Source organism: Arvicola amphibius, chromosome 10, assembly GCF_903992535.2.
Source record: "Arvicola amphibius chromosome 10, mArvAmp1.2, whole genome shotgun sequence".
NCBI lineage: Eukaryota > Metazoa > Chordata > Mammalia > Rodentia > Cricetidae > Arvicola > Arvicola amphibius.
Genome location: NC_052056.1, coordinates 37,428,077 through 37,930,659, shown reverse-complemented (window position 1 = coordinate 37,930,659; position 502,583 = coordinate 37,428,077). Strand labels below are relative to the sequence as shown.

The 502,583-nt window shown below is 40.6% G+C and overlaps 5 protein-coding genes and 1 pseudogene across 5 annotated transcripts; 3 read left to right on the top strand and 3 right to left on the bottom strand.

Moving 5' to 3' along the window:
* Nucleotides 1–32,895: 32,895 nt before the first annotated feature.
* Nucleotides 32,896–49,624, bottom strand: LOC119825629 (cell cycle control protein 50C-like). The gene is made up of 7 exons (XM_038346621.1): nucleotides 49,433–49,624; nucleotides 46,867–46,977; nucleotides 43,472–43,573; nucleotides 42,500–42,587; nucleotides 41,944–42,084; nucleotides 36,776–36,985; nucleotides 32,896–33,266 (listed from the first exon to the last, which is right to left on the bottom strand). Exons 1-7 carry the CDS (start codon nucleotides 49,622–49,624, stop codon nucleotides 33,082–33,084), a joined length of 1,029 nt encoding a protein of 342 aa, XP_038202549.1. The 3' UTR covers nucleotides 32,896–33,081.
* A 6,779-nt stretch (nucleotides 49,625–56,403) lies between these two features.
* Cmss1 (cms1 ribosomal small subunit homolog) lies at nucleotides 56,404–354,546 on the bottom strand. The gene is made up of 10 exons (XM_038346285.2): nucleotides 354,364–354,546; nucleotides 76,434–76,531; nucleotides 73,264–73,335; nucleotides 71,572–71,701; nucleotides 68,001–68,060; nucleotides 66,349–66,451; nucleotides 62,405–62,465; nucleotides 61,853–61,940; nucleotides 58,223–58,311; nucleotides 56,404–56,667 (listed from the first exon to the last, which is right to left on the bottom strand). The coding sequence occupies exons 1-10, from the start codon at nucleotides 354,422–354,424 to the stop codon at nucleotides 56,584–56,586; spliced, it is 846 nt and encodes a 281-aa protein (XP_038202213.1). The 5' UTR covers nucleotides 354,425–354,546; the 3' UTR covers nucleotides 56,404–56,583.
* On the top strand, nucleotides 121,006–121,576 carry LOC119824956 (annotated as a pseudogene).
* On the top strand, nucleotides 258,298–347,140 carry LOC119825435 (filamin A-interacting protein 1-like). The gene is made up of 4 exons (XM_038346286.1): nucleotides 258,298–258,540; nucleotides 259,249–259,422; nucleotides 264,008–264,186; nucleotides 347,056–347,140. Exons 1-4 carry the CDS (start codon nucleotides 258,298–258,300, stop codon nucleotides 347,138–347,140), a joined length of 681 nt encoding a protein of 226 aa, XP_038202214.1.
* Filip1l (filamin A interacting protein 1 like) lies at nucleotides 305,794–331,532 on the top strand. Its single transcript, XM_038346284.1, has 2 exons — nucleotides 305,794–305,864; nucleotides 328,375–331,532. Exon 2 carries the CDS (start codon nucleotides 328,490–328,492, stop codon nucleotides 331,166–331,168), a length of 2,679 nt encoding a protein of 892 aa, XP_038202212.1. The 5' UTR covers nucleotides 305,794–305,864; nucleotides 328,375–328,489; the 3' UTR covers nucleotides 331,169–331,532.
* A 12,219-nt stretch (nucleotides 354,547–366,765) lies between the features above and the next one.
* Col8a1 (collagen type VIII alpha 1 chain) lies at nucleotides 366,766–501,330 on the bottom strand. The gene is given in 6 exon segments (XM_038345236.1): nucleotides 366,766–369,536; nucleotides 369,538–369,599; nucleotides 369,602–371,326; nucleotides 374,757–375,087; nucleotides 421,938–422,055; nucleotides 501,159–501,330. Coding segments are annotated over 4 exon segments (2,235 nt in total). The 5' UTR covers nucleotides 375,085–375,087; nucleotides 421,938–422,055; nucleotides 501,159–501,330; the 3' UTR covers nucleotides 366,766–369,416.
* Between the last annotated feature and the right edge of the window lie 1,253 nt (nucleotides 501,331–502,583).

Here is a 502,583-nt window from a genome sequence, read left to right as displayed (position 1 = left end):
CAGAGGTGGGCTACATACTCTGTCTGAATACTTAAAATTTGTAAATCAAACTATTATATAAATAAATAAATAACTTCTAGTCTTCACAGCCAGGAGAATCAACTCTAGTTAGAATCCTGAAACTGAGCCCGGCGGTGGTGGCGCACGCCTTTAATCCCAGCACTCGGGAGGAAGAAGCAGGTGGATCTCTGTGAGTTCGACTGTTTCACGGCGAAACTCTTTTCAAAACAACACCCCCTCAAAAAAAATCAAGACCCTTCCCTTCCTATCCTGTCACATTTTGTCACTTTTGTTCCTCCTAGATGGACCTCCCTGTACCACACCCAGGCTTCATCCACAGAACCAGTATTGCCAAAACTGTAGCCCCTTGGCTACTCTCAACCACTACATATTCAGGACAGACCTGAAGAAATACTTTGAAGTCCTAGGAGCAACAATGAAGTTAACTACGTAAAACATAGGTAAATCTGAAAATGTCATGTTAAATGAGCAAAACAGGTTACAAACTAACGGCATTGTTTATATTTGGTATCGATATATTAGAAATAGATACATGTACACTGAAAAATGCAGGGGTGTTATGTAGAAAAAAAACCGGGAAGGCAATTAAATTTTAGATGGGGCAGAAATTACCAGAAACAGCTTGAAGTAAAGCAAGTTTCTGTTTCATTGGTTGTTTGGATTTTTTTTCCCCCCCTTTGAGACAGGGTCTTACTATGTGTAGCCTTGACTAGCTTAGAACTTGCTACATAGACCAGGCTGGCCTGGAACTCATAGAGATCCACTTGCCTCTGCCTCCTGAGTGCTGGGGATAAGGCCTGCGCCACCAAGCCCAGCTTGTGTTTGTTTTTTAGAGATGGGTTTTTGCTGTGTTGCCGAGGTTGGTCTTGACTCCAAGCTCGTATCTTTGAGCTCTTGGGCTCAGGCATTCTTCGTGCCCCAGTCTCTCAAGTAGATAGTATGGCAGGTGTTTGCCTCTGCACTGACTCTAACGTCTAGTATTTTATTCTTTTTTTTTTTTTTTGGGTTTTTCGAGACAGGACCTGAACGATACCTTCAGGGATGCCCATTATGTTTCATAAAGTATACTTTGGTACCTAAACTGCTCCATAACCTAAAAAATGATTTAAATAGTGTAGTATAGCTGTTTCAGTTATAACCCAAACAATGCCGACTTTCCTTTCAAATAGGAGACAATAAAAACTGAACATTATCACCTGGAGTAGATGTGTAATGGTCTTCATTGTGGAAAATTCCTTTGTACTCAGGATGCAGCTATAGGTGACCATTATCAATCAATCAATAAAAGGTGTGACTCAAGGTCAGCTCATCTTTCTAATGCACAGACTCTCTGATGGATCCCAGGAGGTTTCAGAAAAATGGCTCCAACACTATTCAGAGAGTGACATGCAAGCAATGGTTCGCTGGTCAGCGTGATTCTAGCCTCCAAGTGCAGTTTAGTTTTATTGTAATTAGTGACTGTGTTCTAGTCTCTGTGGTAAACTATCACAAATATATTACTTAATATCTTCAAACAGTTCTTTGCTCTGTGAGAGTAGGTTGAAACTTGAGAGCTCTTAAGTCTATTCAGACCAGCTATGCAGGCATCTGACCTGTGCAGGGCTGACACTTAGGTCCAGACAAGCACTGGTCTGCTTCTGCAGTCTTAAATTAGTGTCTGGAATAAAGAGTCTTTGCCTTTTATTTCCTTCTGTTTTGTTTTATTGGTTTTTTTTTTCAAGACAGGATTTCTCTGTGTAGGCCTAGCTGTTCTGAAACGTTCTCTGTAGACCTGGCTTCAAACTCCAAGATCCACCTGCCTCTGCCTCTCAAGGGCTAGGGTTAAAGGTGTTGAGTCTCAGTGGTTTTATTTTGCACCAGTGCTCACAATTAGGACAGCTACTGCTTGATAAAGTAAATAGCGTCTTATGCCTAATGGAACGATTTCCTTTGGTACTAATACGCCCGGGGTGTCTGTTCATTTCTCATCTACCCATTCCAAATTCCACACTGTCTTCATTTTGAAACCATGATGTTCGTAATCATCTCCTCCAGTGTCATCTCCTCCAATGACAGTTGGAGGCCTATGTTTTTTAAGTCAGCTCCTCATGACACCAGGATGCTTTTGGTTGTCACTCTTAAATAGCTTCCTCTGCTTCATTCCCCTGGTGTTTGGGTTGTTAATATCCAAGCTGCTGAGCTAGCATGTGCTTCCGTGGAAGATCAGTCTTTCCCTTTCTAATCTTCCTTTAGTTCTTTCTCAGCATCTTCTAGATCTTCCTATACCTTGCTTGGTCTTCTGAAAAACCAAATCCCACACTAGATTATTGATGAGGCTGCTAAGGTAGTGTGGGTAGCTCTGGTCATTGAGTCCTCTCATTGGAAGGCCTCACTTTCTCTCTGGCTCTGGTTTTCCCACATCCCCCCTAACGTGCCTTCTTTCTGGAGATGACAGTGGTTTTACCACCCGCTGAGCACTTTCTAGATGACTGCATATTTTTGTGTGTTCTTTCCATTATTCAAAAGATCCTTCTATTATTTGGATTGTTTCATGTTTAAAATATTAGCATGACATCACAAGTAGAGTATATTAAATTCTAGTAATAGACCTCTGCTTCAGACCAAACCCAAAGTAAAGCTTTTAAGTTTTAGAGATTTTGTAATGAAATCATGTGCCAGCACGTTCCTCATGGTATTTTTCTCTCTTAACTATAACATCTAATTTCCATTTCTTTAATGGGAGCAGAGGGGTATAGAGTCCTTTTCTAATTATTTATAAGCCTGGTGCTGTGCTTAGGTGGAGTTGATAGTGGTGACCTGTGCACAATGCCGAGCAGTCACAGCATCATCCAGGGTGATGGTGTGTCCCCAGCCTGCGTTTGTGCATCAGTCCTCACGTTCTAAAGGAAGGGAACAATGTTTTTCACATTTTTCCTTGAATAAAATCAAATTTTATTTTTATTTTTTTAAAAATATTTTACTTATTATGTACACAGTGTTCTGCTTCCATGTATGCCTGCAGGCCAGAAGAGGGCACCAGATCTCGTTGCAGGTGGTTGTGAGCCACCAGGTGGTTGTTGGAAATTGAACTCAGGACTTCTGGAAGAGCAGTCAGTGTTCTTAATCTCTGAGCCATCTCTCCAGCCCAAATTTTATTTTTAAAGGAGAGTATTTTACATGAATTATAGAAAACATAAAAATGTTGTTATTTGGTGTTTGGGGTCTATAGTGGTTTAAATGAAAAATGGCCCCCATAGGCTCATAGGGAGTGGCCTTGTTGGAGTAGGTGTGGCCTTGCTGGAGGAAGTGTGTCACTAGGGTGTGGGCTTTGGGGTTTCAGAAGCTCAAGCCAGGTCCAGTGTCACTCTCTCTTCCTGCTGCCTGCCGATCCAGATGTAGAACTCTTGGCTCCTTCTCTAGCACGATGTCTGCCTGCATCCCACCATGTTCCACCATGATGATAATGGACTAAACCTCTGAAATTGTAAGCTATTTCCAATTAAATGTTTTCCTTATTACAAGTTGCTGTGGTCATGGTGTCTCTTCACAGCAATAGAAACCCTAATTAAGACAGGGTTATATAATTATGTGATTTATGTTATATAACATATTCTTAATTATACTATTTCTATAACAAATAGCAAATTATCAATAAATATTTGTTAAATGAACTGAGGGATTTGGGAAAGGATTTTTAGAATAGACGAAACCATTACATAGAAACAACTGGTTGGTATCAAAAACAACTATGATTATGAACTGATCTGTGTGGTCAAAGTAACTGAATTCTATGGTAGTTTCTTTTTGATTGACTTTATTTATTTATTTATTTACTTACTTACTTATTGAAATTAAGTCGTGCCTGCCTCAAATTTCTAGGCTCAACTGATTCTCCTGCTCATCTTCCTGAGAAGCTGGGAATATAAGCACAGTCTAACACACTTATAGAATTATAGCCTCTGTGGGGGGATATATGACTTACAACTCTTGAACATTTATCCCAAATTCATACAGCTCGTTCATGACTCATGTACATTCTTAGGTAATGATAACATAATAAGGTAAGTCGTGTACATCTGTGTAACAAATCACCTCAGAACTCAATTACTTGAAAGAAGAAACATTTATTATCTCTCAATTTCTTTGCATCAGAAATTTGGGAACAGCTTGACTGCATATTAAGGTTCAGGTTTTTGTGTTGTTTTGTTTGAGACAAAGTCTCACTGTATAGCCCTGGCTGGCCTGTAACTGGCTACATAGACCAGTTAGGGTTCAAACTCATTAAGATCCACCTGCCTGTAACTCCCGAGTGCTGGGATTACAGAGTCTTTTGAAGACATGGTCAAGATATTAGCCAAAGTGGCAGTCATGAAGTCAAAGGAAGGCTTCCCTGGGACTAAGTGGTCACTCTCTTCTATGGTTGGTCACTCACATAGCTGAGAAGCCTTTTAAGCCCACCCCATCTGAGCTTCTTCATGACCTGCTTGAATGTCCTCTTGACATGAGATCTGATGTCCCCAAGAATAAGAGTTGAACAGAGGGACTGGCAAGATAGCTCAGAGGGTAAAGGTGCCCACCACCAAGACTAACAACCTGAGTTTGAGCTGAGAAAGAGGTAACCAACTCCCTTAAGTTGTTTTCTGACCTACAGAGAGAGATAGAGAGAGAGAGAGAGAGAGAGAGAGAGTCACACAGAGAAAGAGACAGACAAACAGACAGACAGACAGACAGACAGAGAACATGAAATAAAAAGTGAATAGAAACCCAGATCAAAACTACATTTTTTTTATGCTCTAGCCTTACATGTCAGAGCCCCATCACTTCCACCACATCCTATGTATCAGCTCTGTTGCGTGGAGGGAAACTACATGGAGCTTGGATGCCAAAGACAAGAGTCCGCGTGTTAGAGGCTGGCTGCACAGTAGAGCCTACACGTTCTTCATCGTCCCATCGGGATGGTTACTGAGGTCCCTGCTTATATCGCCTCAACCTTCTTTTTTATGTCCTTCCTCCTCCAAACTTGTAAAACACTCCTATCAAGCACTTTCATCTGGGCATATGCAGCTTTCTGTGAGCTTTGCTGTTTCTTTGTTTTATTTGGTAAGAGAGCATCTTGAATTCTTTAACTCTCTCAGAGTCATTTATAAGTTCCTAGACCGTGCTAGCACAAAATACAAAGCTGAGAACAGAGTTCGCTCAACGTTCTCGCAACATAACAAAATACTTGTTTTTGTTTGTGAAGGAGTCGTGTGAGAGCTTCAGGATTCTAAACATTTCCAGGAATTTCCTTTTAATCTAATAAGGACAATTTTTTTCACAATTATCAAAAGAATTTCAAGTATTTGTAACCTTGAAATCCCATCAAGGATTCACATTCCGAGACTATTTAAGCTTTTGAAGCTTAACATTGAATTTAATGATGAACAAAAACAAGTTAATTCCCGTTCACAGAGGAGAAGTAGATAGTTGGCGGCAATTTCAGCATTGTCTGCTTTTAATCAGTTTAGAGGTGTTCAGCAAACAGCGGTGCTCCACTGGGTTTCCAGTAGTTGACGCTTCTTACTCAAGTCAACACTTTAATAGACTGTATAGATGAGCCCAAAGGAAGCGTGGGGGAAAAGACTGACCCTTCTTGAGTTTGGGGTGCTTAATGTGGGAACCTGTTTTACTCTTTCCACATTCCAAGTGTGAAATGTTCCAAGCAAACGCTCTTCTTCGTGGGGTGGAGTCACTCCTGGTTGGAAACAGGGGTAGTAAACAGTACTTTAAGTGAAACTAGACAAGTTTCTAAGTGGTGAATTCTTGCTTTCGTGAGTTAAGACCTCTAAGGACACACAATTTGTATATAGTGTCCTTTAGAAGATGGCAGTGTTGTTTTTATGTATGCATGCAAGGATGTCTTCATTCACCCCAGAACCCTATTTTTTAGGTGTATTCCCTTCAAAATAAGAAAGTTATCAATCAATAACGAAAGGTAGTTAGAGGGAATTATATGATGTGTACTTTAAAAATAAGGTGTATACCCTAATTTCTTTTTTTCCCTCTAATTTCTACAAATATGTTTGTTTATAATCTACAATCCAAGTTTACTTGAAAGGAATATAGAATTTAAAGAAAATCCTAAGACATCACGAGTATGAAAATGACCCCAGAGGCAAAACCTTGTACTGGTCCAAGATAGCTACAAATGTGGTCTAACACATTTGTCTATAACAGCATCATGTTATAATGCCAAACGGTTGGACACCTCTGGTTTGCACAAAGAATTTCTTCTCTGGACTGGAGCAATGTCTCAGAGGTTAAGAGTGAATGAAAATGAGGCCAAGGCTGCTGACCGCTACAAGGTATGGTTGAGGAGAATTGTATTGTAGATAATGAGGGAGAGTTCAGCCAGAGGCATCTGGAAGGGTACCGACTGAACCAGGCTATGGCTGGGGTGGAGGGTGGGGTGGGGCAGGAGACAGGGCAAGAGGACCCAGAAAGCATATGGATGAAGTGGCAGGTTTATATAAGAATGAGAAGCTGGGTAGTGGGAAGTGAAGCCCAGCCTATGTCCTGGATGTGGTTAGGGTGGCAAGGCTGGGTGGAAGGGCTGGGAGAAGCCACAGGTTCTGACTGAGCCTTGTCCAGGTTTCTTTGGGACCTGAAAAAGCGTGCTTGTTGCTCTCGCAGAGGACCTGGGTTTGGTTCTCAGCACCCACACAGTTGCACACAGCCATGAGGAACTCAGTTCCAGAGGATTCATTGCCATTTTCTGACCTCCTCAAGAACCAGGAACCCACACGGCACACATGCATGAGCACAGGCAAAATACTTAAACACGTAACACAAATAAATCTTTAAAAAATACTTCATCTTAATAAGTTTGCTCTTGGTTTATTTCTGATAATCAACAAATAATTTTCTGCTGTTATTTCTCTCCTATACGCTGATAGCCCTTGTATTTTTGTATTTCTAATTCTGCTTTCCTTTTGTGCTTTCGATCTGTATATCCAGCCATCTGTTTCATGGTTGTGCTTACGTGACTTGCAAATATTCTGAGCTAACATTTCTAAAACAGAGTTCATTGTTTGCTTACCTGAGCACTTCCTGTCTTGTCTACCGTGTTGAGGAGTGTGCATTGCATGTCGGTTTGTGAGCCAGAGGCTTAGGCATTGTTCTGACTTCCTTCCTTCTCCTTCCCATAAATCATTAGGGCCTATGGATTTCTGCCCCGGAAGTGTTTAGTATGTTGGCTTCTTCTTATTCACCCATGCTGTTTTTGTTCTTATGGTTCCTCGTGTGGTTTATACGAATTCCTTAATGCGTCTCCATCCTCTCCCGCATTCTGTGCAGTTAGCACAGCCTCTACTCTAGGGTTTGAAGCGTTCAGCCCTCAGCATCAGTTCCCACAGCGGTTTTTACTGCGTTGTTTTCCACCACAGTTTTCAGTGTTCCTCCCCTAACAACACCCATCATCTTAGAGCAGACCCCAGGCTACACATTGTTACTTGCTTGGTCATGTTTGAATTTGTGCCCCTTGCTGCACATTTTCTAGAATGACAGTTTGCTTAAAGTCCTTTTATGGCGTGGCGTTCTCTGAGTTACACGTTTCATTCTCTCACCCCGGTAACAGTGTACTCGCACTCTGACTCGAGAATTTTCCCACCTTTTTTTCTTGAGACAGGGTTTCTCTGTGTGGCTTTGGACTCTGTCCTGAAACTCTCTCTGCAGACCAGGTTGGCCTTGAACTCGTAGACATCCACCTGCCTCTGCCTCCCAAGTGCTAGGATTAAAGGCCCATTTTCCCTTTAAGCCTTCACATTAGCCACAGTGCATCAAACACCCAGATGTGCCCTGGTACACCATGACTTTCTGTTTGCCGCAGCCCCAGCCTTCTGCCATGTTGCAGTCTGCTTACCTGCCTCACTCAGCTAACTGCTCCTAACTGTATGACTTGTGCAGCGTTTCCTCGGTTACCCCTTCCCGAGGCAGATCAGCTGCTGCATTTGCTACCACCATTCCTTAACATACATCGATTCTTCTATTTATCAATCTTATGCTTATTATGTGGTTATATTTGAGATAAATACACATGAGATACATACACATGACATCCTGAGACTAGTTTATCTTTGCATTGCCAAAGCCTAGTTTAGTGTCTGATACATAATTATAATTTGCTGTATGAATGAAGGGATGTAAGATGCATTACCATAAACACTTGCAGAGCAATTACTGCATGCTGCATGTTGTTCATAGCACTGCTACCTCATGCAATCTTGTCAAAAACCCTATAACAGCAATGACTGAGTATGCAGTCCAGCTTCAAGTAAATAAAAGAGCTGAGTCATTTCTTCATGGGTAAATAAAAGAGCTGAGTCATTTCTTCATGGGTAAATAAAAGAGCTGAGTCATTTCTTCATGGCTTAAGAGGAGTCTCATTAGAAATAAAAATGATGGTCGTGTTTGTGTTAAATGAGAGAAGCGAATGAAGACACACGAATAACGAGGGAGCAAGGGCATGAGCTCAGAGTCCTTCTTTCATCCAAACAAGTAAGAAGAATTTCTCAGAAGCTCAGCTGACTTATTTCTGCATAATGAAATCCTTACCAGTAAAGGCAAAATCTGGTGCCATATTTTTTAACCTCAAGAAAAATAATTTCACCAGGCAGTGATTACGCCTTTAATCCCAGCACTTGGGAGGCAGAGACAGGTGGGTCTCTCTTAGTTTGAGACCAGCCTGGTCCACAAAGCCAGGACAGTCAGAACTACACAGAGAAACCCTGTCTCCAAAAAAAGAAGAAAGAAAGAATGAATGAATAAATGAATGAAAGAAAGAGGAAGGAAGAAGAAAAAAGAAAAAATTCTTTTGCCACACAATATTATTATTAAATGTATTTGTATGTTTGATGATAGTCTATCAGCTGAGTTCAAGCCTCTATTTGTATATAACACTATGATTAAATTTTTCCCAATCATAGTCTTTCCAGTGTCCTATAAGGCCCTAATTAACCTGTAACCCTAACATTTTCTCCTTACCAGACATCTTTATGCCTACTTGTAAACAGCATTCAGGTAGCCAAAGCTGGGGGAAGGAACTTTGAAGAAGGATGCTTAAAAGAAATCCCACATTAGCTCAGAACTGAGTATAATAGAGGGTTTTTTAATTTAGGAGTAGACTCACAGATCACAATCCGCTGCTGGAATGGGGAACAGCAACCGAATTCCACAGCCAGAAAAGAGGCTGAATGCGCACTTTACATGGGCATAAATAGTATAAGAGGCCACCACACCCAAGTGGGCAGGTAACTTAAAGGCTACTGGCGGTAGGACTTCCTGCAGCCGAACTTCAGATGTTGAATGCCATGCTCAAGTGCCCCAAGTGCCAGGTGTTCTGATGTGAAGGATAGAAGTCCATCCTGCTTGGAGAGAAACATTCCTGTACTGAGGGGATGGGAAGATGCAGCTCAGTCAGGATTTGGTATGGAATGAAGAATGACTAAGGTTCCTAAATAAGATGGAACCACATAGCCTAAAGGAGATGTTGTACAAATGTGGGGTTGAGTTCATGTTAGGTTGAATGTGGAAGTCAATGGAGACATAGATGTGGGGTAGGAAATTATAAGATCCTAAACTACGGGGCTGGAGAGATGGCTCGGCATTTAAGAGCACTGCTGCCCATCCACAGGACCTGGCTTCAATTTCCAGCACCTGGTGTCTCACGCGTGTCTGAAACTCGGGTTCCAGTGGCTATGATGCCCTCTTCCAGCCTGTCACACGTGCACACTCAGGCACACACACATATACTGGGACACACAAACACATACACTTTTTTTTTTTAAATTAAGCTCCTAAACTAGGATGACTGCCACTGAGCAGAAAGAGAGAAATGCAAATAGAGCAAGATTATGAAAGACACAGTACCCAATTAATTATGATACACCAGAGAGGGAGAGCAGGGTGGCCCAGTTCATGGTCCCCACGAGATTCAGTTCGGATGGAGGTGTGGTAGAAAAATGGAACACGAGACAATTGCAAGCAGACTGTGTAGGTCAGATCATGAATAATTTCCCAAGACCTAAATTCTGAAAACCTCTGATTCTACTCATTCCTGTGGGATAAAATGTAGCCAGCCAAGGGACAGAAAATGGATTGACTTGGTTGACCTTTTGGGAATAGAAATTTGGAAATATTCTCAACACTTTAGAAACCTGGTCCTGAAGTGTTCTATCTTAACAGTTTATCTCATGGACTATTGGGATATTTGCATAAGTAGAGGAGAGTCTGTACAAAGATACTTGTGCTTGGCTTGCAGTGGAAAACATACAAACAATATAATTGGTGGATCTAGCTGTCCATCACTGAAGGTTTCCTCTAGCCAATGAAATGCTAGGTTGTCCCTAAATCAAAATAAGTTAGACTTGTGCATGCTGATATGGGAAGATGTTTTTTATTTTGTTTTTTTTTTACAATTTTTTTTCAAATATTTATTTATTTATTATGTATACAATATTCTGTCTGCATGTATGCCTGCAGGCCAGAAGAGGGCACCAGACCTCATTACAGATGGTTGTGAGCCACCATGTGGTTGCTGGGAATTGAACTCAGGACCTTTGGAAGAGCAGGCAATGCTCTTAACCTCTGAGCCATCTCTCCAGCCCTGGAAAGGTGTTTTTAATATATGAAAAAGTTAAGAAAACAAGTTCTAAAATAACATATCCAGTACAACCTCACTTATTCCCAAAATTTCATGTGCACATAGCAAGGTATGAAAGAACATATTTGGTTGCTGTGTGTGGTAGTGCACACCTTTAATCGCAGCACTTGGGAGGCAGATTTCTGTAAGTTCAAGGTTAGCCTGGTTTACCGTAGTGAGTTCCCGGACTGCCAGACCTATGTCATGAGACCCTGTCTCAAAAGAACAACCACAGAATATATTCAGCATCGCTAACTTTGATAAGTCTGATGTAGGAGAATCTTCATTTTATACATCTATGCATTGATCAAAATATTTCACTAATGAGCATGTATTGGATTTGTAAGGAGAATAAGATATTAGGAAGCTCCTTTTAGAAAAAACACTGGAGCCGGGCGGTGGTGGCGCACGCCTTTAATCTCAGCACTCGGGAGGCAGAGGCAGGCGGATCTCTGAGTTCGAGGCCAGCCTGGTCTACAAGAGCTAGTTCCAGGACAGGCTCTAGAAACTACAGGGAAACCCTGTCTCAAAAAACCAAAAAAAAAAAAAAAAAACACTGGAATTTTTGGAAAATCAGTTATAGACTTTAAGGCTGTCAGTGAATCACCAATATTAAGATGAGACGCCTTGCTGGAACAAACCAGGCTAACTTAGCCAGGAGAGACAGTGGCATCTAAGCGTGTGAAAGGGAACCATCAGGTCCTTTCTGGTTGGGCACCTCCAGAACATTCTAGCCCCTTTCCTATCTTCTCACACCACTTTCCATCTCTCCCCACATGGCCTTTGTGCATGATGTGCCTGCTTCCCGCCCGAAGCGAGTCCCCCTACTCCACAGGCCCCAGCATAGGTCCCCAGAGACTCCAGTTACCCACCCTTCTGCAGACCTCAGGTGTTAACCTCCTCACAGAAGTGTCGAGGAATCCTTTCGCACATGAAAACCTGCCTGTTACCTGTGTCTCTATATCCACCATGTGTGCTTGGGGAGTCTGGAAACTAAAAGTGGGGGAGGGAACTTTGAGTGATATACACATGAGTGGTCGTTATGTCTTTAAACTCTTCTTCTTCTTCTTCTTCTTCTTCTTCTTCTTCTTCTTCTTCTCCTTCTCCTTCTCCTTCTTCTCCTCCTCCTCCTTCTTCTTTATTACCTATTTCTTTTATTTTTACTTTTTGTTTGTTTTTGTTTTTTAATGTTACAATTTTTAAACATAACTTCTTTATTGATTCTTTGGGAATTTCACATCATGCACCCCAATTCTTACCTCTTAGTACCCCCATATTCTCCCCTCACTCCTGCAGCACCCCCAAAAGAAAACTTAAAAAAAAAACAGAACAAAACATAGCAAGTAGACAAACAAAAATAGGAATAAAACAAAGCCAATCAACGAATCAAACAAACAACCTCTTTGCTTCTCCATCTTTCCCAACTCCCCAACACCCATTCATTGGTCCTGGTGTCGCTGGGAGCAGTGTGTCACGGAGTAGAGTAGTATCCTCTTCCCTTCAGTCAGCTTTACTAGCAAATGTTCATTGCAGTGGCTCTGCTTCAAGGCCCTGGTTTCTGGCACACACACACCACCAGCACTGACTCCTCACTAAACTCTTCTGAGAGATCCCGCGGCTGCTCCAAGTTGTTGTAGAGATCCCGTAGCTATGGTTCCACAGGACCAGTCTCTACACAAGCTCCAGCAGGACCTAGATGGGGCAGATGTTAGGGTGGGCCAACCAACCCAAGGCCCAGCTGTGGGCCTGGCTGGGAGCTGAGCTGGTCAGTGGGGGCCACTGTGCCTAGCCCTTCTCCGGCGCGAGGGGTGGAGCTAGCTCCCCTACATCCTTGCCTTCAGGGTCGATTCTCCCTCACCTGTGGTGAGGGCTGGGGCCATATCTCTCCAGTGGAGTGGGAGCGTGGGGGACAATTCTCCTGTGAGGCTTCAGGCCAGCTCTCTTGCTGCAGTGTACAGCGAGAGGCAGCGTCCAGATTTCCCAGGGCCAAGGGAAAGCGGGCGGTCCAGCATGCCCCTTTGATTTCCTCACGCATGGTTCCTCTGGCCCCCTGAGGTGACACAGGCCATGACATCAATACAGATCCCAGCTGTAGCTGGACCATGGACCACGGCAGCAGCTCAGGCCAGATAACATCCTGGCTCCAGGTAGAAGCATTGGCCACTCAGATCAGGATGACTGTGGTGGCGGCGTGGCCCCCAGACACCAATAAGACCACAGGTTGTGGGCCCAACCCCCAGCTTCCATGTGGCCTTTGGTGGCAACATGGGCCTCAGACTCCAGTACAGATTCCAGCCTTGGTAGGACCACGTGTTTTCGGTTTTTGAGACAGGGTTTCACTTGATAGCCCCCGCTGTCCAGGAACTCACTCAGTAGACCAATCTGGCTTCGAACTCACAGAGGTACGTGCCCCTGGCTCCTGAGTGCTATGGTTAAAGGCGTGTGCCACACCTGGCTTTATTTCTTTGCCTTTTAAGTTTATTTGTGGTTCTTTGTCAATGTTTTGGATATGTGCTGTATGCGAACCTTGAACTCATCTGTAGCTCGTTAATTCCTTTTTCAGTCCTCTGTACATCTGAATAACGGAAAACACCTACTACCCAAGTGCGTTTTAAAGCTTCCTCGAGCCGTTTCTAATGTGTAGACCATATGGAGAAGCACTGACAGAAGGCATCCTGAAGCTGCACCTCTCTCTGGAAGACTGGAGAACACTTAGCAGGTTCCGTTGGACCGTTCCTTACAGCCGGCCTCCAGATGGTGTCGGACCTGCATCTTTTTACAGAGGTCGGAGACAGGAAGCTCTAGAAAGTCTACGGCTAAGGGTGCCTCTGAGTACGGCTTTGAATTCGGAACAGCTGACTGCAGGGCTAATTTGATTACATGTGCAGCTGGTTTTGGGACAGTTGTCATAAACAGGAGCAGACACCATGCCTATGGGGACCCAGACAGATTCCCTTCTCTGTCACTCATGTGACTCAAAGACTAAGTGCATGAAAATGTTATTTCAGTATGCTAAGGCATGGGGTGTCCTGAGGCTCTGGGAGATTTCGGCTTGCTTTTTCCTCACGGCCCGACTGTTGGGAACTCTGATTTCCAAAGTCTTGAACGTTTTACCAATTGAGGGGACTCTGGGTCAGGACAATTGATCCCAGGTCTAGGTTGGTGACAAATCAGACTGTGGCTTTATTTAAATAGCCTCTGCTCCCAAAGCTTTAGTTTCCTATAGTGTGGTCCCTTGCAGTTCCAATGAGTGACACTAGGTGGCACTCGTGTAACTTCAGTGGGGAGCAGTTGGAGTACGTTTGGCTGCCAGGCTCCTTCATTTCATAAAAGACCCAGCGACCTACCAGGGATAATTGGGAAATAATACAGGTTCAGGGGAATTGTTTTTATTAAGAACTTTGGGGTCTGTGATCGCCTGCAGCATTTTACAAGATTATTTTATTAATTATGCCCAGCTTTCATAGTCTTCTCCTTTTTCCATCTGAAGGTTTTAAATGTTATTTTCTTGTTCTTTGATTTTTGTCTTTGTTAGAGGATTTACTATGTAGTTTAGGCTGGCCTCAAATTTGCAATCTCCTTGCCTTAGCCACCAAAGTACTTGGATAGCCCATCTAGTTTACATTTTTACTTTGTGTGTGTGACATAAAAGCACATTATTTTGGCACTCACCAAGCTCCCCCAGTTGCGTGCCACTCATCAGTAACTTTCGAGAGAGAGAGTGCCTGTGCCAACAGCATTCTTTAGGTCCATTTGGCTAGAGAAAGCCACTTATCCCTTCATGTGATGAGTTGCCTGCCACTAGGCAGGGTCAGCTTGACATGGCTCTTGTTCCAAGCCTTGCTCCTCAGTGTTTGTTTGCCCAGACATCTGAAGTTCCCAGCGGAGCTCTTTCCAACTCTAGTTCATCTCGGGAATTCAGCCCTGCTCTACTGAATCTGAACATCCATTGTTCTGAAGATGATATGTTCTTCACTGACCAAAGTCATCCAAGTCACCTGTCACCCTCCCTTCTGTCCTCATCTTGACTGTGCGTGACTTCCTTCTCATGTCTCTGTCTCTCTCTTTCTCTCTCAAGAAAGTGTCACTAGCTTGCACTCAATTGTTTGTCATTTTAATGTTACCCTCTTCAGGTCATCTGATCTTTGTTTTGCATGCCTGGCAGACTGATTTCTTTCCTTTTGTGTGTTGTGGTTGGTTGGTTGGTTGGTTGGTTGGTTGGTTGGTTGGTTTGTTGGATGGTTGGTTTTGAAGCAGGCTTCCACCATAACCCAGGCAAGGGTGGAACTGGCCCTGCAACACAGCTGACTGAACTCACCGTAATTCCTGTCCTATGGCTTCCAGAGTGCTGGGATCACAGACAGGCTCCCACATCCACTCTCCCCTGAAACATCTGTGTGCCTCACTAAGAAGTTCATGTAAATTTGAATAGTAAAGACCACCTGACAGCCTGTCTCATTAAAGCCTTATTCATAGTCTGCGCATCCAGTTCTGAGCTACTCCATTTACATTGCCTGAGTTTTTAGGAGATCACTGACATTCATCCCAGCACAGAGGCAGAGGCAAGCAGATTTCTGTGAGTTCAAGGCCAGCCCTCTCTACGGAGTGAGTTCCAGGATATCCAGGACTACACAGAGAAAACATGGCTCAGAAGAAGACGAAAAAGAAAGGCCTTCACCCCCTTGTACTGCCTGCCATGTGCTGTAGATTTCTGTGTACCTCAGGCACTCACTTCCGTTCTCATCCCTCTAGCTGTGTGGAGTGACCCTGAAGGGCGGGGCTATTATTTAAACAAGCCAAACTCTTCTTGTTCAATACTGGAATGTACTAATAAGAACTTATTAAATACTGAAAACACAAAACTTGAATGAATAAATTATTGAAAGAACTAAAAATGAACCCGACGCATGCCTATTGCTCAGGGCAGTGTCAAGATTGTATTCCTGTCACCTCGCCTAATCCCTAATCCTCCCAGCACTCTCATGGCTGTTTCAACAGCCCTATCTAAAATACATTTGCCCACCACTAAATATAAAATCTTGCAGGAAATCTATCTAATGAATTTCTGAGCTTCCTTTCTCTGCTTCCTAGGCAGTGTCTAACAGATAGTTTATTAAAAAATTAGATAAGGGATCAACTAGGCAAAAGGACCAACAATGGGGGGGGGGGGGAAGGTCAAGTCTCTACCCTTATTTATACAGCAACGAAGTCACACCCTCGGCTCTGTCTCAGTCAGGTATTGTCAAACAGCAAGGTAACAACTTAATGACCAAATCTGTTAGAGAAGAAAATGACCCTCAGTGCCACATTTTATTCATAATGGTGACAGAAATAATGTCACTTGGTCTATTTGCTTCTAAAGAATGTACTTACTATCATAAGTATAATTAGGTCATACATTTTCTGTTTCCTCTTCAAACATGATTATAATTGTTTATTCATTATTTTTTTGGAAGAGTGTTTGAGACACGTTGTTACTGAGGCAATATCAAGGAAGGACCAGCTAGACATGAAATATTCCCTGAACTCTAGATCCCATCACACCTAATATCTCTTCCACTGTGCCGATCTACCCTGGTTACACAAGTAATTATCTGTTTTTTGTTTGTTTTGTGTTTGAATGTGCATGTGTGTGCTGTGTATGTGTGTGCATGTATGGAGGCACGCCTGTATGTGCAGGTGTGCATATGCATGTGTGTCCAAACCTAAGGTTAATGCTGAGTGTCTTCCTTAATTTCTCTCTGCTTTACATGTTGGGCCTTGTCCCTTTCTGGACCCAGAACACTGCATTTTCTAGTCTGTCTATTCAGCCTGCTCTGTCTCTGGCTTCTGTGCTGGGGTTATGGGCAGGGCACCACTTCCACCTGGTATTTTTTGTGGGTGCTGGGCTCTAGACTCCAGTCTTTATGCTGGTATGGCAAGGACTTTACTTGCTGAGCCATATTTCCCACCCTTTGTTTTGGCAGCATTTGTTCTAGGGTAGGCCTTAAATTTCTTATCCTCCTGCCTCTGCTTCCCAAGTGCTGGGATAACTGGCATCTGTCACGATGACTGGTTAGGTTTCTTTGTTTTTTTTTAAGCTATTTTGTCCTAGTCCCGGTTACAATTAAGAGTCCCAGTCACTACATCCACAGAAAGGAATGCTTAGCAGCTCAAAAATTATGCCTTGTTTGTACCTTAGTTCTTTTACCAATGACTGTTTGTGAGATACACTCATATTTTTATGGACAATATGGAGTATTTCTTTTCCTTATTGTATAGTAATCAATGTTATGAAATACATTTTAATTGCTTTATCAATTTTCTCTACCAACATACATGTGTATAGTTTTTCCTTCTGGTTTTTGAACAAGTGAACAAATGTACCTAGAACTATACACAGAAATAAGATTGCTCTGTCATAGCTCTTGTGTGTGTTTGACTTTATTTTGATATTGTCAAACAACTGTTCAAAATAGTTGATCCAGATAACCTCCCAGTTAAAGTTCCAGACATCTGCTTGTTGTGTGTCCTTAACAATATATAATACTAGCCGGGCAGTGGTGGCGCACGCCTTTAATCCCAGCACTCGGGAGGCAGAGGCAGGCGGATCTCTGTGAGTTCGAGGCCAGCCTGGTCTACAAGAGCTAGTTCCAGGACAGGCTCTAAAAAAGCTGCAGAGAAACCCTGTCTCGAAAAAACCAAAAAAAAAAAAAAAAAAAAAAACCCACAATATATAATACTTTCTCTGATGAGACTTGATACATAAAATAATTTCAGGTCAGGGAGTAGCTCAGTGGGTAAAGACACTTGTCACCAATGTGGGGGTGTCTGAGACCTCCACAGCCTGCAATAAGATGATACTCTTAGTATCAAGAAGTTCAGTTCAACACGAGTGAGTATTCGGTGTTGGTTCAATCCCCAGGACTCTAATCCTGAGTTGTTTATTTTAGGAATAGTTAAGCACAATACAATTTGGTAAAAACTTAACTCAATCCTACGTGCACAGCAAAGTATACATGAATCTCCTTGAGGAACAAAGTAAGCTAAATATAGATTTACTTTAAATCTCTTTATAAACTCCATAAATTAGGTTCTAAAGATTGATTGAGAAAAGCCTACAGTCAGGGTCTTGGGGAATGTCTGGTGCTGGAAAAGTCTCTAGTCACACAGATAGAACAAAAGTCACCAGGTGGTTAGACATGTCCACTCCCAGCCTTCTGGGCAGTGGGTAACAAGTTACACATCCCTTTCTTTGAATGAACAATCCTGTGTGTTTACCACTCCAGGTTTCCCTAGTGCGTGACTCTGAGCACAAAGACAAGCCTCCTACAACCAAACACTAGCACCTGAGTTCCATCCCAGAGTCCCACGTGGTAGAGAGAGAATGCCACTCCCACAGAGCTGTCTCTGGGCTCCACACACAGCATGCCTACCACCCTCTGTAAATATACAAATTAATGTAATTTTAAAGTAAAAGATAGTTTCATAATCCATATGTTTTAAAATTCAAGGCATTTCTAGTTTCATTTTTCCACTGTCTTGTGGAGGAATTTCTGATTCTTTGGAGGCAGACTACACATGTAGCTTCCCTGCTTACAGCTTGTCTTCAGACAGCCTCTACGCTCAGGTTGACCATTATTTGACTCAGCCTTTGATAGAGTGAGTCAAAGTCCAATGGCCAGATTGAATTTAAGTTTCCCAACTTCCCTGGATGTTTCTCAGCAAAGCTCATTATATCCTTTAGTCCTAGAGACAGCAAACAAATTCCTTCCCGTTTGTAGAACCTGGAGGACTCTAACTGTATAACCCAGGGCCAGGAAATATAGCAGCCAACAAATGGAATCATTTGCGTGCAAATCTAATTGTCTAAAGTCATCCGAACACCAGGAACAAAATCGTCCTGATTTGATTACATTTTCTGGTATCAACACTGTACCAATTTTAAATCATCCGTCATTTTACCATTATTTATTTTTACGCTGGAATTTTAAAATTACGTTATTTATTTATGTATGTGTGCATGGGCATGCAGCTGAGGGTCACATGGGACCTGGGGATTGCCCTCAGTCTCGGCAGCAGTGTCTTGACTCACTGAGCCGCCTCACTGACTACTCTGCTAGATTTTTTTTAAAGCAAAGTTTAGACACCATGATTCACCCATAAATACACTAGTCTCAAGTAAAAAACAAAAGCATAATCATAACTTCAATACCGTTATTGCCCTAAATTAGCATAATCAGCACTCTTTTCATCTTTAGTCTATCATCTGTTTTCAAATTTTTTATTTATTTCTTTTATTTGTGCGGGTATTTTGTCTGGATATGCATCTGTGCACCATGCATGTGCCTGATGCCTACAGACACCAGAAGAGGGCATGGGATCCCCAGGACTAGAGTTGCAGACAGTTGGGAGCCACCTTGTGGGCGCTGTAAGTTGAACCTGGGTCTCTGAAAGGACAGCCAATGCACTTAACTGCTGGGCCATTGCTGCAGGCCCTAGACTACAGGCTGCTTAACCATCTGCACTCTCCAGGGAAGGTGCTATTGTTTTGAAGCTGCCCTCAGCACACATCTTGTCCCTTACATCCTATTTGTTCTTACGTTTCATGTGTACTGGGAGGCAGGGCAGGACTTTTCAGTGCTCCCTAGAGTCTTGAACTTGGGCTACTGACAGGGAATTCTTATTAAATCCTTGAACAGGCATGATTAAAGAGTCACACAAGGGGAATGAGTGAGGAGAAGAGGGAGTGCCGCCATGACAGTGAGCTTGGGACATTGAGTTTATTACAAAGTCCTTTCCTTGAGTCAGTTAATTTTTCAGTTTTAGTTTGGGGTCGGTATTTGACCCCATGGAATTAGGAGTCCTTTCCTATGTTTGCCAAATTGCCGAAGCCAGTGAGTATTCGAGCAAAAACATGTCCAAATTTGGGGCCACAGAGGAGTCTCTGTGTAAGTTATTGCTCCTGAAAGCTCTCCACACAGCTGTCTGTGGAGAGGGAAAGACGGGGGTCAGGTTTCTTGGATGAGCTGCAGTCCGTTTTCTGAGGATGTGGTTGATCCCAGAAAATACACAGCTAATTTATAAGAGGCTCAGAAGAAGGCAGCTGCCTTGAAGAAAACACATTGAGAATTCTAGAGGTCAAAAAATGACCTCAATTCTTACGGGAAATTGTCACTGGGGTGTACCAGAGTAGGCTGTAGGAAGCTGTGGGCCCTCTGAATGCTCCTGGCCATGCTGCTCTACTGCTTAGACAAAGGAGTGGAAAGACAACAACCTTTAAATGCAGACTCTGCTCGGTCCTGGCTGGAAGGAAGGCCTTCCTCAGCACTCACCCAAATCCCAGGATTTAACTGTTATTTTCAATTTAACAGAGTCCAACAGGGTAGATACATACATCAATAAATTCTTAGATCCGAATTATTTTTATAGCCTTTGAGTCTTTAGAAGCTAATAAATCACATTAAGCAGAACCCCAGATTATATGTCTTCCCTTTTAATGCCTCGGCAAGACCACGCATTATCTCACAAGATCGGAATGTGACAGATTCTATTTTGAATCTTCCAACGACTCTTTTCATTTAGCCTTTCTGAGAACCAGAGTTGAAAAGAATTTGTGCAGGCACGAGTCACCCCCAGTTCACCGGACCTTCCAGCTCTGGTTTCAAAGAGGCCAGTGTCTTCTTAAGAGCCATATGGACACCCGAGCGTGTTCTCAGGAGAATGAAATCCTTGTGCTGAAAGTTATCTACAGAGAATCCTTCACAGAGCCCCGTCTGGTGATATAGAGACACAGCTGTGGCCAACAAAATGTTCTAAGCACTTAAAGAACAGAACTGTCTCAGTGAACCCAAGAAAACCTAATTAAGGAGACTCTGCTGGTATGGGGACTGTTCATGTCCAATGAAACTAGCAAGACAGGCGTCTCACAAAAAAAAGAGAGAGAGCATGCCGTCTAAGCATGTTACAAAGTACAGCTGAGAGCTACGCTCATCACCACTCTTTCTCTCTCCCCATGTGTGCGTGCGTGCGTGCGTGTGTGTGTGCGTGCGTGTGTGTGTGTGTGTGTGTGTGTGCTGGACCGATGCATTTCCATGTGCACAGAGATGCATTGACCCATGACTGCACTTGCTGAAATGTCTGCCTCTGTCACTCTACCATAGTATTGTTTTGAGACAGAGTCTCTCACTGAACTCGGAGCTCATCATTTTGACTGAACTGGTCATAGAGCCTTTGGGATTCTGCCCATCTTTGCCCCAGGGTTATATGCCTGTGTCGCTATATCTGCCTTTTATGTAAGTGCTGGGGATCCAGATTTGGGTCCCCATGTACAGCAGGCACTGTACCCATTGAGTCATCTCCCCAGCGCTGCCACTGGATCTCTCTGACTGGTAATTTGGCTTGTGAAAATACTTAGTATATGCACAATTATCTACTCAGAAATGGATTTTGGTAGCCTCTTTTTCAAATTGCAAGTATGTCAATCCTGAGTGTGTGTGTGTGTGTGTGTGTGTGTGTGTGTGTTTGCATTTTGTCTTAATGCATGATTAGAAATTCAATTTTGGGTACTGGAGAGTGGCTCAGGAAATAATGGTGATTGCCACCAAGCCTAATGACCCTTGCCCCGAACTTCAAACCTACATGTTGTAAGAAGCTAGTCACCGCTGCAAGTCACCTCCCACAAGTTTTCTTCTTAACTCCACAAGTGTGCAGCAGCATACGAGTGTCCCCCCATCCCGGGCCCGTTAGTAATAATTCCCCATTCTTCTCCCCGCCACACTCATGATAGCCACCATTCTGTCTCAGTGAACTGGATTGTTCTAGCTATCTCTTGTTCATGAAATCTTAGAGTGTTTTTCTAACTCACTTACAAAGGTTGTTACCATGTCCTCAATGCTCATTCCTGTTTTGGAATTTCCATCTCAAAGACTGGATAGCACCCCATTGTTTGTGGTCCTCATTCTGTTACCCCTCCACTGACCACAGACACTAGGCTGCTTCTACTTTCTGACTACTGCTATGGGTATGTGCACACAAATACATCTTTGAGATCTTGCTTTCTAATCACTTTTTAACTTAAGTGTATAGATATTTTGCAACTTATAAGCAATATTGTTTTTAAGATGTCACAGAGAACACCTAAGTGATAACTGAGAGTATATGTTGGGACCATGTTAGCTGTCATTTATCCTGACATTTTTTAAAATTTCATTTTACGTTCCAACCACGGTTCTCCCTCCCATCCTGTCTCCCAACCCTCCTCATCTCCCTCCTCATCTCCCTCCCAGTCCACTCCCCATGCCCTCCTCCCAATGGGTAAGGGCTCCCCTTGGGAGTCAACAGTGTCTAGCACATTAAGTTGGGGGCAGGACCAAGCTCCTCCACCGCATTAAAGCTGAGCATGGCATCCTACCATAGGGAATGGGCTCCAACAAGTCAGCTAATGGACCAGGGATAGATCCTGGTCCTACTGCCAGGAACCTCTCAGATAGTCCAAGCTTCACCACTGTCTCCCACATATGGAGGGCCTAGTTCAGTCTCATGGAGGCTCCACAGCTGTCGGCCTAGAGTTCATGAGTTTTCATGAGCTTGGTTCAGCCGTCTCTGTAGATTTCCCCATCATGATCTTAACCTCCCTTGCTTATATATTCTGTCCTCCCTCTCTTCGATTAGATTCCAAAAGCTTGGCCTGGTGCTTGATTGTGGATCTCTGCATCTGGTTCCATCAGTTATTGGATGAAGGCTCTATGATGATAATTGGGGTAGTCACCAATCTGATTACAGGGAAGGCCAGTTCGGGCACCCTCTCCACTATTACTAGGAGTGTTAACTGGGGTCATCCTTGTGAATTCTTGGCAATTTCCCTAGCACCAGGTTTCTCCCTAATCCCATAGTGGCTCTCTCTATTAAGATCTCTCTTTCATTACTCTCCCGCTCCATCCCTCTTCCCCCTCGACCATCTTGTTCTAACCCCTCAACTGAAGAATGGATAAAGAAAATGTGGTACATCTACACAGTGGAGGGTTACTCAGCTGTAAACACAATGACATCATGAAATTTGCAGGCAAATGGATAGAACTAGAAAAAAAAAATCCTGAGTGAGGTGATACAGAGACCCAAAAAGACAAGCATGGCATGTACTCATTCATAAGTGGATATTAGCTGTAAAGCAAAGGATAACCAGACTACAATCCACAGCTTCAGCTAGGTAACGAGGAAGGCTCTAAGGACACATGGCTCACCCTGGGAAGGGGAATTAGATGACCTGGGTGAACTGGGGGCTGGGGGAGCTGTAAAAAGGGGAAGAAATGGGAGATTATCCTGACACTTTTTGCTCACTTCCTGGCTGCAATTTCCTCTCCCTCTTATCCCCCTCCCCTACCCCATTTTGTTCCCACTCCCCAATCCCCCATTTCTGTTTAGGAAAGGACAGGTCTCCAATGAATACCCTCAAAACATGGCATATCAAGTTGCAGTAAAACTAAGTACCTGCTCTTGTATTAAAGCTGGGCAAAGCATCCCAGTATGAGGAGGAGGGTCCCAAAAGCCAGTAAAAGAGTAGGAGAAAACACCTGTTCCCACTGTTAGGAGTCTCCCAAGGGGACCAAGCTACACAACTGTACCGTATATGCAGAGGGCCTTGGTCAGTCCTGTGCAGACTCCCTGTTGTTGGTCCAGTCTCTGTGAGCCCCTATGGACCCAGGTTAGTTGGTTCTGTGAGTTTTCTTGTGGTGTCCTTGACCCCTCTGGCTCCTACACTCCCTTCTCCCCCTCTTCTGCAAGATTCCCTGAGCTCTGCCTAATGTTTGGCTGTGGGTCTGCATCTGTTTCCGTCAGTTACTGGATGAAGCCTCTCTGACGACAACTGGGCTAGACACCAATCGAGTCACAGGAGATGGCCAGTTCAGGCTATGTATCTGCTATTGCTAGGAGTCTTAGCTGGGGTTATCTTTGTAGATTCCATTGTGCCAGGTTTTTACCTGATCCCGAAATGTTTCTCCTTCCCAGTAGTCTCTTTCAGTACTCCCTACCAACCCGATCGTTCGTGTTCCCATCCCCACCCACCCCAGTCCACTCACGGAGTCTCTTCTATTTCCCCCTTCCTAGGAAGATCCAGGCATCCCACCATGAGCCCTCCTTGTTACCTGGTCTCTCTGGGTCCATGGATTGTAGCACAGTTATCCTTTATTTTATAGCTAATATCCACTTAGGAGTGAGCGCATACCACGTTTGTCATTCTTGGTCTGGATTACCTCACTCAGGATGATTTCTTTTCTAGTTCCATTTATTTGCTTCAAATTTCCTGGTATCCTTGTTTTCCTGTGGCTGTGGTAAAATACCCGGTGTAGCACCTTAGGGTATAAAGACTGTATTTTGCCTTACAGTTCAAGGGCAGAGTCCGCCAGCGTGGGGAGTCACTGCAGCAGGAGTCGGCCTTGTAGCATCCATAGGCAGGAGGCAGAGGATGCTGTGCTCAGCTCACTTCCTGCATTTTATACAGTCCAGAAAATATTGCCACCCCTGTGGGCAACCCTTTCTTCCTTAGTGAACCTAAGCGAGCCCTCACAGGCATGGCCAGAGGCTAACCTCAATGTTAATCGCTCATGGGCATGCACCAAGGTTTGTCTCCTAGGTTATACTAGCCCCTGTAAAGCTGGTCGTACTAACCGCCACTTACTGTGCTTTCCTTTGAAACTGACTTGTGAGACATAATTTGTTCAAGGCCTCATCGCTTACAGATGGCAGAGAAGTTTTTGTGCAAGCGTAGTTTCCCCAACACCTTCTGTTGAAATGGCTTTTTCCATTACAAAATAGTTTTGCCTTTTGTTGCAAGTCTTCTGATCATCTGCATGAGAATTTATGTGTTCTATAATCGAGTTGATGGTCTGTGTGTCTTCTGATTACATATGTGAGAGTTTGATGGTCTGCTCTCTTCATGCCAGTACCACACAGATTTCAGTACCATAGCTTTGTAGTAATCTGAAATCAGGAGCCTGAGACCTTTGGTTTTTGTTTGTTTGTCTTTATATCCTAACCGAAGCTTTCCCTCCCTCTCCTCTTTCAAACCCCAAGCCCTTCCACTCTTCCTTTGTTGTTTCTGTTCAGATACAGGCAGGTATCCCATGGATATCAGCCAGACATGTTATATCAAGCTGCAGTGAGACCAGGAACCCCCTCCTCCACCAAGGTTGGATGAGGCAATCTGGCAAGAGGAGTGGCTCCCCGTATCAGGCAACAGAGACATCCCCGCTCTCACTGCTAGGAGTCTCACACAAAGAACAAGTTACACAATTGTAACATCTACGCAGAGGGTCTAGGTCAGTCCCATGTATCTACACAGAGGGCCTAGGTCAGTCCCACATACCTATGAAGAGGGCCTAGGTCAGCTCCCTGGTCGTTGCTTCAGTCTCTGTGAGCCCCTATAAGCCCAGGTTAGTTGGTTCTGTGGGTTTTCTTGTGGTGTTCATGATATCACTAGGTCCTACAATCTTTCCTCCCTGTTTTCTGCAGGATTCCCCATGCTCCGCCTAATGTTTGGCTGTGGGTCTCTGCATTTGTTTCCGTGAGTTGCTGGATGCAGCCTCTCTGATGACAGTTGGGCTAGGCACCAATCTGTGAGTGTAGCAGAAGATCATTAGGAGTCATTTCATTGACTTTTTAAAAATATTATTTACTTATTGCCATTCGTATTTGGTTCTGAGATTGAGACGGAAGTTGTTTATGCAGTGCCCACCTATGGTCTTTACGACATGCCGAATTCATCCATGCCTAATTTGTTCAGGGCTTCTCTCATGAAAGTAACTGGGTTTTGTCGGAAGCTCTTTCTCCATGAAGAGAAGCGATCATAGAGTTTCTTACCATGGAAATGGCTTTGATTCATGGGCTAAACCTATACTGAGAAAAGCCTCATGAGTTCAGAAACTATAATTGTGCTTTATGAAACTATGGTTTTTCTCGTACTTCTTGGTGAGGCCCCACACAGTAATCAGAATTAGCACTAAAATCAACGTTTTCCTTCCCCCATTTGCCACATTTCCTAAGTTTAGTGATAGCTAATGGCAGCTTTCTTTCTTAACGGGAATTGAAGGGGAGATAACATCAGTGTGGACTAATGAATGCTGACCATTGCCTAGGAGCCATTTTTAATGGGATAAATTTATTTTCGTTTCTAAAAATTATCTTGTAGTAAAGTTTATTTTTTTTGATTATATAATAAACACATGCATAGATTAAAGTAAACTACACCACAACTGCTATCAGAGTAATTCTATCACCATCCCTCTCTACCTTCAACCCCACTTTCGCTTCTTTGAGGATTTCATGCAGTATATAACATCTCTGTGACTGGACACTTCCACGTGACTGAGGACTTCTCTGGGAACCATTTTGAGCAGGATCATGCTAAGTGCAAAGCAGTGCCAGTGTCATTATCCTGGTGGGCGGCCATAGGCGTAACGCGTTCCAGTGGTGTCCGGACGCCAGCCTCTGGATTCATATGCATCTCCATCTTCTGTCGGGAAAAGGTGTTGGCCAGATGATAAAGTTAGTTGTTGGGGATTATGAGCAGATTTAACTCCTGGGCTGCAAGACATGGTAACAGCCAGTGAAGTCACTATCTGGGGTACACGATCATTCCATGGGCCATAATGTTTATTATCAACACATGAAGACCATCGAGGAAGGAAGGAATATTAGAAATGCAAAAAAAAAAAGGTTATTTCGGATAGCTTATAGAATAACTTATGTTTTTATTTCTTCTGCAATAACCAGTGGATTGATTTTTCTGGCCTATTTGATGAAATCCATTTAGGGAAGAGTAAAATGAAATAGTCACAGTGTATCCTTTAGAATGCTTTTGGCTACAAGTTAATGGAACAGCCACCTGGAAGTATCTGACATAGGGGATGTGTTTGCTCTCTATAGCAGGCGTTCTAGGGCTGAATCAGTGGTCTCCATAATGCTATGAAGAGCCCAGCAGTTTCCATTTCTCTATCCTCAATATGAAAACATCAGCACCTCAGTTTGCTTACCCCTTGCTTACAAGAGCGTTGAAGCAGTTCCAGACACGTCATTATTATACAATTGCATTCATACATACAAAGCAGGGTACATCTATAGATGTGTTTCTGTGTGTGCATGCACGCTTGTGTGTGTGTGTCATGTAGTGTGTGCACTTTTGACATTGTCTTCCTCTGTTACTCTCCACCATTTTTTTTTTAGACAGGGTCTCTCACTGAACTTGAAGCTCAATTTCTACACAGGGTCATTGAGATCCCAGGGTCTTTCTGTGTCCCTCTCCCCACAGCCCTGGGATTCAAGCACACATAGCCATGCCTGGCTTTATACAGGTTCTGGGGATTCAAATCCAGGTCCTTTGTCTGCGCAGTAAGCACTCTTTCCCATTGAGGCATCTCCCCAGTCTCTACAAGGAAGTTCTTACCTGACTCCTTCCTCTTGCTCTTCCTCCTCCTCCTCCCTCTTGTCTTCCCTTTCCATCTTCCGCCTAAGAGAAAGGTGGTTTTCTAAACTGACCCAACAGACTTCACATAGAATGTACCACTTGGTAAAGCGTGTCCTGAGTGTTGCAATGTCTATTGTACTTCAAGGGGAGCTCTGGCAGGAGGGAAGAGGGCCAGGAAACCAGCCCTGAGACAGCGGCTCCAAGGTACTTCTAACTACACTACACATAGAATGAGCTTGGGCCTTCCCGGCTTTCTTTGTTCCATTTCTTCCTCCATCCCCTTCAGTGTTCCCTCATTTTCTTTTACCCTTTAGAAGAAGCATGGAAATTCAATTGCTCACCCTCTACAAACTAACACCCTGCTTGTCACCCTACCTCCTCCTTCCTGGTAGGTTTCTGTAGCACCCATTTTCAAAGACCGTTTGGAAACGCCATGACTTCTCAAGAGAACTAGCTGCTAGCCTTAGATTGGAAAATACATTTTTGATGCCTCGTCAACAGATGTTGATTTTGAACAAGAGCTGAGAATATTTATAAATAAAAACAAACAAATCAAGAGTGATTTCCCAGTGTTAGCCTGCAGGGAAAAGCTTGAGAGTTGAGAGGCCACCCTTGTCTGTCCCTGCTGCAGCTGTGCCCCACAAGACGCTTCTTGTCATCAGAGTAATGACTTCAGTTTTTCCATCCCAACCGTGGTGAGAGGAAGGAAAGCAGAACTTACTTCTGGAAGCAGGGCACATTTCCACACGCATGCACGGGAGAGCCATTGCTAGGCAACATTGCACTCTCTGGATTTGGAAGACTTCCTGCTTTTGTCAGAACGGTTCTGAGTCATCCAGTGGAGACCACAGGACAGAGTGGTAAGAATGCTCTGTGCGGCCAAGTTCTCTGCTTCTAAATGAACTGTCCCTGCTGCTGTCGGAGTCACCATAATCCAAATCTCTTTATTTCACCACCTTCTTTCCTAATCATTTTACCAGATAATTTTTTTTTTCTTCAAGCCAGGGTTTCTCTGTAGCTTTGGAGCCTGTCCTGTAACTCGCTCTGTAGACCAAGCTGGCCTCAAACTCACAGAGCTCTGCCTGCCTCTTCCTCCCGAGTGCTGGGATTAAAGGCGTGCACCACCACAGCCCGGCCAGATAATCATTTTTAGGAGAGAAAGAATGAGGATTTTTTAAAAAAGACCTTACCAGAAAATGAAGTCTCACTGAAACACTGACCTGTTACTAGATTAACAAACAAACCAACAAACAACATAGATTTTTTTAGGAATCCACTTAATACAGACTTCAGAGAAACCTAAAAAATATTTGGCAAACAAAAGCTGAGTTAGCAATGGAACTGTAAACCAGCCCTGGTGAGACAGACTCTGGGTTGAACCTTTGAGAGGCTCCCTTGGCTCTGAGGACTGGAAATGGGCTTTCCTGTGGAGAAGCCAGCAATGATTTGCTTTGTGGTACAACTAGTTATGGATATTCAGAGACAAAAAATGTTGATAACCACAGGCCATGGTGCTGTGGAATTGCTGGACACATCACAAAGCAAAACCACCAGCAGCTGTTGGAAGCTTACTTCCTATTATGAATATTGCTCCAATAAAACCAGCACTAAGTGACGCAGCAGATGAAAACCCCAGCCTTCATTAGACTGGTTTCTTTGCGGTGGCTGGGATGCTGACTGGGCAATGATGCTTTGTCAAAGTTGATGGGTATTCTGGCTTAGGTGTTCTGGGGTTATATGGAAGGAGTTGGAAGCCTGGTGCTGTTGTGGTGGGACATTTCTCTAATCCATAGCTTAAGGGAACCGAGGAAAACCTAGATGAGTCAGGGGGTCGTGATCAACCATGGGGTGAATGTGTACATTTGTGGAGGGCTACAAAAGTTGACATAGTATTAATGAGGAGTGGAGAAACTCTCACAGGGTCCCACCTCAGATAAAGAACTACAGGCAACGAATGACTGTGTAAGCTAGCCTCTCCCAGGGATGAGCCCTCTCTAATTGGTTACCCAATCCAAAGTAATCAGCCCTGAAACCATATGCCCACAAACAATTCTGGGTACAGCAGGTTGTATTTAAATATTTGTGCATACATGTGTGTGTAATAATAATAAAGAAAAAGATGCTCTCATTTTGAAATTGTGGGGGGACACAGGTGGAGTTGGATGGAAAATAGGTTTATGTAAGATAAGTCCCTTCACAGCTGGGGAGCTGGCTCCCTTTGGTGCACCCAGCATTGTGGGCTTAACACACACGGTAAGAGTCTAATAACTAAATTTTGAATAATGGTCAACTCTGCATCACCACGACCATCATCAACCACCACGACCATCATCAACCACCACGACCATCATCAACCACCACGACCATCATCAACCACCACGACCATCATCAACCACCACGACCATCATCAACCACCACGACCATCATCAACCACCACGACCATCATCAACCACCACGACCATCATCAACCACCACGACCATCATCAACCACCATGACCATCACCACAGGCTATCACGTATCCAGACTGACCTCAAATTCACTGTGCTGCTGATAAGCTTGAACTCGGGATTGTCTTCTTTACCTCCTAAGGGATAGCAGGCATACATACACCGTTACACACGGGGGTTACAAGGTGCTGGGGAGTGAACTCAAGGCCTGTGCGTGCTGATACAGGATCACTCTACAGACAAATGAAGTTGAGGTCTAACCACTGTATTTGTGTCTTTCCTGATCAGCACTGTGATGGAGGAGTGTGGACTAAAACAAGGGAATCTGAAGTCAGTGGTCTTCATTACAATAGCTTACATTGAATTTCAATTTCTTATAGCTGCTCTGCTCTGGACAGGGCCACCTAAGCACCAGCAGCAACTCAGCTGTAGCCTCAGCCCAACTCCACGACGTTATTCACTTATAACTCCATTCTATGTAATTCTGGTCCCAGTGCCTCCATCCCTGCAATTAAAATACGCACCTGAATGGACATGCCTTAAATGTCAGAGTTTCCCAACAGTCCCAAGCACCTCTTTGCAGACTCTGACCTGCTCACACAAGCCCAGACACGCATGCAAACAAACTGACTTTTCATTTTGCTCCTTTTCTCTTTATCTCGAGCACACCTTTCCCTCTCTCTCCACACAGTTGTCAGGGTTGGGGACAGACTAGAGTGACACACTTTCCCCCAAGTTTCACCCAATGCTTCCCAGGAATATCAGTCAGGCACCATGGCATACACCTGTGCTCAGAGCACTCAGAAGGCAGAGGCAGGAGGATCATTTGGGCATAAGACATCCAAGCCCATTCACTGAGATCCTGTCGCATATACATAAAGAGTTTAGAAATATGCAGGAAGAAGAGTGTCATATGGTAGGGGTGGGGGTTAGGGACACGGGACAGGAGATAAAGAAAATCAGGTCATTCCAGTTTCCCACTACTGGGGGGTTATGGTGAACAAGGAGGACTTCCAGACTCTACCAGGGTGAAAGTCCTGAGGGGGCAAATTGCTTGTGTGCACTGGCTTTGGAGAAGCAAGAAAAAGACACAAATTGCCATTTGTTTTTCTCAAAATAGTTTCTCATGGACACAGCTTGTGTTTTTGTATAGGTTCTCGCCATAAGCCAACTCTGTCTCAGAGCAGAATCAAGGGTGCTTTCTTTGGGAAGGTGCTTAACTACTTGTTGAACACAGATGTCTTCCTGGCGACTGTAATGGTTAATTTGATGCCAATTTGACCAAGCCTTGGAGTTCCAAGAACATTCTGGAAGTTTCTGATGAGAATTTCCTCAGTGGACTCCTCATAAAGCAGACTGACTGTCCTACATAGTATGTGGAGTCCTGACTAGAAAAGGCTGGATTCTCATCAAGAGGGAGTACCCAGCAAACTCAAGAGTCCACCCACAGCATAACACTTCCTGCCAGAATACTTTTGGACTTCTAATCACAAGTCTTTTCTTGAGCAGGACTCATCTAGTAGAATGTAGAGTCGCAACAATCACACAAGCCAAATGCAAAAAAGAAATGTTTATCTACCAACCTAACACATACACATGAGACAGACAGAGAGAGAGAGAGAGAGAAAGAGAGAGAGAGAGAGAGAGAGAGAGAGAGAGAGAGAGAGAGAGAGAGAGAGAGAGAGAGAGAGAGAGAGTTCTGTTTTACCGATCTATCCCTGACTGATACGGCATCTTTCTACCTTATATCCTTATAAGCTTGAGATACAACAGCTGCATTTCTTTCCTAACTAGTACTGTAAAGGAGGGCTGTGGGACAAAGGGCCAGGAACATGGGGTCAGAGGTTAGCGGGTGTGACTTCCTTTTGCTCTGTTCTGGGCAGGTCACCCAAGCATCATAGACAATTGCTGAGATGACTATAGCACCACCAAACCCTGGTGTTTTGATTTTCCACTGCCACTGTTGCAAGCCACGGCTTCCTCTGAGCTTCAAATCACAAATTCTTTCCCATTTATGGATAGAATTCCAGCAGCAAACATTAGTGTTGAGCCTGGCATGATGGTTAATACTGACCTAGAATCATGTAAGAGACAAGTGTCTGGGAATCCCTCTGAAGGATTGTCGACTTTAAACTGAGGTGCAAGACGCAAAACATACACGGGCAGCACCATCCTGCGTGCTGGAGTCCTGGAACACACAGAAGGGGAGCCAGCCGAGTACCAGCACCCATCCCTCTCTCTGAGTTCTGACTCTTGATGCAGTGTGGTCAGCTGCCTCCTGCTCCTACAGCCATACCTTCCCTGACACCACCGACTGTAGCCTCTGGAACTGAAAACCCACACAAACTCCTCCTCTCTTCAGTTGCTGCTGCTTCTTCATCCTTTTCTTTTTCTTTCTTTTCTGACCAGGCTGGCCTTGAACTCACAGAGAACCACCTGCCTCTGTTTCCCGAGTGCTGGGACTATAAAGGCTTGCACCATCAGACCTGCCTTCTATTTTTATTTATTTACTTACCCATTTACTTAGTTTTGGTTTTTCAGGACAGGGATTCTCTGTGTAGCCCGGCTGTCCTGGAACTCACTCTGTAGACCAGGCTGGCCTTGACCTCACAGAGATCCACCTGACTCTGCCTCCCGACTGCTGGGATTAAATACATGTACCACCATCAACAGGCTCAGGCCCAACTTCGAAACTGCTTCTTGTTAGGTACTTTATCACAGTAAGGTGAACGACTAGCAGAGGTAGTGCAGTGGTGCATACTTGTAATCTTAGCACTAGGGCTACTGAGGCAGGGGGATTATGAGTCAAAGGCCAGCCTGGGCAGACAGTGAGTTCGAGGCCAGTCATCGTTTATATTCTGGATAGTGTCATTTTAATATCAGTCCTAGAATTGCTTTGCGTCTTAACATAGTTTAAAGAATCAGTCATGCTTAATGCTTTTATCTTGGGTAGCATTAGAGAAACTTTCCTTACGGTGTATTGTCCTTTGGATACCGAGGATGTAGCTAAGCCTTGCTCAGTCTTAGCAGGAAAACTTGGTTGTGATTCACTTCTGCTGTTTGGCTCAACAACAGGTCGGTCTTTGAAAAATTTATAAATTCATCCGACCAGAAGACTGAGTCTATCTGGCTTAGCTACCTCAGTTTCAGCTTGCTTGCTCTTGTTTTAATGGCGGGCCTCTAGGGAACTCACCCACTCTCAAGTATAGGAACTTCAAATTCTTAACACTTGGTCTCGAGCTCAAAAATCATTTATTGTTTTCATTCCAAGAACATTTTACTGCACATATTTTTCTCCTCCTCCTCCTCTTCCTCCTTAGTCCTTCTCTTCACCCCACTCTGGGAATCTCATTGTTTATCCATGTAGTTGAGATGATACTGAATTCAGTCAATCCAGTAACCCCCCTGTTGAGATGACGCCGAAATGTTTCAGGCCTTGCCAGAGGTCTTCACTTCTATTACTTCATTGTCCATTTTTGCCTTCTGCTAGTCTTTTCAAACCTTGACTTCACTCCTACAGGAAATCTTTTTTACGGTTTTTCAGCATCACGTGAATGGCCAGGATGGCGAAAGAGGCCAACAATGTCAACAACCCTGTCACTGTGTACGTAAGCCCCAGGAAAAGGCCACCTCCTCCGATCCACGTCAGGGTGGAAAGAACAACAGATTTTTCTCCTCGGAACATGGTAACTGGAAAATCTAAGAAGATCTGTTAAGGACTCAGTATTTATCATCTGTCCCATGGCATACACAAATACACTAGACTACAGTACATGAAATTGATCTTTTCTTTTTTGGAGACACAAAATGGTTACTTATTCAATTTCCCATGTTTCAACACAGCCAATTAGTACTTTATCTTGCAAGAATAAAACTAGTCAAAGCAAGGTTCCCCTCCACATAGCTAGAGTGAAGAGAGGAGATGCAGAGCATATTGATCTGAATGATTTGTCAGCAGTCAGATAAGGAACAGGTATCTAACTCCCTTTGATGACTCCAAGGCAGCAGAAAGAATAGAATAGAGAGTGTTCACAGCAAGCTGAAGGTTCTATTCACGAACCAGAAGAGTCCAGAGAGGCTAAAGCACAAATTCTTTCCAGATAAAAGTCTTCAATAAGAAGAAGAACAACAAAGAAAACGCCAGAATGAACAATGAAACATTTTTGGTGAGAACTCTAAAGGTGGCAGACTTGTTAGCCTTTTGCAAAGGCAGTGTCCCTGCTGCTGGTGAGAAAGTGTTTGAAGTGGGTTTACTATGTAGCATTTTAATGATGTCATCCTCATGATGCATGTGGCCTGAGGGTTTTAAACATCTGGTGCCTTTTGTAAACGAAACTAATAAACAAACAAAGCCTTCTCATAGCAACTGCAGAGGACAGAGGCATTTCCCAGCAAAGCTCTTAGAAGGCTTCAATCTCTTGGCAACAGGCTATTTAAAGACACAAGCCAATGTGTTAGGAACAAGTCTTCTGTTTCTTTTTTGAATACTGGAATTCCTCATTGTTACCTGGTCCTTGGTGCTACTTTACCTCATCTTCCCGCCTGCATTCTCCCCCAGGTCCTGTTCTCACCTGCCGGGCCTTGTTTTCCCCTCGGGCAGCAGATACCGCTGCAGTCCCAACTTCAGCCAGGCCACTCGGGTGGTGAAGCAGAGGGCTCACATTCAGGGTTGAAGTTGTGTTTGGACATACAAAGATCGTCATTCAGGTGTGGCTGTTAGCAGTCACTAGGGAGAGCATGTCTGGAGAGGAAAAACAGCATCTCCCTTGGCTTCCTTTCCTCACTCCCAACCTAAAGCAAGGGGCGAAGGTAGCATCTCGATTTTGTGTTTTCTTCTGCAGTTTCTTGTACAGTTTACTGTTATGATAGTCACGGAGCCCATGGGATCAGGAGATTCAACTTGAGAGACACTCAGCAGGCAACGTTCAATCTCTGCTTTAAAGCAACTACTCCAAAGGCAAACAGAAGGTGGACAAGACAGAGATGCCACATCTGCAGGGCTCTCACAGAGGACCATCGCTACTCTCCCGTGGGCGAGTTCCACACACCTGCCCCAGGAGAAAGAGGAAACCCTGGAGAAGGGCACAGGGCCACATGTAGACATTTGCACTTCACACTGTGCCCAGGCTGTTCCATCTCGGGACTAGGCACATAGCTCCGTGGAAGAGCATTTGCTTAGTGTGCCCAAGGTCCTGGGTCTGATCCCTGACCTTGAAAAATAATTTCTCATTGAACCTCCCTGGGAGTTAGACTGTGGAAGTGGTCAATTCAGCATGGAGAAGGTGTGGCCTGTAGGGTGACCTTGAGACCAAACCTAGTCAGCAACCCTGGCGTGCTGTATGTAAGGGTGTGGATGCCTATGGGTGGATGTTTCAAAGCTGGGTGCGAACCTGACTAGGGAAATGAACTCCCAAGACCACAGTTAGCATAAGTAATATGTAACATATAACTACTGAAAAAGATTTGGTTACATTTTACAGATAAAACTTCATTGTTTTTTAAAACCAGGTTCACGTTTGTATTTTTCAATTAGGAAGGAAAAGTCATAATCTATTATTAGAACACAAGTCTCCTAACTCGGCCTGTCTGCCTGCTACTAAGACATCAGCTCCCACTGGCAGGTGTGTACCTAAGGCAGGAAGAGCACACATCTGCCGTGCAGAGCTCACAGCGTTCCTGGCACGGACTGCATCAAGCTGTCCACATCCACACAGTGATGTCTTCATTGAGGAAGCCTTTGTTTACTAGCTGGTCTTTAGCTAGTGCATAGGTAGGCTGGGTCAGGTACAGAGGTGGGGGAGATGCAGGCTCCCTTGCTCTAACACACTTTTGTCTAAAAGACCCATGGTCTGTGCCAGTGCCTGCGATTCTATCTACCTTCCAGATGTACCGTGTATCCCCTTAGTTTTTTAGTTTTTGATTCTCCATCTCATCCCACTCTATGTGGCTTGTTTTCCCTTGCTGATTTAGATGTCTGCATCTGCTTTTCATTGATCTTACTTGGGGACAAAAGTACTCTTTCCCTATCTGTCCATTCCTGGTATTGCTACTGCATGTTGTTCCTTAAAATGTTGGAGCCCATTCTCTATGTTGAGATGCTATACTCAGTCTTAATGCCAGCAGAGGGACTTGGTCCTGGCCCAACTTAATATGCCAGACTTCGTTGACTCCCCAAGGGAGTCCTTAATTGAGAGGAATAGATTGGGGGGTGCACTGACAGGGAGGTGAGGGGGACGTAACGAGGGGTGGGAGGGAGAACTGTGGTTGGAATATAAAATGAAATAAATGCAAAAGAAGACAGATTAATACATACTTTAGTCACAGTTATATGATGATGTTATGATAGTTGAAGAGGCAGAGGACATATCATCCCCAAATTTGCCACTTTGGTGTAATATTTTGGCTTCAGAGACTTGAAAATCAGCAAGTGTAAGAAGGGCATGCTGACCGTCCACTCTCCTTTGACAACACAGAGACGGTCATGCTAAATGTCCACTCTTGTCTAACAACATAGAGAAGGATGAAAAATGCCCACTGACACTAGAATAAATACTTTTAGCTAGGTTTGGGGACAAATGCCTTTAATCTTAGCACTTAGGAGGCTGCAGCAGGTAGATCTCTGTGCATTTGAGATCAACCTGCTTTACATAGTGAGTTCCAGAACAGCCAGAGCTACATAGTGAGACCCTATTACAAAAAGAAAAAAGGAAGGAAGGAAGGGAGGGAAGGAAGGAGGGAAGGAGGGAGGGAGGGAGGGAGAGAGAGAGAGAGAGAGAGAGAGAGAGAGAGAGAGAGAGAGAGAGAGAGAGAGAGAGAGAAAAGGAATGTCTTTACCATCACAGGAAAACCCGTGCAAACAAATTTGGCTAAAGTAACTTTCAGCTTTCTTCTATAATTGTCACTCCTTTAAAACTAGTATGGAAATACATGCAGCCACTTTTTGGGGTCTCTATTTTTGGGGAGGGTTCTAAACTACAATAATATAAACAAAATGTGCACTTTTTTTTTCCTGACACATCAGTCCCGAGATAGAGACTCGGGTTGAGGAGCTAGCATCTCCCGTCTCCGTGTGTACCACTGTACAACAGTCGTCTGTTTTTCAGTGGCACACATATCTGGATGGAGGACAGAAGCAGAAAGAAGGAGCTCAACAGTGAGAGGCTAGATTTGCTTTCACTTTGAGAAGAGGACGTGGCCCAGAAGGATACTGTAGGATATGCTGAAAGTGTAGTTGCCGGCAGGTAAGCCATCGACAAAGTAGTGCACGCGGCTGAGTCGGCGGTACAGTTTTTTGAACGTGGGAAAGGCGGCGGTCCTCATCCACACAATGAAGTCCTCATTGATGAAGCCATTGTTTCCTGGGTCCTCCGTATCTAGCTCATAGATAGGTCGGGCCCAGTGCGGAGGCTTTGCACTTCCTGTGGGGTTGGGGACATGAGAAACATAGTAGAGAAAGGTCAGCTCTCTCTTTAACTTTTCTTAGAGAAAGAATTGCATTCGCAATCAAAGGGCAATAGAAATTTGGCTTTAAAAAGGAGAAAATGTGTAACAGTTTAATAAGTAATACTTAATTACACGGTTTTAAACGTTCCAAGGAAGAACGTATGATAATCTTGTAGGGTTATTAACATGGTATCAGGGTCAGTAGGATGGCTCAGTGCTAAGGGTGAGTGCTGCCGAGATTGAAGACCCAGTCCAGTCCCTGAAACCCACACAGTGGGAGATTAGAACCAGCTCTCCAAAGCTGTCTTCTGACTTCCCCACCTGCACCATAACACACTCATTCCCTGCCCCCACACATGCTCACACTCACCCCATGAGAGCACAGCTACATGTTTGAACCCCAGGCTAGTGTGAATCCCAGAGATGCAGGCATTGACTGCCCCCACTCTCAGACTTCCATTTCCTGCTGAGAGCATTGCTATCCCCACTCTACAGAACATGCTTGAAGACAGAATCGCACTCACATGTCCACTAGTATTTATTTCAGAACCTGAAACACAACAGTTATCGAATCATCAGCTAATGCTTGATGAAAGGGTCAAAGAGTCTTTCAATCTGCCAAAAGTTGATAGACTCCACGTTGAATTTCTGATGCTAATCAAGCACAGTAAACTGTGCGAGGAACATTTACTACTGTAAGACCAGTCCCTCTACCGATAGGAGACTCAAAAGGTTAAATAAAAATCCTCTTGGATAAGTGCGGTGTCACACACCTATAATCCCAGCACTATAATCCCAGGAGACAGAGGCAGGAGGATCTCTGGGAGTTCAAGGCCAGCCTGGTCTACAGAGCAAGTTCCAGGACAGGCTCCAAAGCTAGAGAGAAACCCTGTCTCAAAAACCCCAAACAAAACAAAACAAAACAAAACAACAACAACAAAAAACCCCCCAAATAGAAATGCAGGTTTGATTTCTGTTTTTTTTTTAAATTTTTATCATTTTAATTTTAATTTTTTTGGATAGGCAAAGGAAAAGATAATAATAAGGCTAACTGGCATGACTAAATTTAATATTAAATTTTTATGTTAAAAGGCAGTTTGTGATTTTATAAAAATGCAGGTCTGTCTGTTTTTTAAATCAATTTTTAAAATTTATTTTTATTTTTATTTCATGCTAACTGATGCATGTATGCCTGTGAGGGTGTCAGAAGTCCTGGAACCACAGTTACAGACAGGTGTGAGCTGCCATGTGGGTGCTGGGAATTGAACCTGGGTTCTTAAACACTGAGGCATCTCTCCAGCTTCAAAATGCATGCTTTAAGCTCTCCCTATCACCTTCCAATCCCACCACTTCCCATATATCTGGATGGTGTCAGATGTATGCTTTGGTCTGAGACATTAACTTCCTTCATTCTCCAAGTTAACATGGGTCATTTGTTTCCATCCATCCATCCATCCATCCATCCATCCATCCATCCATCCAATAGTAACATTTCTTGATTGTTTCCTTTTGTTTAGCTGTGAAGAGCTAAAAACTGGAATGCATGTTTAATGTAAAATTAAGTGCATTTTTGTATGTTGCTGACAATACCCTAGTGTGGTTGACATTATTCCACATGGCGACCACAGTGATGTTAACGGCCATGTGAAATAAAACTAATGCAAATCAGAAGAACATCTGAACTTATTTCAAAGTTTGTGATTAAAAACCGTGCCCAGACACTGCTTTAATTCCCACAGAAGGTCCATTTCTGTATTTTCTGGGAGCATGGCTTCATTAAGGTTAAAAGGAACTGGGTGTGGTGACACACACCTTTAGTACTCAGCAGGCAGGGGCAGGAGGATCTCTGTGAGTCCAAGGCCAGCCAGAGTGAGACTATGAGACCCCGTTTCCAAAAAAAAAAAAAAAATAGATGGATTTATTTTTATTTTCATTTTATTGTTCTGGTTGTTTATATAGTTTTTGATACAGTACACCTAGCTTAGTTTCAGTGTAAGTGTATGTTTGTATGTATGTGTGTGTGTATGAAAGTGTACCCGTGTACATGTGCATGAGCATGCATTTGTATATGAGCATGTGTATGCTTATAATAAACGCTGGGTGTCGTTCTGAATAGCATTTTGAGATAGGGTGACTCGTGAACCTAGAGTACACTGGGGGCTAAACTGACTGACTAGGGGCTCCAGGGATGGACCTGCTTCCCCCATTCCCTGCCCCAGCATGAGGGTCACAAGTGTGCACCCAGCTTTTTACGTGGGCACTAGGGATCTGATCTCAGGTCCTCATGTGGCAGCGGGCACTTTACTTACTGAGCTCTCTCTCTAGTCCCTAGGTTTTGACTTAAAAACTTGTCTTCATAGCCAAAGAAAGGTCTTAATGTGTTGACTTCAGCACAGGAGCACTGTGAACAGTTAAATAAAGCTAGTTTTATGTGAATGTCTCCAGACAGGAAAACTCAGGCAATAATAAACCCTTGGGTTTAATTCCTCACGGAATCAAAGCAGTGCTTTTAGAAAGTCAATCATGAAGATAAAAATCTGGCATTTATTATAGATGTTGCTATAAACTCAGTTGAAAACTCCAATGATTAACTTTAAATTGTTTGCTTTTGTAGTAATAAAAGAAGTGAAAATTTGGTGGAGCAGAACCCCAGAGTGAAACGAATTCTCTCAGTTAGTAGAGAAAGCAAGAGAGAGGAAATGTCCTTTAACTCGTATGGTGTATGCATAAATCACAATAGTGCCCATTAACGAAACAACACATTACTTATCGAGAGTTTCAGCCACACGAACAACTATTTTTTTTATACTGGCAAAAAAAAAAAAAACAAAAAAAAACATTGCAAAATCCTTAGTGACACTCGTGACAGGTAGCTACGTATTTCAGCACGCATGTCATTAGAGAGAAGTCTGGAGAGCCTGGAGCTTTGAGGGGGGCTGGTGCACACCAACAGCTCATGTTGTATTCTACAGTGATCCCCAGCTTTTTCTCTTATGAGTTTTTTTAACTTCGGGTGTACCTTGTGCAAGATAATTGAAATTTTTTTTAAAGTATGCAAACTAGGTAACGTTAGAAATGTTAGGTTGGGGTGACTTTGTGAGCAACACTTCTGGAAATCTAAGCCTGCAAACAAAGATTAAAGTTTACTCAGGTGACAGCAGAGGAATAACTGGACATATTACACAATGGTAGTTCAAAATAACATTTAATTTTTGAACTTTATAATTAGGCCTCCGATGATGTTGGCTTCCATAAAGACTATTGGTAGCACTGTCACTTTGGGTTAGGATTTTTTTGCGCTAAAATAAAATGATATTGAGAAAGTCCAGGATTTATACTGTAGCATCTAGACTTCACAACACATTAAAAAAAGTCAAAAATAGAAAAAAAACTGTGAAGCAAAAAAAAAATGTCTATGAAAATACTTGGATTAAAATACTAGCATATTCACTACAATGAAATAAAAATTGACATTGTCCTCTGTACCATCTGGTTTTGTGTGTCAGTCTGACACAAGCCAGTCATGAGCGAGGAAGAAGCCGCAGCTGAGGAAGTGCCACCATGAGATCCAGCTGTAAGGCCTTGGCTCATCTAGTCATCGATGGCAGAGGGCCCAGCCCATGGTGGGTGCTGTCATCCCTGGGTTGCTAGTCCTGGGTTCTGTACAAAGTGGGCTGAGCAAGCGATGGGAAGCCAGCCAGTAAGCGGCTCCCCTCCAGACCCTCCACAGCAGCTCCTGACTGCAGGATCCTGCCCTGTTTAAGGTCCTGTGCCGCCCCTCCCTCAGAGACAAACAGCAGTGCTGAAGTGTAAGCCTAACCAACCCTGTAGAAAGCTTGTATTTAAGCTACGTTTGCAACTGGACGCAACTTGCTTTTTGGTCGCGGTGTTTTGTCGCAGCAACAGAAACCCCAACTAAGACACTACTCCATTTAACAAAATCGACTACTGGTATGGAGATGGCATTTACTCAGACTCTTGAGAATGAGAGAAGACTCATTTAAAGGTGCTGACAATCCCAAATTGATTAACTACAGAATTCATTTTTTAAAGTTTCAGACAATTTTTTGAAATAATTAAAAATGTCATAACACAGAGAGTTAAGAAACCTATTAAGCATGCAAATGGGTATTCAGGAAAATTATTCTATTGTATTATCTTTTAATGTTTGATAATTACTAAAGCAAATATTTCACAAGACATTTAATAAGCATTTATATATTTTAATTTTTGGAAAAACCAGCATTGTTGAAAGTAGATTTAAAAAATTTAGAGTAGATTTGAGTAGAATTGTTTGATAGGTCCGTAAATACTATGTTAATTTATTAATCAATACATGAAAAATTAAAATAAGTGGATAGTTATTTTTATTCTCAAAAATGTATCCAGTTGAAGTTGGGCATGGTAGTGCATGCCTTGAAGGAGACGGATCCCTGAGTTCAAGGCCAGTTTGGTTTTCAGAGAGAGTTCCAGGATAGCCAAGGCTACACAAAGAAACCCTTTCTCACCCCCCAATGTGTCCAGTTGCAAATGTAGCTTAAATTCAAATTTTCTAAAACATTTACTTTTTCTTAATGGTTAATTAGAACAAAACCAATTATTTGACAAAATAGAGAACCAATTATTTCACAGTTGCAATAGGTAAGCAATGGAGGAAATGGGTCTAGAATGGGGAAAGTTAGAACAACAGGAATTAAAGAAATAAAAAAAAACCTCCCTGTACCCCCCCACACACAGAGAGGGGGGAACCAGGCATGGCGGCACACGCTTTTAACCTCAGCACTCTGGAGGAGAGGAAGGCAGATCTCTGAGTTCTACAGTAGCCTGTTGTGCACAGTGATTTGAGAACAGCCAGGGCTAAGGAGAGGGACCCTGTCTCCAAAAATGGTGTGGGGGCGTGAGTAAGGCTATGGAGCAACAGTCTGGATCTTACCTGCAAATGCACTAGCAAGATCACTGGTTCTTGGGTTCCGAAATTTGACATACTTATCTGTCCACCATGTAAGCCCGCTCTTCAGCATCGGGACTTCTATATATATAGACGAATTAAGGTGATATGAAAGAGTTATGGTATCTGAAAGGAAATTTAAAATTACGGTAAAGATGTTAGGTAGCCATTTTGCCCCTTTCAAAATTCAGACCCAGACACAGATGAAAAACAAATTAGGTTTTGTTGCAGACACTCAACACGCCTACATGCCATAGATGCTGAATCATGAGATCAGTTTTTCCTTTACCAACATTGAGCCAATTATTGAAAAATATTCTTTGGCCCCATCTAATTTGTGTTCTCTGACTATTCCTTCACATTGCTGGCGAGGGAGAAGTTATTTACAAATGAAACTCCAGACACCAGTGTTCTGGCTTATCCTGGATAAATACTTGGCATTAAGCAGGCAAATAAAATGAGCCACTCAGCTGCCCGGGGAACATCTTGAGTGTGGAGGTGGCTACACACTTATAAAAGAGGTAGGAAAAAAGTCACCTACCATTGAATATGCTGTTGGCAATTGCACCACAGGGAACGATGGGAGTGCTGTTGTGGGACACCTGGAACGGGGCGCAGTTATTAACATCCTGTGTGTGAGATGATGTATCAGTGAGAAGTGCTCTTGGCAAACTCTCAGACCATTGCAAGAGAGAACTCTGGCAATGAGCATCAACTCTCATTAGTACGTTGGCATGGGTCAAGATTATGGACTGCTGCTACCTGTTTTCCCCAGGGTTTCTGGCTCACTTAGACTAGAAAACATTCAGTCTTTGGAGACATACTTGCATATGGATGTCTAGGAATTTTATATCCTTTTAAACAATACAGAGCACGCCAAAACGATTTGTGGGAAGGATTTTTACCTTCCTATGTTGAGTATCACATTCAGTCTACGTGGGACCACTTTTAAAAATCCTTTTGGTAAAGTTACCATATTCAGAGGAGTATTCAGGTTAGATTCCATAGCTAGATGACCTCACAGAGAACTGCTAGGTTATTATTTCATAGACTGTCAGATTGGAAAACAATTCACCGAGCTTCTCTCACTAACACAGGGACTACTGAGAATAAAACCTTGGAGCCTAGGTTAGACCCAGGCTTTTGTACTTAGTTAAACCAAAGGCTTTTGAAATATTCAAGCAAGTTTCCTTAAGTAGGCTAGATCAAGGACCTTGGTTATAGATAGGCAGACAAACTTGGTTAACAAGTGAACCAAACAGAGGTCACGGTCTTTGCAAACCGTGAAGGATAGTTAGTTGGCTAGCACTCACACTAACTGCTTTTAAGCGGGCCAGTGCCCTCTCCCAAAAGTATTTACCTAAAATGCTCAGCCCCTTCACTTTAAGAATGAAGCAAACATTTCTATGTTCAAAAATCTAGATGCTGAGCCCTGCCCCACTCCTGTCTTTTAGACTGAAATAACCCCTTGTTAAAAAGAAGAGAGTATTATACCAAATGGACTGAGCCTTACCCAAATATCCTTACCCACCAGTTGACTATTGCTTCTTGATAGAATATATCGATAGAGGTTCTGATAGAAACCATACAATTTGTAGTACATATAAACATTACCCTGCATGGAAGAGAAATAAGGAGTAAATAAGATACCTCTGGAGTCTTGGGATTAAAGGCGTGTACCACCATGCCCCGCCTTAGGCTGTGTATTTTTAATGTATAAATGCAGGTTTATGAAATTTGTCTCTTTGTGGCAATACTAGGAAAAATGCTTGGCCTATCATGTTTTAAAATTTTAAAATACTATTTACAAGATTTCAATATCTAGATATTTTTTTTCCTTGATGAAACACAAGTTTCTTTTTGGGGTCCCCAATTGATCTGAAACAGCTGGAACATCAGCCGGTCTGATGTAAGCTTTCCCGAGCAGCTAAAGTGGTTTGAGTAATTAATATTCAACAACATTCCAGTGATTTTCCCAGGAAGAGTGGGGGGTGTGGTCGGGTTAAGAGGAAGCTGCTGCGCATCCAGGATTTGCTGGTGCTCTGGAGTGGGACAGCAGTCAACAGTGAAGGGCCTTGTGCGGGAAGAACAGGCTATGTGTTAAGATGTTGCTGGAGATGCGCTCCTGCTGCGTATTTATATTATGGCATCGTGGACAGCAGGAGTAGCCACAGCAGCTGCTGCTTAGGTTAGGGACCTCCGTGGTGCCGTCTCATTGCACTAAATGGTAGTCTAGGAGCAGCTGGGTGGACGAGAGTGAGTAGTGAGCATATTTCGGGAGGGATGAGGGCTGGCACACTGAGCATTTCAGTGGGGACTTGGTTTTAGATGAACAACCTTGTAGGGACCTCCTTGTATGGAACATGGTTTTGAGTTTGTGGGATAGTTGCCAGGGAGTGACTTGAAGGAGGTGCTGACTGGCGGGGTTGACTGTGGGTGTATTGCTCAGTGAGATGGCCCCAGGGCTTGTCTTTGCCCCACACTGAAGCTACATGCAGCCATTTGGTGGTCACCATTCTATCTTCCATTTCAGAAGCTGTCTCCATGCTTCTTTAGGGGAGGACAAACATACCCCGAACCTTTTGAGTGTTGCATTGATATAAGCACCCCAAGCCATGGATACAGTTTCAAAGTAAATCCAGGTGATATAACTTAGAACTGGAGTCCCTAAGCATGCAAGGGGCAGGTGAACACACATGCTGGGCACATGAGAGCCAGGCGACTAGAAGCTTCTTGTGAATGTCATTAACTTAGCAGCAAAATCTGCGCTTTCCCCCACAGTCACGCAGAGAGGTGAGAATTGATACTAGGTTTTCTTTTTGGGATTTTCCTTCCTTCAAACATTTAAATATTTTGAGCCTTCAAGAAGGAAAAGGAAGAGAGGACAATACAGGAGAAGTACAGACGAACTTGGGAGCTAGAAGGGGATGGACAAGGACTAGAACAAGGAAGGCTGCGGGCTGCAGTGTTTCTTAAGACTTCAGGAAGCTGACGTGCCTGGAGGCTTCTCTTTTGCAGAGAGCCTACTTTAGTAACTGGCTCATAAAGATCCCTTGGAAGTCACCCCTCAGCTGCACACCCGGCAGGGAGAGTGGAGGGGAGATTTTTAGGCCTCCATGGTTTTGCCTAACAGGCAAGACTTAAATGAAAAATGTATTTTATTCTATTTCCTAAAGATATTTCAAATATCTGTTCTGTACCCTACATTCAGCACCCCTTCCTCTCAGTGTCTCTTCCGCCAGACCTGGTCCCCTCTTTTCCTTCAGAATGTCACTACACATAGAAATTCAGGTACAGGCTCGTTTTCTCTCATTCTCCTCACCGAGCACCCCACCTTCGGGCTCACAGCTCATTCAGCTGGTCCCAAACTTAGGTCCTTATCATCTCCTCAAACTCTATGTGCTGTCCCCTCCCCGTTCCCTTCCTTCTCTTTCTAAAGGTCAGAGTGGACAGCTCTCCTTGCTGCCTTCTGCTTTGGGAAGTTTCTTCACCAAATCTCCCTAGGACCTGTATGAACATGAGAGCTGAATCCGCCAACAGCAAGGGTTCATCTTTGTATTTCTTGGCATTCCTCACACTGCTAGTGAGCCAGACTGAAAGCCTCTTTTGGGATCGAGCAACTGCCCTTGTAAGATGACTTGGGGTAGGAGAATCCAAGGAGAAGTCTGCCAGGTAAAACTCTTGACACTAATTTTAATGTGTGACCTCGGCCAAGTCACGTAACTTCTCGGTCCATTAACAATTTCACGTAGCATGAAGTGTTAAATGTAATACATTCTATAGCCCTGTCCACACAGATATTTATAATAGAACCCATGTGACTAATTATACAAGCCATGTTGGAAAGTTTAGAATCTTGAGGTTGAGGGCAGGCTTTTGGGGGACAGGTAGAAAACCAATGCAAGGGAAACTCCCACAAACCTCCAAGTGTGACCCCAGCTAAGACTCCTAGCAATAGTGGATACGTAGCCTGAACTGGCCACCTCCTGGGATCAGATTGGTGACTACCCCCGTTGTCATCAGAGAGCCTCATGCAGCAAATGATGGAAACAGATGCAGAGACCCGCAGTCAAACCTTAGGCTGGGTTCTGGGAATCCCGCTGAAGAGATGGAGAAAGGATTAGAGGGCCAAGGATATCACAAGAAAACCCAAAGAATCAACTAACCTGGGCTCATAGGAGCTCACTGAACCAACAATCAGGGAGCCTGCATGGGACTGACTTAGGTCCTCTCTCTGTGACAGTTGTGTAGCTTGGTCTATTTGGGGACTCCTAACAGTGGGAGAAGGGCTGTCCCTTATGCTTTGGTCGGCTCTTGGGAACCTATTCCTCATACTGGATTGCCTTGCCCAGCCTAAATAAAAGGAGAGGCTCTTAACCTTATAACAGCTTAATATGCCATTCTTTGTTGATGCCTATGGGAGGCCTCCCACTTTCTGAACAGAATCAGAGGAGTGGATGGGGTGGGCAGGTGGAGGAGAGGTGGGGGAGGAAAAACTGTGGTAGGGTTGTAAAATAAATAAATTAAATATTTTTTTTTTTTTTTTTTTTTTTTTTTTTGGTTTTTCGAGACAGGGTTTCTCTGTAGCTTTGGAGCCTGTCCTGGAACTAGCTCTTATAGACCAGGCTGGTCTCGAACTCACAGAGATCCGCCTGCCTCTGCCTCCCGAGTGCTGGGATTAAAGGCGTAGTTAAATCTTAATAAAGACTCTCAGGGTTTACAAACAGGAGATAATAATAACAACACATAAGGGCATTCTGGGGTTGCAGGGTCAGTGACTCAAGATTCACCATTTCTACTGTGCTTCCTTTCTATATTATCAGGTTTTGGTAAACATTTGCTGGAAAGTGCAAGACCAGCAGGCAGAAATGTGTGGAGGTGCACCAGCACGCGGTGCGTGGGACTCACCTCCATTTTCTCCATAAGGTAGAAGGGGACAGAGCAGGTGCACTCTTTGTCAAAGTTAGAGCTGTCTTCCCGTAGCCGAGCACAGTGTGCACATATGTGTGTGTAATTAATCTGGCAGGCAGGAAAACACGACAGTTCATTTAAAGGTTATATGAATCCACATCTTAAAATTCAATGCCCACGCCTTATCCGGAGTCTTCAGTTCTTTGGAGATGGAGCCCGTGACATGGCTGGAGGACAGCCTGCTGTGTGGGTGTTCTTTTTCTGGGGTGCTTGGGAGGAGGCCTTCTTACAGTATTCCCTTTGGTGGCCAGGAGGCATTTTGCCACTGGCTGGGACTCCAAGTTTCTGTTGCATACTTATTTGATCAGTGGGGATGAGGCAGCTTCCTTCTCAGTCACGGGGTGGGGGGGGGATGTGTTGCTGGGAAGGTCTCAGCCAATGACTCGTGAAACTGTGCTTACAACCGAAGTCTAATCACCTTTACAGGGAACTCACTAGTTTCCATTTTATTGTATGGAAAATATCCATATTAATTATTTCACATGACACGCTGAGGAAGTTACTAAAAGTGACCAAGCAGGAAAACATTATTTCCTGATAAGATTATTAATGTATGTGGAATAATTCTCAGCCTGAGAAGGTGTGTTTTGCTTTTTGAATGTTAAATTCTGTGGAAAAATTATATAATGAATTCTCTTTTAAAAAAGAGTCAAGCGTCCCAAGTGAGTGACTGCTGTGTGCTTTGGCAAGGCGCTCAGCCTCAGTTCTGGGAGGATGGAGCTGGGGGAGATTGTGAGGGGGAGGCTCAGTGATGGGGCCCAGGGGGCTGCGTGTTCCCTAATCCCGTGGGCAGTTTCTGCTTCCCTGTCTATGATGAAGAGGATTCCGGGAGAGTAGAAGCTCAGAGAAGCAAGAAGAGTGTCTTTCCCTTTGGTAAGGTGCCAGTAGGATGTAGGATTCTTTTGGAGAGAACTAACAGGAAAGAAGAAATATAGGCTCTTTGTGAAAGAAATGTGACGTGTGACTATGTAAACACTACCAACGCTCTACGTCACCATTCTCTGCACATGTGGCATGGCTTGAAAGGCTACTTTTCTGGTCGTGGGACTGTGCTTCACTTCATAAAGAACAGGATGGTATCAGGCAAGAGCAAGCACAGAGAGCACACTGAACCACACCAAGGGGCCTGGGGCTCCAGTGTGGTCAACTCCTCTTTTGATGCGGGGATTATAATATTTGATCTCCAGGACCCCAAGTTTTGATCACCAGTAAGCTTTATGTAACAGTCTATCTATCAGTGATGTCACACTAGAATGCACTTTATTTCATAGAGTCCACTCTGAGTTATGGAAACACAGGGTTAGAAGAAGTGTTTCATGACCATACAGGCTTTGGTTAGACAGCATCTCTGATGCTTTCTACCGCTAAGAATTTTAGTGAGAAATACATATGCCACTATCTGTGCACATAATGACAGTATCTTGCAATTCAGCGTCCAGTGAGCTTGTAAGCCTATAACTAAAAATGGAGCAAAGACTGTAATCATCTATTTATAGAATCTGAGAGGAGTGACCTGTGAAGAGAGTGATTATTCCTCTCATTGAGGATATAGTTAAAGACAATTAAATGAGTACGTTATAAAGACACCCACGTTCCCGCATTTTTTGGAGTCCTATTCATAGTATTATGGAATTGATCTCGTTGTCCAGTGACAGAGGAATAAAAATGGAGTATATCACAATGGAATATTGTTTGATCACAAAGTCAAAATCTTGTCATGTGCAGCAAAATGAATGGACACGAAGGACATCAGAACAACTGCTATTGCCTGCTCTCACTGACGAGCGGAAGCTTCGACAGTTCACATGCAGGGGGAAGAGCTACTTAGCCAGAGACCAGGAAGGGCAGTGGGAGGGGGGACGGAGCTGAATGGGGTGAACCAACACAGAAAGAGGGATCCTGTGCTCCACAGTACAGCAGTATGTCTACGGCTCAGCTTCCTAGAGATTTTATGGAGATCTAGAAGAAAGTAGCTAGAATCTAATCATAAAGAAAGGAGAGGAAATCGTGATTCCCCTGATTTGCTTAGTGTATAATTGTAAACATATATAAAATAACTCAATGTGCACAGTAAACAATTGCAACCATGACATATTAACTATACAAGAATAACATTTAAAAGCTCACATGCTTTTTAAAAAACCCAAGATCTCTATTTTTGGTTCTGGGCTCATTAACATATGGATTATTGGGGTCTGGCTGGCCTTTGAACTCGCTGCTCTCTTTCTACCTCTGTTTCTTGCTTGCTCACTTCTCTAAGATCACCTGACTCGGGCAGGATCTTTGTACATGAACTTGGCTGGAGGTGATCAGTGTGACAGCAAGAATGAATGAAGTCAACGCTCAGGGCTCTTTCCCCCTCTGCATCCCTGCCAGCCCAAAGCTGGGCGGGTCTGGTCATATCTAGCTTCCCATTGAGGGGCTGTGTTCTCAAAGTGACTGCTCCCATTTATAATCCCAAACCGTAAAGCTTTGGAAATTAAACACGTGAGACATGACAAACCTCAATTCCCTTGGTGCTCTGTGCAGACAATAGAAGGATGATGCCCATACAGAGGCAGAACCCTCCTGTGGCAAAAAAGATAGAGAGGACCATCGAGGCAGAAAATTCTAGCTGGTGGGCAGGCAACGTTTGCTGCTTCAGGGCTGTGTTTTCTGGCAGTCTGGACAGGTCATACTGGGGCTTCGGCTCCATTTTGGTCCTGTAGGTGACTGACATACTTTTGGGACATTTAGAACAGTCATGCTTGTAATAATATCACATAATGCTAATGCTACATTAAGAATGACATGAAGTTGTGACATCATGTTTGCTTCCTGTCTTGTTCTCTAAGCAGACCCGCTACCTGCAGTGCACAGCTCTCGCCAGTCCCTGCTGGGTGCGCTTTATTTCAAACCAGAAAGCCTGTTGTGTTAAATGCCATTCCCAAGAGAGCTCTCCTCAATGTCTGTAAAAACCAACTGCTCATGCTCGGAAGCAGTTGTTATGGGCTGTTTCTGAGGTCTGTTGTGTAAATCTTTGGTGATTAATACCAACTGAAGCCAGGCCTATCGGCTTTCCCCCAAATATGGCTAATGCGAATAAGAACTAAGTTGGTAAAATAGTCTGAGATCACAGCAGTTTTGCTATGCTGTGATGATACAGAAAGGAGAAGCAGATAGGAATTTGCAGGATATATGTGCATGTATTTAACTTCAGTCGCTTTCTTTCTGCTTTTCATAAATAAGAAAGACCCAGGCAGAAAATGTAGATTACATTTCCTTCTGGGACTCGAGTGATGGCTCAGTGGTTAAACTGGCTGCTCTTCCTAAGGACCCAGACTTGATTCCAAGCACCCATATGGTAGTTCCCAAGTGTCTTTAAGTCCAGACCCAGGGGATCCAATGCCCTCTTCTGGTCTCCTCAGGTACTGCATGCCCATGGTACACAAAATACTCATAACTCAAGCACAGACAAAATACTTGTGCACATGATTCAGGCAAAATATTCATACATATAAAATAAAAATCTTGAAAGAAAAAGTCTTCCTCTAGCCTCTCTCAAATCTGCTCCTTAGAGGTTAGTGAAACATTATCAAATATTCAGCCTTGCAATACAGTATTAGCTCTGGTTTGAGGGTTTTCTACCTTGGTCATTAACAATTTATAATTATTGCTTTAACAAACTGCCAGAGAAGACACAGACTTCGAATTTTGTAAAGTAGGCAGAGAAGCCATGATATGTCAATGAAGGCAATGACAAATGGACCTGATTTAAAAGAATATCAAGGAAATGCAAATATATACAGTAGGAGGTTTCCAATTGAGAATCAATCTTTATACTCACAAAGCAAACAAACAAAAAGCAAATTACGCACAGGAAGTTTTCAACATGCCACTTGACTCTGGCCTGCAAGTGGCAGCTAGACGGATGGCTGCTGTCACCCTCCAGTGTGTGGGAGATGTCAGAGGACACAATTAGCATCTATTTGTTGTATTGCTAAATGAACACGGCTAAGGGTTTGGGTTTAAAGGATACCCACAGAGTACAAGGTTAGATTTGTATGTATAAAACTGTCCCACAAGACATTAGGCACGTTTGTGACTTAAGGTCCTACTCCAATATTGAAACAAGTAAGTTCAATAAAAGGGTTATTTCTATAACCATTAAGAACAGTATTTCTTAATTTTTTTTTTTTTTTATAAAACAAGACGACAGACTTAAAGAAGCTTTACAGGTAGTGTGTTAAACATGCCTGTCCAGAAAATCAAATCCATAGACACATAAGTATATATTATAAAGAATTGTCTCACGCAATAGAGGCTCAGTCCTAAATCTGCAGAATCCGGTAAGTGTCTAGTTGAGTCCTGAAGACCAACAGACTGGCGTAACCTTAGCAAGAGCCAGTTTTTCAGTTAGAATTCTGTTACTTGGGGGTGGGGGGACTCAGTATTCAGTTCTGGTCTTAAATGGAAGGGATGAGTCTCACTCATGTAATGGAGAGCAATCTGATTTAATTAAGTCAAATGATTTCAATGGTACTCTTATCATAGCCGACCTCCCAGAACAATGCCTCACCAACTCCCTAGCACCATGTGGTTCCACCAAGTAGACATATTAAAGTCTGTAACCATAGTCAGTGAGTGCAAGTATTTCCAAGGCAGCATTCTTAAGAGAGATAACCAGAGCGCATGATATAGCCACCTTTTATATTTAATTCTTTCTCTAAACCTTTGATCTTTTATTTTTTATTAAAATTTCCTCACAACATATTTTGATCACACTCTTTCCTTCCCAATTCCTCCCCACTACTATTCAACCACATATTCCCTGTCGAAAACCAAAAAAAAAAAAAAAACACAAAAGGCAAAAAAAAAAATAACTCAAGCAAAACAAGATGAAAAGAAAAAGCCCACCAAAACAATAACAACAAAACAAAACAAATCTCCCAAACTTTAGACTCTGTTTTCTATTGGCCAACTCTTCCTAGTCCGGAGTCTGTCGTGGAGCTTGGCTGATATACCCAGGCCATTCCATGGGAGAAAACGGATTTTGCTTTCCCAGCAGCAGCAATGGCTAATAGCTTCTTGACTGGGGGTGGGGTTTTGTGTTCAGTCTGCTTCTCAGTGCTGGGATCACGTGGGGCTTGAACATGGCTCCGGTCTCGTGCCTGTTGTCACAGGCTCTGTGAATTCACATTTCACTCCTGTTGTGTTGAGAAGATGCTGCTTCCTTGGAGTCATCCATCACCTCTGGCTCTTACAATCTTTCTGCCTCTTCTACATAAATAGATCCCTGAGCCTTGAGGGGAGGGGCTTGATGATGACATCTCACTTAGTGCTCCAAAGTCTCTTAACTCTTTGACAATTGACCAGCTGTGGGTCTTTTTTTTTTTTATCATCTACTGCAAGAAGAATCTTCTCTGATGAGGGTTGAGTAAGAGGCACCGATCAATGGGCATTATGTTATTATGAGTGATTTTACTGCTGCCCCTTTAGCGGAATAAGAGTTGTAGGTTTTTCTTAGGGTCCACGACCGACCTCAGGTTCTTGATCAGTTTTGAATATGGATGGATCCATCTCATGGAGTGGGCCTTAACTTAAACGGAGTTCTAAATAATACAACTTACACTTGTAAGTACATTTCATTTGCTTTGCTTTTTAATAATCAAGTTTCCTCAACTACTACACTTTTGACAATTGGATAGCTGTTGTGTGGCACAGAATATTTATCTGCACCCCTGACTTACACCAGCTAAGTGTCAGTCACACCTCCCACTGGATGCCAACAGTAGCCTCCTACCCCAGCATGCGGCTAAACAGAATTTTAGGCATTGCAAATGTACTCGAAGTTGAGCAGTGGTGGCATATACTTTTATCCCAGTACTTGAGAGGCAGAGGCAGGAGGATCTCTGAGTTCGAGTCCAGCCTGGCCAGCATAGGAGTTCCAAGCTAGTCAAGGCTAGTGAGACCCTGTTTTGTAGGGAAAAAATATAAGCAAGTGTACCTTAAGGGGGAAAAATTGACAGTCCAAGAACTGATACCTATTTGCCAGTAGCTTGTTGTGTGGTGGTCTCATTAGAAAGCTTGGCGAGGGATTTTCTTAAACCTTGCCTTTCTTTTTCTTTAACCATGATGTAATCTTCTGGTATATACATACACTTTTTAGGAGGAGATGCGAACACATGTCTACTCACTGGAGACAGAAACAATGGCAGACCAAAGTAATGATTCCAATGCAATGTGCCTCATTGAATCAATGCTCTTACTACACGTACTTGCAGAAAGATGGGGGTACTGACCCCCCAACAGCTACATTGCTTTAATCTCATCCCAGCATGGATGATAACTCTGTCATCACTGCATAGGCGGAGTCTATTCTTCATTAAATGGTCTATTGGCTATGTTTTAGTAACTCTTAAAAGCACATGCTGTTGGGGCAGAATTACATGTGGATGGGAGTAGGCTGCAGAAAGCAGCAGCTGGAATCTTAGCTGAGGGTCTAATGACTCCCAAATTTCTGTTCTATGCAGGAATGTCAACAGTCGTAACAGCTGTTCCGGGTAAGACAGTGATGGTGACTAATATTTGTAGAACTGCAGTTCACAACACCTTCTAGGCAATACCACACACTTCACAAATTTGGACTGCCTTTCATCTAATTGTCTTTTCCTATTACCTGCAGGGATGCAAATACAGTAAATACGTGTAGAGTCAGTCAGGACACGGTTATGTGTATGGGGTGGACACTTCCAATATTCCCAATAGTCTCAGTTTTAAGGGCAACTTGGTGGATTGTTCTGAATTCTGACAAACTTAGACTGCAATGTCTTCATAGGAAATTATGCCTGCTATGTGCTTTTCTAGATTATCTAAGATGTCACTTGACAAACAGTAACACGCCTAGATTAGGAAGCTATGTGATCCATTTTATTTACCATTAGATAGGGAAATCTCACTTGTTAGGGTTAAAAGGATAAAAGCAACAGGGTTTGGTTTGACATAACATAATTTCAAATAGTTTGAACAGAATTTCATGTCCAGAGTGGCTTTCCTTTCTTTTTCCGTAGTTGAGCTCCGATCAGGATCTTTGAAGATGGAATGCACACCTGTATTCTCTGAATGCTGGTGTGGCAGCCTGAGGAGGTGCCCAGGCATGCTCACTAGAGTGCAGGAGTGTGTGCTTTGCTGGACTGTGATTTGCCACCCAGGGAGCTAGAATAACTCCAATGTGAAATTCATCTGCAACAGCATCTATTTTCCTTTATCATCTGTTTGCTGTATGCTCGAGTTTCCAAAAAGACAGCTTGATTTTCTGAATGAACTCCAAGACCTGGGCCTGACTTCCATTCCTATTATTTGAACCACGCATGTTCTTTGTGGGACTCAGTTTCATTGTCTACAAAATACGAATAAGAACTGGACATAGTGGTGCATGCGTCAATTCCAGCACTTGCAAAGTAGAGGCTGGTAGATCTATGTGAGATTTTAAGCTAGCCTGGTCTACATGGTGAATGTCAAGACAGTCAAGGGCTACACAATGAGAGTTTGTTTCAAAATAACAAGCAAAAAATGAATTAAAATGTGGATAATACTTTTCTTTTAGGACTGTTTCAATGATGAAGCAGACTATATATTGACTTGTATACACCATGCTTGGAAAATAGCGCATAATTATATGAGTAACAAAATAGAATTTTTTCTTAAAATTGAGCTTTATTTTATGTACATTAGCGTGGAGGTGTCAGGTCTCCTGGAACTGGAGTGACAGACAGCTGTGAGCTGCCTTGTGGATGGTGGGAATTGAACCTGGGTCCTCTGGAAGAAAAGCCAGTGCTCCTAACCCCTGAGCCATCTCTCCAGCCTCCAACAAAATGGAATTCAATCAGTAGTCAGGTATGGTGGCACACGCCTTTTAACATAGCACTAAGGAGGCAGAAGCAGGTGATCTCTGAGTTTGAGGCTAGCATGGTCTACAGAGCAAGTTCCAGGGCAGTCAGAACTACACAGGGAAACCCTGTCTTGAAACAAAACAAAACAAACAAAAAAGGATCAATAAAATAAAACAGTAATGTATTATATCCCAAAGAATAAAATATTCATGTGTTCTCACTGGTGTAAAAAAAAATAACTGAACAAAGAAACTAAGAAAAAGGAAAGCTTTTTTTTTTTTTTTTAAACAGGGATTTCAATGGAGTTCAAAAGAATGCAAGGAATAGAGAAGACACTGCAGTCATGATCTTGGCTTCTAAAAATTACTGGGTGCCTTGAAGACGAAAGCACTTACAGATCTTTAAAGCATCTCTTCCGAGACAGATATCGACTACAAAGGGAAAAATGGTACATCCTTCTGCCACGGAGGAAAGTGGCAGATGGCACCTTCACCAGGTGTTCAAGGCTGATGTCATGGGAACTAAGACACAATGACTTTATGCATCCCCTGATCTGACACAGAGAGATGGACACACTACCACTGTGGTTCTGACCAAAACCCACAAGACTTCACGTCATAATAATAGAGAAAATCAGGATTTAGGAAAGCTCACAAACAGAGTGATGGGCACTCATCCCATGAAGTCACGAGAGAAGCAGAGAGTGACAGCTGTCACCATGAGGAAGAACAGGAGCAGCAGGATCCTCCAGGTTCATCAGAGGAAAGACTTGTGACGTCACAGAGACATTTCCAGTTTAACTGCACTGTGCCGATGTTGGTTTGTCAGTTTTGGTACCTGTGCATTGGGTATATTAGGTGGTAACATTGGGAGAACCTGGGGAAGGAGATATGTGAATCATCTACATTATTTTTGCAAAAATTGTGCCTACTGAAAACTATTTCAAATTAAAAAGTTAAAACATGTAAATGGATAAGACTGTTGTATTTATCATCTGCCTGTCCTAGGTATACTTGCTCTTGCTAGCTTTGTGGGCTGCACTGTGTGCCGAGACCATGCTTCACAGAGAGGGAATGTAGGAGGCAGAGGGCACCTGGCAGGCAGAGAGCTAGGAAAAGCCCACAAATAACAAGATGCAGTACGTCCAGCTTCCCTTCAAGCTATGACAAAGACCAAGCAGGTACCTGTCTCCCCATGACGGGATCCCTTCTAGCTGACCTGCCTGACAAGTGTTCTGAGTCCAGTGGCTCACCTTTCTCTGTCTGATCTGACCAACCAGAAATGAGAAAAGGGGGCCTCATCCCAGGGCACTAAAAGTATTTCAAACCCTGAGCCCTCTCTAGGATGGAGGTAGGGGACGGATTTTGGTTTCCAGATCCCCTAATCACTTGTGGGAAGTCTATTTCTGACTTATAGCATCAGACGCCATGCTTTAGATTACTGCGGCCTCTCTGCGAGTTTTGTGAGGTGGCGTTCCCATTTTGCAGCCTCAAAGACTGATGCTCAGAGTTCAGGCTCAGGTTCTCAGCTGCTGCTTCCTGTCCCACACACAGTCAAAGCAGAGGAGGAAGAAAAACTCAGTCTGCTCAACAAAGGCAGCATATGCAAGGCAGAGCTTCTTTATTGTATGAGCCATGAGTCAAAGGACAGGTTCACAGCATAGGTGTCCAAGAATCCCCATGAAGCGTTCGCAGTGACCAGGAATAACACAGATACACCACTGTAGCTAGCGACTGAGCACTTGTAGCCTGCCGGCAACTGGACACTTCCTCGGACCCCATGGTTAGAAAAGGCCCAGCTTCAAGGACTCTGACTTGCATAGATCCAACACTCCCACTTCTAGAAGCTCAAATACTTCCTTTTTTATCTAAATGAGAGAAAAAATAAACAATAGAAACGTTAGCATCACACAAAAGTAGTCCTGGTGAGCAAAGTCCACGTCTGGGGTCCCAGGTGTTCATACAGCTGCTATGGCCAGAATGAGAAAGAGTGAAGTCCACGCCTGGGGTTCTAGGTGTTCATACAGTTGTTATCAGAGTGAACCAAGTCCACGCCTGGGGTTCCAGGTGTTCATACAGCTGTTATGGCCAGGATCAGAGTGAACCAAGTCCACACCTGGGATTCCAGATGTTCATACAGCTGTTATAGACAGGATCAGAGTGAACCAAGTCCACACCTGCGGTTCCAGGTGTTCGTACAGATGTTATAGCCAGGATCAGAGAGGGAAAGTTCTGCCCATGTTTGATTCAGAGTTGAGAGTCACACAAGTAAAGGAAGAGGACTATGTAAAACATCAGTTTCATTAAAAGTTTCATCATATGTTTGCATCCATCCAAAAGAAAATGCCACAGAAATATCCAGAGACTCCAAAGTGCTTTAGGTAACCTAGATTTTCACACAACGATCCAATAAAGACTGCCTTGTGATAATTGTTAATGGCATGAACGTAATAAAGCTACCTAAGATGACAAGTTCCTGTCTCTGTATGGTGGATTCCTCAGATTTAACACCACATCACAAACCATCGAATCTGGCCTCGCAGCTGACAACTAGTTAAAAAAGGTTCTCCATGGAGGCAGAGTGCACTCCACCATGTATATGTGTGTGCATCTCAATGGATTTTAACTTGAATTGATGCCTAATACACCTCGTCAGTCAATTATAATGAACTCGGTTCAATTTGGGGAAGTAGTTTTATGTGGTAAATTAACCCCAAGATTCAGTTACTGGCATGATTTAGTCCTGGTAGGTGATTGACAGCCTTATTTATTATTATATGACCCCCTCTTCATAATATCAGATTAGATTGAAAAATTGTTCCATGATAACATGGCGGGTGGCAAAATGAAATTTCTACATTATGAGGGCAATGAACTATTTTTCATAAATATACAGTGAGCTGTGTGTGCGGTGCCCACAAAGGCATTCGGTCGTTCAGTTTGAATCTACTGAGACGCAGAAACCCTCCACACAGAACGAAAACATCTTTGTAAATTATATAAGTAGGTTTTGTGGGGATGTGAAGAAGCCAACCATGAGGCAGCCCCTCCTCCCCGTCTTTGGCCAAAACTGTCTATGTAAGAATAAGTGGCAGAGATGAGTGTGTCTGTGATGAGAGGCGCAGGAACAGGGCAAATCCTCCAGATCGTCTCGCTTCTTTGAAGTACAGATGTCCTAGCGGGGCAGGGGCCATGGTCAGTTAGTGGGCAACCAAGCAGATTGTAATTACACATGGAAAGGATACAGTTATGTGTAAGCGGATGAGACGGCTCTATAATAGTTACCTCAGCGTTAAAGACAGAAATTATTTCCAAAGCTAGAATGTGCTGGCTCCTCAAGTCAAAGACTTTATTATTGTGTTTGAACTCAAGTTCAAATTGGGGAAAAGAAAAGATTAAAGACAACAGCTGATTACACATTACCTCGGGAATGTCCATCATTCTCCTTAGCTTCTGATCTCTCCAGTTCCAGTCAAAAACCAGAAACTTTAAGGGGTTCAAATTAAGGCCATCTGAAAGACACAGCGAGAGTCGTGGTAGTAAAGACCTCACGACGTAAGCCTATTAAAATGGTTTTCATCCTTCTGGTTGCCTCACTAGCGGGCTCTCCCCCAGCAATGAACCTCTGCACACTGACGCTTGCTTGATGCGAAACACATGCCGCAGTCTGACACACGCAGCTTTATCACTGCTTCTGAGGACAGATGAGCGACACCGGGGAAACCTGTCAACACTCAGGTGTTCAGCCCTCTGTTTGTGAAGGCCAGAGGCTGGGGTCTCCTTCCTGACAGGGATTTGAGAAGCGTTTCCTGTAAACAGGAGACACTGGCCTTCAGAAGGGTTGAGAGCATCGGAGTCTGATTCTGAGGAGGTGCGGGGAAGCATGCTGACGGGGCTACCCGATGATGAAGCTGGCGAATCATGTAAGGATTGCACCCACTCCGCTGCCCGGTTTACCTAGAATTATCGCATATGAGGACTGGAGGAGACCCAGGATTGTTTGGTCCTCAGGTCTTAAAGGGTGGGCGCAAACCCAGCTCTTGCAGTTGTTCCAAGGTCTTGCCCGCCATGCTTGCAAACAGTACCCGAAGCTTCTCCCCATGCAGCTACTCCCTGCAGCCTGTTCCTGCTCAGTCTTTCCTCTGCCCCAGACACTTTCCATGCCTCCTACACTACCTTGTATTTGCAACCCTCTCACTGGAAGTATCAGAGGAAACAGGGAAAAAAAGAGACCTTAAAAGAGACTCAGTGCTGCAGAACGCAAGCAGAGAAGCCTCCTCTTGAATGGAACCACCTTTACCCAGAGCTTTCAAACACGCACTGACAAAAGAGCAAGCTTTCTGTGATGTCCCAGTTAAAAAAACTTCCAGAAGCTTAATGCTACTTCCAACGATGATCACTGTTTTATACATAATTTTAAAAAACTGGATAAAATCCAAGTATTCCATACTAAAAATATTGCAGACGGACAATGTAATACATATATATTTCAAATGAGAAGTAAATCAATTTCCCAAGAAGGAAAATCCTCTAAAGGTACAAATATATGTATTATAAATGAAGTATATATATTATATTTATAACATAAAGTCTCTCTCTCTCCCTATGTATACATATAAAACAAATACATTGTAAGCATGTGGAATGTTATATAATCTCTACTTCATAAAAACATATACTTGTATAAAAAACTGGAAGGCAGTATACTCATAATTAACTAGAAATTATCTCTGCCAGGCGGTGGTGGCACACGCCTTTAATCCCAACACTTGGGAGGCAGAGGCAGGCGGATCTCTGTGAGTTCAAAGGCCAGCCTGGTCTACTACAAGAGCTTGTTCCAGGACAGGCTCCAAAGCTACAGAGAAACCCTGTCTCAAAAACCTAAAAAAAAACCCAAAACAACAACAACAAACCAAACATTTATTTAGCACGTGCACATGTGTGTCTGCGTAGGCCTGCATGCCAAAGTGAGAGAAAGGAGGTCAGGGGACAACTTTGAGGCATCGGCCCTCCCTTCCACCGCGTGCATCCAGGAATCAAACTCAAGACCTCTGGCTTGGTGGTAAGAGCCACCTCACCTGCTCCCCTGTGCCTTCTGCTTTCCTCACAGGCCCGGAGTCAGAACATTTCCTTAGTTGCTAAATGAAAACAACACCTCTCCTCTGGTTCCACAGATCCCAGTGCTATGGCATCACGTTCACGTCTGGAAACTCTCCTCAGACAGTGAGCGGATCCGCACTGTGTTAAGACAGAGAGACCTATGTGACACCGCTCTGGTTCTGGCAGAACGGCAGGTGCTGAGCTGTTTTCATAAACACCTTCCACATAATCTAACACCACTTCTAACACATTTTAACTATTCATCCAATTGGATTCAGAATTAAAAGTTTTCATTAATATCACATAAAATATCAACAGCCCAACATTATTTTTCCATATGAAACAGGCCATCATATGGAGTTTCCACAACTCTGTAGAAATCTAATCAACAGTTTGGACAGCTTTTTTCTGTCTGTCTCCCTCCCTGCCTCGCTGTTTCTATTTTAAACCTAAAAGAGCCCTGTTTGTAGGTGGTGGGGGATCGGGTAACAAAGAAAAAGTCATGGGTCCCAGAAGGGGCGAGCTGAACCTTGAGATGAGAGCTGTGGGGGCGGCAAGGACCAGCTTGAAAATCTCTCCCTGGCCTCTTCCAATGCCCATACAATTGCCTCAAATCTGTGTCTCTTAGAAGGACCTAACACCTGCTTTCTAATTTCAATGCCTTTCTATGTCCACAAGATGAACACCCCAGTATCAAGGAACCCCTGGAGGAGGGGAACGGCTCTGGAATTAAGGAGGCCTGGTCTGAGACTTTGGAGGGAGTCACGGATCTCTTCTGAGGCTATGCTTTCTCTCACAAAAGTCCTAGCCAGTAAGGATGCTGTGGGTACCAGTTAGAAAGCACATACAAGGATGTCCAGCACAACACCAATTACAAGAAGGAATTAAAAAAAATGTTTGTCTCCTGTCTCTATCAGGTACTTCAGTGTCTTAATTCTTTGCCATTTGCACAGAACTCTGCAGTTAGTGGGTTTAGTTAGTTGTGGGTGTTGTTACCTGGCGAGGAATGCCAGGCATTTTAGATGATCCTTCCCGAGTTACAATATTGCTAAAGGTGTTACTCTGACATATACAAAATAATTCAGGGATAGATCCAGACGACAAAGTCACATTACTATATTAAGCAATTTGAAAATGAAGAATGAAATCAATAAATCTGAACCAGCCTCCAAGTTCAGGTCTGTGATGGGCGTTAAGGAAGACCCCAAGATCAAGGCTGGCCTAGGCAGCTTAGTGAGACTTCCTCTCTAAGTACAAAGTAAAGAGAGCACTGGTGATAGAGTTCAGTGGTAGAGCATTTGCCTAGCCTGCGTATGGTGCTAGATCCAATTTCCAGCACTGTGAAAACATACCACCCCGCAAACCTAAAGGTCTAGTAAAGAACAGGTAATAGGGGTACCAGAAGGTTTTTAGGCTTTTGGCTTGAGGACGTTTGCAAACTATTAAAACCCACCAGGAATCCCGGAAAACTTACTGTGCAAAGCACTAAAAGGGAAAAGTACTTGGGAGGAATATTCAGGAATATCTACCTCTGTATCATCTACAGAAATGGTATTTCCATTTCAGGACATTACATTTATCCCATCCTAACTAGAGTGGAAGTCTCTGAGTGCCAAGCCTCAGTCTCCTGAGAAGGGAGTATTCAGTATAGCGTCCTCTACCAATTCCAAGAACTGCTAATGGGTGGTAGAGCCTGTGTGGATCCATTCGGATGCTCAGAGCCACTGGAATTTGAATGTGTTTAGTGGGGCAAATGAATTTCAGTGGGCCACAGTCCTTGTCATTACCCACAGCACTGTTCAAACCAGCTGGCTTCTGAAATCAAAGGCCAAGCTGACTTCCCACTGGGTGATTTACACAGAGGACTGTTTTTCTTTTTGTAATGTGCTTCCCTAGACTCACATGGGGGCAAGGCTAGCTATTAACAGAATTCTCATCATCGTCACTTCATACCTTGTTTAACAAGCTGTTTGATTCTCCCGGGAGTCCCCACACCCAGGTGTATCACACGCTTCTCCAGCAAGTTTACTTGCTCCTGGACCTTTCCAAGACGGGAAAGAAGAAAGGGAAGGCAGAATCATTAACAAGGTGTAAGCACGGGCCACTTTAGAGCACTGCATCTCTATGTAAACAAAATAAAAAAGCAAATAGGACCACTCTTGTCCTGAACCAAATTCTAGGAAAAAGAAGAGTATGTATGTATGTATGTATGTATGTATGTATGTATGTATTTATTTATTTATAAAACTGGTCAATGCCCAAAGAACTGGGACTCAGACCTGAGCTTCTATTCAAGAGCAGAAGCAAGGCAGTGACTGCAGGGGGCCAAGGTGGCCGTGGAGCGGCACAGAGTGCAGAGGAAGTCGGTACAGTTGTTAGATTTGTCATATTGGAGCGGATCAAAAGGAAGCGGTTTCTAGGGAGATTAGAGAGGCTGGATGGGAATGCTGAGGCCTTGTGATGCTGTTAAGGGACCACCTGCATCTCTTAGCAGAACTTGCTTACCTTTATGTGTTTTGCAAATAATTTCATAACTTTGGCATCTCCTTTGAATGCTGTCAGTGACCTAATGAAAAGGAATAGATTAATTAACTAATGTACTGAATAGATTATGACAATTTACTCATTTAAGAACTCACTATTTAGAAATTATAGTTTATCATTCAAAAGACTGCTCTAAGTGTGTACAGTTATGTTTATATCTACACACAGGATGATCATCAGGCAAGTCCATCTCTGCAGTGAAACTGGAGTAGGCTTTCAGGCACAGTGGTGTGTGTGAAATCACTCAAGAGGCTGAGGCAGGAGGACTGTGATGAGTTCAAGACCAGTCTAGGTAACAGAACAAGATACTATCTCAAAAAAGAAAAAAAAAAAAAACAGAAATGGGGAAAGACTTTTGCTCAGGTACATATCTGGGTGTCCCTCTGAATTAAACACAAGGTCAGACACTTTGGTTTCTATGATGACTCAAACACATGTATCTGCAATTCTCTAAACAGAATTTCTGTGTTTCAGGTGTTTGGCAGAGAATTTTCCATGCAGTTCTGCATATTATGTCTCAACCACCCCCCAAACACACAAACAAATAAACAAACAAAAACAACAAAACTGATTATAAGGGGACATCTCAGAGCAGTGAAGTCAGCCTGTGATCAGGAAAGTCCAGGCATCTGAAAGTCTGTTGGGGTGTCCAGACGGAACCACAGGATGAGTGCACCAGGGAGGAAGTCAGAACAGCCCCCAATTTCTATTTTGTAGACTGAACTTCTCTGTGAAATTTCATACAAGAAAATATTCCAGCCTAAAGGAGAGAAGGAAGGGAGGGGGAGAAGGCAGGAAGGAAAAGAGACACTGGACTGTAGATCTTGATCCACGAGAGCAGGTGGGAATCAATCTGCAGCTGTGAGGACTGAGAGGACCCAAAGACCACACATCCTCGAAAAGGTCGGTCATTTATCCAATTACTAAAATGTGAGATTACAAAGCCAGTGTTAAGTCTTTATTTTTGGAGTAGTCAAGCATCTAGGTTTTTATATGTGCAATGTATTGAATCTCTCTCTCTCTCTCTCCCTCCCCCCCTCTTCCCCCTCCCTCCCTCCCTCCCTCCCTCCCTCCCTCCCTCCCTCCCTCCCTCCCTCCCTCCCTTTCATACTAAATAGAGTTTTGCCATATACCTGACACTGTCCTTGAACTTGTCACACGGGCTGTCCTCAAGTTTATAATCCTCCTCCTATTGCTGCATTCCCAAATGCTGGGATTACATGCATGCAGCAATCTGCTCAGTTTCATTTAAATTTTCTAGGGCCAAAATGCTACTGGGTAGACTCATCCTTGAGTTGCTGACATCTGGTACACACTGAGGTAGTACACTCAGTTTTAGGTATTCAACAATTTGGATCTATTTAGTGACTATAACACCTGGTACGTAGGCGAGGTCATCCTTTCAGTTCTAGGTACTCAACAGTTTGGATCTGTTTACATGAACCGAGATGATCAGTTCTGAGTCAAGGCTGCCTTGCTTGGTACCTCAGAGGAAAGGCTTTAGAAGGACTGCTCTGACAGTAGGCCTCACATTCTATAGTTGCTCTATGAAGAGCCAGGTTACACCATCTGTGCATTATTTTATTTGAACTCACAGAATGCCATGTGTCTGTGACTGACATTTCCAAACACATCCTGTCCACGGAAGTTGGGTCCATCTCTATAACTTAACAAGGCTTTATGGAAGAGATCATGAACACCAGTTCCAGCTGGCTTCATCTGATTTTCTGATGTTTATTGTTTTCTTTTAAACCATCTGCTTCTCATTTGGTGTATTTCTGCATACCACCTAAAATTCTGTTTTGAGTTAAAGTGGGTATAATGAACAAGTAAGTTTTTAGGTACGATGTGGAGTTATACTTAAGATGGGGCATTACTTTCCTTTATGTCATGATGGTTTGAGAAATACTATTGCCCCGGAGGAAGATAAACAGGGAAACATGTGATCTAATTTCTATTACAAGTGACTTTTTAATGACACATAGACATTCTCCATTGCAGGGTTAACAAGGAAAACAACAGGACTATGGCTGTCAAGAGAACAGATGTCCTTACAATAGGATTATTAAACATTGGTCCTTGAGCCTGCTCAGATCACACTTTGTAATTCATTAAACTTGAAATGGATCATAATATATCTGGGGACAGTTGGTAAATGAAGTGTGATAACAGTGCTTTTATGCCCCTCAGAAAGGAATTTATATACAGTAAAAGCTCGAATCAACATGACAACTTGTTTTAGAGAGGTCACATGTAGGCCAACTTCTTTGCCATTAGCATCTCAGCTTGCACTGGGTTCTGTAGTCCTGTCTAAAACTCAGAAAGGTTGGTGTGAATGCTCTGATTTCAGAGCCAACAAGTACAGATGGATACCCAGGTAAAGAGGAGTACTGAAGATCAGTTATGTTAGGAGCAGACGCAGTTGAAAGGAACATTTTGCTTTGCTGGAGGGTGTGGGGCATGATTTAATGTGTATGCAGAGGTGGAGAAAGCAAAATTTGAAGGGACAGTAAAGTTTAACAACTACTTTTCTAAAATCATGATTAGATTAGTTCATCTAGAAAAACAGATGTTAAACTGCCATGGAGTCCATCCACCTGCACCTCTAGGGTACTTGACAAAGCTCCTGTTTCAAGACACAGACTTCCTTTGTTTTGTCTCCTGTCAAAGGCTGGTTCCCAGACAGGGCTTTTCCCTGTAATGCCACCCTACTCTGTCTGTTCTTTGTTCTCTGAATGTTACACAGATCCACTGGAAGATTCTTTCTGTTTATTCTGCAAAAAGCGAGCAAATGGAAATGCCCATGAAAGCTCTTAATAAAGTGTCAACTTATCTTTAATATAAATTTTTTCCTTTAAATTTTTGGTCTGTTTGGAATTTATCTTCACAGAAGGAGTGAGACATGAACTTAATCATTACAGATGGCTACTCAGCTGTTGGACACAACTGTTGAACAATCTAGCTTCCTCTGCTGCCTTTGTCACCTTTTCTTGGGCCGTACATTTTCACATGCATTTGGGTCTGCTTCTTCCCTTTCAGTTCTGGCCCGCTTCTGCCGGTCCTGCACGTGACAGTCCCAGAGGCTATGACACACGTATTGCATTCTGAAAGTGATAGCGCCTTTTCTCAGTGGCCTTGAGAAACCTTTTTTTTTTTTTTTTGCCATTTTTTGCTGTATAATTTTGTAAAAGTTTAAAATTAGCTTATCTAGTTAAAAAATTTGCTTGGAGTTTTCCTTGGAAACCAGTGAAATTTGTATCTGCTCCCAAGTAAAACAGGCATATTTACAACACCAAATTGTAACCGAGTTACAACACCGTCTCAAGAGTATGGTGCCCACTTTAAGAGCTTTTCCATCCCATGATGTTTTCTTTACATAGTTTAGAAAGTTTGTTGCCTGGTATTCTGCCTTTCCTTGTTTCTAGTTTGAGTCAGATCATCCCTTCCACTTGCTGGCTGTTTTTCGCTAGTGCGGTCTTGGTGCTTTTACCCTTGCCCTGAACAATGTGTTTTTCTACACAGTGGTGTAAATGCACCTTTAAAATGACTCACGGCACTCCCCTGCCCCGATTCCTTTCATGGCACCCTACGTCAGGGCTCACTGCTGCACACGGGAGATCTACCTCTGGTCTCAGGTCAAGAAAGCCATGTGTCTCCCTCTCTCACTTCGTGTGGGTCTCTGCTCCAATGCCATCATTCGTGTCCCTCTCATTTCCATGCCTTGTTTTCCCTTCTGTAATGCTCCACTCTTTAGGATGTTGTCACGCGTATCTACTTGCTTACTGTCAGCTTTTCCAACAGAGCATACATCCCTAGGGCAGGCACCCGCGTTACTCATGGCACACAGAATATACAGGCTGGCATCTGTGAGGAAACACCCGGGAGCCCCAGAGGTCGACACCGACCTGATGAGCTCCAGGGCTCGGACGGCAGAGCTGCAGATGATCAGCATCAGGACTGACTTCTTCTCGCTGTGCGTTTTCCGAAGCTTTACCCACTTAGGACAGACTGGAAGACAGATCACAAAAACGATTCCAGAGACAGCAAAACAGTGCTGTGAACACGGGATATTCTTCAATTATTTATTTCTAAGTGCTTAAGAAAATAAAATTTAAAAAAAGCCAAGCACTGACTGTTATTACATTTTCTGCTATTTCAGACAGCGGATTAAACTTTATGTTTAATGCCCGAAGACACTGCTGACCAATAGTGTAACTCTGATTCAGTCATGTTAGATTTTAGTTTAGCTTAGTCTTTTGTTTGTTTAAAGACAGGATCTCACTGCATAACACTAGCTGGTCTGGAACTCATAGACATCCTCCTGCCTGGGGTTAGAGACATGGGTCACCACACCTAGCCCAAGTGAAATTTTAAAGAGACAACCAGCATAACCTAGAATGAACTGACAATAAATAATACTTCAAACTCATTATTTATTATTATGATTATTAAATAGGATTAGAATTTCAATATTTTAAAGTTTTTTTATTTTTATTTTTTTTATTATGTATAGTGTTCTGCCTGCATGTATGCCTGACGGCCAGAAGAGGGCGCCAGATCTCATTACAGATGGCTGTGAGCCACCATGTGGTTGCTGGGAACTGAACTCAGGACCCCTGGAAGAGCAGCCAGTGCTCTTAGCCACCGAGCCATCTCTCCAGCCCAATATTTTAAAGTTTTTATGCCAGGATATTATTCCTATTATAATCCAGGTTTACATTTGTAAAGTTACATTCTGAGAAATGTTTAATAAGCACAAATTTGGTATCATTGTACCACTAAAAGGCTGAAAGAAGAATGTCAGATCACTCTATGTAAGTCACATTATTGCTAGAAACAAATAAATGATATTTTGTTATGAATAATCTAGTTTTTTTCTGGTTATACACAATACAAACTAAAATATCAAATCAGATTGGCTGTAATAGCGAGGTCCCAATTCTGAACATGTAAACAGATGTTCTCCCAGCTATTAAAAATCACATGGCTCAGTTTCTTGATCTTTCAGGTAAGAAGGTCAAGTTCAAGGATACTGGAGGCTCTGGACTAGGACATCACTTTCCGGAGCCCTAGACTAACATCTAATTGATTATAAACCCAAATGGGGCCTGCACCCAAACTCCTGAAGCCAGTGCAAAATGGAAATACATTTAGACATTAAAACATCACATCAAGATTAATGAACATCACAGTGTGGCCTACAATCTCAGCATGTGAGAAGCTGAGGCAGGGGAATAATGAGTTTATTACTGAGCCCATATAATATGACTGAAAAAAACAGATGTAACCATAAATACCTCTCCACTTAAGCTAGAAACTTTTAATTTTAAAATTGCAGTGTATAGGTTTAATTTAGAGAGACTAACCTGACTTATTTATTTTGGGTTTTGAGTTTCCCTTGATAGCCCAGGCTAGCATTGAGTAAGTGTTGCTCTTCCTGCTTTAGTCTCCTGAGCATGCTGGGATTATGGGTGCACTGACAAACCTGACTTCAAACCTGTTTTTTTGTGGAATAATGACCTGGTAAATAATTTTTTAAACATCAGACTTTACTTACTTTCTTTTAGATATGAAGAGAGACTGTGAGTCAAATCATTGGCCTTAAGGAAACAGGAGTCTAGAAATACGAGAAACATGCTTTGCTAAGAACTTTGCAAGCACACAATCCAAACAGATTAATATGAATGATGAATTCTTGAATGAGTTATAAAACACGAGTGACCTGGAGGCTCATTATTTAGTGTTATTTAAAATAACAGCAGTAGCAATAATAGACTTTATTTTTTTAATTTAAAATATTTTATTTCTAGTTTTACATTTTTACTTAAAATGTATTTATAGCCCTTGTCCCTCTCCCACTCCCTTCTTCCTCCAGCTTCCCCATGTTTCCTCCCTCCAGGCCCTTCCGTGCTCTCCACTATTAAATTGATACCATCTTTTTCTATTTTTATTGCTAAACACACATATATAAATGTAACTTGTTGAGTATATTTTCGTTGTTTGCGTATTTATGGAGATGACCACTCTCTACTGGACAACCTGGGCTCGTCCCTGGGGTAGGAACTTTTAACGCTCTGTAGTAGTAAAGTAAAAGCTCTGCACATTGTGTACAGACAGGGGAAACATCTTTACACTTGCAATCTATGAATGAGGCCAAGGCAAGGTGAAGTGGCTGGGAAATTTATGAGAAACCTCGAATCCGTTAGTTACCTAGAAAAGCGACTGACACAGTGGTGAGGGAGCAGTCAGCAGAATGGCAAAGATGAGAAGACACATGCTAGTAAGAGCTGTGGAGAATGTGGGCTGAAGTAACATTTACCAAATGAAGGTAGAATGGTCAATGGATAAACTTGTTTGGAAAGTAGTAATATTAAGGTAATATACTCTGTGATTCTCTGATTTATTTTCTGGGTAAATAAAGGCATTTTTCTTGTGCATTATAAATGGATACACAAAAAGATTAATTTTGGCAAAATTTATGATCCTGAGATGTGGGAAGCCCTACAGGTGTCCACATCTGGGGAAAGGGGTGAGTGCTTTGTGACAGATGAAAGGGCTGGAACACTATGTAGCATCTCAGAGAAGTGACTTAGATGTACACAAAGCCACATCTGGCATATATGAGAATAGTGTGAAGAAACAGAATGAGAGGCTCTGCAAATGTAACTTAGATAAAAATAAAGATATATACCCAAATGGCATATAAAGTGCATGCATAAAACGATGTAGCAACTGTCTAGAGTAATATTTATGAGGAAAGGAAATATAGCATAGACTTGGAAAGAATGGGAATAATGTATCAAAATGCAACACTTCAGCCTAGCTGTAAAATACAGCAGGACACATCAGAATAAACAGGGCCTTTGTTGATAGTGACAGTCACAGCTTATATAACATTATGGTTATCAACTCAACTCCTTCTATAGGAAAAAGTTTCTGTGTAAACTTAAGGGTGTTAGGGGATGAATTATTACTGAATTAAATTTGATTTAATTTAATAATAAATATAATACATAAAGCTTATATTACATAGCACTCTCCAAGTTGTTGGCTCAGCAGAGGCAGGGAGTGTCGGAGGTCTTTACAGTTATAATTCTCCCAGATGAGGAACACTGACAACAGAACGATAATTCTCCCAGATGAGGAACACTGACAACAGAACGACTCTCCTCGGCTAAGTCCCTGAGGGGGACTTGTGTTTCTTTTGAGGAGACTCCTTGGTGAGTTGGCTGCAGCTAGACTAAAGGCACTTAGGGTCACTGATCTAAACCAAACCAGCTCTCAAGAGACAGCAGAGGCTAATTAGCTCTCAGTGTTCTTTGGTCTGGAAATCCCTAATTACGTTCCCACGTGTAAGATGTTAGCGGTGTACAGCACAATTAGTGGTAATTAAGAGGACATGTTCCTGCCCTTCAGACACAAACGACCTCAGATTAAAATCCAGTCAGACACTTGACCAACTGATTAGAAACAATACTCTATTATTTACATTCCTTCTTTAACCTATTCCTAATAACAAATGGCATCTTTTATCTCTTCAGCTAGCACAGTTACTACCCCGGGAGGCTGTTCTCGGTCACGGTGTGGTGACTGGGGTCTCTTCTATGAAAGCTTCTAATGATGCCCTAATTGACTATGTCTCAAAATAGTCATCTAAAGCCTGCTCTTTCTGGCTGTTTCCAACATACTTTCTCCCTCCTAAAGAAAAAAAAAATCCATTAGTCCATGATCTTACACAGTTATGTTATGGGACTTTAATAAAACAATAATATAACACAAACTTATTATGTAACTTGGATGAATCCCAAGGGTTTCTTATAAACATTAGCTCTCAACAATTCTGCAGAGAATCAAGGTTTATGATGTTCTCTGAGGTCATAGAACATGTTCTTCACAAATCCTTCCAGGGCACAAGTTACATGCTAAGGAAAACTAGAAGAGGAAACTGAGTCACACTAAAAACTAGACACCAGGCTCAGCTTGAGCCAGGATTTGTGACAGCAGGAGCAGCCAGTAAACTTGGGCTCAGTAAATTTGAGATTCCAGATACTGTTTGCATCCAAGAGCAAGCCTCCAGTTCCCTCAAGGGCAATTGTCTTGGAAAAGAACACACAGGGGCACTCCTGCTGCTAATCCCAAGGAGCATTTAAAAAAAACAGTGCAGAAGAATGATAACTATGCAGGGAACAGGCTGCTCCTCAGCTTCTCAAGCTTCTAGCACGCACAGAGCTGCAACGGAAAGTCAGCTACTGTTGACTTCTTCCCCAAGTAGCACGAGTTGTTTTCAGTAGCCTAGAAATAGCTTATCTGGGGCAGTGGTGCCAAAGCGCCTTATGGTTTGCTTTCAGGATAACATCTGGTTTCTCCTATCCTTGCCCAGGAGTCTTACAGATGCACCACAATCTAAAAGCTTAGAGCAGGGACTGTAGTTTTGCAGGTCTTTGAAATTTTAAATAAGGCATGGGAACTTAAACCACAGCGGCTTCTGTGAAATGCCCAATTCTATTGCCACGTTTGGCGAGTTGGCTTGAAAGAGTCTTGGGTACAACCTGAATACTACTCTCCAAAACTGAAATCATGACCACCACAACAACACAACTAAAATGCTTATTACAAAATCTTGTTAATTTTTTGGAGATAGGGTGTTTATTCTATAGCTCAAGCTGGACTCAGACTTGCTGGGATCCGTCTGCCTCAGGTTCCTGATTTCTGGTATTCAGGGCCCAGTTTAACAAGCTTCCTAAGGCTACAGTTCTTATTTATAAAGAAAGGTCAACAAAGTTTCACACCAAGACTTTTAAATGTCTGAAGTGTCCTTATGTGAGTTTAATACCTATCTTCATTAGAGACATTTATTCCTAGAAGAGTCTGCTAAAATTGTATACTGAACAATTAATCTTTCCAGTAAAAGATAAAGTACATCCACAAACCTTAGTATTCAATTCAGCAAAACCCATTTTTTTTGAATCCCAAATAAATCACTAACAGTTAAAAAGTATTATATGGAGGGGAGAGGATTAAGAGCAAGGGAAATGTATAAATCCCACCAGTGGAGAGTCCTATAAAACAGTAGAGAAGAAATGACCCTGTCTGTTCCCTATCCTTGGGACACCTGCCACGGGCCACACCTGGTAGGTTGAGCTCTTCTAGTTCAACCACAGAACGACTGCCGCTGTAATGGTCCTTGATCAGCTTCTGAAGGTCCCCAGGGGTCCCTGGTTTGGGCTCTGATTTTGCAAGAATATCAGAAATTTTCCTCTAAAAAAAGAGAAGAAAAAAAGGTAGAACATTAGATTTTAGAATGGCATGTGGCATAGGTTCATTTCTCTTTTGGTGGTAGCTGAGTGGGAAACCTTATTGCATACTTCTTAGACATAGTGAGTGCTTGAAACATGAAGAAAGGATCGAAAGGCCTCCTTGTAATGTCTGGTCTGTATCTTTTGGAAGTGAAAACTTTGCATTCAGCTCAGCAGTAGGGTATTTTTCTGTTAAAGTTCTAGAAGTCTTCTTGCTAGGCAAACTTCTCTTTTACTCCTAAATACCCTGGACTCCTAAAAGAGCAGAAATTTGAGCACTTCTTGTACAATCTGGCTTTTAGGTGATGAGCCTCAGACTGGATTTCTACAGACTAAGCTGAGCACAGGTGCTCACTGAAAAGTGGACTTGATGCTACTGATTGTCCTGATTTAGGAGGCAATCCCAAGGCCCCACGAAACACAATAGAACAGATGCCACAGAAGATACTTTCTCTCTTTTGATGTAAACTTTTGTAAAATGTTTATTTACATAATATACATATTTATACTCCTTTTATTAAATGTTGTAATATATGGAAGCGCGATTGCCCATTTTTGTCATAAACTTCCCTTATTTCTTTGTAATGCTTCTCCAAAGACCCAGACTCCCCCCACTCCCAGTGTCAGAACTACTCAAGGTCCCATCAAAGGCATCAACCTAATGTTGTCACCGTGGGCATATATTAGCATGACCTCTGCCAAGCTAAACTAGCGAGAGTTCTGACCTTGAACCTCTGGAACCTAACCCTCTGCTCCTCAAGGCTCTCTTATCAAAGTGCACTTAAGGCATTTCTTTAAGGACGTGCCAGACCTCAGCCAATTTGGCATGTTCTGCCTTTCTATTTGGGCATTTGTAAGGAAAGAAAACACACGTCTGCACACTTCTTTCTGAATGCTTGCTGTTAAACAGCGGACGGGTCGGACCCTCTTCTCTCCTCAGCTGACTTCAGCAGCAGACTCTGGCTGCGGAGAACTGCACCGCTGCTCTCACGCTAGAGCTGCTCTGTAAAATGTCTGCATGGGAGCAACGGCCCTTCTCTGCACAGACACAGTATTAAGGGGGGGCAGCTGCCTTCAATTATGGCTCAATTAGAGTTAGAAATACCCGACAGTGCCTTCCTCTACCTGTTTTCATTTTGTTTTTACTTTAGTGTAAAGGCTTGAAGCTGGAGTGAATAGGAAAAGGGGAATAGATTTTCTTGGATAAAAGTGGGGCAGCGGGTATAGGAGAAGCTCTGGGTCCTTCTAGATTAGAACCTGTGTATAATGCCACAGTGAAAACCCAGCAGGCAAGAAAGCCGTTGGACTCTCACAGGAGTGAAATGGGAGTCAGAAAAGTTTAATTTTAGTTCCCCAAAGAAAATTTCTTCCTGGAGACCACAAGAAAGTTAACAGATCTCACTGACTCTTACAATTTCTGGATCTCTTAGCTGGGGGCCAAAATAACTTCACATAAGTATGATATATAAAAATGTCATGGAAGTCACATGTGTCCACACCACTGTGACAAACTGTTGCTGGTACCTTTTTCCACTTCCTGGTCTTCCGGGCTTCCTCTTTTGTTTCCTTTGGTTTCCTCAAGAAACATTCTGTAGGCTGTAATAAAATATAAATGAGAAAACTTTCATCTTTGCAGGATGAAGTGTCCAAAATATAAATGAGGAAACTTTCATCTTTGCAGGATGAAGTGTCACTGACTGCTATGAGTCCCGAAGCTTTTTCCATCGTGCACAAACTCCTCTGAGTACCTTGGTCACATTCCATAGCGATGCTGGAAGACCCACTGGAGCTGTGATGCAGAGCTGAGCTGACAGAATTTGAGAAAGCACAGATGACATAAGACTGGAAAAATCTTTGAACAGCGATCACAATGTGTGAGTGAGTGAGTGTATATATGTGCCTGATGTGTGCAGATCATTAGAGATGGAAGCCAGGGGCTGGCTGGTAAGATGCTGGCAGAAACAGATGAGCTTAACATAGGATGTGGCAAGGCGGTCAATGACCAGAGCAACTGAAGTCTTCCAGGAGTTGCCTGTGCAGACGGCCGTACTTCCAAGCAGTATTGTTTATAGAACCCACTCCTTCCCCCTCTTCAACAAGCAGAGAAAATCCAAGGTAGGATGTATTTACTTACGTTTTTACAAACCAACTGTGCCAACCAGCTGTACCCATGTAGTCATTTAGAAATGACCACAGAATAAATGTTCTTGTTAAGGGACTGAAAACAGGCTCCACACTGTAGCACCAAGAGCGACTGATTTGCCAGTGGCCTTGAACCCCAAGGAACCCATATAGTTTGTTTTTAAGCTGAGTTTCTTCTTTAAGGTAGTAAAGCAGGAAATTTGGACTAAAACCTTGATTTATAAAATGGAATGTGAAGGTTCCACAGATATTAATCATAAGCTACTAAATAAAATGTTTCCTGTGCTGAGTCCAAGTAGAGGATGTCTGTTTAACCAGTCAGTCACCGGCAGCCACCTTTTCTCTATGACACTGTTCAAAATGATCGTAGATGAATCTTTTTAAGAAAGTGAGCAGATTAAAGCCAGGCATGGTGGTGTACACCATTAATCCCAGATGGAGAAGCAGAGGCAGGTGGATCTCTGTGAGTTTGAGACCAGACTGGTCTATATAGTTGAGTTTCAGGACAGCCCGAGTTACATAGTGAGACCCTGTCTCAAACAGCAACAAAACCTGCAGATTAAAAATGCCTATGGCCTCAAATCAAAGAGGGATATAATGGTCCATAAGTTCTTTAAGACACTGGGCCAGCACCAGCACTGTTTAGACATTGTTTCAGGCAGTAGGGTAGATTAAAATAACATGGGAATCTTTCATCCTTAGCTTCTTTACAGTTTCAACAAACAGCCTGTGAAGACCAACTGCCTTGCAGTTTAGGAAAATAAAGATATTGTCTTTCTTACTTAGAAAGTTGAGCTGTCTTGTGGATTTAGATTCATGTCCATTTTATATTGGTACATGCCAATAAGAAACTGGGCCAAGGCCGCTAATATGTCACAGGAGAAGCCAGATGGCCATAAGCATCTAATTACAGAACAAGGAAGCATTGAGCTCTCCCTTCCAGGGCCAATGCCTGGATGTAATTAGCAGAGCCCCTAAAGCGCACATTGGACCCAGGCCTACAATCTCAACACTTGGGAGGCTGAGGCAGGAAGACAGCCACGGGGTCAGTGAACGAAGAAATGAAATGAAAAGAGGGGGACGCGACCCCTCCTAAAGTGTGGGGGTCTTAACTGTAGGGATGGAGAAAGAAGGCAAAGGGAGAAGTGCAGCCTGCGGATCCTCCCAGCATTCCTCACTCCACTCCCTCCCCTAGACCTCTCCCTTCCAGGGGCTGGGCTTCATTTTCCTTTCCCCAGCCTCCTGATCCCTATCTCTGTCTGTCTATCTATCTATCTATCTATCTATCTATCTATCTATCTATCTATCTATCTATCTATCTATCTATCCAACTCAGCTATCTTGGCTACACTGGTCTCTTGGTCTCGGCCCATGCTGGCTTTCTTGCTCTCTCTTCAAATAAATGAGCTTATTCAAATCACCATAGATGGAAAATAGCTAAAGCCTCTGGCATGATACCCTGTGTACTGTCTTGTGAGGCCTGTTCTTGATTGTGGCCTTGTTGATGGAGGCCATGATAGGACTCACACACAAGTCAACTTCCCCATAAAAGACTGGCGCATAGATTATACATGACCTATACCTATCGTCAGCGAAGGATTCAAATAGCCTCTTGTATGGATACTGTCACAGGCCTTTTACAAGCATTTCCATATAAGTGAGCAACAGTTGAAGCCACATCAAAGATCTCACCCAATTTAATGTTATGTATGGGCACCCATGGAGAAGTGTCAGCGACAGGAGTGCTGATTCCACAGACACATCTCTCCAGACCATGCAATACATTTTCTAGTAAAATATATAAAAACAAAAATCCGGGAAACCATGCCTCCTGGTTTACAGTTAGAAGAACATGGCCTTTTGATGGGCAAAGAAAAGTAAAAGCTTCCCCTAATCCCACAACAGCTGATGCCAGAGTCAAGAAATGCTGTAGTGTGGTTATAGACCGACTTCCGAGCCAATAGCTGTGATGCTCATGAGACTATACAGTGTGGTTATAGACCGACTTCCAGGCCAATAGCTGTGATGCTCACAGGACTATACAGTGTGGTTATAGACCGACTTCCAGGCCAATAGCTGTGATGCTCACAGGACTATACAGTGTGGTTATAGACCGACTTCCAGGCCAATAGCTGTGATGCTCACAGTGACTATACAGTGTGGTTACAGACTGACTTCCGAGCCAGTAGCTGTGATGCTCACAGGACTATACAGTGTGGTTATAGACCGACTTCCAGGCCAATAGCTGTGATGCTCACAGTGACTATACAGTGTGGTTACAGACTGACTTCCGAGCCAGTAGCTGTGATGCTCACAGGACTATACAGTGTGGTTATAGACTGACTTCCGAGCCAGTAGCTGTGATGCTCACAGTGACTATACAGTGTGGTTACAGACCGACTTCTGAGCCAATAGCTGTGATGCTCACAGGACTATACAGTGTGGTTACAGACTGACTTCCGAGCCAATAGCTGTGATGCTCACAGGACTATACAGTGTGGTTATAGACTGACTTCTGAGCTAATAGCTGTGATGCTCACAGTGACTATTACCTGTTTGGTCTGTTCGGTTTCCTTTGGTGGTTCAGAAACTGAAGCTGTGTCCTGCTGCATCAGCTCTGTGTCCTCTCCTTCCTCACCACCTGATGGTTCTGAAAAGGGATACAAAGTTCAACAGTTAATGTGTGCCCCTTCCACACTCTCCTGAGAGATTTAGAGGCTTAATTACTCCATCCTTTCTCTAGAAGGTGATGTTAACAAAACTTACCTATATTGGAGACTGATTTGAGCATTCAGATACCAGTCTTGTTTATAGTCTGAAACACTAAAGATCACCTAACAGTAAGGAATGTTTAATTATGTTACAGTTTGGGTCTGAAATGTCCCCTATGGTTTGATTAAGAAACGGTCCAGCCAGGGGTGTGGTGTGCGTGCGTTTAATCACAGCTTTTAGAAGGTGGAGGAAGAAGGATATTTATGAGTTTAAGGCTGGCCTGGTCTACACTACACAGCAAACCCAAGATAGCCAGGACTACATAGAGAGACCTTATTTCCACAAAGCACTGAAACCAAACCAAACCAAACCAAACCAAACCAAACCAAACCAAACCCGAGACAAAAGGATGTGGTAGTGCAACATCTAGAAATTGGGGCTTAAACTTTGAAATTAGGCTCTGGGGCTATGTGCACTTGATCAGTACAACTAGCCCCTACTTCCTAGAGGGTAAGCCTAAAAGGAATGAAAAGTTTTATCCAACAACCACTTCATCCAAGCTAAATACTAAAGAAAAAAGGTGTTCCCATCTGTGGCGGTTTGAATAGGAATGGCACCATAGAGTTATATTTAATGTTTGGCTTATCGGGAGTGGCACTCCACTTGTTGGAGTAGGTGTGGCCTTGTTGGAGGAAGTGTGTCACTGTGGAGACCAGCTTTGAGATCTTATATGCTCAAGCTAGGCCTACTGTGACCCTCCTTATGCTCCCTATGGATTAAGATGCAGAACTCTCAGTTCCTTCTTCAGCACCATCTCTGCCTGCATGATCCATGTTTCCTGCCATGACAATAATGGACTAAACCTCTGAACCTGTAAGCCAGCCCCAATTAAATGTTTCCTTTAGAAGAGTCGCCACAGTCATAGTGTCTCTTCATAGCAACAGAAACCATAACTAAGACGCCACCCATCACCAAAGGCACTCTAACCTAGGTGGGCTGTAAGGATGCCTTCGATTCTTCTCCTCCTATCACAAGGGTGTTTGCAGAGACTATCAAGGAGGGAGATGGGAGATGGGTTTGCTCCTCACCATTTCTGCAGCACCAACAGGGAACACCTTGGGAGCCTTAAATTCTAAATTCCCCTATTGTAAGAAAGTTGTCTTTCCCATCCCACCGGGATGACACTGAAGGAGTCTAGTGGTGAGTCAGGGCCTTCCTATTTATTTATACATCTTAAAGTTGGGATACAGAGTATAGCTGGACCATTGCTGAGCAATAGTGAGGTCTAACGCAGCCTCTAAAGAGCATATACAGATAAACAGTAAGATAAAGATAAAATGAAGGGAGGTCATCAAACACATTCATAGGAATGTGTCTTCCCATAGGAAGATAGGAAAACGAAAGTAAGTGTAAATTACAGAAAGTAAATGGGAAAAGACCCCAGTAGATTTAAACCCCAACACTTCCTTATATTACAAAGAAAGAATGTGGGGGCTGGAGAAAAGGCTCAGCTCGTGTGAGCACTTGTTCTTTCAGTTCCCGGCACCCATGTTCAGTGATGCCATCTGTTACTCTGGCTCCAGGGGATCTGATGCCATCTTCTAGCCTCCACGAGCACTGTCACACATGTGTACACACACATACACACATACACACATAAATAAAGAAAATAAATCTTTAAAAAAGGTGTAAACATACCAATTCAAAGACAAAGACTAATAGAATGGATTAGAAAATGTGACCTAACAGTAAGAAACAAAGCAAATATAATGATATAGGAAAGCTCAAAGGGACAGAAGACAGAACAGCAAATATTGGTGAGAAGGAAAGCTACAGTGGTTGCATAAGTATCAGAGTGGACAGCTGTCCTAGTTAGGTTTCTGACCAAAACCAACTCAAGGAGGAAAGTTCCCCCGGCCTCAGCTTACAACTCACAATCTACCACTGAAGGAATTCAGGGCAGAAATTCAAGGCTGAAACTGGAAGCAAAAACTGAACAAGAGGCCACAAAGGAACAGTGCCCACTCCCACAGTCTGCTCAGCCTGCATTCTTATACTTCCCAGGGGTGGCACTGCCCACAGTGGGCTGGGCCCTCCCCCATCAATCATTAATCTGAAAATGCACCACAGGCTTGCCAAGAGGCAATCTGAAGACAGTTTTGAAACTGAAGTTCCCTCTTCCAAGATGACTCCAGTTTTTGTCAAATTGACAAAAAGGAAAAAAGAAAAAAAACAAACAAAAGAAAAATAACTAAGGAGAAAGCACAGAAGCACAACAACAAAATTTACCAGAGAATTCGAGATGAGAGAGAATAAACAAGAGTGAAGTGCTCTTCCCTCTCTATCTCTTTCTCTCTTGGTTTTTTGAGTCAGAGTTTCTCTGTGTAGCTCTGGAAGTACTTGGATTCTCTCTGGATGCCCTGGAACTCACTCTGTAGACCAGGCTGGCCTCGAACTCACAGAGATCTGCCTGCCTCTGCCTCCCCACTGCTCAGATTAAAGGTGTGCACCATGGCTGCCCGGCAAGAGAGAGTGAATCATTTAAGATACAGTAATCCAAAATATGTGTGCACCAAATCATGGAGCTACAAAGCAGGTGGCAGCATAGCCTGACACGTAGGAAAGCAGAGACAGATAAACCCAAAATTCAGTGCAAGTGTTTATAGTCGTTTTTGAAAATTGAGAGAATGGTTAAATTAGCTAAGATATAGAATTGAGGAGCACAAGCAAGCAATAGCATCTGATCAAAATTTGTAAGGTGGTTGCTAGCTGCCATGTGGATGCTGGAAACCAAACTTGTATCTTCTCAAGAGCAATGAGTATTCTTAACCTCTGAGCCATATCTCAAACTCCAAAATATCAACAGATTAAAGGACTGAAGTAGATAAGAGGATGTATAACAATGCTCAGTGAACACTGTCCTTAATAATTACAGGCTTAACAGTGTATTACGAGTCAACAGGGCAAGGATGTTAAAACTTTTGAGATTTGCTCAACAAAGGCAGTATGGCAAGAAAAGGAAATAAACACATACATTGGAAAAAGACACAAACTACACCCATTTGCAGATCATATGCTTGGTTATCTTACAAAAAATCCAGGGAAATCCAGGAACTAAAGCCCATTGTTTATATAAAAATTCTTCTTTTTAAGATTTTTTTATTATAGAATTTTTACAAATTTTCACCTCCTCCCCTCTTCCCATTTCCCTTCCCCTCCTCCGTCCCCCTTCCCCCTCCCTCTCCAGTCCAAGGAGCAGTCAGAGTTCCCTGCCCTGTGGGAAGTCAAGGTCCTCCCCCCTCCATCCAGGTATAGGAAGGTGAGGATCCAAACAGACTAGGCTCCCACAAAGCCAGTACATGCAGTAGGATCAAAACCCAGTGCCATTGCCCTTGGCTTCGCAGTCAGCCCTCCTTGTCAGCCATGTTCAGAGAGATGAGGGGGAGAGAGAAGTGAGAAGGGGCGGATGGGGAGAGCTTGGGGGAATGGGACAGTTGGGATGGAGGAAGAGTGGATATGGGAGCAGGGAAGTATATATCTTAATTAAGGGAGCCATTTGAGGGTTTGCAAAATTCTTCTATTGGATTGTATCACTAGAATCTCACTTTCCTTGTCTCCTAAGCTATCTTCATCTGAGACCCTTCAGTGAAGCCTTAGTTGACTCCACAGCCTTTTTCCATTCTCTGTCTCTGCACATCTTACCACATGCTTTCTAGACTGTAACTTGTAGATTAGCACATGATTTTATTCACCTCATGGCATGTGATGGTATCAAATACACACTAGGGTTTCTTCTCTACCTGAACCACATACTTCCTGAGAATATGCATGAGTGTCCAAAGTATTCAGCTTAAGGTTAGTTTGGAATTAGAAACATCCCCTATCTATATTTTTAAAGAATTATTGAATGTACGTGAGGTTTTGTATGCACGTATACATGTGCCCCATGTGCATGTCTGGTGTCCAAGGAGGTCAGAAAAAGGGTAGATATCCTGAAACTGGAGTTATGATAGTAGGAGCTGCCATGTGGTTCTGGGAACTGAACCCATGTCATCTGCAAGAGTAGTAAATAACAGCTGAGCCATCTCTCAGCCCCCAGTCCTTATGAAATGTTAAATTTCTTTTTACTTAAGGCTGGGTTTTCTGTGTAACAACCCTGGCTGTCCTAGAACCCACTTTGTAGACCAGGCTGGCCTTGAACTCAGCGATGCGTCTGCCTCTGCCTCCCAATAACTTTAAGATGAAAAGAGTGTCCTACATAGAAATAGGGGAGGAAGAGTTTTGAACTCTATAGTCCTCTATTTCCTTGAATTTGCTATCTGCAAAATATAGTCTATATTTGGCTAATATAGTTGAAAATAGGTAATTATTTCAAAGACTCTCTGCCTATGAGAAATATTTAAACTATCTTGTTAATCAAATACTCTGAATCTCAGTTACTTCTTGTTCCAAAAATTATTTCATCTTTTGAAACCTTTAACATAAAATGAGGTCATCTCGTCACCGTGTCTTGAACACATTAGCTGTTTCCTTACTGATATTTTTTGGTTCCAAAAGAGGAAACTGCTCCTCTGAAGTAAGGAAGGTAGTTCTGTGATTTCCATTAAGAGAACAGTGCAAGAAAAGCATAGCAGTCCAAGTTAGCCAGTCTTCAGGGCTGCTGGGAAGAGAGGTGACGCCAGGCCTGTCCCACTCAGTCCCAGTGGGTCATTCAGCCTGTGAAGGAGAGGCACGAAGACAGGGCTGCATTTCTCCAACTCCCCGAGGACTATTTAAAAAACCACATAGCCAGAAGGGATTGGTTGAAGTTTTCCAAAAGAGGAGGCAAGGACAACGTCCTTTCCCGAACCATAGCAACAGTATCAATTACAAACAGAAGGTTGCTCAGTTTTCTCTCAGTGTTCGCCTTTATCTCTATAAATATCTGAAGTCCAACTTCCCAGCACTGAGGCCTTGAGAGGGATGCTACAATGGAATTATGCAGTCAAGTGGTCTTTAAAACTTTGTGAAAGAATGTTATTTAAATCACAACCCATTCTTACTGTGATCCCTGCTCTTGTTTGTCAACTTGACTACATCTGAAATTAACTAAATGCCAAGCAGTTGGGTACACCTGTAAGGGATTTCTTAAGTAAGTCATTTGTGGAAGACACACTTTTAATTCGGATCTTTTTGAGGTGGGAAGAACCTTTAATCTGGGTCACACCTTCTGGTGGCAGACTATATAAAGGACACGGAAGACGGAAGCCTTTGTTCTTTGCCTACTTGCTCTCGCTGGCAAGTTCATGCCTTCACTGGCATTAGAATGTACTTCTTCGGTATTCTGGCATACACTGAAGGCCAGCTGAGATATCCAGGCTGATGGGTGGAACTGGATTCTTGGACTTGCTGTTGGTAGGCAGCGATTGTTGAACTGGTTGGACCACAGCCTGTAAGTCACTCTAATAAACTCCATATACTTATCACAACTTACTTTCTGTAGTTAGTGTGTTGCACAGGAATATGGAAATTTTAGGTAAACGACCATCCAGAGAGTAGGTGATTGGCTGCAGAGCAGATGGGCTGGATGGGTTTCTTATCACCGTGATAAAAACACTATGATCAAAAGCAACTTGGGAGGCAGGGGATTATTTCAGTTTCTAGCTGTAGTTCATCAAGAAGGGAAGTCAGGGCAGGAACTCATGGCAGGAACCTATGGCAGGAACTAAAGGAGAGGCCATGGAGGGACACTGATTACTGACTTGCTCCCATGGCTTTCCCAGCTTGTTCTCTTATACAACTCAAGACCACATGTCCAGGGTGACACCACACACAGTGAGAGGGGCCTTCCCACATCAACATTAACCAAGAAAATGCCCCACAGATTTCTCCACAGGGCAACCTAATGGAGGCATTGTCACTGATATAAAAACTAGTGAGCACAGCACTTATGGCCGCTGTTGGTGTTGCTCAAATCTGCTACTGTGTATAAGGAGTCTTAGACAAAGTAGAAGGAGTGCAAGTAGTTGTGTCCTGATAAATTTTACAATAACATTTTTAACTGGACTTGGCCCCAGGTCTTAGTTTGCCAACATTGACTTACTACATGTAAGTTAAAAATAAAAAGTGTTTTCAAGGTTTTTTTGTATAGCATAGTTTCTAATTGTTTGATTGGGCACCTATATATGACAACAGATAAACTTGTTTTGATTTTTGCTTGTTTGAGTCAGGGTCTTGTTCTATATCCCAGGATGGTCTCACACTCACAATCTCTTTGCCTTAGGGTCTCTCTGACTCTCTTTCTCTCTATATTTATTTATTGTGCATGAATTTTTGCTTGCATGCATGAATGTGCTTAATGTGCATGTCCGGTGCCCTTGGAGGTCAGGAGAGGGCACCAGGTCCTCTGGAACTGGAGTTACAGATGGTTTCGAGCTGCCACGTGGGTGCTAGAAACAGAACCCAGGTCCTTTGCAAGAGCAACAACTGCTGTTCACTACTGAACTACATTGAGAGGCCCTTCCATTAGTCTCCTGAGTGCTGGCAAACTTGGGTTATTTTAGAACTTTTCTGGTTCTGAACACTTACCTTTTAATCACACACACACACACACACACACACACACACACACGAACATATCCTTACTTCATTTTTGTCAATTTTAAACAATAATTCTAACAATTTTTTAAAATTGCATATAACCTAGGTATACTGGCACATGACAGTTCAGGAACTTTTAATGGCTTCCTATTGAATTGCTCCTTTATAATTATGTTCTGACTGTCTTTTCACCTGGGGAGTGGTAACAGTGTTTGGCGGTTCCCTGGGAAAGCTACATCATATAAACTGAAAAGTAATGCTGCATATAGAGCCTTAAACGCTCTAAAGAGTTTCCCCACAATTACTCATCCCTTGGAGCCGGATTGTTTTACTTGGCCAAGAGAACCAAGGCTCAGAACTCTCCTCAGGAACCATGTTCCCAGCTCATTAAGAGACTCCCACCAGCACCACTAAGCAAGCACACATTCCCACACTTCAGCCTGCAGGACACAGTGAGGGGAGCGGAGGACAAGGCAGTGAGCAGTCATGCTGGGGAAGAAGAGGCACTCAGCTTCACTGAGAGGTTGTGCATTAAAGGAGGTGCCATGTTTTAGTGGCTTCTGTACACCCATAGGGCAGTTAATACAGATACACCGGCTTTATGGTCGCATAGGCCACCTCAACAGAGAATGATTTTATCTGTAAGTGCACCTCGCTCAGGCTATTCAGGAAATAAAGCATCTTTTAACTTTAATATGTCTTACTTCCTGCCAGCATCTTACCTCTTGCTGTAAGTTAGAAAAGGCCTTCTGAAAGCAGAACTATGACTGTCTTAGGGCTGCTGTGTAGCGTGCAGCTCCACCTTTCAGCTCAAAAGAAAACCAGGGAGGAAAAACAGGGGGAAATGGAGACACAGTGGAGGAGGTGGCGGCAGGGCCACAAATTCATGCCAGAACATGTGACAATACTGTTCAAGAGAGCAGGCTGGTCTCCAGTCATACCATGGCTGGCCAAGCTGGTTGAGGGTTTACGCATCAGGATCTTGGAGCCCCCAAAGTCTTCTGAAGGCTTCATGCTACTGGAATAGGTTATGCCATTCTGTGCCCCACCCCACTGTCTCTTACATTTTTCTCTTTTGTCTTCGTATTCTCTTATAAACACAAGGAGCTGGGCAAGATCTACCTCTTTATCTCTTAGGCTCCTTAGGGTCCCTTCTTCCAAAGGATCTGACAGAAGAAATGTTCTAGGACAAAGTTCTGAGCCGGTACTCTGTAACGCCAAGATTTTTTTGGTCTTTTGAACTTGGGGCAATTCAGAATGGGGAGTGGGGGCAACTCCTTTCCCCCACTTATTTTGTCATTTCTAATGGAAAAAGCCACAATTCCATCCATATTTCAATAATGGTTCTATTTTCAGTCTGGGATGTTCCAAGGAACAGATTCAGAGTTTTGCTTACAAAATATGCTGCATGTTCCCACAGGAAACTTTAAGGCCAAACATTTGGAGCGGGATGGCAACACATGAGATGAAGTTGCTTTCTTGGTCCTGACATTCTGAGAGCAGTAGAGGGTTCACACCAAAAAAAGCACCTCAGAGAGAACTTGGCTGAAGAAAGTCTGAGTTGCTTAAATGCTAATGCTTCCTTTGCCATTTTTAAGTTAGTTGAGTTAAATCTTGGTTATTATCTAAAAAGGCTGACTGGTCTAGTTTTTGTAATACTTTATATATTTCTTTTAAAAAATTAAAGCTGAACTCTGGAGTTGCAGCACATGTCTTTAGAGGCAGAGGCAGATAGGCTCTCTATGAGTTCAAGGCCAGCCTGGTCTACATAGAGAGTTCCAGGACAGCCAGGGCTACATAGAAGAATTCTTTCTCAAATAAGTAAGTACGTAAATAGATATGTATTTATTTTCTATGTATGTGTGTGCTAACTTATCTGTATGTGCACATGTGTGCAGGTGCCTGTGGAGCCCATAAGAGCCAGTTGGCTCCCCTGGAATTATACGTACTGTTTGTGAGGCAACACTTGGTGTCGGTGCTGCGATGTGAGCTTGGGTCTTCCGCAAGAGCAGCAAGAGCTCTGAGCCACTGAGCCATCTCTCCAGCTCCCTCAGTGTCTTTCTTCATGCAAAATGCACAGATAAAGCTCCTTGCAAACCACTAGCCTATGCCAGGCTCACATGGTCCTCACTTCACCTGTGAACTCTCACGCTTCACTAGAGTTCTCATGAACTCTCATGAACACGCGTCACCTGTGAATTCTCATGGCCTCAGTGGCAGGGGAAGAGCCTTCAATGCCTCAGGACTTCTGCTACCTTTGTGACAAGCATTAGAAATAGGTCATACAGGAATCAGGGGACAGTTTTCCTTCTGCCTTCTTTCTGTCCTGTAATAAAGCCCTGTTCCCCGCCCCACCTGCTTCCCTTTCAGCCTAAAGAAGAAAAGCTAAGTTGGTTTGAGTGACAGGGATCCCACTTCAGTGCTGCACGTTCACGTTCCTTTCTAGTCTGCTTTATCCTGAAATATCTGTGAACTAAGTGAACAGGCAGTGAATGGCAGTGGTAGTATTCTGTGCCTTGGTACGTCTGCAGAGTTTACTGGGTAAGTATATTTGGTGCATCTGGAAGCACTGTATAAACTCTCCACTCCTAGACTAGAAAGCAGTAAAAATGGCAATGCTTATATAACCCTTACTTTTATATAAGACACTTCTAAATGCTTTAAGTAAATTAATTCAACCCTCATGTAAATGTTAAGAGGTAGGGGCTACTGTGATTACCACCCATTTTACAGAGGTAGAAACTGAGGCAAGGTAGATGACAAGAGTACCAGGCTTTAGACCCAGGTAGTATGGATTCAAAGCTCTCTGCCCATCATGCAAATTGTCCCATTAAGTTGGAGAGTAAATTAAGCTCCTTTCTGGTGGTATGACTGCCTACGGGATTTGAGCACAGCTCAGCATAACCATGTATGTCACTTTTAACAAGCACACATCTAACCGAGGGGGAAGGTGCTGTATGAAGCAGGCAGCTTCTCTTTCCTAAAGCCCAAAACCACCGAGTTCAGACCTCTGTCAGTACCTTTTCCCTGTGTTGTGTTTCATCTGTGCAGAGAACATAGGGTAGTGCTGTGCTATGTTGTCAACTGTCTAGTTAGCAGGGATCCACAGGGATCCATTGGCATGTTAACGTGGGTTACTACTGCTTAAGTCAAGGAATGGAGATGAGAACATCCTCATATGTTATACGATCCCTAATAGCTCTGAAAAATGCCCCCTAAATTAATTTATTGTGTGCATACAGTTTCATGTGTGTGTGCACACATGCGTGTGCCACAGATTAACCTTGAGTGTTGTTTTTGTCTGTTTTTTGGAGACAGGGTCTCCTGTTGAAACTAAGATCACTGAGTAGGCTGTGCTAGGAAGCCCGTGAACTCCTGTCTCCGTCAACAGCTCCCAGCTCTAGATTACAGACAGACGCCACCATTCCCCTTACGTCACCACATCCGGCCTTTTACACGGGTGTGGGGGATCTAGCTCAGGCTCTCATGCTTGCATCGTATGCGCTGTGCTGGCTGCGCCCTCTCCTTGGTCTCTCTCTGCAGGACACCTTCTAACAGCTCTCAGAACAGTGCTCGGGGTGGCTGTTTTAAGAGGTGTCAGTATAGAGGAGAGATGGGAGAACACTAGGAAGGCTAAGGTTTTCAGTTCCGACTTTTATGATTTTGGGCAAATCACTTACTTTATGCTACAGCTTTCTCATTTGTAGACTGATGAAGTCATACTGCTGTGAATTACGATTCTCTTTTGGTTTATGGTAAGTTCTCTTGGAAGGTATACACCCTAGACACATCAAAATTTCCAGAGTGTGGCAGAATGTTGAAGCACTGGAGGAAAGGGTCACATCCTAAAGAAGACAGGTGACTGGGGCTCTTCATGTGGGTGTGTAAGTTATGCCATCTTTCCTAGACAGAAATTTCCCGAGAGAGACACCTGAGTCTGCACTTAGCCTGGTAACCCAGTGCTGCAATGTGTTAACTCCAGGAAGAGACAGAACACAGTGGAAGGCACAGTTCTGTTAGGATTGCCTTTGGCCCTCACGGAGACTTCAGCTGCCTGCTGATGACTTACTGCATACCCTCGATGTGTCTTGCAAGTCCATAAATACTCCTGCTCCCCACAGGAAAGACCTTTCTTAGGGCCAGGACAATGTGCTTCACTGTTTCGTCCTGAGAATCTCCTACTGCTAAGCTGGCTATCAAATCACTGTCAAGTCCATGCTAAGAGGGTTTATATTTAGAATGTTCCAGAACCTCAGATCCTTGATGATGATGACATGGGATAAAGCAACACTGAATAGCCTAATGGAATATATAAGATGGTCTACAATCAAATCTACTTGTCAGTCAAGTTAGAGGGGTTCTTTGTTTGACAATTAATTATAAAGAACTTATAAATAAAAACACCACTTGGCAAAATTTTAAAAAAACATTGTTTACCTCTTTTCCTCATACAGGAGAGATTGCTCAGCAGTTAAGAGCACCGGATGCTCTTCTAGAGGATTTAAGTTCAATTCCCAGCACACACAAGGCAGCTCATACCTGTCTGTAACTCTAGTTCCAGGGTTTCTGACACTCTCACAGAGACATACAAGTAGGCAAAAACATAGATGAACATAAAATAAAAATATATATTTGAAGAATATATTACATAAATTACAAACTACAGCCGCCTTTGCCTTGAATGCACCAGTACAAACTGTCATTCACTCTGCGCCAGGCTAAGTGAGCAAAATCTATTTGAAGGTATCTTGTTTGTAAACATTTGTCAGATTCTAATTTTTTTCTTTTTGTATTAAAATTCAACTATGGATGTATATGAATCAAAATAAATGGAGATAATTTTTCTCCCACAGGAAAAAAAAAAGAAAATTTAAAAGAAACAAAAATTTGGTCCCACTATAAAAAGATATTTTGATCATAAAAGAAAATTATAATTTGATGCATTTGTTTCCACATTTGGCTCTTGCTCTGTGTATATACATGTGTGTTTTCACATGTGCACTCAATTTTATATACCTAGAATTATTTTCTAAATATAAACACTTTACCCTTTAGTATTATATATAAACATTTTTCTATGCCATTAAATAGTTTTACTGTTTTGTAGGAAGGGTCCTCTTAAGTTGTTAGGATGGCCTTGAACTCATGATCCTCCTGCTTCAGTCTCCCAAGTTCTGGGACTGTGTGACGAGATCAGCCTACCCCGAGCTCTAAGTTATTTCATATTGTGTTACGTGGTATCTTTTTAAAAGCTGTACACTGCCCTGAGATACTCCATTTTACAAGCCACGCTAAACTCCATGTTGAGTGAGAAACAGAGGCAGGGGACAGACAGTTGAGAACTCTACACTGTCCAGTGGGTTTCAGGCTCATTTTGAAGCCCCACTGCTGAAATGGCCTATTCGAATCGCCTGTGTCCTCATCTGACTATTTGATAGTTGTTCTGTACTTTGTTTCTACATCCTCCTTGGGTTTGCACTTTGCCTAGGCAGCTCAACTCTGACCATATGGCTTGACCTTATAGACTAATAAAGATTTTTTTATGCAACTCCGTGGAAATCCTCCTTTCATCTCTGTCAACTTTCTTTAAGAAGGCCTTTGGGAAATTCCATGAACTCTGCTGTGGCCTCTTGTAGCCATTCAGTAACATGCGCGGCGCGCGCACACACACACACACACACACACACACACAGAGAGAGAGAGAGAGAGAGAGAGAGGGAGAGGGAGAGGGAGAGGGAGAGGGAGGAGAGGGAGAGGGAGCAGAGAGAGAGGGAGAGGGAGCAGAGAGAGAGGGAGAGGGAAAGGGAGAGGGAGAGGGAGAGGGAGAGGGAGGAGAGGGAGAGGGAGAGGGAGAGGGAGCGGGAGAGGGAGAGAGGGAGAGGGAGAGGGAGAGGGAGAGGGAGGAGAGGGAGAGGGAGCAGAGAGAGAGGGAGAGGGAGCAGAGAGAGAGGGAGAGGGAAAGGGAGAGGGAGAGGGAGAGGGAGGAGGGAGGAGAGGGAGAGGGAGAGGGAGAGGGAGAGGGAGAGGGAGAGAGGGAGAGGGAGAGGGAGAGGGAGAGGGAGAGAGAGAGAGAGAGAGAGAGAGAGAGAGAGAGAGAGAGAGAGAGAGAGAGAGAGAGAGAGAGAGAGAGAGAGAGAGAGAGAGAGAATTATGATCTAAGAGTTCAATGTTAGTAGGGACAATCAAAATAGGGAACCTGTGTTTCCCCAGAGATCAGCTACTGAGGGAAATCAGGACTACCAACAAACTGTGACTGACAAAAGTGATACAGCTTGTGAATTTCCTGTTAGCCCCTAACTTTCGACACTGTAGAAAGTCACAGTCATGTGTGCTTCTGCTCAGGATAGTGCCACTACATTTAGTTCCTGATATGTATGCTCCCAGAAGACTTTTAGAAGGAAAACGACACTGTACAAGAATTTTTAAAGAAGGCCTTAATATCTAATTCCTAGAAGATTTGAGTCAACTTATAAGCAATTAACATTGCAAAATATTACCTGTGTTATCATAAGCCAGCAAACAGTAGGCATTATATTCTTTGTATTACCAACCAGAAAAATATGACGTGACATTTTAATTTGATTACAGGCAAGGTTCAGCATCTTTCTTGTTTTAATAGTCATGTTGTGCATTTTTACATGGGTAGAATTTCTTAACCTTTGCTCATCTGTCAAGGATTTTTCAATGTTATTGACTTATTGAAGTCTTTTGATGTTAGAGTTAAAATTTAAATGTTTCATTTTAAAATTATTTCTGATGTATAATATTTACACTATATTAAGATTAAGTTATCACATATTTTCATTACAATTCTACTTGGAGAATTCCCTCATTTCAAAGCAGGTAACTATCTATGGGGAGGTGTCTAACCCAAGGCCCGGGGCTATATGTGGTCAAAGACAGCTGTGAATGCCCCCCTTCCAAAGTCAAAAACTTACTTCAAATGGTGGTATGGGAGAACTTTCTGTATTCTGTCAATCATGTTTTAAATATATGCTGATTGGCCAGGCAGGAAATATAGGTGGGTCAACCAGACAGGAAGTAGAGGCAGGGTGATGAGGATAGGAGAATTCTGGGAAGCAGAAAGCTCCCTCAGGAGTCCAGCCCAGACCACCGAAGAAGCAAGATGTGACCTGCCCCACTGAGAAAGGTACCCAGCCATGTGGCTAACATAAATAAGAATAATGTGTTAATATAAGCTATAAGATCTAATAAGTAGCCTGAGCTAATGGGCCAATCAGTTTTATAACTTAATGGAGATCTCTGTGTGATTGTCTTTGGGGCCAAATGGCTGTGGGACCTGGTGGGAGAACAGAAACCCCCACAAATAGCCCCTCATGTTACAAAAAGATTTTTTTTTTCAGTTTTCTTTTTTAACTTGAATACACTAGGCACCCTCCACCAATGAACTACATTCCCAGGCCTGTTTTCACTTCTGATTGTCAGACAGGGTACTCTAAATGCCCAGGCTGTCTCTGAACTCATTCCATGGCCCAGGAAGGCCCTGAACCTGCTATGTCCTTGTCTCAGTATCTCTAATTCTAAGTCTAAGTCATCGGGTTTAGCTTTGTCTGAGAAATTTTATGTGACTGCAGGTATATTGGCATATACAGTCATACAAACAAAGCATTTACTAATAAGTCATAAACTTTTATTTTAGAACAATTCCGTGTTATACATATAATTCTCACCACTTATTAAAGACAAAAATTTGCATACTAATTAGATGCATGTTCCTGTTTATTTTTATATTAAGAACTACATTTTGGGACTAGAGATGGTTCCAAGGTTAAGAGCACTTGTTGCTCTTGCAGAGGACCTGGGTTCAGTTCCCATCACCCACTTGGTGGCTCATAACCATCTGTAACTTCAGTTCTAGAGGACCTGGTGCCCTCTTCTGACCAATGCAGGTATAGGCATATACATGGTGCACATATATACATACAGACAGGCAAAACCCTCATTTAATAGTGCAAATACATTTTTTTTGTTATTTTGTCTTTTTTGAGACAGGGTTTCTCTGTAGCTTTGGAGTCTGTCCTGGAACTAGCTCTTGTAGACCAGGCTGGCCTCAAACTCTCAGACATTCACCTGCTTTTGCCTCCTGAGTGCTGGGATTAAAGGCATGCACCACCACCACCTGGCTAAAATAAATATTTTTTTAAAAAAGAATAAAAACTGAATATTTGATACTTCTAGACATACATCTTAAACGTTTTCCAGAGTTGACTGCTATTTTAATTTTATAATTATCAGTGGTTGAGAACTCTGCTCCATATAAACACATAACATAAAATTGTAGAAGTATGATTAGGGCTGTTTTAGGAAGCTGAAATCCTATCCCAATCCCAAGTCAAAATTCACTTAACTATTTTGTAAGAAAGAGAAATTACCAAGTCAAGTAGGAATGTTAAAAATTAAACATTCTAAAATAATTTGGTGTAAAGATACATTAACCAGATATTTATATTCTGAGCATGGTGGGAAACTGTTACGTCTTTGTTTTCTGTCTATCCACTATATTTCTTTTAGGAATGAAAACTTTGTATTATAGTAGGAATACTAATTTGGAACATACAATAGTGTCAAATACGAGCAGAAGTGTTTTGGGCAGCATTTATTTGGTGTCATGCAGACATGAGACGTGCAAAGCGTCCAAGTCAAACCAAGGCTGCAATTTCGTTGTGAGAAGCAGCATGGGTGTATGCCACCAGACACACCTCAGGTTTACTCAAATTCATTACATGCTTGATTCTGAGTTAATTTTTGGTCATTGCATATTCAAAAGCCTTGTACTATTGACAATTCTTTTAAAATCCCTGGTGTAGTAATGCGCCTCTATAGTGGGTCACAACCTTGTCAAGAAACTGTGAATTAGAATACTCACCACAGTATAGCTGTCTTCCCTGGACTGTGGGCTGGGCAGGGCATTCATATATTCGCATATTATACAAGTAACAGTATAGAAGCTGGCAGGTATTTTCCATCAGCATTTGCTGAAACATGCCAAGAACTGATCCCATAATAAAAGTGAGTCGTTAAAGTGTGTGTGGTATATGAAGAAGGCATTATATCCATCTGAGCTCTTCAGTAGCCACCAAAACTAACTACAGGGAAGACCTTATGGCCTGCAGAGTCATTGAAACTGCTTGTAGAATTAATCATTATTTCCCAAATGTGAGGAGAATTCAAGTCCAGGAAACCCACAATTTAAGACCAAGTAATACTGAAGACTTCAAAATAGAGCTGTCCAGTGTGATCTATAAAACAGGACACACTGTATAGGAACCAAGAAACAGCTGTTTCCCCATTTCTGTTTTAAAGGGGAAATAGGCTATGGGGCTCAAGGGTATACCCTGAGCACATGGAGGAAATTTATTTGTTTAGAGAAATGTGACATGGAGCTGGCAAAAGGCTTGGTTTGTAAGAGATAATATCCTGGTGGGTGAAATTAAGAGGATAAGAAGGATACACAGAGCCACTTCAGTGCTGTGATTAATGGGAAAGGAAACACCAATAAGCACTGAAGAAAGAGAATGAAAAAATAAGGTGGAAACTAAGGAGAACCATACATACTCAAGGGAAGACACAAGCTATAAGAACCAAGTATCGCTTGCAGTAATAATGACTTTAGTTAAACAAATTTCAGGTGAAGATGGCGCCATTCTAGACAGAAGTAAAAAAACCGAGACCCCTGTCAACAGTAGCAGCATGAATATTGACTTTCTCGGGGCAGTAGAAGGGATCTTTACAGCATTAAAACTATCTGTAAAATACATTAAGACTCCACGGGAGAATTTTAGACTGCTAGAATACACTTAGAAACAGGCAAAAGACAAAGAAACAGGTTTAAAATTTCCATTTAAAATTTCATGTTTAAACTTAATTAATTAAGCATTGTTGAGTTGAAAAGATTATACATTTTATATGATCCACCATATTCTCTCAAGTGACAGTTAGCAGCCAGCATTCTTTAGCATTTCTTAAAAGCATACAATCATTATAATTTGGGGAAGATGATCTAATTCTTTCTTTAAAATATTAAAGTTAATGTTGGTTTTGTTCAACTCTGTATTTCCCATCTCCTTCCTATGACTTATGATGAAAATATTCATTGTGGTCATATGGATATGAGTTCATTCATCCCTCAGATATTTAATGGGCACCTGTTACATACGTGGCACCTGCTGCATCTCAAGGTAGCGAGATAAATAAGATTTGGTTCTTACTCTGAGAAACTGTCACTGAAGTGGGAAAGACGGGGGTGTGCAAACGGTTAAAATGTGCTGCGAGACCACCGCAATGAAGAATGGACATAGCCTGGCAGGAGTTTGGGGCTGGGTGACTAAAATGAAGCACTAAGAGTCATCTACGTCAGAGGAACTGTGTGCATCCTGTTCATTGAAATCCGTGTCTGTATGCAGAAGGAAAGGTACTTTATTGTGTGATGATTTAAAAGTGAAAACATACAGTGTAGGTAGGAGATGCTCATGAGCAGAAGTGTGATGTCAACAAGGGCATCTTTACATGATGACTAACGACAGCAACGGAAGACTGCTGCCAGATGCAGCAACATTGCCTGAACCCGAAAACACTGCCCAGTGCAAGCAGCAGAAATGAAGTATGTCCTGTATGATGGGATTCGTAGGCAAGTACAGTAGGCAGCATTAACTTCTGATGACAGGTGACTTCGGGTGGGAGGACAGGGTGGACTGACCGGGAAGGATCATAGGAAATTGTTAAGAGCGATGGGGTGTGAAGAAATGCAGCTTTGGTCAAATCTGTTTGGCTAGCAAACTTATTAAATGTAAATGATATCTCAACCAAAATAAGACCTCACATGTCTTGGCTTATTTCTTATAGCACAGAATTTCGAATGATGCTTAAGTGGGGAAAAAAAGAAAGCCTCTCTATCACGTTCTTAAGATAAATTGGAGTTTCTTTAAAGTTCTTAGGTAAATAACCATAATAACCAGTGAAGCATTTTCCTCGAAGATAAGTCTTATGGAAACACAATGTGTGAGTAGGCAGCAGTAGAGGGCAAGGGAGGCAACAGAGCTCACATTAGGTGGGGCGTGGGGTCTGGAAAGGCATCCAGAAAGCAGTAAGTCTCATTTGGAAGAAGACTCCTGAAGATAAGCATGGGCATGGATGGGGAGGGCTACCTCACTCAGAACTTAGGCTTGGAGGGCTCGGGGCACGGCCCAGCCTCTGCAGGCAGAGCAAGCATTCGCAAAGGAACCTTGGGATCCCATGGTTTTCTGTCATGGGCAGCAGGTGACCACACTCTGGGGAGCTCTGAGCAACTTTGGAGGCGAGCTCCTTCTACTGGACAGAAAGATGAGGTCAGGTCTAAGCCTTGACTATGGAGGCATGTTATTGGTAAGAGACTGAAGAAAATCACAACAGAGACAAACATGGTTCTAAAATTGGTATAGTCATGTTCCCTATTTAAAAGCGAGTTTGAGTCCCATAGAAAAGCTGAAAGTCAGCCTTTCACAGTGAGGCACCAAGGCTGCTAGATCTACAGGCCTGATTACAGTTTTCTTTTTGAGGTTCACCCTCTCACCCTCTGCCCAACTTTCTTTTTTTTTTTCTGCCAACAAGAGCAACAGTTCACAGCAAAGGCAATTAAGCAACAGAATCTATAGAAGTATATTTCCTTACAAATGATCATAGCCACTTTGTAAAGCACAGTCCCTTCCTCAGACTAGCAGCTGGGAGGTAGGTGTACAAAGGTGAGTTTCGTTTTCCACCACTGTTTTAGTATACAGCAGAACACATTTTGTCACATTTTAGAGAATTGGTGACGGGATAATTGGTATTTGTGAGTTATTGTTTTTAGAAAATTATATTGGTATTGATTCTTGTATACTGAATATTGTATGTTTTTACCTCTGTTTAATATATTGTATTGACATTTTTACCTGATATTATTTATGTAATGATAAACATTGTTTACATTTGGAGGTCATTGTCCTCATTTATTGCACAGTTGTTTATTTTCTTAGTCTTCAAGTTAGATAGGTATGGAGAATTATGTTTGTCATATTTATGTTTAGGCTAATCAGGTTCTTTAGATACATAGAGATTATATTTAGTATAGATAGTATACTCTTCAACCTCTTTGAAGAAAATGGCCTTTAATCTAACCTAGAGTTTTGTACTTTTGAGACACAATCACTCCTGGCAACACCGCTCTACTCCCAAGAGAACGTTGAGCACCAAAGACACTCCACTTGGAGCTTGTCTTCTTCTTGGCAGAACTGGCCTTTGGGCAAAGAAAAGCCCATACCTCGACCACTGACAGAGATACAAAGTATCCGTAAATGGATAAAAACAGGATTGTCTTATCTTGCCAAGACAGGGTAGGATAGTTCTAAAAAGTTCCTTGCCTTTAAAAATGGTATGTCAGTTATATTAGGCCTTAGTCAAAGTTGGTTGCCTCAACATTGCAAACGAGACTTTGGGCAATCACCAAAAAAGGGGAAATGATGGAGGAGGGTCATCTGTCTATGTGTTACTTTCATTGGTTAATAAAGAAACTGCCTTGGCCCCTTGATAGGACAGAAAATTACGTAGGTGGAGTAGACAGAACAGAATACTGAATAAAAGGGAAGTGAGGCAGATGCCATGATTCTTCAAACCGAGATGGATGTAGGCTAAGATCCTTCCTGGTAAGCCACCACCTTGTGGTGCTACACATATTAATAGAAATGGGTTAATCAAGATATGAGAGTTAGCCAAGAAGAGGCTGAAACTAATGGGCCAAACAGTATTTAAAAGAATACAGTTTCCACGTAATTATTTCGGGTAAAGCTAGCTGGGTGGTGGGAAGCGGCCCGCAGCTCCCATCACTATACACAGCAGAACACATTTTGTCACATTATAGAGAACATGAACTAGTTCGCCATCTCCTAAGTCAGGTGGCACCACCATCTCTGGGAAGGCAAGCAGGTGAGACCTCAGCGATGACCTCACTAGCTACTGAAGTGGTTCCAAGGCTTCAGGAGATGGGCGCAAGGCCTCTCTCCGCAGACTGCAGCACAGGCACAAATAAATCTTCCTAGGAACATTTTGCCTTACTTTTCAGTTATTTTAACTTGGTGATTAGAACTTAGCGGAAAAGGTTAACACGACCTTTTACATCATAGGCTCCACGTGGTGATCGCTTTTAACATAGAGAAGCGTTCCCTAGCACCGCTTTCGGAGTTGTACGTCAAGCCCCAGGGCTACAGTTTATTTATATTGGCTACTTTATACCTTCTCACTCACCCCTCCAGTTTCCCTGACTTCCATGCCAAAAAACAGACACAGAGTTTTTCCTTTTTATAATTTACTATGTTGAACATACATCCAAGTCAGGATGCCCCTTTCATCCACAGGAAGAGTCTGGGGCCACCTGACTCACTGACAGGACGAGTACAAAAATAGAAAAGGCAACTTGGCTAAAAGGAGAGACCAGTGGAAACTTTGAAGGCAGCATACATCTAAGGAGCTATGTCATATGAAATTAATTCTGAAGTCAGCGATTAGAGTCAGGTTACAGTCCAACCATAATTCTGCTGCTAATTACTCAACCCATTACAACACTTATTTCATTGAGAGACACTCAGCCATGACTTCTAAGGGTGGGCTGGGGCAGAAGGAAGGAAGGAGACAGCCAGATAAATGGCAACTCTTTCCTTTTACAAATAGACATGCCTAACAGGCTCCTAGCTGAAATGACATACGTGTCACATTCTCCCCTTTCCAGCAAAACAAGACACCTCGGACCACAGCTCTTTAGTAAATCACTAAAGATTACTGAAGAAATCATTTGGTTAATGTGCTAGTGTAAGAAGCGCCGGGACTGAGATGTCTACAAAGCAGTCTCCTTACAGGAAGGAGAAAGGGGTAAGTGGGGTGGTTTGAACAGGCCAGCTTTATGTAGTTTGGACTCCTAAAGACATCAAGGTTCAGAGAAACACTAAGAATGAATGGCAATGCCAGAGGGGAGCTGTGGAAAGAATGCCAAGTACTACGAACAGGGCCAGCTATACATGTGGGGACTGGGTTAGGACAACATGAAGTGAGAGCCTGACAGCTTGAGACTCACATACATCTGAACATTCTAAACCATCAGTGTCAGGAAGGATACGGGAGGACCACCACCTGATGGCTGCTCCACGGCAGACACCGCCCCAAGGGCTGTTTGGCCACTACCTCGGGGATGCTGTCCTCTCCCTTCCTGCACAGGTCCTAGGTGGCCCCTTGCCACCTGGAAGTGTATCCCCTACTACTATCACTACTGGCACTTGCACAACAACGTTGAGAGGTGGGTTCTGTGGGAAAAGACCCATTCTACGACTGGTCTGTGGTGTTACATCATGAAGCTGCTGAGGTCAAGATCAGCAGTAGTGACCTGGGGGTCACTGGAAACGCCTGAGCTTCCCAGGCATTCTCTACCATTTTCATTTTTATCCCTCAACTCATTCACTTCAAAGAAAAAGAAGGGGAACAGTGATGCCTGAAGCTGAACTGTACAACTTAATGGCCAGAAACCAGACTTGTCACATGCGATCGAAACATCACAGTGTTGGTGACAGAGTTAAGACAGGTGAGAAATCAGTTTTCATTCCAAGTTCTAATTTTATTGTTGGGGCTGAGATTTCTCTCACCTTGCAGCTTTTATTTTGGAAAATCTCCAAAGCACACTTTTAGTCATATTTGAGTAATTGAAACATGAAAAAAAAACCCGCAATGTTTCAGCCACAAAAAATTCTAACCAGATGCTCTTAAAGTTTTTGCATGCACACATCACCTTTTGCTCTAGCAGGGAGTGGTGGAAGTGTGTCCACCAGACTGGAAATACAGCACTCTTAAGAGTCATAACCCACTGACATAGCACCTCTCCAAAGAGGAAGGAAAGGAGGATGCCATTGGCCTCTCTAGTTCTCCCTTTCTCCTCAAAACACAGGGAATCCAAGTACAATCAAGTTAACACCTACTGAATGCCTTCTAAATGCCAGGAACAATGCTGAAGAACAGCGGGGAGTTAGCAAGGATTTAATCGACCTGCAAGCGGATTCTCATAAGAAATATTGAGACTAGGTTCCCACTCGAATGGCTAGAGCACCAGTGGCAGTGTTTTCCTTCTCCTTCTGCTAACTGGAAGCATGGAGAGAAAAGGCTCGGTGTTCAAGGAAAAGCAGTGCACCTGCACAGTAAGCGCTCTCACCAATGGAGATGCATTCCCAAGCATCAGGTACTTCCAGCACTTGGGAGCTGGAAGAAGAGGCAGGAGAGCTGAGAGTTAGTCCATGTGTGCTGCTCAATGAACTTGAAGCCAGTCAGGGATACACGAGACTCAGTCTCAAGCAATCCTTTTCTGCACATAATGCTTCTGCCAAACCCACCATCTGTGGGCTTACAGAACGCCTTATCTATCATGATGGTATTCCACATAGTATTGCTTTTGTTCAAGGAACTCACTTCACAGCCAAATAAGTGCGACAGTGGGTCCGTAATCAAGGAATCCACCAGCCTTACCATGTTCCCAACCATCCTGAAGCAGTTTGCATGACAGAAAGATTGAATGCCCTTTTGAAGACACAGCGACAGTACTAATTAGCTGGCAGCAGTCTAGAGGGATGGAACAGGGTTCTCCAGAAGGTAGTATATGCTTTCAATCAGCATCTAGTCTATTGTACTGTTTCTCCTATAGTTAGGATCCACGGGTCCAGGAATCCAGGAGTGGAAAAGGGAATAGTTCCATTCACGATCACTTCTAGTGACCCACTAAGAAAATTTTTGCTTCCTGTTCCTGTGACCTTAAGTTCTGCTGGTCTAGAAGTTTGGTTCCAGAAGGGAACACTCCTGCCAGGAGCCACAACAGACATTCCATTGAACTGGAAGCTCAGACTTCCTCTTGGCCACTTTGAGCTTCTGATGCCCTTAAGCTAATAGGTTAAGACAGGAATAATAGTGTTAGGAGGGTGATTGATCCAGATTATGAAGGGGAAATTGGATTGCTTCTCCACAATGGAGATAAGGATTATGTCTGGAGTGCAGGAGATCCTTTGGGGCACCTCTGGGTGCTACCATGTCCTGTGATTAAGGTCAATGGGAAATTACATCTAATCCACGCAGGATGACAAGCATATAGGCCCTTCAGGAAAGAAGAAATGGCTCACTCCTCCAGGAAAAGAGTCAAGACCTGCGGAGGAATGTGCCAAAAGGTCAGGAAATGGGCGGTATAGGAAGGCAGTTATAAATACCAGCTGAGGCCACGTGACCAATTATAGATCTGAGGATTAGAATTGATAAGAGTGTTTCTGCCATATTTTGTTAAGAATGTATTTATAAAGATATTGTGTTTTCATTCCTGAATTTTTAATCACATAATGTAACATCAATTAATACCAGTGGTTATCATATTTAAGTTCTAAGATATCAAAAAAAGTGCCTCAAGGGACATTGCCACCTATTCTAAAATTTACAAAGCATTTGCAGTTGTTCAAAGGAGAGTTGCATTGCACTGTGTGTATTATGACCTGCTTAACTATATAATGCATTTGCAATTGTATGTGGGATAGTTATATCATGTTTAGAGTAACTTTTACCTGGTTATTGTTTTCAATTGGAAATTAAGCATGACATAAAGAGATATGATTCTATGTAAAATTGTCAATGTGTGGACTTATGATAACTATTCTTGATTGACTACATCTAGAATTAACTAAAACCCAAGCAGCTGGGCACACCTGTGAGGGATTTTTTTTTTTAAATAATTTGAAGTGGGAAACTCACTTTTGATCTGGCTCTTTTGAGGTAGGATATCCACCTTTTACCTGGGCCACACCTTTTGGTGTTAAAGGACATGGGAGAGGGAAGCTTTTGCTCTTGGCCCAATTGCCTTCGCTCTCTCTGGTAAATTCATTCCTTTGTTGACATTAGAGTCTACCTGTTTGGGATTCTGGTGTATAATCAAGACCAGCTGAGATATCCAGGCTCATGGACTTTACTACTGAGGTTTTTGACTTTCTGTTGATAGACAACCATCATTGGTCTAGCTGGACCAGAGCACTCACTCTCTCTCTCTCTCTCTCTCTCTCTCTCTCTCTCTCTCTCTCTCTCTCTCTCTCTCTCTCTCTCTCTTTCTCTCTCTCTCCCTTCTCTCTCCATTCTGTAAGTGCAGTACCTCTAGTGAACCCTGATGAATACACTCACCTTGGCAGACTTTTGTCTCTCCTACCTTATAAAGCTTTTATTCAAATGTTCTAATCCCATCACCCTGTATGTACTGCTCTCTCATTTTCTTTGTGCTGATTCTTTTAAAAACTAGTCAATGGTAAACGACTGTGAGATAGGACCCTAGCCAGTGTAGGGAAAGACTCAGCCCCGACCTGACTTAGACTAATTACCAAGAGCCCTGCAGTCTCAGGGCTTGCCAGCTGGGTTGGGTCTTGGTACACACTTTCTGAAAAAACATCTGCTTGGCTGAGCTGCTTTCACTTTGTGTACTACTTTGTACAACAGTGAAGTTCTCAATCCTACCAGGAGCTACAGGCTCCCATGACTTGGCTTCCATTGATTCTTTCCAATTACTACTTTCTGATCTGTGCCCTAATGTCTTTCAGTCACATTACCCCCCTTTGTTACCTCAGGGCCTTACAGTTCTGCCTGAAAGGATCTCCCTTCTTAGCTTTTATATAACATTACTCTAATAAACGTGCCTTCCTTGGAAAGGTCCCAGGCAACTGAAGCACTCATGTCCCTTACGTGACTTTCTCTCTTATAGCACAATCACTAATTATCTGATTACTGGTTACTTTTTATTTTTTGAGACAGTCTCTGGTAGCCCCGTCTGGTCTTGAACTGGCTATGTTGCTGAGGATGGTCTTGAACTTCTGATCCTTCTCCTGAATGCTGGGATTAGAGTATACCACCACACCCATTATATATGCCATTCAAGGTTTACCCCAAGGCCTCTTGCATGTTAAACAAGCACTCTACCAACTGAGCTACAGTTCAAAGTCCAGTTACTTTATTTCATTCCTTTTACATATTTCAAATTCTAAAATGGCAAGGATAGATACTGTCTAATTAAAATTTTTTTTAACTATTCAGGACAGTGTCTAAACATAATAAATAACCATTGACTAGATGATGAATATAACTGCAAATAATAAAGTTAGAAGACAAAGAGCATCTTTTTATTGTTTTGACTACCATGAATACTATTATATTACTGTAAACCTTGCATTTCTATGAGAATTTGTTCTTGGATTCATTTTAACTAGGACCACCCTGACTGACTTGTGACGCTCAGAGAATGGAGACCTAACGTATGGCTACAATTAGAGCATTTCAAAAGGACTGATTCAAAAGACCAGGTTTGGCATACAATACGTTCTGAATGGGGATGGGGCAGTGCTTTCTTATTTAAAGACATTTGTGGTTGAAAGCAAAGTTGCTATTATGTGTGTGGCTTGGTGTTCCTGAACTTGGAGAAAATTATAAAGAACCTTAGAGTCCAGCACCAGAATACCAAGAATAGGGAGCACAATTGACTCCTGAGAGTCTTGTGAGGTCACTCTATGGAAACACCCTTGTTGTCTGTCATTTGGCCCTGCCTTGGGTTGCCATCTCGTGCAGCTGCCTGTAAGCTCTGTATTACTCTGATGCCAGGTCTGCCTCTCAATCCTGCCCAGTGGCTAAAACACAAGATTCTGGTTTGGGCCCAGTGAAACCAAACCTGCCAGGTTACCAGGAACCCAGCCACCAGGTCTAGAATCATTTAGGTGTTCACTGGAGGGTCTCTAGAGTGAGCCACGAGGACTTGTGTTGGTGAAAAGCAGTTTTTCTCCAGCAACCTGCTGATGTGCTTAGTCCTTAGCACAAGATGCTCTCCTTGATTACCTCGTATGTGATTTCAGTGGCTGCTTGGAATCAGGCCACAGTTCAGACTCATTCCCAGCCCAGAGTCCCCTCGTGGTGGTGAAATATCCCACTTGTATGGAATGTCACTGGTCTTCCTGCTTGGGACGGTCTCACCCACTCCTTGTTTCATCAGGGGCTTGGCCTCCAAGCCTTCAGTAACTACAGATTCCTAATCAGGGGTTGCTGTGAAGAGGCTCTTACACAAGTGTCTGCTCAGGGCCTGCCACCAAACACAGGACCCCTAGTGGTAGTAGAGATGGTTATACAGTTTTTGTGAGGAAAACAAAAGGGGCGAATTAGATGAAGTACAAGTGTCTTTTCAGGGGAAACATTCCAGAGTCACAGAAAAAGTTCTTGAGGTTTCAATCTTATGTCCTCCCTCCACCCCCAGTTTCCTGACCAACTTCCTGCAAAAATGCCTCTGGTGGCTCTCTACTGTGTACACAATATAGGAGACTTCATGCACCTAAAAGAGCCTTAGTCATCCAAGCCCAGACAAAGATTCTACTTTACCCTTGCTCTTGCTGAAACCATCCAGTCCATGAAGCCTCGCAGACCTCCACCCCCAAAAGGTGCATTCTTCAGCTCCAACACTGAAAGGCACAGCCCCATCGAAACCTGGAATTTGTATGACTACCCCATCATTAGATGGAGTTCACAACGGAAGGACAACTTTTTGTCTTTATAGTGCCAATAACCAGTATAATTTCTGACACTGTGTTATTGGAAGTCAGTAAGTCTCTGTTAACTGAATTAAACAGATGGTTATTGATATGCTTACCTGTCTTTTTGGTCATTAGAATCAATGAGAGTTAAGGCTAGTGTCTTAGAGTTTCTACTGCTGTGAAGAGACACCATGACCATAATAACTGTTCTCTTTATAAGAGCTGAAAGACATTTAATTGGGTGGCTTACATTATCATCATGGTGAGACATGTTGTGTATACAGCAGACATGATGTCGGAGAAGGAGCTGAGAGTCCTACATCTTACAGTCAACAGGAAGTGGTCTGATGGTTACACTGAGTAAAGCTTGAGCATAGGAGACCTCAAAGCCCATACCCACAGTGACATACTTTCTCTAATAAGACCACACCTATTCCAACAAGGCCATAGCTCTTAATAGTGCCCCTTCCTATAGCTTATGGGGGCCAATTATATTTAAACTACTAAAGCAACATTTGATCTGAAAATCTGAAAAGTTTCAGCTGGCTCAACTCTTTATAATATGTGTAATTAAGAAGGAAAATAAGATTAGTAAGAGGTAACATTTTAAAAGGCCAAGAGAAAAGAAAGACAACTCACGTACTTTTGTATTCAGATGCTGGTTCACTCTGAACAGCTTCTGGAATTGTCTCTTCCCACCCACCTCCCACCCCTAGTTTTCAAAGAACCAAGGCCCATTGGAAGGCTATGGAGGGATGGCAGCTATGTCAAGAGAAAAGCATTGCATAATGATACCAAATAGGCCACTTGAGGATGTCTCAGAACTGAAGCAGCTGCCACCTGGCATCTTGGCATTCTAGAAGTAAATGATGAAATTGCCCCTGGAAACCTGAGAGTGCAGGTTATTGGCAACAACAATTTTCAGAGGTCAAGTACACATCTTGCTCATCAAACAAACAAAAACCAATCCCCCAAACCTAAATAAAAACTAGCCAAACAAACAGAAAATAGAAAACAAGAACTTAGAACTTAGCCTGCTACTATCATTTTCCACACCAGAAAGATGCGAAGCCTAAGATAGTTATCATTTCAAAGCACTATCTCAAGTACATCCCCAAGGACCAGAGACTTGCTTGTTTTAGCAGACTTGTTTTTTTTTTTTTTTTTTTGTGATACTCTGATACTGTATGGCTTAGCCACACCTTCATGTTCACATCTGTCTTTGATCCTACTCTTACAGAACAGTAAGAAGAGGGTCATAGTGAAATTTAAATCTGCGACTTTTGCTGGTAACAAACTGTCTGCTAGAAAAGTTTTAAATGGTATAGTCTTCTTATTCCCAATTTCTTAGGTCACTGGGATGCTATTCAATCACCTTTTATCAGTGCTAGGGATAGGACCTAGACCCTGGCACATAGTGGATAAGTGCTACGCCCCTGGGTCACATGCCCTGTCCTGAGAAGCGACCCAAAGCTTTCTACCCTGGAGTTGGCACCCCGTCATCTGTTTACTGATGCACTCTGTGATGCGCCACCATTCCTTCCTTTCCACTGACTGCTGGGGCCCGGGAAGGAGCAGCATGTTCTCCAGAACCCCTCCTCTCAGTTTGGTAAAGACAACAATGCTGGTGATTGCATTACCTTGGAACTGAGGGAAATATGAGTAAGGCTTTGGAGGAACAATTAATTATCCTGGAATGAAGAGGGAACGATGGGAAGGATGAGATCTAGGATATGAATTGAGAGAAATTAGGCACTGGAGTACAGAAACTGTCTCCAGTGTACTGTGATCTAAGTCTACCAAGAACCTATTTCCCACAATTCACAGAAAGGAAAAAAAAATGGATGAAATACTAATTTAAAACTCACTGTACCAGAACCAGCTCCAGACCTTTGTAGTAATGATCACTTGTACAAGTCTAGTAAAAGAAGTGGGCGGGGGGGGGGGGTTCGTGAGTCATTTTAAATCACCGATTTACAGACTTGAAAGGTATCAGTGCTAAATGGAACTAAGATATCATTTTCGGAGCAAAACTACCACAGAAAGGGAACACAGAGAATTAACGAGGAAGTCACCTGATGACTAGAGATACTTTTTCCTTGACTCTCGCTTCCTGGGGTTGACTGGTCACTGTGGGTAGGTGGAAGCATACCTTCTGTTCTGCTGTGTACATGTGAGTGCCCCATCCCCTCAGACAGTCGTGAATTAGCCCTGTGCAAATGCTCTCTTTCAGCAGCTACTGTGATATGGAGGCTACAGGGTAGGGCTTGGGGTACCTGTCCTTAGTCTCAAGTTTTGAAACGGAATTAATGGACATATACCAGTTCCACGTTTAAACCTGCGATGAGGATTGAGGATTAATTACCACATTTGAGAAGGTATACTAAGAGGCTCAGCTGGTACTGTACAGGTGGAAGGAGGAACAAAGACCCATGAACGGTGACTGGTAACACAGGCGGCATACATGTGTGGAGCCTGATTCTATGTTCAGGTAAAAAGGCATCTTTCTGAAGCTCTCTACAGGGAGACGCATTGCTGAGCCTGTTCTGCATGCACGAGCGTGCGTGAGCATCACCACTATGCGTCTCCAGGACTCTGTGATCATCTGGAACAGACTCTGCTCTACGGAAACACCACTCCCCACTTCTTGCGTTAGTCACCCCATTTTACTTTCTGTTTCTGTGAGTCTGACAATTCTAGATAACTCACAGAAGGATCACCCTAACAGCATTTGTGGATTGGGACCTAGCTTACTTCACTGCAAATAAGGTTGTAGCCTGGGCTGGACTCTCTTTAGCAAGCTGGAGTAATTCTGCATTGTATGTGTCTATGACATTTTTACTTACCTAGCCACCTAGGAAACACTTGGATTCTATCTGCCTTTTGGATTAAAAAGGTACTCTATTTAATCTAATATGTCAAAGTTTTATAACTTCAACATACAAATATAAAACTTATTGAGATATTTTATATTTTCTGCTAATTTGTTGAAATTCACTAGACATTTCACAATTATAGTCATCTCAATTTGAATTAGACATAATTAAATGCATCCCATAACAATCATAGACCAAAAAATGTAAAGTATGTCATTATGGCTTTTATGACGACTTGAGTGGGATTAATGGATTAGAAAAAAAAAAACCAATGCTAATTTATTGATTTTGGTCATTATACTGTGATCATATAAAAGTGTATACTTGTCTTTCAAGATAATCACACTGAAGAATAGAAATCAATTCAGGAAACAATGTATAATCTATGTATATTTATGCAAAACACACACCCACACCATACATCCCCACCTCCCTCCCACACCACCTCCACATACCATATATACATACTCTCATAATACGTACACACATACTCTCACATACCACAATACAACACACACACACACAAACACACACACACACCCAAAAAAAACCCAAATAATATGGTTTTCTAGAGAGACTCAACATCCAATTTTGAATTCCCAGTGTAGTATCTATCATCTGTAAGACACTGGCAGTTACTTAATGATTGCTGTCTTTGGCTTTCTCATTTGAGCACTAGAAATAAGGCTCATTTAAAATGATGCCATGAGGATTAAATAAGATCATGCACAAGCTGAATTTCAGGCAGCTAGCAGGCATGTGAGGTAGCGGATCTGATATCTAATTGATACTGTAATGAGTATTTTTCAAATAAACGAACATGGCTCTCTCCTTAGTCCCCCAAAAAAGTGATACCACCTAGAGAAAATTAAATTGAGCCTTTTACTTTTAGAACTCTAAAAATAAAGTTCCAGTAACATCTGAATAATATATAACAACAAAAATCTATTATACTTTTGTGTGTTGGGTGTTGCTGCTGAGTTTCCTTAGTAATTTGTCCGCCTGTCTTCTATAACACTAAACGGAATGGGCAGGCATTCAAATTAAAGAACAACACAGCATTAATAATAGTGAGTGGCTGCATACAGTGCCTTGGGATATGGCTGTCAAATAAGGGGTCACAGTGTTATTACTCAAATATCAAACAAAGCTGCAGGATACAAAATGAGGGGCAACCTAATGTCTGTCTGGGTGTCTGCTGCTAGTATGCCTGCACTGCTGTTGACGGCTCAGAGTGGCAGAGGAGGGGACAGGCTGTGGCTAGCAGTTTCTCTCCTTACCTAGGATGTGCACACGAATCTGCAATGACCCAGAAGGAGGTTTCAGAGAGGCCTGCCAACGAGCGGTGTCCTCTAATCTGGAGAGCAGCTGCTGGGCACAGGCATGCAAATACAAAAACAGCGGAACACGCAGACACACTTAGAGAGCCTATACCTGCCTCAGCTTGTCCTCTGTGAGCAGAGGGTCGCCTAAGCTTGCAGATCAGTGTGGCTAGACCCTTTCTTCAGTGGAGGCTGGCAAAGCTGTGGGGTAAGCATTTCGGCAAGGTCGCCTGTCTTCAGAGTATGAAGGACATTGCCCAGCAAGGAAAGAGAATTATATTTAGTGTTTGGGCCCAGTCGGTGCTGGGCTCTCCGCTGCACCCCTTTTGCAGAACTGTACCTGGTCCCTCGTTGCAAATTCTCAGTGACTTTGAAGCTCATAAAACAAAAACTAAGAGGGTGCCCAAAAAGAAAAGAAAACGTTGCTGGGTGCTCGGGTTCCACTACTGGATTTTGACAGGGATCAGAAGAGAGATCTGCCAGGCCTGACCAAGCACAGGCATCTGCACGGTAAGCTAAGTGTCCTTTTCCTGGTTTCTTAACCAGGGGGTTGGGATGTTTCTGCGTTATCTACCAGCTGGGAACCCTCAAATGCTCTCCAGAAGATCTCTGAGAAATTATGCAAGGGGAGGGAGGAAGTCTCAGGTATGATTCAGATTTTATGGAGGATGTCTTTCAGTCTAAAATAGGTAAGGCCAACTGCAAAACAGAGGTCCTATTATGACAGGGTTTGTCACACTGTAGGCAATGAAAGAAAATTTAAAAAATGTAAAATTATTGTCCTCTTGAGAGTAAGATAGGCGGTAGAAAGTAAAAAGAGAGGTTTGAGTGCATGACTTTTCTTGTTAGTAGTCAGATTTTGTAAATACCAATGACCGACATACAGTTTCAGGATCACTGTGTGATGCGAACGGAGGAGCATCCTTGAGTTTTTAGGTCAGAAGGAATTCCCCTTTCATGAGAGGACAGAAGAGATGATGACTAGAGATGGCATCTCCAGATGATGACTAGGATGTGTTCTTGTTACTGTATTCACATTGATTCCTGCGATGTTAGGACTTGACTGGAGGCCAGAGAATAGAGTGGGTTTTGGAAGTTTTTAAAGATCTCAAGTAATACTTATTATGACCTTGTAATGCGGCTCACCACACCAAGCCTGAGTGGGTATCCACAGTTTCATTGCACGTCAGTGTAAAGAAGTGACTCCGGACTGCTGCAGAGAACACTGTGGCAGCTATGCTCAGTGTGCTCAATGGGAGCATTATGTAAAGTGTTGGGCAGCTAGGAAATTTTGTATATACACTAGAAGCTCAGTAAACAGAGGCCTATGCTCATTTAAGATGCTTGAGTGTTATTTATCCATTCTCTTTTCATAGTAACCAAATGATCACATCTTTTAAAGAAGTGTCAGGAAACACCAGAACAGGTACAATGGAAATATTGCCAAACTACACCACATATCCCATGGTGTATGAGATCTGCACAGGGGAGAATATAGTGTAGTGTAATTATAGCAATGCTCCTATTGCTGCAGATAAAATGCCTTTCTTATGACACAGTCCTATCTGTCAACCCCTTAGAAACAAATATTCCAAGTAACTAGTTCTTTCTGTAGTTATCAGTTGTCACTTATGAGACATTCCTCATGCTTAGCTTTAAAACTCAGCTTCAGCAACATGATAGTTTTTGTTACTGACATATTCCAGAAGCATCAATAATTTTAACATGCTATTTCCATTTTTTCAAAAACAAATAATAAAACAAGTATGTAGTGTAATTAACACAGATCTCCTCTGAGATTTTCCTGTGCAATTTCCCAAAATGATGCGAGGTTTGGGTTCTGATTATAGCCAAAGCAAAACCACTGAAAAAATGCTGGGGCAGAGAAGCACTGGCTAGGGAGCAAAGGGCAGTTATTTATTCTTAGAGCTTAGCATCTACCAAAGTTCATGTATAATTGTCTCTTTCTAAACTCACTCAACTAGAATTTCAGTCAAGTACTAGCCTCAGGCAGAAGCACTGTAACTAGATATATTTTATCGTGGCTTCAAAATGATGATGTATTTGGAGAGACTGAGAGTGCAACTTGCCAAGAGTTGGGCAGGTCCAAGGATGGGAAAATCCCCAAATAAATGAGCCTTTTATTCTTTCCTTCAGAAGAGAGTTCATATTATAATTTATCTTAGTCTAAAACAAACTTTCATTACCAAGGATGCTTTGCATAGCATGATGCACTAAGATGTTTTAAAATGTTTATTTTTTGTAGTCTAGAATTAGTAATTATAAGCACTGAACAAAGAAAAATGCTGTTTTATTAATGTCAGGGATAACATTTTCATAGTAAAGAGTTTGTAACCTCAGTTGTCCATCCATCCATCCATCCATCCATCCATCCATCCATCCATCCATCCACTATTTGGAATGCTTTTATCCTAGGCCCCATGTGGATTATTAAGGCTTTGATAGTCAATGAAACAAATGCTGTGAGCACCTTTGTAGAAAGAATTCACTAGAGATTTAAATACTAGTATACTATGCATATTGTTTACCATGATTAAGTATTTTTGCCTTCATTTCTGATTAAAAGAACCAGAAATGTTTACCTTTTCTGAAATGTTATTCAGTATCTAAAAGATAAGGAAACAATTCCAGAAACCACCCCAGCATCAAATAATCAAGCTGGAATACACATTTTGCACGAATACTAGAAGATCATGAACACAACAGATGCTAGACAGAAGGCTCACTTACTGATAATGTCTGCTTTCTCAGAACTGGGTCAGACAGGAAGTGCTTAAGGAACATTTTAGAGCCAAATTTGTACTATAACTTCTTAGACAAAAGGGTTTCCTAGTGAAGATGCTCAAGATGTTTATGCCCGTGTGAGAGTCGACGGCTGTGCCCACACTGCACTACTGTGCTGACCCCCACCCCCGCTATGGAAACGTTATGGCATCACACTTACAGGATGTTTTGTTTTGTTCATAGAACTCACATGAGTGATTTGATCCTATGCAATATGGGAAGTAAATATTATCATTTCTTGCTCAGCACATTACAGACTTGGATTTAGATATTCAAGGGGCTAGTCCCATCATTTTTTCAGTCTGATATAGACCCTCAAAGTAAGTTTTTAAGTGGAAGATTAATAGAAAACTCTAACCTTTCCACATGAGCATCATACCCTGCAGGTACCTACTGGCTGAGGATGGCATTGGTACACTGGAAACCAAGTCAACAGGGAGATATTCGGCACCTCTTACACCATTGCCTTTCGTGTCCCCATCTTCCTGAGACCAGAACTTCCCCTGGCTCTTTAGTTTAGAGTTCTGCTTCCTTCCTAAAGAGGGTACTGTTTTTTCTGGGGTGTTTTTTTTTTGTGTGTGTGTGTGTAGACTCTGGGTAACTAGGGTGGCTAACTTTCACCTTACCTCTTCTACTACCGTATAGAATAAGAAGTATTTTGATAAGAGTTAAGAAATGCTATCGTATCTTTCAGAATTGGAAAAAAAAAAAAAAACCTGTCACTGACAGGGACAATGATAACAGAGAATGTTAGTTTCAGTTACATCATGAAAACGCAAACAGAATTTAAAGTCATGGTTACTACCTCCAGTCTAGCAATATAAAACCCTGGCACAGTAGATCAGACTCTCCTATTCTAGATCCTGCTCCTGGGGAAAGACAGATGGGTCCTAGTGGAGAACCAACAAATCCTGTCCATGAGACAGAGCTAACTAAGTGCGTAGACTACATGCAGTGTGCACAGCTGAACAAAGCAGTCGGGGAGTGAATGTGGGTCTCTCTGGTGATGTTACAGGTTGGGTTGACCTGCCGCTCCTGTCGCTCTGTTAGTTACTTTCCTGGTTGCCACAAAATACCCAACAGAAGAAGTCTAAGGGAAGGGATTTATTTTGGCCCACAGTTTAAGAAGGAATCAGTCCATTGTGGAGAGAAGGCACGGGGATGGGAGGTGGCTGGTCACACTGCCCCTGAGGTCAGGCAGCAGAGAGATGACCGCTCCTGCTCACCTGGGTACCTCCTTTATTTTATGTTCCACGTTGGACTGGAATTCAGGAGATGGTGTGCTGTCTACATTCAGGGCTGATCTGCCTTCCATAGTGAAACCTCTCTGCGGCAGAAGGAAACACCTTCAGACACTATCACAGCTGCTGACACACACAGCTGAGGAGTGCACGGCACAGCAATGAGCCAGCGCTACCTGTTAGCTGTGTCCAAGTAAAAGCACAAGACCTCATCTCTTGGCTTTCTTTTCTTCTCTCTTTTTTTTGTACTCTTATTTAAAGTTTGCTATAATTTTGGGGATGTTTTGATGAATTTCTCTCCAGTTAATGGGTTGGAATGGAATCCTAGATCATCAATATAGATCTAGGGGTGTCATGGCTATAAGACTGGAATCAGGAGAACATAGCAAATAGATAAAGTGAAGCTGCTTCTGGGCTTCTCCTCCAAGCTGCTGCAGCTGGCCCAGAAAGGGAAAGAAACAGAGCAGAGCCTGGGTGGCAGAATGAGACTGCCAGGTTGTGCCCGGGGACACCAGTGACACCAGCTGTTCCTCATATCGCTATCCACATGCAGCTATTTTAAGAAACTTTGCATTTGATCAGGGAGCATGTGGGGTTAAGCCTTATGTTTTCCACTTTGTGTTTAGATCCTAAGCAGGTGCAGTTAATAGTTCAAAATGTAAAAAAAAAAAATCCTATTTTCTTACAACTAAGGCATAAATAACTAATGTTGTGTGAAAAGTGCGCAATAAAGATGGGACTTCTGGAGGCTTGGAGGGTCATGAGTTCCAAGCCATCCTGAGTAATGTAGTGAAATTAACTCAAATTAAACAAACATAACATAGAAACACTTCTTTAAATCTAATTAAGATTACTTAAGATTTGCTTTAAAGTATCGGTCATTTATATAATAATTTTTGCTTGAATGGGTTTTAGTTGTAATATTATAGAATAGATAAAATTCTATAAATTTTCTATAGAAATATATAATATATAAAATTATAATATATAGATTTATATAAACATTCTACAGATTCTACAAACTTTGATTTGAATTAGTATAGTATATAAATATTTGTGCTAATGCCCATTAAGATATCCTACATTCTATATCTCATGCATGGCATATGACTGTTGAGGACGCCATAAGGACAAATGAGGCTATGTGACAATACTGAACTGTCATTCAGGATTTGAACTTTTACAGATGGAGACAGTTTATCCTCTGTGAATCACACCACTCCCTAAAGGTACAGAGCCAAAAAAAAAAAAAAAAAAAAAAAAAGAGGCAAAGCAAGGCAAGGGAAGGCAAGGGAAGGCAAAGCAAAACCTTTCAAAAATGTCTTAAGCCCAGTTCTGCAAATTCTTCTAAAATTCAGGTTTCCCTGTCCATGTCCCGTACAAATGTCCTGTATGGGCCTGCACCCAAGTCAGAGTGTTTATTCCATCAGTTCAAAGACACATTTGTGTTACTTAGGAGACTGAACAAAAAGGTATGCTGGAACCTGGTGCTTGGATCCAACTTGAGAAAAGAAAGGAGGTAGGGTGATCAATGGGGGAGGCACATCCAGGATCGAAGAGTTTCCTGGGAGGTGGGACTGTGTCGGGGAAATCCCAGAGTGAGACACTCTGAAAGAAGAGCGATAATAGGACACGATGAAGGCGCAGAGGTTATTTCTGTAAAGGACCACTCATAAGAAAACGGGGCACGCTGCATCACCGAATACAAGCAGTCTTCTAGCTCAGGGAGACAGGTGGGTGGAATTTGGTCCACTGTCTATTTACCGAGCTTCCCTGTTCCTGGCCCTGGAGCTGCTAATGAAGCTTGGTAAGCGGTATGACAGCGGGCCCCCCTTCTCACTGTCAATAACCCAAACGAGGGCTCCATGTTTATAGAGACGTTCTCGTGCTGCCTTTCATGTAAATGTTTACTAAAGCCAGATACATGCTTAAGGCAACTCCAGGAAGACAATGCTTATGTCAAGTGTTCAAGTTCGTCCTCTGGTTTTCCACTGCTCAAATTTCTTGGCAGATGAGGGGTGTAGGTATCACTCAACAGTATGTTTCAAATGGAGAATCGCAGGCTCCATCCTAGAACCAAGTCTATATTTTGAGACAACTTCTTTGAAAAGAACATTATACCTGTGCTTTTTACCCACCTGTGGCATAGAGCAAAATTTTTGTTGTAGTCAGTGCATCACTGACTGTAACAAAAAATCATTCACAATCAGGATCACAAGTTAAGATCCTGTAGTAATGTCCGACTGCTGTAAAAGCTCCGAAATGCTTACATCAGTTTCTGGTCTATGTCTTGGCACATGTGCAAGTTTCCGCACCAGCATAGGCTGATATACAACACTCTGAGTATCACTAAATGATATAAATTTTACTAAGTGATGCTCTCAGCCTAACTGACATCAATTACACTGAATATTAATGGTCTGAATGATGATAATGACTGCACTAAGTGATATTAGTGGCCTGAATGATACATTGTGATAGTATATTAAGATATGTGAACAGCATCACAACTATTGGAGAAAAAAACCAAAGAGACCAATGGATAGTCTGTATATTTGGCCAAAATGATCTGTGTGGACAGCAGAGTCAGCCTCTGTAAGATGAGCCACATTTAGGCGTGAGTCCAAAGAAAATCCACACTTTGTAGGGAATCTTTCTTCCTAACCATGCTTTTATAATAGCAAAATTTCCCTATTGCTAAAAGGCATTTTCTTTGGTGAGAGGTAAGGACATAAGATCGTATATGGATTGCGAAAGTGAGGGAGGGCAAACGCTTTTGGCACGGACCACTTGGAGTTGTTTATTTATTTGAAGGGGAATAGGTGTGTGCCTGTTTTTAAGATAGTAAAATTGATCAGCCTTTAGAATCCCTGGACATTTACCTTTAAACATCTTTTGCGTAATACTGACTGTTAAGACAGCACTGTCCAATGAAAAAGGCATGGGGCAATTATCTATGCAAAGATTTTTCTTCACAAAGCTGCTTTCCTGTGGAGAGATTGGCCAAAGCCGCTGACTTCCAAACAACAGTTACAAAGGAATTTGATCTGATTTTACTCGTTAAGACACTCACTACTGTGTGCCTAATCTTTAAAGATCAGAAGCCACCAATGTTGCTGTCACTAATGCCACACATTGTACCCAGTCTGGAAAGGCATATGCTTGTTCCTTTGCCTCCTTACATGTATTGCAAACAAATGATGTGCCAAACAGTATTCTGGATCCTACAATCTGATGTTGATGTTGGAATTGTAACATACTAGCATGTAGATATGGAGCCATGCCCAGCCATTAGAACAGAGAAAGGACTGTTTGAGTTGAATCCATGAATATCACATAAAATCAAAGACAGAATGAAACCTAATCAGATGAGTTCATCAGCACACTGCATAATGCCTGGAGCATGGATTCTCTCAGATGGCACTCTGGATTCTCAGTTCAGTTCCTTTCGGTCTTTAGCACCCACTTAACCTCAAAGTCTTAAGTGTTCTGTACTATAAAATGGGGATAATGACTAAACCTGCCTTTGTTGAGAGCAATAAAGGGGAACTAAGAAGTAGTGAGCACATGTAATGACATAAAAGTCCTTAATGACCAGGTGCTGTCATCACCACCGTTGCTAAGTACAGGAAACTATCATGATGCTATAGGCTGGGTCTAAGTAATCCAGTCTTGAAAATGTGGTATATTAGGCCCTTCTGAGAAGTTGATAAATATTATAAACCATAAAACATATGCAAACACAAAAATTTCGACTTCCTGAAGAAACTGGAGAAGCCCTGGGTGGTAAGTGAAGTACATGTGAATGGTGCTTTCTTTGGACCCGAACGTATGAACCATGGCTCTAGACTCTACGCACCTGCCAAGAGGGATGAGTTTAGGAAGCCAAACTTCATGTACTGGGCACTAAGAAAATCCCCAGGAAGTCAACTATTAAAAACAAACCAGCAATTTCCTTGGCTGATGTTAAAGAGTAGAAATACCATTTTCTTTCCTTTGATAATCTCTGGCCTCATGCACATAATTTTCTTTCTCAATATCATTCTCTTGCTTCTGTCCTGAAATGTAAATTGTATAATGGATGTTCCAATACTCAAAAAAAAAAGATAATTTACAGCCTCACAACCCAGAAGATTCTGTGTAGACAATAAAAATTTCAAATGTGTTCAAATCATTCCAGAATGTGAAAGGACTTTTCATCCAACAGTGGTTATTTATGTAAAGCTACCTCAGAAGAATGTTAGCAGTGGAGCATTAAATTACGCCTTTTAAAACAAGGCACCTCCACAGGGTTTATTTAGTTCTTTTCTAATTTGGAAAGACAGCATTTGTACACACAAGGTAGCAAGCTTTACTACCCCGTCACTTAATGAGTGGATCAGGTTTCAGAACGGCTATACAGATGCATTAAATACCTGCCAAACACGTGGACGGAATGCACCCGTTCAAATCATAGTGGAGCTGTTGCTCTCAAAGGAAGCGAAGTGACCAAGAAATTTTGCTACCAACAAAGTGTCAAAAGAGGCCAGAGTGCCTACTGAAAGGAGGAGAACTTCAACTCAAATGCACATGTGCTCAGCCATTTCCATTTCCCCAGATGGAATCATAAAGCTGCAATCATGAACTAAATAATCTAATTATTTTGGCACATAATTTAGTTATGTCCCCACCTACATCTGGATAGTTCATTTGTTCAAGGCAGTTTCAATTGAGAAGTCCAACCAGGTTCACGCCAGTCGACTACATAGAAAATAAGATTTTTAAAACTTTCTTTTTTATTTAGTCTTTGTGTCTTTCACCTCATGCATCTCCATCCCCATCCATTCATATCTACCCTCTACTCCCAAATAAAATTAAATAAAATTTAAGAGAAAAAAAGAAAACAAAAATAGAAAAATCACTCTCATCATGGAAACTGTGGTATGACACAGTGAGTTACACAGTAAACCCTTTTACCCAAGTATCTTTACTTTCAAGTGATCATTGCAAGGAGTCATTGGTCTGGTTCAAGTCCTCTGGTTTTGCTACACTATCAATGCTGGTCCCTCGCTGGAGCTCCTCTTGGCTATGCTGCTGTTGTCATGTGTTGTGGAGTTCCCGCTGCTTTGGGTCTGCAGGACTGTCTTCTTTACATGCTCCAGCAGACCTCAGATGGGGTGGATGATAGGATGGGCCAACTCATAGCCCTGCTTCTGGACCTGGGTAGGTGCAGGGTTGGTCAGCCCTCCAGCTCTCCCTTGTCCTCACTACCAGGATGAGCTCTCCTGCACTTCCCTGGCTAGTTCACCCCTTGAAGCACTGAGAAAGGGGTGGGGCCAGATCTCCCACTATCATGTCCTTGGGGGTCTGTTCTCCCACACCTACACCTTCAGGAACAGCACAACCACCAGTGTGGGTGGCTCTATGGTGTTGCTCAGGTCAGTTACAGGGCAGCTCTCCCATTCTTATGACCTCAGGGCCTCTCTCCCACCTGCCTTAGAGGTTGGTGGGGGGGAGGGCATCTCTCCCCAGACTATGCCATCACATTACAGATGAGTAATGGGGACAATTCTCCCATACTCACAACTTTGGGGTTGGTTCTATTGAGCTGCCCAGGTGAGGTTCAGAGTCTGCTCTCCCAAAGTGTTGTAACTGGTGGTGGGAATGAGGATTTTTTAATAGCATGGAAGCGTGTGAAGAACTTCAGCTGCCCTGACAGTGCTAAAACAGCAGCACCACCCATTTGAACAGGTAGTTAAACATCTCTACCTCTGGCAGTCTCCAGATCTGTAAGGATGAAAGTTTTCGGAGTTAGGTCAGGGATGTTACTGACAAGAAGCCAGACTCCATTTGTGTGTGTGTGTGTGTGTGTGTGTGTGTGTGTGTGTGTATGTTAAGTCAGAAGAGGGTGTCAGATTCCCTGGAACTGGAGTTATAGGTGGTTGTGAGCCTGCATGTGGGTGCTGGGTATTGAATCTGGATCTAGAGCAGTGAATGTTTAATCTCTGATCCATCTTTCCCACCCTCCAGTCACTGTTTTAATGGAACTTCTATTTCCACTCAACTGACCAGAAAACATCTTTTTTTTTTAGCTTACCTTAGCATAGGTCTATTGTCTTATTAGTCAGCAGAGTTATTATTTTTTTTAAGCAGCAAAATAACTTTTGGTATCTTAATTGTTCCAAATACATGAAAGCATACTGCAAGGACCAGAGTCTTAGGTCAGAATTAGCAGAATAACTTAATGCACTGGATGGAGTTTAAGGCATTTTCTGGACTCACAGAGAAGCTGACATGCAAAGCGGGAAGATGAGCAACATCTCCCCCAGATAAGGGAGCAAGCTTCTGGACCCCCAAAACCCTTACCAAGGTCGCACGCTTACACATGAGCCCATGCATGAAGGCAGGCAAACCCTTACCAAAGATGCACGATTACACATGAGGCGCATGCACGCAGGCAGGCAAACCCTTACCAAGGATGCATGCTTACGCTTAAAGATGAGATGCATTCATGAAGGCAGACATTTTCTAACTAAGAGAAAAGTTGCAACTTTCAAATGTTCTGAAGACCCCAAGGAGTTTCTTGGTGAAGCCTCTGATACACACACACACACACACACACACACACACACACACACACACACTTCCAGGTTCTATGCTTTTCTATTGTCTGAGACTTTCTTGTTGGGAGGTAATACTATACCTTGCCTAATCCCGAGATTAACAAACCTGGCTAGTATACTTTTAGTCAAGTCTAGGCTGGTCTGGAGAAAGACGTGGAAATTTGGCCTGACATTCTTTATCTTCACTTATGTAATTCGCTGTTTGGAAGCTTGTAGTCTTTGCTTCTAACAGTTCCTGACAGGACTGAGTTGTCACTGTATCCTTTGGATGGGCAAACTCTTTTGATTGATGGATGTGGTGTCTGTGTTTGCTCCCTCCACTCCACCCAAGTATTTACATTTCAGATTTTCCTGTGTATCTTATGCACAGCACATTTAACTCTTTAAGATAATCCTGTTTGCCTTGCTTTCTGGACTCCCAAGCATAACTCTATCCCCCATGTTTATGATGGTAAAAGCTATATGTGAAGAGTAACTTATAAGATGATAACATTGCTGAGTTCTCCGCAGGATGAAGTAGTTTATTGATTAAAAAGTTCTGTCTGATGAAAAGAAAGGTTACAAACTACTTACAAAACAGCGCTTGCATGCCAGGATGGCGAGAGCCTGAGGCTGAGGCATGCCCTGTAGAGAGGGCGAGGCCATGGTAAGGACGGCTTCTGAAATTAAGTAATCTCCTGAGACATCTCCTGGGACCCAGTGCCCTTGACCTAGCAGTTGTTTCTCATTGCTACTTTCAGAACCACCTGTGTGCAGGGGATTAATGGCCCTCCTTCAGTCCATGAACTCACACTGTCATTAATCTCCAGGAAATACCATGTCAGGGCTGCTTAGGGGTATAAGAGAAATGCTGTGCCTTAGGCTAAATCTGGTTAATCTCCCAGTCCTCTAACTCCCCCGTTACATGACTATTAAGCCTGAATGTCCCTTTGCCCTAGAATTAGTCAACATTTTAGCCACAATCTTCCTTGGAAACTATGAAATTGTTAGATATGAAATCTATTTACTCCAAAAGAATGGATTTCTGGGAAGATAACTGACTTTTCCAAAATACATGTCAAAAGCTCTTAGTCTAAATTCTTTACGTCTTATTGTTTCGTATGATTGGGAACTAGATGCGTCACTGTGCAGATGATTTCAACCACACTCCCTGGTGAGAACCATACTGTCTACCAAACAATCTTTGCCAATAGCCTAGAAAATTGATGAGGGTATAAATTTCTAAATCTCTAACAGGAATGCTTATGGAACTTTCTCTAAGTCATTGAGAAGAGAATGCTCCAGCTAACTACTGTAAGGAAAACAACTTGTAAATGGAGAACCCTCTAAACGTAAATGGAGTTGTGGGGAGAAAGAAAACCAAAGGCCGGCTAACATGTTAGCAGAAAGGCTAGAAGGAAGCATTGGTGAGGTTTGCCTGTGGCAGAGAGAAGAAACAACAGAGGTAGAAACACTGGTGTGAATCATGAGAGCAACAGGGCCAAATCCACCAACTCCTGCAAAATGGGAAGAGGCTGTCACACCGACACTGAGTTCCTGGCTATGCAAAGCAAGTTTTGGCTGCTGGCTCTGCACAGGATCCTCCTCTGCCTTGCTCACTGTCTTCCGGGTCTTGAGAACACAGGTCTGTGCTCCAAGCTCTTGTTCTTTAAACAAAGTTGTGAGCTGCTAATGGTTTCATTAAAAGGTTTATAAAATGGTAACCGCATTGCTACATCTCTCTGGAGTATCTCAAACAAAATGTGGTTCAAATTTTGTGTTAAAAAAGGCAGCTCAGAGTTCTTGAATAAACAAAGACAATTGATGCAGTTAACAGGCTGAATGTGACCAAAGCTGTGCCATCTTGGCTGTTTCTTGCTTCAGGCAGAGGTCAGTGACAGCTGTCCAGCAAAGGAGCCTCCAGCCAGGCATCCCAGTGCTTTGCCTGAGGGAAATGTTCCATGGCCCTCAGCTGCACCATGACTGTGGCAGGAACCCCATAGAGAGACCAGCTTTAGTGCAGGGAAGTGAGAAGCTACCCAGTTTGGTGACGTGGCCTCTGGTCCCATAGGGAAATTAGGGGTATAAATAGATGCTTCAACTAAATTGAAAACCTCTTGGCTTGCAGGGGCGGGGGATTAAATAAGTTGTTGGGCAGTGTGGCAGAAGCAGGCTTGTGGTTCTCATTAATAATAAGGGCTGCCTCATGAAGATCAGCTGGTTCATGGTTAATGCTGCCAACACTGTAGAGGGTATAAACTTTTCTGTGGGATCATCTTAATGCAACAAGAATGCTTATTGCAGGAGGCTAGTTATGCCAAACCCAAGTGGGTTCCTGTCTGAACTTCCCCAGGGGTGGTTTATAACAGGCCCTGAAGTCACCATTCTAGAGTTTCCTACCTAGACATGCATATGTCCATTTACTCATTCCAACTTAGGTCCTATCCTGCCCATTCCTTCTTACTCAAAGCTAAGAATGGTTGTTGTTATCTATGAAATTGGCAAATTCAACTTACATAGGAGAACAAATCAGATTATCCCACAAATACCACACACACACACACACACACACACACGAGGAATAAACCTCTCAAGAATGTAAATCATCAGTCATACATTCAGTCTCACATTTAACACCGGAACAGCTGAGACTAGTTTGTGTGTGGCGCTCTTCAGAGGAGCAACAAAAGTCTTTAGAATGGACTGGCTTTGTTCAGCAAACTGCTCTGCCCCAATCTTAGGGATCTAAATGCTGGCCATTCCAACTGTTCCCTAGTCCTGTTACCTTCCCCTTGGTCAAATGAGCCCCCACAGAAGGGCCCAATTACTCTGTTTATGTGTTGAGACTTCAGATCACCGGCTTCCCTTTAAGCATACCTGGCCTGGGTGACAGAGTGCACAGGATATATGAAACCCTGAAGTCTGCACCCACGTCAGTTGGTCCACTCCTTTTTTTTTTTTTTTATGGCTGCCAGCACCACAAGCCTTCACCACACACGTTTTCTTCCTCCACTAGCACCTGCAAGCTGCGGAACAGAGGGTAGGACCTTGCTTTTTCCTTTGAACTGCTCTTGCCAACAGGCTCCGCCCTGGCAGAGCTTGGCCGGAGACAGAAAGACCATTTTTTTTTTTTTTATAGGAAGACTTAGGGACATTCCTAAACAGAAGAATCTCCCCATGCCCTTACACACTTGAAGCATTACAAAACACTTTAAACAATATATACCCTAGGGGCCAAGTAAATGGCTGAGGTAAAGGTTCTTGTCTTCAGCCCTGATTACTTACTTGAGTGTGATCTCTGGGACACACATGGTGGAGGGAGAGAACCAATTCCCAAGAGTTGTCCTCTGCCCTCCACAGGCTACTGTGATGTGCACCTCTGCCTCTTGTCCCACAGAAGTGTAATAAAATACAAATATATGCTTCCCGGACCTGGCCAAGCAGGAGGCGCCATCCTGGGTGTTGACATTTGCCACAACAAGGACTGAACAGTCCGGCACAAGGAGCCCAAGAGCCAGAACCCCTACTTGCAGCTGCTAGTCAGGCTGGACAGGTTCCTGGCCAGGCGAATCAACTCCACATTCAATCGGGTTGTGCTGAAAAGGTTATTTATGAGTAGTACTAACCGGCCACCTCTGTCCCTGTCCTGGATGATCCAAAGATGAAGCTTCCTGGCCGAGAAAACAAGACAGCTGTGGTTATGGGAACAGTCACAGATGATGTGAGGATTCCCGAAGTGCCAAACCTGAAGGCATGTGCACTGCGAGTAAGCAACTGGGCCTGAAGTTGCATCTTCAAGACTGTGGGTAAGATTCTCACCTTTGACCAACTGGCTCCTGTTTGGACCTCACAAGGGCTGAGAGGTTGTACTGGCATTTTGACAAGGCCCCAGGAACCCCACACAGCCATACCAAACCCTATGTTCGCTCCACAGACCAGAAGGTTAAACATGCCAGAGGCAGAAGGGCCAGGCCCAGCTATAAAGACTAACTCTGGATCTTACTGTTATTAAAAAAAGCTTTGGATGTTGAAAAAAATACAAATGTACTTAAAAAGCAATAGTATGTGATAGTCGCCAAAGGAAAACGCTGGACTTGAAAACTGCATCTTTAACAGCTGGGAAGAAAGCTTAAGAACTGAGGAGAATTAGTGTCCATGGGTACATTGTTCATGCAAGCATTAGAAGTGACTGAACGCAAACCAAGACGGGGATTTTTCTAATTAAAATGATAAAATAATATAGAATATTAATTAGATCACAGGAGAGGTATAGAAAAATTCTGGCTTGATTCAAGGGAAGGAGAAGCAGGGACTGGAAGTACATCCCTGCAGTCATAGCCACTTCTGGAGGCAGAAGCACAGGACTGACAGTCTGAGTCCTGTCTCAAAATATAAAGGGGCTGAGGGTAGAGCTAAGCGGTAGAATGTTAGCATAATATATGGAAGAACCTGGGTTTAATATCCAGTACCATCACACACACACACACACACACACACACTTACTCAGGCTTCTTCTGTGAGCATGTTATGCAAATGGGAGATTTGCTCACTCTTTCCTTCCTCCCTCCCTTCCTTCCTTTAAGGTAAGGCCTCAAGAATGTAGCTCAGACTGGCTTTGAATTCACTAGTCTCTTGGCCCAGTTTCATGAATGTTGGGACTACAGGCATGACACCACACCCAGCTGCAAATGAAGGCTTTTAAGACTTCTTCCACTTTTCTCTGCTTATTACGCTGTTTCTGTTTCTGAGAGCATTTGTTTATCCTCCCACCACCCTGGGCCTGTGAGAGAATGGGTCAGACTGCACGCATGTTATTCCAAAGGATGTGTTTATTTCCTCCACAATCACGAATCCCAGTGGGTGTTCTCAGTGAGATGGAGGCTGTGAAATGAGCTTCTCTTTAGCTGGTCACCCGCTGCCGCTTCTGACCCGAAGCCACTTTTACCTTGCTGTATAGTGGAACATCTCCTCTTGTCAAATAACAATGCTTCCTTCCAGAGCTCTGGTCCTGGCCTGTGCCCTTAGTAGGCTTCTTGCTGCTGGGCAGTGGGGGCTGCTTCTTCACATGGAGCACTGAAAATGCCCGCCTTTGTGAAAGGAAGCAGGGCACTGGGGTTGGCTGGCAAGGAGGTAGGAGACAGACTGGAACCCACGACCAGGAAATGCTGACCCATGGTGTACTGTTCATCCAGCTTGCGAGGTCTCCCACGCCCTGCCTAGTCTGACGTGCTCTCAACCCCACGCTCAGGCTGGATGCCAACACCATCCATACTTCCTTCTCTTCTCTACATGTTTTGGAGCTAACAGGCACCAGTGTGAATGAGCCTCAGCTGATCACTGCCAGGATCACAGTCAAGGAAAGCTGATCTCTTTGCTAACCGGAAGAATTGTCTCAGACTGGTATCAGAATGCCCTCTCCACAGAAGTTTCACCTGAGCCTACAACAAAGCACTTATTAACCTTGACAGGCTTTGGCCTCCACCACAGATCAACAATCTTGGTTTTTATAGCCTGGACATTCTCAATCATGCTTATGCGAATAGTTCCCCCATCTCCTATACTCTCCCCCTAACTGCATTTGCCCGATACTCCCTGTTTTCTCATACTTCCCTCAAGTGCTCTCCGGATCTCTTTGGAAGCATACAGTACACTGAAAAACATAGCTCTGAAGCTAGGCTGCTCTGGGATCAATGATTTAATATGAACTTCCTGTGTGACCTGAAATAATGAGCAGTCTCATTATGTATTATGTATTATAATTACATATTATGGCTTTACAGCCTGTACAGACGACAGTGATAACTCCACATAGTCTTTTGATAAGATATCTAAAATGACCTATATTGTTATTATCAAATCCTCACGCTACCCTTCTTAGAAGCCTTGCAACTCCTGTTCCATTTCCTGTCCAACCATCCCCAAGGACATACAACCCCTCAGCCTCTTAAAGAGGCTTGCCCCAGGGTCATGGAGTCCATGTTCAATCCTGAGCTGATAGAGTTCTTCCAGTCCACTCTGTTGCTTCTTTTCCACAATCTCGTCAACTATCTGAACTCTCTCAAGGGTTGGGCTATCTGTCCATGCCCTACTGGACTACTCAGTTCTGACATCTATTAACTCCTATTCGTTACTTCAGAAGGACTTTGGCAGCCCGATCCCATCATTCCCTCCCTAGTTCCTTCCTGTTAAGAAAGGCTCAACTGGAACATGGATGGTCTTCATAACACCTCAGTATCAGAATTTCTTGAATCCAACTCGTTTGTTCACTCTGCATCAACAATCCAGTCATACAGCTAGCCATACTGGGAAGGTTCTACCTTTGTGCTCTTTTTTTTTTTTTTTTTCAAGGTCTCCGTTTATTGGGGTGAAAGTTACAGCTTATATACCCTTGAATGGGGTGGAGGTAGGTAGGCAGGAACTCTGCAGGGGTAACTGAAGATCATCAGCCAGCACCTGGTGTAAGCTGAAGCATGTGATTCATTAACATTGGAGTAAGGGGCAGGTTCCGTTAACAGATGTGATCCATTAGCATTGGAGTAAGGGGTGGGTTCCGTTAACAGAATGTTCTCAAGATAGTTGGGATGAGGGGTGGGTTCTCAGTAAACATCCTTAGGGCAATGACCTCTGCTATCCCTGTAAGGACAACAGTCCCTGACAAATCCCCCTTCCTTTTATTAAGGCAGGCAGCTAATAAGTGGAGAACACTGGTCAGAATCTAACCACATAGTCAGACCTATAAGAGAAGGGACTGGGACAAGGAGGACCCTTCTCTCGGTGGAGTCTCCTATCCTCTCCTGGGAACAGAGGGGTGTCTTATTAATTATATTTTGGCCCTTAATGATGGCCTGCAATGAGGGCTCTTGTCTCTTAATATGTCTCATTGCATTTAAGTAGTTCACATGTCTGTTTCCTCTTGGTAAACTATGCCTCCACAGTCTTATCTGACTTTATCCTTCTTGTCAGGGCACCATCTGATAAAATTTATATAAGGATTTATGGAATGAACAACCTGGCAAGTGTTCTGAGCTCAAATGCTCCTCCCTGCTCATTATTTTACTTGAATATCACCGTAGGCAGGTAGAAACATCATCGTATTTTTTTCTGTGTAATATGAAAACAAAGCTTAGAAAAACTGAGTGACTTCCTAAAGGTGGCACAGCTGGAGCACCTTAAGAGGTCTTTTCAGTAGAGAGGCTCACAGGGATGTTCCTGTCACTCTAGGAGAGAACTGACTCCTCTGAGTTGTCTACAGATGTCTACACATGTGCAGTAGCATGTATGTTCCCTCTCCCAAAGGAAACCAAATCTCAGTTCTTCAAATAATTCAACCTTGAACAGATAACTTCTTTTATAACGAGTTCTTTAACTTGTGAAGGTAAACGGTCTTTCCTGAATGACTGACTCTTGCATCCTTTTTGAGAGGAATCCAGCACAGTTTTCTGTGGAATTTGAGTTAGAGCTTAAACTACCTAATTGCAGGTAGTTTATAGTCTTTCTTATCATCTGTGACCTTTACAATGTTTTCCTAGTTTAAGGAAGTTATTTCTAAAAGAGACTATAGTCCTCTGCTTTCAACCTTTTTTCAAACTTTCTAGTGCTTTGATCCTTTAACACCTCATGCTGTGGTGATCCCCAACCAGAAAAGTATTTTCATTGCTACATCATAGTTATAATTTTGCTACTGTTATAAACCATAATGTAAATATCTGTGTTTACCAATGGTCTTAGGCGACCCCTGAGAAAGGGTCATTCTGACCCACAGGCTGACACCTGCTGCTCTGGCCAGTGGTTGGTTTTCATGGTAAGATTCCAATATTATATGTGATAATGACTTGTAGGAAATTCTGATTTTTTTTCAATCACTTTTAAAAAATGCTCTTGCTATTTCAACAGCAGACAGCTGAACTCACTTATCTGGCAAAGCAAAACAAAACAAACAAACAAAAAACAAAAATAAAACTTCATAAGCTGTTAGGACTGACTCCTTCCATCTACGTTTGTGTTCCTGCCGCCTCGTTCCCTTCCTTCTAAATGCTGTTGCATGCACGTGTACACCTATGTGCATGTGTACATAGACTAGAGTCTGTATATGATGCAGAACGTGTTATATTTCCTTTCTGAGGTTGCGTCACCTCTTTAACAGTATACTTTCCAAATTCATCTACTTTCTCACACTTCATCTTCTTTAAGGCTGAGCGGCATTCCGCTTTGTATATATACCACATTTTCATCAGTAACCCATCTGTTGATAGGCATCTCATTTGGCCCTAGTACCTTTCTGTTGTAAGTGCAAGAGCAATAAACATAAATGTGCAAAGAGGAGGAAAGTCTCAGCAGTTATATCTGAACTTATTCAATCCAATGGTGCAACCATGGTTTCTGCTAAAAAGCTAAAATATTCTCCTGATCTTTCACCGATTCTAAAGGGCAGCAAATGCAGAGAGTTAGTAAGGACAAGAAAGAACTTGAAATGATATGTATAATTATTTATGAATTGCAAAGCTACAGTAATATCAGGTTGCTTTTTGCTCAATACTTTCTGTATCTTTGGCCCTGTCCTAAAGGGTTAACATATCTCGACACATAATTTCCTCGCTATGACCTTTAAACCAGGATGTGCATATCAGCATGCTGATGTTTTGTAAGATGAGCACATAACGGATGTTGTGAAGTCATTCTTCAGACTTCAACTTCTATTAACTGCCCAAGAATCTACCTACATTTACATTATTTTTTCACCTTATTAAAAGACAAAAGTTTATCAATTAAATATTAAATTATTTTATGAAACAAATATTAAAATATATTATCTTAATATATCTTGTACATCACTGTCTTGCGGTATGTAAATTTTCTGGAATTCAAAATATGTTACAAGTAGAAGTGCTACTGGCTTCAGGGTGTCCGGAGATGATGCCCAAGATTTTTAAGCAATCAAAGGCTAGTGTGTGAAGTACTTTTAAAGCAAGCAAGCTGTCTTTCCTTCTTAACCTTCATCCTTCTTTTTTTCCATGCTGTGTTAATCAGGACATCTTTGGGCAGAATAGGAGTTATTTCAGCCACAAGCAATTTTTACATAGACATGTTATAGAACACTTACTGTGTTCTACTTCCTAATAATGAAAATACATTTTAAAATATATGATGAAAAGCTTTAATTTAACTTTAAAGTGTTCTGAAATTAGTTAGTTTTTCCATGTGCTTTCGGGAATAAAGTATTTTGAAAAGCACTTAATAATTATAACCATGAGAAAGATGTTAGTATATTCATATTCATTTTTCAGATGTGGAAAAAATGATAAGGTCCAGAAAAGTCAATCAACACAATCTAGAACACAGAGGTGAAAAAAGTCATGATTCTAATGGGGGGAACCTGGCCCTACAACCCCAGCTCTTCATCTCCACGTAAAGTATGTTTTCGCTCAGGTCTAACATGCGATCAGAGCAAAAGAACCCACATTACCCAAGTAAAGGATTGTCTCCTAAGGAAAATGCCTAGAAAAAACAAGTTACTTATGCCTAATGGTACTAGTAGGAAATAATTAGTTTCCAGTATTGTTTTTATTTCCTTCCAGAAATGGCAGAAACAGAAATTTCAGATGCTATCTTAAGTTCGAATGCAAGTTCCTGGAAAACCAAGGAGCTCGGATGTTTTTAATGTATGTCGGGCATTTCTGTTAGACCATGGGTGTATTCCCAGAGGCAGAGTAACTTCCAATGCTTACTGTTTGGGAGGTAAACAATATCTTTAGAGCCGGATAGTCTTCCTTTGCTACACTGCTCTCATGATGCTTTCCCCTTTACAGAACAAGAGAACCTACAGGCTCTCCAAAGAGATCTTTCATTAAAGCACTTGGCTTTGGAGGGTGTGATGGTTCATCTTCCTGGTCTACCTGGTGGGATTTAGAATCACTATGAAGAGAGATTTTCCTGAGTACGATAACTGAGACCCACCTTAAATGTGGGTGGTACCTTTAGCTAGGGTTCGGGCTGTATTAAAAAAAAAAAGGCTAGCTCAGCACAAACATTCACAGCACTCTGCTTCCTGACTGATGGTGCTGCCTTTAGTTCCTGGTTCCACAGCTTCCCTAAGACTGGCTGTGTCTTCAACTGTGAGCCAAAATAAGCCTGTCCGTCAGTTACTTTTGTCAGACAGCTTGTCAAAGTAACAAGACAAGCACTACTACATGGGAGGAAGTGGACACATACATACCCACTCACATGCTCCTTAAAGATAGAGTTCTAATATTAAAATTACAAGTCACTTCACACATGTTTAACCTCTGCACTGAGTTTAAGTTTTCCTAAAATATATCAGAGCTCATGTGGAATGAAAAAAGCAAGGGAGCTCTGGTTGATTGGGAGACAAACGGCTCTGGGGGAGCACCTGTCACCACTGGTACACCCATAATGCCCTCCAGGAAAGTACAGAGTGTGAAGTCTTGCAGTTTCACTGAACAGGCTCCCTTAGTGTCTGAATAGCCTCCTTATACAGTACGTCCTTCCCTTCTGACATTGCTCCTGTTCAGACTTGCCCTAAGCTCAAAGGGAAATAACTGAGAGAACGTGTAACAGGATGGTCTGTGTGGCCTTGGAGAGCCAGAGACTGGCACAGCAGAGAAAGAGCTCATGTGTGTTTGTGGTAGGTGTGTGTGTGTGTGTGTGTGTGTTTGTGTGTTTGTGTCTGTGTCTGTGTGTGTTAAGGGTGGAGGCAGGGGGTGAGGAAAGCAATCCACCATCAGGAGGTCCTCGGCAAGCCGCACTTGTCCACAGCCCTGTCATGCTTCCAACTCTATGCCTCCAGAACTGCTTTGTGTAAATTTACTGGAAAATGTTACAAGGTAGATGAATAACTTCTTCACTAGAAACCCCTGATCAGCCTGACTGAATTCAAGTCTCGCATCCCCAGCTGCCCTCTTCTGCAAGGTGTTTTCAATTATTTCAGTGAGCTAATGTTCCCTGGGCTATCTTAAAGACTTCGAAGAGCAGGACAATTAAATTTGGTTCTTGGGGGAGAACCAATAGCAAACAGCTGCATGTGGGTCCATGTGGACAGAGGCCTGGGGTCTTGCTGAAATGGCACTCATGGAGTATTTCCCGGGAGCAACTGCCTTGGAGCAAGCATTGTACAGAAAGACGGGGCTCAAACAGGCAGCCATGAAGAATGAGTAGTGAACACTGAGAACCTATAAGAGTAACTGGCTGTATACAGCCAGACCAAGAGAGGAGCTGGTTGGAGTAGGCAAAGAATAACTTCTATGCCCTTCCAAGTTTGTTCAGAGCTGGAAGGCACTTGGAAGATTACTTAAATATAATACTCCATAGTCTAGGTACTGCGGGACAATAGTCTTGTACCCTGTAAAAATTAGTCACTTGTATTAGTTTAATAAATGCTGATTGGCCAGTAGCCAGGTAGGAAATATAGGTGGGGTGACCAGAATAGGAGAATTCTGGGAAGAGGAAAGGCTCAGTCTGTAGTCATCACCCAGTCCCAGAGGAGCAAGATGAGAATGCCTCACTGATAAAGGCACCAAGCCACGTGGCTAACACAGACAAGAATTATGGGTTAACTTAAGATGTAAGAGTTAATAAGAAGTCTGAGCTAATAGGCCAACCAGTTTATAATTATTGTAGATCTCTGTGTGTTTCTTTGGGACTGAAAGGCTGGGGGACTGGGCAGAATAGAAACCTCTGTCAACATCCAGGAAACAAAGTGAAGGATGAGGTGACTTGTTTCTCATGATCTGCTAACACTAAATGTCAAAGCAATGACTAGAACCCAGTTGTTTCTGCTACAACATGGCACTTCAAAAGTTTGTCCTTGGACCTGAGGTTGTGTTTAGTGTAGTAGAGTGGTTGGTTGGCCAGAAGGTGCAGGCTCCTAGGTTCAATCCCCAGCACTTGTGAAACCAGTGTGCCTAAATCTTGCTGAGTCACAGGATATCTTCTCTTCCAGATCATTCTGGAACATTGAATTCAAACACTACACATATTTAAAGGAATTCATGCATACTACTTCCATAGACTGGCACCTTCTCCTCAAGCACTATGCATCAATAGCATTATACAGATATCAAATACTAAAGAAAGAGCTATAGCCAGAAATGGCAAATTCCACAGCTTTAAACCTAAGCAAGAGAGATTATTTTAGAAATGTTTCTCCTACCTATCCTTTTTGCTTGACTTCATGTGAAGTAAAGTAAAAGCGTCCAGTCTTCATCTCCATAAATTCTTTTAAGGTTTATAATTAAGTCAATCATCTCTTCTACAAAGTTAGTGAAAAGAAAATATTAGCAAGTATTATTAAGTGAGAAAGAATGGAAAATTAGCTTTATTTGATATCATAGCTAATATTTTGTATGCTACCTAAAAAACTGGAAAAAGCAACCAAATCTCTTTGGGTTCTTTAGTTTGTGAATATGTAAGCTGTAGTATTGAGAAAATGCAACTGAACCCTACTTAATAAAATCAGTCCTAGAGGGTAAACAAAGTCTGAAAGCCAGTACGGAAATCAGTACGTGATTCTTTAAGACAAAGGAAACAAAGGCCATTAGAATATACTGAAAGGTATCTACGTCAAGACACCTCATATTAGCTCTAATAGCACTTTAATCAGCAGCGCTTTATCCCCAAGGACAGAGACATAAGAGGATCTTCAGTGATTCTGCTGACTGGTGCTGTATGAAAAAGAAACAACATCTTCATCTCATTAAAGGCTACTTTCTTGGAGGGTATTCAAATCATGATTGATTAATGCACGATAACAGGGTCTTGGTTGGTGCTTTTAACCAAATGTCTAACTCAGAAGGCCACAAAAGTTAATATTTACATTAGCAAAGGAAAACAAAATATCTCACTTAACAAATACAGCCTAGAAGAATGAAATCCATCCCATACTGTAGTGAGCTAAAGTAAAAATAAGGGCAGGCAGATGGAAGAAGAGAGAAAAATTCCAGGGTAAAAAGACCTGAAGACACAAGTCAGGAGAATAAGTGTGATGAATGAGAGTGGCAGGCAGGGAAATGAGGGGGATTTCAGAACACAAAAGAAAGGAAGCATAAGAGGCCGAGACATAAAACACCAAGTGCACTGGTTATGTCTCAACGTTCTGCAATCACGGCACACACTATCTTCCGCAGAACGTGGATACCTATAAGGGAATGATTTGTGTATAGAAATGTATTTTACGACCAGAAACTTGAGGATTAAAAGATGTCTCAGCAGTTAAGAGCACTGGCTGCTCTTCCAGAGGACTGGGGTTCTATCCTTAGCACCTGCATGGAAGGTCACAACCATCTTCAACCACAGTTCCAGGGGAACTGGTGTCCTCTCATCTAGGCACGAGATGATACCTGCATGGTGTTGATGGAGGGCTCCCATTGGCTAATAAAGAAACTGCCTGGCCCATTTGATAGACCGCCCCTTAGGTGGGTGGAGTAGACAGAACAGGAAGAGGAAGTGAGGTAGAAGGATCAGTCAGATGCCATGCCTCTCTTAAGTTAGTCAGACCGCTGTGCCTCTCCTCAGAGAGATGCCAGACGCGATGAAGCTCCAGCCCAAGATGGACGTAAGCTAGGAACTTCCCGGTAAGACACCACTTCGTGGTGCTACACAGATTATTAGATATGGGTTAGTCAAGATGTGAGTAACGGGCCAGGCAGTCTTTAAAAGAATACAATTTGTGTGTTGTTATTTCGTGTGTTAAGCTAGCCGTGCTGGAGCCAGGCAGGATGAAAAGCAGCCCTGCCCGCAGCACCACACTACATGGTGTACAGATGTACATGGAGGCAAAACACCCACAGACCTAAAATAAAATCTTAGAAAAGCCTGTCTGCATATGAATTAACTATGCTTTATTACATGCAGTTTTGGAAATAAGACACTGTTACACTGAATGATTTTTTAATTTGGGGAGGATGAAGCTATTCTTATTCAATAATGTCCAAAGTTAACTTACATTAATTTCACTTATAAAACTACTTTGGATATCAGATCAAGCTTTAAACACATATATCCAATACAGCCTCTCGCTTAAGCGATGACCAGGGAGCACCACATCCAATACAGCCTCTCGCTTAAGCAATGACCAGGGAGCACCACATCCAATACAGCCTCTCACTTAAGCAATGACCAGGGGGCAACACATCCAATACAGCCTCTCGCTTAAGCAATGACCAGGGAACACCAAATACAATACAACCTCTCGCTTAAGCGATGACCAGGGAACACCAAATACAATACAACCTCTCGCTTAAGCGATGACCAGGGAACACCCATAATGAGAACCTCTCCTTTTTTTTTTTTTTGCCTCTTCCATTAACAAGCTACCAAATTTCACTTAAAATCGTACACCAGTACTAACGTAAAAACTTTCCAGTTGAAAACCCAGGAGAGAAGCATGATGACCTTGGAGGGTAGGCAACAACTGCTTAGAATGATGCCGAAGCACAAGCCATACAATCTTTAAAAAAAAAATTCCTACTAAAGCCATGAGACACTAGTACTAAAAAGGTTAAGGAACAAGTCACAACTGAGCCAACCAACGGCACAAATAAGCCATCCTTCTCCCCAGTCCAATACCCCGGACTAAGCTAGCTGTTGGCGAGGGCGCGAGGAATGGGAATTCTTATTCTGTTGATAGGAAAGCAGCACAGTGCAAAGCAGAAAACAGAGAGTTCCTCACAAAATGTTAGATACCCATTTCCAATAAAGCTCACTGATTCCACCCTCAGAGGAGCACTCAGAAAGTTATGTTCTCTTAAAACCTGTACTTGAACAGCCAAAGTGCCTCGACTGCTAACGCCCTAAAATAGGTAGCACCTAACATGGATCAGTTGGTGAGCAGAGAAGCAAAATACGGTATGTGTGTATGATGGAATATTATGCAATCCCTTTAAGGAATTAATTATATTGATGGGCACAGTTATTTGGAAGTGTCTCCAGTAAGACTAAAATGTTGATTCTCTTCATATTACAACCAGGAAAGGAGGCACAAAAGGAAAAGGAAAGATACAGTGACTAAAACAGTCAGTAGAGGAATCTTTGTGGGGCCAGGAAAATTTTCTGTATTTTGGTTATAGCAGTATTTACATCAAAATTCTACCGCTTTCTAATGTTTTAAACAACAAGGAAATGGATCAGTTGTGGCTTCCAGCTCTCCAGATACATTTGCTAACATTTTAAGAGGCTCTTCACTAAATGGTTGCAATGATCCACAGAAGTAGGCTTCATATTCTGGACACCAGCCCACTGTGTCATCAATATCATTTGGCTATAAGTACTGTCTGTCTTCAACTAGGAGTTGTGCGCTGCTTACAGTTCAGGTGCAAGGGGGACCTGTTCCTGCAGTAGGCAGAACTAGAACAAGTGTACAGAGAGAGAAGCTGAGCCAAAGGTATGTCACGGTGGTAATGCTTGAAATAGTATAACCCAGACTGCTGACACCAGACAAACAGAACTAGGTTCAGGACTCTTCTGTCCCGTTCATTTGCGGCACTGTTGATAATGGAGTTGTTCTGCTAATTAGGTTGAGTAACAGTTGATAATTACCCAAGAATGACGAAAAGACATGCAGCCTGTGGCAGGTCAAAACTTTCCCTACCATTGCCGGGAATAAAATGTAACCGTGTGGTGTTCTTCATGCATGTTTTCTGCGGAGAGGCACACGTTTATTTCATTAAAAGCCATTTTATTACCTGGGGGGAAACATGTCAAGTTTAGCTTTCTAACACAAATCATATTTTATTCAAATGCAGATGTACTTTTGAACTATAGCAGGTATTTGATTAACTCCCCTAGTGACCAAACTGGTGACCTGTTATATTAAAAACGGTGACCTCTGTGCCAAAGAATCTAACCTGGAGCTAAGTTATCCATTAAAATCCAACGCGGGAATGCATCACTCCTCATGACAACATAACCGCCCTCTTTCCTCTTGGGGAAGTCTCCGGTGAAATGGTGGCGAACAGAGCACATGTGCAACTTCTTTGTTTGGTCACTAGGAAGGGGTCATCAGCACGCACAGCTGTTCTCAGCAGACACAGCAGAACACTGGGGTGGCTGAGGGCCACTTCAGAACACTGGCGGGAACATGCTCAGTTCCCTCGTGCCAGCCGGAAAGCCTGTTTGAGGACACTTGCTCTCATCTCAGGGATGAGGTCGGAGGACACATGAAAGGGAGCCAGTGCAGATCCCTGGTAACAAGTGAAGAAGGAAGGAGAACAATTTTGTTTCTGTTTCTCAAAAGAAAAAAAAAACCCTGAAGGTTCACAGCCAGTTTTTGAAAAATGAATGTACATATAAAAAGCATATTCCTCAAATGGGTAACATGAATTACAAGACTACTATCATAACAAACCATTTCTCCCTAAATGAGAAAACAGTAAGAAATGAATTCCTCCAGGAGGTAAGATGCCTAGGCTATCAGCCATCCTGGTGTGACATATTTCCATTACTCTGTAATCAAGCTATGTAGTATAATAAGCTGTTCTAAACTAGTAATGCTTCTTCCAGGCAAACTTGAGGTAATCAGCTCTGGTCATGTGGGGAATCAACTTAAACACTTCCAAGACAATTGTATCCCAAGTGACTCTTTCAGCTGATGTGTGCTTCCTCTCTGTGAGACTATGTCATAGCTGGGGCTGAGGCTATGGTGTAGCTCAGGAACTTTACATATTTGAAAATGTGCCACAATTCTACAACCTTGACAGACAATCTAACGCTAAAGAGACTGAAAGGGAATACAGAGGTATTATGAAACAGTTCTTGGGTTTACTCTTTTAAAAGTGGTTTGTGGGGGCAGGAGAGGGCTTAGCAGTTAAGGGTGTGTACCACTTTTGCAGGGGCACAAGTTGGTTCCCAGCACCTACACTAGGTGGCTTACACTGTCCCTAACTCCAGCTGTGGAGGATCTGACTCCATCTTCTGGTCTCTATGGGCACTGCACTCATGTGCACAAAATCCATACTGACATATATTTACATAATTAAAAATAAAAATATTGGAAAAGGGTTGTCTTCTAAATAGCAGTCATATTATACCTGCTATTGTGTTAGTCCATTTCCTACCACTGAAAATGTCTATGGTGAATCACCCGTCATAACTGATAAGGCGGGAAGATTATTTGCTCATAGTTTCAGAGGTTTCCGTCTACAGTCAACTGGATGCGCCACCTTAAGTCTGTGATGAGGTAGAATGTTTCAGAGGGGAGTGTGAAGAAGTTGCTTGTTTCATGATATCAAGGAAGCAGGTAGGGAGGGGGAGAAAGGGGGAGAGAAAGGGAAAGAGGGAGAGAGGAAGGGAGGGAGAGAGAGATATGTTCCTCGTTTCTTAACTTCCATCTACCATTCTCCACATCTCAGATATCATACCACATCCCAATACCACCACAGGCTTGTGATCAGACTTTTAACACATAGGCTTTGGGGGACAATCTAGACCTAAACTTTATGCTATGCTGGGACAGATTTCAGGTAGGCATCCTCAGACAATACTATGAACCAGCTGAAAACCATGATTTATAAATATTATTTTCATCTGATAGTGGGGGGAAATCAAGGTCCATATATATATATATATATATATATATATATATATATATATATATAAAATCCATATGTGCTTGTGTTATGTATAAATGGTAATTCTTCTAAGTTGCGATTTATGACCAAATCACACACACACACACACACACACACACACACACACACACACACACACGGTTCCCTGAAGAGACAGGGCCACCATAAGGTTCTTCTCATAATGTCTTTCATTTTAATGATTGCTCCTTTCAAGTCTTTGAAAGGTTTTATTCATTCACTGCAATTGAATAAGCAGCCCTGATAAGAATTCATATTTAGGCACAGATTAACTATGATGGCTGACCTCAGATTATGAACACCTATGTTCTCTTAAAGGTATTATGAAAAAAAAATAAAGGAACACTATATCCTATAGGTAAGTTCTGAAATGACTTGTTCAGAAGGCTGGGATTGAAACAATAACATGGTGTTTCTAGTTAACCAGGTTGGAGTGCAGACTCTAGAAGCCTGTCCATGTAGCAGATGAGGTGAATCTCATGGGCCAGCACTTCCTTTTAGAACTGAGCTCTTTTCATTGGCCTGAGACAAGCAGACAGCCCTCACTTTTGACACATGCATTGCATTGTTGTATGAAAGGAAGAAGTCACATAAAGGAGCTCAGCCTCAGCGAAGTCTCTGTAATTCAGTTCCAACTCAGCTAAGACTGACTACTCTAGCATTTTTTAATATGTCAGAAAATGTAGACTTCTTATTGTGTGTGCCTGTGGTATGTGTTCATGTATGTATGCCTGTATGTGCATACTTCTATACACATGCATGTGGAAGCTAGAAGACCACATTTGGTGTCTTCCTTGATGTCTCTACAACTGACTGCTGAATACAGAATCTCTTAATGAACTCGAGGATTATCCATGCTCAGAGTGGCTAGCTAATGAGGTACAGGGATCCTCTATCCCACTACTCTCTCCAGTGCTGGAAGTACAGGCGTGTGTCACAGAGGCTGGCTTTGGGGAGGGGTGCTGGGAATATTGAACTCAGGTCCTTACGCTTGTGTGGCAGGCACTTTAGCTACTGACTCATCTCCCCAACCCCGAGATCTCTTATTTCAAGAGATAAAGTATGATTTTAACCAAACAATCGTTACTTCTTAGAAAATAACAGGTTCTTCCAATAGAATTAGGGTTAATAGGAAGTTATGCCCCAATGACTATGACGACTTAAACAAACGTCTCTCAAATCTTAGTGTGCATGGAACAAACCTGGTGAGTTTATTCAAGCAAAAACTGCTGTGTTTGTCTGCCTACCCTTCATTCATGGTTGGGATTGCACATGTTTGGCAAGCATTCTAATACTGAGCCCTTCCCTATACCATAGCAACAGTGGTTCAGTAGACCTGGGGTTGAGGCTTGGAATTATTTTTAACAAGCTCCCAGGAGGTGCTGAAGCTCTTTTCCAGGCAATATACGTTAGGAAAATATAAAGTAAGAACTGCTTATTTAAACTAGTTGGTCAAGGTTTAAGGGAGAAAAAGGTAGCTACAGATTCAATCACTTAAGCACGGCTGCGATAAAGAAAAACTACTTGGTTAATTCTTATGTCAACTGTTCTGGGGAGTCTTATGTTAAATATCCTGAGGGGTTGTATAAAAATTCTTTCGTTAACACTGTCAGGTACTGACTGCCAACATGCCTGACCCTGAACAATAAAACCCACACATAATTTTTTAGAGTTTGAAATTGCTGCTAAAGAATTATAATTTCATAAATATAGCCAGTCAGTCAAATGTATACATTCCAAATTACCAGATTAAACTTGAACTTTTCCAAACATTAAATAAAACCACAAAAGCAGGAGTTCTCAATTTATTCTTTCAAAACCACAGACAAGCTAATTCTACAGATTGTGGAATGTACAATAGGTCATTCTCACAAAATAAAGCCGGAGAGGTGAGTTATATCTCTTCAACCATGGCGGTTCCTTAAGTCAACAAGGGTAAGACTGACTACCATGCTGACAAGCAGATTTCGTGACATTTATGGACCTCACAGAAACAGAAACTTGTAACAATAAATTTAAGCTAGGGTATAAAAATGGGTAGGTTTGTGGGGTGACTATAAAGGTTCCTGAAAGAAAATTGATTGGACCTTGAATCTGAGCCAAATCTGGCTGCCCTGTGCATGTCTTTCTGGGAGTAGCAGTCTTCTGACCAGAATTAGGAATGCCAGGCTGCTATTTATGGCCTGAAAGCTGGCTGGCTCAGATGCCAATGCCAGGGGCCATCATCTCTATGAGAGTCCTGGAAATGGATCGCTTCTCACTGATGGATGGAAAATCCATCTACTAACCAGCAGCCTGAAACTGCAAGGTGGAAGGAGAATGAGTGTCCTCATCCATAATAACAAAACTGTGGTTTGTCCCCTCCTGCCGCATAAAGGAGTTTGTGTAACTTTTTGCTACATCCTATTTGTAAATACTTGCCTCTGAGTTATGAGTATTTAGCATTTCCTTTTTAATATGCAGCCTGTGACTACTACACAGCATACTTTATATGCTTACCCTTTGCAATTCCAGGGCAGAGATTGCACGCTCCCAAGAGTGTCTATCAGTACTTCAGAACCCCAGGCACACTGACTAGACGGTGGGGAGGAGCTGTCCTGGGATACTGGTGTAGTTAGTCAGGCAGCCTGATGTTTAAGTATGCTACTCTCACTCTCCCAAACAAGTGTTTTTCAGCAAGGGGTGACACTGTTTCAGGCAACTCTGCATGTGGAAGTGTCTGGAGACACTTAATGCCAGCAAATTGACATTTACCAGAGGCTGGTATCTTGCTAAACATGCTACAACACAGGGCAGTCCTGTAACTAAGCCTCGTTCAGCACAAATGTCAATAGTAGAAAAACTCTGTTTTAAAATAACTAAGAAAAGATTTAATTATAAAAATAATAGACACACTGTAATATACTAAGACACCTTAACTCTCTCTGTGCTCATTATTATTGACTTCTTTAATGTACGTAAAGACTCACTTCCTGGAAAACTTTCGTTTGTCAGTCTAATAAAAACAAAGCACTCAGGCTTTAAGGAGGCTAAGCCACAAGACCTCAGATACAAACAGAGAAGGCTGTAACCCCCAAGCTACCTGATTCCGCTACAAGCCTACTGTTGAGAATGTAACATTATTCAAACCTTCCCAAGACTGCACTATCAGGTTTTCAAAGAATGTGGTTAGGTTTTCAAGGATATAAACTGAACATAAGGTGCTCTGTAGAACAGCAGTAAATATGACATAGAGAACTCATTCGATATGAGAGCAATGAATCAAATCATTCAAGTGTATTGATTTCTTGGCCACTAAGAGGGTTACAGTGAGTTTGTGTTGTTTTGTGGTGCTAAAGCTGGAATCCAGGATCTCACTCGCTGGGCAAGCTTGCTGCCACTCTTTCACATAGCTGCTATTGTCCTTATCTGGGTGATAACTGGCTGGTAAAACATTCCAGATTGGAACAAGCCTTCCAGTTCCAATTCAAGTCTACTGAAGGCTGAGGGGCGATACAATGGTGGCATGCTTCCCTAACAGGTTGGAACAAGCCTTCCAGTTCCAATGCAAGTCTACTGAAGGCTGAGGGGCGATACAATGGTGGCATGCTTCCCTAATGGGTACCACAGAACAACAACAATGAACCATAGCCCTCTTACTGGGCAAGAAATTACATAACTTTGAAGTTTTTAATTAACTTACATATTCTTTCCTGCCACCTCAACTTCCCTATGCTAATGGGAGGAGAGGAAAAGACACCAGTTCTATAATTCTCCTCACTATGAGCCTTTCTGGGACTGTTTGGAGACTGAAGCTAGAGCCCTCAGAATGTGGACCACAAATCACTTATGTCTCCATCATCCCGGGGATTAAATTCAGATCGTGGGCCTCACCTCTGTGTTAGTCACTTTGTTGCTGTGACAAGATACTTGAGGAACAACAATAACAACAACAACAGCAACAAAACAATTACAGGCAGAAAGACTTTTGGCACAATGTTCCAGAGGTTTCAGTTCATAGTCACTTGGCCACACTTCTGTGTCCTGGGTGAGACAGAGCATCATGTCTGAAGAGTACAGTGGAGCTGGTTATTGAGGGACAGCGGGAAGTAGAGAGAGAGAGGAAGAGGGCAAAATTCCACTCTTCCAAGGAATGCCCCATAAGGACTCACTTTCTCAAATGAGGCCCTACCTACTCATTTCTAACACTCATGGTAATGCCATCAAATTATGACTCCATCTATAAACTAATTCATGAGGATCACTCATGATCCGATCACTTTTCAAAAGCTAGGCAGCTGGCAACCTAGTCTTTGACCCATGGGTCTTCAGGGTCCATTTCAGATCCAAACCATAAAAATTTCACACTATGTAACTGGAAATGCCCATCATGACTCTTGGTTGATTTTCATGGCCAGTGAAGTCTGAGAAAGCCTCTAGAAGAGGACTCAGGGAAAGCCAGAGCAACACTTTCCCAACTCTCATTTCCCCTAAGTCAGCATGCGTGAGCTTAAAGAACAGCAGCCAGCATTCTTCAGCACGGATAAAAGTTAAAGGGGCCCATAAAGACTCAGCGTTGGGACAGCTACTTTTGTGGTGAGCTTAATTTCCCACATTGTAAATTCTTGATCTATCTTCCAAGCCCCTCTTCTCGGAGAGAACCTTTGACATAGATTGTTTTGTCCATGTGCCATGGCTTTAGTGCATGCACTGGGATCCTGATTCCTCATTGTCAGAGTGGGAATGAGGGGAGGGCATCTGGATTATGGGGGAAAGCCTTTATAAATGGATTAAGGTCTTTCCTCGAGGGAGTGGATTAAGAACTCCAAGAGTCTTGCACTGTTCTCATTTTCTGCATTTTCTCTCTCTTACTTTCCTGCATGACTGTAAAGACTGGGTATTCCAACGCTGTGCAGCCAGGTTGGATGAGGACCTCATACTGCTTCAGCTTATTCCCGTAATCCAGATACTCACATTTCATTAAGACTCATTATTTTCTGATATATTTGGAAACTGAGAAGTAATTTACTTTCTTCTTTTTCAAGTTGGGGAGTGGCACTAAGTATTTACATCCCCAATATTATGTTTGTATCTAATATACTGAGATAAGATGGTTATTAAATTAGCATATAAAACATAGCATCTTAAAAAAAAATCTCAATTCCGTATTAGACAGAATAACTTAATGCTGTTGGCTAAAGGAATACCCTCCTGGTAGGCCATCATGCTAGTGGCATTCTATTTTAGAGTCTAAATAAAGACTCTACAACTGAGGTTTAGGAATTGAGTTTTCCTAACTTCAGCTGTAACTTTTCATGAATTCATCTTACTGTGCTATTCACATTCTAAGGTATTGCCTTAGAAATGAAGCCAACCTTGCCCTCTACCTTTCATGTTATTTTTCTTCATTTGTGTAAATTCCCCATACCTCAAAACTTATTTCCTTGAACTAGCTCTATAAGCTCCTGGAAGGTTGCACCCAGTTATGCACCATTAAACACCTTAAAAAAACAAAAACAAAAATAAAACCCAAAACACCTTGTTGACAGCTCCTGTTTTTGCATTTGGCTGTTGTCCTAAGAGATTCAAGTGAGGCATAAGCATTTCTGTTTCACAGATTACAAAGATAAACTACCATGCATCACGGCTTGGGAACTTAGGGTGTGTGCTATGAACTCAGAAGTACCAACACATGGGAATTTCTTATTTTCCTAAAATCTTGCTGCCAAGTAAGAGCTATCCAAGCACCTATTCTTTCAAAGGACACAAATTCAAAACACAGCTGTCTGCGACCTTGGGAAACCTAATGCGAATCTGCAAACAAGCTTATGTAAGTGTACCCTGACCAGCCTTGTACGCAAAGGCCAACTAAATGAGTTTTTATTTCTCAGGTGGAACATTAAAGTATCTTCTGGGAAGAGGCATTTCCTATGTAAATTTTAACTTGAAAAGTAACCTTTGTTGTATCCTTCACCATACTGGGTATAGTGATGAGCAAGGATCTATAATAAAGTCATGAAACACCGAGCAGCCTAGCGATGCCCAGCATATATTGAAAGGGCTTACTAAACAGCTTTATTAACAGCATGAACACGGGAGTGAACATTCTATTAACAAGTACCTCAGACTACACTGAGTGTGCAGCTGGTAGGAGAGAAAGATGTGAAGCCAAACAATGTTAGTGGGTCCATGGAGATCATAAAAATGGATAGTAAAGTACACGGAGTTCACTTTGGCAAAAAATGATAAAGTACAAGTATCTAGGAAAATATAACTCATTAGACTGACAGCCAGTGGGTGGGAGAAACCTCGAAAGCAGGTCGAAAGCACGTGGAGGACTGCTGCAGCTCACAAATTCGACAGTGTTTTGTAATGGAAGAGAAACACAGCAAAGCACAGAACTGACATTGGTCGCTCATCAGAAGCCCTCAGAGGACGCTAATGTTGGTGTGTGTGTATTAAAAAGGGAGGGGACCGCTGAGTTTCTGCTTTGGCAGAATAGCTTCTTTCAGAAGGATGCAAAGCACCTGAGAAATCGGAAAAGGGAAATCAGAGGTACAGAGGCAGAGAAGCACAGTGAGAGTTAAAGCAAACTGCACAGATAAAAACTTGGTAATTAACTCTGATAGAAATGATTGGCTATAGTTTTAGGGTTCTCCAGGCAGGATGACTAACAGATATCCTCCCCAGTCATTCATACGGCAGAAGAAACAGTGCCCTTCCAGGAAGCACTGGCTCTGCACAAGCCATGAGGTTGAAAGAGGCCTAGGATCACAGTTTTACACAGGAGGGAGCTAAGAGACAGCACAGCACTCTGCCTTCACAGTGAGGTCTGAAGGCCTCCAACCAGCAACAGCCTGGAGAGCTGATTAGAAATGAAGATTTCTGAGAGGCTGACAATTCAGACACCCCTCTTTATGGTGTGCAGAGCTGATCAGTCCATGGTCAGACACTAACAGGTCCCCGACTCTGTTCCCACTAGTTTGCAATTCTCTAAGTCTATAGATTACCTTCATAGAAGAGTTACTATCACATTATGAGACTGTTTCATAATAACTTATTTCATATTCTAGACACCGCTTCACTCAATTCATGCATATAAGGAGGTAAGAAATTAGAGAAGAAACGCAGGAGTAGGAAGTCGAAGGAGAAACTCAGGTCAGCCAGGAGCAGGAGCACAGAATGAGTAAGTAGCCCCTGGACAGAATGACGTAACAGCTACGCACACTGAAAGGCCATTCAGGGCACTCGACTCTCCCTGCCAAATACACTCTAAAAGTATCTGGCCCTACAAGTAAGCTCAGGCTAATGAACAAGTCTGGCTTCATCCTATGGGCCTTGCCCACAGAGCAAACGCTATGCTTCACTTAGGAATAAGTTGGAGTTGGCCATCTTGATGGCGGTGATCAAAAGACAGGTAGATGGAAATCTCTGGAATATCATACAAGGAAATGGACTCCTTCTCCAAATGTCAAATCTCTCTCTCTCTCTCCTCTCTCCTCTCTCTCTCTCTCTCTCTCTCTCTCTCTCTCTCTCTCTCTCTCTCTCTCTGTGTGTGTGTGTGTATAGTATATGTGTACGTGTGAGGTGTATGCACACCACAGCACATGTGGGGAGGTCAGAGGACAATTCTTGAGAGAGGATTCACCCTGGCCAGCTGATGAGTTCTGGAAATTGAATTCCGGTTCTCAGGCCTGTCCCCTAGTGCCTCTATCCTTAAGTGCCACTCACCTGTGAGCCAGCACTAAACTATAACTAAATCTCTAAGTTTTCTTTCCCAGACTTCTGGTTTCAACAATGTTAGAATGGCTGGCCGGCTGGCATTCTCAAAGATGTTGTCAAATCTTTTATCTTCCTTTCCCTTTAGTTGTCAGATGGCTTTAGAATTGTGTCACCTTTTAGTCCTCCATTTATAACAGGCTCTAACATGTCTTCTTCAGCATTTAACTATCAGGAAGAAGTATAATAAAGCTTCTAAAGAAATAAAACCTTTAAAAGTTTTAAATACTTTAAAGTATTATTTTAAAAAAATTAAAAACCTAAATACAACCGCAGAACTAAAAAGAGAAACTTTGGGTCTGTGGGAATGGTTCAGGCAGTAAAGGGGCTGCAGTACAAGTGTGAGGAGCAGAGTTTGTGGGGAGTGGAGAGGGCATGGTGGCATTGCTCTGTAACCCTAGCAACGGGGAAAGGCAAGACCAAGGCAGCATCCTCAAAGCACCTTGGACAGCTAGTCCAGCTAATCAGTGAGTGCCAGGTTCGGTGAGAGACCCTGTCTCAAAGGATAAGGTGTATAGGGATCAAGGCAGACACCCAACATAGACCTCTAGTTCACGCACGCACGCACGCACGCACGCACGCACACACACTTTACTGGAAGTCTGCTATTTGTTAAGTAACCATGTTGCATTAATGTTGCCTCTTCTAGCAAATGCCGGCTAGGGAGTGCTTCAGGCTGTCCATTTCTGGTTTCAATGGTTTCTATCAACTAATATCCCTGTTAGGGAAATCTGGGCTTATCCCCAAGGCAAACTAAACAAAGAGAAACCAATAAAAACCAATGAAATAAATCATGAGAGATACAGAGGTTATAAATAAAACTTTATAAAAAGTCATTTTATAAAAGAAAAATAAAATTATTTGGCATAGGAATCAAGATTTAAAAAAGATTAGAAACTAAACTTAAACAAACCACATATACATTTCAAAGTACAGTTTGCACATATTTTAAGGGAAAAAAGTCTTTTTTTTCTTTTTTTATACAATTTGCCAAACATATTGGCTACAGAATGACTTTGTAAAAGGATTTCTGGACCCCGATAAGAGATCCACAGAACAAATAGTGGAAGAAAGGTGGTATACATATGCATTTAGGTTACATTTGGAAAACAGATTTTAAAGAATATTTAATAAAGTCACAACTCAGTTCTTGTCATCCCCAGAGTGCAGTGAGGAGGCTCGGAAGCAAGCTTTGCCTGTCTGGAGCAGCCCTGGGAAAGCGACACAGGCCTCCTGTCTGCCTGCAGGGCCCAGGGGGGCCTTCAGATTTAGAGCTCTGCATGCTGCTGCCGGGAAACAGCTCTGGATCTTTAACGACAACAGCATATCAGCTCCTTTGGAGGTTACACACATAAACAGGATCTGCCTCATATTTTCCAGTTGTGGAGGAGGGAAAGGAAGGGAAAAAAGCCTCTACAAACCTTTACTGCAGTCAACGGTGGAAGATGACTTGTTTTTACGCATGCAAGACTGAAAAAGTGGATGGGGCACCAGGGTGCAGAATGTCCCCGTGAACAGAAACAGGAAAACCATTACGTCCCCTATGTGTGAGAACACTGGTGTGCAACCAAAGGGCAGAAAGCTGGTTAATATGAATGCTGAACTCTAGGGTAGTAACGGGAAAGGAGACAAGCTTTAAAGAGGAGGGAGGCTCTTAAAGTCTTCTTGTGCCAAGACCCACAGAAGATTAAATGGGAAGTCTTGAGGACCATCATGTATCCTGTTCTTTGCTGGAATGTGAGCCCTTGGCTGTCACAGTAGCAAGAACACTAGTTGGGTACTTAGCAAAGAAACTTTCCAGCCCTTGAGAAAGGCTGACAAAACACACCAATGGAGGTACTTACAGGATCCCCTCTCTGCACAGGCCAGAGTTCCTGATTCAGGTTTCAGCTGAGAATCTGAAGGAAAAAGACCTCCAGATTTCCTTTTTCTTACACTAAGCCCACAAGGACCCCTCTACCCTTGCTCTCTAAAGATCCTCGACTCCAATATTAAGGGAGCTACAGACAGAAGCTACCACATTTGTATTTAAATGTACACATTGGCTTCATTTTGTTATCTCAATCCAGCGAATGGTGGATGTTCAGCCTCTGCAGTGTAACTTTGCTCTCACCGCACCAAGGCAGTCTCAGGTCGCACAGTACTCGACCTCTGACCTATATCCCAAGCTGCCTTTATTTTCTGTTTGAAATGTTGTCAGTTAAATTTCTGTTTATTTCTCTGTGTGTGTCCCTCTGCACACCACAGATTTGTGGAGATCAGAGAAAAACTATTTTCTTTGTATACTATATGGGCTCAGGTATAAAACTGATATCAAAACCTCCTGTGTAGTCTCTGAATAGTTGGGATTGCTTACCTGCAGATTACAGGCCCAGCAGTTGTTTCTTGTTCCATGGAAGGTTCTTAATGAGCAGTAGGCAGATAGAAAAAGCAGGGTAATTTCTAGTTTTGAATATATACATTAACTGTATTTTGACTCTGACTTAAGTTATGTAAATTACATAGATCTAAAAAGCCCTTTGGAAGTGCTATTCACACATGTGCCAGAATTATTATTTTCCCTTAATGTTCATTCTGCTTCAATTTTCAGTGACCACTTACACTAGGCAGGCCAGGGAGTTTGCTACAGTTTGAACCTAAAAATGCACCTTGAAAATTATGTAGCAAGGACTTGGTTGCCAGCTGAGAGGATTCTTGAGTGGTCACTGGGCCATTAAGGGATTAATCCACTGATAGATGGATTAATCCATCTATCAGTGGATTAATCCTTTAGTCAATTCATGAATGAAACACTGGCAGATGGGCCTGCTTGGAGGAAGCTGGTCACTGGGGTGTGCCATTTCTATGATTTCTGACTGCCAAGACATAAGCGACTCTGATTTACCACACACACGTCTTCCACCATGATGCTTCTGCCTCACAACAGTCATAAAAGAGGCTGAGGCCTCTGAAACCATGACCCAAAATAGGCATTTCTTTCTTTAGCTTGTTTTCTTAAGTATTTGACACAGAGATGGCCACAGTTACTTGTCAAGATGATCGTTTCTCCAATTGAACTGTCACAGGTTCCTTGACATGGAAAACTTTGCATTCTTCGGCAAGGATGAACAAATGAGGAGACATTATTACAGATCAGTGGTACAAGTTCTTCCCATCCTGCCCAGTGCACTTCCTGTGCTTTAGCTCAGCTACGCCACCCCACTTCTGGAAGGGCTGAGTCTATCATCTGGAGGCAGAGCGAGGCAGCATGGTCAGACGGTTGGAGGTCAGATGCTGGAGCTGGACAGTGGAGAAAGCACTGCAAGTGCACTGCTCCCACTCTGGGCCAGTGAAATCGCTCACAAGCGGAAACCAGAAGCCAAGGAGTTAGGACCAAAGGCAACTCTGTTCCAAGCTCCCAGGGCCAAACGCAAGCATAAGCCTGTGTTGAGAAATTCACAGAAGCAACTGGGACAGGTGGCACTTGAGGAAAGTCTATCAGTGTTAGACATGGTCCATAATGCAGATAATCCATGGGCTCAGAAAAGTGGGGCGAAATATCTAGGCTCACAATTAGTAGTACTTTAGCTAAGACTTTAGTGCCTAATTCTAAAGTATAAGCAGTACAATGCTCAAACAGGGTCATACATTCAACTTGCTCACCTGCGGTAACAGTTCCAAGATAAAGACGACACTGTGCTCACTAGCTGGTCACAGAGACCAATGGCCCTGTGAACCTCTGTTGGTAGGAGGTGTCAATATTTGGTTTTGGTCTATGGATCAAGATGTCAAATGACAAAACTTGGATTATCATACATAGCAAAGCCTTGTGGAGGGTGTGCAACAGAAGAGTCACTGGTTCACACTGGGGAAGTAATGCAGCCATGTGCCCCTTCCTCTGAGTCCTACTCCTCTCAAGCTGTAAGCTCTCGAGGAAGCCAAGAACCGCAGGCAGGTGAGAGGAAGACACCAAACCATGAAGAGCAGCAGGGAGTGGAAATAAGGAGGAAACACTGAACAAGGACCACATAAGAGGAAAAGTATGGGCTAAAGAAGGGTCCCGTGAAATGAAGGATTAAACACGGACTAAAAAGATCAATCAGGAGTCTGGCTTCCACCCTGTACTCCAGAACATCGTTAGTATAGAAACCTCATGCCTTTGCCTTTTCTGGATGCCCTTTTTCCTTCTTTCTGGTATGTTTTAGTGAATGCTTAGCAACCTAGGCAGGCTTGCAGGGAGGAAAAGTACCCACTGTTCCTCCTTCTCTCACAGAGGGGCCCAGCCATGGCAGGAGGGAGAGGCTCATGGCAGGGAACTGACTGTCGCCTAGGCAGTTCTGCAGGGAGCAAGAGGTCAGGCTCCATGTCCTTTACTCTTTGCTCAGCTGGCACATTGCCCCATCATGCCCAGATAGCTGGAGAAAAGCATAGTGTTTATGGATGGGATAAGAGAAAATCATGATAAAGTACCACATTCGCCCTCTCCAGCATAAGTTGAGAGTTTGAAACGAGAGAGAAGCTAAAAAGTGGAAGTCTGGAAATGCAAGTCTAAGTAAAAGAGCAAGTTCTTTTACAAAAGGAGGACACACCAGAAGTGGTGGCATAGGCCTGTGATCCCAGAAGATTAGAAGTTCAAGGATATCCCTGGCTACATCATGAGTTGTAGGACAGTCTGGGCTATTCAAGATCCTGTCTCAGAAAAGCAAAATAAAAATGACAAAATATCATCATCCACAAGAAAAACCCTCAAACAAACCTTTCCTTTTATAAAAAAAGAACTTTGACTAAAAGCAAAACAAACAGAAACAAAAGAAGAAACTATATAGGTGTTTAAAAAGGAAAACCACACAGAGAGACACTATCTGTTCAGTTACTGATGGTGCTGTGGAGGCCTGCATTCCCTAAGTTAACATCTATGCTGCGTTGTGGTATATGAGGCAGAAACTTAACCGACAGGGAGGAAGGCCACGGTATTTCAACTCTAGTCCCAAGAAAGAGCAGAGTGTGCAAACCCAGCTCTAGCATGATGAAGAAAGTACTTCCAATGAGAAGAGACTGTGGCTGACCCACCGCTGTGTTCTAAATGATTCACACTCTTTCAGTCTTATGTTGACAAAGGTTCCCCAAAACTTTCAAGGGAGAAACAAATGAATTTTTTCTTCACAAATTGAATCCCAGTGATTATTCTACAGGCAATAGCCAATGTTTCTCACATTAATGAGGTTCAGGCTCATGCTCTGCCATAACAAAGGTGAGCCCAGAGGATTTAGTACTAGCCATTTGGCAATAATTATCCAAATCAAGGCCTCTCTTCTACAGACTTTATGGTCAAGTGTATATCCATAACCAAATGCTGTTAATTATAATGCATGAGTTTTCTGTCTGAGGATCAAGAGTTAAGAAGTGTGCTTTAATTGTGACGGGGGAGTGAGTGAGTGAGAGAGAGCAGGAAAGAGCATGCTCACACTTCCACTGTACAGCAGATATAAACTGCCTTATCAGTTTGTCAAAATGACCTGGGCAGCCTTATGTATTCTCTCTCAGGTCCAGGGCAGTTGTTCCTCACTCTCGCAGAGTGAGCCTGCTATTTCTGATTACACTCTAAACGAACTAGCTCTCTATTCTATCCCCCATCCCAAAATTTGAAATTTTTTGCAGAAATGAGATCTGTCAAAACAGGTTAGATGTATTTTTATTGGTTCCTCCAGACCATGACGACATTTCCTGAGAGGCAGTGCCAGGAAACTATTAATGTCTGCGAAACAGCAGTGAACATTCTTAGGAGTATAAACTTGTCTGGTACCCCAGGAGACCGCAGTCTCAAGGAGCCACTAGCTTCTTGACTATGCCATTGTTCCAACTGGCTGCTATGCCAATACAAGCACACACGCACACACGCACACACGCACACACACACACACACACACACACTCACTGAAGAAGGGTAAACTGTCTCACTAAAAAGAAAGATCTGATACACGCAACGGGCGATCCCTTTCCTTCCTTTATCCACCTGCCTGTGCAGACTAGAGTAGGCAGCAAATGACTGGCTTGGGTAAGAGTGTTGCACAAACAAGATAATTCACTCAAGAAGTTAATAGAGTCTTTCCCAAGCAGAAGTGGTAAAATGGTCTATACCTGGATCAGGAGAACTGTTGCTTTCTCCCTGGAAGGAAGAAAGGCTCTATTCTAAAAGCCAGGTGCGGAAACTCAGCTGCACCCTTCTGAAGGACATCGCTGAGGCCGATGCCGCTAATGCTAAGAGCACTCAGCTGGTGGCTGTGTGTGAGTTCCTAACACTGACAATCATAAAGGGAGCACCTGACTTACAGAAGATGAGAAACTAAACTGAACAAAAATGTGGAGATGCTGGACTTTTAAGGAGACTTTCAAGTGCGCAACTAACATATGGTCAAAATCATGTGGATACTTGCTAATATCAGGACTGGATTGGTAGAACACAAACTGGTCCCTGATCTATCATATCCCTCTATTTCACAGCGCCACCTGCTGCATGAGGGTGAGAACAAGTTGAACTTTGCTTGGCTTTATATTTTTAATCCATGGAACTCTGATAGTGTTCTCTCTGCTGTCATGCTTGTTTATCTTTGTTATTGTTCTAGACACCCACAGTCCAGTTGTGAGCATGTCATTTGAGGTTCCAGACAGGTAACAAGTGCCCTGCAGCCAAGCACATGGTGTGGATTCTCATGGTGAATAGTTAATCACATGTCCTTTCCCACAGCTGGCTCATCTGAATCATGGCCGCCAGACGACAGTCTGTCTGCAAGACATCCACAAGTAACCCTTTCAGAAGAAATTAATTCCATTCTATTCTCATAACTAAGCCTTTTCAGGAAAACATTAATCACTCAGCCCCAACATGGTAAACATCCAGACTGCCATAAAATACTATGTTCCTTTCTCCGAAAGTGAAGAAGAGAAGAAATTAATCTAGATTCAAAGGAATGTTAACTTAACCTTTAACATAATACATTCATTTTTCTGCCTTGAGAGAAAAAGCTGTAAGTCGAAAATACCCGATCAGCTAGAATCATGTGGGTACTTGTTAACATTAACTGGGTTTGCAGAGCAGAAAGGCAGCTCCGTGAGTGACCGGATCTCTATTCAGAATATTTAGAAGGTAAGGCAGGTGGTAAGGCAGGTGACTCTCCTCGTTAGTTCTTCAGCCCATGTCATCCTCCTGGCTCAAGCTCCAGAAAACCGGGACTGTAGGCACACAGCACCATGCACGGTTCCTAAATGTTGTGGTTTTGTTATTTTACTGACTACTGGAGTGAAGATAACCAAGAGGATGACCACAGCCAGGGATCAGTTCCAGGGTCAGTGGAGGCGGCGGTGGCTTGAATGATCCCTAGGCATTTGAATACCTGGTTCCCAGGTGGTTTTGCACCCTCCCCTCAGCGCTCCAGGAGGTTTAGGAGTGGCCTTGTGGGGAAAGTGCATCACTGGGGACTAAAAGGCCAGTACCATTTCCTAGTGCTTTCTCTGCTTCATGGTTGTGCTTTGAAGATGAGCTCTCAGCTTCCTGCTCTGGCCGCTATGCTGTATCTGTTCTTGCTGCCATGTCTTAAGATGCCTTTGGTCACCATGCTTTATGACAGCAACAGAGAGCCAACAAGCCCATGGTAACCTGGCAACTTGCAGAATTGCTAAGAAGTGCTGAAAAGAGGGAGCAATGGCCCAGTTCATTCTGTTTGAATAAGGATCCCCTAGTTTGGGTCAAGTTGCGACCACAGAAAATGTTCTCATTTCATAGATGAGATTTGGAAACGTAGGCAGAACTATGGTTGCAAAGCTCTTGTATTCTTGTATTCTTTGTGAGTGTATCTCAGTTGTCTTGAGAGGGTTAATCAGATCCCATGCTTGTTCTTCAGCACATAAAGTGCACCTGAACAAGAAATCCATGTGGGGCACATATTTTCAGATGTTTCTCCGAGGAAAGAAAACATTGTCTGGAAGCAGAACGTCCATCCTTGGAGTAAACAAAGTCGGAAGGCCTGTGAACACAGCCCTAGCGCAGTAAGTCTTCACACTGTGCCCCGGATCTCAGAGGTTCACAGGGACCCCGGGTGCTTAGGGAACAGTCTTCACACTGTGCCCCGGATCTCAGAGGTTCACAGGGACCCCAGATGCTTAGGGAACAGTCTTCACACTGTGCCCCAGAATCTCAGAGGTTCACAGGGAACCCGGGTGCTTAGGGAACAGTCTTCACACTGTGCCCCGGGATCTCAGAGGTTCACAGGGAACCCGGGTGCTTAGGGGCAAGCCTTCAGATTATTCTTCCTTTAATGACCACTACCCTCAACATCACCGAAACATGTACTCAGTCTGTTTCTAAGCTCACCACATGGCAAATGACTGCCCATATAAACACAACACTGTAGTTCTATATGAATTTGCAACTGAGACCCCTGGAGGGAGAAAAATGTGTAATTGCTACTTGAAACATACTAAATTTTCTGTAACTGACTCCAAAAGCTGTAGAAGGCCATTTTGAGCTCTGTGTATGCACCACAGAAAATCACAACAGCTCTGCCAGCCCCTAGTATCAAAAGAACAAGTTAGGATCCAGCTATGTTGAAATAGGCAAGAATTTCTTTAAAAGTAAAAGTTATGTATGTTCTTCATACTCTCTGTGGTGGTTAAAGTACTTCTGAGTATTTGTTTTCAAGTTACAGTGGCAAAATCCAGCAGCTTAATAGAATGGCTCATGCTGATGTGTGAGCCATTCCCACCCCAGAGATTCAGATTCAGTAGGTAATGGACAGCCTGAAAAATCTGCATATTTGGTGCTGATACACAAGCACCAGGTCACAGTCTGAACAGCAATAAGGCTGTATCCATAGTCAGCTGCCAGTATGATATTATACTAACTGTTCAGTGTGTATCTCCATCATATCACTGTCTATATGCCCCTATAGTATATTCGTTCATTCTCATCATTCTTAATGTTCTTAGACCCATATTAAAGCTAAAATGAAGTTTTCTGCTAAGCTTTATAATACATAATCTATAGCATAGGACTCTGCTCTGCATATGGCTTGTGTGTGTGTGCATAACATATATTTGTAGATTTATGTGCACAGGCAGTATCAGGATTCTATTTGTTTGTTTATTTAGGTTCATTGTTTTTGATTCAAACCTTTTACTTCCAAACTATTTACTATGTGAAAATTCAGCAAAATTTCTTCAAAAATTAGCTTTCTGGTTAAATGAGTCATATGTGGAACATACTAGAGTCAGCATGGAACATACAAGAAGGATTCTTATGCATGAGTATGACTTGTAGTCTGCCCTCAATGACTGTGATGCTGAAGACGAGCACCAAATGGAATTCATAAGTGCTATTTGGACTGCAAGTATTTTCCAAGTCTTTGATCAGTGGCTCCCTTCCTTCATTCCAGGCCCTTCGAGCCCACGGAGAATCAAGAGGACCTTAAGTACGTTCTCTGAATCTAATACTAGGTTGTAGTTATTAAAACTTAAAGAATGGAAACCAGCTCCAGCTCTGCCATAAACAAAGTCAACAAGCCCCAGCACATTTAATCCAGCATGGTGCTGGCAAGCACACACCAGTCCACACCTGAGGAGCATTTTCTAAGTTTTTTTTTTTTTTTGAGCAGCGGCAGCAGCATGTAGTGTGTGTGTGTGTGTGTGTGTATGAAGTTGCCGGGAAGGGAAGATGGAAAAAGCCAGTGGAAGCTGGGAGTTGGTGACAAATTGGTCCTTTAAGATACACAGGAAATACCCAGAGGTTTCTGTCTGTTTAGTAAGTTAAACTGCAAAGCAGAGACTCATGAAATGTTTACTTTGATACATCCTCCTCCTTCCCAATCCATTAAACCCCAAATACATTTCCAGAAGACAGCTCAGCAGCCTTAAAAGGAAAGAGCCCTTGAAGGTTTAAAGAGCAGACCTCAGACTCACTTTCAAAAATCTCCATTGTTTCTGGGATTTCAGGGAAGAGACGCAATGAAAACAAACAAAACAATGCCCCCTCTGCTGCTTCTAGAAGCTGAAGTTGAGGTTTGAGAGAATATAGAAGCATTTTTTTACCCTTAGTGTGAAGACTCAGTACTGGTTGTCTTTGGGGACATGTGACATGATTTTCACATTTGGTTAGACTTACACCGATTCGCAAATAACAAAACCCATCAGGCCACCTTTGTGAAGTGGCCCATTTTACAGAAAAAAAGAAATGTAATGTTTTCAAAATTAGTTTTCTACTCTACCCCATGGCCAGGGTTTTGGTGAAGTTTTATGCTAATGACTTCTTTTCTCCTCCTAACCTTGCAAACTGTAGCAAATAAATAAAACAACAAAGTTACCACGTAAGAAAATTTGATGAGAAACCAAGTTTCCCAATTAAAGTGACCCATACTGATGACTCTGGAGAAGTGAGTGTCCTGATCTGAATAATGGTTAATAATTGTATAGCATGGGCAGAAGCTTATAAGTCTCTAATATTGGATAGAATTTCTTTTTAAAAGAAAAAAGCCAGTCAATGGTCATGCATGCCTTTAATCCCAGCACTTGGGAGGCAGAGGTAGGTGGATCTCTGTTAGATTGAGGATAGCCTGGTCTACAAAATGAGTTCCAGGACAGGAAGGACGGTTATACAGAGAAACCCTGTTTCAGAAAAAGGGGTGGGGGAAGGAGAGAAAAGAGGACTTTACACCAAGAAAGCAAGATTGCCATACTTTGAATCTGAGCAACACACGATTCAGATATAGGGTGATGATTCCTAATGACTATCCTACCATTAACAGCACAGTCATCAAACACATAGTAATAATGAATTCAAATTCTTCATGGTTAGCCAAGAGGACTGCTCTACTAAGAGTGGAGACAACTTTATACTTTCTATAAAGAGAAAAGTCTTATTGGAGGGAGAAGAGGAAAATGAGAGGAAGCAGTAGGGGTGAGTTGTTAGCAAGCGGCACAAGTGAAGTCCTAGGGCGAGCTGGCTTTAAAGCCAACAGTATGTAGGTAAGAAGGGACGTCAACAAGTAGTGCGTAGGTAAGAAGGAAACCCAGCTCAGTGTCCGTTGTGCTGCCTTTCCTTGAGGATACACCATTGCCACATGGAACACGGCTGAGGTCACATGGCTGGAGCACATTCGCCCTCCTTCTTTCTCTGAACTTCTCCTTTGGTAACCTCCGATGCCACACATTGAGGCTCTTAGTCATGCGGGCTGCATTTTAAATTAATGATTTCATACATGTGTGACTTACCTCACTAACCACAACATATTTTGTAAACTGGAGGTTCACTGGTTGAATTCAGCACATATCCATGTTTTGCTGGGCCCACACAATGTATTCGAAGAATTGGAATTAGTTGCTAGTACGCCCTCCCTCCGCACACACAGAATCTGGGTTTCTGGTTTGTTGTGACACTGTGGGCCCAGCACTGAGCTCCCCTCTGCTCCTCTTCCTGTGCACTCCCAGAACTCTTGCTCTGGCAGCTGCTTGAGTCTGTGGCTTCTGAACAACATCCCACCTCTAAGCAGGACGAAGCCTTTGTCCTCATCTTCCCAGAGTCTAGCAATGTGTTATCTACATATCAGGTGAGAAAAAAGCTCTGCCCTCAAAGTCCAAAAAAAAAAAAAAAAAAAAAAAACCAAAAACCAACCAAAAAAGCAAAGAAACGGATGTAAGAAGTGATGGATCAGAGACAAGAGGCTAAAAGGAAGCCATGGGTACAAATTCCTTAATTTTCTTACATTCCTTAAAAGGGATGAAGACCTTGTTCTATTATAGTTCATAGGGCGATGATCTTTAAATCTCTTTAAGAGGAAATTAAAAGAGGCCTTGCATTTTAAAATGATAGCTTCCCTGAAGACAGGGAACAGATCCGGATTGTCTCAAGAGGCTGTCCACTCCCAGGTGTATTTCACTGAGCAAGGAAGCAGAGTTCCAGGCCATACTTTGCAGTACTGACTAGGCAACAGAGGAATTACCCTAAAGCAGCCTTCTCTTCCTATCTCTCTACAGAATCTCAAAGACAATGACAGGAATGTTGCTCAGGGCCCTCCATGAATTTGTACCAAATGCCTTGCTGCTGTTTCAGCTGATCAAGGCACTCAAGTGTGAGCTAGGTCAGAAGGCATGAAGAACAGCACCCCCTGAGTGATAAACACATGACTTAAGGACTACACTTTAACTTTAGAGAACGCCAGGAATGTTAGGGCATGCCTCCAATTTCAGCACTCAGGAGGCTGAGGCAGGGAAATCACTGAGTTCAAGGCCAGGTTGAGCCACGTAGTCAAGCTCATTCTCCAAACAGGGAAGAACCAGATGGATTTACTTCAGTGGTACACTGCCCCTCTAAGCTTGCACAGGACCCTGAGTTTCATCCTCATTGCTTCAAATGACACCAAGACTCAAGATAAAGGCACTTTTGTTTTTTTAAAGTTTTGAGCTCTAAGGGTGATGGAGGAGTGTCTATGTGTTACTTTCATTATTAATAAAGATACTGCCTTGGCCCTTTAAGAGAACAGAAAATTAGGTAAGTGGAGTAGACAGAACAGAATGCTGGGTAGCAGGCAGTGGGGAGATGCTTTAAGCAGTCACCATGCTTCTCCTCTCTGAGATGGATGCAGGTTAAGACCTCTCCTGGTAAGCCACCCCTTGTGGTGCTATATAAATTACTAAATATGGGTTAAAGCAAGATATGAAAATCAACCAATAAGAAGCTACAGATAACGGGCCAGGGGCCAGGCAGTATTTAAATGAATACAGTTTCCATGTAATTATTTTGGGTAAAGCTAGCCGGGTGGCGGGACGCAGCCCCGCCGTTCCCTTCTACACTAAGGGAAGACATTTTACAGCTTCACCCTTCTACTGAAAAGCCTCTGCAATTTTCCCGCCAGTTCTTCCAAGACTGACAGGGACAAAAACGAATGGAGATGGTGGCGAGGTGCTTGGGAGTTCAGAGGAGAAGAGAGTATAGAGGGAGACTTCCCAACCTGTTTTGGGAATCTGTATTGATCTAAAAGCCAGAGGAACCAATGCTAAGCGGTTTGGGATTTGGGGTATACCACCCTAAACTATCAGGAAGGATAGGAGGTCGATAATGGGAAGTCTGCAGAAACATCCCAGAATGAACATCTGCCTTATTTGACTATTTGGCAAATTGTCTCCGCCTACTTGCGGAGGTGGCTTCATTTTTCATTTCAAAGAATTACAGCCTAAAACCGTACCCACATAAGCATCTGGAACTGGGCAGTTTCACTCCCTAAGCAGAGTCTTATCACGGTCTCTGAAATCTCCAGCTCTGCTCAGTGTCCTGCTCTGAGCCGTGGGAGAGACAGTTGGGTACACTGGGTAACAGCACGGAGTGCTGGGTCTGACAAGATACGGAGAGCAGTTCTACTTTGCCAATCAGACAATAAAGGAAGTCAAGCAACTCCCTCAGCCAATTTATTTGCAAAAGGGAAGTATAAATTACATGCTATCTGGACTCTGACACATGAATGAGAGAATATACTCACTTAGCACTGCACTTTGGAGCCAGAGTATTCACAATGTTTATAAAGATTCAAAAGATGGCCAGGTGAATGAAAGCTCATCAGGATATTTGAGGAACATGCAAGAGTTGGCTCAGCACCATGCTTGCTAATGGTCATTTAAACAAGGATGAGGCCAGAGACCCCATGAAAAGAATAAGGTCAGAGTGACTGGAGTCGAAAGGATGAGCTATGTTGAGACACGCTCACACCTATGGCTCCCCGATGAAATGTGCTCATTTATGAGACAGTGGGGCAGGCAGGGGCTGCTGTGCACCAAGCCAGCTGTCTCATGGGAGCCTCTTCCCCAAGCCTTGGATTTCAACCAGCTGAACTAACTGGTAACAGATAACCCACAACACGTTCCCTGCCTGCAGGCCAGCAGTCTTACAAGGACACATCATGAGAATTTTAACAAGATGCATAACACAGGACACACTTTAGTGTTACCAAAGAACATGTAATACTTCAAAATTTGGAGAAACTGCAGCTACTCTGTTTATTCCAATTTATAAGTCAGTTCCACAGCCTGACAGGTCTGAGCTTTTATCGGCTCCTTTCCTTGATGAGGTAATGAATATCTCAAACTAATTTGGTAAGATTGGAAGAGCTTGTACCTAAAGACAAGTCATCATTCCTTACTGCCTACCTGGTGTGCTATCAACAGATTATACACACTGGAGAATGTCTACATGCCTTGTAGAGCAAGTGGTCATTCAGGTGAAACAGTGAATATGATTGTCTGTAGGATGGACTGACAAGTGTTTGAGGATGCAAAGGATTCTAGGGAAAGAATTCTAGAGAGGCATTATTTGGGATGCTCAGGTCAGGGCTTGAGACCTCTACTGAAAACCCTTGGGTACTATAGGAAATGATCAGAACAGGACAGGATCAAAGAGACTCTGAATCAGGGCTGGGCTGATCAGAGACCCTCTGAGTGGCAAGACCACAAGATGTTGGTAAGATTCTGAGTCATGAACTTCTTATAAAGATAGTTCTAGCCTGACGTCAAAATCCTATAGGCCAAGGGGTAAGGCAGAGCATGGAAACAAGAAAGGACAATCCAGGCAGGACTAGCTGCGGCCAGCTAGCACACAGCAGTGAGAATCCGGAACGGCTTGTCCTGTAACATTGAAACGGACCGAGCTCAACAGAGCCTCATGGGGCTAAATCAGAAACTGCCCCTCACATTTGAACAATTTAGTTCTCGCGTGTAGCAGTAGAGGCGTTACAGAGAAAGGGAGCAACGGGGAATCCAGGCAGTGTGATGAAAGTGTGTATTACATTGTTGAGCTTGAAGGTGCTGGTGGAAATCACCAAAAGGCAGCGGAAAGCCGAGAGGAAGTGCTGTGTGAAGTTTTACTCTTTTTGTGTGTGTGGGGGTCTACCACCCAGCTTCCAAATAAACCACACATGGAGGCTTATTCTTAGTTATGAATGTCTGGCTTTAGCTTGGCTTATTTCTGGCCAGCTTGCCTTATCTTAAATTATCTCATCTACCTTTTGCCTCTGGGCTTTTATCTTTCTCTATTTCTGCATACCTTACTTCTTTCTCCATGGCCTGTTGTATAGCTGGGTGGTTGGCCCTGGTGTCCTCCTCTCCTCTCTCATTCTTCCCCTAGTTCTCTCCTTCTGTTTATACTCTCTGCCTGCCAGTGCTGCCTATCCTTCCTTGCTCCTGCCTCAAGCAGCTCTTTATTAAACCATTAGATATTTTAAACAGGCAAAGAAACACAGTATCATAGAGTTAAACAAACACAGCATAAACAAAAGTAATACACCTTAAAATAATTTTCTACAACAAGGAAGAAACCAGTGGTTTTTCCTTCAATTGCCTGAGTATGTTTAATGTGCCCCCACCCCCCACCACGCCTGAGTACGCCACATCAGTGAGAACATTCAGTTAAATTCCTAAATCCTGGTCCAGGTGGAACATGTGAATAGGGAACCACACACGGGCAAGAATATATGGCTCTCTCTGGTTAAATAGCTATTCTGCAGTTCCAGCCAATGAAGAAATAGGACTCCTATATTGTAGATCTTCTAGTTTTGTGAAAAGCCAGATATTTGGATTTCTTTGTGAATTCTTCTATTATTAGCTAACAGTCAATTTCCTTTTAAAATAGTCATTGTGCAAGTCAGAAAAATTACATCTGGGACAGGATGAACACGGTACCTGAGTTAGTTGGTGATGTTTGCTTTGCATCCCTCCCTCTTCGATCACAACTTTAGTTAAAGAAGAGTTCCAAATCAACAGGCATGATCTAGAAAGTATCCATGTCCGATTCCTGGCCAGCCTTTGGCATCCCAGGGAGGCTCAAGTGGGACAGAGAATCTGGGATAATGTGGCTCTTCAGAACTGTGGCTCTGGGGACAATGTGGCACATACTGACGTAAGCCTAACATCCAGATGTACAGAACAAAGTACGGGATTTGAGATGTTAAGTGTGGGCCAGAATCAATGCCTGAAAACACTTGGATATAATTTACTTTGATTCTAGTAGGAAGTTGCATATTAATGCTAGAGAACAAAAATCTGGACCCAGGGGGCAAGTTTATGAAATGTAACTTGCTTAGCAAGTGCTACAGCAGTGACCACAAAATTGATTAGTTAGGGTTTCTGAGGCTTCGGAAAGCTTTCCAGGTAAGAAAGACGTCAGCAGTGAAAATAAATGCTCAGCAGGCCAAGTGGATGGGAAGCGAGGCTCAAGGGTGCTGTGCTTGAGACTAGAGAAATACAGCACCTGTGTATCAGGTTGTCTGCTCTGCTTTACATTTATGCACTAGAGATCTGTGAATGCAACTTTATTTGGAAATAGGATCATGGTAGATCTGATTCAGCGAAAACAGTGCTGGATTATGGTGGGCCCCAATCCAGGGACTTGTGTCCTTACATGATGACGGAACTTTCAGGCAGACACACAGTGAATGAAGTCAGTGCGAAGCTACACTGCTACAACTAAGGGACACCGAGGTGTGCTGGCAGCCACCAGGAGCTATGAAAGCCAAGCAAGCATGTTAGGGCCTCTGGTGGAGGTACAGTCTTGCTGACACTCTGACTTCAAATTCTGGCCTTTAGAACTGCGCGAGAAAAACATGTACCATGCTGTTAAGCCAGAGCAGCGCACTGGTGAAGCTCCAGGAGGCTGGCTTCTCCAGCCACTGATGGACTGGAGGCATGCTAGGGTGGATCATACACTGACTCACAATCACAGATAAGACTGATGTGGTACAAAACATAAAGGCCCAGGAAGCACAGCTTTATCAAGTTATGATTACCGTGTTTCAGGAGAGACTGGAGCGAGGAGTACTATGGTCTGAACATGCGCTTCAGAGCTTGTGCTTTTGGCAAACTTTGACCTGAGTTTGGATCCCCAAACCCATGTGGCAAGCTGGGTGTGGGCTTGAGCACACCTGTGACCTGTGTGTGGCATGGGGACAGAGACAGGGAAATTGCTGCAACTTGTGGCTGCCAGCCTAGGCAAAACTTATTAGCTTAGGTTCAGAAAGAACTTCTCCCCCTCAACTGAATAACACAGTAACAAAGGAGGACACCAGCACCCTTCTTTGTTTTCCTTGTCTGGGCTCTGCATGGATGTTTAACACAAGCATATATTTATGAGCGTGCGCGCGCGCACGCGCGCGCGCGCGCACACACACACACACACACACACGAGAGATTGTAATATTCTGTTAGAAGCACAAAATGGACTAAAACAAGCAATGTTGACTGGTAGGTAACCACATGCAGGGTAGTCTACCATAAGCATTTATCTCAGAGTCAAACTAAATTTCAGTCATACGTTACAGTTTTCCCATATCTCAGCCTTCCTACCCCTAGCTAGTGTCTAACTTAGTTTCTTTGTATTTGAGTAGAACTAGAAAAAAAAGCACAAAATAATTAAGATCTTCATACATCTAAAGAACAAGATCAGGTATGAATTTGTGAAAGATGTTTCATGGTAATATTACCTATTATTTAAGGACAAATGGTGCCTTGTATGTGCTTCTTAAATATTTTGTGTTTCTTAGTAGCAATATGTAAAATAATTATACCACAATATATAACTCAACAAAACAAATATGATTATAATATAACATTATATTAAATGATATATTAGTAATGTTTAACATATTATACATATTTTGGGAATTGGGCTCGTAGCATTTATTATTCATTTTTGAATTCTAATTATTTCAGAATATAATATAAACCATTTCTCCTTCAAACTGCTAAAATAGTTTAGTCTAAATGTATATGGAGGTACCAAAATGAATTTATAAGAAATTACAACAAAATGTGGGAAAATTAAGTGCTAGGAAAATTGTCATTCATTCACATTTCTAATTTATGAAGAGTTTTGTTAACCTCCCTAACCCATCTTCATAATAAATATATTCATGTGATTTAAAAGTAGATTTATATCACAATAGGACTGCTATTGGTTTGAGGTCAACCTGGGCTACATAATATTCGCAACAGGTTAGGCTACACTGTGAGAGTATATCTCAAACAAACAATAACCACATAAACAAACAAAAAAAGAACATGAATCAATATCACTTGTCTGTATTTTCTCTACGGAGGGTGGGGATATAACTGTTATGAGTCTCTGCTACCAAAAACATGTGAAGACAAGTTTGGTAGAAGGAATTACAAAGCTATCTTTTTCTCAATTTCTGACTGTAAAGACTCAATTTGAGGAGCTACTCTGTGCTTCAGAAGCAATATATAAGATCTGAGGACATTTACAGATTTCTTATATAAGTAAAATCAGGGGTTGGGGAGATGGCACAGTGGGTAAAATGTGAGTATGAGGAGCACAGTGTGGATAAGTGGCATCTGTGTAAATGCTGGATGGGCGTAGTGGCCCGCCTGTAAGAGCAATGCTTGGGAGGCAGAGACTGAGATCCTTGGAGCTAGCTAGTTACCTAGACTAGCCAAGCTGGTAAGCTCTGGGTTCAGGTTGCCTCAATATATAAAGAGGAAAGAGAGCAAAGACACCTGATGTCAACCTGAGTCTCCACACATACACACAAGCATACCTGCAAACACAACAATGCACACATGCATGCACATACGCACACACATGCCCAAAACAACGGAAACCATTAAAATGTTTCTGATTAATTTAAATCTTCTCATAATTAGGTTACTGTCCAATTTTAGCATAGAACCATATTTAATATCAACTTCAAGACTGTTATATATTTTCATACTGAGCATGGCACATAAATCTTAAAAAATGTTGGCAGATGAATGGACAAATGGTTTTAATAAATGTATTCTGCTAGATGAATCTGGTGATTTAGAAATTATTTTCTTTTTGGCTTAAGACACCAAAGAATTTAAAGCTAAATTGCCATTATGCCTAATGGCATAACCGGATAGACAGTATGTATTTCTACCCTCTATTATCACTTCTAGCTCTGAATTTCAAACACCCCGACTACCTCAAGTATTAACTGTCATACTGTACTGCATATGTTTTAGGAATGAGGGAACAATAAGTCAGTAAAAGAAAAGTCCCTCCTAAAAAATATGATATTTTGATAATTTTTAAATCCTCCCTGTAACACTGAGTAATTTAAAAAATAACAATAAAAAAACCCAACATCCTCTCCAAATTAACACTATTCCTTTCTGTAAGTTCTGAGCTTCATGGTAAAGTCAGGGCTCCCTCCATCCTGGAAGAGGCATGAAATCAGTGAAGAGAACAGTTATAGCTAGCATGATCGCAACGTGCTGCTCTTCCTCAATGCTGAGGAGCCCCGCGCTCCCAAAGGCATAGCTTCCAACACTAAGTGAAAAGGAAAGGTGAAACAGAGCAAGAGAGCTAGTCAAGCCGGAGGCAAAGCTCCCCAGTTCTTCCCAGCCGAGTTGAGACATCAACTTTGGTTCTGACATAAAGAATTAATGTTTGGGCCAAAGAGATGTCTGCATCAGTAAAGAGCTTGAAAAACAAGCACGAGGACTTGAGTTTTGGACCCCAGAACCCACATGCACACAAAAAGTCCAGGTGCTGAGGTGTATGTCTGTAATTTCAGCTCATGAGGCATGGGTAAAGGGGGAGATGGGGGGAGGATAAATGGCTCCCTGGAGTTCACCAGCCGTCCCTTTAGCTCAGTCAGTCACCTCCAGGGCCAGTGACAGATCCTGTCTCATAAAATAAGGTAGAATTGAATTAAGGAAGACACAAGATGTTGACCTCTTGCCTCCACCCACACACATGTGCGTTCATCTCCCCCCACATACATAAACACATACACCACATAAACCCCTACAAAAATTAATGTTCTTTTTGTGATGTTCCGCTAATCCCTTTAAGATGAAATCAATTTAGGTTTGAAAATAGACTATTGTGTATGTGGTAACTTACATTCCATGATACAAACAAAAGCACTTCTCAACAATTGTCCAAGCCCATATTTAAACAATCAGCCCACTCTAGGCCATCACGTTGAGCTGTACAAAGTTCTGCACAACAGATTTCCTTTAAAGAATAAAATACAATTTAGGAGGCTTAAGATAAATTTAAGTAGGAGAAAAGCCCTGAGCTAAACAATTCTGGAATGGAGGCTTGTTTGTGGGCAGGGAAACAGCACCTGCACCTGCTGTTTCCTGCACCTGAGGTGACCAGAAGAAAGAATTTCTGCTTTGTGTTTTGTTTTCCTCTCTAAGTGACAGCCTCCAAGAGTGGTTTAAGAACCATCTGGCATCTCCATCACCATGCACAGCTTCTTCCCTCCCACCCCACGAGGAATGTGTCACAGTAACTTTGCACCCACACATACGGCTCCAGGGTGGCCACTGACTGAATTGGAGTGAGCTGTCTGTGTCTGCAGCTTGCTCTGGTTAGCTCCAGCTGCAGGGAAGGGCTGGCTGTGCAGCCCTTCTATCTATTCCCTCTCTTCCCCCACCCACCTTGAACAAATGCTGAAGGCAGCTGTCACAGACTACTTGCTGAGCCCATGACTCTGAGGGTAAGAGAAGAAACGAGGGGACTCTGGAGATAAAGAGGTGAACCAGCCAGTTAAAGTCATAGCTCAGTTTCAAGGTAAACAGACAATGGAAGGTATGTGGTGTGGTCTAGACGGTCCCATTCTATGAGCTATAAACTTAGGTTATCAGGGCTGGGATCTTACATTTGTGAGACAGGCTAAGAAAGAAAAGATGATGCAGACAAAGTAGAATTGGATGTGGCTAGTTGATCCATATATCTAACACCACTTTGGCTTCAGACATTCTTTTATTACTATCAGTGACTTCTTCATTCTCTTAAGCTATGGCCCAGAATTCTTTACTGGGGTAATATGTAGTAGATCTACATCTATGCAAAAAGTGGAAACAAAAACCCTGTTCTGTCATTTTATGCCCTCCTTTTTTTTTTACAAATGCCTTCTGGGAAGAGCAGGGAAGGCCCCCAAAGCAGAGCCCCCAAAGGCTCTGACCCTTAGAAAACAAAGATGCCCAAATTCTGAGAGGTGGGAGATTTGGTAAGGGTCACAGCGGGACAGTGGTGGAGGAACTCCCTGTTTTTTCAGTGGAGCACACTGTCCCAGGGGACAGAACAGTCTCCTGGTGGACACCTGCAGTTGAATCACTGTGTAGAGAGGCACAAACCACGGGGAGAGCGTTTACATACAGAACATTAGGGTTTTGTTTGTGGTCGGTAGTTTAATGAAACTTGGCTGTTTTCAGGAGTTACTAACCATAAGGGTAGTTTTAAAGGAATGCCTCGTAACTTGGATATTTTAACATACAAAATTCGAATTCATGTTATCAAAGCTTTACACAAAGAGAGAGGGGAGTTCCCACTAGTCGTTTTGTTTTGATTTGAGACAGGGTCTTAAGGTGTAGACCAGAATGGCCTTGAGTTTACAGAGATCTTCCTGGCTCTGCTTCCTAAGGGCTGGCATTAAAGGATAAGGGGTAAAGATAAATTAACAACCACACTAATAAATGCTGTCTCATTACCTTCTTTGACAAATTCATTTTATTTTATTTTTTAAAAACAACAAACACATAGAATTCCCAATGACCCCTTACCATCTATGAATCTTTCACTTCCTTAGGATTTAATTCTAAACATGATGCTAGAGAGTAGGCAGAGAGCGGATCATTATTCCCATCCTACTGCTGATAAGACAACTTTGGGACAGTATTATTTACAGTACATTCTGAAAAATCAAGCCAGGAGTCAGTAATATGGATGATCACTTAACAACAGCCCCCTTCTCTAGCATTTAGGGGTGTGGCTCCCACATTTACTTGCTGCAGCTATTAACAGTATGGAAAACTGGCTCCTTACCCATTCACCTCTCCCTGCGTGGGGGAATCCGGATGAAGCACTGAACACACAAAAGTGAACCAGCCCTGTTTTCCATGTGTGGCATTCGGAAGATTTCTGCAAAGCTTTAGTGCCATCTTCCAGCTGGTCGCTGTTGGCCCTGAATAGAGATGGGCAAGTGGCTGACGGTCCCCTTCAGTCCTAAGCCCTCTCTCCCTGAGCAATTCCATCAACTACTTACTACAACAGTGCCCAGCTGAGAACTTGAAGGGCATTGCAGGCCAATAAGTACTAAGTAAGCAAGCTCTAGAAATGATACCGCAGCACACCAGCTGGACTACTAGTGAGCCACAGAAAGGGTGCTTATTGGTTTTCACTGACAACTTTGATAAAGATGAAGCATGATCAGATACCTTTAACTTCACAGCCAAGGAACGAGAATCCCGAACATCCCAGGTTTAAGCACACCTGGAGCAGAACTAGGAGTATACTGCCTAGAATCCCGTCTGCAATTGTACAGTAGTTACTGGCATCTAAACAGCTGGCATTTCCTGCTCTGAGCAGTTTCACATATCTAGGAGATTGGACTTAGAGGGTTGCCACTGTCCTAGAAGATTCCTGGGCAGTGTTGCTGAATACTGACAGCTGTGCAGCCTGGGGGGCGGGGAGAGCCAATTTGTCGCCTTCCCACAATCCCTTACTATCCCCTTGTCTTTTAATTCCCCTTCCTTAAAAAATTAACAAAGCAATCATGTGGCAAATATGTTTCCATTTTCCACCAAGAATGCAGACAGGGACAACTTCCCCTTCTCTTCTCTCATCCTCTCCAACTTCACCTCCTCCCCCACCCCGCATGACCTCATCCCTAGGCAGAAAGGACACCAGCTGCAGGGAGGGTCCGCCTGCACGGAGTGGGATCATTACCATCATTAGTAATGCCAAGAGGCCCAGACAGTCATGCCGACATGTGTAGTGTGTTACAGCTCTGTGGTCGCCCCACATTCACAACAAAGTTGCTGTCTGCAAATGGAAAGGCTTTGCCTTCCTAAGGCGAATGTTACAAAAGAACACCCAGATATTTCTTAGCAAATCAATCAGCCACTGCAGCAGCAATGAGAAACCCACAAACCTGGTCACCCAGCCTCAAAAGGCATACAGAGATCCAATGATTCATCCGCAGAAAATGAAAACCCCAAATTTTTCAGGAGGAGACGAATAGGAGGTTGTTTGTAAGAGGAAAATAAGAATTAGGGAGAACTGTATATATGGATATACTGAAAGCCAATGCTTTTATCTCAGTTCTTACAGACACGTGTTCAATCTTTCATACATTCATTACTAGAACTCCATTTCTGTTAACTAATGTCATCTTATCCCACAGAACGAGGCTCTAAGACTTTGTAAAATGCTGCGATAATTACTATATACCAAACACTTATTACTAGCTGGATAATAGGCTGTATTCTGTTAAGGCTCCTCACAACCTGTTTAACATACAGATAGCACTATTTCCACACTTACGATTGTGGCTACAGAGGCCTTACAGAGTTCTGACCTTTCTCCTGGAGCCAGGATCTCTTCCTAAGATCATCTATGTTCACATTTAAATATCTGTAAGCTGCTACCCAACTTAGGTCCCGACCTAGACATATTTTCTGAGCTAAGGATCTCTCTTCACAATGACTTTGTGAAATCTCCACTTGCATAAATCAACAAACAACGTAGGACCACTGCGTATCTGCTCAGAAGCAAATTCTCCCTTCAGGAAATAGTACTTCATTCTAGAAGAGTGGAAGTCTTAAGTGACAGCCTCCTACTCTGCAATGCTACAAATCCAGAGAGAAAGCAAGTGCTGCCAATTCTTCTCTTGAACTTGTCTTGGATCATCCCATTTGATGAGATACAATGAGAGACATTTTAAAGCACTGCTATGACCACGTTGTGCTACCCAACCCCATTCCAAATATTTTTCAGTTCTTATGGTGGCTCACTCCATACAGAATGTAGCCTAGACTCCAGCTACTCTGAAAGCATGTGTGGGAGAATCGCTTGAGTCTGTAACTAAGATCCCATCCTGGACAGCAAAGTGAAAACCAGAGACTTTCTTGTGTGTGTGCCTCGTGTGTATGTGTGTGTAATTTAAATGGTTAATCTTTGCTATTAGGAAAGATCAGAATTCTTGCTGGTGCCTAAAGTGCCTTGCTAAATCTGATGCTACTTTCTACCTTCCTCCCATTCCAGGGCTCCAGCTTCTGAGCTCCTCTTTGTCCCAGGTTCTCTCCTGCATTAGTGTTGTAGAACAGGCTGTTCTACAGTCATGAGGCTCTTATCCTCTTTGCTTGGCTAGCACCTGCCCATTGTGGGAACCTTTGCTCAACTACTACAGAGTAGCCTTCTCTGCCTCTAACTCAACTTTCTTCCATTTCTTCTTTCTGACACATATACATAGAAATACTTTATAACCCCTATTAAAGGTTGTGTGTCTATGAGTTACCCAACTGAATACAAATCTGATGAAGGCAAAGACAAAGTTTATGTTGTATCCATTATGCTTAGCACAGTATCTAGCACATGTGAGCATCATTAAACAAAAGAAATTTGCTTCAAGTCACAGGATTTGAGCAAAAATTTTAGTTTGATTTCTCTTTTGTTTTTTTGAGACAAGGTCACTCTATGTAGTCCTGGCTCTCTAGGAGCTTGCTATGTAGATCGGGATATCCTTGCACTCATAGAGATCCTCCTGCCTCTGGAGTGCTAGGATTAAAGACATGCATCACCAGGCCCAACAGGCTCCCCACCCCAAACATGTTACTTTCTAGTATCTTTTAAAGCAAAAGGGTTCTCCATAAGCTTTAGGGCTGTAAAATTTTGAGGTTTCAAAGTCCATATTCACCTACATGGTTGGAGAGTTAGATGAATAAAAGGAGTGGAGACTGGCTGGAAATGGAAAGGAGGGAGGGACTCGGTCTCCTATGCCACACGTGACATAACCAGAATCTACTGGCGTGTATGGATAGTCCAGTGGAGAAGAAGGGCTGTAAATAGGAGAAAGGAGACCTTAGAGTTTGCTGAGCAGCAATAAGCATGAACAAACTGAGATTCAGGAATTAAGCAAATAAATTTCAATAAGGACTTAGAAACTGTTTTTGCTAAAATGCAACAACTCTTGACTTGGGCCTGCAGATGTGCAATGAGAGAAACTCAGAGCATTTCCCTCCACTGGCAACCACGGCCCTTGATTTGCATGATTCTCCTGTGATCATTTTAGATTTCTAGGAGCAACAGATCCGATAGGTGCATTACTAGCTTTTGACATTAATAGAGGCTAATTCAGCAACAGGGTATTTCTTACAGCTTCTGGTCAGTGCTCTCTCTGACCTCAGTCTGACTTTGACCATTTCTCTGTGCATGTTTCTTATCCTCTACTACTTCAGTCTTTTCCTCTATAACCTAGAAGTTAATGCCAATACCCTTGGAAGGCAGGGTTAAGGAAGCTGGTCCTCTGCCTTCTTACTATACCTATATTGGTTAAATGTCTCCCCTTGCCTTCAATACTTCCATCTCATTAACTGGCATATTGGAGCTAGTTGGCAGTACCTGGTCCACTGGAATTCCTGGAGCTGGGTTTTTGACATAAAACTCTTAAAATAAAAATCTTTATTTAATCTAACTAGAAACATGAACAGAGACAAAACAAGGGAAGAAAACAGTATCCAGTTTCTTCTATACAAGTCCTTTTCTTGTGTATGTGTATGATGTAGGTGTACATGTGTCTGTATATGTGTGTGGTGTATGTGGTGTAGTGTATTCATGTGTGTGTTTGTGCCTATGTTTGTGTGTGCTTGCATGTGTGTGTGTGTGTGAGAGAGATGTGGGTGTACGTGTGCATGTGTTTGCTGTGTGTGGTATGGCGTGTGTGTATGTTTGTGAATGTATACATGTGGTGGGGTGAAAGGGTGCACAGAGTAAAAAACAAACTTTTGAAAATGCTTGAAAAGACGTTTCTCTGAGCTGTGCAGACTGGGGAATAGCAATTTTCAATTTGAGACCCTGGAACTCACTACCATCATTACAATTCAGCATCCTCTGCTGAGTGCTGTCACTGATCTTCAGGCCAAGCTGTGGGGACAGAAGCACATAGGCCATGACTTACGCAGGTTATGCTGCTCCTTGTCCCCGTGCGCTGTTCTCTCACACAGGTCTTTTGCTACTGAAGCACAAGACTTCACATTCTTCCGCGATGAGTGTAGACTTGTTCCACTCGTCCCACTTCTCCAGTCCTGGGGACTCTGGCTCGGTTTCTCATTATCAGTACATTCCTTTCCTTGACCTGCTTCAGCTTTGCACAAGAAACATCCAAGTATAAGTAACTTTAAAAGGTTTATTTCTCATGCGGCAATCCCTTTGTGTGGATGAAATTATAATAAAACTGGCTTATCAACTATTTGGCAAAACAGAAAAAAAACTGGTTGATATTTTCTTCATGTTCTCCATAAAAGGAAATAAAATTCTTCAGTAAATTTAGTATCATCTAGCATGGTTAGGAATGCTTAATTATGTAATCCAGCTAACAGTGTCTAAACCACACACTAATTGCCAATTTCCAAAGATTTAAAATAAAACAAGAGTGCTTTAACATTTTCATTCTTTGGTGAGCCAGAGGTGCACATGGATCTGGGACTAGCTAGAGATATAGGCTAATATTTAATTACAATCATGGTCTTACTGGGTGGTTAATGGAGTGTCAGACAATAGAGTCATTGTATCTATTACTGGGTATTGCTACTGGCTGGCTTTCTTACTTGATTTTTGTCTTTTAAAGAAGATTCACCATAAGTAGGCATTTATAGCACTGAGTGCTATGATCACAATGTTCTGTTTCTAAGACTGTCAGGAGTCTGTGGGATTTCCTTAACTTCCATGCTAATTTTCTATCATCTGATGCCATAATTTTGGACCTTGAATATGTAATAAAAACAAGTTCCAGAATTTCTAGCAATCTTATAATATTTGAAAGGACAGTGATTTTGACTTTATGATCAAAGAAGTCGAAGGGGAAGAGGAAAGAGACCTACTGTGGACTAGAAGGAGAGAGCCAGCTCAGGCAATAGAGGAAAGGGAGGAAGAGAAGCCATAGCTCCTCTTACCCAGGCTGAGTCTCTCTAGCATAAAATCAAATCATAGCTAGGGACAACATGTGGTGAAAGGGGGGGGGGAAAGATGCTGAGAGAAATCAAGGCACAAAGTGAGCTTTCTTTGCCCTGATGTTTCATTTTCAAATATTATGAAGTTGAAAACCATGCTATACGGTCATAAAATACTGTCCCCTACTCCCTTCTCCCATCTGTCTGTATGAACTGATACCCTTCCCCAAATCAACTACATATAGCTAATTCTATTTTCTTGGGAAGGCAATTGTTGACTAATGAATCATCTTTCCTGTAATTTCTATTTTTTGTAGCTTTAGTTTGGCCAAGTTCCCTGGCATTCCTGCTGAGTTATGTAATGGAAAATTTGACCTCACACTTTTTTGCTTTTTGTAACATCACAAAACACTGATATAAAAGGGCTACAAAAAAGGTAACTTAGAGATGAGGGATGCACAAAAAGAAAAGGCTTAGGGTAGAAAGGAACAAAGATACACTAAATCATCTGGAAAGGAAATATTTAGGTTCCCAGACACAAAGTTACATTTATCTTCAAGAACAGCTCGTTTGTTACAGCTTAGGATGTCACAGTGTTTCCATCATAACTCTGCTGTTCTAAGGATTGTAAACTAGCCATAAAAAGTCACTCTCGAAATTAACTTGGAACATAGGCAGAACATTTTGTAGATCCCAGGACTTGCTTCAAAATGGTGATTTTTAGGGTGGGGCATTCAGAGGGAAAAGGTGTCAGGAAGTGATTTCTTGCATTTAGCCACATCTGAGCTGAAATAAAACTTTGGCAATCAGTCTTGTGTGATCATATCCCACGGTCTAAGGAAAACCTAATGGGTCACACAGAGTCTGCTCTGTAATTGGGACACTTGGGACTGGCCATGGAGACATGCTTTCAGAAGCCACAGCAGATGAATGAAGTGCTTATGATCACTGTCTTTGTCTTTTTAAAACTCTTATGTCTTTCCTTTCCCAAGGCAAAAGGCATTTCTTCAAGTATATATCTCAGACACGAGGAGACACTTTAGGCACTAATCCAAAGTCTGTCTCTCTGTAGCCCAACAGTCCTACAACCCAAGAAAATACTAACCTGACTGTGATGGGCAGAGTCCCACACGGCTGCCAGCACCATCTTCTTATAGATGCCACAACCCCCACGTAGAGCACATACTATCCAGCCCAACCAGATACCCAAATGGGGTGTATCATGCAAACAATGATGGCTTATGTGTGTACTGTTAACCCAGACAGTGCACAGGGCTGTCAAATGCACACACAAGGGAGGATTTAGTATATTATTCATCTGGATGTGTTGGGAAAAGGACAGGGAAAGGGCGGATGCAGAGAAGTCCCAACAAGTCGCTACTTAGTTACTCAGGCTGCTAGTAAACTATGCGGGTATTTCTCAATGCTACCTAAACTATCCCCAAAGAAGCAATGGTGTGTACTCTATCCTGTTAACATGAAATGCTGTTAACAGAAATACACAAATGATTCTGAGGAGAGAATACTTTCATTCACTGTGTACAGGCTGAGTAAACAATGCTTATCCGAACAATTAATGGTTCTCTTTAAAGAGGAAGTTAAACAGGAGAACGATGAAATATTCAAATAAGATGCAGAGGTTTCTCTTAATTTTATTGCAGATGACTACCTGAGCCAGAGACTATGTTAGATTTGCATTTCTCATCGACTCTGGTGAGGAGCAGTAAGAAAAGGAAACATGTGGACAGTCTGGAGGGATTCTGTTTGTCCTACTCTAAAAAGCATGTGGACAGAAAAAGATGTTAACTACCATGAAAACTATCAGGGGAAGAAAATTACCATGTGTTGTTTAAAGTCCTAGTTACAGGAAGGCCTGAGATCTTGGCTCAAGAACAACCTGGTGATAATATATGAAGACTGTCAACCTTAGGAAAGACACTCTTCTATAGTCTATTGGATACCGAAGGCTTTCGTGCGATACTTCTGATAGTTCACATTACAGCAAGACTGAATTTCATACTATTTAACTTGGAATATGTTTAATTTTTCTATTTCCCATGACATCTTAATCCAAACTGCTCTTGTAGTAGAGCCCACTAAAGTCAACCCTTTACCTTTTAGCACTTTAACGTTCTGGTAGCAGAGGAATCACACATTCATTAATTATCCACCTCCTCTATGCCATCAAAAGCACTTGGAGAAGGAAGTTGGTCAATTTCTTTGAAGCCAAGTTAATAAGTAAACAACACTAACTGAATTAGATGGAACGTGTGATGTTTTTCAGCAGCACATGGAAAGAAGTGGGGTTATCTCTGTGTTTGATGAGTTATTATGTTAGGACAGTAATTTCCATAGAATTAAACACCAGTGAAAGCCATGCCTGTCACAGAACTGTATTCCATTCACTTAGAAGGCTGAAGCAAAGGACTGCAAGGTCAAGGCCAGCTTGTGTAAGTCCCTGCCACACATATAAAAGTTTTCAGTGTATCTTGTTTGTTATGAGCACTAAATTTATAGATATTTATAACTTCTATTTATGATGAAAGTAATAATTTTTCTCCTTAAATGGAGAGGCATGAGGACTGTTGTGAGTTACTCTGTCTTATAAGGAAAAAAAAAAGGAAAAGTTCTCAACACCAAATACTAATATCTAATTTCCATGGGCAGTGTGTCTCCTTTCAGAGCTATCTGGCTTATGTTTTAGCTAGGGTTATTATTACTGTGATGAAACACCATGACCAAAAATATTGTGGGGGAAGAAAGGGTTTACTTCACTCACAGTTCATCAGCAAAGGAAGTCAGAACAGGCCAGGAACCCGGAGGCAGGAGCTGAGGCAGAGGCCATGGAGGAATGCTGCTTACTGGCTTGCTCCCCGTGGTTTGCACAACCTGCTTTCTTAAAGAATTCAGGACCACCAGCCTAGAGTGATCCTTTTCCCATCAATCACTAATTTAGAGAATGCCCTATAGGTCTGCCTACAGCCCTATCTTATGGAGATATTTTCTCAATCAAGGTTTCCCTCTCAAGTATCTTGTATACTTGTATATATCTTGTATCAAGTTGACATAATACTTACACAATAAGCATTTATTTTTCCCCTTTATGATATCAAAATTGCAGAAAAAATGTACACAGTATATTCTATACCTAGAGGATCTTTTTGTGACAATACACAAAGCGATTTCCTGTCTGATTACATCTGGATATATCTTGTTTATTTAACCAGCCCTGATATTACATATAATGTCTATTAAAGTGAGGAGTAGGAAGTCACATTTGGCAGATGACTTCTGCCTATTTCTAGTTCCAACTCCAATTCTCTTTGGAGAGCAAAACAATGGCGGGGGTGCAAAACAGGGATCTGGCTAGCTAGCTTTTGTACAATAGCATGGTTTATTCTTCTTTGTCATTAGTAAGACAATATTCTTTGGATAGTCTCAATATCAGGGATTCATCACTCCACTATTCTTTATATTCCCACACAAGTTATACTTTCATGGAGAGGAAAAGAGACGAAGGAAAACCCAATGATTCAGAGCCAGAGGGCAGAGGGAGCTGACTAAAGCCGACTTCCTGTGGCTGAGGCACTGCTCGGGTGACAGAGACTCAGGGTGTTGCAGCATGCTATCATCGGCATCAGCATAGAATTCTGAAACACACGCACACATACACACATGTACACAGGCACATCTTGATAGATAGATTCAGGATGGACACAGAACTTATACAGGTGTGTCTAGGCAATATACGAGCAATTGGGAAACTTCATGACACATTTATAAGTTTTGTAATTTGAACATGAAGGCCGATAAAGGACGTCTATAGTCTCTTTGCTGAGGAAATATGACCTATTCTCTAATTTTGCCTAGGGATGCTTTTCAGATTTCTGCTGAGTTGGCTTTACAGGGAAGATAACTTTAAATGTGTGTTTGCTATTTTACTCTATTTGGAATAACTGAAAAATAACTTCAAGCTTCAAAGTCGAAGGGCGGGTACTAACTTCACCGGCTTTATCGACACTTGCCAAATTGTTAAAGACATACCACTCCTGCATTTTAGTTCCTTTCAGTAGCTACACATACATATCTAAACCATTTGAGTGAGTGTGAGAGAGTATGTGCCTTTGTTTCCCAAGAGCATAGAGGATCACTTCCTGGTCTGTCATCCCCAGGAGCTCACGTGTTAGGAAGGTGGTGTTCGTGAGAGGCTGAGACATGCTGGGAAGTTGGTGCTCATGGGCAAGGATGAGGTACTATGGGACCGAGGCAGACATGTTCTTTTTGTTTTTGGTTTTTTGAGACAGGGTTTCTCTGTGTAACAGGCCCGGCTGTCTTGGAACTTGCTTTGTAGACCAACCTAGCCTCAAACTCACAGAGATCCTCCAGCCGCTGCATCCTAAGTGTTGGGATTAAAGATGTGCGCCACCTCTGCCTGGCCAGCAGGTTCTAAAGAGGGAGTAATGTCTTCTTTCTAGAGTGGGTTAATTCTCTAGGGCTGTGATTAGTTCCCATCAGAATGGGATGCTGTGGTAAGCCAGCCTGCCCCTCTTTCCTCTCTATTCCACAGTTTTCTTGTCTGTCTCTTCCATGTTATGACACAGTATGAGGTCCTAGCTTGCCTTTGACTTACAGCCTCCAGAACTGGAAGTTAAATGAATTTTTTTGCTTTATGAATTACTCAGCCTCATGTATTTTCTTATAGCAACAGAGACTGGGCCAGGATTGCATTTTAAAGTCATGGTGTTTCTGAAGTACCTTTGTTTGGCAACTGTCTAAATTCTAATACTAAATTAATTAGTGAGCCATCTTTTTAAGTCTAAGTCAAGGTGCACATGACTCAGTTCATCCGGATGCCACTGCCAGGGACAAGATCACTTGGTGAAGAAGTCACTGGCAGGTTTTTCATTCTAAAGCTATTCCCAGGAAACTTCCTAACATCCTGGCATGAAAAGATTTTCCAAGCTCATCTGCTTTTTCCTTCATTAGCCCTTCATTAGTCAGCCATTTCTGTAATAAGCCCTTGACCCTTGTATAGAAAATGAGACTTAGAAGCCCAGTTATCGATGTTATATATATATGCTCATGGTTATAAGTTACCAGGCCCTCAGAGCAGAAAGATCTAGGGAATATTTCTTGTTTTAATAAGCTATCATAAAATATATTTCTATATACATCTTCTTCTAACCCTGAAAAATATTTTGCTCCCCATTTGAACATCAGGGCAAAGGACAGGGCCTTTGGGATGTGAAGCTCCATGGGCAGACTGCAAGAAGACACTCAAATGCCAATTTGGAAGGTTAGAAGGAAGCAAGATGCAACCACTGCCTTCTGGAGTGCACTGTTTTAGCGCGTTTGGCCTAAGGGACTTGAAAATGTCCACAGCTTTAACTATTAGAGAAACTGGTCTATTCACCCTAGAAAACATGAACTTGAATTAACTAAACAGACACTAGGCATGAGTATGGATCTGCGATATAAATCAACCTATATAAATAAAGTACAACAATGGCCTTTGAGCTCTCTGGTGGGCACTCACCCAGTTCTTTGATGACTACATGACGACGGTTTTCTTTGACATGCAAGTCACTGGCTCATATTTGTGACTATTAGTCAAGATGTTCAAACCGAAAAGCTAAAACTGCAGTACCAAATACCCTGCTCTGGGGAAAACCGTGTTAAGGAAACACATTTGTACGTATGCACTGCTCTAATGAAAACCGACTTCTCCGGCTGCAGAAAACCTTATAAGAGCTACCCCTCCCCAAACACACACACACACACACACACACACACACACACACACACACACACACACACAGTGAAAGATGACACTGGCATTCTTTATCAGTGTTATTTTAAGAAAGTCTAAGTTGAATTAATTATTAAGTGTTTCTGTACCACAAACCTGAGCTTGCTCTCATACCTAAATAGTAGACATTTTCTGTCAAATTTTTAAAAGATGTGTCTGCTCAGTTTTACTGATAAGGAAACATGCGTAAGTGATCAAAAGCAGTCAGTTCAGATGGGAGCAGAGGCCAAAAATAATTCCTTCTTTTTTTCAGGAAACAGGAAGTACCTTTTGGGGTTATTCACTTACATGGCAACCTCTAACCCAAAGTTAACTTCAAAGGTGCATTCCCTGTTTAAGTAGGTGAGAAAATGTAGTGGATTCCTTCCATTTACACTGGGCAGAGTAGGAACACTAACACCAAGCAGCCTGCACACTGTAAATAAACATGGAGCCAATAACCCATTATGTCTGCCCTGAGAACACATTTTCTCCAGACAGTAAGTGGTGCATTAGCACATACTTGTCTCCTGCCTGCAGCTTTCCATGGTAATTTTCACTTCCTCTGAGTTACTGAATATATTTTTGGGATTATGAGAAAAACCAGTGCTGTGATACTGATCAGGAAATTCTCTCTTCATGGGTCCTGTATCTACCAATTTCAGTGGATGCTGATGAAGAAGGTTACTTTTTCCTTATATGTAATAATGGGTCATTAATATAAGTAGGTAAATAATAGCAACCATGCTTCTCCAGTCAAATATTCATATTGTGAGACTGGTTGTATTGTGTTTTCAAAGAAACATAGATTTAAGTATCATGCTTTACATATAAAAAGGCTGGCAAAAAAAAAAAACTCCACAAAAAACAAAAACAAAAAACCAAAAAACTCAAACCTGGATTTTGCCATTGATCATACAAAAAACAGCTCATTTCCATCATACTTCCACATTTCACTTAGAGAAAATAAAATTATTTCTTGAAAGAGGCATATTGGATACCTGTCTTCTAAAAAGGGTACCATTAGAGAAGCAGAAACCAGGCCGAGTTTATCCTAGTCATAAGGCAGTTCTGGGTTTGGCTGAGTTCAATTCTGGCCTCTGAGAGGCATTCTGGGGAAATCTCTATGGAATCTATTCAGTCCTAATTTTTTGCAACCCTCAAGACGCCCATCTTCACACCTGGTTTCTGGTTACTGGGTGAGAACCGGAGGTAGAGCAGTCGCTGAGCAGGAAGTGTCCTGATATAGGCAAGTTACCGAGTCCAAGACATGCAGACTGTGTTTGCTGCGGGGGTTTTACAATGTTGCAAACATTAGTCACCAGCTTCAAGAAGATAACACAAGCTCCGAGAGCTGCGATTTTCAAAGGGATCTGGGACTGAGGGATTCAGTGGAAGCCTTCCAGGGCAGCAGCTGCCAAGCTTGTGCGTTTTTCATTGGCTGCCACTTGATAGGGAGAAGGCAGGAGGATGAATTCTTTGAGGGCAAGTTCAGACAGTGAATAGTTCAAGGTTGCAGGCTCTCAGAAATTGGGAGCAGTGAATGGACACACAAACCACAAATGTTAAAGGCACAACTGGTTTGATTTTCTCTGAAGTTTTAACACCTAAAACCATTCTATTACTGTGGAATCATTACATAGTAAAAAGAATATCGATAAAGCAATGCTGCCAGTAAGATAATGGAGTCAGCTTTTCCAATTAGCCTTTTTCTTTCTCATCTATGGTCATGGTTCAGTGGAAGGGGGTGAATTTTCATGATAGGTGGGTATGGATTTGCATTTGGACCTGATCTTCTGTGCCTATGTGATGGAACTGCAGTTTATTTTCTGTGGTAGAGTAAGACCTACCTAGCAAGATCATTGCAGGGGATGGAGTGGGGTATTAGATAATGACTTTTATGTGGTAGAAGAGGGGAGATAATCAAAAGAATGAAAAGTTGTCATTAGTGTCACATCCACTAAGGTCCCTCTGTTACAGGTAGCTTACCCTCTGCCACCTGTATAATTATCATAGGTAAAGTTACCCTACAAAGCCAAGAAATCTGCATTCAACTGCCTGTGAATAATATATACTATTTGTTGTAATCCTTTTCATGCTTTGAAGTTACAAATAACCTATATATTCAAAGTTTAACATTATAGCTTTTATAAGATCTTCAGAGGTTCTCTCTGTAGGGCAGGAGACATTTTCTGTAGAAGCTTAACAGTAACTTGAAGTTGACTGTAGTAGTGGGGGATATGGCTAGCAGGCTCCTCTGTGCCTCCAGCAGACTTCCTGGAGATTCACTGATAATACAGACCATCAGCTGCCATTCCTAATAAAACGGCCTCTGGCTCTGCATACCTTACTGCTAGCTGTAAGTCATACATCCTCTCCTCGGTTCTGCTTTTCTTCTTTAAGGCCAGCTAAAACCTGCTTTTCATAAATCTTATGAGAGTAAATCAAAGCAACCAAGCTGGAATTTGACAGAGGACTAACCAAGACTATTTAAAACAGAATGAAGGTGCAGGGCACCTGTCTTCTCCTTGTATCTACCTACCCACCAGTGCTTTCCCTTAGCACATTCAAATCATCTACATTTCAGTTATTAACAGCTACAGTTTTCTACACATGTCTTTATTTATCTCCGTGGGGCAAGGGTTAGCAAGTAATGTCCAGTAGGCCAAATGTGCCCTGAATCTGTAGAGTTAACTGTGAGAATGACTTTTACTTTTGTAAAATGTTGAAAATTTAGAAAATATGTTGTGACTCTTGAAAAACAAAGCTAACTTTCTGTGGCAACAAAGAAAGTTTGAAGCCAGCATAGCCACGCTCCTTCACTTGTCTGTGGCTGTTACAGTGATCCCATTGGTGGTTATCACAATGGTCGAGGGCTAGCAAAGCCTGCAAGGCTTACTAAGTGATACTCCATAAAAGGTCTTGCTGTGGAGGTGAAGCAAATGCCTGCAGCAACATTTCCTTCCCTTTCTCTCTGCTCGGCTGCTCTAGCCCCTCAGCTCTGAAAGGAAATATTAGCTAGATGTTGGAAGTAGAATAAGACAATGAAAAGAGAAGTAGTATAAAACCACAGGGTGTGTCTCAAGTCGTTTTTAGATACAAAGTTTTTATGTTAACTCTGGACTTTCCTAGAACATGGCTTCTCCCTTGCTGTGTTCTTAACTTCCTCCACCTTTGGAAAAAGAAGTCTTGTACTTACTAACAGGATCCTTGTGATAAAGATGTGAAATCTCATCACCATGCCCTCTCTCCCTCGTCGCCCCACAATCTAACAAAGGAGCGGCACTGGATTTCTCAAAACCTTCCCAGTAGACCAATTTAAAAACTAAAACCCACTGTTCTAAACCTATGGAGATAGAACTGTAATGTGACCATATAATGATTACAATGAATAATTCATTCTGGTCTCTCCTGGAGAATGGGGCACTTATGGCAAATGACACTGAATTATTTAGTTTCTGGAAATTCCCTTTCATGAATATGTCATTTCAGCACATAGTTTAACAACGCTGATGTCCAGGGAAATACCGTCTAAATTATAGCATAAAACAACGATCCCAGACTCAAAGACCGGACAGAGAGAGGTGCCCTGGCTCCTCTTCTGATGCTGTGACAGACTCCATGATGGACAACCTGGAGGAGGAAAGGGTCACAGTCACAGTCATGACTATGGGGAGCCGCAGCAGGAGCTCAAGCCAGAAGACGAGGCAGGAGCGGACACCACGGAGGAGTGCTGCTCCCTGCCTTGCTCGCTACGGCTTCCTTAGTTTGCTTTCCCATACAACCCAAGACCACCTGTCCAGGGGTGGCACCAGCTGCAGGGAGCTGAGTCCTCCCACACCAATCACTAACTGAGGAAATGCCTACAGGCCGATGGGAAGGAAGCAGTTCCTCCACTGCGGCTCATATGAGTTGACATAAAGCAACCAGTACAAGATAGAAACAGGATGGCACAACCACTTTATGTTCAGAAAAGAAAACCTTACTTATGTTTATAAAGACGATATCACTTGGCAAATGCATTTCTAGTCAAACTTTAATATTTCATAAACTTTGCAAATGCATTATCAATCTAAGGTTTCAACCTAAGGCACTTGATTAATCTTTTATTGTAAAAATGAAATGAAAGATTTTTCTTTGAGCCAAATAAGCCCCGATTTTCATTAACAAAAAGAATTGAATCTAAGAGCTGTAATAACTGCTAACAAATGACTGATCTACTAATAAAATATCAAAAGGGATATATTTATGATATACTTTTGTGAAAAGATGTTCTGTGTGTGTATGTATGCGTGTGTGTGTGTGAGACAGAGATACTAGAAGCCCGATGTACTATCCATTGTGTCATAGCTACATGTAAAATGATAAAATAAAACACAAAAATAACCACTGTATTTAGAGTTCACAGTAATGAGCTTTGACCCTATCCACTGGTATGATAGCTACATAGTCCAGGCTGGTATTGAGCTTGCCATCAACCTATTATAGCTTCCTGAATGTTGTTATCACAAGTGTCACCTTCCTCAGTTCTTGTTAAGGAAATATGAACACCAGCTATCATTATACTGTCATCACTGCACAAGAATCAAGATTATTTTCTAGCCACATACATTACCATAAGCACTTGTAAATGAACTCTATAGCTTCACTTTATCTTATATCTTTATATTTTACAATGTAAAATTATCTATTAATAATTCCTGGGTAAATAAGCTCCTGGGTAAATGTACAATATTTAAAAATATTTATAAAATTAACAAAACATTCCTTAATTATATGGTTACTTCCAGGAGACCTGCACAAGATCAATACAACAAGGTCAGTCAGCATTCCAGCAGGCAACACTAATTAGACACACACACACACACACACACACACACACACACACAGGATCTGAAGGTGAAAGGGGTGTGTACTGGAGGGTGTCTAGAAAGAGTTGAGGATGGATATCATCATGATACATTGAATACATGCATGAAATTATCCAAGAATAAACAAAAGACATTCTTAAAAATATTCTAAAATCAGCCAGGTGGTGGTGGTGCATGCCTTTAATCCCAGCACCCAGGAGGTGGAGGTAGGTGGATCTCTGTGAGTTTGAGGCCAGCCTGGTCTATAAGAGCTAGTTTCATGACAGCCAGAACTATTACATAAAGAAACTCTGTCTTAAAAAACCAAAAAAAAAAAAAAAATCTAAAATCAGTAGTAAGGCACTGGTACTTGCAAAGACTTATTCTCTGATATGATCTTACTCTATCATTAGGATAAAAAATTATAACTATTAATAGAAAGCAAATATTAACAGAAAGCCCAAACAACTATTGTCTTCACCTGGAACATAACAGAAAGTTGGTAGTTCATTGTGAATGGCCTAATGAAATACTGGATGAAGAGGGGAAGAAGGAAAGCCTATTGGCTAAGAGCAAGGCTGAAATGGTGACTTGGGTTAACTCTATGGCTTTAGGCTGATTACTTAACTCCAGAGTATCAGTTTACCTGTCTGTAAGGGAGGATAGCATCATATAATGTAACTAAGTGATGTGAAAAATAATTGCAATAATCTGCACAGAGCACTTCCCATGCAGCCTGCATCAGCCTTTAAAGCTCTCGCCAGCTTCCTTACCGTGCCCTGTAGGTTCCACCCTGCCTTGCCTTCAATGTCTTTCCTAAGAGCTCACTCCTCCTCCAGTCTCACTCCGTCTTCCACTTTGTCTTCCAGTTCATCAAAATTCTTCCACCTGAGTGTCCACTCCTTGTACTCTTCTTCCTCTCATCTCCCTAACTATGTTGTAGAAAGCAGATCAAATTCTTCAATTACTTCCAGCCTTTGGAGATTTACAAGTTTAATTGGATGGCTGAAGTAATTCATATACATTTTCCATATTCCCTTTGGGCTAAGGGGATTGGGATTAGGTCATTAGGCTTAGTTGTAAGCATCTCCACTCACTGAGCCATTCATTATCAGCTCACACTTGCCACATTCTAAACATAAATCACTGGGAAAAGCAATGTCGGTGAACTGATTAACAGGAGGAATTGCAGCCTAGCAGAGGGAGAGTGGACTCAACATGAACTAATGCAATGGAAGAGCTCTTCTGTGACTTCTAGAACAGGGCAGGAATAAATGAGGTCAAATACAGTCTGTCCTCAAGCTACAAGATGCCACCAGAAGTACCTGCTCTGATTCTGAAACAAGAACAAAGGGGAATAGGCTAGGTTTGGTCCATTGGATAGTTTTGGCTTGGCCAAGCACTGAATAGGTAGTTTTTAAATCCATTTATTCCCTTAAAATATTTATTAAGTATGTAAAAATGAGGCATAGGTTTATATACTAAGAATATAACAGTGAGCAAACTCAGACTATCCAAGTCCTGGTCCTTGTGCAATCCGCATGCTAATGTGGAAGACGGAAAATAAAGAAGAAAACCTGTCGCATACTGGATCATGAAAAAGAAGAGGAGAGCGGAGAGTAGTGTGAGTGGATGTTTCTGACAGAAGCCTAAACCATCCAAGGCAGGCCTTGCTGAGAAGACGACTTCTGAGTAAAGGGCAAAGGGTCAAAAGGCCACAGGGATACCTGGGAAAGAAGGAAGAGCAATGGCAGAGGTCAAGAGAAGGGAATGAACTGGTATACTGGAGAAACAGGCAGGAGGCCACTGGGGCTGCAGAGACGAGGCCAAAGGGCTTCCTGTTTCACCAGGAGGCCTTTGGCTTTCAGGCTACTTGAGACTGGGAGACCCTGGAGAGTTGTGAGCACGGGCAACATGATCTGATGCATTTTCAATGGATCCTTCAACTCTGAAAAGGCAATCTTCTGTGCCTGGAGACAGCAGACCTGGCGAGAGGTAGTGGCAGGTTGACTACACACCAGCACAGTGAAGACCCACAGCGAGTGGTCAAATTCTTAATATATTCTGAGGGTAGAACCAACAGGATTTCCTGACGGATTTGATGTGTGTTTTGAAAGGAAGAAAGAAGTCAAGAACAACTTCAAGGCTTCTGGATTAAAGCAAGTGGAAGAAAGATGTTGCCAACATGTGAAATCAAAAAGTTTAATGTCATAATCTAGACTTCCGGTTTCTCTCAAAAGAGTGTAAGATCTTGTCAACTACATTACTGTACTTTTTTTACATGACAAAATGATTAGGAGCTAAGAAGCCACTAGCCCTTTTGGCCCCTTTGGACAGGGCACAGGTCCTTAGTCTTCAGCTGTCCTTGTTCCTAGTCTCATACCAGACCTTCTGGGTGATAAAAAGTCCTCTACCTATGTGACTCCTGCACACAGCGGGAGTTCAAGATCCCCGCACCAAACTCTCTCACTCACTGTAGGAAAGTTTAACAGAAAGTTTTACCTATAGAAAAAGAACAGGAGGGAAGCACTGGGAAGATGAGAGAGTAAGGGAAGTGATTTAAGAAATCAATCTGCCCACTGTGGTATCAGGAAAGTTAGCATTTTTGATTTCTTAAAGTGACTAAATAAATTTAAATGTCATCACCCCTCTGCCTCAGAGGCCTACGCTGGTTTGAAATTGGCTTTACATCAACAAAAGTAGCCTTGGGCAGTGTGGGGTTGTGGATGGGCAAGGAGAATGAGCCCTGGAGAGGCAAGGGCAGTCCCTCCATATGGGTGCTCATTTGCAGACAAGAGGGACAAGTCTTGTCCCCAGTTAGTTCTATATGGCAAGGGTGAACTCTGATATCAGAAATGACTTCAAGGGTGTTATCTGGTATGGTAGCTCCCTGTTATCAATGGGGTATGTGTTCTAAGGTGTTCGCCGGTCTGTGAAAACTGCAGATGAAAAGGGGCACGTGCTCCTCTGAGACAAGCACGCATGCACTGGTTGGTTTTTGTCAGCTTGAGTAACCTGGGAGGAGGAAACCTCAGTTGAGGATTGCCTCCATCAGACTGTCCTGTGGGGTATTTTCTTGATTAATCATCGACATGAGAGGGCACAGTCCACAGTGGGGAGTGCCACTGCTGGGCACGGGGGCCTGAGTTGTATAAAAAAAAGCTGAGCAAGCCATGGAGCAAGCCAGGAAGCGTAATTCCTCCATGATTTCTGCTCAAGTTCTTGCCTCCTAGTTTCACTTAATAATGGAGCTTTAAGTCAAATAAACCCCTTCCTCCCTAACTTGGCTTTGGTCAGTGTTTTATCATTGCGATAGAGTAGCAAACTAAGATAAAAATATGTGAAAACTTAATTAGTCATAGTAAGAAATTAATAACCATAATAGAAAAAAATAGGATTGTATAACGTGAGAAAAGGATTTAAAATATATTAAATGTTCATTTCTGGAATTTTCCACTTACTAACTTTATACCACATCTGATCATGAATAATAAGCCTTGGAAAGCAAACTAAATTGCAAAAGGGATTACTATTGTATTAAAGTCATTGGTTAGATAATTATCAAGACAGATGGATGGTGATCTCTCAAGCTTACATTTCCACTTTCAGCCAGCAGTCAGGACATCAGTCCTGGAATGGAGCTCTGGCAAAATCTTAGTGTGACAGTCAGCATATCCATCCTGGCCACTGACCAGTTTTGACCTGAACAGCCATGTAACCACACCTAAATGCCATCTGGATAATGAAGGCAGCGTGGACAGTATAGATTCCGAAGCTTCCCAAATGGACCTCCATTTTATTCAGTCCAATACTGCTAAACCTAGGAACAGGTCCACACCAAGCTAGAGGGTACTCCCCAGTGTGCCCATGGATTTTTCCCAGTTGCCCAGAGCTGTGTTTGTTCCTGAACGTGCTTGTGCCTACTGGACTTGTTAGCAGAACTATTTAAAAGATGTTCTGTATGACAAATGCACTAAAGAGTGTGCAAAGAGAAGAAAAAGCAATCAGTGTAGATGTAGATTAGACAATGGTGAAAGGCAGGAAAAGTGCTTCTAAATAGAGTCCAAGGGCATTCAAGCTATAATCTTGTTCCACAAGAGCAAAAATGCAACACGACTTATAAGAAACCATGGAAAATACAACCATTAAGATATAATTAATGGAAGAAAAATGTTAGGAAATTGTGATTAGCAGACCTATAACGAGAGAAAAGGCCTGGTGCTAGTGCAGAGATACTAGCACACCGCGAGGACAGTGACAAGCCGTATGGCAGAACTTCATCGAGGTCCTTGTTCTTATTTAAAACCAAACAAACCAGGTAACAAGAACGTTGAAACCGCTTTCCTGGAAGTGTGTGCATGTATGTGTGCACATGCATGTGTGTATGTCTGTGTGCACGCGTGTAGCGTGGAGAATGGGTTTAAGGCTGTAGGAGGGAGGGACAAAGAGACAGATGCTTTTGATAGGCTGGCATGTCCTTGCCAGTGTGTCAGCCAAGGGGAATATGAGTTCACTTTTGTAGTGAGCACGCTGGTCTTCATCTAATTCTCAACAAGTGGAGATTGCTTTAATTGGTCGGAGGTTTTGGCCTGATCCTTTCTTGTCATAAAAAGCATGATGAAATTACTCAAAAAGTAACAATACATATTGAATTTACCTGGGATGGCTCCACTGTGAAGAGCAAAGAAAACTTTGGGTTTTTTGAGGGTAAGTCACACAGAACAGGAGTAGATCTAGGGAAAAATAATAGTTTTCAACGGCGAGACCAGGCCTGTAATTTTCTGCAGCACACTATGACATCATGGTTTATATGAGGCCAACTCCATAAATCAAGCCTTACCTAATTAGAGATTCTTCTGCAGATCTACATTATTAGAGCAAATAATTAAAACAGCCTAGGCAATAATGTAAGCCAGATCTATTTACAAAAATGTTCTTTTTTACCCCCAAACTTTTAGTCTTCCTACCACTTACAGATCTTTCCCATTTACTAAATTATAGACTCAGAGTGTTTCTTTAGTCTGACTTCACTTTCAAGGAATTCTTCAATTAACTTTACGTTGCTTTAAGCTGTTCATCCAACGAGAAAACAATCTGTGGTTTCTGACTCCTCTGCGTGCCAATGGCTGCCATCCATGTTTGACTTTCAGACACACTGTCTCTAGAGAACCAGGCTCTGTTTGCATAAAGCCAGCCAGTTGTCATAGCATTTTGACAAGCACTATAGGAAAACAAAGAACAATACTCTGTCGTGGCTAAAAGGAGAATTACCACTGCACTGGGGACATACATGACATCCACACCCAATCACCTGGCCTGGGCCAGAAAGTAGCACATACTCCATTTTCACTGTGACCTGGCCATCCTCGGGGGAGCCATCTTTTTACCAATTCCTTTCTTCCCACCATGCTCTTCTCTTAGATTGTTAAAATACCTAAAACTCAAGGAAAGTTAAAACACCTAAAACTTCTTGCAGCTACAACAAGATGCAAAACTGCCCTTTACAAATCTCCACAGCAACACTATGTGGTCTCTGCAATGGTTATGGTGCACCTACCGCCACATCTTCAGCCAGATATGGAGTAATACAAAGCCTCATCTCAGAGGCAGAACGCCAGTCCAAAAGCCTAAAGTATTCTATGCCTCCGGTCTAATACCGTAAGCCCTGTTGTCTTCATTCATTCACTTATGTTTCTGAGTACGTGTAAATATAACCTGGCTGCAGAACTAACCAGCAGAACTATCGAAGAAGCAGATGTGGACCCCTGAAGAAAAAGATCTTCACATTTTGTACATACCCCAGCTGAAGCAGGAAGAACTAACTCCTTTCTTTGGTCCCTGGGTTGTTTCTGAGTGTCTCTGATCCTCTGGGAGCACTTGGGAAGCTAAGACTCATGCAACAATAGTGAAAGCTGAAGGCCTCTGGGATAATCAAAATGAGATGTATGTGCTACTCTTCCAAAGTCATGCTCAAAGCTGTGTCTGTAGTGGGATGTGATACTGTTGAAGGGGCAGGCCCTTTCAAAGCAGTGCCATGCCACATCACACATCCAGGTAGAGTCAGAGGAACTAGGATGAATAGGCCAGGTATCCCCAGGGCTGATACCGGACTGGCACTGGCCCTGCTGAGGCTGCGGGGATACCAATGGAAACTGTTTATTCTCCTCCAGACAGCACCATGCTGTGATCTTCTGTGATCTGCTGCTATTGTATCTGAATATACTGATTTTGATGTCTGTGTCTGTCCCAGTTCACTCCTCTCTTCTCATTCCTCTGACCCTTCTGTTGGCTCTCTAGCCCAAACCAGAGGCAACAGGATCAACCATCTAAGCTATTCATGTTTCCATCTCCATTATGAAGGACAAAGTTTGGGAAGCTCAGTGGCTAAAAGTGCTTGTTATGCAAGCCTGATGATGTGAATTTTTATTATGTGAATTTATTTATGCAAATATGGATATGGTGGCAGGTGTCTATAATCCCAGCATTCCTACAGGAGACTGTCCTAGAAAACTGTGGTCCAGCTAGCCAGGAGGGCATAGCACAGGGGCAAACAAGAGAGACCCAGCCTCAAACAAGGTAGAGGGTAGAAAAAACAGGAGGTTTTCCTCTGATATAGGGAGTGGATGGATGTATAGATGGATGGATAGGTAGATATATAGATGATGGATGGATAGACAGACAGACAGACAGACAGAGGGATAGATAGATGGATGGATGAATGGATGGATGGATGAATAGATAGAGGGATAGATGGATGGACAGAGGGACAGACATACAGATAGGTTGGACTGGCATGGTGACACACACCTTTCCCAGTGCTTGGGAAACAGATGTAGGTCTCTGTAAATTCAAGGTCAGCCTGGTCTACACAGATCAGTCAGGGCTACTCAGAAAGATCTTGTTTCAGAGAAACAAAGGCACATACATACATACATACATACATACATACATACATAGATGGACAAAGTTCCATAGAGTATTAGATTTCTTAACATGCAAATCACTGTTTTTACTAATTTATAATTTCTTCATTAATCACAAAGGGACTCCCTGATATTCAATTTAGATCTTTAAGTCTATTCTGTAATCAACATGTTCTATATAAAAATCACTGACTTGTTCAAGGCCCTGCTTTATGTAGTAAGAATAGTCTTCTAAACTGAGGTCATGATGTAGATCTTACCTCAGAGTCCTAACTAGGTAACTAATCTCCTGTCTTTGTTCTTTCAGACATGCCTATGTAAACAAAATGTTATAGAAGTTATAGAGGCTTTTGCTCCTATAAGGCAATTCTGAAATTCAGAGCAGGACTCCTCTTCTCTAGAATTCTTAATACTGTGCATCCTAAGCCTGGTTTTTGGAGTAAAAATGCAAAGATGTCAACTTGGTAAATAACCATGAACAAGGGGGACAGACCGAACTGAAATCACAGAAATTTGAGTTTCTTATGACTCCCAACTCTACGGAATAAATTTCAATGGCAAGGATCAGTGTGTTATCAGGAACTTTCAACCCCAGTTTTGTTTGATGCCCTGAAAAGTAGCGACGTCAGGAAAAAGGCATCCTCCAGTGTTGTGTGAAATAGCTGGGAAATTCTGCACTGTGGTTAGAGGTCTAGGCTTGAAACCGTGAGCACACTGGCTTTAAGAAAACCGCGAGCCTGTTATCCCCTAATAAAGCAGTCTTTGTGATGAGCTAATAAAAAGACCACATTTATGTACCTTTGCAAATTTTAAATTAGATCAATAAAAATGAATATCAAGAATTTATGACCATACTTTGGGTACTACGGTCATTTTCACCGTGTCTGATGTGGTGGATATGAGAAAGGATTAAGGGGGCAGAGGAAGTTTGGAGGATGTGCTGGATGATTTCAGTCAGACTAGATAAGATTAGCATGATTGTTGGGGGGAGCTAAACCTACAATCTAGCTTCTTAGCTGATCTAAACATTTCAAACAATTCTTTCTGCTCTGCACAATGGGTTCACCAGGTTGGACTTCTATTGTTCAATCCACTCCCAGCTCAACCAATAATCAGAGCCATAGAATGGAACAAATATTTGGAAGTATTGATTTCTAGTAAATTTTTAGGTCATATATTTAAGGTGAAGAAAATAAAGGCCTTAGTTAGGAATTCTTAATTATATTAAGAATCTAGGAAGAGGAAATGAAAAATAAAGAATTAAAAACAACAGAATGAGTAAACTATGAGCCTCTGAAGCTTTGGTTCTCAACCTTCCTAATTCTGAGACCCTTAAAAACAGTTCCTCATGTTGTGTTGACCCCGACCATAAAGTTATTTTGTTGCTACTTCATAACTGTAATTTTACTACTGTTATGAATTGTAATGTGTAATATCTGTGTTTTCTATGGTGCTAGACAACCCCTGTGAAAATGTTGTTCCATCCCCAAAGGGGTTGTGACCCACAGGTTGACAACCACTGCTCTAAAAGCATCTTTATAGCTCTTGTTTTCTCCAAAGTATGTTCCAAATGGACTGGCTCAGCAAAGACAAATCTGTGTTGGTGTAGAGCACTTGAGACAGTAGCCGAGCTATTCAACCCACACCATGAACCTGCAAGAGCACTAAATGCTATTTTTCCTATGCTTGCCTGACTTCTACGGAACGTCTCACAAGAATGGTAACTCACAGAGCACACGATGGAAACACTGTCTGGCAGCAGCACAATAGGTTTGCTTTTTCTTTTTTCCCTTCCTTCCCTCCCCCTCTCTCTTTTTTCCTTCCATTTTCAGTTTTTGAGACAGAATCTGATGGCATCCAGGCTTAGTAGCCAAAGGCGATCTAAACTCTTGCTCTTTCTGCCTCCACCTCCCACGGGCATGCACTACAGAGCCAATTCATTTCTGGCTGCACTTCTCACTCTTACCTGTCTCATTTTGGATACTCGGGAATACATGTAGAGAAAAACCTATTATTTCTGTTTTACAACTCCTCAATGGTCAAAACTTGTTTTTCTTTACTGAATGCCAGCCCAGAACACCTTTCCAGCAGTCTTTCAGCCATGGGTACTAAAGTGGAGTGTACTCGAGAAAACCCTACACTGATCTTCAGGACAGTGATTGCTGATCACTTACTGGGGCCTGGTTTCTAGAAACCAAGACAAGTGGTAGGAAGTAGGAAAGATATCAGGATGAAGGTAATTAGATGAAGAAAAGGCTACAGAAAAACCTGGGGTTTGATGACAATATTAAAAAGATAAGGAGGCTCACACCTGAAACCTCAATACCTAGGACGCAGGGGTGGGAGGATCACTGAAAGTTTGAGGCCACTCCGGTCAAGAATATAGTAATATCCTGTCTTAGGAGATAAAAGAGATAGATGTAAGTACCTTTTCCAAATATTTTGAAAATAATTTTAAAAAAATGTATTGGGAGGAAGTCATAGAGTAATAGAAAGTGGAGTGTTTTGTAAAGCTTGCCAGTGTACAAGCACTATTCAAGGATAATATGGCCTGTTTCAAATAAAATCCTTAGATGAAAAAGGAAACTTTATCAGTCTGTTATAGTTTTCTTCTGTTATTCTCTTGTCATTAATCTATTTCTAAAGTGTACCTGGTTGTCTTGCCTAGATGTAACTATTAGCAGGGAAGGATAAATGGGTACAAGAAATTCTAAGTCTGGAATCAGGTATAAAGAAGTCATTTATTGCAAATTAACAGAGACAGCATAGTTTGAAAGTCTCTCTCTCTCTCTCTCAATGTATATATCACCTCATTATTGCAAACAATAATCATAAAGGATTTAGATTATAGTGTGTTTACCAACTCCATTCGTCACATATTCACAGAGTGCCTTCTTTGTATCAGGAGTGTGACAGGTGCTATATGTATAAACATGAGCACAAGAAGACATAGTCCCTAGTATCATGGGGCTTTCAATTCAACAAAAGCAAACAGAAGATGAGCCCATAGCCGGGCGGTGGTGGCGCACGCCTTTAATCCCAGCACTCGGGAGGCAGAGGCAGGCGGATCTCTGTGAGTTCGAGACCAGCCTGGTCTACAAGAGCTAGTTCCAGGACAGGCTCCAAAGCCACAGAGAAACCCTGTCTCGAAAAACAAAAAAAAAAAAAAACAAAAAAAAAACAAAAAAAAAAACAAAAAAAAAGATGAGCCCAAGGCACTAAGAGTTTAAGACAAGTTTCTCTTTTGTAATTATATATTAGCCAGAGCAACTTTTGCTTCAATAATCTTGGCATATAGTTTCAAGCATTGCCAGAATTATTGATAAAATTAACTTTATTTTTTTAAAAAAGTATTTTTTGGATGCTGAGGATCAAAATTAGGGTTTCACACATGGTAAATACCCTACCACTAAGTGATACCTTCAGTTTCCAAGGAATTAAAAATATTCTTCTATAAGGCTGGATATGTAGCTCAGTTCATAGGGTGCTTTCCTATCATACAGGGTACCCCTGAGTTTGAGGTCCAGCACTGCAAATCCTGAGCATCCTAGTGAATGCTAGCATCCCATCACTCAAGATGTTGAAGCAGGAGTATCCAGTATTTAAGGCCAATCACTCTTAGCTACATGGTAAGTGGGAGGCCAGCCTAGACTACATGAGACCTTATCTCAAAGGAAAATTCTACCAATAAAATAGAAAGACAATGACCACATTTTGTGGATGTATAGAGTTATTACTATTAAAATATAATACTACATGAAGCTACTTATAGATTTAATTTAATGCCCATTAAAACTTTAACAATACTTTTACACAAAAAGAATAACTCTAAAATTTATATAGAACCACAAGTCTCCAAATAACCAAAACAATCTTGAATAAAAAGAACAAAATTAGGCGCATCATGCTACAGACTTTAAGATACACAATATAGCAATCAAAAATGCATGATACTGGGATAAAAAACAAACATAAAGACCAATGAAAAATAAGAAAGCCCCCAAAATAATCTATATTTATGATTTACTAATCTTTGATTGATGGGACAGAAGCAAAAAGGGGGTAAGTGCCAGTCTGTTTTTAAAAAAATGACACTGGGAAAGCTGATTATCTACTAACAGAAGAACGAAACTGGACCCTCATCACAAAATGCATCAATGACTAGAAACTACAAAAGTATTAGATGGAAACATGAGAGAAACTATAAAAGTATTAGATAGAAGCATGGAAGAAAGTGATTTTTCTAACATATTCTAAGCAGAAGAGATTGCATCAATGATAGTTTATTCACAAAGAAAATAATAAAATGTAGAGATGACCTACAGAAAGAAAGAAAATGTTTGTGAATCAAACACATGCCTAATAAAGGGTTATTAGTATCTAAGATAGAGAACTCAAAGGCCTTGTTGGAGGAAGCACATCATTGTGGAGGTGGGCTTTGAGGTCTCTTTTGTTCAAGCTAGTCCATCGGGCTGGTGCAATGGAATTCCTGCTGAAGCATCATCCTTCTCCCAGGCTTCCCACTATCAAGGAAGATTCTTACTCCCGTCCTAAGAAGCCTGTATTCCTTAGAGGGTTCCTGATTCCACCAGTATCTTGGAAAGATGGGAGGGTCTTCAGATGAACATTTCTTAGAAAATACAAAATATGCTTTGTTTGATTTGGGTTTCTAATGATATCAGTGAGAAATTAAATTATCAGGAAGGAAAATGGGGGAAAACATTGAAAAATCTGTATAGGTCTTATCTAGATGACTTCCCATATACATGCCCTCACAGGGCTTCTTTTTTTTTTTGAATTTTTTTTCTCATTTTTTTTTATTAAAAATTTCCATCTCCTCCCCTCCTCCTCACCCTTCCCTTCCCTCCCTTCCACTCATACCCCCACTCCACCCCTCTCCAAGACAAAGAGCCATCAGGGTTCCCTTCACTATGTTAAGTCCAAGGTCCTCCCAGCTCCCCCTAAGTCCAGGAAGGTGAGCAACCAAACTGACAAGGCTCACAGTGAGCCCGTCCATGCTGTAGAGTTCAAGCTCATCGCCGTTTCCTTGGGCAGCTGAGGAGAGGGTGCCAGAAATGTCCAGATCCTATTGCCATACTCATGAATATCTTGCATATCACCATAGAACCTTCACCTGGCATTGGATGGAGAAAATGACAGAGTCCCACATAGGAGCACCGGACTGAGCTCCCAAGGTCCTGATGAGGAGCAAAAGGAGGGAGATCATGAGCAACGAAGTCAGGACCATGAGGGGTGTGTTTACCCATTGAGACGGTGGGACAGATCTAACGGGAGACCACCAAGTCCAGTTGGAATGGGACTGATGGAACAGGGGACCAAACCGGACTCTCTGAATGTGACTGATGGTGGAGGAGGACTGAGAAACCTCACAAGGCTTCTTAAAAGCAATCTACTTTAGGTACCTGCTAGTCGACATAGACATGATCCTCATCTTGATATGAGAAATGCATCACTTCATATCACAGTTTGCCAAACATAATTAGGGATAAATATAGACACTCTTTATTTCAAGTTACATTTGTGTTTATGTTATCCATCCCCTCACAGGTCTATCCGTGCATTTTACCAAACACACAGTACTTTTTGCTTTTGACTACATCTCATTCTAGCACACTCTGACTTATAATTCCTTATGTACCCAGGCTGGCCTCAAACTCACTGACAATCTTCTTGCCTCAGCCTTTCAAATCCTGAAATTATAGGTATTAACTGTCACATACAGTGACAACAGTGCTTTGAGAAAAAATGGTCCTCGTGCTATATATATGCTCCTGAGCTTTTGGTGTAGAGCCCATGCTGAGTAGAGACAGTTTCCTATGTCTAAGTCAGTGGTTCTCAACCTGTAGGTCATGATCTCTTAGGGAGGGTGCAGAATGACTCATTTACAGGACTTGCCTAAGACCATCTGCATATCAGATATTTACATTATAAGTCATAACAGTAGCAAAATTACAGTTATGAAGTTGTAATGAAAATAATTTATGGTTGGGGGGTATCACCACAGGAGGAACTGTGTTAAAGGGTAGCAGCAACAGGAAGGTTGAGAACCACTGCACTAGTGTTTAAAGGTGAACATCGAAGTCAATCTAACATATCATATGCTTAAGGAATGTGTTATTTACTTAGTCAGAGTCAGCAATAATATATGGCAATATTCCACAGTCTTGAATGATTAACAATTACAAACTACTGGACATTGTAGATTTAGAAATTCAGAACACACTGGGCAGTGATGATGCACACACCTTTAATCCCAGCACTTGGGAGGCAGAGGCAGGAGGATCTTTGATTTTGAGGCCAGCCTAGTCTACAGAGTGAGTTCCAGGGCAGTCAGAAGACAATAATGGAGGAAAGTGGAGGAATGAAGCACCAACTGGCCAACCTTATCAGACTAGCATCTAAAAGAAAATACAAGTCATGCAAAATCATGCCAACAAATACTTTAGAAAGGTGTGGTACTACGAGGAAGAACTTCAGGTTTTGCTTGAGTATGGTTCTAGATAAAGAGCAAAAAAACAAAAGGAAAACTATTGCTAGGATTCAGGAACTACCAATTTTTCAGAAATTGTACCAAATACAGACATCCTTCTTATCACTGAGGAGATGGAGAACGAGCTGGGAAAGGCAATTGTTCTTCTCATGCATCCTGCCATGTGGCTCAGGTGCACAGGCTTCACCTCTAGATCTGAACACAGCCCCAACACTGCCTCGGGAAACTCGTCTCCTCTCTGCCCAGGAAAGGTTGTGCTTTAAGTGGATACATTTTTAAAGATAAGCCATGATCCAAATTATATTCCACGAGACACACAATGCTTCATGTAACATGGCAGCAACATTTTGAGGAATCTAAGGAATGTCAGATTTCTATCAAACACTAGCAGAAATCACAACTCTAAATTTGGTACAAGTCTCAGAAGGAAATTCAATCATTCCTAAATATAAAAACTCTTCTACTTCCTGAAGTTCAAAAACACAGAGCTGAAGTAGCTATAAACAGGTTTCTTTAGAAGAAGGTTTTCACAGCAAATACACGCAGTGTCGCATCTTTCCTTGTTCCCCATGGCCGCCTCACTTTTTTGTTACTGTTACTGCCTACTTAGGCAGACTGCATTACTATGTAACATGAAAAACCAGACTGAGAAACCACAAAAGTGACAGTGGACATCATGTGATAAAAGTAATACTTTACCAAGTGGCAAATTCCATCATATGAAATATCACTCCAATCAGACGACTTACCTAAAGATAAGAGACAGAAAAAACAAACAAACAAATGAGGACCTGTTATTATGCTTAACACTCAGTATACTACAACATGACAGACATGCTAACAATTGATGGGCAATGCAAAAGGGATACACTATTCCAGGTCAGGAAACACCGATTCCTTTAGGACAGAGATGGTGAACACAAGGCAAAATGAAGAGGGAGGAGCCTTTTACTTTCATCTTTCTTGGTTTTCAAATGGATTTGGAGTCTTGTTTGACAATGTGAATATGTATTTAGTTAAAGGTTATGGCCGAACTCTGTGAGTGTATATTTATGGCACCTTCTTTCCAGAGACCTCTGTTAAAAAGAGACTGCCAAAGCTGCAAGTTTCAAACTATCTTTGCCTTCTCAGACTCAGGGGAAAGGTGCCAGTACACCAGGTGCTATGGTAATTTCCTCTGTTGGTTTTCTTTCCCCTTAACACTTACATGTTTTGGCTATTTCCTTTTTTATATCCCAGAGTGAACAGTGATGTTCATGAAAGGTGCCAGATTAACAACCTGGGGAAACTAAGTGCCTGCTCTATGGACAGAGAACGTTCAATGTCATGGAGGTGATGAAAGGGTCCCCTGTACTGTGCTCGCCTATGTTCTTTGGGCTGTGACCCACGTCACCCAGCCCTGCAGTCTTCACGGTCCAGATCTTTCCCTGCTCAGGCTGCTCACCAGTGCTCCACTGCTGACATTAGTGTTCATTACCGAGTTCAAATTCCTCAGGAATAATTTATATTTGCTGACAATTTGTTTCAGAACAACAGAAAAATACATTGAACTCAAGATAGGTCTTATATTCTTGGAAATACTGTAAATTTGGTAATTATTCCTTAATTTCTCTTAAAATAAGAGCCAAAGCATCTTCTTTTTTTTCTTTTATTGGTTTTCCAAAACAAGGTATCTCTATGTAACAGTCCTCTGTCCGGGAACATGCTCTGTAGACCAGGATGGCCTCGAACTCACAGACATCCACCTGTTTCTGCCCCTCCACTCTTCCTCCACTCTTTCCACTCCGCCCATACTGGGATTAAGGGTTGTGTACCACCACCTCCCAGATAGAGCCAGACTTCGAATGTCAAGTTGAAACCAGTTTCACCCAGTTCAATCACCTAAAATGAATTTGAGTTCTCACTCAGTTTAAAAGCCAAAGATCTCTTATTTCTCTTTTCCATGTGCTAAGTTTATTCTTGAATTTTTGTTATCCGCTAGTAATTACAGCAAAGGTTCAGCAGATGTTGAGGCTAATGGTATATTCCATATGAAATTTGAAATAGAGAAAAATATCTTTTCTACACTTGTAGGTGCTTCATGGTAGGGAACCGCTTGAACATGTGGTTATTATCACACTGTCTCCTTCCTGCCAAGGGATATGCAATGGTTTGGCTTTAACCACGCAGATACCCAACAACTATTTATTGGCCTCATCATGCTAGTTCTCCACGTGAAATACAAGGGCCAGAGAAAGACAACAATTCTAGTTGAGAGTTTCTAACAGTAGGGAAAGCAAGTCTGGTGAACACATGCAAAACATTAGTGGAACAATGAAGTCCAACACCGAATGATGCCGACTAGCAGACCATAATAACTCAGTATTATTTGGGAAGATCACAGTATTAATCTCAGTTGTTCCATCTTTCCCATTGTCCTTTTTGTCAAAACCCAAAACGTTGTGCAGCAAGAGCAGATTTCCATCTTAACTTGACCCGCATTTCCTGTCATTTCTAATCTCTAGAAGCACTGGGGAAGGAGAATCGCAGGCTACCGGTGACTACAGCAAACACATGGTAATACTTAGACAGAGGGTGCGCTGCCTAAATCACAGAGAGAAAGCTTGGAAAATTTTAGTTTGGGAAACTATGCCTTTTTTCCCCCTTTGCCATGCACAGGGTTTATCAAGCAAGGCCATACAGTATTAAAACATTTGGCATTGGCTCAAGCCTGTGCTATTGCTGGCAGGGGATCTAACTGGGGAAGGAGGAGCAAACACCTTTATCAGGAATGACCTTGATATTATGGAAAGGCTCCTTACCCCCCTCTGCTTCAGCAGCCTTACTCAAAACCTGAAACCCAGATGTGAGAACAGAGATTATCTCCAAAAACAGCAGCAGTTTATCGTTAATTATGTTAGTACAAATATCAGGAAGGTGGAAAATGTTATGCCAATGGAGGAGAGGGCCACACCCTGCATATAGGTCCCAGGCAAAGTTGTGCTAAGGAAATGAACCTAATCTCACATAATCTCCAGGGGAGTCTCAGTTTCCCATATCCCAAGACAATTAGGAACTAGCTAGAAAACGAATAAGCAGATGCTACACTGTGTGAAACAGACACTAACAGATATCTACCTGCTTCTTACTCTCTTCCAATGCCACCCATCAGTCCAATATCTTAATAACAGCAACAAAGCAATAAGGCCCAGTCACCCCTAAACACTATAGCTTCCAAAAGTATTAGATGGCTAGCTTTCATAGTGCTGAAAGCTATGTAGGCTGGAATTGGGGAATGAAGGGATCATCAACAGTCTTATTCAGTTGTGAAGACTGTGAGCTACAATCAGTATGGCAAGATATGGCCATGGGTGCGATGGTGGCACGAGTGTTACATTCTGTGAGATTTAAGCCCCAGTCCACAAGAGAAAACAGATGTATGGTACTAAAAATATGGCCAGAAACTCATGGTTGAGGCACTCACAGGCCTCTACTGCTATGAACATACTATGACACTGCCCTCCAAATTCATGCGTCTGTACTCACAGATGAGTACAGCTCACAGATCTCATCAGAGAAGTTGTTTTTGCATGTGTGTGTTCAGTGGGTGGTGGTTAATGCAGAAACCGACTTAAATTGCAGAGAATAAGTATTAGTGGAATATTCAGCTATAAATATACCTTCCCCACACCCACAAGGCTCAGGATTCATTGGGAAAGAGAGGACAAAAAGATTGTTAAGAGCCAATGCTGAGGAGGACTGGAGTTAACCAGTGTCTTGTGGACATGATCAGACCACTGCACTCACGAATGCACAGCAGCTGTGCTTGTCTGCACAGGACCTGCACAAGAGCAAGCCAGTCAGCACTCTAGCATGGAATGGTGATAGGACTCATGGGATGCCCCTCCCCCAAAAGGAAGAACTATGGACAGCTGATGGTTTCTAGGTGAGAAAGAGCAAATTTTCTTTAAGGGCGAAGTGCCTGGTAGGTAGATAACTCCCAAAAGTACATGTGGAGCACAAACTGGACACGAAAGGTTGTTATTATTACTTCTTTTTGAGTTGTTGGCCACTGGGGTCATGCAGATCCAGTAGATCACCAAACATCACAGGCTATTGCCACTTTCCCCTTGGATACCTTCTAGAACTTGAGATTAAGAAGATCCTCTTGCTGAAGACACCCTGTATTTGAGTCATAAACATGAAGAAATCAAGTGGGTAGTGACCTGGATAATTCATCTCTATTGACTAGCTTTCACATTGCTAGAAAGTTCTAGGCACGTTACTGGGGCAGAAACGTAATCACTGATCTTACATAGCCATGAATTCTGCCACATACAATTAAGGTCTGCCTGGCAAGATATGTTCACTGGTGTGTCATGGCACAGATGTTAGGGAACAGCCAACCACTTACTGACTTAAGGCTGGATCCATGAAATGGAACCCATATATATTAGCACTGTTACAGAGGCCATAGCCCCACGACAAGATAATTTATGGACTGTAGGAGAGAATTTAATACTATTATTCTACTAAACAGGCACAGCATCAAAATAATCAAAAAATCCATACCTAATGGATTTATTGTTACACCCATAGATCAGTGTATCTCTCAACCTTCACCAAACAAGCATCTATCTTCTTATAGCAGATAGTGATTAACACAAAGATCCACCACTTGTCAACATGCAGAGAATAAGACACTTCGACATGCTTGACACTAAATGCGGTATTGATATTCACCCCTCCTTTCAAGGTTCAGGCATCTTCTCAGAAGGGATGAAGAGGCTGTGAGAGCCAGAAGTGGTGGATGAGTTTAAGGTAACAGTGTTTACTGAACATTACAGGGCAGAAACACATATGAACTTATAAAAAAATTATGACAGCATGCACAAGCCCTGTGCAGTCTCAAATGAGACTAATGCCAAGGGTGGGGAAGGTGGTCTGTAGTTCCAGCCTTAGTTGAGGAATCTTTGCTAGCTATGGGGAAAGGCACAGTCAGTCTTTTACAACAGTGTGACCTCTGGTATATAACCACACTCCCTGGTAGGCTGTCTACCCAAGAGGAGCTGCTTAATACGAACTGGACCTGATGGGAGAGGGAAAAGGGTGGTGAAGGGTGAGGCTGAGGAGAGGGTGATGGAGAGGCTGGGTGGGCAGGGATGCGGGCATGCATCCTGTAGGAGTTAGTGAGAAGTAGTGGGTGAATATGATCAAAATATAATGTAAGAAATTCTCAAAGAAAGAACTAAAGGTTGTACTAAAAATTAAATAGGAAACAAACTCACTTTGAGTATGGCCTTGAATTGTGATTATAGCAAAATCAGTTTTAGGCAGCTCTGTGCCAGTCACCCAACTGAGAATGGATTTTTGTGCTTAATGCTCTTTTTTATTGCATAATAGATTAAAATTACTTAATTTTATGCGTATTGTATGTGTGTACATTTTGTGCATGCAGGAGCCTTCTGAGGCCAGAGGAGGAGCTGGATTCCCTAGACCTGGAGGTACAGATGATTGTGAGCCGCTACATGAGTGATGGAATCAAACCTAGGTCCTCTGCAGGAGAAGTAAACACTCTAATTGTTGAGTCCTTTCTCCACCCTCAACAGATTTTTTTTTTAATGATCTGTTTCCTTCCTTCCTCCCTTTACCTTATGGTGGGGGGTGTTCAAGCACAGGTTGCTAAAATTCCATTCTTGACACAAAATGATCTGCTGCAAATCAGTTTTGTGTATTTGTCACTAAGGTCTTGCTCTACACAGTCCCCTGGTTAAATGGAAAGTTCATGTCGTAATGTATTTTCATCACAATGAGTAAAAGGTGAAAAGAATAGATAGAAGAGACTCAAATCATGGGCTCTCATTGTCATACAAAGGAAATAGGAAAGTAAGAACAGCCTTTAGAGCCAAGAATAATCAGGTGACTTCCTTTCCAATTTCTAAAATCTACTGAAGGCTAATGAGATCCAAGGACAGAGAAACATAGCGGGGCAGAGAAAGGCACAACACAAACTGTTGCCAGCCCGATGTATAAAATACCTGGCATAGCCCTAACACAGCAGGTAAATACTCAAAGAATTACGAAAAGGAACATAATCACAGTGAATGAAGTGTGCATAAACAAGACAAATACATTTATTTTAAAATGAGATATTTTTGTCCTCTACAATGTACAATAAATAGAGTTCAATTAAAGGGGCTCTGGCTGGTGAAGCCATCAAAGAGCTCAACACAATGCAGGATCCTACCCATCAGCAAGCTTGTTTACTTTGGCTGACATGCTGCAACTATTAATTTGCTTATCTGATTCAAAACATCATCAGGAACATTTGCTCTTAGCTTTAATTTCTTAAACTTACATAGAAAATTCTAGGACTGAGTGTAACCCTAGTAGAAATTTTCTTACGGGAAGAACAGATGTAAAATAAACAAGCTAGATTCTCATCATTCCAGAGCTGAGCTTTAATAATACACAATAAAAGAGGCAAAACAAAAGCTTCTGGGATTTGAATGATGACCTTCATGGCTATTGAGACGAGATATTTTCTTTGTATATTTCTTTTAAAGGAGCCTTGGAGCAGAAAATTACAGATGATCACCTCATAGAAAAGCCTGAAAGATAAGACTCAAAAAAACCTCACAGCCATGTGTGGGTAGCAGTTATGGTAATTACGGGGTACCGGACATGAGGAAAAGTGGGTGTTAGCAAAGACTCTCAAAAGGAGCATGTACCTCCTCCAGTAATGAAGAAATTGGGAAATTATTTAGGGAAATGACTTACCAAAGGAAACAAACCAAAGAAACATAAAATAAGAGCCGATTATCAGGCGAGGGAGGGCTAGAGGGAACATTAACTTTCTGCGGTTGTCTTCGAAGAGGCCGGAAACTGCCGCCCATCCTCCAGACTGCCTTGTGCATCCCCAGGCTGCACAGCGGAACAGCTCCAGCAAATGCTAGCTGGAACAAGCATTCTGGCCTACTGCTGTGGGTGTCTTAGAATTTGCTTCCCTTTCCCTTAAAAAAATCTCTACTTCCTGCTGGCTTCTTTGTGTATTTCCTACCACTGTCCACTCTGGTTCTTGACAGACTGGCTGCAATATGGGTCTTGGAGGTGGGCATGAACGGGACCCCGCTGGGACTAGGGCAAAGGGACTGTGGTAGGAATCAATGACAGACTCCAGGGAAGTGGAACAAAAGCACAGCCTGAAGCCCTGGTAACCTCCCTGTTCTCTGTCCTTACAGCTCTTCCTCTTAGGACAGGAGAAACACAAAACCTTTTTGCCTGTGACAATTTCCTTTCCCCACACTCAAGTGCTTATTACTGTTAACACTTGCATGTGTTTTGTATTCAGATAAAAATTTAAGTATTTCATAAATGTAGAAATATTCACTAAAACAAATATTCCTAGATTATGTCATAAATAACATAATTTTAGAATGATATACTTTCATTTTTCAAATGGTCACCCAGAAAAATTTGTGTAGATCTTTTATACTTTGTGTGTGCGTGTGTGTGTGTATGTGTGCACACACTTCTATGAACATACAACACATGTGGAAGTCAAAAGACAACTTGCAGGAATTTGTTCTATCCTTCCACGTGCATCCTGGGATTGAGTTTATGGCATCAGTCTTGGTGGCAAAAGCTTCTACTCACTCAGCCACCTCTCAGCCCTGAAGCAGCTTCCTTAGCCCTCTTTTCCACCTCTCTGATGGACCGACGTCCACCGCAGTTTGCACTTTTCTTTCTGTTGGTATTTCTCCATTGCTTCCAGTGGTAACAGTTTTCACTGTTGGTGAAGACTGGGCCTTATCTAGCTCAAGCTGTCCTCAAAGTAATAGGTAGCCAAGGCTAGCCCTGAACTCCTAATCTTCTTGCCTTCACCCCTCAAATGCTGGGATTTACAGGCATATGCTATCCTAGTTGGTCTAGCAGTTCTCTTATGGGGACACTGATATTTGGTCTGTTCAATAATAATTTCTGTACAACTTGGCATAATCCAGAGAAAACAAGATATATTCAGTCACCAACATACACTCTTGGGCCCAATAAAATTTAAGAACACATTAATTAAAATTTCTTGTTAGATTATAAGCAATTTAATTCAAAAAGGGGGTGACTTTTATTTGGAGGTTAGAAATTTTAGAGACTACTTAAAGGAAACAAACCCTTCAACTAGTGTCAGGAAGGACTCCTGCAGAAAGACAATGTACTATTTCTCAGAAGGCCAGGAACAGATGGATTTCCCCTCATTTTGGCATAGATAACATGTCTTTGGTTGGATTAAAAACATGGAATAGTTGTCTTGTGCTTAAGACACATGTTGCACAAAAAGACGACATTGGGCAAAGCAAGATGTTTACCCGGAGAGAGGCACATGGGAATAGACAAGGACTGAGGGGGAATATATATATATATATTTCTTTTATATATACTAGATTAGGTCCCCAGGACAGCCCATTGAGTACAACTAAGGAGACTTCTCTGTATGCACATGTTTTCATTCTAGCTCTTTTTACATTTACGTGCTAAGCGGGCATATTTAAATACAAGCAAATTAGTGCATTATGACAGAACTCCACTGTAGATCCACAATTATTGTTCAATAAATAAATGTATTTCTGTTTTCTTGACTTCTAGAGCACCAAGGATAAAGACAGAGATAGACAGTATATCAAATATGAAGATCATAAATCAAGTATGAATTTAACCTCAAGAAAACTGGACAAAGCTCCTGGAGTATATGTATTAGAAACATTTGTGATGCTGTGGCAAAAGTACTGTACTTGATGCCAAAAAGCAGGATTTCAACCTCAATGCAGACACATTATCCAAGAGAGCAGGGTCAGTGTTCTCACCCCTCAAATGGTACAGGTAGTAATTGTTCCACATTGTTGGTTTGCGGCTAAAAGCAAAAAGGCATTTGAAAGCATCTGCCCTAATTATGGCTCATAGTGGTATTTGCTTCAAGTTTACTTTGGAATGGGTTTGTCGAACTGATGCCTGAAGACAAAGAGCGGTGTGAGAGAATACTGACGTGGGACACTGAGTAGGCGCTATGCGAGTATTTCCTGATTCGAGTTGATGTAAACATCAAGTTGCTTTGACTGAGTCAGCGTGGTCACTGGTGCAAAGTGCACTTATGCTCCATAAACATGAGCTTAAGACAAAAGTGCTTCTAATCAGATTTGGCAAGAAAAGCCGAGAAACATAGGGTGAGGTAAGTGTGAGCCTATCCTGCTGACTAACAGGGATGGCAGCACCTCAGTGCGTGAGTCACACAGACCCTAGCAATGCACAGCCAGAGATAATTCTCAGGTAAAGGCACACGAGCCATTACGTCATCTCTCCTCTGCCCTTTATGCATCGATCATGTCCCCCTGGACTCTGATGCAATCCAGCAAGTATGTCTGATTTGCTGAAAGCCTCAGAGTCTCAGAACACATACAGGCTCATCAAATAAAGCAATGTGAACCAAAACTGAAGTTTCTGGTATTGCCTTCTGTTTAAATAATGCGTTACAGGGGCAGTCTTATATGTGGGATGCCCAACTACAGATCAAGTCGTTTTGTTCTGAAGGCCTAAAGGAATAGACTTCATCACCGTGGACAAGTTACTCTGGGTCTGCGGGTCCCGTTTCCACATCAGTACAATTAGATGTTTTTCAAGGTCCCTCTTGACTTTGCAATTTTAAAATTCAGGCTAATTACACCCATAGAGTGGGGCAAATGAACAGTCAGTTGAACAAGCCAGACACAGAATCAATTTGTTTCCTCTCAATTATGTAGGTCACTTGATGTTTAGCCTAATTTTATCCCAGTCTGAGTTTAGTAGAGTGTGTAGCAACATTCAAATCAAAGGAGATATTCAAATCCCAACTCTAAACTGAATTCAGAGTCAGCCTTTATATGACACACCCACGGTCTGGCAGCTTGTGATCATACAATCCACGCTCAAGAGAAGGAAAACTCCTTAGAAACTAGAAGGGAGTCAGCTCTAGCAAGCCTCTGTCACAATGTTTTCCACCGCTCACACTCCTGTCCCTGGAGGAGCTGCAGTGGAATCTCCAGAGAGGGGTGTTCCCTACGTAACATGGGACTGGGGTTAAATACAACCTAGTGGAGAACCAACTGCCTCATGATGTTTGCTTCACAGCTGGCATGGTGTGGGGTCCCATACCTTTCACAGTAAGCAGCTGAGAGGACGGGGTTAACCTCCTGCACCTGGGCCAGCATTCAACAGGTGCCCAGCCTTTAATTGTTCAGATGAATGATTTATGAAGTTTGGCAGCAAAGGCAGGGAAGACTGGTTTAAAATTTAAAGGCTCCAACGTATAGGTATTCTGAAAATCTTGGCCACATTTACAGCAAGCACTGTTCCTCTTAGGAGGGGACAGAACAGAAAGGGAGAAGGTATGACTTGTCTGACAGGAAGACAGGACCCAACGAGATGAAACATGCCTTCCTACTCTCCCTGCCCCATCCTCTACCATGGTCTTGCTGATTCTCTTTCTGTTGAGAGCAATCAGACATGTAGTGGTACAGACAAAATCCCAGATCTCTCATTCTCACATACAGAGCTTGGGTGCTTTGTTCCGACTATTGACAGTATGATTCTTCTGATCAACAAAACCAAAAGTCAAAGACCCAACAGTAAGGATTTTAGATTTTGTAGCTATATGGCTTTTGTCACAATGCCTCACCCCTGCCATTAGAGGAGCTACAGACAATACATAGATACGGTTATGTTCCTTGTTTAGAAAAACCATGTGGAGTATTGGCTCTAGCCTGATAGCCACTGGATATGTCTCAGGCTGAACTCTGGTAGTGAAAGGGTATCACAGCTACCACCAAATTTATCACCCTTAATTATATTATAGGCCCCAATTTAGAGAATGAACATCTATAATAAGTAACATCAATAAAATTAGACACAAACAGACCTCATTTGGGATAAAAGAGAATGAATACGAAATATGAAATAATTCAATGAGTAAGTGCATTAAAAAAGTTAACACTCAGAAATCAGGTTGTCTAGGAAAATATGGTTCCCACTAAATCCCTTCACTGCTCTGACCCATGTTTTTCTATAGGTCAAACAACAGGCTTTGACACCATATCTATAGAGAACGCAATTACTAAATACTATATTTGAAATGGCCCAGTTCTTTAAAAATCAACTTATATATTAATTCTGTACACTGTATAAAATACTTCAAATAACAAGCACCAAAGAAATTTCACTTTTAACAACACCAAATTTTTTTACAAGCATATGTCATTTTGTGAATTTTATCTTTTTGTAAAGTAGTAAGAGCAGGCAGTCTTTAATATGGATTTAGCTTGAATCACTCTTAGAAGGCATTCTGTGACTTTTTGGTTGTCAATCTGACTTTTCCTTCAAACTTGCTAACTGCTCCCTCTGCTTTTTTGACCCCTGGCAGATACATATTCCTAGGTGTACATCGGACACCGACTCAGCGGTAGTGCCAACAGACAGTGTTCCATGTTCCTAACCCAGCAAGAGGGATAGATAGATAACAAGGAAGAAAACAATGGCATGTTTTCAGCATGTGGGAAGTGCTCGGTGGTGGCTCTGGCCAACTGTAATCCTTCTAAAAGCAAGGGCACTGGAAAACACCAGCTAGGAGATGAAGAGGAGAGTTGGAAGGCTAAGAAGGGAATGTGAGGCAAACCGAGGCGGAATGCAACGAATACTGTTGACTCTAGGACAGTGTCTTCACTCCTGATTACACATTATGATCCCTGGGGACGCTTTCAAACAATACGCATGCTTAGACTCCTTGCAGGCCAGTATCTTCCTCCTTCCCCGCAACACTTCACATTTCGCCAGGACTGAGAACCACTAGAGTTGAGAGGCTGACAGGCATTTTTATATCCACATGGATAGAGGGCCTCAGAGAGTAGAGGGGACCAGACTATGTGTGAAACTCGACTATAAATTTCCAGTGTGGTGTGCATGTTTTGTTTTAATGTAGATTAACTGGATTCACTGCGTGGGGATGGGAGGAAGCCCTGGGGATTCTCTCCTTACTATTGAGCAAGAAGGCATAGAAGAAACACAGATCTTTTAATTAGGACCTTTTGCTTGAGCCTCTGGCAAACTGTAAAGCAAACGAACCATCAAGTGGCAGGCTTCTTTTATGTGTTTAGCAAAGGACTGATTGAACAGGCAAGGCCCTGAGTTCTTCCTTGAAGGCCAATAGATTCATTCTCTGAACCACAAGAAGCAATTCTCAGGGTAGGGATTTGGCTTATACAAACTAAAGATATATGTTCTCTTGGTCATATTTCCCCACTCAAATCTAAATAAAATAATAGAAGAAACTTCTATATAGTTTTGGGCAGTTGTTAGAACTTTCTTCCAGCCATCCTACAGATACTATTGCATACCTTCTGTATACCTCCAGGGAATGTGCATGTTTCCCATTGTAGTGGGAAAGCAATGCTAGTAAATACCGGAAGCCACAGTAATATGTGCTATCCCAGAGACAGGGTCCCCTTTCTTCTGTCCACTGCTTTGTGCTTAGTACTTTCTTCTAGGGTGGAGATTAGTATGCTTATCCTTCCTTCCTCCTTCCACCTCCCTCCCTCCCTCCCTCTCTCTAAGGCATTAGGGACTGACTCAGGGTATCATATAGGCTAGGCAGAAGAGCTCTACTCAACCCTATTTATTTATTTGTTTGCTTGCACGAGACAGGGGCTTGGCTCAGGCCATTCTGAAACTTGGCATCTTCCTGCCTTGCTCTCTTGAGTAGCTGGAATTACCATATTTTGTGTAATTTCTTAAGCATATTTTCTCAAACAGAAATGCTTTAAAAAAGATTACATTTTCAAAGGTAATCTTCAGTACAAACAGAATTGATGCCATTGATATTCAATAATTATACACTAAATCATATTATGGACATAGAGAAGAAGCACCTATGGGAGCCAAGGATGGCTTCAGAGAATAGCGGTATCAATACTGAGTCTTGAAGGATAGGCAAAAAAAAAAAAAAAAAAAAAAAAAACCCTGCATGTAGGAGGTTGTTTCTGGGTGCTTGTTCGAATTTTCTTTCGAGGGCATTGGAGAGCGACAGGAAATTTCAATGTTGGGGAGAGGATGTTGTGATAGGGCCCTGTGAGCATCACTTCTTTAGAAGCCTAGCGGAAGTTAATATGAGATAGAAATGTATTTGAAGGGGAGGAAGGCTGGGCTATTGCATTTTCTGGCAAAGATGAATTCAAAGTAATTCCGGATGTTGAATTAACTGGCAACAGGTGGCTGGCTGGTGGTTCTCCATGACATGTGTTTTGTATGCCCACGTCACTTCTGGATTCATCTGCTCTTCTGGTACTCATTCTTTCTGCACCATTTTACTATCACTGTGAAGGATCCATCATGCATCTTCCTGAGCTAACACAAATCTTAACGAAATAAGGTGAAGATAACACCTGTCGGTTAGTTAGGTATGCCGGGAGGTGGGAGAGAGGAGGGGTATTAACAGGAGAGAAATGGGGCCACTAGTCAAATGACAGGCTAGTGCAGGACAGGGCTGCTTCAGAAGACAATGAATTCCATTCAACAATTGAGTGTTCAAGATGAGCTGGCTAGAAATCAGCTGGAAACAACGTCTGGTGCTCAGATAGTGTGAGACAGTGTCAGAAACTGGTGGCCACCCCCTGATGGGGCCAGTGTGTTCTGTTGCTAACCTGACTGTATGACCGAAGCCCTGACCTGTGGCTTTTGTTGATTTGGAGGCTCTCGATATTCTTACCTTGGCTGATTGTAAGATTTCTATGACAGTCACAGCAGAGAGCAGAAAAGAGTTGGGCAACACTGCTTCTTAGGAGTTGGCTCCAACCCGCTGCAGCTGAGGCCAAGGATGAACAAAATTATCAAGGAACAAATGAAGAGCCAAAAGGCCTGGGAATAAAAGGCCTAGGAACTCCTCATGTGCCTTTAAGGAGTGGACAAAGATGAGGCAGTAATGGGAAGTAGAGAAGGGGTAAAACCACACTCAATGAATAAGGCAAAAGAGGCGGAAATGGGGTCAGAGAAGCCCACGGGAGAAATTATTTCAGCACCGATGAAGTGGCTCCTGGTGTAAATGTTATTGAAAAGCTAAGGAAGACGAATGAGTGCTGAGAAGCGTCTGTGGGTGTGATTATGAGGATGCCCTCTGTGCTGATGCAGGAGGACTGGGAGCTGAGAACAAACACATGATGAATGGGAGGTGGACAGGGAGCAGATCCTCTCGAACGCAAGGACAGGAGGTACAACAGGAGGAACCAGTTGGAAGGAGGTGGAAAGGAGTTAAGGGAACATCTTACCCCTACTATTGCTAAAACAGGAGAGTCTTATCTTTAGGTTGAAGGGAAGGAAATGAAGGGCAGAAAGGGATGGCTGGAAACACAGAGGTAAGAGGGCCAGTAAGGGGTCTGTACTAGGGCAGATCAACAGATCACAGAATTGAGTGTAGATTACAACTGAGTGCCCTGGGTAGGAGGAGATCTTATCTCTTTAGAGATAGGGTAGGTACCACATGGCTGTAAGGAACACTAACAGTTTTACATTTTATCTTTCTTTAAATAGATCAAAAAAAAAAATCAGTGAGCTCTGCACTCAAAAGGTAGCTAGGAGATTAAAAAGAGGAAAAGCAGGATGATTAGAGCCTAAGAAAACTATGGGACAACTAAGTTCCAGAGACAGCGAGCAGGCTGCACACTTCTCCTGGGACAGTGGTACAACTAACAGACCCCACTCTTCTTGCTCACTGTGTTTGCAAAATGGCTATTCCAAACCCGTATGTTCTTAGGTATATGTACACAGAATGAACTTCCTCCATTCACAGAAGGTGCTGCCTCCAAAATGAAGACGTGCATGATGACAGACATCTATGTAGAATGGATTGTAGACCATCTAAGAGCTAGAAAATATTATTTTCAGATCTGCAATAGGGATACCTAGGATTCCTTTTCTTGTATAAGAGGTATTGTTTTCAGGAACAAAGTGATTATTTTTATTTTTTACTTTTTGATGTTGTTTTTCAAGACAGGGCTTATGTGTGTAGCCTTGACTCTCCTGGAACTTACTCTACAGACCAGGGTGGCCTCAAACTCTCAGAGATCTCAGAGGCAGATGTGCCTCTGCCTTCTGAGTGCAGATTAATTCCGAAGGATTAAAGGCGTGTACTACCACTGCCTGGCATAATTTTTTTTTAAATATTGAGAGATAGCCAGCTTACATTACATCATTTTTCAATACTCTGAACTTTCTGACTAACTGGTTTTTAACTCTATTGTATAGCAACACCTGGAATAATTCTTCTGAAAGATCTTACTCAACTTCATCATGACCATGGATATGGAAAGAGTGAGTTTGTATTTTAAACATGAATACTTTAGACAACATAGGATATTTTGCTTTATACTTCAAGAAAGGTTTGCATATTGAGAGGGTGACAGAAAGTTTTACTGTCAAGTGTGTGGTGTGGGGGAATCAGGACCAACACCACATGTTATTCCTCGCGTTACTTCTTCACAAACAAGCTCTACTTCCATAGCCCTGTACAAAGTTTTAAACTATCAGCAAGTTTCTGCTGTTCACTCTTCAGGAGGCGATAGTAAGGACAACTGAGCTGTGGTAATGTTATCCTGCTGTCTCTTCTCCAGCTACCCGAGAACTACTGGCAATCTGGGACGAACATCTATGAAGTCATTTTGAAGTATTTCAGTGTGTAGCCAAGAGTAGAGCCATCAGAGTAATAGGGTAACAGTTCACTTTAATCGTGACATGGACTTATATTGATTACAAGAGATAAGTGAAATTACTTCATATATCTTCAAACAATGAAACTATTTCTTCAATTAAAGTTATCATTGCTAAAACTTCATGGGGTACTCACCGAACATTCTACAGCCTTTGCTGGTTTAGAGGACAGCTCAGTTGATCCAGTGCTTCTGTTGGATGCATGAGGTCCTGAGTTTGATACCCAGAGTTCAAATAATAGCTGCTTATGTGGTGTATATGTATAATCCCAGCACCAGGGAAGGAGGTAGGTGGATCCTTGGGTCTTACTGGCCAGACAGCCTAGTCTAGGCTAGTCAGGAACCGTTTCTAAAAACAGTGGTGAGTTCTGAGAGAATGACACTTAAGGTAGTCTGTGACTTACACACACACACACACGTGTACCTGCATACATATCCACCCACAATGAACACACGTGTGCATGCACCCATGAAACACACCTTTGGGATGGTCATGGTGGTGCTTGCCTTTAACCCCAGCACTTAGGAGGCGAGAAGATCTCTGTGAGTTTGAGACAAGCCATGGTAATGGGTTGTTCCACTCCCTCCAAGAGAATAATGATACTCCATTCAATTGTTGCTAGGTCCAAATAAGGCAGATACCATATATGAAAGTGCTCTATAAACTAATTACTAACAACTGTTGGTTTTACTCTTAACAGACTGAAAAATCTGTCGTGAAAAATTTTCCTTTTTGGTCTACGAATGAAAACCATGCCCCCATAAAGGGGCCAACACAACTGCAGCCCATTTCTAATAATTATATAAAGGATCAGGAAACACAGGGAGTTCCCAGTTGTTTAGAGTTCTAGAACAAATTTGAATAGAAACAGGTAGAAGGAAGTAGCCAGGAGAATGAAGGCAGACGGAGGACCAAAATGACAATATGGAAAAAGTGATCCCTGGATCAGCAGACCCTGCTGGCCTTTCTACAACTCAAACAGCCCTTCCAGAAATTCTGCCTCTCTGTGACTTGGAGGAAACAAGTAGAGAGAGGTCCTGTGTTGTTGTTTGGACCACTAAACTGCCAACCTAAATGCAAATATACCTGTGTAGTAGGGCTTCAGAGGCATGGCTAAACACCTCTCTTACAAGAAAAATTGATGATAAATTCCAGACTTTTTTTGTAAAGACTGGTTTAGATTATCATAATTCTTATAGTTTTTAATCATGTTTTTATAAAAAAAACAGTTGTTGACACATGATGATAACAAGACTCTTCTGAAATGAGATTCTTCTGAAGCATGTCTCGACAAGCAATGAAATTATAGCTCATCCTTGCATTCTTATGCCCCAGATTTCCTTTTAAACTTTGATTTGATTAAGAAGATAGAGCTGTTCCTCAGAAACAGAAATAATGGCCGGAAGAACACAATGCTTGCCATCTTTTAAGAGACCAATAGGCAGACAGACTGGAAAATCTGGTATAAACTGTTTACTGTGTTTTTTCCAGATCAAGTTAATGAAATGTTTACCACTACAGTGTTATTTTTAAGTTCACAAAAGCATTTTGTGAGTTTTGCTTGCTAGACATGTGCATGTAATTTCAAGTGGAATTTCAAAATACTTTTATTACATTCATTCATGGAGAAAATTCATGGAGAAAATAACTCAGACCTCAGGACTGTGCTAAAGTAATTTTTAATTTTGGTTCACTTTGGCAACAGAGTTTTAGTCTTGAAAAACATGTGGCTATTTCTATTTTAGTCAGATCAAGCTCAGATCACCTCTTACACCTAACTACTTGTATACACCCAATATTATTTTTTCCTACTTTGAATTTTTGAGATAGTTTAGCTATGTATAGTCCAGGCTGGACTCGAACTCAGAATCTGCCTGCTCATCGTCCTGACTGCAAGGATTACAGATGTGTGCCACTATACCCGGTTATCCTTCCAATACTTGACATTCCAACTATGTCAAGGTCTCTTACTATAACATTATGGATGATTTGAATGATTTGATATTTATTGTAGAGGGATGTCCTGTGCAGAGTAGGGTGTTTGCTTATGTCATTGGCTTCTACTGACTAGATACTTTGAATCTACCAATTGAAAGTGGAACAACCCCAAAACATCTCCAGATGATGCTGACTGTCTTAGGAGCAAGTGCATTCTCTATAAGAATTTTCAACATAAAGCCAATAAGAGAAGGACTCATTCTCCCAGCACTTGAGCTGGGGGCATGCCTCCTCACTTAGTCATCATTTCTTTGTGTCTCTCAACTAACATAGGGACATTGTAACTCTTCTCATTATGAATACACCAATGTAGCTATTACCCTATTCTTTTCCCTTCCCTATGAACTTTAAGAAAAAACAACAACAACAACAAAAACAAATTCAGGCCGGGCAGTGGTGGCACACACTTTTAATCCCAGCTCTTGGGAAGCAGAGGCAGTCAGATCTCTGTGAATTCGAGGCCAAGGTGGTCTACAAGAGCTAGTTCCAGTACAGGCTCCAAAGCTACAGAGAAACCCTGTCTCGAAAAACAAAACAAAACAAAACAAACAAACAAAAACAAAGAAAAAACCCGAAAAAACAAAAACTCCAAGTTCACAAAACCCTTTGTTAAAAATACTCTACTGTAGGCATATACCTTTAGTTTTAAAGCTATATACAAAGCCAATAAGCATGTATAAAATAAGTTTTTTGAATTGTACAATGATATGCTTTTATGGTCATGGAAATGGAGGGCCATATAGTTAATTCAGCAACTATCATTAAAAAACAAATCAAACAATAGCCAGGCAGTGGTGACCTATGCCTTTAATCTCAGCACTCAGGAGGCAAAGACAGGTCTCTCTGAGTTCAAGGTAGCCTGGTCACAAAGTGAGTTCCAGAACAGTCAGGACTATACAGGGAAACCTGTCTCAAAAGAAAATAACAAAGAACAAACAAACAAACAAAAAGCAAACCAAACCAAAACAAGCAAACAAACCACAAGCGTGAAATACACACAAGGCAGCCTGGTATGCACAGTGAGTTCCAGGACCCTCAGGACTATAAGGGAAACCAGCCTAAAACAAACAAACAAACAAATAAATCAAACTAAACCAAACCAAAACCAAGTTAAAATAAGCAAACAAACCATACACATGAATATACACTATAAAAAAACAAACAGAAAAGCAAAAGTAAAGACCTGATCCTGAGATGTAGCATCTGCTAACCTTCTGCTGATGAAGGCTGTCTTTAGACCTAATATGTCAACATCCTGGGCATAGAATTTTTATTGAAACACAAATCTTAAAAGTTTTCTACTTGTCAGTTAAAATATGCAATAAAATTTAAACATCTCACAACAATTAATTCACTTGTAAATGCACTTGCTGTTATTGCTTAAATTTATGTATAGATTGCATCTAATGAACTTCTACTAGTGTCAAAACATTGTGGTAGGCAAGTCACACTGGCTTGAAAATCCGTTTAGGGCACAATTCATTTTGTGATAATTATAAGAAAACTCAGAAGACTGAAGAGACATTTCAGACTTTAATTTTTGTTGTTGTTGTTTGTCTTGGTTTGTTTACTTATTTATTTACTGAGATGGGTTCTCATTACGTAGCCCTTGCTGTTTGTTTATTTATTTATTGAAATGGGGTCTCATTATGTAGCCCTCGCTGTCCTGGAACTCACTACATAGACCCGGCTGGCCTTGAACTCACATAGCTCCATCTCTGGGCTGCCTTCGAAGCACTGGGATTAAAGGCATCATGCACCACCACGCCCAGCTCAGACTTTAATCTTATGAATGTGGTTTGGATGGCTTACCTTTTCCAAATATTATCTTACTAGGCACCAAGTGCCTTAAAAGCAAACTATTAGCACTTAGGACAATTTGTTACTTAATTTTCTCTCTTTCAGTTACTTTGATTTTTGATAATCTGAGTCTTACAAAAAAACAGAAATACTTATTATACATCTAATTACATGAGCCCCACTTCTTATGCCCTTTTGTGCAACCCTTTAAATATTTATGTTTAATAAGAGTTATCTTGTTCCCATCAAACCTTTTCTTTTTAAGAAACAATACCATCAGTTTGTTTGGTGACTGCAGTCATCTGTTTGTTAAAAATAACTCTCTTAAGAAAACGGTTCCTGTATCCTAATGCATCATTCCATGTGTGCTTTAAATTATAGGACTGTTCTGAACCCTCATCTATACTCTACCCTGCGACTGGTATTTTACAACAAGCATAGTTTTCAACATTAGCTGAGTGTGGACCTTGATTTTATCACACACTTAACTTCTCAATCAGAAAGAACTAGGAGTAAACTAAAACAATAGATTCTTCTATTCCTCTTATATAAATCTTTCTTTTTTACTTCCTAGGATCCTCTTGCCCTTGGTGGCTTAAGTGGAAGGTCAGAGATAAGTTACACGTTTTTGTATACATGCTCATTCTTTCTAAGAAGTACATGAAGAAGGAACTTTTTGGCAAATATCCCTTAAGTGCAGAAGCCGCTAGACAGTGTGCAGAGTGGCTTTCAGTGACGAGAGGCAGAGGACATCTGACCACATCAGAAACTTACCAGAGAGTTAAGGCAAGTGACAGAATTGCAAAGGTCTTTAGGGATCATAAGAAAGGGATTCAGGGCTCATGAGCTAATGCAGACTGACCGGTGCCTCCTGTTTCTAGTCTGTCATTATCTATTAGTAATAAATGGTTTAATTCTAAAACATATCATGTGGTTTTCATTTCTGGCTCCAGATCACATGTGAAGAAGACAAAATAAAACCTCCAATTTGCTATGACATGACATTCTTCATAATAAATAAATTAATTGCTACTAGTAAAGAATACAACTTTGGCTTTCAAACGATCAAATTCTAACTTTACTAAAATAAATGAAGAAGCAAAACTAAAATTTGAGTAAGTCAATTTACAGAAATCTGGGTCAATTTCTGTACTTGAGAATTTGATATTCTCTTATCCTGAACTTTCTATATGAATTCACAAACACACACACCACAAAAACATAGAGACATACACTACATACATTACAAACACACACACACAGACACACATACTATATATAGACGTACACTACACACATAGACACACACTATACAAACACACACATCAGATACACATACAAGGAGACACACACTCACACTACACAAACATACACACATCATTACAAACACATACATATACTACAGACACCGACCCACACAAACACACACCCATGCTAATCATATCACAAAAGTTAAGATATTAACCAGCAATACAAAAATATTTCAGATAACTGATACATATCATATAGAATAGGATATTTTCTCTTGGCCTTCTTCCAGCTTGTTTCCTGATCAAATCTACCTTCTTGCTTGCTTTGGCAAGTTATTCTGTATTTTGAAATTGTCCCACTTCTTAGCTTTTGTCTTCTTTCTTGGTAATGACAGTTGAGTCATAGGGAAGGAATACTGATGAGATCAGAGGGAAGTGGAGATTCTAGAAACATAGGTTTCAGTTCCTCTGCATCAGTGCTAGTGATCTCTTTAGGGAGGACTGTCCCTAGAAAGTTCTCAAACTAGGGGAGAGGCAAGGCAGATAAAGGCTGTAAAAGCCACTTAGAAGAGGCATTTTGGCCAGGCAGTGGGGCGCACGCCTTTAATCCCAGCACTCGGGAGGCAGAGGCAGGCGGATCTCTGTGAGTTTGAGGCCAGCCTGGTCTACAAGAGCTAGCTCCAGGACAGGCTCCAAAGCTTCAGAGAAACCCTGTCTCAGAAAACCAGAAAAGAAGAAAAAAGAGAGCATTTTGGTAGGTACATCGCTGTATTTACTATTCCTGATGGTTATAAAACTGACTTCCCCAAGTTCACAGAGTAGGAACTAAAGCGCAGGGGAACGTCAAGGCCACCAGCCAGGAAAGCTCGTGCAAAGCCCTGTATTACTTTGATGTAACAGATGAAAAAACATGCTCACCGCAGCTGTCTTCAGTGGCAAGCCTACATACAATACAGGAATTTATTTATTTTTTATTGCTGCATAAATAACTATTTCACGGGGTTGTTCAATTGTCATCAAATTTTAGAAGCATGGTTTTGAAAAATGAGCAAGGATCATTCTATGAAATGCTGCATATGGTATTTACAGAGTTCAAAAATGAATGGTGTTCCGGGCACTTGCATGATTAAACATTTCAGTTACTCAAACATCTTTGAAAATTAGCTGAATGAACTGTGTACTTCATTCTTAATTACACAGATACTTACTAAAATGTTTGATGAGCAATGGCTAAGTATGGCAGGCCTCAGAAAAGCTATGGTATAAAGATATGGAAACATGTAAACATACACATTATTAAAAAATATACAAGTCAGGCAGAGATGGCGCATGCGTTTAATCTCAACACTTGGGAGGCGGAGGAAGGTGGATCTCTGCGTTTGTGGCCTGCCTAGAATGAATTCCAGGAAAGTCAGAGAAACCGTCTCTACACATACACACACATGTATATATGTACACATATTAAGCATATATCATTTACTGCATTACTTTAGTTCCTTAAACTTCCAATTACATGAGATTTAAAGAAATCAAAAATCTACTTAACCATCGAAAAGCCCTAAACTTTTTTTAAAAAATGTCATTTCATGTATCTTTACTGTATTTACACACCTGCTTGTATGAATACACACTGGCATTTCTTGTTTCAGCTGTAGAAAAGTAAATAGGCATGTGATAGGAAATATCATATGGGGAGACAAAACATACAGACAAAGTACTTCAGCAGTGTGCCAAAGGCTGTGGCAGCTAAGAGGACAGAGAAACCTGAGGGTGGGTCTTAACCTTCCTCAATAGTTGATGTGACTTGTGAGTTTAACCCTGAGGGCTAAGATTATACACTATTCTGCTAGAAGAGACCAAAACAAGGTGCGGGCAGCATGGTTAAGAGTACAGAAGAGGTGTGAAAGAATCAGGGTGTGTAACCAAAGTGCCATGGGTCCCACCCTCCAGCACAGTGTGCCTGTAAGCCTCAGTAACAGAGGTGATGGCAATGTTCTGACCGTGCTGGAGACAGGGAACGCACAAGTGTGAGTGGGAGCCATTTACTCCTAAAACCTTAGGGTTACTCCTATCTTACTGGTAAGCCAATACCTTTTCATTCTCTGATTCTCCAAGTTTCACATCTTCATTATGTTTCCCTTGGTTGAATGGCTCCCAGATGTCCTGGAAGCACAGCACTGAGACAGCATTGAACCTAGTTCAGTGTAAGGGAAAGAGACCCAGCTGGGTGGCTCCTAGGCTGTTCTGCTCCTTGGAACTGTCACTCAATTGCACTGACTGTTCTTAGGCAAGTCACATTTGGAACTAATAATAATGCAGAAATAGGAAAAGAAGGACTTAGGAAGAGCCAGTCAGTATGAAATGCAGCACACAGACTGTCTGAGTTGATTCTCTGGATAATGTCACATGAATGGTGCGATCCTAATGGACTTAACGTACATCCTTAATCCACAGAGCAGAAATGTAAAGTGCACTGGAAATTAGTAATTTTTCAAGAGTGTGTTATAAACTTATTTGTACAAACTCCAGGCTGAAAGCATATAGGGGTATATGTTTTTTAATCCCACTTCTCATACACTCTTATATGGTTTACTGTATAAATATTAATGCATTTTTATAAGGCACACTTTCAGATCTTAATGAGTTTATCTAACATAGCAAAAGTACTACATGCTATTATGTTTCTAAGAACTAGAAAATTATGAATTTTAAAATATCTGATGCAAGGCTTCAGAGATTATAGATGAACACAACAGAAAGAAAGAGTTTAGGTGACTTTTCCAAAGTCATAGTTAGGATTAACAGACCCAGACAACCGAACACTAGCTCCCAGACTGTCAAATGTAGTTAGACTTACTGAATGCCCAACAAACCCCAATGGCCTCAAAGAGAACTCTATGGTACTGTGAGTCTCGCTATGACTCTCACTGCTCTAAATGGTTCAGTTGAATTAGGCTTCTCTTTGTTTAAGGACAGAGCCTTCATTTCCAGTTTCTAAGTAATCCTTGTTGCTTTAACAATTTCTACTCAACCTTTAAGACTCAAGTAAATATCCTCTCCTTCAGACTAATGTGCCTGGTTCCTCAGTCACAAATGCATTTTACCTCTCTCTCTTCACATTACCTTGCTTCTCACTTGAGAGGGCACAGGAAAAATTCGACCTTATAGCTACTTGTGAACTTGTTGCCCAACTAAACTGCTTTTTTGATGGGCAAGGAGAGCCTACATCTCGTTCCTCATTATATTCCCACCACATCAGAGCACCACTGTGAATAACATCATTGTTCCATGAATGTTGGCTGCAAGTAGAAAAGGCTAAAATATTTCAATTAATGCTTTTTGTATTGGCATAGAGAGGTGATGTTTAACATGCCTGTAATGACAGGTTTAATACTTTTCTTTTATAAACATAACAATTTCAAGTGAACTTCTCATTAAAAGTTTTTATATCTCATGAGTTCTAGCTTTAAGGGGAAAAGGAGGGCACACTATTTCCACAAATGAATCATGAGGTGCCAATACTGGTTAATTCTTTCAAAATTTAATTACCACAGAAAACCCACCCCATTAGGAAAGTGAACATATATTGCATCATGAAATTCTTTTCCCTCTGATAAGATTAGTTAACATCTTTTAATTTGAGTCACATATCAAGCTTTGTATCTTTTTTATATTCCCTTAAAGATGCCAATAATCAGAGAATAATGGAATTTTAAGTGGTTCTTATAATTTATTTTTATTTATTTATACTTTATTTTAATTAATATGTGTGTGTGTGTGTGTGTGTGTGTGTGTAATGGTGTCTCCATGGGGAGTGTGCATGCAGAGGCCACAGGAGAATGTCAGGCACTTTCTATTATGGTTCTGTACCTCACTGTCATGAAATAGGGTCTCTCCCTGACCCTGGAGCTCACTGGTTTGCTAAGCCTGGATGGTCAGTGAGCTCTGGAGATCCCCAGTCTTCACCCTAGTGAGAGGCTATAGGCGGGCACTGCCATGCCTGGCTTTACATGGCTACAAGGGCTTTACACTCAGGCACTCATGCGTGTACAGCAAGTGCTGGTGTCCCTAAGCAACCCCCCCAGCTCTAGCTTCTAAAATTCTGAGGGGTTTCCTAGAGATGATTGGAACTGAGATTTTAATTCAGTTTCCATGAGGGAACTATTGAAGATGATATTTTATTTTTATAGACTGTTTTTCAGTCTATAAATTCTAAATTCTTTACTATTATTATGAATGTATAATATTTTCCAGAGGTAAGTCATAAAATGTTTTCTTTTGAAATGTCTATTTCTTGTTTAATGTAAAAAGACTTTAGGTGGAATTATAAAGAACTTCAACATAGCTTTATTAATCTTAAGGAGGACCAGCTGGTATAATAATTTATACATGGAAATTTTGGTCTCTTTCTATTTTTATTATATTCTTTTTCTTTGTGGATTATGATGTCTATATGCATCTTATATGCTTTGAACTGACACTGGAGTAATAGGAATGGATTCCTTTTCTTCCCCATCCATGTCTTTAAGAGAATGGCAAACATTAGGCCATGACACTAATTTATCTAGTCTATGAAGGATCTGCCCAACAGTGCTGACCTCTGCAGTGTTATATATTTTATTGCCAAAAAAATCCATTGTCTATCAATTTCCCTAATAAAACCCCCAGGTTTTTAATAAACTTAATAAATTTGACTAAGATATTTGTGCTATTTAGTTTAGAGTCTATATGCTGAAAATCAACCATCTTCTTGTTTAATTCATTTCATGGATTAATCAAAGAATTTTATTTCTTCAAGGAAAATCCCATGATACAATTCAAACATATTCCTAACTTCCTTAGCACCCCTTTCCCCAACCTACACAAGCCCTGTGACTCCACTGTGACCGCTCACAGGCCCTCAACTTCTTTGCTGAACCCTGCATCATCTTTTCCCCTGCCTGGGCTCTCTGTATCCTCCTAGGTCCCCCACTCTGCTGCTCTGTTTTCTAAAACACAAAGTCACTGATGTTATTTTGTGTCTAACCACCATTACTGGTTCCTCGCTGCTCTATGATGAGGTGTCAGTGCCACTGCGCTGCAGGCCTTCGTTCCACGCCACGCTGCTTGCCTGTTCCCCAGACTTCTAAGTCTTGCTGTGGAACCATGAACCACGCGGGTCAGGGTGCTTCATTCCTCAGTGTCACTGCTGTTCTGGCCGGGGACAAGAAACAGCAGCGAGTCACAACATTCAGTGATCTAGAATGTAGAACTTATAGTAGACATTTGATTTTAACTGTGTAGCTCTAGGTTCTGGCCTCCCTGATCAGGTCATTATGACAACTTCCTACTGGTCTCTTTTACCAGCTTAAGTCACTAATGTCCTCATGTAACGAGAAGACTATGATGGGGAAAAGCCTGCCAGAAGGGGAGGTCCTCTTAACTGTTCTGATTGAAAACCAACGCAGGTGAAGTGCTTAGTGCCAGCATTTCTGACTTGCTTCACACACTCTACTGTTTACAGTAACAAACTACACTGCTGTAGAAAGCATTTAATTTTTTCATCAATTAACAGAGTTACATAACATAAGTACGTTTCCCTATCATTAGTTGAAAGGAGTAACTATAGCAAGAAATTCCCATGGGAAATACACCCCAAAAATCATATTTCATAAGGAAAACAAGCTGTCACAAGCAGTGGAAAACTCCTTCATGTAGAAAACGTTGAGTTTATGCTGCCAATACTACATAATGAGGCCAGCCCTTGAAAGACGTGACTTCTGGATGAGTCTATCAGCTTTTTATAGCATCTATAGTTTTTTAAATTAGAAATATCCTCCTTTCTTGCGCATTTGAACATGTGGTCCCCAGTCTGGGGACATTTAAGAGGCATAAGCAGCACCCTTGCTGGAGGAAGTCACTAGCAGCAGGCTTTGGGAGCAAAGGTCTTTCACCGCTTCCAGTGTTCCCTCTTTGCTTCCAGCTCTCTGCTTCCTGCTCCTGCGGCCATGTCTGTTGCTTGCTGGCTGCCACACTTCCTCAACATGATGGGCTCTTACCTTTAATGGAACCAAATGCTAAAATAATGCACTTCTTATATATTTGCCTTGCTCATGGTATTTTATTACATCCATAACATGCCATCTAATCCCAAGGTGTCTCAAGATTATAAAACTTGTAATGGGAAAATGTTTCATGTAAATATAGCTTTCTAGAGAGAGTCAATAAAAAAACATTCTGTGGTGTTTTTGTCTAGCTGTCTGAATGAAGACGTATGAAGCTACACATTGAACAAATACACACAGTAGTATTATATACATACCATGGCTTTCTCACCTTTCTGTTCTACATGTTTAACAAAAATAAAATCCAACTATGCTGTGGTTTGGATATGATTTTTCCACACCCCAGTTCATGAGGAAATATGATCCCCAATGTAGCAGTATTGGGGATAGGGTCTTTAAGAGGTATTGGAACATGAGAGATCCAACCACTTGAAAGTAATGGAGTTTCTTTCAGCCTGGGTTATAGTAGATTGGGTAGCTACAATGTGAACCCAGGACATTCTTTTGATTATCCTGAATAAGTAATTTTTCTATAATTACTTCAATTTCATGCTTGCCATAAAGATAAGAGGCAGTCTGAAGCCACTACCAGAAGCCAACACTGGCACCATGTTCTTTGGTTTTCCACAATATTTAGCCAAAATAAACCTTCTAACTTCATAAATTACCCAATCTTCGGTATCTGAATAAAAGTAGGACAGCAAAAATTTAAAATCCAACAATTTTAAAGTCTTTTCAAATTCTAGTCACCTTGGATTTTATACGATTCAGTGACAGGGTTTTTGAGAAAAATCGCTTTTACTTAAAAAGCAATAGAAACACATTACTTAATATCTTCACTCAGAAATGCATTTAAGACCACCACTCTAAACTATGAACATTAAAGGGAAGACACTGTAGAGCGCTATAACTTAGTGACTCTGCTGCACAGCACAGCAGACCTAACACCATTGTCTGGGAGCTCTATCAACTGTGAACTGGACCAAGAACACCTGTGGGAAAAGGAGCCTGTTCTCCTACCTGACATCCCAGGCTTGCCACTCCAGGGTCTCTGGCACACTGACTATTCACTAGAAATCCATCAAAGAAGAATAAACAGAACTGCTCATGGTAGTAACTGGAGGTAGTGGAATATAGTCAGATCTATACGGTATCTTCAATGTACTCAAAAAAAGAAAACAAGGGCAGAACCAAGGCCACCTGTGCTTGGCCTTTTTGGCCCTAAAAAGACTAAATACTTAGTTTATGAGGTCTCATTGTGTCTTCAAGGACAATTAGCAAATTCCCCACTGAATCTTCACATGAATAAACTGACGAATACCAAGAGAGAATTACTGAATATGTGTGAGACAGAAAGAGAGGTGGGGGAGAGGGGAAAGAAAGAGAAAAGGTGAGAGCTGGACGAAGGGAGACACAGAACAGGAAAAAGAAGTAAAATTTCAGAGTGAAAGAGACTTCCAGTGCAGCATCCCATTGCTAGTGTAGTCCAGTTAGTGGGAAATAATCCATACTCTGAGACCAGTTGGAATCCTGGCTAAGTTATGAATGACTGTGCTTACACCATTCCTCCATTCCTCATTAATAGGGCGGATAACAATTGTTACTTCAAAGATTACATTCATATATATGTATGTAAAATGTACAGAAAGCATATTAAGCATTTATCATTATTGCTATCAACTTCCACCAGATCAGTGAAAATTAAATTTCTTATTTGGGCTGGTTGAGAGCATATTTTGAAATAGTTGGTTCTTGAAGATCATACATTATGTAGAACCCCTATGAATATGTAATTGAAGATAAATTTGACTTCTAAAAATGTATCACCGTCATTTAAACAGATGTAGAATATAATTTCAAGGGAATCAATGTTAGCAAGAAATCTGTTTTCATATAAATAGTAATAATCATAATATACTTGGTATATAAACAGGATATCGTGACTTAAATTTTTACTACAGTCTTAAACAGTTGAAACAGCTGTAAAATAATTTGAATCCCAGTTTGCAGAACTCCTAATCTTAACTTGCAGGAAGACAAAAAAGAAGCACTGGAGGAATTCTGATTCTGTTTACTTCACACAAAGCTAGAGCCACATTCACTCTAAGATGGAGAAAAGGCTCAGTGTGATAGAAATGTGACTTGTCTAGGGCCTATCGAGCAGGCACAGAAGCAAATAGACTGAAATCCAAGGAAATCTGTGACCTGAAGGCACTGCGTAATACTAGCAGTTAAGGAAAACTCTGTCGTTTATTTAAGGGCTTAGTGAGAGAGGAAATAAGAGTCCAACTCTTGAGAGCTGATATCACAAGGGGAATTCAAGTCATCTCAGACCCTTCTCCATGCACTTCATCAGGGGCTTGTGTGAAAGACCGAGGGAAGAGTGGGAAACCAAAAAGAACTGCTGAATAGGAGAGCAAACAGGACGAAGGAACAATAACGGTCAACATTTTCTGAAAAGTAGAGCCAGTTACCATGAACAGAATTCGTAACACATTCACATCATAGTCAAACTACTGAAATAAAAAATTGAAGAGGAAATCTTGAAAGTAGTCAAGAGAGAGAGGGGACACTAACCAGAAACAAAATAAAAATTATAGCAACATTTTGATAAGATAACATAAGATAACAGCATGCGATCTTCAAAGTTCTACAGAAAAACCACACTGACTTGAATGCTGATTATTGGAATTCAGGCCGGGCATAAGCCTTGGTTTGAGTTAGTTTGGACACAACTGCCTCATAGAGTTACTGTTTCTATGTTCATGAGGTCTATATGATTTGAACATAGTTTAATAATTAAAATAAAAACCTTGAAAAATAAAAACATACACACCAAAACTTGCTAAAGTCTATATAACCAAAAAAATCTCAAAGGCATGAAAAAAAAAGTTCACTGACTATGTAAAGGCATAGGAATTCTATAATGAGCACTTTCTTTATGCTTATTTATTGAACAAGCAGGGAACAAGTTTACCTCGAGCCCAGTTTCCTGTTGCTCTCTTTAAGTTAGACTAGTAAACAAACACACAGACAGCTGTAGGACTTAGACATATTAAGTCAGACACTGAGTTACTGTTTGCTTGCTGTTCCAAAGACAGTAAAGATTACGGTGTTGATCTGTCTCAACTTTCTGAAGCTCATTACATATAAGAGTGAGAATATATTTTAGTATGGTCTGGGAATGAGTATATAATGAGTATGCGAATGGACTCATGCATGTACACGTGCACATGTATACAGATATATGTGTATTTATTTCATATTCTACATTTTTCCCCATAGCATTTATTATCAGATGAAGTATCATATAATTGGCTTTTACTTGTCAATCCTGTTCTAGAATGTATGGCATTTTGGACTTTCTCTTGGTCATTGCTACATTTACAGATTTAGAATAGTTCGAGAAGCAAGAGTTGATTATGAATTTGTTGAGAGAGAAATTCCCTTCACTTGGAATCTGGTAGTCCGGGTGGAAAGGAGTAGAAAGTTGCCATCCCTTCAACATCTGCTTGCGAATAAGGTTCTTCACTGGGCTTCTCCTAAACCAGCTAAGGTTTTCAATACAGTGCCGCACCACTGGTAAACACAGTACTATTGACTGTAATTATTTATTGTTTTTTCTTATCTCATGGACTTGCCTGAGCATGTCTATAGTGTAGTATTATTTTCTGGTTTCTACAATTCCAAAAGACCAACAACACACCCATGTTTACAGAGTTAAGAAGTCGTAGAGATGAATCCATCTGGGTGTAGCCAGCATCCCGAGTTCACGCCAAGGGGTGGGCAGGAGATTGCTGAAAGGCTCCACCGTCAATCTCTTTAAGGTTTATTCACCCACACATATTATTTCATTTCCCAAGAGCTAAAATACTACCTTCGGTTGAATAAAACTGAATGAATGAGCTTTAATTGTGTCATGAAATAATAAACTTTCCCCTACAAATCGAATTGATTAAACTTCTTTCCAATCTGTTGACTCTGCTAAGGAGAGCTTCAAAGTCAACAAGGCGAAAATCGGCCTTACTAAAGTTTTAAAAAAATACCCTCTGTATGAGACCTAAATACTGCAGGTTCAAACCACAATCTATTCAACTGGTATGTGAAAGCACCACTGTATATATTGGCACCCCAACTCAGCTAAGATACAAGTGACAAGGCCTTCAGTGATAAATTGTCTCTTCTATTGTATCCAATGGAAATAATCACATTGTCCAATACTTACAAGAAAGTAAGTGTGAGCTTAATTTTCAAATTGAAGGCTATTATAAAGTTCAGTTAACCAGTCTGTCTCTAAAACATATTCTCAGGGAAGTCTGCTGGTCTTAACTTGGAAAGGGCAGGTAACCTAGTCTTAGATTCCATTCTCATCCACAGCAACCCATCAGCTATCTGCGAACTGTTACACTATGGAAGCAGGGGTGTAAAATGCAATAGAAAACTGTTCATGACTTTTAAAAGTTTGTCCGTTATACGTTACCAATCAAGATACACTAATTTAAAATCAGCCTTCCCATTGCCACCCCAACACTGGTCTATGCAAATAGAACATGTGACATGATGCCTCTCCTCCAAACTCTAACAATGTACTTTAATAGGAATTTAAGTGTGATGCAGCTCTTCACTCAGGATGAAGTACATCTACTATTTAGAGGCGTTCCCGTCTCTGTCTCCAGGCTATTTATTACTGGATACAGACATGGACTCTAAGTTCTGAAGGGGGAAGGCTGACAAGTTTTAAATAAATAAAGGAGACATTAGATATTACCAAAAAAAACCTCGCAGTATACCTTAGACTTTCAAAATAAGCAGGAAAAAATCCAGAATTTTCAAATGTATTTTAATTTGTTATTTATATGAATATGGAATTGTGACTTAACTAACAATGTTCCACATGGGATTAAGGAAAATTAAGGTTTGAAAGAAGACAGCTCCCCCCGGGTATTCAACCTGCTAACCTGAATACATTTAAAGGTATGCTTCCAAACCAGCATAACAAGAATTTTAAAACATTCGCCGATTCCTTAAAGGATCACAGGAGAAGGGAAGAACAAACCCTTACTATTTAGTGGCCACTTGGTTCTTCATCTTTCTTAATAACTGTCACCCCACTCATTTCTCCTGTAGCTGTGCACTTGATCTCATGAATAGATAAAAGGAGGCTTTGAGTGGCTTCTAGCCCAAATTCTTCAGCTAGTTTCTGGCTTTAGCATTTATTGTCAAGGGCATGAAGATCAAAAGATGCTCTTTACTGAAGTACTCAGTGTCTTGTAACACCGTCTCACAACAAAGGAGGTCATTATTTACATCAAACATGAATGAAGAGCCCCAAAGTACAAGGCTTGCAAGAAGACAGATCCAAGAAAGAATTTTCTTGCCCACACCCATGGAAGTTCACATCATTAACACCCAGTCAATTGAAATGTCCTCAGGAGTAGAAAACATATCTGAGGGTGGGTGAAGTCTGGCTTTCTCATGCAGTTCCTTGGCTTCTCCCATACCTTCAATCTTTCCCAACAGGGTGGTGACATGGGCTTATTTTACAAGTACAGAAAGATCTCGCGACAGCCCATGGAAACACGAACCATTATTTACACTGGAAAGAATGACTGGGAACAGCTGTGTTCAGCAGCAGACAGCACTAGAGGTAGAAACAGACTACACTGCCAATCCGTTATTATTTTAATAACTAATGGAAAGGAATAAAATGGATTACCAGTGCTTACTCAGACTGGGAAATTTCTGATGCTGCTGCAGGTCATGGGCTTCTCATGGCTTATGGTATACTTGGGCTTCCTGATGAATTTGCAGCTGAGTAATCCTACCATGGCATTAATTTTCCTCATGCAAATCCCTGAGATCTAAACCAACTTTGCAAATGAACAAAATTAGAGTACCCGTAGGGTCAGAACCAGAAACAAAGTCACCTTCCTATTCATTATCAATCAAATCATCAAGACCTTGAAAAGATTTGTTTCAACTGTACCTTCGCCTGCACACTGCATAAGACTATACTTTTTTGTCTCTGTACTACTATACTGTTCCTGTCACAACCAGAGTCTTCTCAGTAGTAATTCCACTAATTTATTTTCTGCTTAGACCGATTATATTATGGATATTTAACTATTTTATCCATTTACTGAATATATCCCTTATCATTATAGTAATTATATTACGAATCTACTTTTGCCATCATGACTATATGTGTCAAGGCCCGCAAAAAGAGTAACATAGGTAGCCTTTAGGTGACCTAAATCCTGAGGCCCCAATATAATCATTCATTCATTCATTCATTCACTCATAGAAACTCCTGTGTTCCCCTTTATTGAAATACTCTTTACTTCTGCCCTTATCTTGATTCACATTCCAAATACAGAACACCTTGTCATTTACTGAGTGACTGAACAGCATCTGTTGCTCTTTAAATCTCTGAGACATTGTATGTCTAATTATTCAGATAAGCAAGCATTCTCTACCATATCTGCCTTCTAGAAAACTGAGGAAATTGTTGGTTTCAGCTGAGCAAGCAAGGAAAAGGATCCTCTGCAATCAAGCGGAAGACATTTGAGAGTGAAGAACAAAACTAGACAGGGATATGCGAGCACAGAGCATGTAAAATGAGACTTCAGGACAGACTAGATGGCAGTCAGATGGCTTAGTGGGTAAAAATGCTTGGTGTACAAGTCTGATGACCCAAGTCCCGATGCCCTGGAACCCATGTAAAGGTGGAAGGAGAGATATAACTCTTTAATGTTGCCCTCTGATCTTCACGTGTGTGATATGATGTCTGAACTCCCAACATATCACACGAAGAAAAACACAAACACACAAACAATAATAAAAATAAATAATTTAAAAGCTCTTTGAAAGAAGGCTGACTTGAAATCATGTTTACTTTCCCTGCAGTATTTACTTTCAATTAATGACACATTCAAAAGGAGTTCAGGCTCACCTACCTTATACCTCAAGGTCTGAAAGGTAGTGAGGGATGAATGGGGTCATTCCTCATCCAATCAGCAACTGTAACTTTCTAAAACCACAAATGGAAAGACCTGATACTGGGCTCCACAAGATGACCTTGACAAAATTATTGTTGGTGTCTGTGCTTTTGCCTCCTCAGCTGCAAAGTGGCAATACACTTCTGAGGGCAGCTGTCAGACTAACTTAATACATGCATAGTGTGACAGGGAACCATGGGAAATTACCATCTTTATAGGTCAGATATCAACAAACTCATATGATTTAATCCAATACTTAAAAACAATAGAATTTACGCAATAACTCTCAGGAACAGCAAATTATTCATTCTCAGGAATGCTGAAATATTAGCCATTAGTCCCTAACATCTTTATTAGGGGCAAGAGCGTTGTTTTGAATTCTGAATTGCTTGGGTACCTTTTCTCATGGATGTCCTTTCACTAACCTGGTTTCTCTACATTTATTCATGGTTACGGAAGCATGGTCTTTGTCCTCTTACTATCTGAGGTAACTTTTGTAATATGTAGATGACCCATAGGCTATAAATCCTCATCCTTTCATCTTCTTGATCACCCACATCCAAGGTCATGCCCTGGACTGTCAAGTGGGGTTGCCTTCCTATCAGCATCCAAGGTTGACCCTTATCAGGTCCTTCAAGTCTTCTCAAGCCTTCGCTCTACCACAACTTATGCTTTTTAATGGCAGAAAAAAATGACAGCTCCTGACTCCTTTCCTCCCTGCTTCACTATCTATGGTAGCATGGTTGGTGCCTACTGTCCTTATACTCTACTCCAGCCCCTTTTCCTGAATAATTAATAAAACTCCAAGATAAATATAAAAATACATATTCTCTATTTTGGTAAACACGCTGTTGTGGAATGACTGGGGCCACTAGAAATCGGCAGCCCTCTGCCTAGCACTAGCTACTCTGCCAGCCTCCTGCTGTCGCTAAACTAGCTCTAACTTCTCTCAGCAACATCCACACTGCCATCATGCACAAGACCCCAACTCACATCGCACCTTTTCCACCAATGGCATGATTTTTCAGCTGAATGAACATGAATATTATCTTAACATTCTTTGACTCTCCTTTATGCATAAGTCTGAACCAATCTCGTGTGCTTCCTTTCAGTTTGGAAAAGAATGTATCCTTCAAGTAAAAGGCCCTATCTGAAATGGTCTCAATCCTCTTTAACTTCTCCCCAGAACTGTGTTCCAATTATCCCATTTAATTCCTAAATTTTGAACTTCTCATGGCTTACTTACTCCTTTTCTAAGCCCATAAACTATCTAATAATTTATTAAATTATCATTATTCTTTGCTTATTGAGCCTGGGTTTGTCCCATGGAAACCATCACTATCTCTTTTAAATTGATTGACAGAAAGAGAGATCTTATCAAGGTATCTTGCCTACTTATTCGTAAGAAGTCACACCCCCATGCTGTCCTGATCCTTGCACTGTACCTTCTACATGAGAACACCAAAGAACTCCTTATTTCTCTGCTGAACTCGCACATTCTCTGATAAGTTCTTTGATTACCCCTCCTGTATATGCTCTTGAGGGTTTCAGCTTTGGTGTATCGCATATTCTATAAACTCCCCTTACCCAGTTTTACTCTGCACTGGATTTTAAATACTAGTTATAGAGAATAAAATCCAAATTTATACTCCTAGCCCAGATTTCTCCTATTCCTTACTTCATGTCCACAAGAACTTATATGAACTTAAACCAACAACACATTCATGCAATTCAGTTCATAACCCTATGAATTCCAGATCCACTTCATAGGACTCAGCAGGGAATGATAGCAAGACAGGCCCCTTAAAATTCTCCTTCTCTACTTTCCCCAGTTATAGTTTAGACTATGATAAAAACCAAACCTTCTGTATTCGTCACAGTAGTCAAAACACTGGGACTGATGACACTAATCTCTTAGCTTGAAATTCCTTTTCCACATTTATTTCAATTTTTAGATTTTAGAAAGTTTTGTCTACAGAAAACCTTCCCTGTATTTCCAAGCAAGGTTCTACACCCTTCTGTCACTGCATTAACCAGAATATGCTGGTAACCATCAGTTTGGATGTAGTCCTGTCTAGATCCCTGGGGTTGAGATGATGTCTCTCCAGTGGTGAACAAACTGCTTGGTAGATGGATATACTGGGGTGGGCCAACCAGATACGTTATTTTCTCAGTAGCACATCTACAATTCTGCAATGTTCTCTGAGGTCACCCGAGAACGGCCACACTTGCAGCCACACTGTAAACCTCTGCTCCATCTCCTTGGCTAATCCCAGGCTAACTCTGGTGGACAAATTCTATCTTTTATTTTCCATTTCCCTTAAAATCGCACACATTAATAAGCACTGGGTATTGGTATAAAGAAGTACAGCACACAGCGAGAAACATCCCCATGTATGTCTTATGGGGTTGGGATTCCTTAATCTAGTGTGGTTCTAGTGTTAAGAATCAAGAGTTCCCAGATGTCTTTCAGCTGCTACCTGGGTAACAAGGAGTCCAGTCAAAAGATGCCTTGACTGTTCTCCATTTTGGATGCATCATAGGAGGTCAATCTGATTGCACAGGTGGAATCTCCCATCCAGGTGTAAAAACTTGCCATATTTCCTTAATTGAAAAGTAAGGAAAAAAGATGGGATGTAGAGTGGAAACTCACTTACCCAACTAGATCGCTATGTATAACATTTTCTGCTGCCTACACTTGAGTCAGGCTTTCGTGGCTTAAGTACAATTCTCAAGAGTCAATTCTCATGTTCACCACTGAGAAGAAACTTCACTCTCAACGCATGAAAAGTGCATTGAGCTCTCTGTGAACAAAATGACGTAAACACAGCATTATCCTGTAGATAACCTCATGAGGTAAGTATTAATGTCAGAGGGAGTATTATTTTACAGGCAGAGAAGTCAGCTGATTTGCTCTAAGTCAGAGATGATAGTAAGAGCCAAGAACGTATTCCAAGATTTCAGTGCTTACATCCCTTGCCAAACCTAATCCAAGCTTTTCAAAAAGTCACTCTCAGAGTAGGAAAAGCCTAAGAACTTCATTCTTTTCTGAACTACTCTTACACAACCTTCTTTCCTTCCTCTCACAATTTTCTTCCCAATGGGAGCTGTAAAGAATGAAAGGGTCACTAAGTGGCCACCCCACTTGTAGTATCTGGGGAAGTATCAAGGTTCCACCAGGAACACTCCAACTCTCTTCCTTTAGGGATCTCAGTCAAGGCAGCACAGAGGTCTATCAGCTCGAGTTAATTCAGGTACACTGAATCACGGTGTCTTCCATGTACAACAGGCTCCAACGAAGTCGTTCCCTGAAGGCAGGTCTTACACAGGGGCCCTTAGAACTCCAGAGAGAGCGCTCTCCACATAGCTTTGCACATCTGAAACATGACTTTTATAAGGACAACTCTAAGTTTCCAAACCATTTTGATGGGGCCCTATGTAACAACAACCATTTAGGAAGAACAGAAATCCGCTAGACTGAATTAATCACACACATAGAGAAGTCACAATCAGCTACAGTACTTCAGGCTTTAGTTTAAGAACAACAGGAGGGGAAGAGAACGAGAACATGAAGAGAAGGTAAGAGAAAGAGGAGAAAGAAAAAAAAAGGAGAGTAAAATGTTCCTTTGTGGGAAAACAAAACAACAAAACAAGTTTTGTTTCCTGCATTAAAGAAGAGGTGTAACAATGTATTCAGTTACTATTCATGAGCACTCATATGTTTAGATTCTAAGGCAGGGAAACCCCACATCATTTATTTAATGTTTGAGTAAAAACTAGTTATACACTGGGCATTAAAAAAAAAACTGAAGAGAAGTACAAATGATCTTACTTCATTAAGATAACAACTTTAATTGATGGTAGATACTCATGAAGTAAAAGCCCAGGGGAAGATATCTGGAAAGTTATTAGCCCATGTTTCACCTTTTTAAACACTAGTCCAGGTAGGCAGCAAGTCTAGAGGGAATATTTGGACCTAGGCCAACTGATTGCATCACACTGTCACAAAGACCACACCCTTCCTTCCCACTGGCTGGCAGACAATCATCACGTCTAGCATTTTGCTGGGGAATGAGTAACAGTTGGCTCTCAGAGAAAAACATACACTCTGATAGGAAGTTTGTCTATCTGCATAGTGCAAATATTTCTAAAATGGTTGATTTAAAGCTACCAGCATGATATCAATAAACATGGAGCTGGGAAGAGCAGAGATGTTAATAATCTCAAGAGCAAGGGTGAACACAAAATCTAGTAAAATAGTTAGGAAATGAGGAGTTGCGTACTTATAGTATCTTTGTTTTCAAAACAACTTATTTGATTGTGAGTTAAAGTAACTGAACGTTGATGATAACTGTGTTTAAATATTAGCCGATGAAGTCCCCCAAACTGAACGAAGAATGGTCATGAGCTAGTAAGGCTCAACTGCAATACTGCGCTGGATTCATACTCTAGGCATGCCGAGGCCAGGTGGTAATCCTGACCCGTGGTCATCAAAAAAGTTGCTCTTTCCAGTGCAGTGCCCTTGTCCCACCTGCTCTGGACTAAGGTCAGAAACACTTATGTCCAAGATGGCTGTGCCATCTTGTCTGTCTCCAGAACTTGCACTTCCTCCCACTAAAAAGGCATCTCACAGTAGTGAAGTCTAACAGACTGGGTTTATGGATCACAAACTACTCTCAGTGTTAGAATCAACCAATGGGGCTACAGTTACCAGCTACAATTTGATTTAAGATGCTGTCACAGCTAAATGATCTTCATGCTTCAATCTCTTATGATCAATGAGTTGAAGAACAGGTGGAGAGGAGGTTTGAGCAGGAAAGGCCACTCACTGGTCGAGGAGGTTGCTTTATTCTCAGCAATCTGCCTAGTTGACCTTTTCAACTCCCAGCATTTCAGGCACTCAAACCCAGTCTACAGTCTCCATAGAAGCCTGCAGCCTTCTCCAGGATCAAGAAGCACCTACAAATTGTGTATATTACTTATATTGTTTAGAGGGATATTAAGACAGAAATCTCTGTAAATATCTTCTTTGTTAAAACATAAACAAATACAGAAATATATTCACAATAAATCAGAGCTTAAACATTTATGTTTCTTCTAATAGCTGGAAAATCAGTCACGACTTGAGAAATAATGCTGCCTCCAAGAATGAACTATACCAGAAAAACATTCATTCCATCACCCTCCTGGGCAGGAATACATGCAGTGGCCACTATTGATAAAACATATTCTAACCTTTTGCACTTGATTAAAAAACCAAAACTGTAAACTCCTTCATAAACAAAGATGAGAAAGAAGGTCATGAACTGCTTAGTCACTGAAGAAAAATACCTGACTCTTAGGTGTTGTTTCACAATTCAAGCACATCATCTTCATCTTAGGACACTGGGTTTAAAACACAGTCTTCTGGAGTAATATAATCTTCCCAGTGATTCTTTAAAATACATTTATTTAAGAACATATTTATGTAATTTATAATTTATCATAATTTACAGACATGGGAGAATTTTAAATACTTGATACCTCATAAGAACACTGAAACATATTGAAGAACAGCAGTTTTTATAGCCCTTCTCTGAAGGTCTGAAGAGTTTAGTGTGTCTGTGCATCATATAACCTGGTGCCCATTGATACAAAATAACTTAGAAAAGCGATTTCCAGTAGACAGCTAGTGAAGATACGATCCTGGGCAACCTGGCTGGGCCTGTGCCCATCAGTGTCCCAAGGAGTGCTGCTTTTAGAGGAGCTATCCTTCCAAAGTCTCCTTTTACCCTGCTGTTCCAAACAATCATCAACACTCTGTGAACCATGCTAGGAGGCACAGCTTGTGAAACCCTGACTCAAAAAACACCCAACACACAGAACAGATCAGCACAAGAAATTGACTCAGTAAGCTATGTCAGCATGTTATTATGCAAGAGAAGGAGGGAGATTTGGACTCTGGCTCAGCTTTCTAGCCTATCCCTCACCCCTATGTTCCACTGGGATGGAAGTATGTTGGTATAATCTTCTTGAAGGGCCTATATATCTTGAATTCCTGTATCTCTGAGTACCAAAGAATACCAGTGTGCTTGCAGTGTGGAAGGAGCTGAATAGACCACAGATACTGTCTATATACCAAAGGTTCCTGCAGGCCAGTTAGGTATAAAGATCATTAAAGCAGATAATTATCATTTATTATTATTGTTATTATCATTATTATTTGACCAGTATCATACTTGAAGTTCTGAATGGCCTTAAATTCACTATATAGACCAGGCTGGTTTTGAATGCAGAGTTCTTTTTTCCTCTGTCTGCCTCCTGAGAGCTGTGATTAAAGGATACATTAACCACTCTAGGCAAAGAACATAAATGTTAATAAATAAGAATAATACAATTAAACTGTAATAGTTTGGAAGGACTGAGGATGATTCTAAATCTGAATGTGCAGTGTAAAGGTGTAGTAAGAACCAGTCTTTAACTTGCTTTAATCTAATCACAAAATAGAATACACACCATGTTCAAATATTTAAAATATGAGCCTGAAAATTATTACAAACCATGTAAATTTATGAATCATCTTCACACTGAACGTTACTTAGGATCGACCAGTGGTGGAGCCTACTGAACATTTTTCTTCATGATATATTGTAATCACATCATTAACTGATGCATATTTAGAAACCAACAAAGGCAAGGGAGAGTGCTTCAATTTTCTTATGAAATAGAATTTTAAATGCCTCACTAACTCTGCAGTCTCTGTTCTTGCTCACACTTAAACATGTGTTTGCATGATAAACCCTCTTTGACATGGTGGGGACCAGAAAAAGCAAGTGAGACAGCAGGCAGCCATAAGTGCTATGAAAACCCAGGTCAGATCCTGAAAGCTACCAAGGAAGTGATGACCTCTATGTAGCTACACTGTTGTGTCCACAGATGCTTCCTGTTTCTGTGCAGGACAGTCCTCCACCTATATGTAACTAGGAATATAAGCACCAAGCAGGAGCCATGTTTCTAAAAGCCATTAATTTATAGGAACACTGACTGTATCTTCTTTGTTTGAATCCCAAACTTTCCATATTTGCTTTTAGGGGCCTATTTCTATTTCTGCACTTACCTTTCTAATCTCTGGTAAGTTATTTAAAATCTCTATATTTCAGAATAATAGTTAATTCATAGAGTTAATTTGAGCTTTAAATTCTTCATATAATATGGCCAGACCTTTCATGTTATAGATATTTTTCCTCCTTCTCTTCCTCATCACCATCTTGAATGTAGAAGACACCCAAAACCTTGCCATGGTCATAAGAATGTATATTTTTCTCTTCCTTCTCTGAAATCTCCAAGCTGCTGAATTACCCATATCTACCTAACTCCCATGACTGAACATATTAATGCTCTAATAACAAAACACAGTATTCAGAATATTTCCAAACATAAATGACCTCATACAGAGCCTTTTATGTTGCCCAAAGTTATTGTGTAATCAAGACAACAATGAATATCCAACTAATCAGGACATCCCATTATTCTCTACTCTTCCTCCTGTCTGATCTCATCTCCACACCCGGCTGGACTTTCAGTCCCAGCACTTCTGCACCTTTCTCTCCCCTCCCAAACTCCCATTTAGTGTCATTACCAAACTGCACCACCCTTGCTTCTTCAAACTCACCATGTAATCTTCATCTCCAGCCCTTCTAACACAGTACCACCTTCCCTTCATTATCTAGATCCCGTGGGCCATTCATAATACCTTTCAAAATTTGCCTCCAAGGAACATTTCCTCTGTACTCTCAACCCCAGTGCTAATTCTGGTGACCCGACTATGGCCCTCAGCACTCTACTATTATGAGAAAGAAGGTTCCCAATACCAAAAACCATGACTCTTTGTCCTCAGTAGTTCGTGTCTAGCTGCATCTAACACACACAAATCGGGAATATAAGTAAACTGTCTTAGGAAAACAGATTTTCCCCAATAAAGATGAAAGGTAAGATAATGACATTATCTTTAAATACCAACAAATACCATGGAAGGGAAAGAATATTTTATTCTATGAAGTTTCAAAAGAGCCACCACAGTTTCAAGTTGTAGGCTCTGGGAGTTCCTTTCAAAATAATATAACAAACAACTTCCTAAATACAGAGCATGAGATTTTTGGCTAATATTCAGCTACAAGTCACTGAAGGGATTTACAGAGTGGCTGACAAACATGAACTGTGTGATGTCTAGGCTCTTTGCATTGTTTAGACTCTATGACAAATTAAATCTAAATTATTTTCATGCAATTGCTTACTCATGTAGGAAACAGTAATTCTGGGAACATTAAAAAGAATATCAAGGGTTATAATTTAATACATATATAGGCCTGCCACCTCACTAAATATTAGAAAGGAAAACACAGAGTATTAAATAAAATACAGCAAAAGAAATAATCACATATAACACAACTTTGCAGTGCGTGGACAGCACACTCCCCGCGCCAGCATATTAAGGTCAGCGTGGGGGCTTCGGTTCCACCACTTCTCTTATCCTGGAGGAGGCAATTTAACTTTACAACTCTAAAGAAACTTCCCGTTAGAAGGACTTCAACTTTAGATTTATTGAATTTTCCACAGTTACGTCATCGAGGCTGTGCACAATCCAGAGGGGCTCAAGGGGCTACACTGTAAACTGTTATAATAAATATTAACGAACATCATGCCTGATAAAACCTGAGGTCTGTACACATGCATCCATGCACCCCACACAAAAGGACTTTTCACCTTATATGGTTACTTTTAAAAACTGACTCTTTCGTATTCCACTTTGTTGGCCTGCCAAACACAAAGTACATTTACTTTAAAAACACCAATTAAAATATTAACAACATGAAAAATATACAAACTGTGGTTTAAAGCCAAGGGCACATAAATTGACATAAATTTAGACAGAAAGTAACATAAGAGGAATAACAGAAACTCCACATCATCCAAAAGGAAGCATGAACAATAGCCTGGTAGTGAAAGTGATCCTCCTCCAGCTCAGAACTTCGGCTGACTCTTTATGGAGAGGGTCAGCGAGCATTAAGGAAGCATGTCAAATTGGGGAGGGGGGAGCAGCAGGGGCTAGACAGTGCTTTGAAGATTTGCAAGGTCTGGAGAGGAGGGAGGAGATGCTCCTGCTTCACCCTGCAACCTGGGGTGGCAACTGGGATTTTCAGAGTCCTGCTCAGGAACATTGCACCCTGAAAGGTTAGAATCAGGATAGCTCCTTTGACCTCTCCAACCGAGGAGTGTTTGCCAAACTTGGTCTCTCAGCATGTCCAACGTATTGGAATAAACGGAGAGCCCCGAGCTCAGTAGAGTTGTTTTTTTTATAGTAGTAAAGGTGGGGGGTGAGAGGTTTCTAAGGTTTCAGGACCCCTGATTGGCTGACATTTGTCAAGGGGTGTCCTGGTGAGTGTGCTGGCAGGTGATCCTATCTATAACAGTTGGAACTTTAGGCATTTCTTTTGGATGGTGCTCAGGTAATCGCAGTTTGTGGCTCTTTGGGTCCTACTCTGGCAGGTGATAATGGTTGAAAGTAAAGAACTTTCCTTTGAGTGGTCTGTTTCTATTTAGCTTATCATGACTGGCTCCTACAAGGAGCAGCAGTGGAAAACACTAGGTCAGGAGTTGTGGTATTTAGATTACATTCAAGTCCTGCCACAGATTTCTTGGAACCTCAGTTTCCACTTCCGTAAAATGGAAATCCTTAGACAGCAACCTCATACCAGTTGTCAAGAGGAGAGTAATTAAAGCCATGTGTGCAAAGTGGATTAGCCGGGCAGAACAAAACCTTTACTTATTTTGTCATAGATAGGAGGGAAAAACTAACTAACAAATAAAAACAAAACAAAAACTGCCCTTTGGCATCCTGCAAGTTGAGTTACTACATTTATTTTTTCAATGCTGCAAATGAACTTAACCTGGGTCATGGTAGAGCCTAGTAATTATTGCATCATAGAATATTTATTCTATTAGACTATATACATGGTAGACAATTACGAAGGATAGGAGGGAGTCGAGAAAAGAGGAGAGGCCAAGGAAATAAGTAGGCATACTCACATCTGCTTCTTCCTGTGTGATAGAGGTAGCCCACAGTGCTATCTCCTCTATTCTTATGAGTGGCTCTAGTCTTATTCTCACTATATTGAGTGTGTCCGGGGCTACAGAGACCACAATCATAGACTCCTTGTTGGGTAGGTTTTTTTTTTTTTCAGAATTACATGAGTAATTTCCTTTAATTGTTCTCTACACAGCCATTCCAGACACCCTGGGTGTTAATATGATAAGGAAGTGGCTCTTGCCTTATGTGTTAGAGAATGCCTTTTGTGTAGCTAATATTTCTCCTTCTATGTCTAAGTATTAGAACATTTTGATTAGAGATTACCAAATTCATGATGAAGCCAATAAATGAATTGAACCTAGATAAAAATGAAATGACTCAATTCCTCTTCATTGTGTATTTAAAAGTTTAAAGGGGGGCATAGAACTATTTGAACATTTACACAATGATATTACTTAAGAGTTTCAAATATCCTATACCACTTCTGTAGACTTATAACCTATTTCAGTAAATCACATGATTTAAAAATACAGAAGAGCTGGGTGTGGTGGCACATGCTTTTAATCCCAGCACTTAGAAGGCAGAAGCAGAGGGCTTTCTGAATTTAAGGCCAGCCTGTCTATAGAGTTGAGTTCTAGGACACGTAAGAGATACATAAAGAAATTCGGTTTTGAAAAAAAAAACAAAATAATATTTATCATGGTATGATAACCAGCTAGTTTATTTTGTGTGTGTAGTGTGTCTCTGTGTTGAAATACGTGTGTGTTCTGTTTGAGTATGCATGTTGTCTGAGCATGCATGTACCTGTGTACATGCATACGTAGAGACCAGAGGAAGACATCATGGTTTTCTGGTTTTACCATTCCTATTCTATTCTCTACTTTAGTCTCTTAAGATGAGATTGCACTGAACCTGGAAATAGGCTTGTGGCCAGCAAGCTTGTCTCTGCTCTGTACAGTGCTATAGTTACAGGTACAATGAGACAATATACCAGTCTTTTAATAATCATGTGTATGTGTGTGTGTGTGTACATGTGTGAATGCTTGAGGCCAGAAAAAAAGAAGTAGATGGCCCTGGAGCTGGAGTTCCAGGCAATGATGAGCCACCTAAATAGATGCTGGGAACTCCATCAGCACCCCGGGAAAGAGCTGCAAGTGAACTCAGTTGCTGAGCCACCTCTCCAGACCCTTAAGGCGGGGTGCTGGGATCCAAAGTTGGGCCCTCACGCAGCACTTGTGGTTTGCCTGATGAGTTCTCTCTCCAGCCCAACTGTCTGTTCTTACTTACAAAAATCAATAATGAGGGGGCTTCTGTGAGATGGCTCAGTGGTTAAGAGCACTGGACTGCTCCTCCAGAGGAGCCGGGTTTCAATTCCCAGCACCCACATGGCAGCTTGCAGCTGTCTGTAGCTCCAATTCAAGAGGAATCTGACATCATTATACCAATGCGCATGAAATAAAGTAAGTTTATTTTTAAAAAAAATCAATAATGAGAATCTTATGCTTTCTTGTTATACAGATAATTTGGTTACAAACATACTAGTTCCCTTTCTTAAGCATAAAATCAAAACTCCATCACAAGTCTCAGCGTGGCTTCTCTCCAGGTCATTCTGTTGTCTGTTATGCTCCCTCCTCATTCCACACCTCTTGAATTTACTAGATGACTCCATGATCTACTCTAATTCATTCAGTAGGCCAGCTGGTTCGTGCCGCTATGACACGCCCTACACACAGAAGCCTCAACTTTTCTTCCCCTGCATGAATGCCAGCATTCAAATCTGACTTCACTGAAATGGTTTTTTGAAATACTATCTAACCATACTAATTGTAGGCCCATTCCCCCCTGGAACTTTCCTATGCTTCTGTGGCCCATATAGCATGGCATACTTCTGGTTGGCTAGCCACGCTGCAAGTTCCCAAAAGGTAGGACTGAGTGTGTGCAAGGAGTTCCTGCGGGGCCTCAGTAGCATATTGCCTATGGAGTGGATTCTTTAGGGTTTAAGGCTTAGTTCTCTATCTTCATGCATCTTCATACTCAGAACAGAGTAGTAGAAATTGACACCAGATGATTGGATATTCCCCCGCTTCTCTTATTATTATTTATTTTCCTGCCTGAATTCTAATTAAACTCCATTCGTTACCTTTTTCCTTTCTTTCTTCTTCTTTCTTCTCTTTCTTCTTTCTTTCTTTCTTTCTTTCTTTCTTTCTTCTTCTTATTTTTTTAAATTACTTTTTAAAAGTAATATAGAAAGGAAAAATCCAGACACAAGGGGTACTGGCAAAACAAGTTGAAGAGGGGCAGACAAGACAGTGTTGGAAAAGAGAGAGTGGCAAGCACACTGACTATGGGTGGTGCTTAGTTTCTAGTATGAGGGCTGAACTACTGTGGAGGTTCATAGGAGCCCAAGAGGGCAGGAATCCCAATCACATATAGCACTGAAGAAGTGACTAAATTATGTTTTGTGACTTACATATATTCTGACAGTAAAATCATACAGAAGTAATAAAGATATATGATATATGCCTATCGTGTTGTGTGGTACATTTAAATATGTAAGTTATGGTTTAGCTTTTCAAAAAATCATACTTTTGTGAAACACAAGAAGGTTCTGGCTCTGAAGCTTGGTTTTGTTGGCTGTTCTTCCACTAGACACCTTCTACTAGTGTTTCAGGGTATGTAGAAAACACAACTCCCCAGCAGACACTGCCTTGCATATAACTGCATATGCTTTGTTCACTACTTTTACTAATTTTTTTACATTTTCACTGGTTGACCCTTTGCCTATATAAAATTTCTCTGAATCAGAAGGCTGATCAACGCTTTCAAGTTATTCCTCTGCTTTATATTTTTGTTGTGAACTAACTAAAAAAGAGGTTATAATGAAAGACTAGTATTTTATTCCCACAGAATGAAACATATCAAAGGGAAGAGGGTGGTACAAACATAACCAGGCTTCATAGCCTCGTCAGGTAGGGAAAAAACTACCATTACTGAATTCTGCTTCAGTCTGCACAGAAATATGGTAACTATGAAGAAGTTCCTAGATTTAGAAATAATGAAGAATGAAGCTGGACGTATTATGCAAGGACCCAGAACTCAGGAGATGAATGTCATCAATTAGGACTATGTGAATGCAGAGATTTCTTTACAGGTTAGAGGCAGGTGAGCACATTAGGATGCTAAAACAAAGAGTCGGCAGTAGGAAAAAATTACAGCTCTTGAGCTGAGATCCAGAGGATGTGCCCAGTGTCCCAAAGGTTTAAACAAGCAGGGCAGACCAGACAAACCAACAGGAGTAATTTTCTATGACTGAGGAGGAAACCAATTTGTAAAGAAGGAAAGAGAAGCTGAAGTGGGCAGAGGGGTGGGGTGCTAACAGAGATGAGTGGCTGTTTTTCAAGGGGCAGAGCGGGCATGGTAAAAATGGAAAGGAGGGTAAGAGAAGGTAAGACAAACAGACAATGAGGAACAAATAAAACTTTTTTTAATAGGGGTTCATTCAGAGCTGCACGCTTAAAAACATGTCCTTTAAAAATCAACTTGTCTTTAATGTTTGTATATTTTTATTATACAAATAACAGGTTTTATTATGACATTTTCATGTATACATATGTGCCAATTGTACTTTGGTCATATACACCCTATTATGCCATTTTCTACTCATATACCCTGATCACTTCTTTTCCAGGGGCACAAGCACAAGCAAATGCAACACACGCACACACACACCACACACACACACACACACACACACACACACCACATTCCACACTGTCTTTCTGCATCTGGCTTATTTCATTTTAACATGATAATCTCTAGTTTGGCTCATTTTTCTGCAAATGACTTAATTCATTTTTCTTTATGGCTGTGTAAAAGCCCATTGTGTTTATATACAAATTATCTATTCATCTGGCAGACATCAAAGGCTGATTCTGTAACTAGTTATTATGAACAGTGCCTTAGAAAACATGGATGTAAAGTATTTATATTATTTGATGACTTAAGACTCTTTGGGTATACAGTCATAGGTGGTATATCTGGACCATATGGTAGTCATGTTCTTTCTTTTTCCTTTTTTTAAATTGATTTTTATCGAGCTCTATATTTTTCTCTGCTCCCCTCCCCTGCCTCTCCCCTCCAACCTCTCCCAAGGGGTAGTCATGTTCTTTAAGGACAGTCAAACCACCAAGCAAGCAAGGAAGCTAGTCAACAAACATTCGCCTGAGCAACACTGGAAGTGCCTGGTATCTCTAAGCACTAGCCAAGATTTCCAGGATTAACTCAGGAACATAACACAAGGTACTAAGTGCTATGCTGCAGATCTATAGAAGATACATGGAGAAGAAAGGAGACATGCATTTAAGCAGGGAAGAGTAGGATGTTTTCTGGAGGGGTAACTGTGGAAGGGTATTTATCTGTAATCTCTGAGAACAGGGACAGCCTATTAGAAATGCTGTTTACTACTCTCTGGCACAAAACGATGGGGAAGTGTACGTATCCTATGTGAAGCTTAGCAGTTCCACACAAGGAAACTGCAGGATCCCTGACCACCAATGATTGACCACCAGTTCACAAGTCACACAAAGCTAACAGCTCTGCAGGGCAATGATCTAAACAAAACCTTTCTGTCTTTGTGAGCAGTAAAGCTGGCGGTGACTGTCACCCTCTCACTCCAGCAAGACTGGGACTTGCTGTTCAATTGCCTTCTTGAGTCAACTCATGCCACTATATTCCAGTTTAGAATTATTTGCATTCTTTGGTCCCCTAGCAGTAAGCACAAGAAAAACATTTTTTTCAATATGCCCTTGCAACAAAAAACATTGTCTTGCTTGCTTTTATTATTTAGAGCTTTTGTGAGCATTTATCTATTCACAAGACACTGATACTCCCAAGGCCTCACTGTTTTGTATACCTGGTCACTGACAACTCTGAAAATCAGTTCTGAGCTTTGCAAGTGGGCTTTGCTTTCATCCTGTTTACGATAGAGAGGACTGACTCTGCTTAACGTTTCCTCTAACAAGAAATCAAAACTCCACGGCAAGAATAACAGCCAGAGTTGAGGGGACTCAAAACCACTTATGTAATCACCTTGGTGATGAAGGACAAATGGCCCAGCTCTTGAACGAATTGTTTCAAGTGAGAGAAGATACCATTTTGTTTTAGTGTTAATATGCAATCTTTTAAAGAGTTATAATGACAGGGCACCAACTGAGTATTTTTCCTTAGAGCAACTTTACTGTTTTGTGGGGTGGAGAAACAATAGCTAGCATTGTACTGACTGATCACTATGCACCAGACATAGTGCGATGTTCTAAGGATTAGTTCATTGTGTCCCTTATACTAATCCTAGAAGACTGACATTATTATTGTCCTTATCTTATGATTAGGAAATGAAGGGCTTAGAAAAGTTGAGAGCCAACCAAATCTTTCTCCGATTTTTACCATTAACAGGCATGTGATCATTCTTATGTGACCTGAGTCATTTGTCTGTGTGTAAAATCTGAACACTTATGGAAGTCTCTCATGGGGAGACTGGATTATTATATGAGCCTTTGAACCAAAGTATTCTAGCATAAGGTTCTGCATTCCTCATTTTACTGGGCAGCTGGAGTAATAGGAGACCTGCCTGGCTGTGTAGTTAGCTTACTTGAGCTCAGAATCAAGCTCAGTTCCTTGTTATCTCTAATTTTGGGCAGGTACTTTGCTCTCTGACCTTTAGTTTCTTCACCTATTAATATGAAAGCTAACACGTGCACCCCATAGGCTCATAAGATAAGCCCGCACAATGGCAGCAGAATAGGCTCATCCCCTACGAAGATCTAATTAAGTATATTAGAAAGGGATGATTAGAGTTCATTCAGTTCTTTTAGACTCCAACTAAGAGCAGAGTGGTCTACCGTGTCAGGAAACAGATCAACGAGACCAGTTTTCACATTAGTTTCAGTGAGACACAGGGTGCAGCAGAGCCACTCACTGTCCGTCAGACGTTTCCTTCTGACACGCGGCCTGAAGCCACAGTGCACACAGCAGCTTAGCACCTGACCTGAAACTAGGAAGTGAGAGGAACAGATGAAGGACTTGACAGAGGAGAGCAGAAAGCAAAATAGAAAAGTACATTACAGGAAAAAAATATGAAAAATCACTTAATGATTCAACAAATCGAGGTAACAACTGACCACTAATTATGCAGGGAAGTGTAGATTACCTTAGAAACAGCTTCACCAGAGTGGTTACTAAAACAACAAAAATAACTTTTGGCACTTCAAAAGGAAAATTCACTTCTGTAGGCCACCCAGTTTGTGACAAAAAGCAATCAATCACATATTATTCTGGATTTCTTTCAAGCTATATTTCTGTTGCCCATTTTTAGGGACACATTTTATAGCATTCTTTTCTACTATGTACCAGAAAAACAGCCCAAAACATAAGGATAAGAAATGCCCTCAACCAATTCAAAATAAAAGCTAAATGGGCATTTTTCTTGTATTTCCTTTTAGAAGTATTCATAAGCAATTTAATAGTAAGCATAGGTATTTCTGCTTTTTTCTTTTCACTTATTCATTCAAAGCTACTAAACCACAGAACATGGAAATCCATGTCAGAAGAGAACCCCAATTCTCATCGCGCTTGTGTTTCCATATCGGGAAGAACTAGCAGAGCGTTTCGTCATGCAGAAGCTTAACAAGCTGAATGTAAATGGTTCTGCTCCACACGGCTTCCATCCCACCATGGCTGAGCGATACCAAGAATGGACTCCCACGATACTTACATTCTTTTGACGCTCTTTCTAAGAGCTGACATTTCTGGACTGGCGGCAGAATTAGCCAGAAAAATTTTTTGTTTCTTAGACTTGAGTCAGACAAAAGGCTGGTGAAGAACAGTTGAGAAAAGTGTTTGAATTCTACAGCATAATACTGTATTTTCTCATTATAGAAAACACTTCAGGCATCTAGTTAAAGTTCAATAACCACACGCAAACTACCCACATTGATTTAGGGCTCATGTTTTGTGATCAGAAACTATGAGATCTCAACTACAAACTGATTTCTATTTCTCTCATTAAGTCAACACCAAAACTGTATCCACAGGAGACTGTGGCCCATGAGTTTTTATAGCCCCTGCCCAAATGTATATTTCTTTCTATCTGCTTCCAAGTTGGCCCTGGGTCATACATACAATTAACTCCTATCCTATTAGAATAAACAATGATTTGTTAACAAATTTCAATAAGAGGCGAGGAACTGTTCTTTCACATTGACTTATTTATAGGTTCCCTGACTACTAGTTCATAATATCATCTAAGGCAGAGATGGCAAGAGAAGATATAGATATAAATGGGGATTAAGTCCTTATCTGGTCAGGGATTACTTATCTGTAGACGGCTCCTTGTACCTGGTAACTTTGCCAACTTTTGTTTTCTAACCTAACCACATCAAAGAACACCTTAAAATGACCTTAGCTTCAGTCTTCTTGTGTGAGTTAGGAAAGACACAAAAGCAAAAATATACCTATATTGTAACTATGGGAATTAAGTGCTTATTATAGAAAATGACAATATACATGAGGATACTTATAAATTTAAAAAAATTAACAAAGCTCAGCCTGAACTCCTCCTTTTAGACATACACAGACACACATACACACATACAGAGAGACACACCGACACACACACCTCTTTGATTAAGAATGTCCATGTTAGTCATTATATCTGGTGTTTAAGGGAAAAATAAGCAACATCAAAAGAAAAAATTCCTGCATAAGAAATAATCTTACTCTAGTCTCGCGAACTTAGAGGTAAGTACAAAATAAAAGTTAAACTTTAGTTTTGGAAGGCCTAAAAGAACCACTGCAAATGTTGATTGTACAACTTCAACAACCTTTTAGCTATTATTCCTTTTTGCTTAAGAAATTATAAAATTAAGTATAATGTACTTCTTTGTACACTCTTGAGGAAAGTATTTAGTACTTTAAACTACGGCCCTGTTAGCACTCTGGAAAGGAAGGAGCCCACAGTTGTTTGTTTCTCTATCAACTGATAAGGCATTGAACTGAAGCAGCTAGCTCAAGGTGGACCAATATGTATCTTGTCCATCATGTATCATGGTTCCCCCAGAGAACAAAGTAGGCTATACAACTTACCTTTCAGCTAGAACCAAAGGAATAAAATCAAAAGTATAGTTCTGGATTTAGTTATGGAAGAGAGTCGCCATTTTTTTTGATGGGGGAGGGAAGTTTCTTCATAGGCTTAGACTCAGTCAGCATTCCTTTGTTTCTCACATACTTTTGGTTAGTGGGTCCTCTGGAAACTCTGAAGGACCGCACAGATCTGGGAACAAGTGGCTGTGAAGCATTATCATGAAGTTTACGGTATACATGGACCCAGGTCATAATCAAGGATTCTTCTCTTTCGTGGGTTACCACTAGAAACATATTCACCAACTATCTAAATCCGTACATCCACAAAAGAGATTAACTGTACAAGAGCTACTGAACAGGAAGATGTGGGAATAGTCACAAGTTAGCAACACACTGTGAACCTCAACAGAGTGTGGCACTCTGGGGCCTAAGGCCTTCTCCTGTTGCTTCTGTGATGAGGGCTTGAGTGTGACAGGAAGGGACATGGGAGACTAGAAAATAGTGGAAGAAGCTTCTTTAAAATGAACATGGGGTGAAGTTGGCTGTCTTTCCTCATAAAGCCTTCCTCTATCAACCAGCCACCCATCCCCTCCCCCCAGTAAAAACAAGGGCAGCCTTTAAATGCCAAGAGAAATAATTGTCTGTGTTTTGCATGCTGAAATTGGCTTGGCAAGCTCTCCACCTTGCAAATCACACAAAGAGCTTAGTTTAGTCTGTGTGTAAAGGCCTCATGATCATTACCCAAAACATCCAAGGCAACATGCTCAGGGGAGGGGAATTATTCTTTGTTTCCCCCCTAATTGTAAACGTCTGACATCTATTTATTTATTTACAGCTCCTAGCAGCAGCCAGCCCACTGGTCAACACATACTCTTGGCGGCCCTGAATGCTTTCTAACAAAGGGCTACATGGAACCACACACAGTGGACAGGGAGAAAACTCAAAGTTGACCTATCTCAGCCTCAGAGGACCTGCTGGACTCCACAGACTTCAGAATATCTGAGAAGGAGCTCTGGTCAACAGTCCCCTCGGTGACCAGCTCACGGAAAGCTCTCTTCTGCTGAAGTCCATACTAGCAAAGGGCAGCTCCCATCTTGGCATATGTCCTCAAAGAGGACATAAAGCAAACACATTACTTTGAAGACCCAAACTCTTGGGGTCTAGCTGGAGCCACAGCACCTTACTGTGTTTACCTGGCTGCTTGTGTTTTCCTTGGTGTACCTGTGTGATTGTTTACTTATACAGATCTCCTGATCTTGAAACAACTCCCTTTCCACTGCCTAGGATAGCTGAACAAAGGGGTTTGAATGCAAATCACACTGTATTTTAATCTCTCACCACTTCAAGATGCAAGTGCTTCACAAAACAGGACTGGCTGCCTCATTTTGCTGACAGAGCTGTAACATAGAAGGTATCTGTCCTAACTTGACACAGGCCATTAATTCTATTGAGAAAGAATTTTATGCAACATAAAAGGTTTGTAGAGACTGGATGAGATCTGAAGCCAATAAGAGTTCCTGCTTTGCCACTTATTGTCTCTATGGCTTGGGGCAGACTGACCTAAACTCATAAAGTTTAGGTTCTTAGAACCCATATTAAGGCATAGATTAATCATAACATGAAATTATAGGGTTTTCATTCCAATGAAATGCAAGTAAAAGTGCTCTCACATGGCACCTGAAGAGAGAAGTTTTGTGTGCCTTATATGTCAATGACGGAGTTTTAAAAACCTTCACCGACCATCAGAGCATAGGTAAGCACACTGCTCTAAATAAACTGGCTCATTTAGTGTGTTTAGGACAGTTCTAGAGTTTTGGTCAGTGAAAAAGGGATGAAGTTGTTTCTTAAGTCATCTCCAGCAGGATGCTGTAAGTTCCTGCCATGTACTGGGTATCGGCACAACACCACATACCCAAGGTCTCTATGGTCTCTAACTTTTCTACTATTGTAGTTAAAAGAAACTGAGCCCTCAAAAATGAAGTAATTTGCCCTAAATTGGACCAGTAGGTACCAAAGAGTACATGATTATAACTTAGCTAAGCTGGTGCCACAACTTAACTCTTTCCTCTGCTGTATACCATGTGGTTACTTAGTGCCTTACTTACATTTGGTAGTCTTTAAAAGCAATGAAAGGTACAGGTCCAATAATAGGAAACTTTATCTGTCCCACGTGTTACCTTTCTATCCTTATCTTTCATTACTAATCACTACCTTTGCTTTAATCATTGGAAAGACTTGATAGTTTCCATACACTTCTTCTTGCACATTTGGCCTGGAAACTCATCTCCACCTGTCAAGAACCAGCCTACCTCCAAAGTGACTTCACTAAGCTCCCTGGAAGAGTTAGTTCTTCCTTTTCAAACACTCACAAAGCACCTACCTTGTATACTGCAGATTATTTGTTCTTTCCTAGAATTTTGTATTCAATCATGAACCTACATTTCTACCAAGCTGTAAGTTTCTCAACACCTCAGTTTTTTAATCTTTGCACTTGCCAGAGGGGAATAATAAATCTATGTGTAATAAATGCTGTAAAAGGCACAAAGCACAGAAACTACCAATTACACTATCTGATACAAAAGAGAAATCTGGTGGAGCTACTTTTCTACTCATCCACCAAGAAGAAAAGAAAATGCATGCCTGAGAAGGAAGAAGTGCTTCAGTGTTCTTCCCAGTTACAGGATAATAACGAGGTGCACCAGAGACACAGGGCGAGAGGCAGGCAGTGGCTCCTGGAGCTCCTCTGGCCAGCAGCATTGTGGGTTATGATAGTTTCTCTGCAATAATACTGTTCTTGTGCAGCCACATTGCTTAGATAAAAGGAGAAAGGTAAGACATTATGCTGTCATGTAAAATCTCGAGATGGGAATTATTGATGTCGCCTAAATCTGTTCATCCTATATATATGTTACATTGGACTGACCCGAATGAGAAGACACTCAGGGTGACCAGACCTATTATCAAAAGAATGAGGAAAACAGTTGGGAAACTCAGTTCTTTGAGGGAGCTCTGAGTACTCTCAAAAGCATATTTTTATTGTTTTAGGATTTGTATCTTTCTAGAGCTGGAAATACAGATTGGGTATGAAAAAGGAACATTTTTTAAAAAAAACAGCTATGGGCAGGAGTCCCATGTGCTGGCTTTGGCTTTGGGTGTGACCACAAGCACATCCATTAACTTCACTGGGCCTTAGTAACAAAAGGAGAGACTGGACAAATTAGACCTGACTAGACAAAATTTCAAAGAGGATAGGGAGGTTAAGCGACTGGCTTGATACCACCTCACTTCTAAGAAAATCAAAGTGGGTAAAATATGTACGTGATGCAGTTTGAAACTTAAAAGAATCCTGTGATTTTTAGAGAGCCCCAATTTAGGCCTGGGAGTATAGCATTTAAAGCTAAGTTGAATTACATGAAAACAATTTTCTTTTTCTGCTCTATTCCACTAGGATCTGGAAACCATTCTTATCCCTGCTTCAACCTTAAATGAGAAAAGAGCTGCTGATTTGTAATGGAAAACTTGGATAAATCAACTATTTATACTCAAGAGATTTTTATATTCCTTTTTGTCCTTTCTCCATAACACAGAGCTAAGAAAAGCCATGATGTAAGTTTGCCCCATTAGACCTCATCAGCAGGCTATTTATTCTGTATCTACAGCCTAGCTGCTTCTGGGACTTCAGCAGTTAGTAGATAAGAACCAAAGAGCACTTTCAAATTAAACAGAGAATGTGAATGTCAGAGGGTCTAACATAAGGAGGGAGAGAGAAAAAAAAAAGACTGTGTGTGTGGTGGGGGGAATGAGAGTGCCAAGGCTTTTACAACTGGCTAAGTGTTTGTTGACTAAAGTTATTTACGCATCTTAAATCTATAATTCCTCATTGAAAATAGGATGAATAGTTGTCATGTATACTATCAATGTATATTTATAAGTAGCTACTTGATAGGCTAACCTGGAATAGTCCTCACTGAGGCCCCTTAAGAAATTTTGGGATCGATAAGTAAAGTTCCAATTGAGAGCTGACATCTGAAATCTTCCCTACAAACATTCCATCATTCTACTGCTGTATTGATGTTTCAGATCTGGGAAACTGTGTTCAACTCCACATATTTCCTTAGAAATAGAGTGGGCGGATCTAAATGAAGAGTGACTGGGTCTAAAGGGCATAATCATAATGTGTTTGTGCTGGTGACAGTGTCTGAAACTTGAAGGTGCAAAGAATAGGTTGAAAACTGTGTCTTCTAGAACAGAGAATATCCTTCCCATTAAAGGAATACATATGACTACACTATGACAACAGAAGTAGCTTTGCTTGCTTTGGCTCTGAGAAAGAACTAGGTATATGACCTCAAGTTACTGGGAACTGGGCTGCATCTACTAACAAGGGAAGGCCTTTTCCGACTTTGCCAACTGAGCAGGTAGTAATGCAAAACCCGACTTCCTGGTACTGTGGGGCACATAAGAGAAGACACTGTGCTGCCTCACATTTGAGACAGTGATGTTTTCTCTTAGAGCCTGGAATCCTTGGTAACGGATGTGGACCATAGGCTCCATTTTCCACCCCCTTCTCTGAAATTGTGTCCATGCCCTACAAGGAAAAAAAAAAAAAACAGTAGGGGAACGTGTTGGTGATTTTCTTTTAATTGAAAATGGGAGAAAAAAGCAAAGACAGCCAAATGCTAAATTAGGTTATCTGATTTTCAATTTGTCTTTGTGGCTGTCAGACAGGTTTAGTAGAGCTGGCTGAGTTTAGAGTCTCCAAATGCTGGTGACTAGGGCAATAAAAGGAAACATTTTAAAAATATATTTTTGAAAGACCAAATAAAATCCTAACAGAATTTTTTTCCCCTAATCTGGCCATGCAAGCATGACCTTGGTGTTCTATGACTTAGCCCTGTTAATATCTATTTATAGAAAGGATTTTCATAATGCTTACATGAATCACATTTACCATAAGACAGATGATAGTAAAAACCTAAACAGTTTTTGCTGGGAACCCTGTATCTTACTACAGCTCTGTCCATTTCCCTTTGAGGAAACTAAGTTTTAGATTAATGATTCAATGAAGAGAAAGGTGGAAAATGAAAAGCTACCAGACAAGTGAATAATAAAAATCATCAAAAGATGAGCTTTTAAACACCTTCAAACTTAAACCTTTGGGTCATTCCCAGCAACGAGTATCCTCAAGGTAGCATAAAATTTCTCTGTATGATGTTGTCTAGTTGTCTAGTAATCAAAATAAACAATTCACACTTAAAATTTCTTACATGTTTCAGTTTAAAGAATACAGTATTAATAAAATATGACATACCGCAAAATGAAGTCAATGATGATGAAATAAAAAGTGTGACGGACTGTCAGCTCATTTATATATGTGGGAGGAGAGTTAGTTCGTGATTAGGGGAAGTGATATCAAACGTTTTCTACATTCAGTGAAATTAAAAGGAGATTGCTAGTTTGCCTTGAGGGTCTAATGCCACATCCCCACCTGGCACATCACCATGTATGTACACAAATGCACACTCAACTTTTTGTAGGCACTTTCTTTGTCTTTGATGACTTATGGGTTTACAACTTCATTTTGTCTTTGTCAAGCCTTTTCCTATTCTGTTTTTCATTTTATTTTTGCTAAAATCTTTTAAGCATATATAAGATAACACACACGACACACTTAAATCAGTGTCTGGCATGTAGTAGGATGGCTACACTTGCTTCAGTAGATTCTAGAATCTCCTTCTACACTTCTAGCCAGTGGTTTACAGATGAATCACCTTTACTGCAGCTCTCACCCATCCAGCTTTGCTGAGAAAGAACTGCATGATTCAGTCATTCAGTAAACCCCATCGAGGTCCAACTCCTCTAAATACGGGGACACGGGCATGAACAATAGGAGCCTTGTGCTCACAGAGTGCCCATAAATTCACTAGCAGGCACCATTCTCTTCATTTCACAGGTAAAGAAAGACTCAGATCCAAGGCCATAGAGCAGTGGTTCTTAACCTGTGGATTGCAACCCACTGGGGTCCTATATCAGATATTTTTACATTACAATTTGTAACAATATCAATATTATAGATATGAAGTAGCAATGAAATAATTTTATGGTTGGGGATCACAAACATGAAAAACTTTTAAAGGGTCATAGCATTAAGAAGGCTAAGGACACTGTCAGAGTCATCTTGGATTAGAGCTAGGGTTTAAACCCAGAGCTACCAAATTCTACAAATCTCATATTATGTACTGAGGCATGTTTCTCCCATTCCAAAATGTTAGCAAGGTGGTCAAGAAGAAAAACTAATATTTAAGAATAACTGTGCATTCAAATATGCTTCTGTACATGTATAATATACATAAGGGAAAAAAATCTTACTGAGTAGACCAGTTGCTACAAAGCCAAAAGCATGTAGATTTATGTTACTTGGAGTTATGTTTAATTCAAGGTCCTCGGAATTTAACAAATGGGTGGCCCTATGGACACTTATCAGTGTCGAACCAGGACGTTCTTTTACTACGTTCTTTACCCCTTGGTAACTTCTAAGTAGCCACAGTGTGTTGTTTTAGGGGTGTTGTACATAGATGACCAAATAAAAACTCAATTTTGATCCTTTTAGAAGTATGAAGTTTGGTAAGTTATTTAACAATTCTAAACTTCATTTTTCTCCCCTGCAAAATGGAGAGAAAAGAAATAGATAGCTTTGTAAAGATTAAGGAAGTTAATTACGGAAAACCATTTAGAGTAGGACTGTATATGTTAAATATTAAATAAATGTCAGTTATCACTGCTAGCATTATTTTCTTCCAGTCAAAGTACTTTTGACTAGTTACCTTTATATTGTATTAAATGAAAAAACTCAAACTGATTTTTGAGCCTTTTCCAAGTTACTTTACACAAATAAAATAGTATCATCATATTTCATCCAGAATTCACACATAAAATTAACCATACACTAATATTTAACAAACTTCTCATTAACTATCCAGTTATGTACAATAAACAATTTTGATAAACAAAATTAATAAAAAAGTGACTTTAAAAAGTAATCTTTAGGGGTAAAGACTTGATTAGGGTATATGTATTAGGAAGAGAGGGTTAGTAGAATAAGTTTCTATTTACATTTGCCTATTACTAAATTATGAAAAAAAAGCCTGTAAATTCTCTGTAGTTCTTCTCTCACTCTGACACATTCTTACCAAAATCCACCATGATTTCAACTAGCTTAAACCAAAGAAAAACAGACCGAGGTCACTACATGGGAAAACAAAATACAATCTACTTTTCATTGCCAACTACATGGTATTTGTATCCATAGATACAAGACAACAGAGAATTACAAAACTTTCGTGCGGGAAGCCCCAAGACTTCAGAGCTCATCTAGTCTTAGGCCCCCAGCCCATGCTGTCAGGGGATCCATTACTGAGTAAGAAACAGTGTAGACGTCAAAGGGAACAACCCCTGGTCCTCATCCTTTATGATCTTGTAGGGCCAACAGAGCCCCAAATTCTCTTGTAAGCAGTAAGTCAGGCCTAATTAAAGGACGAACTGGAACAGGAAGTCAGGTTTCCTGATTCTCGGTCTATGCACTCAAAGGGCACAACCATATGACAGGCAGTTAAGGGAGTGTACCACTACTGCTTTACCAAAGCAGCACAACACCATTCTCTCTTGCAAAATGGTACTAAAAAATCCTAAACCACCACTGTAAATAAATTTTTCTTCACTCACTTTGTATCCCTGGGCCATGCACAGATGTATTAAAAAAACTGCCAAGAGAAACAATGAAGTCACTGATAATACAATGCATGGGTATCATGAAATTCATGCCTTTGTTTTTTCTCTCTCGATAATTACTTCTCATTACTGATCAATTGTGGTTGTTGGCAGATGGGGGAAGGAAACTCCAGCACTGTAAACATGTAGAGACACACACACTCAGTACAGCAGGCACCTATGCAGACTATATCTGTTTTCAGTGTGAGTCCTGCTTCACTAATCAGCAACAGAGCTACTCACCTTAGTTCCCAAAGAGAACTGATAGTCTCAAGACAAAAACAAAAGACTACAATCATGTTGAAAAGAACAACAAACACGCTATTAAAAGTTTGGAGTTGTTTGTGTGTTTGGTTTTCCATTTACAAATTGTCACGGGCTTTCCCCGGGAAAGATTTCAGCTAAGCCACTTAAGAGTGAGGGGAGAGAAGCAAACATAGAAGATATACAGAGCCCCTTCTGTCCTCCACTTTAGCTTGGGCAGCCTAAAAAACAAAGAGCACTGCTTATGAGCAATGCCTAGCAAGTTCCCTGCTAAAAGAAGTTATGTTATCCTGCTGTGCTGGAAGGCATACTTTAGGAAATATGATGAAGGAAGAGGAATACTTATCATTTTAATAATAGAATACAAGGTGATTTTTATTTGTAAGCAATTGTTCCCTATAGGAGTATGTATGTAAATACATCACAGAAATTCTTTTAAAAAATACAACTAAAGAAGTAAATATATTTTATCACTTGTAAGTTAGATTTTTTTATTGTATAGGTATGGTAGACTTTCCCCAATGGCTTCAATTCTTCTTCGAGGCTGTATCTCTCCCCTTCTACAAGGGGAATCTGTTTTCCCTCTCTTGCATCTGCGGCTGGCCTTATGATGTGTGTCTACCCACAAAACAAGAGCTTGAGTGAGTTTTAGTCTCAGAATGTTGCAGTGCATTTGGGTCTAACCTACTAGAGGATGCAGTCAGAGACTGAGACAATCTGGCTGACGACCCAGGAAACCAAATAGCCTAAAGCTAAATGCATGTTAAGAGATTGCATTTTAGACAAATCATACCCAAAGAGGATGCAAGATCGATGAAGTTATGGAGTAAACCACAGGATTTTGAGTCACTGTGGCTACTATCTTAATTTTAGAATAGTTTAGAACAATAATATACACCTGAGACAGAAGGTCACAAAGTACAAGAAGCAAACCACCCTGTTGAAAATTCATACAGAAGGGAGCCATCAGGCAAGGTACATCCTAGTACATGAACTGCCAATAATCACGTCAGGGTTTTGGTGCAGCTCAGAGGTAAATTAACTGGCGCCATCCTCAGCAACTCCCCCCAATATAAACATTGTAAGATAAGATAAAATAAAAACATTATGTGAAAAGCACAAGATGACCTTGTCCTTCATGTGCAAATATAAGTCAAGAACAGTATTTACTTAGTTTGACTATATCTTATTTATGTAATAACTTTCCATTATTCCTATATTGCAGAGCAAGGGCATCCTTGAGGTGTTCAAGAAAATATAATGACTGAGGAAAAATAATTAGAAATGTAATTTACATTTATCTTTCCCCTTTTACTTTTAAATACATTTTCATAAGGCACATAATATATATGTTAACATACTAGTGCATGAATACCATTTACAACTAAATTAGTATATCTGGAGTACAATTTTCCACAGTTGTATCTTCCACTTATAATTTCTACCTGATATTGTTTAATTGCAGTAAGTTCAGAAGCTGAGACAGAGGATAGCTGGAGCCCAGGTATTTGGAGCCAGCCCAAGTAACAAAGTAACAAAATTATATTAGTTATTCGTAAGTTAATACACACAGACACAGACACACAGACACACACCTTTCTCTGTCCTTTTACTTTTCTCAAATAAACTAACGGTCCCAGACTACTTAGGGAGAAGCCAGTGACAGCTGTTCACTCTCCATCGGTACTGCGCTTGGAGTTAGGTATTCTCTGTAGCCAGGCAACTGCATTTTTTTAAAGACAGGTTGTCTGCACTTGTCTTAAGCAATACAGCACACTGGCATTTGGGCATCATTTTTATGAATGTGGGCTCAGTGACTACATGTGCTTCTGTTTCTTCATTACACAATGAAGACACTATTCTCTACTTCACAGTGTCGTCATGAGTCTTGAGGCAGCATGTAAAAGCTCCATTCAGAGGAGCAACCATCTCTAGTGATATTTCAGACACACATACTTCACATATTCCACTCTTGTGCCTTAGAAATATCTCTAAAAATGCACATAATTAGGAAAAATACTAGCAAGAAAATGAGTGGCATATTCCCAATAGTGTGTGTTTGTTTTTCATGGGTAAAGAGAATTAAACTATTTTAAAAATCTATCAAGAGAAAAATTGGTGAATAAATGGTATACTAGTCACACAATAAAATACTATACGGAAAGCAAAATATATAAACTACAAAACAAGGAACAAAGATGAATTTTAAAAATATAGGATAAAAAAGCAAGTTTCAGAAACCTATCAACATGCTACTTGCATCAGCTTAAAAACATGCAAAGAAATACTATCTATTGTTTAGCAACATGCACACATTTTTTAAAGTATAAAAATATACATATAGGAATGTTACACATCAAGTTCAAGATGATGACCATTTCTGTAGTAGCAGGGAAGAAGGTAAGCACTGGAGGAGATACACAGGGGGTTTAACTACATCTATAATAAAATTTTCTTTCTTATTTCACAGTTACTTAGCAAAGTTTGACAAGTATGTGTGGTAGTACATGGTAGCAGTTAACTTGTATGCTTGTGGGTACCACTGTTGGAGGGAGGCTGCTTGCTGGTTCCTGACTGCTCAGCACTGAAATAATCATACAGAAACTGTATTAATTAAATTACTGCTTGGCCCATTAGCTTTAGCTTCTTATTGGCCAGCTCTTACATATTAATTTAACCCATTTCTATTAATAGGGGTTACATGGCTTCTCTAAACTCCTCTTCCTTTCTCCCAGCATTCAGTTTAGTTTTCTGATGGAGGAGTGTCTATGTATTACTTTCATTGGCTAATAAAGAAACTGCCTTGGCCCTTTAATAGAACAGAAAATTAGGTAGGCAGAGTAAACTGAACAGAATTCTGGGAAAGAGAAGGCAGATGCTTCAGGCAGTCGCCATAGTGAGTCACCATGCCTCTCTTCTCCAAGATGGACACAGGTTAAGATCTCTCCTGGTAAGCGACCACCTCATGGTGCTACACGGATTATTAAATACGGGTTAATTAGCCAATAAGAGGCTGAAACTAATGGGCCAGGCAGTGTTTAAAAGAATACAGTTTCCGTGTAATTATTTTGGGTGTAAAGTTAGCTGGATGGCGGGACGCAGCCCTGCCGCTCCTTCTACAATTTTCCCACCTAGCTCTGTTCCCCTATAGCTCTGTTATATGCCCAAAGCAGTTCTTTTATTAACCAATAATATTCATAGCATACAGAGGGGAATCCCACATCATATCATCACCCCCAATTATATTTTAAAGGATATTATTATGTACAGAAAGTAAATACCAGTAATTTAATGATGAGTAACAGAAAGAGAAAAATTTACCTAGACATGGTAGCATGTACCTGTAATCCCTGTATTCAGGAGGGAGAGGCAGGAGGATTGTCAAAGTTTGAGGACAGCCTGGTCTACATAATGAGTTCTATATATAGTGAAGATATTGCCTTAACAAAACCAAAATCAAAAATGTATCTTCCTGTGAGTTACTGGCATCCACTATAAGCTTGAGACTGCTCAGAACCCTCAAAGGTGAAGCAGCTTTTGTTGTTGTTGTTGTCAATTAATCTGGATAACTGTATCCTCAGAGATGGATGGAGTCCATGGAGTCAACTGCTCTGCACTGGCGCCTCTACTTTACAGATGAGAGTGTAAATAGAAGCTGTGGCTTAGCTCAATGACACATCTGGAATACAGTCAAGGAATGGCCTGAATGTTTTTAGTACTAAACTCTGTCTTAAAAACAAAGTAACCTAAAGTATTCTCTAGCAGACATTCGGTGTTCCTATCTTAATGTGCCAAAGCTAAAAAGTTAAGAAGGCAAAAACATACATAAAAAAACAACTACCAACAACTTCAAAAGGAAATAATGTAAACTAAAGACAAATCATTAGCAAGTTCATCCTTTTACAATTAGGTTAAGTATGCCTCCTTGTAAGTGAGCACTAGGCCACAGTTGGAGGTATGACCTAGGTTCCTGTAGTGGAATGTGTGGTGGACGAAGTACAAACACAGGCTGTTTACCCATGGACATAAGTGGCTTTAATCACAGCAGAACAAGCTTTTAAAATGTTGACTTTAAAAGGAGAAGTGTAAATAAGACGGTGATTTATGAATCTGGTAATACCCTTCTCTGTTGTACATATTAGAAAGATCAAGTCAAATATAACAAGAGTGTGGAGCTGTTAGAGCAGTAATCGGTACTTATAAAACTCTACTTCCAGTAAGAGTTACAAATTGTCTTCTCTTCTTCCAGTCCTTGAAGAATGCGTTCCAGAAGCAGCAAGACTGAGGGCTCAGCCCCAAAGCATTTCCCAAGACATAGCAAATTACCCACTCTCCAGGACATGAAGCACAGAGAACAAGAAAAAGACCCCTCTAGAGAGACAGATAGGGTCCTTCCACACCCTACGCCAGAGAAGTCACACACTGGCAAAGGCCACCAAGCAGAAGACCTCTCAAGAGATGACCTACTATTTCTACTCAGCATTCTGGAGGGAGAACTGCAGGTCAGCTGGGTTGGGGCCAGTCCTTCCATGATCTAAGGGGAAGCCGGCTTATGAATTTGGTGTGCTTGCTGCTAAAGAAATCAATAGCTGTGGTTCACATTTGTGTATACCCAAAAGCAAAACATTTACTACACAAACAGAATTCTCTTCTCCAACTCAAAAAACAATTATAATAAATCCCATTACGACATATAATAAGCATGAATGCTGTGAAAGGTCACAACCTCTGCTCATGCGGCTCGAGAGCCTTAGCTCACAGGCACATCTCAACCATCCGGCCTGAGACTTCTGGATTGGTTTAAATCACAAGAAGCATTCTGCATTCCATGTAAACTGGCTCCTCGGCATTATTAATCATTTTATTTATATAAAAACCTAAAAACAGCTGCTACACATAAGACGAATCTTACTTCCTAACCTCTGAAAGCTCAAAAGACAGTCCTATGAGGGGTATCTTATCTTCCATTAGAAACCAACAAAACCTTCCCCCCAATGTAGTATGGTGATCATTTTGTAAAATACTGATAATGTTTAGTAAAAAGGATGAAGGGACATAGTTCTGTTTCCTTCCCCAAAGATTACTATAATCAAATATGGTTCACTTATAGTTGAAAGAGAATAAGAAATACCACCAATTATCACAAGAGACTATGCGCTGAGTTCTGGGGTAGATAAGAAATCTTTCTGCAATACTATTTGTTTTTCCAGGCTCGAGATGAAGTCATAAGCATTTTAAGGGCTGAAAAAATGGACTTGGCTTTGCTGGAAGCTCAGTATGGGTTTGTCACTCCAAAGAAGGTGTTGGAGGCTCTCCAGAGAGATGCCTTTCAAGCAAAATCTGCCCCCTGGCAGGAGGACATCTATGAGAAACCAATGAATGAGGTAGGTACCACAACAGGCGTGGGCACTTAGATGGCAGAAGCACACCTGCCAGCCAGGAGACTGGGCCTTAGCAAGTGGTGGTGATGTGCATTCCCTTTCAGTTCACAATGTCATTTCCTAATGCTTTTCAAACCCACCCAAAAAGATGAACACTGTAAGGTCAATGGGGGAGAAAGATGAATGACAGCTGAGATGCACTTGGTTCATTTCTCACTATCAGGACTGAAACATAAATTGGAAGAATACACATACATATGAATCCTGCAAGGATATGTATTTTTTTGGGGGGTTAAAGTCTATCCAAACTATAATAAAAATTATCGAGTTCAATCATCAAGGTTAAAACACTAAGGTATTATGTCATAGAAAGTTCGAGCATTAAAAAGAAACAGCCTAAACTGCCCAAGAGATTGAGTTTTAAAATGATGGCGTCTGTCCTTCAAACATCTAGTGACAACAAAGACCTTTCTACTGCCTACAGCATTCTGTGGTGGCAAGGGTGAGCAGCCCATACATGGCCACCCCTACCCAGAGATGAAGTGCTTCTTGCTCCTTTTTCTATGTTGAAATTCCTAAAGCCCTGGCATCCTTTCTTAGTCTTCTATTTCCCTCAGAGACCTGAGTGGAAACTTCCACAATTTTCATTTTTATAAAAGTAAACAACTGAGAACCTAAGTTAAGGCTGAGAGAATAAAAGCAAGTTTTAGATACCCCCCCCCCCCAAATTCTCTGGCAATCTAGTTCAAGATTGACCTCTAATGTTCTTGCTATTCTTGTCTTGGGAATATCATGAGAGAAGACTACTGCCTTGCCAAATTCTGAAGTAGTTTGGTCATGTGAATGTACTTCTCTAAGTGATGAGGATGAGACCACCCAAAGTCTGTTGATTTATGCTTTAATCCAAATTTTAAACAAAAGGAACTGAGCCTGCATGCGCGTCAACAGTGTTAACACTATCCTGGCTCCCTACGTGCTTCCGCTAGGTTTGACAAACACGCCAACTACACGAGGTGCGATGCAAATTGATGGTTGGTGCAAATATCCTGAACAGAACTCATCAAATGGCAATGTCCCTGAATGTTATTCCTTCTCTGTCCCTGTCTCTCTGTCTCTGTCTCTGTCTCTCTCTGGTTTTTCGAGGCACAGTTTCTCTCTATAGTTTTGGAGCCTGTCCTGGTACTCACTTTGTAGACCAGACTTTCAAACTCATAGAGATCTGCCTGTCTCACCCTTCCCAGTGCTGGGATTAAAGGTTTTCACCACCACTGCCTGGTGTCCTACTGTCTTCTTGCTTTACAAATGCAACATTCTTTGCACATGAAGGAAAATTAAATTAGAAGAACAACTTCCCTTTGCTAGAGAACATGGGAGGAACACTGATGGAGAATGGAGAATGGAGAATGGGGGGCCAGTGAGCAAGAAGAAAAGATAGGACTGGTTTGGGGGTAGAGTATGGAAAGGAGGGAGGAAAGGACCAGAAGAACTCTTTCCATAAACTTTGAAACTTTGTGCTTCTTTAGAATTTGGATTCTACATTAGAAGTTGATTTGTACAGATACTGGAGTATGCCTAATGTAGTAACAGTTCTTTTTAAAGTCATCGCAGAAAATTTAACATTTAGACCGTCAAAGATACTCCAGCACCAGTGTCTTAAGACGATTTAAAAAGACTTTACAGAATTTAACTTCTACATTTCACTGTACTCATTCACTTAATTAACATGTACTGAAAAGCTAATGTATAAAGATAGTCACGAGTCCTTTTTCCAGGATGCATAATATCTAAGAGAGGACAGATGACATAAGATCTCAGAAGCAAGTATAGCACAGATTATTATGAGGTGGTGTAAAAGGGAGGAAGAATGCAAAAGGAACCAAGAAGTCAAGATCCAAAGGATGAGTTGGGATTAGTCAGATGGAACATAGTCAAATTCTATCTCCAGCAATAGTGAAGACTATACTGTCAAACTCTATCATTAAATTATCAGAAGGGTTTTGATTGTATGGGGACAAGAGTCAAGCTGGTTAATTGGAAGTTATCACTCTACGGTAAACATTAGAAAGCTATTTCTTAAATTTCCTATCCTGGTGTCCACAGAAATGGCTAACAAGTATTGCTGTTTCCTATCCTGCAAACTACAATGAAGGATAGACCAGAGAAACGGGTAGCTTCTGATAATCCTTCAGCACATAATGATACAGTGCCTCACAACAGTCCTATACATGAGTTGAATTTCTCTTCCGAGTAAAAGCATAAGACCTTGGCATTCAAATGACAGAAGAGAAACTTAAATACTTGTCCCTTGTAAAAACTAAGGCACCAGACTTGATCCCAGAAATCATTAAGTCCATCCATTTACCTTATAAATGAAGAATATGGAGTATAAAATAGAAAAGTGACTTTGCCAAACTCCCATGTGTCCCACCACTCAGGATGTGTACGGTTCATTGTATGATCTGTCAGGAGTGAAAAGAGACTGAAGCAAAAACCACTGGCATGTCTTCTAAAAGGCATACCAAATGATTCAGTCATGAAATAAGACTTCAAATACAAGCCAAAGCATCTCCAGAATCAACAAGACTCTTGCAGGGAGCATCTTCTCTAAGAGGTTGTTATGCAACAGCTTTTCCATTATTGCTCTTAAGAGAATACAAGCTGTCTGGGGACTGCATTGGATAACATATAGGAAATTCAAACCATCCTTCTAAAGTGATGGAATGTGAAAAAGGAAATCTCAGGGAATTGGGCTTTGATATGAGGAAGCAAACAGTTCTGTAAAGTAGTGAGTGGGGAACAGAGAAGTTTTGGGGGGAAAGGAGAAAAGGGCTCCTAGGTCTTAGCAATCTAGTGTCAGTGTGTGTTCTAAGACCTGCCTGAAACTAATGTGGCTCAAAGCTGGCTGGGAAAAATGGAGAGCAAAATGAATCACATAGAATCATTGTGACAGAGGATACAGGTGACTATGACTAGAGCCTTGTTTCTCAACTTTCCTAATTCTGAGACCCTTTAATACAGTTCCTCATGTTGTGGTGACCCCAACCACAAAAATTTGTTTTGTTGCTACTTCATAACTACAGTTTTACAACTGTTATGAATTGTAATATAAACATCTGCTAGTTGACCCCCAAAGGGGTGGCAACCCACAAGTTGAGAACCACTGGAACAGAGCCTGCGTATTCCCATTGGTGAAAGTTAGCAATATCAGTCATAAGGAAAGAATGGGAAGAACTGGAGGAGAGACCACTTAAGTGTCAGCAGACTATGTAACAAATCATGGCAGTAATTCTTTAAAGCCTTCCTCTCAAGTCTCTGATGAAGAAACCAATAATCATTAGACAAGGTGGAACAAACACACTAGAAAGCAAGACTTCATGCATTTATATCCTGTCTTTAGAGTAAATAAAGTTTTTATTTTAATTCATTACAAACCAGATGATGATATTATATGACTACTTTTCTTTTAAAAGAAAATTTTCATAGTATATATTCAGTGTGCATGGTGTTGTGTAATCTAAGGACATTTCCGTCTAAACCTATATTGTATGAATGCTGGGTGACTAAAGTTAAAGCACACATCCGGCAGTTGTAAGTGTCTACCTAAGGACAGATTCATTTTTATTTTATTCTTTTGCATTTAGCAAGCGACGTTTAGATATTTATCTAATTCAAGGATCAAATTGAATTGAGTGTTTTCCCTACAGCACTGTATTATTAATAAGTTAATCTTATCATTATTTGACTCTTAAATTCTAAAAGCAGCTTACTTAGCTCTTCTCTACAGTAAATAATGCTTTGGCAGTACTCCTTCTGCTGGCCCCTGAAACAGCTGACCAGTATTGCTGTTTTCATTCTCAGCTTCCCTCTCCAAAGCTACCGAGAGAGGGCTGCCACTCTGATCACCTTTAGTGGTTACTAATACAGCCACTTACATTGTTCCCAACTTTCCATGCGTTTATCTCATCTTCTTACTGAAAATAAAACACTAACAGTTCAAATATCAAATCTCTCTTGGTTTCTCCATGGCACTAAGATGAAAATTTCAGATGTCTGTAAAGTGGCTTAAAACGTTCTTTTAGAAAAAAAAGATGAACACCACCTTCTCAGAAACTAGATATTAGTTAGTTAGCAATGCCTCTGCAGGCAGGCAACACAATTTATATGTTTCAGTGTTCACATAATGACAGGCCAAGTTTATTAAAAATCATCAAGAATAATTTAATCAACTCTTTTAAAAAAGTGACAGATTGTTATCATAAACCTGCATAAGAAACTTGAACAGCCAATGTGAAAATTTAGAAGTCAGAGGGAGTTCATCGGGTTCTAAAAAACTCCTTAGTTCTGCTTTCCCCCCCTAAATGACTTAGTTAGCTTGTGGTTTGGTTTTTTAGTTAATTTTATGCCTTTTAAGATGTTCCTAAAATATTATAAAATGGTACTTGGCATTAAATTCATGAGCCACAATATTTTTAAACTTATATGATAAAACAAAGCAAAAATCAGTATTTTATCAGTTATATCTTGCATTTAATGGAAATATTCTGAGTAAGTTGTAATTAACAGGTAATAAATGCATTTTTTTTTGTAGTTGGATAAAGTCATAGAAAAGCATAAAGACTCTCACAGACGAATCCTGGAACAACTTTTAATGGTAGAGAAGTCTCACAGGCAAACCATAATGGAGATGGAGGAAGAGAAGAAAAAACATAAAGAATATATGGAGAGGAGTGATGAATTCATAAACTTGCTGGAACAGGAGTGTGAAAGGTAAGAGCTGCACTGCACGAAACAATGACCCTTCTGCTTTGGTATTACATGTTACTATGGGCTGGAAGTACTACAAGGGTTAAAATGAAACACATTCTGGTCTCAAAGACCTTACGGTCCAAAGTGAGGGAAACACATATCTAAAGGCATTATCAATAAAGTACAATAATAGTTATGGGAATATAAATATTGAATTCCCAGTCCTCTAAGAAGATGCAAAACTGCATAAAAGACTAGGAGAAATTGTCCATAATCAAACATACAAAATGATTTTCAGTGTAGGAGGAGAACTATGTGTAAGAGCAAGTGGTGTGGAAGAAATGGCTTGGGTCCTGAGGGAAGCCAAACACAGCTACAGAAGAGGCTGCAAGTGCAGGATGAGAAAGGAGAGTCCGGCGCCCACCATAAACACTCAGACCAGCAGTGTCTGCACGACTGAGACAATAAGACTGTGAGAAGGAAAGTGAGGCCACCAGGCATGCGCTCTTAAAGAACAATAAAGCAGCACGGAGGAAAGACTGCAAGAGCTGTCGGCTGGAGGCAGGAAACCTGCTCTGGAGGCAACTACCCAGATAAGGGAGATGAGGGTGTAAACAGGAAATAGTTATAACGGAGAATCCACACAGCAACTGCTGAGCCTGCAGAGATGTGCACTGGCCATAAGAGTTATTTAGCTGGCATTCTGGCTATGCACCAAGCTGTGAAATACGGAAACAGGACACAGATTTTGGTTGTGGGATTTCGGTTGAAGAGAAAGGTAATACATGGAGGTGACTACTGATTTAGACATGTCTTGGTGACTTCCAAAATCTAGAAGAAAAACATATGTATGAATTTTACCTATGGCAGAAATACAGGTCTATAAAGTATGGGCTTAAGTGCGAATTTGCAATGGGTAAGTCGAAGCTGTGTGTGTAGGTGTCATCAGGAGACAAGATGTTGACAATGGAACCCTAGAATCAGTGCTTATCTGTTTTCTGGGACAATAGATTTCCAGTTAGTATTTTAGCTAGGAAGCTAAAGTTCTATCAATGTCTCCACTAATGGTGAAGTCTCATTTCTTTTCAGATAATTTTATGGTCAACATTCACTTAAGAATACCTGTCCTTATACCCATTCTATCCCCCTCTGGGAGGTTTATTTTATACATGAGAAGTGGGGACAAAGGTGAGAGATATCCTGGCAAATTTGAACCTCATGAACTCTGAGATATTTGTAAGAACAGGTTTTAAAAGTTCAAGATATTTGGCGCCAAGCGAAGATTCAACGCAGACATAAATATGCGATTTTTTAGTCAATGAGACAATGTTATATTAAGTATTATTTTGAACCCCTGTGGTTTGGCACTAGTGGCCTCATTTGGCTGCCACATTGTCTTGGCACTAACCTACTAACAGACACTTTCTTTCATCTCTCCTTATCGTGAACATTCACTGACCATGGTCGGAGTGTTGCCTGGCAGAGAACAAAGAGGTGCAGGCTGTCTCTTTCCAGGGGCTGACCACATACTACGGAAAGATGACAGAGATTCTGGCTGAGAATGTGAAAGGCTAATGAATGGGGCATGGTTCTCATGTTCCCAGTCGCGCTCATCTTCTGGAGCAAGGCTGGGGAGGCCATCCACAGTAACACGGTAACCCTGGGAGGGAGATGGATATGGCTGCTTAATTTCAGAAAGCAAAGAGGAACAGCTCAGAAATGCAAACAAAAGACCAGTGGAAAGAGGGCACAGGCTAGAGGGAAAGAAAGAGTCTGCTAACGATGGCATTTCTACAGGTCACACAAGAGCTAAAGAAGTGGATAGTGTTTGTCTTACAGGATAATCAAACTGAACAGACACTGCGAAGAAGTGGGAATGGGGACTAAATTAGATTGCTGCTCATCCCCTGCTTAGCCAGAGTAACAGATAAGTGAGGGTTCACTTGTTTCTATTTGTCAAGGAAAAGTTTCCAGATGGGACGATCTGGGTGGGAGACTATCAGACTTACTTTCTCCTCACATAACACACTGAACCTTCTTCCTTTACCTTGTCTGCACATCCAGTTCCTGTCTCTTGGAACTGTTGGTACATTCCCCCTCAACAACTGCTCCAGGCTGCTGCAAGGGAGGCTGCAAGCCTGTTGTGGCATGACTGAAACCTACCTATTTTAAGGCCATGAACATGAGATTTCTTAGTGAACACCACCTAACAGGAAAAAGGGGAAACTCCAGGGGGAGAAACTCTAGGGTTTCAGGTAAGCACACACAGCACTTGATTACAAAAGAGAAAATGAAACATCAGCGTCTCATTTTCAAGTGGCATGTAAAGGCAACATGCCATCACTGAACTCTTTAAACTGTGGTGACAGTCACCCCTTAACAAAGCAAGACTATCTTTCCTTAGAGGAACAAAGAATATTGTTTACTTCCACAACGTGATGTAAGTCACTTCAAAACTTGTGGACTTGCATACTACAATGAAACAAAAGATATAAACCCCACTTAAAAGGGGGTTGGGTGAGTACAGCTACAAAAGATTATCTGACTTAAAAGTCTGAAAATAAAAAACACTGTGAGGGTTTAGCATTTAAGTATTAGTTAATATCTGCACAGAAAAAATTAAGTAAGATATTACTGAGGTAATTAATGAGCCCTTAGAGGATACAATAATGGATTTCAAATGAAGGTTCAGGCTTTGTGTTTTCTTTGGAGAATTCATTTTATGTGAAAAAGCCTAAAGGAGCCTGATGTCACACATTGAGTTCAGGCCAAAATGTTTGCCAAGTGATGTCGCTGTCATAATCAGTAAGCAATTGGATTCCCCACTTGAGAGTGGGAGGGGCCAGGGGTCAGTCCTGAAAATCATGCTTGTTAACGTAAAGATTCCCTAGCTGTAATCTGCATAGTTTGATGGGGCCACACTACCATTTCACACCATGCTTCATGACAGCTTTTTGCTTAGTGACCAGTTCTGTTGAGTGAGTATGTGTGTCACTGATGACCTGAGTTATATATACTTGGCTGAATTACAAGTGGAGTCTATGTGAAAAGTTTAACACAAAAGCAATGCCAGTAATTTTTGGCCTTTCTGGATGGCTTCACAGGAAAGCCAAACAAAAATCACTTTCAGTCAGTGTAATTTTGTAAAAATTTCCCATAAGTGAATACTTAAAAAAAAAGCCTGCAGAATTTTTCTTTAGTGTAAATGCGGGGGGAGGGGTTATGTAAAGGAGTAAAAGAGTCTTCTTGAAAAGACATTCACTCTCTGACTAAAGCAAACCCCATCTATTACTGTATTGATGTCCCTGAAAGAGCTAAGGCAGGAAGCAAATATTGTTACGGCAATTGCATAAAAGTGTGGTTTCAACCCTACATGTTTCTAAAGCCCTAAATTACTTTTCTGAGTATCTTGGCCAAGTCATTTAGCAGTGATAATTCAACTTTAGAGACCAGAAACTTGCATTAGCTTCTTAGGAGCCACACCAGGAAGGCATCACAAGAATATCGACTTCCTATTCCTGTCCTAGCCAGTGACTGACTTTGGCATCCTGACTACTAGAGGAAGGTCAACAGGGGTCTACATTCATGGAGGAAGGTCAACAGGGGTCTACATTCCAAGGTTGGTGCTTTAATCACACTCTAGTCTTTAGCTGTTAGGTTTTAGTGAATAACAAACCACTTTTACCCCTTCCTTTGACAAGAAGAAACTTTATTCCTATTATTGTAGACTTGCTTCAGGCAAGATGATGGAAATATTGAGTTCTATTTGATCCTACTGTTAACTGACTCATTAGATAACTTTCAACTCCTCTCCAAAAACATCAAAACTCTCTGGAGGCTTTGGATATAATCCCTTGAAACACAACAATGAATGAATATATCAATATCTAAATTTTTACTTAAATGAGTTAAGTACCTAGGCTCTTAGCTTACTACTGTGGCTTACCAGTCACTCACTGGTTCATTCAAAACATGTAACTGTATACTGGCTACAAGACAATCCTATAAAAAATACTGATGGGGTTGAGGGAGAGCTTCATCTCCCCAATGCATTTACTGTAAAAGGCAGACACTACAGTAGATTTGAAATTGTGTGGCATATAAGACATTTTAATATACAAAAAAGTCACCATATAGTAAAATAACATGGCAAACTATTCAAGAGAAATCAACACGCTCATTAAATCAGATAATTTTATGACTCGAAACTATGACCATTAGCATTTTTAACATCTTTTGTCTTAAATGTCAGCTTTTCCAATATCCCACAAAACAAAACACCCTGATACAATGCTTTAAAATTTCACTTTTTAAAAGTAATATTTGGAAAGCCAGCAGTCTTAAATTTCATGCACACTAAACTATTGTTGTAGAACAAATTGCATACAAATGCAATCATTTCCTTTCAGTGTTCTGGGAAGGAGTTATTTGCATTACATATTCTCTAGACTATGTCCAGCAAGTAGTTAAATGGATGACAGCTCTCCACTTGATCTTTGTCGTGGATATCCAGTTATTTGTCAGAACAAAATGGAGACCCACCACAAATACATATTTTGATATTGTACTCTATAGAGAATTGTGTAATCAATCTTCTCTTCACACACCCCACTTGATACCTAGCAGAGGAGCTCTGCAGGGATGCAGAGATGGTATTACTTCATGAACACCAAATACGCATTTAAGAGTCTACCTCACAGCTTAGCTTTTAACAGACGCCACAGAACCATATCCATGTCACTGCATAATTCAGCGGTTTTTATACATGCCACATAATTAGAGAGGTCAGAGTTTGTATGCAGTACTGATGCTATTTGATTGTTTTTCCTTCCCAGGAAGCTAAGCTAAACTTCACAAATGATTTAAAATGTAAATTTGGCTGTATAATGATTAGCAAATTTAGCCCATTCAAAAGACTAGGGATGCTAAGAAGCAATCTAAAAGAAAACCTAACCAGCACAGTGTGATCCAATGATCAACTAGGAGGTTAAAGATGTGGGAACTTGGACCACATCAGTCAGTCACTGATGCTGGTGAGAGTGAGGATGACTCTAGTGTTAACTTCCAATTGCAAATCAGTATTTCTATTCTTAATGGTCATCTAGATTTCAGTGTACTTCACTGTTCCAAACTAAACCTAATACCATCTGCAAATCTGGGACATTTATAACTTTTCCAATCTTGACAGTGCAGCCACAATTAAAGCACTAGTAGTCAGGTAAATATCAAAAGGTACAGAAATCTCAGAATCTTACAATTTGAGCTAGAACAGACCTATGATGAAGATAGATCAACCTTCTGATTTTTGAACTAAAAAAAGGGGGGGGGGGGAAAGACCTACTAAGTTCCAAATAAGAAGTCCAAAAATCTTGTTGTTGAATAAATACATAGCCGGGAGTCAGGTCTGATGTGGGATCTCCCTCTTCGCAGCATACAGAGGGGAATCCCACAGCATACAGAGGGGAATCCCACATCATAGATCTCCTAACAATATACTCAATGCTACTCTCTCTAGAATTATCATCACTATGCACCCAAACCTTGGACTTGGTATTACAGGAGATCCAGAAGACATTGACAATCTAACCACAATACAGCTGAAAACACAAGAGAGTCATAAAATAATTTGTGGGTAATTCAGGAAGAACTCACCTGCTAATTTTATAGCAAATAAAATAACTTTGGTATAGAAACCAAAGTTGCAGAATTATGATGGTTCAGGCAAAGGGGAATTTAAGAACTGTTGACTATTCTACAGTCAGCATAGCACTTAATTCAGAAAATACATCAGTACTGGTAAATATATCTACTAACTGGCTCATAGTTTCTTGCTTAACAGCCCTGTAAAAGAGGAATCTAAAGACTGAATGTACAAAGTCAACCTCAAAGTTCCCTTCCATCCAGGCCATAAAATACAAAGAGGAAGAAGAGCAGTAAAGAGCACAATGAAAATTACGGACTCAGTCATAGAAATCAAGGTTCTATGCTGGAATTGAACTGTGTCCTGAATCTGTAACTTGCAAGTAAACTGTCCCAGGAGTATATTAACCCTCGAGATGTGAATACAAACATATCAAGCTATCAGGACGGGATGGACTGGCAGTGATGAATAGTATCAATGCACAGACAGGCCTTAAAGAAGGCCCAAGATAGCTGAATTAACAGCAGAAACTCGGGACAGGAGAGCTGAGGTTTGGAGAAAGGTGTCTAGTCTAATGCACTATCTGACCTTGAACAAGGTATCTCTTTAAGACCCTGTTTCCCTTTAAAAGAAAAGTGGGCTGGGTGGTGGTGGTACGTGCCTTTAGTCCCAACATCAGGAAGGCAGAGAGGCAGATCTCTGTGAGTTTGAGGCTAGCCTGGTCTACAGAGTGAGCTCCCGGACAGGCTCCAAAATTACAGAGAAACCCTGTCTCAAAAAACCAATAAACAACAAAAAGCAAACAAATAAATAGATAATGTGGCTCTCCAGCTGCTGCTTAGGGAGCCTCTGTCAGGCAGCTGTTTTCTGATAAAAGTGTAAAGAAAGTACCTGATAAAAGCTGTTTACTCATAAAAGTGTAATGTGTTGTCTTTTTCCTTCTTTCTGTTCTCTTTTCTTCATCTGCTGCCTAAAGCATCCCTTCCAGGATACTCTGAAGCTCCCTACCCACTTCTGCCACACCTGCCTGCCTTTGGGACCCTAACTTAAAGACATGTCTAGCTCATTCCTCTTTTCAATCTCCCTCTTCTTGGAAGCTGCTAAGATTTTCAGCTTGCTTTCCCTATTGGTTTTCTCTGAAATTCCAATAAAATTGTTCTTGAACTTCCTTAAAGGGAAAAAATACATGGATTTCAGTGTAATAACTAAGTTACAACCTACACAGGGAGTATAATAATAGAGACTGCCACTGAATTGGGAAGCATTTTCCAGACAAATGGGACATTACATATAGATACATATTAAGCACCCATTACATATAGATACATATTATGCACACAGAAAGACATTTATTGCAATATGTTGGCCTACATAATTATAAATACTGTACAGTCGCATGGTCTCCCATCTGCAAACTGTTGGGCCAGGAAAAGCAGCAATGCAATTTGAAAACCTGAGAGCAGATGTCCAAATTCCAGGCTATGTCTGAAGTACTATAAACCAAGAGTGACACAGGTCAGCGCAGGCTGATGGTTCGTCATTCACCTTTCTCCTGACTTTCTGTTCTGGCCTTCAAAGTGTTGATGATGCCCACCAACACTGGGGAGGGGCAGATACTCTACTCAGTCTCCTTCTTCAAACATAACTTCTTCGATAAATAGGATACAGTCCAAAATATTGCTTAGCCAGTAATCTGCATGCTATGGCCCAATCAAGTGGACACATACAATTAAGCAACAGAATTGCATTCTTTACAGCTGTCTGTCTTCAGAGTGCTTTGTTTACGTTTTGGGCCATGCCATGAGAAATTCTGAAGATTGTTAAGGATTTAATTAGATCTTTGGTTTGGCTCTGAGGATGTGAATGAGAACCATCAAGGAAAATGCTGTTCAAGATAGACACAGATGTACGCAGGAGCAACGAGGAGTGACAGACAGATGAAAATGGGATACAGAGGAGGCGGAGTCACAGCTGCACTCAGCATAGAGGTCCTTTGACACTGTCTAATAACCTAAAAGGATGGACCAATGAATGAGCTGAAGTAGAACAGTGCTCAGTGACCTCTGGTTTAAACCTCACACCAATGAAGTATCGTTGGGGGAAGTCATTCTACATGGATAAGCAGAAATGTTCAGTGTGGTGGTATTGAGAAGCACACGCCTATCACATGTACAGAAGTCACTCACCTAGGGTGATAGCTTTAAGTGCAAAAGACCCCAGGTCTCCACCCTGGCCTATCACCAGTCAAGACTCCACACACTATTGCATCCTCTCTCCTGAACTGAACCACACAGCATCACACATTGCCACTTATTTCTGATTTACTTCATAGGTCTTCTCATGTACATTTTTAAAGCATTAAAACATTAACCTAAGTTTAATTAAGAAATGTAATTGCCATATATAGTAGTAGGGCTCACTGTGGCATTCTCAGCGAACATTCTGTCGGCCCTCCTTTCACTTCTTCTCTACCCCGACCCCACTCTGGATCATTTCACCTCCCTCCCACGCTGGCGCATCCCCCTCCTCAACACCTGCTACTTCCTGTCACAGTCTGTCTAGTTTTACAGGTCATACCCATTTTTACTCCCTACTTACATATAAACATTATTAGCTAAGATCCACACAATCTTTGTGTTTCTGGTTAACTTTTTTATGGTTTTCCACTCACCTCGTCTCCTAGGTTAGCCCTTTCAATTAGCATGGTTGTGGGAGAACAGAATATAAGACAATCAATTGTAATGAGAAAAGCAGACTAAGTGCGAGACACATGGGGCAGATGAGCACTTTATTAAGGAACTACAGGATAGGATAACCCCCAAAGGAGACTCTGAAGTTATATATAACATAACAGCAACCACCAAAATTAAAAAAGCCACAGAAACAACCCACTCCAGTTATATACTTTTTGTGTCCTATAATTTTTCACTAACAAAAATATCAAGAACATAGTCCTAAGTTCTTAACTATAGCATGTAGATATAGTACAATTTAACAGAGCACCCTTTGTAAGCATTTAATTTCTTCCTCTTTCCTTTATTATAAAGATTATTATGATAGCTTCACATTCCAATTAATTTATGCTAACTCCTAATTGTTGCTTTAGGATAAATTCTTAGATGTAGATTACTGGGCCAAAGTTATAAAACTCTTTTATTTAAGGACTTTGAAACACACAGCTAAAAGGCCAGCTGTAGATAGTTATACTACTAACAACAATAATGGAGAGTCTCAGTGTATGCTTTATAAATTTATCTGGGAATAATCTTGACTGACCTCATTTAAACATATGATGTGAAAGCATGCTTAAAGTGAATGTCAATGAGATGAATCAGACTCTCCCACTAACTTGGGCTTTGAGTTTTGAAGATAATAACATTTCTCTAAGGAGTATTTTGATCTTACTAATATGATTTCAGTGTATTTTCACCTGCATTCTCCACCAAATACAGTTTTTAGACATAACATCAGTAGTCTTCTTGAATGTCACCCCTGCTGATGCTTTTCTGAAAGGTTGAAGCTCTCCTCTATTTACAAATTCCACATCAAGCCATTAAGGCCAAATTCAGGCTCCTAGTTCACATTTCCTAGAATGTGACATATTCGCAATAATAAACAACACTCACTACTGGCCTTACATGTTTCTAACAAGTCTGCTTTGTTTCATAATATGAGATTTAAGGACCACTTCACCAAATTCCTCCTCTAATAATTCAGTTGGCATGGATAACACACATGGAAATGTAATGAAGAAAATGGGTCAAAAGACGCTGTGAGCACAGGCTAAGCTCCCCGCCAATATGCATAAACTGTCCGTCCTGTTCTGGGTCCTGCTTCAACTACTGAAATCAAGGAGAAAAACCAAAAGCTTATAGTACGTCTTCAAGAAAATGTGGTATTAGGAGCTCTGTTTGGGGGGTGGTAATCAGATGGGGCCAGGAGACAATCCTCGGTGAACGTATTTAACCCTATTTCTACTGCCGGCTCCCTTCCGTGTTTTTTCTCATTATTTATCATGTACATACAATTGTTTACTTTCATGAATTTCCCAAACACCATGAATATAACTGAGATGCCTGACAAGCAGTAACAGCTCCAGAAGTAACACAATCAGAATTTATGAGGGTGAAATGTGCTTTCTGTGTTCTTTAATTAAAGATAAGGAATGACTAATTCTGTTTTGCATATTATACTTTACATTTTGGCAAATATGATAGTCAAGGCACTCTGTCCCCTAATAAACATAAGAATATATTCAAGTAAAGGAAAAACACAGAAAAGAGACTTTTCTACCCTGATCAATGTGTATAGAAACATCAAATTTATTCCAATTTGAACATATATAAATACAAAATAGCCAAAATCTCACTGCCTGAAGAGTTTGATAATCATGATAAAATGGGATCACAGGGGTACGATCAACACTGTGAGAATTCTATATGACAACCTTGTATCGTTAACAAAATAAGGAACAAACAGAGAGGTAATATGTTAAATAGACTTAGAGATTCCAACAAAGTTTAGTGCATGAACTATTTAAATTGTTTTATGTTTTTCTGACAAGGGCATACTATGCATTGGTCTTGACTTGAGATGTTGCCTGAGTGTTAGGATTATAGGCATGTTTACACTACACCTGCTTTATTTGAATCATGATTTCAGAACACTTGGGTAGGGAGAGAAGGGGGAAATGGAAATTTGAATATTATGCAGAATACACAGAACAACAGAATTATTGCTAACATTTTATGTGTTAATAGTTCTGTGGATGTGTATTTTAAAAGAACCCTTATTGGGCTGGGAGTGTAGCTCAGTTGGTAGAATTCCTGTCCATCATGTGTGAGGTCCTAGGTTCAATCTGCTGGCACCACATAAACAAGACACCATGGCACAAAACTGAAATTTTAGCACTTGCGAAGTAGCAGGAGGATAAGAAGTGTAGGGTCATCCTTGGCTATACAGTGAAGCTCAATCAGCCTAGTATATGAGGGAAGGAAAGAAGGAAGGAGGGAAGGAAGAGAGGGAGGGAGGGAGGAAGGAAGAGAGGGAGGGAGGGAGGAAGGGAGAGAAGAAAGAAGAAGAGAGGGGAAGGAGGAGAGAAGTGGAAAGAGGAATGAAGGGGAGGGAATGGAAGAAGGAGGGAGAGCAGGGGAGGGAGAGGAGGAGAAGAAAGAGCATGTTGATAAATTCTGAAGACTTTAGAGCAGTTGTTCTTAACCCTTAACACAGTCCCTCACGCTGTGGTGACTCCATCCATAAAATTATTGTGTTGCTACCTCATAACTGGAATTTTAATACTGCTTGAATCACAATATACATATCTGATACGCAGATGGTCTTAAGTGACCACTGTGAAAGGGTCGGCCCAGTCTCAGAGGGGTCGTGACCTGCAGGTTGAGAACTGCTGTTTTAGAGGAATGATCAATTCTGTAGGAGCGGGTATAAAAACTTCCTGATAGGCAGCAACTAGCTTGAAGGCATTTAACTTGAAGGCAGAAATTATACCCACAGATACAAAGGAAGTAAGAAAGACAATCTGGACAGTAACACGTTAGGTTGTGTGCCACAAACCTGATTTTCCCCTTTATTCTGAACTCAAGCCATGCAAAAAAGTCTCATCCTGACACTTCAATTTGTCAGAGCATTCACAGTACATACAAAAAATTGCATTTTAAGTGTCTAAAGCCAAAGTTGGAGGGAATCTAAGAATAGAAACAATAGCATCAAGACTAACAACCAGAACACCATTATAAGCTGAGCTCTTTCAAAGTGGATTGCAAGTCTGCCATCCCATTACTGTACCACTTCCTGATAATGACTTTATAGCAAAATGAGACTGGAGAAATACATTTCCATTTGGCTGCAGCAAATGGAAAATTAAATCTCATTTTATCCAAAATCATAAAAAGGGAGCTGTTGTAATATGCTACCTAATCCTTTTTGCCTGGCCTAAAATTAGCTAATTACAGCAACATGTGAGCAAATGGCATTGAAATATGACCTAATGAAAAAGCAAAAGGGACAGGGGCATCTATTTATTTTAAATGTGTCCGAGCTCTGCCCTGGGCATTCCAGTTTGTCTCTCCATCCTCAGAAAGACCAACTCAGCTAACCTCACTTAGATATAATAAATATCCTGTCTTTGGCCATCTTTTGAGTTGGACTTCAAGTTTATTGGATGATTTGAGGGAAGAGTGACATGAGTTCCACCTGCAAACAGGGCAGAGTCTTGCGCTCTGCTTTCTAGCCTCACACTTCTCTGGGACTGTTAAAAGGAACTATTTGGGCACTCACCTCTAAGAGCTCACAAAACTCAGTTTCTGCATTAGGTTTGCTGAGAGAATTCTGAGTGTATTCGCATTCTATCAGTCCACAGTGAGTCAGGCTATTCCAAACCGGTTTTCTAACCAGAAAACTGAGAAGTTTGATGACACATTTAGGTAAACATGCTCACTGGATGAAGTTATTTGAGTTTTTATAGCTTTTAATCCTCTGTGAGCTTTGAAATCCATACAGGTTTTTAGACTAGATTTAAGTTCATCTGAGTTAAATAACAGAAATTATATATAAACAAACTCTATTAAAAACTTCATAGATTCTGGAGAGTTAAGACTATTTAATAATATAAAGAGCAATTAATGTAAGTTGATCTGAAACTGAAGCCTTTAACTATTAACTAATCAGCCTTATTCCTAATTAAAATCTTGGCTCAGCATAGACTTCTTGCCCAGAGAAGTAAAGCTTCTCATTCACTCTGGCTGGATGACGACAGCTCTGGCTGACAATGATGAATGAACTCTGAGTCTGAAGGGTTCACTCCAGTGAAAGAACAGGAAAAGGCTGCAGACCAAGGCTCTCATCACCTACTTTGCAGGCAACCTGAGAATTCAATAGGCAGTTGAATGCAAATGCAATAAAAATGTGGTAAAAGCACATGCTAAAGTTATCTAAATTAACTGTCCTGATAGCAACTGTAAGTTATAAAAGCTAACTAAAACTTGCAATGTGGGGGACTTTTTAATCTATCAGATGAATGACAGGATGGGTCAAGATGTAAGAAGATTCCTCTAGCAGCCCACTGTCAGCAATATTACTTCTGTGTACAAAGAAGACTCTTCCAATATATCTACCGTGACCTCTTTTCTCTTGCCCTTGAGAATGTTTGCTTCACCTAAAAGAAACCTTGATCCAGGCTCACATTTCTGCTCCAAACTTAGATATTTTATTATTTACTATTACCACCCTTGGGAGCAAATGCTTAAGAAATAATTAGGGAACAATTGACTGGTCCTAAACTTTTTGATACTGGCAACTTTCCCTGCCTTTCCCCTACTTCCTGCCAATGGTTCCAATTCAGGCTTTCACGGTGTACACAGTCCCATGCATGTGCACATACACATGCGCACACACACTAATATAAACTAAGATTTATTTTATCAGTTTCACCATCATAACGAAGCCTGGATCAAAACACCTCTCTTCCTTCTGTGTCTGCTACTGAGTCAGGCAAGGAAGTAATTCCACAAGAAGATGCTCAGTATTTTCACATCCACAGCTTGAAGTCCCTGCTTCCAGGCACTTTAACCACCATCTTGTTCTGGAAATGCTGCCTTACAGCACTGGCTTCCTAAATTCCACAGGTAGACAGTTCTCTGCAACGGTGTAGTGAAACAAGAAAGCAGCTCTTAGAGGAAAGAGCTACAGAGCACCTCACAAAGGACTTTAACTAAGGACTCGGATACAGCTCAATTGATAGCATGCTTGCTTTGGCCCTAGGCACCATGCCCAGCACTGCACGTAATTTATGTCTCTAATCTAAGCACTTAGGAAAGAGGAGGCAGGAAGACCAAAGGTTCACATGCATGTGACAGCTCTTGCCTGTAATCCTAGCACTCCTGAAGCTGAGGCAGGAGGTTCACTCATATTAACAACACAGTAAAATCTCATCTTGAGAGGAAAAAAAGGAAATAATGGGATTTATTTTGTTTGTTACAGGGGCATTAGGTTCTATTTTGTATATTCTACATAAAAACCACACAAAGACCCCTTACAAAGAACTGGACAACTGGCTGTAACAGTTGAAAAGGTAACAGGTACAGTTAGCTTCAAACACTCCCAGGGTCTGAGATAAGTTACCTCATTTAGTCTTCGCCATAACCCTCTGAATGGGTGCTATTATTGTATGCTTAGACATTCTGAAGACCATTAATAACTTACGCAAGGTCACACTGGTAGCCACTGTGCAGGAAAGTAGGCTGAACGTCCAATTCTTAAATCTAGGTAGGTTTAACCCTTCTCTGCCATGGTGCCCCCAACCTAGGTGATCACCATTGTTTGCCAGGAGAGGTACTGAGAAATGCAGATTTCTGGGCCAGCTCCTAAACATGATAAAGTAGGTTCCTGATGGTGGTGGTCAGAGGTGTCAGCACAGTGGCATTTCAAGTATGGTTCACATGTTCTTTCAAGATGCCAAGAGAACACAAGGGAAGCCAGTTGTCAAATAGTTGTCTAAGTCAAATCATCTGCCTGGAATAGAAGCAGATTCTCTTGTTCCACACAAACCTCTTCTTTACTATGTAATAGTCAAGAAGGTCATGTTACTGCGGGGTCAAATGAGGACACGGTCATCTATGTCAGCAACATGATAGCAGGAGCCATGCTATGGAAGACGAGCATGATACAACAGAGCAAATCTTCTGTGTGAGAAGTGTTGAGTCAGAATTTTACTCAGACAGAAGGCATGGGAACCAGTGTAGTTAGAGCTTAAATCCCTGGCCATATTCATTGCAGGACCAGATCCAAAATATTAATATTCAATATAAATATTGAAATTATTTCAATTAGAATTAAAATCAATTTTTCAGCTTCTGAAAATTCAAGTATGTAGTTCATTTGTCCATTTATTTCAAAATATTTATTGAGTGTACTAGATCCACATTAGATCCTGAAAGGCAGGAAAGCATGGAAAATGATGTCATCATTGATTACAGAACCAGGAATGGCTCTGTGGAAAGGTAGCGTATCAGCTGCTCCTTGAAAAGACAGGCACATTTCAAATAGACAGAAAACAAGAGCATGGGGAACAGAAAGCATTATAGGTAAGCCCATTGGTATAAAGGAGATTAGGGAAAAAAGTGTAACCAAACTCAGGAAACAGTGCAGGGTACACTTTGGCTTAAGTCTAGGTATTGTGGAAAAGTAGTGGAATCAATGGTTGCAATGCCACAGTGGTCAAAGAACAACAAGCTGCTGTGAGACTGAGAAAGCAGCAGGCAGCTGAGATGCATTTCAGCAGCACAAAGGCAGTAATACAATGTAATGCGAGCAAAAAACAACAGATCAGAGTTGAAGGGATACTTACAGTATAAACTAACTGGTGCCTGTGAATTATTTTGTTGATGTTGTTAGGTTAAGAGAAATGATATTTACATGTTATAGTTGTTAGCTTGGTGTTTTTGTGGGACTCCAAATAGTGGGATTAGGGGTGTCCCTGACTCTTTTACCAACTCATGGGATCCTTTTCTCGTACTAGGTGGCCTCATTCAGCCATGATATGAGGGTCTGTGCCTAGTCTTATTGCATCTTGTCATGCTGTGTTTGGTTCATATTCCTGGGAGGCCTGTTCATTTCTGCAGCGAAACAGGAGGAGTGGATCTGGGGATGGGGAGGGTGGAGAAAGTGTAGGGAGGGGAAACTGTAATCACGATGAATTATATTTTAAAGAATAAATAGAGAGAAATGATTTTAAGGTAAGGATATGGAAAATGAGGGGAAAGGGCAAAGTACACAAAAAGCATCTTGTCTTCAAGTTAGAGATTATCATCTCTCTTTACACTTCACATAACAGCTTCACAGTGTAAGAAAAGCTACAAGTGTCTGGCTGAGGGTAGGAGGACACAGACAGTTGAAGTTTAAGTGTAACTAAGTCTGCTGTGATCTTAGTACATCTGTAACTTTCTGTATCTCAAGTTTTACTACAATGTGTTTATTTAGTTTGGTGGAGGTGAGATTTGGGGATGGAGGATGCAGGCTACAGTGTAGTGTGTAATGGATCCAGGAAAACTCATCTGTTCCCTCTTTCCACCACATGGGGCCAAGGACTGAACTCACATTACTAACTGACAGCAAACCTTGACCTACTGAACTCTATCTCCAGCCCTGCATTTCAATTTTATATTCATAAATTTGAAGGATACTATTTCTTGAAAAGGGCACAAAACTATCAATTATAAGATTAAAAAATGGACTTCATCAAAATTAGTAAATTCTGTTTAATAAAATGCAAAACTAACAGGATAAAAGATAAACCACATATTGGGAGAAGATATCTATTTGAAAATATCCAACTAACAAAGACTTAGAATATGTAAACAATATCACAAAACAGTAACAGGACTGGTTACTCAATATGAAAAAGGAAAATATTTGACGAGATGCCTTATGAAAGAGGATATTCAATAAGGTTGTGAAGAGTGAGCTCAACATTGTTAATTCTCAAGGAAATATGCATCAATAGTAAGGCAAGGGTTGATGGTAATAGCTCCGCAATAGTAAGAGTACTTGTTTTGCATGAACAAAGCTCTAGGTCCCACTTGAGCACTGGAAAAAGAAAAACTGAACCCCATCCAAACCACCATAAAACAAAACAAAACCCAAACCCTATTAATCCCTTCCAGAAAGACTAAATCAAAAGGACACTACCATCTATGTGTTGTGGCTCATACCTATAATCCAAGCACTCAGGAGGCTCAGTTGCCAAGATTATCAGGCTAGCCTGGGCTAGTGAATTCTAGGTCAGCATGATCTAAAGAATGAGACCCTGTCTCAAAAAAGACATTACTAAATGTTAAGAGGAAGTAGTACGGACAGAACTTACATACATTCCTAGAGACTGTAAATCCTATTTATAGACACACCATTCCATTACTATGAGTCCACCCATGCTCTATCCAAAACAAACAGAAATAATCTAAGGTAACAGAGGTCAAAATGGCGGTTACTTCCAAAGAAGGAAATGGATAGAAACTGGAAGGTGCAAAAAAGAATGACACTACACCTCATATTCTAAAACTGGGGCAGAGAGAATAGCTGGACTCACAGTCTGGAATATTTCTGACATGGCTGGAAGATATGGAGGGGCTGATGAGCTTACTTTGGAGTGTTTGGTCAAGGAACCAGAGAGGCCTCCCAGAGTATGCGTACACATGGGTGAGATAGAACATAGGCAAGCAAAGGCTAATGATAAACATTTGAGAGCTTGAGCAAAAACGGGAAAGCTTTAAGAGTATGGAGGAGGTCATGAAGTGGGTAGTGGGACAGAGAACAGATGAATGGGTTGTGCTGGTGGCAGGAGCCTATATTCAAAGTAGAAGAAACCAGAAAAGAATCTCTTAGACACAGAATTTAAAGAGGCCAGTGTCTATGAAGTTAGCAAAGAATATTTTATGAGAGAGTCTGAAGAGACCAGTGTTTAGGTGTTAGGAAAGAATTGCGCTATGAGAGAGGATTAAGACAGGCCAGCATCTTGGAAGCCAAAAGAAAAAAATCTTAAGGATTCGGCAGCTAGTCAGCTGTGTAAAAGGTACAGAAAGGGCAGAGGATGTCAAAGAGAACCTGTTAGATGTGATAGTGAAGTCACCTACCACATTGCAGTGAACAGTTTCATCAGGGTGGAGAGCGGTGAGCCCAGACTTCCTTCCAGGGGCTGGCGAGGATGTGGCCACGGTGAGCACAGCACTGCTCTTTCCAGAGCTTGCCAGGGATTCGCGAAGGAAGATGGGGGTTGGTCACTCAGGGAAGTAGTGAAATTGGAGGGGAAGTGACAAGTGAGATTGAAGACGCTCAGACTGGGATGTGGGAACTAGACATGACAAGTAGAGCCAAGTCCTGGAGAAGACCAGTAGGTGGTCACTACAGTGAAGGGAAGTTGAGATAGGCATGAACCTGAGGTTGACTAAAAATCAACAAATGATCACAAACGAAAATTTAAAATATCAAAGAAATTTGTGGCCTGGGCCTAGGTTTGGAATAGGAAAAAGATAGCCAGCTAACAAAGATTAATATTTGGAAGGTTCTTCTATTTATATTAATGGAACATTAAAATCCCTATTTAAATTTTGTCATTCAAAACCTCCAGTGCCTAAAATACTGTCTTGTAGAGAAAAAACAAAACAAAAATCAAAAAACCAAAGCAAAAACAACAGAAAAAAACAAAAAACAACAAAAAACAAAACAAATAAACAAAAAACTTACTATGTATGTAAAACTAGCAAATATAGTTACAAATACTAGATTGGAAAACAATGTTCTTCTCTCCCCACTAAAAAATCAATCTAAGATTAGCAACCAAAATACAAATGGTGAAAACAAGCAAATTCTAATGATGAAACAGTATGGTCTACTGCCCCCGCAGACCTTTGTTTACAGCGAGAATAAAAACCACGTACTTATCATTAAGAGCGATAATAACAAAAACATTTGCCACTCTCTGCTGCCAGGAATATAAGTGCTGGTCTGAAAGCTGGGCAACTCAAAGCAGGTAAGCAAATTCAGGCCCAGTTAGATTTTGAAATAAGAGTATTTGCTTAGGAAAACAAGATGCATATCTCAAGTTACTTTTCCTGCCCAAGGATGTTGCTTAATTCAATTAGCTTGGGCTTGTTTTCTATTACTTAAGGCCATATTTTTCTATTACTAAATGAAGATTTATTCATTTGTGACAAATTAGTACAAGTAAATAAAGCACCAGGGACCTTAACTTCATCTTTCTTTCAAGTGTTTGTGCAGTATTTTTGTAGGAAACATCCTATTTTTGCTGTTGTTGTTTGTTTGTTTTATTTTGTTTTTAAAGCAAGAATTGGTCTAGTCACTACTCCAAAATAACCAGGGTCTTTTCTCATGGCTCTACAAAGGATGTTATATACAGGAACCTATGAAGATGCCTGAAAATTATACACTCAGTCATCATCCAATTACAATTTTTCTAAACTTTATTTTTTAGCCTACCAAACCAATGTGACTAATACTTTAAAACTGCACAAACCTGTTCAGATTTACATTTGCATGTGTGCACAGAGAGAGAGGAAAGGTGGGAAAGAGGAGGCAGCTTACAATTTAAATTTTTTTCACAATAACCATATGTAATAGGTATGTTTATTAGCAAAGTTTTATGGATGGAGAAACTAATGCCTGAGAAAATGCATAAGCTGCTTAGGGAATCAGCTAAAAATGGGCAGGGAGAACAGAACCCAGCAGTGTGGGAGATCATTTGTTTATGACCCCAATCATAAGATGATCAGGGTCTGTGAGTAAAAGTACTTCCTTCAGAGATGAGGAAGTGGAAACACAAAGAACTATACAACTAGTAGCCATCCGATTCTAGACTTTGCGTCTCCTACCACAATGCTTATAATCTGAAGAGATTTTCAGCATACCCATTTCCACCTTCAGGTTTTCCAACGCTTAAACTATCTCCACAGGGGAATCACCCCATTTCATTCTGCTTACACATGTGAAAACTCCAAACTCTGTTAAAACTTTCGTAAGAAAGTGACGTATCGTGTTGCATTTAGTGTGACTCTCTTCCAGACAAGAACTTTGTTGACTTGTTATCCCTTTCTGATGTCCAGTCTCTTGCTGACAAAGGAATGGAGTCCAACATTTCTCCCCTGCATCAAAATGAGTTTTGGGGTATATTTCATGTGACTACCTTCCACACTATTCTCCATCTGAGAATAGCTGACAAGTACAGACCCTTATGTATCAGGATAGCTTCCACAGAATTACCTAAAGCTTATCTCATTTTCACTACTGTTCGCATGTCCTCTTGTTGAACTGATTCTTTTAAAAACGGAAAAACTGAGCAATTGAGTATGCATGTCTCTTCAATTCTACAGCTATCTACAGAGTTTCTACTTTTTCTCACATGATGAGTATGATATAAACTGTGCCAAGGATAATGAGACCAAGTTCCTAAATTCTAGTCAAAGAACATGCTGCTGCTCAGTACTAAAAAGTCTTGGGACTTGGAAAATCGTCATATATACTGATGAATATATCTTTAAAATGTCTAATCTAAGCAGGAAGGTGGTGACACATGCCTTCAATCCCAGCACTCGGAAAGCAGAGGCAGGCAGATCTCTGAGTTCGAGGTTGAGGGCAGTCTGGTTTACAGAGTAAGTTCCAGGACAGCCAGCATTACACATAGAAACCCTGTCTTGAAAAAACAAAGAGAGCAGACGGTCTCTTATAGAAACCTAGGGTAGTGCTGGCAGGCAGTGCTTAGGAAATTAGTGAAAAGTCCCTTTGATGTTATTTTTTTTTTTTTTAGCTACTTTTTTTTTTTTTCCCTCATGGTTTATTTTTTTTATATTTAAAAATTTCCATCTCCTCCCCTCCTCCTCCCCCTTCCCTCCCCTCCTCCTCCCCCTTCCCTCCCCTCCTTCTCCCCCTTCCCTCCCCTCCCCTCCACCCATACCTCCCCTCCCTCCCTCTCAAGTCCAAGGAGCCATCAGGGTTCCCCACTCTATGCTAAGACCAAGGTCCTCCCAACTCCCACCAGGTCCAGGAAGGTGATCGGCCAAGCTGAGAAGGCTCCCACAGAGCCCGTCCATGCAGAAGAATCAGAGCCCAGAGCCATTGTCCTTTGCTTCTCAGTCAGCCCCCGCTGTTGGCCACATTCAGAAGGACGGGTTTGGTCGCATGATCCATCAGTCCCATTCCAACTGGAGTTGGTGATCTCCCATTAGTTCTGTCCCACCGTCTCCATGAGTGAACGCACCCCTCACGGTCCTGACTTTCTTTCTCATGTTCTCTCTCCTTCTGCTCCTCATCAGGACCTTGGGAGCTCAGTTCAGTGCTCCAATGTGGGGCTCTGTGATTTTCTTCATCTATCGTCAGGTGGAGGTTCTTCAAATACGTGGCACAATCAGTAGGAACTCTGTCAACAAATGATGCTGATGCTGAGATTCACCAATAGCCTGGTGCCTTCACAATGAACACGACTGGGGTGAACCTGACAATTCCAGTAGTTAAGACACTGGCAACTTGGTCGTGTGCACAGACTCCTGGGAAATTCAGCAACATTCTCAACCTTCCAATAGCCAAGTGAAATCTCGTTGGCTTCATTGCTTCTTCTTCTTTCCCCTCTCGTTCCTGACTTTCTCCCTCATGTTCTCGCTCCTTCTGCTCCTCATCAGGACCTTGGGAGCTCAGTCCAGTGCGCCAATGTGGGGCTCAGTCACCTTCCCCATCTGTCGCCAGATGGAGGTTCCCTCACGGTCCTGACTTTCTTTCTCATGTTCTCTCTCCTTCTGCTCCTCATCCGGACCTTGGGGGCTCAGTCCGGTGCTCCAATGTGGGGCTCTGTCATTTTCTTCATCTATCGTCAGATGGAGGTTCTATGGTGATATGCAAGAAATTCATCAGTATGGCTATAGGAACTGGCCTTTTCAGGCTCCCTCTCCTCAGCTGCCCAAGGAACTAGCTGGGGGCGTCTCCCTGGAAACCTGGGATCCCCTCTAGGGTCAAGTCTCTTGACAACCCTCAGGTAGCTCCTTAAATTAAGATATATGCTTCCCTGCTCCCATATCTACCCTTCCTATATCCCAAGCACCCCATTCCTCCGAGCTCCCCCCGTTCTCCCCTTCACACTTTTCTCTCCCCATCTTCCCTTGGCCCAGTCTTGCCCAACCCTCAAGTTCCCAATTTTGCCTGGCGATCGTGTCTACTTCCAATATCCAGGAGGATTACTATATCTTTTTTTGGGAGTTCACCTTCTTATTATCTTCTCAAGGATCCCAAATTTATAGGCTCAATGTCCCTTTGATGTTATTATCAGCAACACATTCTGTATACCTGTGCAACATCATGCTGAGCTCTACTAGAACAACATTTGTGCTGCTCCTTACACAGAAACAAATCCAAATCGCTTGTGTATGTGTGTTAAAGTGTGTGCTTACACTTGTTCTTATCCTTGCTGGAATCTATGCTATTTATCAACAAGATAATGCAAAGAAAATTCAATAGGCACATCCTGTCCAAAGGCTAACAAAGGAAAACTTTAAAAAAGCAGTTCCATAAATTGTTTCTACAAAGAACCTGAGATGTTGTTGACTGTTGGCTTCAGAACCCTGCACTGCTGCCGTCTGCTCTTTATAGTGGCATATTATTGTCAGCTCAAATCACAGGTCCTGATGTACAGTGAGATTTCCCTATGAGCATCTGGCTAATAGCCAAGCAAAAATACATAATTTAAAACACTCAATCAGTTTCACTCTGAGGCATTTTGTTCAGTATTTAATAGCTTCTCCAGGGACAGGAAAATTACAAAAGCACATTGTTTTGACATGAGCTAAAATGAGTCATTGCTTGTCACTACATTTTTGAGGATTTGGCATTAGTATTCTGAGAAAGAGAACCTAAACATTTGAAATAAATACCGATTTTCCTAAACAATTTAGTAAAATCGGGCTACTCTTTCATGAAGCAGCAGTAAAATGTAGCCCCAAAGGAAAACGCTATCTTTCTCTAACTCGGAGTCATTTTGTTTTTCTCAATACCACCTTTTGGGAAAATTTTAATAATCATTTGATGCACAGTCCCTAAAGCAATGCTACAGCTTCCTGGAGTTTATGTTTTACAAGATGGTTTCTTTTTGAACTTTTATTTTATTTTTAATTTTTTTATTTTTATATTATTAAAAATTTCCGCCTCCTCCCAGTTTCCTATTTTCCTTCCCCTTCCCCTTCCACTCCCCCTCCCTCTCGTGCCCTAAGAGCAGTAAGGGTTCCCTTCCCTGTGGGAAGTCCAATTTCCTCCCCCCTCCATCCAGGTCTAGGAAGGTGAGCATCCAAACAGGCTAGCCTCCCCCCCAAAAAAGCCAGTACATGCAGTAGGATCAAAACCCAGTGCCATTGTCCTTGGCTTCTCAGCAGCCCTCATTGTCCGCCATGTTCAGGGAGTCCGGTTTTATCCTGTGCTTTTTCAGTCCAGGTCGCACAGGCCTTGGTGAGCTCCCTTTAGACCAGCCCCGCAGTCTCAGTGGGTGGGCGCACTCCCCGCGTTCCTGACTTCCTTGCTCATGTTCTCCCTCCTTCAGCTCCTCATTTGGGCCTTGGAAGCTCCGTCCTGCACTCCAGTGTGGTTCTCTGTCTCTATCTCCCTCCATCACCAGATGAAGCTTCTATGGTGATATGCAAGATATTCATCAGTATGGCTATAGGAAAGGGCCATTTCAGGCTCCCTCTCCTCAGCTGCCGAAGGAACTAGCTGTGGACATCTCCATGGGTACATGGGACCCCCTCTAGAGTGAAGTCTCTTGCTAACCCTAAAATGGCTTCTTTAATTGAGCCTATAATTCCAGATCCTAGAGAAGCTAATTAAGAAGGTGACCCCAAAGGAAAACATATAGTTATCCTCCTGGATATTGGAAGTAGACTAGATTGCCAGGCAAAAATTGAGATCTTGGGGGTGGGGGTGGGGTGGCGGTAAGGGGTGATGGGGAGATGTGGATAGAAAAGTGAGGAGGGGAGGATGGGGAGACCCTGGGGGAATGGGATGGTTGGGATGGAGGAAGGGTGGATAGGGGTGCAGGGAAGAAGATACCTTAATTAATGTTTTACAGGATGTTACTAGACAGTATATAGTCAAACCTTTGGCAAATCTTAACCCTCTGGACCAGTGGTTTTAAAACTTCTCTGTATACTAGAATCACCAGAGGAGTCCCATGTACAGCAACCAAGGGAGAATCTTGAGACTTAATCATTAGTACTAATGACAGTTCTCTAGGTAATTCTATTGTAGAGCGAAGTCTGTATTGGTGTTTTAGACTTTACGTATGGAAAGAAAGGTGAGTTGGGCAAGAATGGTGCTTTATGAAAGTCTGATAAGAGTTGAAAGATGGGAGAAAAGGGTTGACTAAGCTCTTTGAAAATGACATTTTCATGTACAGGGACAGTTAGAAGCCAAATTCCAGGGTATGAACCTGTGATTGGTTGTTTATGAGTACTCAGAGACTTGGTTTCTTGAAGTCTCTTAACTGATTAAATGAGGATAATAAAAGTACTTTTCACGGTTGCTATACTCAAAGAATTAATCTACATGAATATAAAGGGTTAAGAATAGTGCTTTATACACAATAAGACCAGGTATGTTACTTGCTAACATCCTCCTCATCACCATCTTTATTATTCATACTTTACTAAAATGAGTTGAATGTACTGTCCTAAACTTGAAATGTCTTGATTTCTAGAATTTTAAGACAATCACAACATATTTAACCTATTCATTTTATACATACTTACTGAGCACTTATCATGCTTGAGTGAAACATCATCGTATACGTGTTGCCTAATTTTTTTTAAAAAAGTGTTCCTGTACTTTTCTACTTGTTTCAGCCTAAAATTCTAGCAAGTTGATTCCGACTTTGCAATACAGTTTCATAGCTCCAGCACAACTGGAACACCGCAGACAACAGCTGAGGAAGAGACTCATGATAACCAGCTAGTTGAACATTTACTCTACTCATGCGTTTGTGCAAGCAGCTATATGCTATATACCTCACTTAATTCAATGGTCTGTAAGGAAAGTAGTCCCCAGTAGCCTCAGTTTACGAATGGCAGACTGGAAATACAGAGAGATTATACAACTGGCATGCAGAGAGCTTAAGGTGTCTCTGCCCACAATCTGAGTAGTCAGCTTGGTTTCTGGAGGGCGGACTGCAGTGGAGTCACAACCAAGAGCAGGACGGATTAGACAGGGTCTAAATGCCTGTCCTCAAGTTGTAGTTCATGGAGGAATCCTCATGCTTTCACTTAAAAGAAGTTTGTGGAAGAATACAAGAGAAGTGAGGGAAATTCTAGAGAAAATGACGATAATCACAGCTACTAGTCAGATTTTACAAACACAAAATCTGTACATGCAATAGCTTTTGATCATTTTAATTGTGTAATCAATTTAATTCATGGAAAACTCTGTAAAAGTTTTAGTGGAACTATTTCCAATGATTTTAAAAGGCGCAACTTTTACTTTTAAGTCTGGTGCATTAATAACGCTTATTAAGATAAAAGTATGTGTTACAAAATAACCAAAACACCCTTCCCGTATAATCATGTGACACAGGAAATCAAACATGAGCTTTTGAAACTATAACCAAATGTTCTGTTTAAAATAAAGTTGATGTAAATAAATATTAACAAACATCAGACATTATTTTCTTTTAAAAGATATTTTTAGATGAAAAGAAAAGACTTCTCCGTTTCAGCCTCTAAAGAAATGAACACATAAAAATCCCTATCAAATATAATCAAAAGCATATTCACTATAATCTGTCGTGAAAAAAGGAGTACACACCTTATTTTTACTATGTAGGCTCAGGCCTTTTTAGTTGGCATAAAATTGGAAAAGAAATCTGATTTACATTAGTGTTAATAATTATTAAATTTCTATGAGATCTTTAGGCTCAGTGTTCACACACAGAGTCTTTCAACTTCACTTTCTGTGACTCTTCCTCTTGGTGTGTGCTTGCATGTGGAGGCTGGAAGTTCAGTGTCTTCCTCAATCACTGTCTATCTTCTTTTACAAGACAGGGTCCTCACTGACCCAAAGCCCATTGAGCTCCAGGGATCTGCCTGTCCCCATCCCAGCAGTGCTGGACAGAGTTAGACACACAGCACCTTGCTCAGCTAGGCACTGGTCATCACGTTTACATTTGGCAAGCACTACACTACGTCATCTCCCATTCCTTTCTGAAATTCTTATATGACCATCCAAGTCACTTTAAAACAAATCAAATATAGTATGATTTTAATTAGTCATGGTGATCAAAAGCAAAAATAGCTGAATTTATGCATGAGTACTAGACATTCATGAGTATTTGTTCAACTTTTACACATGATAGAAGGTCCTCTGTAGTGAGGTCTCTTAGCAGAGATCTCTAAAACCCTAATAACCCACTTTGGGGTTGGTGACAGTAGGATGACATAGAAATGAGAAGCTAAAGAACCCAGCTCAGAATCTGACTACTTCCTGGGAGTCTTAAAACAGTTGGGTCTTTTGCTTTCACTGTGCAAAATTTTCCCTAAACTACACTAAGTTACACATCAGTTTGCCACAAGAAATTATTCCTTTTTTTCTTTTTTCTTTTTTTGGCAACAGTATCAATCTTCAGAAAACACAGACTACTCAGTTCTAAAAAGGAAATAGAACAGATAATTCAAATTCTGATGTCAGGTAAATATAAATTCATTTCAATATATAAAGCTAAACTTTAAGTTGTTGGTTGTTTTGTTTGGAATTATATTTATTATGGTTATGTACTACTGAATGTTTTCATTACCAGAACCAAAGAACGGACCAGGTAGGATAGTTTTGACCTTCTGAGCCAGATCTTTTGACTACAAATATTTATTTTTAAAACATTATATTGAAAACTTAAAACACACCATTTAGACTAATAACCATAACAAGCCAGGGAGGAGAAGGCAGCAGGCACTGTTGTGGAGTTCTACAGCATTGACATATATTTAAAACATCTTTTAGGTGTATACATATTAAATATATATAATATTAGTATGAGCAAGTCCTGTAATCATGATATTATCTTCGATAAGACCGTAATGAACAATACCTATTGAACTTCCCCCTACAAGTGGCAAGTTTTTAAATAAGCAGTTAAGTTTTACTAAAACTAAAGTTAAATGTTATTAAATCATAGGAACAGGATGGTTCATTAAAGTTCTTTACCACAGTCATTTCTGCTCAAAAAGCAAAAAAACCTTATCTTCAGAAGCAAATCATATTTCTCTAATATTGACAATAGGCTACAATCAAATTTAGAAACATTTTCTATTTCTCATGTATGAGAGATGGTTAAAGAGGGGCCTCTGCCTCCTTTTGTATATGCTAGTGTGGTTTGTGTGTGTGTGTGCACGTGCACACGCGTGCACACAGTATTACATGAAACCTCCGTTCTAAGGTACCTTGTAGAATCAGCAAAGATGCAGCTGCTAACACTCATAAAACAAAACCACAAACACTGCCTTTTGGAAAGAGTCTTCCTGAATATAGCAATTTGTGGACCAATTCTCTCTCATACAATCATCAAAATGATTGTGTTTCAGTGTTTTTGCTATTTTAATGAAGTACTGTTACCAGGATCCTGCTCTGGCTTCCTGGTCCCCTGTTCTTGTGATATCCACAGTGAGAATTCAAATGCAACATAGAGAATGTAGTTAAAAAGACAGATGAGGTTATCAGAGAAGAATATGAAACACTCACAGGTTAGTGGACAATGACCTGAGGGATCACTGTGCTCATTAACATATTTAAGTAGGGTCTTACTGTTTTTCTAAAGTCTCTAAACAGACAGCTTTACTGAGAGGTTGTCCAGTCACGTGATTAAAGGCCCATTTGAATTAATGTATAAGACAGTGAACAATGTTATCTCCTTATTCTTCACTGAAAGTCGCAGGCTAGTCAGTATATTATATGCTTTTAGATAATTTAGAATGTCATGTCTCCACCCAGGGCCAGGACCTAGATCCCATTTTTCTGACCCGTAACCAAGTTTTTCAGTTTCAGTTCCTGTTTCACAGGCTGCTGATTAGGAGGGGTAAGGGTCCATCATCAATGAACTTTAAATCCACTAATACTGGAAGGACTAGTTACCCACCAGTTTCATGGATCATTAAATAACCTTTTGATTTTTTCTTAGTCTCTCTCCTCTCTCTCTCTCTGTGTGTGTGTGTGTGAGCGTGCATGTGTAGCTTGTGGCCACACTAAGTTGTCAGTTGGCTGGCTACAGAACTTAGTCCTGACTTCTGGAATTTGTGAAAACAAAGAAAACATTCCTGACTGGGTTCTATCCTTTGGGGACTTTTTACTCAAGGACTCTGTATGATGCTTAAAATTTAAAGTGACTGCCATTCATGAAGTTGAAGGAACTACCTCCACTCCAACTAGAAAATACACATTTCATACACAGAAATGCTATACTAATGGGGCATGTAGTCTTTTAAAAGGAAAACAGAACCTCTGCGAAAAGCATAGCAATTAGGTGGCTAACATCAGGGCAACAAATTTCCCCTGGCCTTCCTGTTGCCATGTGCCTGCCATTTTCCTCTATACTTTCCATTCGCTGTTTCAAACATGTGTTGCCACTTATTTGCCAGGAAAGGAATCTCTGACCTACTCTTTATGTATGATGAAATGGCAGACGGAACGGAGCCACAGACAGCACCATTAGCAGTTATTCACACTTCTGTTTTCTCTTAACTTCCTTTCCTCTAAAGTTTATTCCTCATATGCTAGGAGGGATGTGTAATCATAAAAACATCCGTGACTCATGCTTTAGAATATGGAACCACAGCAACTCCATGAAAAAGCAAATGGCTCCTCCTGCCAGAAGGCAGTAAGCCCTCTACAAAAGGACCATATCCAAACTCAGACCTTGATTAAAGTAGGTGAAGGGACTTTTGTCCAACTTTTGCCAGCTTCAGTTTCTTTTCTAGTGATCACTGCAAGTTTACCTAATGTTAACTCAGTCTTAAGGAGGCAGCTATTTCATGGGCTCAGGCTGCAGAAGAAAAAAAAATATGACAGAGGTTAGGGAAAAGGAAGGGTTTTTCCACTAGAGAAGAATGGATTTAAGGAGACAAAATATGCAAATCTAGTACTCATCTAAAGTACTAAGAAATAAATATTAGTTGTATTGTTTTGACTTACTGAAACCAGTATGCGACGGGAAACAATGACATTGCTATGTCGTCATACAACAGTAACAACAAACCTTAAATGACAAGCAGCAGAAACTACCTGTAATTTGCACTGATAGAAAAGATTGTCAGTCACAACATTAGGCCTTGTTCATAAGCAAAAATCAAATGCAGTGCCTCAAGAGTACCCAGATGTACAATGCAAAGTAAAGGGCTATCATACTAAACAAACAAAATAGTCCTGCGATTGACAAGCACGGAGCCCGTATCATCCCTTAGTGGAGGGCACCTGTAGCTTTTCCAATATGAGCACTGGGGACTGCTATTTGTTGAAAAGATTTGATGCTTTTGCCTAGGGTAGCAAATATGAAGATACAGTAACGTTTCATCATGTTGGCCATGAAAAATATTTACACACACATTCTCTGGGTAATGCACACCTGATTTGTGAATGTTCTTTCTATATAAAAAGCCCACTCAAAGTCCACTCAAAAAGATGACACCTGGAGAGCAAGATTACTTCCAGAGCTACTTAATTTTAAGCAGGCCTAACTGGCCTGAGGTTGCCATGGAAATGACAGGGAGGTATTCACCTGGAATCCAAAGTGGGGATGTAGAACACATTCGCTAATAAATATCATATTTTATGTAGCATGTGGGCTCTCAGCTGGTCTACAAAAAGTTGACCCAATATAGCTTAAAACCTATACATTTTCAAGCATATTGTTCTCCAGTGCATGTTGTAATAGTCGCAGTACATATAAATCTCTTGAACTATGCTATTATTATGCTGCAAAATCATCAGACTATCAGTTACTTAAACATAGGGTCTCAGTTTCAATGTGGGATTAGTATGCCTTCTACTAGCGTGAGAAACAACTCTATTCTTTTAACAATGCTGCTTTCATGGAGTAATATCTTAAAAGTAAACCTTTCAGATGTCCTTTTGCAAAACTGGGAATTTCCTAAGTTTGGAAGATTATTTACTTCCCTGCTTGCTATAAAACAGCAAACTGCCCAAAAATCTAAAGGGAAACTAAGTTCAGTATTACTGTTATATTTCTTCCATGAGAAGAAGAGAGGGGGAAACCCCTGACCTTTAAGAACATTAAATGATAAGAAAAAGGAAAAAAGGAAGTAGTAATCGTAACTGGAAAGGAGGGAAGAGCGCACCAGGTCACAGAACTAATGGGGTCAGTAACTCTTTTGTCCACATCTGACAGCAGCATGAGTGCACATCCGCATCCAAACAGATAACACACTCTGTGGAACACAGTGCCACTTTCTTGTGCACTTTTTCAGATGTAGATTTTTTTCAGATTCTTCCTCTGCATGAACAATACATGCAAAGATTTACATGCAGTGAGTAACTGGATTAGTATGCACCCAATCTATGTTCTTTATTATACAACTTCCAGTTGTAAAATTCTCAAATTAGGGATCTGTCTTAATTTCTAGCAGATAGCAAAAGAAATTAGGTTATAACAGTAGGTAAATAGTGTAGTAGGGATGGGCAGAACCCAGTTTACTAACGCCTGCTACATACTGGCTCTAGGATAACTGGCTTTTCTTCACGCAAAACTGATCTCCACTGAACGTGCTTAAAAAGAATGCCGAGCTTCAATACGAGGAAAGTTGTAGAACAGTTAATAGAAACAGCTCTGAACTCAGCAAAGAAGGAATTGAACTTGCTTCTACCTTCAAAGTGTTATGATGGGCAGTAAAATGTATATATTTTAGAAAGAGGATTCTACCAAATAGAAATCATCCTCAATCACAATAGAACTACTTCTATATAAAAAAAATCAACTATAAACAAAAAGCGGTTGTGGAGATGAAAGCAAATGGAAACCCTTTTGTGAAGGCATGTATATGTACAATAGAAGAATTAGCTATATGCTTTTTCTCAAACAAACAACTTTTGATTGTTTGTTTTTTCAAGATAGGGTTTCTCTATGTATCCCTGGCTGTCATAGAACTCACTATAGATCAAGCTGGCCTTGAACTCAGAGATCCACCTACCTCTGCCTCCAGAGTACTAGGATTAAAGGCATGTGCCACCACAGGATTAAACAACATAATCCTCAGTGATCTACCATGATTAGGTAAAATTTAGTTAGTCTTAAATCTGAGAAAAATACTTGAAATTCTATATAAAGTGAGCAATGCTTTTCAGCTGATGGTTAAACAATGTCCAGATGCTAAATTTGCCACTGGAGATGTTAGGCACATTCACTGAACACAAATGAGGAATGTCCAAACAGTCTCAGTGTCCAGGACTCCTCAAAGGAACAGACATGGAGCATTTTTGGTTCTTCACCCAAGCAAGGCACTGATACTTGTCTCTACAGTCATAATCCCATCATCTCTAATTTAGCTCTCTTTGTGGTCAGCATCAACAGGGTCTCCAAACTCTTTACAAGAAAAATGACAGAGCAATATAACACTTCAAGCTTATGCAAAAGAGAATTTAGAATGACTCTAGGCCTACAGAACTCATACAAACATGGCCATTACGTAGTCAGGTTGAGGATAAAATATGATTGACCTATAGATCAGTCACATTACTCTCCTATCTTCTGGAAGTTCTAGATAATATGAGATAAAGGTAGCTTCCTGACTATGATGATAACAAGAAATGGATACTTTTTTATTAGATGAGATTCTTGGAATTGCAGAGGAAATTTTACCACCAGTGAGACAATAAGACCATCAAGAGGGTAGGCCAGTCATAAGAACAAGAGAAGCAGAGGCAGCATGCCAAGTCTGGAGCCTGAATTCATTTCCTTTCTCCCAGATTTATTTGCTTTTTTTGGTGTGTGTGTGTGTGTGTGTGTGTGTAGTGGTGGGAAGGCGCATGATAGATTATGATTTATTTCATCATTGTTTAAGCTACTAGGAGCCCAGTTAATCTGTTGTGACTTGAGGCATACTTGCCTCTGCCATTTGTTAGGATACTTACATTCTGGACCACTTAAGAATCGGTAAACTATTTTTAGGCTAGTATGCAGTAGAGGGAAGTAGGTTCAAGTTTCCAAAGCCTATAACTCTACAAAGATAGGAAGCCATTTGAATAAATTATACTTTACACAAAATCAGACACATGTCTAGTAATCTAGAGCTCTGTGAAAAGTTGCCCAATCCAAACTGGCTTCCTCCAGGAAGTATCAATCACATGAGAAACTTCCCCCAGAGAACACAGAATGAGACTGCCACCACCTACTACTCATGATGGCTAGCTATAAAGCCCAGGGGAAGCTTTCCAGTGTCTCCTAGCTCATCTATCTTTGTTAAAGATCAAAACACAGATGCTATTCTATTCACTGGGCTTATTTATATCTGAGACAAAGCTATGCGTTTTGGCAGCTGAGTCAATCAAAGTGAAAATGCTGAGATGCAAACCCTTGAGAAGTTAACCTAAAGTCCAGTACATTATGGCCATATAAAAGGTTTTAGCATACTAATCTTGTGAGTGTTTCTTACATAGTTTTCCAACTGATTTTTCTATATTAGATTACATGAGTCTAATATCCATTGCTGACAGTGAAATAGACTGCGTATCCTCAGGCACACACACATCACACAGACACACCTTAAAATGCAAAACAACTATTTAACTTACATAGATAGAGCGACCTGACAACCTGGTCAGGCAAACAAAACACCAAATGTGGCTTTCTCTTCGGCAGCAGTTTTTAAACCAAATGAACTTAAATTTGACTTCATGTTGTCATAGGTAACAAGGGCAAAGTTTGATAAATTTTATGGTCTCCCTTATCCTACAAGAGGCTGGGACTGCAAAGAGCTCCACCGTCCAAGTCAGGCTAAACTAGAAACAAACCCAACTGCAGGGGATTGAAACTGCTTTCCTTACAACCTGACATTAGGAAAAGGAAAGTACTAACCCAATGAGGAAGATGGGAACAGGGTAGCCCACATGAGAATCTGTAGTCAGATTCATATTTATTTGGGTGGTCCAAAACTAAACCAGAAAGTAGACAAAACAAAAACAAACAAAACAACAATAGCATGTGCTGAAGCTTTTAATAGAACTTTGGGGCTGAAAATATCCCAAGCTACAAATCAGTAGAAACTCTTTCTGGCAGATGTTACTTTCTACACAATGTTCAATGAATCCCAAAATATAAAGTTCTCAATATATGAGCTCATATAAAAATCAGAAACACACCAGAAATTAACACACAATGATTGTAACTAAAAGAAACAGAATTAGATCTACTAAGTCCTTAGACATAAACTGCCAGGCAGCATGAGAACTGTGTTTTATTGGTTAAAAGAAAAGCAAGAGGATAATAGCACCTGCTTAGACAGGAGACTTCTAACAGTGGCCATTGTAGGGGTGAAAGAGAAACCTTTGGAAACAAGGTATATAACAACTGTCAATCAAGCAGTGTCACTAGTGAATAGGACGAATCTGAGGATGTACAGTCATACTACCATATGACCAATGTCCTCTGATGGAGCTCCACAGAGTACAGTCTGAAAAGCCAAACGGATGGGACAGATGGAAGAGCAGATAATGCATGTGAAGGCAGAAAATGCATGTGAAGACAAAAAAAAAAAAAAAGCTTAACATGTGTCTAATCTAAGTACGTTTCCAAGCAGAAATGAGTAAGCACTGCTCAGAAGCCATGTTCGAAAAGTTAATATTGGCTGAGAATTTTCTAGAAATGAAATACCAATCTTCAGAGTCAGTGAAATATCAATGGAAACTAGGAAAGACAAAATAAATTTGTGCTTAGGCACAGCACACTAAAACTATACTCTCAAAGATAAAAGTTAGATCATAAGGACAACCAAAGAAATAAAGGAATGGCAATTAGAAAGATGATAGACTATTCAATAGACAATACCTTAAGCCAGAGCGGAATAATATTATCTATGAGCTAACAGAAAACCAGTGTCAGCCAAGAAGCCTATACACGGAAAAATCTTAAGAGCAGAGGTGAAACAAATTCAAATAAATAAAAAGAGAATGTATAAAGAACAGACTTCCACTTTAAAAGCTTCAAAACAATGATGGAAATTTATCCCAGATGAAAAACTGAAATATAAAGATAATATAAGCAAGCAATTATACTGGAGCATCTAAGCCACCATCCACTAAAACTGTAACAGAAACTATGAACAACAATAGCTTACAACAACAAATTTGGAGTGTGTCATCACAGCTTAAAAACAAACACAAACAAAACTCTAGAAAGGATTAAAACATTGGGAATCCTGAAATATTAAGATTTAAGATGAGAGGAAGAGCTTACAGGGTAAATGATCCCTAACAGAACAGGAACACAACACGTAACTTCCAAAGTAGATAGGGAGGTGGAAGAGATAGCTCTGCTCTTCAGAGCTAGGTCACCAGGTGTGGTGGCACACATCTTCAACTGGGAGTGGGGGTGGCCAAAGGCAGGCAGATATCTGTGAGTTGAAGGCCAGTTTGGTCTACAACACAAGTTTCCAGCCAGTCAGAAATATACAGTGAAAACTTGTCTCAAAAAAATATAAACAAAAATTCTGGCTGTTCTTCCAAAGGACCCAAGTAGAACTCCCAGCACCTACTGCCTCTAACTCCAGCTCCGGGGATATGACACCCTTTTCAGGTTTGTAGGGCATACACATACATGTGGCAAATACACATGTGCACACACACAAGAAAATAAAAAGGTAATCCAAATATGTCAACAATTACTGCAAATTACTAAATGCCATTGCTAGAGACAAAGGTTGCAAATTGGAGTAAAACAATTCTATCAACATTAATTCCTAACTATGAGATTTACTAGAACACAAGGTAGTAAAGTTGAAAGTAAAGGGTCAGAAAAACAGGATGAACTGACCGACTATTAACCAAAAGGAAGTTGTTTACGTTCCTACAATGACAGAAGACAAAGTGAACTGAAAGGTAGAAAGCAGCCATAAAAGTCAAGGGGTGTTGTCTGAAACCTCAAAGCCCATTCTCGGTAACATACTTCTTCGAATAAGGCCACACCTTCTAATCCTTCTCAAATAGTGCCACTCCCTGGTAACTAAGCATTCAAATACATGAGCATATCAAGGTTGTTCTTATTTAAATCATCACAGAATGCATGACTTCCAGATAAAGAAATAATAGATGGGGACAGAGATGAGTTCCTGATTGGCCCCTTCCTAACTGAAAGAGTCCCACTAATGAGGAGGCCACTGATGACCATAAGAAGTTCATGAAGGGACATGGGAAGTACTGAGACTTGCAAAAGTGGCAAAAACAGCTTCCTAGAAAACACCTGCTTAGACACTAGGCAGACAGCCTCCAGACAGGCAGCATGGTTACTGTCTGTTTTGTTTGCCTGTGCTTTGAGTTGTTTTGGTCATAGGGTGTTCATATGTAACTCAACCTGGCCTTGGACTCAGTCCTCCCACAACCTCTCTAGTGCTGGGACTTCAGAAGTACAGACCTACACCCGACTTCCTGCTGGGATTTCATAAGTACAGTTCTATACATGACTTCCTGCTGGGATTTCAGAAGTACAGCCCTACACCTGACTTCCTGCTGGGCTCCCAAGCACTAACACTAACCTTGTAAAATGAAACCAAAATCAGTTTCCTGTTTGGGGGCAAACTCTTGTCTGATGAGTATTATTGAATCTTGTTTTTAAACATACTGACTTGGGGCTGGAGATATCACTTACCTGTTAAGAGCAGTTGACCTTGCAGAGGACCTGGGTTCAATTCCCAGCACCTATGGGGTATTTCATAATCATTTGTAACTAGAGCTCCAGGGGATGATGTCCTTGTCTACCTTCATGGGTACCAAGCCGAGTAGGGACAGACTTAAATGGTTCAGGGAGGCAAAGCACTTTTGCCCTTTGTGGTGGTTTCTAAGAAGATTGCCCCAAACGGAGTGGCACTCTTAGGAGGTATGGCCCTGTTGGAGGCAAACTCTGAACACATGAAATAAAATAAGTAAATAAGTTGACTTCCTAATGTTTATTCTACTCAGGAGAAAATAGCTGTGATGCTATTCCTTATATAATTATATATGCAATCATGAATTCTACCTTCAAATATTTAGGGTGATATTAAAATGTATCCTTCAGGACCAGAGATTTCCTTGCCTCTGCCTCCTGAGTGCTGGAATTAAAGGTGTGTGCCACCATTGCCCGGCACTGTAATATATTTTTAAATAGAACCTTCATTGAATAGAGTAGGTCCAACAGATAGTAGAAAAACTACAGAGATCAAAGTGATGCTAATATTTTCTGGCTCTTTCAAAGTTACCTATTTTTAAAGTTTATTATTAAGTACAAACTGGGTCTAAGAAAAGGGCTATTCTTTTTCCTTAGATAACAAATTCTCCATCTACATGAAAAGCTCAGTCAAAGTAGTTTCTTTAAAGGCACATTCCTTAAGACATGGAATATAATCTATTTGACAAAGTTCCTTTAAAAAATAAGACTAGATAAAATTCTAAGGACAGTCTGTACTGGCAAGAGACAAGAAGACTAATAGGTCTTTTCCGTCTATAATTTCTGAGATTCGAGGGTTTTTTACTCCTACAGTAATACTTGTGAGTCCAACAATTTCTCAAAACTATTATTAGTTGCCAAGGAAACACAAAATGTTTGTCAGAATAAATAAGCAAATGGATTGGACCTAAATAGCAGGCTTTTCCTGCTTCCCATGCAATGGTGACATCGTGTTTATGCCTATTCATTCTCTCCAAGCCACTCTGCTCACCTACTTGGCAGGCCTGCTCATGAGAATGCCGCATCTATCTCATAGAGTTACATGGGAAAAAGAACAAGAGATCTCTGTTCCACACAAGTCCTTCCTTCACTCTGTGAAGAACGAGGCCATGCAATGTTGAGGGATAGCAGGAAGCAGCTGGGTTTGTGACCATTCTATCAAGAATATGTAAATGCATGCTTTAAAATGACTCAATGTCTACAGAAAAGCAACCAACATGATTAAAATGTATAAATTTAGAAAGACACATCTCTCTCTCTCTCTCTCTCTCTCTCTCTCTCTCTCTCTCACACACACACACACACACACACACCACAATATAAAGTGACTGAATTATTAACCAACTGGCAATATTTATCTGGCAGAATTATATGTAAAATTTCTACACTTTTTTGTCTTTCTATATTAGGAAGATACCTATTAATCCTAAAATAAAAGCAAAACTGAACTTCTTAGGCTGCTGGTCTAGGTAATCAACATCAGCTGAAGCCTAAGTAGAAATAGTCAAAGGGCTTCTGGAGACTTCAGAACTATGGACGCCTCCCAAACACAGGCTGTACAGAAGCGTGAGAGAGCCCATGTGCCTATCTAGTGTCACCATCATCTACATGTATAACCCAGGTACAATCTGTTCACTTTTGTCATTGGGCTCTCTGAGCACAGTAATTGCTGCCCTGAACAAGTAGTAGTTTGGGTGGTATCAATATCATCAAAGCAGGAAGATGTTACCCAGAGAACAAAATGAAGAATGAAAGGAAGTCTACATTGCCTGTATATGTTGTGTGATATTTTGATTGTGTTCTCACAAATAAAGGTTGCTTGGAGCCAGAGGGTGGAGCCAGCCACTAGCTGACCAAAATTAACCATAGAGGTTTGGAGGATTGTAGACAGAGAGACAGAGAGGAAGTAGTAAGGTGGAGATGAGAGAGTATCTCAGCTTTTTGGATGGAGGAACAGAAGAGGGGGTGACCGGCAGCTGCTCCCTGCTTCTCTGATCTTTAAGGTTCTTACCCCTATATTGAACTCCCGATTTTTTTATTGATAAAGATTAATTAGAATTAACGCTTCATGTATAGTGCTCAATCCCTCAGCTCTTATACAAGAAAGCTGAGGGACTAGCATCATAATCTAGATCCTTGGCGGTTTATTGATGCTCAGGGGCAAAACTGCTGCTTTACACCAAGGCTTCATGAGAATACATTAGCACTGAGGACTGTACTGCTGGCAATCCAACTTTAACCAAAAACAATGGAGGGCATCTTAGGGTTTCTATTGCTCTGAAGAGACACCATGACAACGGCAACTCTTATAAAGAAAAAGAGTTAACTGTGGTGGCAGCTTACAGTTCAGAGGTTCAGTCCATTATCTTCATGGTGGGGAACAAGGCAGCATGCAGGCATATGTGGTATTAGAAAAGAAGCTGAGCATTCTTATTCTGACATCTTGACTGACAGGTAACAGGAAGTGGTCCGAAGCACTGGGTGGTCATTGAGCATATACGAGACCACAAAGCCCAACCCCACAGTGACACACTTCTAACAAGACCTCACCTACTCCAACAAGGCCACACCTCCTAAAAGTGCCACACCCTTTGCCTCCCTGAGTCATCCAAGACTGTCCTTACTCTGTTCAGGTTACCAAACTGTACCAAGTACATCATGAAGTTTACTGCTTTCCTTTTTTCCTAACAATCATCCTTCCTTACCTTTGGGGATTAAGTTCTAAGATGTTCTGTGTGTGCCTGAAGTTAAGGACAGTAGGGTAATACTGAACTCCACAAAAGTGTTTTTCTTATGCACATATATCTCTGATAAATTTTAATTCATAAGTTAGGTATAGCAAGAGCTTAACAACAATAAATAATGATAAAATAGCAGAAGCACACAATATAATATGGTAAAACCTTTTATGGCTTCAGGGTTGTTTCTACTTAATGCTTGCAAAGTAATGGTTAAGAAAGGTTAGCGTTTTCCCCTGTATTATGTCAGGAAAAAAGGAAACACATCATGCCCAGAGAGATGGCTACTACCTAATAGGTTGAAACAGAGCTCACAGGTAGCAAGGTATACTAACCAACCCATTTAGGATAAAGAATCATCACTGGGCATTTGAAGAAAGTTCAGTTTGTCACTGTTCTCTAGCATATATTTGATGACAAAAAAGAAACAGACAAGGAGAAATAGTATCTAAGAAATAAGACCTGCCCCCTCACAAAGAATAATTGGCTTGATATGTTTAACAGCACACAATAATTGTATTAAAAAGAATGAGATTGTGCTTATGGCTAGCAATGACTGACTTTACTAATGATATGGTTGCTGTAATCTTCATAATAACCTTATTAGCTTGAACCACATGAAATTAAGTCATGGACAACTACTCCTGACATATAAGAAGTACGTTTTAGGCTGGTAGTGCAGCTCAGGTGGTAAAGTGCTTGCCTAGCATGCAGAAGGCATAAGCAAAGCAGTGCATGTATACTCCTAGGCAGAGAGAGGCATGAGATCCATCAGTCCAATCAGTCTCAGCTACACAGCAAGTTTGAGACTGGGCTACCTATGACTGTCTCAGGAAAAAGGAGAGAGAGAGAAAAAGAGAGAGAGAGAAAAGGAAGGAAGAAAAGGAAAAAAGTAGTCTTCTATGTTTAAATTTAGTTAGGCCTTCCTGGTCTTCAGCCTTTTTATCTAAAAACCTCTTTTCTTATATTAGAAAGTAATTAACTCTGTAGGAAAGGTCTTCTGTTCCTTTGTTAAATGACACCTTAACCAACTGCTTATTTAGATCACAAAGGCAGATGGCTAATTGTAGAAAAGGGCCTTACCTTAATTTGTTGTTTTGCTTATTTATAGGAAACTCGTAATGATAGGATGAAGAGAAGCATAGGATAACTGGCCAGAACTAGACAAGAAAGTAAATTTTTTCTCAGCCAATTTTAAAGTGCAGTAATCCTAACTCAACTATTTTCATAATGAGTATATGTAAGAAGGAAACAAAAACTACAGTTCAAGATGAAATATCCTAGGAAGAGGGAAAGAAATGAAAATCTACTCAGCAGCTCATGAGAGCCAATGAGGCACAACAGATGGCTAGCCGGAATTTGCAGATACAGCTCTGGTGGTGGTTGTGTCCAATGAAGACCTGTACGTTATCACTCTGGTGCTCTAACTTTATTAGAGATGTCATGTTGCTACCACGTCCTATAAAACTGTCCTGGTGCATATATAAACCCATGTCTCCAATGTGAATAACACCCATAGGATTAGTTAATGAACAGCTGGGGTAGCACTGACGGTGAAATGTGCAATGACACTGAGTCTTGCTTTCCTAGTTCATCCTATGTCTGCAGAAAACAGTTGTAAATATCTCAAGTAAATCACAGTAGTCCTTTGCTAATGACAGACACCACTGAGCAAGCCTCTGAAGAATTAAGTTCAAGATTATGTCAAATATTGCTTAAGTCCTTGCATCATAACTTCCATTACTGTGCAGCCTTGGTCAAGACACCCCAGTCTGTTTCTTCATCTGAAAAGTATTGATAATTCTATCTCAAAATGTGTGGAAAGATTAAATGATGGTATGCACATAAAACCCAAAGGATGGCCATTGGCATGATGTAAAAGATCGGTAAACAAGGGAGGGTTATTATAGGTTACTGAAGAATCTGCTTACATACCATGACCTTAGTTGGAAAGCTGAATCATAGTGGCCAGAGACCAGTGCCTCCGAGAGCAATAGGGCACCAAGTAAGGCATACAAGCCTCACTTCTCTTTTGTCTTGCTTAGGAAACTGCATCTGTTCAGTTCCTCCATGTTCAGAACAGAGCTATAGAGAAAGAGGAATAACGTCATAGGGGATATGGGAAGTCAAAGAATGAAAATGAATGGGAAGTATGAGCACAAAATTGTGAAGAGGAAATAGGTGGCGGTTTCAAATCTTTGGAAATTTTTCATTAAAAGGAGAAAAAGCACAGCGAGCCATGAACTGCTCACTTCTAGATAAAAGTATTAGATGCTGTGAGTCCATGTTTCATGCGACTTTCATCAGTCACTTTATCTCAAAATAGAAAAAGCATCAACTGTCTCAATGGGTATATTTAACATACAGAAACTAAAAAGATCACGATGTACTTCTCAAACACAGAAAAACAGCAAAATTAATAAACCAACATCTAACGTATCAAGACAATACTGCAAAGCAAATATTAAATTCTAGTAAATTAAGATGAAGGGTATGTTCATTCACTTGTCTTTCAATAGCTGTCTAAAAGACAGCTTGGCTGTCTCAGTGAGAGACTCACTTTTCCAGTGAGACCATGCTTACTTGGGGCCGTGCTCCCAACAACACCACCTCGAGACTCTGCAACCATCCTCTCAAGTTGTGTCGCCCCCCCCCCCCCGTGTCCCCACTCCAGCCAAAAGAAATAAGCCCACCATTTTCATTATTCCTCCTAGACAAACACATGAAAACAGTAACTCGACAGACATACTAGGAAGCAATCCTATTTTAATGTGATTTTAAAAGGGGTTTTAGATAAACTCAAGCTACTAAAACTACTCATCTGAAGCCTCGACATCTCTAATTTATTTTTCAGATTCATAGATTTGGCACAGAACTTCTCTTACTGATGTTCAAGGTAATTAGGAGGTCAGCACTCAGTTACAAGGAGGAAGATTTCTATACAAGGAAATCTGTCCCACATTAGTGAGTAAAAGATTTAATCCAGTCATATTTGGCCAATGTTTTCCTTCTTGTGTCTTTAAGTTTTTGTCTTATTTGGTCGGTAGGAGAACAGATTAAAATGGTTCTGAAGTTCTATTTTTATACATTGTCCTGCAAGTACAGCACAAAACATTTAATTTCTTTAAAAATATTTTCCCTGCCAACACTTCTGATTAGTTTTAAATGCTTTCGTTAAAACACAGGCATGCAGAAATGAGCAAAAAGGAGGTTCTTTCAGTAAACACGCAGGAAAATAAGATTTCATCTGGCCTTCCCATCACTTGAAGAATTGTTTTGTAGTTACATCATCAGGAAATAAAACACTATCCTCTGAGGACCCCTACTCTCTACAAAGAGAAAAGAGGTTTGAAGTCTGTATGTCCAAAACCTCCTTTTCTTCTCCCGCCTCCCCCAGAAACTCAAAAACAAGTGTTACAAAAATGTATTTACAAAAGTTTACATAAGAATGAGGGTGTGTATTTAAGAATTTAAATCAGCAACTTTAGTAGTTAGATCCAGGATAAGGAGGAGGAGGGACGACCTTGACCCCCAAGGCTTGGGCAGCCTCTAGGAGGGCGCAGGTCAGGCTCGCCGCCCACACCCGCAAAGGGACCCGGGGATCGACCTTGCAAACACCACCGGTGTCTGTGAGACTGGAGGATCTGGGCTGAGGGTCTGGGCTGTCAAGGCCCGCCGCCCGGCCGCACATGCCTCTGCGCGCCTTATAAGGCTGAGCGGTGACGTAACGCCCCTAGGCAGGGCGCGCTCGGCGGCCCGCTCGCATTGTTCGGGAGGCTCCCGGAGCGCGCACAGCCGCTCGCAGCGCAACCGCGGCCCGGCTCGCCGCCCCGCCCGGCCCGGCCTGGCGCCCGCAGCTCAGGTAAGCCCGAGAGAGTCTCCGCTTCGGCTCCCGCACGGCCACCGCCCCCGGACCAGGGGCTAGTGTGCGCGTCGCGCTCAGCACCGGCTCAGCTGCAGAGCGGCAGGCAGGTTTCGCAGAGCGCACTCAGTGATTGCCAGCTTTAAGCCCCTTTCCAACTCAAGAACTTCAAAGTTCTTGGCGGCCTGGAGAAGACTTGCGACTTAAATTTAGATGGAAGGTGAGGGGTATGGATGCCATGGGTTTCCCAAGTGGCTACCGGTACTGAGGAGTCTAAAGGGCTGGGGACTTCCATTGTAACAGCTCCACTCCAGTATCTTACCTCCTCAGGACTTCAGCTCTTTCAGCTCTTAGAAGAGCAGAGTTCGAAATCCTGCCACATGGGATTGGATTTGTTAGCGCCAGCTTTTTCCTTAGAAGTCTTAATATAAAAAATAATTTTAAAACGGAAATACAGTTGGAATTAGGATGAAACTAACCGTTAAAATAACTTTTTGATGACACACAAAAAAATCTTTTACTACTCTGGCTCAAATGCATGTGAATCTATATATACCAGGAAGTTGTTCCGTTTCTAGCTCTTTCTACTTCAACTCTACTTTGTGGAGGGCAATCTGCATTTAAAAGATGAAGCTATTTATCCTCTGTAGATTAATGTTCTAGATAATATATATTTTAAAACCTAATTTTGAAAGTAGCATCTACAAAATAATTTTAATTACTGGCACTTTAACCATGATTACACCTAAATCTGAAAAGTCCATTACTATTAATGAAGGCTTACAGTAGAAATGAACATTTGGCAGATAATGAAAGCTACATATTTTACTTTACCTTTTAAAATAAAGATCAGCAGTGGAATTTTTAAAATGTCAAGTTTAGCACACTAGAAGAGGAGATAGGAAATGACTTCTCCACTTTTATCTGATCTCAACAGTGTAAAACAAAACTTTAGGAACTGAAAGAATCATTTCCCCTCTGTTTTTCAAGTATGCATAATTACGAGCTCAGGGTCCATGGCCTCTTTCTATTGACTACTCTAAAGGCTGAAAATGCTTTACTATTGTTGGCATTGGAAAGACCATATAAACTACTGTTTGAATGTTTAACAGAAATGAACACCATTTTGAGGTACAAACGTGATTTTATTTGTATTTGTCAGTGAGGGGAGAAAGTTAGATATGAGATTTAAAACTGAACCAGTATTTTTAATGTGAACAAAAATTGAGAAACATTTTTAGTTATTCTTGTAGTTGAGTTTTAAAAGTACATAACACACCTACTATTTTTGCTGTCTGTGAGGTTTTTTGTTTTGTGTTAATTTTATTTGATGAAGTAAAAGGCTGGTTTTTCTAAAGAAAAAGTACATGTTATCAGTTCTGAAGATAGGCTAAGTAAACTGCAAGTTAGTACTAAGACGTAAGATCCCTCCAAACTATGACTTCATCCCAGGGAAGTCTCTCACCATGAAGAGGGGCCAGTAGCCAGCTCACTGTGAAGATGTTCAGAACATAACGCAAGATAGGAGGGTTTTGTTTGTATAGACAGTGACTGGAAGCTGAAAGATTCCTGTCTTGGAAAAGGGGTATTTTGCATTTTCTAAAGTAGTAGAGGAGTGAAACAGAAACTAATTATTGTTTCAACTTTACTCAAGTACCATCTGTAACATAATCTATAGCTCAACTGTTGAAAATCATAACCTCTATCAAAACCTTTATAGCTATGTTTGTTTCCCAGTCTGCCTTTAAGTACAGAAACACCCAATTTTTAAAACATTTCAATAACATATTTTTTAATATTACATTTCTTCAGGCATACTAACTTTTAAGCACGCTTTAAAGAACTTACTAAGACCTCTTTACAACTGAAAGTTAAACCAAATTTATCATGGATATACTATCTCAAAGTGGGCTGTCTAGGTGAGCACTTCTCAGTTGTTAGGTCAGTCTTCAAATCTAAAGCACACTGCAGCCTTAGGCTTAGTAAGTTCATTTACCCTATTATGGCAGTTAACTTTAACTGCTAATCACTGAATTTCTGTTTTATTTTCCTAATGCTGTTGATAGACTGTAATAATGGCCAAAATGAAAGCATGAATCTAGTATCTTCATTGTCTTCATTTTCCAGTCTTCTTGCAACAGTTGATGGGAAATCCAATACACACACACACACACACACACACACACACACATACACTCTATGGGTTTCATTTTAAGATTCTGTTCTGGTCCCTCAAAAAAAAAAGTACCTTTGGTAATAAATAGATTTTGAAGTCTAAAAATTGAGAATTGGGGAAGAATAAATTTTCACTAATTTTATGTAGGTTTTTACACATACACACACATAGACACACAAACACACAGACACACAGACACACACACACCCTCTTTAATTAAAGCGAAAAGGAGGATGGAGCAGAAAGAGATTACATATTGTGGAGTACTAATCAGAACAGAAAGCAACACTGGTCTCAGCCTCCCTCGGGGCCTGATAGGTATCATCTATTGTTCATATAGCCAATCATTAGCTTTGAAAAATCTAACATTCCCTACACCTCTTGGGCATATCATTAATTTCAAGTTAAGTTCATCTCATTTGTGGTGGGCTATAAATTTTGCTTCACTTTCAATTACTGCTTAGTTTGTGTGAATTTTGTTTAAATAATCTTTAAAGAGGTTGCATCTGCAGCCATCATCACAAATGCTCAAAGTAACATTCCTATGGCTGCTTCTGCCATCACTCAGTATTTCTGAGCCACCAACCTAATCATTTAAGTTTGATGTATGCTGCAAAGACTATTAGTAAAATATGTGTGACATTTGTGTGAGGTTAAGTGATTTCTGGTGATCATCTCCAATGATGACGTAAACACTTCCACAGCTATCTTTTTCATGAAGAAACAAGAGTTGAGATTCTCGTTCCCTCATTAATCTGCATTAGCAGTGCCTCTGACTGGGAAACCTGGGCGAAAAAGCTGAAGGGGCTTGCCAAGCAAACTCATTTTTTAGCTTTGAGACAAAACCTCCTCTTCATGATTGTGTGAAATGTTTCAGCACATTAAGATAGGTTGCAGCAGTTGTCATTCTGAGTTCAAGAACAGTAAAGAACACATTAGCAGTGTTCTTTCTCTAGTCTAACCACCCTCACACTCCTATGCTCAACTGGTTCCCAAATAAGTCTAAGTCTTAAGAATACAGTTACTTTATGATGACAAAGTTAAGGAATGTTTGCACAAGGCAGGAGTAGGGAGGTATGAGGAAAAGATGGGTAAGTGATTACAGGGACACAGAGGTGCAGGCACACATTCCCAATTTCTTGTTTCTATTTGTAATTACTTATTCTAGTCCAAAGGCCAGTTATCAGCAAGAGATAGAATATATTACAGTAGAATACCAACATTCAACTCACAGATAGGCATTTAAGACAGACCTTAGTAAGTTCTAAACGGACAATGGGATACCTCAAGAGTGTGTATATGCACACTGCCAGCTAACACAGCAAAGAATGTCAGCAGAACTTCACAGCTGCAAGTGGCAGTGGTCATCAGATCCAGATGGCTGACAGTGTAGAAGACACTGATATCCAGTGTGATCTGCACCAGCAATGCTGAGCAACTCAGGCAGAGCCAGCACTCCTCCACTCTTGGACTGTAGCCCACTATTGGTTTCTCCTTTAATTGGTCCTCCAAAGACAAACAATCAGAGCTCAGAAGTAACCTTGGTACTGTATGTGGCAATTTAGACATAAAACTCATTAACAAAATAGGTGGGTATGTTTTCATTAATAAGTAACAAGAGAACAAAGGGAAAGGAGTGAGATGAAGTCAATACAACTTCATCAGGTCATTTGGATGGCAAAGCCCATCCTTTATTTGAACGTGAGAGGTGCTGTGCAAAGAGTACTGACATCATTTTAACACTGCAGGTGACTGTTAGTACCAAACACTTTCTACTCCACCAACCTCCTAAGCTATCAAGAAACCTTCTTTTGAAAATCAGACAATACTATCAAAACACTCTGACCATAAAATTCAGGAAAGTCACCTTTGAAGGCTGTTTGCCACTGGCGATATCTTGCTTCCTTTACCCACATACCATGCATTCCTACATTATATCATACATTAACTAGTTTATTGTCTGTATTTGGGATTATAAAGTATGTCAATATCACTTTTAGAACCAGTTTTCTCCCAAGCATCTAGAAAAGTAACTAGCTGTTGTTAGTAGGTGTGTCATTTGGACAAGGATATTAAACACATGTATGAATAAATGATCTACAACCTAGAAGCTTCTCATCTGAAAGGAAAGTGTACTCTGCCAATGATGGGCTGAGCATGGGCCCTTTACATTTTCATCACAAGACCCAAACATATCTTTGCTACTATTTGAATTAACCAGAAAACTGACTTACAAATAAAAAAGCCAAAAAACAAATGAGAATCAGATCAAGTCCAGGCAAAGAATCTACTTTGAACTTACTGTCCCAGGTCTACTGTGTACACAGACAAAGTCAAATGCTTCTTAGCACTCATCTTTCCATATCTCCTTTAACTCCTTCCCCCAAAATAATGAGATTGCAAGTGGTGAAAGAGAACCAGGTGAATTGCCATAGGCATGAAAGAGCACAGCATAGTAGAGTGGTTTTGTCCTTAATGAAGTATGGATTCCTCTGAATTTCTAATCTCTATGCCTCGGCTGAGGGCCTGGAAGATGCAGGCATGATGTCAAATAACTCCCAGTAATTGGAAAAGAGCAGACTATCTCTCCTTTGGACTTTGACTCCAAAGTTTCTATGTGTACTTTCTGTATCTAAATTTCCATGAGAGGTATTTTTCTAATACTAAAGTTAGGCAACTTCCTTGCCAACTTTGACTCCAGTGTAGGTCTTATATCTGGTTTCAGCAACAGCAAGCAAACTATGCTAAGAATAAGAGAGACTGGCTGGTAGGTACAGCAAGAAAGTTCACTGCACTGACTAGCTTTGAACTGACGACAAAGAATAGGAGCATCAGTGCCTCTTACACATAGGGTTCAGTGGTCCTTGGTTCCATCTCCACTTTTCAATATCCTAAGTCAAATACTTAATCACAGAGATTAGCTGTTTAAAAAATTAAGCAATGTGAGAATGTGTGTGGTTTTGTTTTGTGAGGTAGATGCATACTTTTAATCCCAATATTTGGAAGGCAGTAAGGAGAGTCAGAAATCCAAGGTCATTCTGGTTAAAGAACCAGTTCAAGGCCAGCCTGGCAGAGATCCTCAACTGCCTCCTACCCACAAACAAATTAAACAACAGAACTTAGCTGCTTATTAGTGACACTGCTGGCACGGACAAATAGTACTGTCTCAATGGTGAAACTAAAGAGTAAGAATAAAAGGCTCTGCCATTCATTCACTGGGACAGCTTCTTGTACCCTTGTTTTCCCCAAACCTCATAAAAGGGACAATGTCCTCTACCCCAAGTATCTCAGTATTTGGGGAAAGACTGAATAGTGGGCAACAATTCTTATAGGATCTCTGACCAAGTAGAAAAATCTATATAAAAATTCAAGGTATTGATCTTGTCATTACAAACAGATCAGTTGAAGAAACTCCGGGTCAGCCTAACATAAGGACATTAGCCCTACAAGAGCTCCAAATCATTTACAGAGCAGCCTCAGGTTAAGAGCAGTCCTTCGAGATAGGCTGCTTTGACAGAAGCAAAACTGCCTGATTTATTGTGTCCCATGGCCCACTAGTCTGGGAACAAAAGTTTAAAGGTGAACCACAATTTCCCCCTTGCTTTAAAATTTTTTTTTTTATTTTTTTTTTTCTCATGGTTTATTTTTTTTTATATTTAAAAATTTCCATCTCCTTCCCTCCTCCTCCCCCCTCCCTCCCCTCCTTCTCCCCTTTCTCTCCCCTCCTTCTCCCCCTTCCCTCCCCTCCCCTCCACCCATACCTCCCCTCCCTCCCTCTCAAGGCCAAGGAGCCATCAGGGTTCCCCACTCTATGCTAATGCAAATCAAAACAAAAACAATCTCTTGAGCAAATAATAAGAGGAATGTACAATATTCATTGCAGTTGGACTGAATGTCTGCAACTGTTAAACTTGAAGAAAGGAACTGCTAGACCCAGGAGCACGAGGGAAATGTCCTGGTTTTCGCTGAACTCAAAGGAATGCAGAAATGCTGTATCAGTCACTTAGCCTCAGCCTGATAGCCTGCTAATTGGAAAGAGCAAAAGAGAGTGGATCATCTGGGCATTGGTGGGAAATGGATGCATTTGACTAAAGAGAAGATTACCTTTGAAAAATAGAATCATTTCATTCACTACCATTATATATACTCAACCCATCATGTTTGAAGTAGCATATCATCCTCCTCAAGGGAGATAGGAGGCATCATAAAATTATAAAAATCATTTTAATATATAATAAATTATTTTATAAACACATGCTTATATATTACATACTAATAGATAAATATATAAATATCTGTATATATATTATACAAATATAAACACATATACATGTTTATATGGGGACCTACTAGATAGAGTTTGTCTCAGTATGTCACCTATCCAACAGAGGTGACAACTTTGTCAAAAAATTTGTGGTTCCATTCATCTCTCCACACATTATACCCTGAAAGACTCTCCTTACAGTCTCATTAAACACACTAGATAGAACATACATACAAAGAATCAAGGGTAACAACAATAAGACTTTCTGACAGTTTCTCCTATCTGGACTTCATCTAACTTTTCCTCCAAGTGTTTCGCACTTCACAGTAAAGGGAGAAAGAAGTAATAGGAATAAGAGCAATAAAACTGTTTCTTGTGCTCTAATAAGAAGAGGTAATTCTGAGACTTTTAGTCCACTTATCCCAAGAGGGTTATAGTCCAAGAAAATGTTTCTTCTTGTGTATATAGAGTTTAAACATAAATGAAGGGTATAGAGGTATCAATCCTTTAAGAGCAAACAATATATTAAACAAATTAGGAAGCAGTACAAGGCAATATTGAAGAGATGCCATAAACTTATGGGTTGTCGAGACTAGAATAGAAGTAAGCCAGGCTTAGAAAACTGAAGAGAACTGTTCACAGAAAGGCAAACATCAACGAACTTCTGAATAGAACCCTCCAAAGATGTTGGGTTTATTCCCTGAATGTCAACTATTGAAAAGAGCCTAAAGTAAAATTTAAAAATAAAAGTTTAAAACAAGGTCAACGCATGCACGCACACACACACCACAATTAGTTAACCCAATAATTGGCATTCACAACAACCTAGACTTCCATGGACAAGAACACGACTTGAAAGATTTTAGTGTTTAAGGTGAAGGGATTATGTGTGGTGAGGGAACAGCTGGTATAACCCAGAACAGAGGTTCAGGAGATGCTCTCTATCACTGTGTTATGCCTATTGTCCTACAAGGATCATGTTCCCTACTTAGCTGGGATAACTATTAGCTTCCACCAGACTGAGATACAGGCGTTGCCTTGGGTCCCAGGAAATGCACTGTAGGTTGCTGTCCAGAAGAGCTCAGGTTCTCTGACACCCAGCAATAAAAGTAAAACTCAGCTTACTAGAGAAATCTATGTTTCTGACCTAAGCTCAACCACTCTGAAAAACTCCGATTCCCCTGCTGGAAAGCAATCTTTCCCCATGAAAAAACCCACAGCTTTCCTAACCGTGTTTGTCACTTGAAATAAGACCCAGGTTACTAAACTGTTAAAGTATGGAAGAGAGTGGGCAACAAACAGCTTCAAAACTAGCCTGGAACCTGATTAATGCTGGAAGCTTCACCACCACACTTCATGGGCACACAAGTGAGAACTTGGGCTAAAGGCCTCTGGTCGGATCCTAGGCACAGACACTTATATTTTCTCTTAGGACAATTGACAGTCTAGGTGCCACTCCCTTGAGTGTTAATTTCTAGTTCCATGTATTTTCAGTTTAGCATGACATTTTAAATGTCAGAACATGAAGATTTACTTCTTTGCTTTTAACTATACCTGTAACTTTGATTACAACAAATACTTTCTATAGAAAGAAACAAAAACTGGAATGTCATGAAAGTCCACGTAAGGTATTCTATCCAGTTCCAAGCCATTAAGGCTTGATGAGCCATATGACCTCTTGACATATTAACTTGTGTACAACATTAAACAGGAAAGGAAGAGAAAAAAAAAAAACTCTGAAGTTGCTGGAGGCTTTTGTCTTGTGGAACCAAGGTCTGAAGACTGTCCAAAGCTTTCTAGAGCTTAGTCATGAAACCATACTGTTTTCTTCCTGCTTCTGGGGAGATGAGAGGGGGCCCAGCAGCAGTAAGTCGGAAGATTCTGCCCAACATTTCCTGCCTATTGGAAACATGGCTTGATAAATTGCTTTTTCAACTGCTTACTAACTCTGGTTTTCATTTTTTTTTCTGTAGCTTTTTAACTAATAAAAACATAAAATAGTTTTCCTACTCTTAAAATTCAAAACTGATGCAAACTATAATTTTAGGGATGGGTATTCATACAGCAAACAGATAAAATACATTTAGAAAGTTCTCTTTAATTTGGCCATAAATAGACCATTCCTTACAGAAATGGCCATAACTAAAATGGCTAACATTCTGCTGAGGGAAACACATAAAGGAAGAACCACCTGAGAGAAGCAGGCTATTGAGCTGTTGTCGTATGTGCTGGGGAACTGCTGCTGGATGACGTCTTGATAGAAAGGCCTAAGGTGCGGCACACATTCATGTCATGAGCATGAGTTCAGACTGCAGCCCGATAGACATTTGGGTGTTACAGGCTCAGAAAAGGCGGAAAATTAAAATGAACCTAACTGCTCTGAACATTTGGTCAAGGAGAAACTAAGGCTCTGATGGCAAAAGTCTTCATTTTAAAATGAATGCAAAAGGACATACCAAATAAGACCACATGACAATGGTCGTCTGTGTTCCAATACATTTTAGAAAAGAAAAACAAAGCAACAACAACAATAAACCCCACAAATCTTTCCTGCCTGTCTGTAACTAGACTTTACATATGGCCTCAAACTCCAGCTTTCCTAAGTCACAAACCAACTAAGAAAAGTGGTAAAGTGGTGGATGGAGGATGCCCGCTGTGGTCTGTAATCTGCTTAAGAAGAAAACAGGCTGCAGAGTAACAACCCATCCTTGCAACCTCTCTACCCTCTAAATACTATTAAATCTATTATATGTTCCCATTTCCCTAATTTACTACAGTTAAAATGAAGAATTAAACAACCCCCCAAAACAAACAAACAAAAAACCCAATTAAAATGTTACCCATTTTACACACTTGGTATTCTTATCTACCCAGTTTCTATGCCAAACTGTGTGATTTCAGTAGTCACAGTAAATCATAAGCCTCTGTTGTTGTGGTTTTAAAATTTCTGAAGTTTGAGTTTCCCTCAAACAAGTTTGGAAATGTTTGGTTTCCCAAGCATACCATGTTACCACTGCTTCTGTATAGAAAGCCAGGCTACTAGGAGGTGGAAAGCAGTAAATTCATCCACTCTGGTATGGCTGGTCCTTGCTTGGGTGTTTTAACTCCAATAAATCCACGTAAGAACACCAAAGGCCTTTAGAAAGAGAAATGAAAAATGAGAGACCAGGAAGAGAGGGAGAGTAAAAGAGGAAGGGAGGGAGGGAGAGAGGAAAGGAGGAAAGGAGGGAATGAAGAAGGGAGGGGGAGAGGGAGCGAAAAAGTAAGGGAGAAAGGGAAGAAAAGAGGGAGGGAGGAATGACGAGGTGAGGGAGGTAGGGAGGGAGAGAGAGGAAAGGAGGGAGGGAAGGAGGAAAAGAGGCTTAAAAATATTGGGGGTTATGGTTTTGGAGGTGTGCTCAAAAAATCTGGAAAAGAATATACTCCTTACAACTTTCTTTTTAAAAAAAAAGGAAACAAAAGAACAAAGTCAACCACATAGATGAGCACTAAGAGAAATACATACTTGCAATATTTGAATGAAAATAACAAGGTCTAGAAAGCTTTAAAAAAAAAGCAGGGTGTGAAATCAATGAGATTTAAAAAAATTTTAACACCTAATTCAGAATAGTTTTCTATAAAATCCATTTCTACTTCCTCAATCTGAGATACATCTAAATATATACTTTTTAAATATAAACATCTAAATATATATTTTTTAAATAAGAGAAGCACATATAGATATTATGAGCAAGCTAAAATACAAACATTTCCAAGGGCATACAGTTATCATGCCCTTCAAATCTGTTTGAGAAAACGCTGTCTGTTAAAAATATTTTCCAAGAACTTTAAGCCCTTGAAATGTTCTATGGAAATGGTATTTATGACATATTCACATCCTCTAGGGCTGTGAGGTGTTATTACTGGCAAAGTGACAATTTTTAAAACCATTCAAAAATAATTACAAATTTATGCTGAATGACTAAACTTGCTATATTATTACAAAAATGAAGAGAATATTGGTTAATGTCTCATGACCAGGGCTAAAAGTAGCCATGAATAAACCTACAGAAAATAGATGGCTAGTAGTAGTGACTTTCTGTCTTTGACAAACCAACTATTCTAGCACACAGATTCACAGTGAGGATGGTACACAAGATAAATGTGATATATATGTACACATTTATCTTAGTGATGAGAACACCAGTTAGAGTATCAATTATATTGGCATTCTGGCTCCATGAATTACAAGCTGGACCTCTAACAAATTACTTAACTTCTCTGAGCCTGAGTGAGCTCTCATTTTTTTTCATATTTTATTTTATTTATTGATTGATTTTATTGAGCTATATATTTCTCTGCTCTCCTCCCTTCCTCTCCCCTCCCCTTCTATCCTCTCCCATGGGCCCCATGCTCCCAATTTACTCAGATCTTGTCTTTCTCTACTTCCCATGTAGATTAGATCCATGTATGTCTCTCTTTGGGTCCTCATTGTTGTCTAGGTTCTCTCAGATTGTGAATTGTAGGCTGGTTTTCTTTGCTTTATGTCTTAAAGTCACTTATGAGTGAATATGATATTAGTCTTTCTAGATCTCGGTTACCTCGCTCAATATGATGTTTTCTAGATCCATCCATTTGCCTGCAAATTTCAAGATGTCATTATTTTTTTCTGCTGTGCAGTACTCCATTGTGTAAATGTACCACATTTTCCTTATCCATTCTTCGGTTGAGGGGCATTTAGGCTGTTTCCAGGTTCTGGCTATGACAAACAACACTGCTATGAACATAGTTGAGCACATGTCCATGTGGTACGATTGGAGCTCTCATTTATAAAATAAAAACAATGATTCCACATTTGTGTTTCCAGGTATAGCATGGTATAAGGTACAAAACAAATGCTCAACCATTTCTATTATTTCCACACTGTAGAGAGGGACTTAAACTTATCCCTAACTCCCTAGTACCTATAAAAGTAGAATAGGTATTTGTTCTAATATTCACTGAACACCAAGTACTATGCACTGTTTACAAGGTAGAAATAAAACAATGAATATAAGAGACACCAATGATTGGCCAATTATGAAATAAAATGTGTATGCACAGGGAGATACACACACACACACCCCTCTACCTCTAAAGTTTATATTCTATTTTCAGTTTTATTTTATGCGGGTGAGTGTCTTGCCTGCATGTATATTTTTGTGCCACATGAATACCTTGTGCCCCCAGAGATCAGAAGAGGGTGTCAAATCCCCTGGAACTGGAGTCACAGATAACTCCAGGCAAGCCACCAGGTGTGTGCTGGGAAATCAACCTGGGTTCCTCTGAAAGACCAGTCAGAGCACTTAACCACTAAGCCATCTCTCTAGCCATGAATTTTATATTCCAAGGAATAATCAAATAAATAAGCAATAGATGGTACAGTACAGTAAATAGGACTAGTTAAGGTGAGAATCCAGTATCTCATAAGGAGAAGGCACACAGGCTGTTGAGTTTGAAGAACAGCAAAAAGCAAATGAACAAACAAAAATCCTAGTGTGAATGAACCAGAATGAGTCAAAGGGAGACCAGTAGGCCAGATGGGAGGAAGAGCAAACTCGTCTAAAGGTCCATCTACTTTGGTGGGGTTAGTTGGTGCAGTCTCTTACATGTGACATAGTTAAGTGGTGGTGGGCGTGGTGGTGTGTGAAGCACAGGTTTTGTTCCTAATATACTCTTATTCTGACCTGGTTATCTGTGCTATTTAATAAGTTAAGTGCTCTAAATTGTAGATGTTTAGTCCTTCCTCCCCATCCTATAAAAATAATAAACACACTAGTGCTTATCTATCATTGCAGTGGTGTGACTCTACAGCAAAGTGCTGTTTTAAATCAAGTATTTCCACTATTAGGATTTATCTTCGTAGTGAAAACTTTCGAAAGGGAAAGTCTGTAATTCCATAACTTTACCCATTATTTTCTCTTTAAAAGTCTTACAAATTTTAGCATGAAAGTTGTGAAGACTTATTTCATAACCAGATTAATTTCTACTGACTTTTTCTGCACCTGCTTGAGGACGGTGATGTAATGGAAATCCCCAAGAAATGATGTGTGACAGAAAAAAGATTGTTTAAGTAGCTATTGTGTGTGTGTGTCTCAGAGAAAATGAGAAAATTTCATTTATATTTGCTTGTTAATTTCTAGACACTCTAGTCTTGTAGATACAATAAGAAATTAGCACCAGTAGCTCCTGTTTGGAAGGAAAAGGATAAAGTGAGATTCCAACTTTTAATGTACACATTTTGAGATAAATATCTCAAATATTAGTATTCAATATCCATGATTACTCATCTGTAAAGAATACTGAAATCCATACTGCTCAAGCAATTAGAAGTATGTAAAATCAACTACAAATTCAATTATTGGATAATATGAACCTCTGATGGTGATGCAGACACTTGGAGACTGAGAGGGGAAGGTGACAAGTTCAAGGACAGTTTGAGCTATTTAGGGGAAACCCTGTCAAAAATCTCCCAATATAAAAACCTTAAGTAACCCATTTCTTGTGGAAAAATATCATCATATCTTTCCATCAGGAAAGTGGGCTGAATGGCAAAGCAAGTTTCATCCTCCCAACTTTGGGTTTTTGTTTGTTTGTTTTGTTTTTATGAACAGATCACAAAACATAAATATCCTTAGTGCTCTTAACAATTTCTTTTTAACTCAAGAAACCAAGCTTATCAAATATTTATCGGGGGGGAGGGGAAGTTCCTTCAGGTCTGTCCTAAGTCAGTTGGCCCACCCTGCCACCTTTGAGTGCTCATACAGATCAAGTCTGAGTTGTGAACCCAGCAGAGAAAGTGTATATTCACATTCCAGGAAGAAAGAGCAAGTATGACTCAAGCTGACAGGCTTTGGGAAGGGCAGCTAGCGACATCCATTTGATACGCTGGCAGTGCACTGGAAATGGCACATTCCTTTTCTTCTGGAAAGGGAGAAGAACTGGGGAGTAGATCTGTGAACAAAAAAAAAGAAAGAAATGAAAACTAATAGCTGACCTCAAATACAACTGAGTAGTGGATAAAGAAGAGTTAAGGATGCCAGAGGTAACTACTACAAGAACATTTACAGAAATTTCCCCACAAATTAACTCACACAAGATGGCAATTCTTAAGCAGACGACAGTTCTCTATCTATCCCATAACCAGTGCTCAGACACCTTTAATGTCACAAACATTTCTCATTAGTGGGTACAGACCACAGATGCTGCTATCATATAGAGGAGAGCCCCATAGTACTTACTCCACCCAAAATGACAGTAGAGCCAAAGCTGAACTTAGGCAAACCTTAACCTAAAATGGCAACAGGGATGGCTAACAATGAGCACAGAGCAGCCTGCAGGTAGGTCTAACAGACTGATTCTGTACTCTTCTGTTCCAGGTGCTTTCTACCTCCTGCCAGCCCATGGCTGAGGAGCTCTACATATATGTAGACACACACACCCTACTGTGGAAGTACACGTTCACTTATTTTAAGACTTTTTTCAATTGAAAAGAGAAAACATGCTTATTCTCTATAACATGGTATTTTCATCTATACACTGTGGATAACCAGCCATTAGCTCATTTATGAAATTTTCATAAGAACATTAAAATTCTACTCTCTTAATACTCCTATATGACTAATCTACTCTCTTAATACTCCTATATGACTAATAATAAGACATTGGTTGTGCCAGGCAGTAAGGATTTTTTTGTGAACTATAATTTTACTTAATTTTCAGGACATCCCCAACTACAAGGAAAGCTATAGTATTGTCCCTACCCTATAAATGAAAGCAGCACGATAAGTAAATTAAACTGCTTACTTAAGTTATATTAGAAGTAGGAAACCAGGATTCAATTCTGAAAACCCAACTCTTAGATTTGAATTTTTAAGGCTGCTTTTCTACCTCTTCCTCATTATGCTGCAGGGCTGTCCAGAGCACAGGCTACCTGTCACTCAGGTTCCTGCATTACTTATTGCCATCTACTAAGGACAGTGAGGAGCAGGTAGAAGAAAGGACACTAGCTCTAAGTAAAAGGAAGCAAATATGAAGAGATAAAATATAGGCCATTGAGGTGAAAAGTGAAGCTCAGAAAGAGGGCAGGAAGTGCCAAGGAAGACGAGCAGTCAGTCTCAGGAACCCGAAGATCACTCACAGCAACACTTAGAGCTTTGCTAGCTGCACAGCATCATGAGAAACACACACTAGTTGATAATCCAAAGCTTCACATGCCAAGTAACTTCATGAATGCTTCTCCCTGAAGGGACAGAGCAGCCCTGTCACAGCTGTGGAGGACCCAAGCGGTCCTAAAAAGTTCTGAAACTTAGTCTGACAAGGACTGAAAACCCTACTTACTTGGAAAGGCGGGTTGCGTGGTATCAATCAATAATGTAAAGTCTGGAAAAGGAAAAACTTTGATCTGAGGGATCTTTTCCAAATAGCTAAGAGCCACAAATTCAGAGGGGAGTGAGCAGAGATGAACCTGTCCCCTTCCCAAAAATAGGTGAGGAGGTTCTCCATACAGGCTTGGTAGTACATGCTTTCGTTGTTGTTTGTTTTGTTTTTGTTTTTTGTTCTTGTGTTTCTAAGTTCCCTCTTGTTACTGCCATACACATAAACACCAAAAAGAAAATCTGGGAATTTCTTAGTATGAAAATTTTGAGTTGAAAGATGGGCAGGGCACGAGACTTGTGGCATGTTAAAATCTTTTGTTTTATATACCTGTTCTTATTGCAGTGCTGAGATTCGAACCCAGTAGCACTGGCATGGTAGACAAATGCTCCACCACAGAGCTACATACAGGCTCACATCAGTGTTATTAAGCGAACACTCATTTCCCTAAATGTTCTAACTAGAAAGCTTCCTATACTACATAGCACAGAAGCAAAGGACACACAATTCAGGCTCATGCTGATAAACTCAGTAAGGTATTCTGTTCCTGTTCCCATTTCCTCTCCCAGGCCCAGCCCGAGGTTTCCAAAATGGCCACCTGGTGTGGGGGTTGTGGGAGGTATCTTTGCTAGCCCAGACTGCACCCTCCTTTGGTTTCAAGATGAAATGTTCTCTTTGTAGTGTCTGCCTTCTCCTCACCAGCTCTGGGATCTTGGTCTTTACTGATCCTGTAAGCTGACCTTTCAGCGGTTTTTCTTCAAGGGGCCGTCAGTCCATTACTTTGTTCTTTCCTCAAATGTAAGACAGCAGGATTGGACCTATGCCAGCTCTTGCTCATTGGTCTTCCCAGAATCCTCCATATCAGATATAATTTCCCAAGCTCTCTTTTACTTCACTTTCCCTGACTACTGCGGAACTAAATAAGACTGACAAATTATAAGTCCTAACTCACTTTTGTCATATACACCCCTGACCTCCTCTCCTTCACTTTATGTTCTAATTCTTTGTTCGCAGTGAAGGAAAATAGTAATCCAGCTTGCTGAATCTGGACCCATTTATGGTATCTCTAAATGATCTCAACAATGATGACAGGATCCTTGGTAACAAAGACATAAAGCAGACACAGATGTACACTCATACTTGGCTAGCAAATGCAAAAAAACAAAACAAAACAAAACAAAACAAAACCAAGTCTGACTGTTCTAGATCTTGCTGACCAAGTCAGATGAATTGAGCATTACACTATGACTATGGTATGCTGTAACTGTAATTAAAAGAGAAAAAGAAAAAAGGAAAATCCTTTGACTTATAAGATAAATAAAAGGAAGCAGCATACTTAGAATAAGACTGGTCATAAGTATTATGAATGCTCCTAAAAATTTGACTAAATAGTGAAAAGTCCCATTGAATAAGCAAGGAGCACATCAGAAAACATAAATTACAGTAACATAAATTAATAAAAGGCAGGTCAGTAGTGGTGTACATCTTTAATCCCAGCACTTGAAGGCAGAGGCAGGCAGATTCTTGTGAGTTTGAGGCCAGCCTGGTCTACAGAGGGAGTTCCAGGTCAGCCAGGGCTACACAGAGAAACCTTGTCTTAAAAAAAAAAAAAATGAATAAACAAAAAAGCTGTGATATATGCAGTATTCTGATGGATCATCATGCCAAATCAGTGAAAGTACTGAACTAGCCTCTAGAGTGATAAGAATATAAGAACACACACATTACATTGTTTTCCTAAGACTAAATAGATCTGTACTCATCAACCTGATTGGTCATTGATAAGATACTACATAACTATAACCAGATCAGGCTGGGAAAGTATGTTGGTTTTTAAGAAAAAAGGTAAACTAGCAAACGCCAAGTACAGTGTCTTATATGCAGCAGGGGTTCACTGTACTTATAAAGGCCTGAAATGAACCAATGAATGTCAACTGAACTGCACTGTCGATAAATTCATTTTAAACAGCAGGCAACATGGGCCCATTTAGTGGTACACGTTCTTACTCCCAGAACTCGGGAAGCGACTTCAAAACCAGCCTAGACTACAGAGCAAGAACCTGTCTCAAGGGGAAAAAAACAACAAAAAACAAAAAACAAGGTCCCTTCAAGAGATCAGCAAGGTCACCCCTATCTTCATAAACACCCTTTTGCCCATTCTCTCAAAAATGTACAAGTTTCCCAGGTGCTATATGCCCTGTGATGATGCCATGGCTACCATAGTTAATGGAATGTGTAAACAGTCCTAAGATCCATTGTCTTCAGAACAGCCCGTACAGGGCCATGCAATTCCTCTTATCATTTTTTTTGTTTGTTTCTAGGTTATTTTTTTACAATAAAAATGCTCTTTATATTATGTTGGCCCCCCCCCCATAAAAAACATAAACTCCTAATGCCCTGCCTCCACTATCCAAGTACTAGGGATTACAGGTCTGTCCAACCACACAGAGGCCCTAATTTTAATAATACAGTAAATTCAGATAAAATCCATACAACTAAAAGTTTGGGATCCTCAATCAGCTAAAGAGTGAAAGGATGCTAGCATCTAAAAAAATGAAACTGTTGCTTTGGGGTCTTTATTAAGCAGTGTTAGAGTTACCTTTTCAGTCTAAAAACTTGTTAATTTATCTAGATGGGGAAGAGGGTGTGTGAACATGGGTGGAGGTAAGAGGACAACTTTGGGGGATTGGTTCTCTCCTCTTTGTGGGACCCGGAGATTAAAGTCAAGTATGAGGGCTTAGCAGTACCTACCTTTACAGTCTGAGCTGTCTCACTAGCCTCTCTATGAACTCTTTAGGAACAGATTCCTTTCCCCCTGTTCACCTCATTTCAGCCCTAGTCTATAAGGCTTTCTTGTGAAATAAGTATTGCCGTATTTCAACATCAGCTGTGAAATTCAAGATCCACATCCTAACATAGTGGAGTGTCTGTCTCTTTAAAGGACAGGTGTGAGGACTGAAGTGACTGAAGCTCTTGGCTACTTTCACTTTGGTTCCGGTAGGAGCAGATGTCACACAGTGCCTGCACAGTGCCATTCGTGAGGATGGACTTTTTACTACTGCTTGACAATTACTCTAAGCTGATCTGTGTGGGCCAGATAGCTGAAAACAAAAAGAATATGCATCAGAGCTCTTAGCTGGGAGGGAAAGGAAAAGAACTGCTTCTTTGCAGAGTTGAAATAAAGGAGCGTGATAAACTAGCAATGTGACCATTTAAACCTCTCTTAACCAACTAACTAGAACTGTGGCGAAAGAATTTGAAAAAAAGAAGAAAGGAATGGTTCTAGCAGTCTTGGTTTTTTTAGAGGTTCCATAATTATGAAACAGACAATAATGTATTTAGAAAACACTAACTTATACCACATTTTCTTAAATACCTGAAACCACATTCATGTTAAACTAAAAAAAATCATCTTTACAAATGAACAAAACTGCATAGGACAAGGCTGAGGTATTCTCCATAGGATGGCATATTTGTTCACTATTTTATTTGTTCATCAAAAAGAAACTCACTCATTTAGTTCCTTTCCCAGGGCTTCTCAGTAACCACTGTAGAAAACACAAATGAATCCCTTACATTCATGTCCTATTCTTTTTTTTTTCTTTTTTTTTCTTTTTTTGGTTTTTCGAGACAGGGTTTCTCTGCAGCTTTTTTAGAGCCTGTCCTGGAAGTAGCTCTTGTAGACCAGGCTGGTCTCGAACTCACAGAGATCCGCCTGCCTCTGCCTCCCTAGTGCTGGGATTAAAGGCGTGCGCCACCACCACCCGGCTTCATGTCCTATTCTTAAGAAGTTAATATTTTAGTGGGGTTGATTATGATGTTCATAAATAATACAAAACCAAACATGGTGAAAACCATAATATAAATTCTATGGGTATGATTGGCTATACAGCATTTAGATGGGCACCATCTGTTTTGTATGTGCATATTATTTAACTATGTCACACTGAGGAGATAAAATATTGGTTGATGCCAGTTGACATATGTGTGTATAAATAAAAAAAAAAAACGAAAGGACCCTCTGAATATATAATTTATATTGAAAAGCCAGCATTATGGTTGGTACCAAAAAACACTCAAGATGACAGATGTGATATTTTTGAAAAAGCAAGTAACTGGCATTGCACATAATAATAGTGATAAACCACAGTAAGTTAAAACAATTTTGAACCATAAAAGAAATCCTAAAGAAAAGCTGTAATAAGACATTGCTTTAAGCCAGTTTGGGTTTAATTACCTCACATTTGTGTCCATAAAAATCAGCTTCCACAACCTGTTTTTATTGGACAGGATTCAGTGAATGTTCTGTAATCCTGTAAAGTCAGTATTTGAGCATGAACATGAGTACTCCAAGACAGCAGTCTTCAAATGGAGGTACATGTGCCCCCAAGGTACACAAACTTTGCAGAGCTGCATGGGGAGCTCAAAGGAACTCAATGCCTGCATTCACATTTCCTATCTACACTCTCCAAATCTCATCTGTCTGATAAGTGCTATGCCAGTGAGCCCTCTCTTTCCAACAATCCTTTCAACATAGTCTTGCTTGGCAAACTCTTACCAAGGGAACTTTCCTAGGCTCACGAGAACTTGTTACAGAACGTCCCAAGAGAGCACAGGAGCAGGAGCAGCTTAAGAAACAGCCCCTAGATAGACAGCAGAGTTTATCCTCATCTGAGGACACCGGGGACAGCTCAGGAGAAATTTCTCCATAGCCGTATTTTAGAAATCAGACTGTCTACCTAGGAATGATCTGACTGTCTAGTTTGTAAATGGGAACTTTTAGATTTAATGGCAGGGAGTACTTCTGTAACTGTTTAAAACTTGAATTTTTAAAAAAATGTAGGTGCTAAAAGAACAAATAGATTAAAATCACTATGTGTATTATGTATGTATGTATGTATGTATGTATGTAAACACAACACATGTATTTGTTCACAAACAATGGCAAGTGTCATCTTTCCTTCAGCTCCAGTTTCCAATTCAAGAGTTTCACTGATAGATACAATGTGTCTGGATCAGTCCCAGGATGTGGTCTGCAGTTCTACTGGGGAGACATCACAGGTTCTGGATCTCCTGACCTTCCTTATACAAGTCTCCCACCACAAGGAGAAATCTGACATTACATAATAAAGTCCAAGGACAGGAGACTACAGTCATCTGGAAGCTAGTTATAATGAAAATTGAGAGGTTCACCCCAGACCCACAGAATTAGAATCTGCCCTTTAACAAGATTTCCAGGTGATTCAAATGCACATTAAAATGGGAAGAGCAATGGTGTAAAGAGCAGGCCTAAGTCTGCAGGGAGGATACTGTCACTAGGTGTATATGTACCTCAGGTTGAAGCAAATGCACTGCCGTCATCGCTTTTATATGCTTACTTTGGAGGTGGAACTTAAGAGAGATGGTGATGTCAGCCAGTTTAATCAAACCAGGAAAGGAAGGGAGGGAAGCAGAAAAAAATATATAGCTCAATAAAAACAATTAAAAGAAAAAGTAAAAAAAAGAAGAAAAAAGGAACAAGAGCATGACACATATCATGCTGAAAACACTGAGCAAAATAAAACAACTGAAAGTTTTCCAATACTGTTTTGCTTGTTACTACACTGGCAGAATTCAGTTATTCCACTTTAAGGTTCTCCTATTTAAAACAAAATCTGCCCTTTCTTATATTCTAAGAAAACCTACCCCCTTCTTAGGAAAAGGGGACAGCACGTGCTCTTATTTAAAAAGCTAAGAAGAAAGCCTTAGGAGTTTATATGAGGTTGTTCTCCAATAAAGGAAGCACTGAGCTGCAGCAATGACTTGTTCCCACCATCAAGTGAGAATTGAAAGCTGAGGCATGAGGAAAAAGCTCTTCTGTCTCATTAGCACATCAGTTTTACCCCAGGTTCCTCCACTGGGTTGCAGACTCTACAACCACCAGGAAGAGCCTGCCATGCTTCTCTTCTCAGCTCCAGGTGTCTCAAGCAGGGAGAGGAAAGGCAGAGTCAGGAAGCCTCCAGCCAAGACCACAGATGAGGTCACCAGTAGCCCTGCCCCACCCCAGCCCCCTGTCCAGTAGCTCCTGAACTTTACATGTTAGCCTTTTGTCAAGTCCTCAAAACAGGACAAACTAAAAGGAGATTCTGTCATCCAAAAGTTTAAGAATTCTTACACTATGGGTTTTTTTCCTTCCTGTGTAGTATAATTACAGAAAGAACAGATTAGGATGTCATAAAGAAGACTTTATTCCCCAGACTGTCCCAAATTTGTTTCTTTAAAAAATGTTCTCTCAGATTCTTAATTTTAAATGCTCTGGTCCAAGGATAAGAGACAACAGATTGGTTTATTAACAAATAGAAAAGATTTATTATGCCAGGCATGGTGGAGTACTATAATCCAAAAGGAGGCAAAAAGGATCACATGTTCAAGTCCAGCCTCAAGAGGACAAGTTAGAAGCCAGTCTTGGGTGCACAGGGAGACCCCATCTCAACAATAGATGGATAATTAAATGGATAGATGGATAACAGGTTTATCAACACATTATGAACTCTACAAGATTGATTGGAAAGCACATATTTACATTCTGAACCAAGCCGAGTCCTTTTTCGGGATTCCATTCTGTTAGTTTCTGCACAGTGCTGCAGAGGGGCAATTACATCCTCTATAATTAACCCATTCCCAGTATAATTAAGAGACTCACAAGTTAAAACTGTACCTTCTTTACAGAGGTAACCAAGTGCATGGAACATACCTTTTATTCTGCATATAAAATATCCTGTTATGAAGGATAATTTTAAATAAAGAAAAAGTAGTATGTTAAAATAGTCATTTAAGAGGGATTCACTATGTTCCTGCTAAGTTTCTCCATTCCTAGCCCTGGATTTTTATCACCAAGCTCTTTGCTGTCAAACTCCCTGTTCTTCCCTATATTATGGCGCTCTAAACCTTAACTCCGTTGCCTCTTATTTCGCCCTCTTAAATGCCTACTCTTAAATGAGTAGGCAGATAAAGGCACAGGTGAAGTGGTTCCAAAGATGCTATCTTATAAGTGCAAACCAAAGTTTTAATACACAAAGAGATCCATCTGTGCTGTGTATAACTTCTAGACAAACTGAATGAAATGCTATCTTAACTAATAACCAAGGCGTTAAACAGTAACTAGTAATATATCACATACACAATGGCTCAAGCAAGCCACTTAATACAGGACAAGAATTAGTAATTTAAAAAGCACCATGGCAACATTTATCAAATGTTTACCAAATGCCAGGACGGCAATAATGTTAGATGAATTGCCTCACTTTCACAAAAAGCCCCTGCGATAATACGAAGAAGGAGAGCTATGCAGGTTAATTAGCTGGTATGGGCAGGTGTAGTTTTAAAACCAAGTCTAACTGAAATCTCCAGTCTGTATCCATCTTTACAGCCTTCAGGTTACTGATTACGTTACACATACAGTTTAAAAAAAAAACCATTATTGTCTGTTCTCTTCTAAGGCTTCCAGTGAACATCAATGCTAGTCAAATTTTAAAGGGGGGGGGCAGGGTATCAATTTTTTCTTTAAAATATTCTCCTTCCTCATCGAATTCAGAAACTTCTCTGGATGTTATCTATGAACTGATACAGTTTTTTTAAATTAATAACAGCTGAAGAATTACTAAAGCACTAACTTCATGTGATCTTGTATATTTCAGATTAAAGAAGCTAATTGATCAAGAAACTGAGTCCCAGGAGAGGAAGGTGCAAGAAAAAGAGAAGAGGATCAAGGCTCTGAAAGAAGAGCTGACCAAGCTGAAGTCTTTTGCTTTGATGGTGGTGGATGAACAACAAAGACTTACAGCTCAGCTTGCCCTTCAAAGACAGACAATCCAAGACCTGACCACAAGGGCAAAGGAAACACATGGTAAACTAGCCCTTGCTGAAGCCAGAGCTCAGGAAGAAGAGCAAAAAGCAACCAGACTAGAAAAAGAACTGCAAATACAGACCACAGCATTTCACCAGAATCAAGACAAAATTATGGCGAAGCTCACCAATGAGGACAGTCAAAATCACCAACTCCGACAAAAGCTGGCAGCGCTCAGCCGACAAATTGATGAGTTAGAAGAGACCAACAGGTCTTTAAGAAAAGCCGAAGAGGAGCTGCAAGATATAAAAGAAAAGATCAACAAGGGAGAATATGGAAACACTGGCATCATGGCTGAAGTGGATGAGCTCAGGAAGCGTGTGCTGGATATGGAGGGGAAAGATGAGGAGCTCATAAAAATGGAGGAGCAGTGCAGAGATCTCAATAAGAGGCTTGAGAAAGAGACAGCACAGAGTAAAGACTTCAAACTAGAGGTTGAAAAACTTAGTAAAAGGATTACGGCTCTGGAAAAATTAGAAGATGCTTTAGACAAAAGCAAACAAGAATGCTACTCTCTGAAATGCAATTTAGAAAAAGAAAAGATGACCACAAAGCAGCTGGCTGAAGAACTGGAGAGTTTAAACGCCAGGATCAAAGAGCTAGAAGCCATTGAAAGTCGGCTAGAAAAGACAGAATGCACCCTAAAGGATGATTTAACTAAACTGAAAACATTAACTGTAATGCTTGTAGATGAACGCAAAACAATGAGCGAAAAATTAAAGCAAACTGAAGATAAGTTACAAACCACTGCCTCTCAGCTCCAGGCAGAGCAAAGTAAAGTGACTACAGTGACTGAGAAGTTAATTGAGGAAACTAAAAGGGCACTCAAGTCCAAAACTGATGCAGAAGAGAAGATGTACAGTGTGACCAAGGAGAGAGATGATCTCAGAAATAAACTCAAAGCAGAAGAAGAAAAAGGACATGATCTATTGTCCAAAGTGAATATATTAAAAAACAGGCTTCAATCACTGGAAGCAATTGAGAAAGATTTTGTAAAAAACAAATTAAATCAAGACTCCAGTAAATACACAACAGCATTACACCAAGAAAACAATAAGATTAAAGAGCTCTCTCAAGAAGTGGAAAGGCTGAAGCTGAAGCTAAAGGATATGAAAGCCATTGAAGATGACCTCATGAAAACAGAAGATGAGTACGAGACCTTAGAACGGAAGTATGCTAATGAGAGGGACAAGGCTCAATTTCTGTCTGAAGAGCTGGAACATGTTAAAATGGAACTTGCCAAGTACAAGTTAGCAGAAAAGACAGAATCCAGCCATGAGCAATGGCTTTTCAAGAGGCTCCAAGAAGAGGAGGCAAAGTCAGGCCATCTGTCAAGAGAAGTGGATGCATTAAAAGAGAAAATTCATGAGTACATAGCAACAGAGGACCTAATATGTCACCTCCAGGGAGACTACTCAGTTCTGCAAAAGAAACTAAATCAACAAGAAAACAGGAACAGAGATTTAGGAAGAGAGATTGAAACCCTTACTAAAGAGTTAGAAAGGTATCGGCATTTTAATAAGAGTCTCCGACCTAATCTCAATGGAAGAAGAATCTCTGACCCTCAAGTATTTTCTAAAGAAGTTCAAACAGAAGTAGTAGACAATGAGCCACCAGACTACAAGAGCCTCATCCCTCTAGAACGAGCAGTCATCAATGGTCAGTTATATGAGGAGAGTGAGGACCAAGAAGAGGACCCTAATGAGGAATCTGTGCTGTCCTTCAAATGCAATCCATCTACTCCCCTTCCTATGAACAGGAAACTATGGATTCCTTGGATGAAATCCAAGGAGGGCCACCCTCAGAATGGAAAAATACAAACTAAGTCCAATGGTAACTTTGTGCAACCTGGAGATCTAGTCCTAAGTCACACACCTGGACAGCCTCTTCACATAAAGGTAACTCCAGACCATGCCCAAAATACAGCCACTCTTGAAATCACAAGCCCAACCACAGAGAGTCCTCACTCGTACACCAGCACAGCAGTGATACCAAACTGTGGAACCCCAAAGCAAAGGATTACCATTCTCCAAAATGCCTCCATAACACCAGTGAAGTCCAAGACCTCTACAGAAAGTCTTGTGAACTTGGAGCAAAGTATGCCCCCAGTTACCATGGCAACCTTTGCTAGAGCACAGACCCCAGAGTCCTGTGGTTCTGTAACTCCGGAACGGACAATGTCACCTATTCAGGTTTTGGCTATGGCTGGTTCAGCTAGTTCTCCTGAGCAGGGTCGCTCCCCAGAGCCAATAGAAATCAGTGCCAAGCACGCAATTTTCAGAGTCTCCCCAGACCGGCAGTCATCATGGCAGTTTCAACGTTCAAACAGTAACAGTTCAAGTGTGATAACTACTGAGGATAATAAAATCCACATTCACTTAGGAAGTCCTTACATGCAAGCTGTCGCCGGCCCCGTGAGACCTGCCAGCCCCTCAGCACCCCTGCAGGATAACAGAACTCAAGGCTTAACTAATGGGGCACTAAACAAAACAACCAATAAAGTCACCAGCAGTATTACTATTACACCAACAGCCACACCTCTTCCTCGACAATCACAAATTACAGTAAGTAATATATATAACTGACCACCCTCACCCTCATCTAGTTCATACTGATACTCTTGCAAGGAACTCAGTCCTTTTTTAATCATCCCTCCAAATTCCCTAAAAGAATGACTAAACATGTACTTTGGGAAGATTTGTGCATGGACTATACAAGAGTAGCTGGAACTAACTACGTGTTGCCTGCATAGTCATCGAGTGTGCACTTACTGTATATCTCTTCATTTACATACCTGTATGGAAAATATTTAGTCTGCACTTGTATAAATACATCTTTATGTATTTCATTTTCCATAACTCACTTTAATTTGACTGCAACTTGTCTTGGTGAACTACTTAACATGATAAAACAGTAAATAGTTTGTTACTTTTGTCATTGCTTGCTGAATTTCCATTTGATCATTTTGTTATATATCTGCATGTAAAATATCATTTTATTTTCTGTTTATAATGCCCATTAATTATCCTTAAAAAAAACAAGCAGAACATATTTGTCAATATATAGTTCTTGTCACATATTAGAGAAGGCAAGAGTGGTTCAAATAAATAAAAATTTTATCTCCACAACTTAAAATGAACCAAAATAATTATGGCTAGCTTAATGCCATTCTTGATATGTATCTTAATATTCCTGGTGCTCAATGGAAGGCTATTAGGAAGTCAGTAAATGTTTGCAGATAACAGGATAAAATAATATTAAATAATTTGTTATTAGTGAATACATATATAAGCTAATGTTAAAAGCTTGGGAATGTGCAGGAAGCCAGAAAGCACATTTGGAAATACAAGGTTACCTTGACTATCAAGGATTGACTACATTTCTCCAACAGACTGTAATTCCCATAAAGCATATATTACATCTAAATCTGGAGTCAGCCACTATGACATAAACTTCTGAGCACTCTGCTTCAAAACAAAAGTGTCATTCTTGTTCTGTGTTATTTGGTTCCCAAAACAGTTTGGATTACTTAATGTGGGTGCTGCCCTACCCTGCTTGTGAGTAAGGCTACAATCAGAAACATACAATTTATATTTCTGAAAGTCCTCTCAAGAAGCAAGTAAAAGCTACAGATAGTTAGGAGCACAAGTTTTAAAAAATAATCATGCTGCGTGGCAGCAGAGGCCAAGTAATAATGCGACTTCTTCTGTAGGTGTTATGCCATTCCTAGTGTACATGAAAAAACTTAGCCAAGCCTCCTAGACTATGGCTGCTCTGAGGACCAGCCTTCAGCAGTTTGGGGATTGAGGGGGTCGATTCAAGGATTACTTGAGGATTAGTTCATGGAGTTAGTGAACTAATCACTCAAATTAGCATTTCTATCTGAGGGAATAAAATTTAATTCTCTGGGGGCAGCAAATGGGGCAAAACTTAACTCCCTGGAGCTGGGAAAAGAGGGAAACACACACACACATACATCTCAAACAGGTTAGGATCTCACCTGAGTGCTGATGAATGGCAAGCCTTCAGCAGGTTAGAGGAAATGAAGAGGAGACACAGAGCAGGTGACTACTGGACAGACAAACAGATACACAAGGATTTTTCTAAGGGCCAAAGTTTTGTTCTTCATTTTATTATTCTGTTGTTTGTTCTACTCTAATTTTTTTTCTGTTCTGTTCTTCTACTCAGATGTTTCCTTTCTGTCTCTCTTGGTGTCTTCCTTCTAACTAACTTTACTTTTTTCTTTATGGTTTATATACGCCAGCAAAGTCTTTCAAGTAGTATAAAAATTACAATGTGGATACATTCTATTTTTTAAGTCAATGATTACAACAAATACAAGTTAAAAAGCAGGATTTTCATTTCCCTTACATGATTAAATATTTTACATATTTCATGTGAAAAACAAATTATACCAAGAATTCACATACATTTATGTCCAAGCAACATGTTATAGATTAACAAAGTGTAAGCAAGCAAGGTATTTTTCTCAGTTCTTTTGCTGGCAGACTGCATTTAGCAAAGAAAGGATCACTTTATTATTTATCTCAAAAGATAACCTTATAAAGAAAAATCTTAAAAGAAATCTAAACATTTATATATGAAAAACCACCACTCAGTTCTACTTTAAATACTCAAGGTACATATATACCCACTTATCAGTTTTTAATTCAGGAATCTGAAGGTAGAAATGGATACAAGAAATTAATCATCACCTTTGATTACCAATTCATTCTAGCAAGAAAGATATGTTAGACAGCAATAGCCAGGCTGTCATTCTTATTTTTTGACCTCGGAGTCCCTCAACTATGTGCCTTACTAAACTTTAAATTGTTCCCCAAGATTTTCTAACTCAAAGCCATTAACAATAACATCTTAACCTAACCTTACTAACAATTCTACATGTGTAAATTCTTTCTAAGGGTGGTGGTTGAATCATTGCAATGCTTGGAAAAAGTCAATCACTATTATTTTAAGTATCTGTAACACTGCCCAGTGAGGGGCAATAAACCCCCCGGAAAGTTTTCATACAACCACAGATTATGAGAGATATGGTGACCACAAAGGCAACAATCAGAGCTGTGCTCAGTAACAGCATGAGGTCCTCAGGACTCCAAAGCTCACTGAGTGTGTCCTTGCCAAACATCAAGTCATATTCCATGAGTTCTAATGCTGCTTGTTGGTCCCCTAACATGGCCCCCAATAGACACTGTGACACCTAACTCCTAGTAGCCCTTGAGAATGCTCCACATCTCTGAGCGGAGAATATAGCCTTTAAAGGAACATTTTAAATTACAAACCTAGTTCCCAAGTGACATTCTAAAAGGATGACTTCAAAGCAGCTAATCAGCATTTTCCCCTTTCCAGTTACTTTCCACACTCTTAACTGTTACTTTAGTGTACTCAATTTTATTGCCAGTTCCCGATTTTAAATGAAGTTCATCTAGACATTCAGGCACACTGAAAAGATCGTTCAAAAGTAAAAGGTAGCTTCCTTTCCCCTGTAAAATCAATTTTATTTTGCAAAGCAAGGATCTGTTGACAGAAACACTTCCATGGTGATGGACTGCAACACCAAGGCTGTGGGCTTGCATCACCATTAAGTAAATGTGGATGAAAGCTGAGGCTGATGATGAATGAGAAAGCTTCTGTTTAAACACATTTGTCTTGGGAATCGGCAGAGACCCAACTGTATTACAAAATACATGATGGTCTAACTGTTTTCAAAGCTATTTTTAAGTCAAGCTGGGCTAGAACTCTAAAAGAAACTACACAGATCACTGCAGTCCTCAAAGAAGACAATGTAAAGAGAGAGCTGCAAGAGCTCTTTGTATAGCCACTAAACCAGGGAGGCACATGTGATCTCTGAAGGGTATCAATCAACTAAGCACAAGTTATAAACAGAAACTAGGAAGAATTCAAGAACAACCTTCCTGGTTTTGTTACATAAAGGCATAGACAGAAAACTTATTTTCAAAGCACTGGGGAAAGAGATAGAGAGGACCAACCAGGGGATTCTTCTCATCATCCATGTGAATGACCTAAGCAATCTGGGGAGGGGGTAACCACTCTTGGCATACTGTAACTAGTAAGAGTTTGGAAGTTCTAGCTGGCCATCAGGTCAACTGGTTACAAGCATTCCTTTTTTTTTTTTAAATTTTTATGTGATCCATAGCAATTCTTTGCGATAAAAGCCCTATGTGCTCTACGATTACAATGCGCAAATCATCATTTTATCATCTGTTGCTGATCTCAACTACAAACAGGCCTCCTAGGTGGTTAACCACTATTGACTACAAATTTCCAGAAACTCTAAGGATTCTCTCTTTTAGGAGAGTGAAATAACTAACACATAAACATCAAAATTAACTTTGGTAGCTTCTCATTAGTAAACCAAATGCAGTTTATTATAAATGTCACTACTTGCTATCTAAAGTTAAAGGATTCTTTTTCTATAACATTTTATATATATATATATAAGACAAATATATATATATATATATATATAAAACAAATCCTTGGCTTTAATTTTAAGTTTCTTATACACTGTATGTATCTGTGATAAACATATATTTGTGTGGAAAAGGAGAGAGGAAGACAGTTTGTGTGTGAGATTACATAATTTTCTTTCATTCATTTACTTTGACATGCCCCCAAACCCAGGAGATTAAAGGAAGTGATGCTGGAAAAGCTTCATATGAAATATGTGGAGACAGAGTGATGCACTATCCCATGAGGGGCTGACTAAAGATTGATCTTTTTGATTTTGATGATCATTTTCTTAATGTTGTGTGTGCCCGTGTCTCTGTGTGCATATGGACATGCAGTGCTCATAACTGAGTTGTCTCCTCAGCCCCAAGGTTTACATATAACTGAGAAGCTCCTACTTTCTTTCATTGGTCTGAGTCCCTGCTTCAAAACCAAATTTCATCTTACTCAAAGTCTCATTATTTCATTATCTTTTTGAACTGTAGAATTCTGCCACATATTTCAGTAGTTCAGCAAGTTCTTTTTTCCATTTAAAAGCCATAGCAGTCTTAGCTAGAAATATTTGTTGTAGGGGCAGGGGCAGGTAATGGCAAGCTAAACACACTGAGTCGACTGGTGCGCCCACCCAAGCACTCAGGAGACTGAGGCAGGGGTTCCAGGACAGCTAGGGCTGCATAGCAAGATGTTGTCTCAATCAATCAAACAAACAAACAAACAAAAAAAAATCCAATGAAACAAAAGCAAGCAAAGGCAGAACTTTTCCCAAGATGATGCCACTGTTCTTTATGGGTAAAAATAACATTACCAAGCTGGACAGTGGTGGTGCACACCTTTAATCCTAGCACTCAGGAGGCAGAGGCAGGTGGATCTCTGTGAGTTCGAGGCCAACCTGTGTCTACAAGAACTAGTAGAAACCCTGCCTCAAAAAACAACAACAACAAAATAACATTACCATCTTTGCTAGAAGGACATCACTTTATAAGGAATGCATCTTTACATATATAATAGAATTCCTACACAGGGTATAAAACCATCAGAAATGTTTAGAAGTGTTTCAGATTTTTGATTTGATTTTTTTCCCTAAGAATATTCAAAACACACATACATGTAAGATATCTTGGAGATGGAACCAAAGTCAAAACATGAGATTCTTTTATGTTTCATATACATCTTATATATATTTAACCTAAAGATAATTTTGTACAGTATTTTAAGATAATTTTATAGACAAAATTAAGTTGTAGAGTATGAAGTTTTCACCTGTAGGGTCATATAAGTGCTCAAGGGATTTGTGTTTTGGAGCACTTCAGATTTCAAGTTTTCAAATTAGGGATGCTTAGCCTATGCCTTTGCAAAATGATATCAAGACTATAGGAATCCTACTTGCAAGGTCCCCATAATTCTCTTTTACAGCACCATGGCTGTAGACATGAGGTATTCATGACATCCAAAGAAGAAATGGCAATAAAAAAATATAACTGGGCAAAACCACATTTTTCTTCTTTTGGTGGTATTGGCTATTAAACCCAGGACCTCCTAAATTCAATACAAGCATTCTGCCACCGTACTACTTTCCAAACACAGCAAACAGTCTTATGATCCATGTGTAAATAAGTTAAACCAAGACATCCATATGTGATTCCCCTTATGCCAACACTAAGTTCCCCCAGTGCTATCAAACCAGGATCTCTAGAAGGAAGTACATGCTAAGCTACTTCTAACAAATCCTCTGATTGTTTTGCAGTCTGAAGTAGGAATTTCACAGCTATAGAAATTTCTGTATTGCTACTGGCAAGTGTTCCCTCCACTCTTATTTTACACCTGTCCCAGAAAGCAAGACTATTTTGCCCTCTAGAGGCTGAAATAGAAAGCAGGGTTTATTCTCCAGGTTTTCTTTTTATTCGAAAGGAAAGCTCAATAAAAGCAACTATTTTATTAGGTAGAAATGTTCCCAGTTTCATAACTAGCAAAGTATCGATTCCTGAATCTTTACGTGAACTTGGGTAGAAGGGTCTGACACCAACAAGCTCTGTCTCTTTCTCAAATCCCAGATCTGACACTTCTTGGGCCAGAATACACACTTAAGAGTGCACTACATTTACCTTAGGACCCAGTGAAGCAAACACAAGAAAGACTAGTGCCTTGCTAATAAAGTTCACAAAGCTGAAATCCTGTTAAATTGATTTTTATTTAAACACCAAGCCCTTTCCTTTCTCACTGAGGGATCCTGAGAACTAAAGTACTTCTGTATGACCCAGTACACCAGAAGCAAGCATCCCGAAAGGCACCTAAAGAATCCTTAGAATCCACTGAGCTAAGTGGCTAACACCTGAGTAGTTTAATAATTTGATAATGAATTAACACTGTTCATGTGGCAGCATTAACAAGTCTGTCAGCATTTCCTCAGAACAACGGGATTTACACTTAAGAAACTGTCGCGAGATGCACTCTTGACTAACCCTGGCATTTGTCAGCCATCTCAGGGAAATTCTCTTAACTACAGCCTCATTTTAACATTTCTGTTAAAACTATTAGTCAAACTGGAAGGTGAAGGAAGGTAGATTTCTTAGCCAAGTGATTCTGTATGATTATCCTTTGAGGAATCATCTGAGATGAGCTAGGCACAGTGATGCAGGCTGTTTGTCTAAGAAAGGCTTTCATGTCTAACCTAAAACTGACACTCTGTATTAATAGCCGAAGATGACCTTGAACTGATCTTGCTTTCATTCTTAAGTACTGTGGTTACAGGAATATGGTATCAAACCCAGCTTGTTTTATTTTTCATAAAGGTCAGTCATGTTTAAGTAAAAACATAATGTATGACCTTAGACCTTAAAGACCCACAAATTCTTCTATATTCTCTGGATAGGTGCAGGTGGGTTTACTAACAGAAAAATTACTCAAGTGACTCAGTAACATTCAGTGTCTTAGCAGTGGTACCTTTTCCTCAGTGCACCACATGAACACAAGTGATCAATCCACTGATCATGACAAATGAACATACTGTGTGCCTCCCAGTCAACACTGGGTATTATAAGGATCAAACTCATCCTTTGACAACTTAGTGAGGAAATGTACAAGCACTGAGTGTCACAAACATTTACAAGTAGAAAACGATACACTGCTACCAATAAGCTGGAGATGAAGGACTGCACAGGACTAAGGTCAAATTCTATCTCATGCCTTTTTCAATTAGTTGTAAGGGTCTTGGACAAGACATTTAACTTCTGTGAAAAAAAGAAATTTAGACTCTAAAATCACGAGTGGCTCTACCTGACAACTTTATTTTCCTTCAGAAAATAGACTTTCATTGGCACATACCAAAACTAGTAGATGACTTCTTACCATTTGTGTTCCTTCTCTAAGAGTCTATTCATCATATAAGCCCTAACCCCACCAAATGAAGGATTATACAGCCTTGGTATGAATGACAGGATGGGTCTGATAATTCTCTGTTGAGGACAATGGCAGGGGGTGTTCTTTACCATCATAGGATGTTTAGGACCCTCTGGCTTTTATTCATTAGATGCCACATAGCATCTCTCCAGAAGAAACAAGAAGTGTTTCCAGATGTTCTGTTCCCTTGCTGAAAACCATTACATCAGAGAGATGAAAGAACTCTATAAGCCAGTTCTGCAGTAGCAACAGCTCCAAAGGAACTGTATAAACATTAAGACTGCAGGTTGTAGAAGGCTAGGGCTTCAGGACTAGATCTGAAGAAGAGGTGAGGAAAGAACAGGGACTAGACAGTGAGAAGGCCTAGGATACGAAGACAGAAGAATGTTTCTAGGAGACGCCCACATGGCAGAGATATGGAGCAGGCAGGAGAGGGGAAAGTGTACAAGCCAAGATGGCTGGGGCTGGGATAAGGGTAAGTAAGGGACAAGGTCAGTCAGATTATAAAGGACTTTGAACACAGAGACAGGAAGTGGTCTTAGAGGGCTTCTGGTTATTAAAGCCATGTAATGGGGGAGGGGGATGAGAGTGGGTGAGAGAAAATGAGTCCTTTATAAAAAATTTCATTTTATAGTAACTCTTAAAAGGGGAGATATTCTGTCAATTTTAGAGATAAATTAAAACAGACTTTCGAGGTTTTCTATTAGAATGTGACAAAGCTGACTTGTCGAAGACAGGCCTCTCTCATTGTCCTTGTCTCTTTTCATGGCAACACAAGAAACTACTTCAACGCAGGGTGAAGCAATATAAACTGCAGTCTACGGTGATAAGACAAGTTGCCTAACATTACCTACCTCTCTGTTCAGCCTCAGATATATGCCATTCAACCAACAAGCTCAGAGCACCCTTAAACACAGCAAGGGCTCACCCGCCACTGTTCTATATGGATCAAACAGTCACATTTCTGAGCAAGTGAAACAGAACCTACCCAGAGAGATCTAGCCCAAAGCTCACTTCTCATAAACATACATGATTCACTACAGCCAACAGTGACTTAGTTTTCCCTCCAACATTTTCTGAATTCTATAGCTACTGGTAGGTCAATAGATACTAAATGTGAAAGGCCAAGACCTACACAAATGGCAGGTGTGGGAAGGACTACATTTTCTATGAAGCAAGGAAAGACCCAAATAACCTCTCATGTTCTCATCATCAAGAGCTAGTTCTCAGAGCACACCAGGGCTGCAGACAGAGTCCACTCTCCCCTAACACATGATTCTGCAAGCAAAACACACAAGCACCAAGCATGAAGAATGGGCTTTGGATGGGCCATCAATGTGTGTGGAGAATTAATATAACCATCACCTTATTATGTGATAGAATTATATAGCTAATATAATTATTATATAACTAAATTATATAATCCTCAATGGTGACAAGCAAGAAAGCATCAGAAGTGAGAGACTATGACCTGTGAGAGAAGCGTTACAGCCAAGAACTGAAATTTAGACGATAGTGACTGTCTCAATAGTCCAGATAATTACTTTTTTTGTAATGTCCATCAGGGTTCATGGTCTAGTTCATAAAGACAAGAATCATTAACATAGTCTACACTAAATAAGGACCCTGCCTTTTCAAAAACCTAGAAATTTTTCCTAGTTTGTATGCCATAAATTAGGAAATTACTTTTTAAGCAATATAATCTTATTAAGGAAAAACTGATGCTCCCATTAGGAAAAAAACTGTCCACTTTTCCAGTCAGGGGAAATGTTAGGATTCAATTTGATCAGTGTTAAATTCTGTTTCTAATTCAGGGTTATAATAAATATATAATAATATAATAAATATATTTATTTATAAAAATAAATATAAAGAAGGTATGCATATCAAAACTGCCACTTCAAATCAAAGTCTTCAAATTGCCCTCCCATGTCTCCACTCATAACAATTAAAAACATATGAAGCCCTTTTCAATACAACCACCTGGGCGGCAATGGCGCCCACCTTTAATCCCAGCACTCAGGAGGCAGAGGCAGGCGGATCTCTGTGAGTTCGAGACCAGCCTGGTCTACAAGAGCTAGTTCCAGGACAGGCTCCAAAGCTACAGAGAAACCCTATCTCGAAAAACAAAACAAACAAACAAAAAATTCAATACAACCACCCTCTAAACAACTCAAAATATTCCTCAAGAATGCCTTCCTATTGGTGGGCTTCTTTTCTCTCTTTTTAAAAAGGGGGAAGGGGAGAACAGAACAAGCTACTTCTTTTTCTGTTTTGTCTTTTGATGACGTTTTGCCCAAATATATTGTATCAGATGCTTGTATCATCTAAAACCAAACACACTAGTGAGCTTTAATCCGAAGAGAAGTTAACTAAAAACTGTTAACAGAGCCACAACAGGCTTCTCCTTTAGGGAGTAAGGGAGAAAGTCATACGCAATCACATTGAGGACATTTTCTCAGAGTAACATTCATAAGCAGCCCATATTTCATATATTCTTCTCTGATTATAATAACAATAAGATCCATTACAGAGAATTTGAAAAATTTTGACTGCTTCTGTGATTTCTGATTTTAGCTTCAAAGAAAGCAATGAAAACAGTAGGAAAAACAATGAATGATTACTAGTGGGGTTTGTTTTGGCATCTTTTTTTTTTTTTTTTGGTGAAACCTATCGACTATGGCCACATTCCAAATCTTCTCAGACTGCCAATGAGGAAGGAAAGCTGCACAGAGGGGGATATCCTGTCCTTACTCCACACTTTAGTGCCAAGAAGTGGCAAATCTCTCCAGAGTGCAAGTTTATGTAATCTGTCTGCTTGTCCAGACACAATGGCTAAGGTGACCAGAAAGGTCACCGGCAAAGAGGGCAGGATTTCCTTTCCTGCAGGCCAACCAGTGCATGCATAATGGTTCAATCACAGCACATTATTCATGTAGTGGGAAGAAATGCTTTTTTTTCAGAGGAGGTCTTTACAGTACTAGTTCATTATCAATAAAGTTTTGTAGCCTTGTAGAAAGATTCAGACATAAGAAAGGCCTCTTAAAAATTCATTTTTAATTCTATGAAAGGACTGCAGAAGTAGTATTCTACCTAGACAATGAATGATGATTTTTTTTCTCTACCAGGATTCTTTATTAACATCTCCAAAATTTCAATGCTACTAAATAGTTACACACACACAGACACACACAGACACACACACACACACACAGACACACACACACACACACACACACACACACAACTTACACTGCCCCTCTTAAGGGTTTTTGTCCTGTTTCTTCCTCATCATCCAGGCTGACGACCTGGAAACCTCTCTTCCCTAGAGCTCCCTATCCAGTTTGCTATTTTCCATCATTTCCTTCTCTGTCTACTATATTTCCTATCTGTGCTACCAGGCCCTTAATCCGGACCTCAGCACAGGTGTTACGTTAGCATATTTGGACTATATCTAACCCTCATCTTTCTAAATTAATTTTCACCCCAGATTTCGGGTCACTGCAATTGCCTGGCCTTGCATCAAATAACAACACTTACATCAACGCCCAGATAATGGCTGCTCCAACCTCCTACCAGGGCTGGCCTCCTTGTGCACTTCCTCCTCTGATACTCACCACACTCTTCACTCTCAGGATAATGGTGCTACCTCTCTTCCTTCAGACAGTCTGGCCTTCTTAGCCTGCACCTGTTTCCAGGACTGGACTGCCCTTCTTCCTTTGCTCCTCCTCATATTCTCTTTCTAGTCTTTGATATACCTCCCACTATTTTCCAATCTGCCTGTGGATTCCCAGGAACTCTTCTAAAACACTGTAGCTTCGGCACAGCATTTCTTTTTGCCCTGTCATAGAGTACCTCTCCTATAATATAACCTCAAATGCAAGAAACAGCTTTCGCTTTCTCAAACACATCCATGTTTCTCACAACACACAGTTATTGCCCAGTTTATTCAGAATTCCTCAGGTCTAGAATTCCTCTAGTCTCAGCAAACCCAACAAAAAAAGAAGTTGGTGATGGAATACCTTAATCCCAGAATTTGAGAGACAGATAGGGGATCTCTGTGAATTTGAAAACATCCCCATCTACATATTAATTTCCAGGCCAATCTGGGCTACAACAGTGAGATTCTATCTCTAACAAAAATAAAAATAAAATAAAATTTAAAAGAAATAAAAAAAGAATAAAGCAGTGACAAAAGAAGAAAGGAAATGACAAACAGGATAAACAATGAAGACAGCTCTTCAGGTCAGTGCATTTCTTTACCATCATTTCTAAATTCAGTGTTATGTTTGACACAAAATGTGAGCATTTGGGTTAGGAATGGTTTGAAAACTATAATTCAACGTTTATTTTTGGAATAACCCTTGTAACTACATGTAATTACAACAATAAGAAATCGTGAAAGACTAGGCACAACCAAAACGTGCATTACATTAGCAAATAAAGGTACAGTTGAATCATCACTCAGAAAGTGGACAATCTCCAATGCAGCATAGTGCTGGGACAGGCAGTAAGTTAGAACCAGGTGTCCTTTCACAGGAGGCCAGTGGGAATGAGAAATGAAGCTATAATGTCTCCCTATGAAGGGCTTCTTCCATATAAAACTAAAACTGTAAGGAGTAATGTTTCATTAAATAATGGAAAAGTTCTGAGAAAAATCAAGAGATAAGAAACCAAAGCAACATGAAAATTTGGGCTATCTGCCAGATTTATTATCTGTTATTTCCACTGTTCCCCCCACACACAAATTGATGGTGATTTGCCAAACAATATAAAAGACAAAAGAAATGATAGTAGTCCTATTTCAAGGCGCTGTTTCCTGGCTCAGCATTTCCTCTTTCATCACTACATCTATCAGGATCTCTTATGCACTGCACACCCATTAAGGTATTAAACACAATTAAATAAAAAGAAACTTAAAAAAACAACAAAAAACTGTCACCTTGAAAACACACAACCTTGACCAAGCATACCACAGCTGGGTAGCAAAGGAGTCAGGAAGCTCTGAATTCACTGCCCACTTCTCAAGGACAAATCCGAGCTGAAGTCTTTAGAAGTCTCCTCAGTATCTAGAGCAAAGGGCATGATTAAGGGCCTTTTGCAGTTCTGGAACCAAGCTTGCTACTGAAGGAACACTGCCTTCTCAAACAATATGATGCTAATACATCACCAAAATGTCCAAAGCATGTAAACACTAATTTCCTTGTGAGAAAAAGAAACATCCCGATTGCAGCTGTCTATGCAGAATGTGCTAGCTCCCCCATCGTCCAATGCTCTGCTGTGTCTTCCGAGGCTTGTTTTCTGTGATGACAGAAAATAACACATGATTTATAAGGAAAGTGGCTAGAGGCTGATCAAAACTGAAAACGTCCCAAGCACCTGCACTTCTTTTGGTCATGGAGATTCTCACTGTCATCTAAGTGACCTGTGGCAAACGAAGTCCTAGAGATTGCTGAGTTTCTTTTTAGAAAGCAATGGACAAAACAAGGTAAAACTCCGAGAACTTAATGAATTTACCTCACAAATACACTTCTTTTTTTCTTCACTGTTTTCTAGATAGGGCTTTTGTTCAGTGAACTCATCATTCTTCACACTTGTTATATCTGTTCCAAATAGCACCCTTCAGGTTGAACTAAAGATAAAATAAATTTTAAAAAGGAAAACAAAACCATTTTTTCTCCTATGAATGAACTTTCCAACTTGCTTAATCCCCTCCCAGACATGTGCTTTCTGATGGAACCCAGGAGCTTTTGAGTAGAACAGTCACTGTGTGGTCTTAAAAGACCCACAAAGCAAGAGTCTCTCTTGAAATATGCACTCCAAATTAGGAAAGAAACTTTCTTGGAGCTTTTTAACATAACATTCTATAAAAATGATCCAAGAGATGACACATTTTACAGCTCCGTACTTCATTTACAGAAATGAGTCCAAGTATGAATTTCATACTAGGGAAAAAAAGAAATGAAGGAAGGGAAGGAGGGAGGGAGGGAGAGAAGAAAGGGAAAGGAAGGAAGGAAGGAAGGAAGGAAGGAAGGAAGGAAGGAAGGAAGGAAGGAAGGAAGGAAGAAAGAAAGAGAGAGAAACCAAAACCAGCATCATTCCCTTATGCTCTGCCCAACACAATTGGGGGAATGGCAGCCGAGGCCGTCCTAAAAAAATAACCAGTCTTTGCTGCCATCTAGAGGTAAAAAGTGTGTGGTGAAACAGCAAATAAAGCCCAACTTGTGAACTTAGGAGCCTGTGAGTTCTCACCATCTCAGGCAATCTTCTTCACGTTTCCTTAGCAGTGTTGCCTATAAGCTCCACCACTACTGCGCTGGCTGTCAGGTAGGGACAGAGGCCTGTGGTGTTCATAAAACACACCTGCCCTGACCCAACTCCCAGACAAGCATCTTCAGCTCTGACATAGCATCTGGGTATGCCAGGTACTTCAACCACAAACATCCTACCAAGTGACCACTGGGTCAAACCGCGCTAGACCTTCATAGTGCCAAATTTTCCTTACCTTGCAGGTCAGAGTTCATGTGAAAGAAAATGTTTCCATCTAAAAGAGCCTCGGCCTCAGCAGAGGTTCTCTAAGTGTGGTAGGCTGACCACGTGCATCAGAGCCAATCACCCTTGAGAATTTATTAAAAACGTGGCTTCCCACACAGCCACACAACGGTTTAAATAGGCCCACATCAAGAACTTTCAACACTAAATTGGAAAACTCCTGTAATTCTTGAAAAAGTTAAGGACATCACAGAAACCACTTCTGGAAAGGGTGAAACGGGTTTCAATTGTAGCTTTTGTTGTTTGTGGTTCAATGATGTAGATGACATTCACAGAAATGCCCTCATCACTGAGAATTTTCATTTTTCATCTCTTGACAGTTTACTATAGTATCTTTTAATTGTATGATCTTGACAGAAAATGTTGAGGCTAACAAAGAACACTTACAATACCACTAACCTCAGCAGACCACTAATAGCATGGACTCATTCATCTACAGGCTGAGTACCCCTAATTTGGAATTGAACATGCTATAAGCCTAACTTTCTAGTGTCACTACAGTGTCATAAGCAGACAATTCCACACCTGACCTCACATGACATGGAGTGGTTAAAACACTGTTATAAAGCTACAGTCATTCTATGTACAGTGTAATGTACATCTGAAACATAATGTTATAAAGCTACAGTCATTCTATGTAGTGTAATGTACATCTGAAACATAATGGTTTCTGTGTTTAGATGTGGATCTCATTGTGGATATGTAAATAAGCTCCCAAATTTCAAACATTCAAAATATTTCTGATCCCTAGGGACAGTCAATCTGCAGTTCTTTCTCTTATATCATAAAGTATTTAATATGCATGTTTTAATTTTTAAATTCAGTTTCTTAACATCTCTGTGGAAGCATTTCCCTGTAACTTCAAAAGCACTATGCAATAACAGCATGGTGTTTTTATATAATCATACATTAATTCATTTACCATACCCTTATATTATTAAGAATTGTTTTCAGGTTGGGTGGTGGTGCTGCTTCCCTTTAATCCCAGCACTTGAGAGTCAGAGGCAGGCTGATCTCTGAGTTCGAGGCCAGCCTGGTCTACAAGAGCTAGTTCCAGGCCAGCCAAGACTGTTACACAGAGAAACTCTGTCTCGGAAAACCAAAGAAAAAAGAAGTTGTTTATATACACTTTTTCACTCTAATTAATGCTAAAACAACTACCTTTACCTTTATTTTAGTTTTTCCTAGAAAAGGTCGCCAAAAAAAATGACTAAGTCACATAGTACTTGATACACAGGCTGGTCTTGAACTCACAGAGATCCACCAGCCTCTGCCTCCTGAGTGCCAGCAAGTACTCTTAAATATTCTCATTCTTTAAGGAAGCATTTTCTTCCTTTAAAAAATAAAATATAATAGTTCTTAGCAATCTATTTAACTCTGCTAACCTACTGTGTGATCACTCAGGCTATGTGACTCCTTTCACATCCGGCCTCCACCAATAGCAAACAGCAGACAACTCTATCTCGGCAATGTGTCCCCTCTCCCACCTCAAGCCACTCTCTTCTACACATGTCTCTATGATGAATGATGTGGCAGAGATCTACATTCCCATCCCACCTCTCATATGCAACCTAATTTGAAGCACTCCATTTCTAAACTGTATTGGATGTTTTCCTGAATCAAGAAAGAACATTAACAATAGCATTCCCTCATCTTATAGGTTACAGCAGTTCCTTGAGGGCCCAGTCAAATGCTGCTTTCCTCCTGAAGATCTTAGATGCAGTGAACACAAAATCTCCTCTGGAGATCTCATAGTTTGGGACCCTGCTCTTGTTTATTTCCCCAACACTGATCAGCAAGAACTGGTCTCCCTCTGTGTTCACCACTATCATTAAAGCACATAAACAAAAGGAGTTTGCAGAAACATTTTCCTAAAATATTTTCCTATCAAACTAGATTCCCAGAACCTTGTGCTTTCAGAGTCAAACCTCCAAACTAACTACATGCTTTGAAAAATGACAATTTTCTTCCAATCATATAAATTATATAATAACTACCCTTTATCTTTGTTGTTGCTGCTGTTGTTTGATTCAAGATCAAAGGAGTATGCAAGCAGAGAATTCCAACAAGGATCCCTAAGTCCAAATCTACAGGCATCAGTAGACTTTCCTGCAAAATAGCCCTGGGACCTATGGATAAGCCTAGTCACCAAAATGGCTGTGAGAAATTACACATCATAAGAACTGTCACTGCTAACACATTCCTCCACATAGAAGGGAAAAGGTAAGTCATACCTATGTACTGTCTAGGAAGATTCATCTCCAGAAGCATCTGGGAAGCTACAATCACTGAAGGCCAGAGAGGAATGGCCATCTCTCCAGGAAATGGTGAAGAAGTCAACTGACCTACGGCTCACAGGTTGATGGACCTGCTAAAGGGCATGCTCAAAGAAACAGCGCATGTCCAATTTCCAACTGGTTTTTTGCTTTTTTAAAAAAATCTCATTCAAGGCTGTGTCACTGAATCAAGAGAAAGGAGTAATTCTAATTCAGTGTAGACACTGGCACAATGACACTTCTAAGATGAAGCATTTTTGACTAAACAGATTTTTATGCCTTCACAAAGCCTCAAGGCTTGGGGGTGCCACTGATTTCTATGGCCCATCAGGGAACACTGGAAGCATGGGCCTGGAAGAAATCCTCCTGACTGAGGACTACACTTCAGCTAGCTTTCTACAATGAGCCCCAAAGCAGAAGCAAAGGAACTGCCATTCCCCATACTCATATGGCTAATCTATTTCAATGCAGGGGCCATTTAATGAAGAGAGGGATGGGGGAAAGAGAGGAAGGATTAGGAGGAGGAAGAGGAGGGAGTTGGGCAGCACTGAGCTATGCAAGCTCAAGAGAAATGGTATACAGCATCAAACAAGTGGTAGAGGAAGACTGTGGGGAGGATGAATGAGTTACAAGACAGAAACAGAAGTCCAAGTTAAAGGAAAGCCGTAAGTGACTAGAAAAGAGCCTATGAATGAAGGTCAGGAAATTCTGACGCCAAAAGCAAAACACACATAGTGTACAGTGCAGCATACCTGAGAAAAGGCAGGCATTTAATACATCTCAAGTAAATTCAAGATGAGGAACGAGCTAGAGAAAGGCCATTCAAACAAGACACAGGTGAGAAACTAGGCTTAAGAGACAGCAGTGAAGTATGATAGGGATGGGAAGATAGTTATGCCTGGTACCATCTCATACTCCTACTGCTCTGGAGCAGAATCAGGAGGCAGAAGAGAAAGGATCGTGAGTGTGAGGCCAGCCTGAGCTGTTATAGTGTCTCAAAAAAAGTGCTGAGGCTACAGCTCTGGTAGAGAGGCCACTTGTCTAGCATGTACAAGGCCACAGGTTCAACTCCCAGGAACACACACACACACACACACACACACACACACACACACACACACATGAAAAATAGGAAGCAATCAATTACAAGCACTGGTTGCTCTTCCAGAGGATTCCCAGCATCCACAGAGAAGCTCACAACTATCTACAATTCCAGTTACAGGGAATTCTGACACATCTTTCTGGCCTTCATGGACATTGCACACATGGTGAACAAACATACATGAAGACAAAACACCTACACATAGAAAAATAAACTAAAATTGAAAATTTTAACAGGAAAAATAATATATACTACCACCAGTTTCAGAAAAACAAAGTGTCCAGGAAAGTTATATCTCAAAAAGGAACATAAATGTTGTATATTGAAAGTTTTAACCTTGTTTTCTCCCCCTGCTGCTATTTTTTCAAGCATGCTTTATGTCTAGATGACATAAATTAATGAGCGAGGCAAAAATAATGCAAGATACTGTTCAAAGTAGCAAAAAGAAAAAAAATCTAAAATAATTATGGACAATTCTATGATCATTAGCAGTAATCCACCTTGAAATGGTAATTAAGTACTCTCATTAAAACAAAAGTATCACAAAATGTTTCATTTAACCAAAGAATTACCAATCACAACACAGGTTTACTCCAAGCAATATCTAAGGCATAATATGCAATGCAACTAAGAACTGAACATGACTTGAATTTCTACAACATAGTGTTTGACATATAAAGCAAGTGAAATAAAGAATCCTGTCACCCCAGCAAAACCTGCAAAAGAAATGCGCCCATTATGAAGGGGGATGAAAAGTACCTAAGAGAAGCCATCCTACACGGATGGGGGGGCTCCCTAAGAGAAGCCATCCTACACGGATGGGGGGCTCCCTAAGAGAAGCCATCCTACACGGATGGGGGGGCTCCCTAAGAGAAGCCATCCTACACGGATGGGGGGCTCCCTAAGAGAAGCTATCCTACACGGATGGGGGGCTCCCTAAGAGAAGCCATCCTACACGGATGGGGGGGCTCCCTAAGAGAAGCCATCCTACACGGATGGGGGGGGCTCCCTAAGAGAAGCCATCCTACACGGATGGGGGGGCTCCCTAAGAGAAGCCATCCTACACGGATGGGGGGGCTCCCTAGGAAGAATGTATTTAACGGGAGTGAAAGGGACTGAGAGGTAACAATGGTGAAAATAGACAAAATACACCATGTACATATGTGAGATTGTCAGAATTTGTGAAATCCCAAAAAGAAAATGTCCTATAATTTTAGAGTGTGATTAAAATTTTAAAAACAGATAAAAATCCAAGTGAATAAAAATAACAAAACTCCTAAAAAAAATGCCAGCTTTATGCCAAGAGTCCTACTTGTCCTTTGTTTACTCTTTTTTGGTGATCTCTGGATTACTAGTCTCACTTTTTAAAATCATGAATACTTTTAATCAGAATGTAACTGGTCTAGTATCTAACAGAACTGTGGACTGAATACTAGGGTAACTAATAAAAACCAGTTTTGTCTGGGATATATTTTAAATTCCTTCCAGAGAATATATAATACCCTAGGATGGACGCAACATATTCAAGCTGTGTAGGCTAAAAAGCTATTATCTCACCTCATTTGACAGGCAGGCTAAGAGTAACTGTGATAATTATAAATGCTGAAAGAAATCAAAAACAAGACTATTTTATGACAAGAGAATTACATAATATTCAAATTTCATTGCTTATAAAGTTTTATTAGAACAGTTACACTCATTTGTTTACATACTTATTGTCTACTTTTACACTAAAATATCAAGGCTGAGTAGTTTAAAAATGATGATTGGATCTGTAAAAACTTAGCATTTGTAGGAGTAGATTCTTACTACGTAAACAAATACATACAAAAAAAAAGTTAGTTAACCACAGGGCTAGTCCAAACTGAGTTAGCAAGAAACCCAGGAACAGAACACTTAACCACTCTACCATAATCTAATTTCTCAAAGTAACACTTTCAATTCAAGAATTCAATCTAGCATTCTATGAAATCTGGTGAAAATGAAAAAAACTACATTTCAAGATGTTCGTGAAACGTTTAGAAAACTGCATACCATCTAAGTATTCAATGGCAGATCATTAAGAACAGGTCAAAGGGAGGGCAGAGTGACACATGCTATAATACCAGCAATGGACAAGCTAGAACAACAAAGTCTGGTTCAAAGCAGTAGGATTTCTAATCCAAGGCCAACCTGGGCTAGATAGTGAGAACCTTTCTCAAAACAAAGTCAAAACCAATACAAAACCTCTAAGGATTTGTAGTACTGAATAATGTTATGCATTATTGTTAAACACAAAAGAGGAAATGAAAGGCCTTCTACATTTATGAGGGGTATTTTTTATGAAACTCATGGATAACTAGCAAAATTATATCAGGAAATGTATGTATGTACGATTTGGAGAAAGATTTGTACATCTGCATTTTCAAACTTTCATAAGCTGTTGTCAAGAATCATTCATTTTAGTATCTGTGAGAATTGTGGGGATTCTATAAAGTCTCCTAGGCTGTTTGACTGTGCATCTAGGAGTTTTCAGGGACAGAACATGACTGAAAATGTAGCCTCTTTTTCTTTACTTCCTCTTGTGTTTAAAAATGCATCCTGAATTGTGCCCTCAAACATTCATTCTATCATGTTATTTGTAGAGCTGACATCAATAAATAATCTTGAAAATCATCGTGCTCTGAAGTCGGTTCTCTATGGGTGATGCCAACATTTACACGAAATATCCCAAGCCTGATTGCACAGCTCAGACAACGTTTTACAATATGTACAATACCTATACATTGAATTATACTGTAAAAGTTTAACTTTGGGAAGAAAAAAAGGTAAATAAGACAAGATAAACAAGCTTAGCTATTCAGAGATCCTGTGTTCCCCCACCAAATCATTCCAGAAGAAATTTTGCATCAATAAAGCAACACAGTTTGAAGAATACTTACAATGCTCTGTCAGCAATCACTAACCAAGAATCACTCCATTCACTCTAGGTTACAGAGACTGTCCCCTGCATAAATTACAGCCTCATTTACAAAGCAGAAGTCTATATATTGTCCCCTTTCCACAATTTATAACACTAAATCCAGGTGAGCATAGAAGTGAGAACTTCTAACCCTAGCACTCAAGAGGCCAAGGCGGGGAGATTTCAGGACAGCAATCAGGGCTACCTAGTGAAATCCTGGCTTAAAAAAAATAGCAAAACAAATTTAATGAAGGATAGTTAAGACAATATTGTAAGGCACAGGATTTTGGCAAGTCTTCCATGTAATCAAGCATCTTCAGAGGCGTAAGGTCTTTAGGCAAGATATGGCTATAAAGGATGGGAGAAAGCCAAGTTGGGCTCACATGGAAGCTACCTTCCAGTGCCAGGAGACAGTGATTTAACAAGACAAACAGCAGACAGTGCTAAAGGACCTGCCAATCAGAAGAGCAACCACAGTGCTGATCTAGGCTAACCAGGAGCTGCTTCTCAGGGAGGTGACATCTGAACTGACTTCCTATGTTAAGAGCTAGTCACTAAAATTGGAGGGCAGTGTGGTACAGCTATCTCAAGGGCCTGAGACAAAAGGAATGGAGTCTGTTGGGCAATAAAGGGATGGCCAGTGTTGTTGAACCACTGTCAGTAGTGAAAAAACTAGTCATCGCAATGAGATTTACTGTGTACTGAGAACGCTTTGGGGGCTTTTACCAGTTTTCTGATCTGACTTCTCTGGTAGCTGAGGGACAAAAAAACGGTGCTGGAGTCTCTCTATTTTAAACTTACCACAGTGGGTTAATAAAATTAGAACAACAGTATATATGTCAATGGGGAAAATGCAAAGAAAGATTTGGGGTAACTTCTGAAGGGAGACACAACAGGACCTGGAGATGTAGGACCATTAAGGAAACAAACACATCACAAAAGCTTTTGTGAATCTGATGGGTGTGGAAACTGAAGGCAGATTTACATCACTGACACTTGGCATTCATATTAAATAACAAATTCTTCAGAAGCCACCGAGCTGTTTGAGGTGTGAGTATAAATTGCCTATGGGGATTACATCTCAATTACTGACAAAAAGATGTTTCTCAAGGTATACAGGCAAAACAGTCTGAAGGAAATCAGATAGAGAGTCAACAGACACAGTTCGATAACAATATGCATAATGCATACAAATTATGTACCTTTAAAAATCAGTAATGGATTGTTTACTTAGACTCTTACCTTTGATCATAAGATCAAAAACATAAGTGCATAGACTGATTTCAGATCAGCTGACTATAAACAAGAGCTACCTCACTCAACAAAAGAGTCCCAGGCTAATCACTTAGCATCTCGGTGCTTCTGTTTCGTCAAGTATAAAATAAAGAAGACTAACTACTTCTTGGCAGACTTGAGGAGATCAAGCAATAAGCTAGCATTCATAAAGAGACCACAACAACACAGGACATAACAAGCAGGCTGAGACAGGAGAATTAAGAGTCTAAGGCTAGTATGGACTACATAAGGAAAGCTCCATCTCAAAAAGGGAAGGAAGGAAATGGAAAGGATTTAGCACATAGTAAGAGAGACCTGGTCAGTCGTCCTCATCAACTTAAACCATGAAACCCAATATAGACAAGTTCAACTAGCATATACATGCTTCAGCACTGCCAGGGTATAAATTTCATTAAAAAAAAAAAAAAAAAAAAAAGCTCAGCAAATGAAAAGCGGCCTTACTACCCACTGACTCCTGATATTTCTGAACATTATTACCATTTTCTTTTTCTTGTAACATATATGGTTAGAGGTGGCACCAAAGACTCAAAATGTGCTGCTGAATCACAGGAAAAACACTCTTCAAAAGATGTAGAGACCGTGCTGTGCATTACTAAGAATAAGCTATTTTTATTCAACTTTACTTTACGGTTAGAGTCTCACTGTAGTTTGGTGCCTGCTATTCGACATCTTCAGTCCAGTCTCAAACCAGGGATCCAGACTCCCATACTCCACTGAACTGACTTGGCTTTTTCTCTTAAATCACAAAATCCATGCTGTAACTTTCAGTTTCACCCTGAGAAATCTCCTCAACTTGTCAACCCCACCAGTGTCTATCATGTGATGGTTCTGAGGCCAAAGTAAATGGATATCTAACTTTGATGTTATCGTCAAAATACAGGGAGGCAGACCTTGTAACCTTGGAGGGTGACTTGAGACAGCAACAAAAACAGGAATCACTGCATGTTAAACCTTATAGGACTTGAAATATTCAAAGCCACTCTGGGGCCTTGTTACTTAATATGACTTGACTTTTAAATAAAATGCCTACTGCTTCCAGAAGGGTAAGAAAAATTGTTAGAGCTGTGTTAATTAAATGTTTTGGAAAATAGTTTTGTTTCTGACACCAACGAGCTAAGTGAATTTGCTAATGAATATCTTTAGGTCACATTCTTTATCTGTAAAACAGCAGAGTTCAAAAAGATGAGCTTTAAGTCCCCTGTTGCCTCAAACTACATGTTTTAAAGAACACATTATATTAATATTGTGGGCATATACTATGCAGCAAGCATTGTACTGAGCTGTACAGCTTTAAATCATCTTCATAACAATTTTTGAAAAGACATTAGCATTACTCTTTCTACAGATGAGGAAAGGGGGAAAGTGTTGTTGTCAGTGACAGCGGAGATTTGAATTCCAACTGCCTGAACCTAGTTCAGGAATTACTGATGACCACTACGCCACACTGCCTCTTTGTACAAAAACACTCTTAATAACTTTCAAGGAAAAAGTCAAGTAAATCAAAGTGAGAGCTTGGGAAGAGACCCCTCCAAGCTGGCAGACGACGAGCGGGTCCCTCTCGTTTCACGTGGGACAGGCTCTCCCTCCCCTGTCCCAGCGGTGCCTGGTGCTCCCTCAGCTCCGCGCCCCTCCTCCGGGCGGACCACGGCGATTGCCACGCACGGGCAAGGGGCTGAGGCGAGGACCTAGCGCGGAGGCAACCTGGGAGGCGGGCGGGCGAGCGGGTACCTGGGCTGCTGGCGGCGGCCGGCTGGTTCTCCCACCACAAGTCTCCCAGATCGTCTGCCATCTCCGCGGGACCCGACGCGAGCTGACAACCAGGTGAAACAGGCCGGCTCTGCGATCCGCTCTGCCTCAGAGCCGCACGCGGAGGTGCCACAGAACGCGGTCGCTTGCGCCCAGTGGAGATGACGTCACATGCACCACGCCCTCCAGCTGCGGAGGCCAGGCGTGTCGCTGTTTCCACACAGGTTCGCGTGCTCAAGATTGATCTAGAATCACAGAGTAAATTCCCCAAATGATAGAAACTAGCCAAGACACAGAGCCAGAAGTTTATCATCTGTTTTGATTGTTTTTGAAAATGTATTTAAGGGTTTTGTTTTGAATTATGGCGGAAAAGACTGTGACGAAAGTGTAAGAACTGATGCTAAGGCAATTTTTTTCTCTGCTCAATTTCAAAGAACTCTCGCCCGCGGGAGAAGACCCGAGCACGTGCGTGTGTTTTCATTAGGTTGTCAGTGTTCTTGTCGCTCCGGCGCTTGTACAGTTTGCCCTGAAAGAGAAACCTGAGAGTTTCTAGAGATGAAAGTACACGTGGATGCTGCTTTTTTTTCTACAACTTAAGAAAAGGAAAGGTCAATTGATCAGGAAGGGCGCGAATGCCCTAGAGCCCCAAAACATTATCTGCTTCTCTATTTAAAATCGGGTTTTGATATGTTCCTTCAAAGACTGGGGGGTCTATGTGTCCCTAGTGACTACTGTCTCTTTTGGAACAAGATCAGAATTTGGAACTGGGCGTCGGTAATTCCAGCGCACTGGAGGTCAGAGGCCCGCTGGTCTCTTGAGTTCAAGACCAGCCTGGTCTACGTAGTAAATTGCAAGACTGCCGTGGCTGTGTAGGAGAAGATACTTCATGTATTTACTGTCTCTCCCTAAATAGAAAAAGATTACAGACTATATTTAGTAATCTAAATTGTATCTTCCTTTTAACTATTTTGTTATCAGTAAATTGTTATCTGGGTTTATAAGTTTAGACCGTCCTAAAACCCCCAGATCCAGTACTTGATCACCTCAGCAACACAAGGAAGCTAATGCGGAAACAATACTAAGCTTACCTGGTTCCCCTCTTTCTGTATAGCATCTGAATAAATATTGTTAGGGTTTTGGTTTGAGACATTCACTTCCCAGTGGTTTGAACTCTCAGCCTTCACAGAAAAGGAGACAATTAAACTTTTGTTGACATTCTGGCATTTACAGTCCTGTCCTCGGGGACCTAGCAGGACGCTTCATCAGCAGCAGTTAAGATGTGACACTGTGCCCACTGTCGCCACTGAATAGAGCACTCTCCTATGCACATTCGCTATATCTTATAAAAAGCAAGCCCTGCCGCCCGGTTCCATCTTTCTAGTCCTCTCGCTATAGCTCAAAGCTGCCTTTGCACCCCTCCCCCAATAAATCTGCCAGGTGAGCCCTATTAAGTGGTGTGGCTTTGTGGTGCCCCTTGGCTCCGACCACCAAGGTTACCTTCCACCATTAAACTATTACAATTTTAGCTTGTATGTCAGTAGGCCAATGTGGATATGATTTCCAAACAAAACAAACAAAAAAACTCCCTCAGTTCCTTGGTAGATAATTGGGTGTTCTGGATAAGCGTCTAACCTTACTGGACTTGAGTTCATAACACAAAGAGAATAAACTAGACAACCCCTGAGAATTTCCCCAGTTCTGAGCCTACATCTCAGTGCCATACAAAGAAAATCTGAACATTACGATACTGTTGAAGACCATGATAGAAGTTTGTTTGGGGAAGCTGTGTTGATGTTACTGTTCAGAACAGATAACAGATTTGAACCGAGCTTCCCGTGTGGCAGGAGTAAGACAGTGATTCCCCCTTAGTCCTTGGAACTTTGAAGGGCCTCTGTCCAGTTACCACAGGGTTGAAAATAGCCTTTCCGTTCCTCCGTCTTCATTTTACTGATGTACACATGTAACAAGATTTCCTATGGATGCCATGATGTGAAGGAAAAAATAAAGGGGTTGATACTGGTTTGATGATGGTGTGCTGTGCTTGACACCAGCTATAGACATCTGAATAGGAAGGGAACCTTAATTGAGTCTCCTCATAAGATTGGGCTGTAGAAGACTAGAGCTTTAGAGCATTTTCTTAATTGGAGACTGGTGGGAGAGGGCCCAACTCATTATGGTGTTGTCACCTTGTCCGGGTTTCCTGTAAGAGAGCTGGTTGAGCAAGCCACGAGGATGTAAGTCAGTAAGCAGCACCTCTCCATGGCTTCTGCATCAGCTCCTGCTTCCAGGTTCCTGCCTGTTTGAATTCCTCTCCTGTCTTCCTTTTAATGGGTGGACAATCCCATGAAGCATAAACCAAATAAACCCTCTCCTCAAGTTGCTTTGTCATGGTAGTTCATCCCAGCAATTGGGGGACCCTGCAGGTGTTCAGGCAGGGAAACAACCCTCCCCCACCTTCACTGGGGGAAGAGATGAGAATGAACACTCACTTCAGATTGACCTTGTTAATCTGGATCAGCCTTCAGGGAGTCTAATGGTAGGCAGTTCATTGTGGGCATATTTAAACAGTACAGTTTGGGGAAAATGTCCAGGCAGCAATCATTCCAGTTCCAAGTCCACAACAAAGTTTAAGGTGTGAGCACTTAGAAACTTTTTTACAATGTACTTGTAACCATGAGTGTGGGTGGATTCTATAGCTAAAAGGTCTAGGATCCAATGTGGTCTCTGACCAATATAGCATAGAAATCAGCAGTACATAAAATATGTGTGACATCTCCCTTAATGATAGGTTCTATTAACTCTGGGAGCTAAAGATAATGTCTAGGGAGGGAGAATCTGGGATAATCATCCTGGGGAGTTCAAGTGAGGTGCTCATCTATAGCCAAAGGCGAATGAGGCCTGCCTCTACAGATAGCAGAAAGGGCACCAACCTGGTCGTTAACAGTACCCACTCTCAGCTTTCTCGGTGGAATGGGGGTATTTATTTTATCTCTCCCATTGAGGAGGCATCCCTGCATGGTTAACATTCCTTATTTCCCCGGATATCTGTGGGTCCAAGTACATTTGTAGTGATATTTCATCTGTATTTTAATAAATAAAGCTTGCCTGAAGATCAGAGAGAGTAAAAACAGCCCCACAGATAGCCTTACCGACCGGAAAGTGATGGCACACACCTTTAATCCCAGTAGCCACACTAGTTTGTCATAGAAACGGGTAGTGGTTGTAGGCCTTTAATCTCAGCCCTAGAGGGGGAAAAGAAGATGGGAGGAGGGATAGCTCTCAGAAACAGTCTCATCTGAGATTTCCCGGAGGCAGATTTGCCAGTTTGGACTTATGGTAAAGGCAAGAACCGTTGCCCTGGCTGTTTTCCTTTGGGTTGAACCCTAATATCTGTCTCTGGGTTTTTATTAATCATGCTACAGACCTTCTGTGCTCCAACAAGCAATATTAACCTGACTAGGACACACATCATAAATACAATGACAGGGGCTTATATTAGAGAATGGTCCTAGACAGTGTAAACACAATTAATAAACTTCAGCAAAGTCCTGGACCTTGGTAGTGTAGTTCTTAAGTGTTTGCACTATGAAGACAATAAAAAGTAGTAAGAAAAACCAACAGCATGTCCTATGTACCTCTCCGGACACTGTGCATTTTAATCAGTCTGAAGAGCAAAACATATTGCTAGATTTGATGTTTTAGTTTGTCATTCTCTACCTTTATGCTCTAAAAGGGTGATATAAATATCCTCTGAGATCTAGCCTCCGATTTTGGTTTTGCAAATCAGATACATCGGTAAGAGGTGAGAGAAAGATGACCACTGACTATATCTTTTCTTGGCCTTTGGCTAATTTCAAGTGTAACATTTATTCTTATCAGTTTAATACCAACAGGACTAAATTGAGGCTTTTACTCTCAGCTTAGTACTAACATGAAGCCGAGGGAGAAGCATCTTGAGTGTTGTGTCCCACATGTCTGCTTCCCTCACCCAATTGCTGACCCTCACCCCTTTCATGACAGCTGTGACTCCAGTTCAGTGCCTCTGTCCTCATGATTTTGAGCACCGGTAAATATTTACTGCCGCAGTCCTTTCACACTTAGGGGTAGAGTGACCCCTACCATTCCTAGGCCTAGAATGTTGCCATCACTCTTTTCTCTAGCACTATCTTCTGTCCATTCAACACTCTATAAATCTCTGTGTGGGGGGAGGGGTTTGTGTTGTAGGTGATGTGTGTCTGTGTGTGGTACATGCACATGAATGTGCAGGTGTGCTCCCATGTGTGCACATGTGGATGGCAGAGTAGAACATCTGATATCTTCCTCTTTCCTTTCCATCCAATTGCTCAAGACAGAGTCTGTCTCTGAACCAGAAACTCTCCGTACCATGTGGCATGCCTTACTTGACATGCCTTCCATCAGCTAGTGCTGCCTATGTTCCCTTTCCTTGAACCAGGATGGAACATTATCACTTCAACCAATAGAACACATTGGAAGTGATCTGTGATGTCTGAGGCTAGAACTCTGAAATTCTAAGCATTTACATTGTGTTCCCTTGGAATGTGCTTTAGGTAGGGTTTCATTGCTGTGAAGAGACACCATGACCACTGCATCTCTTATAAAAGAAAGTTTTTAATTTGGGCTGGCTTACAGTTCAGAGGTTTAGTCTACCATCATCTTGGCAAGAAGCATGGCAGCATGCAAGCACACATGGTGCTGAAGAAGAAGCTTAGAGTTCTATATCTGGATCTTGAGGCAGCTGGAAGAGAGAGTGAGCTGCTGGGCCTGGCTTGAGATCTCAAAGTCTGCCCCCTGTGCCACACTTCTTCCAACAAGGCCATACCTACTCTAACAAAGTTATACCTCCAAAAATGCCACCCCCTATGAGTCTATGGGGGACATTTGCATTCAAACCAGCACAGGATATCCACACGGATCCAAAGGTGTCATGCTGTGACAAAACCTACAGAAGCCCGCAGAGAGAAGCACATGGCAAGAACATGAAGGGAGTTTGTTCCACTGTTCATCTTGGGTTCTTACTAACAGTATCTACAAGACATAAGAAGTATAGATTAACTCCAGGTGATTCTGTGTTCTAGGTATTGATTAACCTCAGTCTGCCCAATTCTCAGTCATGGAGCAGAGTCAAGACAACCTATGTCCTCTGAAATCTTGACTCTCAAAAAGTGGTTAAGAGAGGCGTTGTGGAGGCAAAAAAAAAAAACAAAAAAAAAAAAACCGACCTTGCCCATAGCCTGTTTGTTTAACTGCGATGCTCATTCCTGGCCACCAGAGGGAGATGTTTGGCCAAGCAGACTCCTCAGAGCCTTCATGGGTTTCTCAGGCTCCTTGGAGCTATTCTGCGGTACTATGACAGGTGTCAACGGCTGCCACCAAATTCGGTACTAGTCATTCTTCAGGTTTTCATTTAAATGCTTATGACATACTCCGGGATCTGGCTTTGCAGGACTGGCCCCTCCATACACTCCAGCAGCTTGAAGATGGAGTAGATATTGTGGTGGACCAATTCCAAGGGCTGTATCTGGGCCCAGGTGGCAGTTGAATCGTGTGGCACACACGGAAGGGAATGCCCATGTGGATTAACTTTTTAAGTGAGGGGCAATAGCTGCAAAGTTCAAATCTTAGGCACAGAACAAGGTGTGTCTACCCCAAGGACAAGAAACAAAATAGGACTCAGAGTTTATTCTTTTGATTAGGAGGAAGTAGCTTTCCCCCAATAGGCCTCAACAGAGCCCTAATACTGTCACTATTTCTTATGATAAATGGGAGGTGGGGGTTCACACTGATCACAAGGAAGAGGATCATACTGAATGGCTTCCAAGATGACTGGTGTATGTCTAATTGCCCAATAGAAGAATATTGGAAAATAAAGATAAGAGATGCATAGAAGAGAAATTTTTTTTTTAAAAAAAAAAAGTAAGTGAGGTCTACAAACTCTTGGTGTAAAAGTATCCAGGAGTGGCTGCAGACCATAGCACCTGTTTTGCACTGCTTAGGCTGGGCTGGGCTGGAGAGAGTGGCCAGGGAGTTATTGTTTTATCCTGTACATTGAGTGCTGTAAGAACAGGAAGCTGGAGAGAAACTGACTAGGTATGGAGCTGTAACCCGGGGCTGGATATAGATTGAGCAGGCAGATAGCCAAGGCAACAGCAGAGCCTTGGCTGCACATACCAGATCGTATAGCTGAGTTTCTCCAGGAGCATCCCTGATTGGCTGAATTAATACCTAAAGACCCTTAAAGCAGTTTCTGCTCTTTAGCGGATGCCTAGGTAAGGACATTCATTGTCTCTACCACCCCGCACTAATTAGTCATAGAAAATCTGAAGTTTAGAAAGGTTGTTATCGGGTCAAGGCTTAGTAAACAGAAGACCTGAGATTTGTTCTCCAAGGCTGACCCCAGGGCCCTCCAAATTCTGAGTTAGTCTCTTATTTGTTAGAGAAGATGAACCATCAGTGTTTTGGGGTAAGGGGGCAATGTGATTACTAGCTCAAAAGCCAAGACTGGTATGAGTTCCATTCACTCTATTTATTTCTTTTATCCCATGTGAAAACTCCAGCTAGCCACTCACTTGTCAGATGACAACCAATGTAGCAATGCCCAATACAAAATCAATTTTTAGGTCTTGCTTTTAACAAAGCACATGAAATACACAACCCTATGGGATTCGCAAACTTTAATTGGGAGCACTTTTGATTCTAATAAAAATCTATTTTTACATTAAGTAAGATATCAAAAAAAAAAACAGAATCTCTAGAAAAGTCCTAGATGCCTCAAGGGAAAATTTTGATAAGATACTTCTCTTTGAGTATCAGAAGAACTTCTGAATGACTCAGTAAAACAGGATGATGCGCTGATCTTAATTTAAGTGCAAGTGTCCTAGGAATTAATAATGCTTTTTATAATAATGATGATAATTAATAATAATGTATGAATAGTCTTTTGAAATAAAAAATCTTTCTTGAGAATAAAATGTGTTTGTATTTAACCATATATTAATTTTAAAAATTAAAGAATATCATTAATTCCTTTCAACTCTGCTAAAAGAAAAAGGCTGCTTGATAAGGTAACTTAATTCTTCATGATTTGGAGTGAACATGAGTATTTGCCTTTTAAGAGTCACAGGTCATTTAAGGGAAAACTTCCAAATGTGGTAAATATGACTGGGTTGATTCTACTTGCTTTGTGTGTTTAAATTCATTGTAATTCCCCATTGATTATAATGATACATACCTTTGCTGGATCTTCAATAAAAGGATCAAATTTTAAAGCATTTTCATAATTTATATGTATTTATAAATGGTACTAATAATTTTAAGTCAGTCTTTCCTCTACCTTTTTGTCAGAAGAGGCCAGTAGATCTCTCTCAGACTCATGACTCCACCTATGATCTTCCCACCGAAGATACATCTGAAGTAGAGGCATCCCCCGATGTTATGCTTTAGATCACTGGTTCTCGAACTGTGGATCATGACCCCTTTGCAGGTCAAATGACCATTTCATAAGGGTCACTAACGGCCAGCCTGCATATCAGATGTTTACATTATGATCCATAACACTATTACAGCTATGAAGATGCAATGGAAATAATTTTATGGTTGGGGGTCACCACAATATAAAGAACTGTATTAAAGGGTTACATAGTTAGGAAGGTTGAGAACCCCTGGTCTAGACTGTCACCCAAAATGCATGTTGCACCCTAACTCCTAATTCTGTAGAGTATGATTGTTTTTGGAAATAGAGTCTTTAAAATTGACCATTAGATTAAAATAAAATCACAAGGGTATACCATGACTCAGGATGACTAGTGTCCTTAATAAGACTATTTGAAGATATGGGGAAATGATGACTATCTGCAAGCCAAAAAGAAAATCCTTGAGAGAAACCAATCCAAATAATGCTCCTCTTCCAAGAATGAGAAAACATTTTCCTTGTGATTTAAGCCCTCTGTAACTGTTAATCTTAGTTGCTGTGGTTGTTTGAAAGAAAATGACCCCCAAAGAGTGGCACTATTAGGAAGTGGACCTTGTTGGAGTACGTACCATCTTGTTGGAGGAAATGTGTCACTGTGGAGGTGGGCTTTGAGGTCTCTTTTGCTCAAGCTTCCCTCAGTGTGACAATCCATCTACTTCCTGTTGCCTGCATATGAACGTGTAGCAGCTCCTTCTCTAGCACCATGTTTGCTTGCACGCTGCCATGCTCCCCACCATGATGATAATGGGCTAAACCTCTGAAACTGTAAGCTGATATCCCAACTAAATGTTTTCCTTTAGCCGGGCGGTGGTGGCACACGCCTTTAATCCCAGCACTCGGGAGGCAGAGGCAGGCGGATCTCTGAGTTTGTGGCCAGCCTGGTCTACAAGAGCTAGATCCAGGAAAGGCTCTAGAAACTACAGGGAAACCCTGTCTCGAAAAACCAAAAAAAAAAAAAAATGTTTTCCTTTATAAAAGTTGTGTGGTCATGGTGTTTCTTTACAGCAAAAGAAACCCTAACTAAGATAGTTGCCAACATGATGAGCCCCAGAATCATCTGGCAGATGGGCCTCTGGACATGCTGTGGGGGCTTACCTTGATTAAGTTAAATGAAGTTTTTGTTTGTGTTTTTTTGTTACAGGGTCTCTCTACATAGCTCTGACTATTCTGAAACTCAATAAGTAGGCTGGCCTTGAGCTCACAAAGACCCACCTAGCTCTGCCTCCCAAGTGCTGAGATTAAAGACATACACCACCACCACTGCAGGCCATGTTGATGTCTGAGATACATGCTGCCCCCAGAGGCCATGTTGATGTCCATGATCCATGCTTGCAACTGGCTGCTATGGGCAAGGAAGCTTTTTTGTCAGTGATGTTAAAGACTGCAGACTCATAAGTGAGAATGGAAGACCTTGAAGTCTTATGTGACAAACTCTCATGCCCTCCACCAAAAAAAAAAAAAAAATTGAAGAGTCCTTAAAAACTGTGGTAAAGATGCTGAAGTGCATCTCCTTACAGTTAATGGCTTCTGGAATGGAAGTTACGAGGGACTCAGTTGTTTTTAAGGAGCAGGCCATTGGGAGTGTGACAGTGCTCAAATGAGAATAAGAGCAACACAAACTGGACTTGTTTGGTTTGTTTGTGGGGTAGTAGTACAAGGGTAGGAGGGTGGGCCTGGGAGAAATGGAAAGTGAGTGTGATAGGGTACATGATACAAAAGTCCCAAACCTCCGGGGATTAGGAAAAATGAGATGGGGAAGGTTTTCCCATAGGAGGTGACACCATTTCTCAGATGGGATCCTGGACTGTATAAAAAGAAGAAAAGAATTGAGCCAAGGCATTTATTGTTCCTATCACTCCTTGCTTCGTAACTGTATGCAACATCACTGGTAGCCTCAAGCTACTGCTTGATTTTTCCCACAGTGATTAAAGTTGTACTGCAACCATGAGCCAGAATTAGTGTACCCTTCCTTGGATAGGTTTTGCCAGCATATTTTCTCACAGTACTACACATGTAACTAAGAAAAATGGTAGCAGGAAATGGGGTCATTGCTATGATAACCTGATCAATTTATTTTGGTTCTTAAGCCTTTGGAAACAATTTGCAGGAGGAATGTGAAAGAGCTTGAAACTTTGGGCTAGAAAGCCTTTGAATGAAAATAGAGCTTAATGGATCATTCTGGTAAGAGCTTGAAAGAGAAGAATGCTCAGAAATTACACAGTGGAATACAGACTAGTGGAAACTCAGGACAGACAAACATTCAGCTTGGTACTGAGCAAGTGGCTATAATTGTGAAGAAATCAACACTACTGAAGAAAAACCTTCTGTTACTACACTGGGGCAATAGGAAGAGTGTCCTGAAGGCACCCATAGGAGACTCACTCCATTTTGTGAAGACCCAAATTGAGTTCAAGGGTTTCCCTGGATCCTCTAGACAATTACCCATGGAAGAACTTCCCTGGGGTCAGCACACAGAAGCTGATACAGCCGTGGCCCACGGGGGACAGACTACATGTGATACTAATTTTGTAAGTGTGCAAGATATAAGGTTGGGGGGGGGGGTTATGGAGCCCTGTATGAGCCAAGGTAATGTGTGGCAGGGTTAAATTCTCAGCCAAGTGGCCCCAAGAGGCCACTGGTGGAGCTGTGAAGGCAAAGTCTCAGTTGCAATGAAGACTTCAGGATATCAGAGATGAACGCTAACGAAAGGCGCAGACATGGAGAGGACTGCCGAAGGGAGAGGCTTGTGTGCACTCCGGTGGCAGAGTTGGTAGTGTGTGTGCACTCCGGGTGCAGAGTTGGTAGTGTGTGCACTCCAGGTGGCAGAGTTGGTAGTGTGTGTGCACTCCGGGTGGCAGAGTTGTAGTGTGTGCACTCCAGGTGGCAGAGTTGGTAGTGTGGAACCACCTGAATCTTTTTTGGAGAACAGCCATTTCATTGTGAGGTCCGGACACTGGACACGGAGCTGCAGCAATTTGTCCTGATGGATTTTGATCTTGTTATATCCCAATTTTCCACTTGGCATGGGAATATTTATTCTCTGCCATTCTATGTTGGAAATGTGTAACTAGGCTTTTTTGTTCGTTTGTTGTTTCACAGTTAGGTTGCCTGAGTCTCAAATGAAATGGACTCTTATTTATTTTTCTTTTTTGACTTTGGACTTTTAAACTGTTATCATTGTTAACAGCTATGGAGACTCCAAAGCTGGATTTTATTCTGCATTAGGAAATACAAATGGGAGTTTGGAGACAAAAGATGGAAGATTAATGTTTAAAGTGATGTGCTTATCTAAAAAGGCTGACCTACCTTCAGTCCACCAGAAGAGTTAGAGAAAAAGGTTTTCAAGGGAAAATTGAGGAGTTGAATAGTGATAGTCTCAGTTGTCAACTTGATGAGATCTGGAATAACCTGGAAGATGGGCTTCTTGTCATGCATGTGTGACATTACGTTGATTAAGTTAATTGAGATGGTAATTCAATTCCACTGTGGGGGACATCCTAGGGTTTTTGGTCAGCCTGTTTCATAAGGCAGGAAAAATCTCCAGTGCAACAGCTAGCAGTGGAGAAATCAAACACCACGGACAGCATAAGCAGTTGAGAAAGGTGTTGGTTGTACGGGAGGAGGCACAGTGCAGAAGGCACACAGGGAAAGACCCTCTGCAAAGCAGAGGGGGAGTTATGAAGCCGAGAATACTGTCTATCCTTGACGGCTGGAGTTTTTTAAGTCTGAAGAATTTTTCTCCCATAATTTAGAGTTGGTCATTTTGAAGAAAGATGGGAGTTTTGATTGGCCCACAACTGTGATGTAACATGTTCTGATCTGTCCTTAAACCCTTTGGGCCCGTCCATCAGCAGGGGGCCTGCTGGAAGGAGGAAAAAACAAAATGAAACAAAGCAAAGCAAAACTTCAAGGCTTTTGTTTTAACCACCAGGCTTTTGTCAGGAGGATAAGGAAGAGGCTGGCCATCCTGGAAATTCTCCACCTTTATTACCTAGCCATGGCACCTCTCTTTATCTGTCTGCCTACCAGAGAGTCTGCCTAACCCCTCATCTCTCCTGAGCTGTAGAAGAAAGTGAGCGGAACCTGTGAGGGGTCTTTTTGAAGTAGATGAACCTACTTCTAATCCGGTGGAAAGACACACACCTTTAATCCAAATCTTGAGAGAGGAAGGACACACCTTTAATCTGGGTCATAGCTCCTGATGGGAATCTATATAGGTGTATAGAAGAAGGAAGATTAAGTTATTGAAATGCATGTGTTTCTGCCTAGAAAATCCACTCACCACTATTTTCCCTCAAGATACCGGCAATATGGAAAATTGAATGTTTGAAGATTGCTATCTCATGAGGGAACAGATCAAAGTTCTTTTCTTCTGTGATGGTGGGTGGGTGTGACAACGCAGTGTTAATGACTGTTCTTTCTCACCCTTCTGAACAGAGCTCCTGAACTGATAATGTCTCACACTGTCTCTCAACTTGTTATGATGCGACTAAATTCATGGCAATGGGTATGGAGGGAGAGATCTAAATTGCTAGGTTGGGTTTTTATTTTTATTTTTTTAAGAATAAACTAACATTCCTTTCTTCCTGATTTTTCTGCCCTCCCACCAGTTGGCATGTGATTGCTAACGTCTACTCTCTTTCACCAAAGCAGAAGAAGACCAACACACTTGGGTGGAAAAACAAGAATGCAGAAAGAATGTGGAGCAATGACTACTGAGGAGCTCTGGACTACTTATATACAGAACCGTCACACTGAAGAGGAGTTACGTGTCCTGTTTAAACTCTGGTTATTCTTAGATCCCAGTGCAGTGGCCTCATTACTACAATGCGTGATTCAAAAACACTGCAGGTTCCCATAGTGTTAGTCGAGTGATATAAACAAGACAAGAAACATACTTTTAAAGATATTTAATGATCTGTCTTTCAAATCAGTACAAAAATTTAAATACAAAATTGATTTGCCATTAAGTCTCAAATCTATTCATGGAAACTCAAACAAGTTACCAGTCTTTTCATCATTCTTTGTTTCTGTAAAATATTTGAGGACAACTATCCTCTACAGACATTCTTTTCCCCTGTGGGATGTCATACTACTTTAAAACTCTGTGTTTAAATAAGAACAATGCCAGTTTGGTCCATTTCACATGGAAAAGCTCTAGTTAATTTTGAATTAAATAGGGATCATTAGTGTCCCTAGACTGTAGAACATATAGTTGTTTCACCTGCTTTCACACTAATGTGTTAACATGATGTACAGCACTCCAAAGGGAAACACGGGTACATAGATAATTACTTAAAACTCTTCTTTAAATTAAATGGAGTATCATTTAGCTCTGATATTAGCACCATGGTAGAATATACAGTATCCGGCATAGATTCTGCTCCTCCTCCATTTAAAAGTTTAGAAGCATATGCCTGATATATGATAACATACACATGCACACACACGCACACGCACACATGCACACACACATATAGGCAATTGAGTAGCAACCAATAAATACGTTGGAAAATAATCTCAAAAAGTGGAAATTTGGTTTAACTAAAGAGATAATTTTCTACCTTCTTTGTGGAGACTAAAATACCATACATGTACAGATAAGAGCAACTTTATGATGCGTCTGGCCCAACTGTCCTTCAAATCATTTCGATGTAGCATTTAACAGAGATCCCAGGGACCCCTGTGACTTCCAGTCACTAACTACAAGCCAGTGTCCTCAGGAGCAACCCAAAGGACAGCTATCCACAGAAATGCTGTTTACTTTGCAAGTGAAGGCTAGGTAGGACTCCTTTTGGATGAGAAAGTGCTTTGTACAATGAACAGTGAATGAGAAACCTTGTGCTAATGAACTCATTTGTCTTAAAATTTGAGAAAAATGGAGCCTGTGTATCATAAAAGGAAAAGACAAATATTAAGCCAGGATAAGAAAATTTGTGGTGGTAAAATAATTCAGATTTGAACAGTCCATATTTTATATTGTATTTATTTGTGTCTTTTTCCAATCTATGTCTATCTCTTCAATTCCTGACTCTTAAATTCTGAGGAAAGGAGATTAGATCATCGTTGCAGCCCCCACAATATTTCCCCCAAACAACCTAACAGCAAAATGAACAGGAAACTTTCAACTGTTTGTGTTTTGAGCAGTGCCCAAAGAGTCTAGTATATGCCTTAGTGAGGACTCTGAAACATTCTTTCTCCTTTCAAACCTGTTTCGGCTGTGGTGTTGAGTGTTGTGAACATAGTAGGCATGGGCTCCCCCGTGCTTTGTGACATTCCAGCTGCCTCTTCCAAAGGCTGATGTTTAAAGAAACGGTCATTTCCCTACAATTTTTAGTCACTATAGCTGGGAGCAAACACATCTGCTATTAAATATCAAACCTTTTAATTACTCTATTAAAATTAATTATCTTTCACATATAATTCTGACCTTTTTTCCCCAAATTAAAAAAAAGGCTTAGATTTTGGCAATTGACTTTGGAACCTCATAACATAAATCATATTTTTAAAATTCATAGTTACTTGGAAAAAACACAGCTACTAAAACATGTACAGACAAACTGAAACCTTACTACCATTGGTTGTATGGGCAAATTAGGGGGATTTTTAAAATGCATGTAAACATAACTGATAATTGCTTTTAATAATAAAAGTTCACAAAGTGGCAAAGTTATTTGAGGAGGGCTTTTTTAAAAATCTGTTTATATTGTTTAAGCTATAGTATAAATTACAGGAAGGAAGAAGAAGAAAAAAGAAAAGAAAAGAAAAAGAAAATTGGGTTCCAGAAAAATGCCAAACTGAAACTCTTTAGGTGAGTTAATGCATTAATGTCTCTGAGCTCAATTCTGAACCCTGTGCACTCTGCCCTATATCACACACAAGAATCTCACCCAGTGCTTGACAAAGAGTGTGCTGGGCAAATATGCAACAGGCCATCGGCACACCTGCTCCTCTGGGGGAGACCACAAACACACAATTCTGACTAGGTAGTCCCGCAGCTGAAAGCACAGCCTCTGACATGGAGAAATGGCCTTTGGACTAGAGATTACCATGGTCTTGGCACTATAGAACAACTCTCCAACATCCCACAGCAAAACATCTGCACAAATAGAGAGGAAATTATGCAAATAAATACAGTATGTAACTGTCACCAGGAACCTCCTAAGGCATATTTTTTCAAGGGAGCACAAGGAATGAGTGACTTTCATTAGCTATGATCATCCAGACTGACATATTTTGACTGATTTGAATAAGCAGGTTATGAAATAATATAACGTGCAACAGCTAATATGAGTCCAGTGGGTACAACACAGATGTCTGTACTTGATCCATAAATCTGTCCCATCATTCTGTTACAATCTGCTGTGCACAGTACTAAACATGCATCTTAAGTTTTTATTTGTACATGATGGTCTAAACTTTCACTTAAAAACAACTTTCCAACTCTTTAAGTGTTTTGAAGCATTGTTTATAATTGGTTTTTTGATGTGTCATTTTTCTTTTCTTCTATTAAATCTCTTTTTCTTTCGTTCTTTTTTTCTTTTCTTTACATGGGATACAATAAATATCCTGAAAAGGAGGAGTGGACATATTGCCCGGCGTACAGTCCGGCCGCCTGTTCTGAGGGCATTTGGAGGAAGACCCGGTCTCCGGGCCGGAGGAGCAGTTACTGCACTCCCGGAAGCCTGGTCCAGAAAGCCCTTCTTGTACTCGTCGTATGTGTACATCATGGCTCGTTGTTCTTGAAGAGAGCAACCCACACGTTGCCTCCCTTGCAGTGAACATGGTAAGCAAAGTAGTAGACACCCGGGACTTCACAGGTGAAAGATGCCGTCTGCGGGTTGTAGTTCTGTCTGCCATTGTAGAGCAGCTTGTCAAACTTTACTGGGGCCCCCACCGGTGGGAAAGGTGCAGTCAGCTCTGCAGTAAAAGCAGGCATCTCATAGGCTGGCCCACCGTTCTTGCCCTTCTTGCCCGCATAGGCATGTGGAGGTTTCACTCCATCAATTCCTAGTCCCATATCTGGCAGATATTCTCCCTGGGGTGGTGGTGTAGGGGGCATCACAGCTGGGGGTCCTGGGGGCCCTGGAGGGCCTGGGGGCCCAGGAAGACCAGGCTGGCCCTGAGGCCCAAGGGCACCAGGTTTCCCTGGGGGGCCGTGAAGGCCTGCCACTCCTGGCTTCCCTACACCAGGAAATCCAGGGGGGCCTGGGAGGCCTGGTTCTCCTTTGGGGCCCGGAATCCCAGGTGGTCCAATAGGGCCACTAGGTCCTACAATCCCTGGAATGCCTGGGGGTCCCTGTAGACCCTGATCCCCGGGTATGCCTGGTTCTCCCTTGGGCCCAAGCAGCCCCGGAACTCCAGGAAGCCCTGGCAACCCTTTGTGACCAGCTTCTCCCTTGGGTCCAATAGGACCAGGCAAACCCCTCATGCCAGGGGGACCTACTTCACCAAGAAAACCTGGCTTCCCAGGAAAGCCTTGGAGGCCTGGCTCACCCTTAGGACCTGGTGGACCCTGTGGTCCCGCCACCCCACCTTCTCCTTTGGGCCCAGGGAAGCCAATAGCACCTGGTGGGCCCATGGGCCCTGGCATTCCGGGTAGGCCTGGTTCTCCAGGAGGACCTCCCACTCCAGGAGCACCTGCCGGTCCTTTCTCCCCTCTTGGTCCAAGAGCCCCAGGAACACCCCCAATGCCCCGGTCCCCTTTGGGTCCTGGGAAGCCTGGCTTTCCAACCCCTGGGAGTCCTGGGGGTCCAGGCAACCCTGGCAGTCCTTGCTCCCCTTTACCACCTGGAAATCCTGGCTGTCCAGGGATTCCATCCTGGCCCGGTTTTCCAACTCCAGGCATCCCGGGAGGTCCTTGAACTCCTGGCACACCAATAAGACCTTGTGGTCCAGGTTCCCCTGGAGGGCCTGGCTTCCCCAGGGGACCCTGGGGTCCAGGAAAGCCTGTTACTCCTGGTTTTCCTACTCCTGGCAGCCCAACTGGGCCAGGAGGGCCATGCATACCTGGAGGACCCTTCAGACCCGGCAAGCCTGGCATCCCGAAGCCCTTCTCTCCTTTGGGACCCTGAAGACCCGGAGGTCCTGGTGGTCCTTTGGGCCCTCTTTCACCTTTTGCTCCAGGTTGCCCTGGTAACCCTGGCCCACCCGGTTTCCCGATGCCAGGAAGTCCATGAGGTCCTGGAGGTCCTTGTGGTCCTGGGATTCCCATAGGCCCGACTTCCCCTTTGGGTCCAATTTCACCTTTGGCTCCAGGCATTCCCATGGCTCCTGGCTTTCCAGGCATCCCAGGCATCCCCGGCTTTCCAATTCCTGGATATCCTTGTGGCCCTGGTTTTCCTTTGATTCCAGGCATTCCATGACCTGGCAAACCTGGTGGCCCCGGTGGTCCTCTTGGTCCAGGTTCTCCACGGGGACCTTGTTCTCCTCGCAAACTGGCTAAAGGTATTTCTCCTGGAAAAGCAGAGAAAGGAGCAGGGGAGAATGGTTATCCCTTATTTAAAGTAAGTAATAGTAGTCACTTAATTTGGACACATTTGCCTATTATGTATCAGAAAAAAGACTAGAGATAATATGCTCATCTTCCCAAGCCTTCGCCTGTATGTACCAGGATTTTAAGGAAAATCAAGCTGCCAGGTTCTGCGATGTGTCTGAGTTGTTGGGGAAACTCTTATATTCAGATGCGTGTATCGGTACTGGTTAAATTTTAAAAGCTGAAAAATAATCAAACAAAAATTTTCCACGTGCAAAAGTTGAAGATTCCATACTGTGTTCATACAGAATTTGGGAAGGTTGGAGTTATGCAATAAAAGGAACAACAACAACAGCAGATTGCCATTGAGCCCACATAGCAAAAATATGGTATTTTCAGCTCATTTGTTTAAGGTACACATTTGTGTGTATTTTAGAGAATGCTGGAGTCATACTCTGTTTTTATTTTTTAAACTGTTCTACTTGAAATTATATTGTATTTTTGCATGACTGCCTTGTTAATTGAGAGATTTCATTATAAATTGACAAGTTACATGGTGTGTTTATGGGTTTCAAAGTATACAATTTATTAATAAAACGTGGAATAATTAAACCATCTAACCAACATTTCCATCCCCTTACATACTTATTTTTGTGGGCATAGCATTTGAAGTTTTTATTAGTTTTATATATATATATATATATATATATATATATATATTTACCACAATTGATAATAGAACTAAAAATAGATAAAACAAAATCAAAATCATATTCTTCCTGCCTGCCTGAGGCTTTGAATCTCTTGAACATTGTCTTCTCCATCCATTCCTCTTCTCAACTCCTTATACCTCTTAGCATCTGCTCTAATAATGAACAACATTCTTGTCTCTGCTTCTGTGCACTGACATAATACTACATGTTAGTCAGACCCATGGTGCATGCCTATATGTGCCCGGCTGGCTTGTATTATTTTTAATTTAATAATGCAGGACTAAATGATGTTTCCTTATGTGCTGAAATATGGGTGATAAAAATCACTTTGCCATGGACCCAGGAAAAAGGAAAACTTTTTATTTCGTGTGTGGTTTGACAACATCTCTCTACATCTGTCTTCAAGACCCAATGGATTTGCTTAGTGTCTTTGACATGCTATAAGGTTTTTCAAGCCTCAAATACATGATTTTGAAGAAATTACTTCTCTTAGAAATTTAGGTTTAATGAGCATGCAGTTTAGACTAGGAGAGAAGCTTGATTTAGAAAGAGGACCCCTTGTTTCTCTTTCTGGCCTGAGCATGAGGTTGTTTGACTAGGTTACTTAATCTGTCAGCATCACTGACTTCCTATGGCTATAGCCAGAATAACACAGCCACATACTAGAGAATAGAAGGGGCAACCCTCATACCTTGCTACTGAAATACAAAGCACATGTGAGAGAATGCTGTGCTTTGCAGACAAACAGCTCTGCATATTCTGTGTTGCTGGGAGAAGTGGGGGAATGGAGACATGAACTATGTGCTTCCAAAGTCTTCTTTCAACTATAAGTAGCCTGTAAGTCTGATCATTGTGCTATCTGCAGAACTACCGCCGAGAAACAAGAGAAAATCTTAGAAGCCATATTCTTCCCAGATAGGAGTAATCATCTGAATAGATATAAGAGGCACCAGAAGCCAGGCAGACCATGCAAGAAGGGAGGGGAAAAAAGACCTGGAACAGGCCTCTCTCAACCTTCCTAATGCTGCAACCTTTTAGTACAGTTCCCCATCTGTAAAATGTTATTTCATAACTGTAATTTTGCTACTGTTACGAATTATAATGTAAGTATCTGCATGCACATAGGTAACCCATGTGAAAGGGTTGTTCTACACCCAAGGGGGTTATGACCCCCAGGTTAAGAACCTCTGCCCTAGATGACTCCCTAAAAGGTATACCAGCTCCTGGAGAGTAAAAATATGAGGAATACTTACATTAACACACACTAGTAAGCAAACTGTAGTCAAGGGAAAATCTGAGGACCTCCTAATATATATTAACACTTGATGTAGGTGGGTCTTCTGTTTTGTGTTTATTTCATTGGTTAATAAAGAAACTGCCTTGGCCATTTGATAGGCCAGCCCTTAGGTGGGTGGAGTAGACAGAATAGAATGCTGGGAGGAAGAGGGAAGTGAGGCAATTGCCATGCCTCTCCTCTCTGCATCAGACGCCATGGATCCAGCCACCAGGTCCTTCTGCCACAGCCTCCTGACTACAGGCATAGGCCACCACCCTGAAGTGTCACATCTTATTGGTTTGGAACCCCTGATGTTTATTTAGCACAGTGCCTGCAACACATTCCCCTCTGCCTGAGCATCTGGAATGACTGACAGCTGCAGTCACACAGAAGCCCTCAGTGCTTTAGTGCTGACTCAGCACCACTTTTACCTTATGCCTCTGATACTCTCAACAATCTTATTTTAAAGACCAGGGGAGTGAACTCCAGATAAGCAAGCTGAATTTACAGGAAAGCATCTACAGCAAGGGGTACTTTGTAGGTGTAATAGACCTGATACATAGTCCTAGGAAGTGATGGGAAATTTTTCTGTGCATTTTAGCTTCCTAATGGCTTATTGATGGACTTGTGTACTTTGGAACAGTACTGAAAACTCTTACGTGTAGCACCTAGTTTGTGAAATGCTTTCATTTGAGTTTTCTTTTATATAAGTTCTCCAAAATATTGTTTTCTTGACTTGGAAGAGTGACTTGTTGCTTTTCTTTAACCCTGTAGCTTTATCCTTCTGCTCCTTGAACTCCCTGCATCTGCTCAGAGTCTAAGCCCCAGTCAGGTGCTCACTAGAGAGCTGATGACTGTTTAAATAAATTAATAATATATTTAAGGATAGACTCTGGTTAAATATGCTTTGTTCAGTCTGATGTTAGCTAAAATATTAAAACCAAATATAAGTTATAACTTTAACTTTTTATTAATGATGAAGATCAAACCCCTGCAATAATTTTTATTTTTAAATTAAAATATAATTACAACATTTCCCCTTTCCTTTCTTTCCTCTAGCCCCTTCCCTGTGCTCCCCATCCCTCTGAAACTCAAGGCTTCTTTTCCTTTACTTATGGCTGTGTGTGTGTGTGTGTGTGTGTGTGTGTGTGTGTAGTGCATAAATATATAAGTAAAACGTGATGAGTCTATTTAGTGTTGCTTGTATGTATATGATTTCATGGTTGACCACTTGGAATTGCATAACCTGACCTGAAGGCCCTTTCCCTGTATCTTTCTTTAAATTTGAACTTTGCAGGAACTGCATGTGATTCACAGCAATAACAAATTTAAAAATAAAAGTCTCTGAATTACATTTTTCCCACTCAGCTTTTATAGTTTAGGAGTCTGTAGCACTGCTATTTTGAAACTGTAATATGTTACCTTTGCCTTTCTTGGGTACCACCTCCTTGCCCATTCTTGGCACAGGTTGGATTTCCTTCATATACTGGGGAAGGTGTGGGTACTCTTTGCCATACTGCATGTGAGGCATCTCCTTGCCCATAGAAAGGCCATCTTTGCCCAAAGGCATGTGAGGTACTTGCTGGCCCAGGGGCTGGTATTGTGGAATTTGCGGTGGTATCTGAGGAGGAATTTGAGGTGGCAGCGGCTTGATTCCATAGTAGGCACCAGCCTGAGTGAGCCTGACGGAGCTCAGTGAAATGGTGAGCAGCACTCCCAGCAGCTGTTGAGGCCTGGGTGGCACAGCCATCACCTGTGGAAAAAGGAACACACCGACACAGTGAGGGCCTGCTATCTGCTTAGAGACAGAAGATTACAGAAAGTGGGCAAATCCACAGTCTTCATTGCCAGACTTTGTAAGAGGAAGGACGATGAAATGACGATGCTAGCTTTTAATTAGAATGAGAACAAATACCAGAGGAGTCAGGTCAGTCAAATGAAGGCAATTAGTGGAATGTAGTCTAGAGATTGCTAGTGTCTCCAAACACCAATTCTGCAATTTTCCCATAACGTCAGAGAACCCAGCTTTTAGCTTGGAATAGAGCAACTCAGAATAAAGACATCCAGATAGTTGTGATGATTTTGTTAATTTTTGCCAAATTTTGCCAATTGAATATAATTTTAATAGATACTACTATTACTTTCTAGAAGGCTCCTTGGAAGCAGTGAGAATGCTCCTCCCTCTCTTCCTCCTTGCTGGCTAGATTGCTAATATATTGATTGCCTGGAAATGAACCAGAGCCCTTGGGACCATGTCATAAAAATCTATGTATTGGGGATTGTAGAGCAACAAACTTGAGCCCTGGCTGACCATGGAGGAGCTACACCCATCCTTAAATTTAGAAGAGAGAGAAATTGGGTTTTTTTTCTTTAACACTTTGACTCAGATATTTCTAGCCTTGCTCAATAGGACAGTAATGGGTTTCTAACTGCAAACAGTTAAAAATGTCTGGTCTATGACAGGAGCAGAGATTGCTCATCTGCTAGATGCTTTTCTGGATGCTTTGAGGTGTCATAAATACATATACATATGAAGGTACAATAAGTATAAAAACAACACCAAAAACTACCGAGAAAGGACATTCCATGTGATAGTGCCAGGTGGTCATTTTAAAAATCACTGTCGTAATTATGTACTTCTTGCTTCTATTTAAATACTATGAAGTTATTCGTTCAGAATTTGGTTAGCTGGAGCCAGAGTCCATTAAAGTTTATCTTTGAAGTTTTATGAAAGAAAGGAAGTTTACAAGGCAAATTAGTTGTATAAATAAGACAGAGGGCGATATCTGGCTATTCACAAGAACAAACTGTTTCTATTTAATGGTGCTCTTTGCAAGTCAACAGTTAATAGAATAAATATAGATGGGAGCTTATCTGCTTATAAAGACCAGATTGAGGAGACTTCTACTTGGTAACACCCTAGGGTGCAGACCAAACAGCCCAGGGTCATGCGATGTGCACTAAAGGCTATGAGGGGGCAGGCACAGCACACTTGGAAGTCGGATTAGTGTCCCCTCCCCCACCACTGAGGAACCTGTACTGATCCTGAGTTGGTGTTGTACTCTACGCCTTATTAAAAGACGAATTGCAAAATAGAGTTTCATAATGCTGGAGAATGAGAAGTAGCAAGAGCATCACAATCATTGTTAATATAACTATGTCCTGGAACATCTCAAAAAGACTCGTGTACAACTAATTTAACTTCTGTTTCCATGGGAGTTTTTCTTTGCAATTAACTATCTAACTAACTTAATTCTAGATTATGATGTTGGGCTTCGGCATTGAATTTGTGCCATCCAATTCAAGGGTAATGCCAGGTATCTGGACAGAATACAGAAGGATTAGTTAATAAAACAAAAGAAGACAAAAACAAAACAAAACAAAAATCAAAAACCAGAACTAAGAAAATATTTAGGGTGAATCCCTATCAGAAAATTCATTGCTTTCTCGTTTTTCTAAATATACAAATTAATCATTTCTTTCCTTCAGGGAATAAATGAAGTACATGAGTCATTAAAATGATTTATAAAGCATTCTCTATGATATAATCAGCACAGTTGCAAGGAAGAACTGTTTATTTTAATGTCTGACTAAGACATGGGCTGGTGAGAGGAGTTAGATATTATTGTTATCCTCTGCCCCTCTAAATGATTAAGTGGTTATTAGAAGCCATTTGGAAAGAACCATAAAATGAGTACTGGCTTATTTTTATTAATATTAAATTATTTTAGGTTTAAAAGAACATCTGCTATAAAAAGTACACCATAATTTAGTAAATTCCTATCAGAAACAGTGCTAGGCCCATCTAAGAAATACAAGGTTGAACATAATATAATCACTGAGTCCTTTAAGGAATAGCAATGCACATTGGAAAAAGAATAAATTTTCTATCAACTTTAGTTTTTAAATCCCCTATTTTTGAAGCAGTGACTTTTCTCATTGTTCTTCCATGTTTTTTTTCCAGAGTTAGTTTACAAATATGCAATGCAACATAAACTTCTCTAAAACTCAAATCCAGCATACTATACACCCTACTGTTTTCACCCTCTGAGACAGGTACTTCAACCTTATTTTTTGTCTAGATATTAGTAGCTAAGCAAAGCCCTTCCAGATCTTCACTTGTTAAAAAATAGGTCTTAGTTTTATTTGAAATTCTGCCTGATTTTAATATTCAGTGTCTTTAGGTACTCATTAGAAAGCTGAACGTGTTAATTCACACCAGAAATATATGGCAATCCCTGATAACATAGATGCTAGGACTTCATTAGGATGTAATTCTACCCTTCAGGGTGGATGAACTCCAATATTAAACCTTAGTAATGGACTTGCATGCTTGCCATCACCTTTCCAGCAATTCAGCTGATGTGCTAGTTTACACTTAAATAATCTTTAAACTGGAACGCACTTGTGAAATGCTGGAAAACTAGAAGCAAAATAATGCTTAAAAGACCAAGTAAATCCCCAGGACTCAGCAGGACCGAGTTTCCTTCCACTAGGTCCTCTCAGAGGCTTGGCCTTTCTCTCAAACCATCTCATCCAGTCAGCCTTCTGTCATTTCATTGGCTTTTTATTTAAGTAAACTTTGCTCAGTTTTAACTTGAATATTTATGGAAGGGCCCTGGTTAGAATTTATCGCCAGACGTATCCTTACTAATATCCTTCTGGTTCCTGAAGATGGTTTTGGTGGTCAACATGGTGTGGTGGTTCTCTCATATAACTCAAAGAACACCAGATTTGCTGCCATATACAAACACCTACGGGAAGAAGTAGCTGAGAACCCCTGCTGGGAAGTGATGGTGGTGGGTTTCCTTGCCTCTCTTCCTTTTCTGAAAATGGAAAGCACAATAATATGCTGTGAGTTTTCTTTGCTAATTTCCTTGCTATTTTTCTTTTATGATTGATGTGTATGTGTGTGTGCATGTGTGTGTAATTGTGCATACACGAAGATAAGAATATCTAATGGGGTAGACACTGCATCTTTGCCGGCTAGGTGAACTAAGTGAAGGCTCTCATTCCCTTTGAGACATATACTCTAGGACTAAAAAAAAAACCTATGTGTGACTTTTGTCTCTGCAATTCTCCATACTTAATACTTGAGCAATCCCTTATCTTCACTGAGTCTCAGTTTCCTCACGTATGACACAAAAATTGCAATCTCTGCCTATTTCTCAGAGTTGCTGTGAATAATAATACAAGTTCTTTGTAAGCTGAAATCACTGTTTAAATTAAGTTATTACTAATGCAGCACAACCAAAAAGACAAATCAAAACCAACTAGAATGCCAAAGACTTTCAAAGGAGGATACTAACCAAAATAAATGAGAGGTTAACTGCAATAATGATAAACCTAACGTGAATAAAGCAATGATAGCCATTAAAATATGTTCAAATATGACAAAAAAGAATAGTTGAACCAAGGCTATAATTTATTCTGGTGTCAGATTTGCCAATCCTCATCACTTTGAATAGCCTCCTGGATATTCCTTGTAGTTTCCTCATGTGACCTGTAATGTACACATAATACTACCATGATAGGTATTATTTTAGATGATCAAAGAATACCTTTTGTACATTTATCCTCATGAGATTTGGTATTGCTGTACCAAAGAGTATTTACGTATTTAACCTTCAATCTTAGCTTTGTATCTAACTTAGTCTTGTTTATGTGTGTTTATGGTATGATGGGGACAAGCCCCTCTTATCTGCCAGTCTTCTAGGGCTTCTTGTCCTGATATGGGCTTTCTCAAGAGCCTTAGATTTATCCCTTGAAGAAAGGGGAATGAAGCAGAATATTTTCCCAGTATTTTCCAGAATTGCTTCTCTGTGTATCTTAAAAGAAAATTATCTCTTTGCTGACTGTATACCGTCCAAACTAGACCAGCAGGAGCAAAAATAGGTGACTGCCAAACTTTGCCAGAACAATGTAGGACAAGTTCTTCAAAATCTCCTGCTTCTCAAAAATGTCTGTCAGATTACTAGACCTATAGGCCAAAGTTGTTTGCCCCAATGTTATAGAAGAACCTAAGGTGACTGTCCAGGTACCTAAATGTTTCTGTCATCTCTTAAATTTGGAAATCACTTGCTCTGCACTTCCTGTTTCTTCAGGTATTATTATATCTTTCTCAGGTCTTTGATGGGATTGAAGACTAGACAGTTACAATTCTCCCTAATCATGGTAGAAAGTAAATTAAGTACAAAACTCTGGACTCCTCAGGAGAGAACAACTGATGGAGTATTTTCTCTATATTGCCAAATACAAATGGGATGGATATTGTGACTGATATTGTAACTGTAATTCTTACTTGATAGCTGGTTTTGTTGTATATAATTTTACTATGTTAACATTAAAACCTTCCTTCTTAATTAGACAAAAAAAAGGGAAAGCATGGGATAATCCTTTTGTACACCATGAAGACATGTTGCTCTCATTGTTAATAAAATTTGACTGGCCAGTGGCTAGGCAGGATTTTTAGGGCAGAGAGAATGCTGGGGTGAAGAAGGACAGAGTGAGAGGAGAGTGTGTGAGACACAGAGTGAGCAGGATGGGAAGTACATACATGGTAGATATAGATGAATAGAAATGGATTAATTTAAGTTATAAGAGCTAGCTAAAAACAAGCTAAGCTATCAGCGAAGCATTTATAATAAATATTGAAATTCTCTATGTGGTTATTTGGGGAGCTGCTGGCAAGACAGAAAATTCTGCCTACATTTTTTGCTTGCATTTTTTGGGTAATTAATCCATTAGATACAATTAGTTATTGAACTATAGATTTAATTTTTGGAGGGGAAGGACAGAAGATACAATGGCCTGGTAAAATGATGGAGTCTTATTTTATTTAACTCAATTTCTAGTATTGGCAGGTGATAAGTTAAAATAAGTTTGAATATTGGATACAAGTGCTGTAAAGAAAGCCAAGCAGGAGTCTCTGTCTACTCAGCTGTGTCTCGCAAATATGCAGTAGGTTGTCATTTGTTCATCAAAGCCTCCATGACGCAGTACATCAGATTGGGTGTTGTACAAAACAGAGCTCAGAGGTCTGGAGGCTGCAAAGTCCAAGATCAAGATGCCAGATGACAGGTGTCTGGGGAGCCCTGCTTCCTGGTTCACAGCTGTCAGTCTTCTGACTTTCTCGCTATGTCGGGGGAGAATGGAGATTTGTTTTGTCTCTTTCCCAAGGGCACCAATCACATTCCGAAGATTTCTGCACTTGTGACCCTATCATTTCTCATACATCTTCCAACATCATACTGGAGGTTAGGATAACAACATGGGAATTTGGTCACAAGCACAAACTTTATAGTACTCAAGGATGTAAAGCACTCAAGGATGACTTGAAGCAGGAAAGCTGGGAAGGATGGTAGTTGAAGACATCAATGGAAAATAAATTATGAGTGAAGATTTGAATATTGAGATTTTCAAAAAAGATTTATTTATTTTTATATTAATGTGTGACTATTTTGCCTGCATGCGTGCATGTATACTACATGCATGCCTGGTGTCCACAGAGGCTAGGTTTTCAAAACTCCTGGAACTAGAGTTATAGACAGTTGTGAGCAGCCATGTGGATGCTGGGAACCAAACCTGAGTCCTCTGTAAGAGCAAATGCTCTAACCACTGAGGCGTCTCTTCAGTCCTTTGTTTATTTTAAAATAGTCTCTCAAATCTCCAAATGGGAGAAGAGGGACACATCTATTTATTACAACATAGTTGTGAGTATTTTATTGTTTCAAAAGTACACCCTCATCGTTGTCTATCTTCCACATAGTGACATATTTATTTTGTCCTTTTTCACTAGGTATTACTGTTATTGTTTTTTAATCCCTCAGATATTAAACCTACTGTATCATTGTGCTACAGGTACCATAATGAAGAGTAGGTATCTAACAGGAATTTATTTTCGTATAGTTAAAGAGGCATAGACTTCCAAATGCACTGTTGGGGTGAGGCCCTGCTGAAGGCTTTTCTGGGTAGTATATGGCAGTCTTCATTGTATGACTTTACGTGCTCTTTTTCATGAGTGTTTTGTTTTGCAGTCACCATAATGACCCCATTTTAATTTAATTTACCCTTTAAAGTGCTTATCTCTAAATAAAGTCATATTCTGGGGTACCAGAGATTTAGATTTCAACACAGATTTTTGAGATGGGTGAATCAGTACATAGCACTCATCTTCCTCTGAACAAATTCAATTTCTAGTTCAGTTTTAGGCCTTTTTAGCCTTCCATTATTTGCCGCATCCTACTACGAGTTTAGCCAAAAATTAAATGTAAGTGTAACCAACTTTATAATTTTTGACCCATTAGCCAATTTACTAAATATCTAGAGAAGAAAGGAAACTGTGATTTTTAGGGGTTTTTTTTGGCGCTTATTGACAGATCCTCATAACCAAAGCTCTTGAGATGGATACAGACTTTCAAAATATTTCATTAAATATCAGCCTTTGCTTAAAATATTCCTTACAATGGTTGTTAACATAAAGCATTAATATTTTCTGTTTGGATATTAACAATGACAGGAACACTCATGAAGCAACCTATTGTCACACAACTTTGTTACTTTAAAAAATTATATGAATACTTTGTAGGAAATACTTAAGGCATATGCCTTTAATCCCAGCACTTGGGAACAGAGGCAGACAGATCTCTGACTGTTGAGGCCAGCTGGGTCTACAGAGTGAGTTCCAGGACAGCCAGGGCTACACAGAGAAACTCTATCTCAAAAAAAAGTCATATATGGCAGTGTTCCTGTAGCAAGATGGGTTTGCATGTGTGTGCAGGGGTGAGGGGGTTTAAGAAATCCTGAAACTGATTACAAGGCCAGAAGACATTTGAAAATGTTCTTAGTTAAAAGGTCACAAGAACCAGAGACTTTGGTAGTTTAAATGTAATTGGCCCCTATAAGATCACAGGGAGTGGGACTATTAGGAGGTGTAGCTTTGTTGGGAGGAAGTGTGTCACTGTGGAGGTGGGCTTTGAGGTCTCATATATGCTAAAACCACTTTCAGTGAGACAGGTCACTTCCTGTTGCCTTTTGAACAAAATAGAAATATCCAGCACTACGTCTGCCTGCATGCTGCTGTACTCCCAGCTGCCATGCTCCCTGCCATGATGGTAATGGACTAAACTCTAAAGCTGTCAGCCTCCACCATAATTAAAGGTTTTTTGTTTTGTTTTGTTTTTTTAGAGTTGCCATGGTCATGGTGTCTCTTCACAGCAATAGCAACCCTGACTAAGGCAGAGCCCCACTCCGGAGTCCCGTAAAAGTACTAAATTGACAGCTGTAATATATATGCAGAGGACCTGGTCCTGTGCTTGTTAATTCAGTCTCTATGAATTCATATGACCTTTGCTCAGCGAGGGCCTTGCTCTCTTGGTGTCCTCCATCCCCTCTGACTCTTATTCTCTTTCTGCCGACTCTTCTTTGGGGTTCCCTGAGTTCTGAGGGTAGGAATTTGATAGATACATGCAATTTAGAGCTGTGTGCTCCATGGTCTCTCCTTCTCTGTGTAATATCTGGCTGTGGGTTTCTGTGTTTCCATCTACTGCAGGAGAAAGCTTCTCTTATGATGACTGAATGAGACACCGATATATTGAGTATTGGAGAATATCATTAGGAGTCATTTTATCGCTACTTTCCTTATTTTAAAAACCAATAGTATTTGGTCTTACCCCAGGTCTCTGGGATATCTAGTCTCGGTTCTTGGTCACCCAAGCAATATTGGGGATGAGTTCCATCTTGTGGAATGGACCTTACATAAAATTGGATGTTGGCTGGTTACTGCCACAAGCTTTGTGCCACCTTGCCCCAGCATATTTTGTGGGCCAGACAGCAATGTGGGTCAAAGGATTTTTGGTCTTCTCTTGAGCTATCTTTCTTCTGTTGGTTTACCTTATCCAATTTTGATGTGGGGACTTTTGTTTTACCTTGTTATATTTTATTTTTATTATATTTGAATGTTATCACTCAGAAGCTTGTTCTGTTCTAATGAAGGACAGAAGAGGAACGGCTCTGGATGGGAGTGGAGGTAGGGAGGAACTGGGAGGAGTAAAGAGAGCAGGGAGAGTGTAATTAGGATATACTGTATGGAAAAAGAATCTATTTTCAAAAAAGGTTATGGGGCCATCTTTGCCCACTCCATTGTTAACCAGAGATCTGAATTTTGTTGTAAGATAGATTAGTATTACAGATATAAATTACTCCATAATTGATATTGATTAGCACTTTGGGATTACGAGGTTCCTTTTGTCATACTATTAACCAGTTTTGATCTAATTTAGTATAATATTAATATTCTTTTTTGTTTTTTTGAGACAGGGTTCCTCTGTGGTTTTGGAGCCGGTCCTGGAACTCTCTGTGTAGACCAGGTTGGCCTTGAACTCACAGCAGTCTGCCTGTCTCTGCCTCCTGAGTGATGGGATTAAAGGTGTTGATTTTATGTGTTGATTTTCAAAAATCAAGTTTTTAAACTTTATTTTACATCGACTTTGTCACCACATTAAATACAGTTTTGACTTTAGTTTAACCTGTACATGAGAACTGTATTTTGACTTTTGTTTAACCTGTACATGAGAACTGCATTTTGAATGCTTTGAGGATTATGCATGGAGCAAACACAACACAGATGGATGATGTGATGGCTCTAGACAAAACACAGCTGGAGAGGGAGAGGCAGGGATGGAGCTGGTGATCATCCTTCATTGGGAGCATGCTCTTTAAGAACACACTTTCCTGGGAACTGAGCTGTTGAGTGGGCTCACACCTGAGTTCTAAGGGAAGAGAGGAGCAACTGTAGACAATAAAGGGAATCCAGAGCAAGTTAACTTTGTAGCATTCAAAATTTGTAGCAGTGGCAACTCAGTGAAAGAGATATTCCCTAGTGCAGCTGCAGTGAAGAGAAACCAATACCTCTCAGGTGTTTCTTCCAGAATATATATGAAAGTAACCTCTTTCCTCTTCCATACTTTGAAATCTGAAAATGGAATCCTTTTGTGGGGATGTGTTATACATGGATGTGTTATACATGGGAAATCATTCAGTACTGTGCCCAGATTGTCTCTCAACAAAAGTATTGCTTATAAATGAGAAAACTGAAACTTGGGAGTGGCTGGGGTGGAGAGGCAGTGAACACCAAAGTTATAATAATTTTGAGTATTAATTATTAATAATTTCATAGTTAATTCATTAGGTATACATTATTTTATCTATTTTTAAGATAGAGTATTATGTAGTCTAGACTGGCTTCTAACTTGCTGATGGTGACTTTGAACCCCTGATATTACTACCTTGACCTCCTCCCTACTAAGTGGTGGTTTTATAGGTATTCGTCAGCATGCCAGGACCTGTAAAACTATTTAGGTTAATTCTTTTAATTGCTATCTCCCCATCCAATACTTACATGATTTATTGCTTTTTTGAAATCTATCTATCTATCTATCTATCTATCTATCTATCTATCTATCTATGTCTTGTTATAGTTCAAGGTAGAAATTTAAAACTCCTGTTGGTTATTTTTAGGAGCGTCACATCTCCATTTCATTTTTGAGGTACAGATCCATCTAACTACACACTCACTTTTTCACTCAAGTCTGCCCTTCAAACAACCAAGCCTTCTTGTTGGTTGAAACTATGAAACTGTGCATTATAAAATAAGATCTTGAACTGAATTTGGTGCTCTCTGTTCTTAGTACTAGTTATTCATGATGTCACGAAGCCACTTGTGAGGTGAATATGCTGAAGCTGGTAACAGAATTCAAATAAATAAGCCCATCAGATACTGACCAATCAAGCCCATGGATAAATTGGGCTAGATCACTCAACAAACGTTTAATGATTTCAATTCATCTGCCCATCTACATATGTCAGGACTGATGAAAACTAAGCTTGAGGTGTATGTTTCACTCACAACCCCAAATTCCATTATAATTAAGAGTATCTAGCCACCTCACCTGCTGGCTACCGACAGAGTGTGACCTCGTGGACGTGCTGGACTAGAGAAGTTCATTAGGCTTTGCCACACACATAACCCCCCCTGAAATGAGTGTATAAGCACAACATTCCAACAGCTCTCTGGAAGAGATTGCACAATTTCTGAGTGACCAATTACAGTACTTCACAGATTCACTAATATCTAATCGGAATCTCTTCTGCTGGACTTTACGCTCATTTCCTCTTTTTCCATTCTCAAAGGAGGTGGGGAACATCTGGAGAATATTTTTTCTTCAAATAATAGCTCACATATTTGAAGCCTGTAATTAACTCCCTTTGTTTCCCTAAGTGGAATATTGTCAGCTGCGAAACGACTTACAAAACACTGGAGAGAACTCTTGAAAGAGAACATTCTAAAGTGGGATTCTTCCCTTCCCGTGAATGAAAGCATCATTGTTTTCAGCCAAAGCTGGAGCTCTGACTAAGCCACCCATCCTGCCGAGTATCATTTCCTTTACTTGCAGAATGAGGATGTTGGTTAGTAGAATTCAAGGTTTTTTGTAAGTCTGATGTTTTCTAGTAACCGAGAATGTGAAGAAAATCTACACGTTCATAGGCAAATGGACTTATGAGTTGAGATGATTAAGGTTTTTGATGTTGGAAAGCGAGAGGTATCTCATACTTCCAATGACTTTTCAATCTCCTATCTTAGAGTTAGGGATATAATTTATAAAACCTTTTTATAACTTTTTTCTTGAAAGATAAACAGCATCAGATGAGAAAGCAAAGGAAGGTCCCCAAATGGGAAACATAGTTCAGAAATAAACTTAATATGCCTTAAGGAGGATTCAAAGATTGAACACAAATGTGGGGGTTGTTGAGAATTCTTTACAAAGTGGCTGTAAAGGCCAGATATAGTATTTAATCCCAGCCCTCAGGAGGCAGAGGCAGGCTGATTTCTGTGAGTATAAGATCAGCTTGGTCTAAATAGCAAGTTCTAGACAAGCCAGGGCTACTAGTGAGACCCTGTCCCTTCAAAAATGTCTGTGAGTGATGTCTTCCTACAATGTGTGACATAAAATTCTTGCAGAGTCATTCAATAAATATTAAGTATGCCTTCTGAAGTAAAAGTGACAAATGAATGGCCTGGAGACACAGCTCAGTCATTAAAATTTGGTCTTTCAGTGGACCCATGTTTGGATCCCTGCACTCACATGAATACCAGCCTTACCATGAAAAGTTATTGCCAGTCTTTCAGTGCAGGGTAGTTGTGGTTGAAGTGCTCCTTTGTAGATAACATGAATTTACTTAATAATGTCAGATGATAAAAATTAGACTTTTAGGCCATAAAACCCACCAAGTCAAAATCATATTCTGCAGAAAGACAAAAGCAGACTTGGTTTCTGAATGGTCTTCACTTGAATCAGAGCTTTAAGGACCAGCGAGCCCTAGGGTGGCATTGAAGTGTAGGAGACAGGGGTAGGGAGGACCAAATGTTGGACCTCAGCTTCTCTTTTCTCCTCTTTTGTAATCCAGCTGGCCTTCCGAGTGTTCCATTGGGGCATGGGGTTTTCCTGCAAAGGTTGAGGGGTTAGATGAAACTCACATGACTTCATGGTGTTTCTTACTACTAGAAAACTGGACAAGACTTTTGAAAACTGAGAAATCTCAACTATTAAGTACAGTGGGCTTAGTTTCCAGTTGACAGGAGGTAAATCCTTCACAGGCTAGTGTATGTGTGTGTTATTTCTGAAAACAGTGACCACATTAAATGCCATTCCTTGTGCTCCGTTCTGTCAGCCATTGCATGATCTGCTCCACTCTGTCAGCCCATTCATTGCATTATCTGTTGGTGTATATTGAGAAGATCAAGCCCTGTTGGCATTCTCTTTTAATGAACAAGTGTTATATCAGTAGATTGATTATTCCCTATGACATTTTAATGAGAAACTGTGAAACAAACAAATCCCCCAAGTCAAGGAACAAATTTGAACTTAATTCATTTTTCTGTATACTAACATGTTTATTAACTGAATCTCTGTGTGTGGTGTAAGTGTCCTGTGCATTCAGAGAAGACCTTAGAGGCCATACTCAGTGTTGGTTTTTCTCTCCAGCTCTTGGGACAGTTGCTTTGAGGAGTTCAGTGTTTGGTATTTTATTTATTTGAATCATATAACGATGAATGACCTGATAATAAAACTAAATCCCTAGAATTCTTATCCTACATGGACAAAATATTAAATCAACTCAATAGCTCTTAGAAAATAAAAGTAATCACCTTCTTCCAAAATGGACTCCTCCTACCCCTTACCCACCGCTACACACAGAACTCATTTCTGGTCAGTATACTAGTCTTTCTAAAGTTACAATAGTTAGTACTGAAGCTTTCTGAATTACCAAAGAATTAAAGAAAATCAAGTTTCTTGGTCAGTGAAAATATGTTTGTTTTTTTCTCTGTTGCACGGTTCAAAAGCAGCAGAAATCATTCCACATTACTGCTCCCAACAAAGAGTTTAAATTTTAAATAATTCAGTCCTCAATCTGGGACTAAGCCTAAAACATCAAATTGTGATAAATTGTCAGCCACAGAAAGGGCAGTCTCTAAAATCTTCCACTTTGTAACCACAGCTCCATCTAGATAATTAGCCTGCGTGGTAACATCCTGCCCTTTGAACGCAGGCAAAGTACATAGTGCAACCAAACCACAGCTATCTTGGTATTGCAAGCTCCATTTATTTAAAGGGTGGGATTTATTTTGAGGGAGAGAGAGATGGATGTGCTGTCTGGGAGAAAAATCATAAGGTTTTTCAGTTAATCCAGGGAGCATTCTTTAGAGAAAATGGAAGTGGAGAAAGGATGGAGAATTATGTAAATATGCCAGATTGGGAGGATTCATGAGTTATGCAGGCTGGGAGCGTGCAAGGACGTCTTTATGAGTAGAATGCATTACATGGCATAAGTAAGTTTACAGAAGTGTACCCAGTGCCATTGCAAAAATGCTTTGTCAAGTGTGATTTCTTAGGACGTGATTGTCAATAGGATGCTGAAGTAGATGAAAGACGCAATGGGTAGGTTTCTCTGAGCTCTTTGATGATGTCCTTAATATGCATTTGAAGATTGTCTTTTACTAAATTATACAACAAAGGAAATGAATTAGATCAGATGGAAGCCCAGTGCCTGGAGGGAGTAGTGGAGGTGCTGGCCTGTGGTGAATGTGGTGGGTACAACTTGCCCATTCTGAACTGCCCACTACCTCCCCTTCATGGGAACGTTCCCTTTATTTGGGCAGCTCTTCCAGTTTGTGAGGGGAAGCCAGAAGTCTGTTCATGCTGTGAAACTTCAAAAATTAAAAATTTGGCTCATTTTAACATTACCTGGTAGGAGCGAAGTCTCCCTTCCCGCCAACCAAATGAAAATATATAAAAATGGAAACGCCCCCCCCCCCCCGAGCCACCAGATCCCCCTTTGGACCTGCAAAGACATCTCTCTACCAGGTGTCTCTAACATCCCTCATTATAAAATGCTGTTTCTGGTATTTCATATACCATGCTTTTGCTTTCTAAAACTTTAAACTTCTTTGTTTATTGCCACTGCCAGTGGGTTAATTTAATTGCCAATTTCATGCTATCCTAACAATAAACACACATATATGAAAATTAAATAATAATATGCACCCAAAAAGTTTATAATCAACAGCTCAAAACAAGATCTTCATCTTGGATATATATTTAGATAAGTAGGATGAAGTTGGCCTGGACTGGTCAGGCCCAAAGTCCTTGAAGGAGAGACATCAGAACTAAGAGCAGAAGGGTAAGTGGGGCTTGTCAGCAGAAAGAGAAGTGGAACTCATCTCTTGCCCTTCATCCAAACCAGGCAAAAACATTCATGTGATGTTCTGAACTGTTAAAGGGTGGTGGGTAAGAGCAGTAACTTTTACCTAAATGAAGTCCTTATTTATCCTTTTTTTTTAATGCTGTTAGTTGTGTGACCTTGAATTCTTGATGGTTTGGGGATGATGACAGAAGGGCCTAGCTCCTATCTTAAGAGGTTTTCGGTAGATTCAGGGAATTAACCCCAGGAGTGTGCTTAGATCAAGTTCTCAGCATGAAACTGTCCTAGTTGTTAGTCAAATAAAGAAGAAAAGGCATAGGAGGAAAGAAGAAGATTGAGAAAGAGGAAGAAAAAGAAGAGGAGGGAGGGAGAATCTCGAACATATATTCTACCACGTTTTGTTGCAGTCTTATTTGAAGAATATGAATGATAATATTTTTTATTCACTTTGCTCCTGACCTATTATAAAGATCAGGCAGACGTTTCTATGGTGACAACCCTGAAAGTGGCTTCAGGATCTAGAGATGTATTTTTGTTGCTGAGGGAAGTAAACTTCACAAATATGAGCTTCTAGCCCTCCTCGGCCATCAGCGTATTGTTCTTCCTAGCTTGATCTTTCTGTGCTTTGGGACTTCAGTAATATAAATATTGCTATACGGATTTTCATATTTCGAGTTGTGCCTGAAAACTATACTCCCCACCTTTAGATGTATGATTATTTCAAAAAACATTGAGTTTTGAATCTGATAAATTCACTCTGACAGATATCTTTTTTTATGTACATTCTTTTATAGCACAACAAATTAACAACTTCAAATCCAAAGTACTAGATAAGTATGGAGCCATATTAAGTCATGAACATTTGTCTAGGTGCAAAACATTGATTGCCTCCAAACTGATATAACCTACAATTTATTTTGAAAAATATTTTTTTTTTCGAGACAGGGTTTCTCCGTGTAGCCTTGACTGTCCTGGAACTAGCTCTGTAGACCAGGCTGGCCTTGAACTCACAGAGATCCTCCGGACTCTGCCTCCTGAGTGCTAGGATTAAAGGTGTGTGCCACCACTGCCTGGCTGAAAAATAAATTTTTATTCAAGAGTTCTAGAAGCTAGTGATTAAGGGGAGGTACACTCGACATTAAGTCATTCAGTTGGCCATAGAAGTAAGGCAGAACCTTCTCTTTGTGCAGTATCTTTGTATTTAGTTCATAGTTGTGCATAAAGTAGACTTGATACATTCTTTCAAATGAATATATGAATGGTCTCATTTTCGTCTTGTCCCTTGCCTAATCTAAAGGCAAAGTTAGATCTCAGGTACGTGTTGGCTGAGAGACCAGCATAGCCACTAATCTTGTATTGATAGCGCTCTTCTTTGTGCATACTGTTAGGAATATTTCGTAATATTAGCTCCCTGCCGACGCAAAAATTCCCAATCAAGCCAAATCAAAACAAGCCGAATTAAGAAATAACCAGGTTTAATGGGAGATCTGCGCTCTCGGGTGCCCCCCCCCCCCAAGGAGGAAACCTGGAAGCCCTGGGAACGCGACCCCAGGGAGGAAGAAAGAGAGACCACGTGTTCTTCTTTTGGGGAATCACTTAAGTATCCTGGGGAGTGGTACTGACCCCACCCCCAGGGAGGGGTCAGGACCTGGCCTGCTGGGATTTGAAGTCCAGACCAGGCCTGGGGGCTGGTATAGATGCGAGGGACTGGGACCTATGCTCCTAACCTAACATTCCAGAATCTTTGGATATAGGGGTGACAGAAAATTGGAATGGTAATTATGACAAACACTTAGGCTCTCTTTGGAAAAAGGGCGTAGACTCAAATCTGGCTACTTCTATTTTTATCCTTATGCCTCTAATTTTGTATTCTGATCATAAGAATGGAAAATGCTACATAATAGTCATTTTCTTTAGATGTTAATGGAGAGTGCTACTTTTAATTTTGTAAACTTTATAATGAACAGATAAGCACTAGCTGGTCTTAGAATAAATGAGATTTGTAACAATTCATTAATTCATGAGATCTTTGTAAGATTCTCTTTGTGATAAAGGTCACAGATTTGCCTTGAGCTAAATTATAGTATCAAGATGGCAGATTTCTAAACCCCCAATCTGATTTTAAGTTAAGGCTCTCAGATCTCAAGTAACAATCTCTGAAGTTCTTTCCTTCACAAAAGTAATTCCTGACAAGCCATCTCTGTGTATAAAACCTCGAGTAGTGGACTAAGTGATCCTTAATGTACTTGCAGATCCAAAGACTCACGGCCCTTTTCCTACCCATTCCACACTCATTGCTCCCTGTTAGCGGTGCTTGGTACTGAAAAGGGTCAGGCCGTAGGTGGAGAGTTGAGAATGAACATGCAGTTCCATGGACTGAGGAGGAGGTGAACAGACACTGTTGTTTCCTGGTCCTGTGTAGTGTTCAACAACATTTTGCAAAGCTCTACGTTTCTCACTGTGGTTGTTTGTGGTCCGCCTCTTTGCCATGAATTTCTGTCTCTTTGTGTGGAAACCAGCCAAGGATACATTGCTGGCCACCTACCCACCTTCTCAGGACGACTCCTCAAACTTATTTTCTTTGCTTTCTCCTCCTGCTGGTTTATGGCTTTCCCTTATGTAGCAATAAAACTCTTGGAGAGCCCTCTTAGGGATGAATTAATGCCACTTAAGTATGTTTCCGTTAGCTGCCCTTTGATGCTTCTGTTTAAAAATAAAATGAGTTGGGGCAGCTTGGTTCTTATTGAAATTTTCCTTCCTCTGCTTTAAAATTGCTGTTCCTCAGAAACAGTTACACTCCAAGAGAGCTTCGTTAACACTGAAAAAATGTCTGGGAAATATTGTCAGAAGGCAAACTCACTATCTTTTCATCATTTTTTTCTCCGTTGGAAAAGTATTTACATTACAAGGAGACCCAGCTTTGCCTGTGTGAGCTTTCCTTTATTCCTTTAAATACCAGAAAGTGTGCGGATTCCACAGGAGATGAACGCCATCTTGTTCTCCATCTGATAGCAAACAGATTGAGGCTCTGTTGTCATGATCTCATTCCAACCCTGCGTAGTCTGACTATGTCTTGTATTTTAATAATTCGTTTGAATCTTACATTTAATCTATGCCCCTATTGAGACAGAATGTTCTTTACGGTTTAGTACCTCTTTCTCATCCTCCAAGTTCTGAGAATTGGAAGATGAATGCCTTGACACATACCATTTTACTTTCTTTCAATAATTGCTTTGTGCCACTATGAGAGGAACTGAAGAAGATTCATGATCAACTGGGATACTGTTTCTGCCTCAGTGGCTAGCCAGGCAAAGATGACAGGCATGCTTGAAAACATGCAAAGAAGCCAGTGCCACCTCTGTTCCTTTTCAGGCAGCGTGTTCCCTCTTTCTCTTTTGTTCTCTCTTCAATTTGTCTTTCCAATCATCATCTCTGATTTCCTTGCTCTCGACCAGATAGAGATCTGATGCCCATTTGGTAAGCATAATTTCATCAGAACACTGTGAATCTGTGCCAGAATGCTTTACTAAGGACATTGTGGGACACCTGAGTTAAAACTATTTTCTCTCCTTGTGGCAGACTTCCTGTAAGCAAGGAGACCTGTTAAGGGAGGAAGGGTAAGGTGGTGCTAAAAAGCAGACACCACTGCCTCAAGCCAAAATCCTTCTCCATTGGTCTGTTATGTACTTGAAATTTCAACTAAATTCCCAGAACCTAGGAAAGTTAACACAGCTTACAATTGTGCTAATTGGCTGACCCATGATTGAGAAAAGTGTCAGGGATGCAGGAATATTGAGACATTCGAATGGGCTATCTTGACTGGGACTGGGTAGTGAGTAATGTGAAGGTGCAAGGTAACAAGCACCTTGGGGAGATCAGAGACGTGAGAGGGAGGCAGGAAGCCGAGCCATGGAGTGAATGGCTGGTCATGATGGGAAGAGTAATATGTAGCTATTGCATTACCACTAACAGGTAAGTGTGGTTGTATTCTAGAGGGATTCCTATATTCCTGTAGACTGCATCATAGGAGTAGAGTCAGCCTCCAGCAATGCTCTGTGGAGACTGGTTGTCCTCTAGGTTTGTGCATAAGATGAGAAGCTTTGGCTGCTGGCAAAGCTTAGATCTCATCCTTCTTTCCCATCTTCCCACGGCAGGGGTCACTGCTTCCCAAACATGCACATATATGGAGTAAACACTGACACCTTGGTCACATCATGTAGCTAGAATTGCAAAGCTGTCTTCTAGGCAGGAACAAATCTGATTCTCTCCTCAGCTACACTGGATGAGTGGCCAGGAGAAGGCCAAAACCTAGGTTCTTCCACATCATGCTGCTATTTTATATTTTATTTTAGTCTCTGATCACGTGTGTGCATGTGTGTGTGTGTGTGTGTGTGTGTGTGTGTGTGTGTGGTGGGGACAGAGCTGACACTTCTTCAATCAGCAGTTTAAATGCCTCACAGTCCAACAGACGAGCACCCTTTCCTGGAGCCTGACTTCCAGGCCTGCTGGATCATTGTGCGTATTCTTAGTGTGGAATGTGCCAAGGACAGCCAGGACCCTCACATTCGCTACTGCCTCCCTCTCGATAAATTTCTCCTAATAGACACCGCTTGGCCCTTCTCTGTTGTTTGCATAACAATCTCCAGCACCGTCCAACATTCTATTTAAGAGATACAAGTTCTCAACAAAGGATGAGAAAAAAGTGCCCAGCAGTAATTAATCAACTGACCCACCCATTCAATACAGTTCAGTACCCAGCAAGTGCCAAGCAGGTGCTGGAGACACAATGAGTAGAGAATGGAGTCCTGTTCAGAAACCACTCACAGAGCAGGGCTGCCTGGCTGAGGACCTGACCACTCAGAATTCCTCCCCTAAGTCAGTTCTATTTCTATGAGTTAGTAACAGGGAAACATTCAGTTCTTGGTCCTGTGTATCAGGCTGGCCGACTCAGTAAGACAGTAACTGCCAGCAGTTTTACAATCACATGTTGGCTTCCCTCCACCTCCCAGCATGTGATTGGGCTTCTTCTACCATCCAATCCTTGATGTGTATCCACAGAAAACAAACTTATTTCAAGACCTGTCGGACAGGACTTGCAAGGAATGTAAATAGAAGACGCTGTGTAGCAAGCATAAGGAACATTTGAATAATCTGCATGAATATTTGGCCTTATACAGAAGTACATGGAAACAATAAAATATTAAGTTAGTCATAAGAACTCTAATAAGTGGAGGAGTTACTAAACTTACATATTTCTAGCGTATGTTGATATTCTGGATTTTAAAAGAATCATGATATACTATAATAAATTCTTTTATTACTTGTTCTAACTTCTAAAATGTAAAATGGTTCATAAATGTGATGGCTATTCTTGGTTTGTTGGCTACATTTGAAATTAAATAAAACCCCCAGTATCTGGGTACACCTATGAGGGATTTTTTTCTTAATTCAATTATTGGAAGTGGGAAGCCACATTTTTAATCCCGGTCTCCTGAGATAGAAAGATCCACCTTAATCTGAGCTGTGCATTCTGCTGGTGGCCTACATAAAAGACATAGATGGAAGCTTGCTCTTTGGCCTGCTGTCTCTCACTTCTGGAAAGTCCATTCCTTTCCTGGCACTGGAGTCTACTTCTTCAGGATACCAGTATATCCTGACGACCAGCTGAGACATCCAGTTTTGCAAACTGAACAACTACTGGATTCTTGGACCTTCTGTTGGTAGACAGTCATTGTTGGACTACCTGGACCACAGTCTGTAAGTCAATCTAATAAATCCTCTCTCTAGTTTATATAGATTCATTCAATTAGTTCTGTTCCTCTAGAGAACCCTGACTAATACAATAGCCATGATGAAAATTTCTGTTTAAAAATTTGAAAAGTATGCACCTATCTGTAGTTTATCACCAAGTCTGTCATTTCTCCCCCTCTACCTACAGTTATCAATGCAGACATTTGACACAGGGACAAATAGGTACAACTGTTGCCTATTTTTGAGTCCTGATTGAGTATAGAAGTAGTTATTTTCAGCATATGTTAAAGGGGCTTTTGGATTAAGCAGGTAAAATATATACTATATGAAAAAGTTTTCAAAGAACTCATATTACAACAGTTTCTGTTGACATTTATTTACTTTTAAATATGTATGCCTCTGTGTGTGCCACACGTGTGCAGCTGCTATCTAATCCCCAGGGGCTGGAGTTACAGTGGTTGTGAGCTGCTCAGTGTGGATGTTAGCAACTGGGCATGGGTCCTCAGGAAGAGTAGCAAGAGTTTTTTTCTTTTTCTTTTTTTCTTTTTTCTTTTTTTTTTTTTTTTTTGGTTTTTCGAGACAGGGTTTCTCTGCAGCTTTAGAGCCTGTCCTGAAACTAGCTCTTGTGGACCAGGCTGGCCTCGAACTCACAGAGATCCGCCTGCCTCTGCCTCCCGAGTGCTGGGATTAAAGGCGTGCGCCACCATCACCCGGCTTTTAAGAGTTTTTAATGGCTGAATCAACTCTCTAGTTTCTTCCTTCTCTAAAATACCCCAAATAAGAATCTAAATGAATAGAAATTATGATAGAATTTAAATTTATCTTGTGTCTTATTCATGAAACATAACTAGTGCTTTCCAAGATTTCTCACTGAGTCCCCTCATATGTGCTAAAGAAATCTCAGTTCAATACCCACTGTGGAGTTGGGGTACCCACATGATGTCATCAGGGTATGAAGGGGCCACCTGCCTCCCTCCTTATTTAGATAACAATTGAATTTTGTTTTATTCTTGTGTGTGTGTGTTATTTCACTTTTAAAAATAGTAGATCATTTTAAAACTCACAGCAAAATTGAGGGGAAAGAGTAGAGTTCCTGAACATCCTTCCTTTCTCCAAATCTACACAACCTGTCTATCATCAACATCCTGTACCAGAGTGGTACACTTGTTACACATGGTGAACCTACACAGGCACAGCACCCTAAATTCATAACAATAGGAACCTCTCTTGGTATTGTACCTTCTTCAGTTTGGGCATGGGATAGTGAAGTACATCTGCTATTCCAGTATCACCCAGCATAGTTCCACTGCCTTAAGAACCCTTAGTACTCTGCCTGTTCATTCCTCTCCACCAGCCCCTGTAACTACCAAATCATGTTGGAAGAGTTTACAAAAGCCACTAGTAGGGAGGATTTTCCTACCAGCTTCATTACTGAGCAGCATGCCTTATGTAAGGTTCCTCCACGTCTTTTCATGGCTTGATAGCTTGTTTGCTTTTGGCGCTGGACCACATTCCATTGGCTGGACATTTTCCAAGTTATTTACGGACACAGTATTTTAAACTCTTATTTCAATTTCTCAGATCTCTCCTCTGCTTTAAGAAAACCTGGAAGGTACTCATGACTGATGATGATATTATTGGGTAAAACACTTGTCTTTTAGTAGTACTCCACATATGCAAGAAGAAATGTGTGATGGGAGGCTGATGAGTGAAGATCAATTGGAAGAACTCAGAGGGAAGTGGCTTTTTAATGTTCTTGGATGATACCAAGTGGTTCCCTCTAACCAACGGAGTGAGCTAAGATTCTCTGAACACCTGTCAAGTACTATATTTTTGATTCCTGGACATCTTCACAGTTAATCTGCTAGATTTTCATGAGTGGAATGGAAGAGGCCAACTTATCCTTAGCTGTGTAGAATGAAATGAGCACAGATCACAAATCCAGCTTGCTATTCTAGAGGGTTTCTGCTGAAACACACCTGCTGGTGGAAAGCCCACCAGACTTGAGGAGTGCCAATCTGAAATGTGCTTTCAAGTTTGCTCAGCTCAACATCTTGGTCAGCATTTACTAAAGTTGTCTTTCACGTCACCTGAGCAAGGATGGGTCATCAAATCACTGAAAAAAATCTTACAATGACTTCAAATCATTGCATGTTACCTAGTGCTGAAACAATACTTCTGGTTAAAAATGGTGTCTTTTACATAATTATTTGAAAATTGATATGTTTAAGGTAGTGACTGCTTTTCCTGAGTTCAGTTCCCAGCACTCACATGGCAGGTTTTAACTGTTTGTGATGGGACCAGATGTCTCCTTCTGGTGTGCATGCAGACCAAGCACCCATATACATAATATGCATAAGCAAATATTTAAAGCATAAATGTCCTTTAGTGTAGTGGGGAGCTGCGGGCCTGCTTTTCGTCCTGCCCGGATCCCACATGGTTAGCTTATGCCCTGAAATAACATCACACAAATTGTATTCTTTTAAACACTGCCTGGCCCATTATTTTCAGCCTCTTACTCACATCTTGACTAACCCATATCTAATAATCTTTGTAACACCACGAATGGTGTCTTACCAGGAAAGATTCAGCACATTTGACCTGGTGGCTGGCTTCATCGCATCTCTCTCCCTGAGGAGAGGCACGGCAGTCTGACTGAGCCATCTACCTCACTTCCTTCTTCCTGTTCTGTCTACTCTACCCACCTAAGGGCTGGCCAAGGCAGTTTCTTTATTAAAACAGAAGACCCTCCCACATCACTTTAGGGACTTATTTTGTATGATTATGCAAGTATTTTTATCATTTACAACAATCAAATAACGTCATAACATTGCTGTGCTGAAAACTTTCTGATAGCTTCTTTACTTTTTTTTGAGTGTTGTTTGTTTTGTTTTTATAAAACCAACAAAATTCCTTTTCATAGCTTACTTATCTGAATCGTGGTTGGTGTACATCTCATGCTGCTGCTCCTTTTCCTTGGTCCAAGACCCACTGACTTCTCTGTTCACTGAATTCATTATTTGGTTGTGCTGTTCTTTCTGTGAGAATAGGGTCTAGCAAGGGGATAATGCCTTTTCATGTTAGGATTCCAGCCAAATGCTATCCCCAGAGAGAAGCCTTTCCTGATCATCCTGGCCAATGCACTGATCAAATCCAGTCAGTTCATTCACAACATTTTGTGACAGTTGATGACACCCTGTGTATTAATTTCCTCGTTGTTCCTCTTCCCTACAGTGTCTATGAGCCCATAGAGAAATGAGATTCGTTTGGTCTTATTTACTGTTTTATTTCCCAAGCACTGTGTTTGACCATAATGTGAGACATGACTGACTTAATGGATTATATATAGATGGTACTCCTTGTTTCTTGGGTATGAGAGTGTATATTTTGAGTGTTTACACACACATGTATTTACTTTTAGGTGTATTTCTTTTTCTGGTCTCTCTGTTTTTTTACCTCAGCTATTAAGTGGGTAACACACATCAGGTTCTATGTCTATCTTTGGTTTCTGTATTCCTCAGAGCACACTTTGGAAGATAGCAGTTTGTTGAGTATATATTGGTAAGTGACCGAATGGGTTTTCAGTCAAGGGTAATGAATCCCTTTATAAACAGGCTTCATGGGTCTGTAAGATGACCAGCAGGAACCTAACACGAAGCTTGGGGACCTGAGTGTAATCTCCAAGACCCACACAGTGAATGGGGAGAACTGGCTCCTGTAAGTTGTCTTCTGACTTTCACAGTTAGGAGATGGCAACATGCCCCTCCCCCGGGAAATTAAGAAATAAATACAACTTAAAAACATTAAGGGCTCTGCCATTTTGACATTGAACCGAAGTCTTATCAACTATTCTGAATTATCATACCACGGTATGACGAATATTTCAAACTGAAGGATACTAAGGAAATCTCAGAACCAGGAAGGCCACTTTTTGGCTGTCTGCTGCTTTTCTCCACTGAAATGGGCACAAATAAATTGTACCTGCTATCCTCAATGGAAGTCATAAAGTCCCTTATTTTAGAAGTGTCTTGACCTATACCCAAAGGTCAAGAACAATCTAGACAATTCTGTTTTGCCAACTCCCTCCTTGTTGTTTATTACTATTAGACCGTACCTTCTTCAATCATACATATTACTGTCCACAAAAATACACAGTCTTTGTTACATATAGTTTGTAAGAAATGAAGGGGGAAAGGGACAACATCTTTTTTCCAGGTCTAGAAGTTTGAAATAATTTTTCTAGTGCTGTTCTCCCTTTCCCTCTTTCAATAAATATGATTTATTATTATCAGTAGTGTTATGTGACTCCCATCTCCTGTATGTTGGAGAATCTGCTTGGCCTCTCACCACATTACTGATGCAGCGCTATACTTTGCTATTGTGGTTCAGAAGCGCAGTAGTCGGATGACTCACATGTTGACTGATGTTTTGATAATCAAATGAAGCGGTGATGATGGGCTCAAATCTGTTTGGGTCAGAACAAAAGGTTCCCGCTAATGAAATGTGACTTTATGAAAGGAACGCTCCCCGTCCTCTCCAGGACTGAGCCAGGTCACCCTGGGCAGATGGGAGGTATTTGAGGTTTCTCTCTTTCTTTCCTAATCCAGAAACATGTTGGGCCTACCAGCTGTTACTAAGAACATTAATAAAAATTTTGTCATCTTAGAGTTATTGCTGTTCCTGTAGAAAAGATAGATGTATGTATTTTTAAATCTGGACATATGAAGGTTTAAAAAATATTGTTGTAGAGTTCTCCTGGCTACATTTCCTGTGTTCTTTTCCAAGCTTTTGACTGGAGAAACTGAAAAATACTTCTGTGCCAAAGTGAAATAGTAAATGAAAACCTCATGTCTGAGGAGCTCTAAGATTAATAAATGGTGGCGAAGTGGGTAAGGTCCTCAACAATCAGAGGTAGAGATTGCTGGAGGAAAAGGAGGTGTGTTGGGAGCAAATTTTTCCTGGGGTGTGGGATTAAACCATTTGGGGGGAAAAAGGTGCACAGTGGTATGTAAAATTCAACTATCAGGAGGCAGCATGTTTTAAAAGAATTCATGGTATTCTTTACAGTTTACATGTATACTTTAAATTTTTTCAAGGCAGGATTTCTCTGCATAGCCTTGGCTTTCCGGGAACTGGCTCTGCATGTCTAGGTACATATGTTCTTTACATGGTACTCTTTGCTGCTGAGGGAGAATGCAGAGATTTGCAAGGACTCCCAAGGAGTTAGCGTACCACAGGGCTATGCATACAGCACCACAACATAGCAGGGGCTTCTTTCCAAGAGGACATCAGCTAGCTTTCAGTGCACTGAGCTTGTAACGGAAGTTCAGTTAGCAGAGCAAACACTAATTATAAAAGTGACACATTTCACCCTGAGGATTATTCTTTTTCTTTTTTTCAAAGGAAACACCAGGGGCAAATGAGATATGGTTAAAGAATTCTACAATGAGTCAGAGATTTACATCCCTTCCCCCAGTGATTATAGTGATAACTTGCTTCCCAGTCCTAACTGCATGAATTTGTGGAGCTAATGCAGTCTCAATTCTTCCTTCCTAAGTGCCTTACAGTGACCCAGGACCAAGAGTGACCTACAATGTGAGAGGAATTTAACCCAAGCCCTCCTGGACTTAGATCCTGACTGCTTCTTACTGCTTGTGTACTCCTAGAGTATGGGAATAAAATCCTTACAGAGATCATATTTGGTAACAAATGTTGGATAGTTTTCTACTGACTAGTAGAAACTCAATGAAGGACAATTATTACAGCACACATTATTTTTGAATTCTAACCATTATGGTTCCAGTTCAAAGGAATATTATATACTTTTTAATCAACAAATATCAGATGTTTGTTAAATTGACATCTGATATCAAATACATACTAGCTTCAGGAAGAAATTTCCTGCGCTAATAGGATATGCCTTGGATTTGATGTTTCAAACACTTCCTTGAAATAAAAATGTAATGTTTCAATCCTTTTGTGTAGGTGTCAGAAGAGAAATCTCCTACATTAGAGCGGAGGATTAAGATTTGAGATGGAAAACACAGAAAAGAAATAGGAGGGAACTACAAAACTCCTAGGCACTCGCTGGGTCAAAGCGTAGCTGTGACCAGAAGTTAAAGAAACTACTGAGCAGAACCCTGGCTATCTCACTTCTGACTTAGGCTAACTATATTGAGAAAATACCTTGTGCCAATGATGTCAACAGTAAACCAGGTACAATATAGTAAGTGCTTCAGGCTTTACCTGGAAGCAAAAGTTAAGAACACAAAGGAAGGAATTTGGGCTCCAAAAGAAGTTAAACAGGTATGTATGGTTTGAAACATCTTGGTGGTCCTGCTGTAATTTCATCTAGCTTCACTGTGGAGAGTTGAAACAGAAAATGGATGTTTGTGACTTCTCATTGCATTACTTGCTGCTAGATACCCTTTGCTAAGTGGATAGGGGTGCTGGCTGGGGAATTATGTTTTTTTTCCTCTTTCTACTGGTGTGAATTTCAGCAATTGTTGTTGACTAGTGCTAAGATTTACGTCTCTGTTTTCTGTTATTCGCACAGATAAGCTGCTGGAAAGAGAGAGGAATGAATGCATCAATCACTAAGACTGTGTTTCTGAGTCTGATTTTCAAGCTGTAGGTTCTTGCATTCCCCACTTGGTGTTAACATGTATCTACTGCATTCTGTTGGTACTGGTTGTATGTGGTTAACTATTATTATTAGCTATTCTCTTATATTTTTGGTTTTGAGCCTAGCCTTTAATGGCTGAGCCATTTCTCCAGCCCATCTATTTTCTTAGTAATCATAAAGGGAGCTAGGCATGTTGGCACATGCTTTTAATCCCATCACTCAGGAGGCAGAGTCAGGTGGATCTCTTAGTTCAAGGCCAGGCCGGTCTACAGAGCTACTCAGAGAAACCCTGTCTTGAACAAATAATAAAGAGATAATGTTACTCTGTCTCTTAAGAGACACAACCATTTCTACATTGAAAAATACTATATTTATGCTTAAATTGTGGGTAGTTTTGCATACAGCAAACATTTATGGAAGATGTACTGTTTGCCAGATATCCTTGAGAGCTTTTCATGTTGATTGAGTCCTGTAAGCACTTAAGCTGATGAACTAATTTAACCCTCAGAGAAGTGCCTCTGAGATAGAAACTACCAGTGTGCATGATTCCTACGTCCCAGTTTCCTGTGAAGATGTGGGCATAGAGGGCTTAAATAACACATTAAACACCCTAAAGGGACAAATATAGTGCATTTAATACATGTACAACATACTTGAATCAGTAAATAAAAGGACTAGAATTTGAGCTCATGAAATCTGTTTTTAGGTTCTAGGTACAATTACTAGAATTTATCATCTCAATAAACGTCTCTCTCTCTCTCTCTCTCTCTCTCTCTCTCTCTCTCTCTCTCCCTATGTGTGTGTAGATAGTGTTTTTTATATTTGTATCACATATAATATTTGAATTTGGAGCTTTTCTATACAACATTCTGTTCTTTATATTCAAATTAAGCTGCCAGATTAAAACTAAGTTATTGACTAATATGGCATAACTTCATTCATTTAAAAGTTTAGAAATATCTTTTATATGCAAAGAACCTTTCTGAGAAATTAGAAAAAAGGCTAAATAAGGCCAAATATGTAGTGTTTTACAAACTATAGATTCAAAAATTCTCATTCACAAAGATCCTTTTAAGAAAGTCCAACTAGGGGGCTGGAGAGATGGCTCAGCGGTTAAGAGCATTGCCTGCTCTTCCAAAGGTCCTGAGTTCAATTCCCAGCAACCACATGGTGGCTCACAGCCATCTGTAATGGGGTCTGGTGCCCTCTTCTGGCCTGCAGGCATACACACAGACAGAACATTGTATACATAATAAATAAATAAATACATAAATAAATAAATATAAAAAAAGAAAGTCTGGTGGGAATGCACACTTGTGCAACCACTTTGGAAAGCAGTGTGGTGGTTTCTCAGGAAATTCGGGATCAACCTACCCCAGGACCCAGCAATTCCACTCTTGGGAATATACCCAAGAGATGCCCAATCATACTACAAAAACATTTGTTCAACTATGTTCATAGCAGCATTATTTGTAATAGCCAGAACCTGGAAACAACCTAGATGCCCTTCAGTGGAAGAATGGATGAAGAAACTGGAATATATACATATTAGAGTACTACTCAGCGGTAAAAAACAATGACATCTTGAATTTTGCATGCAAATGGATGGAAATAGAAAACACTATTCTGAGTGAGGTAACCCAGACCCAAAAAGATGAACATGGGATGTACTCACTCATAATCAGTTTTTAGCCATAAATAAAGGACATCAAGCCTATAATTTGTGATCCTTGAGAAGACAATAAGAAGGTGAAAGCAAAGAAAAACATATAGTTATCCTCCTGGATATTGGAAGCAGACAAGTTTGCCATGCAAAAATTGGGATCTTGGGGGTGGGGTGGGTTGGGGGCAAGGGGAGATGGGGAGAGCAAAGCGTGAAGGGGAGGATAGGGAGAGCTTGGGGGAATGGGATGCTTGGGATATAGGAAGGGTGGATATGGGAGCAGGGAAGCATATATCCTAATTAAGGGAGCCATTTTAGGATTATTAAGAGACTTGACTCTAGAGGGGTTCCCAGGTATCCAGTGAGACGCCCCCAGCTAGTTCCGTGGGCAGCTGAGGAGAGGGAGTCGGAAAAGGCCAGATCCTATAGCCATACTGATGATTATCTTGCATATCACCATAGAATCTTCATCTGGCGATGGATGGAGATAAAGATAGAGCCACACATTGGTGTACCGAACTGAGCGCCCAAGGTCCAAATGAGGAGCAGAAGGAAAGAAAACATGAGCAAGGAAGTCTGGACTGCGAAGAGTGCTCCCACCCACTGAGATGGTGGGGCTGATCCATTCGGAGCTTACCAAGCAACAGCTGTACTAGGACTGGAAAAGCATGAGATACAACCGGTCTCCCTGAACATGGCAGACAATGAGGGCTGCTGAGAAGCCAAGGACAATAACACTGGATATGGACCCTATTACTCATACTGGCTTTGGGGGTCCTGGCCTGTTTGGATGCTCACCTTCCTAGACCTGGATCGAGGGGGGAGGAACTTCGCCTTCCCACAGGGCAGGGAACCCTTACTGCTCTCTGGACAGGAGAGGGAGGGGGAGTGGAGGAGGGAGGGAGGTAATTGGGAGGCGGGGAGGAGGCGGAAATTTTTAATAAAAAAAAAGAAAGTCCAACTAGGTGTTCAGAGAACTTGAGGCTGCTGAGCTTTCTTAGGCTACTGGCAGGTGATTGCCACTGGGACTAAGAAGGAGGAGGCTGCTAATCCCAAAGAAAGCAGAACATATTAGGCCAGCCAAAGACATGTCTTGTCTAGGTCAACTCCTCACTACCAAGGCCAAATTCATGTCTACTTATGGAGCATAGCAGAGTGCAGAGGGTGAGCGAGTAGCTGAGAGAGCTCTTAGGTGGCACATCATTTCAAGAAGCAGAAAAACAGATTGCTGGGTACAAAGACCCCAGAGTCACGATTTCTAGGTTCACCTACCAGTTTGGAATTTGGATCCTCATTATTCAATGTGATTTAAGTCAAGGTGGTTGTTTGTTTGCTTCAAAAAGAATAACATATTTATCTCATATTCCTTCTCTGTAAAAATAACATTTGGATCCTAGGACACAGGGAGAAATTGTTTGTGAAATGCTAGCCATGGAATTTCCCAGAGAGTAAGAACAATGCAATAGAAATCATTATTGCTATAACAATGTAGCAGGTAGACATTTAGACAGGCGGGGAAAACCTCACTTAGAACAAACAAAAACACAAAGCACTCACCCCTGTTCCCCATTTTCCAGAGACTATGTCACTGTCTTCCATTTGGTTTATATTCTACAGAAATTTATAGCAATGAAATCTATATATGTGTATTTACTCTTTTTAAACTTATTTCTACGTTAGAGAGTAATTCACTGTGATTAGTGTCTCTTTGGGATTATTTCATGGGCTATGCTTCTTTATTAGCTTTAGCCCTCTGGAACAGGAAATCAGGTGGCTGTTCTTGTAATTCAAATTGCAAACTGCATAATTCTAAGTGCAATTGAGGTACAGATACCTTGCTTTACATGAAGCCCTGGCTCTTGGGCCTCTAGTTTTAGATATTTTTAGATACATTTCAAGGCTATGTATAAGGGTGAATGGTGTGTAGTGAACAGGCTAATTCTCACTAAGCTCTTACAGTTGGGACATCATCCCCAGGTACCACACAGATAGTGTGAACACACAGCTTGTTTCTTCCAGCCCTGTTTGCCCCAGCTTTGCTTGTATAAGAAGTCAAGAGATTATGCTATGCAGAGCTTGTATCTTTCTTGAACATGCTCTGGATATCTGGAACATTACTTGGAAATCTGTTGTGGTCTCTGGTAGAACTGAAGGTGAGAGAAAGAGAACCAGTGGCAAATTGTTCTCCCTGAACCTCTGTACTTTGATGCATAGTTGTAAGGAATTCAAGAAATGTAAATTTGAATTTAGCCTTCCGGGTTTTTATGGAGGCACATTTATTTTCCAAGGTAGAGATATAGAACATGTTATTTAATGGTTTGTTGGCTCAGTAAGTTTTAAATATCAAGATGTATGGCATGTGGACCTTCCTTTGAACTCTTTCCCAGTGTATCACAAATATTACCTTAACAAGGACATAAGTAATGTAAGCACATACACACACACACACACACACACACACACACACACACACACACACCATGTTAAAATGTCCATGGTTTTCATTGCCAATACAGAAGTGCTGAAGAAACAGCATCCAGCATCTCCTGAAATTCAAGAACAGAGAAGTAGCATAGTATGAGAATGACTACCTGTTACCATTTTTATTTTTTTCCATTATCTTGAAAATTATATTTCTGGGAAAGGAAATATGATCATACAAATAAATCAAAACCAATAATGGGATAGTTTCATGAGAAGAAAAGCCCAGAAGAAAGCAGAGGGAAATCCCTAGAGGTCAATTGTTCCGAACATGGTATGTGTCTATTCTCTGTCAGCCAAAGTTGTGGTGTCTCAAAATGATTGCTGGAATATCTGAAATTCTTAATAAAAATTCCAGGAAAATTGGGGGCTTCTGGAAGCATATGTGAAACCAAGGATATTTAATTTTCTGTAAATTCCTGTAAAAGTCACATGTATTAAAACAAAGTGTTAATACATCCGTTAGGTGTGACAAGTGGTCCATTTTCGTTTTTCTTTTGTTTTGTTTGACTGCCTCAAAGCAGAGAACAATGGAGAGGAAGAACCTTCGTTCTGTCCTTATCATTCTTGGGGGGAATGTTGTGTGGAGGCTATTTCTGCTTCGTGAGGTGGCAAGGCTGAGATCTTGTTAGGTGACTTTAGCAAGGAAGTGCCTTTCCCCCACATGGCTCCATGTAGAAGCCACAGTAGGACACACCTTCCCTAAAGAGGACCAATGTTTGATCAAAGATATGGGAATAGCTGTGTTCCCACTGTGTCGGTTGCAGAACCCTAGACTAATTTCTCCAATCTGAGTACACTTTGGTATTCAACCATGATCTCCTTTGATAAGTGTACCTCAGTCTCTCTGTTTACAATCCTTGTGGTTTTTGGGTAAATCCGAGATTATCACGGAGCCTCGGTGTATCTAGGTGTACAGTGAGAGCTGCAACAGCCTGTCTCCGAGGCTTTATAAAATTGCAGATTCAGTGCCAGCTTTGCTGCTGACGCTTTTCCTCAGGGTGAGCTCTTTTCAAGTCAATTGTGGCATTTACAAAGTAGTCCTATATCAGAAACCTACTACTGGTCTTTTCTTTAAACAAGAAAGCCTCTTCTTATTCCTTCCCCATCACTAACATTCGCAACACGCAGGTCTAGCTCTGGAGTGCAAGGGGAGCCAACATGAGCTGAGGAGCTGTTGTGTGACTATTTTATACCTCTCCTCCGTTGAACTCCTGAGTGAAACATGCATCTGGCTCCCATTTCCTGCAGGAGTTTGCTTATTTGAAATGTTTAAGAAATCAATTGATCCGACTTCAAACAAACCAGGATTTGCTGGCTGTGTAAAAGCCCAAGCCTCCTTTGGTGTCACTCCCAAGCCTGGACTTCACAAACAACCAGTTCCCTTCATACTTTAGCAGAGGACTTCTTCCTGGCCATTGCTCCTTCGTGCTGAGCCAAGTGTCAGGCTGGGAAGGGTGGCCATAAATCTCTGTGACTCTTCATTTCTGGAATTTTTCCTGTTGCTTCTGATAAGGAAATGACAGAGAACTTCAGCTCTATGCATAGACCTCAGATGTAGAAACCAAATCATGTTTTGCTCACAAAAGAGAAAACAAAATGTGCTAAATTTGGCTTTGAGTTTAACCAGATGGTTTTCAGAGGGCTTGAGCGTTGGATGCAGAAATTATCTTTGTTCTAGACTAGATTGTACTTGGTAATCTTAAAAATGAAAACAAATTCCTATCTTTCAAATATTTTGACTAAATATTTCTTAATGGGAGGAAAGCAGCAAAATTAGTCCTAAGAGGAGGTCTTTGCAAAGAAAAGATTTCTCGCCCCTGGAGTAAGAGATTACTCACTATCTGTGCCTTTCATCTATCTCTCCCTTCATCTGTCTTAGTGTTTCCCAGTTTCATACTAGGTTTTAATGACTGAGATAAATGTGGTTGGAGACCAGCAAGCCTTCCAAAATAGAAAGATTTTTCCACGACCTCTGCACACGATGTGGGAAAACTAATGAAGCCAACTCGGTTCTAGCCAACTCTATGCATGGCCACTGCAAAAAAGACACTCTCAAAATAAAGCAAGGAAGACAGTTGGATTTTGAAAAGCTTCTAGTTGATATTTGAATATTTCTATCTGGTAACATCACCGACAACATTCTCTTTCTGGCATTTCAGTGGAAGTGGTAAAAGTTGCTTGGAACAAAAAGTTTCATTCAGCTGCTCTCATTTGCTTGAGGCTCAGCACCATAAGTGTAGCAAAGAGAGAGGGCAATATTTATCCACAGGGGATTGGTGAGCATCGACATGACCTCAACTAACAAGTGGGGCCTCTCAAAGGAGCCAAGGTTTTGAGCCATACTACATGAGAAGCTCATTAAAAACCCATTTATAATTAAACATTCTGTCTCTAGAGGCTGCAGCCAGCTTGGGTCCTGTTGATGACTTTGTTGGCACACAGCAATGCAGTCAGAGATCCTGACACACTCACCGTTTTGAGCAAATTGGCCTATCATTCCTTCTACTTTTAAAAACAATTGGCCTGAGCTTCATTGACTTAATTTTCTCTTTCAGAACTACATAGATGCAGCTTTTGAACTAGTGAAGCAGAGCCACTATTTAGCTAATAAAAGCATTTGGTTAGTCTGAAAATTACTTACCTTTGATCTCCGCATGTGTCTTTTACATATGTCTGAACATGGATCTATCTGATATCCTCAGAGTTCATATCAAGCAAAGTACTAAAGCCACAGACTTTCCGTTTTAATTGTCACCCCTGCACCCCCTCTCCCCGCCTTGTTTCTCATGCTCCCTCAGCCTTACTTCTCATGCTGTAAATGGGAAAGGGTAGATGAGAGCATTTGGGGGTTAGAATTTGTTCCTGAACTTTCTACTTATATAATAGGATTTGGAAGTTTTAGAAAAGCATTTGGCAAACACAACTTATTTCCTTTGCATTTTCTGTGCATTTCTTTAACAACTATTTCCTCAGCGTTTCATATGAGTCAGGCACTATGCTTCCCTACAAGTGACAGATCAGATTCCTGTTTGCAGAGTCCTGTTTGCGTGGAGGGGTCAGGCAATGTGCCAAAGAAGGTCATTTTAGACAGAGGCAAGTGATGAAAGGGAGAGGAAGAGGCATGTGGGATGAGAGTGAGGCCGTGGTAAGTTCCAATAGGTAGTAAAATCCCAGAAGGTGGATAAAAGAAGGCAGCCATAGGCTATTGCCTGGACAGTGTACAGGCACAGTGCCCACCACTGGGGATTCTGAATGGATTAATATGTGTAGAATATGTAGATCAATCACTGCCTGGAATCTATAAAATGTGAACTGCCTTTCCTGCACTAAAACTATTTATAGTATCTTCCAAATTCAAGTCTCCTGGCAGGTGCAGGGAATTATAGAGACTGACTTCCAGAAGCTCAAGTGACATACTCCCAAACGAGGCTTTCCCCTGTGTGGTTTACAGACCATTGGTTTCTTACTCACTGGCCTTTCTCGTTGCCAATCTTGTTCCCATGAAACCTACTAGGGCAAGCATAGAGGAAGGGTCAGAAACTACATTTTTGCACAGGCTCGCTGCAGCTGATTCTTGAAACCCGCATTGCTAATAGTTTGTGTCTGAACTGTAATTGCTTCTGATTCAGCACTTTCCATGACATCAAGAATAATTGTCTCCAGTGCAAGGAACACATCAGCACTTCTGATGAGCTGAGTAGTTTGGGAAGTCATTGTGTGCTATGGAGCTACATTCCATAGTTACCACTCCAAAATGCTCAGGGTATAACTTCACTGGGTTTTGATATGACCAGGGAAGCTGTGGTTTTGGATCACCCCGCTTTTGGCTATCTATAATTTGGAAGGTCTGTCTGATGCTCTTCAGTGCCCTTTTAAGACCTGCCAAAGAACAAAAAGGGTTTTTACCTTTTAGGTATAAGTGCCAACCAAAGTTTGCCAAAGGCTCTTGTATCCTGGAAGACATTCTACTTGTAAGTACATCAGGCTAAGTAAAATTCCTCCTTATCCCTATTTTTAAAGCATGGTTTCCTCAAAAGGGGAGATGGATAAGGCTTATTTTATTATCTCTCCTTGGCTTTCCCAATTAATGTATCTATTCATTTTCTCACTTTAGAATGACTCATAGGCATTCTAAAAGTCTTATATCCAAGGATCTCAAAAGGAACTTGGATATAAGGAGAGATTCATGCTGATTCCTGAGGTTGAATGAAAACAGACTTTAAAGTCCAGATTGGTTTCTATGCTTCAGAAGTGTGAGTCTTCTGTTTTTCTATCAAATACTTTCCTAAAAGGGGCTTAGTCTGGGACCACATGTATCTCATCCATTTTCTTGTTCCTGTCTCGTCTTCTCTCTTTATTAGTTTTTATTGATAACTATGTGGGCAAATGCAATGACAGCAATGGAAAGAGGCCAGCACTGACCATGAGAATGAGAGCGTGAAAGAACTCATGTGAGTTTAAGGCAATTTAGAATCATAGACACAGATCTATGATTGAGGAAGTGGCCAGGAAAAGGCAACTTTTAGGGCTATCGGTCTGCCAGCCATTCATTTTTTTTTTCTTTTAAAGCAAAACCCTTTAGGTTGACTGTGCCACCTCAAAGAACAAAAATTGGTGATGAGTGTAGATCACATAAGAACCTGTGGAACCCAAGGTAATCTGTAAGGCTCACTGTAACTGAATTACATCCTACAATAAGCTTACGGGTTACATACACCAGAGAGGAAGGATGCGCTACACAAGCGTCCCATCACCTGGAGAGAAAAGCTTCTGTCCTCCACCCCCCAGCTGCATTCAACTTAACCAAACTTGAAGCTTTCTTCATTGATTCAATGCTTTGCTGAGTGCCATATGAATACCAGGTACAGGTGGTATATGTGGTCTACAAAGTGAGTTCTGGGAAAGCCTGGACTGATATACAGAAACCCTGTCTCTAAAACCCGAGAGAGAGAAGGAGGGAGAGAGAGAGAAAAGAGAGAGGAGATGAGAGAGAGGAGAGAGAGAGAGAAGAGAGCGAGAGAGAGAAGAGAGAGAGAGAGAGAAGAGAGAGACGAGAGAGGAGAGAGAAATGAGGAGAGAGAGAGAGAGAGAAAGAGAGGACTGTCTTTCTGTGTTTGAACAAAATCAATGCAGTTACTGTGTTTTATGTCAAAAAAATAAGCAATCTGAGAGGAGGGAATCTCAATTGAGAAAATGCCTCCAGAAGGTTACCCTGTAAACTGACAAGCCTGTAGGTCATTTTCTTTTTTCCTTTTTTTTTTTTTGGTTTTTCGAGACAGGGTTTCCCTGTAGTTTCTAGAGCCTGTCCTGGAACTAGCTCTTGTAGACCAGGCTGGCCTCGAACTCAGAGATCCGCCTGCCTCTGCCTCCCGAGTGCTGGGATTAAAGGTGTGCGCCACCACCGCCCGGCTTGTAGGTCATTTTCTTAGACAGTGCCACCGCTGGCTGGTGGTCCTGTATCCTATAATAAAGCAGACTGAGTAATCCACACGGAGCAAGCTCATACGCAGCACCCCTCCATGACCTCTGCACCAGCTCTTGCTTCCAGATTCCTGCCCTCCCCAAGTCCGTGTTCTGACTTCCTTCAGTGATGAACAGTAATGAAGAAGCATAAGCCAAATAAAACCTCCCCCCCCCCCCCCCCCCCCCCCCCCCCCAGCAAGCTGCTTTTGGTCACGGTGTTTCATCACAGCGAAGCCTAACTAAGACAGTGTCAGTGGCAGTACTGTTTGTTCTTGTGGCCGCATTCCTTGGATAACCCGACTACAGAGGGCTGAAACTGATTCCAAGTCTGATTCCATCTCAGTGCCCCCCCCCCCTTTTCTTCAGCTGGGCTGCCTGTGAGTAGGAATATTTCTGTAGTTACTGCACGTGAGATGATGTCATTGGGAAAATTCAGAAAGAATCGCCTTTGCTCACCTACATTTGGGGACTCTTTATAGAGACCATTTGTTTCATCAGCTGTGTGTTTTTTCAAGTTAATAAAGGAACTAATTTTAAAAGATGCACAAAATTACGTGTACTTATCATCTACAATATGACGCTTTGGATTGTAAAATAGTTGAATCTAGATAAATAATATCTCCATTACTTCACTCAGTTTATGTGTGTGTGTGTGAGAGAGAGAAAGAGAGAGAGAGAGAGAGAGAGAGAGAGAGAGAGAGAGAGAGAGAGAGAGAGAGAGAGAGAGAGAGAGAGAGAGAGAGAGAGGAGAAAACAATTTTCATTTTTTAATTTTTGTTTTCAGAAATGCATCATCAGTACAAATCACCATGCTCTCCCACAGCGGACACTTAAATCAGTTCTATATGTTGCTGTTATGAGAGACTGCCTAGTGTATTTCTTAGCAACTGCCTTGGTTCAGTCCAATCTCTGGCAAAATCCATTTGCTAGGTAGATAGTTTTACATTTGTAGTTGTCTTCTGTCTCTACAATGGAGGAAAAACTGTATCTCACTGAGTGGCTATGAATAATTGAGTATATATAAAGCATAGAGGGTCTCAACACAGTAAATATTAGGCATGTATTCATATTTCAGTACTTCGAACAAATGCAGATATGATCAGAGCATATTAAAGTTTATATTTATACTCATCTTGAACGTACTTTTGTCAAAAGAATTAAGAAAAAGAAGGAAGAAGAAAAAAGGAAGAAAAAAAGGCAGACAGACAGACAGACAGGAAGATAGGAAGAAGCTATTTTGAAATCATTTCATCATCTTCCAATGTAGTTATTCAAAGACGTCACTAGATGGCAATTGTGAGTCATAAAACTAGCAGCAGATGGTTGACCTCAGTGGTCTGACCTTGGCAACAGTGTTTCCTGTGCTCCAGAGCTTTAGACTCAAGCCGTTCCTTCTTATTCCATGAGCCTTAAACAAAACTACAGCCAGCGAAACTTGCCTTCTGTAGGTGTTCTTGGCACTCCTTTATGGGTGCTAGTCCTTCTAAGCGCAGCTATGCTGAGCCTGCATTCCCTTGCCAAGATCATATTGTAAATATGAATATCAGGAGTGTTTTAGGTCAGGTAACAATAGTCAAAATCCTGGTCTAAGAAGATCTTCAGTGTGGGGGCTGGAGAGATGGCTCAGTGGTTAAGAGCGCTGCCTGCTCTTCCAAAGGTCCTGAGTTCAATTCCCAGCAACCACATGGTGCCTCACAACCATCTGTAATGAGGCCGGATGCCTTCTTCTGGCCTGCAGGCACACGCACAGACAGAATATTGTATACATAATAAGTAAATAAATATTTTAAAAAAGAAGATCTTCAGTGATTTTTAAAGTGTGTTCCCTCGCTAGAAGCCTTAGTACACTGCCTGGTTATGTATTCAAAATGCAAGTTCCTGGCTGCCTTAGGTCTGACAATCAGGAAGTCAGTGTTTTAACAAGCGTCTCAGGTGATTCCTGTGCCTGCTCAAGTTTGTGAAACACTGAGATAAGAACCTTTCAAATAATAAAAATGTTGGCCCTGGCAGGTTCATCAGAGCACATTTCTTCCCTACTTAGGTTTCACCTTAAATGAAACCATTGCCAGGTTATGACTCTTGTAAACTGTAAAAGGATGTATTGAAAATGATGGTAATCCCTAGCATTAGATGTGCTAGAATCAGAATTTGTTTATTTTGAATAGCCCAGCTTTTCCAACAATGCACTTTACCACCCTCCCCCTCCAAACTGAGGCTATACACTTGCACATTGTGTCCTAATTGAAAAAAAGCCATTCATGCATTATTTATGCAAGAGTTTATTGATTTCAATATATATTTCTATTTGTGTGTGTGTGTGTATGTGTGAGTGTGAGTATGTATGTATGGGTGTGTGAGACAACTTGTATGAAGCATTTCCTGAAGTGTGGATGCATGTATGTAGTGGAGGAAGAGAAAATCAAATAAAGATATGTGTAAAAAACTTACATGCAGAGAGTCTTGGAAGACAGGTGGACGCCACTAGAGATTAGGGAAGAAAGGCAAAAGGTGGAAACTTCAGAGCTAAACTTTGGATGTGGCTAGATGCTCACCAGATGAAGAAGTAGATCACCAGATAATGGAGAAGAATCGCTTTTAGAGCAAGCCATCAGCATGTATATGGGCACAGAGTCATGAAACTGGGGAATAGCAAGGTTTGTTCAAAGGGAGAATGTAGTCAATAAGTTATAGCAGCATTACGTCTATTAACCGTAGCTGACACTCATTGCCTGTTCATGTGAACATGGCACTGAGCATTTTATAGCTGTTACCAATTGACTTAATCCTTGAGCAACTTTGCACACATTCACTCTCAGCCTTGCATTACAGATGATAATAGACATGCACACATTGCAGTATTTTCCTGGAAAGTCGGTGTTTCTGTTTCCATTTCTGAGACATTGCACTTAAAAGTAGATTTAATATTTGCTTCTTCTAGAACATTCTCTGTAATGTGAAGTAAGTATACATTTGTAGAGAAAGATGAATATATTCTTAATATAATCTCCCTCCCCCGTTTTGATTTTTTATAAAATGCATGCTTTAGTCCTATTTTATTTTATGCAAGTAGAATCTTTCTAAGCAAGTACAGTTCCCTCTCAGCTCAGTGGCAATTTATAACTACTATCTGTATGGATCAGCAACTCTTACTAGTTAGATACTAGACACCAATAAACAATGTTTCTATAGTTCTTTCCACTAAATTAAAACTGAATGAAAAAAATGCCTTCCTTAGTAACATCTCTGCAAAATAGCTTTTTTTTGGGGGGGGGGACTATTCAATTAGTAAGTAACCTCAGGGCAGTGATAGCAGTAAGACTGGTAGTTGGCGATGAGTCTGGGTTTTAGTAAGAATGTGGAAGTGGATCTGAGAAAGTTGGAAGGGTTCTTCTCCTTGGAGCAAGTGTCTTAACATAATAGGACTACCATACTTTCTTTTTTCCTTTTTAAAATGTTTTTTGAGGTTATATTTACATTTTCCCTTTCTTTCGTCCATTGTATAATCCATAATAATACATACATAGTTTCTATGTATGTACATTTCTCTATCTATCTATCTATCTATCTATCTATCTATCTATCTATCTATCTATCTATCTATCTATCTATCATCTATCTATCTATCATCTATCTATCTATCATCTATCTATCTATCTATCTATCTATCTATCTATCATCTCTATATATAAACATACATATCTATGTCTGTATGTATTATCTATTAGGTAAAAACAATGATTTCTCACAAATACATGTGAAAATATTTTCACAATAATATATTTTCACACACATATGCCAAATATATACATACGACCTTCTGTATGTTTAGTGTTACTTATTTGTATATGTTTTCAGGGATGACCATTAGGCAATCTTATCACAAGTGCATTTTTCATAAGTGTATAAAATCAGAAGGGTTTTGTTTCTCTTTCTTTATTTCAGCTCAAGGACTAAGTGTCCGGTTCTTCTTCATTTATTTGGAATGTTGGACGTGGCCGGGTTGTCATGATAATAGGAGAATTGTGAGGGGAACAAGGCAAAGAGGGTCCATGGCAAAGACTTGAGTCACTAAGAAGAGGAAGCTTAGTCATGAGTGACTAGCTGCTCTGAAACCACGGCTTTATTACATTTTTTTGTTTCTATTTTATAAGCACTTACTGTGAATGTGATTTTTCACAGTCAACCTTTGCGTCTTATCTTCCCTGGTCAGAAGTGCCAACTACTAAACTGGAAATTCAAATTGTTCTGAAAATTTTGGCAGAATTCAAAATACTGTGCATGGTCCTTCCTAGTAAGTGCAGATGGCCAAGGATCACTTAGATTCTGTTTTTATTTTTTTAGCTATTTAACTTTTTCAGGAGAAAATTATTTTTCTATAATGTAGGTTTTGATCTATAAAATATTTGTATTGGATAGAATAATTGAGAAGACAGCTCAGAGGATCTGTGTACTTATGAGGTAACAAATAAATGACATAGAATGCTCATTTCTGAGTTTTCACTGTAGCAAAATTTTAGTGTTGAATTAATAAAAGAATGTATCGGACCAGATAGGCCTCTATGAGTCTATGTAGGATCCTTAAAACAGTTCTGTAGTTCAACTGTTAGTTTCAGTTATTTTACCTCAAATATATATATTTTAAAATATATATATACCTCAAAAATATATATTTTACCTCAAATAGTTTCAGTTATTTATAAGACCTTATTTTACCTCAAAGCTGCATTTACCCGGCTTATTTACACATGGCCTTTGCATATCTTCCTGGGTAATACAAAGGCAAATTCTAACGGACTGCATTAGTGGTTCGGAAAGTAAAGGAAGTGCAGCTCACAGCAGTGCCTGTGCTTTGAGAACGACTGGGGCCATGGCTGCCTTATGTATCCATTACAACTTTGATCTTTAAACGTGTGTTTGTGTCTGAAAATGTCCTGCTACCTCAAGAGTATCTAGAAAATTCTTTTTTAAACATTTTTTAGTCTGTGGTGCTTGAATAATCTACAGGGTGCTTTGTTCTGAACCAGAAAAGAACTATGATTAGGAAAGAGTAATCTATAAAACATTGTTATTATTTTTGGTACATTTGTGATTGATAATAAAATTATAGTTAATATCTACTTCCCATATCAGGGACAGTTGTCTTTCTAGTTCACATCAGTTTTGGAATCAATTGCAACACATTTATACATACATACATACATACATACACACACACACACACATACACACACACACACACGAACAATATGTGGTCACTTTGAAAATTTTTCATAAAAATTTAAATAAGGATGTAGAAGTATCTGGAATTCTGTCACCCAGAGCTGGCTATTGGTAACAGTTTTCTTTCTGATTTTATTCTGGGTAGGCATTAAGAACATTCTACTTGGAAATCTTTAAAAATTATACACATACTTTCAGTCTCTTATTGTGTGAATGACTGGAAATTATGATTTGATTGGTGATTGTTCTGTTGTTCTCTCTGTGTGTGCATGTGCCATTCTTTGGATTCATTTGTTCTAGAAAGTATTTTTTTTCTCTCCAAATAAGAAGTCAAACTTCTGCAAGTTCACTCTTTTTTTTAATGAGAACTTTTCTTTATACACAAGGCTACTACTCTGGGGGATGGGGGCTAAAATAATTTTTTTTAAATAATACACAGAAGATCTTTAGAATGTGATGGAAGACTTCAGTAGTTTGAAAGAAAAATGTCCTCCAAAGGAAATGGCATGGTTAGGAGGTGTGGCCTTGTTGGAGTAGGTGTGGCCTTATTGGAGGAAGTGTGTTACTGTGAAGGCAGGCTTTGAGGTCTCATATATGCTCAAGCCATGCCCAGTAAACTAGACCACTTCATGTTTCAATGGGTTAAGATGTAAGAATCTCAGCTCTTTCTCTAACACCATGTCTGTCTGCTGTGTGCCAGCATGTCACACCACGATTTAGACCATGTTGACAATGGACTAAACCTCTGAAAATGTAAGCCTCTCTAATTGAATGTTTTTTCCTTTATAGGAGTTGACATGGTCATGGTGTCTCTTCACAGAATAGAAAGCCTAACTAGGAGAATGACTCTCTCTTTTCTAACTCTTGTTTGTAAATGTATGCTTTTCACATGCCTACAAGCTAGTGCACTCTTTGGGGACAATCTTTCTGGTCAATGTCCCCATAGTGTTTACAACTGTCCCTGGCCCAAACGCTGATGAAACTGAAATCAGTATTAATGAATGAATTTCAAATAACTGGATGCTGTCTTGGTTGGCTGCATTATTGACTTCAGTTAGAACTGAAGAATCAATAGTAACGATGAGTTTTGCTTTCTGTTTCCTCTTGCTGATTTTCAAACCTCTAAGGAAATTGAACAAGGCAATCTTAGTCTAGCTTTTAGGGTAAGACTTGAGCCCATATAGCAAATGACAGATAGATGTTAGTTGTTAGTGTTTGGAATTATATTCTTCCTTGAAGATTTTTCAGTTAGATTTTCCAAAAGAGCTGTTACTTTTGGGATTATAGTAAACAGGACAACATTTACAGATAACAAGTTTAACATATAATTATTCTTTAGCTTCACCTTTATTAGTGTAACAGATATCATTTTTACTCATAGTATTTATGGAAGAAATTTTTTAATAATAAGCAGTGATACAGAACTATGAATATAATTTATGATTTTCCCATGGAATTTTAGCTTCTAAGTCTTTCATGCATTAAGCAAGTTTAAAATGAACCCGTGTCATGGATGAGCATTTTGAAGCATCCAGGAGTGAAGCCCCATCTTTCCCCTGCATATAGAAGGTATACAAGTAAGACTGACTCTTAGACGTTAATGTACCTATGCTCTGATAGCATCTTGGAAAATTTGTTTAAGTCACATCAAGGCAAGTGCATACACAGCCCAGTAACATGAAATCATACTGCAGGCACTGAGCACTGGAATTTTCTGGTGTATCACTACCCCAGAGAAGCATGTGAATCATATACACATCTACATATCTTGGTAGCTGTGCTAAAAGCTGTAAAGATGTAAAGAGACAGGCGAACTTACTCATACCGAGTTATGCGCATTAACACATTAATTAAATCTATGTTATTTCATTCAACTTGGGATAGGACAAATACAATTTCAGCATGCGTTCTTTTTTATCTTGCTCTAGAAAGCATGACATATCTTCTACTGAGAGTATGTCTTAATGAGGATGAACCACAGTTAATGTGCTCCATCCCTCTGTGTGGTTTCTGATCACCACATTAGACAGCGCTGCTCATCTAAGTTTATTATACTGGAGGACACCAGAGAGTGACAGTGTGGGTTAGAGGGATGACAGAGACTAGCCCTGCATCTAAAACTGTCTGTGCTCTGACGCTTGCTATTGATATGACTATGAACAAGTGATTTAGTTTCCCTGAGTCTCAAATCCCTGTTCTTTATAATGGAAAATTTTATACTACTACTATATTCCTCTCAGGAGGCTGGGGGTAAGATTAAATATGATTTGTATGTGAAAGTGTGCTGTTAAACCATAAAATGCCATGCACATGCAAGGCATATTGCTTCTTTTATTGTAGATTTTGCTCTCACGACTTGCCCAAGGCCACATTCCAAATTGGTGGAGAATGAAGGATAGTATCTGAGGCCTCTGATTTCCAGCCATCTGCTTCAGCTAAAGGCTGTTCATGCCAAACTAGTGGTGCTTTTTTCAAAAAAATCTTTTATTTAAAGGATTGAGGAAAGAGAAGGGTGACATTAAGAAGTAAATTCCATATTGAACAGCTACTTGCATAATGTTTTGCAGTAAAAGTATATGTAAGAATATTTATATCCATATATATATCCATATATATATATATATATAATTATAGTCATCAAGGACTGAACTTTACTGATGTTATATAACATAAAACTCCATGTTCTTCAAAGTTTCAAATGACTTTTGAATTAAACTATAGCTTCTCAACTCCATTTATCTCTAAAACAGTACAACCACAAGAAAGTCCTTCTGTACTGGACTTGATTAATAAAGCAGATATGGATCAATTCAGCAAGTTTTCCGTGGATATTTTTGGTTACAGATGTACTTCATTAATACTTATGTGTGAGACAACACCACTTACAATGTGGCTCCAAGAGGCACAGTAATGATAAACAGAAAGTGGGAATTTGCGGGCCCAACCCATATTATCTGGTGCTTACTGTGTGTAAGGCATGCTAGATATTTAATTGTCAAAAGAAGTTTGTTTCTTTTCCATTTTTAAAAAGTCACTCACATATACGCCATTTCATTGTAGAAAGTATGGAATACGTGTACCCAGATGTCTATGGTACATGCATAGGTAATCTGTGCTTTAGAAGATAAAAATTGATCAGAAAAACAGTTCTGCTTAATTGGGAAACCCACAGAGACAGCTGACCTGAACTTGTGAGAGCTCACAAACTCTAGACCTATAGCTGGGGAGCAAACCAGGCCCTCTGCATGTAGGTGACAGCTTGGCAGCCTGGTCTGTTTGTGGGACCCCTGGGAGTGGGGCCAGGATCTATTCCTGGTTCATGAGCTGGCTCTTTGAAGCCCATGCGTATGGTGGGATGCCTTGGCTCAACCTTGAAGCAGGATAGGGGATTGATCCTGCCTCAACGGAATATACCAGGCTTTGTTGACTTACAACTTTCTGAGAAGTAGATGGGAGTAGGTTGAGGAGAGGCAGGGGAAGGTGGAAGAGGGAAGGAGGGGTAACTATAGTTGTTAAGTAAAATTTTAAAGTTAAAAAAATTAAAAATTAAGGAAAAAATTAGAAAGCTCCCTTGTGTAATTTTGGAAACCCCAGAGGCATATAATGGTCTGTATGCCTGTCATAATGTTTATATTATTTATGTGTTTTGGTCATTTTTTATATTATGTCAAATGGATATCTTTGCAGAATTTAAAAAGACATTGAAAAAACACTTAGACTTTTAGTTCTACGTGAAAGTAAGAATAAACCCAATTCATTTTGACAGGGAAAAAGATGTATACTCAAAAGTTCTTTATTTTTCTCTCAATCAGAACTCTTTCAAATGACTTTCAGATGGTTATTTTCATTAGAAAACCAGTGATTAAAGCTTCAAACATGCCTGAACTTGCCATATTGAGTAACGGTGATTTTTATTTCGACTCTCTGAACCGCTACTCTTGACTACTGAATGAAATAGCTCATTGAGTCACTTTTACATTTTACTACATTTGCACCTTAGTTTAAAAACAAAGAACTTAATTTTTAAGAGTCTAATAAAACTTATTTTTGATCTTTCTACCACAACTTTCCAAGCTGTTCCCCTCCTTTGCCCTGTAATAATCACCTTCTGCATTTTTTATGATATAGCTGAACACTATTATTGTAATTTTTTACTGGGTGAGCCCATCCATGTCCCTGGCAGCAAGAACTTGTTTCAAGAAATCCAGAAGCTGAGTTTTTAGCTGGTTGTAACAACGACAGAGTTTCTCTGGGATTTAGTTCATACGTTTCCCAAGAGTGGATACAACCCACGCCATGCCTCTGCCCACTGGTTTCTCCAACAACCTCCATCAACGTGAATCCTATAATCAATCTATCGCTAAAACAAACATGTATATTTTATTCAATGACTTTGCATTATGAGTATTTTATTGGGAGAATATCTGATTTTGATGAAACCCAGTCCAAATAATGGGCAGTATCTATATTAAAAATGTAATATCTTAGTAAGATCATTAAATTGTCTGCATTCCTCCAAGTGTTCTGAATGGATTCACATTGAGACGGGTCATGATTGTGTGGTTGGATGCTGTGCCGAATGTGTCTTTTTGTTCAAGCGAGTCTCCAGCACAAGAGCACAAAAAACCCAAAGAATCTTAACAAATCAGCCTTTCCATGATAAACTAAAACTACACTGTAAAAAAGTCATTGTGCTGCTATATATTAGGAACTCGCAAGCTGTGAGTCCAAAAGTCACACTTAAAACCAGGCAGCGGTAATAAGCACAGGGTGATGTGGCTACTATGGGATAACGTCTACTTGTCAGAAATGGATGCTATCGTGTGGACTTTTTTTTTCCATCATAGTTCAAAAGCTAATGATGTACTTTATACTTTTTGCTTCTACTGAGACATCACTTAAAGAAGAAAAGATTCTGACATGCTGGTATTACTTTTCACTGTGGATATATTATATATCACATGTGGACAAAACCACATTTGTTCTGTCATGCGGTGCTTCAAACATCCTAGATTGTCCTTGGGAAAATTCAGTCCATATCACTTCAGTCATCTGAAATGAATAATTTCTTCATTATAGCTCATAACTCCAAACTATAAAATATCAGCTGGAAAAAATGGGTCCAATTAAGAGAAATATGATAATGGTAGAAAAACACATATAGACATGTCTGAGAGATGATAAGATTATTTTAATTTTCCCATTTGCACTGGAATTATTTATTTTACAAATCTCCAGATCTTTTATTACCTAAAATCCTTTGCTGAATCATGAAAAGAAGCTTAAGTTAGCAATTTTTCCCTGTACAATCTAGCTGCTAACATCTGGCGAACACTTGGATACCTACTCTGGTCCTATGGAAATGATTATTCTGAGACTCTATTTCAACATGCCCTGACTTAAAAATCAGCTAGGTTTGTACTCTGCATGTTACTGTATGTTTATTTTTTAAGCTTGATATTAGTGATAGTCTCAAGTCTTTTTCAGCAGTGTAGATAGTATGGGAGACCGGACAATACCACTTGCAGAAAGGCTGGGTACCTATCTACCTAATTTTTTATGAACTCCATGGCAACAAGCCTCTGCTTCACCTGTAGACCAACACCAGGCTGGTGCCTTCCTCCCTCTTCAAACTTACATTTAGACTTGGCTGGCCAGTGGAATGGAGGACGAGTATCCCTGTTTGTCTCTTCTTGCAGCACCACGGGCCTGAGGCCTGTCTCGTCACAGGATTTCCTTTATTTCCAGAACAGCGTCTGAAGTAGAAAAATAAGCATGCTTTTACTCCTGTGTATGCAAAATAAGAAGCTAATTATTATCAACTATATATTTTTATCACATGAGAATTTGATAGTAGATCCAATTTATCATATGCAAAATTATATAGTAGAAGTGTATAAACACATAGAAAATTTTGATGCACATTCAAGACTCAATCGAGATTCTTATGTATTGATATGACGAGAGCGAGCAAGCATGTGTTTTACTTTTATTTAAACAACTATATGTATATTTTTATAAATATGTTGCTATAGTTTAGATCTGGAATCTCTTCAGAGGCCCATATGTTAGATGATTGGTTAGTCTGTGTAGTCATTGGGAGGCAGTGGAACATTTGAGAGATGTGGCCTAGTAGGAGGATGTAGGTCCCTGGGATAATGCCCTTGAGGAAACATTGGTATCCTGACATGTTTCCTTTGTTTTTTTGGCTATCACAAGGTGAACAAGCCTCCTCTTCCACTCACTGCCACCATAATGTACCACTAGAGGCTCAAAATAACAGTCAAGAGCTCATGACCTGAAATTTCTGAAACCAGAACCTAGAAACACTTCTTTTTTTTTAAATACATTGGTTAAAGACACACATGTACGAATTTGTACAAGTCGATCATGCACCTTTCGTCTTTATTAGTTTCCATCACCATGTACTGAGTTCTCTTTAGTTCCATTCCTGCTGACAAAGATTAGAGACCCTTTGACGTGGGCATTTACTCTATAGGAAGTCAATTTGTGAGAAAGTAGTCTCCTGTAAGAAAAGTCATGCATTTTCCATCTCATTTGCATACAGTTGAATTAGAAGTTGTTCTTAGTTATCAGAAAAGGTCATGGTGGGCTGTGATTTGTGTAAATTTTCTTTCAGTGCTGACACAACTCCAGCAGACAGACACACTTCATCTATCTCCCTCATTCAGACGAGTCACAGGGCATGCGAGATCCTTCCCACTGAAGCCAGGTTTCAGAATTTCACTGCTTTTCATAGCAGATACTCTCATCTGAGAGTGTGCCCCCTATACTAGGTAACTTCTGAAGCTGGTTTATGAAAGAACAAGAGGCTGTCCCCTGTGCTAGGCTGTGGTCCTTTGGAACGTGGCCATCTGACGAGTATGTCTGGCCACCTTCAGACCACACACAGAAGCCTTAGGTCAGTCTTTCACTGTCAGCTCAGTTCAGCTTTCCTTCCACCCCTCACCCAGGAATCCTTTCCCCAAGACCACCGTATGGATGGGCTCTTACTCATTTAAATCTCAGTTTGAACATCACTCTCTCCCAAAGGACCTTCTTGCTCTGCTCTAAAATAAACTATGCATGCCCATGCATCTCTAACCTTGCTTTAATTCTACACTAGCTTTAGAACTTCCTTCTTTGTGCATTATATTCACTTAAAGTCTGTTTTCACATGAACTCCTCTTCTCTTCCAGTAACTTTCCTTTCCTTCCCCCTCTCAGTCGCATTCTCTTTCTCTTTTCCTTCACAGGATTTCAGGTAGCTCAGGCTAGCCTCAACCTCACTAAGTAGCTGAGGATGACCTTGAACCTCTACACCTCCTGCCTCTACCTCTCAAGGAATTACGGGCAGGTATCAGCATACCAACCTCTAGTTCCCTACCTGGGGGGCAGTAAACTTGTTTCTTTTAGACAAAAACATCTCTTGTAACTAGAACTGGGCCTGGCATATGGTTCAGTATTTTAAATACTTGTTAGACCCCTTATAAATAAACACATCTTGCAATTCTGAAACACAGAACTCAACAGGGAAAGAAAACCAGCACTTGAGATTTTAAACACTTTATTTTCTTTTTAAGCCAGAAATTTTAAACTCTATGGGCATTTTAAAAGACTTTGATGGTTCTGATTAGAGTTAAGTACATTCCTTCTATTTGGAAGAAAAGAAAAACCCACAAACAAAAATCACAGCAGCGTAAAATTTTTTCAGGAGTATGATGAGAGCTCCCTCGTCAGATCACATACTTTTGAAACTGTATCACCATTCAGCAAGGCTCTTTGCTTTGAAATGAAGAATGTTTATCTCTCACCAATATTTGATTGCTGTTGAACATGTGGTTATTTACTGGATAAGGAGAAGTCTTAGTAAAAAGACTTTCTTTTATCATTATAAGCGTTGAAAACAATCTTGTTTTGTTTTAATTTTATTATTTTGTTTTTTGAGACTGGCTTAATTCAAGCATCTAGAATAAGGTGGCATATTTACTGCATTTGGTAAGTGGAATGAGAACTGTTCCCTGTGGTACCACTCATTGTGGGATACAAGAGCCTTGTGGGTTGGGCTTCACTAACCAGGGATGATCTATGATCATAAGATTCTATAGTACTGAGATTTAATTCTATAAAACCATTGAGTATAATGTGTATTGCTATTCCAAATTGCTATTTATAGTTGTGCCATAACATTTCAGGAAGCATATAATATTTTCTCAGACATCTAGACATAGGTTTCAATACATATATCTACATAGTCTCTCCTAACCAGACTTGAATTTCCAAAATAAAGCAGGCTGATGATATTCTTATGGCTTCTGAAGAAAGAGTGGACACATAAAATACATAAATACATACATGTGCCCTTTGGGTCAGTTCCTTGCTAATTTTGTTATCTGCCTACTCTCAATTAATCCTACAACTGTGCCACAAATGAATAGAGGCGGGGGGATGAAAGATTCTATATTTTTGCACAGCACTGAAGGAAAAATTTGGCAAACCAGGAATCAGGAAAACAAAACTGCCCAGTCTTATCCCATCAACATCATCCAGGGACTAAATTTCAACTTTTGCAAGGGATACTAAATATTACCTTACTGATGCACAGTGGCATCAAGAGCATGACCAATGTTCACTGCTCAATACTGCTACAAAACAGTATTGCAACTGCATATTTGAGTTGTTCAGAAATGGATGAACTTAGAAAAAAAATTGAGTTAGGCACCTTGAAGCTACTGGAAGCCAGTCTTTTTTTCCTGTAGAAAAGTCTATTGATTTAGTCCATGACTGATATGTTCTGAAGCAGAGAGAACCCATTATCATTTTAATTAACAGAATCTCGAGGCTATATATTGTGAAATTCCTTTCTACTGGAACAGGATCAAATCTTAATTAACAACTGGATCTTGATAAATAGAAGAAAGGAAGACATTCTAGGGTCATATTAAGCCACCACCAAGAATCTAGATTGCTAAATCACTAGCTTTCTTTTAAACATTATTAGTGAGACATTCATTTCCTCTTTCTTATAAAACACATCAGTGGTCTCATGACTCCAGTTATGAGGTTCAAAGGGGCCAACACTGATTGATCTGGGAAAAACTGAAAATACTTACGTCTCTAAGGTATATATGACATAATTGGATTATAGTACTTTGAAATGGGGACCATAGGAATGTGGAATCAATTATTAAAAATGCAAATGTGCTTGAGAAATGGTAACTTTAGTTTGGAAGGCTAGAGGAGAGGAAGTTCCATGGTTGGGATCTGAAATGGCCTTCACTATAATTCAAGTGTTGATGTTTGACAGAAGGTCTCCCTGAGATATTTTTACTGTTGGTGCATCTGTCAATCACTTTTTTGCAACATATGTTATTTCTTGGGGGGGGATGCCATCTTTACTTAGGAAATAAGTAACTTAATAATAAACACTTTCTTAGAAAAGCAAACAATGAAATAACTCTTCAGATAGGCTACAATGTTAAGAATATAATGGTGGTTCAGGCTGGCAAGAAGCCATCCAAATATCATGGTAAAATAAACAAAGGTTATGTCTTTTTAATTGTAAATAGTTAAAGGGAATAAGATATAAAGTCTTCTCTTATGGATCTAGATATTTGACAATATAGAACAAATCTTAAGCTGAACCAAAATATAAAAAGTATGTAAATTTTTAGGCTTAAGCTAGCTGTATTTTAACATCTTTGCTTTAAGTCATCTCATTCTTTCCATTATGACCAGTTAACACTATCTAGACAATGATCGATTTGGTAATCAATTAATTAAATGTAAATAGCTTACCTACAATAATCTATTAAGCAATTTGTTTTCAAAATTTAAAGGTTGGCATATTCCGGTTTAATTGACTTTTATACCTTCAAAACATGTGAAAAACTTCAAATTTATCTTGTTACTTGTTCTGTAAAATAACCATGAATAAGAGCATGGTTGGGAGAAGGAGGGAGAGAGAAAAAGATTTTCTATGATCTTGGGAAGAGACCAAGACTTTGAAATATCCCAGCAAGAACAGGATGAGAACCAGACTCCAGACATCAAAGCATGGTTGAGGTCCAATTTTGGTGTGGTCATACTGACTTCAGTGTTCTAGATGATAATTTTATTATTATTATTATTATTTGAATGTGATAATTCTTTCCTCCCCTAACAATGAAATTAAATTGCCTATTACCTAAGGTAAAATTTTGCTTTCAAAAATCTTTTCTACAAAGTAGTTATAAATGAAGTTGTAGCAACCAATACTAGTGAGAGCTGTTATTTATTAGGGTGTCTTATATCTAGGCTTTGTCTACTAGGTATACTTTATATTTGATTCAGTCTTCATCACACTTCCACAATATGGCAACATTCTTATTTTTTATTGTTTTTATTAAGTTATATATTTTTATCACTTAATATAATCTTTAATTAATGCATACACACTCATTTTAAAGATTAACCTTTTCAGTATTTTAATTATGAATATGTATGTATATACATCTGTGTATGTGCAATCATGAATATATGTGTATCTCTCTGTGTGTGCATGTATGAGTATGTAGTATATTGTGAGTGTGTCTATATATGGGTTATGCATTTGAGCACAGGTATTCATGGAGGTTCAAGGCATCAGTTTTCCCTACACCTGAATTTATAGGTGGTTGTGAGTTCCCCAAAGTGGGCACTGGAGGCGGAACTCTGGTCCTCTGGAAAAATAGGGTGCACTTTTAATCAAAGAACCATCTCTCTAGCCCTTGCTCATCTACATTTTAAAGACAGAAGCTAAGATTCGTTTCATTCTCCCTGGAATGCAGTGAATGGCTCTTAGCTGGTGCCTAGAAAATATTTCTTAGATTAAGTGAAATGTCATTTCTTATGCTTACCCCGAGGGATAAATTTCTGTTAGTCATTCTGTCCTTTTAAAAACACAACTTTGAAGATCCCTAAGGAAAAATGGAATTTTTAACCCAACAAGCAAAGTGGAGTGACTCACCCCTGTCTTTCTGGGTGAGTGAGGACCACTGAGAGATAAAGGGAAGATTGGAGGGTATTTTTACAGGGATGGTTGGTAAGGTGGAAATACTAATTCTACTAAAAATGACTTGAGCTTTCCATGGGTTAAAACCAAAGACATAAGACAACCAGGATGCTGTGAACTTACAGTGTTTTGTGGGTGCACTAGATGCAACTGCCCCAAGTGACCACCAGTGGTCTAAACTAAGAACCCCAACACGATGGGACTTGCACACAAAAGATGGGAAGGTCACGTTTGGGGGCAAACTCCTAAGTAAATGCTATCTTGTTTGTTTTGTTATTTTCAATTTCCAACCTCAATTATTAGCCTTTCCACTGTTCAATGCCCTGATGATCCCCGTCAGCAATAATACTTTGTCTATTCTCCTACACGTAGGAGAATCAGGAGATAACAAAGACTCTTCTCTCTGAGTCCATTCTTTATGGCTTTGATCAATCAATGCACAGTAAATTTTTTAACTTTCATTCATACCAGACAGCACTGTTGCCAAACAGTCCCACCTGCACATGTGTGCACAGTGTTGTATAAAGTAAATGAAACCGATGCCACACCTTGCCTCTAGGAGCTCGCAATAAAAACCAAACAATTGATAGAGTGAAAACAATGGGCAAACAGATGGACAGCTGTGTACACAGAGAAACAGAATCAATTAGGGGATTTGCTACAAAGTGCTAGAGCCGGTGCTGTTCTTAGCTGGAACTGAAAGCAAGTCAAATTCTCAGTCTGCAGAAAACTTGATGTAGTTCGTTTTGCAGATAAGGAAGGAGAGACTGATGAGGAAGGAAAGAAGCTTCCCTCCGGAGCAAGAGGAAAAGGGTATTTCCCACTCCCCACTGGAAGGGTTCATGTACTGTTACTTTGGTCTCCACTATTTTCTAAAAGATTTGGTTGTAACCAGCCTGCAGAAGGAAAATAAAAATGTATTAAGCAGTGTACAGCCTGCCAGAGAGATTTCATAAGCCTCCTTTCTTTCCACTGGAAACCAGGCTAAAGAGAAAATAAAAACCAGAATGTATTATAATTGTACATTCCACTTATAACCAACGAGCAGATGCCAATTGATTTTCCAAGGAAATGATTCCTTTGGGTTGTTCTCAGGAGCCGTGTCACTCGCCGTTCTGGGGCCTGCCCTGGGCTTGGCAGAAAGGAAACTACACCTACTGAACTCAGTTGAGAGCGAATTCCTGCGTCTCTGCTCCAGCCACCCAAGGCTGATGGGTATCTTTCTTCTTGTAAATACATCCAGATAGGAACTTGAAAACCTCCCCCGGAATCTTTTCCAAGGTTTATAAAGCCTTTGGTGCCAGTGAAAAATCTTTCCATCTCCCTTAAATTCCTTTATTTGTAATTTAAGTTACTTTCCTCTCGTTTCCTCATCAGAGAGGACACCAGGCATTGCTCCCACCCCCTACCTAGTCATTTCCCTAGAGACAACTGAAACACACACCGGGGGGCCTGTCCTCAGACATACAGGACTTCTATTTCACGTCTATTTATAACCTTTCTTTTCTCTTCCCAACTTTTTTCTCTGTATTTTTGTCTTCCTATTAGAAACTTGCTGAAGAGCTCTTAGAGTTGTCATCTCATTGTTGATTTAATGAGGATTATTCTACAAATATTGGCATGTCAGTATATTCCATTTCTTTAATCCCTGCCAGGTTTGAATTGATTAGGTCATACAAAAACTAAAGCGCTCCAGAATTTATGCTTCCTCGAAACTGGGGAGATGACCTCAAGACCTGGATGGCCACTTACTTGCTCTTAACAATTTGTATAATTTATCCCTCAACATCATGGTGGAAGAATGAGATTTTTTTCTACCTTTGAAATGAAATGATGGATCAAATAATTTTATAGTAATAGCCATCTTTAGTACTCAACTGTTCTATGGATATAGGCTGAGTGTTCTTTTGGTCCAAAGAGAAATTATTGTTCCTTAATAGTCATTATTTTTGTTCTTGGTGTCATTTTATTACTGATTTCTCTAGCAACAGCCCCAGAATTACAACTTGAATTTCTCTATTGAGGAATATTTAAATACTTTTAATATAACTTCTCTCAGTACTTTTGTTCATACAATACATATATTTACTGCTAGGTTTTAGACATATTCCATATTATTTTTTCAGTAAATTATTGCCTGAATAGTTTTGCAAGGTCACTGATACCAAATGAGGTGTTTGTTTTTGTCTTTTAAGATCAAGTAGCTTTTAGGCAAGGAGGAAAGCAGTTTGCAAAACTGCAACTACGAACCTCCTCTGTCCACCTGGTTGTATTTCTTCCCTTGCATGCCCAGTGAACTTTAAAAAATGAATCTTCTGAGACTATGATAACACCCAGATTTCCCTTTATTCCCCAAACTTAAATATTAATTAATTAAAACAAATATAGGACCAAAACAGTTGTCAAAAGTAGGGCTTTGAAAGCAGTCAGTGGATGTAAGTTTTTTGGAGGGTTGATCTTACTCTTCTGTGATGATCCAGTAAGTGTCATTTTCCTTCTCCTTCTCCTTTAAAGCTTGTCACTCCCTCCTACAATATTCTTAGAGATTTTGTGTGAAAGTAGCTGGGTATGACAGGGGCACCTTTCCCCTAGCAGTGTGGACTATCCTTCCCTTTCTCTAGAAGACACACCATTCCTTAAAGTTATCTTCTGTTTGACTTGAAGAAAATATTACAAACCTAATAGCTAATTAAGTAATGGAAGTCTGGGTTCAGTCGTACTCCAGATAAGAAAGCAGAATGAATGCTGGTTGTAGAGTCTTTTCACCTGTGCTAAGGTTATCGGAAGTTGATTTATTTTGCCTTAACTAAGTGACCTCGGTTTTAAGCCATTTCTGTTTGTTTCCTATAAGGATCTCCACGCCTTTCTCCTCCTCTCTGTCAGCCTTGACCTTCAGACTTCTGTGGTGGCTCTGAGGCACCTGAGCACAAAGCAGGTGTTCTGGACTCTCTGGTTGACCCCTGTCCTGTTTAGTAGCCAGCTTCTTTGACAGTTTGTTCCATCTTATGCTACGTAGCTCATACTCCCATGTGTCTGAGCGGCTCAGATTTTTTGACCAATAGCCATGCCACGTGGCAGTAAGCCAGCTGTACTGGAGCTGGTGGTGAGCAAGGGAAATGGCATGCTCGTGTTATCTTTGTGTAACTCCCTATGTTCTGGATGGCTTGGGAATGCTCTCTGCCATTCCTTTCATCCTTCAAGACCTTTCTTTTCTTCAATAATCCTCTTTTGTCTCTTTTTTTCCTCTCCTTATTCTCCTTTTTAAAAAACTATGTATTTTAAACTTTATTTTAATTGAAATACAGCTATAGCATTTTTCCCTCCTTACTCCAACACCTTTCTTATTCCCCCCCTCCTCTTTTAACTTCATGGGTTCTTTTTCTTTATTATTATACACACACATACAACCCCCAAGCTTAATACAACCTGTTGAGTTCACTCAACAACTCAAGTGTTGCTTCTATATGTTTAGCCAGTACTATTTGGTATTAGATAGTCAATGATGGCTCTTTCCTAGGAAGACTAACCTGCTCTTCTTATTCTTATACATAATCTATAATCACCAAGAAACCAAGAAGTTCCAAAAAATGGAGGTTGGAGACTAAGTAATTCCTTATAGAGAACTTCTGTTAGTTTTTGTTTGTCAGAAACTTTACTGTCCTTTAAAGTTCTTCACCTAAAGGATTCTCTTTCCCATTTATTTTGATTCCAAACACTGCAATTGCCTCTTAGTGACAGTTTGGTGCTAGACCCTAGGTTTTGGATACATGACTAGTTCTTTCATTGTTCCTACTCACTCACTAACCATAGAAGCAGCTCATTCATCCATGGCTCAGGGAGGTAGAAAAGACTGCTTTAACAAGTTGCCTCACTAACTTGGGTTTTAATTGATGTCAGCTTGTATGATACACACATATGAATATAATTCCCTTGAAGCTCCCTATTGAAGACCTCTGTGTCATTACACTCCTTACATAACTTTATCACTTTAAAGAAAATTTCAAGTTAACAGAGAGTCATAAAAGGAAGCTATTCATGAGAATACGGTGTATGGAACTAATAAAACCAACATGTGAAACACAAAATCTAAGAGTCTATACCTTTCTTGTATCTTCCTCTTCTTGAAAATTTCCTATGTGTCATTGAGTATTAGAACTTAGTAAAACTATACTCGATTCACTTGCTTCCTTTGCTGTGATTTTGAAAGAGAAGTATCTGCTAGTTCAGTAGCAATATGGTGTCTGGAAAATGGGAAGGGGTCAATGAGATGGCTCAGTAAGTGAAGGGGCTTTCAGCTAAATCGGATCCCTAAGATCCACAAAGTAGAAAGTGAGAAATGGTTTCCACTTGTTGCTTCCTGACTTCCACACATGCACCAAGGCATCTACACTGTGACATGTGCCCCACCCATACACATAATAAATATATAAATAAATGAAAGAGATTCTACAATGCAGCAGACTTAGCTGGAGGTCCTCTTCAGTGATCTTTGTATATCTGTAAGATGTCTTTGTCACCAAGACTGTCAAAAAGAGGCCTGGTTCTAAAAGCAACAGGAGATTATGATTACCATTCTAACAACCAAGATTAACAATGTAGACATATGCAAATGAATGCGAACATTGATTAGCTTAAAGCAAGTGTCAACTTGGAGGACCCAGTGAGCACAGGCAGAAATGGCAAGTGATGTTCAGTTAATTCCTCCTTTTATAGAGATGAATATAGATGAATGGTGTCTATAAAAATATTTGACACTTGCTAAATGCTGAATTTTATTTGTAAAGTGTAGCATTTATACACTGTTTCAGACAAATATTTCCTTTTTAATTAAGACTTATTTTTTGAATTAGCTTACAAAGTAATAGATTACCACATAGGGTTTTCATGAATATTCCACATTGGTTGATTCTCTCCCTCTCCTCTTAACTCCCTGCCTTCCACCTTTTACCCCATTTCCCGTCATCTCTCTTTCCATTATTGTTTATTGTCTTTCTCCCCACGGCCCCTTTTTTGTCACTGGGGTCCCTTTCTGGTTACTTCATAAGCAACATTTTCTATTTATTACACTAAACATAGATGTGATGGCTTCCCTAAGATCACTTAGTCTACAGATGACAAACTGCGATTCAGCTCCCAGGTAGACAGTACACAACTTATGTACTCTGGGAAAAACACTCCTGTTTGTGAAGAGTTTTACAGCACAGCCTCACCAACATTTACCATAGCTTCTGGTTGCACACAGAGGTGGGAAAATTCAGAGTCAATGCTAAGGAATTAGACCTGTTGGAAATAATTAGGATTTTGAATTTCCTGTTAGGCTTAGGTCAGAGAGCCAAATAGCATGACTGGAATTTAAAAGGCCCTGAGTAGTCTTATGACTAATAATAGCATTTGTAGTCATGAGGCCTGAGACAAAAAAGGAGCACACAGCAAGCTCTGAGGTCAAACATTCAGCTCCAGGAGGTTAGGAAAATACTTTTCCTAGGTTCAAATGTCGTGCAAAGAAATGCGAATGATTGACTACAGTCGCACCTTCTGCCACTTACTAATAGACCTTGTGGGACTATTGCAAGCCATCTGGTCTTCAGACAGGCCACCTGCTACATTTTCAGTCTGGAGTCTACTTGACTCAGCAGTGCGATCACAGAGCATTATTGTTGAAATGCTAATCGTTTATTAAGATCTTTTCTGTAAAGGAGTTTAGAGCATGCGTGTAAAATTTCTAGTGAGGGTGGACAGATGAGACCATGTATTATCTTTAGATGGTTAGTTAGTTTGTCAATTGCTTCCAATCATTCAGACAGACTCTGTTTTAGAAGTAATGTTTTCCAGTGTAACTCTCTGGGATCTTGTTCAAGATGTTCCTCATAGAAGAGTTTTCACAAGCTATAGAACAGCATTCTTCACCAGTGTGAAAATTATAATGCCCCAAAAGTCTCTAAGTTCATGTACCAATCAATTTTAGTTAATAAATATTTAAAAAAGAAGCATACATTTCATTTTATGTTATTTTGGACCTATATTTACCAACCGGTGTATGACAGTGTTTGAGAAACTGAGATGTGGCATGGCATGCTTTAACTAGGATGCCAATAGATGGTGCATAGTAAGCAGTCTGCTAACTGCAAATTCTTACACTGTAAGCTGCAAAGAATCATATCAGTATAATATGTAAGATACTAATGGTGGTAGTCTGAGAGTTAAAGCATAAGACCGATTACATAAGCCTATTACATAAGCCTATTACAGACTCCATAAAATATGAAACTATAACAGACTTTCCAAAGGCAAAATATTCAAGAGTCCACTAGCCTTGAGGTTGATTTTAAGATGAGACGTTCCAGGTCATCTCTCTAATCCCGCTTTTTGTATTCTCATGTACTAGTGGCTCAATTAAATTGCTCTTTTCATGGAGAGTAATGAAAAATAAAAAGGCAAGATTTTTCTTATTGTCTCATTTTCTTACATCCCAGGAAATATTATTTCTCATTGCTATGAGTTTATGTTGCTCTGGCTCCAACTGATGTTTTGCTTGTCCTGAGGTACACGCACAAAAAGGTACATTGAAAAGCTAACTCTGATGACAGATACAAATTCCAGAAGCATATGTACTCTCTTATATTCAAGAAAATATGGAATAAAAAGAGCACTTGTCTCACTCTGCTCACCTGGTTTAGCCTCATCCACAAAGAGCCACTCTCAAGAATTGGCAGTGCTGCTTACTGAAGTCATTCTAGGTTGCACCCTCCCCCATTCCTCATAACTTAATCAACCACAAGGTCTGTCAACTCTATTAATTATCTCACTAATATATGCACCTCTGATGGACTCCATGGTTAGGGTCGGTCACCATAACTCTCATTTATTTACCACATCAGTCTCTTAAACACTTTTCCCGTTTGCATTCTTGTTCTCTACCCAGAAGCCACATGATTCATTGCAATTATGAATCAGATCATGTCCCTCCTCTCCCCTCAAATCTTTCCATGGTTTTCTAATGCACTTAGATAAAACAAATTCCCTTGGTTTAGAAAGTTCTCTGGGAACCTCCAAATCCCAGCTGATACCTGACAGTGCTGAGCTTGTTCTAGAAAAAACAGTGCCTTCTTGCTGATCTGGAGACACACCATATTTGTTGAGGCTTCTAGGATCTTCCCACCTACAATTTCTTAGGCTTGGAATCATATTTATTTAAATGTAGCCTTTTCTGGTGCTAGCCCAACTGTTGTTCCTTCAGAAAGCACCCCTGCTTCCCCCATGTAAAGTGGTTGCTACTTCCTCTCCAAGCTATAGTCTGTTTTCCTGTTTATCATGTGATTTTCTGGTAGACGCAAAAGTTCCTTAAGAAAAGGGGCTTTACCTGCTCTTTTCTTCGCTGAACTTTACAGTCTGTCTTGGGGGGAATGAAGACTAGGTGGAAAGTTGAATGATGGGGAGGTGGATAGAAATACATTTCTAGGATTATTGCCAAAGAATGCAAAAGGAATGCAAAAAGAGTCACTCACAGGTGGCTAGTGGGTGCTGGATGTGTTTAAACTCACTGTAAGGCTCCAAAGCAAAGGTCTGTTCCTCCTATCCTATTTCTTCATTACTTCTGTTGAAAGTTTAGGAAACACTAGACACCTAAATGAGTTATTTGTTTCCTCAAGGGCTGGACTTTAGAAATGTCTTCCTCTTGGCCACCTGGTTCAAATGACTTTGCTTTCCTTTCACAGTGAGGAGCACCCTTGGGGGAAATAGAATACTGTATTGACATCGAGGTGGGTCAAGGTTTAGGAAGTCAGAGGAGTATTGAGTCAAAAACAGATGGTGTAGATAAACAATGCAGAAAGAAAAGAAAGAAGGAAGGAAAAGATAGAGAGCTGTTTTCTAATCACAATTGTGTGGCGATACATGGATCATAAACACATACACCTAGGGAAAGATATTCGAGGTCCATATTTCTAGTGGGAAAGACTGGATTTGTTGTCTCAGTGCATCTATGGTTAGACGATTTTAGCTTTTTACCTGGACACATGACCAGGCTGCCTTCTCCTCCTTCTCTCCTCTCATCAGAGTCACAAGTTTCCAGGATTCTGTTTTTATATAGCAAACCAGGTTACATAGAACGATTTTCCTTAATAAGAATTAATCCTTGTGGCCAGTCTGGGACACATTGTATGACTATATTTAATTTACATATATTTAAACTTTTAAAAATGTATTTTCTTCCCAGAGTTTGTAATACTCTTAAATGCTAAGTAAAGTAATAGTAACAGAGGCAACTTTATTCAAACAATACCAATGGTCCTTGAGAGGGGATTTAACGGAGTTCATAGCAGCCATCTGGCAGGGTGCTTAGCTCACAAAAGGCTGCCCAGTGCCCAAGAATGGATGGCTGAAAGAATTCAGAGAGAAAGCTCTGCGGAGCCTATTGATGCAGGTTTCAAGTAACCTTGCTAGAAGACTTTATAACTTTATTCCGTAGAAGCTCATGGATCCTGTTTTAGGAGGTGCTAAACCAATAGGCATTTAACAAGCATTTGCTTTACTGGTTTCTCTCTTCCTTGGTCTGTTTCTTGAAGAAGCACCTGGCATCTCGCAAGGTCCTGGAGCAGCAGGAAGAGAAGAAATATACCCTAGTCTAATTGTATCCTAAAAGTTAAAGTAGCTATGGGGAGTGAGAAGTCTTTAATAGGAAGGCAGGGTTGTTCTTGTTTAAGTCCAATCAATTCCATTATGTTTTTTCTAGCTGTTATAACCACCTGTATGTACTTGGGCATATCATTGAACTTCTCTGTTATTTACTCTCCTCATCTCTGAAATGGGGACAATAATAGGAACTTTCAGGACTGTAATCAGAATTAACTGGTATGTTTGTTGTTATGATTTGACTATGGCATGACATCCACAGGCTCAGACTTCGAATGCCTGACTTCTCTGCGGTGACACTATTTCAGGAGACTGGAGCCTTAAGGGAGGTGGTGTCTCAATGAAAGAGAGAGGTAAGCTTTTGTAGGTTATAATCTGGCCTCCAGTTCTGGTGTCTCTGCTTCCTGGCTCACCATGAGGTGAATAACCTCCATGACACACTGCTGCTGGGATGAAAGGGCTGCTTTACCATGCCTTCCTGCCATGACGGGTTAAACCTTCTGAAACTGTGAGCCAAAGCCAGTATTTCCTCTCTTATCTTGTTACAGTCAGATATTGTACTTTCCAATGTGTGTAAATAATGCCTGTGTGAAGCCCTGGCAGAGCAGGGCCCCAAATTCCAGAGCAACAATTCCACAGCGTGACCTGCTATTATCAGAGTTCTTTTTAGTGTCTTCTGCTTCAGGTAGGACAAGTTTCCCCCAGTTTCTGTTTGCTTTACATTTGAACCACAGCTACATCTAAAGGATCCTATCTGAGTGATTACTGTCATTGTTAGCACCAAGCTGAGGCCATTTAGGGACTTGGGATCTTTGGCAGTTAAAGCCAAGGGTAATCTAGCCAACCAGAGGAGCGGGTCACTTTTGGAAAAGCTCTCTGCCTAGATTCCCTTCTGTGAACTCTCATGAAGGCTATGGGATCCTTCAAAAACCAACCGCTGATGAGGCTTTTAGAAACATCTGCCTTGTTTCTAGAAAGCTGTTAGATGGTTCTCCTTAGTTCCTCTTTGAAGATATGAAACAAAAAGCCAATTCAGGGGTTCACATGCCAAAAGAAAGTGGCATTCTTTAGGTACCCCCCGACTGGTTGGTTTTCAATTCAGGACTCATAGTCTTGGTTCGGATGTCCGGTCCGGTCAGCTGAGGGCTGAACCATGGGGAGGAATCAGAATAAACTGGAGTGACTTCTGCCATTTCCTTGGCCAGTGTGTTTTGCCAAGTGGTTTTCCCCTCAATTTTAAACAAATCAATGTTAAACAGGGAAATGTACTCCATATGTAGCTGATGCCTTTATCCTCAATTCACAAGAATGCCATCTTAGAGGTAGGGTTTCCAGGAATTATTCGTACTTCTTCTCTCCCCATCAAAGAAAAAAAACTATTTTAACAGTCACAAACAATTCTTCATAGCCCTGGTCGGGACAGTAAGATCTGATTGTGGTTTCTTCCGCACAAATGGCTCTAAATGCATTTTCTCCTAACCTTTAAAAATCTCATTCCTAAGTATGACTTTATCCGTTTCCAACAAGAACAGGTTTTCTGTTTTGTTCACTTCCAAGTTTACCTGAATTTAATAGAGGTCAACAAAACCCTGAAAGGCCCAAGTATTTTTACTAGTGGAAAGAAAGTCACAGACCAGAAGCATTGCTTCTATTTATTGATAGCATCAAAATGCCATTTTTCCCACTAACCCTGCTTGGGAGACATAAATCATAATTAGGGAGATGGACAGCTGGAAAATATTATTCCAACTTTGATTACTATTCCCCCCCCAAAAAATTACCAAAATAAGAATCTTACTACTTAGTTCTAGCCTATGATTCTCTCTATCCTAGAGCATTTCCTGGTACTCTGAAAGTTAAATTCACCTGATTTTTTTTTCATGATCCTATCAGTTTATCACTGAGCTCTTATGTGGTTGCAATTGTTCGTGTCTGAGGACCAGACAGGCTGGCAACCCTTTCCTTGGCTATTTCTCTGCCAGAGTCTCCTAGGTATTAGGTCACCTCTATTTGTTTGTCTGGTGAGGACTGGCTTTCTCTTCTGGGGCTGGATGTCAGACTGGTCAGATTGGTTCAACACAAGAATAAGGAACCTGGAACTGACATTGATTTTGCAGATGTGAAAAGAATCCCAGGAGGTTTTTTTTTTTATTATTTATTTATTTATTTATTTTAGAAAGGGAGTCAGGGTGAAGGGAAAAAGGCCCTGAGAAGAGAAGAAAGTTTTTTTTAGAAGGTTGAAAACAAAACAGTTAATCATATGGTGAATCTGGGAGTTGTTTCTACCAAGTGACCCCCTTGCCATGCAGTTTAGACTACAGTACAACTCTCTCTCTCTCTCTCTCTCTCTCTCTCTCTCTCTCTCTCTCTCTCTCTCTCTCTCTCTCTCTTCTTCCTTTTAAAAAAATTTAACTGTGGGATCACTAGCTTACTATTTTCCCCCTCTGGTGTGTGGTTGCTTTTCCAGGCTTTCAAACTGTCTCCTTCTTAATCAGAAAAGTAAATAACTTCATTTGTAAGAGAATAAGGAAAACAAGCAAACAACCCTGCAGCTGGATTGGCAATCGGAAGAAGAATATTCTCGAAAGCCTTGCAATTGTTTGTCTGAGGACAGACTTGTCTGTTGATATTTACAGAAAGTTAAGATGGTAACTTTCTCCTTTGTAGGTAATGCCCTGAAGTGGGGCCAGCAATTACATCATGAAAATAAGATTTTTTTCTTCTACCTCACATTTGCCTAATTCATCAAGAAATCATGACTCAACACTTAAGAGTTACCAGATTTCCGTCAGCGCAGAAGCAGAAGTCCTGGGCTCATATACAGCCTGGTTGTCAATGTTAAGTTTATCTCAGTGTTAGTATGGATGTTGACAGCTATCTATTGTCTCACTCATAAGATAGGAGTAAATGTCTTGATGATGATAAGAAAAGAAGCAAGCTCTTGTGTTTTGGACCAATGTTAGCAATCCTGCACACAGCATCATCAGACTGACCATGTCTACCGACAGTGACTACCCAAGTGGGTTACGTTTGTAAAGGTCTGCTTGAATTTCCTTAGCTTCTGTAAATTCAGTGTTAGTTTGAATTTTGTTTACAGGACACTGGAAACTTAGTTTAATAATGTCCCTTTTATTCAGACATAACTAGTAATCTTTAAATTGAAGATATTTTTTATTATTTCTGCATTTTAATGCTTGTATTGGTAGCTAATGGGAACAGAATTAGTGCATTTACTTACTGCGACTTTCACTCAGTCACAGCCTGCCCCCTGCTTCTCTTCATGTGCCACTTGTCATGTGGGTGGAGTGAGGAGAGAGAATATTTGGTGAGAAGCCCAGTCTGGAATCTGGGAAATCTCCCGGTTCTACTGATGACAACCTTAGTGTTACCACTAGTTCAGGGATTCCCAAGTCATCTTCTAGTGTAGCAGAGAACCCAGAGTTTTGTGTTTGTGTCAAAGCTTTCTTTTTAATGAGTTAAATATGTGTGCACGTACAAACACACATGCCCGTTCTTTGCAAAATAAAAAGCTAAATGACATTTTAACAAGTAGATGCTCATCTTTAAAATAGACATGTTATCCTGAAATATGACCCACTCACCTCCTCACACTGGAGAAGAGAGAGCAGCCTGTAGGGCTAAAAGGAACTTCCTTATCGTTTTTAAAAAATGTTTCCTTATTCTTTAGATTTTGTATGAAAATTCTTTTGTGTTTTAAACTTTCTTGAAAATCTTTAAGAAACAAGAATAAAACCTATCTTTAGTCATTGGCAATGCTTCTGCTGCTGTTCAGAACATTGCTAGCGACAGTGCAGCTCAGATGGAGTGGCCATAAGATCTGTATGGCCAGATACATGAGCATTCTTTATATAAAGCTTTTAAAAAGTCAAACTCTGTATTTAGCTTTTTTTTCCATTTTGATACTTAAGGTGGCATGTACTTATATAGATGTTTTTCATGTATGCTGGCACACATATGTGGTTGCCATTTATGTAGGTCAGCAGTTCTCAACCTTGGGTCATACCCTTTGGGGTATTGAACAATCTTTTCGCAAGGGCCACCTAAGACCATCAGAAAACACAGGTAGTTACATTATGATTCATAACAGTAGCAAAATTACAGTTATAAAGTAGCAATGAAAATAATTTGATGGTTGGGGTCACCACAACATGAGGAGCTGTATTAAAGGTGATAGTATCAGGAAGGAACCACTTGTCTAGGTACACATGCATGTGTGTGCAAGTGGAAGTGGAAGCCCAAGACTGATGCTGGGAATCATTCTCCATTGCATTTGTACCTGATCCATTGAGGCAGGGTCTCACAATCAACCATGCGCTCATCAGAATGGCTGGTTTTGTTAGGTAGTTTGCTCTTGAGAGCCTTTTCTTCACCCTTGGATGCTGAAACTGCAGGCGGGTTGCCACCCAAGGACTTACATGGATTCTGGGGATTTGAACTCTGGTCCTGATGCTTGTGTGGTCTGCTCTCTAACCACTGAGCCTTCTCCCCAGCCCAGGTTATGGCTATAATTTTAAAAGTTAAATTCTTCATATAAATATGCTTTATTAGGGTTTTTTTTTCTTAAAGGTAAAATTAGACTAATTCCTGTACTGAGGATTCCTTAAGAGAAAAAGTAGCTCTTAAATATTTCCTTCTGTTTGGGTGAGTACATTCTTATTAGCACCTATTTAAGCTAGAGAGTGATGTCCTTGTGCTGACTGAAGTTATGCCTTACGTAGACATTCAACAGGTGAATCACTAGTGTCGTGAGAGGATGGGAAAGGCTATAGGAGGGTGGAATATGACACTGAACTCTTTATAGAGCACAGGTGCTTAAACTTTCTATCCACAGGAAGCTTCTAGTTATTTCTTCAAACTCTCGCCTCTGGTTCCTGGATATAGGAATCCACAGGCCACAGCTGGGTAACATTGGTATAGTGAATCAGAGAAGGGACATACAATACTATCATACATTATGTATGCACATACCAAATATGCAATGTATATATAAAACAATCTAATTGACACATACTAATTGTTCATATTTATGGGGTACAGTGTGATGTTTCAATTTATGTAAACAGAGGATAGCGATGAGATCAGGGTGATTAATATAGCTATCATCTGAGAAATAAATCATTTCTTTATGTTAGGAATACTCAAGATCACCTCTACTAGCTGTTGAATTCACTCTAATCCAGCTACACTCAGATACTCACCAACTATCCTTTCTGCATATCCTGTCACATTTCCCTGCCTTTAATAAGCACTATTCGGTTCCCTATTTGTTTGAGAGTATTTTAGGAAAAGCTAATCTGAAAGTAAATATCAACTAAGATCTGAGGGCTGAGGGGCAGAAAGACTAGAAAGGGCCAAGGGGGTGAAATCGGCAGGTTGTGTTCCTTTGTGGTCCTGATCCAACAGGTCCAGAAGATGGGCCTGGACCATTGCTTTCAGGTGTGAATGTGAGAAAAATAACGTTTCTTTGGGAGAGCACTCTTTGTGGGCATTTGTACAGTGAAGTTTATTTTTCTAGGCAACATTTCTAATACCCCCCAAAAAGAAAAGAAAGAATTAGACAGGGAGAAAGGAAAAGAAACTATGTGCCCTGGGTCTAATTTCACCCTCAGACTACTCCACCGCTGGAGATGGAGTGGTCGGAAAATGCCTTCATAAGCAGAATTTGGTGTTATAATTAGAAAATTATCTTTTCCTAGAACATTTTGTGAAATGGTGCCGTGAGGTGTCAGCAGGTCCTTGTGGGGTTCTGTCCAGGCGAGATCGACTGACATGTAAAATCCAACAGAGTTCCAAAAAAGCCACTGTAAAATCCCAAGTATGTAGAAAGAGTTTGGTGTGCTTGCCAGTATGGTTTTTCCAAAAAAGAAAAATTCTAAAGAGATCAAAGAAGGGCTGAGGAAGTGGGCTCTAGGCTCAGGCGGAAGGTTTTATCATCAGAGTAATTCAGGCTGGTGTTTTCTGGCAGGGCAAGTCAATGGGCCAAGTGGAGAAGTGAGCATCTTGGCTTTTGATGTGGGCAAAAGGGAATTGAGACTCAGTAATGAAGGAGAAATGGGGAATTGGGGAGAGACACTCTTCCTGAGCTATGTCTCTGACCACAGACTGTCTCGAAGCATCTGGCATCTTCTTCAGTTTCCAGTTCTAAGATAGGGCTTGCCCAGTGTATCCTCAGATGTCTGTTCACCACATTAAGTGGCATGCTTTTGAGAAGAGAGTATGAGTGATGTAGGGGGCATACAAATAACCCTCTGGGATTTTTCTTTTTAACTTTCACCCCTTTTTTTATTGGAAGAGAAGTCAGGCCATACGGGAAAAAAGGGGAAGTCACAAATGGCGGTACCTGAGAGGGGTGTGGAAGGGTAAAGACTGAAGCAAGTGGGTATTGGCACTCACAGGAGAGTGAGGAACTCTGGAGTGGGAATTTTAGGGTCTAAATCCCAACTTTGCCCCTTATTAGCTTTGTAATTTGGACAGTAGTAATTTATCTTTTCTGTTACTACATACATAAAACAGAAATATCTATCCGAGAGTTATTGGGAAGATTTAAAAATTTGGAATGTCAAGTCTTAGAGCAGTGCCGTGCACAGTGAGTACATAATTAATGTTAACTGTTATTTTATTGATCTTCTACATGCAGATAAAGACTTTTAACTATGTCACTTCTCTGGAAATTCCCTAGGTTAGGTAATGCCTGGGCTTGATCGTGTAGATTTCTTTACATGTCTAACCCTCTCTTCAATAGATTAGAAACCAAATTTAAAGCAGTGGACAGCCCAGTGGCCTCTTCCTGAGCACAGCTGCCACACCTGTCAGGAAGACAGTCACCTGTGCTCCTCAATGAATGATTGAGACTTACAGGCAAATAATACAAAGTGACCATGGTCAGCTTGTATAGGCTTGAAGCTCTCCAGTTTCCACATTAATATAGAGCAGGCAGTTTCTTCAGACTTTAAATCCACCGTCCAAGGAGTAAAGGAGTGGCAATCCGCTCCGGCAATTGCTGTGTTACCACCCTTCTCTTTGGAGTACAGAAGCTACCCTTTGTGCCAGTAATGGGCTTGAGATAGGGGAGAAGGTGAAACTAAGAGAAAGAGAACAATGAGAGAGTGAGGGAGGAAGAAAGAGAGAGATGGAGGAAAGGAAGGGGAGAAAGAGAGAGAATAATTGATCATGTTTGCCATGGAAGGAAAGGCCCTATCTGTGACCTGCCTCCTGCAGTTTTGTGATGTGGGATTTCCCTCTGTATGCGGTGAATACCATTGTTTAATAAATAATCTGTCTTGGGCCTGCACAGGGAATAGAGGTAGGCAGGGAAAACTAAACTGAATGCTGGGAGAAAGAAGGAGAAAAAAAAGCCATGGAAAAAAGCTTGGAAAAGCCATGGAGCCGTTGCCAGAGACAGACATGCTGAAATTTTGCTGGTAGGCCACGACCTCATGGTGATGTACAAATTAATGGAGATGGGTTAAATTAAGATGTAAGAGTTAGCAAATAAGAAGCTAGAGTTAATAAGCCAAGCAGTGATTTAAATACTATGATTTCTGTGTGATTATTTCAGGGCTGATCATCTGGGAACCAAGAAGCAGCCTCCCTACAACAGTTGTGCATTGTGCAAGAATGCACACTCAATCACACCCATTCCTTTAACTCTCCACTTTACTTTCTACTCTATTAATTCACTTATTATTTAAAATCTATTTTACCTTACTACATTGTCTGCTCCATGATATGCTGACCCAAATAGTTTTGGAACAAGGAAAGTTAATTATTCAAGAAACACACATATAAGCTAGTTCAAGGCATTTATCATGGAACAAGACTGGTGCAATGTCCTTGTGTACAATGGACTTGCTTCCTGACTCTTTATATGAATCACTTTGTTCAGCAATTCCAGTAAACAAATGGTAAGACACAGGGCTCAATTACTTAGATGAGACATGAAAATATGCACATGAAGGTGACTGAGGACAGTCATTCACGTTCTTCAGCGAGGGTAGCTATGGAATCTATGCTAGATGTTCTAACCAGCCAAGGAAGCAGAATTGTTCATAGTGCTCATCAGTCTATGAAAACATATTTGAAAGTCTGTAATTCTAAGGCTGGAGTTCTACTCAGGATTGGGAAGTTTTCCTCAGATACGGATGTCCTGTTTCAGAAAAGGATTCTAGACTTTGCCTTAGCTGGATTCTTATTAAGGAGACAACAGAAAAAGAATCTACCCTGCAAAGGAGACTAATTCTTACTGAGAAGCACCCCCTGCTTCTCCGAGTAAGATTATGTTAGGAAAATAAAAGGCTTGACCTGGAGGTGAAGAACCTTTCCAACTGTCAAGAGTTCATACTGTCACTGTTTTTCTAGTGCTGAAGAGGGCAGGTACAGACACAAATGTGTAGATTTTTGGAGGTGGGTGGGGTGGGGTTATGGGGAGGTCAAGCTTGTTTTGCTCTTTCCTTTTCCAAAGTGTATATAGAGGCTACACATTTTCCCAGGTCAACAGTAATATATTTACATAGTATTTATGTATTTATGGTTAGAGACAATTTGGATGTTTTCTGAAAATGCCCAAGGTATTTCTGAAGGTAGAACGGAAGATGATACAAAAATATAAAGCAAGCTGAGCAAAAATGATTTTTGACATTTCAAAACGAGCATTATTTATCATCTTTTTTTCTTCTAAACTAGAAAAATGACAAAATTGAATGAATTGAATAAAGAAAGTCTTATTCAACCTTGACTATGTTCATTATGTCCCTCCACAAAGGATCATTATTGGGGTCAGGGTTTATGATTCCCCACATAGGAATGAAGTCTCCTTATTTATTATGAATAAATGAACTTTGGGCATATTATCATTTTAGGAACATAGATCACATTCTTCTTGTGCAGACTTGTGTTAACAAATGATCTTCCTTGTATTGTATTTATCTCAACCAGTACTCTGATAGATTTCTCTCTTGCGGTCTTAATAAAATGCTGTAGTATGAGCTTCCCCCTCACATCTTACCGTCACCCCAGTGCAATGATAGATTTATTTGCTAGCTACTTAAGAAAAAGGTATAAACTTTGCTATTTGTAATTTACTTAATTGGAATTCCTGAAAACTATGATTCTCATATATATGTGTGCAAATAATTCAACTACAATGAAAGACAGGATAAATAAAATCAAATGGTTTGCAGGCTCTTCTTGAGAACTCTGATGCTGCCCTTCAGTTCAAGAGAAAGCACATGAAAATCCAAAGAAAGAAAAAATACAAAGGACTCTTTATTTGCTACTGTGAAGGGTTCCCAATGACATAAATCACCAATTGTAAATGGAAAATACAGATTGCCTATAGAAATGATGAAAGTTGGTCCCTCTAAGGCCTCTTTAACCCATAACAGGGGAACTATAAATTTACTAAATGAACAAATAAACTTGCAGTTCTAAAACCTGGCTTTGTGTTAGAATTACCTGGGGATTCTATGTTAAACTGAATTTTGTGGGTCAAGTAACTCTATTGTTACTTTGTTTTTTAAGAGCTGGAAGCACAATAGCATATAACCAGTAGGAAAGGGTGTACAGAAAGTTGTATCTGTTTCTAAGAATGTATATTAGTAGCAGAGGCACATCATCATAATCAACAAACATGTTTTAATAAACACGCAAAGTGAACATAAGATGGAAACATAGATTGGGGCCATTTGTGTGTATTTTTTTTTCCTCCAGTGCTATGGATCTATTTTGGGGCCTCATATACAGTAGGCAAATATTGGACTATTGAGATACATGCCAGGCTCTTATTGTATCTTTAAAAAAATGAAATTATATATATTTTCTTCCTCCAACTAGGTTGTAAGATCTACTAGTGTGGAGTGGCAGCTTCCTGCCCTTTTATCTTTCTTCGTAACCAAGTGGCCTAGTGACAATCTTACTAAGTTTATTTTTGAACCGTGACTTGATTGCTTATTCTAGCTCTTTTTCTGATATCAATTTATCTATTTCTTTTACAAGAATGTTTGCAGTTGTAGTTTATAAAGAAAGTACTTGCTATCAGCAAGGAAAGAACCAGCTTTGGAAAGAAGAGGCATACTAATGAGGGATGAGGTGCTCACACATGCATATACAATCCTTTGCAGATAGAATTTCTTTCAGATGTAAGCAATCTTATGTATCTAAAGATTTTCATTATTCTTCATCAGTGAGAATTTATTATTCTCAGTTTTGGAATTCTGTACTTCTCAAGCTAGGGATTCCCCTAGGTGCTGGGAGATTCTCAAACCTTCTCTCCATTGCTAAAGCACATTCAGGTAATTACATAAACATGTTTTTATCTCAGTTTCCTGCTTCTTAGGGGAATGCCAGGATTTGAAATAAATTTAGTAATTTATCTTTCAACTTTCTAATATGACTAATTTAACTCTGAATCATAAATCCATAGTTTAAGAGCAGTAATTGTGCCAAATATTTCTTCATACAGACTACCCCTTTAATGTCTTACATAGCCAGCAGGAAATATTTCACAATTCAGATAGACACTTGGATATTTTGGGTGTTACTTTAAATTTTTTTGTAGTTTAATAGATCTTGAATTTAATAAATACATTAATTATTGCATATTATACTTTCTTTCCATTGTAAAATCTCCAGAAAAATTGTGTCTGGGAAAGAGAGCTGGTGAAGCCTTACAAAACAGATCTCATCTGTTATGCTCAATGTATCAGATGAATTCCATGATTCTACTCTCAGCTTTGACACTTTGGTCATGACTTTGAGGTCTAGAAGTCAGAATCTTGAATGATTATGGCTGCTTTTAGTCTCTATTATGATGGTACATTCCCTGGATTCCTACCTTGCCTGATATTGTTTCCTACAAATTTTCAGTGATTTCTGAGCATGGGGTAAGGCCATAGAAATTTTGGGTAGACTGGAAAGAACCTTTGGCTCTGGTTTATATTCTGTAGAATATGCAGGAAAAGAAACCAACAAAGGCATCAATAATTGTGAATTAGGATGATCCTGTGACAGAAACACATTCTGGTAGGGGACAGTGAGGAAAGAGACAGAGAGCAAGAACATCTTGTGGGTCTTTTTCATTTTAATTATCAATATTTTACAGAGATACTGGACCTCTACCACTGACTGCAAATCTTAGTCATAGAATGAGTAATTACTGATGAGAAAATTATTTTGGTTTTTTATTGAGATTTATTCATACAAAAACAAGAGACCATGACAATTCAATTATCTTAAGACTTATGTAAGTTTCATAACAGACAATGGCTTTTATAATAGTATAAAAACGTGTATTATTTCTCTAAATCCTAACCAGTTTCCTTGCTAATGTCTTAAGATTAAAATCTTGTGAATATTACTGTAACTAATATAAAATATCTCAGAAAAATTTCTTTTGGATGCCTATTAAATAATATTTTCAACATATTAGGTTAAATAAAATGTATTACTGAAATTAATTTTATATGTTACTTTTTTACCAGAAAGTGTATAGTGTATACACTTGGCCCTGAGTTTCTACTGAATAGCACTGTAATAGAATCTCATTATGAAATTTTATTTAGTGTTTGGACAGACTTAGCGTAGTTTAAAATATCTTAAAGAACTACTACGAAAAAAGAAAAAGATATAATTTGATTAGAGAAGATGCCGATTCTATTCTCTATACACCTCTTTTATAAGAATCTGCCAATATTCAACATTTTTTTGAAAACAGAGCTTGCACTTGGCTCAGTCTTTAGTTTCCTATTCACATGCTAGGTAATTTTTATTATTTGGCAAACTCTTTAAACTTGTAACACTGAATAAAAAATAATATCTTACCAACAAAACACCCTGAAATTATTTATAAGACAGAGATGTTAAGAGTAATACCAAAATACAGTCACAAAAATTTTAAAAAGCCAATAAGACAATAATGGTAAAGATTTGTTAATTATTAAAGAAATACCAAAATTAACTTTTGATTAAACACACTACATTTAGCAGATCCCTGATGCTAATCACATTAAATACTACAAGAGAGGTGAATATTATTTTTTTATGTTTTTTTTATATTTAAAAATTTCCATCTCCTCCCCTCCTCCTCCCCCTTCCCTCCCCTCCCTTCCACCCATACCCCCCTCCCTCCCTCGAATCAATGAGGTATCATGAAATTATTGTTTTTTTTTTCTTTAAGTAAAGCACTCTGACTTTTTTCTAGGCAAAAGGTAAATAGCGATGAAAAAAATTGAAGTATTCAGTGTCTTGCTAAGCAAAGTCCATTTTGTTGTTGATGCGAAGGGTTGTGCTGCACTTTCTAACTCTGGTAATAGTTTCTTTTGGTTGGGTTACAAAATTCTAAAGAGGAATAAGAACAAAATGAAAAAGGAAAGGTTGCCATAAAAAGAGATACCTGGGAAACAGACAATACTGTGAATACAGGAGGTTTAAATATGGTCATGATATTATTTTCCTAATCATTCACTGTTCTAATTATTATTATTATTATTATTATTATTATTATTATTATTATTATTATTATTTTGTTCAATCACAGAGGTTTCTAGCGGGGCTGTGAATTAAAATGGAGCATGGCAGTACCATGGGGTTTTTGTCCTCACATGGTTTTTGTTTATTTATAAGTGGATTACACATACAGTGATGGTGCTTTGTGTCTAGGGGTGGGTGTCTTACTTAGGGTTTCTATTGTTGTGAAGAGACACCATGACTCCAGCAACCTTTATAAGGAAACATGTGTTTGAGACTGACTGAAAGTTCAGAGGGTTAGTCCATTATTGTCATGGCAGGAAGCATGATGGTATACAGGCGGACATGGTGGTGGAGGAGTAGCTGAGAGTTCTATGTCTGGATCAGCAGGCAGAAGGAAGAGATGGAGATACCTCAAAGCCCATTCCCTGTGTTATACTTCCTCCAATAAGGCCACGCTGCCAATAATGCTACTCTTCGAGTCTATGGAGGCCATTTTCATTAAAGCCACCATAGAGGACGTGGTTGGGGATCCTGCTGAGAGATAGTGGAGAGGGCAGCAAGCCTGGGGTCTGTGTGCTGAGGCTTTCCTATTGCCTACAAGAGGAATGAAACATGAGGTAACACAACTCTTCTCTAAACACCTCCAGGAACAACATAATTTTATTATTATGTTATATTGGGCATTTTATATTATATTGTATTAGGCATTTTTAAACTTAGAAAAAGAGTTTTATTTTCTATGAAGGGAAAAGCATTGTTATTTATTTGTTGTAACATTAATACTTGGCAAACTTCTTCCACAACTTTGGTAACCTTAGTTTGAAATCAAACTCTCAGGAAAACTAATGATGACGGCATCTGGGTCCTGTTCCTACTTAGCTATGAGGCTTTAAAGAACTCACCTTATTTTTCTGGGCCACAGATTCCTTATCAAAAATTAATTTTTTAAGTTAAAACTTCTTAATGCTCTTTGTACCATAGATTGCCTGGTGGAAACAGATGTAGGTCAGTGACCTGAGGTTCTGGGAGCAGGGTTAGAACTGATGTTCTAGCTCAGTGGAGAATTACGTAAAGATAGACAGGAGGTCTCAGCTGAGCAATATGATCCCAGGCAAAACTGATGCCATTGCTGGTAAATGGCCCACTTGCCTAGCAAGCTGCTAGATGTTATTACCTTTAGCCTTTCCATGGCAAATGAGACTGTAGCCAAGAAGGATGAAATTATTTTCCCATGCTCACATAATTGAGTAATGTGCTCTCTAGGGGCATTCTTCCCATTATGACTAACTCTTTGATGGTAAGGTCACCTACAAAATCTTTCCTTCTTTTGAATGTGAAAACTCTCTTCCATAATTTGTGTGTGTGTGTGTGTGTGTGTGTGTGTGTGTGTGTGTGTGTGACTTCATCTGTCTTAGCAGGCATTCTAGGCTCAGTATTTTAGTAATTCATCTGCCCAATTTCATCTTTAACCGTAAGTAGTAATTTCTTTTAAATTAAATTTGACAAATTAGCTAATTTTCAACTCATGGTCTTCCTCTCCACGTAGAATCCTCTTGAAGGATTATTATGTATTGGCTAGAAAGGAAGCCTTCTCTAAGAGAAATAGCCTGTTTGCTGACACCATGGATTTGAACAGCTGTCCGTTTGTGTTCTTTAAGTATTAGCAGCTTTGGGAAAGATTGTTTTTTATCTTATCCAGGTTCATATTCTGTGGGGCGTTATGAGTTAAACTGAAAAGTTAATGACTTCCCAAAGTGAAGTGAAAGCCAAGGCAAACCACACTGCAGCCAGCTGAGAAATTTCTACCTTGTCTTTTATGCTAGTTTTCACCCCATCTGATATTGTTTTAGTCCATCAGGGGTCCAAGGAAGTAATTAACAAAATGAATCCAGAAAACATTTTGACTCCAGGTGCTTAAAAAAGCTAGTAGTAAACATTTGAAAACCTAAAATTTTCTGTAATCTAGAAAGACCTGTCTCCCCAACACATGCATTTTAAGGAACTAGTGCCACAAAATACTCAAAAAGCAAAAAACCAACCCATGTCCAGCTATATTTTTTTAAAAACAAGATCAATGTGTATGTGCGTGTGTGTATTGGGGGAGGGCGTTAATACCTGGGTGTGTATTCTCAATGGCTTTTTGTGTGCTTGTCTGTGCACATATGTCCCTTGTGTCTGTAGAGGCCAGAGGAGGACATTAGATCCCTTGGGACTGGAGTTACAGACAGCTGTGAATCAAACCTGGGTTCTCTGGAAGAGCAGCTAGCGTTTCTAGCTCCTGAGCCACTTCCCCTATCTGATAAATATTTTAAAATAAAACTAAATGAATGTAATTAGGGCCGACTTATTGATATATATGCATATGTATTTCCTCTTTAAGCTTTATAAGACATGAGAGAATATTGAAATTTTTCTTAAAATTAGGAACTACTTTTAACCTTAACAGCATCTCCTTGAATTTATGGTTTATAAAATATTCTTTGGGACACATCATTTACTTAGTGAGTCACTAAAGTGGTACAAGAAGAATATTAAAAAATGCAAGCTTTGCAAAATTCTGAGAAAGGCTTTCTTTGTGAATGATGTAGTTGTTACTGGAGGGCGTGGGCAGCAAAGCAAATGCCCTTTATTCTCTCCATTCAGCTGCAATTTCACCAGCAAGTAGGATGACAATACAGCTATACTAATCCAGTCCAAAAATCTTTCCATTTCTCCAAAGAGTAAGACTCTGAGGTCTCCTTGAGTTCTTGCACTGCCTCCCCTTACCAGCTCCTTCTTACAACTTGGCAAGGTTTTGTGGTTAGGTAATGGAAGCACTATTCCGTTCAGAAAATGAGTCCACGAGGTGCCAAACTCAGACAGTAAAAAGAAAACATGAAATCCTACCTCTAGAGGGGATTCTATCATTAAAATAAAGACCGACAATTTCCAAAAGATGCTGGGGAAAGTAGGCTCTTGTCCCATTTCAGTAGGACAAAGATGTACAGCTAGCCTGCAGCAACTGATAAGCAGAGGTTGGTGAATAGTGACCGCTGATTCAGAAATGCCTCATCCCTCTGGTCTGTCCACCCACAGCTTTCAAGCTTACACATTTTAAACAACTCAATAGCATTCTAGCACCCAATTTCAGAGAGACCAGCAGAATGATAGATTTCAACCTGAATGCTGATGATTTGGAAGCTAGATTCCAGCCCTACATATTTAGACTGAGTATTACAACCATTATCTTCTTTGGATTATATTTTAGTGCTATAGAAAATATATAAAATATCTAGTACTGTCCCAGACCCCCCAGAATATACTTGCTATATAGTGATTGAATGCAATATAAATTAATGCTGTAAATAAAGTCTAATGGCACACTGGTTTTTATTATTTGCTTCATGACAGGCTTGAAGGCATACAGAACACAGTGAAATTTCAGTCATAATATGTGAGATAAGTTCCACTGTAAATTCTGTGATTTTATTCTTTTTTTCCCAATAAAGAACTTTCATTCATTCATTCTTCAAATATATTATCAAAGGATACTGCATGTCAGGCCCTGGTATGGGGCAGCTTTGGTAAGAACAGAAAGGAGCAAAGGATAGATAGTGTCTTCTGATATTTCCAGTCTGATGGGGAAAAACAACAATGGAAGTATGATAAGCACATAGCAGAGGTATGGGGAAGAACAACAATGGAACTATGATGAGCACATAGCAGAGGTATGGGGAAATTTTGAGTGTAAAAAAGGAAAACAAATGATGGCCCTTGTGCTGATTTCTCTCTCTGGGCTTTCAGAAAAAAAAAAAAACACCATTTGCATAGAAGACAGCAATTCTCTATTCTTCCTAGGACCCCAAGCAGAGTCTTTCTTCTGCACCCAAAAGTCCTGTACACATGGAAAAGTGGGGAGAAAACTCATGGTCAATGAGTGCTAAGCACAGAAATTCTGGGAGGAAGCTATTAATTTTTTTTTTTCCAGATTTCATTTACCATTCAAACTCTGATATAAGTAAATATTCCAAGAATACTGCCGAACAGGTAATATCAGAGAGGCTGAGTGGGCAGCCCAAGGCCACTTAATTAGCGCCATCTTCCGCAATCTGCTCTCTGCTTCCATCTCAAAGTCACTGAAGCGTTGTCAGTTATTTCAGAGTTGGCGAAGATGGACAACCTTCGATTGTATGTCTTTGAATAAAAATCTTACACTTGAAGGCCAAATCCAAAGCTTCCCTTCCACATCAGCAACTAGAACTAACTAATACAGGAACCAATCCAAAGCAGAAAGCAGTGGAGGCAGGGGTGAGGGGGAGTGGAGTGGGGGGGAGGGAGGGGCTGGTTGTAGAATCTCGCTCACCTGGCTTTTGTCGTTCTTCCCACCTTATTAGTGTCATCTAAAATGAGAATAATAGTAACACTTCCCTTACAGAGTTGCTGCAAGACGAGAGGAGATATGGATGTAATATGCAGAACATGGGCCTGAATATGAGCCTTTCATAAACATGATCAGCCTTGTACCCAAGGGTACAAGCCTTCTGTACCCTTGGGTATGGAGGTAGTGAGCATCTTCCACGGTGCTTTGTATTAGAGACCCAACCAGAAAACTCGTCCTTGGGTTGAAACCAAATTGCCACCTGCTGTTTTAATTGAGGACGGTTTCGTCTGGGTTTTCATCTTTGGAGGAAATAAAGAGCAGCTGGTGTTTCATATTCCTGAGGACTTTTATTAAAGCCACACTTCAAAGTTTGGGTTTCTAGACTAAATACGCTGCCCTGTCAGCAAACCTTTATACCTCCTCTAAACTTTGTTTTCTTTTGCACAAATCTTTTATTTTTATTTTTAATATTCTCCCTTGGCTACTTCCATCTCAAACCAAGGATTCTAGGGAACTTGGCTACTACTGGTGTGAAATTTCACAGAGGGCAAATATAAGAGTTTTTTTTCATGAGTGAAAAAAATTAGGGCCTACAATTCTAGAGGTACTGGAATATTTCAACAAGGGATGGATGAGTGAGGTAAGAATTGCTAATGAAGTCATCCAGGAATGGAAAATCCTGTTGACATTCAAAATACATCACAAACCATATTCATGTATCATTTCGCCACAGTAATAAATCTTGTAGATGTTTTGCCATTTTGCTTTATTCTAAATCGAGACTCTGACTTCACCAGTACCCTGTGAGAGACAGATCAAACATTTTCGTACCATTACAAACTGATTTGTAAACAGAGAAGAATATTCTGGAAAGAGCAGTGGAAATACTTTCTTTCTTACACTTAATAGAAAAGGTTGAGGGTGACTACACAAAGCCCGTGGAAGAGTGAGTGCCCTGACTCCCATTTCAAAGGCATTAGTTACTGCGGCGAGTTGTCTTTCCTGTTGCTGGTCACAGCAGCCTGGAGTCTGGCGTGTGTACTCAACAGTGACAGACTGTCCTAGGAGACTTTCCGCACTTACTGGACAGATAGAAGTCTTCCATTTCCTGGGGATTACAGAGAGCAAATAGAAACAAGACAGTCGTGGGGAGGTTGCTGTTCTCTGCTTGTCCTTTTTGTGACTTTATATAAATGCCAATTCGCCTGTGTGCAACTACCACCTGGATTAAACACAGTAAAGAACAGTCAGGGGAAAATATTGTTTCATATTCATAAATTGACCTTCCAGGGTTCTGACAATTATCAAATGACTGTCTTCAGGCACATACTGGATTTAGAAAATTGCAACTTTGGCTCAAAAAGAAATAATCCTATTCTTCTGACTATTTTTTTCTCAGCCTCTGGAAACCTTAGTGAAATAATCCATTATTATGGCATACATGATGGTGATGTCAGATGACTGTCCCAGAAGGCGCTGGGGCTCTGTCCACAGTGGGTAGCCGCACAGGGAGTGTGAGGACGTGTGTCAACATTTACGTGGACAATAATATTTTTGTCCCTTCTTATATCATACACTTTTAATTCTAACAAGAAAAAGGTTTTTGTTTTTTTTTTTGAGACAGGACTTCTCTGTGTAATAGTCCTAGCTGTCTTGGAACTAGCTCTGTAGACCAGGATGGCCTTGAACTCACAGAGATCCTCTGGCCTCTGCCTCCTGAGTGCTAGGATTAAAGGTATGCACCACAATATTTTGAAGTGTAAGGCAATCAAGTAAGTCCGAAAGAGCTTGTGTTTGAATAAATTGTCTTGTGCCTCTTAATGGAAATTTCTATTTAATTCATTCTGATTATACTGCTCTCCTTTCTCAGAACCCGTCCTTGATTGTCTAGTTACTGTTTTTGATAGATAATTTGAACTATCTGTTCTGCCCCAGACTTACTTCTTATTTATTTTATTATTTTTTGAGAGGGTCCTATGTTTCCCAGGCTAGCCTGCAGGCATAATTAAGGAAGTTAACATGAGCCCAGAATAAAGGGATAACAAATATTTATTTGGGGAAAAACTCACAACAAGGAGAGAGAGCTGTGGTCCTCTGCTCTGTGGACACAGGAAGCTGCGAACAGAATGCCTACCACCACTCAAGAGAGCGAGTACACTTCCTGACTGTGCTTATCAGCCCACATGTAGTACCTCAGACCATGCCCTAATGGTCCAGTACCCAAAAGGCTATTGACTCAATGAATTCCTCCAACACTAGCCTCAGACTAATTGTAACTGAAGATGATCTTGAACTTCCAATACTACTGTCTCCACCTCCAAAGTGCTGGGATTCCAGGCATGTACCACCATACCTAGCTCAGATTTCTTTTTAAAATAGTACACATTAAACTGGGTGGTGGTAGTGTGCTATAGAGATTTGCATTGGTATGGGTCTTGGTTTATTGATACAAATTTAAGGTATACTGTATATACTTATTTCTGATCTTGATTAAGGTATTGTGTTTGTCTAGCTAATTTAGAAATGTAATGTATAATTAAGAAATATAGGTTAATAATCATCTATAATAGTCAAGCTTATTAGTTAGGTTTTCCAGATGTACAGAGATGTATTTCAGATGGATAGGCATTCTTCAAACCTTTCAAAGACTACAGAGCATGGATTTAAAATGTTTTAATAACTTAGGACTTTTCATGATATGAGACACATCTGCTCCTGGTGCACCAATCTTTTGAGGAGGAGGATGTGCATTGAAGAGGCTCCTTATGGAGTTTGCTAGCCATTTGGGCAAGAAACTGTGGGCCTGTAGGCTGAAGATAGATGCCCCATTGGTACAGAAGAACTTTGGGTGACTGTCCAGGCAGCGAGATGTCTCTGCCAATTCTAGAGTTTTGGAAGTTGCTTACAATGCACTTAGGTAATATTATGTCCTTCTGGAGTTTTTGATGGAGTTGAAGAATATATAAATGTAGTTTTCTTTAGTTATGACAAAAGATAAAAAAATATAAATATTGTAACTGTAATTCTTGATAACTGTTTTGTTACATGTAATTTTACTATGTAAAAGTTAAAAAGTTTGTCAGGGACCATTTTCCTAAGGATAGATTTGTCAGGGACCATCGTCCTTACAGGGATAGCAGAGGTCATTGCCCTAAGGATGTTTACAGAGAACCCACCCCTCATCCCACTATCTTGAGAGCTATCCGTTAACGGAAACCACCCCTTACTCCAATGCTAATGGATCACATCTGTTAACGGAACCCACCCCTTACTCCAATGTTAATGAATCACATGCTTCAGCTTACACCAGGTGCTGGCTGGTGACCTTCAGTTACCTGGGCAGAGTTCCTGCCTACCCCTACCCCCACCCCATCCAAGGGTATATAAGCTGTAACTTTCACCCCAATAAACGGAGACCTTGACAACAGAATCTTGCTTGGTCTCCTTCCTCTTCTTCAGCCCATGTCTTGCAGGTTAGTGCCCCTTCAGAGGACCCTGAGTAGCTGACCCTGCCGGTGGGGTTACACCTTCCTTTTTATTTAAAGAAAAAAGGGAGGTGATGTGGGATCCTCTATATGTTGTGAATACCATTGGTTAATTAAGAAACTGTCTTAGGCCTGCACAGGCAGAACTTAGGTAGGTAGGAAAAACTAAATTGAATGCTGGGAGGAAGAAGGCAGAGTCAGTGAGAAGTCATGTAGCCCTGCCAAAGACAGACTCCCAAACTTTACCCAGTAAGCCACAGTCACGTGGCGATACACAGATTAATGGAGATGGGTTAAATTAATGTGTAAGAGTTAGCTATTAAGAAGCTAGAGCTAATGGGCCAAGTGGTGATTTAATTAATACAGTTTCGATGTAGTTATTTCGGGAGTCTGGGCAGCCTGGAAACAAACAAGCAGCCTCGTACAATGTGGTGTCTGTCTGCAATACCAGCATTCTGGAGGCAGAGGCAGGTGGATCTCCATGAGTTCAAGGCCAGCCTGGTCTTCAAAGCAAGTTCCGGGATAGTGATAGCTACACAGAAAAACTCTGTCTTGAAAAAGAACAAATTAAACAAAATGAGAGAGAGAGAGAGAGAGAGAGAGAGAGAGAGAGAGAGAGAGAGAGAGAGAGAGAGAGAGAGAGAGAGATAGTACACATGAGAAAGAAATGAAACATGCCTTAGGAAGAAATGCTGCTTTACAAAACAAAATAAAACCAGACAAGTTGAGATCTGCTTTTACCCTTTGGTAGAACCTCTGCATGGCCAATGAGCTGCCTGACTAGTCTTGGACTTTCCCTTCAGTTGAAGGAAAAGGTGCAGATGCCTCCACTTCCATACTCACAACTGCCTTTCCTTTCTATGTCTACCCTACACCAGGGAGGAATATATCATTCCAGACACTTTCATGACATGCTGTAATGTATCCAAGTCCTTGGCCAGGTCATGGCTGAGAAACAAACCAGCTGTTGTTTAAGAATTATCACTGGCCAGTGATTCAGCCCCCAACATTTCAGACAACTTGTTTTGGGGATTGTGTGGCAACCTCAAGCAGGGAAAAGCAAACTTGCTCACCCACATACTGAGGGGTCAGAAGCAAGGGATATGGTAATTTGTTCCCCTGTTTAAATGTCTTCCACCCACTCAGAGCCACATGTGGGAGTGAAGGATGGGGCTTTGTCCTGAAGGGTGGAGTACTACTTGTCCCCCTCATTTCCTTGTAGGGATGTTGGGGAGACCAATGAGATCATGTCTGTGAAGTGGATTGACTGGAATGTGCACATGTTGTCTATGTGAATTATGCTAGAAAGATTTTTTTTAACTTCTCTTTTCTCACAAACCATTGGCAACTTGTGGAGATTTTCCCATGTCCTTGTGCTCGAGTCCTTCTGCCAACATACTCTGGGTAATTCATTTGTGGTCTGTGTGTACATGGCCAAATCCTAGCCCTTTTGTCTTGTGGAGCCTTCCCATAGAAATCTGGAACTGTTCTGAGTACAGATCTGTATGGAAAGTCTGGAGGAATCAAGAGAGATTTGCAGTTGGCCTTGGGGTCGAGCGAATTCATCACAACCTAAGACGGTATTTGAGTACTCTAACCCTTGCCTAAGATGGTATTCAGAAGTTTACTGTTTCTCTGAATTGCTTTCCTAAGCACCTTGTAAAATTTTATTTGACATCCTACAAGATACTCTGTGTAAAGAAGCTATCTTGGTTTCATGGAAGATTATATGAGACCTTGAAATTATCATATGTTAATTTATTCTCATTTTATATTTTATATTGCCGTCTAAGACAGAAACTCAAAGGTTTCCAAGGAAAGTTTCCTGAAGTCCTTTCCTAGTCAATGTTAGCAGAGTATTGCTGTCAACTTTTCAAATAGTTGTAATATTTTGCCATTACTAATATGATGAAGAAGGAAGACTTGGATACATTTTAAAGTACACAATTGTTAAAAGCCAGTACGGGCTGTGAATGAGCATTTAATCCTAGCACTCAGGAGGTAAAGGCAGCCCACCTTGATCTACATAGCCAGTTCTGGGCCATCCAAACTAATAGTGAGATCCTACCTTTAAGAAAAAGCGAGTTGTATTTGCTTAGATTTATATCTATTTAAAGCTTAGTCCTATTTAATCTTCATAATTGTTGAAATAGTCCTTCCTTCCTTTTTTCTTCCTTCCTTTTTATTTATTTATTTTTGACAGGGTCTTTTTACATAGCCCTGGCTGGTCTGAAAGTTCTGGTGATCCTCCTGCCTCAGAGTTGTAAGTATTGAGATCACAGGATGTGAACAAAATAAAGATTTTATTTATGTGTATATGTGTTTCTAGGTGTGGATATGTGCATGTACACAAGATAGCTACAAATGCTGGAAGAGGGAGGTGGGTCCTCTGGATCTGGAGTTGTGGGTGGTTGTGAGTCAACTGATATGGGTGCTGGGAACTGAACTCAGGTCCACTGCAAGAGCAGCTAGTCCTCTTAAGCACAAATCCATCTCTCTAGCCCCTCCTTTGTGATTCTTAAACCTTTTATTTTCATTCTTGACTTTTCTGACTAGAAACTTTACTGTAACTTTTGCCTGCTAAATTTTGACATCGTGATTAGGCGGAGTTGATAAGCTCCAGGGAAGGGGTTTCTGTCTCTTATTTCTATTCTCTTGAAAGTTTGTATAATATTAGTATTTTTACAATCTTCAGTAATTTATTAATAAGGCTATCTGGATATAGAATTTTCTTTGTGGGAAAGTTTACAAAAATAGGTCTAATTTCTTTACTAATATAAAGTACTCACACGTTTCTCTTTCTGTCTATGTCAGTTTGATACTCATGTCACATAAAGTATTTTTCTTGGCCTAAACTATTTTATACTGTAATGATTTTTTAATGTTAGCTGACATTTTATAATGTCACAAGTCCCACAATGGATAATAATGCTTATTATGGACAGTTCTTTGAATTTTTCTAAGACATCGCAAATGGTCTGCTTCATTCATTCAAGCTGCTGACAGTTGAAATACTATTGTGTGAATCATGGCTTTTTATGTGCCACTGACTTCACATGCTTGCAGTAACATGAAAGTATTTATTCAGTCACATATGAGGTCAAAATACTATTGATATTTGTATTTCTAGTCTTGTGATTTGTTGAGTGGAGACCCACAATGACTATTTTAATGTCTGAAATGTCACTTTTAAGCTGCTTTAAGTATAGAAAAATTTCCAGGGTGAATTGGTGGATATATTCACTCCTTAGGTGAGGAGTATGATGTTCAGTAGGGATGATAGGAATGGTACCAACTCAGATTTCTCTGGAGCCAAGCATCTCAACTTCAAGCAGTATGGTCTATTAATTCTACCATAAAATAGAACATCTTTGCTCTCATTTCAAATCTGCTGAATGACACTGGTAGGAAACAAAGATAATCAGAAGTGTTTTTTTAAGACACTTGTGTTTTATTTTAAGTAATTAATTGATTAATTAATTAAATTTTAAATAGGGTTTTGGGTATCCTGAGCTTGGCTTGTACTCACTATGTAATCAAGAATTATCTTGAACTTCTACCTCTCTTTCCTGACTTGCTCCATCATGCCTGGTTCGGGTGAGCTGGAGATAGAATCCATGCATGTTAGTGGTGTGGGAAGTCCTTCTGTCTATGTGTTGCTTTTATTGGTTCATGACTAAATCTGTTTTGGCCAGTGGCTTAGCAGAATAGGGCAAGGCAGGCATTTCAAGCAGATAGAGGAGGAGCGAGTAGGCGGAGTCAGGGAGAAGCCCCCCTCCTACGCAGGATTCAGCCCAATGGAATTTTACCCCTTAAGCCGCAGTCACTTGGCAATACACAAATTAACAGAGATGGGTTAGTTTAGGATATAAAGACTTAGCCAGAAATATGCTTAAGCTGTTGGTCAAACAGTATTGCAAATAATATAGTTTCTGGGTGATTATTTCGAGTCACGGCAGTCAGGAAACAAACAAATGCCTCTCGCCAACATGTTAGGGAATGCTTTAGAGCCTGAGCTACATCTCCAGTCCTGTAGTATCTTTTTGTAGAAGATGAGGTTCATTCCACGCTATTTCACGGCCTCGGTGCTTCTCACAATGGAGAACAAACATCATAGCCAATACTTTATATTCCAGGGAACATCTAGGAAGTTGGTCTGAATCTATGAACTTCTCAGAAGCATCCCCGACCTTTTAAAAGATTTTTCACTTGACCAAAAGTAAATTAAGGAAAAAAATTGACCATAGGAAAAAAATATCTCTAAGGAAAATTCAAAATACTCCTTTCTTATGATTGTGGCTCTTTATGTCATGTCTACTATGGAAGTCGGACCAACTTCATTGAGGAGCCTCAACTGGAGCCACTTGAGAAGCTAAGAACAGAAGCTCCTGCTCACACAGAATATTGAGTGAGTAGAGGCAGCTGAACTAGACGGCATGCCTATTGGTAGGCTGCCTTTGACAGTGAATTTTGAGCTAGACAGGTGATGTAGGTGTGTCTTCTATCTATCTGATGATTTCATTGGTTAATTAATAAAGAAACTGCTTGGCCTAATAGGTTAGAACATAGGTGGGTGGAGTAGACAGAACAGAATGCTGGGAAGAGGGAAGTGAGGCAGATGCCTTGGGCAACTGCCCCGCCTCTCCTCTCTGAGCCAGTCCATGAAGCCAGACACCAGGTCAGACTGCCATGCCTCTCCTCAGGGAGACAGACGCAATGAATCTCCGGCCCAAGATGGACGTACGCTAGAATCTTCCTGGTAAGGCACCACTCTGTGGTGCTACACAGATTATTAGATATGGGTTAATCAAGATGTGAGTAAGAGGCTGAAACTAATGAGCCAGGCAGTGTTTAAATGAATACAGTTTGTGTGTTGTTATTTCGCGTGTAAAGCTAACCATGCGGGAGCTGGGCGGGATGAAAAGCAAGCCTGCCTGCAGCTCCTCACTACAGACAGCACTGTAGAAATCACTACAGAGCTTTAATAGTCTCTGAAAGAAAGCTGAACAATAACTATTAGACAACAAAGGGGGATTTTCCTTTAAGGAAAGCCAGGCCCCTAAATTCTAAACTGAAACACAGATAAGTTAAAGAATGTTGGTTACTTTATATATGATTTTAGTTGTTCGTAAATAACTCTTGGCAACATTCACGAACTAGCATTTCCAGTGCACTTATGAAGTAAACTAACTCACAAACATTGCGTTTGATGGAGAATTTCAGCAACATGTTTGTTAGTTAGATAGTCTGATAATTTTTTTTTTCTGTGACTGGCCATTGTGAACACATTCACATACCTGGGTGTCTGCCAGGGACAATTTCTGGCATTTTCCCAGGTGGTAGGTTTTGTGGATGTTGTTGCTTTTTCTGAATAAAATGTAGAGACTGAGCTGAAGTGTTAGGTTAGAGAGGGTGGGTCATAGCCTGGGGCTGGAGGGCCTTCCATTTCAGCAGTGCAGGATATTGTTCTTTTTGTCAGCCACACCTTCAAGAGTTTTTTTTTTAAGGATATAATGCACTTTATCACAAAGGTATATTAAAAATGGAACAGAAGCTGGGTGGAGTAGCAATTCCAGAGTCTAAACCCTTTACCTCCTAGTTGATAGGGTGGGGTAAGCAAGAAATTCCTTGCCAAGCATGTTGATCTTGGCCCACAAGACCGGTAGGGAGGTGAGAGCCTTCTCTGGCCACAAAGTTGAAGGGCTCTTAATTTGCCTCAATTCCCTCCATTCCTAGGATCTATGAACAGTCTCAAAAGATACTTGATTGAAAAAGAAAAAAGTTATTTGTGGTCATTATCTTCAAATCATACATTCAGTCAAAATTCAAGCCATCATGGAAGATGATTATGTCAGGTTATGCTTTCTTTTCTTTGCTTTGAAATACTGTGACTTCAGAGTTTTCCATAAAACCTTGAAGGCGTTGGGCTAAGTTCTACAGAAATCTGTGGCTAGCAGAATAGGAATTGGAACTGTGGTTTCTAAAACGTATTGAGGTCTATTTTAGGTATTTTCTGTATTGTGTGTTTTAACTCAGTTTGTATCATAGTCTTCTGTGGAGTAGATGTGACCAACAGTACAGGACTTACTGGCTAGATGTGGAAACTGAGGCCCATGGGAGTTCAAAAGCTTTTCCATGATCACACATTCAGTAACAGAATCTGGACTCCAATCCAGACATCCCAATTCCAGAGTCTGAAACCTTAATAAAAGTCCCTGCTACTTCTTAAAAATAATTGCACATAAACTGATGTTTTAAAAGAAATAGCCCCAAACCAACAATTGGCTCAGAATCAGAGTAAATGGAAGCCAGAAGAGTAAAATAAGAGTAAAAAAACTAAAAATTTTCCCCTTAAAAATATTTTCTTCAAACTTTACTTTCATATTAATGGTAAGATCTAATACTGTTTAGCATAGTAAACAGTAATTTCGTTTTATTGACACTAAAGGCAATAAATTTCTTTAATATATGAAGGCAAATATAATGACTTAGACAAATTTATGGATGATAGTCTTACAATATATTTTGAGCATGATGTCCTTAATATCTTAGTCTGAAATATAACTCAGAACATTATTTGACTGGAAAAATTCAAGGACTTGTAATAAAAGAGAACAGTCAAGACTTTCTCATTTTGATGCTAAGATAGGTAATACTGAATTGCATTGCCTGTTCATTAGCCAGGTGTCAAAATTGATGGATTTATGATTTTGACTTTTTAATGTTTTTGGACAGGGTTTTGTTCTGCCTCTGTCTCTGAAGTACTGCCATGCCTTTTGCTCATTAGGAAGTGTTTCTTAAGTGTTAGTTCATAACACTGGAAGCATCACCAGAATGAAAGACTAACAATTTAAGAACTGAGTCTACTACACACTGTTCCCACCTTCCTCCGTGTGTGTGTGTGTGTGTGTGTGTGTGTGTGTGTGTGTGTGTGTGTGTGTGTGTGTAGGCCAGAGGGCCAAGAGTCTGAGTGTCCTCAGGTGCTGTCCACTTAAATTTTTGTTGTTGTTTTTTAAACAGGATCTTTCACTGGCCTGTAACTTAAAAAGTAGATGAGACTGTCTGGCGAGCAAGCCCCAGGGATCCGTCTGTTACTCCCTCCTAGGTGCTGTGATTACAAGTGTGAACTACCATGTTCAACTTTTTAAATTGTTATTGAATGTGGATTTTAGAGATTAAACTCAGGTCCCTCTTTTTGTACTGTAAGCATTTTACAAACTGACTTTAGTAGCCTTAAGAAGTGAGTCTATTTCTTACTTCTAAGGTACTATTTCAATACACCATCTAACTGTAGAATAATCATGTTCATTGTGTCTTAGCTCTAAATTGATTTATGGAAGAACTGGCTGACCAAGCAGATGGGGTAGGCATTCTTTCTAACTCAAGTTAAATAATACTTATAGCTAGAATATAATTTTTCCTTCAAGCTGCAAAGCTGAGTTGAGAAGCCAGAAAAGGAAATCACTAAGGAAGGAAATACAACTGAAGTGATTTTAGAGTACAATGACTAATGCCAAGCAGGCTAAGGGTATTGTCGTGGATACATGTTTTAGAAGCTAATGTCTAAAGCTCTACATCATAGGAAGATGTATTGGGAAATAGTCTATGTCATTCATGAAGGATGCTGGAACAGACTATGTGAGAGGCAGTCTTAAGATACATCTTGGAAATGTATTGTGAAACAGCTAGTAACCCTTGAGCTAAAGGTCAAAGGTCTCTTTTAAAAATGAGAATATCAAATCTTGGATACTTGGGTGACCTGAATTTGCATAACCAAGGAATCTTCAAATGCAGGTTCAAAGTGAAATTTCTTTCTAGAACCATTAAGTCTTGTAGCTTTGTAGCAAAGGAAAATGGAAAGCCAATCTTCTTGGAATCTCTACAGATCAGGAAGTATTAAACATACAGATGGGGATCAGGGAGTAGTAAGCTAGAGATGAGGATCATGGAGTAGAAGGACAGAGATGGAAACTGTCCTCTTTCAAGATGAGACCATCAACCCTAAGTACAAAGCATGAGCATAAACCTACTGCTTGGAGCGTGAGTTGATATGAATAGGAATGATTCTATTAGGTAAACTGTTGATAGTATAATTATCTAAAATACATTTAAAAATATGCATATTTAGTCATCACTGACTACAGAAAGAATAAAAGAAAAATGGGAAAACTGAAAAAAAAACCATCTTTTAAAGAAACAGAATTGAATATGAATTTAAGAAATATATTCCCTAAAAAGGAAAAAGTTATGTTAAAAAAAAAAACCTTCAAGACTTAAGGTAAAAGAAAAGCATTGATAATGTATCCAAAGACATAACATTTGAATAATGACACGAAGGCCAGGTTTTCTAAACTCTCCCAGGTAGCTCGTTTGAAAACACAGGTGATACTAAATGCTCAGCTGTATCTAAACTGTAGAGAGTACCTGTGAGTTAGTGTTGTTTGCCAATGGAAAGCCTGTTAGAGTTCAGAGGTCTGGATTAATTGTGTTTGCTCTCATAGGTTTTAAACTTGGTGCTTCAGAATTACCAGGTTCCTGTGTTCCTTAGAAGAGAATCAAATTGAATATCTAAAAATCAACAAAAAATTGTGTTTTGTTTTGCCTCCCTTTTGTAGCTTTCATGTAATCTGGATAATTAACTATTTTTCTCAAAATTGAATGTATGACTCTAGCCATTGTGACTCATGCTGAGCGGAATATTGGAGTGCAGGCATCTATTTAATTACCTCTGGATAGACACTAGATCAAACTCTTAATTTTTTGATGATTCTCCATCCTACTTTCCATCACAGTGGGATTTATGTACCTTCTCACCAATGGTGAACAAGGTTTCCTGTGCATATCTTCAGTGTTGTTATCATGTGGACTGTAACAAAGAAGAGTGCATGAGAAGGAAGGCCGCGAGGCAGGACCGGGTCAAGGCTGGATGTGTTAGAGGGGGATGCTGATGTGCACAAAAGTTCAGTCAGTTTCGAAACCCAAGTGCAAGGTGGCTACTGCGAATAAAGACAGGAGCTCATATAATGACCTGGATGCAGCTAAGAGTAGATTTTTAGGTGTTTTTGCTACAAACCATGTTAAGTACATTGATAATTTATGTTAAAAACATCATGATCTATTCATTCCAGAGGTTATTTACCATGAATGTGTGAATGTATATATTTTTTAACTTGTCAATTACCAAAAAAATATCATAAGCCTACTCAAGAACTTTATGTTTCCTGCCTTAGAACAGGACTTTGGAGAGTTCATGTTCAGAACCCATATTTTCCCCAGAATGAAGAGAAAGAATTAAATTAAAATACTGGTGATTGCTCTGTATGTCTGTCACCTCTCTCCCCACCATATTCCCCTCAAAGAAGGAATCACAGCAAAAACTTAGTGTCTAAACAGCCTATTTCTTTCCCTCCAGGTCTGTCTTGAAAGCTCTTGCTGTAAAGCATCTCTGTGAATGCCTTTTCACACTCACAATCCCTTCTTTCTTTATTGAAGAGACAACTTGTGTTTTTAATGTGAAATGTGCATGTGGGATTTCATTTTTATTACTTTAAAGTTTTTTGTTAATCACCTATTGAATATCTATCATGTGCTTATATCTTTCTTATAAACTTCTTACTGCTTCTGCGTCCTAGTTTTTTCCATTTAAAATCTTCAAAATGAAAATTTGTTGAAAATAAACAGTACTGTTTCCTTCAGTTTGCATGTGTGTGTATATTTATATCCATATCTAATCTATATATCTTTGACCTATTTTCTGATGTTGTACCATTCTACCTTAACTACAAAGGCATGAACAATGCTGTGCTTTTTAATGCTTCTATGCAATTATGGATCCTGCTCTTACCCGGGATGAACTTCTGTCTCCATCACTGACCTGATAAATCTGCAACCTTAAAATTAAGCTGAAATGGTACCCCAGTCTTCTCAATTTTGCTTAGTTTGTTCCCCTAAACTCCCCCTTTCCTATACCTTTCTGTTTTTATAGCATTTACCATGTTTTATGAAACTTTGTACTAGCGAAACTCTAATACAGCCCTAAGTTACCCCTGCCTCCACCATGCTAACACACGCACTTGGTTGCCTTATTAGCTTGCACAATTGGATAAAAGAGGCAGTGCTGAAGTGGTCCAGGTGGCAAGGAAGCGAGCGTGATCTTCAGTTAACTCGTAGCAAAACCTGATGGCCTCATTCTCGGAGTTCACAGGGAACTAAATCCTGATAACAAGCGTGCATTGTTTTAAGTCATTGGTTATGCAGAAATTTGTTTGTTAACATTTCTTTTTTCACTTTACTTCAGATGATAACTGCCCTGGACTTGACACCCTGCCCTCTTTGATTTTGTATCCCCAGAAACTGACGCTGTCTGGTGTACGGTAGCGCCTTCACCAATGTTTGTGAATGAGCTGAAAGCAAAGCAAGACCACTAGGTGCATGGAATGGAAATCAGCTGCAACCAATTCTATGTTCATCATTTCCTTCAAGTTCGGAGTCTCAGGAGCTTTTGTTTATGGGAAAAACTAAAGGGTTAGACATAATATACTTTAACTTGGCTCCAGAAGTTTCTTTATCTAGTTTTTCTCCTTCAGAGTAGGTATTAATGACATGTTTGAGATTGTGCTGTGTTTCAGCAGATGGCTTGATCTACAATAGATTACTTCCATGTTGTGATATCTTTTCATTCTGATGGACAAAAGAAGTTAGGAATTTTAGAAACAATGACTGTACTTAAAAAAAAAATCCCCAAAAGATTAAACAGCAAGAACACAGAAGTTGGAATGAACGTATAAAGTATTGAAATCAGTTTTAAAAGGGCATTTGATGACATGTAGCATGACATTTTACAGCTTTTTAATTAAGTGAACTAAGATCCAGATAACACAGTTTTAGGCAGGAAGTTCTTTTTCCATGCTGACAGGAAACATTTGTTTTGGTTTAGCCAGACAGTTTTGAAAAATGCTATTTATAATAGCTTTGCCAAAGTAGAGAGAAAAAGTCTACAAATTCTCATTCATTTCTATCTTTTTTAATTTTCTGTGTTATCTTTTCTAAAGTTTCTAGCTGATCGGAAAGTCATGATTCACAGTCTCAAAGACCAGTGGTCAAGATGCTTCCCTCTCAGGGCCAGCACATTTGGAGAGGAGAGATCTCCTTAAGCGTATTAGATAATTCTTGATGAAATCATTGTATTCCTGAGTTGGAGCTACCTTTCCTTCCTCCCCACCCTCTTGCTCATATGTTATTTCTCTAAGAGGAGAAAAAAACAAGCACAGATGATACTGAATGCTTGTTATTTAAAGAAGAGGCGAAAAAAATGCTTCATCTTGAGCCCCTCATCTGCCCCTCTCTTGACTCTTCTTTCTTTCTATTTTAATCTAAGTAAACAGACAATCACTAGAACAGCAGTTGGGAAGGGAATTAACGATTTTGTGTGGTATTTCAATAGACTATGTATTTCTTCTTAAGCACGTTTTATCTTATTATTTCTCATTATGAGGAAGAAATGGGAAATGATCAAGGTCAAATCCATTACAGAGTATTAAGTAACTGTAAGATAAAATACGGGAGTGGAAGAGAGAGGTCCTTCCTGCTAATAGAAAGCAATACATACTCTTCTAAAGACATTCATAAAGTATCTACTTGAAGGAATAGTCAAGCTAAGAAGAAATTAATAGTTTAAGTGGAGTGTTTTTAAGGGAAAAGTCAAGGTAGATAAATCTTCCTATACACTTCTTTTACTTCTATCATTAGTAGCATAGAAGTAATTGCAAAAGTTTTAAGTCTACACAGAACCAACAATAATAATACTTCTCAGTAGTACCTCTTATAATGAAGTAAAATGTTTACAACTCTCCAAAAATAGAACTCAAAAATTATGTAACTTATTTACTTCAGAACTTATTTACTGAAATTGCACATTCTAGCTATTATGAACTAGGATTGTGATACTAATTGAGGGTTTGGATTCTCAGTCTATCATTTACCAGCCAAATCAATGCTGTGCAAACAACTTTCCTATATCTGTTTCTGCATCTACAAAACACAAATTATGGTTATATATATATGTGCATACATATACACAGTATATACATATGCATGTATAGCAAAATAAACATGTATAATAAATTTATCCCATAGGACAAATTACAGAAAAAAAATATAGATCATTTCTTTGCTTGTCTAAGTTACAGACAGGGAAAATGAGGGTTAGAGTCTACGGATTGTCAAAGGGTATGTGTTTAATTATAAAACTTGTAATAGAACAGTGGAAATTTCTTTCACAAATTCAAAATTTTGTTGTGTAATATTCTACTTAATTGCTGTAGTACTTGTTTCAGTAAAATAGCTGTTACCTGTTATAATTGAGGGGGTAATAAAAATATACAGAGAGAAACTGTATATATGAGCATGAGACAAATTTCAATGGAAAATCAAAACCAACAAAATGAATCTGTTCCTCTCCAACACTGTCCATGCTTGTTTGAATTTTTGTTCTCTGGATACATGCTCATACATCCAAGATGCTCAGTGAAGATTGAAAACTTTTGGTATAAATCTGACTGTGAAAGCAAAGCAACAAAACCAGGACTTCAGTTTGTCCCACTGTGGCCAAAAGACATCTTACTGGGAATCAAACCCAAGAACAAGGAGTATAAATGGGAATTGTGGCTCAGGGTTTCCATCTTGAGACTGAGGTGTTAGATTATAGTAGCTAAAGAAACATTGTAAAACATAAGGAACCGGCAGCAAGCAGTGATGGAAGTCTGTCTTATTGTCAGATGTTTTGTTTTTAAATCCACCTTAAAGCATGAATTTAATTAAAAATATTGTTCATTTTTCTTTTAAAAATATTTATTTGTTCTATGTTACAGGCATCTTATGCTGCATGTATGTATGGGAACCATGTACATGCGAGCACTGCAGGGCCAGAAGAAGGCATCAGATCTCCTGGAACTAGAGTTACAGATGGTTGCTAGCTGCCGTGTGGGTGCTGGGGACCAAATCCAGCATGAACCCTCTGCAAGAACAACAGTGCAGTTAAGCACTGTGCCTTCTTCTTCACCAGTTCTTCACATAGGAGACTTTCTGATGGCTGTAGCACCTGGGAAACTGTCCAGCTCCAACCCCATAAGGATTCAGAAGGAGTTGAAATCTGCAGGGGGTCTGTGTCTCAGTAATTTTTTTCAGAAGTCAGAACATGATACCACAAGCTTTTTCTACTATCTTTCAGATTGTGGTCTGAATTCCTGACCAACATCTGTAGTAACTAATCCTGTGTCAAGAGTTTGACTCACTAGTCCTCAATGTCCCCATCTCTGCCTGTAGAACAAGGTTCTTTGTTAGCCTTTGGAGAAGCACGAATAGCAGAATAGCGATGAGATGTTTTCTTTCACAACTTGGATACAGCGGAGTAAGTCTGAGAACAGAATAGTGGCAGATCTGAAGAGGCTTACTGATTGCTTTTATACACTAATTCAGCCTTACTGAAAGGGCCTGAAAGAATAGGCTGTCTAAGCCAACGTGTTTCTTCCTTACTACACATGCTTGGCAAAGGGCAACAAAATGAGGGAGATTTGGGGACTGATAACCTTCATCTGTAGAGAAGTCAGATATTATAGTGAGATGCTCTTCCTTCACAAGTGAGATTATGGGTACATTCCCTCCCAATGCTACGTGAGAGTCTGTGAGCTAGAGATCAGAGTTCCAAGAATTCCTCTGGTAAATGTTGAGACTGCCTACAAGAAGGATAGCCTACACCTGCTCCTTGGCTTGAAAGGCTGAGAAATAGCATACCTAGAAGACAAAAGAGTGTGGAGGAGATCAGAGTTCTATTTGTCTCCGAGATAGTGGGGCTGAATGAATTCTCTTGAGAAGGAGATGGGCCTGAAAGAAGGCAGCTGTGGTGGACTTCTGAGGAGGGGACAAGATCTGCAGTGAACATGGCATGTGAGAGAAGCTCAGGTGGATGCTGTTTCTGTTTCAAGAAAGTGTGTGCCATACAAGTGAGATGATCCCTTTCAGTCCTCGCTCCCAACACAATTCATGAAAGTTCGGTATGTGTCCCATGAGAGAGGAAGTTTGAACCTGTATTGGCATATACAGAATATTAATGGCCAGCTGGTATTTCCTAAATAAGATGCATCAGTTAATGTGAAAGCAATGCAAGAACAGCAGATTAAGCAATGCAAAACCCCCTCTTTCTCCCTAATAAAACTCAAGGAGTTTGGTGAGCATAGAGAAGAGGTTTAGAAACAGAGCTGGGCTATGTACAGCATCCACGAGAGAAGGGGCGAAGAAACAGAGCACAGATCCAACCTTGAGGTGAAGAGAGAGAGATTTGATGTTCATCTGAGGTTCAGTTTTAAACTGGTCACTGCAAGTGACAGGAAAGATATAGAATCTACTCAAGATGCCATTAAAGGACAGTCAAAGATAATTCCACAGAGCCATTGTGAAAGCTGTAATTCAAGAAGAACGTCTTGTTACATTCATTGGCCCAATGCATCAGAATGGAAGGCCTGCATTGTTCCTAGCACTGTCAGAAAATCCAGGGATACAGCAAGCAGGGAACTAAAACAAAATCTGTTTCTGAGAGCTTACACCAACAGGGGGAAAGGTCAACAATGAACACCAAAATACAGGACATTTGCCTGTGGAGTCCCTCTGACCATATTGCTTTTTGTGGTGGGAGAATCCATTCGTAAACTGTTTTCAGTGAGTTTAAATTCTGCTCAGGTCCCAGCCGAATTCTTCTTAGACCCCGGCCTGAGGTTGCTGCTGTGCATGGTGAGTGTTCACATGGTAACAGAATTTTAGTGTCCTGTCATTTCCAAATCAATGAACTCTGCAGAGTGCCCACTGTTTGCTGAAAATTGTGGGAGAGGAATTGATACAACTGGAGCAAGACAGAACTGAAAGTCATAGACTCAAAGATGGCATGAAATAACAAGTAAACTCATTTTTTTAGATGCATGAACAGAATTCACAAAACAGTCTACATAAAAAATTACAAACCCTACTCACAACCAAAACCTGGTTTCAATAATGGGATCTTGGTCTATATTTCTTGTGGGAAATTTATATTTAGCATCTTTCTTAACAATTCAACTTTTTAATTTCAGAAGTTGACTAAAGGGGAAAATGATAATGGATATTGTTTGAAAATAACTTAAAAGTCAGAAAGAGTGACATTAGCTTGATTTGGTTAGGGATGTGGTAAATTTATAGTTTATTGCAATGAATGACAAATCCAAAACATTGTAGCCACCACAATGAGCAATGTTCCTTAAAAAAGAAAAAAGAAAACATACCAAAAAAATCCAAACAAGTGCTCTACTTGCTTGAACTTTATAGCCCAGTGTTAAGAGAGACAGTACAGGACGTACTAATTATGAGGAGACTAAGGGCAAACATCAAAGGCAGGAGAGGCTGTCACTGTGTCTGAAGAAAGCAAGCACATGCTTCCGGGGCTTTAAATGGGGAAGGCTATGTGACAGATAGGCAAACATAGATATTAACTCTGATAGGGTGCCAGTCTTGTTCCTTAATTTTTTCTTATCTGGTATTTGTTTACACTTGGTGGATAGATTCGCTTCCCTAGAGTATGAAGACATCCAAGTCTTTTTTTTTTTTTTTTTTTATTTTTCGAGACAGGGTTTCTCTGTGGCTTTGAAGCCTGTCCTGGAACTAGCTCTTGTAGACCAGGCTGGCCTCGAACTCACAGAGATCCGCCTGCCTCTGCCTCCTGAGTGCTGGGATTAAAGGCATGCGCCACCACTGCCCGGCTTGACATCCAAGTCTTAAATGGCATTGTTTCATTTGTGTTAGTAAACTTTGGGAGCTTGGTTATTCCTTTCCTGATTCTGACAGCTATAGACACAGCTGAAAACAGCCATTTTGGAAAACCAGAGGGCAGAATTACCTATCTTAAAAATATTGAAGCTGAATTGACACAATTCTTCCAGAGAAACCTCTGGAAAACTTCAAAGTCTGAATTATAACTTCTAATACAGAGAGCTAGCGTCTCTGAATCCATGGGAATTATACGTCTTTGTCAAAACATCTTTTTTAAAAATTCTTTTTTATCCATCTTATGCAAAAACTAAACCTTATTGAGAGAAGAGGGGTAAATATACGTGACTGAGAAGCAATCTTAGCTCATAGTGGGTATTAATAACTTTTTTTCATGATTGACTAAGGGAATGAATCAGAGATCCAGAGCAACAACTTACCCCTCCGTGGTTCAAATTAGTCTTTGGGTGTCTCTTTGCAGTGGAGAGTTGTCCTTTCCACAGGCTTTGTGGAGGGTGCCATGAACACCTTGCATTGACCGAGTAGAAGGAGCCTGGTTGCCTAATCAGATAATATTGGTGTGCTGGTTTCAAGTACAAAGATCACAGCAATGACCTGCATCTGCATTTATTTTTAGCCTCAAAGTTTGTTGTGATATACAACATTCATATAAGAGCCAGATGTGAATAAACATAGACCAAGAGATTACATCCCTAAAATTGGAAGAAATATTTAGAGATAAAAATACAGATGCTTGTGTGGTTAAGTCACAGAGCCATTTCCAGTAACAGAATTGCATCTGGCTTGTAGGACGTAAGTTCAGTACTAATTACTTTCTTATATTAAGTTACACTTTCTAATTTAGAGGAAAATATAAAATATTACTGCTTAGAATATAGCCTGAAAAGTATTGGAAAAAAACTGGAACACTCTGTTGTGGCCCTCATTGTTTTCAAGGTAGCCCTATATCTACCCTGATACATATACCATTAGGTACATTAAACGGTTCTGCATTGGTTAGTTAAAACCTTAATAGTTATATGTGCTTCTTGAACATTTTTCAATAAATTTATAAGTGTAGAGATAAAAAGGATTAAGTATTGATTATCTACCCTCTGTATACACCATAATCTCATAAGAGGTAACTCAAGAAATTCAGTCCCTATAAATTCTACCTGTACATATTTACAACTTATTTATATACACACTTGTACACTCACATACAATTAATGTCCATACACATGTACATATATTTAATATTTGAATCATTAAAAATATGAGATTACTGTTATGGGTTGGCTTGTTTCCTCCCAAATTTTGAAGTCCTAACCACCAGTAACTTAAGATGTGACCTTATTTGGTTAATATATAGGATGAAATTATATTGGAGCAGTGTCTCCCTAATATAATATGTCCTTATTGAAAGCAGAAATTTGGGGACAGAGATAAACACACAAGGAGAATGCCATATGAAGATGAAAGCAAATGTTGAGGTGATGCTGAAGATTGTCGCTGAGCCAGCAGATGTTGGTAGAGAGATATATTTTGTTGTGGCCTCCCAAAGAAACTCACCATTTGCATGACTAGATCTTGGATTTCCAGAGCTCAAAGCATTTTCTGTATCATCTAGTATCTAAATTTTATGATTGTGTCAGCCTTATAAAATTAATATAAGCATATTACTTGGTAAGTTGTTTTCCAACTCAAAACACAGAACTAGTTCATCATTCCAGATCAGTACATGCATATATAAAACACCTTTTCCATTGTTGCAGGAATCTGTGCAACGGCTGATTCCCATGTGAAAGACTTGCTTGCATGTTTTCCCTGTCTCTTCACTACTAATATAATTACCATCCTTCTTCTTTCTAAAAGTAGGAGAAAAATATTACATGAAGGTTACAAAGAATGAAACTTAATGTAAACTATAGATTCTGGGTAGTAAGAATGTATCAATGTAGGTTTATCAATTGTAGAAAAATATGCCACTGGTGGTAAATACCTTTCAATGTATGTTTTAGCCATTTGTATATCTCTTTTGAGAAACATCTGTTTAATTTTGTTTTTATATATGTTTTTATAGTTGTTTATTTGATGCATTCTTATAGTTAAACTATTATTTACTTCTTAGAGCTATGACTTTTAAGTATTTTCTTCCACAGGCTGCCTTTTCATTCTGTGCCTTTTGGTAAATACCATTGTATCATAAAGCAATCATCTGGGTCATTGTACAAGTATCCTATTTTAAGTAAGTTAGATTCTTGGAGTGAAGTCACTAATTCATTCTATGAAAATGGCCAATTTAGACTCTTACTAATGGTCTAGGGTTGTTCCCCCTCTTTACTTTCTTGTCAACATATAAATGAGATCTACTTTAAAAATTAACATGGAAGTTGGAAAAGAATATTTGCATTAATCGCCATTGTGTCCAAACAGTCTGAACTTGTTTAATTATAGCTAACTATTAAATACATTTCAGTCAATTCATATTTTTTTAGAATTTAAAAGGGTACATTTGATAAAAAACATATAGTTTGTAAGTTGATACTACTCTTATCCCCAGGGTTAAACTCCATTATTTAATTTCTGTTAATGGCTTTATAACTAAGATTTTATGTGAAGTGGTTTATTTTAATAAATTGTGCAGTTTTATAAATCAAATAAATAAGTCAGTTCTAGTTTGTACCTAGCAAGGTTATTTTTAAAAAGCCAGTAAGTAATAATGATTTAATATATGTCAAGGATCCAATCGCAGGGTTTAGAATTCTTCCCATTGTGAACATCACTGTGATACCATACACTTCCAAGTTCAGGGACCAGAAAGGCTGTGTGACTATATAGATGAGACAAAAATTCTATATAGACAATGAATATAGGAGACAATGGTGCTGCGATTGAGATCAAGATTTTGCCAAGAAGGATATTTGTTTTGTGATTACGTTTTAAAAGAATAATTACAGAATGACAATCATGGTTTTAGATGTTGAGATGAGAATGGGAAAGAGTAATTTTTTCCCCTTTCAGCCCTTCCACCTATGTATAGGCACCCATGGTTCTCACCAATACTAGCAAAGGTATACAAAACCATGCTGCATGCATGAATTTCCTCTCCTTTTCCTTGCTGGAAACTCTGTACACTTGTAAGGCATCACATTGACTTGTCCTGAGTCTGGGTTGGAACGTAATGCCTTACTGTTTCTACAGTCCTCTGCTGCAGTTTATTAAAAACCAGAGAAGTTGGACTTGCTGCTTCCATATGGCTTTCTTAGTTTATTGGCTCTATTTGCTTGTAAAAATATGTTTTCAATTACACATAAAAAATTTGATGCAGACTACTTTGGGGAAGTCAAGATGTATTGTTTTTCTTGCCCACATCACATACATTCTATTTTATCAGGAACTTAAGGTGCAGTGTACTGACGTCAAATGGTCAGTGATGGAGCAGGGTCTTGGGAAGAAGGTGAAGGATAATCTTAAGTTATAAATAAGGAGAGCCACAGAAATTGAATGTTTATTCTGGATTCACTATAAGCATGACAGAATGTGGGCATGACCATAAATGACAAAAATATATGTAAAACCCAAAGGAAAAAATGAGACTATTTGGAGCATATGATCAAAACAGGAAACACTGGTTTGAAGTGAACCACTCTTCCTCATATAGAACTTTCTAGATTTTTTTTTTTTGGCCAGTCAGCCATATCTAGTTATTTTTCTCTGACAACAGCGTAAAATTGGAAAGGGCTTTAAAACCACAGTCTCAATGGGACTAAATGGAATATGTTTGTCTTTCTCAGAGGAGTAATCATTTACAGTGAATTAATAGTTATTATTATTAGCACTTTGTCCAGGTCCTAGGCAAGGGATTGTTTTATTGAGTGTTCATCTGTCCAGACAAAACATACAGATGAATTATACTGGGCCATGCCTCAAACAGGAAAAGGAAGGCAACAGTGAGAGATTAAGTGGGAGACTAAAGTTCCATGAACCCCTGCACTGGGTCCTTCATACACAACTCTTGTTGGAACATCTAGAGGTCAACCATGAGTCAGCTAGTCATTAGCTCATCAGAGATGAAGCAGGGAAAAGTAGCCTAATAGAGTATCCAAATACACATATGAGTGACTATGGTCTCTCTGTGTTTAACTAACTGCCATCAGTTACTCCTTATTCTTCTTTCCTCCGTTAGTCAGTGACTATTTTGTTTCAGTTCTGGCTTAGAACTTAAAACATCTAGAATTTCAGAGAATGCTTGTTAAAAAAAATGTAGATTTCTGGCCACCAACCCATGGTAAGATTGAGGTTCAATCAATTCAAGGACATAGAATCACGGTGCAGGTCGTTCTTGGACCAAATTTCAAACACTTTAAGGGAACTCCCCAGGATAAGGATGAGAGAGGCTGGCTAAGGATTGTGACGATAAGGTTTATTTTTGTTATGGGTTGGGACTAGGGATTGCATTAAAAAAGAAAGAAAAAGAAAAAAGGAGAAAGCAAATCATCCTTTATCTCTTCCTGGTTCCTTATCAGATAAGATGTGAGTTAGTAGCTTCACGCTCCCACTGCCATTCTTCCTTGGTCTGATTTGTAAAAACTCCCTAAAGCAGCAGTAAAAGTAAACTCTTTTTTCCTTAAGTTGCTTCCTGTAGTCAGGTCAGAGCAATGAGAAAGTCACTTCCTGTCAGGTCAGAGCAATGAGAAAGGCAGCTAACACACTAGCACTACAGCAGTTTATGGTTGTTGGAAACTTGATTTCTGACTTTTTCTTAAGTTTGATTTTTATGGTGTGTGTGTGTGTGTGTGTGTGTGTGTGTGTGTGATGTGCAGCATATACATGTATATGTAGGACAGAGGTCGATACTGGGTATCTTTCTCAATTGCTATCTTCCTTATTATTTGAGGCAGGGTCTCTCATGGAAACTGAAGCTTACCAAGTTGATGCCACTGTCAGCCAGCCAGCTCCAGGGATCTTTCTGTCTCTGCCTTATCAGTGTTGGGGTATGGTGCTGGGCCCCCTTTTTCTTTTCTTTTTTTTTTTTTGAGGTTCCTAGCTTTCATATATGGGTACAGTTTATCACACTTTCAAGTAATCACTTTTTCTACATGCCTAGTTGATTGCTGATTCTATTTTATTTCTGCTATTTTTATTGTATTTTCTCTGATTTTTTTGTGTATCATTCTTCTAGTCTTTTATTCAGTCACATGTACTTCTTACCTATACATGGTTTCAGGACTCAACTAGTGGAGTCTATGGGCCAGGAGGGGAGACAAACAGGCAGAAACACTGGCAGTGTCAGATGTTACAAGGAATGTGGACAATGTAAGAGTACCCAGAAGACTCATCCAATTCTATGAAAAGGGCCAAAGCTGTTGAGTACTGGGAGGCAAGGAGAAAGTAGGATATTCTAGGTAGAAATAATAGAGCAGCATGAATAAATGTCTTAAGTAATATGAGTTATGACACTTGCAAAAGAACTGTAACTATTGGTCTGAGAGATGGCTAAGTGGTTAAGAGCAGTGCCTGCTTTTGAAGAGGACATGGTTCAATTTCCATCATTCACACAAGCTGCTTATGACCTTAACTGTAGTTCTAGGATGTTCAAGGGCACCACATATGCACGTGTTGTACAAACATACATGATGTGGGATTCCCCTTTGTATAGCATTTGTTAATAAAGAAACTGCTTTTGCCCAATGACTTAAAAGAATACAACCAGGCTGGAAAATATGTAGAGAGAGTAGGTGGAGTCAGGGAGATACTATGTAGCTGCTGGAGGAAACAGATGCCTGGGAACTTTAACAGTAAAGCATGAATCTCATGGTAAAATATAAAATAATAGAAATGGGTTAATTTAAGATGTAAGCATTAGCCAAAAAGAAGCTAGAGATAATAAGCCAAACAGTGATTTAATTAATATAGTTTCTGTGTGGTCATTTTGAGTCTGGGTGGCTGAGAATGAATCAGCAGTCTTGGGCTACAAATTGGTGCCTAATGTGGGACTAACTACATTCATGTAAAATTTGAGGAAGCTTGGAAAGGAATTCTAGACATAAAAGAAGAGAGTTAAGCATGGCTTCTTGGTAGCTGGTATTTTTTGGGAGGATGGGCTCTGTTTTCTGGAAGAGAACAGGAGCTCCACTACTCCTTTAAGAGAGGTCTTCCTGACTCAGCAGTGGCAAGGAAGGCTGAGTGGCTTCTTTAGGAGCTGGCTGTCTGGTTTGCCAACACAAATGGCTCTGACTCTTTTGGGATGTCTGGCTACAGAGCATTTAAATGGGGTTTGTGAACAGAGTAATACAATTTGCTTAATGGCAACATAAACCTTCTGTGTACCTAGAAATGGGGCTGTGAGCATGACTCACATAGTGAGCATTGAATGGACCTCTGTCATATTGGACTGGGCAGAGACAAAAGGAAAAGCATCCTTAGTCCTAGCCATACTGCTTAACATTTTAAGAAGTGGTCCTGGTCAGAAAAGGATTTCAGATATACAATAGGACAGATTCAGACCTTTAAATGAGACATAATGTGTTTAAAAATGTACTTAGGCTTGGGAGAGAGAGGAAAAATAATATAGATATATAAAAGGAAGTAAGTGGTTTTAGAAAATAAAACAAAGTCTTTAAGGAGACAGAGTACAGACAGTCATAGATTAAAGGAGTTAAAAAAATAAGCCATGTAAAGATAGAAAATTCACGGAGACTCTGGATTATGTATGTTATTGTGTTTTCATTCATTTTTTTTTTTTTTACTGTGAAGGAGCTAAGTACAGAGAGACATTTAATTGAATGGGCTGCCAAGCTAAACCAACATATATATGTTAAAGGTATCTTGACTTCAAAATTTGGGTCTAAGGATATGTTGCTTTGGAAAAGAGGTTCTTCTTTATTTTCCACAGAGGATGAGAACCTGTGTATTTCTTCTAGATTAGTGTTGTGTACCAAGACCCCTTGAAAGGTCTCTGTGAACCACCCCCCAAAAGAAAATACTTCTCCCAACCAAAAGCAGGAAGAAGTTTGAAGAGAACTATGCCCAAATTCACTAAATGATTGCTTATAAAAGTTTGTTTACATTTAAAGGGGGATATGATATAGAGATTTGCATTGGTATAGATCTTTTTTTATTGATACAAGTTTAAGGTCAATTTTGTTCTATGTATATTTCTGCTCTTGATTAAGGTATTGTGTTTGTGCAGCTCACTTCAAAATGTAATGTATAATTAAGAAGTACAGGTTAATAGATAGCATCTATAATGGTCAAGCTTGTAATCATATTAGTTAGGTTTTGTAGATATATAGAGACATATTTTAGTTAGGTAGATAATCTTCAAACCTTTCAAAGAATAACAGAATATGGTATTTAAGATATTTAAGAACTTAGGACTTTTCATGACAATGAGACGCATCTCCTGGCAGCACCAATTACTTCAAGAGGAAGATGGGCATAGAAGAAACTCCTTATTGAGTTTCTAGCCATTTGGGCAAGAAACTGTTCTTGCCCAAACTACTTGATGGTATGCTGTATGAACTGGACATGCAGTACCCACAGAAAAATGACTACTGAACTTGCCTAAAGGTGAGATGGTCCTTCAGGATTCCTGCTTCATAAAAGAATCTACCAGATAATATAGGCAGAACTGTCTTTGAAATTACCTGCTTCATGGGAAAGTCTGCTGGATACTATGGGCCTGTAGGCTGATGATGGAGAGAGAGAGAAAGAAGGCAGAGTCAGGGAGATGCCATGTAGTTGCCAGAGGAGAAAGAGGAGAGCCACCAGTCAAAACTTTGTTGGTAGGCCACCAGCCTCATAGTAAAATATAAAATAATAAAAATGGGTTAATTTAAGATGTAAGTGCTAGCCAATAAGAAGCTAGAGCTAATAGGCCAAGCAATGATTTAACTAATACAGTTTCTGTGAGGTTAGGTTATTTCAAGTCTGGGTGGCCAGGAACGAATGATCAGTCTCTGCCTACACATCCATGCAGACAAAACACCCATACACGTAAATAAACAAACCTAAATAAAAAGTACTGTAGCTAATATTTAGGTTGGTGACAGTAGGTAGTGTGGGAAAGAATGGGGCTGTCAGTGGAAAGCCTTGTAAATCCTGAGATGGAGTTTAGATTCTTAGCATTGTGAGGTATCTCAGAAAGCACTGAAACAAGAGTGAATCACAGTCTGATTCGTACTGGGAAAGTACACTGCATGTGGCCTATGGATCAGTAAGTCTCAAAAGGTGATGGTAATGAGGGGTCAGAGTTGATCAGAGAAAAACCTTAGTAAGAGAAATCTGTGCCACTGCAGCAGGAGGGAAAGAACAAAGGGCAGAATGGACTGCAGATTGGATGTATATCCAGCAACAACGCACTGGAGTGCTTCTTCCTCTGTGAGAGAAAGGAAGAAGTTTTGAGATCTCTTTCAGACACTTTAGTGATGAGATTTTAGTACTGACACAAATTCCTTAACATAAGGTGAGACAGCTACATAGTCTTATCAGGAATGATACTAAATATTTGGGAATGTACTAACACTATCCTTTTTCAGAATGACAATAGCTTTCAGCATTAAAGCGAAACCCAAGAAACCACAATAAAGCGTTGATAAGCCTAGTGTCTCTTAGATATATCAATAGGCACTATGCTAAGTGGTGACAGACTTTGTAGAAGAAACATTCTACAAAAGCCGCAACACATCCTATTAACCTTGGGCCTGTTAATTAATTTAGGATTAGAAGTTTCCTAGTGTAAACTCTCAGTTCCTATTCAAGTATATGAATGAAGCTTATGTATCTTGAGATCTAAAAGGAGTCAGTTATTTATAGGCACAGAGCCTATCGGGTTTTCCTATTTGTCCTAAAAGCAAGTTCAAGCTGAGAGACCATCTTATGACTTCAAATGAGTAAAGATCTTGTTAAAAAAAATAGAGAAAAACTAACTCAAGATTCCATTCAAAGGCAAAGTTCAAACTCCCCCTTCTCAAGAAAATTCAGACAACAGAAAAGGACTTCAGCAGGGAGAAGATGCCCAAGTGGGCTTTACTCTTGAATGCACATTGGGCTGATTTTGCTAAAGACATTTTTCCACTCATAGCCTTCCAGAATTCAGAGTTCAAAGCTTTACTAGTTCTTTCTTTATGCGGGAGCAAATTGACCACAGCACTATTAGAAAAAGGCATGAGTCAATGTATTTGGCTCTTTGTTTCTTTGTTGTGTTCTTTGGAAAAGAAAGATTGTAAGGAAGGGAGGAAAGAAAGACTCCCTTTACATCTTTTTCTTGAGGGCTGTTTGCTTAAAAAATAATAACCCCAAACTAGGCCATTATTGGAGTTTATGCTAAGCATTTCCAAATTCTGAAATAGGAACCAAGTCCATGGGATTCGTGTGAGACCAACTTTTGTTTTTCTCATTATACAAACAGATACGTTGAGACACTGAACAGTGAGGTAATTTCCATGGTCTCAGCTGCATTTGATGAAAAGAAGCATGAACTCAAGGTTTTGAATTCCAGGTAAAGCCTTTGATCATGCTTTTACTGGAAACGGACAAACACAAAGTTAATAATCTCTTATGCTACAATCCAGGGAGGTGAGATTTTGTGGCTTAGGACAAGTTCTATTTCATGTCATTTTTTACGCATACGTGTTTATGGGAGGTCAATAGAGTTGCTTCAAGTTTCCAGACTCTTTAGGAAATGAGACATTTTGCCTAATTAAAATTTTCTTAATAGCTAACATGTTTAAGAATCCAAAATGCTTGGTTTTTATGCATTTAAAATATATAGTTTCCTCATTTTAAAATGAATTAATGAATTCATACCAGCTGTGATTAGTGATGTCTCCTACAGTCAGACAATTGTCCCCACAGTGAATGCCACTATACTTTTGAACTTCTTACACTAACCCTTCTTTCGCCTCTTGCTTTATGACTAGGTCTCTACAGTTCTGTCTTTTTTGTCAGCTCATCTGCTATTGCAACCCTCTTCCCTCTTCCAATGCTCTTCAGATCTACTCTGGTCTTTGAACTCAGTAAAGCATGCTTGGTAGAATTATTTGTCAAGGAAAGGCAAATAGGCTTAGTGAGGACTTGCTGGAATTGATTATGAATATAAATACTAATGACCACTATCTTGTGTTTTCTGGACATTTTTGATACTTTTTTATTATTAAATATATACTGTAGAATTAAGAGTCGTTCTCACATTCTTTGTGCATTCATTTGCCAAGTGACATTTTATTGACTCCTGTACCTTTCAGCTACAAGCAATGGGTGCAGGTAAATCAAACTTTTTTGGTGTCTGCATGGGTTCAGCATGTGACAGGTGCCCAATAGCTATTTGTTGAAGGAATAAATGATGTTGAGATTGGAGTCCTAGCCAATCAGAGGGTTCAAACTTGAGAAGCAGTTTTTGAAACTCTTAAAGCTCCCCTTCCACTTTCTTTAGGAATTAAAACACATTCAATTTTAGCTTATAAGTTTCCTACTGAGGCAATGAGTTCTTAGTGTGGTTCTCTTGAGGGAGCCTGAATTAAATGATTTTTTGATAATCAATATATGGTGCTAAAGAGGTTAGAAACTTTTCTGCAGAAAAATGAAATTCAAGCAAAATAAGAGTTTTACATTTAATGCTGTAATGACTATGTACATGGTTTGGAAAAGCATATTACCATAAAAATGTATAAATATAGGGACCAGGATTCCTATGGCATGCTTGTCTTCTATATTATTTGTTATGAGTAGTGTTGGGATAATGAGATGTGTGTGCAGATATCTCTTTTGTATACTGACTTCACCAGAGGCTAAACTGAAAAACAAACTCACTAAAATAATAGATTTAAAAATAAACATACAAGAACAACAACAAAGTCTATATATTTCCTATATATCAATTGTAGCTTCCTATTCTGTATGGGTTCTGAAAACCTTAGTAGGGCAGCAAGAGAATAAAAGGAATGAAAATACACAGACATACATACAGAAGAGTTGGGGTCAGGTGGTCTGTGCCTGTGTATTTTCTGATGGAATGGCTTCTATTAGGCAACAACCTGGAAACTTCAGCTAATTTATTACAGACAGCACAGGAAGAGGAGTTAGCAAGACTTGGTAGAAAGTCTGTGTAGGGGAATAGTCTCAGGTTGCATATATGTAAATCATTGTAGATGTTTGGGAAGAAAAAGCTGCAGTTTCTGGTTCTTGCACATACTACCAATGTTTGCACAGTGTGAAATGAAGGGTTTGCTAATTCTGATCCTAATCCGTAGGGAGAAGGCTTTGCTGTTCCCATGGGTCTGAGGCATTGGGTCCTTGATGTGTCTGTGCCCATGTCAACAATATACATTCATTCAGGACTTCCTCAGCTTCCCACAACCAACAATAAGTTTCTTTAGTACATTAACAAATTTGCTGAGAAAAAAAGTAAAAACAATTCCATTCACAAAAGCATTGACTTCCCCAAATACTTAGAATTAACTAAGGAAGTGAGAGTCTCCTGCAATAAAAATGCCACAGCGTTCTCTGAAAGAAACTGATGAAGAAGATAAAAATGAAAAGGCTGCCCTTGTTTATGCATGGGAAGTGTTAATATTGTAAAGATGTTCACAGCCCCCAGAGCAATCTATTAGTTGTTTATCTCTTCTCTTCCCACATTTTCATTATGTAGCCTAGGATGATCTCTAACTGGAGATTCTCCAACCTTAGGCCCCTTAGTGCTAGGATTAGAGGTCTGCACTTTTATACCCAGAAATCTATGCTTTCTGAAAAACCTTTGCATTTGTGAAATCTTAACCCTCAAAGAGCCCCTGAAGAACTTTCTGCTTCCCTGCACTGTGGTTGGCCCTCCCTGCAGAGCAGCTGATATTCCCTTGAACTGCTGCTGGACCTTCTTGCACTTGCAGCTGGTCCTCCCTGTACTGCGGCTGGTCTTCTGTGCTTCTGGGGTGCTCTGTAGCATAGATAAAATAGCCAAGACTCAGTTCAGGTCAGTGGAAAGAAGACTTTGAAGATGAGGTGAGCGAGGCTACTTGAGCTCTAACACTCCCCTAATGATGGGGAGTGATTTATCTCTCTAAGGGTCTTCTGTCTAGCATGTGTAATAGGCGAATGCTTCTCAACTCAAATCTAATGAAGACTTAGATACAAAACACATGCCATCGATTGCTTTTCTACAAAGACCAACTATTACTGTCATTTCTATTTATTGATTTTCTTCACATCTAAATGTTCCCAAGTTAAGGGCCTTACTAACATTCTTGCTGATGTACTGGCAATAAATTTAATTTCATAAATGTAAAACACAAAATAGCTCTAAGACATTTGTTCTGAAGAAAAGAAATTAAAGATTCTTTTATTTAGCCCCTGGCCCCTGTTTGCAGATGAGAATTTTATTGATATATATTCAAATGTGAATTAAGCACATGGTGAGTATTTTATAGCTAGTTATTAAAAGTTTACAAGTTAAATGTTATTGCTATCTTTAACATTGCCTCTAAAGTTTGCTTATGGTACAATTTATAAATATTTTGAAAGTCAGGGGAAAGTGCACACCCATAATTATTTTGTGATGCCAGATGGTTAACAATAACAGGATAAATTCTTTTCTTTTATTATTCTAGCAAAGTTTTCATTGAAGGTTTTTACAATCACTCCAAATAAACTGAGTTCTGACTGGAGAAGATACAGCTAATTGCCTGGTTTATCCAGTGGCTCTTTTGTCCCTGCCTGATCTTTACTGAGTCACATATAGTGTGCCTGGCATCTGATATCATTAAATACCTCTATATACTGTTGCTACCAGAGATTCATTCAGAGGTATTTGCTGAAAGGCTCATTAACAAGTCAGACTCTTTTCTGCACCCAGACAGTGTGATCAGTTTGTTCTTGGCTTTGCCCAACATAGACACTGTATTGCATGGTTGGTGTGTTGGCATGATGGATTCCTGAAGGGCCCTCAGTGAGCCAGTTAGTGCCAGAGCCACATCATTGCCAAATTCCATGGACACATTACCTCCTCTGCCCTGCTGGCTCTGGGAAAAATCCATGAAAAAGAACTACTTTCTTTCAGAAAGTGAGGTCTCAGAGAGTGAAGAAATGCAAGACTCTGCTAGCTATCCTTCTTTCAGATACCCAGGGTCAGTGTTTTCTGCAGAAAGGGTCATGTTGAAGACTGAAGTAGTTGAGTGCCTCAGTGATGTGGGAGGGTCTTCTGTTTGAGTTGATTTCATTGGTTAATAAAGAAACTGCCTTGCCCATTTGATTGGCCAGCCCTTAGGTGGGCAGAGTAGACAGAACAGAATTCTGGAAAGGGAAGTTAATAAATCGCCATGCCTCTGCTCTCAGAGACAGACACGATGAAGCTCTGGCCCAAGATGGACATACGCTAGAATCTTCCAGGTAAGGCACCACTTCGTGGTGCTACACAGATTATTTGATATGGGTTAATCAAGATGTGAGTAAGAGGCTGAAACTAATGGGCCAGGCAGTGTTTACATGAATACAGTTTGTGTGTTGTTATTTCAGGTTATAAGCTAGCCAGGCAGCCAGGAGCAGGGCTGTGGGAACGCGGCCCGCAGCTCCATACTACACCTCAGTAGGTATTAAAACCACCCTTTCCCATGAAAGGAAAGGAGATGAAGCTAGGAGGGGTTCTTATGTGTCTTCATTTAGTTTAAATTACTCCACATCTCATTTTGTTTGTTCAAGACACAACCTTGTTAATTACAGAGGTGAAGCTTTTGATGAGAGTTATAGACACACCCAGGAATCAAGTCATATTTAATAAAGATTACTGCAGTCACAATTATTCATTTGGAATGAAGAAAAGCATGTCTTATTTAGCTTTTGTTTCCATAGTGTTCATTCTTACAAAGACTGCGTGTCATAAGACATGAAAAGTGAACTATTCTGTGCTGTTTCACACCGTAGTCACTAGTCACAAGCAGCTACTAAATTTACAGTTAGAGAGATTGTTCTAATTTGTTCTTTTTGCTGTGGTAATGGCCCTGACCAAAAGCAACTTGGGTAAAAAGGAAAACATTTATTTGGCTTACCTATTTCCCATCATCATTTATTGAGGGAAGGCAAACTAGGAATTCCAGCAGGACAGGAACCTGGGATCAGGAACTGAAACAGAGACCCTGGAGAAACTCGGTTTACTGGCTTGCTTCCCCTGGTTTTCTCAGTTTGCTATTTATATATTCTAGGACCACCTGCCCAAGGGTGACACCACCCACAATGGTCTGGACCCTCCTACTTCAATCACTAATCAAGAAAATGCCCTCCAGACATTCCTGCAGGCTAATACCATGGAAGTGCTTTTTCAACTGATATCCCTCTTCTCAGATGATTCTAGTTTGTGCCAGGTTGACAAAAAACCCAACCAAAGTAAAGAATAAAAGAAAATAATTCAACACCTCTATTACATTAGATTCACTTCAACTGTGTAGTAGCTCCCCATATCTGGGTGGTGTCTATTACACTGGACAGCTCAGATGCAGAAGATTTCTATCATTGTAGAAATTCTGTCAAACGCCCCTGCCAAAACTGTTCTGGGGAAACATGTTACTGACATTTGCAGTAACCGTCAGTTTAGAATCAGAAAAGATGAATGTAAGCAAAATATGTAGAAAGTCTTTAATTAATAAGATGAAGACATACGACTGTGTTGACAGGTAAAAAAAAAAATGAGAGCTTTACATTTTTTCAGCAAAGGAAACTAAAAGAAATATTTAAAAAAAAACTCAGACCATCTGGTTCAGTTCAAATTCTTGCTAGAAATTTGTGAGAGACTGGGTGGAAGGACAGGATGAAAGACTTGACTGTCAAGGACTTTGTGGAGTGGAAGTAGTTTCCATCTTGCTTATATTGATTATGTCATATAATCTTGCCTATATGTGATTATCTCATGGTTTCAAAGACAGACTAATTGCATCTTTTTAGGACAATTTATAAGGGTAGAAAAATGTACATTTAGAGTCTTGTCATTTACTGTGCAGCTCACTTTATTACCCCTTTCTGGTTTTTTATTTCCCTTATATTTATTAAGTTCTCTCATATGGAATGCACTGAGGGTGCAGAGATTAATTAGACACGAATCCTTCTACAAGGAAGTAGATGAATAAATGGGGATCAGCATTATCAAGTGATAATGGGCCATGTGCTAGGCTGACCTCAATGTACTAAAGAGCATGGGGAACTACATAGGGCAACCTAAGTAGACTGGATGCAGTCGTGTCTGGTCTGCATCGTGAAGACATGACTTGAATCTTGGAAGGACAGTATAAATAAATCTAATCAATGAAGTGAAAGAATACTTCAATCCAAGAGTGAGGATGAAAGACATAAACAAGGTCAGTATATCAAAATGCAACCGGGAAAAGATCTAAGATGCTGGATGTTTCCCTTTGTTTCTCTTGTGAATCACAAAGGAAGGCATGGTGCACCCTGTTGTCTGTGTCACTCTAACTCTGGCTGAACAGCAGGACCAGCGACCGTGGCTGCTTCTCTAGATGACTCAAACGGCATGGAGAATCATCTATATGCTCTTGACTCGCACCGTCTAGTTATAGATTGTAGTAAAAGCAACTCCAGGGAAAATGATCTGGGGACACACTCAAGTTGACGGAACATGTGAAAGTGCTTTTGATGCAGTCTGTTTCTCATATAATCTCATGAATTTCTATTGCCTTAGAAATGGCATGTTAGTCTCTCCTGCGCAGAAAGATGGCTACAGAGGACCTGAAGTCAATCACATGGAGGGAACTGCTGGAGAAAATTTAACTCTCCAAAATTACCCCAGGGAGAAATGATAGGTCCCTCCCCCCTCCTCTTTTTTCCTTTCTAATTACAAAACCCTTACTTTTTGGCTCTGGAATTGCAACATGTTTTTAGAGAAGAAAAAGTACAAAAAAGAAAAATAAATTAAAATCCCAGTGTTATACAAGAAACAGAGCCAGTCAGCAGTGTCTAGGAACAGGGCCACTGGAATCCTCTCACTTTATGAGTCAGAGGCACTATCCCAGGGTGCAGGGGATTGCATCTCCCTTTGAGGATAGGACATCTTTAGAAGCAACAAGGAGAAACAGGTCAAAGAGAGGTTTTGCAGTGGGACCTACAAGGTCATACTGACTCTGCTGTTTTCAAGTTGTGTGGTGCTAGGCAAATTGCTTTGCTTAATTGAGCGGATGTTCTGTTTTCTTCTCGATTAAGTTGGGATATGAGGAACAGAGAGGTAGCAGGACCAGCGCCTCCTTTGCTAGATAACTTAGAACACGAGTTTCTTCCTTCCTTCCTTCCTTCCTTCCTTCCTTCCTTCCTTCCTTCCTTTCTTTTTCCTTCCTTCCTTCCTTCCTTTTTTCCTTCCTTCTTTCTTTCTTTCCTTCCTTCCTTCTTTCCTTTCTTCCTTGCTTGCTTCCTTCTTTCCTTTTTCTTTTTGTGAGACAAGTTTTCTCTGTGTAGCCCTAGCTATCTAGAACTTGCTTTGTAGACCAGGCTGGCCTTGAACTCAGAGATCCACCATTCTCTGTCCCCTGAGTGCTGGGATTAAAGTCATGCACTGCCATGAAGCATCATTCTTATAACTGTGGATGATGGGTTTGTTCTTTTTTTTTTTCTCTTGGATGACTATGAGTTACTTATTTACTTGATGAAAGGGTGCTTAATTGCCATGTTTGGGTATACTGGCCTCTATATGCTAACTTTGTGAGGGCCAAGGGAATTCCTAAAGCTCTAAGAGAAATAGAGAAATATACAAGGTGGCAAGTCTGAGTGTCTTATATAAACTCAGTAGTTCAAGTAACTTATACTTGAACATCAACATGTATATTTGAATTGTTGAAATTAGTTCCCTGTTGATAGTAGGAATGCAAATGACGAGAGTAAATCTGCCTAATCTCAGATAACTAGTGATGATAAAGATGAGACAGACTGTCAGTTCAGAAACTGATGAACTATTTCCCAGAATTAAGTAAAATATCTAAGTGCCTTGGTTATGAAGCTTGTCACTCACCATTGGCCAGGTCTCTAAAACAAAATACTGAGAAATGAAAATTAAAAGAGAAGAGACAATTTCAATATATTCAGGACTTTAGTTTTGGTAGGAATAAAAGCAATACAGGGAACTAGAGAAGGAGGGAGGAATGGAAGAAGGAAAAGAGGAAAGATGATGTAGGTGTGTCTTCTATCTATCTGATGATTTCATTGGATAATTAATAAAGAAACTGCCTGGCCCATCTGATAGACCGGCCCTTAGGTGGGTGGAGTAGACAGAACAGGAAGAAGGAAGTGAGGTAGATGGCTCAGTCAGATGCCACTCCTCTCCTCAGTGAGCCAGATGCCATGAAGCCAACCACTAGGTAGACGTCTTGAATCTTTCCCGGTAAGACACCACTTCATGATGCTACACAGATTATTAGAAATGGGTTAAAGCAAGATGTGAGAATTAGACAATAAGAGGCTGAAATTAATGGGCCAGGCAGTATTTAAAAGAATAAAGTTTCCGTGTAATTATTTCGGATAAAGCTAGCCGGTGGCTAGGAGCTGGGCGGCGGGAAGCTGGCCCACAGCTCCTCACTACAGAATGGCACCCAACGTGGATAACTGAATCCACAGAAAGCCTGAGAAAGCTTGGGAAAGACTAGAGTAAAGCATGTTTTCTTGATAACAGCAATTTCTCGGGTCTGAGCAAGCACTCTCATCTAAGAGAGGCTTCCTGACTCAGCTTCAGCTGCAAAACCCTGCAGCTCATTAAGAGGTCCTGCCACAAAACACTTAAACGGTGTTGATGAAAAGCTTTTCAGTTTTCAGCTGTAGCAGGAAAAAAGTTGTGCTGTTTTAAAATGCTGGCTTTCTGGGCTGTCCTGCCAGGGCAAACTCTGACTCTTTCAAGCAGGCGGTCCTGACTATGGAGCTTTTGAGTGTTGTTTAACACTGTTGCAGCTTGCTTGCTGGCAGGGACCTTGAACCGCCAGAGTTGTGGTAAACATGGCTACAGCCAGTACCTCTGCCATGAGGCTGGAAAGCTAAGGAATGGGCTGGATCTAGCCGCCAAAGTCACGGCTTTAATCCTACTGATACTGTTTGGTAAAGTAAAGACTCATGTAGTCAGAAAGAGAGATATACAGTAAAAGAAAAATTCAAAGTCAAAGAAAATGTCTAAGTGGTTTACACTGTGTTAAAAATATATGCAGGCTAAAGGTTAAAGTTCTTAAAAGTAAAAAAAAAAAGAAAAAGAAAAAAAGGAAGTAGTTTGTTGTGGTGGTACACACCTTTAATCCCAACACTTGGGAGGCAGAGGTAGATTGACCTCTGTGACTTCAAGGTGTGGCAGCACACACCTTTAATCCCAATGCCTGGGAGGCAGAGACAGACAGATCTCTGTGATTTCTAGGTGTGGTAGCATACGCCTTTAATCCCAGCACTTGGGATGCAAAGGCAAGTGGATCTCTGAGAGTTCAAGGACAGCCTGGTCTACAGAGTTATTCCAGGACAAAGATATACAGAGAACTTGTCAAAAAATAAAAAAATAAAAGTAAAAATAAACGAAATAGAGGTTAAAATAAAGCCGTACAAAGATGGAAAATATACGGAGAATCTTGATACTGTATGCTATTATACTCTCTTTGAATTGTTTGAATGCTGAGGAAGAAGCAATAGCTGCTAAAAGATATTTGTTTACAAATGCTGCTGAACTAATCCAAGATAGATATTTTGAAAATACCTTGACTTCAGAATTTGGATCTAAGGATATGATGCTTTGGAAAAGAGATTCTTCTTTTATTTTTACAGAAAATGAGACCCGTTGGATTGCTTCTATCCCAATATGGTATGATAGACCAAGCCCTCCTGAAAGGTTGCTGTGAACACCTTCAGAAAATTATTTCACCCAACTGATGACTGAGATGAACCTGGCACACAGGTTACACCATGAAAGATCTGATTAACAGCGTCCCCATTCAGCAGGAAGCAGTTTGGAGAGAAATAACTACGTCCATATTCCCAAATATTGTTTATAAATGTTCTTTTACATTTAAAGGGGGAGATGATATAGATATGAATAATTTACATTGTTATAAATTTTGCCTTATTGATAGAAATTTAAGGTCTATTTTGTTATATGTATATGTATTTCTAATAACGATTAAGGTATTGTGATTGTGTAGTTCATTTAAAAATGTAATGTATAATTAGGAAATATAGGTTGCTAATGAATAATCATTGATAATAGTTAAGCTTGTAGTCATGCTAGTTAGATTTTCTAGATATATAGAGATATATTTCAGTTAGATAGGCATACTTCATATCTTCCAAAGACTACAGAATATTGCATTTTAAATGTCTTAATAACTTAGGGTTTTTCATGACAATGAGACATGTCTGCTCCTGGCAGCACCAATCTACTTCAAGAGGAAGATGGGCATCGAAGAGGCTCCTTATTGAGTTTGATAGCCATTTGGGCAAGAAACTGCTCTTGCCTGGACTATTGCATAAACTGGACACAGAGAACCCTCAGAGAGAGGACTGCTGAACTTGCCTAGAGGTGAGATGATCTCTTTGGGTTCCTGATTCATGAAAGAGTCTGCGAGACATTCTGCAGGACACAGCAGATAGTGACTGAACTGTCTTTGAAATTTCCTGCTTCATGGGAAACTCGCTGGATACTGTGGGCCTATAGGCCGAAGATAGATGCCCCAACAATAAAAAAGAACTTTGGGTGACTGTCCAGGCAGCGAGATGTCTCTATCATTTCTAGAGTTATAAGGAAATTGCATATTTCTTATTTACTTAGGTAATATTGTGTTCTTCTGGAGTCTTTGATAGAGCTGAAGAATAGATAGATAGTTATAGTTGTTTTCCTTTGTTATGATAAAAGATAAAGTAGATATAAATATTGTAACTGTAATTTTTGCATGATAACTGTTTTGTTATATGTAATTTTACTATGTTAAAGTGAAAGCTTTTCTTTTTTGTTTAAACAGAAAAAGGGGAAATGATGTTGGTGTGTCTTCTATCTATCTGATGATTTTATTGGATAATTAATAAAGAAACTGCCTGGCCCATCTGATAGACCGGCCCTTAGGTGGGTGGAGTAGACAGAACAGGAAGAAGGAAGTGAGGTAGATGGCTCAGTCAGATGCCACTCCTCTCCTCAGTGAGCCAGATGCCATGAAGCCAGCCACCAGGTAGACGTCTTGAATCTTTCCCGGTAAGACACTACTTCATGATGCTACACAGATTATTAGAAATGGGTTAAAGCAAGATGTGAGAATTAGACAATAAGAGGCTGAAATTAATGGGCCAGGCAGTATTTAAAATAATACAATTTGTGTGATGTTATTTCGGGGCATAAGCTAGCCGGTGGCTGAGAGCCAGGCAGGACGAAAAGCAGGCCTGCCCGCAACTCCACACTACAGAAAGAGGGAGAGACAGAGGGAGGGGAAAAGAGCGCCAGAGCCTGAGAGTATGAATAACTGTAGCATTTCTGCTGTTGTGATTACTCTACTATGAAGAACTGAGAGCATGGATAACTGTAGCATTTCTGCTGTTGTGATTACTCTACTATGAAGAACTGATGTCCAGACCAAGGCATCTCATCATGTTGTTCCCCTAGAAATTTACCATCCTGGCATGGTTCCTTACTCACAGCTTGTTAAAGCAATACCCACTCAGCGTATACTACACAATAACAAGCAATACTGCTAATACCTTATTGCAGCAGATCTTAAAATAATGAAGTGGGAAGTGATCGCCAAACTATCGTCAAACTCTTCTATAGAATACTAAAAGCCAAGTTATTTTAAAGTAGAAGAGATTCAAAATCAAATACTAATTAAATGCCTTTTTTATGTCCCTTGTAGCAATGATTTAAAATTCACTTTAGCAACTGTGGACAAGAAGAGATACAAATTTTATATAACATGTTACTCATTTTTAAATTTTATTTAAATTCCTTTTGTGTCGTGTGTGTGTGTGTGTGTGTGTGTGTGTGTGTGCGCGCATGCCATAGGCCACCTGTAAAGGTCAGAGGACAATTTGTGGAAGTTCATTTTCTCTTTCCACCATGTGGGGCTTGGAGACTGAACTCAGGTACTTGGGCACGGTGCCAGGGGCTTTTACTCTCTGAGCCGTCTCTGTATTTCAACAGTTATTAATTCTCACCCATAAAAGTATATTATTTATTTATTTATTTATTTATTTATTGAGACAGGGTTTCTTTGTGTAGTTTTGGAGCCTGTCCTGGAACTTGCTCTTGTAGACCAGGCTGGCCTCAAACTCACAGGGATCTATCTGCTTCTGCTTCCAGAGTGCTGGGATTAAAGGTGTGTACCACCACCGCTGGCTAAAGAAATGCAATTTTTTAAAAATCAGTTCTTGTGAAAGTCCCCTTTGGCAGGTGATTAAACATCACTTGGTAAATATATAGAATTTTCAAAAGTCTTTAAACTATAATTTAGTTAGGCATTATTTTTCTCTTTTCACTTACCCTTGGCCTTGTCCGACTTCCTGATACAGTTGCTATTTCCCTTTGCATTCTAAGAAAGAAGAATACTCTTGCTCTATCTTGGAAGAAGACACACCTACTTGAAAGTCTATCTTATGTTGACTGGCTCTCCATAAATGTCACAAGCCATTCCCAGGTGCTATGTGTGCCATCCAGTCAGCATTCGGAATAAATAGCTCTGGCAACCCATGATCTGGCAGCATTACTGCTTACAATACATTGGAAGATGAAGATAAATAAACCAAAGCACATAGATGGTTAAGTGGTTTGCATTGGGCCCCAGGGAGTCAAGGTGGTTTAGGGATTAAAATGCTGAAGGTGAATTCTCAAGTCACACACAAACCACTGTCATAGCTTCAACTCTGGTGACATCACACTTAGCGAGAGGATTATTCTGCTTTCCTGCAAATGTCATACGTTTACAAAGCAAGCACCCTTTATCTGGCATGCCAAGGATCCCCCCACCCATCCTAATTGATCTGTATCCCCCAAAGGGTTATGAATTACGCAAGCATCTCAAGTCTCAGCAAGTCATCTCCCCACAGCTGTGCAATGGAAATGTTCAACAAGGCATTCACTTCAGTCTAGGCAAGACCTTGGCTGCTCCCTGGGGAGATCCAGAAGGAGGCTAGTGCTTCTGGGCTATCTTGGTTGAAGACGCTTGGCTAGCCTATTTTTTGTCTTTTCTCTTCCAGCTCCCTTGTGGCAGGGGTAGGCCTCGTCATGGCACCTTTCCTACCCTCTCGGCTAGTCTCTCATTGATCATCAGCTGCTGCCGTTTGTTTATTACTGAACTGAGCATTTAGATTTAGTCTTGGCTGGAGGTGGCCTTGGAAAGAACATTTTCTAAGACTGTGTTGGTTTTCTTTCAAATAAACTTCTGCAAGCCTGGACATTTCTGGCATTGCTGAGAAGTGAGTGATTTATTCTTAGAGGCTTAAATTAGGTTCAAAAAGAGAGAGAGAGAAAAGAAAACTAACAATGCAAAGGACATTCTAGCCACTGGTTACAACAGATTCTTAACTCTGCTCAGAAAAATCTTAACTCTTAAGATCCCCTTGGGTCACAGATGTCTTTTCCAGACAATCAGCATACTGGCTCCCCCTACTGATGGGCAACTCCCCCATCTACTCATTGGGCCATGAAGGGTTATGATAAAAGGAACTGGGACCCTGCGCCTGTCATTTTTAAAATAGAGGCTGAAGATACAATAGTATATTTTGCTGAAGACCCATTTTCTTGTCTCACTCTTTCAACCTCAACAATTTTGGTCACAAATTCTTAGCTCTACTAGTGTCTCTCTATCTTTACTTCTTGGCCTTATTTTATGTCAGGTCAAACAAACAAACACAAACCAAAACCCAAAAACCAAAGGCAACCACACATTTGGGTTGATATTGTTAACAGTGTGACTCTAGACTTTAAGATGGGGCAAACACAAAATAGCTATGTATATAAAAATATAGCAATGTACAGTTATCATTTTGAATTTATGAAGCAAATTTAGATTTACTATTAGAGGGGATAAGCTAATGGGAGGAATAGAAAATTAAAGGGATAGTGGCTTGCAAATGTGTTTCAGCTATCCCATCCACATCTTCTTTGCTTAGTTCTTGATGATTTGAGGTCATCTCAGAGAACCGAAGGTAGCTGAGACTTAACCCCTCTGTGGTCAAAGAGGAAAAGCTCCACATAAACCAGGACTAGTTAGCTCAATTATTAACTGACACACATTTTCAGAAAAACAGCTGTTTTATCTAATTAACAGAAGAGACCGGAGAAGCTCCTCAACAAATTGGATACATGCTATTGCTTAGAAAAGCCAAAAGCTGACACCCACACCCAGGCCTATTTAGTTAGAGCCCACGACATGATTAATCGTAGTCTCAGCACTTCAATGACCCAATGCCTAAATACCCTGTGCCAACACGTCAATGGGGTGCTCAAGAGAGGCACTCTTCAGAAAAGACTTAAAAGAATGTTTGTACAATGTTTAAACTTTGACCGCATAGATTTTTTTTTAACATACAATAAATCAGTTTCAGAAGATAATTGCTGTGTCAAAGGCAGGCAAACAGTTGCCAGGCATGCTCAGAGTTAATTGAAGAGGCCACTGGAGTAATATCTGTCCACTGATTCAGTGTGAAGTGTTTCTAGTAAGTGACATAAGAATGTTCTTTTCTATCTTCCTAGTATTGTTTGGTGGGGTAACTTTATGCGTTACTAATAATCATATTATCTCAGCAGAGAAAATTTTGATGCCTTGACACCCATTAAGTTACTACCCTGGGTCAGCGTTAAGACTAAAGTGAGGTCAAACCAGGCTCTTTCCCCAGTTGAAGGAAAAGGTAAGCAAGAGTTCAAAGGCTTGTTAGTCTTCTGTGTGTGCCTAGCCTGCAAATGACGCTGTACCTAAAGAATACTGGTATAGACAGTTCATCTCCAGAGGGACTGGTCAGACAGCCACAGATGTCTGTAGTTCAGTTCTCCAAATTGCTCTGGAGCTTCCCCCTCTTCCACACCACAAGTGTGAACTCTGGGGCTGTGCCTTTCTCTCACTATGCTCTTGGCTCCTGGATTTCTTCCTTCTGTCTCCACACACGTCAGGCCTGTACCCTCCTGTCACTGTGGATCCACGGTTTTTCTGATTGGCTGTTGTGTGCGTTTGCCTTTCTTCTCCTTAAAGAACTGGGAAGGACAGAACCGATAACACATTGTCTTTTGGGAGGGAACACTATAAAGAATATTATTTCAAATAATTATTATTGCAAATAATTACTCAATGTTCTTTTCCATATAAATATTGAAACTAACTTTTAAGCATGTTATAGAAATATAATTCTAGAGCACAGGTAAAAGTAGGAAAAATTACCCAGTTCTTTAGACAAGGTGATTTTCCCACCATCAATGAGGTTATGAGATCATACATTCCATAACATAAGAGGAAATCCTAAGCTTGATACATTTGGGATTTGAGTACTTCTATGTTCCTAAGACTACTTATAGGTCTTTCATAGGAGCTGAAAGTAATGGATATTTTCTGTTTAACTTTTTTCCCCTATTCACATACTCCCCAACTCAACACAGATTTACCAACTAGCTAGTATATTTCAGATTCTGACATGGAAAATGGCAATGAAGTTCCCTATGATTTTAATTATCGGTAATCTCAAAGATGTTTGTGGGGGTCATTTCTTTTCCCTTAGACATATTCTTCAGTAAAGCTATAGCTGTATCCTAAACTTCACCCCATCTGAGAGCCCCATGCTAAATTCTTACAGGCTACTCAGAACAGTTAGGGACACCCCAGATTCCCGTTGAGTGGGAAGAAGCACCAGTTATTCAAGATGTAGAACTGGCTAGGGAGTTTTGTCCCTTGCATCCCAGCTTGCTATACTCATCTGGTATCCTTGTGAATGACATCAATATTTCTGACCTTTTCCATCTCTAACGTGAACTTTCAGTTGAAATTAGGCTCAAAGTCCCTTCCAGGAATTATATTTTGTATTGTCTGAGTCCTTTACTAAACTTCCAGAAGTTTGAACTTACTGGACAAATAAAAGTTCCCCAAAACTCACCTCATAACTTACTGGAGGCCAAAAGAAATTCTTGATGACTTTTCATCCATGCATATAAGTTAAAGTTTAGAAAACTATAAAACTTTCTGACTTGATGGAGTCAACATTTATAGTCTGTTTAAAAGAAGTATGAGGAGACTCGCAGTAATGAGAAAAACTCCAGGAATGAATGCCATCATCTATAACGGTGTAGGACACCCCTTCTATGGGAGAAGCAATGCCAGGGGCAGCCAGGGATGGTGACTGCAGCTGCAGACCCCAGGAGGCTGGCTGCATTTTCCAGGAAGAACAATGGAAGCAAGCCCCAAGTAAACAGAAGAGCATGGAAGCCATCAACAGGTGTGCTCCAGTGTCTCATAAAAGCTCCTCCAGTAGCTTCACGGGGGTGGGGGAGCTCCTGCCAACTGAGCTAGCAGTATTGGATAGTATTTTAGGTGATGACACTGTGATTAGTTTGGGGGGTGGGTTTGTTTTACTTACTTCAGTTTGATCTGATGCAGAGTCAATGGCTTCCTGGACTGGGGTACACAGGGCTTCCAGATTGGAGATATTCCAGACTCCAGGGACCCCTTTCATTTCCCATACAGGGCCTCTGTCCTTAGACAACAGAGTTACTGAAGCCACGCTGCAGCCTCTGACCCAAAGGTTTTCTCTTGGTGCTGAAATGTGGCTAACTCTCCTACCTTTCAGTCATCTTCATCTCTCCGCAAAGGGAAGGGGGACCAGCAAAGCTCTGCTTTAGGACTGTGGGGTGCAAACTGCAGTTAATTAGGAAATCTTAAAACAGCTTATTAATTTTATTATTGTGGTGATGATTATGATTATGTCCTTAGTATTTGATAACGACTTGTGAGCAGCCTCCCTGAACACCCCCTCAACCCCCCACTAGACGCTTTACTTATCAAAAGATACCCGTTAGCACAATGCTAAGAGGAAGATTCTCTAAATTCCAGAGACATTCACCGTCCTTTTAACTCTTCCGAACCTCTACTCTACTCAACAGAACAGTTCATTTTGTAAGACTGCTCTCAAACCTCAGACTGTACTTTCTTTAAATTATGTACCCAAGGGGATGTGGAAGGACACACTAAGATATGTTTCTCCAGAGTCACTTGGAGAAGCAGAGACTGGAAGTCTTAGTCATTCTTTAAGTTGCCTTACTAAGGAAAAGGAGTAATTGATACCCCCTAACTTGAAAACACTCACATAACACTGTCCCCTTCAGGTTTTGAAGGTGTTCCCAACATAAGATGAAAACATGGTGTTTGATATGCACAATACAGCTTGAAAAAAATAGAACTGGCAAAATTCCTGTGAGTTTGAAGTGGGTACACCTGAAATCATTTCAGGTTTTAGAACCACGCTGCTGTCTTCTGGAGGAGGAGACTCGTGAGGAAGGTAGTAGAGATGCTTCTTACAGTATGAGTGGCAGTGCTCTTTCGACTAGGAAAGAAAATTCAAACAGAAGCTCAAGAGCAGACACTTCTGCTCTTCTTCAGCCTCCATAATTCTGCATAAATAAGAGGTCATGTTTGATAGCAGATGGGGACCATTTTATTCTCTTAGTGGATGTCTATGATTCCCGCAGCTTCCCTCTCAGTTCTGGTTGATTTTACTTTCCTGTCCTTTATTCTTTTCTTTATAAATTAAAAAGTAACATATGCTTTTTGATCATGCAGATATTTTATTTATTCATAACAGGAAAAGAAATCTAAAAGGTGTGTTTCTCCAAGTGGGGCAGGCATTCAGAATTTGAAGGGCACACTTTGGGTGTCTCTGGTGGAGGAAACACCCCCTCTTGTTTACTTTTAGGGAGTTATCTGTAGCCTGCTGCAGTGACGTGGGCTGGGTTGTCCTTTGACATTCAGTGCAGAATGGGGTGATATTAGGATAGCTAAATAATATCTCGCCACTGATTTTTCTAAAGTCATAAGAGGTAAAGTGACGTTGTACTCAGTATGTACCCTATGCAAAGACTCCTTTGACTGCTGATGCCCCCTGGGAGGTTTACAGCACGAATAGTTCAAGATGCTGTTACTACTTAGTTAAGGGGGTCAAACCTCACAGCACACAGAGAAGGTGGTTGCTGTTGAACTGTTCTTAACTGGTCTGCCCAGACTGTCAGGGAGAGCAGAAGCAAACCTTCAGAGAATAATTAAAGCCTTCAAATACAGCTTTAACAGAGTTCTGTCATCCACGGGTTTGCCCCTTAGAGCAGTTAACTTTGATGAGGGAGATCAGTGGAGGAAAGCAATATCTTTTTACCCTGGTGGTGCTGGGCAGGAGTCAAGTACCACCTTAAAGGAGGAATTAGCTTGAGTGTACCAAATACTTGGTTTGGCCTTGTCTCATACCTTTGTCTTGTCATGGTTGGTTGCTCATGTTAGATATAAAGCAAGCGTACTGCACTGCGGCTAGAGATAAAGGTATTTTAATATGCACAGGTCACATATTATCTTGGCCAATAGTAATTTTATATTATTATCTTAAAGGAAACCACACTCTGCAGTATTTTTCCACTTGGAAAAAAAAATCCATAACATGACAGAATGCTCCACATATAACTCTTTTACTGGAATAGGTGTATTGAATCCCTTCTACCTGAAACAGGTTTTAAATAATTTTTGTTATTTCCTTTGATATCTGAAAGATAAGGAGAACGTTTAGAAAGACCCACGTCTTGTGTTTCTTTCATAGGGAGGTGTTTTATATATGTAACGAAAATTTCCTTTCCATGTGAAACAACATATGAAGAACAGACAGGAGAGTGTAAACCGTTCTCTCCCTTTAAGAACCTTAAGGGCTGAAATAGGCGATTGGTTTCCTGACTGGCAGCCCGGGCTTGTTTCCTCCAAGTGCAGCCTTCTGCAGTTCCCCAGATGGAACACTCGAAGAGGGCTTTTCTCCACGTGCCAGCATTTCATCCCACAAACCCCACAGAGTATGGTGGCACACTTCATGGCCCAAGTTCCTACAGAAGTCACTGTCTCCTTTGCTTCCCCCCTCTCACAGGTGCACAGCACTCTGGAAGAAGAACAGATCAATCCCCAACCCACCCACTCATCACCTCTGCCACCCACCCACCCATACACCCAAGGTCTTCTCCCTACTGGAGAGCTCTGGGGGAGTCGATCACTAACCAGGCAGATTTTCATTTGCTAGAGGAGGGCAGAGGGAATGGTAAAGGATGAAAACCTTCATCTGACGTCTTTCTGGCGGGTCCCTCTATACATCAGCACAGGAAGAATTGTGTAATCTGGCTTGCATGCTTCGCTGAGAGCCATATTGAAACACTTTATGTTTTAGGTGTGTATAGCCGTCACAGAGTTCTCTCCTACACTTCCTTAGTCTCCACACATGCCTCGTTTGGGGATGTTCTGGAAAGGTAGCCCTGCCCTGGCTCACCCTGCCCCAGCTTGTAAACTGGGATTTGTTCTTTCCTATCTACCAGCCACCTTATTACTGTCCCCAGGCAAAGGGCACTGGTTCACATCATTTTTTCCGATCAGTTAAACCTGAAAAGATACTTCTTAAAGGACCCACGGAAGCTGTCTTGGGGGTTTGGAAAACACCGCAAAATCGTCAGCAGACCTTTTGGCTGTGCTATTTTTAGAAAACTAATTGTGCTCCTTTAAAGTGCGTTTTTGACAACGGGACGGTTTTCCCTGCCTCTACTGATATGTGAAATATTTGCCATCAAAACTACAAGCATAACACCTTACAGAGATACATTCAACTTCAGCAACAGTCAGACAGACCAGGGAGGCAGGGGAGGGTGACTGAAAAAAGAGAAAAGATTTTTGTAATAGAAATGCTGTTGTTTCTGCCAAAAAGGAATTTTCATTTTACTGTTCAAACAGAAGTTTGTTTTCAAATCAGTTACTAGTTAAGAAACTCACTGTTCATCCCAGCATCCTTATGAATCAGCTCTCAGTAAGCGTGTTGACCAGAAGCGACTCACTCCGGGCAGCAACCCCCTGTAGGTCAGCTGCTCCTAGAAAGGTTATCTTACCTTGAGCTCGTAAGATCTGGGAGACAGGGATTCGGGCTCCCACGGAGAGGACCGAGGAAGGGCTCTGATCCTCTGCCTCTGCGGGTAACTTGCACTTGGCTTTTATGGACAGGTGGGCGGAGCTGCTACTCGCAGTAGGTGGGCAGGGATTGAGCCCGGCGGCCGGCGGCGGGCCGGCTGCCCCGGTGGAGTCGGACACTTGTCTGGGGAGGGGCAGAGAGGGTAGAGACCGGAGCTTGCCGGAGTCGGGAGAGTCAGGGAAGTGGGAGGGCGGAGACAGGAGTGGAAACAGAGGTGGGAAAAAAGTAGAGAAAGGCAGAGACCACAGAAGGTTGGGGAGGAAATGAATGGATTTTGGGATCTGGGAGCCAAAGTAGCGGTAGAGGAGAAGAGAGATGGGGATCTGATTCTGAAAGATGGGATAGGTACTAGATTGTTTTCCAGTTTTGCGTGATATTTTTGGCAGGGAGGGAAACCGTGGGCGACTGTCACTAATTAAGGTGTTTTCCCTGTGATCGAAAAGCCAAGTAACGGGCCAAGAGAACTGAAGGGTTCCTTCCAAAGCGAGGCAGAGCGAGGAAGATGGGGGGTGGTGAGGGCTCGACGTGCCGGATGCGCCCAGACAGAGGTGGGAGGGGATCGGCCCCGGGAGCCCCAGGCGCCCTGCTCCTGGGAGCTGGCTGCTGCAGCACGGCCCACCCCTCCACACTCCTGCCAGGCTCCTTCCACAGAAAGTTCTTCTAAGTGTGCTGCATCCAGGCCGCTCCCGAGACTGGCGCAGCTGTGAGGTCCATCTGCAGAGACAGCTCCGCACCGGCTCGTCCCTTCAACATCTGCTTATGTAACATAGATGCCAGGGCTCGCTGTCCTCTGGTTATTTTCAGTATTTAAAAAAACTCTCCTAGCTAGCCATTGAAAAACGGTGTCATAGCTGTTTCTCCGCTTGTCGTAGGCATTAAGAGGATTTAACCGGCAAGTGCGAAGGGTCATGCTGAAGTTATTAAGAAATATATTCAGAGAAAGAAAAACAAGGTCCTTTCGCTGCTGAGCGGTGACTCACTTCCCAGCCCAAGTTCGATTTTTTTTTTTTTTTTTTTTTTTTTTTGCCACGAAAGGAATCAAAGCGTTTTAAAAGAGAACTTTAGGCTTAGAAATGGTGATATGAGCACTCAGATAGATAGTCTGGGAGAACCCGCACACATATATGAGACCATTGTTCACCCGGATTTCCAGGGGAAGGGTCTGTTCCATGCTGTGCTGTTTTCTCTCTTCTTTTCTAGTGAGCTCAAGCTAGCAACAGGTCGTGCCACAGCTATGGAGTTTACAAACTCTTGCGTTCCTCAACGCACGGGGAGCTTATGACTTGTGGTCCTGGGGACCTCTCCAGCGAATTACAGAGCGTTCAGCACTAAGTTCCTTCAACCT

What these genes read in the sequence shown, in the direction of transcription:
- LOC119825629 (XM_038346621.1), bottom strand. Translation starts at nt 49,624, where the DNA reads ATGGAGCCGAAGCCCCAGTATGACCTGTCCAGACTGCCAGAAAACACA. An exon ending in ACCTTATGGAGAAAATGGAG is followed by an intron (nt 43,574 to 46,866) that starts GTGAGTCCCACG and finishes TCTTCCATGCAG; the next exon opens with GGTAATGTTTATATGTACTA. An exon ending in TGGTGGGTAAGGATATTTGG is followed by an intron (nt 42,588 to 43,471) that starts GTAAGGCTCAGT and finishes TCTCACACACAG; the next exon opens with GATGTTAATAACTGCGCCCC.
- Filip1l (XM_038346284.1), top strand. Translation starts at nt 328,490, where the DNA reads ATGGTGGTGGATGAACAACAAAGACTTACAGCTCAGCTTGCCCTTCAA.
- Cmss1 (XM_038346285.2), bottom strand. Translation starts at nt 354,424, where the DNA reads ATGGCAGACGATCTGGGAGACTTGTGGTGGGAGAACCAGCCGGCCGCC. An exon ending in AAACCGAACAGACCAAACAG is followed by an intron (nt 73,336 to 76,433) that starts GTAATAGTCACT and finishes ATTTTATTACAG; the next exon opens with CCTACAGAATGTTTCTTGAG. An exon ending in GAATGATGGACATTCCCGAG is followed by an intron (nt 56,668 to 58,222) that starts GTAATGTGTAAT and finishes TCTCTCATTTAG; the next exon opens with ATAAAAAAGGAAGTATTTGA.
- LOC119825435 (XM_038346286.1), top strand. Translation starts at nt 258,298, where the DNA reads ATGCGTTCCAGAAGCAGCAAGACTGAGGGCTCAGCCCCAAAGCATTTC. An exon ending in TTCTGGAGGGAGAACTGCAG is followed by an intron (nt 258,541 to 259,248) that starts GTCAGCTGGGTT and finishes TTGTTTTTCCAG; the next exon opens with GCTCGAGATGAAGTCATAAG. An exon ending in ATGAGAAACCAATGAATGAG is followed by an intron (nt 259,423 to 264,007) that starts GTAGGTACCACA and finishes TTTTTTTTGTAG; the next exon opens with TTGGATAAAGTCATAGAAAA.